This window comes from Cyanistes caeruleus, chromosome 1, assembly GCF_971803275.1.
Source record: "Cyanistes caeruleus chromosome 1, bCyaCae1.hap1.1, whole genome shotgun sequence".
Taxonomy (NCBI): Eukaryota; Metazoa; Chordata; class Aves; order Passeriformes; family Paridae; genus Cyanistes; species Cyanistes caeruleus.
In genome coordinates this window covers 123,721,978-124,144,621 of record NC_141701.1, presented here as the reverse complement: position 1 = coordinate 124,144,621, position 422,644 = coordinate 123,721,978, and the positions used below count along the sequence as shown (strand labels likewise).

At 36.7% G+C, this 422,644-nt stretch overlaps 3 protein-coding genes and 4 long non-coding RNA genes across 15 annotated transcripts in view; 3 read left to right on the top strand and 4 right to left on the bottom strand.

Moving 5' to 3' along the window:
• Positions 1-20,350: 20,350 nt before the first annotated feature.
• Positions 20,351-205,223, bottom strand: AGMO (alkylglycerol monooxygenase). Its single transcript, XM_023920588.2, has 13 exons — positions 205,053-205,223; positions 198,378-198,508; positions 185,086-185,237; positions 129,224-129,327; positions 124,011-124,106; positions 109,970-110,036; positions 108,539-108,604; positions 108,354-108,433; positions 107,318-107,452; positions 106,716-106,832; positions 99,639-99,721; positions 98,415-98,520; positions 20,351-20,819 (listed from the first exon to the last, which is right to left on the bottom strand). Exons 1-13 carry the CDS (start codon positions 205,179-205,181, stop codon positions 20,739-20,741), a joined length of 1,347 nt encoding a protein of 448 aa, XP_023776356.2. The 5' UTR covers positions 205,182-205,223; the 3' UTR covers positions 20,351-20,738.
• On the top strand, positions 74,964-81,844 carry LOC147655878 (uncharacterized). The gene is made up of 2 exons (XR_015277653.1): positions 74,964-75,051; positions 80,529-81,844. It is a non-coding gene; the product is annotated as an uncharacterized LOC147655878 (long non-coding RNA).
• LOC111924276 (uncharacterized) lies at positions 205,203-262,589 on the top strand. Of its 2 annotated transcripts, none has more exons than XR_015277647.1 (5): positions 205,203-205,343; positions 205,673-205,831; positions 208,451-208,527; positions 252,060-252,174; positions 260,791-262,589. It is a non-coding gene; the product is annotated as an uncharacterized LOC111924276 (long non-coding RNA). The 2 variants fall into 2 exon arrangements; XR_002861563.2 differs by lacking the exon at positions 260,791-262,589 and adding an exon at positions 258,038-258,151 and having other exon boundaries at positions 205,254-205,343.
• Positions 220,602-274,878, bottom strand: MEOX2 (mesenchyme homeobox 2). The gene is made up of 3 exons (XM_086855434.1): positions 273,901-274,878; positions 234,207-234,379; positions 220,602-221,914 (listed from the first exon to the last, which is right to left on the bottom strand). Exons 1-3 carry the CDS (start codon positions 274,409-274,411, stop codon positions 221,690-221,692), a joined length of 909 nt encoding a protein of 302 aa, XP_086711560.1. The 5' UTR covers positions 274,412-274,878; the 3' UTR covers positions 220,602-221,689.
• Positions 274,879-307,358: 32,480 nt separating this feature from the next.
• Positions 307,359-311,950, top strand: LOC111924277 (uncharacterized). Of its 3 annotated transcripts, none has more exons than XR_002861566.2 (4): positions 307,359-307,690; positions 307,785-307,825; positions 309,331-309,558; positions 311,509-311,950. It is a non-coding gene; the product is annotated as an uncharacterized LOC111924277 (long non-coding RNA). The 3 variants fall into 3 exon arrangements; XR_002861565.2 differs by having other exon boundaries at positions 310,379-311,950; XR_002861564.2 differs by lacking the exon at positions 311,509-311,950 and having other exon boundaries at positions 309,331-309,856.
• Positions 311,951-366,097: 54,147 nt separating this feature from the next.
• LOC111924280 (uncharacterized) lies at positions 366,098-404,604 on the bottom strand. 6 transcript variants are annotated; one of them, XR_015277640.1, is made up of 6 exons: positions 403,936-404,568; positions 389,072-389,165; positions 378,080-378,198; positions 377,607-377,783; positions 373,950-374,017; positions 366,098-370,321 (listed from the first exon to the last, which is right to left on the bottom strand). It is a non-coding gene; the product is annotated as an uncharacterized LOC111924280 (long non-coding RNA). The 6 variants fall into 6 exon arrangements; XR_015277636.1 differs by having other exon boundaries at positions 403,601-404,564; XR_015277637.1 differs by lacking the exon at positions 377,607-377,783 and having other exon boundaries at positions 403,936-404,578.
• A 10,162-nt stretch (positions 404,605-414,766) lies between these two features.
• The window catches only part of CRPPA (CDP-L-ribitol pyrophosphorylase A), a 156,132-nt gene continuing 148,254 nt past the window's right edge, over positions 414,767-422,644 (bottom strand). Inside the window, exons 20-22 of the transcript XR_015277618.1 lie at positions 420,509-420,591; positions 419,431-419,503; positions 414,767-415,004 (exon numbers count right to left, since the gene is read on the bottom strand). The gene's annotated coding sequence lies outside the window, so the exon portion shown is untranslated. The remainder of the gene's footprint in view (positions 415,005-419,430; positions 419,504-420,508; positions 420,592-422,644) is intronic.

Sequence of the window (422,644 nt, the reverse complement as noted above, 5' to 3'; positions counted from 1 at the left end):
CTGGAAGGGACCCAAAAGGATCATAAAGTCCAACTTTTGGTCTAGTACAGGGCAATCCCAAGAATTACATCATGTGTGTTGTCTGAATGCTTTTTTAACTCTGTCAGGCTTGTGCTGTGAATGCTTCCCTGGGGAGCCTGTTCCAGTGCCCAACCAACCCCTGGGTGAAGAACCTTTTCCTAATACCCATCCTAAACCTCCCCTGATACAACTTCATGCCATTCCCTCAGATCCCATCACTTGTCACCAGAGAGATCAGTGCCTGTCCCTCCTCTTCCCCTCACGAGGGAGTTGTAACTACAATGACTCTCCTCCAGGATGATCAGACCAAGTGACCTCAGGCCCTCCTTATACAACTTCCCCTCCAGACCCTTGGCCATCTGTGTTGCCCTGCTTTGGATGCTCTCCAGTACCTTTATAAGCTTCTGATATTCTGGTGCCTAGAACTGCACACTGGTACTCAAGGTAAAAGACTAGTACAGGGGAAGACTAGGAAAGGCCTACAGGGAAACCTAGGACAGCAGCTGCAACTATTTGAAATATATGCAGTTCTAGTTCCTTTGCCCTCTAAAGGGTTTCTACTTACCAACCTCACTATAGAAGAATTTAGAAGATTACAATTAATGAACGTCATCTAATATTGGCAATTTCCAACACCAGCACTATAAAATATTCACTTGCATGGCCTTAATGCACATCTTACAGGTCATGTCAAACAAGGAAGTGGAACAGATCAATATATGAAGTCAACATATCTCCCCACAGCCAAGAAAACAGGTGTGCTGTGGCTTTTTGCAGCTGAATGCAAACTATTCTGGCTAAGGGGGGAAAAAAGGTCAGTGATAAAGGAGATGTAAGAACAGTGAACTCAGATTTTCACCAGCCTCCAACCTCTTCATTTTAATCCCCTCTCAAGACACACTTTCTTCCTTTCTTTTAGACACCAACAAGATCATGGAGGAGACATTAACTGTTAGTGCCTAATACAAGTTTTTAGCACATAGCGTAGCCTTTGACTACAAGTTCTACAGATTAGCTACATATGTGAAGGACCATAGAAGGACCCTGTTGTTTTGCTTTGAACCTTTTGTTTTGAACCTGGCTCTCACTACATAATGGATACTTGCTAATTTTTGCTGTTGGTTTTTTGCTCCTCCTCTCCCCACAAAGAAGAAATGTGGCAGCAATTTTCTGCTCACAGCCTGTGTACTACAAATGCATCACTGTTAAGTATCCTCTCCAAGTTGTCTTCTTTGCCTCAGTCACTTGATTGAACACTTCAGCTCTCTAGATTTGTACTATTTGTAACAAAAAATAACTCAGACACTTGGAATTCAAAGGTGGAAGTATAGTACTAAAAAATCCCCCAAACAGACAACAAAGCATCCTCAAAAGCCCCACCACATCCAGACCAGAATGCATGATAGTTTTTAGAAATTATGCATGCTTTCGTGCACTACTGTTCTAGTTATTAGGAACAATATGATTTAGTACACCACCTAGTCAGATTTACAATTGAGTCTACAGTGGTCATATTTTACAATATTTCATTATTGACTCCAATAATGGAGGGTAAGCTTTTAAGCCCTAAGACTTTAGGGTTTATACATTTCAGGGAACATTTCAGGAAAGAATGAAAAATCTCACACCTTTATATTCATTTACTTATGTTCAACCTTTCACTTCCCTCTTTCTTGACATGATAATACAGTTTATTTACAAGAACACTCAGGCTTCTCAACCTCTTGCTCACCAAATTGGTAGCCAGTACAGTCCCCCCAGCCTCCAGCTCCAAGGCCTGTTGTCTTATTTTATTTTCCCATGATTACACATCTTTAATCTTCACATAAAAATACAGTTTCTTCTCACAGTTTGCTTGTACACTCACAAAGCAAGCTGACTCCCAGCTCCTCTGCTCTCAAATCTACAAGTTCTGTATTCCCTACTACACCAATAATAATGGAAGTTCCTTCCATTAGTAGAAGTACCAAATTTCAAACCTTTTTTCCAGAGCTGTCAGTCTCTTGCCTAATCCTGGCATGAACACCTTTAGCATTTTATCTCTGGAGATAAATCAAGGAAGTTTTATTCCTTGGAGTCTGATCTTTAAGAAAGAGATGTTACGTTTATTGATCATTTTAGAGGATATAAATATATAAGCACAATTTAATAATTATGAGTCATTGTGGATATGGAAAGAGTAAATCATGTTAAAGAAATCTGGTTACTTTTAAAAATGAAAGATGTTATTAGCCTAGATAAACCAAGAGTCCTGACTAAGCTGGGGTCTTAAAAGGGTTCAGAGAAAAGTCAAAATGATGGATCTTTGTTATCATTAAGAAAGCTTTGTTGTGGATGGAGTAAATCTTTATTAAAAATTTTCTCCCAATATCAAGCATTTGTGAGCCAGCATTCACATCTGAAAGTCTGTATACTGAACCCATCCTTGATGGGTTTGGGGTTTTGAGGGTATCTGCTTTTCCTGTAAGACAGTGATAGGTTCAGTTGACTCCCAATCTGATGCAGTTGTTTGCTTTCAGGTTTGAGCGGTATCAAGGTATCATTTACTACCCAGAAAAACAGGGGATTGAATAGAAAATGGAATGGCAGCTGCTGAGAAATCAAGCCTTACAGGTTTGTAGATTAATACCAGCAGATTTTCATATTTTATTCAATGGTCTACATAAAGCTGTAATAAGTCAGATCATTAAATTTGCAGATGATACTAAAATAAGCAGACTATTCAAGACTCAGAGTTATGCAAGAATAATCCTGACATTAACAAAATGGGCTCAGAGGTGAGATAGGAAATTAAATAAGTATTCATTTAATGTAATAAAAATTGACACACTTCAGTAAAATAATGTTCAGGACACATACTGAGACACTTGGAACTTAAATTATACTAAGGTAATTAATATATAAAGAGAGAAAAAGTTATGAGCTACTCTTGCATTGCCATTCATGGTTTTAAATTTTAAGACATGACCCCTGTCCTAAAGAGATAACAGATAGGCACAGACAAAATAACACACTGTCATTTAATACAGTAAGAGAGAGAGTCTGCCAGCACAGACACGGAAAAGAGAAGGAGAGCTCTCTGGACCTGCTAGTCACTAAGACAGCTGAGAAGAGGGACTGTGATGGCCATTGCCCCATTTGACTTTTGCTATTTTCTTCCCTACAAATTTATGTCTGATTTGAGGCTACTTCAAAGCTACACAAAACATTTTAAGAAAAGAGTCCTCAGGTATGAAAATAGGAATTTTGTATTAACAGTTATATGAATAATAGTGAGGAAAATTAAATGCCTATTTCTAAGAGGAGGCAAAACCACCCCAGCTGGCAAATAAAAAAAAAAAAAAATCCCAAAATCCCAACCACTAAATGAAAAGAGAGGGCTTTTATCCCTCTCTTAAGGTTGCTAAAGGAAAAAGGTCTGAGAATAAATCAAGAAAAGAAAGCATGCAAGATGCAGAGAAAGGGTCAAAACATGGAAAAAACTAAATCAGGAACATAATAAACCTGCAGGAAGCTAAAGATCCTTTTCCCTACTTCACATTAGAAAAAAGCAACCCCAAAAACATCACAAGAAACACCAAAATACTTTTTAAGTATATAGTAAAAAAACTGCAAAAGCCAGATTTTTTCTTTATTATTACAACTATAACAGCTTGTCATAACACATACCTCCAGAGTGGAACACCCCTTTTCATTATACTGTGAAAAGTCTGATGAAGACTGAAAAAACTCCTCCTCACAACTTCCCCACTGAACCATCTATATGAAGGGCAGCAGGGTCCCCTGCTGTACTTGGTATAGCCAAATTTCCCCACCTAGTCCATTAACAGCCAAAATTAACTACAACTATCTACAAACATGTAGAGACTTAGTTATACCTATTGTTTGTTACAACTTGAAGAACAAAATTTCAAGGAAAAATAACAGCAGTGTTAACAGAGGGAAACTGCCAAGGTCATATGATTCATTTATGTAGGAGCTTAGCAACAAAGGAGAGCTGTGAAATACTGTAATAGCAATAAGGCAATGGATTAACACAGCATCAAGCAACATCTTGAAGGAGATCAAAGTAGTAAACAAAATGAAATGCAGTGACAAGAATAAAATAAGGGTGTTCAGTTTTTAGCAGTATGAAAGACTGAATGAAATGCAAAGGACCCACATCTTACAGCAATATAAACAAGAGAAGGGGAAAAGATGCTAGCTTTACTTCAGTTAAAAAGAACTGAAATAAATTTCTGTTCCTTCTTTAATGAAATATTTGTTAAATAAAGGAAAAGAACTCTGATTTTAATAAATGTTATCCTAAAATATTTAAACAAAAAATAGAACAGTTAGAGGACATAATGAAGTACTATTTAAGATTCCCAGAAAACAAAAGAATCCATTTAGGATAAACTGCAGTGTAAAAAAAACCCAAAAAGCACTGACTCATACTGGTAAGCAAGCACTTTGTTTCTCTGATTTAAGTTTAGAAAACATAGTTTGATAAGTTTGTGAAAGAATTACAGTAAGTGTATCAATATCAATCAAGTCAGAGGATATAAAAACACTGTATCAGGAAACATTGCTCCACACAAATAAAGAGCACAGTCTGTGATATAAGTGGAATAAAACCTGTTAAAATACCACAAATTCTGATTAGTAAAGATAAAACCTCATTTAAATGTGAATTTACCTTTGTGTATGAAGACCATGCTAGGTGTCAGGACGATGAAATCACACTCGGTAAAGATGAGTGCATCATCTGTCAGTCCCATCTCCTTTGCTTTGCAAGCACTGAATAACATCTGCAAAAATATTTTATCTTGATCACATTTGCTGTTAAATATCAAGGCCTAAGTTTGTATATGGATGTATACAAGTGATGACATTGGAAAGTGTAATTGAGCAATAATGTTTCCTATGCAAATCTCTGTAATGCCTCAAATACAATAAGAAATACATGGAAATACTTCTTAATAGCAAACACCAAAATTGTGGGTTCAATCCCTCTGTGGGCCAGTCATATTCAAGAGCTGGACTCCATGATCCTTGTGGGTGGCTTCTAACTAAGAATATTCTGCAATTCATCTGTGATTCAGTTACTACAGAGGTGGAAGACACCCAAAAGCTGCAATCTTTATTCCCCAGTACTTTTGGTTTGTTTGTCTCCTCTAGAAGTTTCCCTCACCCCATCAAGTCACTCACCCACACGGTTGGGCCTTCAAGGTGTTGGCACTTAATAACACCCAGTCTCAGTGAGTTTTTACTTAGTTGAATAGTTCTGCTTTTCTGTTTGCAAGTGATGACAAGAAAGGAAGTGTCTGCTTCACTTCTTTCTCTCGCTTTATACCATAAGAATGCATGTATTACTCTGTTTAGGACAGGATATTACAGTCTACTACTGATACTACAGTCTACTCCTACCAGCCATGTTAGGAAGCAATTCCAAAACATCTACTTTCAAATCTTTATTCTAAATGTATTGATGATTACTTTTCCCATTGTATCTTAAGGCTTCCTTGCCAGTTAGCTTACCAGCTTCTGTTTTTTAATGTTTATTCCCTGAGGATACAAAAGTTATATGAAAATGGACATTTCATTCTCTCAGGTTCTGGTGTGCACACCAGATGTGTTTTGACTACCTGCTGGCATATGGCAAGAACTTTCCACTCCTTCCCTCACCATGACAGGTGATTATGCCAGTCTGAAAGCAGGAGTGTGTCCTCAGTTTGAGCAAGAGGAATTCCCTGTTAATACCAGCTATCTACATAATACCATGCAATTTACAGAGAACCTGGGAAAAGCAATATTAATGCCTCTTAGGTTTTGGTTTATTTCTTATGAAGATGACTCCTTTTACAGTCTTCAAAAAGCCTTTTTCATCTGCTTCCACACAGAGGTGACTGGAACTGTATCGAATTTTGTGGTAATATGGAGAGACTGTCATTGGCATCTTGCAAAAATAACACTAAGCCTTTCCCCTCTTAAAAAGGAATTTCTCATTGCACACCACCTTCTTTCTCAATCCTTCAGAGACCCCTGGAATTGACTAGAAAACCCAGTTATTCCTTCTCAATTACACTTAGTCACTTGTGCTTTGAGTTAGCAGCAGGTTTTTGTCATTAGCCTTTCAGTGAATGACATTGCTGTTCACATTACTAGAGTTCATTAAATTTCTGTTATTCTATTTATTTAAGATTATACTATATCTAAACCTGTCTGTCCCAATGTCTTTCAGCTTTATCAGCTAATTTTAATTTCTGCACACAAACATTCTGTGCCAAGGTAATTAGAGAAAAGTTAAATAATAATAACCCCAAGACTGAGTCTCTAAGAGTCTAATATTAACTCCTATGGGGTTTTTTATCAGCTTCATCCAGGAAAATTAGAACAGGTGAACTGCATGAGACCAAAAATTTCCTTTTACCTAATTGCTTAGGGAAAGCATATGATTTTTGTGTTGAATTGCCCATAAACTTTTTTTTTAAAAATTATTCCATAAATTCAAGCCTTTTCAAACTCCAAAACCATTTTTTGCATTAACAGTATTCTAAAGCTGCTGTAAAGTTCACAGTTTAATTATGTGGTAGGTGCACTCCATTTTCTTTTGAACCTTACATCCTATAACTTCATTTGATAGTAAATTTTTCAATATTAAAGGAAGTTAATGAGCATCCCTTCTACTTTTGATTTTATAAAACACAATCATATTCCTTTTCTTGAGGGTGAAAAGATCTTGTATTTAGTCATCCATTTTATCTGTTTCCTTACGTATTTTAATATTGCAGCATTTATCACAATCTCTCTCAAACTTGGCAATAATTGTTAAATTAATGATAAATAATATAATATACTGTTCTTGTCTAAAAAAAAGCAATCACCCCATGGAGAAATGGCAGAGATTGAATCTGAAATGACCTTGCTTTTGTTAACCATGCTGCATTTTACTGTTTTTCCTATTTACTTGTGTGCTTTAAATTTTTCTTCACTTCTTAAACAATTTTGAATTCTACTAAGGTCAGGTTAATAAGCATCAATTTACTTCAATTCTTTTCTCTTTTTATCTAAAAGTGCAGTATTTGTTGTTCTCCAGGGATGAAAGCATCCTTATTATTTCATTATTTTGGAACACTAAATAATGGGTGCCTAAAGCTGAATTCATTAAGCGTACCTAGTTTTGTTTCCAAGAGTTATTTCCTTTTTAGATATTCAAACTCATGAATCGTCCTCATTTTGCTTTCATGTTTTATGTCTTCTTCCTAATTTCAAGCTGAAACAGGGCATTCATTTGGGTATGTAAATATACTTTTTGAATTTATTTTTCCATTCCTTTTACAGCTTCTGAGCTCAGTGTTTTGGAGCTCTCAATTGATCTTTACTAGTGTAAAGCTTCCTCGGTAAAGTTTTCTTTTCTGATGAGTTCTTTTTTTCAATTCTTTCAAATTTACTACTAGTATATATTTAACACAACTATTAATTTAGTTAAACTTAGACCTTTCCCTGCATATTTATGTTCTTTATTCTGTTTATATTAATAATATTTTTTTTTAATCTTTGTGCAAGCTGTTTAGGTGCCATTGGGAGGGATCATTTCTTCAAAGCAGTGCCTTTCTACTAGCTTGCATCACCCTGGATCTAGAGATGTAGCTGAACTAGCATGTCACCCCTATAGGCTGAGCAGTGGGGAAAGTGATGCAGCAGGCATCCAGGTGGCTCTGCACAGAGCTGTGCTCTGTCACTGCTGAGATGAAGGTGGATTTTAATAAGACAGGACAGGCTCAGCCAGGATGTCTCTGTTCTGTGCCCTCAGTACACAATGTTCCAAGGAGCTTATCAGCACAGCACTGTGCAAATCGGGCTGGAGCCTTTCTGAGCTTAATGGACCTAATTGCATGATAGAAGAGCAGAGGTCTAAATACCTTTCCAGAGTCTGGTTGAGAATAGTCAGGTATATTAGAAGCTCCTGGCTATACCAGAAAACAGATGCAGATACATATATCAAATTCCCTTGTGATATCCCTATCCCTCTGTTTCTTGTGATCTTACCTGCTAAGTACCCAGCAGAGATATTAGTGAGTTTTACTCCTTTAAACTAAATAAATTTCTCCCTGAATATCTATCTTCAAGTTTTGAAAATTAGAATTTACGCTTCAAGTATTCACTCCATATATTTATTCGTGCAACCAACCACTGTTCAGCAGAGGGAAGTGACTCAGGTCACTCCAGGTTTGCTCACCTGAACTGTGTCATGAAAATGGTCCATAAAAGTGAAATGGACAGATTACCAAACCAGGATTATTTTTCTGCAGTGATATTTGCACAGAAAAGTCACAATATGCTAACTAAACTACTTAATTACTTCCTGTTTTATTGTTTTACAGACAATCCAAAACTACCAAAGAGTATGACACAATTCCTCTTGAATAAATGAAAGGTGTGATTAATTTGGATATATTTTCATTATAAAAAGTGTCTTTACAACATCATTAACATTTCATTTCTCCCTCAGGCTCTGTAAAGGCTGAATAAGAATGGAGAACATATCAGTGGCTGTAAAAATTGGACATTTCTCACTCAGCAGCAGGAGAAAGGGATCTGTGATTGATACGAAAACGGTAACTGCATTATAAATTATTTTATGTGGTATATTCTGGGGTTTATGCATAGAAATCTTCAAAACAATCAGTTCAGAAAACAGTAAGGTAATTTGAGAATTTGTCAAGTACTTTTGCTTGTTTGAGTCAATTACATTTGCTACTCTATGATCACACTTCACCTTTTCATTTGATAGTAAGTCCCCTGTCTGACTAGTTCCCTGACTGCTGTGTGGGTTTTTCATCATAATGGAGTGAATAGGATATAGCCATGTTGATACTGGGGAAGACATACAAGAGTAAATAAAAGCAAAACCAAATTTTAAGATATGTGAAACAACATCAAGTACAATCCCATTTAAACCTTTGGTTTCTTAAGAATATAAATTTTCTTTAAAAATCAGAATTAATTGAAATCAAATCATATGCAAAAATCCCAAACCAAAATAAAACCTTAACAGAGTCTATAATCTGAGACAAGGAGAAAATCTCCTGAATTTTTTACAGGGAATTCTTTAACATATTTTTGTAGAAAACAAGAAGCCCCAAAGTCACAATTCTAGCAAATGAAAATGAAACTTCCATATGAAGATAATCATCATGACCCATGTGGATGAAGAGAGGTGGCTTGAGGAAAATTTGGATTTCTCCAGTGTGAGAATTCTCTTAGAATTCTCAGGCGAATAAGGAACAACAGAAAGGAAAGGTCCTGAAAAAGTCCTGAGGACTTGCCACAGCACATTCTCTTTGCACATTTCATATCTCCTAATTTCTCCTAGAGATTTTGTGAGATAGCATTACTCAATACTGCCTACTCTTGACCCCAGGGACTGACTGCTAGAGCTGTTTCACAGTGCATACATATTTGAAAAAATGTAAACACACTGAGTAATTTAGTGCAATGTAAATGCACTGCCCACACTTACTAATTGTCATAGTCATGTCATCATAGTCATGACATCAGTCCTACACTTCTGAGAAAGTCTAGGACCCTTGCTGTAGGCTCTAAACAGACACAAGCCATATTCTCAGTAGAATCCATGAAGATGGCTTGCTTACTCAAAGCAGAGCCAATTTCATTCCAAATGCTCTGGATTACTGTGCCCCTTTGACAGCAGAGACATCAGATATCATATCTCATGAGGAAGGCTTGCCAGGTCTCTGCTGACTCTCAGACTACTACTGTACCCACTCTGTTAGATTTGGTTCTGTTAATACATGTCAAAGTCTTGTGTGTATCTACAGAGAATTCAATCAAATATTGTATTTGTTTCAATTTGAGGCTACAGCTTTAGTTGATGGGTTTGTTCTAAACAAACTTGAGACAGCTGGGGAAGTTTCTAAGTTCACCCATCATCAAAAAAGAGAAAAGCACATTTCTCTTCCTGAATCTGATTTGAACTGCTGCTACTTGTTTGGTTTTTTTATCAGTATTTTCATTCTTTTGTATGTTCTGATGACAGATGTATATCTGCTTTTGTTTGAACTGAAAATTTTATAGTCCAACAATTTTGCTTTTACTAATACATATTTGGATTTTTTTTCCCCAAATATTATTCTTCAAAGCTCCAATAGATGTCAGTATCAAAATATAAAAGAGAGCTGGTTGTGTAATGCAGTGAAAGAGAAACAGCAGGGAAGCCTCACTTGCTGGACTGCTTCAAATCCCAGCATGAGAGCACAACTCATTAAGCTAGACATCGAAGTGAGCAGCTGCCAGCCATAGAGTGCATGTCTTTTCATTCTTTAAACCTTCACTGTTAGATCAAAAATATCTAATGGTTTCACTGAACATGAAAGTAACACTGAACCTACTGGGTGTTTGGGCTAATAAGCAGTTTCCTGTTAGATTTTTTGCTCTCTGTCCATTCAACTTCAAAAAAATGACCTATCTTTTCTTTAGCCCACTTTGCACATTACTGGGCTGTGTTTTACAATGCTCATTTTTCCTGTTGGTTTGGATCACATCTGGAGTAAGTCTGCTGTGAAGCTTTACTACTGCTTTTGGAATGACATGTCAAAACATGACAGCACTGCTTGAAATGGATAAGTAATGCTTATAAGTGAAATGATTTCAGAGCTATTTTCCCATACTACAGAAATCTAAGCTGTTGTACTGACCAAGAAGATACTTTGTTCTTTTACCTAACCCTTAAGTCTTCGGGTAAAAAAAACCCACATGCCTTCTGTATGAATATTGGAATCTTTCACTGTTCTGAACATTTTCTTTTTTATACTGCTTGAAAGAGGAGGTAAACTCTATACCTCTACTATATGATGTTGCGATAGGTTTACTAGAACTCTTGCCTTGGAAAACTAGCTACTTAAAAAAATTAAAGCAGATTATTTATTTATTTTTAAATAAATAGTGTAGTTCCTAATTCTTGGGAGCACACCTGGGAATGGGAGGCTTTCCATCTTTGAAAATCCTTGTGGCTTTCTCTATAAATCTCTGCAAGCTTGTATGGTGAATGTCATTTTTAACAAGTAGTAAAGTATTTTCACTGGTTCAAGTTTGTTAAATTTGTCCTTGCATCAGGACCCATCCCCAAACTAAAATGTACCACAAGATGTCAGTGCAAACAATTTCCATATTGGTGGCTCCACATGATTTGCTTGTGAACCTTGCTCCGGTTTGAAGTTATTTTGAGTAACAAATATGCCCAAAAAATTTATAGTCTCTTTACAAGGAAATAGCTGAAGGACAAAAGAGAAGAACTGAATAATTTGTTGCAGGATGACCTGTCCAGCCTAGATCCCTGCTGTTTATGTAGGAAGCACTCTTGCTTTGTCTAGAACCCCAGACCTGTGCATTAATAGGAACAGTTCTGCTGAAGAGAACTCTGCGGCTACAGTCTAGAGAACCTTTGTGTTAGAATACAAATGTCTTTGCAAAAAAGTTATGCCTAAAGCTCCAGAATTCACAATATGCTACTGCACTTATGTTTTAAACCATATTTTAAAACAATTTGGCTGAGCCACAGTTTAACGAGCTTAGGATGTGAGGGAATTCAATGAGACGAAAAGAAAAACCAACCAAACACAAAGGTCAGCACAGCTACCCAATTTATGTCAGTCAAAGATCAGACTCTTTTTAGGGAAACACTGTAGGAATAAGACCAAGCTACTGCTTCTCTCCCATCTACCTATTTTAATATATTTTTTATTCCAAGATCCAGCTTTGATTTGGGATGATGGGAATGTCCAAAGGTAGAAGCATTGGGGCACGCTGGAGACCACCAAGTATGAGCACATACTTTACTGGTTGCAAGGTTTCTTCCCACCATAAATGACATGACCTGAGTACATATAATCTAAAATTAGCTTTTAGGGAACACAGCAAGTGCCTTTTCCATTTGCTTTTTACCTGCTGTTTCTTGTGAGGAGGAGTTATTCTTTCATCTCTTATTAATCTTCCCTGATGTGCTACTGACAGCAGGAAATTTATCTGTGAGACTCTCTTCATGTTTGACTCAGTTCATTAGGGAAAAGTAGACTCCAGTACTCACACATGGTGTCTAAGCAGTTTACTTGAGTGACCATTTCCAGAGATTCTGTAAAATGGGAAGACAGAAAGCAGGCTTAAACTGTACAGAATCTCTCTTACTCTTAAAACAATCTTCCATAGGTAACACATTCATAGGAGGTGGTACTAGGGTCCTCAGCCTAGCTGCCTTTCCCCATTTGTATGCCTTCCCTGTAGGAGCTGCAAGAAAGGCACTGAGAACTTTCAAAGAATCCAGGTGAAACACAGCCAAAAGCAGCATTTTCCAATAGTAATTGCCATAGCACAGAAAAACGCTAATGACATTTTAATAATCAGATTTTCTCAAACATCTGGAGGTACAGGATTTTACCTAGCCTACAATGGTGAAGGGCCTTGAGGGGAAGCCTTATGAGGAGCAGGTGAGGCCACTTGATGTGTTCAACCTGGAGGAGACTGAGGGGAGACCTCATTGCAGTTACAGCTTCCTTGTGAGGGAAATTTGAGGGGCAGACACTGATCTCTTCTCTGTGGTGACCAGTGACAGGACCCAAGGGAATGGCCTGAAGCTTTGTCAGGCGAGGTTTAGTTTAAGAAAAAGTTTCCTTGCCTAGAGCAGGGCTGGGCATTGGAACAGACTCCCCAGGGAAGTGGTCACAGCACTGGCCTGACAGAACTCCAGAAGCATTTGGACAAATCCCCTTGGGCAAATGGTGTGACTTGGCAGGGCCAGGAGCTGGCTCTGATGATTCTTCTGGAGCCCTTCCAACTGAGCATATTCTCTGAGTCTTTGGTTCCATACTTGCTACAGAGAGATAAAGAAACTAAAATGTCAAGTTCACAATGATCACATCCTGAAAGGCTGAAAATATTAGCAACTACTTTTAATGCATAGTTAAAAAAATTAACATATCTTCTCCAGACAAGCAAACAAGAAACAGAAACCATAAAAAAAAAATAATTTTCAATGTAATTTTAGCTCACTTCTCCTAAGAAGCTGTTTCCTAGGTGAACCAAACGTAAAAACAAAGCCATGTAGTGTTATTATTTTGCTCCTCTTTAACCTTACTGTCTGCTAAATATGTAGTCAGTAAAAACATGGTGGTTATGACTGCAGGTACCCAGAAATTACTACAGCTACTAGAGATCAGTTACCTTCTGGAAAACACAAATCTTCATCTACATATCCTATTCTGTCAGAATTCAGACATAAATCTCTACGTTTTATAAACCAAATGCATATCTGCTAACCAGACAAGCTCAAGGACTCAGGCACTATTAATTCTGTTTCCCTGAGATCTCCTCAACAGGAAAATGGACCTTATAGTTGAATATTTTCCACAGATTATATTTAGACTACATAACTACATTTTCCGTAAGTTCCAGAAAATCTTCCAGAAAAAACAAAAACATCCCAGTGCACATTTTTTGGCAAATTTGACTGAGCTCAGACTGTGCAACTGAACCTAAAGAGCTGAATTGATTTTACATATATTAATATGTAATATATAAATATAATTGATTAATATTTCATAACCCTTTTTAACACTTACCGGTCACCACTACTGTTTCCCTCAAAAATCTGACTAGAAGACCTCTGATAATTTCTTCAACATACTTACAAAAATTAACTTCATAGCTACTACTGTGTGTTACACTGCCTATAAATTTATTGTCTGTGAAATACTATCTAGATGTAGTATTACCCGAACTTTGGTTCATTCTGAAAATTCAAAAGACAAATTTTTAAAAATACTGGACTTCAGCATCCACTAAGCAAAAGTGGCTTCTGATGGTGATTCACAATCATTGTATACAACCCTGTATATTCATCCTCCTAGAAGAGAAAATTACAGTAGGAAATATACTAAATTACCCTCTTTAGTGGATGCATTTATCACAGCTACGAAGTTTAGAGGACTATCTTGCTTAATTTCATTATCTTGCAATAGAAGTGCAATAGAATCTGACAGGACCATAAAGACTTGTATTGTGCATATATGCCAAGTCCTCAAATGCACCAGCCAACCACTTCATCCTCTTCATTCAAATATTGTTAGAAAAAATCCCTGATATGCAAGAGAAGACCCATTTGCTTTGCACTTATCCAAGGCAGTGTAACAGAGAAATTCCTGAACAGGAAAAGCCCAAAGAAAGCAAAATAACAACAAGCATCACCACAAACAGGCCACAGGAACTCTTTGTAGACTATCTCCTCTGTCATATCTGTTCTTTTTGAATGACAGTGACTCTGAGCTGGTCACTTCTGTACCTGATAGGATTGTAATTGTGACAAGCTTGTAACTGTCCCTGTGCCAGGGCACACCCCTTGGCCACCCCCACAGAGACTGCTATAACCTGTGCTCCTTTCTTGCTCTAAAAGTATTGCTGTTCAAGTCCACCTATCCCTCCCTGCCTGGAAATGCTGAGGAGAAGCATTTTCCAATGCCCTTTCTCCAGAAAGGAGACTGGTCACCTCACCTTGTTTAGGCTGCTTAACGTGGTACAATGCCCGTCTCTGTCAATGCTCAGATGTCTCTCAGCCATACTCAGCGATGAGTTAATTTACACATGGCATCTTAAGAACAAATTAGCTATGTGCTATTTTGCACATAGCATCTTAATTCCTTCAGAAAAATACCAGAGGTTTCCATAAAGAGGTGCAAGGAGGAAGCCACTAGGAGAATACAGCAAGTTTTCATGATCCTATAATACCCAGGAGTATGTTAGCTAAATCACAACTCTAGCACTGGGCTTTCTTGCAAGGAGAAAACCTGGGAAAAATAATACTGAAGAAAAATTGTTCTCCTGTACCACAAATCATTGATAATTGTTCTTCATTAACAAGGCTATTTACACATAATTACATACATATATACATATTTATACATACTACGGTCCGACTACCGGGCATAATTAACCATAATAAACCATAATAAACTATAGGCTCGAAACATTATTTTCTCATGAATAATAGGAATATTGTTAGCAAAGAAAAAAATGTATTCAAGTATATATCTTATTATTGGCTGTGAAGTCATGAAGACATTACTATTCTCTTACAGCTTTATTTCAGATAAAATAATTAATATATAAAATAAAACCAAAGGTGATCTGACCTTCAATGACAGACTTTGTTCTCAGAATCTCAGAAACTCACCTTTCATTTCTTCCACCAATCCCTGATCATCAGGCTTTCCTCTGTTAGACACCATGGTGAAATCTAGTTTATGGTCATGGATAGAAAATCAGGAGTACTTAAGGTTCTACAAAAGTAAGTACATTGGTACATACCTACACTGCTGCTGTATATAACACTTTACCTTCCCTGAAAGTATTTTTTTTTCTCTGTTATTAAAAGAAGAGCAAAAATAAAATCTTTGCTTTCAGAATGATTAAAGGTAGTGAGTCAGCCATGAGTCATGAGCGGAGAGAAGGTAAAGGGCTGTTAGATCTGAAATCACAAATGCTGCTACGTGAGGCAAAAGAGTAATGCCATTATCTTCAAATAACAGGCTCATGACCTCAATGCAGACAGACAGCAGCAAAAGACATGATCACACTCAGTAAGTTAATAACCTATTCTTTGATCTAAAAATTGTAGTTCAATTGTCTTACCATATTTTTCTTTCCTGGCAAACATCTATAATTGTAATTTATGTGCTGATAAGTACTTACATTCGAGGTTTGTGGAAAAAATATAAGAAGCAGAAAACACCATAAATTCCATAGTATTTAAAATGTTCCATGATCTTCTTTATCAATTTAATCTCTTTTTAATCAAACATTGTTATTACTGGCCTGTCTGTCTCTGCCACATTAAAATCAGCAGGTTAGAAAATGATCCACAAAATCTGTAGTGGTACTTCCTGGAGCAAAGAGACAGTGACAGCTGAAGCATGGTGCTGAAGGGACAAAAGGTAACAACTACAAGGAATTAGTAACAAGGAAGCAGGCGAGGGAGCAGAAACTGGGAAAAGGACAGTGCCATGTTACTGGAATGTAAATCTAATATTAATCCTTAGAAGAAACTAGGCAAATATAAGTGAAATAAGTGCAACAGTAACAATGTAGGAGCAGTGTATTTTTTTCTTTTTGAATATTAGAAGATATCAGTCTGTTGACTGAAAGGAACAGTAAAAGAAAGTAGGCACCTTTAAGTAAGTATTTATAAAATAAAAAATAAAATATAAAATAAAGCAAAGTAAAATAAAACAATAAATTAAAATATTGGTGGATATGGAATATACCACTGTGTACCTCCACACATAATAAATCTTAGGCAAGAAAGGAGAGCGTATTTTACAAAGACGAATAAACACTAGAGCGAGAAAGAGAAAAATGGGGAGAAAGAATAAAGGAGGAAGCAGTAAAAATATAGCAAGGGGTGGGGTGGAGAGAATTCATTTTTTATCGCTTTTCCGTGCCAAACCATAAACACAAGGACACTGAGCAGATCATTCTTACTCAATGTTTCCACATTTTTCTGCTGTTTTCCATAGGTGGGGCAAAAGAGACAAAGAACGGAGCCAAGCTTTCCATTGGCCTTGATATTAATATGGAAGTGCTTCCCCAAGCATGTGAGACATCTTATTTTTGCTTTATGTTGTGGTTTGTACCTGAGTTTCAAATGTGGCATTTTAATACTTGTTTTCTCAATGGAAAGGAAAATCCTGAAGTCCACAGTACATCTCTTTGTTTGCTTGGCCCTATCTGCTGGGGGTGGAAGGGCACACGGTGGTGAGGTCTGCGTGTGCTGAGAGTAACCGAGGGTCAGCGCCCCTCCGAGAGCCGGCTTGTGGCCTGCTTTGTTTGAATTCCAAACTGAATTGCTGGTCACACACCAGCAGGGAACCAGGAAACCCAGCAAAACTCTGCCTCATAGGCACTGTATCTGCCTGTGCTGGAAACAGAGGTTTTATGGGAAAAGGGTAGACCAAGAATAGTTTTTTCCCATTCAGCATTAGCAATCCCAAGTGCTTAAAAAACATGAGTCAAGCCTCATGTAATCATTAGGGTGTTTTAAAAGGGAAAATGTATTAAAATATTACCGATTAAAATCTTGTTCATCTTTTAGTTATTGAACTTTCCACAGGTCTTGTTTTCAGCAGGCAAAAATATTTCTTTATTCACACAATTTCAGGAGCCAGAGTTTTAAGAAAAACTTTAGCTAAAGGCAACGTAATTTACATGACAGGCTTTGAGTATTAGCTGAGATTTACTCTTGTTCTGGATGAACTACACTGATAAGACTTAGCTTTTTGTGTCACAAATTAAAGAGAAAGTAAGAAAAATCCAAAGAGCTCTTACCTTTAGTGTCATGCAGTTCACTACTTTCTTATAACTGCATAAATTCCTGAAAGCTCACAGACATTTGGCTGTAAAAAACTTTAAAATACCTGATCAACTACCTCCTTTAGGTAATGGTATAAGTAATGGTGTCCTTAATCACACAGATCCGAGAGAAAACTGTAGAAAACAAGACAAGGTGCCCTGAGTCCTTTATGTCAGATAAGTATAGGTTACACCTTTAATAATAAGATAAATACTCTGTTAGTATTTATCCAACAGAGTGCCCTGATTTGATTCTACCAGAAAGGATATGATGTTAGTCACTCTCAGGAATAAGCAATTGTGCAACTCCGTTCCTTTTAATCAATGCACCTCCCCAAAGCTTGAGCAGTAAATACTGCATCATTCTTGTTTTCATACAGGGAATGCTCTGCCCTGATCCTGAGGTCAGCAGCAAGTTTTTCAGTGACTTGAATGGTGCAGGGTCAGGTCTCAAGTGACACAGGACTCAGCTGCTTACTTCTGGGTCTTTCTGTAACTTGATATTGCTGTGTACATAGCCCAGGAAAGACCATGTGTAGGGATGTGACATTACAACAGCTGGTAGGAGCAGGGGAACTGCTTTTTAATAGTCTTGATGAAAAAAAGTTCTGTTTATCCACATTTTTCTCCTAAGGTGTATCACTAGGGAGTTTAATAACAACAAGACCAAAAGGAAGTCTTATGCAATAGTGCAAATTACAAATGTTATTTACAAAGTTTCACGCTTGGACATATGAGGCTAGGCTGTTAGTCTCTAGAATGGTTTTCTCTCTTCAAAAGAAAAATAGTTACTCCCATAATATCCATAAGTTCTGTATCAATATTTTGGTCACTTTTGTCCTCACATAATTCACCTTATTTCACTTGATCCCATACAATTGTTCAAACCATACAACATAGTCAAATTCTAAAGAAATAAGTAATGAAGTAATAAAAAACTGAGGGGAGAAGGCTGGTTTATCAAAATATCGTGCTAGCAATGAGCACTGTTTGCAGTTTGTATTAAATTAATTCAATTAAGTGCATGATATATATTAACTGCACATAAATCAGTTCAGTGGCCAAACAGTCTCCAAAGTCTCCCGATTACTCCCACCCAGACACCTTTGGGATGATTATTTCACTCTTCACAGTGGATATAAAGACAGCATAAATTAGATCCAGTAGTGGTGTTAGGTGCCTAAAATAAGAAATAATTTATATCTTAAAAAATTTGTCACAAGCAAGTTGACAGGGATATAATTAACTACCACATAGCTACTGAAAGAATGGTGCCAAGGTGTTTCTAAGAGCTTGTCCCCAAAACTCTCTTCTCCAAGAATGGCAAACCCTAGCTCTCAGTCTGTAGCCAAAGAATTGCTTATACATACCCAGGTGATATGACTGTAAAGCACGTGAGTCTTGGATGCCCACCATGTGAGTCAGTTCAAGCCTTCAGCTGGAGGAGCTGTTCTCCTGCTGATCAGTATGCAATGGAAGAATGTTCCTCTACTGCACTTTGCTTTCAAACAACATATACACAATGGGAAGTCCCTGGAAGCAGGAAATTTGGATCCAAAAACCCTTGGAAAAGTGGAAATTTGTTTGGCCTCTGCTTTAATGACTAGGTTGTCCTCATCGGACTTTTCTTATACTTGCCCTTGAAAACACATTCTTTTCCTCTTATAAATGCATGACATTCATTAGGGCAGCTTTAAAATTAATTTACTTAATTCTTCATTGTTGCACTTCCAAAAATGCCAGTTTTCAAATGCAGAAAATGTTAAATTTTCAAACTGTTCCTGTTTCTTTGAAGGATTTCATAAGGAAACTGACTTTCAATATGAATATTTGTTATATCATATTAAACTAACCATATGACCATTACAAATTTGGAAAATATAGGTGTACTAACTCGCAGGGCCACATAAAAAGTTTGTAGATTTTCTTGTACTTCTGGAATCAGATTCTGTTATTTTTTACATTATATATTAAATAATCTATCATTAAGGTACCTTGCAATCCAAGCATTTTGATGATTCTATTTTACACTTATGATGATAAAATCACTAGACATTGCAACAATTTTATATAAATAACATTACTATGTTTCTGAAAATTTATTCTTAAATCCAATTCCATAGACAGTGGCACCTGTTACAGCTAGAGACTGAAAATACATGTTAATTAAAAGTAGGTTGTCTAAATCTGAGATGTCTGTTAGACTGCCATTAACATCTTAAAGGAAAATTAAATGGGTAAAAAACCTGAACACAAAACTCATTTTTAAATCCAGGTATTATTACTAGTTTGAAGCATCCAAGATGGACTCCATTTTTTAGCTACTTGACTTTCAGCACTTCTAAAAGGCTTGGAGTAAAAAAAAAAAAGTTGGATGAGTGTGAGGAAAGAAAAACAACCTAGATCCAGTATTTTTGCCAGTCCTGCTGTTTGGAGACTCCCTCTACCATTTGTATTTAATTTTCCTATCTTAGTACACACCGTCTTTCCAACAGCTTCTGAAAGACAAGACATGCATCTCCCCTGACATCACCCAGCAGGAAATTACCAGAAATTAAGGGCTCAGCCTTGCAAATATTTTGTCACGTGAGTGTCAGTGGGATACCCACGTGTAAATCCTGGTTTGATCACTATCTAAAGTTGGCAACACAGGTGGATTCTGTAAATAATTCAGCCTAAACTGCATGACTGAATTATTCAGCACATATATCAGCCAATTTTATTGAAGATGTTTCAACTCATAGTAGGTCGAGTTATTTTATCATGCTGTTTTTAATCATTTTCTTGCATCAACTACTCATCCTCATGTAGCTGCATGTTATGAACACTGAATTGGCCATGACATGGAGATTCTGGTGCAATTCAATCATTACAGAAAAAATGTCACTCACATATGTTTATGTTTAGCTTCAATAAGAAGACAGTCAATCACTTTATACCAGGTTACATCAGATATGATTTTAATTATTCCTCTTGTGAAAAATACTTTTCACATATTATTAATAACAAAATCACTGCAAAATTAAATTAGTTTTACATGGTTTTTAAGAATTTGCAATCCTATGAATGTAAAAATCTATGCTGTGAATAGATATTTGATTTAAATTGGGAAGAAATGAAATATTTCATTAAAAAATCAAATAAAAATGCATATACCCCTTTAGGAATCTTTCAAACCTTCATACAAAAATCACAGATCTCTCATTTAATAAGTGAACTGATTGCAATTCAGCGTGATTCATGGTTGATTAATTCCAAGGAATTTAGAAGGTTATTCTAAAGTGCTGTTTCCATATTTAAGGTGATGTTAGATCTGGTCTTCAGTGGTGTTTATCTTTGAATGAAGTAATCCTCTTCATAATTTGGATTCCCCAGAATGCAGCACAGAGGGAAAACAAGACCTACAACATAGAATTTACAATGAGAATGAGAAACATTATATGAGGTCGGCTGTTTCTGTTACTTTTTTTTTAATTTTTTTTTTTTAAATTTTATTGATCTGTAAACATAATGAATGGGTTAAGACAGAGAACTTGAGAAAAAAAACCTGCAAGAATTCTAGGTATATTGATATATTCATTTTAGCAAAACATGCTTTTTTCTGCTACACTTTGCTGAGGACATTCCTGTTGAATTCTGACAAATTATCTGAAGAATGATGACACTGTAAGCTGCATGATAGGGTACGAATAACCTTAAACAAGATATACAGCAAAAGAAGTGTTCTAACTGCAATACAATACTTAAGCACTTATTCCTCAACCTGCTACAGAATGAGATAGAACCTACAGAATGAGATATAAGGTAGATTGGAAACAATTTAAAAGCGCAATACTCTTTATCTTGTCCTTAGCTTTGTAACTTTTTTATTTGGTGAATTTACTGAGAGATCTAATAAGTTGTTTTCAAAAGTTTATTTGCTGAGAATCACATTAGGATAAGTAGGAAAGATTTCACAGTAAAGTCTAAATTGGGTAATAGTTCTTTTGAGAACCCAAAATGAAGCAAGATAAAATGTGTATGCACACGTGTGCATGTTATATTTTGTTTTTAAAATTTTATGAAAGAAACCTTTGTCTTTCACATCGAAAAATTTCTCTAACTTGGAAAACTGCAAAATTAAGGCAGTTGTTATTGATTACTGAAGTGATTTTTTTTTCTGTGAGTAAAACAAAATAATTTGTTTATACTGAAAGATATTTTAATAATGTCATTTTTTTCCTTGTTAAAAGAAACAGAATTTTGACAAGAAATTTTTGAGTCAGGTTGCAATATTTCTTTTTTCAGGTCAATCTGCAATCTAAAGGTGCTGACTAGGAGAGCTCTAATTTTGACATTAACATAATTTAACTTTCAACATTTAATAATGCATGGCCAAAGGTCTAATTCTGTCTTTATCTACACAGTCACTCACTGAAGTACATGGGATCAGAATGTCCAACATAAATAATAAATTACCATAATACCCAAATGGTACTAACTTTTCATTCAGGGAAGGCAGTGTCTGCTCTGATTCCTCTCAGAATCTTTTTGGGACAGATACAGGCCTCATGTGACGTGTATGTTAGGGGTACGCTATGCATGCTTAGTGGCACAAGATAAACAGCACAATGTAGGAATAATTAAAATTCAAACGAGATAAAATTTAAATCCCCCAATTATCATTCAATTTTTATGAATTCAAATTATTTTCATTGAAGGCTTTAATTCTACTTGAGCAGGGGTAGGCTGCCTACTGTGTTTAAAACCTCTGACGATGCTGTTGGCACTGTACTTATGGTCCTATTTGTAGAAAAGACCCATAAAGTGCTCACCAAAAGATTTTTTTGTAAGAGTTTCCTACTTTAGGTAGGAAAGATTTCATTTCTTTTTATTTTCTTGCATTATCACAAACACCTTGTAAAGCTGTATAGCTTTATTTTTACAGCTATGCAAAGGAAAGTCTTTTTAAGCAGTACTGCAATCACATACTCAATGTTTTGTTAGATTTTTCTATGTTGAGATGCTCTGCAGAAGAAATCTAACTACAAATAACTATCTGTATTTCTGATCTGGCTGTTATGCAATTGAGATGAGTGTAAATCGTGATGTAAATAAAATAACGACTTATATATAACATGCTCTTAACTGTGGAAAACTTCTTTGTTGTGCAATCTCCAGAAACAGAACTTATCCACTTGTCATAATTACTACTTCTTTTACACATTAATAAACTTCTTTCATTCCTCACCTCAGAAAGATCACTCCTATTCCTGGAAGATGCATTAAATATAGAACTATTTCATTTTCAGAAGCAGCACATTTAATGACTGAGGTGCAGGGCATTTGTAGGGGATTAATGACTGTTGGGAGATGATGATGATCACCTGAAGAAGCACAGCCATGGGCCATTAAGCCCCAGGAAATGTCCTCAGCTAAAGATGGTTATTGCTATTATAGCCTGAAAATGAACAAAATATCTCGGGTGAATTTCTCTTTTTTTAAATGAAGTGATGCAATTTCTTCTTTCTTAATTAAATTCTTTACTGTGAATTTCCTAAAGCACACAATCAATCCTTGTGGGGGAGTATTTCAAATTGCAGTTATTATATCCAGAATGGAAAATCGTATGCAACTGCACAGTCGATCTGCAAAACTAGTTTGGCTTCACAATTCTATAAAAGTATTGGTTCACTGCCTATCAATGTCAGGACTGCCAGTACTTGATAGAAATAACTCCTTCAGGAAACAATAATGCTGCAAGGTTCAGGGAGGTGGAGGGGCTAAGAAAAGCCCAAACATCAGGATAAAAAATTAAGGGGCCACATCCTTGCTTGCATGACAGCAATTCTGGCTGTCTGTACTGTTGTAATGCTGACCTGCCCTGAACAGAGCCAGCTGTATGGGGCTACCAAGCAGAAACTTGCTGTGTAGGTTGGAGTTCAGTTTCTTTTGATTGCTGCTACATATTTTAGAGTTACAAAGCTTGACCCACTTGAATGAATCGTGCAATCAGGTGATGTCAGGAATGGAAAGCTGAGACGATACGTGCCAGAACTCTGAGCAGACAATAGTGTGGGCAGCAGGAAGCAGCAAAAGAGCATTCCACCAGGCAAGTTGAACTATAGTTGACCAGTATTTTTCTAATGCCCTTGGGAAAACATACTTCCTGAATCCTATGTGCAGATATTTTGTTATTTTCTACTCAACACTCTCACATGCTAACAGATTAGGGGTTTTTTGTGCTTTTTTGGTTTATTTCACTTTCTAAATTATTTTCACAGAAATTCTCATTCCTTCCTCTATTAATATTTGTCCTTCAATAAAAATATTCACATATTGGTTTTATGATTCAGCTGGTCTTGAAATAAAAAGAGAGAATTTATACCTTTTTCTTTTCTAAACTGCACAGTTTCCCCCACCAACAATATGATGTAAGAACAATAGTTTCACTTCTGTCTTTAAATGAAAAATTGCTGTGGACAGTAGACATATATGGAAGAAATCTAAAAGCAGGATTTCTCAAAACCCTATATTTAGCCAAGTTAAATGCAAACTTTTTGCCACCTTAATATAAACACTTGTTACATTTACCTGTTCAAGTAACTACAGATTAATTATAGAGTGTCCTTTAGACTGCTTGAAGAGTACAAATATTTACGTTACCTCCTTTCATACAGTCTATTTCTATACAGCCCATATTCTCTCCCTGAATTGCAGAAATGCAAATAACATTATTCACAAGAACAAAGATGGCTTAACTAATGGATTGACTGCAGGACTGAGTCTGCTCTTCACAGGAAATTCCCACTGGAGCAATCGAAGTTTATTAGGCTGTAAAGTACTTTAAAATCATTAGCTAAATTCAGGCACCCACTTCTGCATGATTAGCTTTGTTGCTGAACACTAATGTTGTTTTCTGCCATTTTCTCTTCTGTAATGTCTTTGTATATCTGAGATGCCTAGACATGATGTCTTTCTTTCCTCCTGCAGATTTCATCTGGATAGAATTAGAAGGCTTTAGACACTGGTCTAAAAATGTAGACAAATGTCCAAAGATAGTTCTGCTTTAATGAGGGGGAAGAGTCTCGACCCACACCACCTCAGATCCTTTCCAACCTAAATCATTCAATGATTCTCTGACATTTCTCAGATTCTGCCCATACATATTCACTCCAAATTTTGCTACAGAGACAATCTGCAACTCTTTGGAGTACAAGATCATATGAATGTGCATGCTTATTATATTGAATTCTCTGAACACCTCTGTGCTGGATAATGTATTCTTAGCTCTGGAAAGGGCTAGGAAAATCAGCACATCCATATACTTCATTAGGCTTGCTGTTCACATCATAAAGTGGACCTGGTACTGGCAAATATGATAAATAATTAATCTTCTCAATGTGATGCTGAGCATTGTCAATGTGATGCTAGAGTAGTTTAACTGTTGCAAAACAAGCATGATTAAGGCTCTTTTTATGTTCTTTATATACAAATCTGGACATGGCTTCTTCATGGGTACGAGACATAACTTCATACCATCAACAGTAATGAGAGTGTAATTTTTAAGACTTTGTCTGAGAAGGCTGTCTGGGTAATGTCACTGTCCTTTTCAACTGAAGACAGAGATCATAAACTGATACAAATGCTGAAAAATTGCTAATATTAATAACAAAATGATTGAACAAACTAGTCCAGATTTCACAAGTATCCAAATGATGCATTTTTCACCAATACCATTATTTTACCCTCCATTTCTCTACAGATGACTGTTGCAGTTGCTGAAATACACAGAGGAGATACAAAGTTTATGTCTCATAAGTGGGGGAAAAGGTTTACTATTTCTGGAAGTCAGGATTTGGATAACAAATACATGAATTTTCCTTCTCAGTACAATGTTTGGAGACAAGCAGTCTGAGGCTGGTAGAGAAATGCCATAACATTAGCAGCAAATCCAGAAATCACTAATCTTGTACAGTGCACAGACCAAGAATGCACTTTAAAAAAAGTTGAAATAATAATAGATGGAAAGAGAAGCTAGGAAACAGGAAGGTTCCTCCTCTGTGTGATGACTCCCTTATACTTGGAAATATATGCAGATGAAAGTGGGAAGCTGATTTCTCTTTTTTTTTGGTGAAGGAACTATGGATTCAAGGCAACAGGCACAGCTGCATTAATAGTGGCTTGATAGATTTTGCTCAAGATTTCTGTAAAAGTAGCAGATGTTTTGAAATTCTCCACAAGGGCTCATGACACACCTTCAGACTACTGGTGCAGCAGGTCTCACAGATCCAGAATGCCCCTGACCTAGAACAAGGTGCGTATTGGGTGTCCCTCCTCACTGCAGGGAAGGTGGAACCAGACTTTCTCTGGAGTTCCCTTCCAAGCCCAACTATTTTATAACTCTTATGACTAAGACTCTTTTGGCACACACAGGATTTATCCAAGTATCTTCAACACTCTCAAAGCATATTGATAGTTCACTCACAGTGGTTTCTTCTCTTATGACATATCTCATTGGTTTTATACTTCACTATTAACAAATAATGAGAAAATAGGGAAGATATATACACCTCCTTTTTATTCTGTTAAATGTTTTAAACATTCCTTCTTTTATTAAAATATGGTCTGAGACTCTAAATCTAGATAATGCATGAAAACATAGGCTGCAAAAGCCCAAATACTTTAAAAAGGCTTATATTACCTACCCAGAAAAGACAAAGAAAGATCTGGAGAAAGAATATCTATTTCTCAGTTGCTTTCACAGCTGGACACATCCCCAGTACGAAATCAAGTGCACTGCAGAGATGCCTGAGCTAGCAAGCACATAAGCTGCTAAATCTCAGCACAGCATCAGCTTGACTCTGTCTTTCCTGGCATTGCACACAAGCTAGCAAGTCACATTCCTCAGTTAAATACGTGGGGGTTTTTACACAGGCAGTGCAATTGCAGTTATATTTAGACCTCAAATGGCTTGTGTGCAAGCAGCATGTTATCTAGCATCATGTCCTTCACTCAGGAGAAGCCAGTCCACTACCTCTCAAATCACTTGTGTAGATAAATGTATCCTACTGAACTGTTACCTATGAAATACCTTCTCTCTTGAGTCACAGAATAATTCACAACCTAAGCACCAGGATTAGGAAGATTTTACCTCATTCCCCAAAAGGCAAAAAAAGTTACTGAAGTGGGAAGCTTTCCTGTCAGTCATATGAACAGGAATTCCAAAATATGTTAATAATTATTAAATCTTCACCTTGTGATGAGCTAAGGCAAACTGAAAATGACTATCAACATCATACTCATTAACATGTATATAAACTCTGTATCACTTCAGTACAAAATGTGTCTTATAATATTTTATTGAAACATCTGAGAATACTTTCCCTAGTGTTACCTAATTGCATCTATAAATTTCTAGATCATAAAATGTTTATCTATTTCAAGTTGAACTCAAAGTAAAACCATGTTAAAGAGAAAAATCCTTTTTGTCATTTAAAAACATTTAAGAATAACTTCTGAACCAAGCCTGTTTCATAGTTTTGCAACTAATTTCCAAAAAAAAGAAATTGGTGTTTAGAATATATCTATCATCATCTGAGCTTAAAAGTTTCATAAAACCTGTGAACAAAATTTACAATTCTAGAGCACAAGAATATTTTAAAGCTTCTTTCATACTGCTTTAATTCTGTTTCTAACAAAACAGCTCTAAAAACCAAGTTCAAAGATCAACGGTTTCAGAAGATCTTAATTCTGAATGTCACCTTTGGTATTTCAGATGTTATGAATTTTTCAGCCTCAATTTAACCCCAAATTTGAGAAACAAGAGCCATGGAAATTATCTCAATTATTATATGATAAATCCACAATTAAAAATAAGGCTTTCAGAAAAGTTAACAAAACTGATAGTAAAACAAAATTAAAAACTTAATCAACCAGTAAATGTACCAGATTAATCTGTTGCAGGCTAACAGGCCAAATGAGATTGAGAGACTTATTAAGAGTTGCTCATTGCAGAAATGAAATATTTGAGATAGTCTTGTCTCAGTTTGGCTGAAGTTGTTGAGTTTATTTTAAACATTTAAACTGGAGTTGCATCCATTGAGATGAAACATCTCATTTACTTTTACACCTGTCAGCAGCTGTAGCATAATTGCATATATCCCACTGCATCATTTCTAACTCAAACACAACCTGGAGGGTTAAACAGACATCTGCAAAGAAGCATTTCACTTCAAAAGATATAATTTAATTCATATATAAAGAACAGTTTAATTTTCCTTAGTAAAAAAAAAATGAAGCTCATTTTACTTTAATTGATAGATTACTCCACAGATCTTATATTTTATCAAATTTATATTGTTCTCTAAGGCTTAAATAATTGAATGCTTTTAAATTCAGTATTCTAAGTTAGAAAGGCTGTACCTATCTGTAAGAGTAAGGGTATGTTTTTTCTATGGTCCTGGCTGTAAGAAATGTTTAGTACCATACGGTTTAATCCTGCTTTGAAGAAAGTTTTACTTAAAAGATGGGAGAAATTCATTTAAAGGAGCAATGCAAAAGGAAGCTCTCCTTTATGCCTTAATCCTTGCTTGAAAATACAGGAAAAATACAGCTACAGGAAAAAAAAAAAAAAAGTTTGAACATGGAAGAAAAATTGCAAAACATAACATTTCAAAATTTGGACAAGATAGTACCTGGCTGTGTAATATTTTCCAAAGAGGCATCTAAAGACACAGTTCAATCTCTTCAATATTTTCATTTTTATTTCAGTTAAATACAATACTATACTGAAGCAATTCAGTGTCCAATCTCCCCATTATTAGCAGATATAAAATATTCTTTGTTTCTATATGGATTCCTTCATTTCAGAGTGTAGCTGCAGTGCATAACCACCCTGGCAGGTGGTGAAGAAAACCAAGAGCACTCTGTCAGCCTAAAGAGCTCTGACAAAGGTGCTGCAAAATGATCTCTACTCACTGGTATACTAAATATCCTCTTGAGAGAAGGCTGGTCAGCTATGAGCTCCAAAATGGAAATTTTTCCATTGTATGTGGGGAAAAATATTAAAAAAGTAATCCCAGCCTTTTCAGTATAACCCACAGACATTAGATCACTGATGGGAAAAACTTTGCTGCAGATGTTGAAAAGACGTGCTGGAGAAAAGCTGGCTACTGTGACCAACAGCAAACGTGAAAGAAAGGATTAAGAATGTGCAGAGAGGGATAAAACAATTGAGTGACAAGAAGAAGGGATTTCCAGTACAGTGAATAAACACCAGGAAAGTATTCAAAACAAACAGGGGAAGATCAAGGCTAAAAGTCACTCTAGATGAAGATTGCTCTTCAAGCAAACATGTCATAAGGAGAAATGAATCCTTTAATTGAAAAATGGAGAGCACAGAAGGCTGTTCTCAGCATTAAAAAAAAAATCAAGTACACCAATTTCTGAATGAATAAAATGAGTCAATATTCAGTGATACCACAAAGGAAAAAAACTTGCCATTGAAGTTGCACGTCCATGTTAAAGATGGAACACAGCCATCCTGCTGGGCAGCCCTCTTTTAAGGCCAAAGGCAGTAAACTGTGACTATTTTTAAGTTTTTAAGTTCAAGGAGAAGAAAAATATGCTGAGGTTGATCCAGCCCTCTGTCCATTCCTTTACATGGAAAAGCAGATATTCTGGCTGTTGGTTTCTCTCTTCTCCGCTGTCAAGATTCTTCCTGTGGTATGGTTTGTTGCTTCTGTTCTTACCTGGGTAAACTCCCATTTATTCCAAAAGCTCATCGTCTTTCCATTATATAAAATAAGTTGTTACTGACATTAACAACAGATGTATTCAAATGAGCTAAATCATTCATATTCCTACTTATTATGTCAAGCCAATATAGTTGTATTGTTTAATCAGGTTAGAAAAAAGCCCAAACTTCATGGAAGTAACCTATGTGACTTTTTACTAGTTAAACTAGGGGACTACGGTCCAAATGAGATTGTATGGAAGGTCCAACTCAGCTGGAGAAGAAACACCCAGAAAGGAAGAATCAAAAATTATATCACAAAATGAAAGGGAAACCAGAATTTTGATGAAAAAGTAGGCACTTAGAACATTTCTAAAATATAAAAACAAAACAAAAATTAAAATGCCTCTCTTTTCCTGGAAAATCTGAGATTCATAATAGTTTTTTAAAAATCTGGAGATGCTGAATAAAACATGCAATTGGGTGCAGATGGGAGACACTAGAGAGAAACCAAATACACAAATATCCTGTGAGGTATAATCATTAAGAAGGAGTACATCAGAAAAAAATTGGAGTTTTAGAGTCATTCACAAACAAAGCATGTCTCAAACTAAAAGTGCTGATACAAAAAGATGTCAGTATCAGTGTGAAAGATATTAATAGAAGATAATATAATATAATATATATTATATTATTCTATATTATGTTTTATATATTAATTATATAAAATAAGCATTTAATATACTGATCCAGCCTACTGAAAGGTGATGAAATCTCTAAGGAAAACACAGATAAGCTGGATATAGTCATGAAGTAGACTGTAAGAATTATAGAAAGGTTTAGGAAAAGGGACCTGTAGGAAAGCCTGAAGCAATTATGATGTGTATTTTTGAGAAAACAAACAAAAATACACAGCAGAGGAGTAAGATCAATCTTTTGACATGTAAAAGACTAATATAAATAGGAAAGACGGTAAACTAGTGCTTAGGGTAATGGAAACAAAAGCCTAGCATTTCTAACCAAAATTTTCATTAGATGATGGATGGTTTAAGGATGATAAAGCACTGGAATCAGCTATGTATGGAAGTTGGTCTTTAAATGGTTAGACAGGCATATGTCTATCGTGTGGCTGTACTTGATCTTTCTCCAGTGCAGGATCTCTGCCAGTCTGGTATTTCTGTTTATTCACAATGAATACAAAAGCACTCTCCACCTCTAAATAACTTTTTCTCAGATCTACGTTGCCAGCAGTGGTCAATAAAGTTATGCCAGCTTAGTACAGGGGACAGTCATGATTTAACAACTCTTCTTTTGCAATAACCAGCCTTGTGCAAGACTTCACCAGTTTCAGTCTCAGATGTGGTTGTCACCTTAATAAAAGTATGAAAAGCAGAACCTGATGCTTCTTTCTCCCCCTCTGCAGCTTCTGGCATTGAATGTGGCTGAAGCTGCTGAAGCTGCTTCCCATCAGAGAAGTCATAGGACTATTACACTCAGAGATCAGTTTGCATTGCCTCTTCAGACAATAGCTGCAAAGGCTGATGGCAGAAGCACGAGCTAATTCAATCCTATTTTACACTCAGCATACACTAAAGCCATGGGACTGGATAGTAAAAATCATTTGCCTTTAAGACTGAAAGAGTAATCAAGTAGTTATGGTAAAAGCCTGGAATTCTGGGCTATTCAATCTGCATACTTTGCCATATATTACACAGCACAGGGCAAGATATCTAGTCTTTGTAGCTCCTTAGGTGTTAAAAAAAAAAAAAAAAAAAGGTGACTGTTTTCCCAAAAAGAGTTACTTTCCAACCTCTCTTTTACTAAAATCCAAGATGGTTTCATTTACTACAATAATTTCTGAGAAAACAAAGACATTTCAAAAAGACATGGATTTGGCCTTCTGTGTTTTCTTTTCTGACAACCCTCATATCAATGATAATGAATCCATTTTTGTTTATTTTTAATCTCAACAACAATGTACTTGGATAAATACAACAGACATCCTTAAAAATCAGATAATTGCAAGCATTTTTTATGTCGCTCCAGCTGTTGAGCAATCTTAGTTCCATAAATCATGGCACTGACCACATGAAGAGCTAAAAATGGTGTGAGAATTTGTTTCCGTCTCATGATAATATTGGTTTTAAAAAGTCACAAATCACAGTAATGTGAACAACGGCAGAATGTTGGAAAAAATACCAATCCAGGCTTCAGTTTTATAGCAACATATCCTTTTCTAATTCCAAGTTTTTGGGTTGGGTTTTTGTTTTGGGGTTTCTCCTCCCCTACATTGAACCCTGCATTAAAAAGTATGTTGTGCCCTGAATATGGTCGTCTTGGAAAGGCTATTTGGTATTGTTGTATTTGTATGTCAAAGGGAGAACTGAAGTCTGAACAATTGTTAACCTCTCCCATGGTGAGCTAATAAAAGGTCACAGACCCACATGTGGCTTGCAGCCTGGGGAATTTCTCTCAGTGTTCTGCCAGGGATGGAACTGTCTGAATGATTTCTCTCATAAGTTTTAAGCCATAAACTGCATCCTACTTGGCTTGCTGTGCCAAAACTGGACCCAAGGGTATCCAGAGTCTTTGCTGATGGGAAAAAATGAGTGCTTCCTATGGAAGCCACAGATGTTTTCCTGAGAGAGAGAGAGAGAGAGAGGGAGAGAGAGAGAGCACAGATGCTCAAATATTTCTTTACTTTCCATTTCTGACTACCTGTTCTGGCAGCAATTCCAAGAAAAGAGGAGGACAGAGGCAGGCATCCAGCTGCTTTCAATAAACCTTGGCAGCACAGGTAGTGAATGCCTAAACACTAAAAGTGTTCAAAACCAATTTTTTTTTTCTGGATTTCAAACTATGAAAGAGGAAGTCCTCCTCATCTTCCCATTTTGAGCAGAAATTTAGTGATCAGGATAATTAACCTAGATATGAAAGCAGAGAATTTTTAACTATTGAAAAGATATCACTCAAAAAGTGGATGTCTGTATGAATAGAAATATATACATACACAGACATTCAAGAGATTCTATAAAATGCATATATCCTATGCATTTCCTAGAAAGATTTGTTTCTTCCATCAGACAGTGAGTAGGCTGATTGTCACAATATGGATTTGATTTTGCATTGTGGGGCCACAGTTATCCCCAGTGTAACTCTGAAATCAAAGAAAACACTTATGCAAATATTATAAATTTATTTGTCCCAGAATTGCATTTACATCAGCTACCTCAAAAATTCCATTTAAGTTAATTACATCTGGATGAGGATTATGATATTGTTTAGTAATTATTCATACCTGCAACTTTTTTGCCTACACATATTGGCCTCCAAAGATCCTCCAGAAGTCTATGTTTCTGTTCTGGACAGGTTACATAGCTGGTCTGAAACCTTTATACTGCCATTGTTCAACACTTTTCTCCAGTTCTACCTTTTAAAGTATTATGTATTTCCTAAATGGGATTAATTAGTCAAGTTAGAGCACAGTAAATAATTATAAGTGGAAACTGAACAGCAGATTGCTCTATCTGGTAAGTAAACAGCAGAACAGCACATATACAAGACTGCAAACCCCCTGGATTTAATGGTTAGCCATTGGTCAATTAATCAGCAAAAGTTAAACTTACAGCTCACCAGTTTATTTGCTTATTTTAGGGACAGCTCTGTCCATCTCATTCATAGCTGCACCTGTTTGCTACCTGCATTCAGTGCCTGTCCCTCCTATTACAGCTTTTTTATTACAAAATGGTAAAACATCTGTCTATCAACACAGGAAGTGAGTAGATGAACACTGATGTCTGCAAAATCTTTGGGAAAGTGCTTTGGGAAAGAGTAGCTCTATAAAAGTGCTAATTTTCCCAACAGACAATCAAAAGGGCATTTTCTCCACAAGATATCTGAATGATGTTCACTTCAAGACACATCAGGCTGCTTGAACAGCCACTGAGCACTCTTCCTCAGAGCAATTCCTCTCCACCCAATTGCTCATCAAGACCTTTCACTTACATTCAATCCCCCAAATTTTTTGGGTTTTATGTCTTGATTGCTACCCAGATACCAGACACACATCTGCTCAGGGATCAAAATACATTGCAATGTTCTTGCTCTAAAAGACCAGCTGCTGTCCTAGCCAGTACAGAGCAATAGCTTTGGCTTGATAGTTTCCACAAAGGTACTGCGTTGAGTCTCTGCAAGCTCCTTCAAACCAGAGAAGCTTTAAAGCTGGTGAAGCCAAGTCAAACATGGAAGATAAAATATTTCTAAAACATAAGGATAAGAAGTTAGATCTTCTCTAGGTGGTGATCTCATAGCTTAACCATGTAGGCTTCTGCTCCTCTCTTAAGAGATAGAAACCATCAGCAAGATGGACCATGTATGAATCCTTCTAGGAAAGAACAAGAGGAAGAAAGTGGTTTCACTTGACCAAGCCATGAGAAGTCAGCAAGAAAGTCATGAATTCAGAAAAAGAATTATTGTATCTAAGCCACACCTTGACTAAAACTCTTCAAACAAGGAAAGGTGTTATGGGAATTTTTCTGTCTGTATAATACATTTGAATTTGATTCTACCATGTCTCACTCCAGCTTTGCAACTCATGTATTGCACTTCCAAAAGCATCAGTGCAAGACCTTTCTGACTTCTTGTCCCATTATTTTTAAAATAAAGAAACTAGTACTCTAGCAGCTAAAAAGTGAGCAATACTCCCTTTTTTCTCCAAATTGACAAAGGTCTTTAAAAGTGTCAGGTGTCTGCCCAAGATAAAGCATCCCTTTGTGACAATAAGAATCAATCCCTAACTACCTATTTAAATGTAAGAATTAAACCACTTTCAATTGTTCATTAACAATTAAAGAGGTTTTTCCAATGACTAATTGATCTAGGTAATAGTAAGTTTATATCTAGTTTTAGTTTAATTATTTGAAATATTTTGCTGTACTAGCTGTTTTAATTTTTTTTACTCTTAAATTAGTTCATAATGAAACCTTTCATATTTACTGAAATTATCCCTTTTTTACATCCTTCAAGCTCTCTCAGAATAGAAGCTTTTTGCAGTTACATATCAGCCATATCATTCTTTCAGCAGTATTATAAAAACAAACTGCTTTTTTCTATAAAGCCTGCATAATTAAATACTGAATCATACAGAAATATGGGGAAAAAAAACATGTTATCATTATAATCACTAGAGCAAGAGAATGAAAGGAAACAGGATTACAGAAGTGTAGACATAGCTCTGACAAATATATATATATATATATATATATATATATATATATGTGATATAAGAACTAATCTTATAACCCTTACTCATAAGATAATGCTACAGAAGTCTGTAGGAGGACAGACATTAAAAATACAGCATTAAGCATGAAAACCTGAAAGAAATCCACTGATTTTTTCGGCAATGAGAACAAATATTACATCATAAAAAATTAAGTCCAAATGAGCAAAATAGCTCAGCAACAAGATAATCTTATAGAATAATCATAGGCACATCTGTATGATGACAGATAATAGAATCTGAGGAGAGGCTACTACAGGCAACTTGGAATATGGCATTGAGTCATATGATTGTTAAAGAAAATAAGATACCACAAGATTAGTCTATCTAAGGAATTTACTACTGATATCATAATGACACCATCATGGAACAGCTCCTTTATTTTTGAATAAAGGAGAAGCTAAATGGTTAAAAAAGTTGCTTAAAAGCACCTCCACCTGCTGCTAACCAGAGAAAAAGAAATGAAAGAGCTACCTATAGGTTCAAAAAAGCTTATTGCAGTCTACAGTTTTATGTAAATGCATTTAGGGACAGAGACAAAAGTGAAGAAGAACCGAACAAGTCTGAACAAAGACGTGTTTTGAATAGACAACCATGAGTTTTTCATTAAGTAAACCCACACAATTATCTAATTGTTCTATCTGTAACTAGCAGCTTTCTGTGGGACTCTCTTATAGGGCTGATTCTAATCCGCAGACGATAAACTGGATCAATTTGCTTTACTGTGCTCATTGGGCTATGAGCCATGCTAAAATACTGAGCAACTGGAGTATGGGGAGTGACTCCTAGATGTTCTCTTCATCCACACAGTGTGAGCTGGACCTAGTATCTTCCAAAAGGCTGTAACAGTGGTAAAGGCCACTTTCTGATAGTATTTTATTTCCAAAAGAAGCTTTGAATGGGCTTCTTAAGTTGTTCTGCCACACACATTCATAAGAACACATAATAATTGAAAAGTGAAAAATTTATTTGTAGTTTTGTAAAATTGCCAAGTGGTTAGTCAGTTTTATGTTGATTCCTACATGAATTTATACTCAGTACTGAAATATAATTGTCTGGAAAATATGAGATAGAAATAGCATTTATTTATATATCTTTAATATAGCTGACCAATTTTAGAGTAAAAAGACATATGCAAAACCAATTACACCTATATTAATGATTTTATCTCCATAACCCCATATTCTCTTTATGAAGCACTGTACTGAAACATAATTTAAAAACCAAATCAAGTAAGAGTTCCATTCTAATGGTGTAAAACCTTAACCAGGGAATTGTGCAGAATGTGTGGTTCATTAAAAATGAAATAAAATTTGTAATATGACACATGTATCTGGAATTAGGAAATAATGATAAAGACATATATCTATCATTATTCTGTCAAAATGCATTGAGACTCATGTGGGATTGATACAACTGAAGCCTATTACTGAGATGAGGAGAGGAAGAACTTGTCAGCCTAAAAGATCTAGCTCTGGATTTGAGCATGCTTTCTACGGTGTTTAAGCATTAAAAAAAAAAAAGCAGTTGAAAAGGATTAATCTTCATAAACAGCTTTGTTATGTTTATGTAAGGCATGTTTAGATTTATAAAAATAATTCCATTCAGTACATTTCATGTCTTCTGCTATACAAAAATCGTAGGCAATATATTTATTAATCAAAATTGTCTATTTCTGTATGGATTCTGTTTCTCCTGCAAATCATGTCCTATAACAAATCCTTCATGTGCCTGCATCATACTATTAACTGTTTTATCTTTGTTAAACACACATCTAACCTTGTATGAAGACATCCTATTGTATTCCAGATTTCTACCCTGTAAAAATCTGATGACTTGACAACTTTTGGGAAGGCAGTACCTGAGAAGCCTCCAAGAACAGCCTCTCCTCTCTTGAGCCCAGTTGAGCTCATCTGGTCCATCAATTCTAATACAATACTTTTTATAAACTGGCAACTAGGCAAAACCACACATAGGTTTAACACTACCCAACCATGATGATTCTCCAGCTGATACAATCAGAAAGAAATTAACAGCTTTGCTGACTGGGAACATTCTTTGGCATAAATACTGAATTCTCTTGGAAAAACTGTCTGCTCATGGCTTAGATAGATACATGCTTTTTTTGTTGGTAAAAACACCTGTCTGAATGACTGGTCACAAAAGAAAATGGTGGAGTATGGAGTTATATCCAGCTGGTAGGCAGTCACAAGTGGTGTTCCTCTGGGCTCAGTCTTACAGCCAGTTTCATTCCATATCTTTATCTTTATTTGGGGAGGGGACCATGTGTACCCTCTGTTACTTTGTAGATGACACCTAGATCAAAGGCAATGTTTGATCTGTTTGGAGGCGTGAAGGCTCTGCAGAAGGATCTGGACATGCTTGATTGATGGGATGAGACCAACTCTGTGAGGTGAATCTTCAAGAAAGCAAAGTGCTAGATCCTGCACCTGAGTCTCAACAACTCCAGGAAGCACTACAGGCTGAGGGCAGAGTGCCAGGAAAGCTACCCAGTGGAAAAGGACCTGGAAGTGTTGCTCAACATCTGGCTGAACATGAGCTGTCAGTGTGTCCAGGCAGCCAAGAAGGCCAATGGCATCCTGGTATGCATCAGAAACAATGTGGCCACCAGGACCAAGACAGTGATTGTCCCTCTGTACTTGACACTGGTAAGGACACTTGGAACCCTGTGTTCAGTTTTGGGTTCCTCTCTACGTGGAAGACATTGAGGCACTGGAGCAAGTCCAGAGAAGGGCAAGAGAGCTAGTGAAGGGTCTAGAGCACACCTAAGAGAAGCAGCTGAGGCAGCTGGCATTGCTTTTGTCTGGAGGAAGAAGAGGCTCAGTGGGGACCTTATCGCTCTCTACAGCTGAAACAAGGATGTAGTAAGGCATGGGATCAGTCTCTTCTCCCCAAAAGCAGCAAGACAAGAGGGAATGGCCTCAAGTTGTGCCAGAGGAAGTTTAGATGGATATTTGGAAAAATGACTTGACCAAAAGCATTGTTAAGCACTGGAACACCCTGCCCAAGAAAGCAGTAGAGTCACCATCCATGGAGGTATTTAAAAGATATGTGGATGTGATGCTTACAGATGGGGTTTAGTGCTGGACTCAGCAGTGCTGCATTAACACTTGGCCTCCATGACCCTAGACATTTTTTCCAACCTAACTGATTCTATGATTTTATGGACTAAGTTCCTATTTCTCAAGAAATAGCAAGCAGGCAAACCACTCTACCAGTGCTCAGTCAAATATAGCTCTGAGTTCCAGGAATGTTAGGTTGCCATACAGAGGACAGTGAAGACACGCAATCTGCCATCGCCAGGGCCAACATGTGGTGGAAGAAGCAGCATTCAGAAAGAATCAACTCTTGTCCAATAGATGAAGATCAGAACAAGGAAAGCTTATTTACTCATATTGAGCCAATAATATCTTCTCAATGTTAAAGAGGTAACAAAAAACTAACAGGTCAGCAACATCTGCATCTTGATATAAAACCTCTGTTAAGCTTACAGAAGTTAAAAAGTTAGGCTCTTGGGACACATGACAAATAAACATATAAAGCCCTCTTGCCTCTTCCCCAGAACAGCAGTAGAACTCTCATAACTTTATTTTTGCTTCTCTTCTAAGGAATATGCTCCTCAAACACTGATGGTTACAACTCCCCTCATAGTTCTATTTTTTCTTTTCATTGTTACACTTGACATCTTGCTCTTGCACCAAAAACTGCAGCATCAACAGCCTTAAAATAAACAATAACCCCCTGCTGGTTTTAGTTCTTCCTTCTTCAATCACTTTATCTTGTGAAGATAAGCTGGCGCTTGTGTATTAATGCCTGGCCTGGAATTCCACCTGTTGTAGGAACTACATACATGTATGTATTCTGTATGAGACTCTTACCCCTCAAATACCCAGTTCCTGTCTTGGACAGCTCACATTGGACCAAACCTATGAAGATGTAGATAGTGATAACACATCAAAGGGCAGAAAGAATTTTAGCCAATAAAAACAGTGGTATTTATATATTCATATCATTAAACTGGTTTATAAGTGATATGCTGTCTTTAAATAGGGGAAAAAAACCAATACCTTTATTTTATATTGGTATGCCATTGAAAGCCTAGCAGAAAACTCTGACTGAAAACTCAGGTTGTGTCAAAAGCCCGAAAACAAAACTCAAATAAATCCTGAACAGACAGAGAAGGAATTTCAAATGAGGATCTTACAGGTAGGATGTAATTTTCTCTAACTAGAGCATTAAAGGACAAATACAAGTATTAGAAGTCCCCAGTATGCAAGGAAACGATGGAGCAGTTTGGAACTTGGATTGTAATCCTTCTCAGTTACTGCAGTGATGAGAGCCTTATATACACACACACTCCAGAAATCCATTAGCTATATCAATTCCACAATAAGAAACACAAATGTACAGGAGTTTCATGAGATAAGGGTATTAGAAACATGACTGGAATAACTTTGAAACAAGTTCTGTTCCTACAGTGATAAGTAGCCACACAAATATTTTGTCCAGAAAAGCCTACAGAACACAACAGAAACTAAAGTATCTCCTCAGGTGTTGTGCTAAGCTTTAGTCTGTAATAAAATCACAAAATCTACAGCACCTATACACAGCAGAAAGATATGGGAAGCCATGGTGACACTCAAAGAAGTACACATACAATGGGAAACCAGCTATTCTCTTTATGTTCTTACTCTAATAACATACTGCTAAATAGAAATATATTTTCCATATCAGAGTTCCTGAAGTGACTAATATAGCTTAGAGTGTGCCTTGGAATTTTCTAGAAGGAATATATTGTAAATCACACAGTGTTATAGTTGACTTTTGTATATTTTTATTTGCATAAATTAATTACCCCCTGGAGCATTTGTGCGGTTTCTGTAAATAACTGTGTGGCCTGGTAATCTGTCTCAAAAGATTTATTGTGTGTATTTGTTTATGGAATGATTAGCTGAAGCAGCACTTATATTAATGAATGAAAAAAAAAAAGAAAAGAAAAGAAAATATGTATGTCAATAACATTTCCTTTAAAGGTTTTCTGCACAGATAGAATAACAGTGGAGCATGGAACTACAAATGAAAGTGAAATACAAACAAATTAATTGACATAAACAAGTACAATATATCAAGAAAAATGAAATGCATGTAGTAAACTTCAGCTATAAATCCTAAATTTTGTAACTTAGCAAAAAAAAAAAACCAAAACAATGTATCTCCAAATCAGAAAAGTGGTGTGGAGGTTTATGAGTATTAACCATCTCAGTGGCCAACTCAAACTGGCCACTGAGGTGTTTGGTCCTTTCATGCAAGAACTCAGTAATGCAGCTCAAAAAGATAGCTGATCAGGTTGAAAAAATATTCTTTAAGAAATCAGATATTGATTGTTAGTAAAACTCCTGAAGATCCTTTATTTCTGAAAAATTTACAAGTAGCTTCAATTCAGTCCACCTGGCAAATCAATAGGTCTCATTAAGATGATTAACCCCTTTAAAGTTCTTTCCCCTGATGAAGCAATCTTACCAGGTTGGTATGCTAAGGAATGGAGGAATAGAGACATCTTGCACAAGTTAATCACTTTTTCACGTAATCACAAAAATACCAGTAATTTAAGTAATCGATTCCTTTGGTTGGCATTGGGAGCTTGTTCTCATTTTTGTTTGCTGTTGCAACATCTCTGTAACAAGTATAGATAAAAATCTTATCCAAAGCTTTCATGTAACATAGGGCTGAGTTTTTGTTTTCTTTCTAAGACTTTTGTTTTGGCTTTCTTGCAAGTTAAAGGTTATGAATTTGGACATGAAACATCACCAGTTAGACCTTTTCGGTAAAGAAGTAATTTGCAATATATATACACACTGAAATTCATTGTCTAAAAATCTCAAGTTTTAAACATATTAGCTGTCTTTTATTTCCTGATGGTTAGTATTTTTGAATCACCTAAAAGTTTTATCGCCATCTGTTATAACTATAAACATATTTTTAACTTTGTAAAATTGGTATAGATAATATGAAATCATAAAAACTAGTATTTTGTATTCATTCCTCAAGGAATAAGTGGCTACCAATATGCATGACTCCAGCGAATGAAGCACCAGTAGTAAAAATCAAAGTGACTAATTTAATGTCTTTAAATGTGGTGTGTTAATTTTTTTTTACCATTTATGTCTGAATCTTCTAATCTTATAACTAATAATGTTAATGGAATTACATAGACCAAATTCATCCCTTTTGCTTTGTGCCTAGTTGTTATTTAAGTGAACTTATCAGTCCAAATGAGGAATAATTTACATTAAACACAAATTAAATGATCACTTTGTAATCTAAATTTTAGATCTTCTCAGTTCAGCATTTCCAAGCTGTCCCTCTGACCTGTTAGTTTGTCTGCATTGCCACCTGGAGGGCCTCTCAGCAAAGTCAGGTTGAATTCCTCGGGTGAGATTCGGTGTTAAGATTCCAAGACTTAAAGCAGCCTCTCGTGCTGCAGGAGGAGAACCACTCCTGCCGTGGTTTCCCACTGCCCCCACAAGAGGCAGCTCTGGAAAGTGCCAGATAGCCTGGAAAAAGTCTAGAATCAAATCAGGTGTTTGGTAATTAATGCAAATAGGAGATAGACTTCCCTAACTTCCCTCCACACTGCGTTTTACATTAGCGTACATACTAACGATTAAATTAGTTGTCTTAATCGTGAAGGTCTGATACTGGCTCAGTCAGAAACCACATATGAGAAGCTGAGGAAATGAGACTACAGCTCCTTGAAAGCCAAAAGCAAAATAAAGAATTTAAATTCTCCAGTTCAGTTGCACTACCTAAAATTGTGGCAAATAATTAGAAAAAAGTCAGTCAAGAATTTGGACTGTCTTGAAAAAGAAGACAAATCAAAAAAATCCCTTCTGATTAAATATAGAGCAAATGGTACCCACAAGATATCATATTTGGGAAGGAAAATAAGATTATACTATTTTGAATGACTGTAAAGAGAAGTACTTTATAACAACCAGAGATAGAAAACTGGTTTTAAAATAACGCAAACACAGGAACTTTGTATGAAGTGAGACTAATATGTGATAGCAAGAAAAAAACTTCTCTCCAAATTGACATATTTGCAAGAAGCAAAACTTTTCAGAAAAAAAATTAAACCTTTTCCGTATGTCCCCTGAAGAAACATAATATTTCAGGATAATTTAAGTCTAGCTGGTCAAGCAGACACATGCTAGTCAGAGCAGATCAGAGTCTTCCCACAGATCCCAGTCAGGGTATATTTGTGAAAGGAGCAAATGGTACCTGACACAGAGATGACACTGCTGCACCAGGAAAGAAAGACTGCTCCTGTAAAAGTGGGATCAGCATGAGTCCAGAGGATAACTACACCTAGTGGTTGGATTATTGCTTCAAATGCAAATAATTGCAATGAAATAAAACAGAGAGATTCAAACCTTACCCTATATATAGTGGGTGAGTGCAAACTAGATAAAACAAGGAGGAAAATCTTGAAAAGTCAGAACAGTAGGTTTTGGCAGAAAACAACATCTGTTATGAGTATGAAAATAATATCCTAGGTACAGCTGTGTGTCTCACAAGATTAGCCTAAGGAGATAGAAATGGAAGTGGAAACAGAAAAAGAGAGGAAAAAAAAAAAGTCATTTTAATAAAAATAAAGCTGAACTTTCAGGAACTAGAGAAATCACATGGCATTACTGACAGAGTGTTATTACAGAAGTTCCCTCTGCAAGAGGGCAGCATTCTGGTTGTCTTTCACAGCACCTGGGCATGAAGAACCTTCCTGTGGCCAGGTACAAAACCTTTTGCTGCTCTTATTCAGAGTGGAATGCCTCAGTTCCTGATATTACCTCTTTTCAAAGCTAACTAGGGATGGATGCCACTACTGAGTTGCATCTTAATGCCTGGATTGGAGATCTCTTGCAGTAACTGAGTGAAAACACTGGTTGGAAGCAATTGCTGCTAAACTCCTTGTGTTGCCACTGTGTTTAAGGAAAAGAGAATTAATCTCAATGTAAATATTGTATCAAATAGAAATGCTAATGTAAGCACACCATTTCATTATTCCAAAGCCTTACACTGACGAATGTGAATGAAATCCTTTTAAAATATTCTGTAGACTTAGAGGCCTATGACTAGAATATAAAACACGAAGGACGAAAAATAACAAAATGTCCATGCTCTGACAGATAAACAGAAGACTCTGGCATGGAGGTGGGCAGGGTAGACATAGCTCACAATAAAGCATATAGTCTCCAAACAGTAAGAGCTTACTTTATTTAGCATGCTTTGGCATGCCAAAACTACTAATCTGGTTTAGTATTATGCTGGATACTGCTTATATTTATTTCTTCTACAGATTTCTACACAGGAAATTAAAGTCTGTACTTACTGTATGGCTGTTGCTTAACTGCAACTGTTAGGCTTCAGTTAAATTCTCTTTCTTTAGCAAAAGCGTGCTAAAAAATAACAAATCAATAAGCCGCTTGAAACATGTCGTGAGGGATTGATTTGGAAGCCAAAGATTGCTTCCTACTGATGGGAACAGCCTTTCTATAAATTAAGTGTTTCTTTTAAATAAATGCCAAAACTATGGAAAAAGGAAATTCTTTTAAAAAAACCACAGTAAAGAATGTGTAATGTATATAATGGGACAGAGAAGTAGTGAAGGGACATCCCCGCAGAGCAACTTATTTACTAGTGACAAAAAGAAAACAATATGGGGGAGAGTAGAATGATAGAGTAGAGGCAGGAAAAGGAAAAGCTGAGAGTAAAGAAGAGAGGCTACAGGAGATAAAGTTTGATGAACACCATATACAAACAAAAAAGAAAAAAAGGAGGAAAATTAGGAGAAGAAAAAATCAACTATAATAGAAAAGAATCAAAAAGGAAGGGAACAACTATGAAAAACTAAAATTTGCATTACTCATTCAAAAGGTGTGCAACAAAAGGGAAAAAAAAAATCTCCAGGTACTCCCTTTATATAGTGCATTTGCCTTTCCTTTGCAGCCTTTGCAGGTGAAAAGGCTTGCTGGTATTTCATGAAATCCAGGTGTATGGAGTGGCTACACTGTCACCCAGTGGCAGACTCTGCCATCATTAGTGTTGTTCTGCTGGAGAGGATAAGGGTTATCACAACACCCTCCAACCTGGGTATTTCTGCAAGAGCAGCAAACTGTTTGGCTGCCATTTCATAAAGCAAAATTCATTTGACAGAAAAAGGGTTAAATTTAATACAGCTGGACAGCTGAGCAGCTGCTTTCATGATTTAAATAAAAATAAGCTGAAATCCTTGCTGTCAGCTCAATGATATATGACTTGTAATGGGATGTTTCCAACCTTTTCTTCCATATGGTTGCCTACGTTAGGTAATACACACAGCCTGCAGTGCAACCAGCTTCTCAGAAAACATCTGGGTCCCATTCGTGCTCTGTTAGCTTCAGTGTTGCCTCCCACAAACACAGATGATTCATAGGACAACATCCCTTTGGTTAAGGATCAAATTAGGACATTTCATTGATAATTTTATCATGCATCCTAACTGGAGTTATGGGAAAATGGAACTAATTCAAACAAGAATTTCTCCACGCATATTTTCACCCTCCTATCTGCAGCTGATAAAGTTAAGATTTCAGAAACAGATTTTAATGACTGCTTAAGAAAAAAAGAAAAGAAGAAAATACTAGTCAATCTCTTGGGAGGAATGCATTTCCGCTTGATTTCATCTTCTCTCTCGCCTAGTTTTAGAGTATTTCCCACTTTAGAAATGTGTTTGCTGACAGGAAAATCATAACATTATACTTATTTCTAGAAGCTGAAATCAAAGCAAATTATTTCTTCTATTGATAAGAGATTAGGATCTGCTTTAAGTAAACTTTTTCATGTTTAAAAAATTTAGTGGAATAAAGAGGAAATGGACAATCTGCCCTGGAGCTCATGTGGTGAATGACACAGGCTGGCTGCTTGGGGTTCTGCTAAGAAAGCATGAAGTTAGCAAATATCAGGCAGTGATTTCTTTACCATAGGTCCCCAAATATTAATTCAATAGGCCTTTGCTGTTCCAATACTTCAGATTTTGTGGTCATGGTTTTCATCAAGAAGGACTGACAATGCCAGAATTTATGCAATAATTCACTGATTGGCACAATTGGTTGCCCATAGCAATTGGTGGTTTTGTGCGAATGTCTTTCAATAATCTTTTCCAACAGACTTTGAAATCACCATGAGTTGCTTTGGTGTGATACCCCATTAGTACAAAAACAGTAACTGGTCTATAGCACTTTCTATCTACTGAGTTTTTCAAAATTTTACTTTTTCCTCCCTCACAATTTTAGTGAATGACAGAAAGTGGATTAGGGACAGAATTTAATCAGTTAACCATTATTAAATAATAAGGCAGTAGTTTGCAAATGCATCTCTAGTATAATTTGATATTAAAGCTTAACTCCATTAATTCAGGAAAATCAAAACAATATAAGAACACCAAATGAATACCATATTAAGAACCCATCAGAATGACTGTGTTTTTCTATTTAGCACATGTACACTTTGCTATGTGCAAACATAAAATTTTAAATGCTAAAAAACTGATGAGATTCTTGTCCATGCTACATCCTGGCTATAAAATAAGATAAAGCATAAACCAGCCATAGTCTCCCAGTGACAGATGCATACAAATGCACTCCTAAACTATACTTCCAAGAATCATGCAGGGTAGAGCTGGGCCACCAGTATGTACATCAAGACAACCTGCTCACACCACAGATACACTGGGTCATGATCCTGCCCATAAGAAGACAGAGATACACTACTCTAGGGCTGAATGAATCTGGCTTTCAAGACTTTCTAAATCATGCCAGCCTTGTCAGTGCGGATCCCAGAGCAGACCAGAGTCAGTGTTATCAAAGACTTACAGCTGCCCTGCTTCCAGCTGCCAGTTCTGTGATGTGCTCACATCACATACTGCACACATTCTCACCCAGTGTGTTACCAGGATTTACTGAAAGAAAAAAATCAAGGGTCACGTTTGTTTCAGAAATTCTGTCTATATTTCTGTGCAAAAATCTCCTGGTGCTTTTGTTTTACTGACACTTAGAAATTGGTGAAAAGCTAAAATTGTGATTAGCTCTGCTATAAAATCTGTCTGACACAACAGCATGTTCTGGAATGATTGAAAAAATACATAAAAGACAGACACAAGGCTAACTAGAAATACATTTGATTTACTACTAAATTACAAAAGTAATTTTTCTCCCATTGAGTCATGCTTTTTCTGTCAATTGAAACAGCGTTCTGTTGACTTGCTGGGAAACAAACTCAAATTTAACAGCTTATACTCAGCACCTCAACAAATGGATATCGAAAGTCATTGGCAGGCTGAGCTGGAGATTGTTCTGCCTGGAGAAGAGAAGGCTCTGGGAAGACTTCCAGTCCCTAAAAGGGGGCCTACAAGAAAGCTGGAGAGACCACAAAGCTTTTACTAGGCCACATAGAGATTGGGATAATAGCTTTAAACGGAAAGAGAGTAGGTTTAAATTAGATAAAGGGAAGAAACTCTTTACTATGAGAGTTGTAAAGCACTGCAACAGGTTTTCAGTAAAGAGTTTCACCAAGAAATGGATGCCCCATCCCTGGCAGTGTTCAAGACCAGGTTGGATGGGGCTCTGAGTAACCCAATCTAGTGGAAGGTATCCCTGCCCATGGCAGGGTGTTTAGAACTAGAGGATCTGTAGAGTCCTTTCCAACCTAAACATTTCTATGATTCCCTGATACATATCAGACCATTTAACTCCAACAGGAATGATAGGAATGCTTTTCAGAATCAAGTTGAAGTACAATACAATTTTCCACATTATATAGACTGCTGTAAATAGCAGAACTCATGGAAATCTTTAATTTTTCAGTTTTGAAAAGAATTATTTCACATTTTCTCTAACAGGTCATTCACTGCTGGAGACAAAATGTAATTTAAATCACTTTTTCCTCTATGTGATATTAACTTTTACTTATTTTGGACGTATTTATTCTCTAAATTAAATGCAATGCAGTAGGAAATTAAAAAAAATAATACAAAGCTTAATTTGAGTTTTCATCATCAAATTTTAGCACTGATATAACATCAAAATACACATCAACTATACCAGAAGTGATTTATGTGGAATGCCATAATGACAGAGAAATTCTGCTCAGTGAATGTTTCCTTCTATGCACTAAATGACTAAACTTCTGTCCACTTTATCTGGAGATTGAGTATGGTGGAAATAGAGAGCAGAGTGATCATACCACTACTAGTAGAAACACCATAATGAAAGCAATCAGCTACAAGTGCATGTAAGAATATCCCTGGATAAGGCACACATGCTCATTCCTTTGCTGCTGATGCTTAGAACTGCAAATGCACTAAAATTCCACAGAAAGAAGGTGTCTGAACTGAGGCAAAGAGGTTTTGGTTGAGAAGAAAACAAGATCTCAGAAACAGTATATCTTCCTTGTTTTGTTTGGGTTATTTTTGTTTCTTTCTTACTCATAATTAGATTTGAGAGACTTTGAAAAGGTGTAGAAGACAATGTATGCAAACTACCAGCTACCTGTTGAATACTGGAGAAGCTACACTAATCCACAATATATTTGTTGCCAAATTCTCAGCTTCCTTCAACCTGCCTCAATGACTGAAGGGCTTAATGATTAGCCTCTTTCAATTTCATCTCACTTGTATTTTATGAATCTGAGTAAAATAGTCCTAATGTTTCAATAAGTTCTGAATTCAGAGCTCGATACCTACAGAGCATTCTTGCTGCCAAAGCTAAAACCATAAAAGGATTAGAGACTGCATTGAACTCCAAATGATGATGTTATCATCAAATTTTGCATAAGTCTCTACAACATGATAAAATGGGGTTACTTCTAAGCAGGTGATATACTTAGGTTTTAGTTTTCCTTTCTCCTGACTGCTTCATTCCCTCATTTCATTTTGTCCTCCCCCATGCATCTTTTTGATGATGTTATTCTTAAGAATCAGCCATGACAGAAGCTCAGACAACAAAACAAAATGCAGAATTACACAAACATACAACATGATACAAATATAAACAATAAAAGCAGAATCGTGAATTTATCAAAGAATGCTTTCCACTAGAAAGCATTCACAGCATCCACAGTAGAACTGTGTGTAGACCACAACAGCATGCATTCAGGGAGCAGAATGTGTATGAAACAAAAAGTATATCAAGGTGATCTATTTTCTTCCCACATAGTGGCGTATTCAACACCTCATATATACAGAACTTTTCGTAAAATTTCTAAGACTATTTAACTGAGAATTATCAATACTATAACTATGACCTAGCTTGAGTGAAGAAATACTCTCATGCAGCAAAAAGCCTTTCCATGAAGAAAAATATGTATTTGAAGGATATTTGAAAGCCCATTTAACTCAAAAAGGAATGATAGGCATGCCTTTCTCAGAAATACACATACATCTGCAATTCTTTAAGATTCGGCTAGATACCCATAAGCACACACAAAACTGTAAGCAGATGACAGATTTAGAGTGTAGGAGAGTATCCAGAAGGACCAGGAAAGTACAGAAAATTCCATTTTTCTCGTGAAATATAGTATGTTCCAATGGGTGAAATCCCAGGCTGACTCGTGTCCATACCACTCTCCTCTCCTTAATGAGACAGCTCAATGAGGCAACACAGGAAGCTGCAGCTTCTGAACAATATTCCCAATATCTTGTTATTGTGTACTGAGGTAACCAATTGAAGTGAAGAAATGTAAAGAAAGTCTTCTAGTAAAATGAGTTCCAGCAATTTTTCTTCATCTGCTTAACAGACAGTCTGGAGCAAGAGATTTCAGCAGGAAGAGTTACCTAATCTAAAACATCCAATTCCTGCCTGAACTGATTATCAGGATATTCCCAGGTCATACTCCCTCATTTCAATTTCTTGAGAAAAAAAATCAATTTTTATGACTTTTTTTTTTTAGGACAAAGACCTACTTAGGGTGATTTTTCTTGTCCCTAACAAAGTTATCACACTTAATGTAGGTATTTTTCACCACTTAAGAATTTCAGAAAGAACCACAACTTGCTATTAACCTTTGGACTTCCCACCCAGGCCTGAAAAGTGATTCCTGCAATATCCAGGACCACAGCAATATCATTCTGCTATACACTGCTCTCACAGTTATATGTGCAGTCAGTTAAAAAACACTGTAGTTCAAGACATGCTGGTCATATTCCCTTCTCTAAGGGACAAACTTCATTAACAGTGTGGAGGTTTTGAAGATGGCCTTGAGTGGTTTATCATTAGCCTATGATTCAAGGAAATATTCACTTATGTTTGCTTTTGTTGGTGAAACACAACAGGTTTGAAAGTCCTCTGTTCCATTAATTCCATCATGAAAGCCTAATTATAGAATAGGATACTGAATTTCATCTTTTTCCTTTTCTCTCTACATAGATATTTTCTTCCAGGACTCATTCAGCACATCATAAGCAAGACTCAGAATATATGAATGACTTTTTTTTTTTTTCCTTACCAGGCTTCACAATAATCACGATTCTTACTTTAAAGAAAATAATAACAAAAATTATCATAGAATAACATTGAATACTAAGAGTAAACTATGTACCCAGAATTCAAGTTGATGATACATGGAAAGAGAATGTGACCTGAAGCCTAGGAGTTCGTAATACTTCTGGGTGGGGAACCAGGATGGTTACAGGAGGGAACAAAGCCTGGAATGTGGGAGATAATGCATGCCCAGGGACCTGCAAGCTTTCTCGAGGGTGGATAAAGGCTTCAACAGGAAGGTCAGAAAGAAAAAGTTGGCAAATAGGTGTGGAATAGCATTCCTGAAGAAGACTTATGTCAGAGATCTGCGTTTGAACTAAGGCTAGCTTGGGGAATTTTGCTAATCAAGTTAGAAGCATAGTACTGCCAAGAATATGATACTTCAGTGATAAAAATACATAAATTCATGGGACTAAACACTTCTCTGATGTCTGAGAGGACTTTAAAAAAGTTTGTAAGGTCTGGGCATAAGAAAACAAGCAAAAAAACTTGTAAAGCTTATTTTGACTTTTCACGTGTCAAGGTCTAACCTTTGCAGGCAAACACCAGAAGACAAGTACGCCTTCAGATACTCTCCCCGAGATGTGCAGGCTCCATAGAGAAAATGCAGAGTTTTAAAATTATCAAACCCCCCAGTTTGTAAATGCAGGCAAATGGAGGAGAGATCCATACTTAACAGAATGCTTAGGCATGTCTTTCAAAGATGGAGAAGTGAAATAAATTCTTTCCCACCCTTCCATATTTTCACCTCTTCTTTGGATGTGAGTGCTTGGAAATGTTATTAATTTTAAAGTTAACACTGGAGGAGAGTTTTGCACCTTCTGTACGTTCAGTAAGACCATTGTACAGGTTTGTGGCTTGATCACTCAATTTAGCCCACACAAATGAGTTAAATTTCTTCACAGAATGTTGACAATCTTGGTACAAAATTGAGAGCATCAACCAAAAGTGCTAGAATGCAAGCATCCACAAAAGATACCTTGGCTCTCTCCTTAGCACTGGAGGCCCTAATTATAAAAGCATGAGCAAAATCAAACAGCAGAAAAGAATGGTGAACTTGAATCTTCCTTTTAAGTCTCAGCCAGATTTGAGAAGGGCATTGCAGCTGCTACCCTTGGTATGTTTCATGGGTTAAACCAGTGACACCAAAAGTAGCTAGGCTCACTTCACTGATACACCTAAGAAATGGGCATAGTTGATGCTGACCAGTATAGGAGAGCTGAAAATGCACTCACTTATGATGATCCTTGATGCAGTATTTAGGTAACTGTGTTCTGAACCTTGACAAATTAGTATATCCCAGCAGAATAAGTGAGAAATAATGTCTGAGACTCTGTGTGCAGCCTGACCAACAGAGCTGTATCTGAACTTGTCTGGTCTGTACTTTGATGCTGAAGTGCTGGTGGCTTAGGTCATCTCCCCAGCTGGCTACCTCAGAGCTTCAGAGACAAATTTTTCTGCAGAACTGAGTGTGTTAAATGGCAGAGGGAAAAAGGGAGAATTTTTATATGATGAAGAAATTGGATGTAGTTGCATGAAAGGTAGTCAGGTATCTACCCCTATTGAACTTTGAAATTACTACTAGTGATAGTTTGCACATGAATGAATTTGAATACCCTTAGATATCTGACAGAAGTATCTTGTGGAAAGACAGTACATTAAGTGATCTTCCTTTAAGTGAAAACCAGTCATTTAGAAAGTAGTACTACTTACAAGGATTACTCCACCATCCAAAACTTACTATATATGTATGCTCCTCTGGATAGAAGCTACACTGATTTATTTCAAACACACTTAAGTGAAAATTGTCCAGGAAACAAACTCAGCAAAATGCATGATTAAGCATAAGAACATACTGAAAATAAATTTCAAGAAAATAATGAACAAACATGTAGTGGAAAGAAAATATTTAAATCAACTTTGATTTTGAATATGAATCAAAAGCTGTATGTTTTAACAAGTCTGACTGGATGAACAGTAACTTTTGCATTTTAAATGCTATTAATTGCCCTTGGGTGATTATGAGATAAGTAGAGTATTATTTTTAAATGAAAAATGTAGAATGGTATAGTTTGCATTCAATATACTAATATTAAAAATAATATAAACTGTATGACTGCAGCATGGTGGAATTTGGCTCAGAATTTAAAAGAGAAACTCTTTCCATAAGACATAGTAAAGAGTATCATATTTAAATAAGTTTAAGATGTTTTCAGTATATTCTGTTTTACTCAAGACGACATTTTCTTCTCTACAACAGCATAAAAAGAACTATATTTAAATAAGTTTAAGATGTTATCCAGTCCATTCTTTTTTTCCTTAAAAAAATATAATTCATCTGTCAATGAAGACAATTAAATTGTTTCTCAAAGTTCCCTTCCATAGTATAATGAAAATACCATTCCTATATAACCTATCAAAAAAAAAAGGAAAAAGCCCCTCTACATTCTAACATGACAGACAGGCAAAATTGCCTTTAAAAATAAAATTGAAAGGAGGAAGCAATATGATAGCTTCACAGGTTTTGCTGACCATCAATAAATGTCAAAGGAAATAGTTTTAAAATCAGCCATTTAGAGCTATATAACAGAATGACTCAGCAGAATAACACCTTTACTATTTCAAAAAATACAAAGAACACCTGCCATTAGCACTGCCTCCTCCACTCTCTCACCCACACAATATTTTTCTATGGCTTCTTTTTTAGTATATAATCATGATTTGAGATAGCAGTGTATTTTGTTACTCTGCCTAGAGTGAAAATGTAATTATCATTCGCTGTTTCATATCTCCTTGCAAAATAAAAAAACAAAAAAGCACACACACACAAACACCTAACCAAACCCTCAAACAAACACAAAACTGATTAGGCTAAATAAGACTAAGATGGAAATTTCTGACATACAGGATATTCCTTCTGTTTTGTCAATCATCTTAAGTCTGATCACTACTGTTCACATACCTTAAGGTAATATCATAATACATTTAGACTACAGCAATCAAGTAATCTTTTTTTACACAGGGGTGCTTCTAAGGAGAGAGAAAAAAAGAAAGAAAAGGAGAAAATTTCTAAAATTCCCTGGTTATGTCTGGTTCCACTGAAAGCAGAATATTTGAGCCTGCAGAGAACCCAGTCATCCATCATAGCTGCTAACCCCAGCCACATGGACTCAACAAGACACTGACATCATCTCCATCTCATTCACCACCATCTATTTTTTTAAACACTTTGTATATCCACAAATCCTCCCTAATCATCTAATGTGCACAATGATTTTGTCCTTTGTTCTCCATTTGCTTGCAAAGTACATTAGCTATGCAGCACTTTCATCTTCTGATGCACAATACAATCTGAGATAACCCAAATCTGCCAAAGTTCTTAAGATTATTTTACATTTAGCATAAAGAGAATTTGTAATATTTCTTTCTTCTCAAACCTCTGAATTGGAAGTTGTTCCCACAGGAAAAGATACTTTGGCACATCTTCTCTTAAAGTTCAGAAAAGGAAAATAAAAATATTTCTCAAGAAGCAGAAAAACTAGGAAATTTTGAAATAAATTCTCTTTTTAGTCAATTAAATCTAAATCTTACACAACTGTTTGACAATATGCAAGCCTTGTGTGTACATGCCTTTAACTTACAGACTTGGGGGGGCACGGGGGAGGACACAAACCAGCTGATTACTTCTATTTTTTTACCTGGGAAATGAAGTTGAGCTAGAGGGAAATCTGAAGGCTATGATGCATGCTCTAAATAGTGTTGCCAAGGGTTGGGGTTTTTTTTAATGCCATGCTAATAAAGTGATTTAGGTGTTCTATCAATGCTGTTTGACTTGACAGCAATGTAATTCAGTGACTAGGGACAATCTTGTTGATCCTGAGTAACTGCTGATGCAGAATGAGCATGTACAGATGCTCTTGAGACTTATACCAAAGACTAGGTTTGAATGCATTAAAATGCAGAAATTCTCCCTACAGAAGAAATGAAAGGGGTTTCTGAGGGAAGTTAGAGTGTCTGTAGCTTGTAATTTGAGAAGAAGTATGCTAGCCTCATCTTCAGATTAAGGGACCATTTATAGGCAACTTTGTAAACCTGAATGAACAAGGAAGTTCAGAGGATTATATTAAAAAACTCACTGTCCCAGCAGAGGTATGGAACCTTCTGCTGCAGTGCTAGAACTCAGGTCATTTGGAAGTAGTTTGATAGACTGAATGATATATTAGAAAGAAACATGGATTTATTTCATGCTCCTGCAGTGCTGAAACAGCGAATGGTTTTGTTAAGTAGGTGATTTTTCTACTTTAAAAGCCCAGTTTCATACCAAAAAAAGGACTCATTTATGAACTCAGTTATACAGTCACAGACTCATTTCCTGTCTTTATATTTCCAGTTTGCTTTCAAAGTTATTCCCTTCTTCAATTTGCCTTTTAAAGGAATAAACTGCTATTGAAATTGTGGGGGCAGAAAAAAAAAAAATCACATTTCCTCCAATGCACTTGTGAATTTCATTATATGTAAAAAGCAGTTTTTAGTTGCAGAAGCCAATATTGCTCAGAGGAAGTTGAGTGGAGGGGCAGCTGGAGGTGAATGGCTGGTCTATACTTTCTGTGACCTGTCAAGCTGAAGCACACGCATGTGTAGGCCACTGACAACAGAATGAACCTAAAAGAGGTGGAAAATTCTTCTGGTGTCAAGGGAAAAGCCTTGGAGGATTAGTTGAAAACATTTGCAACAAATTGCCAAAGTCATTTGAGTTCAATTTATGTCTTGTTGTGCTGCAAAGTGTGACAAAAGTTTCCTACACCCCACATCTTTAATTTCCTTTTTCTTCCCCTGAAAATGAGCATTGATAGCAATGTGAGGAAGAGGAACAAAGTGAAAGGGACTGTGTTTTTTTCCAAAGGTAGAAAAGTGTATTTAGACACTAAGGGAAACACCTCCCCCATTCCAAACAAAGAACATCCTATTACCAGAATGCTACGCCTCAGAAAATATTAATTTTTTCCAAAATTCCACAGGTAAAAAATTTACTTCTAAAGTATCTGATGCAAAATTAACTTATATCGGGAAGTAAAGTGATAGCATTCTACTTTTCCAGTAATTCTAGACTTAATGAACAATATGATACTTTATAGTTAGCAACATTGCTTTTTATGCCATTTAATTTGAAAGAGAAGAATTAGAGTAGCATGCATATATGATATTTAATTCAGTGCGGTTTTTAATGAACTTTCATTTCTTTCTGGGTATTTTCTCAATTATTACCACAAGACCATTTGCCAACTTTTCCATTCTCTTCCCCATATTGCCTTTTTTTTCTGTGTGACAAAAGGACCCCTAAAATACCTTGATAACCTCCAATTTCCAAAGGTTACATATTATCTTGCAAATGAAATTTCACCAGGTGACAATTTTTTTGGCACACAATTGTAAACAAAAACTAAACCCCAGACAGCTAAAAATTTAAAAATTAATCTACTTCTTCCTCTGTATCACCATATCTTTGTGGATAGCTCTACCTGAAATAATACAGATTCTTCTGTGGTTAAACTGCCTTTCTAGCAGTCTCTTCAAAGCCATTTGTGAAATGCTTTGTAACATATAACATGAAGAAGATATTCTCAAAAGCATATCTGTAAATAAGAGCTCTGTAAATTTTGGATTTGAAAGGTGTATCTTCATAAATTAAATATTGCTTGCAGAGCAAGTATAGGAACAAGCAGGTAAGAGGCTTCCCTTAACAATAAAACTATTTTCACAATGCATTTATATATTCAGCAGTTAGCTGCACTGTGACAAACTTAATCTACACATACTGATTCAGTAAATAATATCTGTTGAATAACTGGACCATTCCTTCCTTAATTGGTTATAACTGGATTATTAATTCTCAGCTGTACATCTGCATATTTTATGAAACTTTTTTCCATTCAGAATAAATCCTCAGGTGTTGAGAAAACTTATGGGGTGGAAGAAAGGCTACTTCTGGTAAGCATCAGCATTTTGGAAAAACTTAGGCTTGTTTTATTAATTAGGATGAAATAGTAATAAGAGATGGAGATGTCCAGGGTTATGCCAATTTAACCACTTGTTTGCTGAAATACCCAGAGTAGTAGAGCTAGGCTGAGGGAACTGCTTCATAATGCCTTCAGTGATGTGCAAAAGACGCTAAGTGAAAATAGGATCTGAATCCAGCCTCTGAGAAAAAGAAAATATGAGCCCAATATAAACAAGAAAATAAGAAAAGTGTATAAAAATCTTGAAAAAAGGGCCAGAAATGACAGGTAATGGAGCAACATGCTTTTGCAGATCTCTGAGTACCAGAGTTTTGGCTTAGCTCCCAGCTTCAGAATTTGGATCAAGCTAATCTTCATTTTGCCAAAGCTGATGGAAGCTCTAAAAATGTAAATCTGAGCTAGAGCATAAAAATTGAAAGAATATTTCTTGCCTTATACAATTTTTCAAAGCACATAAATTTTAAAATTAAATACCGGAACTCTGAAAGGACTGGACTATACAACAGCCAAAATAAGTTGCCAAAATTAATGGAAATAAGGCAGCAAGCTTTTTCAGTATTATAACGTGATGCAAGTGTTGGGCAGAGTGATGACAAGTCTTCTACTCCTATAGATATGTGTATTTCATAATTTGTACTCAATGATTGCATTAATTTAATCTATTTAAAGAAATCAACAAATTCTTAGATTTTTCACCAAACAAAAAATGATTTGTCAATCTACCCCACCATCAATCATTTAACAAATCTCCACAGTAAATTTTGATTTATATGAGGAAAACAGTATTACAAATACTATGAACCATTATATCTTCAAAACTAGAGAAAAATTATATCCATATATACCCTAAACCTTGCGATTAAAAAAATTATTAGAATATTTAGAGTTGAAATACAAACTGAAAGCTTTTACTTAGGTGGGGCATTCAGGTGCAACACTTGTTCTGAAGCAAAATGGCATTATTGGGCAAGTTTGACCCTTTTATAACTTTTTGGGTCAAGTTAGAGAAATGCTAAGCAATAAAGGAAGTCATACACAGGTATTTGTTCAGGAAGCATATATGTGAAGTAAGTATGCTCTATAGTGGTGGTGTGAACATCATAGCTAATTCATACAGCACTGATAATTCATCTGCACTGTCTTATGAAGTGACAGGTTACATAAAAACAGCTGATACCTCACTTAAATGGTAATATCTATTAACTCTAAGTTGATAACCACAATTCCAGCAAGACAGCTGTTCTGCTACAGAACACCCCAGAAATACATTAAATTACTTTGTTTGATCAATAAGAGCAACTTTCAGAATGTATCTGTGCAAATATTTGACTGCTACTATTCATTTCAACTACCCTAACACTTAACCTGTTCCAACACCTTGCCAATGTATTGGAACATAACTACTGTGTAGTTTTCCAAAATGAACTGGGATCTTTTTTTGTTGTTGTTAATTTTTTCCCTTCCATCTTACGTACTCATGAGGTTCTGTCCTGACCCTGGACTGTGGAAAACAGACTCTTTCTAACATGATGGAATGTTGAAACTTAACAGAAACCTAGATATTACTGCAAGACAAACAATAATAACATAAGGTGGTGCTGTTAAGTCAGTGAACTGACTTTACCTAATTATTCTTATTATATAAGTCAGTAATTTTTTGACATGGGCTCAGCTGTACCATTGTTCTAGGATTTTTTTCCATAAGGAAAATCAGTCTCACATGATCCTTATCCTTCCCCTTTTTTACTTGCTTTTTCTGGGAATACCCCCAGTTAAGGGATAAATTCCTGGCTCTCTCAAAATGCAAACCAAACCTCTCAACTTGACATAGCCTTTAAAAGAGCATAGGAAACTGAGTTCCTCATTGTCTGATTGCAAGAAGGGACAAATCAGACTGGATACAGAGAATATGAGACTATGAGGTGGATGTTAACAAGGGAAAAAATAAATGAACTCTGTTCTCAGTATATATACCAAATTTCGACTCGGAAGATTCTAAGGTGCAAGGATGTTTACTGCAGTGTTTTATTTGAGATCATAATTCTAAATGAAAACTCCCCTCTTCCTGAGCTTTGGTTCACATTGCAGCTCTGAAGTGTCAGAAATGGATTCCTTTGGGATGAAACACAAATGGGAGTTGCCTTCTGGCAGCTCCCCTGATGCTCTCCAGCTCCTGCTGGGCGTTCAGTCTGAAGACGAGGCCCAAGTAAAATATGCTTAGTGTAGGCTGAGGTCCTTGGCACCATTTCTCTCTAGAGATCAGCTTCTGTTGTGCTGTGCAGCTTTTTGGTGGAGCCAGAGCTACATCACACAGGCACTCAAGAAAGAACCAGAAAGGCCCAATAGTTGTATGGATGCCCCAAAACAAGTAAGAAATATTGCTTTTTGAAGCAAGTGCACACAAGAGCTAGGAACACCTATTGTTTTTGAAATGCAACAAACACTTTTTAAGAAGTGGAAGAAAGCATCTGAAATGATGAAATTTCTCAGAAAAGATTTCCTGTGGATTTGGTTGGTAGGGTTTTTTTTTAATTTCTTATTCCAAATTTCTTTGAAAAAAAAGAAACCTGCAAGCATGGAGTAAAAAGAATAAAGAATGACATTATGTTCTAGGAAATGTTTATGACGTAAAATTACCTAGAATTGGGATGTTGCTGACACGTACTAGCAAAAAATTCAGTCATGAATGGGAAGATTACCAAGAGAATTTCTTCCATGTTACCTCATTCTTCCACGAAAGATAAATACTTGGTGGTGATAGCATAATTAATACCCTATTTTCTTTTAGGGTCAATAAAACACAACAACAATAAGAAATACTGATAACACTGCATTTCTACAGCTGAAAAAATGGCAAAACAGCTTTGTTTACCTAGAGAAAAATCATCACAAAAAGCTGCAAACTTTTAACCAGAATAATTTAATTTAAATGCTATGATTTTTCACAAGATTTGAAAAAGAAGTAAAAAGTATTTATAATATTAAATCAAATTACATTAAGGGATATGAAATCATATGCAACAAAAAAATGTTCATGTCTCTATGAAAATTCAGCTAGAACTTTGAGCATTATAAAAATATTCCTATAACTACTGTAAACATCTTAAAATGCAACTTAAAAAATATGGAATTAACTTTTACATACATCACAAGTGTATTTAAATACAGCGTGCAGTTACTTTGCTGTTTGAATAATGAATATAACAAGTAGGATAAGTTATGGGTGATTCATGTCTTGTTGTTTTGGAAGTTTACATGAAAAATGATGGCAAACCATGCAGCAGAAATCCTGAATGAGGAGTGGTGAACATCTGTGGTGTTTCCTCTCTGAGAAAAAGAAAAGTTCATATCCCACCCAGGGAGAAGAAATGATCCTGATAAAGAATGTAAGTGATCTTGTTTGACCTGTGACACAACACTAGTGCTGACCTCTGTGCCTAACCACAATGCATGTTTTTTGTTCTAAGAGTGAGCAAGTGTGCATTGCTAAAGAGGAATGCAAGGAGCATGAATGATGTTGAAAGTCAGAATGAATTATTGATTGTGGAAGTAAAAGTGTGTTTGTTCAGGTAGGTATGAAAGGCTAAATGAAGGAGGAAGTGAAAGAAATGCAAGAGGAAAATTAAATAAACTTACTCATAACCAAGCCATTTCTATTTTAGAAACAAATCAAAGAATATGCCATTTCCTTGACTCTCCACAGACCAATATTGTGCTTAAAATCAGATTAGAATTTCTAATAATAAACTTTAAAGCAATAAATAATTATAGTATTGTCCCATATGATTAAAAAAGTACCAAAAATGTTAATCCAGCTCTGGGAATGTTATTCATTAGCACTCTACATAATTTATATAAATTTTCAAATTAGAAATTTAGTACTCTTAACTCATCACATGGAGAGCATGATTAATCATTCTCATTTAGAAACCACCTACCCCCTCATCTTTTTTCTTAAAAAAAATCAAACACTCTTATTTTCCAATAGCTGGATGTGTAAATATTTCTAATATCAGTATAAATATAACATACTGTTCCAGAAAAATGAGCACATGAGATATTTTAACTGTCAGACTTCCCATGTGGCAACACTAAAGTAAAATAAAATACAACTGGCTGTTTACCGACAATGTCTGCTATCTACAGCTCAGGAAACAGCCCACTTAACATCCAGTCCTTATAAACATATTGTCTCTGTAGGTCTTTTGTTACACATGATCAATGCAACCGATGAAAAGATGAAGTCAAAGTTAATCCATGCAATCTCAAAGCACAAATCAATGCATTCCTTTTCACATTCAAGAAAAAGGATCATTTATTATGGAGACTCTGGAAGGAAAGGATTTTATTAAAGGAATTCACTCCAGTTGAAAATTTGGCCTGCAATTATAAAAGTGAATAATAGAAAAATTAGAAAATGCAATTACTCTAATTCTATTGCAGCTATTTCTTCTGGAACACTCTAATTTAATATTGAAATATAAGCACAAAAGAATAGTACTGCCAGGTCTGATGTACAAATCCTGGTACTATGTGAAGCAATTGGACAAAGAGCTAACCTGTCAGCAGCCAATGTGCAGTACATTTTTAGCAACAATAAGAATATGTTTGATGGAGATAGATGACTCAAAAGACAGGAAATATAACATGGAATTTTACATCCCTAGGTCTCAAGTTCAAGGGCAGGACCCAAAGTACAATGTCTGAAATTTAGGTACCTGCAACAAAATTGTAATCCAGATTCCACTCACTCTACACTGATGCTTAGATGCATTAAAAATGTACATGGGAAATAAAAATTTTTAAAATTATGTCCAAGAGGATTAGGACACCAAAGAACCCCAGTCAGTACTCACAGAAAAATACCTTTTCTCCACAGAGAATAAGCACTTCAATTTATAGTGCAATTGAAGACTACTGGACGTAACTGATCATTTATAGTACAAGTTTATCTTCAGGGTGAGGTTTTCAAGCCTAAATTGAGACATCCAATATAATAGGTGCCTCAAAGACCTAAAAAAGATTCTCTCTTTTAAAAATGTAGGCAGAGAGGCAGATGCTGATATTTGCACCAGCCTTTTACAACATTGCACCCCTTTCCAAAATTAATTTATTATAAAGTAATTTGAGAGGTTGTTCAGGATGATTACATCAATTTTATCCATAGTCCTAGGGAGTTTACACCCACATCCATAGTTTTGCATGCTTAAACTGCCATACTAAAAATCTAGTGAAAAAGGGAAAACACTGTTCCAGGTCTGTTGAAATTATACCCAAGAATACAATAAAAGACTAAAGAACTGAGAGAAATGTCAACAAAAAAAGGCAAGCATGATTCTACAGACCACTGACTTGAGAACTCTAAATTCTAATCCTTGTTTTTATTGCTTTTTATGCAACTTCAGCATGAAACTTTGCACAAAAAGAACAGACAGCAGATAAAATAGTAGAATCTGGAATGGTTTGGTTTGGAAGGGACCTTAGAGATCATCTAGTTCCAACCCCAATGCCAGGGGACAGGAACATCTTCCACTAGATCAGGTTGCTCAAAGTGACATCCAAACTGACCTTGAACACTTCCAAGGGATGGGAAAGTCTGATTTAGGAAGGCTCAGGAAGGCATAAAATGTCATGGCACTTGCAGGTCTGAGCTTCCTTCAAGATGCAGAAGCTGCTTAGTTATAGTTGTGAGAGCAAAGAAACTCAAGTCTGAGTACTCTTACTGTGAGGAAGAATTTTCAATGACAAGTTTAAGTGCTTCAAATAGTCTCTCCTGAGGTTGTAAATCCTTCAGCTACCAGATTAGTCTAGCTATAATTCAGCACGTCTGGAGCTGCTGCCAGTTGATGAACCATTGGCAATGCATGACATTAACATACTTGTATTTACAAAAGGTCTTCATCAGCTGGCATCTCTTCTTCTGAAACAGGGTCTAAGCAGTGAACAGTGGAATAAAGGAATACTTTCATCTGGCCAAAAATGAGGCACACTGGCCAACTTAACAGTGTTTATCAAACCTCATTTATTTCAGTATCATTATGCAGTAGGTAGTCCCACCATAAATATGCACACGCTAAAGGGAAGGTATGCAAATACTTCCATCGTATTTGATGAATTTCCTTACAGCTTTGCTGATTAAATGAATTCTTTAACTACTATGGGTTTATGCTGTGTTAAAACACAGAACTGTAATATATTAATGCCACCTGTTAGACATCAGAAATTCTAGTCAGTAGGCTGGTTTCAGAAAAAACCCCTTCAATTTAAGGAATATACTTTAAGTCCTTAGATTTTGCAGGTACCCATAATTGAGGGGATTAATATTTCATCAGCAGTTACAAATGAGTATTATTAAATTTAAATGGATGGCTGATTTGTAAGCACATTTGAACTCTCAGACATCATGTGACATCAGTTCTCTCAAAACACATATCCCATTTTCTTTTTCTATCCACAAATCACTAAGCAAGCAGAAGAATACAGCAGTAAATTTTTAGAAGTTAACGTGCGGCAATATTTTCCTCTTTTTGAAGTCACAGACATCAGAGGTAGACTACAGACTACATTGTTTTACATAATCCCAAAGCAGGTCCTAATAAAGCATTGTGTCATTGAATCTAAAATAAAGAAAAGCTTCATAAGACCTCGGTATGCTATCTTTTCCAACAAAAAGATATTTCCTATCTCATTCTTACAGTAATAACAGTGGCCCACTTATTACAATTAATCAGTGTTCTTACTCTGCTAAGAAGCGTATTACTAATAGCAGTGCCAGAGACTTGAAGGATTTCTCCTAATTTTATGAATTTCATCATCATTCAAACTTCATTATAAAGTAGTGTGTCTTTTTACACCATATTTTATAGAACATTAATTTTTCTGCCCTCGGGACTTGCACAGACACCTCAGTCTCATCTCCAACAACTGCAATCAAAACTCTTGACATGTCCTGAGGTTGAATCCATTTAAGTGTAAAGGCTCTGACATTCTTGAGCATTCTCTTTATGTTACATTGACAAATGGAGGGGTTTTGTGTTTCATTGGTTAAGAAGGAGTCAGGTTTTAGTTATTTGAACCTAGGGTAGCTTCATTCATGGATCAAAAAAGACCTCTTGGGGCTTCCAAAGTCTTAATTATTTTAGAGCTACAAGGCATGATTTGGTAGAGATTTGGGTAATGGGAAACATATTCTTCTGGGATCACTTCACTTTGGGGAGCTTTCCAGCTGTGAAACAGGCTCTCAAACTTAAAAGCTCTCCAAAGCTTTACCTGGCCCCAGGCCCAAATTTCCCTGTAACAAAAGTTGACTCACAGAACTAGTGTAATATATGCAACCAAAAAACTGCAACATTAAAGAACTGGTAAGATTTATGATAACACTAAAAGTTGTTAAAGTGTTTTTAAAAGGTCAGCTTTTCACATTTAGAAGCAGAAGAATACTCATTTTTATATAATCACCACATATCTAATTCCACAAGCAAAAGTGACAGCTATTTTATTATCCAAGGTACCTAAAGAGGTTTGCACATGACAGTATTAACTCCTTAAAATAAAGTGAATGTTCCATTTGTTATCATTCAGAATAATAAATATCATGTCTCTTTTTACTTTAGAACTGGTTTTCTGGAAAACTACTTACATGATGATGTCGTCTCGTTTATTAGTTGTCTCTAGTTCATGTAGGCATAAATAAATAACAAATCTGTTAAAATGTCTGTGTGTCTGACACGACCCTGCACCATTTAAACAAAATGCATCACTTTCAAGGCATATTTATCAACAAAATGCATGTAATGGGCTACTGTTAAGCCCATTAATAGTAATTCTAGCAATGGTAGAAAAGAGCTGTCCTATACGGTTACGATATGAATAAAGTATGATTTTCATTCACAATTATATATATCATAAAAGTTTTCTACGGCCATCAGGATGAAAAATAGTAGCTTGAATACTGCAATAGGAACTTGAAAACTAGAAACTTTCAACAGTAAATTGAAAAATGTATTTTGTAATGTATACACTTCAAATGTATACAAAAGTGTACAGAAAACCTTGGGTTCCAGAAAAGACCTTCAGCGTAAAGTTCAGTTTGTACTCCAGTATGATGGCTTCTTACATAGGTCAAACTGAAATCATCTTCTTAACATGATAAAAAAGTGAAGGAATTATGTATGCCATGAAAGAAAGCCATTAAACCTGAGGAAATGACACATGCACAGAAATCACACACAGCAACCACCAAAATTCCCTACCATATCAAAACATCAGAAAAGTATGCCATGAGAAAAACCCTTCCTCCACTGAAGTGTAGGGAAAAACTCTTTCATGTTTATGAACTCCATTTGAAGTCTGGAACCCACAAATCTCCTTTATTTGAGAAAAAACACTGTAGATCAAGTGTCCTTTGGTGTCTCTGTGGTCTCCTCTAGTCCTGTCCCAGAAAATCTTGTACACCCTGTGTTCTATCTTACCATAATGATATTTTTTTAAAAAGTTGTGAAGGGCAATTATAATTATAGCTTCAATTCTGTACTGTAAGTGACTTTAAATAATATGTCTAAGCACATCTTAATGTTTCATTCTGTTCTGATCCCTCTGTTTATGTATTTATGTCCCTTCCTTACATTACAAATTCTTTACATCTCTGAGAGAGCACTGCAATTGTCCAGCTGAAGAGTATCACAAACACTGTCACCTTTCTGGTACACATGATAATGCTGGCCATCTGGAGTACCATCTGGAACAGAGAAATTCAGGGGAGTAGAAGACAGAGGCAAGCTCAGTCCAGGTGAAACTTGGTCTGTCCATAGCCAGAAAAAACAAGTTCTCTATGTTTGATCAGCTCCCTGGAGAGAGCAAGGTACTTTGAGACTATGATTCACCAAAAACAGCATTTAGGGAAGAGACAGGCTTGTTGACATAGGCACAAATTGAGATGTGAGCTGTCTCTTTGTGAAACAGTAGGGTAACAGTCCAAATAACGAGTGTTCCTGGAATTAGCAGCATTACAGAATCTTACAGGCAGCCATGGGACCCCCAACTCCACTGTCTGGGGACACGGGCAGAGAGATCTCAGATGGTCTTGGTGATCAACTGTGCAATCCATGTCTCTCTGGGTTCAGTAGTTTATACTCTTTTTTGAGCAAGAACTGGTAGCCTGCCCTTGAATAAAATCTCTGTAGAAAAACTATAATCATGTTTGTCAAATGCCAAGACTGGGCTAATAATACAGGTTGCAGTCAGCAAGCTCAGCAAGCTCAGGATGTGCATCTACAGCTTAGATAAGATGCCATGAATAACTCAAAGCAGACTGTCATAATAATTAATTCGCAATAAAACAAAAAATCTCAAAACAGTAATGTGTGGTTTTCTAATGAAGTTTTAAGTGGATGACTCTATTTATTAATTTTTATTTTCTTCAAGCATGCCTTTAGACACTAGGAATGAAGGAATTTTGAATTTCTTTTCAGAAGGGAGACAACTCCAGAATAAAATTGAGAGTATTTGACAAGTATAATATAGAGCTTAGAAAAAAAAACACTTGAAAGTGATTTTTTTGGGGGGATTATTCTTATGAAGTAGCATTGCCTGATGCACTTTTGTAGACTGAATGAAAGACCACACTGAACATCCAATATCTGTATAATGATATAAAAATATTTGTATTTTTGGAATGAATTTACCTGGAAAAAAAAATCAGCCAGGTTTCTTTTTGTTTTGTTCATTTCTCAAGATTATTATGAAAGAAATACTTAGTAAAATCAAAAACACTGTTTATCTCTGTATCCACTTCACAACAGTGGCCAAAAGCAAATACCTAAGAAAAAATGCTAGTAGAGGGCAAGCATGCAGTGATATCTTTCCAGAATACCCCCTCCCAGTCTCCAGGGATTTCCAATTCACAAAATAAAGGGAAAGACTTATCTCAAAGAAGATAATGCACAATGCCTACTGGTAAGGCAACAGCTCTTACACAATACGTCAGCTAAATTACATTCATCCAGTAAAAACTAATATGCTAATAAAACTGTTATTTCAGTACTTGCAGTGCTTGTAGCCTAAAATGTCTGTGGTGCAGGGCAGGTTTTGTATCTTCACTTCCAGCCTCCTGAAAGGCTCACTGCCTGCAGGCTGGGTGGGTCAGACAAGGAGCTTCAGAGCTGCTCACGGACAGCAGGTGCAGTTCCTGCCAGGGCTCACAGTGACAATCAAGAGCGACTCTGAAGCCGCTTTGCCTGTTTAAATGCACTCAAGCCTCACAAAAACTTCCATATCTAAGTGCCAGGAGTGAGACTGTACACACACACAGGTTTCCTGCAGCCTGCCAGCCACCAAGCCAGCAGCAGAATTGGAAGGTCTAACAGAGCATCTGTTCCCCTTGCTCTTCACAGCCACAGATACTTTTCAGCCCTTATTTCCTCCAATCCGTGGAGTTATCCTAAACATTATGAAACTGTTGGTAATGAGATTAACAAGCTCTCCAGACTCTATTTCCCAAAGGCTTGAAAAGATGTGTTTTAAATATTTCCAAGGAATTAAGCGAGAAACACAATTCCACAAACTAACAGTTTTTGCCCTGAATGAGACATGGCAGAGCTGCTGGAAAGGCACTGCTCACGTTGACCCGTCACAGCTGGTGCAAGGGAAGAGTACAGCCTGTGCAGCTGGGCAGTGCTTCTGACCCTCCAGCAATTAACAGAGCACCACCAAAAGATCTTCAGGAAAGAGAAAACGGACAAACTGCCTTTTTTGGTGAAAGTAGTTAAACCCATACACTTGCTTAGTCAATGAGTGGTTGCAGTTAAGCAATGAGTGTATTGACTCAAAGACTCCTTTCTACTAAAGGAGTGCCTGTGACTTAGCACTCATATGTTCACAAATTGAAGAGGGTTAGACAGATTGTGTCAGTGTTACCATGAATTTATTCACTGACAAGTCACTGCAATGCGATACAGTAATTGAAAGAATGGAAATAAAAACCACAAACCAACAAACCCACTCTGAAAACAAAACAAAAAAGTCAGAGAGTGTAAGAGACTATTGTCTTATCCATGAATAGACTGTATTTGCAAAAGCTACATTGCCTTGATACCATGCTGTAAAGATACATATTTCAAACAGTATAAAAATCATACCATGATTTGAACCAGGCGTAGATCAATGGCTGCAACTTCTTCATGCAGAAAAACCTTGATCTAATAATCAGTTTCCACTAGGACCCAAATGAGGTTTAACCTTTGGCCATGCACATCAGCATCAAACCAGGAGAGGACTACTGGCTTTATACTCACAATCTGGCAGCTGTTATCAGACAGCAGTACTCCCTCACCTTGAAAGACTTAAGAAGAAAGCTTTAAAATTTCTCTTGAGTTTTGTTTCAGTAGTTATAGGTAGAAGACACAAGATCAGGTTCCACCCTCTGAAGGACTTCCTCCCATTACAGGCATCCCCAGCAGGAATCTTGCAGACCTCCTGCTTCCTGATGCTCTGTTGCGCTCTATGAATGCCCCTACTTGAAAGAGTAGCAATTAAATTATTTTACCTTATCCACAACACCCATTGGAATGTAATTCTGGGTAACAAGTCTCCATAGTTTAGGTATTTAAAATCAGTTTTTTACCAAGAGCATGTGGACAGCAAATTACACTATTCTGACAAAAATATTTTTCTGTGCTATTCATCATTTGATGGCCTCAAAAGAACACATATATAGACTCATACATCCACGTCCTCCCAGACATAAGAAAACTTTCATTTAATTCACGTTTACTGGTGGTTATCTTGGGCATATGAATGCTTCCAGTGTACCCCTTTTATAATCAAAACTGCAGATCATCTTCTACACTTAAGTCAATCATCACTCATCAGTTATGCGTCACAGTAAAATTCTATCTCTGTTCTTTCTCAGGATAATTATTTCAGAAATAACTGCAACAGGGAGCAGCTATGTATCTGACCATTCTGGCTCATGTTTGGTGAATCAGATTTGGTTTTCATCTAAAGAATTTCATTTTTTGTCCATAATGTTATATAAAAAAATTTAAAAACTTAAAAAAAAACCAAAACAATTGCAGTAAGTGATCAGACTTGTGGTTATTTAGGTTCTCTTTTCTTACAGTATGGTGACAACCACATTAGCAATGGTTTTCATTGTTTTGTTTCCCCCTATTTTACACTTGGATAGCACTCTCTAAGTCATTAGGGTGTGAATGACCTCTGCCCCAGCAGTCATGGTAGAACAGGTTAGTCTTTGCCCATTTATCATCTCAACACCTTTCAGCCATTGTAGTCTACTTACTAAGGTGATGCTCCATATAGACTTTACATTTTCTTTTATCTCTTTCTGCTCCTGCATTATGTCCCAGTTGTCACCTAGACCTAGGAACTGTAATTACCTTATTTTGAAGGCTTTATGAGACAACTTAAGGTCTGCAAACTGAAAGCATGATTAAATTTTGGGTTAGGAGCCATGCTGTATTTTCAGCATAATAGTTAAAGCACACCAGTGACAAGCAAGTCTAAATCATGGACTCAAGTGTGTGCATGTGCTGAGAAGAGACTGTCAAATGAAGGAAAACGTTTTGGCACTATGAAAACAAATGGCTACAGGAACATAATAAACAAACAGCAATGTGGTTTTTACAGATCTTTGAAACTGATTGTGCTTTCATTCCTTCCGATAAAGCAAGCTGAGACTCGCAGTCATAAACGTGTTCAAATAATAGTGATTTGAGTGAGACTTACAGAATCGTATCCTCCAGCAATTATTCGTGTACATAATGTTAATAACATATGTAAACTTTTGCTGCACCAGAATCTCAGTTTGTACATTATGCACATCACATCATAAATTGTGTTATGCAAGCACAATTTCCAGTATTTTTACATCTTATTTTCTGTCAGCCTGTTAACATACATTTTTGTTGGTATCTAATACAGACACTATTAAAAGAAAAAAAACAGACATTCACTTGCAATGAAGTGTAGGCAAAGGCTCCTAGGACTCTGCTGGGCTGCAATTTCCTTGGTTCAGTATGGAAAATCTGTCTGGGTTAAAAAAATTTCATTTGGACTTCAGCCTGAGAAGGTTTGGCAAAATTCCTGGTTTATAGAATTTCTACTGCCTGCTGCTTGTCTTCCAGGTAGTGCAATGCTTCAGAATCTTGAAGACTTTTGCTTTAGTAATTATTTTTACAGACTTCTTGATAATGCCAATTAATTGACTCTCACGTGAAATAGTTCTTACTGCTTATAGCATGTCATTCATAATTAAGTTAAAAATCACATGTTAATAAAGCTGCTTTGAATAATATTTGATTTAGTCTATATATTTAACTTATAGATAATGCTAAAAATAATAATAAAAAAATACCTGCCAATGTTTGGAACATATGAAAATCTACTGCCTCTTCTCAAGGAGACTAGAAAAATATTCACTATGATACCAAATCTTCATGAAAGTCTGCATTTTCATTTTGAGTCAATTTTACTTGACAAGATGTGACAAGTCCAAGCTAATATTATTGAAGATCATATCCAACATCTCAGCTGCTTAATAATTTATTTTATTGAGTATGAGGTTTTTTGTGAGCAACTGGCAAAATCCATAATATGAATCGTGATAATAGTGCAAAAATGTAGCAATGAGAACATTTTGTTGAGGGGAAAAAAAATAAATAAGCACTACCTAGCTAACTTTCAACATTTTAACTACAATATGATTTCGTGAGACAAAGTATAAAAACAGTAAGAAGGAATGATCCCCTGTATTTTATTCCTACTTTCCAGAGTAATGCAATGAGAACATCAAAACATCATTTGACAACTGAGGTCCAGTGATCATGAAATAATACCTTTAGATATTGGAAGGGTTAGTATAAGAAGGAAAGAAATGAAACCAATGAATTTCACTTCAGCAATGAAATTTTCAATGATCTTACATAATTGGTTGTATGTTTTTAAGGAAAAATTATCTAAGGTGAAAAGGAATTAAGGAGTGTTCATAGTACCTTAAAAAAAACCAATATAAAAAGTCTTAAAAAGAATCCCATCACACCAACACAGCAAAACAAAATCATCATTATGAAGAAAGAGTAATAAATTGCCCAAAATTTTGAATTTTTCTTGATTCCAAAGAAAAGACAGAATGCACTTGAAACATTCTGTAACAAAAGGTCAAACACATTCTTTATAAAGAGAGATATATGCATAAAAATACCCTCACAAATACATGTGTAAAGCATAAAAACTAACATAATTGTATGAAAAACAAACCAAATAAAAATATATCCACATAAGAAAGGACAAGAGATAGCAAGCATGATTCAGACTTAGAATTTTTTTTAAGAACAATTAAATACTGAAATACATTGCCTGGAGAATGAACCATTCAAAGTGTCTGTAATAGATTACAAATCCATCTGCCAGAAGGGCTGTTAGGAAGTGTTATTGACCCTGACTGGGGAAGGGAGAAGGATTAGAGGCTTTCTACGTGTCATTCTTTTCAGCAGTACAGTTCTGTGTCCATTGTCACTAACTCTCTCATTTCTGTGTGGTATTCTCTGCCCTTCAAAGCACAACCCATCACCTCACCTATCCTGTTTCTATGAACCTGTGGCTCTCCATCATATTAGTATTATTTGTATCAAGTATTATTATTATGATAATATCAGTATTATATGTATCAAGGATGAAACTGGACCAGCTCCTCAGTATCTGCTGGCACTGTTGATATGTTAGGGAAAGAACCAAGAGGACAAAGAGAAAGACACGGTTTACTACAGTCAGGGTCTGGAGAGAATTTCAAGTGGGAGGGAAAACAAGGAGGGAGTTGAGCTTCTGTGTTTTGTGTAAGGGTGTCGTGGTTAAGAAAACTCAAATACTTGAGAAACACATTCATTGGTGTAAAATCACTGCTCACAAAAGGGTTCTGCACCTTGTTCACTGAGCAGTGACCTCCTTTTGAAATATCTGATCAAAGGCTTTATTAAAAGTCGGATTTCTGCTGGAATAACTGAAATATGTGAAGAGTTTTAAAATTACTATTTTCTGAAGTAAATGCTTCTTGCAGTTTTTAAAAAGTTGACACTAAATAGAGAGCTTGCCCACAAGGGTAAAGGCCATGAGCACCCTGAGAAAACTCAAGCATATTTGCTTAGGCACCAAATCAACATAGCACTGACTATGCTTTGTTATCATATCATAACATTCCACCAAAAGTAACAAGACTTGCAACTTGTTGTGCTTCATGTACCTGAAGGTTTTTCTTAGTTTCTAATACTTTTCAGAGAAGAAAAAAAAAAATAAAATAAAAAAAAAAGTTGATTACCAGAAAGAATTTTAAACAACAGCAACATTCAGCTGATGGTTTTTGGTCTGTGGGTGCTCTTACTAAAGGCAAGTAAGTAATGAAGAGACAAAATATCTCATTTATTTTTTTATTTTTATAATGTTTCTTATTTTGCTTTCTGTTTGAAATAAAGTTTGGATGTCCTTGAAGGATTAAGAGTGCAGCTGGATAAAATAGCAACCCATTTCTTGATTAATGCAGATAACAGTGCAAGGCTAGAGGTAATCCCAAAGCTCCTTGCATTTTGCTTATCTTACCTTTCATCTGCTGTGCACAGTGGTGGCCCTAGTGCACTTTAGCCAAGGAAGAGAGCCAAAGCTGAAACTGCCAACTCCCCCTGTGATAAAGCTACTTAACACCCTAAACTGTCTAGCCCTGGAGCAGCAGGGCCCTGGAAACCAGCACAATTTCTTGACTTGCTCCTCACCTTCCCTTACTCTGAGCTCTCTGAGGCTTATGGAAAATATCTCAAGACAATCAGCCACATAAAGGTTTTGGAACCCGGTCACGGAATCATTACTGTCACTATTTCCTAAACCATGTGCAGTTTGACAACACTCTTACAGTATCTATAACTACACTTAAGTATATGTGCAAACTCATAAAAGCTTCTTTTACATGGCTGTCATTGTTGACTTCAGGAAAAGACCTTCATAATCTAAAAGACCCATCCAATAACAATGTCACAGCTTCTTATTCCGTAATGAAAGCTTCTTACATGTTACATATGCATTTGAAAGCTGAAGTATTTTATATATCTATATTCATCTGTGTACCTACCATAAAATTTACTATAAACATGGTAGTATGTGAAAATTCACATTTCTGTCTGAAAAGGAGGCTGTTTGGATACAAAAGGAAATGACAATAGTAAGTTTTCATGTTTCTCTGTTATTTATTATTTATCACTATTCTTTGAAAAGTCTTTCAGCTATAAATCTCATACAGTCCCTACCAAAATCAGTGATGCATTTTGTGCTAATGTACAATAGCTAAATCTGTCCATGCTTGCAAGTTGGGCTCTATTACACTGAAAATTAGACAACAATTTCCTAAAGAAATCAAGCTTTTAATTTTTTTTTTCTGAATCGTAATTTCCAGTTTCTTTTTAAGTGTGATCCCTGATCACAGATTGAAAACCAGCACTTTTCATAGAATACAAATTAGTGTACTACCAGCAGTTACTACTAGGAATTAACCATGCTGTTCTTGACCACAAACCTATAAAATCAAAACAGCTGAGTTTCATGGAAAGTTGATATTTAGAGTTCAAATAAAAAGAACACTGCAGTTCTCTAAATCCAGGCTGACAGAGCCTTCTTAGATGTGAGCTGATATAAAAATAATTATCAGACATTATGCAGAAGAATGCAAATGCAATTTAACATCACATCTTAAACTGTTTAAGTCACGATTTCTATACAAAAACCTGCTTAAACATCTATGAACTTTTTGTTTTTATAACATGATTCTTGTGAGAAGTTCAAGGCCAAAACCAAATTTTGCCATCAACTAGATTTTTTTTATTGTTTTGTTTTGCATGCCATATTAGCTTCAGTTGATGGTAAGCAGTCTAGTACTTTTTCCTTTATGTTCCCATGAAAACAGTGCACTACAAGCTGCATCAATGAAGCAGATGTCCATTGTGGAACCTGGTAATGAAAACATGCACAGACTGCATAACTAGATATTTCTCTTTGCTACATTGAGCTAACACATGTTCCTCAGCTGTGGATTCCCTGTAACTCAATGTGTCTGTAAAGGGACTTCATAAAATGAACAGTTTGTGAATTTGACTGGGGAGCAGGGGGGAGTAATCAATTATTTTTAAAATGCTATCAATTACAATGCACCAAGTATCACTCCAGAGCTTCCTATTACTTTTACCTCTTTTTAAAATTTATTTAAATTGGAATACTATTCAGATTTTGCATCTGTGAAGTGTAAAGTGCATTCCCCATTACAAAAGCATGCTATTATGTCTTACCATTTCTGGCTGAACCATTCTCAGTTCTGTTTGTTTTTATGTCCCATCACTAAACCCAATCTCATGGTTCAGTCTGTACTTCTATGCACCTGTCACCAGATGGGTTAAAGATGACTAAGGGTGTATTCAGAGACTCTCAGTATTTCAATACTCTAGGGTTCACTACGGTGCTATTAAGAAGCCAATTTAATATATAAAGGTTGAACTTAATTCCTGGTTTAATTTATTAATTATCCAGTTTGCTGAACATACAGCAGCTGATGGCTACAGCACACAACAGTGCTGCAGGACTAACAGTTGAATTTGGAACCTAGAAGTGTGAATCAAAAAGGCCAAATCAAAAATGCAATGAAATTTTGTTGTTTAAGAAAATTCCCTCTTGAACAGCTCATTACAAGAACAATATATCCTTAACAATAAAAATAACAGTGTTGTATGGTGGAATAAGCACTTGGTGGGCATTCATTAAGAAAGGAGTGACATCTAGAAAACTACGGATTAGACAGGAACAGTAACAAGAAAAACCCTGAACATGAGATAAAACAGAGTGGCCAAATTTGAACATAAATTATTCAGTATTTCTTTACCTGGAGAACAAAAATAGGGCAGATCAGCTGATGATTTCTGGCTCACTTTTAGCAATTTTCTTTCTTTTTCTTTTTGCATTTTTTAACAAAAGGGATCAGGATGTTTCTTTTGCAAAATCCTGAACAAATATTTAAAGCTAAGTGACTGTTTTTCAAGGATTTTAGTCTCCCAATCAATATTGGTGAAAAAAACCCCAACTTTAGTGCCAAACAATGTATCAAAAAACATCAATGCACCTCTAAGTGGTAGCAAGTTGTGACCCCACCTCTGTTACTGTATTTTTAATGAACTTAAAAACCAAAAAATCAAAGTATTTCAGAAGAAAGTCCAGAGGCAAGAAAAAGGATGAATGATTATCACTATGAAGGCAAATACTAATTAATTTTTAATATTTTTTCTACCATATATTGTACATTATATTGCATATTATATTAATATACAGAATGCTTGTGCATGTGTATTACTTTATGTGTTCAATAAATATATGTGTATTTTATTTTTGTTTATATATACATGAACACATAGATATTAATCCCATTTCTAAATGAATGTCTGAGTCCTCTTGTTTTCTCCATTTATTGCTTTTAAAAAATGGGCAAAAGTAGAATTTCATGACAAATAACATTCCTTCATATTCATTTCAGTGGGGAGTAAACAGCCATGAATGACCTTCTTGTCTTTACCTTTGATTTTTTAAATTTTTCTTGGCATTTTAACAAATGATTCACCACACTTCAACTGAAAGGGAAGAAGATGTCAGTGACTTGATGGATGCTTTTTACTATAATTGTGAGTAGAAATAACACATTTAGCACCATATAGTCTTCTTATTTTTTTTTAATATTACTCCTGAATATTGAATAGGTAGAATATATTGCTAAGAATACAGATTTCAAACAGAAATAGTTAACAGTAAGGTTAACAAGGTTCTGAAAAGAAATACAGCATTTTCCCTGAAAAGTTTTTAATGAGGAAAATCTGACAAGATTTTGTTCCTAAATATGTACTGGAATTCGGTCTTAGGCTTGGATACAAAAATGTGTCAGTTTCCTGGTAATGTTAGGGAATACATGTTATGCTGCAACATTCAAATAACTTCATATTGATGACAACATGAAACAGTAAATGACAGAAAGGGCTATCTATAAACCAGTGTCTTTAAGCTTGTATGTACTAAATCATACTTTTAAAAACTAAGTTTATAATAATGACAACAAGCTAATGGTTAAAAGACATATTTTGGGAAAGAGAGGGTTTGATTTTTTTGTGGAAGGACCCTCTGGCAGTTGGAAGCATTTCCTTTATTTTAGATCAAAGCTTCATTTAATATTTAATACATTGTTTTTTCCCACATCCTTTTGCAACTAGCACATGCTAATGGGAGATGACAGACAGACTTATATAAGTCACTTGGGGACAGCTCCAAAATAAACTCTGATGCCTTAAATTAGATGCCACTACAACAAACCATACTCAACAATCCCTCAGAGATGTCTACATAATTTTTTTTCCTTTTTGACCTGAAACCACATCTGCCATTATGTCTTTTGGCATTGATGCATTTGAAATTTCTCATAAGGTAGCTAATTCATTTCCACCAATAAAATAAATACAGGATTTTTCTGAAAGTGATATTTTACTAGAATAAAAGATTATGCCTTCCAGTTCTGTCAGACCAGTATTAGTATGCAAAGAACACAGAGGCCTGACAGAATGAGTGAATTCACAAGTGAAAGTTGATCAATATTTCTTTGCTACAGAAAGTGTTAAATTCTCTGCTCCCTTCCCTACTTCTCTCACCAAAAAAGTCTTCACACAAATACATTCTCCTATTTTGTCCCTTGTTTAGTCAGTCCTATCTCTGCAAGTCAAGCACAGCAGATTAGAGCACTAGCAAGCCACCATGGTGACCATTAGTGACACACAGTTGACAAGAGTATGAGGTACTATTACACATAAGTTCTATGAAAGGAACTCCTATGATGTTTTTTCACAATTGCTTTCTGTTCTCAGTTTGTAGGACCTAATACAAGGCTGCAACACATTCCAAATGCCATTAATATGGAGACTGGTATTTTCAAAGAAGGCCCCATTTTTAGAGGTAAAATATCCCAACTTACCCATTTTTCCTGCTATATTGCCAGAGTAACATAGGGACATAGCTATGGCTACACACAGCACAGGTTTACATTCAGAAACACAACTTCTTTATCACCCTTTGCATTCTGCTCTTTGTGGAAACTGAAAGGATTAGCATTGGCTTGCCCTGAAGTGTCCACTTTCTTTCAGCTCTACTCACAAGCACCATGACTTTATTGCTAATTTCCTGTTGAACTATAAATATTATATTTTGGAACTTTTTGACACTTTTTTATTTTCTTGTTTCCTTTGCTGGTCTGTTCCACAGATCCCCACCCTTTCATATTTCTTTCCTAATTGTGGCTAACCTTAAAAATATTTCTGGAAGTAGCTCCTTTTATCCAAAAGTGTGTGGGTTTTTTTTCCTCTGAATATACACTCTCCACTGACCTTCCCTATTTTCTATCCTTCCAGCTAGATTTAAAGAAGTTTCACCAACCCTTATGTTGCATTCAGTGGATGACTTACTTCCAAATAAGCACACTGCAGTACCGTCATGACAATTCTCAGATGAGAACATTTTTTCTTTAATTATCTTATTCTGCCTTTTGCAGATTGACCATTTTTTAAATTATTTTTCCAATATGGATACAAACAGTGTACTTCCAGATTATAGAAATATTTTGCAAATTCTCCCACATTAACAGAGAGATTTTTACTTTCAGTATGTAGGATGTCCATCCTAACCATAACAGTGTAAAAACCTTTATAACTGGTTTTTATTTGGTAAATTAATTTACTAACCTAAAGTTTTGAATTTCCAATCTTTAAAAGAAAATGGTGGCAACAAGATTGAGAGATAAAATAAGTGGGGAAAAACCTCTTTTCCACTTTGATCAGAAGGGAAAAAGACACCAGACCTTCATCTCCATAGCCTCACTATAACTTCAGTTCAATGGGATGCCAAGGAATATGGGAAGACTTATTAATCCCCCTAGGCCTGTAAACTGGCTATTTTTCCCTTCTTCAGCCTCCCTTGTAGGCAGGATTCTTAATCTTCTACAATTCTCTCAAGACCTGAGGCAGTGGAATTTTAGGCCTAGGAATTCTTTCCCTTGGGTATGCAGCAATGGGAAGAGATAAAAGAAAGTTCAAATACAAAATTAACAGAATCACTTCTCATAGTTTTTGATTTTTACCTAGTTCAGGTGACTGGAGAACACTGACAGTTAATTCTATAGTAAACCATCAATACAAGAATTAGTGCACTTCTGATATCAAGGTGTATGCTATCTTACAAATGAGACTTTAATTTAAAATGACAATTTACTTCCATACTGCCAAAGTGTATTGAAAAGATTTATTTATACACCTAATGAACCATAATGCAGAAAATATAAAGTAGTATATTACATCCCTGTCTAACTTTTACTCTACTGAATAGTAATTAATTCTGGTCATTTACTTGGACAGCTTTCTGTCAAACTGCCAGGTGTAATCTGCAAAATACACAGAAAAGCTACAACATTGAGATTTGTGTCACTTTACATGTAAAACACTGAAGTAAATAACTGAAAATCTATTTGATTTATGACTGAAAATACAAAAATAGAGGGTGTTTTTGTTCCCATGGACTTATGCCTAGATTAAACTGATTTGGACACATAAATAGCAGTGGTTTTATTAAGCAGATCCAAGAAAATGCAATGATTCAAGAGACTCAAGTTCAGTGGCTATGATTCTGTGCTAGAAGTTAGCTGTACACAAAACTGCAAGCACACTTCTTTACCAAAAGTAGCAAAATTCTTATTTGGCTAACTGCTAATGCTTATTATTGGCTATCAGTTACACAACTTTCAATACACAAGCTGCCTGCCTTAATGTGTCAGTAGCTACAAATTATAACTCAAAGGAGCTTACAGAGTGTCTATATACTTAATCATGACATTTCACTTAAAAAAAACCAACTTGGTGTATAAGGCTGCATTATTTCCTCTTCAGAAAATCTGGTCTAATTTATATGATCATAATCTGACTCCCTGCTCAAATCTTCCATCAGATGGCTCCGTCAGGAAGCTTGAATTTGTCTCAGTGGTGGTGTAAATTTTTTTAGTCTGGAAACACTGATTTAACACCTCTGCTTGAGTCTATGATTCTGAGCATGAAAGGTCTGTGCCTCTGGGCTGTTACCTACAACTCTTTTCTGTCCTCCCAACATAAATTCAGCCATATGCTTCTCTCTGAGCTGCTAGTTTCCATTTCTAGCCTTGTACAGAGATTCACAGGCTCCATTACAACAATGCTTTCTAATACTATTTGAAGGATTCCCCCATGATTTCCAGGACAAACTGTACTCTAATGGCTTTCAGGGTTTCACTGTCAGCCACCACAACACATCTGCTGCATGGTCCAGGACTGGGCCCTCAGAGAGGTCACATTAATAATGTATCTCTGGCAGAAAATCACCTACTAACAGCACTAACAGTGCCTATTAACCTGTAATTCAGCAATTCATTTAGGGTAGACATGTAATTTTACTATTTCAACAAAGTCAACTTCTGCAGCTGAAATCAGGATCACAGTTTCAGTAGGTGAAGGGTTACAAGCAAGCCTTAATCTGCCTTTTTTCTTATGAGCTTGTTTGTCATGGCAAACAAGAGCTCACACATAAGACAGACAATTGTGAGGGATGCTTGTACCACATGCCACCTCGAGCCAGCAGCCATCTAAAGGGGTTTTTTGGCCAACACTAACACACTGGTTCCTGTCTTTCCAAAGCCCTCAAATATGCAGATCCTGAGAGAGGATTTGAGGGAGGAGACATTAGTAAATAATAACTTAAGAAATGAGCTCAACAAATGAGAAGAGCAACAAGGTAGACATTTAAACCATCAGGCATAGGCTCAAGATTGACCTTCCCAATGAAATAGGAGGTGATGGGAGACAACCCTATGCAGTCAGGAGCCTGGAAAATAGTGGGAATTTGTATGGGAGATCTAAAAATTAAGATGAGAAGTTTGAACTCACTAGGATTGGAGTTGGTGAAAGTTCAAGAAAAATGTGGGATGATCACAAGTTACCTGTCAGGCATTATTATGTAGCATTTTCTTCCCTTTGAGGAAAATTAAAAAATTTTGGAGTCTTTGATCTGGACTGGGAAATTGCGTTTGTAGGACCACAAGTATGAAGGACTCATCAAGCTAATGACAAAAGCATTTTTTTTCCCTCTCACATTTTCTCTTTCATCTTCTTAAAAATAAGCCTATAAACACTGCAAAAAATTAATACTAAATTGTATACACTTTACAGTTGAAAATACCTGCTTAATATGTATGATTACAACCATCTTTGTCTCAATACATTATTTTTGTAGGGGTTATTTGATTATGACACTTCTCAGTCCAGATCCACTGAAGTTATACATAGTACACATAAGATTAGGATTGATAAATACGCTTCATGAGGCAGGGAGGTTTCCTGATAGTAAAGAATAAAGGAGAAATGACCATACAAACTAGCGAAATTCCTAATATAAAAGATTATTTCCTTGGATATTGCACTCCATTCATCTGAAACAACTGGGAGTTATCCAGAACTAGTTAGGGTCAGAACCTAGGTTCTACTGTGTTTAAGCATTGTGCAGCCTTTAAGTTCATTTAAATTTAGTTTTTGTCTCAGCTTGGAAATAAGGGAGGCTACAGGAACTTCACTTTCAGAGTACTTGTCTGAATTGGCCCACTTAATCCCTTAATTGGATATTGAATTTTCTAAGTATAAAACCAGAAACTGTACATGCTTCTCAAAGAAGCATATGGAAAAAACTTCGTGTGTATAGAATTGATAAAAAGCAGGGGACTTAACTCAAGAAAATAATTTGGAAGTACAGAAAAGCATTCACAAAAAGTTTTGCTCATTTTTTAAGTAGAAAATAGAATCCAGAAATATTTTTATTATTTTATGCTAACACAGATGACACAGCTGACAACATTTAATGAGTTTCCCAATATTTATTTCAAAGTAGTGTTTTACAGCTTGAAATGAATACCAGTGCTGGCAGGTGTCAAGTACCTCAACAGCAATTTACTTTCAGAGTAGCGATGCAAATTATACACTTGAATTTTACAAAGCAAAGAACAACAGCAAAATATGTAGTGACAGTAGTACAAAGTTTGTAGGAAGTGTAACAGCTTCCTGATACATGTGGTTTACCCAGCAAAACAAAACTTTTGTCACTAGCACTGACTGCAGAGCATATCTAAATTTAGCTCCAGGATTCAACATTGTATTTGCTTAAAAGCTCGCTGTATTCCAGAGCCTAAATATTTTGCTCTGGTTCAGCAGTCTCTACATTCTTTTCACTAAATTGAACGCTTAATAGGAAATCTTCAAATGACAGCACAGGTTCACTCAGTCCCAAAATGATAAAACAGAAATCATTAAAATAGGTAATTCCCTTGGTTATTTATATATCAGTGTTGCGAGAAAGTTAAAGCCTCATTTAAGAGCAAAAATTAGTAGAAAAATTAGAAGCCAGTATTTTTAATAAAAAAGAGCAATTATTTTGGGTTTTTATTTGAAATGCAGTTATATATATGCTTGCTATGAAGAAGTAGCAAGTCTATACAAGTTATTTGAAATTTGTAAAAATGTACTATTAACCCTGAACAAAAAATAAAAATCACAGACATAGCAAGATTAAAATCCTATGGCAACTAGGGATGATCTAAAACTGAATTCAGACATAAAATCTTCTTCAAAGTTGAGAGAATTTTTGGCATTTCAGACCCTGCATAAAGGCTCAGGTTAGTGGAAAGGGAAATACAGACTACAATCCAGCAAAGATTTAAAACACATGCTTAACTTCATGCACCTAAATAGTCCCATTAATGTGAAGTTAAGCATGTGTGCATGTTTTTGTAGGATCATTCTCAAGTGATACCCCTTTGATGAATGTTTCTTCCTGTGTTAGCAGGGAATGGTGTTTGATCAGACCAGCATGGGGTTAAGCGCCCTTTATCTTTCTGTTCTCCCCTCTGAGGACTCTACACTGTTGGTGACTGTGAGGATGAGAGGCAACATCCAGCCCTGAAGGTGTACAAATTCTGGTTAAGAGATACCTCTAACACAGTTGAAACTGGAGGTCCAACTGTAGGATTTGTATCCTGTGAGTCCCTGAGCTGCTGCAGGTTGCAGAAAAATTCCTGACAAAATGTTCTAGATTTTTTTTCAAAAATTACATCTAGTGATTAATATGGAAGTAGTTCTGATGATCTCGTGATTAATCTTATTGTGCTAAGAATACACCAATCATTTTCATTTCTTAGCCACTCTTACTACAATAGGAGGCTCATTTGTTTATACACTCATGCAATTTTTTTGCAGTTTGGATTTTAATTTCAACAACAGTGATTGCAAAGTAGCTGCACAATATATCACACTGAACAACTCTGAACCTAAGCTGAGGTCTAATTATACATATCTGACTTAAAATTTCTTTAGGTGCCTTAACCACAGTACAGCCATCTGCATGAGGAGTGTGTCACAATAGGCGACAGTTTTGCACAGAAGAAAATCAAACTAAGGATACAAGGAACCAGTTTCTTTTGACACTGTAACTTTTAGTTGCTTAAGGCCCTTTGACAGGGTAATTCTAAAGGCTCTTTGCTACCAGAATAATCATAACTAATAAATGCGTTAGAATGTGGGCATTCTTGGATTAATTTTCCACTCAGTTAAACCAACACAAGGAAAGATTTTGTCATTTGCCCAAGCAGCCACTAATTTAGCAGTAGGAAGGAATGGATCCTCCAAGTTCCAATTCTCATTTTAGTAACAGTTAAGGAGGTTGGATTTTTTCCCATCATTTATTGAAAATATACTTTGTTACACGTCTTCCACACAGATGTTTATATCTGCATATAACTACTGCATTATGGACTGCCCTAGAAAGACACATAGCTTGACTGTATATGCCACAACCATTAATGCTTCCTAAAATTATGAAGAATTCAAAACATAGGAAGTATATCAGGATAGAAAATAAAAGAAAACATAACAAAAAGACAAAAGGAATTCAGCCTTTGATCAGCCTAGATCTTTTGGTCAGAAAAAACCAAGCATTATTAATGACTGTAAACAATCAGTGGCTGAGTAAAAATCTTGTCAAAAGCTAAACTGATCCAGAATATAAAGCTGAGAATTTGTCTGAAAAAAAAAAAAATCAAAAATATTGTTTTAATATTCCATATATTAACAAAAAGTAGATTTGGATATATTTAAGTAAGGAATTGCATTAAAACTATCAACTGAATCATTATGCATCAATTAAGATGTAGCATCCCTGAATTATGGTTTGGGATTGCTTTACATATTCCTAATTTTAGAGCTATCAACCCTTCCAGTTTTTATTATCACCTTGTTATTTCCATTTTTCCTTCATGATGTTATAGTGACCAAAAAATATATGACTAGAAAATAGTAGCCTTTCATATTTCAATCCCCTGACTTCCCCTGGGGGAGTGGATTACTGCATCATAACACTGGTATCTTTTAGTTAATGCTGTGGGCTTCATTCAACTTCAAAGCAAAGATATTAAAGGCTCATTTTCCACTACAAGGCAGGTGTATTTTTATTAGCTCTTTCTCAAAATTGCTATGACTTCACTAGTGAATACCCCGCCAACAGCCATTATTGAAAGCTGGACTATAATTGCTACGGAACATGCAACGTCTGAAGCACTAAACCAGTGTTACTGCAATCCTCCAACGATTGACTGAAACCAAGTGTTACATCATTAAAGCTGAATTACAACACACCCATGGCGTGTTTTCCATGTGTGCTATTTTAAACAATAGTAGAGAAAAACCTGGCTATAAATTCACAGATCCCCAATTTGTTCAAAATCCATGAACAATGAGGGCTGTCTGACAGGATCTGCTGGCTCTATTTTAGTCAAAAATGTCACGCACCATAATTAAATGTCTGTTTGGTTTTTATTGGAGATGGAAATGCTAGCTTTAGTTATAAATTTAAACAACCTGTCACAAGGGGAGACTCCACATTTATACAGTTTAGGCAAGTTTAGCAATTGTAATTGCTCCAGGAAAGACAAATAAACTAATGGAAACTATTCTATTTTTTAATTGGCTTTGCATCAGAAAAAAAAAAAAAAAGCTAATGGGATTATGGTATAGTTTTCATCTGGCTTGAATAGCATTCTTTGCTTTGGTAGACATTTGGTGCACTAGTACTTCCCAATGTTTAATTTTCATGCAGAAATTAATTGAAGAGTAAGTGATCACAGGTTCTAGGTTAGGAGAAGATGCCACTGAGAAGTGGCAACAAAATGCAATCAATATTCCAGAAAAATGTTTAGTTAAATTCTGCACTGTTCGCCCTGATGTTGTCCAAGTGAAAATATTTTGCCATCACCTTGGTATGCAAAGACTATTATAGTTTAAGCAAATCCTTCAACTTTTCTACTCAGCTTCAGAAATTTTACAGTGCCCAGATTCCAGTGGAAAATATTTGATCACTCATATGCTTGGACAGAAATTTGTCACCTGGAATAGAAATCAGGATAAAGCTGCCAGCATCCTTATGCAGACAGGCTCTGCAAATATATACTAGGCAAGATCTCTGCCAAATAACTTGTGTCTGGCCAACACCGCCTTTCAAATAGTCTGTGAATGCCAGTTGCCAATAAAGATTCATTATACCACATATAGTTAAATATTATTTTAGCTTTTGCATCTACAGTTTTAAACTTACACAGTAGCAATTCATTTGCTCTCCACATACTACCTGTCTGAAAGTTTCTGTGCAGTAGCCAATCACAACATTCACACTTCTCACTAGCACCTAAACAATATATGTCTTTTACTTAAAATAGATCAGTCAGTTGTAAACATTTCCAAGCTATGTTTTTCACTCACACACAAAGCATGTACTATAGCTATTTTAAATAGCAATATCCAATGAAAAGCTTCACACTGAATGTTATACTTATCTAAGACTTTCCCCACTGCACTGCTTTTCAAGAAACTGGTAATTTCTTCTGGATTCTATAATCTATTTAAATGTACATCAATGTGTAATGTCTTCTACTCCTGAAAATATGTGCATATATTAAATAAAAAAACTAAAGCAGAAAAAACAAGTAGCAATCGTAGTGAAAAAAATCATAGTGAAACTTTAAAGCCATTCTCTCAGGTGTGGTAGATCATCCAGAATAGTCCCAAATCATGCAGAGTGTTAAAGTTGTTAAAAAGTGAAAATATTTTCAAAGGGAGTGTGTACCATTTCCACCATAAATACTTGACTATATATCTTCATTCTCTGTCTTTTACAAAAAACCTAACAACTCATATTATCTCACTTCAGGATGCTATTTACTTTTTCAAAATGTCATCAAACTTGCTGTTGTAAGACTTCTCAAGCACTTGTGTTGATTTCATTTTAACTTTCATTTTACTCCTGTTTTCACCTATTAGAACTATATGAGAACATTTCAGTGAATAGGTATTAACTTTTGATTCCTAGAAACAAGTCATAGCTATACCATTTATTATAATAATAATCATCTTTTTTCCGTAACGATTTTTATTTATCTGATAAACCATGTTGCTTTCTCTTTTCCTTCCTTTCATTGTATTACATCCTTTTACACAACTTCATAAGTCTATTTTCCTTCACTTCTTCCCATCTTAGAGTTTTCCAGTGTCCTTATGTCTCACTAGCACCTCATTTATTTTAAGTTCTCTCCTGAAATCTTTCCTTATTGTTGTTCATATATTACTTCAGATTTTCTATGGAATTAATTACTTCCTTCTGGAAATATTTTTAAATACTAAGGTTTATTTCAGAGGGCCCTTTTCCATATGAAGGGAGCTAATAAAGTTTTGCACAGATTAAAGGGAGGAATCTATGTGCTTTTGCATGCACCAGGGAGGACAGTTAATGGAAAATATTTCAATCCTATTTAGTACCCTCATCTTTAATTCTTGTGGCTATTGATATGTCACAAACACTGTTTACTGATTTCTCAGCACTACAATCCATTTCTGCTTCTGCAGAAGACATTGGTGGCTGAACAGTCACTATGTCACAGATTAATCCTCTCTGACAATAGTAAAGCCTGTGGTGCTAAAGCACTCTACTGCCACATACCTGGGAACATGTTTGGTCCCAGTTTCCAGAAAATTTAACTTTCATGTATTCAAAAACACAAACAGAAGTTTCACCACCATGAATAAAAGGTGCTATTTTTGTGATGTGTATCTAAACAGTTTTATTTCATTAAAAAGATTTCTATAATATTTCCTTTTATTCAGAAAGATCTATTTTTAGATCTTTTATAAATAAAGTTTATTTTAAGCCATTATGAAGGGCTTAGTAATATCAAGTTTTTATGACATCTTTTATAGCTCAAATACATCACTCTTGTGCAAGCTTCTTCCTTGTTCTATGCATCTCTAGATATTATTAATCCCACCACAATTTATATCATCTCTGTGCAGATCACTCTTTTCTTCAAGTCTCATCCCCCTCAACCCCCCCACAGAAATTCCATCTGTCCCAATATTGTTGTGGGCATGACTGTTAGCTCAGGTTAAATATACTTTAAATTATTTATCTCATCTATTTTCAAATAAATCTTTTCTCCTTTTCACATAATTCTAGATATCATCACTGTTTATATGTCATCTTCAAATCCCACCTGTCTTGAGACTCCCCATATCCACATCCACAGATTCTCTTCTAACATACCAGAGATAATAAGTCTTATCCATTCACAGATCTGGAATTCTCATCCAGGCCCTTGTCTTCTCATATCTCCAATGTAGCAATCCTCTCTGCCAGCTGATGCTACTGTCTGATGTCCACCCACAGTGCTACTGAAATAAATGGGTCATAGACTGTCCCTTTGGATAAGTGATTACTCTCTGTGTATATTTCCATTAGCTGCCTTTTCCAAAGTAAGATCATTTTCAAAATTTGAAGGATCTTTTCAGCACATCTCTCTCTTCCCTGAGCTACTTCTGATCTCTTTCATTATGAACACTCTCAATTTTCAGCCAAATGCTTTCTGATTAGTCGTAATGTTTGTCTATTGGTCTAAAATTTGTCTATTTTCATCTGCTGCCTTTCATCTCATGTTTCATCTTACATTGTACATACCTGGAAACAGGACCATTGCTTTGTTGTGGTACTTGACAGTAACTTGTGTACCTGTCAGAATGCCTGGATGCCGACTAGCTTGAATTCAGAGTTTAAAAAGGAAATATTTATTCATAAGTAGCACAGTGCAAGCAGAGAATGTGATGAAGTAGTAGTAGTAGTAGTGATGAAGTGCTTTGCTACTTGAAGACCAACCTCTCATTAGTCAATTAAAATTCTGATTTACTACTGTAGAGTCAATGGACAGCATGATGCTTCAGGACCTCCTTAATACACCAAAGATCAAAACCACACAAATGAGATTCCTAAAGCACTAAATAAACAATTGAAAAGTATTTTCCTCACTAAATATAATGAAACAGAAGTAAAAAAAAAAAATAATATTTAGAAAGCATTTTTTTAAACCACATTGGTCAGAAGAACATCTTGGAGGTATTTCTCTTCGCATGTAATAACACATAATTGTTTTCCCTGCTGGAAAGCTTTGTTTACACTGATGAATCCACAGAGTTTTTTTAATTATCTTATCAGAGAGAGTAAATAAAACCATGAAAGCCAAGTCACTAAATTACCAAATTTCACCTATTAACAAGGCAATCTATTCTTCTGGTCAGCAACATACTTCAAAGTGCATATTCAACCAGAATTTTTCAATTTTTAGCTCCCATTAAAATAAAACAATGAGGTGTTTCATGTGTTTCATGTAATGCTAAGTGTTATTTTTAAATTAAGCAGTAAGAAAATGCTGGAGTGCGAGAGAGCTGGCATTAGTTAAAAATTACTGTACATGAATAGTTACACATGCATAATTATATAATTGCACTTGATGGCAGCAATAGCACATAGAGAAGACTATTAATAGTATGTGAAATCTGCAGCAATCTGGTGAAGACAAATATCCTCCAGAAGTATGAAAAGGTGGCTCTTGGTACAGAATATATTTCAGTTTTACCTTTCAGTATGACAATTACCATGAAAGAAAGGATCAAAGACAAATGGCACAGCTGGCAGCTTGAGAATAATTTAAGAGGTGCACTGGCAATAGCTTTTTGGTTTCAGTGAGATGGACTGCATTAGCTGTAATAGGGAAATGATGCTGGAGAACAGTCATACAGCATTCTTGCCTGGCATTAATACAACATTAGCTGAACTTTCAATTTTGACAACTTCATAAAAATTTCAAAGAAAACTTACGCTAATGAATATTAACAATAGCAATGTCTCCTCTGTAATACAGGACAGAAAATCCAACACCACATTTAGGCTTAAATCACTGATTCAGCAACTCATGACCACTGAGGAAATAAGGTTAGCATGTGCCTGCCTATCTGACCATGATTCCATGATCTTGTCAGCAAACTAAAAAGAGGTAATCTGCCTGCAAGGACTTGCCTAAAGACTTTAGAAATCAGGGCATCTGGGCTGGAAAGATGTAAAATAGGATAATTAATAATTGCAGATAATGCCATACAAACCCAAGGTTCTTCTCTCATTTTCCACTCTCCTTGCAAAATATGAGTTCTACAGTATTGTAGGGGTGAGTTCACATAAGCAACTTCTAATAATTCAGATCCTTAACGAATGAAGTAATAACAGAGTTTGGGAGAATGAACAGATCCTCCCTGCTTTCCATTTTTACCCTCTCTCCCAAACCATTACAGGTACCCTTTAGACCACGTGTGCCCTGCATGGACTGGGGAGGGTCTGTGCCTGCCATCCCTCATGCCACTTCCTTTCCATTATACTTTTAATCTATCCAATTGATAATATATCTGATGGGCATAAATTTTCACTTCCTTCCCCCAAAGGACCACACTTTGGAAAAAAGACCCAATTCCTGTATTTCTGAGTTTTTCTTCAAATAGGTAGACATTCAGCAGAATTTTGAAGGGTATCAACCCTAGTTTGTTTCTTTGCAATTAAGCTAACAACACAGTTCCCTTACAACAAGAGTTTTCCAAAGATGATTTACAATCCAGAGACTGTCTAAGCCAAGAGGCAAACATATATCCAGATGTACAGTTCTGAAAAGCAGAATCTCTGCTGCCGAATCTATTATAGTTTCTTTGAAATTACTGTCATATATGCCCAAATATGCTTCTGTGTAGAGTTTATTAGGATGCATTACTGCACAAAGCAAAATAAAATCATGAAGACCGTGCAATTTGGTCTCCAAAAAAATCAAATTAAAACAGTAGAGGATTCAGAGTCATCAGTTGGGCAGATTTTGTTTGGCTTGTCTAGGAAAAATTGACTGGTTTGCCTGCACACTGCTTCCACAGCTAATATTTTGTTACTTTTGCAATCTGATGCTTTTGATTTTCATTTGATGTTAATTAGTTGTGAAAGCCAGAGAGAGTTTGCAAAGCCAAAAATTAAACCTGGACTCCTAAAAAACTTGTTTCCTCCTTCTTAACTCTCCACCAGTCAGGAGCTCACTGGAATGAGCAGATTTGATTCATTTAGTGGATTGAGACTTTTTATAAGAACTTGGCATAAACTACTGATTATTTAGAAATGTATAAATAGTCCAATAAGAGACCTGAAAAATATCAAATTGTGATTGAACCAATTTATATAAAAATTAAGGCTATATAACAATATTGGTTCTATCACTATTCTTAATCAAAGTACTCTAGAATTCTTTATCTGCTTCAAGTGAGCTACCCTTGAGTAAAGTAAAATGACCGAAAAAAATCAGAGTGTGAAAAAGCTGACCTGAATCCAAGGTGCTAATGCTCTACCAATACCCAGGACTGTGTTAAAACTAGACAGTGTTTGCTTTTTCAAATATCCAGTTTCCCTCTGTTAATGAAAAGCTTCTTACTTTCAACAGCGAGATCCTCAGATAGCCATTTAGACGAAACACTCACTTATCTCTCTCTGCTCTTATAAGTAGAGATGGGATAACTATAACAAAGAATTTTTTTCATTGAAATGTGTTATTTCAAGGTGAATGGACTCACAGCAATTTGAGGATTTTTTACTTTATTTTAAACCAAGAAGTTTGAACGAGATGTTTTTGTTTCAGACAATAATTTGTTCTGCTAATTGACTGTTGTTATTTTATACTACTGGGGTGAAAAAAATCCAAAATAAAGTGAAATAGAAGTGTATCAATCCATGTAGGATGAAACATTCTAACTACCCACCTCCAACCTCTAACCTGTTTGTGTTTGCCTTAACATTTTGTAAAAAAAGTGATTTCCAATTTTTGCAGGCCTCAAAATATTTTATAAGTTTTATTTTATTTTGATTTGATTAGAGAACTATAAAAAAGGTTTCCCTAATCCCTTCAATTTTCTTTTACCATCTTTTGATTTATCACACACACACAAAAAAAACCAAACAATAAAAGGGAAGAGAAGGAGTAAGGAGCTCTGTATGCTTTTCTTTAGAAAAGTCGCAACTTTTTTTCAGTGCTTGTTAAAACGTATCAAAGCATATGCCATGGTTTTTTTATTAAACTGTACATTTTAGACTGCTAGGCAGAGGGCAAGGCAAATTCTAGCAAGTTGCTCCTAGCAAGAAGCTCTTCTCAGTTGTTGGTATCTTGGTAACACATTTTTAGGTCAAATTCACAAGTCTGACAGACGAATTCCTGCGTTTTACATGTTTTATGGTCTCAGGATGCAGTTTAATAAGCCTCAGATAACCCCGGGAGCTAATTACCATCCATGCACATAGTACGAAAAGATACATATGGAATGGATTCACTTTAGGGCAACACTTTCATTAGAAGCAGAGATAGCCCAAAAAGACATTAGGAATATATTCCTGAACAGTTCTCATCCTGTGATAGAATGTTCTCAGCTGAAAATGACATAGAACTTTAAAAAAATATGTATACATAAACCCCCCCTGACTTTTCCAAATGAAGCAACTGTTTCACTAATAGGTTTCACTTCTAAGCCTGGAAAAAAAACTGACTAGGAATTCAGCCATGATGATGGCAACTTTATTCACTGCTTACATAGCAAGCAGAAGTGGGATAGGCCCTTTTACATATGTGCAATGACAGGTATCTTCCCTAGAATGTGATAAACTCACTTGGTTGGTCTCAAAAGGATGTGGAAAGAGCTATGACGTAGGTATGAAACAATGCAGTGAATGGCCAGACTCTGCTTCTTAGCATCCTGCTTCGCTACCACTTTTAGCTGTTTCCTAGTATCTGACCACTCTTTGTAGACAAACTACATAAAGAAAAAAGGGGAGAAATTAATAGATCTAGGGAATTATAGTCATATGCAGATGTGCAATGATTTCAGGTAACGGCTGAGGACAAAATATAGCATTTCTTTCTCCATAAAGCAAAATCTAGAATGTTCAAACTGAAACCAGGCATCTTCAACTGTATTAGCTTCCAATCAGCAAAATAAACAACCTACTTAAACATTTCATGGTTTCCACATGAAGATAAACCAAACAAATTCTGTCAGGACAGATGTGATCACTCCCAGACTCTACAGGGGGTTGCTGTATTTTTTTGCCTTGGTTTCAAGTGATAACTAGTGCTTTACATTTACTTTTTTCCCATAACACCTATTTCCAACTTTTAAACATACAAAGTGTTTTGTGTGTTCTGCATTTGGTGATCAGTTGTTAAACACAGCATTTGCTAATCTTCTTTCATCAGGCAATTTTTATTTGGCATTGGCAGGAGAAGGAAATTTTAGAACATTCTCTTTGTGCTGTGTAATAGCCAAATATAAAATCAAATATAGCATTGTTACTTTCTCTATATTCCCTTATTCTCTGACTCTACCGATCATAGAAAACAGAACTTGCACAGGGGAATGATATAACAAGGTAGTAATAAAGGAAATAAATCACAGCACAGATAATGGCTTGATTTTATCTTACTGATCTATTGGCCACTTTAGACAAAGGCACTGGCTGGTTAGAATTTAGCATGCAATTGCCCAGATGTCATGAACTAGTTTTCAGTCTCTGTAGTTATTTCAGGTGCTGCTAGTAGGAAAACAGAGACTCAACTTCTACTGTGCTTTTCTTTCTTAGTGCACAAAAAGCTTCTGAAAAAAACAGACTGAGCAAAAGATAGCATTTATGATTTTAAAAAGTAATAAAACATATTACAGAACATTTTGAATTAATTTCTGCTTTCCTACACAAATGTAGTGATTTAGATCTCCAGTGGGCTAAATTACAGTCCAAATCTCCGTGTCCTACAACATTGTTGCAGAAATGTTAAGTTTTCATAGCTGCCATGTTCTGCTCATTGTTAGAGAAGCGGGAAGGGACATTTATGGGAGGAAGAGTCTTCCCTTGCAAGATGGAAATATTGAGTAACAGTGGACTGCATGTATTTTTAATATTTGGAGCTTGTCTATTTGAACTGTATAAGATAGATATACCCAAAACATTTGAAATATTAGGTTGGTTCTTTGTGGTCACCTTATATGTGCCAAACCCAGATCTTTTCCACATCAGAAACAGCTTGTTTAATTAAAGCTTTTATCTCTTAGAAGTTAATTCAATCACTCTGCCTATCATGTTTGAAGAGAAAATTCAAACTAAGTCATTTGTATTTGTGGTCTTGGGAACACAGATACCACTCTTCTCTCCTTAGGATAATTCCCACCTGCCTGTTGCAATAGCTTTGGAGGTAAGCTATCTAGTTTTGGAAAGCAGTCCACTAATTTTACATATCAGGCTGTGCTGACCACATCAGGGTGAGCTTGATGGCCTAAGACAGCCCAGAGAATGCACACACACTGGCCATGCAGAGTGATGCTGGAAGGGTCTCCACTCAAGGGTGTTCTTCATGGCTGGGAGATACCTGCTACATTTCTCAGACTGCATCTTCTGTTTCTCCCCACACAACTTATGAGGAAGGGGAATCTCTGCCACTAAGCCAATGTCTTTCATTCAGGACACACGAATGGCCCATCTTACCCTGCCTTTGACTCTTACACATTGCAATATACTTTACATGACATCTTGAAATCAATTTTCAACATAAAATTTATGAGTTTAAAGTGATCAATAAGCTCTGTCAAAAGTAGGAAATAGGAGTCTTCCACATCTGTGGAAAAAGCGGATATGAAACAAATTTATGAGTCTGTGCATTAAGCAAAAAACAAACCAAAACAACAAAAAACCCCACAAAAAAACCAACAAACCAGAACTAAACTCAAAAACAAAACTCCACAAAAAAAAACCCAATCAAGAAAACCAACCAACCAACCAACCTCCCTACTACTGCAACTACAGTTACATAGACAGACATCTACCCATGTGGAATATGTCAGTTGTCACTAGGGACTAATATCAGTTAAGTGATTTGCTAGTATGGAGATCTCTATCATTATCCATGTGTTATTATGATGTAGAAAAGAATGCAGTTTGACAGGGTTTGTAGCATTACTGGCTTACAGAAAAATTGTGCTTTGACTTACAAAACAAATCAGATCAGTTACAAGATGTGTGAAATAGTAGAGCTTCATTTTTGCAGACACCTTCAGATATACAACTGAACATTATTAATCTCATTGGCATGGTTGTTACCTTTAAAATGCAAACACTGCATACAGCTACATGCCAATCACTAACTGCTTTGAGATAAGAAGGGTTAAAAAATAAACTATATATCTATGAGTGCAAGTGTTGACAGAAGAAAACACAAAATTTCAGTCAGTATATGTGAACATGTATTTTCTATGTTCTGAGTACTACCTTTGCTTTATCTTTGACTGCATGCTTCTGATTTCTATTATGTATGACTACCTCCTTGTCTTGTCAAACAATTAAAGTGACAAAAGTAATAGCAGATGCTTCTTTCACAGGTAAAACACCAACAAGCAGACCATAGATTGCATTTTATTACAGCTGCTCCATACAGCCTAGTAATTGCAAGGTAATTGAAAAGATCCTGATAATAAACTGCCAGTTTACTTTTTTTTTTTTCAGACAAAATATATATATAACCCAATTCAGGTTTCATTTTAACAACACATTAGATGGTTTCCAACTTGTCTTGATTTTTGTTTTATTTTATGATTGTAAATAAACCCTGGAAAATTCCTTCCCCGATTTTACCACCTGAAACTGCAGCTGTTGGCTGACGCTATCAAAGCCTCGCAATTCCGAACTCACGTGCAAATCTCATCAAGTGCAGACACTTCTAATTGATTCCAGAAGTTTTTCTTTTGCTAAGATCAGTGGGCAGAAGAAGAATAATGAGCAGCTTTTAAGCAGAGGGGGAAGGGTGTTGAGCTCAGGGAGTGGAGATTTTAAAAGCTCCAGCTCAACTGCTCTGCCAGAAATGCAGAGCAATTTTACGGTCAATTGGCCAGAGCATCTGGAACTATACATCACAGTCCTTAGTTGATGGTGGTGAAGCCGACTCTCAAACTGGCTAAGTCTAAAATCAGTAATGACTCTGCTGTCACACCTAAGTGGAAACTAACTTAATCTACTGCCAGATTTTACTGTGACTTTTTCCAAGGGACATTATTCCCCTTAGGGCAGTTGTCAAGAATATTACAGTCCAGTCAGTCCCAGGGACACACTGCATGGCACAGCAAACTTTTATGAATTAAGCTAACATAGAAAAAATGATTACAACGTGTGTTTGTTTAATTCCATGTGTGTTGACAAGGTTTTTTATCATAGGCAGCAGAGTTTCCTTCCATCCTCAGCTTCATTTCTAAAGTACATTTGAAATACACCAGCCAATCTAGTTAGGGCACAGAGACTGCATAAATGCTGAGGTCATAAATCATAGCACAGGGCATGGAGCTTTCACCTTAATGGAAACCAAATATGGGCTACGCGGCTCTTTGAAATGTGGCACAGATGATCTTAACGAGGGACCAAGAAAAAATGCTACAGAGCAGAAAACTATCGTTGATGTGGAAATAAGTTGTTATGAGTATATGTTTGTTTTATGTCTGTACTCATAAGTCAGTATTCCAACACTGGTAAATTATACTAAGAAACAAGTGAAGTAACAGCAACTCTTTGTATGATGAAAGGAGAAATAAGCAGTGTGATAATATATCACATTAAGAGGGACTTCTGTGGAACACAGGATACAGTGTAAATAAGTTCTTTAATAAAGAGATATTTTATCCAGAGCAACTAGATCCTATGCCATAAGAAATACCAGAATTGCATCAAGGATCAGAGAAACAGTACATTTGGTACAGAATATTGTCTCCAAAAGTTTTTGGAACAGCTGCATCTACCAAGTTTAGATACTCTGGAGGAGTAAATAAGCAATTTGACCACAATAAAGCTCATTTCTACCTTCATTAGGTAAGGGCTGAATTATGCCCTGCAGCAAAGGATTCTGTATATCTTCCAAAGCTGGTTGTATTTCTAACATACCACATGCCCACATAAAACAGAAAAGAAAACAAGTTATTAATTTAAAACATCACACACATATAAAACCTCCCTTTTTCTCTCTTTTCCACCATGAAAGTTGCCCTAGATTTCTGTCCTTCCTACCTGTAAATTAATACATGCCAGCCAACGTGGCATACCCAGGCAGCTCATTAAGTTTCAATGCAGAAGTCAGGATTGAAAAGATTTACTCCCAGATCCAATGCCTTAACTACAACAAAGGTAAAAGATAAACACATCAAGACAGACATCTGTTTCCTCTTCCCTTTTCCTCACTCCTAGCCTCTGAGTTTAAGAATCTTAGTTGCAGCTACTATGAGAGTTGGTGAAAATATTTAAAACAAGAGTTCCAACAACATGTCAATGGCTCTCATTTCTACTTGCTCCTCATTAGTACTACTGTCAAATAACAGCCAGTGTTTGACCAAATTCAGCTCATGGAATATGCTGGCTGATGCCAAACTAGAGCAGTTGGATGGAAACACTTTAAAGAGGTGGACCATCATCACAGATTTATTTTTACATATCGTGCCTGCTGAACCGTCACATAACTGAACACACAAGCAATGTTTTCTGCTACCTCCAGGTGGTTAGGAGGCTCCAGGCCCAGTCTGACAGAAAATGATTTGGCTTTAGCAGTACACACAATCATCACATTACGCAGGCATGAAGTAATCAGCCTGAAGAAAGCTAACTAGTATAGGATGTTGCAGCACAGATTCTCAAAAGAAACACACCAGCTCTTCAAAGCAGCCAAATATACTCCTTGTCACTGAGGTTTTCACTGACCTCTACCCAAGAAATAATTTTCTTAAGATAAAAAAAAATTCCTTATATAGAACCATTTTTTTTCTTAAACAAACAAATAAAACATAAAATCTCCAACTAAGAAACAACAAAAAAATTCACTCCCTCTCCCCCCTCCACATTCACCTAATCATCCACATGAAACACATACAAGAAAAGGAACAGAAAATGCATGCTGAGGAATGTACACTGTTCCACCTCCTGTGGTCACTTTTGCAGTGATGATAGCTTCAAATTATTTTCTTGGAGAAGAAAAGGACACTGGGAGAGATCCCCATGAGTGTATCATGGAATGAATTAAAATACAATGGCAGAGAGGACAATATGTTTAAATGATAAAAAAATAACATAATTTTCATAAGAAACCAAATCTGGTAATACACAACTTCAAAATATTGATAGAGCCAAAGTGGTTTTTACTTCACTGCAGACACAGTAAACAACATTATTAAGACTGCAGCTTTACCAAAAGCTGAAGTCTTTCCTTTCTTACACACCTACAAATCATTTTACTTCCTCCTTCCCTGAGCCTTAACACTAAGAAACTTTCTTGCTCCACAGCAAATTACATTACTTACCTGAAAAAAAATATTTGTCTGGATAAGTCAGTCCAGCTAGCAAAGTCAGGTAGCAGGGTAGCAAGGAAGGAGGATAAGAGGATGGAGGCAGGAGCAAGACTGCTCGTTCTGCTCAGATTGCCATCTTCAGCTGCTTTTTTCATGCCCACCTGAGCTAATCTAATTGCAAAATGGGAAAGGCCTGCTCCTTGTTTCCTTGGTTCTTCTCACTTCTCTCACTGACACCCTAATTTTCTCACATTTCTTCAATTCCATTTAGTTTCCCTCCAGAAGATATTTTTTCAATGCAGTAATTCTGATAATTGTCAAGTCTTCTTATGAGCTAAACACAGTAATTTTCAGTTTAAAGCACCTACTTTTGGTAGTCAGAATACCCTTCAAATGGTACGGCAAGGATATGTTCATTAGAAATCTTACCTGGTTCTAAATCAGTCTTGAGAAATAGGAACATATGAAACATAGTAGCAGAAAAAGTAGCAGAAAATCCCCTACACATATTGAATATAGCAACATACTTTTTCACTAAAAATTGAATATACTGTTGGTAAAATCAGTCTTTCACATATCTGCTGCAATGTGCACCATCAACCATTCTGAGAAGGAACTGTTTGTTAAATTCTTGAAACACTTCATCCTTAAGTAATTATGCCCTTGAAGGCATAATTTAAGGAAAAAATAAACACAAACTCTTTTACATGACGTTGTGATTTCATTCTTGAACACTAAATTCATAATGGATTACTAAAGAATTGTTAATTAGGTAACACATAAGGATGAAGATGCAAAAGAGAATTTTTGAGTATATTACAAGTTATGATTACTAGAAATACTAAATTAAAAAAGATCAAAGCTAAATCTAGGTGTACGTTAAAGAGGGGATTTTTGGATGAGGAAAACAAAATAATTAAATAAATGTTTTAATTTACACCTCTTAAAAATTGCAAGAGAATGTGAAAATAAAACAGAAGAAAGGAAGTTTAAAATCAACATAGGCAGATTACCTATGTTATTATATCATGAAGGATAAACAGCTTGGAATGATGAAGAGAAACAGCTTTTAGGTTAAATTTTAGACCTAATTTCTGGGGAAACTATCTGTTTATGTAATTCTTATGCTTTCTGGTACTACTGTTTCAAAATGATCACATCAATATTGAGGTAATACATTGTTTGCAGACTTTTCAACATGAATTGACAAATCTACACCAATCTCTCAGTTTTTTTTTTTAACATAAATTCCACTAGATCCATAAGAACATGCATATAATGCATTGGGAGCAAAAGTGGATCATTTATTTTAAAAATGGATCATTTATTTCAGAATGGGGAACACTTTGAAATTCATTACAAATATTCAGACAAGAAAAGGAAAACATTTTTCATTGTGAAGATGGTGAAGCACCAGAACAAATTGTCCAGTGAGGTGGTAGTTGCCTCATCCCCAGAAATTTTCAAGATAAGCTTGATAGAGGCTCAGAGCAACCTGGTGTAGTTGAAGATGTCTCTGCTAATTGCAGAGGATTGGACTAGAGGATCTTTATACTACATACCCAAACTATTCTATGATTCTATGATCACAAAATTAAATTGTTGATTTGTGATAAAATGTCAAGCATGGAAATATCAGCATCACTCAGGAACATTATTTGTTCTGATTTATTCTGATCTGCCCAAGAGCAAATTATCTGAAAGACACCTATTTTTTTGGTATTTTCAAAGAAAAATTGTGAGCAAGGTAGTCTTGTCTCTTATTAAAATGGACTACATAGTCAGTGTCAAACAAAGGACTTAAAAAAACAAGAAAAAATTGTAATATGATGGATAAAAGAATAAGCAAAAGGAAGAAAGTATAGGAAAGTAGACTAGAGAAGAACTCAAGATGACAACGAAGTATTTCTTTTAATGACAGAAACTTGTAAAGAACAGAGGAAGAACCACTTCATTTTATTTTCTTCTTCATGAAAGAAAAGGAAGCTATAAAATTCCCTATAAACGATAGGAATAAGAATCTAATCTTTTTCTTCTACTCATTTCTTAGTAAGAGACACTTTCATATATGAATAAAGAACTCAGCAGGGCAGGTATTGAGGGTGTATATTACAACATAATTCTCCCAGAGTTCAGTTAGAATACCCAAATAATTCAAGTCTGAAAGCTATGTCTCAAGGGAAAGATAAATAGTTCCAAAATTTTAGAATTTCTTACTTCAAGCCCTTCTACTGTATTAGGCTACTCAGGAAATTTTACAAACATTTTTCAAATTGTATTTAAGTAAAATTCTCAAAATACCTGCTGAATTCCTGCAGACTCTTATCAAAGGAATTCAAGAACCATTCGGTTTACACACCAAAGCTTTGACAATGTAACAAGAGGGTAAGGGGGAAATTAAACAATATTCAATTAGTGGTATTCATCTAGCTTTAAATATTGTCTAATAGCTATTGTTTTCCAACCCAGGCAGAAAAAAAAAAAAAAAAAGAAAGAAAAACCTCTCAGACCCACAGCAGAAGCAGATTTTTTTTTTTTCATTTTTCTAGTTATTTTTCCCTTAGAAAAGCAGAAGTGAGACCACTACCTGAAACATCCAACTGAGAAAGTCACTATAAATTTTGCATATGTTTGAAGTCAAAAGAACCATTTTGAACTTGAGTCTCAGTTCCTACTGTTTTATTTAATTTTTTTCTGATTTTAAGCCAAAGAGTACTTGTCCGATGAGGTTCTATTAATCCAGCCACCCATTCATAACCTTGTTGGTTATGAATAACCACCATTACTTTCTGGTAACCAACAGTAGTAGTGTTGTTGGTAATGTTGTTCAGATATGAATACTAACAGTGACTATTGTTATTTTATTGTGATAATATTAAAAGAGATATAAAATACCAACTGTACTGAAAAGGAAAATAATAAAAAGCAAAAGGCTTGAACAGGATGAGAGCAAATGCTAAGAACACAAAAGTACCACATGTAATCAGATCATGGGTCTATTTAGTTCTGTATCCACTCCTTGCAAATGACTAAAAGTCTGTTTCTGAGGCACAGGATTAATACAGAACAAAACATTTCATATTTAAGTCTTCCAGCCACCACGAATTTTCAGACTTCTCCCATAAAAGGAGAATTAAACAATTCAAATTCAGCAATGCATTACTATTATTCACTTCAAAGCATGTGGCCAGAAGTAAATTATTTTTGCAAGAAATGGTAAATGATCTCTTTCATAAACTTCTTTTCAAGGAAAACTGATATCTCAGTAGCAAACCTGAATAATTTTTTTACAAAAGAATTAGAAAAAGTGAAAAATAATGAGATAAGAAAAAAATAAAACTCTATTCAAAGAGCATAACGAAAAATAAGAAAGCAAGATGTAAATGTTTAGTATTCCTTTTTTGTAAAAAGATAAAAAAAATTAGAATAATGAACATAGACATTTTAAAATAAATGTCTTACCTCATATGCATAGCCCAAGAAGGAAAACTGACTCCTAAAGTAGCCAAGTTTGTAAACACCTATGAAGACTAAACAGCGGATGATTTCCAAAATTCCTGCTTTGGACCTAGAAAAGGGAATCAATTCTGATTTATATCCAATCTTTTCTTCTTCACTAAGTTCAGTGAAAAAGAGAAAATAGAAATAGTTTGTGATGTCCTGCACTTACATCAAGTCATCTTTCTTAAATTTATAGTGAAGTTTTTATGGTATATACCTTATATGGACTTACAACCATGAATTTGCTGGTGGTGAGAATACCCATACTTTTAAAATACATTTGAACTCACGCAAATAGAGCTGTATGTTTTGTTACTGCCCTTTGATCTCAAAAATTACCCCAATGAAATTCTGAAAACTGCTACATAAGTAGTTCAAAATCTTTTCAGTGTTCTGCTTCTGTAAATTTTTACTAATTCCTCTTTATTAATTCCCCACATTATTAAAATGTCTGGCACGTTGACAGATTTTTACCTATCCTGAATTAAACTGTTCACTCCTTAAAAGTGAAAGGTATTGCCTTCTGAAAACACAAGGAACAGCAGGTGCAAAGCAGTACTGGCACCTCAGCCTCAAAGGAAATTGCTATTCCACACTTCTTCTCTGTCAGGGCAAACAACTTCCTTTTAAGAAACTGTGGGCGTTAATTACTCTTCTTCAGGGCCACAGTGCCCATATGGACTACTTCATAATGTATCTCACTGACCTGGTGTATTCAAGATCCAATTTCACTAGAAGCCATACACCATCTTTCACATGATTTTGAGCCTACTCTGAGCTTCACTGTGTTCTCTTCATATACCATACTGCATGTGGCACCTATGGCACGTTATAATCTCGCACAATCTGACCTTGAACAGACTTGGACAGCTGGCAGGTCCCACTCACCCACCATTATCCCAAACCCAGAGGAGTGGACCCAATAAATGCAAGCACAGAGGAAGACATGAGGAACCCATCCAAAAACTTTTTTGCAAGTGACAATACAGATGTATTCACTACTTGTTATGGGAACAATCCTGGATTTAGGTGCTGGCTAGTCATGTGTTATTTTCTAGTCAACAGACTGCCATGTGTGGGTCCCAGCAATTATATTTCTTTATCAATATAATTTCTGAGATTTACACATAGCTATAAATAATCCATAATAAAAGAATAAAAAACCCCACATATTTTGTATCTTACTTGTTCTCCATAAGCAGTCCAAAAGATGCCAGGGACAGAATGATAAAGCCAATTCTCAGGAGGACTGTTCCCTGTGACAGCATCTGTTAAAAGGCAGACAAAAAATTCATTTAGAGTAATTTTCTGGAGAGAAATGGAGTTTTTACAGAACAGTAGCCTCAGCTAGTGTCTGTCCCCTTTTAAAGTAATTTTCTGCTTCAAATTTTAGAAAGAAAAATATCTGCTATGGATAGCATTTATACCTGGAGTAACAGCTTTCATAGTTGTTTCCCAAATGCTCTATTTCAAAAATAATGTTCAATGTTATCCCTTTCTGTCCTATGTGGTTTTTTTCCCAAAGTTATTTGATTTCCTTTTGACTCTACTCAGGAGGGAAGAAACTTATTTCTAGATAAAAATCCCAAGAGCCCTGTTCTTTAAATTTCGTATTAAGTTACCAGGTCTTTACGATAGCCATCTTTGAATCCCACTGGATACAAAAGCCAATGTACTTGTGATAGTATCAACTCATATGACATGATCATATTTAAGAAGAAACAAAATTAATGTTTTCCCTTCATGACAACTCAACACTTGGTAACCAAGGTAGCAAAACTTTTTAACTCATATCATTAACTTCCATCACTCTTAAAACACTTTTAAACATTAACATGTGCATGAGTACTTGGATGAATCGCAGCATGAGGACTTCTGTACTTACAATTTACATCAAAATGACATAAACAAAATTCAGAAAAACAGAAATTATTTTGATTGTAAAGACTGAATTTTTAAAATTTATTAAATATTTATTTTGTATTCCACACAGCTGCCTTTGAAAATCAAATATTTAATCAGTTTTCTTTTTCCCTCCCTGATTTTGTTTCAAATATTAGTTTTGAAAAGCTTTTGGTTTTTTTATTAAAACAAAACAACACAAAAGTACTGGATCTGACTGAGTTATAGAAATCCTTTCTTGCTTCAGCAGCCAAATAGTTTATGAACAGCATCTCGTGCTTCATTTTCAGGCATTGGAAAAATAAAATTCCACAAATGTCTGCCCTAATTTCAATAAATCCCATTCAGTGAATGCCCAGCTTCCTTTGGTTGTGGCCCCAACCCCTCAAAGAGATCTAAGGTAAGTATCTGTGAGCATGGGAGGCCACAGGAGGATATTCTCAAATTTTACAGCTGTGTGAATTTAAGAGTGCCCATGTTTGCAAAACACATCAAACCACACACTCAGTCTGGGCGGGTTTCTGTTGTTTTACTGAAGCATCACAAACACCTACTTAGATATCCTCAACAGTTATTGAACAAAGAAAACTCAATCCCAGCAATGAGAAGGCTAAACAGCAGCCTCACCAGTTTACAAGCCAGAACACAATTCTCACAAGTGACACCTGTCAAGCCACTCTGTTGCACAGATTTGTACCAGCTGAGAATCAAACTTACTACTGCATTCCACATTCCCCCTTATGATCTTATGATAAACTTTTCATCGTTAGCAATAGGAGAAATTTGAAGTGACAAAATGTTTGGGCAGAGTTTTTTTGTAAAAATCAGGCACAGGCTCTATTTTAATTTAATTAAATGAGGAGTACTTTAACTGCTCATCTAGCCATACTGAATTCAACTTCCACTTCAGCTTCCTGTACAAACTGGATCGTACAAAAATTCAAGAAGTGAGCAAAGAAAAATTTGATTTGGCACAGGCACACGGGAACTCACCCATAAATTTCTTAGAAATGCTATGATAGGCTTTTCAATGATTGTTACTTGTCTAATAAAAGAGTTTTCCAGGGAACACAGACTGAAATTCAAGACTTTTCTCCTTAAAGACTGTCCTTACTTTTAAGCTGAAAAATTACACCTTTTTAAAAATCTACTTCTTCTTGCCAGGTGGGTCTGATTTTTCATTGTTCCCACTGCAATGCACTAGGTTCTGCAGACTGCCTTAAAAATGCTCCCACAGTGGTAGAGCACTATTTTGAGAAGCAAGGTTTAGTATCTTCTTAGGCAGGAAAGAGAACTAAATATCCAATGCAGATTTCCATCAAGTCATGGAAGTGCTACATTACAATATTTGGTTAAAATCACACTTTGTGGAAAATGAATGAAACTTCAATGGTTTTCACGCAAGTCCTAATATCTGTCTTCAGGAAAGATTCAATAGTACATGCTATGAATGAGCAAGGTTATCCCTAGTTTCCAGTTTTAAAGAGCTGTGTGACTTCCAACTTTTCTTCCCTTCCAGTGTTCCCAGTCTGCCTGGGATCTGGGTTTCCGTGTGACTTCAGATGTAGAAAACTAATACAAACAGATAAAATAATGCTGATTCATTCATACCTGCCTTTAAGTTCACTGAAGTGCCTTAAAACCTGTTATTAACCTAAGTTCTTGCTGAAAGTCGTGGAGAGAGAACACTGGGAATGTGGGAGTAACCTAAGCACTTTGGGAATTCCATTTCTTGCCATTAGCTAGACTACAAGCCTAAATTATATATTTACATTTGGCACTGCATTAAGAGTTAGATTTGAGTGGATGATTAAAACACTTCCCAAAAGCAGACAGTTTCAGGTCGTATTTTAGTGGTGGTTTTACCCATAACTTCTATCAAGAACTTTTTTCTTAGCAATTTATTATTTTATACAAATTTTTATACAAATGCAATTTTCTTAGTAGTTTACATTACTAGAATAGGAAGAAGAATTAAAATTATCTCCTGCATTTATCTAACACAGAAGAATAATGCACAGACTAAGGACTCGAAAGGAAATTAAAAAATTTCAGATCAGTTTTAAACATGGAGTACCAGGAAAAAAATAGTAATAGAAATAGATTTTAATGTCTGTTTGTAAATCACAAGAACTGAAGCAACCTTATGATTTTTTTAAAAAATCAAACGTAAACAAGCCCTTATTTTTAAATGGTTAAAATGCTATATGAAATAATAACTACTTGAGCCAGGTATGATCACATTTTACAGACTTGTTTTTTCAGGCCAATTTACATTTCTCTTCAGACACACTCCTACTTGAACTATACTATTTTGAACACTAGCTATTTGTAAAACTCCTTATGGTCAATATGCACTGTGGCCCAGAATGTGAAGGACTGGAGGAGTCTAAAGCACAACCTGGAGATCCTGGTTAATTTCAAATAGGCAGTATCATCAGATTCACACAAAAGCATGACACCGTAATGTCTGAGCACAGTGTGGCAGCTTTTCATTTCCCAAAACATCAGCTTTGGGAGAAGTGAAGGGTGAGGCAGAAAGCCTTACTAGGATTCATGAAGGTAGAAGGTGTAAGCTACCCTTCACTGCAGATACATGCACCACATTCACATACAACAAAAACACTCCCTCATTTGTACTGTGAGTCAAGGATTACCAAGAATTTTTCAGTGAAATATACCATGATGCCATTGGGAATAATATCTTTTATAAAACCAGCCATATAGCGTAATTTTTATCACTGTTAGTTTGCTTCCCCTTCTCTTACAGTTCCAGTGGTACAGTAATATGCTGCCTTGATTCTTTTATTTGCTTTCAAACATGTATCACCCTATGAAGTGGATGCTGGCAGCTGAGGCATCAATTTTCTAGGCATTACTCTACCAAGATCAACAAAATAGTCAGCGGGTTATATCACTAAACTAACATCATATATTAAATCCATGCACTGCAAACAGCAGTGCAAAAAGAATGTGCCTTTTACACCTTCATTAGTGTTAGCATCCTTGTTCCTCTTAAAAATAGTATGCATGTATGTATATATAAAATAAATGAGTATTTATATACTGGAGTATTTGTTTAAACAGAGAAGCATGTGGGACCACAGCAGGTCCCCCAATTACAAGTCAACCACAATTTTGCAATGTGGTTATTGGCTGCAATAAAAAGAAAAAAAAATCCTGCAGGATTTTCATTTCATTTAAAGCTTTAAAAATATCTTTGAGCCTTAAAAAAACGGGAGGGAAAGGAATTATAGAATTTAGTAAGAAGTTTACATGGCTTTGTAATCAACATGCCACAGCATTATTATTTTATGATTTTTTTAGCAATAATAAAAAAAAATCATTTAAACAAAGGAAATGTTATTCCAAATCTTTATTTAGATGAGCATTGTAATATTCAAAACTGACTCTTATATTCCAAAGAATATAAAATATATACTTTTTATTCCTTTGGAAGAATAACATGGATGCATTTTTCTCATTCTGATTTGTCCAGTGGCTCAAAAGAACTTCTAGGAATTATGTCAGCACTTTTCATAAGTTAACAGTTGCCCTGCTCTCATATATCAGATGATCAGATACATTCAAATTAGGAATTAAAATAGGATGCTATGAATTTTCTATTATTAGATGTCTTTGGCTGTATGAATTTATTTAAACTTAGAATTCCTAGAAAAAAAATTGTTAATTCTTAGCAATATTATATACACTGTACTTGGTGATGCCCTACTGAATGGATACATTGTGTTCTTAACTTTCAAGAGATCTATCTTACTAATTTTCATCTCACTGAAACTGCTAACATATTCATATAATTATAAGCACCGTAAATGTTATAGTATCTATTAACAATAAAAAAAGACACTGCAAGATGTGTTTAAGGTGCACTTCACTTTGATTTATATGATACCTGAAGTTCTGGAGCTATGAGACTTTTGCTTTGAATGCACTGCAGTACATTTTACACTCCTAGCACTCTCTCTGGGACTGATCCAAATCCCATTTCTTCAAGGAGCTTTGGATCAGATCTAGATGTGCAGAGCTCAGAAAGCAATTTTTATTCGCTGGATGTAGTGCAGATCACTATATAGAAAACAAACTCTGTATGCTCTCTCCTGTGGAAAATATATATTTGTTCTTTCCTGTTTTGCTCTTTTCATAAGTTAAATGTAGGTCATTCAGACAGAAGGTATATGGTTGCTCTTTATGGATAGAGAAATTTAACACTTCTACAGGGCGTGAGACCAAACACTGAGCAACTGTAATCACTTGAGAAATGTAATAGCTGTGTGCTGTGTCTTATGGTTGTTATGAAATGGAACTTATACCTAAAGATGAGGAAAACAGTTAGTTTTTTCCATTTATGGAGCTATGCCACAGTTATGACATAATTCATAGCCAGACAGAAGGTTCCAGTTGTATCCATAGACATTTCATAACTCAGTGTAGTGGAAAACTGATATTGAAGAAAGATTTTTGCCAAGTAAAGTTATTCATACACAAGCTTCCTTCTCATGACAGCTTCCCCACTGTACTGCAGAGCAATGCTGGAACTCTGCCTTGGGACCAGCACTTTCTACACCCACGCTGAAGGTTTATGTCCTGAGATGAGGTGCTTCCAGGCCTCTGTGTTCTCCTTCTTATCCTTACTACCTTTTTACTCTGAAGTTTCATGCAGAGAATTTTCTAGTTACTTTTCCACAGTAAGTTCATAAATGGTGGATCTTCAGGATGTTTCTTTCCTCCATGATTGAAAGAATTTAGTGATTAACTGGGGCTTGAGTGCATTTTTAAACTTTATTTATTACTTATTCTTAAACAGCTGCAGATAAAATAATGTGGATCATCCATTTTTTCCTTTCAGGACCAGGAAAAGGCCAAAAGAAAAAAAAAATTAGAAAAAAATCAGATTCCTTTATTCTGGCTGCTAAAAGCAATAGCAAGAGTAAAAAAAAAAAAAAATACCCAACAGCAGAATGAAACAAATGAAAAAAACTCAAACATGGAGTTTGATTCTTATGCAAATGTAAGAATCCAGAAGTATATCTGGAAAATCTTGCAGAGGTTTTTCTCAATATAGGAACATTGGCAATCATGTATACCGTTTGACTTGTATATTTTGGAGGTATTTATTCATACCTTTGGCTTAATTTCCTGTCCTTATAGTAGACTAAGCCTCAGATGATTTAGTAATCTCCTAATTCCCTGGAATTGCAGTGTGACCTTTGCAGAGGTAAACACGGTATGTAGAGTAACTCCATACTAATCCAAGGAATATGCCTGAGGTAGTTTTTGTATTATACCAGGAATGCTATGTACTGCAGTGTCCAATGAGGTGGGCAGGAGACAGTGACCACTGTTGGTCAAGGGTTGGAGATTACCAAGTGAGCATGCCAGGACAAGGCTGAAGAACCCAAGGGACCCTTTGCATGTTTACAGCCTGCCTACAGCAACGTGGGTGACACAAACACAGTAAGAACACTGCTGTTTAACTAGGGCGAGGTCTTGGAAGGGATTTAAGAAGAAGACCAAAGGGCATTTTATCAAACTGATAGAGTTTTGTGGTGTTTCCATAGGTCTTGAGAGGTCTTTGACTCATTTGTGGGAATATTATATATATTAAATCCTGTTTCATAACTATGAAATTTAAGCTTAGTACATGAGGGACTGTTATAAAGAGAGGAAGAATAAAAGGGAGCTTGGAAGGATGTGAAACCTTGGAAACAGCTAATGTGTCATTTCTTTTAGATGGACATGGCTTTGTAGTCTACCTCACAGTCAGGCTGCCAGGTATCCACGGAGAAACCAGTCATGGAGATCCCATCGGGCAAACCCGTGGTGAAAAATATGTGCCACTCTTTGCTGTGCTTCTATCAATGCTGTTGTATGCTGGAGACTGGAAGAAAGATTTGCCCTGACTTTGTGTTCCTCCAGCTCTGAACTCATGCTGATACCATCCTACCCATCTGCAAGCACTCCAAGACCATTGCAATCTTCCTTCTAAAGCTTGGGCATCTAATGGTATGACCAACCAAAACTCTGTATTTTCAAGCCTTATGAGGTTCTAAAAACTCAAGTGGACACATACATCTTCTAGGAAAATTATTAATATTAAATAAGTAATTGAGATGGTTATTAAAAACTGTTTACTAAATAATATCAAATGTGTATTTTATAGCATGAAATTATAATTTAGCCATTTATGCTAATTATTTTCACAGAATCTAGTTATTATTTTAATAGTTCAAAAAAGATATGAGTTGGCTGTAGAGCCGCTGCCCAATCCTTTAATATTTAATCATGTTGTGGGTCTTTGCTGTTAGCAGGAGATATTTCATGAAGGAAGGAATTACTTACAGTCATAGAAGCAAGAAGTTCTGTGTACAAGTCCAGTATTACAGCAAAATGCACAAGTGCATAGCAATTAAGATAAGCTGGTACACGTGGATTGAAGGGAACTTCGTTTCCAGTGATCTGTATAAAGCAAAACAGTTACTTGCTTTCAAGAGTGGCTTGCTTCAGCCTGTTGCTCCTTAATAGTTTTTACACTTATAAACACAAAAGGGGAGATAGATAATTGAAGAAAGATAATCTACTGTCAAATTTATGTATTGCCTAGTTTGAGACAGAGTTTGTGTGTTTGTGCATGTCCACAGCTGAAAAAAAAGAGAAATTACTGTACTGGCTAGAAAAAAAATTTGAAAATATCTTCAGGAAATGAATAATGAAAAAATAACTTAAAAAATACACTTTTTCCTTCAAATAAGAAGAAAAAAAAAAGCACATCGAAAACATTCATTTCCTTCAGTTTCTTTTCCCAATTCATCTTCCCTCATGCTTTATGACTGCTAATTTGCTAATTTAAAATAGCATGTGTAGAGTTTTTAACATTGATCCAGTAGCATTAAGAGGTCCAAGTAAATTACACACAACTGAAAGCCTGTGCATGTTCTATTTACCACTGGGATTTCCTCAGGAAGGCCAAGTCTAGGTTTGCCTGGTCCCCAGCCTGGGCCTTTGAATATGACAGAAAGCTTATTGCAGAATCCAGGTGTGGCCCAAAATGTGTTCCAAATATGAGCCAAGGGACGTAACTGGAAAAAAAAAAAAAAAAGAGTAAGTAATTTTTCATTGTTTGCAAAATAAAGACTAATAAAACATTGCATTTTATTAATTTTTAGTTTTCAAATAAATGATTTTTCAAACTCTGTAAAGAGAATAAATTAGAAATAGATTAAGACAGTTCAGAAAACCTGACTGAAATAGGGAAAAGCAATATGAAGCCCTTGGTTAATTTGGTGAGGATTACAATGACTTCTGCTCAGAGGAAAATCTGTTTTTCCATCTGTGTCTCCTGTAATCATTCCTGAGTATTTCATGGTATATTGTATAGCTATATTTATGCTGTATGATTTGGTTACGGGGACCTTGAACTGACATACTCTCAATAACTAAATTACTTAGTAACTGACTAAAATGGATATAATTGCACATCCTCCCACTTTCCAGCCCTGACAGTAAAATTTTTCTTTGAGATTCCTCCTTGGATGAACAGTCATGAAAAGCAAATATGGACTCCACTGCTTCTCATGTTTTTACAGAGAATTTTTACACAGCTTAAGTGAAACCTGGACTAATAAATTTAAGAAGCACCACACTAATTAGTTTGGGGTTTTTTTATTATATACTTTTGTCTGTTCTTCACTATGTATTACACTACAAAACACATCTCATTCAGTCCAACACCTTATATATCACTGTTCCAATTAGTTGCTAATTTCACTGTTACATATTTTCATGATTACTACACGCTCTGCATATACTCAATGCAGTGAGTAGAAATGGCTGTCTCAAAATGAAATACCAAAGAAATTACAGATAATGTATTTGATATCCAGCAATGAAAGAATGGCCTCAATCGTGCCTAAGAAAGGAGTTTTTCTGAAGATGACTGAATGTTGAAAATATCAGAATCAGTGATACAAACTGTAGCACCTGCAGCATGATGGGATCAAATGAATTTACTGGATGTGTTAAGCCGTATACAACTTTTGCATCTTCAGCCTCAAATGTTCCTGATGGAAGAAGAAAACAAAAGAATGATAAACAATCAAATTCAAAAGTATACATATTTTTGCCACACTGACTAAACAAGACAGAGAACACTTTCTGCTACTTACCAAATATCCTGTCCCAGATAATGAGTGTGCCACCATAATTTTTGTCAATGCAGTAAGGATTTCTACCTATAATCAAAATAAATTATGAGACAAGTAATAGGATAAAGAAGAATACTAGGAACTGAATTATGAAGGAAAATCATCATTTGTATCACTTTATAATTTAAAAATAAAAGACAGCTAACCCATCACTCCTCATACTTCTATATATATTTGTTTTTTCCTTAATAGCCTTATTGCTCTCTTCCTATTCAGATTCAAACATGTAAATCCAATATGTCATGCCCAAAATTTCTGTAAAATTGGGAGAGTAAAATCAGGTCAAAATATATTTATTAAAGACAAACTAAAAAGCAAACAAAAATTATTCCACCAGTTTATTCCTAAGAAAATATATGCTAACTACATATATGCGTAGTCAACTCATTAATATCTGTCAGGTGTCTCTATCCTCTGTGTTGTATATCTGATCCTGCACTATTAATTTCATTGTGAGGAAAACTGATCCTTCTTCGTTTTCTAGGGAATGTGTTTGTATATGAGTAATCCCCTCGAAGTTATGAGAGAAGAAACTTTCTAAACACATCCCTAAGTTCGTGGAGATAGTCTGGAGCAACTGTACAGCTCCTGATCAGCTCCATAATTATACCACTAAATTCCTATCAGGATGAGAGCATTAGTTCAGACTTACAGCTGAGCAAGTAAGAGCAGAGCATCTGCCTAAGGATTATCAGAAGTAGGACAAATTTTAAGGACTACACACTTACAGCACCACCACTGTGGATACAGTGATTTTGAGAATACAATAAGGATTAGTAACATCTTCTGTACATGTAACTCCATTTTAGCCTGTTTCAAATTGTTCTTCCATTCCCCTATTTTTTTTTTAACTTACTATCTCTGCAGACTGAATGAGCTAAGGACATATGTGAAATCCACTTCTGTTTCTCAGATATATTCATGATTTACCAATAATTCAAACAAGTGAAATCAAATTCCACTAAAATATTTAAAACTTCTTCTAAAACCTAGCCATGTTTTTCACATATACATTGCTTGAATTTGAGCGCAAAAGTGTGCTTGCTGGCAATTCAGTAGTCAGGGAAGGAAGAGATATTTTTCTATCTCTCTTTATACTTAAAAACATCGAATTTTTTTGCCCAAAGTCTTCAAATTATTTCATGTTATCCAGACTTAATTTCTTCTCAATAATTAATAATAATAAACATAAAAAAATTAAATTTAGCACATGTTCTGAATATATTTTTTAAAAAACTGAAATTTCTAATTGAACAAGGTCCACTTCTGAAGTAAAGGTCAAAATTAAAATCTTTCTGTAAAACTGATTTTACAGTACAATTTTACTATATTACTATACAAATAGTGACCCTGAGGAAAAAAATAGGAATAAAGGTTCCACTTTTATCTTACCATGATGAACTCTGTGATGACTGGGAGTATTAAGTACCCATTCCAGAGGCCCAAGTTTGGTGATAACCTTAAAAAATGGAATGTTTCAATGAACTTGAAAATACTGCATAGGACCAAGAAGTAGGGAAATGAAAAGGGAGAAAAGCTAAAGAGAGGAAGCTTATCTTCTGGAGAACTGCATAAAAAGAAAGAAGTGCAATATTTTTTTTCTGAACCATTTCACTGTATTACATTTACAAAAATGTTCATAAAAATATTAAAATACAAGTTATAAATTAAATTTCTTTTTTATCTGGAAGCTAATTTCTTTTGATCTAGAAGCAATTTATTTTTCTTATTGTTTTTATCATTATTCCATAAGAATCTTTGAGAGAATTGGCAGTCATAAACTGATATTAAGATGGAATCTGAAAGAAATGATTGTCCCAGTGTACTAAGCACTGCTGAGGCTGCACCTTAAGTACTGTGTTCAGTTTTGGGCCTCTCACCTTCAAGGAAGAACATTGAGGAGGTGAAGCATGTCAAGAGAAGGCCAATGGAGATGGTAAAGAAAGATTTTTTTGTCAGAAAGTGCTGACAAATTAGGTTAGCATCAGCAGGGCTTCTGCTAAATTAGGTACTCTCAACTACTACAAAATTAGAGGAAAGCTAGAAGTGACTTCAAATTTGCTGCTTTGGTTAGCTCAACAGAAGTGTGTGGACACCTGAACATAGCAGTCATTCTTTAATCCCAAACACAAATCCATCTGTCACAAATTGATGCAGTCACTGGATGACCAAAAAGGACATCTATTCACAATATATTCTGAAATTATATCCACTCACCATGTCAGACTATGGCCATAATGTCATGCAAATAAAAGGGAGTAGGGTACATTAAAGGCACTAAATAAAAATGTTTATATCTTAAGAAACAAATCCAAGAATCTATACTTCTTTTCCTTTTAGAGAATTTAATTAGTAAATTTAATATTCATACTGCCAAAAGGGGTGATCTCTAGTATAATAATAGAGATAATAATGTCAATAAAACTTCAAACATTTAGAGGAGCAGTCATTACTCATGAAAGGAGGTTAATTCATCTAAAAAGGATTTTCATTCCTTTAAGGTTTACAGAATAAAGTCCTGAAATATGGCAGTTCCATGTCTCTTTAATTTACAGTTCTGCAAGTGCAAGTAGATTTAGATCTAAAAAGCAGACTTGGGACATTCCTCAGATGTATTTCAATTATTATGAGTCAGGTAAATATAATAAAAGGAAAAAATAAGGGTTTTTTAAAATTTTTTCTCTTCAACAACAGCAAAAGAAACATCTTCTTAATTGGTTAAGTAGAGAATTTCTGTAATTAAAGGAGTATAGAAATACAAAAATTATTCATGGACAGAAAACTGTAATATTTGGATCATCTTTCTCAAAATCCTGCTCACACTTGACAGGAAAAATAGAATCCTAAGTTTGTTTTGTTTCATTTAACTCAGAAGCCAAGGACAACATAAGCAGGATCAGTTCTCCCTCAAAATAAGTTCAAGTCTGAAAAGACCACCTAAAGGTAAGAAACGATCCATCATTTGTGCTAGTTTCATTTTCTGCCTTTCTCAAGCAGAACATCCCACTGTTTTAAGATATGTGAGATGTGACCATTAAATTAATTTAATCTGAGACAAATGTTTTGAATTGAACTGCAGCCCAGCATCAGAGAGAGCACTGATGTATCTAATAGACCACAACTAACTTTGATCCGGTTGGTTTTAATATATTTTTAGCTCAGTATTTAAACAGTTTTTGTAAAAATAAACCAAGTGTGCACTAGGAGAGCAGGGAATCAGTAAGGATTAGCAGTCTTCACCTTTATCCTACAGGTGGATTATAAAAATGTCCTCATAATGAATGCCTTCAGATCTTAATATCCAGCTGGTTGAATTAAAATTTTAAAACTAAAATTCATCCTTTTGAAAGTCTACATTGTACATCCTTCACCTAAAAAAAGAACTTTTTGTCTTGGGATTCTCTAAGGACTTCAGTGTAAAATTTATATAAATTTATATGTAAAACTTTAAATATTTTTTTCTGACTAATAGTAATGAAAGTATTTTCTCTGGATATCAAAGCTGCTCTCATCCTTTAAAACAGTCTTTCTTGAGTGATGACATTTAAAAATCTGCTGAAATATCTTCCCTATGACATAATTAGAGATTGATACCCAAGCCTACTTTGATTCATTATTCACTCAAGGTGATCCCCATTGCAAAGACATGACGAATATGTCACCTGAGATAACAATTATAACCACATGACTGTGAAGCTCAGAATTCTGTACCTGATGAAGCAAAAATCTAGTATGTTGACATTAGCAACCCATAAATTAATGTTTTGTCTAAAACACATAAAAATATTTTTCCACCAGCTAGTCAAGTACAGGGTGCTATTTCTAGAAACTTCCTTTGCCATCAGTAAGTTTACTTGTAGATATTAAGCTCATTCCTAAAAGAAAAAAAACCATAAAAAAATCGTAACTGTTGTAAGAGGAAAAATTTTGATGCTGAAAAATTTATAAATGCATAAATGCTATAAATACAACCATATATCTGTTTGCAAAAAACGGAAATATATCATCACTAAAAAGCTGAATTTTGAAGGCTCTTGCAGCAATTACCTGGCAAAACACACTGCTCTTGCTTAAATTTATTGAATTTTTCTATATTCTGCCATCTTAACTGGGGCAAAACTCCTACAAGCAGATTTTTCACTGAAGTAAATTGGATAGGATGGTAAGACAATTTTTTCCAGACAAGATTCTGACATGGTCATGTCAAGCTGACAGGAACTTACTGCAGTCATACTGAAATAAATGAATTTTTTAAGAACTGACTCATAACAAAATTTAAAGTGGTGTAGCAACAGCCCTGATTCAAAAGCATATCCAGAGAGAAGAAAGACAGTGGTAGGTATTCCATCTACCCATCTACTTTTCATCTGTCAGTCTATCCTCATTTCTGTGTCTTTATTATGTCCAGACATTTTCCTTGGAGAATAGCAATTTCAAAGGAGCTCATAAGCATTTCTTGTAGCAGTAACCTGGCTTACACTGCAGTTACAACCAGTCACCAAAGCACATACATCACTAGGTTTCAGCCATTCAGACAGAAAAGTATTTTCAGTTTACAATATCATTGTATTCAAATTGGTTTCTTAGAGTAAGAGCTTTCACAATGTTCACATATCAGGAAAAAAAAATAAACTTTTTAAAGAACACCAAATAAACGTGATAAGAAGATTAGATTAGTTTTTGTTGCTTGTAATTGGGATTTTTATTTTAGAAAATCTGCTACTTTAATTTTTGTATCTGACCTTTTTATTGGAAAGTATTCTAAAAAGTAAAAAAAAAAATAAAAATAGTTGAAATGTTCAATAACCATACCATCAGTACTTGAAAACTTATTTCATATTACTCAAAAGAAACAAGTGGGCTTATGAACATAAAATATTCTATAAATCACCACCCTAAAGTGATTTGGGGAATACAGAAAAGTAGCTACTGATCTCCTAAAAGTTTAAATACCCCAACTGTTGTTCAGCAATAACCTTATCTGTATTTTGACCTATATGACTGGGGGTTTACATTTGTGTTTGATTCCCTGATACAGACACCTACTGTTCTAAATCAACCATTTTTTCCTTTCTCAATTAACACATCATGTGCACCTAAACTCCCATGCCAGTGACCCATGGATGAACTGCAACTTTCCAACAAAACTCTTTTCCTGTTTTCTTTATTTTTTAACATCCCATTACCATAAAAATTTTTCACTTGTCTAACAATGGACTTTGTCTTACAAATGGACTCAATAATCTACCTGCAAACCAAATATGTAGGCATCTCATATAGGTTATATACATTATAGGTTATAAACGTTTTGTCCACAAAATATGTATTCTTTCTTTCTTTTCTTTAAAAACCAATGTATTTCCTCTGTTATACTTGGGTATCCCTAAACAATAAAGCAGAATTACTGACAATAATTGAAGCAACTCCAAAACCAGTGTAATAAATAAGGTATGATTAGAAATATTTTTCATACATTACTGAATAAAATATCTTGGAACTGAAATCTTCAAATATAATGAGAACTAAATGTTTTTTTTTCTACAATAGTCGTTCTTATATAAAGATGTTTCCTTTGTGACAGCAATCCCTCGCCTAAAGGGAAAGAACATTATGCAATATCTCTTGTGGCATGTAAGCACCTCCGTTTGCGGTCTCAGAGTTTGTCAGCACCAAGGGAAATCTTTATTGCCTGGTACCTGCACCACTTCAATGTAGTTCTTGTTTAAGTAATGAGAAAAAATCGTGACATGAAATCCAAGGGAAACTTTACATCTTGTGTAACAACTCCTCCTGTCACCACTACCACATGAATCTTTACTTAGCTCTGTTTCAATGTCAGTGTTAGGAAGGAATGTCAACCAAGCAAAGCAGGCAACCTTACAGTAAAACCATTCGCATATAAAAAGTTCTGGGTTGATTTTTTTTTCCTTTGAGCATAAGGAAAGCTGTTTGTAGCACAGCACTACTTTCAATATCATAGTGTTACTGATCTGCAGGACAGGAGAGGGTAAATTCATCCCTGGAGCATCACTAAGGAGCACTCTGAACTTAACTTTGGGCTTTCTGTTAGACTAGTTGGTAGTAAAACACATATTACAATCATTTCCTCATCAAATTCAAGATAAGATTCTTATTCCTGGTATATAAATCTGTATTTCAGACAGTCTGCTGGAGAAATTTTAAAATATGACCTTAATTACATTCCCCAGTAGAGCTGCTGTGTTAATTCAGGACAACACACCCATGTATTTATACAGATGGCTCTGGTGATCAGATTTGCCATGTAAAATCTCTACAGGGAAGCTGAGGAAAGGCAGAACTCCTAGGATATGCGCTCGTCTGCCAGTTTCACACTTTGAAATCCTTGGCAAACTCTGATCTATATACCGCCAACTGTTTTCCTATCTGATTAGGCAGTTTTCTACTCCAGTAAGCATGTAAAATGGATATAGCTGAATTTCCACACTGAGGAGTGAAAAAACAATATTTATAGTTTAGAAATAAAACAAGTGAAAGGAATCAGGCCTGTTGGGATCATAAAGAGTTTCATAGAGGGTAAACTTCTGATAAATCTGGATCGTAGGAATGGGAGGTGAAAGCCTAGTTTTAATGGACAGTCTGGTTTTGGGTATACTTATATAATAAACAAGCAGACTTAAGAAATGTATCTATAATAAATTATCTTGAAGGCAGGCTGTTGTCAATTTTCATTGTTTTACACCTCATCCAGGAGGTAAGGTTTGAATCAAATTGGCATCTTACATGAATATTTAACTGTTTCAACAAGTGGAAGTAACCTATTTGTTTTCTTTATAGGTCCAATTAAGCCTTGTGGGAAAGGTGAGCATATATAGGAAATTTCAAGCAAATTTTCCACTAAAAATGAAAAAAATTACAATAACTGATTGGTTTAATTACAGCATTACAAATAGCAGAGCATGGAGCAAGTCACACATTCAGTCATATATCAAGTTAAGCATTTTAAACAAACTCCAGGAGAAAAATTGCTATACAGTTTCAGTATTTTTCAGCAGCCTGACAAATACATTCTGGCAATTACAGAAAAAAAACCCAAAAGTCATAAATCAGTATGCCAGTCCTGAAATAAACTAAAATATAGCCAAGTGAGGCTCTTCATCTTCCTTTTTAAACAGATCAAAAAATAATCAGCAGCCTATACTTTGTGATTTGAACAAAGGATCCTTCAAATTTTCTGTTGGCCCTGAAGCTATAACTAATTTAAATATTCTTAATGAGTACAAACTATAAGAAAAACTCAATATCATTATGTGTAATATGTTAAGATGGAAAAAGAGGGGTTTTTTTACAAAGAACAGTATCTCTAACATTATTAATGTGGCATCCTTTCATTATAACATTAAATGTATTTGGTAAATCGGTTGTTTAGATTATTTTTCCAGGATGCAGAATGTACTGAACTGTGTTACATTTTTAAGTAGCTGACTACACTTTTATCTTGATAATTCTCCAGGGACATAATAGACAGAAGCAACCAAAATAAAATTCTTGAAGTACAATGTTTAGTTTCAAGGTTTCTGCAGGCAGGTTTGCCATAGTCAGGCCCACTGTTGCTGAAGTAAACATTTCACAGCTGTCACTTTGCAAAAAGTCTTTGGTGCGAGGAACAGAAGACAACACTCAAACTCAAGGGCTTAATTATTAGGATCCAAATTGAATTTACTGATTATGTTCTTGTCCCATAAACTTTTTTATTTTTGGCCTCACTAGTGATTCAGCTTCAACAGGGATAGGGGAGGAGTCTTCTGCCTGGATGGCTGCCCATCAAATACAAACCACCAACATAACCCGATTATCATGGAACAGACACTTGTGAATGAAAAAGATCATGGCTCCTGCACTGCATGCTGAATTCAGAGCTATTGGGTGCACAGCATAGTTAAAATAGGGGTTAATGCACAGTTAAAATAGGAGTTCATACACAATTAAAATAGAAGGCTAATCTTGACACTACTGAAGTGTAGCACTGGCATTCTGAATGAACACTAAACTTTTAGGTGCCAAGAAAGGAACTCCAAAATTCAGCCTATGTTTTTCCTGATTATACTGTGTTCAAGAGCAGCCTACACTTAGCAGGACAGGAACAGTGTGCTCTCTTATGTATGTTTTATTTTCTCTCTCTTTTGTTATTCTTTTTATTTAAAACAAAAAGCAAAGTTATATGCCTTATATATATAGAAAGACAATACTTTCCTCCCCTCATGGGGCAAGTGAAACATGGAAAACTGGAACATACTTTACAGTTATTGCAAGTATTTGTGTTTAATGATAGCGTTGTCAGCTTTGCTCTTTTCTGCATTCTGGCAAGTGCACTGATGACAAGACTTTGATCCTACAGGTTGGTCAGAAAATCTAATAAGCCATTTTGGCAGACAGGCTGGATCGAAGCAGTGAGATCTCTTTGTTTCTTGGAATCATGCTTAAGTTTTAATGTCTGTATTGCATATATAGCCTTTCTTGACATACAGAGTCACTGTCTGCATGAAATAAAGAATGTTTATCTTCCCAGTGTTTTCTGAATTTGTTCTCTTTCTCTCCAGAGTAAGCATGTGATCTGAGAGTTTGCAGCAGACAAATAATGAATTTAAGAATGATAAAAGCATCAGCTATCAGGAATGGCGCAAGAATTTTCTTTTGTAAACAGAAGTTTGGTTCTTTATGCAAATCAGAAAATAATTCTTTCCTTATTGTTTTTAAAGTAATTTCTTGGATCTTTGTTACAGTGAGAAAGTACGCAATAGGCTGTCAGATGATGTCGCCTGCTTCTAGGAATTCCAGTTAAATCATCATGTCATTGAATGTTCACTGACACAATCTCTATCAGACTAAGAATGGCTGTAATCACCTCTAATTACCTTCATAACTTTGATAACTTTTAGAAAAGTCTTCTGAATGGTTAAGGTTTAAGATTCCTTGTAACCTGAGAGGGACAGATGTGTGTATTTCTAATTTGAAAGGGAACATCAGACAGCTGTTTCTATTTTTGGCTTACGTGGCCATATTAAAGGAGATAAATACATTATTTCAGTAAATGAAGCAATGTACTAGAATGAAGAAAAACTAAGATTTTCTTGACATATGGTATTTGAATTCCAAGTGACCTTCTAGAATCAAACTCAAGAGATACTGCAGTTTCACAATACTACTCAATAAACTGGATTATTACTGATTTCACCTTTTACTGATGATATTTAAGATTAAGAAAAAAATCAATGAAAAACTCCCCAACAAACACAAACCAAAACACCAGCAGCAAACCAAAAGCCAAACGACATCTCTTATCTGACCAGAAAATCAGCTCAGTCCACCATACTCTGTTTCCACTGTGATCCATTCAATACCACCTGTGTGTCGTGATTTTTCAAACACTTTCATGCATTAAATTTTACTCATATCTTATTGACTCTATAGGAAATATTCACAGTCCAGGAAGAATAAATATATGACTATGTAAACCAGGTGCAGAGATATTTTACTTCCCAACAAAGCATCTCCTTTTTTATCTACAAACTACTCAATCCTTTCCCTCTTTACCAAAACCTTACTTCAACTCCACAAATCAACCACAAGAATAAAACTATCTTCTTTCCAATACAAACACTAAAACAGGTAACAGTCAAGTAAGTTTTGTAATAGTCAAATAAGTTTTGTTAAAATGCTTTTTAAACTGAAAGTCTTATTTCTTGAACAAATTTACTTTTCAGTTTTGAGAAATGGATTAAAAAACTACTGCAAGTACATGAAATAGATGTAAAGACATAGTAGCATTCTTTTTTTTTTAATCCTGAAATCCTTTCTTATTTATTTAAATGAGACTAAAGCACACAATGCAGACAAAATAGGTCCAGGAAAATTGAAAAATAAAATTTGCTAAGAAATAGACCAATCTCAATTCTTGAGACCTGGAAATTAAAAACTGAGTACTTTATCTATTGTTTCATGCTGTCATTTATCACATTGTCCTAATTATGATTCTTTCATCCAATTCTTTCACCATCCAGTAGATTTTTGTCTCAAATAGCTTCTGCTTAAGAAGACAAATATGTCCTCTAGAGTTTCAAGAATAGCTTTCACTACTGATACAATGGTAATCACAGGTGTACTGCTACTTAGAGGATGTATGTTTTTATGTACTTTTCTTAACTTTACCTGGATCCTCAATCAACTTGTTTAATTTCCTTATAGGAAAATAAAGTCAAAACAATTTTATTTTTTTTCCTGAATCTAGCCATCTTTCTAGGTATGATCAGATTGATGCAAGAATTTAAGGGCTGGGCCACAAGAGCTCACCTGAACTCAGGATGCCCAGATGGGCTGTGCAGGGCATTAATGCATGAAGAATTCCAAATTTCTCTCTTTCAAAGCTTTTAATTAAAGAAAACTGAGCAGAAGCTAAAGGCAAAAAAAAGACAAAAACTTATACCAGTACATACTGTGCATAAGTGAAAAATATCCTTTTGACAAATACCATACACTTCCTAAGCAAGTTTCAGTTTTACTAATGGGTGTTTTCTGATTAAAAAAAAATTGTATTTTTCCATATATCTGTAGCAATTTTATGCCTCTCTTTCCAGGCTGCATGAGGTGTTGCTAAAATTATTCCCATTCCTCACCTGTTTTCACCCATGTTACTCCTGGTTAATAGTTGTGGCTCACCTTTTTCTGCTCCCAGAGCTGGATGAGGTAGAAAGACTTATATAAGGTGAAAAGAGATGCCTTAAAAAACCTGACTTCTGTGAGTATGCTAAAGGGCAGATCATATTCTTTCCTTAAATTAGAAAACTAAACAGAAACCAATACATGTCAAAGATCAAATAGGCAAGGAATAATCTGCTGCTGCAATTACTACCATCAGGGATTGGATCAGTTGATACTTTCTAAATACAGTTTGACATCTCATAAAAATTACAGCTAAACCAACAGAAACTAATTTCTGTTTTTCACAGGTGTCTATCAGGTTATAAACACACCTAACTTATTGGTTGTAATAAATGCATAATGGAAGGATATAGTTTAATATAAGCCATAGACCTTCTGAATCACCTGTGAAAATAAACTGAAATGGAGTATTTCTGTCTGTCAGTAACAGTCCTGAAACATTTTGTGGCTTTTGAAAAATCAGGTTTTTAGTGCCCTTTGACTGAAGCATTTTTTTTTTTTTTTTTTACTTGCCTTATGATCTAGATAAGAATGGTCTATCTGGTCATAGAAACATTTCTCCCAGACTATTTAGGAGCAGATCTGAGTCATTCAATTGACCTGAGCATACTGCAGAACAAAAAATTCTTTTTTTTTTCCTTGATTTATTGAGATCACAGAACTATAGAATCATTTAGATTGGAAAAGAACTTAAAGATCATCAAGTCCAATAGTTAACCTATCAGTGTCAAATGTTTTCCTCAGTGGTTTTCTTGGGTTGATCTTTTTTTTTTCATTCTTCATTGAAATAAATTATTAGGAGTTCATTTCAATGCTTTGGTGCTACTTAGATATTTACTTTAAACCCTTGAAAAAATCCTGATATAACTTGAAATTGTCGTGTACATGGTGCAATATTCATAGAATCGTTAAGGTTGGAAGAGACCTACAAGGTCATCAACTCCTACCTTTGGCTAAACACCATCATATCACTAAACAATAGTACTGTCATGTCAAGCCATGTCTTGAACACTTCCAGTTATGGTGACCACCATTTCCCTGGGAAGCCCATTCCAACACTTCAAACTAATACATTTTTTATGGTGTTCAACCTGAATCTCCTCTAGCACAGCTTGAGGCCATTTCCTCTGGTTCTGCCACTGGTTGCCCCGGAGAAGAAAACGGCCCTCACGTGGCTGCAGCTTCCTTTCAGGCAGTTCTGGAGAGTGATAAGGCCTTCCTGAGCCTCCTCTTCTCCAAGTTAAACACTCCCAGCTCCCTCAGTCACTCGTTCTCTTAAGACTTGTGCTCCAGACTCTTCACCAGCTCCATTATCCTTCTCTGGATACACTTCATTCAGCACCTCAGTCTCTTGTGGTGAGGGGTGCAGAACTGAACTCAGGATTCAAGGTGTGACCTCACCACTGCCAAGTACAGGGGGACAATCATTGCACTAATCCTGCTGGCCACACTATCGCTGATACAGGCCTTTGGCCCTCTTGGCCACCTGGGCACACACACTGGCTCATGTTCAGCTGCTGTCAACCAGCACCCCCATATTCTTCTCTGCTTGGCTGCTTTCCAGCCACTCTTCCTCCAGCCTGCAGCCCTCCATGGGATTGTTGTGATTAAAATGCAAGACCTGGCACTTGGCTTGAATCTCGTATGTCTTCTCTTGGCCCACTGATCCAAGATACAGTGAAAAAAAAAAAAATTAGTCAAACACAAATGCATTACATAAGTCACAAAGTTGTATTTTTCATTGTAGCATACACAACTTGATTAATTTCAGGCATGCCTTTCCTGTATCAATAGTCCATTCTAATAATAACAATAGTAAAAGAGTCCAGCACCACAACAATGGCATAATTTTTATATAAGATTTTTAGTGCTTAAAATGCTGCACTATTCTATATAAAATGACAAAAACTAATGCATACCAAGCATGTAGGAAATACAGAAGTCTAAATGAGGTAGAATGAATGTGTGCTTTTGATCTTTATTATACTGTAGTCACAAGAATATATGAGTCATTTGAGTTAAAATAAAATAGACCATGTCTGATCTGCTGGTAGTAAAGCCAGACAAAAACTGGCATAAATAATGAGACTGGTCAAAATTATAACACAGAAACCATCTCTTAATATTGTTTGAAACAACACTGGACACGTGTAAAATTTAAGTATAGGAAAATATCAGGGATTGTATTTGGCTATAAACTTTTGGTCTAGGCTGAAACATGGCAAAGAAAGTTTCAGCACAGCATGGTTATTCTTTTGTAATTACTGAATTCAATTTAAATTACTCTCAAAACAAAACATCTTCCCTCACAAATTTTCATGTAGTTAAATTCCTTCTTATTACTTAAATAGACCTTACTTTCTTCTACAAAACAATAAATTCTGCATGTTCTTTCCTTTTCAGTCCTATGTAAAAAACACCAAAACCATCTATTAAAGAAAAGGAATTTTTTTTTCCCCTTTGTATCTTACTAGATTTTATTTCTCTTAAAGAGAAAGATGTGCAATCAAAAATCATGAAGTGACAATTTTCAAACATCTTTGACTAGTAAACGTGGGGCCAAACTAAATCTCAGGAAATTGATACTGATGAAAAGCAACAGAAATGGTGGGGGGGAATATTAATTGCTCCTTCATTTTAGAAGCAAACTATGCTATTACTCTAACATTACACTGGTAGAATGGAAATAATGAAGTGTATCTCCCCTCGACCCCTAATGACATGTAACAGCAGCCTCCATGGGCTCCCAGAGGATGCCAGTGCTGCTGGGGGATGATAAATATCTGCTCTCAGAGCAAGGGCTAGCAGCACTTACTGAGACAGTTTGCTATAGAAGCCCAGGCTACAGCCCTGAACAAACTTTGTATGCTAGTAAACTGACAGAGACAGATTCTTGAAGAAAGTATTTTCATATTAATATAATTTGCATAAGATAATTAGGATCATTAGAATTCAGAAGAGGACTGTTAGGAAAAAAAAGAGCAGCAACAGCCTTAAAGAATTAAATTGTAATAATTGTTGCAAAGAAAACCCAACAAAATGGTAAAGCATCATATTAATTTCACCAAAAATATAGGGTAACATAAACCTGAATGGCTGATACCATTTCCCTTCCTTTCCTTACTTTTTTTCTGTCAATGCCTTGCCCTTGAGAGCAGGAAATCTGCTAATACATGGTGTAACCCTATTTCTATTTCGACATAATTTTTGACCTTAGAGCATGACTTCAACATATTTCAACAGATTTCAGCTGTGCTATAAAATCAACAATATCAACATTAAGAATAACTTCCCTTGTAAGCAAAGTTCTATGAGTGGATCAACTGGATTAATACAAAAGATCCATTGTTTTTCTACCGGCACAATAATTTAATAGCAAGGAGTGCTTATCTTTTCATTGAGACTGAAATTCATTCTTGTTTAGACTAGTGTCTAAACTTGGCACATTGCACATCTGCTATGGAAATTCCTTTTAAGCCCTATGAAGGATTTAGCACTTTAGAGGGATGTAGGTAATTCATAAGCCTCTAAAGTTCACTTTAGAAACTTTAGACGTGCACTGTGGCACCAGTGCTGAGATTCACTGCGTTGCTGCTACACAGCAGAATGTTAGAAACCTTTCAGCCAAGGAAGAGTTGGCTTCAAACACCAGAGAAGACATAGATAAGGCACATCAGAATTTCTTTTAGTGGCAAAGCACACTAAAACTAATTTGTAGAACCTAAAGCATGGTCAAAGAAACTCTACTACCATATGAGGCCTAGTGTTCATTTGGTATAGTTACAAAAAGTGCTTGAATTTTTAAAAAATATTTTAAAAAGCTTAAATGTTTATTGCTTCAGTTTATGCCACTTCTAGTGATTTTTTTAAATTCTTTTTTTACGAAACACGCAGAAAAGATAAAAGAAAAATCTGCAATTTAAACAACATAATCACCTAAAATAGCATATCAAGAAAATAAAATTCCTTTCCCAAAGAACTGTTCTATATATTGCATCATGAAATTAGAGAGAAAAAGGCATCTCTCTGCGCAGAATAAACAGAGGAGTAAGTGTGATAGAAATAATTAGCCCACAGCCCACCTGGGGCTACTGAGAAATATGCTACTGACTTATAACATAAAGAACCTTTAAATACCTCTATTGTAATGCAAGGAACAGGGAAAAGGCTTTTGAACTACCTGAGAAGAGTGGGAAACATCTTGCTAATTACAGTGTGCAATTAACCATGTATGTATGTAAGCTAAATATGGTCTATACACTCACAAAACAGAAATGGTGTGGTCATAAACAAATAGCCATCAGACAACAACAGAGCATTTTTCATGAGAGAATTACAAGTTATTACAAGTTGCAACTCTACATGATCTTTAAGAAGCATCAGCTTTTGGGTATTTTTGCCTAAAATATTTATCTTAGAAATGAAATCAGTTTCAGTATCTGCCAAAAATGTTTAATAAGCTGCAAGATAGGAAAATACAGCATTAAAATGGCAAAAAGTTTTGATTCCTTACAGTTACTTTTTTTTTTTCCTAAATCTAATTGGGACCAACTGGCCTCATTGCTTCTTATAAACTTAGCAATATATATTCAGAAAAAGGAATAAAAATGAACAGATGTTTCTCCTTAAAGAAGTCAGACGAAGATTTTTCTTACACAATAAATCAGCTGCTAGTGGATTTCCAAGACACTGCTCCAGGCTAACTGTTTAGGTATGGCTTAAAAACCTGGTTTACCTCTGTATGTATCCAAAACTGGTAAAGCAGATTAAACTGTAAATGAACAGCAAACACAGAAGGGGGAATGAAAAGAGCCATGGGCAAGTTGAACATCTGAAAAATGAGAGAGAAAACATACATTAGACATATAATTCTAAACTCATGATGATATAATGAAGTACTTATCAGGAGCTCAAAGCACTGCACAATATACTTGCTTCTTGTAATACATCCATAATGCAGACATTACACAGCATAAATAGATAGTGATTATTACGTTACTACTAGATGTGCTATAGCAAATGAGACATAAATTGATCCAAAAGTGATTTCCCACAAGCCAAAATGGGGAAGTAGAAAATTCAGCTTAAAAACTCATGAATTCTGGTGTTAGATGCTTATACTGTGTACTATATGGAGCAGGCAGCAACACTGCCTTGACATTAAGGGTTCCCATAAAGGGAAAGAATTATCACAGATTATTCAAGGTGTGAATTTATAACACTATAGTTTTTCCATCCAAACTCCCAACATAAGCACCATGAGGGTAGGGAAGTTTACTTGGCTTTCCAAGTTAATTATAATTCTCACCTTAACCTCCTCCTGACATCTCCCATAAAGTCACAATATATTTCTAAGTCCTAAAAATAATGCTAGCATGAAAAAAGTATCAGAAAACTGCTTACTTGGGAAATCCTGGTATCTTAGATACAGATGAAGTCCCAGGAATTTCACAATTAATTGCTTAACTGGCTGAGCACTAGAATAAAACTTCAAAGACCTTCATATGTTAAAAGTCAGTCTGCTTTCTTCAGAAAAAGGCTTGTATTTTTCTTTTCCCTTTTACCTGACATTGTGTTATATCACCTGCATTGAAAAGTCAATACTTCTCTAAAATACAGAGATTTTTCCTAAACTAAACAGTAGCAGAGCTTTCTTCAAAACTTTAAATCTCTTTAGCACTCAGGGAATATCTGTCTGGCTGACAAGAGGTCCCTGTGAAGAAGAGGAAAAATAGAAAAATCCATTTCCAAGTTAGTAATGTCCTTTTCATAAAACCCAAATCTTTTAACATCCAAGAAGGCAGTCCAATAGCCATGACAAGCATCCTGGACCAGGAGTTCCTTTAGTGTAGGTCTGGACACAGCATGTAAAACCACTATTCTCACAGTTTTAGTCAGAAGGGTTGTCCAATAGAAGTCACACTGAGGCTGTGAACCAACTGCACTTCCACCCCAGTGATGTGATTGATGCTCTCAAGAAAGTCACCACAGACATATCTCACTGTGACAAACCAATGGAGGACTAGGACCTTGCAATATCAGCTTAGTCAGCTGGCTTCAACACCAGACAATGTCTGAAACACTAGGACAAAACCCTGAAGCCATTGCAGTATCACTTGGCAGGGCTCAGACAGCTGGAATTTCAAAATCTACATTTAAAGGCTTCATGGATCACAGCTGCCCCACAAATTACCTATAGGGTGTTTCTGTTTCTGTCTCGGAAGCCACTTTCCATGAAGTAAAGGAATTAAAAGGTAGTAGAGGGGGACTAAGTTTCTGTCTAATGGCATGATAGCAGCAGGATTTTTTTTAAAAGGAATGGAGAGGAAATTGATTAAAAAAAAAAACCAAAAAACCGAACCAGATGGTTTTCAGATTATTCATGTGGTTACAGGATTGAAAGCAGGGTTAAAAAATTATATGCTTTTTCCCTAAAAGTATCAGAAGCAATTTGGTGGTATTTACAGATGACTCAAAGGGGAAAGAAGGATCATCTTCATATTTATTTCCTAACTTACTTTTCACAAGACTACTAGGATTTCCCTGCTAAGTGGTGGGATGAAGGAAATTTCATATAAATCTATAGGTAAATTTGAAACTGTCAAAGAGAATGCTTTACTAACTGCCTCGGGTTTTCTTGCAATGTAAGCTTTATTTTGCACAGGAAGGATTTTAAAGACCATTCACAGAAGTGAAATTCATAGGGAAAAATGAAAACTTCTCCCATACCAAGATTTGATTTTTCCTATTTGTGGTTCCACTGAATTAAGAAGAGAAATCTCAGGGGGAAAAAAAAATAAAATCATAATGTAATTTTTTACTGGAAATGCCAATTCACCAAATCAATAGATTTCATGGCAATGTACCAACTTTAACAAATTTGTAGAGGAAAAGCTTTCCTGGCTCCAGAACGGAATTTCTGGTCAAAACTGCAGGAAAACTTTTATCACACTGACAGATTTTTTTCTCACTTGTGGCTTCAGCAGGAGAGATTGGGAAAGCGCTGCAGTTGCAGAGACATTTGCACCTGGAGCTGCGGCACCGCAGCTGTTGGCCCTCACGCCAAAGGCACTGCTGCTTTGGAAGGTCCATAGCCCGCTCTCCCATGTGGGCATCTCTACCTTTCTCCCTCCCATTTGTAAGTAAAAGCTTATAACCACTTTCACAAAGGGCGTGCACTGAAACTCCTGAGGTTTAGCAGGAGTGCTGAGTTTCCGTGCTGGGTCTCTGGGGCCACCTGCCGATGCGGCTGCAGAGGGTCTGCGGGGCCTGGGGGCTGCAGGACAGCTGCTGACAGCAAGTTCATGTGGGCAGGAACTTCTGTGAGGACTCTGCAGGAGTTAAAGGCAAGGATAAAAACAAAAAAAAGCAAAAAAGCAAACCCATTTTTTACAGATCCCAGACCTGGCAGACTCCTCAGCAGACAAGAAGTGGATGAAAACTGTTACCTATTCCCTTTCCAGACTTGTATGCAGATATTTCCACTGCTTTTATACCAAGGCATAGTTCGACACATTATCTAAATGTACAGTCTTAAGCTATCAAATTATTATGGATTTAATACTGGCAATTAAATCTTACCCAGAGAGGAAAGTTGAGAATGGTACTCAAAGCATTAAATCGTAGCTTTTCAAAGTGTACGTGCAAATCTCTCACAACTGCACCTTGACTGTTTCATCATTTATATATTCATTTATATAGCATTATCTTGCTTTAGCTTGCTGTTTTCTTCTTAAAATTAATGTAATTTTTTTTGACATCTTTTTCCCTCTAAATGAACATCAAGAGTATCTCTCAATCTACACAGTAGATTTGCTTCTCTATGGCCCCTCCAGTGGAGAAACAGAAACACTGTGTATGCAAACAACTGAAGCACTACATATTTGGTTCCGAAGTCAGAAGTACATCTCACACCACAGATTGTCAAGCATGTTTTTCTATTCTCTTTCATTTCATATCTTTTCAATCATAGATTAACATGTTAATTTATTTATCTTACAATGTTTAACTTAAAACACAACAGAGCTGGCAGCAGAACAGTCACATAATCCCACGCCATCTACCATAAGCTTCTCACAGTCTTCACAGAATTGGATGTCAAACTCATTGAACAGTACAGTACACATTGAACAAGATCAGATCACTCTCAGAGATTAACTAAGGATTTCACTGAGTTTCAGCTTCAAGGCAATCCATGGTTTTAGACAAGACTGTCAGTACAAAAAAATGGCAGTTCTGTAAGAATTAGCAAGAATTGTGACCATGCAGAGTAAGGCATTGCAGAAAGAAAACTGGCCTATGTCTGAAAAGTTCAGGGAGGAGGCAAAACAGTATTTACATTAACCATACGGTTTGGCTAATATCAAATATTTGGTAAACAAACCCTGGCACACAAAAGTACCACGTATTCCTAGATTCATTTTTCTTTGCACAAAGCCTGTGAATTTTAAACACATATGTATTATTTGCCAAGTGATACCAGTGCGGTCCTGAGGATGGTCTTCGGAATCCAAGGTGGCCAGACGTCTTGGTCTTCCGAGTATTTTATGCTCTCTGAGGTATCAGCCTCAAAATCATGCCAGCAGACAAAGTTATAGGAACATCCATATGTATACACAGGCTTTTTGTCTTTTTTGAATTATTGTTTTTGTTAAGCATTCGCACATATGGTCCCAATGGGCAAATGGGCAAAGGTTAAATCTTTAACATAGCAGTATTTAAAGAGGAAGCAGAGCTGTCACAGACAGACATCCCTTCCGCAATTGTTCATTACAATAATTTAAATTCTAGATAATGCTGCTAACATCAGACGGTTATTTTCTTAATAAATAAACAACAAGAATCTATATAGACGATGTCAAGAAAAAGATCTAAGAAATAGTACTGCTTCATGATTTTCAGAAGAAAATTTCCCTGGAATATAGCACTTTAACTAATTTATTGTCATGCACTTAACACACTTATGAACTAGAAACTAAGCCCATGTTCAGTTACATAAGCATAAATCCACTTCACCAAAGATAATGGAGTTATACTGGACTTGCATGGGTGAGCATACTCTCTTGGCTTTGAATCATATGCTCACAGACTGGATAGAGTGATTGCCAAAGGACTGTGGGTTTCCTTCACTACCCATATTATATCTCATTAGTGAATATATATAATTACATGTATGTATTTATATATGTAAATACATTTAATATCCCTTTTGAACTCTAATTCTCAAAATTAAATTTTAAAGTTATTAATTTTGAATAACACACAACCATAGAAACTACAATCTGATTGAAAAAACCCCCAAACAAGTCAAAAGAGAACATGAGGGCTCAACTTAAATCAGCAGTTACCCTAGCTGCAGAATTAAACCCTAAATATTATGTTACATGTATGAATGCATTTGGAAATATACTTTCTAAAATCTGTATATAAATACTGAATATGTACACAGCTCACCAATTCAAATTAATTTTAATGGAAATAACACTATGTAACATACTTCTCTTACCTACAAGGGTACTGATATGACATGAATGAGCAGAGACAATTAAATCCATTTGCATGTCCAAAGCAAATTTTAATTACGATTTCTCTCCCTGCTCCTCTTAGCTAGACAGACATATTCTGAAATAGTTGGATTATACTCTGCTCTTTTTCTCATACATGAACAATTGAATGAAAATTCTCCAATCTACTCAAAAAGTTATAAAAATGCAGGGTTATATACTTAGTCTTCTTGAACTTCTGTAGCTATTTTAATGTTTGCTGTACTACATTAGTGAATATACTTTAAAACTTATGATTATCAGATTCTTCATTTTCATCTTTACACCTTCAGTGTCAAATATCTTGAAAAAAATTATGTTTTTCTTTGAAGGGAAATAAAGGCTATTTTCAGTGTTATTTAATTTTGTTGATATTAACTTGCTTGTCAAATCTTGTGCAACTTACCCAGGAGGTGTATTTCTGCAATACAGATTGTCTCAAGGCTGTGAATAAGTTGTAGTCTTCTGAACTGTGGTGTACTTGGTGTGCAGCCCACAGTATATTAACTTCTGCAAAACACAAAATTTCTAATGAGGTTTGTGCTAGAGAAGTAATATTTGTTTCCCAAGGCCTTTTTTTCTTACACTAGAATCAGTTAATCCTCAAATTTACAGTTTGTTATTTTATATTAACATAAAATAATAAAACCTAATGCTCAAAGCTGAGTTTGTGTAGGCAGTCTGTCAGTGTCACATGTTTGACAGTGCACACAAATCAGTGTAAATTTCATGTTGAAGTAAGGCAAGGCTGTAGCAGGAACTGAAATCATTGTTGGAAGAGAAAAAGAATGTGTGAGATGAGAATTAAACAGCCAGAAAGCCTCATCTGAGTTCTCGTAATATGAGTCAGGAGGAGCTTTGTGCAGGATTCAGAGGGACAAAGACTGAAGATGCTCTCATGCTTGCACTTGATATATTTAAAGATTAGAAGGGGACACAAAATGTTCTAAAAAAATCTTATGCATCAAATTTAAACAAACAACAGGTGTCAGCTTTTATGCTTAAATTTTTATGGAATGTGTGAATCTTCAACCTACTCGTGCCACAGACCACAAAACACAGCCACTGCCCACCCACTAGTGACAAATGGAAAAACAAACCAATGCTTGCTGGGAAGCCTTGGCTTAAAAGGAAAGCTGTGGCTCTATGTTAAAAAAAAAATTGCTGAAATCAGAGCAAAACCAGCATAGGTCACGTCCTCCAAAGGCATGATACTTCTAATTCACTGAAATGAAGATTACTTCAAAATCCTGATTATATTTCAAGCCATTTTCTCACTCAAGGGCAGATCTGGGTAGCCTGTCTGGACTGTATCTGGCCAGTGTGATGTTAAAACAGAAATACTCACGGCCATCAGATATATAGCTGTAAGGATTACCTTAATTACAGGAAAAAAGGAAAAAGTATGTGGTCAGTGTAGCCCAAATAATGTCTATTTATCACAATCCTTAATTTAAGGTTTCAGCTCTCATTTCAAGGGATGATGTATACACAAAGCCTCAGCTGATTAGAGAAATTAAAAGTTGACTGGCTATCCACTAGCGGCACACTCCCATTACCACTGACCTTGTTTCACCAGACATTAGAGAAGTGCCCTTGGCAGATATGAGAATCACATTCAGAAAACAATTTTATAATGGCTGTCTAAAGTCCTGTAGGCATTTTCACCCAAGTTTACATCAAGCAGTTGAGATCTGGTGATTAACTTGTACTTCCAATGTAAAGTAAGGCAAAAAAATCCTCTGAATGAATCTGAAGGTACCTTCACCATTTAAGGGACTAGACAGTCTTGTAACAGGAGGTAACAGTCTTGTACACTGGCAACTGTGACTTTTTAATCTAATTAATTTTGACAATTTGGTAATTAACATCACAACATCATTTTTCAATTACACCTAAGCCCTTAAAAATACTTAAAATTGCTGAAATAAATCTCTAATTGCAACTATCAAAAAACACTTAACAATGAGTCTAAGAGTTTTTTCCTCTTTAAATGCATTTGTTCCTGAAGGAAGAAGTATTACTCACTATATGAATAATTAGTGATATTTCTCAAAAAAAAAAAAAAAACCCAAAAAACATCTAACCAACTTCATCTCAATGCATCTCCGTCTAATAAACACATTGGGAAATGAATTATTCAGGTGAGCTTCAGTACTCAATAATAATTTGTGTTTGAAATGTTTCTCAAGACCTCGACAGAAGCTAAATGAGTGAAAAAAGCATCTGAAAAGGTGGAGGTTAAAGACCTGTCCTCTTAGTTGTTTTAAAAGCATTTACTTCCTATCACAAACTGTATGTAACACAAGCCTCCACTCAATGAAGTACAGCTGTGCAAACAGGGTACAGTAACTGGATCTTTCTTCTTTCCCTCAGTCATTTTTCAGCATTATGAAAAGTTCAAGGAAGGGAATCTATGATGATTTTTACAGTCTACTTTGATTGTAGTTAAGGTCAAATGGTTTTCAAAACGAATTACTAAAAAGGCATTTTATCAGGATTCATTTTTCAGTTAAACTGCCTCTTAAACTAACAAGTACATGGAATAAGGTAACCAAATATTGGTAAAACGTTAGTTATTCAGAGCCCTCTTAGTTATTATTAGTTATTTTAGTTATTATTAGTTAGTTATTACAAGCCCTCTTAAATGATCTATCATTCAAAAATGCACCACAGGAATATTAAGGAGATAAACAAACAATTCTTCCACAAGTAATTTAACTTCTACAGGTATTTCTGGCTTCTGTTATAGGTAAGTAAATGAAATCCTGCTCCTTAATCCTATTGTTGATGACACAAACGGCACAGACTACATTAAATTCCTTTGAGAAATATGCAGACTAAATCAGGAAAAAAATTGTATTAAAAATTAATCTGAAGAAACTGATAATCAAGAACTTTTTATTTGAAGCAGAAGAATAACATGAGTGGGTGAAATAGATCACCCCAAAAATCAGTCTGTAAGCATTAGTACATTAAAAATATTACAACCATAATGCCAAAAAGACATCGCTCAAATCTAAGAAACAGACCAAACATCTTCATGGAGTAAAGCTGACTGCTCACCAACTGCCTGCAAGACAAATGAAATTATATGTGTCTACAGAAAACTTGTGGTTTCGCTTTTTCATTTCTAATGATGGTAACTTGGAAGAAAATAAAAAAAAAAAAAAATTGAATAAGGATAATATTATATAAGACTCTCTTGCATGGACTTTTTCATATGTACTATTATTCCAACACAGATTTTAAAAAATAAAATGCAGAAAACAGGAAGTATTACTGCATTTGGTGAAATTACTAAATCCTACCGTGAAGCCACAGGAAAAATGTAGGCGATGGAATTGGAGAAGCCACTGAGACAATGCTCTAATGGAATTTTTGATGTTTCAAAATTCAAATGTGATTATTAAATACATTTTAAAAAATAGATAACTTCAGTATGCTTCTACACAAACCACCTATTCTTGATTGAGGAGAGTGAATCTCATGCAATCATAGGGTAATTCAGGCAGGAGAGGACCATCAGAGGTCTCTAGTCCAACCTCCTGCTCACATCAGGACCAACTTTAAGTTCCTGAGACTCAGATGGGTCTCGGAAAACTTCTCCATCTGCTGCTATTATAAAGAACTACCTCCAAGTGAAGATAAAGGTAGCCTTTCCTCTTCATGTATTTGTGAGGAAAGTTATACAAGTTATAATGCAGCACAGCAAGGGCCTCCTTTCCTGTTGTGGCTTTCCCCAACTTCCTCTTGATGGAGACATGATGAGCTATTCTCATCTGGAAAACAACAGGGCAACTACATCTTGGTACTGTGGTTAATAAATTGTTGAATTTATTACTGTTATTATTATTAGTATTACTACTCTCATCTACTGAATCCATTAATATTTTCATCCATCACCCAATTTAAAGAATCAGCATGTAATCCCAACAGAGAATAAATAAGGCCATGAAGCTAAGTGACAGAGGAAAATTGGTGCTACGCAGACATTGCTGAATGAAGGACAGGTTATGATTTGGCCCTCAGTTTTCATTCTAGTTCTTTAAGTCTCTGTGACATCATCTCATATTCAGACCTGTACTTGCTAAAATCAGTGAGCTCCAGGAAGCAGAGAGAGCAGAGATCCTACAACTTATTTCAGAAGAAAATGAAGATTTGTCATTTTGGCATTAGTTCAATGTATAAATTCTGTAATTAGGAGAAAGAAAATGAGAAGCTGAGGGAACTGGCCTGGAGAAGCCAGGCTTTGAGGGAACTTACTAGTAGCCTTGTAACAGCAATAAAGCACTATCTAACAAGGAGCTGGAGCCAGGCTTTTTTTCAGCAGTCCCACTTATCGTCTTTTATGGATTTTCCAAAGTGAAGTAAGATAATTTATGTTATCCTTCTTTTGTACTTCTTCCTTCCTACTTCCTCCTGCTTCCTTCCTTCCTCCTTCTAAACTGCTAAACTATTATCTTTTCTGATTAAAAAAAAAAAACCTGTTTGATTGCTTTCTGCCTTCTTCTAACTGTTCTTCTATCTGTTCATAGAATCATAGAACATAGAATATGCTGAGTTGGAAGGGACCCACAAGGACTGTCAAGTCCAAGTCCAATTAATTAATCGTGGCCCAGCACAGGACAGAACTAAGGATCACCCCCATGTGTCTGAGAGCATTGCTGAAACACTTCTTGAACTCTGTCAGGCTGGTGCTGTGACCACTTTCCTGGGGAGTCTGTTCCAGTACCTGGCCACCCCCTTGGCCAGGGGCAATGAACCTTTTCCTGACATCCAACCTAAATCTTCCCTGCTGCAGCTTCATGACTGGTTACCAAAAAGAAGGGATCAGTGTTTGCTTCTCCACTTCCCCTCATGAAGCATTTGTAACTGCAATGAGGTTTCCCCTCAGTCTCCTCCAGGCTGAACAGACCAAGTCACTTTAGCTGCTCCTGATATAGTTTCCCCTCAAGACCCTTCACCATCTTTGTGGCCCTCCTTTGGACACTCTCCAGCAGTTTAATATGTTTTTTATATTGTGGCACCCTAAACTGCCCCCAGCACTCGAGGTGAGGCTGCCCCAGCTCAGAGCAGAGGGGACAATCCCCTCCTTGCCTGACTGACCACACTGTGCCTGATGCCCCCCAGGACAGGGTTGGCCCTCCTGGCTGCCAGGGCACCACTGACTCATGTTCAAACTGACACTGACCAGGACACCCAGGTCCCTTTCCTTGGCACTGCTCTCCTGCCTCTCATTCCCCAGTCTGTCTGTACATCCAGGGTTGTTCTGGTCATGGTATAGAATCTGGCACATGTCTTTGTTAAACTTCTTGTAGCTGGTGAGCACCCAGAAGTTTAATTTGACAAGGTCTCTCTGCAGAGCCTCCGCCTTCAAGGGAGTCAACAGCTCTTCCCATTTTAATGTACTATTGATGGTTTTTAAGAATTTGAATAAATCCTTTCTCATGCTGAGCTTTTTCACAGAATCTCTCCCTGTCTTATTCTACACTTGCATTGGATGAGCAACCCCTGAAACATAGTAGGACTTAAATTTTGTTACTGGAAAGGACAATTACCAGATTTTATTTTTTTTTTAATTAAAGTTGGCTAAAAAAACTGTATAAAAAATCCTATTTGGGATCCATCTTGCATAAAGTCAGAAACTTAACAGATTAAATATCATCTCCACAACAGAATTAGATATCTATATCTATATATATATATATTCTATATATATATAGAACTGTGTGCAATTCTCCTGTTCAGTCTGTTATGGTGTAGCCTTTATTTTGTGAATCTTCTGATTCAATTTTGCTTTATGTTTTTTGTTTCAGTGTTGCTCAGGCAAAGTTGCAGGATAGATTATTTGCCAAAAGGCTCTGATTCCTGCTTATTAGAAATATAATTCTTATAGGAAAAATTCTTTTCTCGGTTACATTAGTGTTAGCACAGAGCTGTGTGGGTTTAATGAGAACAGGACTAGATCCAAGGAATTTATCTGGAAGGCTCTGTTATATACCACACACTAAGAAACATGTATACTTTCTTTTTTTGTTTGTTGGGTTTTTTTTAGTAATATATATTTTTCTTAAATTGTGGCCTTGGCTACAGTGAGTTTCAGCAGTTTGTATTCTCAAGATAATCACATCTGTAAATCAAAAACTGGCTGTAAGGAGATCTGAGTTCAAGTGGTAAATTAGACTTGATTTACTGTAGACCTTCAAACCATTTTCTTAACCTTTCTCTTCTCATTTTTCTTGAGAAGCACCTATCTGTGCATGTACCTGACCCAGATCAGTTCTCAGCTTTTAGGAAGTAGGAGTTCCACCACTGTTTAAAACATTAGCCACTGCTCATCAAGTTGCTGTGTCAAGAGGAGAACAACTCAGAAGCAGCTTTTCAGCCTCAGTATTACCTAGTCTTCCTTGGTAATTTTTGCAATTAAATACATACTGTGCTATCCAGGTAGTGCCAGGATAGGCAATCATACAGCATGTAGCAAAGCCGGTATCAAAAGAAAATGATGCTACCAAGAGACACCCTGTGGTCTATATAATCACAGTACTGCAGTTTAATTAGTAAATTTCAGTTGGTGTTCAGAATCTCATCCTTCTGTGACTTGAGATGTGCTCTTTCTGAGCTTTGTTCAGGATTATCTCTATTTTTCAGCCTTCATCTTATGTTACTCTATGTGGTCAGCAAAATATTTAGTGAGTGGGCTAACTTGTAATCAAGTAATACATGGTATACACTCCCATGGTTTGTAAGCCAAAAATTGGAGCAACCTTCTACAAAACCTGCCTCCAGAATGTGTGCACAAGCCAAAACCTCCTGCTTGATCTGCTGCCATACCAGTTGAAAACACAAATCTGCTCCCACACAAAAAATCCACAATAAGATCTGAAAAACTTAAGATGCAGAATGGTCTGGGGAAACGTGGGAAGAATCAAGAGAAGCCAAAGTATTACACATGCTACCCAGAATAAACAACAGGCCAGATCCTATCCCCATCTAGCAAGAATCCAGGGGACTATGAATTAAATTCAAATACACTTCTGAATCCATAAAATATTTAAGAGATCATGTGGTTAGGAAAGCAGAGGCTGGCCAGGTCAAAAATAATGGTCATCTCAACCCATATGTGCCTTGTGTTATTTCCTGTCATCCTCATAAGCATGGGACATCAATGGAAAGGCCAGAAAAAGCCACAGCATACCTAAAGATTCAGTTCCTTCTAGTAGGAGCAGTTCTCTTGTAAACTAAGCTGCATGAGTCAAACTTCATGCAGCATTGTTATATCCATGTACCAGAGTAAGAATCTCAGTTATTACATTAGGACAGAGTTAACCCATGGCCTGTGAGCTTTCCATACAGTTTCCAGTCTGTTTCCACAAACACCATGGAAAGCCACAAAGGAAAAGGGTTTATCAGGCAAGACTCAGAAATAAATAACAGTGACTCAAGCTCTGACTTCACTCATAGTACTAACAGAAAATGAACATGCATTCCTTGTGTGAAAAGGTACTCAGAAAATAAATGATCCAAAGCAATTTTAGCATGCAATTGTTGGATTTGGACACTTCCACAAACACACATAGGAAAAATTCAAAAAATGAAGGAAAATACAGAAGGGATGAAATTTTAGTACTGTGTATATAAGTTAGCTCTGAAAATAGTGCAGTATTTGCCAAGTCTTTCCATCCACAGTAGGTCTCTCACAAAAATTCTGCTACAATAAGTTGCTTGACCAGCCTGCTTCTCACACCTTCCTGAAGCCAATTTTCAAGTGCTCTAGCTGTCTGGAGCAGCTCTGCAACTGGTCAAAGCTTTGTTTCCCTGAGCTCTGGACAATCTCTATAATAAAGGTAGGAGTCTCCAGACCATCAGGAACCATGATAGCAGAAGCTGTTGCACTTTCACTTGTCTCTTTCACATTTGTATAAGGCTTGATTCAGGTATTCTGTTTTCCAGTTGTTAAGGATAACAGATTCTTTATGTGTAAAGGTGTTAAAAAAAAAAAAAAAAGTGCCATGGCAGTTTCGAGGATAACCAGACCATAGCATAAAATCCTTTCTGTGAACCCAGTCCCAAGCCCTGTCAAGCATTTCCCACATTACTGGCCTAAAATTTTTCCAAATACTCTTTCTTTAGTGAGGGTTTCTCCTGGTTATAGCAAGGTTTATCCACCTTATCCCTCACAGCCTCCTGACTGACACACAGTATTTAAACTTCTGAAATTCACTGAAGTAGAAACTATTTGCAGCATTTTGCTCTTTCTGCACCTCTTTCTCAAAGATGAGAATATGGCTTATTAATTTCACAACTCTAAATCACCATATTGGTGAAGCTACATTTATATATTAAAATAAAACCTGTAACAAATTTCTGGGTAAAGAAGATCCCCAGAAGCTGGTTCAAAATTACTTCTATAGGTCTGTGTCACCTTATACAAGCTGCAGGCTTGACTCAAGCTTCTTCCAGTATGGCCAATCACAAGATTGGCAGTTTTTAGTTCTGAGCACTTGCCAACCTATATATTATAACTTAGTGTTACTGAATACTGAGGTCAAACTATGGTATAAATGTGTGAAACACATTAACTGACAAAATTAGTGACAAAATTAGTGTATTCACTAGCCTGATGATAAAAAGAGAACTGAGACTAAATTAAATAAAGTCTTAAAAGGAAAAAAAGTTAGTTCAAAAAAACTAAAAATCAATTTTTACTTCAATTTTTTTTTTTCCCCAAAAGAGTCTCAGCCACTGAAATGTCAGCTTATGCAATTTGAGAACATATTCATCTTGGAGGATCTTAGAAGGAAATTGCTGAAATGAAATGGGGGAAAAAAAAAAAAAAAGAGAAGATAATTCTCCTTTTGTTTTTTTGTGTGGGGGAGTGAGGGTGAGAGTTCTCCTGTATTCTGGGCTGTCTTTACAAAAGATTGATGTCTGGTGTCACTGTTAGGAAGTGCAAACTGTTCGGCTTCATTGCAATCTATGTCCTCATCCTCTTGCTCTGCAGGATACCACATACTTTGGCAGGCAATATTCAGAAGGGAAGCACTTTAATGGCAAGAATGGATACCAGTGAAACGTTTTCCCACAATGTTCGAAACTCTGAAAATGCATACATTAAAGCAACATAAAGCTGGAGGATATTAGGAAGAAAACAATAACTGACAGTAACTCAGACACATTAATCTAACTTTTTTTGCCCCTCAGAACAATACATTCAAAAAATACTAGGAGAATACACACACAGGGGTGAAAAAAAAATAAATTTCAAGTCTTCCAACCTAAAAGCATAAACATACTTTTTCAAAGGAAATATCCATGGACCCTTCAGGTATCCTTTACCTTTTAGGCTGAATTCCTGCATTCATTTATTTGGTTGGTCAATCTTTTTCAAACTAGATACCGTAAAAATTAACACTGATAAGTCAATTCATTCAATTTCTGATATAAAAGATTAGGAATTGTCTCTCCAGTCATCTCTTCCTAAGTGTTTTAAATGACTTATTAAGCCAAGCTCCTGAATGATAGACATGTGGAAATGCAGACTAGATTTGCAAAAAATCTATAGAAATTTGCGAAGAAATTGGGAAAACCTTGTGCTTATGAAACAGTGGTAGTTCCACTGTATTTGGTAGCCATCCACATAATTTATAGCATATATGATGTATGCTAAAAGAGACCTGGACTTCCACAAACTACATTTGGACCAGTGTTGTCAGTTTTATGCCTCCATTCCTAAGAGCATATATTTGACCACAGACCCTCCGTGTCCATCAGGAAATTAGCCATGGTTGCATCTGTTATGGATGCTCTGGACACTATTAAGCATGCTAAAAGTTTAATAGCCTTTTTCATTTATCATTCTAACAAGAAGGACATGGAAGCCATTTAGACAGATTAGATAGAGAGACCAGAACACAGTCAATTGTCAAAGCAGGCAGCCTCAATTTAAATGTGAGGAAGAAAGGCACAAATTTACCTCCATACTCCACCAAGCTGGGATCCGGTAGAGCGCACCCCTAAGCGTGTCAGCTGGGATTATCTAGAGGATGCCTCTAGCACCAGAATGTTCAAGGTTTTGTGTCCCACCACTCCCAGTCCTGTCTCTTCAGCAGGGAACAGATATGACCCTAAATTAGGACTACACAAATATACTGGTCTTAACATTGGAGCTATCCACAGGGATACAGGTACTGGCAGCATGCTCGCATTTAGCCAAAAGGCATGAAACAGCCTTTAAGAAAGTTTCTTACGTGGGTGCTCCATGCCCCATACTAGTGCTAACTCTTGAACTCCAAATATCAGAGGAAGCGTATCTGTATCCAAATAGCAGTCAGAGGAGTAACTCTATACTACATTTCCTCTTTCCCAAAAATATTGATAAATGATTACTAACTGAAGACGGGTGAAGCCACATGCAGTAGAATTTCAGGTACAGAGTTCATGTCAATGTGTGCCGTAAGTTCTGGTAATAAGTTTGGAGGGCTGAAGGTGCTCCTGCAGTACCAGCAAGCACTGAAACAGATTGCAGGTCTGGGAGTGCAAAACAATGGCTGGCAACACCAGCAGCTAAGAGATGAAGCCGGAGGTGCGGGGGAGCACGAATAGCAACAGACTCCTATGATGCTAATTCAGACTGATTTGTCAAAGAGCAGCTATAGCACTTGACCTGTAAAGGCACTCCTCCTACATGCTCACTGGGTTTGGCAGCCACATGTCTCCTGAATGATGTTGCATTTTCTGACTTTAAAGGCCAATAGCTAGTGGCTGGATAATTAGTACCAGAGCTAACAGAAAGGAAAGAATTTCAGAGACAGAAAATAGCAAGTATGGAAAAAAAATATTTTTAGCAAATCAATTATGACATTTTTACACATCCCACTGTAAATTATTTTTTTATCCTTTATCTGTTTGTTCTAAGCTACAGAGCAAACTAAGACTGAAAGCTCAAAGCAGGATGCAACTGTTGTACTCTGTACTTTCCAATCACACAAAAGTCAGCATTAAAGCTATGAAGTACACGATACTAGACTGCAGGCTTACCTCAACCACTAAAATTGTATATAGGAAACAGATCTGTCTAAGAAAAATAGGCTCCTCTACTCTATATAGTGTGATTATTATCTGGCAAGGGTAGTGTATTTCATTTTCAATATAAAAATAGAAGCTTTGAGATCTCTGGTTAAAATCCATTGCTAGACAAAAGAACTGACCCAAAACGAGTATGCTGTTGGCTTTTTTAGGCAGATTGAGCCAAACTCAACCCCAGTCTACCAAAAAAGTCCTATTACTCCACAGCCAATCTCCACCTACTACTAGCAGGGGAGGAGAGGGAAACAGAGAATCTTTCTCTTTATCTGAAAAGTGTTGATTTTTTTATGGAAAACATACTTGTAAGTACAAAGTTTTACAGTGTGTTAAGACATATTGAACAGTAAGTATTTGTGTATAATTTCATAGGATATTTTATATGCACTCCAGTGCCCATTATCTCTATATCCAGCATGGGAGCTTTCAAACCTCGTAAGCTAAAGGACTACCCCATATTCATCTCACCACTAAATTAGTCTTTGATAGAAGACCCCAGCAACAGATTAATTTTTTTTTTTTTCAACTTTTCAGTCAGGACACACTCAGTGGCAGCAAACCAGTGGCCAGAGGAAAGCAGATCACAGCTGTGCCAGTCCACGCTAATATTCTTTAGACAAGACTCCAGAGGAATAGCTAGTAGCTTACACTAGGGAATCAGGACCTAGATAACCAAGTCAGTATGACTGGCAGGTTCCAATATCACAACATCTAAGACAGTGGCTATAGCACAGGAACTTTTTTTTATTTCAATCTCCAGGAAGAGGAAAAGCAGAATAAAAAAAAAAGGAGGGGGAGGGCAGGGGAACAGGATGGGAACATTAAAGAAACACAAACAAACTTAACTTAGAGAGAATTGCTGAAATACATCAGAATAGTGAATTCACATATGTTTATAAAGAACTGGAATGATATAAAGATAGGCATGATCTTTCAGAAACAGATCAAAACTTTAAGCAATTGTTCAAATAATTTTAATCCTACTTCAATAACATTCTCAGTTATTTAACAACTGCCATAGAGAAGAAGAATGTTCAATAAAGCAATTGAAAGGACATGGTCAGAATACTAAATTTCTTTTTTTTTCAGTTTATAGAAAAAAAATTTTACTTCACAGGCCTGTTGTTTACTTCCTCTGCTACTAGCCAAAAAAGAAAAGTAGTTTAAGAGCAGTAAATACTCCTCTTATTTCCCCACCAACATTACAAGAAAGATAGTATTGTCTTGATAAAATTTGGATATATAATAAATGTTTTGGCAGAATGTCAATACAGATCACAAACAGTACAGGTGTCTGTTTCCAAATCTAAAAGCAAAACAAACATCTGCATTTTGCAACAGGCAAAGACAATCATATCACCACATAGATGATGTTCAACCAATTCTGTTACAACAGGCTTGTAATAATCCACATATTTCCTCTGAAACTAGATTACAAACCCTTAGATCAGGAGCACTTCTTTCTGTGCATTTACTGAGCATACAGAACCTACCAGCTCTGATATCTTCTGAGACTTTGTGGATCTTCTATGCCGTAAGACCACATAAGGTCTGAATATTCAAAGTTATAAGGAAAGATTTATAAAGGTGTACTAGAGACAGATACATTTGTTTCTGGAATTAGATAGGGCTGGTGAAGTAGAGCTCAGTAGAAAAGCAGGTGTTTGAGATTATGATCAACCAGGCAAACAAACTCAGGCAAGCTGGACCAGATGGCCTTTTTTCTGTTACTAATATTACTTATGTTCCTATTCAGCTGTAAGAAGTTACAAATAGTTTACCTGTTCAGATTTTTCTGACTCAAATTACATAAGATCAATGCTCTCACTTCATTGTCACATTAAAACTTATCGTGACACTGTCTGTAATTCTATTTAATAATTTACAATGCTGCCAACCCAGAGGAGAAACTGTTAGGTGTAATAGAAGAAGTTTTCCCTTCAACAACACCAATTATATCGCAAACCATATAAAAAAGGAAAGAAAAAAACCCAAGCAAATCCCCAAAAACTTAATCTAGAGGATTAAGTGCTACTAGATACAAACAAAATCTAAAGTCAAACTGTATTTCCTGCATTAAAAGATGAAATTTTGAAGGAAAATCAATGGGTGTGACTAACCTGTAGTCACACAGATTGCATGACACATTAAATTACAACTGCACCAACCATGTCTAAATCTCTCCTTCATCTAATATGCGACACAGTTCAGAGGCAATAAATTTAAAAGCAGAATGGTATTTCACAGGTGCAAGAAAAAAACCCTAACATCTCTGAGATCCCAATTTGCATTAATTTATTTCAAAACTATGCAAGCAATCTTTACATGTGGGCTACAGCATATTTTGGACTAATATGGAGTGTGTCTTTCTGTGACAGCAGATCCAGATTACTGTTAGCAAAGCAAAACTGTACCAGTTGTGGGGTATATGTATCTGATGCTGTAAAGATCTTAATAATCTAGAGAAAAAGTTAAATGAGTGAAAAGACGTTCAGATTATGACAAGACTTCAGAGCAATCCACTCAACACCTATCTATATTTTTTTTCCAAAATAGCACTCTCCACTGTAATTTGGTATCATACATAATAATATTGAGACAAAGCAAACTGTGCCCATCATACACTTTAGAAATCCTTCTGCATTTATATCTATTTGCATTTTAAATATCATCTTGGCCAATTAAAGTCTAAACTCTTCAAGCACTCTAGGTGCAGGCACATTGAGGCCAAATGAAGAACTGCTAAATTCCAGTTCACATTGATCAGGAGTCTTAGAAGAAAGCACAAAAATGTATAAATGACCTATACCTTTTCTCCATATGTTTTTATTAAAGCATGCATAGAAGATGGTACATCTCACAGCTATTGATATTTGTAGTTATTGATTGCTGCTTCATTTCCTTGTAATTATTTCAGAGGAATGCTGGAGGAAGAATTTGGAACTCAAAATATACTGTGGCTCCCATCACAGACCATATTTCAGGAATAGCTTTAACAACATACTTCACAGATTTTCTTAATCCTGATTCTGCAGACATGCAAACACTTTCATTTACACATGGTATGTGGTTTTGGCTGGTTTGTTTACCATTTATAGTGACAGCACACAGCACATTTTCTTCTAGGTATACTAAGCTGGCCTGTCAGTGGAATGACAGGTGAAGTGAGCACAGCTAGAATCAGTAGAAGGAAGGAGACTTTGCCAGTAGCACAGGAAAAAAAACCCTTAAGTGGTATTATTCATATCAGGATGTGACTAAGTTTCTTAGAGTTGCACCTCTCCCTGAAGTGACACAACAGGCAGGCAATACATGGGTTTTGACACATTTCAAAGTTTTTGGGTATCTAAATACAAAGAATTTTTTTGTTCTACTTTATACATGTACCCACTGTTGTGTCAAGGCAGAGCTTCAGACATCGGAAACCTTCACCATATTCCAGTATTCTTTCCCCTCAAGCGCAGTCAGATGAGCAGTTGTATCATAAGGGTGTCATTACCTTGGGACTTCCTCACATGGAAATGTGATTATTTTAGTGTTCTATTCTTTTGTTCATTCAGAATCACAGGGATTTAAAATTTCTGTTGTTGTTTTGCACCATGTATAGTACTTTGTGTAAGTATCTGAACAACTGAAACAACTCAGTATTTATGCTATATATTCCAGTACTTTATGCCAGCCTCAGTCATTCAGAACAATAAAGTAAGCATTACTGCAATAAAATTGAACTGAAAGAACTTACTATGCAGCAAAATAGAGAGATAGATAGTTGAGGGTTTCTCCTGAGGGCTACAGCGATAATCCCTGCGTGATCATCTGGCTAAACACTGTGTTATTGTACGATATATACAGATATTTAATTATACAGATTCTATTCTGCCTTTGCATAATTTAATGAAAATGTTTATTGTAGACTACTTACTCTCCCCTGTTTCAATGCAGTGGAGAAGAGCAGAATGTTTGTACATCATCAGTCTGAATATCAGCAGGACACTTAAAAATTGAATCATGAAAGCAAAGATAAAACCATCATACTCTATTCCAGCCAACACAGTCTCTTCTATGACTCTTCTATCATGTTTTCAAGTGTATTAATATCTTAATTGACTCTTAGATCAAGAGATGAACATGAACAAAATTGGAAGCATAGAAAGCACATTTCTCAAGAATTGTCAAAAACACCAAATAAATAGCATAGTTACAACCTCCTGTTCACATTTAATTCAACTCTCTTCACTTCCAGTAAAGAAATCAAGTGAAAAGATTAAATCAGACCTCACATTTTCAAGAGCCTAACCAAAAACAAAGGTAAGTTTAAAAAATTTCTGTGACTGACTTTGCTGTGAGCATTGGCATTTTTTTTAAAGTTTAAATATTTTTGAGCAGTCTCTTTTCATTAAAATTACTTAAAAACTTTTATTTTAATCCAGTTTAATAATAAAAAGTAATGATTTTTTCTTTAATTTTTTTTATTAGAAATACAAAATCAGAAAGTGATCTGATTTACTATTATATTTAACATTTTTGTATTTTGTCTTATATTACTTCAGCCGTAAGTAGTGTTACCACAATTTGTTCTACCAAACTAGAGCAGACAAACAGCTTCTCAGACAGGGCCCAATCCTGCAAGGTTCTGAGGCCTCAGTAGTGTGTATGTACTGTATACAGGCTGTCTTCTCTTGAGCTGCAGTCCTACACTTGAGCAACAAGAGATAATAAAACCTGTGAAACATAGAAAACTTGCTTGGACTAAAGCTCTAGAAAAATTTCACACCACTTGTGTCCTATGGATATTAGGAACTTATGTATAAATTGCCAACCTCATGACCCAAGGAGTATTCAGTTTATGACCTCATGCACCACTAAATCCACAGGTGTGGAAACAGGGTTTTCTTCCATCTTGAAGAGTGAGCCACAAATTACAAACATTTGCACTACATTCTCAGATAAATCAATATTATCACCAACTATAAATACCAGAAGATTGTTCCTTGTCACTTTCAGAAACATACTACATTAGATTTGTATTTCTGGATAGAAAAAAATTTGCTGATGGCAGAGTACTAAAGAAATGGTTTTCCTTAGAACTTTTTGTAATATGTCAAAATGTTGGAGGAAGTATAAACAAGAAAAATTAACCTACTGACTAATCTTTGTTTGTATTTGAAAAGATTAGTAAGAATATTATAGAGAAATATATCTGCTCTCTCCTGAAATTTATGGCTTTTACTTCCTCTAAAACATTTATCCAAAATCTGCATAAGCCAATCCTTTCAGTATGATGTCTAATGTTTTGATCTCCGGGTGTCAACCATGTTCTTGGCCCAATTACACCTCCAGGGCCTGTGGGAGCAAATCACCAGCTCCAGCTTATACATTGCTGCTGATCTTCCTGGATGTGGCTTTGCCCTACCTCAACATCCTCATGGGAAACTGGTTTAGAATTGACCCCAAGTAATGCTTATGGTAGTCAAGCATAGTCAAAAAGCACCACCTAGTACTCATGACCATCTTTTAATGACTAATAAAGCCTCTGACACAGAACAAGAATCTTCCTTTGTGCCGTATGTATTCACTCTATCAACTTTGCATGTCAAGACGGATTTGATGCTTCTGCAGCTCAGAAGATCAGTACACAATCACATAAAATACAGAAGAGACAGTTGGATATGTACAACAGAAAAGGAGATTGCAATTTTGAGCTCTTAACACAATGGCTTATTTGAAGGTAAAATTATACAAACGTTAAAATCGACTTCTGAGCAACATGCACTTAGGATTTTGCATTCATAATCATCCCATGCTCTGTGTACTTCTGTGTAAGTATGTAGCTATGTATTACCTAATCCCCCTGCAGTACAGTCACACACTGTTTACAGGCAGAGGTGTGAAAATGGATCTACTCATACCCAATTTTACTAGGCCAGTTTTCATCACAACTGAACTCTAAAATTTGAAGGGTGCATGTAGGGATTTGCCTGTGGCCACTATTTTGAATTAATGAATAAACCCCAGAATATTCTGCACATATGATGAGATCTCCAGCTGCAACCCAGAATAACAATTTATCATAGACAAGATCTGCTGGGTTCTATTAGGAAATGGGTTTAGAAGTAAGGGAGTAAAGATGTCATAGGTCACTGCCAAGGGACAGCTGAGGAAGCCTGTTGTGATTAAGGCAGCCTTTCATAACTGCCATGAAAAATTTTCAGCTCAAAATGCAACATCTGTGCAACCAAATCTACCACAGCAATTGTGAAGACAATGGCCAAAAACCAAGGAAAATGATACTATATTCTCTCATAAAAAGTACTTCTCACAAAGAGAATTTTATAGGACTTGACTGAGTGAAATGTTGAAGTCATAAGAGAGAAGTTTCAAGGGGCAAGCAGAAGGGATAGGGCAAATTCTTTATAAATAAGCATTAGCTACATATTTGCTATGTCTGTCCTCAGTACTGCTTCAGTACTGCTGAAGGAGCTATGAAGGAAAGCTGTTAGGAGATGTAACTTAAGAACAAAAATTATTAAATAAAATTTAAATTTATTTATTTATTTAATTAAATTATTAATTAAAAATTATTAATAGTAAAGAACACTTATAAACTGATTGTCCATACATACATATTAACAAGCTATACTGGTGACAAGCATATTTGCCCACGGACAGCAGGATTAAGAAAAATGTATGCATTATCTTGCTAACATGAATCACTCCAATAAACAGTGTTCTTCAGGATTATCCAGATTTACTGTAAATACTAAAGCATACATAAGGGCCTCAAATTTCTAATATTATACATATAAATGGACAGATTAAATGGTCCTTCATCACTTTCAAAAAGTATTAACGCTTCTTCAGTAAAAATGAAAATTCATCATAGACATACTGTAACTTTGCTATAGTTAGTAATTTTTAGTTGAAATCTTGCTTTCTGTTATATTAAAGGTAATATAATGCAATGTATATCAAAATGAAAGTAAAAAATCTTTCATTTATTTCCTACAAAACTCTTGAAGATTAGCTAGAAGAGATGATTCAGAGATGTTCATAAAGGTAGCTGTAACATTACCTGTAGATCAAGATTTCCCGTATTTTTGGATCTTACCCCTAGGAAAAATCAAAAATATTTCTTTCCTTGACAGGATAGTGGATTAGTAAATATGATCAGCTCGAGGAAAGGGCTGATGCACACCTGAAACAAAGCAGCCAGGCTGAGATGGCAGCTGGACTTGAAAGGGAAGAAAATGCTGGGGGGAGGGTGTGAATGGAGGAGGAAAATGAGGCAGAGAGCTGGGAGTGGGGCTTAAAATGGTTAGAAAAGCGAGGCAAGAACGAGAGATGGTCCCTCTGCTCCAGAAACTGAATGTAATCACCTGACTTCACACATAGACTCGTAAAAACATTTAGGTTTTAAAAGACCCTTCAGACTGAAAGGTAAATGTGTATTCAAGCTAAGGCAGCACCAAAGTTTGCATAAGACAAGGCAAAAAAAGACCATAGTGAGTTCAGGAGGATCTTTTAATTTGGCTAATGACAAAGACCACAGCACACAGAGCATTCTAATGGAAATCTAATTCCCTTTGCAGGTGTTCCTCACATAGATCAACAGACATTTCAGAATTTGCCCTTAAATAATTGAATCTCCTCTAACCTGAATACAACATTCTGTTAAGTAACATTCTGGTCTGTTCTTCAATCAGCCTTAATATGATTAGAGACATCACTTTGCTACACTTACACAGGAGATTCAACAGCTACTTTTATTGATGCTTTGAAAGTGCAACTTCACGGAACTCTATTGAACCCAGTTTAGAATCTAGAGATCAAACTGATGTCCAGATTCTACTGTTGTATTTAAAGATGGATGGAAAAAAGAAATGGGACTTTGTTTTCTGCCTTCTCTATAAATTTCTTTCTCAGAGACTATGACAACAAATTAATCCTTAAACAGGCACTATCTTTCTCTGAGTGACTGACAGCCAACATTCACAGTTTTCCACAAACTTGCTGATTGCATCAGTTTTATTTTCATAATCAATTCTGATATTTAAATATGAAAAAAAAAAATTCCAGCCTCCACTTAAAATATTGGGGTTTTTGTGTAAAAATTCTACAGACTGGAATGCGTATGTGGAAAAACTCTAAGATTTAAAGGTCTTAAATTAATCACTATTAAATTATTTTGCTGCTAGGACTAGCATTTATATTTTTATTATAAGAAAAATTGGAAGGAAACATATTCTTCTAAAATAAACATCAAAATATTCTTATTGTTTAAAGTTAAAATTCTGAATACAGTTTTCTGCAAGGTACATGAATTAACTAAATTCATAGACAAAGGAAATGGCAAGTATATATTTCCCTATTTAAAATTGTGCCTACATCCAAGAAATCTGATTCTTAACCACAGAAACAATTGTTATGAGTCAATAACAGATTTGCATGCAAAAAGCGCACAATTTTACATTTGTAAATTTACATTTCATCACTCTCACACATTAGAAAATAAAGCATAGGTATCTTTATTTTTTAATAAATTTTTAATAATCCAAAAATTAAAACAACTCATAGCATCAAAGTTCTACTGGATTAATTAAGTTCAGTATTTATTAGAGGTTTGTAGAAGCAAAATTTGCTGTAAAAGAACAAACTTATGATAAACATTTCCAGTGTCTTCATCACCACAGAAATCACTCCCAAAAGACTAAAATGCCACTGTATATCCGAAACTTAAAATCAAGATCAACCAAAAGTGAGGAAACATGGTTGTTGCTACAATAATAATTTTTTAATAATAGTAAAGGATGGTGAACATATGGCTATATTTCCAAATAAAATCCAGTAGCAGGTGTTGGGCTGTGCTTTATGGGTCTTTCTGTAATTTTAAATTACAGCAAAGCTGTTGCTGCTGCAAAAGAGACAAGCAATTTTTTTCTATGTAGAGGGCTTTTTCCAAAAACTTCTTCAAAGGGATTATTCCGAAGTGAAGCAAAATTTTCCTTTCAAAATTTTACACATCTTTAAGTCGTGAAAATTAGTTGGCATTACCTTATCAGCAGAAACTTGGAAACTTGCAGTATAGCAGGTAATAAAAGACTAAAAATCCCACCAAAATTAAATTTAAAAAATATAATTAAAAATAAATAGATCAAAATTTTCAAGCTTTGATTTTTTATCCAGCATCACAAGGTAGTTCTTTAGACATTTTAATCCATCCTTGGAGGCCAGTCCCTAATTTCCCAGCTGACTTCTACCAGCCAGGAAAGGGCTGTCAAATATATAGACAGTACAAAATATATTAGGATTTACATTCCTTTGGGTTTTTAACTTCCTGTTTATTGGGGCATACTGCAAAAGCATAATGAAGTGGTGAAGCTGATGTTTCAGCCCCCACACCACATGCTCATACTGACCTGAGAAAGTCAAGTCTCTGTAGGATTCAGAAGTTTGACCCCTTCTGTACAGTACAGTGGGAAGGTAAGCACAGTCCATAATATTAATGGCTTTCAAACTCTTTGTCAGCACAAACCAGTTTCAGATTTCTAAAAGACAACAACCTGACTGAAAGTAGTAAAGAGGAAAGCCGATGAAAAGGGAAATACCTTTATTTTACCATCTTGCTCATAGCTACCACAGATACATTTAGTGTCAGACTCAGTACCTGGAACTCAAATTACTTGAAATTTGTACCACTCACAGATTTCTGTTCACATCCAATCATTTTAGACACCCACAGGTCCAATGGCATCTATTTTAGCCAATATTGTCCTTGTATAGCCAATATTGTCCTTGTTAAATTGTTCAGTTGCCTCTGTGCAGTCTAACTGGAAAAAACACCCCACCACCAAAACCACATCAAATATGACAATCAACGAATTTATATAAAATGAAAAAATCTGAAAACTGAGTTATCGGAAGGAAGTGGAAGACAGGTTAATAGAACACATTTCATTTCTTTAGTAGGCTGCTAGGCAATTCAACTTATTTTGAAAAAGATACTGTGACCTCCCCAAATGGAGTCATTTGCTGTGAACATCTTTATACCAAATTACCAATGGTTTGAACTTTAGACGATGAGCACATTTCAGTGTGCCTTTGATATATTAATCATATGTGCACCTGTATTTTACAGTTTTCTCTTACAGATTAGCAATGTGAACACATAGGCAGAATGGTCCAATCAGTCTTCATACTGATCTGATCACTTTGGGAGAGGGAGGACTTAAGCTCTCAGGATAGCATACTCCTGCTTGAGGATTATTCCATGAGTGATGCTTTCATTGTACGTGTCTGAAAGACTTGTGCTGAACATGTTAGGCATCAAGCTGTAGTAGTCAGGAATTTTCCACTGTTTAACAAAATAACTAATGTAAATTCATCAGTAGCTAATAGAAAGATTATTTAGTGGCTTTTACAGGTGGAGACCTCACCTGTAAAAATTTACTTATCAGTAAAAATTTATTCATCTTCAGAATTAGTAAGGTCATAAAGCTTTGCCTTTGTATCCCTCAGTGTTCAAGGTGGCTTGATATTGATCCATGTCTTCTTTTTCATGATTTTATCTCTTTCTTATAATCAACATTGTTATATTTATATAACAAGCAAACCTTTCAATTAATGCCTCCTCGGTTCCTATTGTTTCAAAATGCAGTAGGTCTTTGTGGGTTTATTGACTCACCACTTCCTGAGAAAACTTCCTAGTGTTTTACAGTTCTTCAGCAAGAATTTTACTTGATCTGTCAGCCTGCAGTTCTTCCAATTCTTTGCCCCTTCAGGATGGAGTTTACCTTTGGCAAGAATCAAATATCTACTTGCAGTATCAGCTTTGAAAAAATGAAACTTGGTGGTTATTAACTCATGGTATTTTTGTGTAATTTTTCCATCCATAACTTTGACCATGGTAAATGGCAATTGGATCTATTTGAGGTGGGTTTTTTTCTGGGTTTTTTTTTTTTTCCAAAGACTATAAGATTGTTGAATCAGGCTCAGGTCATCCTGTATTAGGTGTTTATAAACTCAGTAATCTATTAAAATAAGTTAGAGAGCACAAAAAGTGAATATTCAACTCTAGATTCACCTTTTGATAGACTCTTGCATAGCTGATGTGAATGTGAACTCACATTTAGACACTTGTAATGAACTATGTTTTGTCAATTCACATAAAATCTATAAACAGGATTTCAGATATATCAGGTTTGCAGATGTTTCCATAAGTATAACTCTCCACTGTCCAACTAGAAATTATGAAAGGAAAAAATCATCTATGAAATATATAAATTTAGTTATGTCAACAATAGATTAGACTTGTTACTTTTTATGCTGCTGATTTTAGAATACTTTGAAACATATAATAATTTTAGGTGGTTATAGTGTTTTGATTTTGGTCTTATTTCACTCCCTCCAAGTATTGGGACAGAAATTCATAATTATGTTTAATGGAAGATAAAATCAAAATCTCCAATCTAATACTCCTTTACTACAGTGTTCACTACATATGAGCTATGAATTATAAACTGAAAAAATAATCCTATCCCAGATGCAACATACAGATTATTTTTTAAAGGAAGAAAAACTGGATATATGTGCAAGACAGTGTGGAGTGCAGTCAGTCCTGTGCCAGCTTGAGCTCTCCTTAACAGCATTTAACTTCCTGGGTTAGGCTAAAACTTAGCATGTCTTTTCTCTCTCCTTTAATAAAAAAGATGTGGCTTAATGTAAAGAAAAAAGATTTGGCTTCATGTAAAGAAAAAAAAAGTCCTTATCAGGGTCAACTTAACGCCTCTCTTCATCAAATACTAACTGTTTAACTTGCTCAACCATAATTTTTTTTATGGGTGAGTTTGCTAGTTACACATTCCAGATGTTAGGCAATAGGAAAATTGCAGTGCGGGGGTTGGCTTTGGGATCTGTGTGTCTGAAGCATTCTTTTCCCACTAGGAACTTTTCCCACATTTATAATAATGAAATTGTGAATAATGAAAAGTAAGTTTAAAAAAAAGTAAGTTCCTAAACACAAGAGCCAACATTTTCAAATTATAAACAAGAATAAAGTGCGCTTTCTTATGATTCATCCATTAATTTTGGAAACTGGTAACTGCAGGTCACACCATTTATTTCAAAATTCAGAGGGAAACACTGGATGATGACTTCTTTTATTAGAAATAATTTCAATCTTTAGAAATGCAGCCAGTAGGAATTTAGGATGCAATGGAGTTCAGAGTTTGTGTGGGTGTATGTTGTTGGGAAGTAAAGAATAGCAATCCAGGCTACTTTAACTTGCCAACTACAATTTCCTTTCTCAGCATTCAATGGGCTTGCCTAAAAAACTGGAAAAAATTACTTTTAATTTGCTAAGTTGGCTATAGCTAGAATCAATCAAGCAGTGCTATCAACATTTTAAGTTTTGTGTAGGAAAAAATAGTGATATTATGCTGTTGCTGTCTTTCTTATCCTGAATCAGCAGCTCACAAGAACTGTACAGGTTACATGTACACAGGTAACATGAATGTGTGTGTATAAATATATAGAGAGACACTGTGGATACATACACAAATTACATCTACGTAACCCAAGGTTAAGACCAAGATTTTCCAATGTGATCAGTCTCCAAATCCACACATTGGCAAACAAATACATCCTGTTCATGCAAAATACTGTGCTCCTGGGGCTTCTCTAGAAAGTACTTGGTGTGGCTGGAAACACCCTGGAAACAAGGGCTGGGCAGGCACTGTCCTCCCCAAAGTCACAGATAATCCTCTGCATATGGAACAAAGCCTGAATCGCTCTTTTTTCCATCTTCTGCTGCAGCCTTTCCCCTAATCAGGAAACAGATAAATAGTTCATACCCCAGTTCAGTTGGAAGACACTTTGGAAGATAGGCTTTTCCAATCTACTACCTTAGGCAGTGGGAAAAACACTCTGAGCCCAGTGCTGCCATTCCCAGGAAACCTTCATTGTCCTCATAGACTGTTCTCCCAGAATCTTTCCACAGTGGTGGGATTTTTGGCCAAGTTCTCCAGCCCTGCTGTGAGAACACATGCAACCCCAGAGCTCCCCTGGAAAATGAAGGGAGCTGTACTCTTTAGCTTCCTTACTCAGCAGATTGTGCAGTACAAACTTCCTCTTCCAAAACACTAAAGGTGTTTAGAGGACTGGCAAAAATATCCAGGATCTCAACTGTGGAAGATTAAAACCAGTCTGAATTAAAAATTAAACACTTGCTCATTTTGCTGGAAGTACAAACAGGACAAACTGAAACACCATGTTGCTTTGAAGAGAGGACACTGTATATCATCTGAATGGGCACCTGTGGCATGAAACAGCACAGGCCAGCTCTGCTGACTGATATAAGGAAACAGTGTCAGCTTTCTTCTCAAATCTGAATGGCTCAAACAGCTTTTTGCAAGATTTTCTCTAGACTGATCCTCATAATGTCTTCTAGGGCATCACAACATTCTGTCTGTCTCCAAAATCCACCAGTCAGCACCAAACTACCTTCATTATTTTTAGACTGTATCACAGGAGATATTAAAGCAAGCAGAGGCTTGAAACAGAAGACCTTTCTGGTCTTACAAATGGCTATACCAAAGATCCTGTCTTCCTAGTGTCTCTGCTTTTGGACTACTCAGAAATAACAAATACCTGGTTGTAAAGGAAAGGTTTTTATTATGTTTCATGTAAATAATATTTTATGATGTATTGTGGTTTGGATGAGTTATTGAGTACAAAATTGAAAGATAAGTGCAAAAGAATCCGTGTGTCTTTCTAGGAAATCTGTATTTATTACAGACAAAAAAAGCTTCACTTTCCTTTTCAACTTTAAATTAGAAACAAAGAGATAAAATAAAATATTTATTTCCCTTCTGAGTGTCTTTATATTATGAATTTTTTCAAACAGCTAGTAGATATACTGCTAACAAAAAACAGATACATTTTTTTTCTATCCTGCTGGGCCACAAGAAGTACATTTTATATGTTTATGACTAGGCTTTTCTCATATGTTGTGGAAATGAACATAGTAACAGCATATTCTAGAAATCTAAAGTTAAATGCTTATTGTGCTTAAATGATTGAGTTTTTTCAACTGCGACCATTATTTGAGAGTTCTTTAACACTTCACTGATACACTTTAAATGTGAGATAATTATGGCTACTTATACATCTTCTGAGCCTTACTTGAGTTTATTTTCTGCATCCCACTAAGTTTGACCTTGCATCAAGAATTTTAAATAAAAACATCCAGAAAACAAACTAAGTACTTCTGCTCCATTGGGAGGTAAAGAAGGAAATAGTTTTAGAAAGTGAAATGGTAACAGTGCATGAGGGTACCAGCATCTGCTGATGTTTTCTGGGGCAGGCCAGAAGCCGTTCCTTATGCTCTTTAAAATTTCAGAACAAGAAGTCAACATTCTGCCTCCTACAGAATTAAAGTTATTTGTTTGTGGGTTGTGTTGACCCTGGCTGAATTCCAGGTACCCCCCAAAGCCACAGTCACTCCCATCCTTAGCTGGAGACAGAAAATAAAATAAAAGGCTTGTGGGTTGAGACACGGACAGGGAGAGATCACTCACTGGTTAGTGTCATGGGCAAACCAGACTCAGTTTGGGCAAATAATTAGTTTAATTTTATCACTAATCAAAATGAGAGTAAGATAATGTGAAAAAACCCCTAAATCTTAAAACAGCTTCTCCCACACCTATTTTTTCCCCTACTTAAACCCCAGAGACCACTGTCACTGACTGGCTTGGCCTTGGCCAGCAGTGGGTTCATCTTGGAGCCAGCTGGCATTGGCTCTGTCAGACATGGAAGAAGCTTCTGGCAGCTTCCCACAGACAACACCCCTGTAGTCACACCCCACATGCCTCCCTTGTTATCCAGCTCAAGCTGTCTTCCCGTTGTATCATGCTCTGTTACTTTATTTCAGATTCACACAGACTCCTAAAAGGTGTTCAACCAGTCTAGTACAGAGTGGTTTTAAGCTACAAGTGACTTTAAACCAGCACAGAAAACCAGCTTTAGCTCATTTTATGTAGCTGATATAGTAGAAAACTGCTTGTCCAAAACTTTTAATGAATGTAAAAAGTCAAACATCACTGACTGCTGACTCTGCAGCAGCATACCAAGTACAGGAGAAAATGGAAACATACTGTCAGAGTTGTCGCTTATCAGTGGATCTTTTATTCTGAAGTCCTCTCTCTTCCCCTCTGGTAGAATACCACACAATTAAAGCACCAGTGGTACATTTTTAATGGAGTAACAGAACAGCCACTGAAACATTTTTTTTTGACAGAGAACAACAGAGAAAAAACAAAGAAACCACTCAACTTACCCCTTACTTTCTCATGCAAAAAGGCCAAATAAGACTGAAAAACAGATTAAAATCCTGAAAATGTTTAGCAACCACTGAAACTGTATCTCAGAAAAAATGGGAAACAGTAGAAAAACAGAAAGACATTTGGGTATCTGGAAAACTCTCACCCCTCCCACAGCTCCTGCTGGTCCCTACTTTCATTCCCTCTTCCTACCAGCCCTACTGGCAGCTACTTCTCTTTAATCAGCAGCTTTGGTTCAGATACAAACTTGTCCCTCTCAGAAGCCTAAGAGAGATTTCCTCTGCAGTTTGCCCCTTCCAAAGCCCTGCAAGGAGGTGGTGATGTTTCATCTCTGCCAGTGGTACCTGGGGTTAGTACTTGCCTGTAGCAGCAATGGAAAGCTAGAAGCTGGTGATTCCCCTGGCAGTGCTCAATAGTGTGTATCCATCAAAAATAATGGAAATATGAGGATCTACAGAGGGACAATGCAAATCTACTAATTCTAGCTCCCTAGGGATTCCCTTTGTGCCACCCCTGCTGCACTGGATTCTTCCCAAGTGGGAAGTCCTGCTTCAGTTTTCATCTGGAGGCACAGAAAGGAAATTTTTCTGTGGGATGGGGAGAGAGCGCCAGGGAAAAGTCAGACAACATGGCAAAGCCCATCTGGCTGTTTGCTCTAACCAAAGTGATGATCACAAGTCCCTCTTCAGCTGCTCTTCCCTTCTGTCCTCCTGTACACCCACACACACGCGCTTGCTCGCTCTGGCACTCACAACAACTCTCAGCAGGGTAATTCAGCTCACTGGGTGAGTTTCTGGCTGGGATTGTAAAACAAGAGAAGTGGACTGTCATCCTTGGCTCTGCAATCTATTTAGTTTTCCTTTTAACCCCTGCTTTTCCCAGCATGGATAGCATTTGGACCCAGTTATAAAAATACAGTCCTAAAAGCAGTGAGCACAGAAACACCTAGAAGTCAGGCATGAAGCTCAGAGTGTTTTTATCCCTCAGCACATCCACAGGGAAAGGTGTGGGCACTCAGAAGACAGGCAGTGTTCTGAACTTAAGACAACAGAAAGCAAACATCAAACAAGCAGTTTTGAAACCTTTTTTTTAATGTTTTATCATTTCCCTGCAGTCCCCAGATATCTACCTTACAAGGATGGGAAAGCAGGATCCTTCACATGAATGGCTTAAGCCATCCTGTTGGATACAGATGACTGACCTGCTCTTCCCTGGTTTGATGGCAAGAGGTGTTGGTCACAGTGCAAATAGCAACAGTTGAGTAGCTGCAGAGATCTCTGGATTGTAAAGCTTATCCAGTCCTAGATAAGACTGTGAATTCAGACTGCCTCCAAAATCCAACTCAAGATTTCAATTGTCATTGAAGAAGAGCTAATAATTTCTAGCATTTTGCACGCTTAAAGACCAACCAAAAAATAATAGATCCATATCTTGAAACTCATCACAGAACTGAAGCTAAAGATCTAGTACAAAGGAAGAGCGATTACTTGAAAATCAAGGTATCCTTCTCCCTGGCATGCTTTGTTGTTTTTTTCTAATTTCTTGAACACATATCTGTTTATAATCTTCTTTGTGAGTGACCGTTCCCAGCTCATTTATCATTTGTACAAAGTTTCAGACTTAAAAATCAACCTAAGTACTTATATTTCTTCCTTTGAATATTGATATGGGTTTACTCATAGCCGAGTGTTCCTAACACAGAAATCAAATATGAGTAATACAGGTTTTCCTACAAAATGTTCATATGTTGAGTCAGTGGCAGTGGGGTTAAAAAAAATCATATAATTATAAAATGGTTTCCCTCAGAAAGGACCTTAAAGATCACCAAAGTTCCAACCCCACTGGACTCCTTCTACTAGACCAGGGCAAGAACATCTTCCACAAGACGAGATTACTCACAGCCCCACCCAACCTGGCCTTGGACATTTCCAGGGATGGGGCATCCATTGCTTCTCTGCACAACCTGTTCCAGTCCCTCATATCCCTCAGTAAAGAATTTCTTATTAATATCTAATCTAAACTCCCAGTTTGAAGCTATTCCCCATTTTGTCCTACTACTACGTGTCGTTGGAAACAGTTCCTCTCCAGTTTTCTTATAGGCTTCTTTTAGGTACTGAAAGGCTGCAACAAGTAACCCCAGAGCCTTCTCTTCTCCAGGCTGGACAAGCATGGTTCTTTCAGCTTTTCCTTGTAAGAGAGGTACAACAGCCCTCTGATCAACTTTGTGTCCCTCCTCCAGACTTACTCCAAGAGGTCCATGACTTTCTTGTACTGAAGGCCCCAGAGCTGGATGCAGGTGGGTCCTCACCAGAGGGACGAGAAACATCTCCCTCAACCTGCTGGCCAGTGGACAGAGTGGACAGAGTGGACAGCTGGCTTTATATGAACATGGGTCTTTTGTTGCTGGAGACGAGTGAGAGGAACAGAATAACTCCCAGCATTCATTTGCTGCTTCCCACCATGGACAGCAAAGATGTTAAGAGAAAAGGCATCTTCCTTTCACTACCAATACACATGTGGCACCAAAACATGCAACACAAAAACAATACCTGGGCCTTTCACAGTTAGAAACCAATTCACATTCTCTGTCATTGCAGACTTAAATCCCTCATTTTAACTGGCACTCATTAATTACTGCTTACTGGAAAAGCCACTTTGATCTAACCAGTATATATGTGCCCTCTCTTAACAGCAGCTTTTTACATGTAAATTAAAATAAGAATCAATGTAACAGCAAAAATATCATTCATTAAATGATATTTCAAAATGCTTCTCAGTTTTCTAGGAGCACATTATTTGCTAATAAAGGCAGGATATATAATGAAATTGGTTTTGTCTGTTAGAAGTGTGTTGTCTTTCAACAAATACTGAAATGAAAGATGTATTTAAATACACATAATTTTATTTTTACACTGATGTTTTCAAAAGGTACTGTGAAAAGAAAATGTCCCTTGGGAGGAAATATTTTATATAATTTTTGAAGTAATGAGATATTCTGGTTGCAAGGGCCATACAAAAACATTACATATTAATCACTGTAAAGATCAAAATGGAATTTTGGTCATAATGGCTGAGAATTCAATTCCAATTCTCTGTCTCATTTTCACAGGTACAGACATAGAAGATCCAGTACACACAACTGGAAATTATTTTAAACAAACATGGGTATTCGGGCAACTTTTTCAAATTCTGAGAAACAAAGAGCAAGCCAACTTTTGCAAATAAAGAAGAGAAAGGAAATCTCCCATTTTACAGTGTAATATGAAGAACTCACTGAGATGCTATAGGGAGGAGATTTCACACTGGAATTGCAATTTAAAAAAAAAAATACCCAAGATGAGCTGTTGAAAACTCATTAAAATCAATGCAGGTCAATAAAGAGTCATACGCTTCTACTTTTAAACACAGTTAAAACCACACAAAGAAGCACAAAATCACCTTTTATAGCTGTCTATACTTGTTCTGGATCAGAAAATGCAATGCTTACTACAAAAAATAATGAAAGCAGCTAATAAACCTTACAGGAAAACAGTAGAGTCAAGCACATGCAAGCAATATGCTGAATAGCTGTTGATTTTCTGTCTGCTGAGTGACTTCAGATCTTGTCACCAGCACAGTCAATGGGGTACAAAATCCTATGGAATTTGCTATGTGACACTGGCCAAGCAAAACAACCACTGGATCCTAGAACACTGGACATGTCACATGCTGTCATCATAGATCACACTGCTGTTCTCACTCCCATGCCAGCAGAAAAGCCTGCTTTTTATATTAAATGCAGACTCTCACAGATCAGTTTTAATAAAAAATTACTTGTGTGCAACAGTATTTAAATCTCTAGCAATTACATTGATTAACTCAAGATGGTCTCTTCAACTCCTAAGACTGGCTACCTAAAAGTTGGATAGAAGGCATATCAAAAGCCATTTTATTCTGCATTTGTTTTGGTTCCTGCTTCTAACCTCACCACTTTAGTCACAAACAATGACAACTCCAAGAAACTTGTTGCTAAAGCAAGACCTGATATACCTTGTATTTTCTGAATACTTACTAAATGAACATATACTTGAAATGGGCCATGCCCGTTTTTCACAGGATTTAAAAAGTCCATGTATTTTGCAGAATTATACACAGTATATGCACTCATATGGGGTATCTACAGCCTACAACATAAACTGGGAGCAAATGTCTATAAAAATGGTGTCCTCCTAAATTAGTCTATGTTTTTCAGACCCAAATGTCAATGCATATAGACTGTTATAGTCAAATAACACCTTTGACTTTTCTAAGGGATGGCGAAAATCATTTGAGTTGTTTAGTCCTGAAGAATTCTTAAAAAGATTGTAGTTTATTTTGCAGACTTTGCAATTCCATAGTAGGGTCACAGACACTAAGGAAGTAAGAACACTGGGTAAATGGATTTTTCTGTTCAATGCCTTGCTTTGTTCCCCTTTGGCAGAAGGAAGTGATTTTTTTTTTATTTTTTTTTTCCATCGCAATTATTGTGAATTGGAACACAACTCCTCCTAACCTTGCTTTGGGAACTGAACAGGTACAGTTCAGTATAATAAAACATGAGGACCTTCTACCCTTGTTGGGACCTGAAATACAGAAATATGATGTGATACATGGAACAGTTGTTACTAGCACACAATTTATCGATTACTCTCCCCATAAAAGAAGAAGCCTGTAGCTGGATAAAATAAAGATCTCCTAGTGTGGCAGCAACATTCATGCCAATGTGTAGGACCTTGATTTTCTCCTGATTACTATAAGCTATTGTCTGCGCAGAGCTCATTAAGATCATAATATTTGGCATATTTCAAATTAATTATGATTTTGAAATACCTACCAAATATACAAAATTGCTTCAAATACAGTAAAAGATGAAACTCTTATAAGGTAAATGATTAGGTATCCCAGCATTAACATTATCCTAGTGAAATTATTGGAGTTATTTCCCATCTAAATTTTCCATAAGTTGAAACACAATTTTTTAATTTTTTTTTTTCCATTTGATACTGACTTGAAAGAACAGGGGTGTCAGGGAATCTACACGTATAGGGTTATATTATCTGCAGAGCTCTGTGAATTTTGCTATCAGGCCCCAGTAACAAAATGCCAGCAATGAGTAGCATAAAAAAAGTCCATCCTTACTTGTGAAACAATGAAGTTATTTTCCTGAAATACTCTCTTGCACTTTAAAAATCACATTTCTCCTGTGCACTAGGCTGTAAAAGATAGCATAAAAGAATGTGACTGGCTTCTCTTTAATGCAAAGAATCTTCCCACCAAATTTTTCCTGTTTTCCCCACTTTTTTCCTTCCAATCTGAATGTATTTAACTACTTTTCAATTTTTTGTTGGTTACATAATTGCAGTGCACAGCAGTGTAGAACTTCCATTACTGATAATGATAACACAGTCCTAAGGAGAAAAATATAGTCTGACTTTGGCTAGGTCTAATACATTACTAAAAATTTTTCAACATGTACAGTAAGAATTCTCTGAAGTAATGAACGAAAGAGCATAGGCAGCAACATAAGGAGATAAAGTCTGGGCAGCTTTACAGTGGAGGAACATTAAGTCCAACTGCCATCACCTGCCAGTGTGATACATCTTTCTCTCAAACAGATCAGGTTGGGTCTTCCACTGGCTAGTGTTGCCTTAAACTCACAAAGCTTACATATAGTAGCTTTCCTGTTTCCTGTGAGTACATTATGGACATGTATTAATTACTTCAACTGCCCATTATGCTCTATTTTTCACTCCTTTCTCCTGGTCTTGATATAAACACAGAAAATTAGCTCTTGCTGACAATTCTGGTTTCTGTAAGGGAATCCTGAGCAGCCACTTTACAGGATTTTAATTTCTTTGTGATTAAGCCTGTGTGAATTTAAACTCTTAATCAAAGCTCTTGCCAACATTTTAAGTAAATTGCAAAGCCAATCAAGACTTCCTCATTTGCTTTCATTATGTTTCACCTCATGTAAAGTTTCCACCTGGGGGAATGCTGAAATGTTAAAATAGCAAATAAAGAAAAGAGAACTTGCCCTAGAAATACTACAGCACATAAACTCTACCAGCAAAAATTTTGCTCCTGTCCCAGCTCCAAATTCAAAAATTTAAGTCTCCCTCTTCAATTCAAATGGCTTTCAAGCTGTCCCTGCATACTTATCTAATTATTATACTTCCACTCCTCTGTCTTCCCTTTCTTCTTGCACAAGAAATATGAATTTCAGGGTAACACAGCAAATTTCTGTTGATGTACAACGGCACAGAGGGATAAAAGGAAAGCTTCAGGTACAGCCTAGAATTAAGGATTATGTCATCTCTAATACCTGCTTCAATGCAAACCCACCTAAATGGCACTGTAAATTCAGTTAGCTCAAACAGCTGAAGTCTTGTGATTTTTGGACCTGCAAGTGTCTGTTCCATTTTCTGGGTCACCAGTACACAGCTGGCAAACACCAAGGTCTATGGCTTCAGTAGTGATTGAATAAGAGAGGATATGTATATTCCATAGACATATATATTGTTTGAACAGGTGCAAGTATAAACCACAAATAAAGTTTCTCAATTTCATTCAAGACTGTGAGATTGGCATGTCATCAGTATGCTCCAAGGAGGCTTCTTCAGTCAGCTTTGAGAAGGTCCTGTACTGCAAAGCACCTAACTCAAATTATTAACAGATGATAACAAGATTAAAAAGGTCTCCAGTAGGTTGACAGGTAATACATTATATAAATATCTTTTCATCACAGTACAGCAAATGTGTGGAAAGCCAAAGTGAATCAAACATATTTATATTGTAGCCACTCTACTTTTTGCATTTTCTATTCTAATCACCATATCTAATTATTACTATAGTACTAAGAGAGAAAGGAGAGAATTTTCTAAGCTGATACTTCAATGATACTTCATTCTTTTTCTTCTTGCTGCAGAATCATTACAGTTTTAAGATTTTATGCAGAAGGCATGAGGAATCTAAAATTAAAACTGTTATTAGAAGCAGTTGAAAGCAGGCAGTGAACTGAAGCTGTGCCTTGCAATCTTGGCTATTGTTGTATTATTGCAGAGTCCCATAGGCACCGCTCACATGTACAGTACAGAGCCTTCACATCCTGGCTCTTTTGATTCTTTTGTCTGCCCTCCAACCTGCGCAGCCAGGAACTTTCACTTGAGAAAGATTTATGAAGCCTCCGCTAACAGGGTCAGCCCTGTTATATCACCAGAGGGCTTCTTCTTAAAAATAATAACATCTATCCACAGCTCGGCAGGGCGGTCTCTCTTGGCACTTGCTTTCCCTGTTTGTCTTAACAACCGGCGCACACAAAGCCCTCGGCTCTAGCGAGGATGGCCAGCAATTCCCTTAGGCACGGTAGCCCCATTTCCTGCCAGGCCTCTGTCAGCTGAGATAGCCCACACCTCCAAAACCCACTTCAGGTTTATGAAGTCTTGACTCCTGTAGCTGCTGGGGTTATACCTTACACATTAGGAAAAGATCGCAAATCTGCAAAATCCGTAAAAAGTCTGCAAGGTGGACTAATAAAAGGATTTTAGAGGCTCTGATTATACTCAAATACAGTACAAGACCATTTATTCTTATGTGCCAGTCCCTAATATTTCATCATGTAGAGTAGTCACCCTGACTGAAAAACCCCTGTCATTTCTAATAATTATTAGTTTTTTGCTACCACGTTAAAAGCTACTTCCAAGGCTCTTATGCTCTTTACAGTGCAAGTGGTTTGGCTATTCATTGCATATATCATTTGAAAGAGAGAAAAACAACATCTTTTTTCCACTGCAGCTATCAAATATTAAAAATAGGTAGGGAAAAATTATTTTTACAGTCATTTTCTCCAAAGGAGTTCATGCTTAGAAGCTTGGACAAATCCTCAGATAATCTGTCCTTCTCTATATATTTCTTAATAAAATAAAAAGTTGAACTTTTTCCCAATTCTCCCCTCCTCCTTAAGAAAATGCTCTTAAATTTATTTCATTTATTAAGATTACATAAAGTGTTTCTTTCACAGTAAGCATTCCTAACAAGTTTAGTCCCCTGTGCTGGGAGGAAAAAGACTCTTTTCATGAATACTCAGCCAAGGGTTCCTGAGAGTTAATACTCCCACTCTTCTTCTTTGAGTGTCGAGGGATTTTTAACATCCGCAAAACAGACAGGAACTTGGGTTTCTGCCTTAGGAAAAGAATGGATTTTTTTTTCACCACATAATAATCTGCTGTGCAATTACCAATAAGAAAGGAATATTCTTTACTATAAACTGAACAATGTGCAAGAAGCATTTATTGGTCATTTATTGCAAAAGGCATAAGGAATTTAAATTAAGTTTCAAAGTGAATATAGAAAACAAAAACATACAGAAACCATGAGCACTATACAGTGCAAATTATTTAAATGATAAATAGAAGTCTGTAATATGACAGAGTATTGAGACATCACAGACTAAACTGTTCACTTTTATAAAATACTGATGACTAGTAGATTGTATTCACTGTATCAAGTGCCATAAGATCTAAGTATAACATGTTCACATAAAAGAAGCATTAGTTTCAAATCAGCTCTGTGTGGGAGCATTTCCTTTCACAAATCCAGCTGGAGGACAGGGCCTTTATTAAACTAAAGACTACTGCTTCCTAAGTTTAATAAGACAGAAAAATGAAGATTCTGTCCCTGCCATGTCCATTTACTGTGTACAGAAATGGGGGTTAACCTGTCTTAAATTAGAATGTGCTGCTTTTTTTTTTTTTTTTTTGGCTAGTGGGAGAGTAGATCAGTGAAGCAAATCCTTCACATGATGGACAACTTTAACAGTAAGGAAAGAAGTAAAATTAACATTGACCCCACACAAAAGCTGTTATTTTGCTTAGAGAATATTAATGGTACTTTAATATTTCATAATAAACTCATCCTGAACACTGAGCAGTTGGAAAACTCATTCAGAAATACATGCACACATTGCTATCAAGCAAGAACATGTCAGCTGCTGTACAAAACCGTATTTTTCTCTCTTTCGACCCATTTTGCACATACAAAAATGCTTTTATAAAACCACAAATTTCTGTATCAGCTTATCCTTACAAAGAGAATATTAGCAATTATGTAATTGCCTTAATTAATTAAAGCCATTCCCAAGTACTTAATCATGATTCTGTGCAACATAAATTTTGGAGGTAAGTATGCTCTCCTAATCCACAGTCAAACTTTTCCATAGGCAGAGAAAGAGCAGCCAGCACAGGATGCTTTCAGAGAGGGCATACATTCCTGCTTAATGCAGTACGTCACCAAGTGTGAAGACTTTCCTAGGTGACCATGGGTTGTGTAAAATTACCCAAGCTAATTCACAATTAGCTCTTTTGAATACTGCAAACCAAGACAGCAAAATTTAACACAAACTAATCCTGTTTTGTCACGGGTTTAGAGCTTGCAATAAAGTGTTTTTCCATGGCTATCAGAAATAAACCTAGGCAAAGGATGTCTTCATGAGCAGCAGGTAGTTCCACAGGAGCAATTACAATAGAACATAGTCATTCTCTAAGAGCAAATGTTCTTCAGATCCTCATGGAAAGAAGTACTCTTTAGGTTCTTCCCTGAGGACATGAGAACATACTACTGCTCTCCCTTAAATTTAACTTTTTTAAAAAACAGCAGATATTGATGCTCAGGTTAAATATGGATCTATAAATATTCTTTTAATCCTCACACTGACTCAGGATCAGGCCTGGGGTCATTCCAGTGAATTAGAAAATTTCATCATAGTCTGGCTTATCTCAGTGTACTGATTTATCTCACCTTACAAGTTATGCTACCAAAAAGTAGAGCCAAGTGATTCACAAGACAATGACTTCCAAGATAGGACCTGAATGTGTGACTGACAACCCACTTTGAGTTGCAAATGGCAAGTTCAGGTTCTGGTTTAACAGGTCTTCATATTGAGGATATCACCAACAAAATTGGAAAAAAATAATAAAATTATTGTTTCAACATTAAGGAAATTAAAAATATATTGAAAGTGGCATTACAAAACTATAGCATGAATATTACTTACAAAAATCTTTAGGCATTTTCTATGGTTATATTTTCACGTGTGCAACTCAATAGTTGTAACATTTAGTAGCGGTTGAAGCTAATATATACACAAAAAATCACAGGGATGTTCTCAAAGTTTCAGGACATTGACTATCAGAAGTTGCTTGCCATTCAACAGTTGTATGACTCAACTTTAAAGACGTATTTTTAAGAAACAGTACATTTTGTTACCCTAGTGGCCTCACCCTTCAAAGTGTCTTAAGGTTTTCATTTGCATCAAGTAAACATAGAATAATAGAAATTTTATAATAGAAATCATTCCATATATTTATAATGTCAGAAGTATATAAAAATAGCCACCTATTAAATGTGCACAGGCTCAAAAACATTTTTTCCTGCAAAGATGACTTTTCCATACTTCCTCCACTATGGCTGGATGTAAAGTACATTCCAAGTCACAGGGCAGTGAGGGAAAGGCCCTCCCTCCCAAGCCAGCGGGGAAGTGCTAGAGTCTCAGCACATCCCAATAACATTTCCGTTGACCTTTTCCACATGTAAACGAGGCTCCAACTCAAATGACACCCTAATCTCCCAAGCAATAGCCGCAACCCTCCTCAGTTCTTACTCTGCAATAGTTCACAGTCCCTTGTCCAAAGATGACAGGCAAACTAGAATCACCTTCCTAAGAAATTCAACCCTTCTTTGCCATCCTTTTATTTTCTTCACCTCAAGGTCAGCTATGTTTGTCCTATTTCCTCAGGTCACCTAATTTTCAAATTTCTAAAGTGTTTGGAACTCTGAGCAATGGGAAAGTTTTTCACTAGACCCACAGGACTAGTGGAGAGTCCCTGCACTGTGGCACAAATGTAACCACCTCTCAGACATTATCTGCAATCCTTGCCAACACACTCACCCACATACATATTCAGCTAAAATAGATATACTTGAATACCAGCTTTGTGTATATACTTCCTCTCAAAATGTTGTTATTTCCACAGACTTATATAAATATAAATTTTAAAATCTAGGATTTGGTACTTGTGAATGATTACTTACTATTTTTAAATTAATATTATGATTGAATATTAAATACATTCCGATAAACTAATTTTGAATTCTACCCATGTTCTTTTAAAATGTCAATGCCATCATCACATCCAAGACACTGAAAAACAACCATTACTGCAGTTATTATTCCCTGTGCTGTGCTAAGGAATTATACTTCCAGTAACCAAATGATCAGTTACTTCAGAGATAATAGTTTTATTTATGCTCCTTATGTTACCTATATTCAATAAGGAATTGTAAAGTGAATTACCCGGTCCTCCATTTCTTCAGTTCCTTAAAGATAAAAAGTAATCTGATTTTGTGCACCCTGTATGGAATTTATACCATTGGAAATCATGCTCCTAGAAAAACTATTGCTTCAGTCAACTAGAAAATTAAAGATTCACTTTTTAAATGCAAACAATGAAAAACCTCTCATCTAAAACCCCTATACTCCTAAAAACAATTAATCTTATTTAATAAAAATATGTTTTCTATTGCCAGGACTGTCTCATCTTATTGGAAATCTGAAATTGCAAGAAAACTTTGGTTCTTTAATCCATCATATTTCCATAATGTAAATGGGGAACAGACTTCCTTTAGAAGTTAGCTTTGCATTTTTACCAGATGCTCTGGAAAAAAATTAAATCACAACAGTAAAAGAGGTATGGAATATCTTTTCTCAGAACTTTAAAGCAAATATTTTAACATGTAATAAAATAATAGCATTAAATTTTGTTGCAAGTTTGTATTCAAAACTTCTCAGCAACATAAATTCTTTTTATATTATCTAAAAGGATAAACTAATATTTGTTCTCTTTAATACCTAGTAAAAATATAACCATTTAGACATCTTCTCTGGAAAGAACAGATTTCACTTTTTAAGATGTAAGAATCTTCAGGGGAAAAAGATACAAGAACATGGAGGGCATTTTGAATCCAAATATTTTCCCCATTTCCCTCCTAACTACAATTCTAATCATAGTAGCAGTCTTGCAACTTATAGTAGCAGTTAAGTTGTAACTCTTCTACGTTACACCTGGACACTTCCTGTAGCAATTCAGTTTTTAAATTACTTATACATTGTAAGATTCCTGTTTTGAAAAGGGTTCTCCTCACTGATCTCTCACCTTCAATTTTTAAATATTCTTCCTTCTTACAAGGCATTAAAAAGCATTTTGCTTTAAACTGATGGTCATGCATTACTGCAGGTAAGGGTACCAGTCTGAGGAAAGACACGTTTTTGAAAGAAACATGAGACTTTCCTTATTTTTTATACAATCCTACAGCCATGATGTAATTTTTTTCTTCTAAGTTCTTAATCCAGATATAATTTCATGAGTCTTCTCTTAATATACAGTAAGTCATCCTGTTCAATTCTCAATGATTTAGTAATATTATGCCTCACATACACACAAAATCAAACATGGCTAGGTCAGCTGTAGCACTATCAACACAATCTGTTTTGAAAACATAGCCCTCACATTACTATTGTTATGAAATTTTACTATCCATGTCACACCACTAGATTTATTTGGCACTTGCAGTCATGACTTGTTCTTCCGGAGGAATTCCTCTATAATTGAGCATTAGTTATTGTACCATTAAAATGCAGCGTTTCCGTAAATTTTAAACAGATAACAGCACTTTCTAGCAAGTGTTTTTTTAGATACAAGTTTATTACCTAGTTACAAGGAGGGAAAAAAAAATTGGCTAAAAAAGTTTTTCCTTTTCTAGTTAAAATAAAATAAATGAGGTTAACAGAAGACATCCTGCCATTGCTCCCAAAGGAAAATTCCCCAACTACAAAATGAGTGAGGGCCATTTCTGTCTATGTAAATGTTTTAAAACCAAATGTAATAATAAACAGTTATACAACATACATTTTCTAATGTGATCTTTTGTATATTTATACTATAAGAATAGGTACTTTTTAAGTAGTTTTATCTATTTCTTTCATTTGTGGGTTTGGGTTCAACCTTATTAACAATGGCAATGGTCCAATGGCCTGGTAGAAATATGCAGTGGGCACAGATTGCTTCAGCACTGGGGCTTACTCGTATTTCAGATGAGGAGTGGGCCTGTGCAGTTGAACTATTATTTTTCCACAAAAATGCCAAGAGACTGGGATGAATAGGCTCCTTTCATTATGCTCTGAAGGAAGAGGAAGACTAAAAGGTTCATGGCGAATTGTGTCCTTGCATAAATGTCAGAACAAAGTAATGCTCCATGTAAAAACATTTTCTTTACAGTCTGGGCAACTATTTCCCTAAGAAATTCTGAAAAATTAAGCTCATGATGTCAGAAATATTTTAGTGAGTATGAAGGATTAATATTTTGTATCTCGCTGCTGATCTGCTCACCAGTATGGGAACCCAAAAAGGCAGAATTACACTTTCAGTTACTTTAACCTTTCCTTAAAGCAAGGCACAGAACTGTCATAATTCAGACCCTGAGCTCAGGATGCTGATTGATCAGAAACATTGGTCCTTAGGCCTGTAATGTAAATAATACTGCTTGCTGAAGTCTTATTTCCATCCAAATATACATGCCAAAAGCAGAACAAATCCCTCAAGATCATTAAGAGGGCAGAGGACTTATTGGGATTTTACCCTGTAGAATAACTTATTCAATATGGTAAAATTAGGTGAAGAATTAACATTTTAATTTGCATTGCAAATAATATTTTTTTTATGTTTATACTAATATATGATATGAATATATGAATATATCAATATGATATATTGATTTGAATATATCAAGTATCAGATTGCAGTATTATAAGTATTTTATACTAGACTGTAATCAGCATTATATCATGCCCTCTTAAACAAAGTAACATTTATTGTGCATCACCCTTGTGGATTATAAAGAATTCATGGAGTTATTCTCAATTATAGATAGAACAGTAATTTAGAAGAAAAAAATTGTTACTTTAAAATAAATAGCAGTCTCAAAATAGCTTACAACTGTAAACTCTCAAAGTTTAACATAGTTGTCTATGATTTAAATTTCAAATCCTTAGACGTATTGCAAACAAAATTGTATAAATAATAAGTTAACAAAACAATCAGAGGTGCATTGTCTTGAGAATAACATCAGGCCTACAATTAAAGCTGCTGTGGTTCAAGTACAGGAATGAATAGCTACACTCTGGACTACACTCTCACTCATTTGACTGTGCTAATATTTAGCATTCAAAGCCACTGCCAATACAGCATTTACCTGAGTCAAACTTAGGGCCTGCAACACTTTGGTTTCAATTAGCATTCCAAAGCCCTCTTTGGAACAAATCACACATACAGTGAATTTCTTTCTGAATTAGGTATCATTCCCTGCATTTGTATTTTAGTTGTCATTACTCAGTAGCTAATCCTGTTTTCTATTTCTTCTGGCACAGTGTATTTCTGACCTTACCTCTGTTACACTACTCCTGAACCACATGGCAAACACTCTCAGCAGTGATACAGGTTATATAAACAATTTCTACCAAAGTCAGCAGGGGTCTAGTAACCCTTTGAAAGTCAGAGATAACTGTGTATTTCACTATTAAACCAGTACCTGCCACACTAAACTTTCCTATGTCAGTGTGTGACATATCATAGACACAACATGCACTTCTGGGGTTTTTTTCTAAAATAAAATAGTTTTATTCAGTCATTTTCAATTTGACTTTACTTTGGATATACTGCAATCAAATTAATTCTGACAAAGTAATAGAGGTTGGGCTGATGTTTGGATGTAACATCGTTAAGGAAATCTGTGCTGCAAGAAGGAAATTTAACAGCTGCTTCTGGAGGAAGCATCTTTATCACTGAGTCAGAAAGGAACCAACTGCTTAGCATAATTTTAAAGGCAGCTCCTCTGTCACAGGCATCATCACTCAGTTGATGTGTAAAAACCATTTATAAATATTAGCAATCATCTGGCATTTTTCAAAAGAACAGGAAAGTTGATCCTGTTTCCTGACTGAATTCTGTATTGCATAATTACATTCTGACTACCTAAGTTCCCCTGCAATTTGAGTTAATTACAGTATTATTCTTACTTCCTGTTCTAAAATTATTTGTGTAGTAACCATATCCCACTAGAGTGGAAGATGAAGTAAGCTCTATGAATTATTTTGATTAATATGTAAAATATTGTGCTATCACCTCACACAAAACCCCACTACATACTGGATATTATTCCCAACAAAAAAAAAGCGTGAAACTTTTCAGCAATTACATTAATGCTCAGTAGCACACATCTCAAGGGATGCTTGTGTTACTTGACTAATAGATATAAATCTGTACGCAACTAAAAAATATTAATTCAGCCTTTTATTGAACATAAGCAAATGAAAAAAACCTTAGCTCTCTCCAAAGAGGTAAAAAGTACACAATAATAATATACATAAGAGCATGGTCTTTTATTAGTTGTCATTGCCTTTTCCTTTATGACAGCATAGAGGTAACAGTGTAGAGAGCAATTTTACCCGACTCATCCACTAAAAACTACTATTGCTTGCTCTGAACATTGGAAAATAATTATATTTTCTTGGCAATCATAAATTTTAGAAGCGTAACTATTTGGGAAGCAACTAGAGTATTTTCAGCAGACCAAACAGGGCTGCCCAACTTTATGGCAAAAGTATATCTTAGCTACTACAGGATTTCTTATTGTCTAATAGAAAAACAGGACTTTCACTCATCTTTGGTGCAAACTCCAATTTTGTAATTAAAAGCAAGCCTTCCAACAGCTTCTATAACACAGGGCTTTATCCCTGAACCTTGCCATACAGTAGCCATAAATCAGTTCATTATAAATTTCCCCACTTCTCCTAAACTCATCCTTACTCTGCATATATTCCTCCGTACTGCCTCAATGTCCACTGTTTTCTGTCACATCCTTCTGTTCCATCCAGCAATGCTTTCATATTCCACATGCATATATAGTACTTTCCTATCTGAAAGTAGCCCACTTTGCCTGTCCCAGGCTTCTCCTTCTAATTGTTGTGAAATCCAAAATTTCTTAATGCTTCCAGTGTTGTTACAACTTACATTGTTTTAAGATATAAAAAAAACCAACTTACAACTACTACAAAAATTACTTCATTCCAAAAATACCCTCAACGGAAGTCTATCCTATAGGCACAAAAAATCAAACCCAAGGAAAAATATTTTCAGAATTATTTCAAAGCCAACACCACAAAAAAATGTTTTTGAGAGAGGGGATGATATTGCAAGACTTGGCCACTCATGAAGATAAACCACGATGACACACTTGAAAAACTACTAGTTTGAGTAGCAAATCTGAATGACAGATTGTCTGTCTGTTCTATTTCCCCACTTTCTAGAAGGAAACCACAGCGGAAAGTGGTGGCAGAGTCCAGAGCCCCTGCCTCCCCCGGGAGTTGTGGTGCCATAGTTGCAGTGATGGGCTGGGGTAGCACCCAAGTGCCACCCACACTCAACCTTTAGTTCTGTTTTTTCCCAGAGTCTAGCAACTTGGTGTCTCTTCATGGGGAGCAGCAGTATCCTAGGACCAGGGTTGAACTCTCAGGAACAGAATTAAGCCACTTCTATTGTCACTTTTTCTTCATGATCACTCTCCATGTCTCTTTCCTGTTCTCTCTTCTGAAGAACTCCCCTTCTCTCTTTGTATGCAAAGATTCAACAAGAATTGCATCTGGTGGTACTTCCACACTCTCTCTGCACTTCTTAGTATCTTTCCTCATCCTGAGCACATAACACTTTCCAGCAATGTTTTGAGCATTACACAGAATTTGAGACAAGTTATTTGACATTCTTGCAATTGCCAATCTTCAGGTCATGCTCCAGAGCCCATTTTTTCTCATACATGACTGAGAAGAAATCAGTAAGTCACTAAAGAAATTTGGTATTCACACAGGTGTAAATCCTGTGTCTTCAAAACAAGTATTTGTGAAAGATCTTTATGTTATGAGGAAAAGACTGTGCTCCTGCAATTATATGGCTATTATATTTTCTAATGTTTATATAGTGGCAGAATGGGAACAAAAAAAAAAAGTCTACATAAGCACATAATTAAAAACCTTTTCAGGCGCTTGCATTTAAAATTGTAGGCAATGCTAGTTAAGGGAATTTGCAGTGCTAGAACAAGCTGCAACATGTGGCAACACTGCCTGCCCAGGAAAAGAATAACCCTGTTAAAAGTTGGGGGGGAATTTTTGGGGTTTTTGTTTGTTTGCTTGTTTGTTTTGGTGGGAGTTTTTGAGGTTTTTTGTTTGGCTTGTCGGTTTGTTTTGTCTTGGTTTGGGTTTTTATTCTTGTTTTTTGTTTTGTTTTTTAAAGTTTTCACTCTTGATGTGCATGTTTTGAAGCTCCTAAGGAGTGGGGAGCTCATATAAATGAGTTCATCACCTCCCATGCACTGTAGCAGTTTCCAGTCCTCAGGAGATCTTTAGCCCAAGGAAGTGGAGAAATATCTGGAGAGCAAATTTGACATTCTGGAAGGGGCCTCCTCTGCCTTATGCTAGTAGGGTGGCAAGACCCTCTTATCCCTCATCAGCAGAGGAAAATCCCTTCCACATTAAGTACAATTATAGGCGAAAATTGGCTGCCAATTTTTGAAAATCTGTCACTTTAAGTTTTAAGGGAGGTGGTTTCATTTTCAATTTTAAATGTATCTCACCCATATGGGAATAATACAAAATCAAATCCAATATTTTTCCTACTGCCTAGCAGCTAAGTTATTTACTTGACTTTAACAAGACATTTCTTTCCTCTTCCCAAGTTTGCAAGCAAGCACAGGCTGAAATGGGCTGTGCTGCTGTATGAGCAGGCAGCCACTTCCAACTATTTATTTGAAAAGGAGATCTGTATGCTAGGTGGGAAGGAAGAGACTTAGTGAAGGCAAGGGAAAGAGGGGGAAAAGTCAAGCTTTGAATTTTTTATTGTCATAAATAATGTCTGAATCATGAGAATACAAAGTAGGAAACTTCCACCACCTTGACACACCTCTATCCTGCTGAAAAATTAAGACAGTTCCATAAGCTCTATCTCCCCTGAACTAAAAACAATGCACAAAGGGTGCTAAGTTAGCCATGCAGACATAATGGCTATTAAAAAAATCCCAATTGCATGTTGTGCAAATCTGCATGTTCAACCTACAATGTTCTTAAGACATTACACTGAAAACTAAACAAAGTCTTACTTTGAACCCCTGTTTTTCCCTCCAAACTGTAGAAATAAAAATATAGTATGTTTATTATTTACAGCTTCCTTCTCAGGAGACACAGGTAGAGAATTAATGCTTTCCAAAATGTAACCTTACACATCTGGCCAGCAAACATCTGGATATTTATCTTCGCTCATCATTTCCTTCAGTAAGTCCAAAAACTGTCAGTTGTTTCAGCTGAGATTCAGCCCAAGGGAGTACAAAAAAAAGTTACATCCTTCTTTTGTCCAGGTTTTATAAACTGCTTTTTACCTTTTTCCCTGGGATATCAGTAAGTAAAAAAATAAGCAGTCCGGATTCCTCTGACTGTGGTTTTTATTCTGTGACTATGTACTTCTGTAGTCACAGGGTGCATACATATGCAATTGAAATAAGAATAAAGTCATATTTGCAATGCATGCAAAACATCCTACACCTTTAAACAGGCTTACATATATGTGTGTGTGTATATATATGCCAATTAAACTTCAGATAGACAAAAACCAGGAAATGTATTATTTACTAAAAAAATACTTAACTTGCACAATTATTGTAAAAGAAGCATTGCCTTTGGACTGAAGATAACAGCCTTAAGAACTCCTCCCTGAGTTTGTCCCTTGCTCTGCCACTGTGCTAGGAAAGTCTTATCATCTGCTTGTACTACCTTTCCCCTGTTTTACAGAAGGGAACAATGAAACTCATCTCAATTGCAAAATATATGCAGTTTAACTATGAAAAACAAGCACCATAAGGGACTAAATTATTATCACCAAAGATAGATATTGAGCAAAGGAAAATGTGAATAATTTCTGAATCAAAGTTTGTTTATTCTTACTGTTCAGTAATGTAAAGACACTGCTGTATTTAAAGTTTCCATGTATCTGTCCTGAGATCCAATCTGAAACTGCTGCGCAAAAATTTGCAGACAAGAAATGAAAAATTCAAACTATGTAAAGAGTTTTTTTGAAGTTTTCTGCTTAGCTGAGGTTGCAAGCACTTCCTAAAAATTTCTCTGAACCAGCTTCATGCTTTTCAACTTAACTCTGCTTGGTGAAGTTGAAGTGCTTTTACAAGAGGGTCAAATGCAATAATTATACCCATATTTAAAGACAAAAGAGCAAAAATTACTATTACAGCTTCTTAAAATTCTATCATTTAGTATGAACTTTACACATTGTCATTTATCCCATAGGAATGCTGCAAAGCGTTCATAACTCAGATCCATTTTAGCCATATGGTCCAAGGGAATCTGCTAATATATATAACAAGCTTACATACTTAACCCTGCATTTCTCCATAATATTTTTGTATATATTTTTCAATTTTAAATCAACCACAAAAAATTGCATGTTTAAGTAGCAAAACAACATTTATTATAAAAAAGTCATGTTGGCATGAGCAGGTAAGACATCAGACGAAGAGCAAAGCTGGAAATTGTAGGAAAGACTTGAGTGTTGGCTTTGACAAGTTCACTCATTCCTGCTTCACACCCTTTCTAGCCAACAAACAACACGAGAAGAGTTCCTTTGTTATACTGCTTGGGGATTTTTTTTAATATCTTACTCTGCAGTCAGAAGTACAATAAGTTGAAAGACAATTTGGGGTGAAAAACCTATTTTTAGTTGTGTAACACAGTATAGGTTACCTCATTTTAAAAAATACAAGATTCAACTTTTATAACTACTAAATTTTAGGATCTCAACATCTGTATGTGTTAATAGTGACTAAAATTTAAAATAAAATTAAGCATAAAAACATGTAAAATATATGACACTCATATAAAGCATATATTTTCATTACACCACTGGGCTGTAAAATCAATAAAATCCTACCTTTTTGTCTCAATTTAACAGAGGCCAGTTTCCAGGTAATGGAAGCCATGAGCATGACATCATTGATGCCTGAAATGACTCCTTGGGAAATCATGTCACATGCCACAGTGTTAGTACAGGCTGAGAGTCTGCACTTCCCTTTCCATACTTAGCAATAGCTTTGTCCCTCCTGAACTTACAAAAATAAAATGGCAGGGTATGCTTAGAATGACAGTGGTGTTTACAATATTTGCTCATTAAACTGAAAGGAATTATTCTAATTTTATAAAACTTAAAAGCAGCACAGGAAAATCTCTCCTGTGTTTTACAACATCAAATGTCCAGGTTGCACTGCACTGTCTGAAGCAAGAGCCACACCATTTTACAGGCAGTGTGTGTAATGTCCTCATCAGAAAGGCTGAGAATGGTCACAGTTTTTTTCAGAAGGAAAGTTCTTAAGTGTTTCTGGAAAATTAATAACTAGATAGAAACAAGAATTCTCCTCCGAGATCTCACAAAATCTTGCACTTACTCACGCATACATACCAGTATGATTTGATTAGTCACAATTTTTGTTTCCCAGTAGCAAAAAGAAATGTGCTGTTCCCATGCAGCAAAGTGTAGCCCAGAGGCCATCATCTAATTCTTAAATGCAAGTGCTTTACAAAATCCAACTATAAAGACCATAAAACAGCTGAGTGACTCCTATTTAGGATACCTGTCTTTCATAGAGCTTTATACATGTGAACATTGTAGGTATCTTCTTGCAACAGGATGTTTACAATCTGTTTAGCATCTCTTCATTTAGAATAAAAAATTAATTTTACTTTTAAAATAGTTAGCACTGATGAATTTATCAAGTTTGACATTTACTGATCCTTGAGAAAAATTAATTGAGAAATAGTGTAGGTTATAAAAAAAAAAGATATACCAGAAAAGGATTTACTGATAATTTTAGCTACTAAAAAAAAGAAAAAGGAAAAAAAACCTGGTTGGTAATTTTTATTAAGTTAGAACTTCCACCAGCATGCTATCAATTTAGATAGAGTGTGATGCAGAAAAGATTGCCCTTCCTACTCAAAAAAAGAAAGTTTTGGCAGTTTAAATACTTTATTAAGGCAATAAAGATGCATTGAAGGAAACATACTTGCAAAGAGCATTGCCCAGACATAATAATGTTTTGTCTGCTCCAGACACACTTTAAATGCTAATTGCCAATCTTGAAATGTAAAATAAAGTATTTTAAATGGTAATGGCCTCACTAAATTTTTAGCAAGCAAGGAAAATTATTACAGACATTGAACTTCTGGAAACCTGAGTAATATCCTGAAAGGAACAGCTTGCCTTTTGGGGATGGAGTGGACTTCTATTCTGCATTAAAAAGGTATTCTAAATTTCTCATTGTCCTTGGTCCTAATACTGTAGAAATGGGATATTTTAGCTATGTGTCTCTGGGGAAGAGAAGTGTGATTCCAAGCCCTGCAGAGTGGCCCATCTCCCCAGGAGGAGAGCCGGGTCTGTGTCCCCACCTCACAGGTCCCAGCCTCAGGAAGCACCTTACTTTTCCCTGCAGGTAGACTGCCAAGAGGCTTCAAAGCTAAATTCTGCAGAATTTGAAAAGAAAATTCAGAAGAGCTGTTTGAATCTTCACGATGCATATTAGCTAAAGTGCTGCTTCAGAGCTGAAGTGCAAAGATAGTGTTCTGTTAATTTCTTCCTCCATGCTAATACTACATAGACTAATATTGCAATACTATACAGATACAGTGCTAAAACTATACAGACTGATGGGGCAATAATGACCAGGCAATTTTTACTAGCACAAGAGAAGAAAAACACTTCTTGTAACAGAGAAAGCACAAGCACCTCAATGGGCTGTTTTAACAATGCCTTTCATTCCTCTAGGCCTCTGCTTCTACTTTAAAACTGTGACAAAAAATAGTTACCACTGCTGGTTGTTTGATGAATTATATGGAGTGTGCTTTTACACAAAATCTAATTCCTTACAATCAGAGTTTCACATCACAGATTAAAAACAGTTGTATTTGCTACCTTTTACTGCTGATCAGCCGATCTACTGATTTCAACACGTTGGTAAAACACAGAGGTGACACAATCCTCTAGAAAGACAGTGTGTGGAGCTGTCAAATGCCAACTAAGATGGCATTTCTAAAATCACCACAGTTGGTTTTGGTTTAAAATGAACCTAGATTAAGTGGGGTTTTTGCAATTTCTTCAGGAAATAGACATTAACCTTTAGCTGAAGTAAGTAAAATTACTTGAAATTAAGTCAAGGGAAACAGATACATATATTCACAGGTGTGTTTTCACTTACACAGGAAATACAAGTTTCTAACATAAGATTCATATTCAAAGTTTAAGACAAAAAAAAAAAAAAAGAAAAAGGTAGAGAACATAGACATAGCTGGACTTCTTTCCTTGAATGAGTAGTTGAACTACCAAACATACATTTCTCTCTCTTCCAGTTATGAAGTCACCTGATTGAACATGGTTCTATAACATTTAGGAAACCAAACAGTATGCACAAGAACTATTTGAAGCTTTTTTCAGGTAAAACTTCAGTAAGATATTCAAACTATTGCAGAAGTACTGGAAGTTACCAGAAGAACTAGCTTCTTCTCTTCCACACTCACTAACTACAAAGATATTAACTTTAAAACTTGGATAATTCACATTTTAGTTTATGTTCTATAACACTTTAAAAAATACAAGTGTTATGCACCATTTAATTGGTTTTCAGCAACATACTTGAAAAAGTATGTCAAATGAACAGTTTCCCTGCCCAGTGAATTGGATGCTTTCATACTCCAACCTCCACTCACATGAAAGGGATTCTTTTTTTCTGTGTTTAAAATTTGAACACAGCCTAGAGGGCAGCAATAGCCAAGGATACAAATGTGTGAAGACAGCTAAGTTTTTGAATGGCCAACCCATGCTAATTTATAACAAACTTTCTTCTCCCACTTCACCACAGTTTCTATTGTTTTACTGAAAAAAGCATGTTGCAAACTTGCTTTTGTACAAGCAGATCTAGAGCTTTTTCCCTAATCTGTGAACTCAGGAAAAACCCAGGCACTGCAGGTAGGAAAAAAGATGAAATTCTACACTCTGGACACTCATACCTCTAAGTAATGCATATCTATATAGTCTCTAGAATGCAAATGTATTGTGTAAATCCTCAAAGCAGAAAAATATGTAATATTTAAAAATATTATTAACCTTGTGCTGGCCACTTTTCCAACCATAAAATGACAAACAAGGAAAATGGAGGAATACTTTCTTTTTCATTTTGTACTGGGGAGCTTGCCAGGTCTTTTCATGGTGGGAACTTGAGAGAAGATGAATAGTGCTGCGAGGAAATGGAATAACCACCTGAATTTTGGCATAAAAATGGTGTCATAATATTGTCAGCTCATGCTTTCATTACCATGTATTTCATTATATTTAAAAGATACATTGTCTCTGGAATCAGAAAAATAAAAAATAAAAATTATTGCTTTTGTATAAATACCAAGGTTTAATTCCTAACAGTCAATCCTGTCTCCTCCCTCATCCTGAGGGAAAAAAACAACCTATCACCAGATATTTACAGAAATCTACAAGAATCATGGCAAGTGTAGTGTAGTACCCAGACTGTGCAGTTGAACTCCTCACCTACAGCAACAAGCCATGTCCTCCCCTTCACTACACTGCATTCTCACTCCAGACCACATCCTACAGCAGACAGAAGGAGCCAAAAATCCACAGCCAATCACTTTGTCTGACATCCAACCTATTGGCAGATTTGTTACTACCATTATTCTCAATTATCTCTGATGTTTAAAATACTTAGAAAATCCATTCACCCGTGAATGTCTTTAGGATAGTCAGAAAGTAAAATTAAGCAAAAACTCTCTAGTGGATTCCCTCTTATTTCCATCTTCTGAGCACTTCGGGTTACAGAGAATTTTCAGAAAGTCATTTATTACATCACCATGTGTAAAGTAAAATAGGAAGAGACTTTAGCTATCTGCATATGCCACAATAAAATTAACAGACTAAATGAGTCAACCTCACCTTGTATCAGGACATTATTCTTGCCAGTATACAAGAAGTCAGCCTTTCAAACAACAGGAACTTGTTATGAACAATAATAACCTGAAACAATACAAGCGAGCTCCTATAATTTTATGGGATATAAAAGACATTCCATATCAGGAAGCCTCATTGCGGCTGATGTAGTTTTCAGGTGAACTTTCTCAACAAGATGTACATTTTAATATGAAAAGGAATGTCAATATCTTGATTTGCTAAGATTGACTTTGGTCTTCTACAAATTCAGTGTCCACTTAAAAAAATTAAAAGACACATAGTAGAAGAGTCTTCTTGCAAAAACGTAAGAGAGTAAAAGTAGTCTTCTTGCAAAAACGTAAGAGAATGGTAAAAGACAAGTTACAAAAACAAGCATATAGAAATAACAAATGATGTAGTTTATTTACAAGCAACTTGAATGGCAATGAATGAGCCATAATCACCTGAACTATGTATTTATTTTCAATGAATGTTGTATTGCCTGCAGGTATTAGAATAGAATCAATCAGAAGATGGAATAGAAAATATGACAACCAGCTATTGCTTTTCCTATTTTTGTGAGGCTAGTAAGGGCAGCATTTTAATATCCTGCAAGCCTGTTTAAAAAATAAAAAACAACTGACAGAACAGCAAAAAAAGTTTTCTGTACAATTCACAAGAGAATATTTTTCTCCTAATGATTGTGTATCAATTCCCTCTGCAATCAACAAAAGCTGTGACAAGAAAAAGAGCAGAACCTCATCCAGTCACTTGACAGTTCCCAACATTGTCTATCTTTTACTGTGATGAAATTAAATTTGTTTCATTTTGAATGATCAATGTGGTACTGAATTTCCAGTCAGGTAAACAATGACATTTTCCCACACAAAAAAATAAGCCTAAAAAATACCACCACCCAACCCTCTCCCCCCACCTTGGCATGTAAAAAAGCATTGCAATTTGCTATATTTCTAGGGGAATACAGATTTTCCTGAAAAGCAAACCTTTTAACAAAAGTCAGACATCATATTATTATAATAAATTTCCCATAAATCCAAAACCCTTTAAAAAATTACTTCCATATAATAATCAATTGTTAATATAAAATCTACATAGCAAGTCCCTGCTAATATACTGAGTTCAGATAAGTAAATTATAAAATGCAGACTTCAAAGGCAGGACTGGATCAGACAGATAAAGACAGTACAATCATATGGTTTCAATACACCCTCCAAAAATTATCAGCAAATATAGATGGTGAAGAGACTTTGAGCCTTTGAGTTGTGTTTTCCTCAAAAAAGGTTAAACACACCTCCTCATGCAACAACACAGTATTGCACTGGTATCCAGTAACACATTAGGATTATTATTACTAAACAATACATATATAATTATCAGAAAGAATAGGACTGAGCTTTACTGTTGCACATTCCAGTAATTTTAATGGCATCAATCTTGAGACACTACCTGTGCCAATTTGTCCACTCTGGCTCTTTATAAAACAGAGTTACCTGCCTGTGCACTACTAACTCAGAAAACTGTCTGCTCTCTCTCAAGTCTCCACTTAATGCCATAGATCCTCAGCTAGCACATCTGGCTTATGTCCTGCTGCATGGCTAAGTTGACCCTTATGACTACTGAGTTGAATTGTTAAGAAAGAAATGCAACAGAACCTTGTTTTTTTTAACATGTTTTTTTTCAGTGATCTTATGCACACCATCTCCATGCATGATATTTTTTTCAGGACTGAGTGGGCTGTGGGTGTAGGAAAGAGCAGCCAGAAACTTCTGAACTCAGTTCTGCTGCTTAAGGAACTGTAACAAAAGATGCTCACTGGGAGAAGAGGCAGAAGCAATGTCATGGCTGAGAGAAACACCCTTTTCAAAGAAGTTCTTTAAAACAAGGGTTGAAAAGTTCACAAACTTCCAATTACTTCAAGTCTTATAAAGAAAAATTTCTCAACATCCTCAGCTGAGACATTTTGCCACAGTCTGAGGCACGGTCTTTTGAAGGACAATGCTGACATGAGTTTTCTAGGTTAGGGTTCCTTTCTTTGTCCTCTGACCTTTCAGAAGCTGGCCTTAGCCAAAAGGTCAGTCTTGTGGGGTGGGAGAATCCTAGAGGCTTGGAATCTATTGCTCTACAATACACCTGGTGTAGAAGGCTCACTTCTCATCCACTACAAATAAATTCAGAATTATTAAGAGACACACCATTAACTCAAAATTTTATGTAGCAGCTGGGGAATCTGCTGAGGATATACTCATCAGTTAAGGTCTATTTTATGACCTCAGATGTAACTCAAACCATCAGCTCATATTGGCTCGGCCTTTCGCTGACAGGGACCATGTCACGTATCCCGCAGGGCGGCTGGAAGCCACCAGCGGACAATGGGGCAAGCGGCTGACACCGGCCACCGGGGCCCAGGCAGAACAATGCAGCTGCTGCGGAGGTTGGCCCTGCTGAAGGAAACTCGCTTCTCCCAGGTTGTCTGAGGGGAGGGACACTGAAGCAATGGAAATTCCCCAGCAGTTAAAGGAGAACAAAAGAAGAGGTGTTGGAAGCTGCTGTTAAGAAGACACAGCTTCTTCCAGAGCCTGACAGAGGAGATTCCCCCAGCTGACAGAAACACGCTCTGTTCTGCAGGATGTGATCTCCCAGGAAGTGTAAATTAAAAACTACTGCCTTAGAGAGCGCCAGAGCCTTACAACTCCCCACTGTTCCCCACTGGAGCACAGGGTTGAGCACACAGCTGTTGCCGGGGGCCTGCTCAGGCCAGGGGTGGCCCTGGGTCTGGCAGAGCCCCCCACACCAGAGCTGGTCACCAGACACTCACAGCAGGGACCTGGGCTCTGCACCCGCACCCAGTGGTTTTGCATGGATCTGGATTTATCTAGATTTCCCCTGTGATTAAAAGGTGTGGCTGCTGAAGAAATCAGTTTACAGAGCCTCCAAATTCCTTACTGCCATTGTTATTTGTCTGCAACAGGAGTATCTGGGAGGCCAGGGCGCGGGGAAGGTGTGCTGGGGCTCAGTGCTGCTCAGGGACCACCAAATTCCCTTACTAGCAGGACCAACTCTACAAGGTCTCTGCACCTGGAGAGGAAACTTGAGGAGTAATCCATATATGCTAGATTAAAATACCTGGTAAAAATCCTCCAAACCCACACATATCCTTCCCTAAAAAAAAAAATTTAAAATAGAACCTGTGATTTTACAGCATACTTTTTTTAGTAGTACAGTCATAACGGGTGTTTTTACTGAAACAAAGGGAAAAGTTACATTGATTTATAAATTCATTAAAATGCCACGAAAAAGAGCAGTGTCTAAGTAGACCCGTTGATTGCCATGGCTTTTGGGTCAGACCCAGAAGAATGCTGGAGTAAGTGGTGAAACATTTTATTTTCTAACCTTTCAGTGGCTATTGCAAACAATGGAAAATACAAGTACATACTTAGAATAACTCTATCCTTTGCAAAATGAGATCACACCTAAAAATACTTCCTTTTGTTGCTGTATAACTTCAGTTTAGGATAATAGCTATTACATGCATATAGTGAAGAGGAAAAAATATCTCCTCAGATGCTGGGTAAAAATTTTATATTGCAAAGTAGGGCTTCTACAGAAGAAACTTTAAAATCTGTAGTGATTCAAGATAATTTCTGAAATGGCAGAATGAAAAATCTAGTTATTCATGAACAACATGAAATAAGGTAGTAAAAATGCCAGGGGATTGAGTTACCAAATTATTGCTTGCAGCCGAGAAAAGCTACATCATGATGATAATTCCTAGTATCAAAATTATACCAAGTTCTAAGAAACAACTCAAAAATGTATATGAATTCTAGTTTTTCAGTTTGAAACAATTAGGGCTAGCCCACACAGCTTGAACTTCCTGGGATATACATGTGCTATTAATTTTTAATTTTGCTGTAGGATCCAAGCCTGAATCACCAGGCCCTGTCACTTTCTAGTGCAGAGGTGTGTTTTGTCTGCTTGTACAAGCAACTTTTCCAGTGTCCTTTCTTCTGAATTTGCAAAGATATTTTTCACGACACTTTAAAACTATCTCCTTGAATTTCCTCAGCAACTTCCAATGCAGCTGACTTTCGCAGCTGTGTTGCCTTGCTACGGATTTCGTCATTGTTTGACGAGAGAAGAGTGTTGGTTAAACTAAAATCTCCAGTTAGAGTGATTTTCTACAATGTTTCATCAGTTCCCTGTTAAGTAGCACAGATCTAACAGCAAACAATATTTCTGTAACCTGAAGAAGAGTAAATTAATATTTATTGAATAGCTCATCACTGACCTTCTTAAGAGAAGAACAGCATTTTCCTACAGTTTCTTCAACTCCATTACATATAGAATTGGTTTGCATTTTATTTTTAAAACACCAATTGAGATTAGCTCCAAAGTATTCCATCAAAAACAAAAACAGAAAAGAGTAAATGCAAAGTTGCTGCAGGAACAGAAATATATCCATTGCTTTAGAGAATGCAGAGATGGCTCTGTTCCCTTCTCTGCCAGTGAGAATTTTACCAATGACTCCAGAGAAAGCACAGCCAAGCTAGTGATTTTCTAACACTTGAAGGCAATTATTTTTATTTTAAAACACAGGAATAGCCTCCTGCTCTGGTGCAGTTCTCAGCCTGAGGCTGTAGCCCTGCCAGCACTGTTAATGTCATTGTTTGTGAAGTGTATTCCCAGTCTCTGCACACCCACGCAGGGCTCCCGGCTCCCGGCCGTGATGTCCCCCTCGACACATTGTTCCAGCTCCCCCTGCTTCCTCACCTCCCGCCCTGTCCCCCCACCATTGTTATCCCTTTACACCCACCCTGCATTGTTCTCACACCCGCCTGCCATCCCCACCTGGGAGGGACCTTTCCTCTCTCCCACTCCTTGCCCCAGTTCAGGCTCCTTTCTTACCTACTTCCATATATTGCACTGACCTACTGGAAGCAAAACATTCTCCCTTTCTTAAAGCACATTACATAAAGTATCATTACTACATCCCACAGCTTCTGTGAGCTGTGGGCACTCAGCTTTGAAAAGCCCAGTCCAAAGCCTCTTAGAGAACAAAAAGATTTTTATTTCATTGCTACAGATTTTAGGTCAGGCTCAGAGCTAGGATTGATAGAAAGTGTTACTGCATTTTCAGATAGGGTATAAAAGGCTTGAGCTAGTATTTGTTTTCACTAGAGAACAGAAATATGTAATGAGACAGACATGTATGTACCGAAATGGCTGACATGATTTACACAGGCTCCATTATTTTGGCCACCTTGCTTTTTACTGCTCTCTAGTTTTTACATCCACCAGATTCTTTTGAAACAGTTATCTGTACTTTGCTGTATTTTCATACAGGTATATAGGGATATTGAACCCAAAAATTTATTTACTTACTATTTTTTTCCTTACTTTTTTTTTATACTTCACTATCTCTGTTGAACTGCTTCAAAATGATACTCCTTCCTTTCACAAAATCATGTTTTACTGTATTGTGCACTGACTGTTTTCCATGCTTAAAATTTGTCTTTCCTAACCCTTGGAAAGAAGAGCAGCTATATATCCTTAGAGCAGATTAAGTATAGATTAAGTAGATTAGGTACAGAAACAAAAAATAATACCTTGTTTTATTAATAGATAACTAATTTTGTACGTTCAGACACAAAAATCTTATTAAGTCTTACCATGGCTCATGCGATGAAAGCAGTAGTATGCAAAGTCCACTCCCAGAAGCGTCAAATACCATGTCCATGGTGAGTCCCAGGGCAGTTCAAAGAGTCTGTAGTTATTCCATACGTATATGTAACTAATTAACTCAATACTTCTGAATAAAACACTGAAATAGAGATCCAGAAATTTTTATCAGTAATTCTGTCAGTTTTAATTTCAGAACCTTTTATATGGTTATAATTTACCAGCTGGAAGTCTTTTTACAACACATAAAACCAGTCTCCAGGTTCTTCAACCTCTGTCAAGTAATACTACTATTCACTTCAGTGGAACCCTTGCTTAGTGTCTGAGGTTTCTAAAACTCACTCACCACCTCCTTGTGGCATTAAGTACGCTCAAAGGCTGAAGCACTCCTGTGCTCTGCAGGTATTACAGTGTTCCTGTTTTCCCAAATCTGGAAGAAACCCTTACTTTCTAACTAGCAAGTCAGAAGTGACTGAAGTGTAGCAGCAATTATGCCAAAACACTAATGTATTACATTAAAATACCTTGACTGCTTCCATTACAAGAAAAAAATGTGGAAGGGGACAGGACTTCTTGGAGTCGTGAAATGTTTCCTCTGCTCAGCATCTCGCTTCACTTTAAAAGAGGATAAATGCAGCAGGAGGAGACAACGATCAGTGCCTTTGAAAAGAAGGCAGAGAGAAATGGCAAGATTCTAAGAAAGGGAAATAAAAAATCATGAATTTGCAAAGGCAAGGAAACCCACCAGACAGCAGCTCTTATTGCTGCTGAGTTCCTGGACTACAGGGACAGAGTAGCTGGCCTTGGCCTTACACACGCTCAGCACTGAGACCAGGAGAAGGAGAAGAAAGTAGCTTTGGAATGGGCAGACCAAACCTTGTAGTAATGCTCCACAGCTACTCAGATTAATACAAATTTGGGTTGCCAGTCACACCCTCCTTTTAGCACCCTACCACCTCATTTCATCAATTGAAGCCCTGAGCTACCTCCAAACAAATTTGATTTTGCAGGGTGAGTTTTTGTACAAATCAGGAAGCATTAAACCCAGATATGAATGGTGAGAGGTTGTAGGCACTGGGATGGCCCAGGTGACAACTGGTTTAAGTAGATGCAAAATGGTGCCACAGATGCAGATGAACATATATGCAAACTGGAAATTTAGTAGAAGAAACTAGTAGAAGAAACGAGTCCACAGCAGGATTTATAGCAGATTCCTCACACCTTCTACTATTTCTACTACTACTACTACTCTCTTTGTTGTGTTGCTGAATATGTAGTGAAACAGTGGTGAACTGAATTGCATCAGCCTCTGAAAAGCAGCAAACAGAAAAAAAAGACAAGTAGGGGAAAGATACTAATAGAAAAGTCACAAATATCCTTTTTTTATATATCAGTGGGTGAAATTCACCTCAATTTAGGGCCTAAGAGTAAGAAATAAGATAATCACACACAAAATGTAGTTCTCAGATGTTATGCTGCTATTTTTTGGAGGGAGGTGGAAGAATTATCAGCAACACCTTTGTACAAAGTCCTGCAAGACTTTAAAAACTTATTTCATCTTCAACTATATTCATAGTTGAAGAAAGACTTCTGGGATAAAAATTCAGGGAGCTTCCAAAGAACACTGCAGATAGCACAACTGTAGACACTGCCTAAACAGAAGCGGTTAACAAAATGCACAGAAGTGTTACAGCCATGCAAAATCTCAGCCAAAGGACATACCAACATCTCTGCTTCCCTTTAGTTTCATCTAGAACTTCACTTAACATTGATATCAGCTGAAAGATTCTCTGCATCTCTGTCCACATCTGCTCATTCTTGCCTCACTACCACTTCTCAGAGATATTTCTTTCAATATGCTCTTTTTTTGCCTATTTTTTTTTTTTCAGCTAGATTTGATATAGTTGACAGCATGGCCAGAAAAATACTAGAATCTAGAAAACTGAAAAAGGATATATACTCCTTCCCCTTTAAAGACTTTTTTCACACATCTGGAAAACATCCCTGAAAACAGTCTGGCCATGCCCTGTCCTTTTGGGCAGCTGCACTGAAAAAGAAGGGAAGCTCAGCAAACATGGTTGTTTCAGCTTGCAAGCCATCCCCCGTGCTATAGCTGAACTCCATCTTTTTGCAAAGACATCCATTCAGAGCTTTTATACTCCTGGCATTAGCATCTCTTCCCATATATGTTTTGAGTAAACCTAGAAGAAAACACCTTGAGTTTCTGTGGTGCCAGTTTCACTATTAATGTAGGAAAAGTAATCTGAAAAAACCTACCTCCCAATAAGAGCCTGCAAGCATAATAGTATCACATCCACCATTTTATCCTGAGAGCTGAAGCACTGCAAGTAGTTGTTGCTCAGGAAGAAAAGAACTAATATTTTTTCCACAGCTAGGTACACATCTTACCTACAACTCATTCCCAGCTTTACTATAATCATGCCAGCTTTTCTCTCAAATACAACCAAGACACAACAAACCCCATGAAATTTCATTTCATTTTAGCAACTTTACCATGAAGAATTTCTCTTGACTAGAAAGGACAGGTGTCTCTACCACTTCAAAAACAACTTGGCTGTGCCTGAAGGTGGACCATACACAGCTGGAACATGTTTAATTTTCATAAGAGCTGTGTTCTATAAATATTTTTAAAGAAGATTATATGTGTCCAAGCAGATTTTTGCAATTCACCTCATGAGGAATCTGTAAAGTTCAGCATAAATTCTCAATACATTTTGCAACAGGTCAGAAGGGAGCTGATACTATTCAAACACAAAGAAATGGGCATTTCTTAACATCTTTTCAATGACCAGGAAATTTAAAACACCTCTTGCAACACAGAGTATCAGTTATTATTAGGTACTGTTTTCTTACTTTATTCTTCTGCTTTTATTAACATATAATGCCTTTGCAGTACATCCAAAGATGTGTGACCTGGAACATTTCCTCCATTTTTGATCAGCTTTCAGTATTTCACCCTCGAGTCCTTTTTTTTTTTTCCACAGGCAAAGGCCAAGGTGTAAACCTTGAGCTAACCCTGAAACACATTTTTTATATATTCAATTTGCTGTACATTCTTTCCTTCATGCTTGAATCACAGCTCTACAGCACATAACATTTACTGATTACTGTAATTAATTTAGAGTAATCCATCAAATTACTAGACAGTACTGGAGAAAGAAGAGTTGCTTAATAAGTATTTTTTCTAAATTTACAGTGTGATAGGAAAGACCAGAGCCTACATTCAACTGCAATTCAAAAGTTCACTTGGAGTTTTAAAGGTTTGTATTCCCCCTTTTTCTACTCCTCAAGTTCCTTTTTCACTTCTTGAAAATATAAAGGAACTTAAGAAAACTTTTTCCTCATTTAAATGTTGTAACCATAAATGTGACAGAAGTGGATAGGTAAGGCCTTTGTCATCTAGTCCAACCCTCTGCACAAAGAGTAATAAATCCTAAAAGAGACAGACAGTATAGAAAACTTTATTATATACATTACATAGATTTATCTTCTTGGATTTTGAACATTGCTGCTGAAAATTTTCTTATTATGTGCAAAGCACACTTAGGCAACTGTTATGATCTTCAGAGTTCTTGTCTCCTTGTTTCTAATGTTTGATCATACGTACTTTAATTAATGGCAATAATATTTGTTTTTAATAAACCATTTCCCCCTTCACCTTCCACTGGGTCAGATTATCACTTCCTCTAATTAAAAAAGTCCAAGAAGGAAATTCTGGAAGATGAACTCTTCATGTGGAAATGAAGATCTACTTATCCTAGATCCCTATGGGATAATGAAGGAGGAAAACAGTGGAAGAAATTCAACTGGAAGAAAAGGCATCTGCCATTTCAAAGAATACAAGGTCCTGTTTTGCTTCCTCCAGCCACAGAGCCTGCAATCACTTCTTTAGGAAATTTCTTACATGGTGCCCAGGACAGTCACCAAAACTGAAAAGGGTCAGAGACTGGAGCTGTTGTCTCTTTTCCAAGCACGGAGGAATATCTGTGTACCAGAAGTGAAAAGCCCAAGGAAACTGCCTCAGCTCTCACCACTACTGCAGTCACCACCTCACATCACACTGGGAACTGACCTGGTGCCCTTGAGCTAAAAACACAACCCTACAGCTGGACCTACAAAAGCTCTGCTCTCAAGGGCTGTAACAGACTTGCATCTTTGGAGGTCAGGCACAGAGGGAAGCATGTTAAGACACCCTGGTCACAAGGTTATATTATCATTAAAAATAGTGAGATATTACTAATACAGTTTCCCTGGGTTAAATAAATTCCGTTTTCCTAGCCTGATTCAAACTATAAAATGTAAAGTTTCAAAACGCTGAACAAAGGCAGTTTCTCAATAATTTTAAATTATTCAGACCATTTATGTAACAGCAGGATACATGAATAATTAAATGCTCTGTAAGGTTTTATTTCAGAATGGAAATCATAAGGATTTCCATTTCCAAGGATACTCATAGAGCTTTCTTTTCCAGATGAAAAACTGTCTCCAGCCACAATTGAAATAAACATTTTGATAACACGATTTCAGTAAAGAGAAGAAGGGGGAAGGAGGTAGAGAAGCCTTGAGAAAAGATCCATTTGTAAAAAACAAAGCAAATCTGCTGCAACTGAAATCCCCTTTTATTTCCTGTACAGGTGCCAGGTCTTGAACAGACACCCAATTTATTACCTTGTCAGCTGACTTATTAGGGTTGACACAAATCGAGCTGAAATATGCCTGACACACTGCAGTCAAGGTTTTTTTCACGCTTTAGCACAAAGCCAAACTTTCCACAAGGTGGAGGGAAAAGGGAGAGGGAGCTGTGGGAGTTCTATTCCCTGTTTTCTATCATCAAGATGAATATGATCTCCTCTCCCATTCTTAATATGCAAAACCAGTCATGAAATAACCCAAGGCTAAAAAATAATTCACCAAAATGATACAGCTGGGAAATTATTATCAGGCTTTGGAAAACCCTTGATTACAGGAAATAGCACCTACATTTTGAGAAAATGTTCCCACCAGACACAAAAGCTGAATCAAAGCCTCTCCTCTTCCTCAGTATGGCTTTCTTCTCCAGCATTTCAGCCTAAACAATACAAACCTCCAGTTTTCCTCAAGGACAAAAGAATATATCAAATTCAAAATTAAGTAAAAGGGAGGTGACTCAGGTATCCCTACTAGTTGTATTGTACACAGCATTGCACAGTGTTTTGCCTGACAGAGCTGCTCTTTTATTCACCAAACCTATTCCTGTTCACCTTTTATCCTCTAATTTATGACAGTAATATTAATTTACAGTAGTGGGTGTAATAAAACGTGAAACAACAGGTGTTGGAAGAAAAATAGCAACAGTGTCACGCTTTCTTATTATAAGGTTCCAGTCTCACTACATTATTCAAGTCACTTGTTTATCTTTGCTCATAAACAAATAAATTTTTAATCGTATCAGTTAAAAATACAACAGAGATATTTTCATGAGAAGTTCCTTTACCTTCATTGGTGTAATCGACAGTAGTAACTCATCATGCCCTGAAGCTATGCAAGGTCTTCAGATACTTTTAATTACACAGTATCTTTAAAGACTAAAAAGCCTAGTTTAAAACCTTCATTACCACTAAGCTTCTGGCATTGTAGCTTATTCCTCTTCTTTTATGAGAAGGGAAGTTGTATTTCCTTTTATACCTATTTATACCTGCCCAGCAGTAAATTCTATTCCAGTATCTTCCAGATACACCAGACTGGAATATTGTATAATGTCATCTCCTGCAAGGCAATGAGCCTGATTTTTCAGTATTTGTACAAATATCACCACATGAGTTTAATATAAATGCTTGACTAGGACCTTTTTCCAATTGAGGGTCTGATTTTGATCTGTCCTACTTGGTTGTTCCACTGAAATGAGCAAATTTGCATTATAGTTTAAGATAAGTTGGGAACAAGCCTATAATATTGTCAAAGGTCACATATAAACAAGTAATGAGAAAAGGATATTCCATTCAATTCAAATTGTTCTAGATAGATTCAGAAAAACCAAAGGAAATAACAAGAGATCCTATGGTCTATAAAAATACAGTGAAATAGCTTCAGTGGAACATCATGGCACATTAAATGATGAAATAAGGAACAATATTTACATGATAATTTATATTGAACTCCTTTGGTCATACTCCTCTTTTAAAAGATAGTTTGTTTTTGTTCATGATACACAGTGGTGAAAGTCTATTCTTTTCAGATCTGTAAAACTGCTTTACAGAATCACTGAGATATATTTTTCCCCAGTTTTCCTTACTTCTTAAGTGTTGACCCAAGAAACTAGATTGACCAGCTCTAAAAATGCTACCCCTGTGCTCCATCTAGTGGAGTCCTGATTTAAGATCAATTCATTGTTTAGCAGAGATGTCCTTCAGTCAGAAGGGTACTCTATACAGAAGCAATTTCTTAGAGTTTTTTTTAAAAGTGTGTGAAAAATGACACAATTTAGATTAAACAAAATGCAAAAACATTAAATAAAAAATCTTCACAACTTTTAATGGATTTGAGAAATCACTATATTTTGTGAGCTACAGAGACTACTGAATTTAATACTGTATTTTCATTAAGGGTAAATTCAGTTCACAGTATGTATCTTCACAGAAAAACACAAGTATATTTGAAAATGTACCCTGACAGCTTCTCTTTGCTTCTAAAGATATGGCAGGTATAAATTAAGACATTAATTGACATTAAGAATGGGCAATCACCAAGCCACTTACTGGCCCCACAGTACAGAAAAAGACCATGATACAATACTAAGGATGTAGAAAAATATGCACTCTGTGTAAGAGGTTACAACCTAAAAGCATAATTGGATCCCTAACAGGTTTGTGTGAAATACAGCAATCTGTAAAACATTATGTTAGATAGGGACTACCAGTTGTTTCACTCAATTAGGTTGAGAATATCCAAGCTCTCCCAAATCCTTCCTTGTAATGCAAGGTAGCCTGTGTGTCATTTCACTAGAAAATCCAGAGATTCAAATTCTGTCTCAGGTCTTTCCTTAGTCATCACTGAAAAGTAGCACCATCCCACTGGTATTCCTGTGTTCTGCCAACAGCTATGCCCACATGTGCTCTCTAGCCTGCTTCAAACAAATGGAATCAGAGTACCAAAATTCTACAGCTGAAACCTCTGAAGATAAGGCCGCTGATATGACTGGGAAGGGTTCAGATAGTAAAAAGGGATTAGGGGAAGGAGAATGAGAGAGCAGGCAGGAGAGAGCATCTTTACTGGGCACAGCTGGATTTGGGTTTACTGGAGGACACAGCACAATTTACACCAAAATTATAAAACTGCACTGAAGTGATACAGTAAGGACATAGGAAAATTAATCCACACAGTAGTAACTAATTTACTTAGTCCCAATTCGTTCACCAATGCAAACCAGAGAAACAAAACAAACAAATAAACTAATTAGATTCAACAAAAAACATTCAGGTAAGACAGTTACTGCCATGAGTTTAATTGAACTGATATTGAAAATTCCCTTCCAGTGTCAGGCTTGCCTGCTGAAAATCCTATCAGATCCTGCTGCACAGCACTACCCACTTACTGAAATTGTTTATCTTACTCTGACTGCCTTACCTACAGAAGATTAGTGAGTTAATTCAAAACCTGTTTCTTTGACAGAGCTGTGAGGGCTGTGACCTTTGGCAAAATGTGGGAACAATCAACAGTGTATATGGGAGAGTGAAGCCAGGAGGGTGCTTTTGTGAAATATCTAACTACCTAGTGCTACTTGAAGAGCAGGAAGAATAGGTGGGTGAGTAGATTCTGTCTCTTCAGGTCTGTTACTTATTAAAAATTCTATTTTTTGGACATATCTATTGATAGTGCCTTAAACTGCCATAACTAGCTGCTGCAGGCATGACTGCAGGTTCTGTAGAGATGGAACCTAAAGCCTGACAGCTCTTGGCTGCCCCTTTTCCATTCCCAGACAATTTGTTTGTCTCTCTGCCTGAAGCAAATACCTTTTTGCTCACACAGTGAATCAAAGTAAGTCCACTTTGGATCAGATGAGCACCTGAACCAACACAAGAGAAAGAGGAGACTACGTAAGTGAGTACAAGAAAGACAGAAGTACAGTAGCCAGAAGTTCAGTTGGTTTAAGGGTATGGCATGGAACATCAGCTCCACTTCCCATTAAACCAGGTTAAGTGACTACCTTTCCAGTTTGGCCCCATCTGCTCATCACTGCCCTAGGTGTGGTGGTTACCAGCCCAGAGACCTGCCACCATAATTGCATGCATAGCTGCTCCCTGACCTGGCTCTGTCAAAATGAATGCAGCTGAGCTTAAACACCTCTTTTATAGTTCTTGGGGGGGCTTTTGTTTCTGCTTTTAGCAAGATCACTTTGTCAGGACCAGGTTAGGGAGCAATTAAATGTGCAGTTATGTTGGCAGATCTGAGGGGGCAGCTGGACCAGAAGCAACACATCTGACCATGCTCTAAACAAACATCTGCCCAAAGCCTTAATCAAACAGATGTGGATAAAAAATGTACCTAATAAGTCTTGAAGTGAAAATATAATTTATGAGAAACTGCATGTATCAAATTTTCTTTTAAGAAATGCAATCAGTAATTCCTGAGATTATAATTTTCTATAGTCACATAAAATGAAGAGATACTTCAGGAAACCAGCACATACTTCAAATGGTTAACTTAGCAGGCAAATCTTTCTCTTCTGTCAAGATATTCCTAGCTCCACAAGGTTGTGAATTACTCGCATCAGCTTGAAGCAAGTGTATTCTAAAGCAGCTCTGCATTTTGTTCCTTTTAAAAACTGAAAACCTCTGGTTTCAGATTGCAATTTTTTATATGTTTTAGAGCAGATAACTCAGTAATGCTACAAAAGCACTGAATGTTTCTTGTCCGGTAACCCTGGCTGCTCTTTTCCAACCCTATTTCTTCTTCTAGCACAAGATTGTGCACAGACACAATAAGAATTGATGCAGGTTAATGTGATGGGAAGGTGCTGGACCTGCTTCCCAAGCTATTTAACCACAGGGCCACACTAATGCTGATGCTGGTCATAGAGGGGTGAAGGTACAGAGGGAGGAATGAGCAACCAGAAGTATCAGACAATCAAAAGGTGCTCCATTTAGGAGCATTGCTGGTCTAAAATGTACATGAAACTGCCTCTTCAATCTACCTTCTGAAAAAAGACTAATCATCCAGATGATGTAAAAAACTGAATACACTGGTATAAATCAGAAAGAGGATTTATACCCCTTCAATTTAATTATTGATGTGTAAATATCTTAAGATACTTAATAGCATGAACTATTCAAAAAGCATTTACTAGTTACATTCTCATGTTCAACAATTCAGAGAACTCCAACTTCCCTGATTCAAAAATCAAAGTAAATAATGTACACAGACTGTAATATTCTCTTTAGAAATGGAGAAGTTCATTACAGACTTGACTGACCAAACTGTGTCAGACATTATATACATATACACTGTACGACTGTGTTGCAGAACAGAACACTAAAAATTGGCAATTGAGCATGACCATAAAAAAACAAATACTTTCCCAACTAGTTTGAAAACATACCTACCTCAGTTATCCCCCAAACACTTCTTGATTTGATTTATGTTCTGCTGCTTTAAAAGAAGAAATGGGTCAATATGAAATAATGCACATACTTGTAAAATGGATATTCATACCCAAAATAAACTTTCTCTTGGGAGAATATTTTTAAAGCAGCATTTAAAGTCTCTTGGCAATGGTTAGCTAGAAAATTTATTTATTTATTTATAATGAAAGTTCTCAGATTTTTTACCAACATTTAAGATGCTGGGAGTAAACAACACAAGTTTCTCACTTTCTCCCAAACTAATTTTCATTCCATACAACATTTAGTATTTATACATGCACAGGAATGCATAATAGACATTAATGCAGAGAAATTGATATTTAAGAAATGTACGGTCTATTTTACAACAGATGATATGTATGCACAAACCATTCAACTTACTGCAAGCTGTTGAGTCTAATAAGCATGAAAACAAAAACGTTGCCTTTCCTGATTAGACTTTTCTTCTTGCACCTACGTTTTCAACATTTGGCATACAAGTATCAACAATTGATGATTTGCACTTTCTCAACAGAAAGCTGAAGTATGAAACACTAAATAAATAGTCTGCCCTCAAGATACGCAATAGTTCTGTTATACAGACTGTGAAATGGAAAAAATACTTAGAGGCTGAATATGGTTAGTGACTCCTAATTTTTTCATTAAATGTAAAGACCTCTTGCAATGACACATTTGAAGCTTCATTTTAACTAATAGACTGAAGCCACCATTTTAGACCCAACCACAGATTTTTTTAAGGAAGTGGCAAACCATTGCTGCTAGTTGAGAAAATGAAAATTAGTCCCTGGGAGAGGATACAATCAATGGTGTGTTAATCTAACCTTCAGCTGTTAATGATTTGCACTACTATTTCCCCTGATGCTGTGGGTTCTGATGAAATATTGTTTTAGCAGTTTCTGTCAACTTCCCCTACCTTTTTTTTTCCTGAAAGGGAAAGACTGAAGTGAAAGTCTTAGCAACAGATTTTTGCCTGTGCCATTTTTCCCCCTTTTTTTGTCTGACCCAGTTCTTTCACACCATGAAAGCACAAGACAGAAGGGTAAAGTGTTCTGGTTTTCTCAGTTAGAGCCTTTTTAGCCAGTCTGTTATTCACAACTCCTCTTACTTATGAAAGAGGTGTTACACTAAGCAGTCACCATTAGAATTGCAATATTAACACAAGATTAAATAATTTAGGAAGTCTGTATTTTGCCTGCTTCTTTCACATTCAGCCAAAAAGCCGAAAGTGTTACGGGACTCTTCTTTGGAAAGAACTGCTGAGGAGGGTCTGGTATTTCCAGTCATGAGAGCTGCACAAGCAACTTGGAAGAGACTTCTTGTGCTGGTGTAACAACAAATAGGTGTATCTATCTCAGAGATTTGCCTGACCCTGCAAACTTTTGAGTCCTTAAGGATCATTTGGTTCGCTCAGCTGAAACAATCTTGCAAAAGAAAACTGCATAGCCGGCAAGCCAAATTCTGCAGCAAAGGACAGAGTGCCAAAATAATAAAAGTACTCAGCAACTTGCAAAGCTGCATTCCACACACACAACACTAGTTTTCTTAGCAAGTATTTCTTCCAGGAATGAGTATATCTCAAGTGTTTCAGTATTCTCAAAATAAAGCAAACAGGACTTGCAAAACCATTAAAACTTACTTTACATGTATCTCAGGCCCCTTGTTTAACTTAATCAGTTCTGAATATTTCAGATGAATAAAGGTAAATATTCAGCAAGGTAAGCCTGTTAAGTTTAAAAAATCTGAGTTAAGCTGAAGAAGTGATATTTGATCTATTTCAATATTAGCTTTGTGCAGACTGCAGTAATCCATTATCAGGGCTGTGTGTTGCTGCACACAGATCTAATCTGTTGATAAATATTTAATAATTAATAAAACATATTGAAAAGATGAATGTTGCTCCTTCAAGACCATTCTCACAAGTCATTAAAAATGGTTTGAACATAGGTAGTACGCTACCTGTAAAAATAAGTTCACAAAATTCTCAAATAACAGACAACTTTGTTTGAAGACATAACTTTATAGCTGAGTATTTCTCATATTGAAAGCTCATGCCTCTCATTTTCAGATATTTGAAGAGTTTTGGAGCATGTCTTTAAAAGATTTCATCAGGGATATTTACTACAGATGATTAACATAATCAATCACAAATTGTCTTTGTACCTAATGGAGCTTGTCAAAGATTGTATTGATTAGAAAGTTTAAAAAAATCAACCAAATGGCAAATAATCAATAGATTACAAAGAGGGTAATTTACGATTTCACACAATGAGTTCTACTAGCCAGAAGGGATAATTTTTTGTTGTTGTTGCTATACTCTTTTAACGTACTCGATCAAGAACCTGGATTGAAAGAAAAGATTTCTAGTAAAATTTGCAGTGACATAAACCAGGAACCTCTAGGTAACAAAGACAACTTTTCATGGATGCAGGCTACTTCAGGAGGACCAAATGTATAATCCATGTATTTCTTTGTGACCAAATATAAGAACATATTGCCTATGAATGAGGAATGTAAGCCACAGAATCCAAAAAAGTATTCAGGGATGAAAGATGGCTCAAAGGATCTGGGATATATAAAGGGAGGAACAACAAGTAGAAATAGAGAACAAATGACTTCATTATTTGGCACTGATGTAGTAATTTTTGAAATATGGAGTGCACTTGAGACATCAACACTAAGAAGGCTGAAAAACTGCAGAAGATTCTGAAAAAGAACTGGGGGAATAATTGAAAAACTTGCAAATACACCATATAGTCAAACTCAAACTTTTCTTCTTATAATGAAGAGATTAAATGCAATTTAATGATCATCTGAAAATTCATACATGGGGAATAGAAACGTAATCCCATTCAAAAAGAAAAGGTGCAATAAAATCTATCATGTAGAAGCTCATATCATGCAAAGGCATATCTAAAACATGGTATTACTTACAAGTAACTAAAGTTTCTGGAAAACACTTAGAGGAATTTATATAACAAATTTGCTGGATTTTTTTTCACTGGGATCCACAGTTAATCCACAGTGGCTATTTATTTAAAGTAACTGCTCACCAAACTAATTCTGGTAAATCTTATGGCCCTTACATTGAAGCATAAATTAATTATATGATCATGTTTGCAACAATTCTCTCAGGAATTAAAATCCTTTGAAGTCAAACATAAGATTACAACTGTGTTCAAAGAACTTTGGATCACATGCATATTCTATTGATCTGGTTACATGCACACTGTTTCATTTTTAAAGGCTAACAAAAGTAACAGATTTGATTTGCTGGATTTGTTATCTTCTTTCTGTATTATAATGAAAGAAAACCCAGAATCTAAAACTAGTCTAACATAAGCTAAAGTCGAGTTAGGTGAAGTCCCAGAAACAGAAAAAGATGACAGAAAGGTCCAATGCAGATTAATATAACAGATGATAAATTGGTAGTGTGGAGCTGGACAACACCCTGTAAGAATCATATTTAGCCTTGAAGATTAGAAAGATTTTATACACGTCACTAAAATTTAATTGCAAAAAGAAAGGTCCAGATGCCTTTTTTAATCATTCTGGATTAGCAATAACGACTTCAGTACATAATTATATTTTCTTCCTTCTTAGTTATTAAAACCCAAACCATCTCAAGATTGTATTCATATACTCACTCTGGTAGTCGGGACAGGATGCCTAAAGAAAGAGAACTTATGCCATCATTGATCCGACCTGGCAGTTTACGCTTCTGAATCCAGCTGACAGCAAACTCCAGCCCAATAAAAGTAATGAAGAATGGAATACTCTAAAAATAGTTTAAAAAAAAAAAAAAAGTCACAACAAAATAAAATTAGATACACTTTTCCCAACAGCATTTTATGCAGTGAGATGATTTTCAGATTGGCTGGCACTTTAGGAGCTACTCCACGACTCCTGTAATAAAGCTCCACATGGACCTTAAAAATCAGAAAAACCAAGGCTACCGTTTAATCCACAACACCAGCATAAATCTATTGCAGTAACCTCCTCCCACAGTGTTTTCTTTTGTGTATTCTGCAATTAACTCAAACATCAGAACAAAACACAAGAACATCAGAACAAAATTCTTTCCAAACATATATTCCTCATATTTAAGTAAATCATTGAGAGCACCAATATTTGTGGACTCCTCCAACCACAAAGTAGAACAGAATCTTTTGGTTTGGATTTGATATTGTATGAAGTTTTTTGAGTGTTTTCAGCCACTGAATTTGGCATCCAACATTATTATCTGAAAGATACAGTAAAGTGAGTTTTTCTACTTGGCATTTCTATTGCCATACTTTTCACTGCAGACAACAACAGCTCTTCTGTATGTGCTTTCATCAGTTAACTCAGTAATTATGCAGCCATTTCCAGTTTGGGCCATACACCATGTTCTCCTCCCAGACCAAGTGACAATGATACAATGTTCTCCTTTTTCTCTGGCATTGTACTGACTGCAAAATAGTTTTCTGCCTTTCTGCAGAAAAGTATAATGATGAGCAAAACTGAAACATTTCTCACTCACAACACTGCTTTAGTTTAGGATTCAATTCTCAGTCCATCTTCTATCCCAGATCAATTGGCAAGCTGAAAATGCACAGCAACAGCACCCATTAGTTAAAGGTGTGGCTATAACTGGTGGTAGGACAGGTAACATTTTAGTGACAATATCATTTTTCATCATCAAAGACTGTCACACCTGTTCTCAATTTTTTATCATCTCAGGCAACTAGAAAAAGGCTTTAGTAAGTGGTAGAGCATATTTATTTTACTGACACTGGAGTCCTATCAGTCTTTGCACTTCACGTGTGGAAGGAATTAGGCAGTGGCAGCGTTTTAGCCATCACCACCAAAATCTAGAAGTGGCAAGGAAAATGGGAAGGAGTCATCAGATCTCCCTGCATGCAAACATTTCTTCAACAGCCTCCCTTGCTCTGTAGAAAACTTTTAGGTGGCCTTTGATACATTTAGACAACTGCTTTTTGATTATATTAAGGCATAAAATTCCATGTTTTGCAGGGCAAGAGAAATGCAAGAGCAGTTCTGCACCACTCTGGGAGGCACCACACTCCCATACTTACCCTGTAAGTTTTCTGCTGCTTCTGCTCCCTTCAAACAACCTGCAAATACCTACAGTGTCACTGCCTGGAACCCTTCAAACTGCACTGCTGTAGAAGAGAGGCTGGTCCTGCCCATACAACATTTTAACAGAAGCATGCTGTCTCTGCAAATGCCATTGCACTTTGGAGGGTGCTCATTTTTGTTGCCAAGTGAGACACGATTTGAGAATTCCTGCTAGGCTGAGACACTAAAGAGACTAAGATGGATATAGACCAGATTGCTCAGTTGAAGAAGAATTGGATGATTCAAACCATGCAAACAGCAAGAGATTTATAGCGTCTAGAAAATGTGAAAGTTCATAAACTTCAGCAGCACAGGGTTAGGTTACAATAACAGATGAACAGAGATTAATATCAACATGACACTTTTTAATTTAGGTGCCTAGCTTACTATGTAACAGCATTTTAGGCATCTAAAAGCCTGTTTGTGATAGGCAGCAACTGATGATATAAAGAACTAGAAAGCAAGGGAAGACCTGTGCATAAAGCCTAAACAGCACCCAAGAAAACCAATGTGGTAAATCTTTCAATATTTGGAGTAAATAAGAAATAATATAATAATAAAATATATTATAAAAGAGAATAATAAAAAAATAAGAAAAACCTAAAACCTTCCATTTAAAGTCAATGAAACATTTATGTAAAATATAAACACTCCTTGTTTTGCTCTCTATAGCTGCTTCATTTCTAACTAGACAAGACTTTAATGTACTTTTCCTAAGTGATATAATCAAATAATAAATTCCTAACTTAGCAAAACAAAGCTTGATAATCACAGCTGTACACTCCAGTAGAGGAAAGAGAGGTTTAATAACAAAAACTACAAAACATTTAATGACAATATTAAGAGGCAGTTCTAGCACACACTAGAAGTTTTAAGGTATGGAACAGCAGAAGCTGCAGAGCAAATTGAATGGGCTCAGAACAGAGACCATTAGGTGCTTTATTCATGAAATAAAAACAGTTAATCGGAAATGTACAATGTCTGTATTCCATGTGATGATTCATTTTACCTAGCAACCTCTGAAACAGTTGAAATACTAGACTTTATTTTACTGTACACTATTATAACTTCTGTCTTATTGACTTCATTAAGTATTTTCCTCCCACTGTGAAGCTGTGAAACAGCCAAGCATTTGGCACCACTTTTTGACTCACAAATGGAGACTATCATAGCAAGGAGGGTAACGAAACATTCAGCCATCCTTAACCTCCTGCTCGTCAAGGAGATTGCAAAAGGAAAGATTTATGGCATACCCCTTGCTATCTAAGAAATCACTACATCTCTCATACACCAACATTAAGTTTGGTCCAAAGCAGATCAATGGGATCAACTACACCAAGGCTAGTATGTACTATTTATGTGACTATGACAGCTATTGTCATGGAGAATGAAAAGGCATTCCCTGACCCAAACAGCCCACAGTGTAAGAATGATATGTAATGCAACAGAAGAATGCAAATAATTCAGGAAAAAAGAAGACAGTAAGAGAGAAAATAGTTTCACTAGCATAACCAGTACTTTTTTTTTTCTGGGTATTTGTTTTGTTTTGGTTTTGTTTTAGTTAAAAGGACAATGAAGACCTTTAAAGAACCCATTGAAGATGGTTATCTCTACAACTGTTTTCAAGGGTTTCCCCTACAAACAAAACGGCATGAATAGCCACGGTTGGCATCACATGTCAGAGACATAAGATATATTCTTTTGTTATCTTCTGGTCCATAAATGTTTTACTCTCTATTTCCAGGTTTTTTCTCTTCACCCAATAACAGAAATACTCAATGGACACTTGCATTAGTTTGTGGTTTACCTGAAAAACTGATCCAAGCCTTACTCTGAGTACTGTGTAAGAGGGTTCCATTTTAAGTAACCAACTCTACAGAATGCAAAGGACCATTTAAAATCAGTTTCTACTTTATACTGTTGCAGAGAATAATATTCTAGGTTGAAATTCAGCATATATTCATAGTTTTATTGCAATTCTTGAAACAGTTTTTGTTTTCTTAAAGTCCCAGATCCTTATAACGTAAGAATAACTTTCAAGTAAAACTAAATATGAAGGTTCTGTGCTTCGTTATTTAGAAGCAAACCCTAAAATGTGAATTGAGTTTAAATGTGAACTTATTCTTTAGGCTCTCAAGAGAGTAAACCAAAAATGAAAACAGTGATTATTAAAGCTTTCATTTTGGGGTTCTCAGCAGGACTCTCTCTTCTGAAGTATGACTCATGGAAGTCTCTACTGAGCACAAGTGATAATTTCAGACCACAGCAAGGTACAAAGTGAATTTATGGCTCATGAAAACTATGTTCATCAAACAAAAAGAATCATTCCACCTGCCCATCTATAGATAATGAGAGAATAAAAAAAAATTAAAAAAAATTAAAAAAAATCCCCCCCCTAAAAAAGCACGAAACAGATTATGCAGAGCCTAGTCTATAGCAAACAGGAAAAGAGGATGCTCTTCAAAGGAATGTTCAAGCATCAGCATAGATTTTAAAAATCAGGATGTCCTGTCCTGGAGAAAGAAAATTGACATACTTCCCAGAAATAAGGAAAAATCAAGGGATTTTACTTCTACATGACAAAAAAATCTTATAAAAATAAATTCTACAATGATTATCCAAGATTCACACCCCTTTTCCCAGAATTTTCAACATCTGTTGATAGGGTGACTTTCCCCTGGGCACTGGTGCAGAGCTTTGCTACTTGGAACTGGTAGCAGATGATCAGCTCATTTTTTTTGAGCAGGACTTGAGGTCTTTACAAACAGCTCTGCCAACATACAGAGCAACAGTGCAGGGACCGTTGCTTCTGAAAATGCAAGCAATATAACCAGAGACAGAAACCACACTGCACAAGTTAATCTAACTATTCTGTTCTCAGAACTAGAGCTGCTTCACCCACTGCTGTCACATCCTACCCAGATGTAACAGCACAGATGACTCTAGCTCAAAGGTGCCACTCCTGTGAAGTGCCTATATTTTGTAGGCCAACCAGCTCAATTTTGCAAGACTGCTAAGCCCATGAATATTTGGGTGGATTTAGAGGTTCTGCCACCTGTCTAATGTTGGACGGTGCCTATCCCCACAGCTGTAGCCATGTCATCTAATGTCCCAGAAATTCTTTCATCCATCTGATACCCAAGAGATCATGTACCTGAGATGCAAATTCTACTACAGTGTCTCAGAAAAAAAAAAGAAAAAGAAAAAATCCCACACTATTTAGGAGACACTAATGCAATGAGTAGTTTGTTCCACACGCACATCATCATTATTGTCTTTTAGAGTGAATTATTTGAGTTTAGGCCTTCATTTGTTACCAGCTCTACTCCAGAATTTTCCCTTGTTCTGTGTTGAATTGGGTTCAGATATCCACTTCTGTATATGTACCAACTAAAGGACTTAGCACTCACAAGACCTCCTTGAAAGGCTCATTAGATCACTATTAAATCTATTGCTGATGAATCCAATGGATATACTGCTTGCGTAATTGTTCCCTAAACAGTCAAGAAGTGCAACTGGAGAGAGACTGTAGATAGCTGCCATCTGCCCATAAACACACCCAGAAGAAGACAGATGAACTCTACCTAAGGTCAGAACAAAGCCAAAGAGTTAAAACAGTTATGCTACTAAAATACTTTTATATGCCCACCTAGACAAACATCAAAAGATCTATTCTAGCAACAAATGCACTTTCAGATGGGTAATCTAGCACAGTTCACCTAAGATAGGAATTTAAGCAAAGCATAACTGTACTGGGGAACCCTTCTTTTAGTTTTGGGGTTTTTTTGTGAGAAATATTCCTTTACAAGCTTATCATAACACTGCCCTACAACAGCAGAAGCCTGTAGGCACTTTCATTATTCAAAGTATTAAGAATCCTTTCACAGACTTACAACTGTGTGCCTAGTAAAATAAATTCCAGGTTTGGCTAATTCTGACCTGAATACTGCATACAGGAGAAGAAAGCCCAGGGATGTTAAGGTATGCTGCAGACAAGAAAGTGAATGATATACTGTTGGAAATGTGGGAATAGTAAAAGGAACTGAGATAGTAGAGAGAGCTGGAGGGAGGGATCAGCTGACTAGGCAAAACTATCAATCTTCCTTGATCATGACTCTATAGCTGAGTTGCAAAACACCTCTGAGGACAGCAGTCCATTGACCAGACACTGCACACACAGCCTGGGCTTGCAGCAGCTTTCTGCTTACCTTATGCAAAAGGACAGCCTTTGCTGATAACATCCCTCAGTGAGGGACTGCTGCATACAATTCCCAGAAAGCTGCTGACAGAGCTGCACTGCTCTGCACAGCCTATGACACCACCACTGCAGTCTGCCAGCAGCTGCAGCAGTCCAAGGTATACCTGGCAGAGGAGCTCGTCAGAATTATCAAAACACACGTCAAAAGTGCAGCTCTACTGAAAATGGGCTGAGTTTACTTTGATAAAGGCAAAACAGTGTTTATGTGCTGTCTCTGTGAGCAGCTGACATCGATCTGGGTTCAGAAGGAGCTGACAATCAAGACACCTGCAATAGGTAGGACAGAAGGGAGCAAAGGTATCTTCTTGGAAGTGCATAAACTGGCAGGGCAGGAGGGGAGGGAAGGATATCTGCTGCCTGCTGACAAGGGAGTTCTCACCCTTGACCTCTGTACTCTTGCCTTGGATATTTAGGACACAGCAGTGTCCCAACACAAATATTTGTTCTAAATTCTCTTCAACAATCTTTATTTTTTATTTTAATTAGAAAACTTTTATTTTTCTGTCTTTGACTGAGCTTGACTTAAGGGCACAGATCGACCTTTTTGCTTGCTTTAAGAACCATAACAGTGAAACACAGTGTCATATTTTCTTGTTTCCTCAGTTCAGTTTGCTGTCACTGTTCATCTTATCCGTGCTGTTGGATGTAACATTAGCACCAACCCTCAGATATTTGGAGTGCTTCTCTAAAAACTCCAGCTCTTGGTACCGGGAGAAATCATCCTTTAAATACATGAAAAGAGAGGGCACAGTTACACTGGCAGCAGTTACACTGGCAGCTTACAGGCAGAAAGCCCATGAGAGCAAGGCGGTTTTATCTTAATTTAGGTGCCCTTTCGCGGACATGGTTTCTGCCAGGCGCCTGTGGCTTTTGAAAACGGGCGCAGGTGGGCGAAGGGGAGGGCGAGGGATGCAGCCAGGGTGGGAAAGGAGGGGACTCTCACCTTCTCTACGTAGTCGGGCACCTCCTCCACGGTGCGGAAGGAGCTCTCTCCGGGCGGCAGCGCGTAGAAGAGGGCGCGGAGCTGCTGGCCCGGCTCGGTGCCCCGCGGGCCGCCCGCCTCAGCGCCCATGGCCCGGCCGCTCCGCTCGCCGGGATGGCGCGCACCGCCCGCCCCCCGCACCGCCCCGCCGCGGCCTCGCCTCGCCACACCGTGGGCCCGAGGCCTTAAGGGCTGCCCTGGGAAAAGCTTCCAGTTGCTGGTTCCCCTGCACCCTGCCCTGGTGTTTTGCAGGTTTGCTTGGGTTTGGGCGCTGGTTTTTCGTATGTGTCTTCACCGCCTGGACCACTTCTGGAAGCTGGGAGAAAGCTCTCGCGCACCCCAGCTCCCTTCTCACCCTCAAAAAATATCAGAACCTCAAAAATCCACTGAGCTCAAGTCATCCTTTCTCAACTTTAGATAGATTTTCACACAAAAATAGAAAGTTTTGCTCAGGTTTGGACTTCCATAAAAATAAAATGTTAAGGGTTTTGAGAAACAAGCCAAGGTGTGCTCGCTGACTCCTGTTCAGCTGTATGGGTCAGTCCAGCATTTTTACCATTCATTTTTTATTTTTTTTATAGGTCTTACCATGGCTCCATCACTTCAATTAACATCACTACATTGAAGGAAGCCTCTGGAAGCCATCTATTATGCTTTCAATTTTGAAGGAATGAAAACTGGGAAAAAAGAAATGGTGAAAAGAGATATATGCTAGATCCTTGTAGATTACTTCTAGAAATGTGAGTAAGGGCAGGCTTTGTGCATTTAAGACCTTCACTCTGAAGCTCAGGAGCATGTCAAATCTTTGTCAATCATGCTTGATATTTGGTGTTAGTATACATAGTAAGATTTCTGATGAAATAGATTAGCCACAAATAAAATAACACAATGTCTCAACAATCCCTTCATCTCAAATGTGCAGATCCACTAACAGTCTTTGCAGAAGGAATGGATTGCAAATCCTAATGTAAAAGATTTTGCCACAATTTAAATTCTGACAGTTATTTAAAAAAACTTCTTTTACTTTGCATCAGCCTTTTGTTTTGGAAAGGAACTATGCCAGGCGATTTCAGCTGAAGTTTTTGTTTAGGAAAAGTGCCATGCAAAGAAATTGACGTTAAAAAAATTGAAATACTACACATTCATGATGTTCGTGTTAAATAAGTTGCCATTTAAGCAACAGCATGGTAGGTCAACTTAAACAATATTTTTCAGTTTGAATAATGTTACAATTATGTAACATTAGAGAATGTCTGTCAGGAAATTACTGGAAATACCAATAAAATATTCTATTTTTACCTGAACAAAGCAGAAGTACTGTAAAACAGCACTGATGATGAAATAGACTTGGACACTCTCCTAATATGTATAGTTTATACTATAATATAAATATATATAAATATAATATATACTATACATATACTAATTCTGTAAGTAAAAAAATTATTTAATTTATTTAAATGCTTTAAAATTGCATCCTAGTCTTCTCAGCTTCATTGGTGATTTATGATAATCTGAAATTCTTATAAAACTGTAGTTGTTAGCTTCTAAAATCTGAGTTAATCTGAATAAAAATTTCAACTTTACTCAAAATCATACCAATCAGCAGCATTCTGACAAGATCCTCATGGCAGGCAATGACAGAAAATATTTGCTTGTTCATTTAGATTAGCCTCAGTATTTCTGTGATGTCACTCTCACATTCAAGTTCCTTTAACACCCTCACCTAAGCCATACCATCTCACCAGGAGCCCTTCCTTAGTCTACTGCTGGTATTCATCTTGCTGTATCAGCAGCTTTCTGAGTTAAAATGGCCTACACTTAATCCCACAAAAATCGTTATCAGTGAACTGGGGACCATTCTGGGGTAAGAATGATTAGCAAGGCAAGGGAGCCTATGCCTACACAAGGTGAGATGCATTTTAAATACCATGAAACCACTATATCGTATCACACCACTCTGGGAAAGAAGAGAATCCATCAAGTTTTTAGGACTTTCTACTTTCTTTAAAAATATTTTGGACCTCCATGTCATTGTAAATTGTCACCTCAATATGGCTGTACTGAGGCTCTTGCTTTCAAATAGGAAGGATGGAAGCTGGACTTGATCATGCTTCACAGGGGAAAATAATGGGTTGTGTTTTCCAGCTTCTGTGTCCAAGAAGAAATGGGAGATAGCACTAGAATATCTGCATTTCTGGTGAGGGGAACAGTTTGAAATCTTACCTGGAGCATTTATGAGTGTTTCACAAGCTTCAGTGGTCTGGGTCTACCAATGTAGCTACTTGAGCACTGAAACTTAGCACGCAGTTTTCAGTGCTCCTTCTTTCTGTTATTAAGAAAGTAATGGAAAATAAAGGAATGTTGCTTCATTGGAGGTACTAACTCTCTCACACACAATGCTCCCTCCAATCAGTCATCTTGCAGAATATTTTTGTGAGAGTACATTTTTTTATTACTTTTTCTGCAAAGACTTAAATAATCTACTTTTCTACTCTTTACAATAAAATAAACAAACAGAAAAGTTAGTATTTTCCATCCTACACTGCCACCAAAAATGGGGCATGTTCTGTATGGAGACTGGGATCCTGCTGTTAACTAGTAGATAGTTTCAGTAACTAAGGCAAGAAAGGCCTCTGTTCTACTTAGAGGAAATTGGGGAGCTGGCCTAACATGATCTGTAGGTGGATCATATTTTGTTTTCTCTAAAGAACTTCATCCCACCCACTTCTTGAACAGAGAACGCCCAGAGTCTTCCTGTTTAGGTCTCTCTAAGCAGTAAAACAGCACAAATAATAAAGTCATAAAGGGAATTAGGGCAGGTTGAATTTGGGATGGGCCATACAGTCTGCTTTGGCAGTCATTCACTGTAAACTAAATCATATCCAGAACCTAGCTGGGCTTAGCATGCTCTGTTTATGTTGTAGTCTCTTTGAATACAAGAACTTTAAAGGAATACATTTTAAGTGAGTACACAAGTAGATGTCAGAATTTTTTGTATCACCACTCCACATATACAGCACCTACATTCATGCTTGGCAGTGGATGTCATCACAGGAGCACTAGATGTATCTGTATTACTACAAAATTAAAATTATAAAATATTTTCAGTATTGTCTTTGCCACTGAAAAACCCTACATCACATGAAAAAAAAACTACCATTAAAAAAAAAGTCAAGTGTTTATTTGTTTATATTGTAAGATAAATAGAAAGATACAGATATAGATATATCAATACACAACTCTTAGTAAGAGCTAATGACTCCAGAGACCCAATGACAGGGATGTTCTTGCATATTAATCAATGTCATGGCATGCACTTGGCAACTTACTGCTAACTTTCCATTTCTTCTACACAGAACTGGTAGCCATAGAACAGGGAGCAGTCATCTGGATACTCAAGCAGGCTGAAGAATAAGACAGACATTATTTTAGGGTATTTTTTTTAATATTTTCCATCATTGCATGCACTTGAAATAATTTAACCTTTTGTTCTAATTGAGGAAAAATGTGTTTTGGGTTTTTTTCATGTGTGAGAGGGGATGGGATGGGAGTTACTGGAAAAATAAATTCCATCTTCACAGCAGACTTATCAAATAAGTAGCTTTAGAAGAACAGCCTGCCCACCTGTTGTGAGTGTTTCCAAATTTTTTCTGGCGTGCTCTGTTGTGCAATTTCTTGCACTTTTATTTCTGAAACTTTATTTTAGTTTAATTTTTTAGGAACACCAGGGCTCAGGCTGCTGTGTGCTGCAAACTACATGTTAAGTCAACATTATGTAGCTCAGCTTCAGGACAGATATACATCAAGATCATTTTATTAGACAGGTTATAATCTATTTAATCGGTTAATAATGTGGTCAGTGATTGTTGCTATTTGTTATCACCAGAACAGTCTCATGTTTTTGAATTAGGAACAGATGAATATCAACACTAGGTAGATCCAAAATTATAAAACTTCTCATGACATGAGAGGCACACATGAGATTATAGCACATGCTACAACTTTAATCCATGTGCACAAGTAGGAATCATTTGAATAATTTCTGAGAGGAAGCATAGAAAGTATAGCTGTTCAAGCAAGGCTAACCAAAATGCTGATATTTTTTTTGTTTGTTTTTATAAAGAGCTGTCGTAGAGAGTTATAAAGAGTACGCCCATATACATGAACTTAAACAGAAAGACTTGTCTGTTAACACTGAACATTTTTTAAAGATCTACCCTAGTATCAGCAGCAGATGTACTTTATAAAAGTCATTAGGTATTATTTTAAGGCTTGAGATCTTCAAGAATAATTTGGCCTTAAATCAGCTATTTTTCTTTATTATAAGGAATAGAGAATAATTTTTCTTTCCATGGAAAACCACAGAGCTTCTACTTCCTTCTAGCCTGCAAATCCCTAGTCCTTGAGAAAGAGATTATTTTCTGTGTATGACTCCTTTAAATAAATTACAGTGTTTTATGAATGCTGAGTGTAATTAATGTGTTAGAATAAAATAAAAAGAGTACAGACCTTTGCTATCAGAGGCAGTAGAACACTTCTGGAAAGGTGGAAGTCCCCTTTACTTCCAAGGAATAATTCACCAGGGTCTCTCTCCTCCTGTGCCAGTAGGCTAGTACAGAGATGGACACTGCCAGCTCCCCACCCCATCAGCCACTGTCCCCTACCACTCCAGAGTGAATGCTCACTTCTGGCCCTCTTCCTCTATCCTCTTGTTTAACAGAGCCTATTCTCCTTCACCTTTAAGTCAGTGCATCAATACCACAAGTTCTGGTCTGAAGGCCAAGAAAAGTGCCTTTCTCCTGCTGCTCAGAGACATAAGCTGATAGCCTTCTCCACCCAGAAGGTCTCCATCCGCCACTCATCCACAAATAGCCTCTTGCTCCCCTTTATTTGTTTCATGCTGATCTAAGGGCACTGTGTAAACACTGCCCATCACTTGCCTGCCATTCTTGGAACCAGAGTAACACGCATCTTCCTACTGCTCCTTTGGCCCAAAGCCAAAGCCCACCTCCCACTGTGAGACCACCCTAGGAAGAAGTACCAGGTGCTCATTGCAGCCTAAACCTCAATAAGGGCATGCTTTACTGCTCCAGTTCTTTTGATACTCCAGGTAATTTATATGTCACATGTTGAGAACTAAACCTTGCAATATTGTACAATTGCATCCTACCCAGAGACATTCCCAGCGCACTCTCCACAACTTAGCTGGTTCTTTAATTGCCCAAATAAATATCTGTTCTCTGCTAAGTCCTGTTGACCTATAATACATTCTTTCTTACTCAGCCATTAGATAAAAACAGAAGCTGGAGGCCTTTTTTAATCAACAGGATTCCTTTCAGAAAGTAACTGGCTGAAGCTGTAGCTCCAGAAAGTCCTGAAAGCTTATAGAAATAACTAAATGCTGAAATGTGGACTGAAAAAGAATTCAAACAAGACCAAAAACTAAGTAATAAGTACACCAAAAACCTGAAAATAACTGCTAGCACAAAATGAAGGAAAAAAAAAACAAAACTTAAAGGAAAGCAGGCAAGTGAAAATTCATTAATACCCCAAAGTTTTTTGGCTATTTGAAATGTAGACCAGTAAACTAGTCAGAGGTCCCAGTACAAGGTAGCATATGATGACTTAAAGACTACTGTAATATTAAAGTGCTGGAAATGGCTTTTAAAGATAAATTTAAAGATAAATTGCAGAATTTCATTTTGCAAACCTGAACTTCATTTCATGGTGCTCACTTTAATATACGAAAAGTAAGAATAACCACAGAAGTTATTTATAAAAACAAATGATTGAAATTAGTATGATCAATCAAATTACAGGGAATATATGTGTCACATTTTATCACAGGAAATGCTTTTTTCTTGCTTTTTTTGGTCCTCTTTTTTATATGATGACCATAAGTGAAAAGCAATATGAAATTTCATTTATGGATGCACATCATTTTGAGGGAAAGAGAAGACCATCCACTACAAAATTCACTACATTTTCTCCTTCATTCTTGGTTCTCATATATTCATGAATGTTTCTAATCTCTTTTTATGTTCAGGGAATGAAATAGGCTTCAAAATCATATGTCATAAGTATGGAATGTATTCCCTGATATTTAGTTGTGGGGAATCCTTCCTGTGTTGCAGAGTAACTTATACAGCAGCTGTGATCAAGATGTTTGTACAGTTTTCCTTGCTGTGTTGTTTACCTGTTCTGAAAGACTTTTTTAAGATCTGAGCCAAAGCCCAATCAGAATGTTAAGATTTGTTATATGCATGGTATTTGGGGAATGCTCAGGGGTTTGTGGGTTTTTTGTGACAGTTTTTCAAGATACTGGAAGACAAAATACTGAAAGATTAGAAAAAATATCTCCAAGAGTCCAGATGCAACTATTAAGGTCAGTTCTATCTGCTTAGAGTAGGTTTGCAATGAACACTCCAGAGTTTTGACTTGAATCATCTCTTCAGCTTCTAAGGGACTCATGAGGTACCTGGGGAAAGCGTTCATAGTTAAAACACTACAAAATCTACCATAATCTGCATAGTTTAGAACTAGTTTAGAATGAAACTGAATCAATAAATAAAATGTTTTAAGTACATTATATTTAAAACATATTTTTCAATTTAAATGTAATTGTGGGTAGAATTGTGTAAATGTGTGAAGATTTTAGACTGTGGTTCTCAGTCAGTAAAACTGCTGTTGACGTATTTCAGCCACTTTTGTAACCTCCTTAGTCCTCTCCTTTGGCCATGGATTGGTATGTCTGAATTTGGCATGCAGTGAGTGGAAGAAATGGGAAGCAGGAAACTAATAATAAACACAGGCTTACCTCTATCAACTCTTTAGAATTCAGAGGAGAAAGTTAATAATAACATCAGGTGCATTTTGGAAGTTCCACTGAATATGGGTGTGCCATTTGTGTCCAGATGCTGTCACAAAGCTAAAAAAAAATTTGAAACATGTAAATCTGCATCTCAAATTTAGTTCACAACACTTTTTTTCTTTTATAATTTTTCAGCTTTTTTAACTAAATAAACCTGGGATTTTGCTCCAATGCAAGGAGCAAATAAAACTGCCAAATTCCTTCCTAAAGGAATCTTACCCTTTTTTCCATGTTGTTTTTTTTTTTTCCCACAGGCATCTCATTTTACTGACAGTATCATATTAATAATGTCTTTGACCTTATGCCAACTGGCATTTCCGAATCTGAGAATTTTCATTTTACTTTTTCAAATATAAGGGCAATGATCTCTACAATATTTTTCTTGGCTATTTTGGGCAACTGAAATTCTCTGAATTGCTCCATTTCTCATGTAAGTACTTAATCTGATTTTGTTTTTCTGAATCACACCTATGCAGCATGCCTAAGCCACTGCAATAGTATGGAGACAGAGCAAAATTTTATTAATTTCCTAACTGGAACAAAATATGAAATACGCAAGTAGCATTCCAACAAAGTCTAGTTGTGCGTTCCAACAAAGTTGCAGTTGTAAAGTGAATTGCATGTTCACTTCTTCCATTGCCATTCTCTGAATTGTTAGACAGCTGTAAAGTTTCTCCTCAGAAGGAACTGCACAGCAGTGATAGGCAAAAGCACAGATAAGAGGTGCCTATGGTTTGCTTAAAGTTGCATATACCTTTCAACATGATTCCTTAGATGTCAATTTGAATATCATGATGATAAGATAATCTTTTGCTGGCAAAATTTCTAAGAAACTTGTATCTGCCTTTGTCCTCAGAGTTTTATCAGTCCCATCAAAGTTGACTCCTTAAAGAGTGTTCAGTGAAGAAGCCTTTTTTTAAACCATTGTGATTTTATGCTGTTGTGAGGCAGTGGAGGGTGTTTGCACATATTTGTAAATGTGTTAGGAGACTATAGCCTCCTTCTAGAATGAAAATAAATTTTTGTATTGAACTGTCAAATGCTCTATTCTCAAAATAATTTTAAGTGCTATTGTAGGATAGGTTTGATCACAAGTTTATGGCGTCATCCTCATTTCATCTATACTGTGAATAGGTATGGGATGGAATTTAGCCATTAATGCAATAGAGCACAGAAAGAAATTCAGTGCAAATTTCAGCTTTGTTCTTCTTTTTTTTTTTTCTAATTGGAATGTGTTTATCCAAGCCTCTATTCTGCAATGAAGATTGCTAATGAAGAGCCCACTCTACAAAGTAATACTGGGATTTTGATAGGTATTCAGCCTGGGCCAAAAAGGGGGTTTAGGGCTTAGTGGCTTTGTTGTGTAATGAAATTGCAATGGTATATTTCATAAATGTATTCATACAAAGTCTGCTTTTAATTTCATGAGAGCCTAATTCCAGCTTCATCAGGCTTATCTTCGTGCCATTGCTGGATCTTTAATTCTTCTTCTGTTAGTCTCTTAAGAGTCTGTATAACTTTTAACAGGAATCTGGCTGAGCCAAAAAGGAAATCATCTCAATAGTGCTGCATGCCAGTGCTTTGTGTACATCTCATTATCACAATATGCTAAGGCCGTTAGAGGCTAAGCCTAATATTGAAAACACGAGAGGAAGTCCTTATGGAAGTAAAACTGTTCTTCATAGTAAAAGACTAGTAGTTCAAAATCATCCAGATGTCTCAAGATTGATCAAAATTGTAACAGCGCTACATTCTCAGTTACTTACAGGACTGCTCTTTATCTCAGCATCATATCAATCTATTGTAAATATTTTGTCAAGGGTCTGCTTAAGGCGGGAGAGAAAGTTGGATTACTTTCATCACTGATAAAGCAAACAATGCAGTCTTACTGTCAAAAGGAATAAATGTGCCTGTGCTTTCCTCATCCTCATTTTTTAAGCCACTAACAATGTCAGTCATTCTGAACACCAAGGTTACAAATACTAAAAGGGATGTTTATTCAAAAAATCTTCTGAAAACAGCATAGAAAATAGGAAGTCTTGTATTTATACTGGTAATCCCTCACCTCCTAACAATACTCATCTGTTAGGGAGAGAGAAGTATTGGAACATCTGGCTCAGTGTGGTGAGTTTTCATCTTCAGTTGGGAGGGCTGATGTCATGTAAGGAACAGAGCAACACACTAACTGCTGCAAATGAGAGGCAGCAGCAGTGCTTATCCTGGGAGCTGGGGCTCATGGATCAGCTGAATTGCTGCCTGCAGCCCTCATGTGTTGATTCTGGCCCATTAACCATCCTATTAATCTTCAAAAAGCTTTAAGGCATGAGTGGTTTGGAGAGTCAATGTAGGTGAGAATTTGCAGGTGTCATTCACACAAAACAGCCATCTTCCACACTCTTTTCATCAAACAGCTTTCCTAGTCTTTCAGAGCACAGAAGGAAATTCTTTCCATCACCTCTTACCCTGTCTGAAATTCTGAGAACATCAGAATTTTTAACATTTTGCATTATGGTAATGCAGGCGTAAAGGACCAGCAAGTCAGTTTGTAAGAATCAGAAGGACATTTGTTTCGGAAAATTTATACACTTCATTCAACCCACATCCTTTAACTTTCAGTTCTTGAGTGTCACCACAATATATACTGCTGCATGAGTCATCTCAATGCTGTATCAACCAACTTTTCAATTCTCTCTAATATTCCATTCTATTCTTTTGGGAAAGAACAGTATAGAACAGAGCAATTTTAGTCAATTTAAAGTTTATGCTATGCTTGACACCTGACTTCACTTTAGTAACACCTGCCTTAAGAATAATTAGCAGGCCACTTTTAAAAAAAGAACTTCCATACACCACAGATGGCATTTTTCATACCAGACAGGCAACGATGTATGTTGGAAGTGAGCCAAACTGTCTGCAAAAACTGTGAGAAATTCAAGACAGACATTTGAATGGAAGGAAAGTTTTACCTTCCTCCCACCCCTACCCCCCACACCATTTGGGAACATCTGTTCAAACCTACCTTTCTATATAATGCACTTTATTTTTCTTATCTACTAATACCACAAATTGCAGAATGAAAGCAGCATAGCAAGATTCTTTCATATTGCTTATGAAACCTACAATTTAATAACATAATGTGATGATTTGCCAGCTATATGAATCCTGCATTATGACACCTGTTCGAACCAAGAACAGAATTTTCATAACCCCATAATATGGGTTTCTCAACTCAAGTTTCAATAAAGTGGTCCTAATTTTCACTGTGTTCTCAAAACTTTGTTGAAATCAGGATACTGTGTGTCATAATGGAGGCACAAAGTCAGCAGTCACTTTGGAAATTATTGGCTAATGTCTTAATCCTGGACTGTTCACTGATTTGTATGAACTTTTGTGTGTACTTTGGGATAAGTCCAAATCCTTGTGAAATCAATCGTAATCTTTCCATTGCCATCTATAGGCTTCAGATGAGGATCTTTGCTGCCTTAGAAGAACCTTTACTTCTTTCCTGTAAAAATATTCCATATGAAAGGAATCCTGAGATCTCTTCATGATATTGTCATCAGAATCAAATTTCTTACCCAAGTATGCTAAAATTAGAAAAGTGACAGCTTCATGTTGTACTTAGTATCACTTATGAAAGAAAAGTTTTGTATTTTATTTCTGCAATTCCAGTGAACAGTGATCTGCTTAAGAATTATAGAAATATGTATACAAAATTACTTACAACGTGTTTTAATTCCAAATTTTGGGGCTTTTTTTCTCCCATGTTAGGTTTTACTCCCTTAAATGCCTTTCTGTGGTGATTTCATAAAATTTTTCTAAGTGTACTTTTCAAGATACATTTTTAATTTGGGAAAATGCCCATTTCAGTATTTTCTCAGCTGTGCATGTGACTTTTTTGGCAAAAAATGTGGTAAGCATTCAGAATAGAAATATTTCTAAAAACCCCGAATCCATAAGCAAACGTAAGTTACATATACAGTGTCTATGTGTTCATGGTGACACTAGGGATGAGAATCTGTTCCTAAATACTAAATATCTATTTAGATATCTGCCACATTAATTGCTTCATATAGTTTTGGAGCATGCTTTTATAATACCAATTTTATTATATTATCATGTGGTTATAAGGCAATAAAGTTCCTACAGAAATCAATTATTGTGATGTTTACTTAAAGGATGAGTGAGTCTCATGAATTTGATGGTCACCAATATAAATAACATTCTACAAAATTTCTCTTAATGGATAGTAAATTTTCAAAATTTGCCAAAAATAATCCAAACATTAGCAGAAAACTACTAGTGTCCAAATTTTTTCTTTATGGAGAGATGTCAATCTGTGAGCTAGTAATCTTATTCTGTTAGACAACAGAATTGAGTATTTAAATAGGAGTATATAACGTTAATAAACACAATACACAAAGATTTCTAAAGTTTTTAGTTCACAAATTACAAACAGCAATAGAAAAAATCATTTATGGAAAGAACAGGAATGTGGCAACACACTTTATTACTGTCAATTAGTCCTCTGAACAGAATTAGTACTATTTTAATAATTATTTAATATCCTGAATCACATTCTTTTACTTTAACTATATTGTTCAATTCTTCTTTGAAGAACCACGTATTTGCTCTTTTTTTTGTGAATCCTGTTAAAGGAAGGAGTGGGGGTTACAAGAGTGGGAATAGGTTTTCATGGAAGGCATTCAAGGGATAAATAATATTTAAAAAAAAAGAACCATCGAAGGATATTTACTAGAGCCCTGAATCTAATCCCACAAGGCCTGTCATACAAGGTGTTATACAGGCCAATCCTACTTGGCCTGTCATACAAGGTGAACAGTATGAATTTCTTGAGTGCCCTTTCTTTTAAAATATTTGGAGTTTTCCTAAGGAAAAGTGCTGGGGGAAAAGTAAAAAATAAAAAAAAAATAAAAATAAAAGAAGGAACTATGGTTATTTCCTACTACAGCTTCCATTTAACAAACTCTTTGTGGGGTCAATGCTTTGTGGGGTCTTCTCTGTTTATTGATCTCAGCCAAGTCTACTGTTCAGGTGATAGCCCTGCATGCACGATTTGGACAGAGGTAATAAAGGTCTAAGAAACTGCTTAGAAATTTTCAGTTTTTACAGATGAATGTGATAACCTCATATTATGCCATATGGAGGCCCTGACTAACAGCCAGGGGCCTTAAATTACATTGAAACTGATTCCTACACCACAGCTTTGAGCTGTAAATGATGCCAAAAGACCATGGGCTTAAAATTAAAATGGAAAGAAATATATAAAAGCAAATGAACTCCAGTGAGTCATTATTCATCAAAGGTTATAGTGTCCATCACTACTAAAGCCCTATGCCAGTTACTGCTGGTTATGCGCTACATTGCCTTTTTTAAATGAATTAGGCATCAAGTTGTATACTAAATTCTCCTTTTCAATCCACACACATTACATAATGATATTAAATTACAGCTCATTATTAGTTAAATGTTATTCTCTAAAATTTCTTGAATCTCGTAGCTGATCTTAAATACTGCATGTACTCTCTTAAATACAAGCTCACCCAAGAGACACCAACTGACTAAAGCCACTAAATTCTAAATGAAGACTCAAGCTGTTATTTTGTTCTTATGTCTCCTCATAGCTACTAATAGTGCATGTCTTAATGGTGTTTCTTTCTTTATTTGTACAAATAATATTATTGAAGCAGTCAGAATAGATAGATAAACTATCAAGATAGATAAACTATCTTGAAACTTGGCCTATGGTGGAAAAAGACACAGGTATAGAGTTTCTTCTTGTGCTCCCTTTTTTCTGACTACTTTTGGATCCAATGAAAAGTCAAGAAAAGGTACTACTTTCAGCATATGGTTAAATAAGTTCAGCCACCTTGCAATGGTATTATTTTAACAGTATCTCTTGAACTGCCATTGTCTAGAAAATCTAATATAATGAAGCTAAAGTAAAAAAAAAACACATGAAATGGAAAAAAAACAGTCATAAAGGGAGAGAAAGAAACCCTGCAATTAATATATATCTTTGTACCTGAGAAAAAAGAATTCTTATCATCCATCATGTTGGAAATTAAACTGTTAAACATCACTGTCCTTTTACAATTAAGTGTATTTTCCTCGTATAGTTCCTGAAGCACATTTTTGTATCTGGCTCAGAGACACACCAAGAGAACATCAAAGAGAGGTTGACTCAGGAGAAATATGATAACAGAATTATGGTAACTCAAAAAACTCATTATTCATCAGAATCCAGATTCATTGACAATGAATTCATTGACAAGTCATGAAAAGTGATTAGCCACTATTTCATCATAGGAAATAATAAAAATAAACTGACCTGACTAGGTTTTATCACATCTACATTTCACTCTGTAACCAACTACTTGCACAACTTTGGGCAAGTCACAATATTAGGGCTTGATTTTGTCCATGTGTTAAACGGTAAAATCTTAGCTATACCACATGGCTAGACTGCTAGAAAACTTAACAGTCTGCAGACAGATATAAAACAACAAAGATAAAACAAAGCCTTAAGTTATAGTTCAAAAGCCTTTATCCATATCTGTTTTCAGCAACAAAATTGGGCTACCTCTTTGATATAAAATCATAGCGTTTTACCGTATGTGGCTGATCCCAGGAGCTTCCATAAAAGAGTTTTTGGGTAATTAGAGTATTCGGAAGAAGACGAGACACCATCTGTATTGATGAGTCCTGAGCAGACCCACTAACCCACAAAGAGGTGTTAAAGTATGGGGCATTTGATGCTGTTCTATGTGGCTTGAATACAAGCTAGCTGAAATCTGGAAGAAGCATGTCTGTATTTCTGTGGGGCTGAGCATGCAAAGAAATTCCTTCAAGACCGTAGTAGGAAGATCAGTGTGCCTGGACTTCACAGGTTCAGCTGCTGCCAGTGTAGGATCTCTGAGCCACAGTGTGCACACCAATGGTGTACCGACAAACAACTGTTTAAATCCACCAGATGTCTTGAAGTAATCAGAGAAATTAGAGATAGCACCTTACAGACATTTTCAAAGTCTGAGCTGCTTTTAAAGCATAGGGGAAGTTCAATTTTTTTTAGTTGTCTTTTTGTTCTGTAATATAAAGTTAAATAATTTGATTCTTTGTTTCAAGGTTCATTCACTTACCTAAAGAAAAAAAACAAAAAACACCTATCTCCTTGCACTGTAAATCTATTTGCACCTTTCTTTCTCTTCAACCTGTGCTCTAAATCTCAGCAGATTCAGTTAAAACTAGGAAAATGGAAAAATAATATCTTTGTCAATAGCAAAAGCTGGCTGCTTCCCCATGGCAAGTAACCCAGTCCAATCCCTTTTCCACTAACAGAGTAACACACCTCACAAAATGCCTTGGGCTAGGAACACCTTGGTGCATTTCAGGTAATGTAAATAAATCACTTCCATTTGTTTTGTAAAGTGTCAGCTCAAATGAGGTTGATCTGTTTTCAGATGCAGTTGTAATTTTTTCATGAATGACAGCAATAAACAATCCTGCAAACCTTGAAAGGCATTTTTGGCCAACAGTACTTGGAAGATATCTTCTCTCCTCTTTACTAGCAAAACCAATCACCTTACATTTGACAAAATCTCTGTGGTTAAAAAGTGTTATTTTCAACTTTCCATTGTAGTTTTTCATTTTGCAATGTAGTTATATTTAATTTATGAGGGAAGAAAAAATAGCTAAGAGTAAAAAGCTTTAGTGTGAATCATTGTTTTTTCTGTTCTGACAATTCCTGCAAAACCCAAAAAGCTTTTCCCATCCAGACACAAAATCAAAAATATCAAGCGTTCACAATAGTTAGCTTACTTCTCTTATCCCATTCCTGTTCTCAGCACTTTCGTATGTCAAAGGCATTTGAAAAAGAACTGAGAAAAAAATGCAAAGCCCCTTAACTGCTGGAATCAATAAAGTGCTCTGAAGTCTTTTAAGAAATTAATTACCCATTGCTTGGATATTTTAAACTAAAATGGTCATGACAACAATTAATGTGCAAGAAAGATCAAACTTACAGTGGAAAGGATTTGGAAAATAGACACAGATTTCTTGACTGCATTTAACTTTCATGGTCCCCTACTGCTCCACATAGCAGAGTTTCAGTGAATGCTCAAGCATTTGCTAGGATATGCACATTTCTTGCTCCCTCTTTTTTTCACTCATTTCCTTCTATCACACTACCCAATGCAATTAATCTCTGAATTTTTGGGAAGTTGCTTTGAGATTTTTCTACTAAACAACTTTATTGAACAAAGGCATGTTTAATATAAGTATGCGTCCCTTCCTTATATTTCTTCCCTTTCATCCAATTCAACAAGCTTCAACAAAATAACCTTTTACATTTGCTCTAAATCTGGAAAAATGGTTGAACAGGCTCTTGTTGGTTTTGGCTAAAGACATCATTAGCTGCTAGTTAAATTTTTCCTGCTAAAGGAAAGAGTTTCCCAAATGGATCAAGGTAGAAGGTTTATCCAAGATTAAAAGCCTAAATTTGAAAACAGCTTTGTGTTGTTCCCAGATGAAGTTCCAAAAGACACAAAAAGAGACAGAGCTGCTTAGACAAAAAATCACTTTTAGAGTCCTATGAAATCACTGCACAGAGACCGGAGTTATTTAAAAAGGATTATTTATTAAACATATTTCTTTACAAAGTACAATCAATAGTTTGCATTAAATTTTGGGGTTTTGTATTTGCCTGTATGTACACAAAAGCTTATAATAGAAAATGTGTCTTGATTTTACATATGGGACACAATATAGAGTTACCTTCATATTTTGATTCCTACCAACATAAGCGGTTGATAATAACTTTCAGTTTATCTGCTGTTTTTTTCAAACTGAACATGAAGCAACAACATTTCTGCAGAGTGTCAGCATTTATCAATGTACTCAATTATGGCAAAGTAGAAATGAATAATCCTTTGGAAAGTTTCCACTGAGCATGAATGGAACATGACATTTTTGTCAGGTTACTGGACTACCCTTATGATCGTAAAAATCACTTTTTGCAGTTACAAGATAGGAAGAATTGAGGAGCTAGGTAAATTTAATAATACCCTATTAGCAGCAGTTGATAGTAAATGCAACATAAGGTTTGTTTTGTCTGTCATACAAGGATGTGTCCTAGCAGACACCATTGTATTGTTCTCTACTTGAACAAAAGTATCTGCATGTATTGTATGTCTTTGGAAAAACAAAACAAAGATATAGAGACAAAAAGCCATTTATTGTCATGAGTGACTATTGCCATCAGCTAATATGAATGCATTGCTAAAAATTAGTGAAGACAGAAAAATGCTGTAAGGTAAATATATACAGAGTTAAAATACATTTCTTATCCACTAGATAGTGATTTTGTGGCACTGTGGTTTTCAGAATATAACGTCTTTTGAGAGCAATGTAATTTTCAGTGCAAGCTTAAGCAAAAATACCTGCCCGCTGTCATAAAAACGACAAACAAATCTGGAATGTTCAAAGTAAGTTTGTCTTCCACTTCTCCAATCTTGAGGCACCTTTAAGACATGGCACTTACTGTAAACCATCTAAGAATTGAGAAAAGCAGACATACTAAGCCTGAATTTTCCATAACAACTTTAAAGATCACCTCCAGAGTCACTTGCATAAGTAAACGATGCCTGTGTAAGGCTTGCCAGCAAAGCATCTTTCCTGAGAACCGAGCTGGGACACTCTCTGTGTATCATAAGTGTGCGTGCTCAGAGCTGTGGTCGCTGTCGTGGCTGTCGTCGTTGGCTAGTGAGTCCCCCGTGTGCTGGAGCCCAGCGGCGCCGATGCCGGAGAGCTCAGAGGGGAGCAGCGTGCCCTTTTTCACATTCACCAGTTCCTTCTCACGGGCTGCTGCTCCTTGCTGGCCCCCTTTTACACGCTTCCACTTCATCCGCCTGTTCTGGAACCAAACTTTCACCTTCACACAAGAAAGACAAAACAAGAAAATAGAGATGGAGTCACTGAAGGTAAAAATGAACTTTCTACCTGTAGCACAGCACTTGGGGATTGCATTTTTCTAATGTGCATTTCTGTCTGGAGGGTAAAGAGCTTAGCAAGCTTTCCCTGAAGATCAGGCAATTTAGTTTTGGATAGGATGTGAACACTGGGGATAATGACTGCAAGGGAGGACAAGGGGTTACTCTAAGAAGACAGCTGGGCTATCTGCTACAGACAGCTCCATAGGAACATCTCCGAGCCCTTTAGAAAACATTAAAAAGATCACATACCCTTGAAAAGCATAGTCATGCCATTTCTCAGGGAGAGAAACAGAGGCAAAATGTTTCCCATCAAGGGACAGTGCAAAAGAACATACATGTTGAGTAACAAAGAACCCTTCATCAGAGGGTAGTTACTCTGCAAAACAACTTGCCTGGATAGTTGGCATTGCTTTCTGCTTTGTTCCTGTAAGCTAGTGATGATTTTCAGGTGCAGCATTTTAAAGGTGCCTTTTTTTTTTTTTAACTTGCTGGAGTATCTGAAAGATCATTTCTTACTCTAAGAGCTTAAGACTTCCCTGTCTATTTCACAGATGTATTCAAATTATTCTAGTCAACTGATCCTTTATTTTGCTACATTGAACCATAGACCCTCATAAACATTTTTAGACAAATAAACACCCCCTAAGTCAGGAGGAAAGGCATTTATAAATTTGAGTCAAAATTAGCAAATGATTTTAGGTAAGGATGAAAAAGAAATTCATAACATGGAAGACTAAAAACATATCTGTGTTTAAGTCACATTAAACCCCAAGATTTTTCTCCAGCTGAAACTCATTTCCCCTCCTCCCCATCTCTGTATGGAAATATATGAGGGAAAAGTAAACCTAAATTATTTGCACTGCAAACCACAATATTTTTCAATAGCCAAAAGAAAAGTAAAGAAAAAAAAAAAAAAGATGTGCATAGCAGCTGTCAAATATATTAGACCAGATTAAAGGCTGATTTCTGATCAGCTTCAAGTACTGTCACTGAGAACAGTATGAATAGAATATTGTTCGGTTTGATTCATTTGTAGTTAATGTTGCTGAAAACGTGTGTGTGTGTGCAGCTCTTCAGATGAAGGTTCCACAGAAAAATAAACAATGCCTGCAACATTTAACTTGGAAAAAAAGCAAGAAAGCTTGCAATGCTGGTATATCCTCTGCTGTGTTTAGCTGAATGTGTTTCAGAGTTTTAAAAGAATCAGTAAGCAACAGGCACAGCAGGACATATTGTACAACATGAGTAATAGAGCCACAAAAATGCTGTTTTGCTGAATCTGTCTTACACATCCAGGAAACCTCACAGTTCTTAACCTTTACTATCAGTTTGAATTTTACATTAAAATTTTACTACAATTGAACTGATATGTAGCATCAGTATCTTTGTATAAGTATATAGGAAGGAAGAGTATTTGTTTCTTTCTTTAATACTCTATATTCCTGTAAAAGCCAAAGTGTGCTGTTAAAGCAAATCACTTGGGAACAGAGCAAAATGATTCCAGGTTAGTTAAGTGCCTTAAAGCACAGCACATCTTTTCCTCTAGTCAACTCATCAGAGCCAAAAAAATCTAACTTGCAAAGTGAAGTAAGTGTAAGAGGGAAGGTATTTATTACTGGCTGCTGTGATGTTGGAAATTATCATACTCAGGACTGGTATCAGAAGTGTCTTGGAAACAACGTCTTCAAAAGGATACAGCATTGGCAGCTTTGGGAGAAAAGTGATAATGTTATTTTGTTTTGGGTTTTTTAAGCAGTGACATTTCCTTTTCAAAAGATACTGCTCTACTTGTGCCAGATAGTCCAGTAGATGCAACTGCAATCATAATCTAAACATCAAAAATAATACACTTTGGATTGGACCCATTATCACAGGATATTATCACACTACTTATGAAAAAGGTGCCAAGAAATTTTTTTTGGTAAAAAGAAATTACAGGATTGAAGCAATGATGGAAATTATTGAAAAAGGCCCAAGCAATTCTTTGGATATTTTTATGTCCTTGATCTTGAACATTTACAGAATAATTCACAGCATCTAAAGCCTAGAACAGAGTAATAATGTATAGAAAACACGGTTTCAAGAAAAATTTGAAGTAAAAGTTTCAGTGCACAGCCTGGATGCAACCTACTTTAACTTAGTGGTATAGGCGACATCCAGGCCTTCTGGATGTGGTTGGTTCATTTGTGGATACTTGAGAAACTGAAGCTAATACTCCCATGACCAGTCAGACACTGTACTAGATGGGACAGGAGTGAGCAGGATGATTACTGCCTGGCTTCTGCTACAGGTACTCATTTCTGTTCTCTCATAGACAAAAGTAATTCTCACATCTGCTGAGCTGACATTTTTTTACTGTTTTCTACTGCAATTTAATAAATTATTCTGGTTTTCATTTTTTACAATGACACATTTTGGTTCTGCTTGTTATAATTCAGGCCACTTCACAACAGCAGAACTGAGAGGAGTCAGTCTTCTTGAGCATTAAACCCAAAAGATTGATACCAGCTTCCAGGTAATGAGTAGCTGAATCCAGACTGGGGAGTACTTCTTCACTCACATCACCAACCTTCAGATCAGCTCATGAGATCATGCCTTAAAGTGCCTCCACTAGAGATTAGTAGAGGTCAGAGTCTGCATATATGTAACGCTATGTCTGCATGTGACCCATTGAATGGGAAACATGGCATTTGGGGAAAGTTGGGCTGCAATGACTCCAGCTATCTTTGCATGTGCTCTCTTGAGTGTAGAAGGAAGAGAGTAATCCTGACAATCTCATAGGAGAAAATATACTACTGATGGACATACAGCCTTCCGATAAAGAGAAAATGGTAACATTCATGTTAAAATGGCAAAAAAAAAGGGCTTTTTTTTATTCATTACTTTACATAAACTGCATCCAGTTTACTATAGACATAAGTATAGACATTACTATAGATAAGTTGCCTTTTTGGTATGTCAACAATTATTCTCAAATACTAGAAATAATTTATAGTGAAGTTTATAATTGAAAATACTGTGAGTTTATTTTGATGTTATTTGCTGGGTTAATATACAGCAGGGTTCTTATATAAGGGAATACATTATACATATACAAAATATTTTTTAATATATATTTCTTTATGTCCTCCATTGTGAAGTACTGAAGTCCACTTTTAATCTGATCCAAAGTACACTTACATCAGTGTGAGTTTTTTCATACAGTTCAATAGACTCTAAATGAAGACTTTAATGCTCATGTGCTAATAACATGAGACAGGTACTTCACTTGTTATTTCCTTTAGAGATCAGATTTAGATATTGGAATTCTGAACTTCCTTTGGAGCTGAAGAGTCAGTTAGAGAGGGTATAATTGTTACTGATATGTGATCCATTGTTATTTTAGTAATGGAAAGGAAGTAAAGCAAACTTTGTGTGAAGTAGTTCAGACCATCCGTTTATCTTGGTTCATGGAAAAACATGATTTTTTAAGCACACGACTCATTTAAATCTTTCAGGTCTTGCATAAAACATGAATCTCTGAGAAACATAAAGGAGAGAGGACAAAGAAAGAAGATGGAAAATAAAAGAAGTAGAATGGAATGGAATGGAATGGAATGGAATGGAATGGAATAGAATAGAATAGAATAGAATAGAATAGAATAGAATAGAATAGAATAGAATAGAATAGAATAGAATAGAATAGAATAGAATAGAATAGAATAAAGATCAAGAGTGAGAGAAAGTGACTGAATGACTGAACGAAAAAGAAAGAAAAATAAAAATAAAAATAAAGGAGAAAGAAAAAAAATCCTTACTGAAGTGAACTTGAAAAGTTTTTGAAATTCCCACCAGTGAAAGAACTAGTAGTGACATTTACAACTATTGCAAAAAATTATATCCTTTAAAGAAACTTAAAGATCTGTGACAAACATAAAAAGATTTACAAAGCTTTTATGATATTTCTCAAGGCAGTTAACTCCAACAGGGCCTGAGCATGCTCGCCACCTCCCAGAATCAGGTCCTGATTGCCTACTGTTTATTGAAATGCACTCCCTCTTCTCCACCCTTTGACTAGCACAACTTGACTGTATAGAGCAAGCATATGTATGCACAGAAAACAAAGGAAGTGGTGGGAAATGAGCTATATTAAAGATGATGGTAGCATTAGCAGCTGTTTCTAAATCAGCGCTTATGAGCCAGTCTATTGAGCACATCTGCTTACTGGCACGAAAGCCCTGTTTCTTTTCCCTTAGTCAACAAGTTGTTTAGCATCTGCATCTCCACATCTGATGATTAGGCTGTTACTTAAGATATGAGTAAATTATTTCTCATCGCGTATCTCCTGATGTACAAGATAAATGTTTTTGCTGTGACCAATTTATTTTAAGGAATCATAGAAGAGGAGTCAAAACAAAGAGGTTGATATTATTAGTGTCTACATTGCCAAAATAATTATTATATTCTTATGATATATAGGTTTTAGTCTTAAGGGCCACATGATGTGTCGCATGTGTATCTTTAATATAACTTCCTGATGCGGACATCAACAAGTCCTTTTGATTAAAAATGTAAATATTTCCTAAACCTCTGATTTACTGCTCCTTCTTCAACAGAACCTTTCAGTCATACAAAATTTAAGAATAATTGACTGAAGAAATCATGACTGAAGTCAAATTACCTTAGTTGCAATATCTGCTCCCTTTCCTCTTTTAAGAAAAAATTCTTTCTCTTTATAAAAGCTATTTCCTGGAAATGAAAAATTCTTTCCTAAAACCAGGTTTTCTATTCCAGCTTTTAGTGGCATGACTCCCAAACAAGATTAAAATTTGAGAGCCTTAAAAATTAGAAACAAGAATGTTGTTCCAGTTGTAACTGTTCTTTTGCTTTAAGGGATCCATATTTCTAAACAAGAGTCTTTGTAGTCAGTATTTTAAAGTCCATGTTTTAATATACCTAAATGATATGTCATGATGACCAAAGCATCAAGCCTTTAAAGCATTCTGCCTTGGTCAGCCACTGTTCATTTTCTTTTGCTTTTATTATTTTTAAATCTTTAAATTTACTTTCCTCTAATACAGACAAACGTGAATAACAAAAAATAATCCTGGGTTTTCTAAATTAGAAAAAAAAAATGAAGTTTACTTCTAAACTTTCTTTGGCCTTAAAAACATTCCTGTGATTTTTAGATAGTACATTTACGCTGCCAAGTTTTAAGGAAAGTCAAACTCCTGAACTTTGCAGAAGTCCCTGGTGTTATACAGCTGAAGCTTACCTTTTTTTGCATGTATAGAGATAGAATTTTCATGGTAGTTTATTCAGAAACTTATAGAAGTAAATAGAAATGTACAACCTACGAATAAATATGAGTTCATAGAATATGACTTGAAGGAATTCTATTTTCTATTCCAAAGAAATTCTCATAAAAATTTCAAATATATTTTAGAGATTAAAACTAGTTTAAATAAATCTTAGTATTAAATGTCTTCTTAGTTATTATAAAATATTTCCAAAATCCATCACTTGAAGAAAATTGACTTATCTTTGAAAATTAATGAGTGGTACCAGAACCTTGTGATTTAAATTACTTAAGTCACCTGCTCGCTTATTTAAAATTATCTGCTCCGTGTTACATTACAGAACTGCACTGAATGTGTACAAGTACTTTGCAGCAGCTGTTAAGAAAAAGGGAGGTTTTGGCAGGTGCACAAAGGACAGCTGGAGCTTTTGGCACCCAGGAAGATGTAGGAGTGAGTTCTGGTTTATCATTACTTAAAAGTCAATTGAGATTTTGGTACTGCTTAGGTGATACATTCTCCTTTCTACCTCCCACATTTAAAGAGGGATGGAATAGACATTATATTTCAGAGGACAGCAGTGATAGCAGTACTTCATTCCAGTTTCAGAAATCTTTGAGAGCACTCAGTTTACCTCCCTCTACTCCATCCAAAGTCGCCTTCTCCACCAATGGTCTTCAAAATTGATTTTATGACCAAACAGCTAATCCTCCTGAATCAAAACCTCTCTAAAGAAGATTTTGTAGTTAACTTAAGCAGAAAGACATACACTATTTCAGGTACATAGGTACCTTCCTCCTACTGACTTGTTTTACATAATCTAAGGACATTTATTTTGTAAAATTACTCTTTCCTTTTTTCAGTTAAAGACAAAGAAAGGCAATCTGTGGGGCTGCTGCTAAAATTCCTTCTACCTTATTCTGCTGTAATATGGCTTTTTAGGTGTAGTACCTAAAGGGGGCTTACAAGGACAAAGAGGGACTTTTGATAAGAGCATAGTGATAGGACAAGGGGGAATGGTTTTAAGATGAAGCAGGGTAGGTTTAGATTAGATATTAGGAAGAAGTTCTCTACTGTGGGGGTGAGACTGCCCAGAGAAGTTGTGAACCCTCCATCCCTGCAAGTGCTCAAGACTGTAATGGATAAGGATCTGAGCAACTTGGTATAGTGAAATGTTCCCTGCCCATGGCAGGACAGCTGGAACTAGATGATCTTTAAGGTACTCTAGCCCAAACAATTCTATGATTGTGTGATTCCAAATCCAATTTGATTACAAAATAAACAAGTGGTGGAAAACTAATTCATGGGGAAGATGATCTGTAACTAAACTTTCCTCTTCTTGTGTAGGCATTTACCTCCGTGAATTACTCACATGTAGAGTATTTTACTTCATGGTAAAAAAAATTGTAATGTGAATCACTTTGCACCCATTTTGCACAGATCAACATTTCTCAATGAATGGCCTGCATAAAAAAAAAATCTCCTTTATTGTACATGTTCATTTTTAACTCTCCAAAATTATTTGTTCTCCACTGATTTCTTCTATTTCTTAAAGTGACTACAGATGACAAATTTAAAAGCTCCTGTCTTGCTAAACAAGTGACTGAAGAAGCCATGTCTTTCTCAATGTGAATCTAAGAAAGAGCCGGGGTAGGTAATGGCAGTGCTTCACACACTGTCAAAGCAGCTGTATGAACTGCTAATATTCCTGTCTATACCACATATGGTTCTTGGCACAGGCAGAGGTTTCTCCCCACCCAGAACCTCACAGGGCTTCTCTGCAGGTGTAGGGTCCATTCACAACTAACAGCTTGAAGTTCTTGGATCTTTGCATATGAATTGCTTGTTTGAGTTCAATCAATACTGCAAATTAAATATGCTGATTGAATTTTTGCCATGTGTTTTTTTAAAAAGAATTATTTTACAAATCAAAATTATGCTAAGTTGTCTAGCTGCATTCTTTCCTGAGAAAGAACAGAGGTAGCACAGTAACTCTTACTGCTGGTATTTATATTGCTCAAGATAAATATCAAAGTTTTATATTATTAAGAGTGTTACTTTAAATAAACAAAAAATCTAAAGGATTTCAAGCCACACAGACTCATTATTATAGTGTGGATGGAGTGTGCTTAACACATGGAAGTGTGGAATGAGCAGCTGCCTTTCAGAGAAGATGTGACAGCATGACAAACAGATATGGTCAAGCTTGTCCTATCAAGTTTGATTTTGTTTGATTTTTGTTGAAAATATTCACCACCTAACCTCAGAAAACTAGCCTCCTAAAGTAGAAGACTAGTTATGCCATGTAATGCATGAAGAGACATTGACACTTCCAGAGGCTATGCAGAACACATGATGGAGGAATATTGAACTCTGTTTTCTTGCCTGGGTGACCAAGGGAAGCCACTCTTACCTTACCAGTGAAGTCTAAAATATGCAGTGATTAGCCTCCCTGGATCTTTGTAATGTTGAGAAGTATTTTAATCAAGTCACTTGTGATGAAGCTTTGAGGTAACAGGGTCTGGAGAACAATTTTCTAATGGTAAACTTCATGTAGTATTTGCATGGTATTAACAATGCAGTGCTACAGTGTGAGTTGTGCTACTATACTAAAGCATAATTTAAATAATTGTGCTGCTTGCTTTCATTTCTGGGAGAAAAACATCACAAAGCTTCTTTCTTTGTGACTCATTCCATGTTGGTACCACATGCATGGAAGTCAAACACTTGATAAAAAAGCATTCTTCACTTGGACAAAATTTTGTCCTTTGCCTATGCAAAATCAGTGGCTTTAGGCCTTTTATAAATGATTGGTAGCTTCTAGGCAGATACTGGAAATTCAAGTTGAGAAGAAATAAACCTCTTGTTGCCATCAGCAGAATTTAATCTGACTAGGTGGGATTTTCCGTTTATGTTGGCAAACTGAAGCATTACATATTTGGACTGTTTATTCCGGTAACCTTAGCTAGCCTGAAGAACTGCAACATTACTCTTTTGATTAGCTCCATGCAAAAAGCTCTTGTGAGATGGAAAGATCTCCTACTCTTTCTATATTTGGCCGGATCAACTCCATAAAAATGTCCATTTTGCCACTCCTCTGATACCCCACTGCAGCTGCTTCCTTTCCTCATCCCACAGTGAGATATTAAAAAGTCTGCATGGAACCTTCTCCAAGTTTATCTGGAGGGACAAAAAAGCCAAGAATGCACTTGTCAAGGTTACAAATATCTAGGGAACTCAGATAGTTTTTAGTCTAACTAGCTCTTCAAAATATAATGGAGGCCTGCCAGCTGAAAATTATTAACTGCTGCCTGATCTGGGATTGTGAGTGCACTCTGTAGGAGAGGGGGCAAGAATTATATGTACCTATATTTCTGGAATACTTACAATACCATAATAGAGCCATCCTACCACCAGATGTGCTTATAATGCTCTCAAAGTGCACTCTTAATATCTAGGCAATTGAGGCACTTATTTCATTTCATCCTCCTGTCTTGTAACTCAGGTTTCCTTTTCAGGGAGTGATAGGATTACTTCCTTCTCCTGAGCCATATGTTGTTAGGGGTTTTTTTCCATTATTATTTTTTGTGAAATGGTCTTCCATGAGTCATTTATGTTTGAACTGATCTTTTAAATTATTTCAAAAGTCAAATGAAGCCTTACTTTCATGACTGAAGAAAACTTTAATACCCTTATATAGCTTTTTAAATATGGTTAGACATATGGTTTTTTCTACAGCTTGTTTAAATGCCAGAAAGGTAATTATGAAGTGTTAGTTGGTCAGTGCCTCTTTTAATCTGTGGCATATGGTAGAAATTATCACTATAGTCAAGAGGAAGATAGAGATTTTTAAGATAATAGGCTCCATGATTTATCTCACATCTTGGGAAATAACAGAAAGTTGTAGCTTTAGGATGACCCAACAATATTTTCCTCAGATTATTTTGTTGTTCTTCCTTCTCTGAATAATACCCTTGTCATTTTTTTTAAATCCTAGTGAAAAAAATAATGCTAAACAAATATTTCTTTTAGGGGTTAGGTCTGCTCCCACACCTATTTTCCAAGGAGATACATTAGCTCACTCAATAGCCACTGCTATTCTTGCCATTATACTATCTAAAGCAAGTTTCAGTTTAGTGTTTTATGAGAGGTCAAGAAATCTCCCAACACTCATGTGATGAGATCAAGGCTATCACTTGTGTGTTCACTTATTTCAAACAAGGGAACTACTACCACTACTTTCAAAAAAGGAACTATCAACTATTGCATTTTCTGCAATGCAACTTTGGGGAAAAATACTAAAGAAAAATGGTTCCACAAACAGCAATTTTATAAAAATGCTACCTCACGGGAAAGGGGGGAGCATGGCAGATAATTCCATCAATATATTTTAGATAATTTTTTGCACCTGCTTAAGGTAGGTATCAAATATGATCTCCTCTGTAGGGACAGCTAGTTTAGAAAAAAAGGAGTAACACTAGTAAGAATGAAAATAAGTGCTGTTATCTCAAGAATAATGATTCATTTTGATAATGATGGAAAGGCAGGTCCTGAAGGAGAGTTTCCTCTCTTAACTGGAGAGAAAAGAATTTAAAAGAATTAAAAGACTTAATGTCACACCATGGTCACCCTGAAGTACATTTTTAAGTGACTGGAGGTATACTGATGTAAAACAAATAAGCAAGAAAAGCCAAGTCTTTTTATTTATGGCATTCAGCTTCTGAAGTCTGCCATATACCATGGAAATCCATAACCAGATCCATGATATTTACACCATTTTTCTATCAAAGCAATATATTGTGTTTAAAGGAGAAATTTTTACTTTACAACATTACTGGGCTTAGTATGATGTAGAAGCTGAAAAATATATCCAGAATTTCCCTTCCATTTTCATTTTTTGATTAACAATACAGTTTTTATGCTTTTTTTTCTTTCCTCTCCTTTTCTCAGACCATTTTACTGTGGGAAGATACAGAACTGGATTTTATCAAACTGAAAATCTTAATGCTTTCCTTTTCTAAGGTGGTGTTGAACAGGAAGGCAGGAAGGAAGACAGGAAGGCAGAAAGGAAAGAAGGAAGGAAGGGAGTTATCTCTAGGAGCTCAGTTGTCACTCTGATAATCTGGGGAAGATGAGAAGGATTAAATTACATAATTAAATAGACTAATGACAATTCTATACAAATTATCACAATAATCAGCAGAATGCTTAAAACTGATGCTTTCTGACAGCTGGAAAACAGCAAGTACTGCCATGACTTAAATAAATTCTCTGTATATATGTATCTGGGCTGCCTTTTCTCCTCCAGAAACAATATTCAGTATTTATCTGTCCCTTTTCACTAAGCTAAATGCTTTCAGTTTAACTTTTTCCTTCAGGATAGTGAACTGTCTCTTCATTTAATTGTACTACTCAACATGATCTTTGAAGAAAAGAATATAGAATTTATTAGGGAGAACACTTAAATTCTAGGCCAAATTCACGATTATTAGATATAGGGATCCAGCTGACTAATTCCTGTCAAATTGTTCAGCAGATATTTTTTTAAATTTATGATTGTTCAGTTTCATGCTGACTCTACCTTTGTAGAGAAGACAAGGATACATTCCTTCTCCCCTTAGCTGTCAAAATCAGGTGTGAATCTAAATGGAATAGGCAGCAGAAATTAAAAAAGGCACCATTTTATCCATTGTTTGATACAAAATGGTGTGCTTCACAAATGTAACTACCGTACTTAAGTAAATGGAAATTACCCCAGTGAAACCTGGCAATGTGGTCAAATCAAACAAGAAATTGCTGTGTTTTTCTTGAAAAGAACAAAGGCACAGCCATTCTCTAGAAGCTTTCAAAGCAAAAAGCTGTTGCATTTGCTTTTGTGAGTAAACGTGTTCTTTTTTTTTAGAAAAGGCTGGATTTTTGCTGGATTTGATACATGTACCTATGGCAGGTGTTAATGAAACTCAAGAAAATTTCAAATCTTCTTATATGTAGACTTCACAAATCATTATGCTATTTTGATACCTACTTTTGACTATATCATCTTACTGATTGCATCTAAAGCAATCCCTCAATCTCATATTGATTCCTGAAAAAAGAATGACTGTCTATCAGTGGGAAAAAAGCTTTCCATTTTAGTATTAAAACTGTAGGAAATATTTCATCTGATTTTGTGTACTTGAGGCCAGTATTCTAAATTTCTTTACAGAAACACGTTTTCAAAACGTGTACCTTGATGTAATTGTTATTTGAAATGTGACTTCACTACCTATTTAGTGTAAAGAGATGAGATCCTGAAACACTTTAATACATGTGTAACATGGATATTTCCATTAGAAATCAATGTGACAACATGCATGATGAAACTCAAGCACATGCAGAAGTGTTTCCTGGACCAGGGTTTGGTGAGCAGGAATCCAGTAACAGTGATAAGAAATTCCATCATCTCCTCTGCTTTCACAGAGCAGGGTAAGATAAAGGGGTTTAAAATGCCTGTATCCCAGTTTTGCTGGCGTTCCCATTTTTGCTGCCATCTGGAAACAGGATGTTCAGAAACTGCATTAATGACCACTGCACATACTTAATAGACTGAACCAAGATGCTCATATTTGTTGCACGCAGGCAAACCAACTACTTGTGTGTACAATGTTAGGGACCTTCCCCTTATTCAGTGTGGACAGATTAGAAAAGACATGCACCCATTTAGCAGATCTATTACTCGTGTGTTTATCTTCCATTTCTGCCTAATAGATGAAATTAATCTGTAAGTGGCACACATGAAAGTATAAATTACTTTCATAGCAGGCAGATAATAAATGTATATAATTTTGCTAAGAACATTCAATCTGATGTATCAACAGAAATATTAGCATTGTAAACAGGAGCTTTACTGTGAGTAGCTACTAATCACTGGCACATATTGAACAGGCATTTAAAGTCCATTATTTTTCATCAGTACCTGTCTTTCAGTGAGGTCAAGGTTTACTGCTATCTCATATCGTCTCAGTCTGGTCAAATAGTTATGATGAGCAAATTCTGCTTCTAGCTCTCTGATTTGCTCCTTGGTGAAAGCCGTCCTTTCCTTCCTGGGTTTGCTGTTGACCTCTGTCTTATAGTTTCCTTCTTGGGAATCTGAAAAAAAAAAAGCAAAAATGGATGTAATAACAAGCACAGCTGAATAGTAAACTAGCCCAAAGACAACAAACTAAAGGTACATTCTTCAAACTTTCTTCTCTCTGAAACACACCCTTGCTTTTATTCCTAAGGATCCTTCACTGTAAATCAGGAAAGCAGAAGTAATTCCGGCAGACTTAAGCTGCTGCTTCCACTCACACACATCAAACTTCAGCTTAAAACCTTGCAGTGTTTCATTTTCTAACGATTCTCTGAAGAATTTCTGCAAAGCTTCAATTCTTTCCCACTGTTGGCAGCTCCCAGTGCATCCAACCAGTACAGGATATGTATCATTTGATTACTGTATAATGAGTAATACTTCAAGAATCTCTCTCTCCTATCATTTCACTAATACCTTAAGCCAAAGCTGTTTTACAGCAGACACTTTAAGGTTTAGTCCAATTACACTTTCAGGAAAAGCTAACAGACAAACCACAGGAAATTGAACACACGTCAAAAAGAAGTTGCTGAGCATGTCCCATGGGTTCTTCTCCTACTCCTGCTATGGTGCAGGTAGAAACTTTTTGGCACAGGTGGTATCAATATAGGAATTTGCTACCACTGAAGCTCATTACATAAGAAACACTTTGGCCACAATCAGAGGAGCTCTGCTGAAAGTTTCATTATCACCCTCATAATTCCTTTTTGCTCTCAGAAACTGGTATATTTGGTCCTCACCCAAACTACTGAACTCAGTAACCCTGTGGCAGTCATCCTGTTGCTGTCAGTGAAGTCAGTTTAAATAAATGAATGTTCAAAATATCAGGGAAAAAAATAAAAATAAAGAGCAATAATACAAAAAAAAGAGAGAGAGAAAGAAAGAAAAAAGAAGAAATAAAAAAAAAGGCCAGACATTTTTAAGTTTGGGTATGATACAACACCTATAAATCCAAAATTAGCAGGAGATCAGTATGAGTATCATTAGTCCAATTCTGGCCTCAGGAACCATCTTAAAAATGTCACAGATTAATTCACACTTCAGCTGCTGATTTAAATAGAAACGTGCATCAACATCCAAATGAACTGGCTCGCAAAAAAATCACTCCCTGGGACTCTGTGTCAGATGAATCATCAGCGTGCCTGAGCCTGTCCAACTGGCCAGTGAGTCTGGTTTAAAATCTACATTTTATAAAGGTATAAGAAAATTTTTACTTTTTGTCAGTCACTCTGTTACTTGGAAGGGAACTTTGGGGTTTTTTGGTGTTTCTTTTTTATGAAAACGGTTGATGCTTGTCTCAATGCTATAGTCATTAATTTAAAATGTTTTAAAGCTAATGGCTGCATATCACCAAACCTCTACTTTTGTTGACATGACACACAGGACTTTGCTTTAAATATGAAGTGTACTGCTGGCTGTGTCACTGAGGGTATCCACGAAAGTTGTTGAGTGGATTTGGGAGCTGGTCAGCCAAAAGTGGAGTAGGAAATTCCTAGGGTAGGACCACATTAGATAGCAGGCCCATTGACAATAGCGTGTGGCCAAGGTACATTTACAAACTCAACATAGAAAACTTGATATTTCAAAACCAACTTATACCTAGAAATTCACATTTCTTCCTTTATAATAATAGACAAACAAGAGTCACTGTAACTTCTCTCCATGTTTTTCTGTTTCGGGAACATGCACATTGGTTTTTTTTTCCTTTAAATTTCCTTGTCTGCCATTCCATTTTAAGGTCCAAATACTAGTATTAATCCAAATACTGAATTTAAATACATAAACCCCTTTATGCCCATTCCATTGAATCACTGAAGAGAGGTACCTAAATCATTATGCCATTTTGGCTTACCAGACGTATTTCATACAGGTTTGAAAGCAGATAGTGTGCATAGTCCTCATCTGCAGTGTGACACAGAAATTAATTTCATGCAAGTAATTTCTAAAGCTCTCTTATAACTGTCCTGGTCATCCTGTGCCTGTGTGAGGTTGTGAGCCAAGAAGTTTTCCCATGTCAGTACTTGATGTAAGAAAGATCCCATGGCTCACTGCTTTCCAGACTACAGGTTGTGTCCTTCAATGAAAGTAATGTTCCCACATATGACACTGATACCATATTGAAAATTCAATGCTAGAAATGAAGACATAAGTCTGGATACACAACAGAAAGAGGGTTCAAGGCTATGAAACATTGGTAGCTACTTCTATTGTGACTATTTGAAGGAAAAAACTTCAGGAGTACCTATCTGAATGTCCCCCAGGACGATACTGATCTCTGCAAGTGATTGAGACTTGTAACATAGCAATTTTTGAAAGCAGATGTTTCCATGAGGAGAACAGCTTTTCTGTACAGCAGCAAATGATTTTTCATAACATTCAGAGACAATGATTCTTGGGATACTGAAAAGGGAAGGGGATGAATACTGGGAAAAGGAAAGGGGAATATAACTGCATGAGTAGCATATGTCCATCATCTTTGCCAATAGAGAGGATTCAGAACTGTTATCAATGTTAGCCCACACAGATCCTGTGCAAATATAAGCACTCTAGGACTATTGGTTATTAAGACATTTCTTCCATTGCTGGATACTACCTTTAATTCAATGTTGAATTCTAAATACCTGAAAGCCATAGTTTTGTCAGCAGCAAGATTCCACCAGCAGACTGACATACACAGTGGAAAACATCCAGGATTTAACTTTTTTGTTTTTGAGAATATCATTGTTTGATTTGTAATAGTTGGAATACACTAAAAACCACGTGTATTCAAACTGCTGAAAGCAGAAGTTGGAGAGGTACACAGAAACCTGGACAGGTACAGAAAGCTGACTCCTTCTCAATACTGAGGTTAATGCAACTGGAATCCTAAGAAATCTGTTTCAATAAAACTATGGCCAGCAAGACAATAATATTTTACTCAATGGATTTGAGATATTGAAAATATATCAAGAAAAAAGAGACTTAAATGGATACTAGTTCGGTGATCATGAGTCTCTTACTGTCATCTGACCTGCTCACTGCAGTATTGCTGTGGTTCATGTACAGGTTGCCTTCTATGTCCTATTAATGTCTGGAATTTTAGTTTTAAAATTTATGGTCATTTTAATTTCCAAGGAGAAAGAATCTAGGTTTACTAATTGGTTGGGGTTTTTTTAACAGTCTCCATCAAGCCAAGATTGGGAACTTCCATCTCTTTCTGACCTTCAGGACTCTGTTCATATCACCTGACTAGCTTCTCTTTGGTGGAAAATGGGTGGGAGACTTGGAAGAGATTCTTGGCAGAACTCACATCAACCTACATCTGTTTTGCAGCTGTTGCAACTAAGGCAAGAAAAAGGTCCCAAGAACCTTAGTTTTCTTCTACTGGCTACATCTTATGCCAAGTGGTAGGTGTAGAGGCAGAGAACAAAGCCTAGAGGGAACTCAGTTAGACTACTTGCCTCTCAAAAGGCACACATAAAATACATACAGATGGTACAAACCACTTGATGAAAAATACAGTAATCTATATTGTCTGTCTTCCACCTTCTGCCAGACAAATTCTGGCACACTTTCAGAAGATGTAGCCTACATGCAGGTATTTGTACCTTATCAGTCTCTCTTTTGGAAACCTTTGTTCTTTGGATGTCAAGTAATGTAGGCAGTTAAACACTCCTTTGAGGGATGCAGGTCATGCCTTTTCTTAGAACTGTTTTTATCACTTTTCAAAAACTACAGGCAGCATCTTTAATATGTCCTGTTAAACAAAAATGCTTGTTGGTAACTGATGTAAGAAGGTACCATTTGGAAAGACATTCAGAGTTATAAATGGCTGTTCCACAAATCTTTGAAGACTTAGATTTCTGCCAAGTTTAATAACAGCTCAAGATTTATTTTTAAAAAACATTCCTAATCACACTGTTCCCCACCCTCAAAAGTTACTTCTGCTTTACTTTAAGGGAAGGTTTGTTCTTAATCCCAACATTTGTATTCTAGCACCAGAGTTCCTTCTTTCTACATCAAGAGCTGAAGCATGTGAAGCAAACACAGGATTGAACTCCTATGTGTAGAATATGAACAGTGATAATTTTGTTTTTACTTCTCATACATGCCTAGGGGGGGAAAAAAAAAAGGGCTGATCACAGAACATGGAAAGAGACTGGTGGGAATATCTATGGCACAGAGATCTGCTATTAACCAGGTAGGATCAGAATCAAAGGTAAAATGTCTAAGAAACACCTATTTTTTTTCTGGATTAGTTCAAAAACTGACATACCTTCATTTCTCAGATAGAAAAGAACATTCAGTTAATACCAGTAATAAATAAATAAATAAAAATAAAAATAAAAATAAAAATAAAAATAAAAATAAAAATAAAAATAAAAATAAAAATAAAAATAAAAATAAAAATAAAAATAAAAATAAAAATAAAAATAAAAATAAAAATAAAAACAAAAACAAAAATTGAAATTAAAATAAAAATAAAAATAAATACACGCACAAAAATTTTCAAAAAGAAATTAGATTCCTAGTGTTCTATTGGTAGTTACAGAAAGTTTTCAGATCCTGACAGCCACAGTGAGACTGGGTAGTGGCAATAACCACTAATGATTGGTGACCAAAAAGCCGTAAGAATTTATTCTTTATTGTTCAATATTCAGGTTTTCCACTTTCACTGACAGTTTCTAACACTTAACCTTGAAAAGCCCCTAGCACTAGCAAACTATTTTTGAATTTATTTCACTATTAACTTATAGTGAAGTTGAGTAAACTAAATGTTCTTAATTGCATATCTTCCTATAAATGATGATCAAGTGTTTGCAGAAAACAACTACTACACAGGTATCTACTTCAAAATTAAGCAATCTATGCAAAGTAATAAAAACAAAAATCTTGCTACTTCTGAGTAGTTTAATGTTGTGTGAAAGAATATTTCTTTCAAAAATAAAACTTTAACATTTGCTTAAATAACTAATATGTACAAGAAGCTTCTAGAAATAAATAGAACACAATAATAATATGTGATTAAATTTAAAATGTTTGCTTGCTTTTCTTTTTTCTTTTGAGATATGAGCAATATGAACTAAGGGAAAAGTAGCAAGGAGATGGCATAAAGATCTCCATATGGTTCATATTTTTTTTGCCAGAAACTAGATGTGAAAGCAAGATTTACCCAGAAATAGTCACTTTCAGACATTTTTGATATTTAATACAGAATATTATGAAGTTTTGATATGACCTTTTTTTTAAAATTTTCAATTCAAAGTTGCTCAGAATTAATACGAAAACTTACCCTGTATCCAAATCACCATTCTTCACTTAGCAGGATCATAAGTTAAATCCTTACTCTCTACTGTTGTGTATAATCTTCACACACACAAAAAAAAAGGCTATGTATCTGTTTCCTTTGATGCACCTAATTCTACTTGCATCGAATGCTGCAGATTTTATTAATCTATATTTGTTTCATGATTTTCCTTCCCTTCTTAGTCATTTAAATAATGTTTTTAAAACACTTTGCCTAGTGAAAAAGTATACTTCCAAATAACTGAACACTCAGTCTGAGTGCCTCTTTTGAGAACATCATCGAAAGTATTTCTGTAGCTGCAATTCACTAAATATTGGAACAAATAATTTCCATAATTAACAACTTTGCATGTGCAAATGGGAAAAACTGCACAGTAGCACAAGTATGATGTCAAAACTACATGAACCCTTCTCTTCAGTCTAATGAAAGCTAACTATTTTTGCTTTTTGAGTTAATGCTTTCCAACAGTCTGTGACAATTAACAATTTAAAATAGCCTCATATCTGCACCCAAAAAACACACTGACCTGGCACAGCAAAACCTGTAGGTATTCTGAAACACACTATATACTGTCCTAACCTATTACCTACTAGCTGTTGCTGCCAACATTATTTTATTATTGCCTTCTGAAAGTACAAGTCTAGGAATTATACTACAGTGTTGGAAACATTGATTCATTAACACTGTAGCAGCTAATGCTACAGGTTCTTGAAGATACTTCTGCTTAAACCTTCTAATTATATAGCATGTACAGGTCACTGCTTCTTCAAACCATGCAGATATGGAAGACAACATATGTATTGTCTCATATGATTCCCCTAGTGAGTAGGTCTTCATGTGGAAGACACTACTCTCTGACCAAAGTGTGTGTATAATCACAGCTTATTATAGGAGACAGGATTTCTCTGAAAATAACTTTACAGATTGCATTTTGATATGACATTTCATCCATTGGGATTGACAATTCCCATTTGCAGATACATTCTACAGATACATCTCTTACAAGCAGCATCAAATAACATGTGCTACTTTTCTGCCTTTTTACCAGATGAGTTTTATAACTTGCTTTCATATAGAGGAGCTTCATTAAATGACATTGAGACCTGCCAGGACCATCTCCCCAATGATTAGGAGTGAATCTTCCAGAGTAAAGGCTAACCTATAAAATTAAACCAAAAGATTTTCCATGCCTCTTAGAACAAAAGTCGACAAGTGAAGAAAACACTAGTTGAGATAGAAGTATATATAATTTCCCTTTTTTCTTGACTCTCACCTCCTAGACATCTCCCACAGAGACTCTTTCCTACCAAGAGGAAAAGAATAAAAGGGAAGAGCAACCAAACCCACCCCAAACACTACACATACCTCAGGCATCATCATCCTCATCATTCTGATGAAAGTTCTTCCCTGGAGACGAGCTGCATCAGAACTCCAAGGAAGCATTAAAATATTCCTTTTGGCACTACATTATTGTATAAAAATACTTGGGAAAATAGATCTTCTCTGCCAAGATTTGAAAGATCTAAAGCACTACAAACTGTAGGGAAGTGGTTACTTGAGAAAAGAGCGTAAGACACGCAGAATTTACTTTGATAATCCCCTCTCAGTCTTATCTCCCTAAAATGATAGGTTGTAGTTTTTCACTTTAGCTTTGCAAATCAGAGACTCTTGTCCTGCCAAAAATACTAAACAGTGTCCTGGGACTCAGGTTTAATAAAAAAACATCTATAATTCACATTAAAAAAAAAAATAAAAAATAAGGAAACCTAAGATACTTAAGTGATAAAAATGCACTATGGTTCATTTAATCCTTTGGCCAGTAAGCTTTTTGAGAAAATGCTTTCTCTCAGATATCTGTAGATTTGCCTCCTTAGGCAAAATATAGTTGTGGTTGCTCCACTTCATATGACGTAAAATGCTATACTTCTAGCTTAAGATATTGCCAGCAAAAATTGAGATGTGGGTAAGGAGTAGAAAAAAATGTTGCAGTGACTGGCTGCCAAAAAGGTCACCACTAATATAACAAAATATACCAGTATGCTTCCTGCATGTGCTACCTAGAATTTAAACATCATGAAAATAGATTATTATATTATTTCTTTTCTCTGTAAAGCCAGACTGACACTGTTACTGTATTAGACTCCAAATCACAGCAGGATGGGAACATATGTCAAGTGATGCATTTTAGAAACCTTTTTTTTATATATTAACTTCTTTATATAAATGGCCATTAGTTTTATGTGCTTTCACATTTCCATTAAAAGTCCTTTATATTTAAGCAGCAGTACATTCCAATGCAAAACTAGCTATGTTTGCTTCCCAAATGGCAGTCAGCACTTGATAATAATTCTGTTGCTTGGAAAGCACAGACCTTGTGGATACTGATTGAATCAGTGAATAAAACATTTTTAATGTGTTTACTTAGTTACTTCATGGAAAAATGTCAATTATTTAATTTTCTGCTACTACTTTTTCTTTCTTTTTTTCTCTTTTCTAGTTCTTTCTACTTATTTCTGCAAATAGGTTTCAATTTTTTTTACATATTAGTCACATTATCCATAGTTTACAGAAATCGAGGTGTAATTTGATTACAGACTTCACCAAATGTATAGCCTAGAGCTCTTTCTTCCATACTTGGTGTGCTAGAGAGTGTTGTTGCCACCACTCCTCCCTCACATACAAGACCTTACATTAGAAAAAAGTAAAAGCCTGAATCTATAGTAATTTTTGTAGGTCCTGCAACAGACCACATCATTGTACCTTCACTAGAGCAAACGGCCTAGAAAAGAGCATGCCATCTGGGCCAGTTTCTTAGGACAAGCCAAGTTCTTCCCCAAATTACAGTGAGCAAACTGGAGAAGCTCAAGAATCTTGGAGGAATCTCTTCTCAATGACAGGGGTATCAGTGCTGATCTTGCTCCCATTATAAGTACCAGTTTACTTTGTGTAGGATCATGAGACATCTTGAGTTGAATAAAGAGTATTTTCTTAGGCTCCTTCATATATATTTTTTCAAAATATAGAGGCAGAACTTACAGTCAAAATTATGCTGACTTCTACTTTTGCTTTTCAAAAAGAGTTTATTGCAATTGCATAATTGCCTCCTGTCTGAACAAAAAAATAAATACTTTTCACATAAGCCAAAGAATCAAGGATTTTAGTTTTCAATACTTAGCAATAAAAGTTGAAACACTTTACAGCAGTTTAATAGTTTCTTGAGGGCTCCATATTGCTTAACTCACGCATCTTTTCAAAGCTTCAGGATACAGTTACACAAAGGAAAATATAAATGGTTACCAACAATTCCACTTTAACTCTTTCTAAGAATTATTTTGCTGCTACAGGAAACAGGAAGTCATTTCACATTGGTATTTTTTATGTAATTCTTCCACATGTGTTACACTAGCTAATTTTTTTCCCCATTCATCACAAAACAGATTTATTTGGGACCCCTTAGTGATGTAGTGAAAATTTTATATATGTTGAACATATGACAGAAAAAAAGCAGTGTCTGGAGCAAATCTAACATCCCATACTTCTGTTTAATCCTGTGTTAGTGTGCCCTTTCCCAATTTTTTTTTAAAAATTCAGTCTGCTTGAAATGTTTTTATTCTTTCTAAAACCTGTCCTTTTTAAACACCCATAACTGGCCCCTTAAGTGCATGTAGCACCTTGCAGAGCTGCAGCATCACAAATCACCTACCATTTCACAGTCTTGATGAGTGTCACAACCCCCACAAGCAATTCCATGTGGTCATTCTCTGCCTTAGTGGCTGTCCCTATTGGACATGGCTCAGCTGGTGTGGCATTACAGCTTTCACCATGAGACACAAATGTAATCTCTGTCTGGGTCTTTAAGAAATATAGATTTCTGTGCAAATGTATTTGCCTGCATATGTTTTGGTGACAAGTTTTGTAAATCTTATTATCCCTCAGAAAGCATTAAAATGAAGCCAACAGGCCCAGCTGTGCTCATAACCTACCTGAGCACATATCCAGACTTTTTTTTCCAAACAGAAAAACTCTCACACACACACACACACACACACACACTGTCTCATACCCAAAAGGGTTGCTTTTCTGGGTGTCTTCTATTATTTCATTCACAGTTTACTTTACAACACTGTGCTGAAGCCTTTTCCCACTATAAAACTGGGAAATCAGTGAAAAGTACTTTCACACATACAATTAAATGGAATTACCTGTCTTTCAGGGAAAGCCAAAATAAAAGGGGTTGTAAAATAAAATTTTTCAGGTGTTTTAACTATTTATACCACTGGCTTTTAGGCCAACCATGAAAGTTTCATTTTCCACTTAAAACTATTACTGTCTGTTAACATGAGGTAGAAACCCTCCTAATGACTGCTATGGAAGTTCTGAATATCAGCTGGTTTTGACTTACCCTAATAGTTTCCCTCTTTAGCACCATGCCATATTTTCCTTTCTTTTTGTTTTCTTAAATAATTATCACAAATGGCAGAATCCATTAAAAAACACCCAATGGAATTGTCATGTTTGATGCTAACACAATTTCATTTTCAACCTGTAGAGTACAATTGTAAAGGATGGAAAAGCGCTCACATAATTAAACTGAAAACCCAAAATACTTCTCTAAATAGAATATTGGGTGAAGGAAATGAATCTGTAAAAGAAATAAAGTCTAGCCAATAATGCAGGTTTAAATTTTCTTCTAGATATATTTTACTATGTATTTTACAGTCTGGGAGGGCTTTTTGATGACTAATTTTTCTTGATGGCTAACAATCAATTTATATAGTCACAGCCTGTAATTCATAAATGAAAGCTTTGGCAGAGTACAATTTAAAAAAAAAAAACAACCAAACCTTCAACTTTCATGTGAGCAAAAAGATATAGCATAATTTTTTGGAGGCCTTCCTAAATTTTAAGATTACTGTGCAAGAAAATGGCACTTCCCAAAAGGGAAGTGACTTCAAGTATATGTTCAAGTACAGCTTTTGAGATGGCAAACTTTTATGCCATACTTGTACTGTTCCCTTTTACATGATAGATAGTGAGTCTATAGTTACAGTAATTGAAAATTATAAGCCTTCTTTTAACTTTAAAAATGGACTACTACTTCCAAAGGAGTTGATATTCCCTACAAAGACTTAATTTTTTATTTAGATAATATGGTAACAAGGGACTGGTTGTGCAAACATGTCAGTGTGTATATAAAGTTCTGGTCTCAAGCAAGCCCATTAAGAAGAAATATGCTAAAAAAAAAAAAAAAAAAAAAAGAAAAGAAACATCAAAACCCAAAAACATCCAATAATTAAACCCCATATCCACGTAATTTTTCTCCAGGTTTATTTCTAACTCTTTGTCAGTAATGCAAAGTCTTTCTGTGATCATTAAACTCATACAGAATGAAAAAAAATTTAAACTTTTGTTTTCTCCAATCAGGGAGACCATTTGGCAAACAAATGTTAAATAATAGGGCCTGACTCTTCCATCACTCACCTCCCACAGCTTGCTGCCTATAAGCTGGAGAATAAAGGCCTTCCTAGTAAAGTACTGTGCTAATGAAATATTCTGACAGTGCATGTCAAAGCCTAGTAAATATTATCTATTATTTACAATCCTACACAGTATTTGTTTTACTCTTTTTAAAAAAGCTCATTTCAAATACCTACTTCTACTGGGATAAGAAAATTAAAAAACATTCATAAATATTGAAGATAAAAGTTTCATGGTATAACTTTTTTTCTTTGTCCTAGAAGTTGTAACACCAAAAACAAATTAAGAGCCTATTTAATTGTACAAATAAAACATTTCAAATCAGTACCCACATTCTCTAATGTGATCAGTTGTCACCTCCACTAATGACTGGCAGCTGGAGGTAACACATTGTCCTGCCTTTTGACTTTGATAAGTGTTGAACTACATCTTTCTACGAAAATAAAATTGGTGTTGCATTTCTTTGCTCTTCTTCCCATTCCTATAATCTAGGGTTGGTTCTCTGCAGTAAGAATAGACACAATACTTGAGATTATCAGATCTCAGAAACAGGGGAAAAAATGCCAATAAAATTATTAGCATACCTACTTGAAGGATGCAGGAGTACACTCTAAAAAGCAGACGCTCGAAGCAACAATGAAATCCCAGTGTTTCCTGGTAACCAGCAATTTCAGGGCTGGACTTCATGCAACAATAATGCACGCTGCATTTGCCTGTGCTAATGGGGTGAGGAGGGGAGATAGATAAATCTGTTTCTAAACCTCAAAAAATACTTCCTGAACTTTGGTCTGGCAGCTTTGAAAAAGCTTTCAAATTCAGGAGGAATCTACAGAAGTGGAATAAAGGTCTGAAGCTTTCAAAAAAGAAAGAGTTGTAGTTTAGGCACAAGCACAAGCCCTGGGGCATTATTCCTTTTAATATAAAACTTTATCCATTTACTTTCAAACTACTCAGTCACTGAAATTCCACCCAACTGAATAAAATTATTAGATATTACACTATTTTTATCAAGGGTACCTTATTTTAAAATTACACATCTTTGAAAGACCATTTCCAATCTTTTTATAAACACTGATAACCCCACCGAGTATGAGCCTCTTGCCTTTGCTGCTCAGTATCCAGAGGCAAAGGGGACACCTGTGATCAAGGGACTGTTTGCTTCTCATAACCACCCCTGCAATATACTCACTGATAGTTTCTACTGATGCAAAACAAAACCTGAACCATCTGATCTCAACTGTCTGTTGCATGACAAAGTGTCAAGAGTCAGCTGTAAAGTGTTGAACAACTTCATTCTCTCTCTTATCCATAGTTCTGCTTAGAGCTCCTTCGTAGCACAGCATATTTAGGATTCATCTGCTTGCTGTCTGGCTATTTAAAGTGTGCAACTAGCAAGACTTGCATCTCCCCTCCTTTTTGCATTCCCTAGTGACTCCAGTCAGTAGAACAAATGTCACCAAGGCTTGGAGTTATCTTAGAGGCTGGACTGAGCATGCTCTGGTACAGCAGATCCCTGCAAAAATGGTTCTTTTTGAATAACTGCACCGGGTTCTTTCACATTGTTGTGATGTTTTCCAGGGGATTTATAGGTCTCTAGGGCACTGAAAACATGGACCAAATCTACTTGAACAGATATAAACATCAGTTTGAGTAAACAGTTAATTTTTGCTGGTGTTAGAGCATTTGGCAGCTGTTCCTAGCCATAACCAAGAATTCTCCATCTTTCAAAACATAAAGAAAAACTGGATATTGATTTTCTCTATCATCCAAAAATCCAGCCTTCTCCTTAAGTAAAATTGGATCCAGTTCAGTTCAAAAATCCGAGTCAAAAATCAAAAGGAAAGGAAGTTAAAATGTTGTTCTGTTATGGTTATAGCTATGCTGAACTGATATGAAAAATCAGACCATAACATGCTAATACATCTGATGTTGTTATGCAGGACTGCCTTGTTTCCATTAAACAGCAAAAAGACAGCTACTGTTTAACTGATGAAAACTGATGGAAAATCCTCATTACTATATAAACAGTGGTATAAGCATAAAAAGTGTTTAGTTTATGCATCTGTGCATTTAGCTGAACATTAAGCTTTTTCTAAACACAATTTGGTGCCTTCCTACTCTCATATATTTTCACTTTTTTTTGAAAGCAGGAAATCTGTGTCTTCTCATGCCTTGAAATATAAACAAACAAAAAAGAATCAATTATTTTTGTATTATGTATCATTTTATATCAACTAACCCACCGGATAAACCATGTACATGGCTTCTAGAATTGTAGTTTAAAGTCTGACTTTTCTCTTTCTTTTTTTTTTTTTTTAGTTGGTTTTTTTTGGGGGGTGGGGTTTGCTTTTTTCATTTTGGTTTTGGTTTTGTTGGGTTTTCTGTTTGTTTGGGTTTTTTGGGGTTTTTTTTTGCTTTTTTGTTTTGGGTTTTTCTGTTTGTTTTGGGGTTTTTTTTGTTCGGTTAGGGTTTTTCGTTTGGGTTTTTTTTGTGTGTGTGCTTTGTTTTCTTCCTTTATTTCCAAGGGAGATTTGGGTCTACTTTCATCCTAAAAGACCTCATTGGCTACATCATTTAGTTACTCTGCTTTGGGGTTTGGACTGCTTACTTATTTGGTGTTATTCAAAAATGCACAAATGAACCCATTTTTCAATGATGCCTTTCATTCCTAATACACCTCTTTAAAATGGATCTAGTCCTTATTCAAAATCTCAGTATCAAGTCCTTTCTTTCTTCAGTCATTTTTGTGATGTCATCTTATGAAGTATGTCCTTGACATAATAAAAAGTTGTCTTGAGTAACTGCCATGCAAGATAATCTTCAGTTTTGTGGACAAAATGAGAAGACATCTATATAGACACAGCTGAGAACATCAAAAAACCACCAGTCATTCCTTCTTGGATTGCATCAATAATGAACAGATAAGAAGTTCAAATTAAATATCCTTCAACAGAACATTAATTCACCCATAACTTATCATGCAGGCCACATAGGTTTATTTGTGTGGGTGGTGTCCTGTCTGTAAATAGAACCTGCCCCTCACAAACTACTGGAAAGATCCCCACTTTCTTTTGAGTATCATAATATGTCAAAAGTGCTTTTTAATCAGTTAAGAACTGAATCTGATTAGATTTGATTTAACTTACTTTAATTTGCTCTGACAGGTAATAGGAGCTCATTTCAGACAGTTTGTTACTAATTTAAAATATTCATCATTGATTCTCAGAAAAAGGGCATTATCAGAACACTCATCCATGACACTACTAAGACATAAAGAGAAGTAAATGAATAAATATGTTTTTATACTGTGACTTGGAAAAGACAACAATTCAATCAAAGATTTAAGCTAGAAATGCTAGTTCCCCATGTAGGAGGACATTTTTTTGTTTCAAAAACTGTAGAAAGATCCCAGAAGCTCTCTTTTTGCATAAAGACATGTATGCCCAAAAAGAATGAGACAAAGTTCCAAATACATTATTCTTTTGCATTAGTGCAGCAGTGATGGTTAAAGGGCTTCCTCATTGGACTGGACCCTGCAATCCATCAAAGCAAAGTCCATGCTACCAAGAGCTGACAATAGATCTATCATATGCTTGCACCCCACTTCTTCATGGTGGTAACAAACAAGTGAAAATGTTCATCACTGCACCCTAGCTGTTATCCTCTTGGGCATTATACCAGAGCAGCCTTTAAGTAAAGACAGGGAAAATCTCACAACCTCCTTTCAACTTATTCTCACAGTCCATCAACAACTGTTCCCATTTTGGAAAAGACTTTGAACCTTGTTCAAGTAAAGTGTGGCAAGAACTGACAATTTTTTTATAATTATAGACCATTTTTACATAGAAATATTATTGAACAAAATTCACATTTTAAAGAACAGTTCAGGGAATAGAAGGGCAAAGAAGATTCAGATTGTGCATGATGTAGTTTTAAAGATCTACTGACAGGGTGTAAGGTGATGTTCATATCCCATCCCACCGAGGCACAACTACGGCGACAATGGCAGCACGGTCTGTTTCTCCACGTCAAAATGGTTTTCTCAAGTGGTCTGATTTTGAATGTTTAGTATGCTTATGACCAAAAAAAGCATGTATTTCTTCTCAAAAGTTGAGAGAAATTAAAGAATCATAGGAAAAGGTCAAAATATGCAATATCCTCAGAGTTAGGCTCAACAAAGGCCTAAGGAAAGGAAACATGCTAGGGTCTAAACCAAGAATAAATAGGGGAAAAGCAACATGAAAATGATATATAGTCCTTAGCAAACCTTTATAGACATCTTTGAGAAGGTGTGCAAACCTTTTGTGAGAGCATTGTCAGTAGACACCAGATCTGCTGAGCTACACAGTAATTTACCCGCTGAAAGCTCCAGTTTTTATAGGTATAATCAGAGTGTCTTATACATGACAAATGCAATGTAGGCATGATCTATTCCTTTCATAAGCTCTAAGAATTTAGACAGATGAAGAGATCATTACAGATTGAAATCTGACTTAAAATACCAGAAATATATTTAGGAAGCAGAAATAACAATTATCCAAAAATGGTCCCAGGGCGGCAACAATTTCTGAAATTATGTGGGTGTCATTGCAGATGCAAGATAACCATTTGTCAATAAGATAACTAAAAACCAGACATTTATTTTTAGGCAATTCATATGTCAAGCTGCCAAGGAGTAAGATCACTGATCGATTTTCAGATTTTCATCTCCCTAAGTATATTGAGAAGACAGATATTTTGAAATTCCCTATACACACAAGAGATGTGTAAGGGAATCAAAATAATATTTAAATTTGGCAAAAGAATGCACATAGTGTACAAAATTCATTAGCTCAAAAACAGTTCTGAAAACCTGTTTGCAAGTCACAATCCCACAGAGCACACATACAGGATATGAACAATAAGTTGTTCCCAACTCCCAGTGTGTGAGAAAAGAAAGTTGTAGAAAGTGCTCAGAAAAGTACATTGCTTTTTGTACCCATTTTTCTAAGGAAAATTACTTTTGATGAAACAAAATGCTGTTCCATTTTAGTCATTTCTCTACATCTTCTGCTGCTATTGATCTTAAAATGTACCTATTCCATTTTTACTGGTTATTACAGACTTTTCTCTCAGATACAGAACCTTGTGAATCATTATGAGTACAATATCTTGGACTATCTCTACCATTCCTTTGTCAAAACATTCAATAGTTCTAAAAAAGTAGTCAAAAAGCAGTAAGGCAATAACGTTCAAGTGCCAAAAATTATGTTCAGCTCCTCGTTTATTCTAAATCGATATTAAGAAAAATGTAGGAAATGGCAACGTTCTATCCTGTGTAAGTCATCACTTGGAGAAATCATAGCTGACTCTAGACAGGACCTAAGTACTAGTCTGAAATGCATCCTCCTCTCTGAATGCCTTCCGCCTCACTCCCCCTCATCCCGATGTTAAGATGTGCAGGCAGATGCCCTTGTCACTGCCTAGCCCCTGTGTATTTGCTTGGATTGATGCTCATCGTGCTTAACTCTCTCTCCAGATGATGAAGATTATGCCCTGTCCTACCCGAAACAAAGCAGGCACCAATGAGCAGAATTTGCTAACTGATGTAATGCATATGCAGGTATTAAGTCACGCATCCTCAAAAAAATTTGAGTTGCTACATAAACACTCAAGTAGTCTGCTTAGCGTGAAGATTCACATGACCACTTTCCTTTCCTGCTCTGCACACCAGCTCCCCTTTGAAGTAAGAAGTTTGCCTCAAGGTCTCTCTCCAGCTGTTTAAAGACCCCAGCAGAAATAGAATAAGCAACCTAGCAGCATTTTCTCTCCAAGACTTTTCCAAGACAACTGTGCTCTACTGAAACAATTCTAAAACTTAGGAGTGTGAAAGGCTCATAAATGCAGAGCCACGTCTTTTTTCCAACCAACACTGAATCTCCATTCCCATAAAAGCGAGGCTTCAGAATTCATAGTTTATAGCAGCAGACCAAAAGCTCTCTTAACCCTGATTTAATAAGTTATGCACATATACACAACACAAACAAAAGTCTATGAATTACACACAGAAAGAAGCTAATTATTTTCTGCCATATTAGCATATAGAATTCATGAATATGACATCTTTCAGTTCTCATAAAACATCCTAAAAACTCTTTATTATTTTAGTTCATCTCATTCTAAAAGTACTCAACTGGCATAAATATAAACGGTGAACCAACCTTAAAAAAACCAACTGTAGTTTTTGTTCTGAACACCTGAACATTTTTGATGCTTACGGAGCTCGTCCAATCATTCCAAACTTAGGTTCCGTGACTGGAGTAATTCTTAGAAAAGGATCACAGAATCACAGAATAATCTGAGATGCAAAGGATCCGCAAGCATGATAGAGTCCAACTCTTTAATGAATGTGTCCTTCTTACTGGATTTATGCTGTCTGCACAATAGTTTTTTTCAGGTCAATTTTTTTTGAAAGCTTAAGTAAACAGTGAATTCAAAAATATTTAACTGTTACAAAACTGGCTATCAAAATAAAAACAGAAGTTTCAAAGTTTTGAGCTGAGTATTACTGAAAATGCCTTGAAGATCCAATTTTAGCACTACTTCATCCAACTATTTTTGATCTGGAAAAAAATCTGCTTCTTCACTGTATTCATTAGAACTTCAGAGATATTAAATTAATCAATAGGAGAAGTGATTCTTAATTTGCTCAGTAAAATGCAGAAACATTCTTCATAGTTGTTGTATAACTAATATTCCTTGAAGCGCCTTTAATGTAGAGCTAAGTGTTTAGTGGCCCTCAAAATTTCTTTCTTCCTGTAACAAGGTGCTTTAGCAGTAACGCTAATAAATCATCTAAGGACATAATCAAAGAATCCTTATGCAATTCTATTCACACTTCCTTTAGCTACACCTGAGTTTATTTAATCTTATGGTGGTTTTCCTCTCTTTTATAGTTCAGCTTGAAGTGACAAAACCAGGATTCCCATTCATGCAGAAGGCTACATGCTACCTGACTGATATACAGATGTGCAGATGTTTCTTCATGTGAACAATCATCGGCTTTTATTGGTAATGAAGCCTCTCAGAAACAAACAAACAAAGGCTAGATTTGAAACAGTATTTTTCACAAGTTCAACTTCTATAATCTTTCCTGGGATTTTTGATTATTCCCCCCATTTCATTATTTGCTCATGTTGATCACACATTTTGTCTGTGATATATCAAGACCTAAACAGTTGTATAGTTTCAACAAAAGGGCCTTTCCAGGTCTTAAAGCTACCAAAATTACTTTGGAAAAATCATCTGTAAGCACATTTTCAGTTTGCACATGGATTCATTTCAGAATATTCTGGCAATTGCAATTTGGAAAGCAATTCCATTTTTTTAAATGAGTAGTATATTTTGTAGGAATGTCATCTAAATGGCAGATACATACATGCCTTTCTTTTCCTTGCTTTTGTTTTGTTACTGACAAAAAAACCCACATGGGATTAAACACGAACTAGAAAATATATGTGATCATCTGGAGCCGCAATTTTTTTATCCAAAATCAGATTTAGTATCTTCCACTATAGCCATACTCCTTTTGGTGTAGGTTTACACCGTTTTACTATGGGTCTGGTTTATATCTCCCCATCTTTAATGCAATCCATTATTAATACAGACAAAGAGAAAGAAAAGAGGAAGGGAAGCCCCATCCCACCATCCCATGAGGTTTTGTGATGGGTCAGGACAGGGTGTGGTGCCACACATCTCACTGGTTCCACACAGCATTTTCTCTTCAATTCCTTTCAGCAGTTCGGTATATTACCACTAATGAAAATACTGACACTTCAGCGCTGTGCTGGGACATGCAAACACCTGATCCATGGCAGGGAAGGGACAGATACCAGAATGTCTCCTTAAGTCACTTCTTTGTAACTTCCTTAAAAGTCCATATTAACTTACAAAAATCACTATATACTAAAAGCATCAGAAGGCAATATGAATACAGGGGTTAGAATGAGCTTTGGACAGGATACAGCTGAAACCTGTGGTTATACTTGCAGTAATTACAAGAATAGTTTCTACTGTACTGTGAGTTCAAAATGTGAAGTATTAAATTTGCTAGCAATAAAAAATAGAATGTAATGTCAGCACAAGTCTGAAAATACACCATTTAAATGGATTTGTTCAAATAAGAACAAATCTAATATTTTATTTATGGGACTAACAGGAAAAAAAAAATACTGGCTGTGAATCCAAATCCAAGACAGAATTTTACTAAGCACATAATAACACTGCTTTCCAACAATAACAGTATTCCAACAAAGAAAAAAAAAATCATTGGAAATACTGATGTCAAAACTCTTAACAAGATTTAGATTATTTAGAAGCAAGCATAAAAATGGGATGGATAAAGAAATGTGAAAGGTTTTTCAACACTATTTATAAACTACGCTGTAAAACTGTCCCATTTAAAAATTCTCAGCTTCTGCTATGCCAGGAGTCCACTCCTGACAAAGATTCATTAGATTTTCCTAAAAATATTGTCTTTCTTCTATTAGTGATTTTTCCTTCCATGATTTCACCTTTAATTAGAAGCTTCTTGTAGTTTTTATAGTCACAGACATTTGTTCAAGTAAAGAGTCAGTTTTTTATGGGGAAGAAAGCTTAAAGCTACTTCACTTAAACTAACTGCAAACTTTTATCAAAAGCTTTTTCCTTCAATTTTATAAGGAAGTAAACTGTGCTAGTTAAGTTAGCCTAAAAATGAGTTACAGAAGCAAAAATCAATACTTTTTTTACTCCTCACAATGATCGTACTTGCCTGTCAGAAGCTTAACTTCCACAGCCTTTTGAGCAGAAATAAACCATCAACGAAAAACTACAACAAATTAAAGCCTTTACTACTAATTTTTCACATTGAAAAGAGGTAGAAGACAACACTTAAGCCACAGATTGTTGGGAACAGGGACTGCAATGAAATAAATTCCAGCTCAAGAGTAAAGAAAAAGCAGATGCAAACTTACACATAAGAACACTTGGCACTAAAGGCAGTCAAGGCCCAAAAGGGTGACCTGTGGAATGAAAAGGAAGTGCAGCAAGCAGAGGACCATCTATTTGAAAAATGGAGCCTGGGAAGTGTGGAAGTCAGAAATATGGACCAGGAAAACAACAGCTAATGCAATGGATATCACAGACCTAGAAGACTTTCCTGGACTCTTTCAAATTTCCTCAGTCCCTGTGAAACTGGCTTGTTTTAAGTAGTTTCCAAGGGCCTGCAATTCATTTCTTGGCTAAGCAAGCTTACTTTCACTGAACGCAGTGATCTGAGGTTTGTTTGAATTCCTGCTCTGTGGAAATCTACTGTACTTTCTAGCAGGTGTGAGAACACTGAGGCTCCTTCAGTTGCAGTTCATTTCCACTTTCTAACTACTTTATCTCCGTGGATGAAGCAAAAGTGACTTTTGTGTTTCCTGGCAGTCTGCTGCTTCAAAGAACCTTATAGTGATTTGTTTATTTCAGAGGAAATGGAGACCAGTCAGCGATGACAGATTTATTGGTTAAATGGACATCACAAAAAAAAATTCATGAAGCACAGGCTGGCTCTAACCACACTGTGAGAACTCATAGTAAGGGGTGATGTGCATTCCAGGAGTCCAGTCCTATTCAATCCACTCCACTCTAATCTGTACATTTATATAACACCTTTCACACAATTTCTGAGAGCTCTGTACAGAAATGTAATAACCACTGTACTGAAACATATCCAGGTATATTGATGGCCTACATTTAGGCTTGAAAATGCAGCAAAAAGAACCAAACTGTTGAATGTCTCCTGGCAATGAGTCAGATAGTGACAGGCAAGAAAAAAATATGGGTGCCCAATCTCTTCCAATTAAATCTCAGTATAGAAGAGAATTTCTTATTTCTAGAGAGACAATTTACAATATGGCAATTCATAATATCTCCTGGTGGGTGACAAATTTACATTGGAGCAGTTAAATATGAAACTTGATATGAAAGTTATTGAGACTCAATATAAATTGTACAATATAGTTGATAAAATACAGTACAAGAGGAAAAGGAGTTTCAGCAGTTGGTAGGTTTGCAATTCATGAAGGATTGCATAATTTCAATGTGAATTAAAAAAAAAAGAAAATATTGTAGAGAAAGATACTACCAGAATTATGTTGCTATACTCTCCCAACGATAACTGGTAGTGATAATTGCATCTCTCAAAGAAGGTAAAACAAGTTCATGAATAACACACAGGAACCTGTTCTGAAAATTCCAGATAAACAGACAACTACTCCTTCTCTGTTAGGATGAAGAACACTGGTCAAAGCAAACACTGAGATACAACCAGCAGGGCATTCCACTTGATCTGGATTCAATTTCAGAAAAATAGCTGGCTGAGGTCGTGCATCAGCCAAACAAACATACCATTTGGAAAGAAGCTGGAATATTTGTTGAGGCAGAGAAATATATCTGTACATCACCTCGAGACATATGGTTGGCTAAAGCACATCTGCCAATAATTGGCTCAAAAAATCATCAAAATGTTAAAAATGCCTCTATTTAAGATGGTAAAATAAAGATTGCAATTTATTCTTTGGAGACACATACCTACTGAAAAGTACCTTGATAGGTAAATTACGCAGCTTTTAGCAACTGGCATTGTCATTGCAATTTGAATCCTCCTACTCCCCAGTCTAGTTTGACATCCTGAATGTTTTATCTCTGTTTATACATAATAAACTGTATACTGGTTTTGTCCTCTATATAGACAGAAGATCTGAAGTATGGAGTAACTACAGCACTGTGTCAAGGTTATTGAAGGAAATGAAACTACAGGATCTACACAGGGATTCCTGTAGGGAACGTAGTCATGGAGATTTGCCCAAAGAAATGTATTTGCTTCTCTACAGGGGCAGTTTGCCTGGCAAAATCATAATGATAAGTTTTTGGAAACTGAATTTTTCTCCTTGATTTCTTGACACTATCTTAGTTCAAAGCAACACATCTTCTCTACTTTTGGGCTGCAAGGTATCATGAGGGCCTTTTCATTATAATTTACTTTTAATCTTTTAAGCCTACTAATAGACTCATCCTTTTAGTAATGATATCTAAATTTTTAAAATTTAAAACCCAAGAATGAAGCCCAAATGTGTTTTTGAATCATGTACAACATCTTAGAGACCCCACAGCACAGAAATATTTCAAATGGTACTTTTATTTTATTTTATGTGTGTGTGTGTTTGTGTGAAATACAGAACTTAAGTGAAAATGGGAGCTAATCTTTACTGTAATTTTCTTAACTATAAGAAGGCACAGTAGATGCTTTGATTTTGATTTAACCTAATCCTGCTATTATGTATTTCATGATCATCTTTATATTATTAGCCCTAAAGTATAAGCAAACTGATAGACAACCATCTAGGCTCAGTTGAGAAGATTTTTAGGACTGGAAACATACTCCATGGAAGAAAGTGCACAGCCCTGCTTCCTCTACAATAGTTTGTATTTTATAGGATAGCCAGCCTAAAGCAACAAAAGTGCATGAATGTACAGCATTTTAAGAGTCCACACTCTGCTTGAACTCCTCGCAAATGTGTTACCAAAGCATGAGATGCAGAGAATGGATGTCTCCAGGATGAAAGCAACGTGAGGAACATGTATTTTTAAAATTCAGGACACACTGAAGGGGCTTCAGCCTTGCAATATTAACAATAGACCTCCTAACAATAAGCAAATGCTTGAAGGATATAGATGAGGGACAACTCAGGAATAAAATGTTTGCAGTTAAGTTCCATAGCCAGGAAGAGATAGGCTAAAACCTAGAAGCTGCCTCAACACAAAAGGATCAGCTTTCAAGAAAGCGGCAAACCCAACTGTTACCATTTAGGTACCTAAATGAAGAACAATGGGGGCTTCTGGGTTCTGAGCTGTTTCAAGCATCTGGTCCAAATTCTGTCCTTCCATATGAATCAAAACAAATGTTTAGGCTACCAACTTTCCATTACCCTTTAAGTTTAATGCCAGCTTTTCCAGCTTTTAAATTCCTTGGTACAGTTAGATGAATAAAACACAAACTTTATAAAATACCCACTTAGGGACTATTGGCCATATTTTCTTTTCATTTGTAGCAGGCATATATTTTGTACAGAGTCATTGTAAAACTATATCTTGCAAAACAGTATCTTTTGGAACAAAATATTTTTGTTTAATACATTTGAAAAAATAAGAATCCATCTTACCAGGCTATCCAAAGGTGGTCAAAGTTTTACTCATGGATTTGAAGATACAACAGATTGAAAATCAGCATAAAGCAAAACACAGCAGTAGAAACAGTCAAAAACACACCAAGTATATTACACAAGAAAAAAAAATCATGGTGTGGAAATAGAATATAAGTCGATGTGTGCATCAGCACACCCTGCTAAGGGAAGTTTTAAATGTAAAGAATTCCTGCTGCTTAAGAGAACTATGTCCAACCTACAGAGGATCCTGATACAGGAGCTGCAATGCTCTGCAAGAGTCCAGGATACATCATTGTGCCTGGACCCTGATACATCCTATGATGTTTAAAATCTGTACTAAATCATCATAAGACAATGTATTTAAATGTTAGTGGGCAACTATTGAGACAGACAGGAATTATGGTAGTACCATACCTCTGCAACTCAAACAGATCACACAGGAAGAGCACAGCATTACCTGGTAACAACCCTGGGGGAGTAATAGTCCATTTCCAGTCTTCTTCCCCCTGTGAGAAACCTGGTTTCCAGGAAAGTATGAATTCAAACATATTTTAAAAATATCTGATTAAAAAACCAGAAATTTTTCAGACTTGTTACAGAAAATACTGAAATATTCAACACTTTCAAGCAAGTTAATGACTGGACAAAAGGAAATAATACCTGAGTATCTCATTTTAATTTTACAGCAGAGACAGCAGCAAAGAACAGAGCAACTAGTGAACACACGAAAGTATGAATGGAAATCTGGGTTTTCTTCTGACTTGAAGCAAGAAGAATTTTTCTTCAAGGATATAAACAGAGTTAGCAGAAAGGGTCTTTGCTAATTTACATGAGCTAATTTAATAAAATATGATGGGTGGAAAAAAACATACAGTCCATTCTCAGCTTTTTTTTCTTTTCCAAACTATATGTGGGTTTAAAGTTTCTACTGCTCTATAATTCTTGCAAAAATTATATCCTCTAAATGATACTATGCTAAATGGCCATTATGCCAAAGTTAACTCTGAGCTTCAGTTGTAGAAAGAATTTTTATTAAGAAAAATAAACAAAAAAATTTGGAATGAGTGACTTGAAGAAAAGATACTCCTTGCCAAACGGCTACTCCAAGGATATATGAGAACTGCCTTTTAAATCTAGATAACAAAGAGAAGGGATAAGTTACTGAGGACTGTAGTAGAGTATGAGACAAGGCTCAGAAAAAGAAAATTCTGAGTTTTTTAAGATGAGTAGCAGGCCAAAATTCCTGCAACTGAGATTTATTACACCATGGAGTCTGACTCCCGAGATGGCTAATGAAGGCAAGCTATTTTTTAAAATCCAAATGAGCATTTAATAAATGAGTACCACACTCAAAAACCGTATATATACCCCATTTTGTCATACTGAATTGAAAAGAAACAACCCACACTCAAGCATTTTAGACATCACTATTTCACTCCATCTGTCATTCGTCTAATAAAAGAATATAAATATGGGTTGCTGTTTGGCAGGGGGTACCTTTTTCCCTGTACATAGGATTCCTCTAGATCAGCTATACAGAAATGTAATTATCTTATAATTAATTCTCTCAGGGGGGTTGTTGAACCACCATCCACTGGTGATATTATCTGACCATCATCCACATTCATTACTCTGGAAACAATGTCATCCCTAATGGACACTGCAGAGTCTGTAATTCTTCTTTGGAACCAGAATAAGCTCAGCCTGGCATAGAGCAGCATGGTGGAAAGAGGAAAAGAGAGGGGAAGAGATGGAGAGAAGGGTTTTTCTCTTCTGTGTAGATTGGAAGTGAGGCGAGGTGAGGGGTGATGAGAGTCGGCATGATTATGACCAAAATAATTTTCAGCTATGGCAGTTTTGCAGCATTTCCTGAAGAGGAGCAGCCTCTTGATCCTCTTTAATATCCTTATTAGTCTCCAGTTCAAGAAGCGTGTGTGAGGATGTATTTAACTCTCATTGAAGTCAATGGCTCTTAAGCATATGCTCAATTTTTTTCACAAATCAGGACTTTAATCTGTTCCTTATGCACATTTAGGATTACAGAGAAGTCTTCTGTTTTTGAAGTTGCTGGAAACATCAGCTTGCTGATGAGTGGTGGGGGAAGGGAGAAGGACTCCATCACTGTCAGAAGTCTGTAACTTTTCTATTGTTTTTTCCAAAATTTTGATCAGAAGATCATCTGTCTACCTTTTTTTTTTTGGAAAAAAGTCTTCTCAAATAGTTAGATTCTTATGTGAGCTCCAGAACTGTGAGTTACTCACACAACAGACTTATAGGTTTTTGTTAGCATATCCTCCCTTCCTCCTCTATAAAGTTGAGAGAGCTCTGACCAAAAACCCCAAGAGATTTACTCCTAGCAAGGGGAGAGAAGAGTTGAGATAAAAGCTGTAAAACTTTCTCTCTCTTACTCTGCAAATGCACCTCAATTCTGGCATCTACTACTTTTGTCTATCCCAGTCCTGGAATAAAACCCTCTTCACAGAGCCTAAAGGTTGCGCCAGAGTATGGTGATTTTTTGGATATGGAAAAAAGCCCACTAGAGACTAGCTGTAAGCAGCCAACCTTGTGAGCTGATCCTCATGTGAATTTATGTCTTCACAGTTTAGATTTGATATTCTTTAATTTTACCATGCATTCTATTTGCTGATATTAAGCTGAAAAACTCTGGATGTTTAAAATAACTGAAAAATTGTCAAGCCCAAGAATTCAAAAGCTATCATCAGAACTTTGCTTTTCTCTCCCTTCCTGAAGCTACCTCCTCATTCCCAAACTGATTTTAAAACATGTTTAGAAATAAAATAACACACAGTATAACCAAGTGCTGTTCCAGTCAAATCACATGGACTATGCAGGTCCCTATCTACTGTTATTTTAGATTTGATGTATTTATATGCACATGCATACCCCGAAGATATGTTCATGTCTCTTATATCAGTGAAATTTTTTATCAGAAAAATAAAAATATTTTATTGTTTTTAAAAGTCTTCTTACAGAAAACTGGAATAAAAGAACAATTTGCCAATGCTATTTAAAGAGTTTACAAGCCCCTTCGAAATGAGACTTTACTGTCTTTGAACCACATTCCTTCTGCCACAAGTAATTACCTAAATTCTTGGAGTTAAAAGAGCGCATTTTACAAAAGTTGTTTTTTAGGTTTTTTTTTTCACACATTTGGCTTGGTTTTAAGTACTTTGTTTTTACACACAGCTCTGCTCAACACTGGGTACATCACTGTTATTAGATAATAAATATCAGCATTGTCACGTCTGGTTCATACTTAGTTTTTGCTATAGCTTTTTACAGAATCTGCTCTGTGGTGCACACCCTTTTGGAGTTAAAACCTTGAGAGAAGAGATGGCTTATGAAGGATCTTTTTTTTTCTTTCTTTCTTTTTTTATTTTTTTCTGTTCACTTTCTGTCTCGCAAACTTTTCTTACAGACCTCAAGTCCACAGAAGAGACATGCCAGACCTAGTTACCCAAAAAAAGTTCAAAGAAAGAGATTGGTGACAATGGCTAATGACAGAATATTGTTTCTAGATGGTTTTTGCACGTATGTGAGCCATAGTGAACACAAAGAAAAGTGTGAATGGAGAAAAGGAAGAACATGCTTAAGACAGCACAGAGAAAATTTTGAGGCAGACAAGAAACAGGATACAAAACATTGACTGAGACACTGGGCAATGCCTTGCAGTGAAATTAGTTTAACTCTGAGAATATAAGGTGGAACCAAAAGAATGATTCTAGGAAGGAAATTTCAAAAGGATGTGATTGAAAGGTATGATCATTTCATCAGCTTTGGTTTTGGCAGGCTTAAAATAAAAGCCGAGAGGGACAGGTCAGAAAAACAGGATTCAATTTCTGATAAGTGGTGTAAAAGTCATTTGCAAACCAGTCTGAAAACATGTTGGAAAGAGAGAAGACTAAAAACAACTTTCAAAGTCTCTCAGCAAAATAAGTTCTTGTAAATCTCAACCTGGTCAGAAAAAGCAGTAGCCCATGGCCTTGCACTGGGGAAACCAAGGACAAAGTCGTTTTATGCCTGTAAAAGATGCTTTGTGCTCACCCTAGGTCTCTTTTGTGAGCACTTTTTTTCCTACATCTGTGCATTCTTGCCCTGGAAGGAAAGGAAATGCTGTCTGCTTTTATAAAGACACCGACCTTTACCACATAAAGTTCAGCTTTATGGAGAGAAGAGATATATGAGCCATTAAATGACATGGCAGGGAAGGTGCAAAGGCTGACTAGTGAGACCTTCTTTTTTTGTGCTTGTTGCAACAGGATACACATATTCCCTGGACTTGTTTCAGTTCCAGAACTCACAGAAATACTCTTCCAGAGGTATTTAGGGAATATATATTCCCCTCCAAATATCTTCTGAACTAGAATGGCTCCATGTAGGTTTGTACTAACACCTCAGATAGGAGCAGTACTTCTTTCATTTCCACCTCATTTTAGATTTCAGGTCTGCTTTTTGTACTATAACTCTGCTGTTAGGTTAACAAAGTCCTTTTAATTAACAGACCAGCAATAAGATGCAGCCAGACTCCACTATATGGGTAACACCAAGCTTTCCAGTTATCTACGAAAAAAACCCAACCAAATGTTTCCCAGTTAACATGGATGTATCTTTCAATTTGTGTGTGAAGTAAGGTTATCAATTAGCTGTGGAAACATGCCTGAAATACACAAGATAAGACAGAGCCTTCATAAATAATATTTTCATGATATCTACCCATACATGGTGGAACTATTAACATTTCTTAGCCCAGCACAGCATGGAGAAGAAGGAATCAACAACAGGGCAGTAACTGACATGGTTGTGCTTAACTTTGTCAACATTATGCTGTTAATTCCAGGAGAATTATACACAGTAACCTAAACTGTCACAGAATTAGAGCAACAGACTGGCAAAACTGTGACTATTGCAGGAGGAAAGGAAATGGCTTTCCCAAGAACTTTGAAGGACTGGGTCATTCTCTAGGTTATATTTCACCAAAAATACTTTAAAATGGCTGGACACTTTTAGCCACTGTACTTGAAACACACAACCTCTATCCAAAAGAGTGTTGGTTTGGGTGTCATGTCTGGAAAAACATTCCCAATATGTTTGTAAATACAAAAATCTGAAATCTCTGATACTTCTCATGCCAGCAGACTGCAAACTCAATTGGCACCTTCTGCCTTTGTCTACATTTCAGTTTGGAACCAGTAAAATAAAGACAGATTTTTAAGGTTTGAATATTGTTTGATTTCTGTACACATCTTCATGTTAAAGTAGCAAAGATAATTGCCTCATAAAGTTGTAGCAATGTATTGAAGCATAAAAGCAAAGGAGTCTGAATGAGTGCAGTAAAAACTAAAATGCAAAACTAAGCAAAACTACAAGAAAGTTTGGCAGAATATTTCTTCATAATATGGAGCAATCAAAATTGTTTGCACTCTTGTCTCTAGCTTTTTCTCCTATACATGTTCACATTTTTGTTAATTTAGAATTTAAGATGTTGCATTTGCCATTTTTAATACCAATATATAATACGGACAGAATTATAAATAATACGGACAGAATTATACTGTCTTTATTGACCCAATAAACTATTAAAAACTCATGTAAATTAAAGTGCTAATAATAACAAAAAAAGACATAATTCTGCAAATTCAAGATGCCCCATGAACAGCTGCTAATGAAGCCTTCTATTTTTATCTGACTCGTAACTGTTTCATCTTGCATTGCCTAATAGAACTAACATCACCTTACCTTATTTAGCAGATCACTGTAGTTCTTAAGTTATTGTAGGTTACATCTAATGGATATCTGATTAAGATAAAAAGTCATATATTTTGTTTTGAAATTAAGAGAGTGCTCATTTTTCATGGAAGGAGTAGAAATTAAAAGAATATATAGTCACACACTCCTTCGGAAATAGACTTGTGTAAAAAAAGAAATAGGGAGAGAGAGAGAGAGAGAGAGAGGGAGGGAGGGAGAGAGGGAGAGGGAGCCAGGAGTGAGACCATTAAGTGTGTATTGTTCTAATGTCCTCAGGAACGCAAAGACTTAAGACACAGCTGCAGCTTGAGGTCATTGTGGTACTCCCAAAATAAGAATATAGAAACAGGAAAAAAAAAAGCTTTATATTTCTATGTCAATTCTGAGTCAATCAAAAAACCAAACTGCAAAGAACTTGTAACGTTCTCAGCTCTTTCTAAGCCCTACGTAAGGCGGGTATGAGTTGCAGACTTTTACTAGTTTTTAATGTCTAGTTCTGAAAATATAACTTTGAAAGGCGTGAATGTGCTTAAGCCCCTATTATACTGCTGCTTTTTTCTGGCAGAAAAAACTATTTGGCATTCTAAGCACAGTTTTACAAGAAATCTTTGAGTGGTCAACATTGCTGTAGCTGCCCAGGCTTCCATTCACACCATTTTTACCAATTCAGTGTACCAAAGCCTCTCAAAATATGTTGTTGTTTAGTTTATCAACACATCTGACTTAAATTCTTTTTCCTTCACAATACCAACCGATATTTTCACAAATTTAGGAGACATCCAGTCACTCTTCCTACCTTTCTTTGTACAGTAATAAGCATATTTTAATAAGCAGTTTTCACTTGTCCACATATTCTGTGAAGCCTACAGTGTTCTGGTATTCTCCACCAGATGAGAGAAAATGAAAGCCTTGAAAAGCTATGTGCCTGAGGAGCCTCACCCACTGTGTCAAAACACCCCCTTCCAAAGAACGCCCAAAGCACACTCAGGATAGACTGAATACATCTAGAATACGCCATTTTCTGCTTGGCAGGTAGAAAACCCCACAGTTCATTCAACTTTCTTCAGAGCTATACTGTCAGTCCACATATGTCCAACAGATTTTTTTAGTATCTATTTTTAGAAGGACCAAAGTGGGAAACAGTTTTTTCCGCTTGGTAAATTTAAGTGACTAATGCCCTCAATTCACCAAAATGTGTAAACATACACTTAACTTCAGTGGTGTTCATATCAAAGTACTATGACTACTTCAGCTGTGAAATCCTGGCTCCACTCAATAGCTAGTTTTGACTTCAGCTTCCCAAGATTTCATTCATCTCCCAACATACAAAATTAAATGCATACTACAATCATTGTAAGATCACAGTCTAAAAATTAAAACTCACAATAGTGGCAGAGGATATTGAAGTGCATCTAACGCAATTTATATAAGGCAGCATTTGTCCAGGCTTATGTGCTAAAAATAAGAAATAGCTATTAGAGATCTGAGAGAATGCAGAAGGAAGAAGCACTTTTAAAAGCTTGCAGTAATCTGTTTCAGTTTTAGTTTTTCATATCCTATTTACTATAAAATAATGTTCAATCAATTAGGGAGAGGAGAGGAGAGGAGAGGAGACTCGAGGAGACTCGAGGAGACTCGAGGAGACTCGAGGAGAGGAGAGGAGAGGAGAGGAGAGGAGAGGAGAGGAGAGGAGAGGAGAGGAGAGGAGAGGAGACTCGAGGAGAGGAGAGGAGAGGAGACTCGAGGAGAGGAGACTCGAGGAGAGGAGACTCGAGGAGAGGAGAGGAGAGGAGAGGAGAGGAGAGGAGAGGAGAGGAGAGGAGAGGAGAGGAGAGGAGAGGAGAGGAGAGGAGACTCGAGGAGAGGAGACTCGAGGAGAGGAGACTCGAGGAGAGGAGAGGAGAGGAGAGGAGAGGAGAGGAGAGGAGAGGAGAGGAGAGGAGAGGAGAGGAGAGGAGAGGAGACTCGAGGAGAGGAGACTCGAGGAGAGGAGAGGAGAGGAGAGGAGAGGAGAGGAGAGGAGAGGAGAGGAGAGGAGAAAAGAAAAGAAAAGAAAAGAAAAGAAAAGAAAAGAAAAGAAAAGAAAAGAAAAGAAAAGAAAAGAAAAGAAAAGAAAAGAAAAGAAAAGAAAAGAAAAGAAAAGAAAAGAAAAGAAAAGAAAAGAAAAGAAAAGAAAAGAAAAGAAAAGAAAAGAAAAGAAAAGAAAAGAAAAGAAAAGAAAAAGAAAAGAAAAGAAAAGAAAAGAAAAGAAAAGAAAAGAAAAGAAAAGAAAAGAAAAGAAAAGAAAAGAAAAGAAAAGAAAAGAAAAGAAAAGAAAAGAAAAGAAAAGAAAAGAAAAGAAAAGAAAAGAAAAGAAAAAGAAAAGAAAAGAAAAGAAAAGAAAAGAAAAGAAAGGGAGAAAAAAGAGAGATAGAAAAAGAAAAGAGAAAAAAAAGAAAGAGAAAGAAAGAGAGAAAGAGAGAAAGAGAGAAAGAGAGAAAGAGGGAAAGAAAGAAAGAAAGAAAGAAAGAAAGAAAGAAAGAGAGAAAGAAAGAGAGAGAAAGAGAAAGAGAGAAAGAGAGAAAGAGAGAGAGAGAAAGAGAGAGAGAGAGAGAAAGAAAGAGAGAAAGAGAGAGAAAGAAAGAGAGAAAGAGAGAAAGAGAGAAAGAGAGAAAGAGAGAAAGAGAGAAAGAGAGAAAGAGAGAAAGAGAGAAAGAGAGAAGAGAGAGAGAAAGAGAGAAAGAGAGAAAGAGAGAAAGAGAGAAAGAAAGAAAGAAAGAAAGAAAGAAAGAAAGAAAGAGAGAGAGAGAGAGAGAGAGAGAGAGAGAGAGAAAGAAAGAAAGAAAGAAAGAAAGAAAAGAAAGAAAGAAAGAAAGAAAGAAAGAAAGAAAGAAAGAAAGAAAGAAAGAAAGAAAGAAAGAAAGAAAGAAAGAAAGAAAGAAAGAAAGAAAGAAAGAAAGAAAGAAAGAAAGAAAGAAAGAAAGAAAGAAAGAAAGAAAGAAAGAAAGAAAGAAAGAAAGAAAGAAAGAAAGAAAGAAAGAAAGAAAGAAAGAAAGAAAGAAAGAAAGAAAGAAAGAAAGAAAGAAAGAAAGAAAGAAAGAAAGAAAGAAAGAAAGAGAATCACTTGCCTTCCAGTTAGAGTTTCAGAATCCACTGGATTTTATTGGTTTAGTAAAACTATTCTCTTCTATCATAAATTAAAGTCTTGACTCATTGCTTTAAGACTTGCTTCTTTTGTTTTATCAATTATTTCACTTCATTTATTAAAGAAAATCAAAAGAAAACATAGGTTCAAGTACAATATGACTCTTTCACATGGTCATTAACTTCTCATGGATGTTTTCTTGTGAGGTTTATTCAGCACAGGTAATTTTCAATACGAAGTTCAGTCTGCTTCTTTCCATTTTACTGCGTAAGAAGCTCCAAGGATTTCAGAACGTACAGGATCCAGTGATTACATACATCATTAATCAATAAAAGATTCAGGAGAAAATTTCCAAATATTATTTTCTCTTTTGCCACATAATCATATGTCTATTTATTAATAGATAAAAATTCCAGTAAAATCACCTATCCCCAAAGCTATCTGTAAAAATTTACAATTCCACATAGAAAATCAACTACCATTCTGAATAGGAGGTACATTGGTATCTTCTGTAGGTCCAAGATCTCGAAAAAAAAGATATCCTTTCTAATCTGCAGTGAACATTTCATCTTTAGTATTACTGATGTTAAAAAGTAGAATTTTGACAACCTAAGTAGTCTATTTATAGTGTTTAAAAGGAGACTTCGGAAGAAAATTTTCATGTATTACAGGGCACTATTACTATATCCCATTATTTTAATGTGGGGTTTTTTTCACTTTGCATCATTGATTGAATGTTAGGATGCAGTGATGCAGCTCTGCAGTAGCGAAGTTACAGGTATATGTATAAAATTTGCAAAGTGAAATGAATAACATAATTATGATTTATACAATTGTTTATTAAATATTATATTACATGGAAATGATTTAGGTAAACTTATCAAAGGACATAGATTTTGTAATACGTGTTAATAAATACCAAAGACAACACATGCTAGAAAGCCAAGACCAATGGCAACAGTGGTTTTTTAAACCAGAGCATTCCTTTGCCATATTTGCCGCTGGAAAAATTCAAGACAGAGTATAAGAAAAAAACATAAGGACTACCATGAGTAGCTGGTCTATCTTCTTCTCCCAAGCTAAGATGCATTTATAATCTGATTTATAACCAGATGTAAAATCTGGTCCTAACAAAAATCTGTAGGAGTTTTGTCATCGGTATCTTCCTGATGAAATTTCTCCTAGCATGTTTGTCTATAAACCATTTATTTCAATAACTTTCTTTTCTACTGATTCAAATACTTAAAACATAAGACTAGACTGCACAATTACATCAGGCTATTTTTGAACTCAGGTTTTCATTAAACACAACAGAAAATCATCTACATGCTCATGGAAGACCCCAGAAGTCAAATGACTTCTGGCTACATATGGAGTCACACGGCTCATGCTGGTAAAGGTGATGCAATTGCCCTGCTGAGTAGCAGGAGGAAGGATTTTTCTGCACAGTGGCTGCACACCATCTTGCTCCTACTCTGCAACTAGCAGTACTAGAGAAATTGTGATGCAGATCTGTAAGTCTTTAGAGCCTACTAAAAATAAAAAGCATGTACGCACACACACGCACACAAAGCTTTTCATTTCATAAGAGTTTACAGCACTTCCCAAATGGAAGGAAAGCACTGGCATGGCCATTATATAAGTTGGGCAAACAGTCATAAAAGGACAGGGCACAGGCTAGAGACAGATCATAGGACTGGGTTCAGTGCCCAGCTGCGCACTGATGTAATGAAGTAGCCTCAAGCACTGTTTATCAAAATTCTCTAACGCCACACTATTTCAGTTAGAAACCTTATTAGCGACATATGCAAGTATTTATATTTAAAAAATATGACTTTCCTTTTGCATCCTTTCAAGTTGCATTCTTAAGTATATTAGAACAAGGACACAGGGTAGCATAGCAAAAATAAGGATTGAATCCTACCCCACCATAACTACGTTTTACTGATGGGTTTAAACTTTGCTCAGTCTAGCAGATGAAACCAGATTTATTTTGCTTCCTTTCCGGAGGCTTACAAAACTCCTTGGTAGAGTACACTTTGCTACTGAGAAAAACATGTTATGGCGACTATTCATACTGCCAACAGTGTCTTTGAAAGCAATAATCCAGTGAGCAATATTAGGGCATCAACAGACAGAAGCAAAGATAATATTGCCTGCTGTAGAATTTCAAGACACAGAGTTCAATCTTACTCTTGAGGAATTGAGATAGAGCATACCACTTAAGAACAAGTATGTCCTTGCGGCAAACAAAATGCAGATTAACAGGCTCAATAAAAAAAAAATTATTAAATAATTGGCATGTCTAAAAATGGCAAAAAGACAGAAAAAATACTCATAATCTGATTACTTACATTACAAAATACTACAGAAGTCACACTAGATATGATAGGACAAATTTTATCCTAGGATGTGAAAACCAATGTAGTTAAAATTCAATGTGTATATGAAAATTGCTCAATTGGCAATTTTCAAACAATCAGGCAATCCAAACATTTTATCAGTAAACATCTACAAGAATTATAAAGCATTTTTCTTTCACTATCTTGTAACAGAAGTTTAAAAATCCTAAAAGGTGTCTACAACTATAGTTTCCTGATTTATTTAAGTGAAATTTTATCCAAATATTACCAGAATGTTTGAATCTTTCATGCCCAGGTAAAAGAATTAAGCTCTGATTGCTTAAAAAGCCTTGAGCACTTCAGTGGATTCACTGGAGTCAATGGACCTTCTCACAAAACCATTTGTGATCCCGTGAAAGTCTGGATCGGCCTTCCAATGCATCTGAAAGGATGGGTTGACGAGAACGGGGAGAGAGAGAATTTCAAATCTTACTGAATCATCCATACAAACGGACAGAAATGCATAACTGTAAGCCATACATAGTTCTTTTTGTGCTGTGTTTTCCTTTTTGTCAACACAAAGTTCTTCGGCTAGGGGCAAAGAATTTTGAAAATGTATCAGCAAAGTAGTCTTTCAAACTTTTTGTCTTAGAAAAGTTCCTGATTCTATTTCCTGAGAACAAAGGTGAATTTCTTGCAAGTTTCCAACTATTAAAACAATTCAGCAAGTAGGACTCTAGTAAGTCCATCATTTGATAAGCAATCAGTCTTGAAAGTTTTCTCCTAAGTGTGTGTGTATTATTCATCAGATTTTGAAATTGTTTAATTTACAGAGATGTTGTTGTTGTTGTTGATTTTCTTATGGTAAATGATGCTTTTATACGAGATACCAAACAAATTAACTCTTTCCAAAAGAGCTATGCTTTATTATGTATTTTTTCTTGTTTCCGTTTACAACCACACTGAAAAGCACAGACATATTGATGAATCAGCTACACAGTGCTTTTTGACTACAAGCGTGCAGCTCATTTTTCTTACTGACATGTTTCAGAAACCAATCAGAAGTTCTCAAATCTCATGATTTCACAGTATTTATAATCATTTATCAAAATGACCTGCTTTTTAGAGACCATTTCAAACAAGTACGTATGATTTATGATATTTAGATGTGTTTAAAATAAATTCCCTGGAGATACAACTTTTTACTGCTTGCATATTGAGAATGGGTAAGTTACAAAATATTAAAACTCGGGGGTGGGGGAGAAATGTATTGGGTTTTTTCATGTATTTTGTCAATGAACAAAACCCATCAGACCAGGTATTAAAACGCTTGACCGAACTAGTAAGACAGTGGATTCCTGAAATGCTTTTTCAGAAGCATTTCTAAATGCTACTACTGTAAATACAGTTAAAACATGAATAATTTTTACTACCTGCTAGCCTGTTCTTGTAAACCTGTGCCACATAGAAAGCATTTTCCCATGGCAAAATTTGTTGTTTTTTTTTTTTAAAAAAAAGGCTTTTCATGCCTGAGGGAAAGTGTTTAATTACATTAGACTATAACAGGAATTCAACTTTCTTATATAGCTATCTCTTGCAATTTAAAGTTTGAATAGCTGTATTGCTCAGAAGAACTCCTTCAACTGCACTGAGCCTCCCCTTGGTCTTTTCAGCATAGTACAGATTTTTTTTTTACCATAGCACTTTAGACCTCCTTAAGGCTACCAGATTCATTGTTTTTTCACATTTCTCAGTAAATCTAGATAGCAGTTCCTATATAGGCATTAATATGCCTTTTTCCTGACTGAAGTCTTAAGAAGACTTGGACCTAAGTAATGTAACTTAGGAAATCACAGAAGTAACTTTGCATCTGATGTGTTCTGCATCATCTGAGAATCAAAATCTACTCTATAAGAAACAGAAATAAAATAGCCCTGAAACTAAGAGGCAAGTAATGAGAAGGGGAGGCATTAGAAAAATCCAAAATATTCCATATAGAACAACTCATACCACAAAGCAACAAAGCACTCCAAGAATATGTTTTCTATACACTCAGCATGGTTTTCATCCGCACCTCATTAGCACACAGATAATTCTGACCATTAGGGCACTTTAAAATAAGCAATTTTATTTGTAACCGACCCTCAAACTTAGTACTGTCTCTCTCTTCATACAGCCTGGACATACAAAGAGCTGAGCTGCGAAGGTGAGGATTTAGATGCCATTATTCACTGCAAAATGTTAACATACAAAGAATTGTATGCATCACTGCTCAGTTCACAGGCAACTTTACTGACCCACTTTTGGGCCTACGCAGGTTGAAAGGAATGTTCTGCAGATAATGAGAGAGCAACTACAAAACCTGGAGACACTGACAGCTGTAGCAAGCAGGGGTTGATGACTACGTAAGCAGTATTTCCCAGTCCTTTACAATGAGAACAGCTGAAAATTTCACCCTGTTCTGTAGCAGTCTTTTCAATATCTTTAAAGGGAACTTCCCAAACTGCTTAAAATCTGGGTTAAAGCTAAGGAAAACTGTGAGTTTATATAACTATCATGAGAGCACATTTCACTTTGTTTTCTCAGCCCCAAATGAAAGTGCAACAGATTAGAGAATATTTCTGTATCCTCCCATTCCCTTGCAGTATGTGAATTCCAGAGAAAAACACACAGCCCATCATATTAAATTCTTCTTGCCCTCGGGATTTTTGTTTATAATTTTAAAACATCACACTCCCATCGTCATAACAAATAACTAAAATGGGGCGTCCCTTATGATAAATTTTCAGAGTTGCTATATGGCTAAGAAACAGTTACTTGTTTGGAAGATAAATGATACAAGGAATGATCATGTTTTACATTCTTTAAACTATCTACAAACTCAGCTTTGTTACCTTAAACATACAGAAACAAAAGTAGTGCAAGAAAGGGGTAGCCTAAGGTTAATTCAGCTCTGAAATGCGGAACAGATTCAGTGCTCAAGAAAACGCTGAGCATTCTGTGGCTTCAAGTGATATGCTTAAGAAGAGGAAATATATGTGTAAATAAGCAAGAGCATTAATAATTGTCTCAGAATGCTGGCACTGAAACCTAAAGCAGTCTCTCTCTCTTCACCTCTTAGTTATTTACTATTAGGATTTTTACAAATGTCTATTGAAGTAGTTCCAAGTATGATGAAGGCATGGAAGAAATTCTTCCAAGCACAGTCATTTGTTTAAAAAAAAGATTAATGAGAAATAAAGGAGATGATGTTTAATCAAATGTGGGCAATTATGGATGACAAATATAGAAACACAGCAAATTAAAATAATTCTTGTTGCCATATATGAGAATGGCATTAAATATCTACCACCAGAGTTCAGGATTAATAAAGGGGAGGGGTTAAATATTCAGTGCAAAATGCAGGCTTTTCCTGAAGAAAAACCAAGCATACAACAGCTATGCAGTTGTTGTCAAAAGACATCCATTTTCAGTTTGAGAGATTCACAATTGTGTGAACAGTCATACTTTATTCTTAGCGGAAGGGAGGAGGAAATAGTTACCTGCCTTGATCTCCAGAAAGTCTTAGAAAGTGAGGATCGAAGTACATTGCAAGATAAACGTAACCATGGCTAAAGGCTCGAACTCTTGTCCACTAATCCAGTGGAAGACTCCAGTTACTTCAGGGTAAGGTAAAAGGCACCCCACTGGTGTTTTTTTGGTTTGTATTGAAGAATGGAATAAACAGAAAGTGATTCAGATACTTCCCTGACAGTGAAAGGGACCAATTTCCTTTTTTCCTTTAGCTTTAAATAGACCGACAAATACAATAAATCCTTACACCGGCAGGCATCCAGTTATTCTCTCAGTTGTAACAGGGGCTGTTCATGCATCTCACAAAATCAGATCATTCATTTTGTCATGTAAAGTAAAGAAAGCAAAACAAAGTATTTTACCAGCAGTGTTTGAACTAAATACAGCTTTTAAACTCAAGAAGAGTTTTTAGCAACTATACCAGTACGTAAGACGAAATTCAGATAAATACATTCTGAATTACTGTAACTGTGAATGTTTTCTAATGTAATGGACAATGAAGGAAGTGATGGTATCCTTGAGGGTTATTTTTTAAAATCTTTTGTGTTGCTTACACTCTACCAAGCTTACATTTTGAGTGAAAGAGGTTATGGTTTCAGTTGTGAGCTGCGTACATATCTGGAAAAGCCTTTCACTTTCTCTTCCGTGATAACAAACAATTCTTTACGCCAGCTCTTGAGTTTTCAATCTGTTGAGCCCTCTCTCTTTCAAGTGCCTCCTGCCCATCTCACTGTATTTTTGGTGACCCCCCGGTTCATGTGTGCCCTTACGGAAGTCCCATCAGTTGTGTCGCCTTCGCCGAGTGGCTTTTGTCAGAGCAGGACTTTGACAGGCTTTGCTATTTTAGAAAGCAGAGATAATGTCAAGTTTTTTTGTACATTCATTGGTGCTAAATCATCGCTCTGGAATGACTGCGAGTCTACATATTTTAATGCTCGCCTTTAAGTAAGAATTACTGTGATCTTAAAAGTCAGACTGCTCTTTCTTTTCATCTGTCCCCACCACCAGCAAACTGAAGTGAAGCAGCTTTCTGAAACTCCTATACACCCGTTTGCTTCACAGAGTCCAAGTTTTGCCCCTTCACGCTGAGGATTTGATGCAGGCTCACTCAGATCCTACAGGGTAGCAAGGCACCAGCTCCTCTCCCGAATCCCCGCTTCCAAGGCAGCGCTTCCAAGCGTTGTGCAATCGCCTCGGAGCCGCAGTCAGCTCCACGGCGAAGGGGCGGAGGGGAAGGAGCGCGCTGGATTCTGAATTTTGAAGCAGAGGTGTCGTATCGGGCAGGGGGGAGGGGGCCGCGGCACCAGATGCTGAAAACCGCACCGAAACTACAAACGTTTCTCTCCTTGGCTGTAGGAAACTCTCCCCCACTACCACCTTGGTTTCATACTCTATCACGTGCTGAATTTTTTTCTTTTTATTTCTCCCCCCGTAGCTTTTAATAAGGTTTGCGTTAGTGACGGAGATGCCGAGAGCGCGTTGGAGGGAAAGAGCAACCCGGCAGCCCGGTGTCAGCCGGCGGGGAGAGCACGGCGGCGGCCGTGGCCGGGCCAGCCGAGCCGAGCCGGGCCGGGCCGGGCCGAGCAGAGCCGAGCCGGGCCGGGCCGGGCCGAGCCGGGCCAAACGTGCCGAGCTAAGCGAGCCCGGCCGAGCGGCGGCAGGACCGCGGGGCCCGAGCGCGCCGCTTCCCCCGCCACCCGCCGCCCGCGGATCCCGCCCCGCTGCCGAACGCGAGAGCCTTTACCTGAGCTGTCGCTTTTCCTTTTGCCGGACCTCTTCTCTGTTTCCACCGGGGACAGAGCCTGCCTGCCATAGTCCCCTGGCGCACACGCTGCCCCCGTGGGGGTGTTGGTGCCCAGGCTGGAAGAGTTCGAACACAGGACAGGGGGGCTGCTGCCCAGCTCCGGGGGTCCTCCTGAGTCAGGCTGAAGACAGAGGCTGTGCCTGGCCGCGGCGGGAGGAGACGACATCTGAGGAATGTGCCAGTTCGTCTGCAAAGCCTGGTGCTGCTGTTGCTGGTGGTGGTGGTGGTGGTGATGGTGATGGTGATGGTGCCCCCTATGATGTTGGCTGGCAAACATGCCCTCCTCATTGGGGTATCCCGCTATTATGCAAGAGGAAGAAGAAGAAGACAGATCAGGGTAGGACATGTGGTCAGATCTTCCATGCAGGGCAAGAGAAGACTGGGAGAAAGGGTGCAAGCTCTGCGCAGTGGCATGGGGGCTGCGCAGGCAGCCAAAGAGTGTGTGATCCATGGCATGCAAGTCTCAGGTTCCAGGCAGGAGAGTTTAGGAAAGATCCAACTTCACCACCCTTTGTCAACTTTCACTGTAAACAGATCGGGGCTGGGATTTTTTTTTCCAAAACGGCACCGACAGACTCTGCAGCAGGCAGCTGAGCTCAGATAATCCAGGTCTTTAGCCCTAGTGGCCAGTCTCCGCTGCATAAACACTCGGACCTAGATGAGCCGTTCTCAGAGCTGCTCAGATGTCAAGAAGTGGGAGAGGTTGAAGCCAATAGAAGGTGGTCCCAGAGAACTGCTTGAAGGGGGAAACAGCTTCGAGAGGTTATAAATACAGTAGTGTGTAATGTGAGCTGGGGGCTGGCTCAGCAGCACAGCACTGACCACATGCGAACTCCCTCCAAAACGCCAGCGCCGTCCCCGCGCCGAGCCGCTCCGTCAGCGGGCGGCAGCGCTGCGCGCCCCGGGCGCCCGGGGCCTGGCGGGGGGGGCGGCTCCGGGGGGGCTCAGCCCGCTCGTCCCTGCCCCCGGGCGGGCCCCGCCGCGGCTGCCCCGGAGCCCCCCCGCCCCGGGCGGATCGGCGGCGGTGCCCCCCCAGCCGCACGGCCCCCGCAGGGCCATCACCGCCCCGTCGGGGCTGACGGCCCGCTCGGGGTCCTGCCGCCCCTCGGGCGGGGGAGGGCAATAAAGACGTGAGGCGACATGCGGGGGGTGATTCTGGGCCGGGGGGCGGCGCGGGGGGCATCATCGCTCCGTTTCCCCGGGGGCTGAAGCGCTCTCGCCAGCGCCTCACCTGCGTGCCCAGGTGCGAGGGCGCAGGCGGCGCCGTGCGGGGCTGCGCGGGCCGGGCCGAGGGTCCCGGTGCGGGTCATCATCCGCTTCACCCGCGCCCACCGGGCCGGCACCCGCGGTGAGCCGCGGCGCTGCCCCGGCTGCCCTCACGCTGTGCCCCGGCAGCGGCGGCTGGCTCTGCGAGGAACCTACCGGCGCCCACGGTGCCAGCAGCGCTGGCTGCCCAGAGAAGTCTCCCCTCCTGCCCTATGCCCCTTCCAAACATGAAGTCGCATATTGTTTATTTCCTGTATCTTCGTTTGCTTCGTTGCAAATGTCTTAAGTGGATTGGGGAGACAGCCTGGACAGTCTGGGCCTGTCTTTTTTCTTTCTTTTTTTTTTTTTTTTTTTAGTTATTTTTTAACATGCGTGTAGTGGAATTACAGTAGCCACGGAGGCGGCTCTTAACTGGTTTAAATCAGGATAACGCATTTGGTGATCAATGACCAAAGAGGTGCCCACTGTGCAAGGGTTTTATTCTTTAGCTCTCCCTGCTTGATGTACCTTGTTCGTCCTCCCCCCAAACCAAAATTAAAAAAAAGAAAAAAAAAAAGAAAAAAAGAAAAAAAAAAAAAAAAAAAAAAGAAAGGGAAACCATTTCTCTCAGGTCTAAATTCTTGGGTCCATGTGCTAAAGATAAAATGAATTTCAATTGCTAGTGGAAAAAATCAGCAATTGTATGACTTTTGCAAGAGCTAGTTTCTTAAACGGAAATTGAGTCCTATTTTGTGGGAAATTAGTTTTGCAGACTTTCTTTAAAAAAAAAATCCAAAACTTTTGTTCAGCAGCTGCTCCGCTTTTCACTGCAGTTTCAGACTCAACTGGAACCTGCAGCAGTCTTTCGACGGTAAGATTTCCCCCCTTTTCTGACATCTAACTCTTTTTAATAACTGTCTTTAGATTTAACTGTAACAACGCGGTCTTTACAAAGGGAGCGGCGTCCAAAGCAGAAGTTGCTGCCTCTGTGCACCGTTCAAAACTTGATATTCCTTCAGAATAAAGGAAATATACAGTTACAACACTGATGAAATATTTTGTGCTTTTCATTGTGTTTATCGTTTCAATATGTGTTCTAATATTAGAAGGGAGGAATACAAAGAAATCTCGATGGCTGAACCCCTCTTGAGTTTGGGAACACGCCGGGCAGCCAGCACAGGGGTGCTGCTGTCCCTCACAGACAGGCGCTGCCATGAAGCGAGTAAGTGCGAGACAGCGACAGGCGCGGAGCGCGGCGCCCGCAGCGGCCCCGGCGGCCCGAGGGCAGCGGGGGCGGCCCCAGGTGGGAGCGGCCCCCGAGCCCCGCACAGCCCCGCTCCGCTCCGCTGCCCTCCGCCGCTCTCCAACCTGCTGCTGTCCGCCCGCCAGCCCCGGCCACGGCGGCGAGTCGCAGTCGGGGGGGCCGGAGGGGCAGGAATGCCAGCACCCCTCCTGCCAGGGCCGCCGCCGCTGGAGCCGTCACACCGCCACAGATGGGAAGGGGTCGGGGAAGTCCCGGAGCCAAGGCGGTGTGAAAATGCCTTAATTCCAGAGGATGGCCATGCAGGATTTCTCGCACATGACCAAAAAAATAAAAAAAAAATAAAAATAAAAAAAAAAAATAAGTGAAGCACAATGAAGAAAGTGAGAGAGGGAGAGCGAGAAAGATAGAAAGATAAGGTTACCAAGAGAAATAAGAGGCAAGCTAAAGGAGTATTTTGGGGAGAGGTAGGAGAGGTTCCTAAAGGTGAAGAAGAAGAACGCAATAACAAAGCTATAATGGTACAGGTCCGTGTTTGTCAATATCTTCATACCCAAATCTGATTATTCAGGAATGTGCTTCCCTGGGCTTCTGAGTCTCCAAATAAGTTTGCAGGTCCTACATCAAGTGTTCTTATTACTTCTTTGAAAATCAGTTTTAAGCACGCATGAACTGGAAATACAACTCACTGCAGAGCTTTATGCTTTCATTTTAAACTATATAAGGAGAATGCAAATATAAATATAGGCAACTAATGTTAAAGAAAATAAACAGCTTCAAACACTTTCTGAAATGATTCAGAAAGTTTCTGTGCAGTTACCAAATACCTATGGCTATACGATAACATCCTTTGTAAAAAAAAAAAAAAATATAACTTTTTAGTTATAGCTTCAGTGCAAAGCTTCTCAGTAATAACAGAATAATTACAGAAAAAATTGTGAGCAGTTGATACTTCTCAATATTAACGATTGAATTCTTGTTCGCATTGTACCTTTTCAGAATGTGTGTTTAACATACATGTGGTACAAAAGCATAGCTTAAATCAATGCCAGCAAGTTTGCCCAAAGCTTATAAACATCAAGTGAAAAAAATAGAATGTTTTAAATATGTGAAAACAGTAAACTGTTTAACTCATAAAAACATCTGGAGCCAACACAGTTTGGAACATCCTTTATATTTTCATGTATGGGCTACTATTTGCATTCACTTTGTGTTTCTTGGTTTTGCTGGTGGGTCGTTTTTGGTTTTTTAACTTACCATTTATGTGGCAGGAGATAATGTAAAATTGACCTGAACGAACCAGTTTACAATTCCTTCTCTTCACGACTTTTGTAGTCCTTCTGATTTTTTTACGTTGGAGACTGAAAGAACCACCTTCCTGAGTATTTATCAGAATGTAAGTAGGACTCTTGTCAGTTACTTCTAGTGTGTGGTTAGCATATTTGCAATATGCGTTTTACAGTAAAATCAGATAGATAAGTCATACTTGGGGACCACCATTTGAGTGATATAAATTGTCATAGCTTTGCTGAAGTCAGCGAAAAGATGGCAATTTGCACCATTTAAGAATATTTTCCTTACTGTCAAAGGGAAAGCTTACAAATATGAATTCAGTTTCTTTTAGCCAAAGTTTTTATTGTACTCAAGAGCCTACCAAAAGCAAGAGGACAAAGTTTTATTCTACTGTAATTATAATCAGTTCGTATTTTTTCCACGGCAATTTGGTCAATGCAGGCATCATTTAACCTTAGAGTCAATCCAGATTCACAACAGATGTATATTTATTTTCAGCCTTTTTCTTTTTTCCCTAATTTTTGCCAGTTTAACTCCCACTGAAGCAATATAACTCGTTTCTCTTGGTACCTGTGCTGCAATATAAACCCACAGATATAAGCAGTAATAAAGCCTGGGTATTATGCATCATTTTAGAGAGGCTTGAATGCCTTAACTGAAAATCCTAGCACAGAAAATGAATAATTGTTCACTGGCTATTCAAAAATACTGAATCCCTGACTAGTTAAAATTGACAATAATCATATTTACCATTCTAAAACTATGGTATACTGATATCTTTACGATACTTTGTGATAAAAACTTTTTTTCTGATAAATTGCACTACCACAATGTGTACCACATAATTTAACGTTGCATTTCTGTGGTGTACTTCCATTTCACTCTCTATAGCGCTTACATGTGCCATGGTTTAACACTTATCAGACACAATTTTTGCTTTTAAGACAACTACTCAATCTGTAAAAACTTTTAAGACTGAATTCATATTGTCAGCTACTTCTCTCACATACATATGGCTTCTGTTCTTATTTTCATGATTTCGAAGCATTACAAATTTTAAAGTTATGCCAGCAATTTAGTATATTACAGAAAAGTTGTGCTGAGGCATGAGGCCCTCACTGAAAATGATTTACAAGTTTGAATTACATCATTAAAAGTTATTTGAATTGCCAGCCCACTGTAACCAGTAAAATATCTTATGCTTCCTATTTAATTTAAATAAACTGATGAAATATTAAAATTCTGAATGCACTTGAGACTTCACACCTGAACTATGATGTTTCAGGAATGCTCTTAGAATTTGGGAAACTATGCATTTCACATGCTATGGGAAACTTGCATGTCACATTAGATACTCAAAAGTCCCAGAAGTCATATTCAAAACTTTGGGGTGTGTTTGTTTTAAATAAATAATTTATTTGCAAATCGAACCCTCTTGCACAACACTATTTGTTTCCCAATCTGCATGTAGCATTGCAATTTAACATTTTTTTAATTCTTTCTAGTATTATCTCCACTTAAGAATACTTGAACTAGAAAACAGCTATGACTAGCTTTGTAGGACATTTTAATAATGCATATCTTTCATTTGTATTTAGAAATGTACTCAAAATGCATATGCAGGCAAGTCAATAATACCTGAAAAATATGTTTTCTATTTTGTTGTCTCCAGATCTTGACAATTACATGCTAGAATTGGTCCATTTTCCTCATAAAATTACTAATCACAGAGGGAAAAAAAAAGGCTTGTATTTTTCATTTTAATAATTTTATTTTTTGATTAAATTCACACTGTATGTTTTGATCTGTATATGCATTTACAAGACATTTCACTGGGATCCCCATTGATAATACAGACACTGTTGTGCTTGGAAGAAAGGTGAAGGGCATTTTTGTCATTCTGTATTTCCAACAATGCTTGCTTCCAACTGTGCTCCAAAATGAATATTGTGCTGATTACAGTTCAAGTCTGAGTCACCCAAAATAAAAATACAGATGATTGAAAACTTTGTGCTTCAGAAGATTTACGCTATGATTTACATCGATTAACCGGGTAAATGCACAGTATGCTTACAGTAAAAAGACCAAAATAGAGACAAAAACATAGCACTATGTGAAATATTTATTGTCTCCTGGCTGACATTTCCAAGCCCTTGCAGGACCAGCAGCAGGGGGCATATTTCATAATTCTGCCTCCATCACTGGGAGAGTGATAAGTCACTAATTTTTGTCATCTCTTCTACACGTTAATGAGTTTAATACTACTACAATGTGTGTTTGTAGTAGTTGCTAATCTTCTTTTCTCTGGAGGGAGAAAAAGACTCATAGGCATGTATCTATGCAGCAAGGATAAATAATTACAAAATCTCTAGGTTTTAATAGCTGCTGGGATTATGTTATTTACTTTGCAGGTGTGTTTGTTATGATTTACAGTGTGATGAGCTCTAGACTTGGAGCAGAAACCCTTAACTAGCTAGTATTCAGAACAGAAAGATATTCACTGCCCCGCAGAGCTCAGGGTCTATTCATTTTGCCAGTTTCACATGGGAGTAATCCTGTGTTTTTACAGAGTCCTATTTGTCTTCATGGTGATTTGTCTGACTAGAAACATTTTCAGGATTGCAACATTATTTAATAATAGGTGTAGGAAACAAAGACCTAAAAATTGCTAATGCATAACAGCATCATGCACCTCAAAATCCGGTATCAGATAATGCTAGTAACAAATACTTGATTGGAGAAATTAAAAACAAAATAACATTTGTTTGGAATTATTATTTTAGACTAAACTGAGGGCATTTTTAGATGCAGATACTCTGTCTTGTGAAAGAATGAGAAAAATTAAAAAAAAAAGAAAAAAAACCAAAAAAAAACCCCCAAAAAAACCAAACAGGACTTCCCTAAAAATATATGCGAAGATGTTTTTAACTTGCAGATAAAATTTCAAAGATTCAGGAAACTATTATAAGGCATCAGTGACACTAAAAAAAAAAACATTGGTAAGCTCTTATATATCATGAAGAAGCATCCGAGTGACATAACTTGAGAATGACACCTTCCAAAGCTGCGTTTGTGTCAAATAATTATATATTTTATTTTTCCAAAACAGAATGCAGCTCTACTGATGAGCTGTGAATATATGATACTACTTGTTGAAATAAACCTTTGTGAGATATTTGTACTTGTCATACTTTATCCAGCATCCCACTTTCATGTCCTTTGATATAATGTGATAGATTTCAGGTTGGGTTCAATAAAGTATCCCAGTAAGGGACTATCTGAGGCACTTTCACATCAGCTAAGTTTACTTGTTGCACTTTGGTGCACTGAATCTCTTTAGGTAGCCACCTTCCTCTCTTCTTTGATGCATTTTCATATATTTCATTTAAATTAGATGCCCATAATAAAAAGTGTGAAGTCCATTTATTAGTACGCTTTATTTTTCAAATGAAAAATGTCTAGCACTGTGGGCTTAGTGAAGGTCAGCTGTAAAAAGAGGTGTATTATTTGGCATACTTTTCAGCTGACTGAGACACATGCAATGTACAGCACATGGGGACAGTCTGGATTTGTGTAATTCCCTCATAGGTAATTTGTCCATGAACTTTAAGCATTTGTACATTTGAGCTGTAGAACGTATTACTTAGGGATTTAGATTTTATTTAATAATCCAAGTATATTTAAATACAAGATGGTAAACGAAAAATATTTTCCGTTTAACTGTTTCAAAAAAGCCATGTGCAAAAGAACACAACAAAACGAAATTAACTCATAACATATGCAACTCTTACTTGTGCAAGAGCGGTATATGCCCCTAAATCCAGACTGCAGCATCTGGAGGCATAACATGTCTCTAATGGAAGAGAAAGGCACGAGACATGTCAGCTTCTTGGCTGTGTTATGCTAAAAGTCGTGCCTTTTCCTTCTCCATACCCAATGCAACTCTGATTAAAACTAATAAAATAGACACTGTCCAGGTAAAAGGCCTTTGAAGCATTTGGCTTTTTTTTTGTCTCACTAATTGTAGGCAATAGGTTTAAGCTGAAATAGATATTTATTATAGAGAAGAAAAAAACCTCTTACATAAACCTCTTTTGCTTGAAACAATGAAGTTTGAATCAAAACAAATATCCCATGGTATGAATCATGTGTTCTTAGTGCATCCACATCTACACATCCCCATTTGTAGAAATAAGTTTTGCTGTTACTGAGACGACTTGAAGTGCGTCTTTATTAGTGCTGCATTTTACCCCTAGAAGTATTAGAGATGATGTATTCCTCATATACTTTTACTTTTGTGATCAGTTTGGTAGGGACTCCGAAAACTTTTTAAAGAAACAATTCACCCTTTAACTGTTTTACAAGAACTGTCTTCATACTTGACTTTGAGGAAGTGCTGAGTCTTTTCCCCAACGACCTTACAGGATCAGCTTCATCGTTAGACTGTAATAGCAATTTTTAAAAGTGCAAGGAAATTTGGTACGATTCCTACAAAAAAAAAATCTTTAAACAACCAACTCTACCGAAAATTGTATATTGAAACAAGCCTGGTGGAGAAAATATTTTACTAATGCATTTTCAATTTTTTACTAGACTAAAACTGTTAAATGATCTTCTACAGAAGTTGAGATGTCTAGTTTTAAATGTTCTTTCCTTCTTATTTTTATCAGCTAATCTCTTCTGTTACATTCATAGCAAAAAAGGGGAAAGGTATGTCTGTATATTGTAGTTACTCTTGTTACAGAAAATAAAAATAGAAACTGCGAAACTGTGTATTAAACTTGAAAATCCCCCATGAACATGAACAGCATGCTGGATATATAAATACACATATTTGTATGCTGAAAGAGGGTCTTCAGCTGTGCAAAAGTACAAACTTACCTCCAGGCTCAAACCCTTACTGTACGATTAAAACAAATTAGGTTAGTGCCCACTGTCTTTTAATAACGGGGACAGTTCTTAGATGCATTATATTGCAATAGAAACCTCACATTAAATCAAATGAAAGAGCAGAAAAACTCTTTGCACAGATCATCAGAGAAAGTTCTGACTTTGCTTTGCTAGCAGAGAAAAATGTTTGGGAATGTATCTAATCTAACACACCCAATAAAACTGTACAGTAGTCCCTAGTACAACAGTGAGCTTCAAGGAAGATAGAGTCACATCCCAGAGCAAAATTCCAAGATTCCTGTGATCCAAAAGTGTTTAATTTCTACATTGTGAAGCTATGTATCCATTTTGGTAAGTTGGTAGGTAGACTTCTCTTATACTTGTACACTAATTTCATGACATGTGACCCCCTGCAGCTGTGGTAATGAGACTTTTTTAAAAACATACCTTGACTTGATGATGAGAATATTTGGATCTAAAAATAAGTCATATATTTAATTTCTAATATGGAAGGCATGGCATGTGTCCAGAGGTCCTGGCAATAAGTTTATACTGTACAATTTGTAGTCAATCAGACTTTCCCAAATGAAGTTCCATAAATATGAACATACATTGCTCATTTGTTTTCTTTTCTGTTTCTTTTTTTTTTTTTTTTTTTAGGTTTCCTTTATTGGTATCATAATAGTATGACCCAAATATAAGGAAAAAAACCCCATATCGTATTAAACACAGGAATACGCTTTCACAGTCGTTTATTGTGCATAGCTAGTAAACATTTCCTGGCAAACAATTTAGAGAGTCCATAAATTCCACCCTAACGCTACTTCCGTAGCTAGATGCAGTGCACCATACACGAGGGTATTAGCTCAGTCTCTCTCATCCGGAATGGGTGGATTGGAATTGAAAAATCCCCACCCCCCCATTATAGCACCATATGTCTCGAAAGTCTATCCTCTCTCAGGGCAAACGGCTCCTCTCAGATCCGCCTGATGGATCACGACTGAAACGCTGCTGTCCCTCGCTATTTAATCTAACAGCATTTCTGAAGTAGCTATCGGGAGAGCACGACCAGCCAAGCATCCCTTTGGCATTAGTGGCAGTTCCCCACGCAGAGAATATCAAGGATATGGAATACCAGAGGGAAAATCTACCGCACCATGCCAATTTGTATGGAAAATTTGATCCTCAAGCTAGAGGCAGGGAAAAGAAGAAAGCCTGTCATTTCAGCAAATTGAGCAGTGCTTATGACTCCCGGGGTCCTTATGTAACTAGTTAACCAGTGTTAGTAGACCAGCTTTGCAGCATCTTCAGAGGAACTGGGTCTGTAAGAGTTTCAAACAATTTTCTCTATATGTCTTATTGAGGTGTTTATAGATTGAGGGATTACTAAGGCAACAGTTTATCCATAAAGATTTTTGGTGGATTAGATTTCTGCTCAATATTTTTCAGATCTCTTTCCGTGTCCACATCAATTTATAACAGGAAAAGAATACCTTTAAATAGCACCCAAACATTTGAGAGGATTTGTGTGAAGTGATCATGTTAAGAAATTCATATCGTTATTTAAGAAGACTAAGCAGACATATTTCCACCAGTTTATGTATTTTTTACAGGTATACATTAATATCATTCATGTTACAGGTATTATTTCCAGATTATTTTGGATTGAAAACAAAGACTTAGAAAAAATCTGGATGCCTTCCAAGTTTCCAAAATCATCTCAAAAGCTCAAAGGAATTCAGTCACCCTGTTGAAGTCCTGCTTTTGGATTTTTAATGTTACAGGATACAGTAACTCTCTCCCCTGTACACCTTGAATCAGAATCTCAGGAAGGATGGTATCATAAAAAAAGGGCAGAAAGGTTTTATTTCACTAGGCATGCAAATCTCTTTGGTTTTCAGCTCCCTGGTTTTAAAATCCTCTTTCATTGATTCCAACTGAATGGGACCACTATTAAATAAATAGTCCTGTTCAGTATCCATCATTATATATCTGTGATAATCCATGCAAACTCCTTTGGAGTATAATTATGCAAACAAACAAAAATTTTGGAACAAAAAAGTATGATGTGTTTTTGCAGCTTTCGAAACTAATTAAAATTACCAGGACTTCAAGGCTGTAGAATTTTAGACTTTTTCATGTGTTCTTTGTCCAGTGCTCAACAGTAGACATTACACAATCACCCCTCAATGTCTGGCTACTCATCTTTACAGCCTCTCTGTACCTCCTCCTTTTAGCTCTAAGGCATGAAGTTCAGCCACGAGTCCTTCAGGGGTACTCTGAAGAGAAGTAGTTTGTGGTCTGCAATTTGCTCAACTTGCTGTCTGATGATAAAGCCCCTAATTCTTTTCCTGGACCAGGACCTCTGCCAGTTTCCTTTCATTGTGCATATGGGCAACCAGAGCTAGAAGGAAGATAACACTGAGCTTGTTCAGCAGAACTCCAGCAATCATTTACTCTTTTATGTTTTCAGTGAATCGGATTGCTGGCAAAAGCTGCCAGAAAAAGACAGGTCTGATCAGAAAGATCATGAGCAGAGAAAGTCCAGTTTCCCAGATACTTAGCCTCAAGGACTATTCTGTCCTGGTGGTAGGGTGTATTAGCCCCCAGGCCCAGTCAGCCTTGGCCTCCCCCAGATCAGCGTGAACGCACCCTAATAGCCCTTTTGGTGTGAATTCTTGTCTGATTGGTACAATACGCTATTTTCTCATATTTAACATTACACTCATGCATGGTTGTATGGACTTTTTCTTGACTCTCCTCATGGTAAAAAATACCAATAACAAATTAAATTCATGTGTTTTATGTACATTAAGTAGTAGGAAATAAATCTGTGTAGAAAATGTGGCTAGTTCCTGTGTTTGCAGAGACTCTCTGGATTTATTGCATTGAAGCCAAATCTATTGTTAATCCATTTAATACTGATTTTATTCTCCAAATATGTTTGGTGTTTCCTTTCTGAACTGACATGTTGTGACTGGAAAAGTCAGTATCGTACATTCATAACGTACTGGCAAAAAACTGCTGAGAACAGGTAATATATTGTTTTCTTGCTGATAAAATATATAAAACCTCACCAAATAAGTTTAGACGGTGACTGTTTGAATTATCAGTAATATTTTAATAGGATTTCTGTAGAGATCTTTGCCCTTTTCTGTGAGGTGCTGTACACTGAACAGGAAAGCTTTCCACCTATATTGGCAAGATAAAGGGCCAAAGAAATTAAGTTGGATAACTATAAGGCAGCTTAAAATTAGAAATGTCTACTGTAGACATTCACTTTAGGTCTGTCATTAAGAATAGTGTGCTTGCGACACAAATAGAAACACAGTATTTATTTTTAAAAAATTTTATGCGGAATTATGTAGAAAGAATTCAGAGATGCATTTTCTGAAAGCATTCTTATTTAACACCATTTTTAATAGGTTTCACTCTCTTTCAGAATGGGATTAAATCAGGGTGAGGTAATTGGGTGTTACGGTCCAGTTAACGAACTTTAGCATGAGGCTAGTGGCAAGTTAAATCATTATAATACGGAGCAGCGTTTTATGAAGAAAACTACTGGAAGTCTAACAGTTTGAGCGCTACTGACTTCAAAGAGCCTGGAACCTCAGACCCGATTTCCAGAATTTTATAATTTGTTATAATTGTAGCTGTATTTTCAGTATGTTTTGTATTTCTGCTTAAAGCATTGAAGTGAGCAATCTGCATATGTTACTGTAAATAAAAAGAGGCTGTGAGAGAATGCTGTGACTCCAAGTTAACACTTTACTACAAAAAAAAAAACCCAAATGGCTTCTGTGCGTTAAATCTTTCACACCTCTCAGTAACTGTGTCAGTATTTTTAAGAAAACACTTTATTTTGAAGCAATGGTCCAAATTGTAGTTGAATCAGTTTGACATTTTATATCTCACTTTATATGCCTCATTTTAAAGATTCTCGGTGGTGTCAAAATTAAATAAAAAATTTAGAAGTCTGGGTTTCTTTCATACCAGTTCTGAAACATCTTAAATAGGAAAATGCTTATGAGGTATGGAATAGTATTAACATAAACTGGAAACCTCAGAGTGTCCATATAAAAATACAGCTACATTAAAGAAATCAAAAATGACAATTTCTCTAACTGCATCCAGAGGAATTCTCCCCTAGACCTCAGTCTAATGACAGAGGAAACAGAGAATAAAAAGTAATTGCTTATGTGCACACAGCTAAAACTTGATTATACTTTTTAGGAGAAAAACAATTAAAATTTAATATTTATATTTCTTGATATAAGACAGTTAACTTTTACGAATTTGACAGTAAGTGTAAAACATATTTGAAGAAAGTATTAAAGGAAAAACTCGACTGACAAATTCAGTCTGCTAAACGCATTGTCTTAAAGAGTCACAGTGAAGGAAAAACCTTCCATTCTTTTTAAAAAATAATAAAATTACATTGTATTTTAATTCAGCTTCTTAAAAAACAAAAAACAAAAACAAAAGGGAGGTGGAGGGGAAATATAGAAACTAATGTAAATCAGAAGCTGGGAATTATAAGGCGTTTTTAAGTCAAATATTACTGAGAGAAAACAGAGATAAGGACAATATGAAGACATTCTGAAATTTTATTCTGAACAAAAACCCTAAAATATGTTTTGCTTCATTACTAAGAGGAAATTACTAGGATTTTTGTAAGAAAAACAAAAAAAACCCATTCTCAAATACTTTTCTTCTGTATTTTGGGAAAAAGTCAAATGATGTATTCATATCAGATGAGTATGGTGAAGCTCTGTTTCAGTAGTTGCACAGGAGAACGTTAAATAGCAGCTAATAAAACTAGACATTTTTAAAATCGGTAGACCTGAATAATTTTCGTGGAGGTATTTTAATACATTTGGCAGAGAAGTCTGCATGGTTAGTGAGGATTTTTAGTATGTCTTGGAGAACTAGGGAGGTTCAAGAGAACTATGCAAAAATTTTTGTGAATAGTTAAAAAGAATATATGTGATGACCTAAATGTCTATAAGCGTTTCAACCACACATTGTTCTCAAGCAAAATAAGGAACTGTTTCTAGGAATATTAGTTCATTTTAATCAAAGCAGCAAGAAAAGAATTTTCTGGAAAATCATCTTGCCAAAGCTAACTCGATATCATTTAATAGGAGTGTAAATTTGGTAGGATAAAGGTAGTTTAAGTACTATTAAATATGTAGAGGAATAATGGAAAGTCTTTTAGGTTTTAATCACAGTATTTTGATAAAAATATTAAAATCAACATTGTACTTAATAAAATCAAATCTCAAGCATAAAGCAACTGGAAAAAAGTAATCAGTGGTGGTTATTTTAATGATGATCCACCGATGCATGATCCTATCTTTTTTTTTTTTTCCTATTGTTGACTCTTCTATCAGTTATAAAAAAATATATTTAGAAATTTTGCACTTGAAATTATTGGAAGATTAGTAAATAAAGAGTGAGACAAGTCACTGTGAACTCAGTTTGCTCAGGAAATTGGCCACATTTAAATAAACGGTAAATTTTGATCCAGAGAAATGTAAGACACTGCTCTAGTAACAAAAACTCTGCCACTGCTACAAGGTAAAGACCCTGCCCACAGACTGAAGGCAGCCTGAAAAAGCCTGGAGAGCAGATAATCAGTGCCAAGAGCTGTGAGACACGAATCTGCAACAACCAAGGAGCACATCACCAGAGAAACGAACAGTATGGTTGTGTTAACTCTGTCCTTGGCACAGATGCAACCTGTTCTGGAAACACTGTGTCCACAATTCAAAAGGGGTTGTTGAAAAATTGGAAAAGGTTCAGAGGAAACCAACAAGAATGATGAAAGGAGTGGAAAACATTCCTTGTTGTGTGAAAGACGCAAGGAGCTCAATCTATTTAGGTTATCAGAGAGACGTTTAAAAGGCTACTTGATCACAGCTGATAAATAGCTCCGTGAAAAACAGAAATTTGATAACACTAGAGTTCTCAGTCTGGTGACAAAAGTGTAACAGAAGCCAGTAGTAAGAAGATGTAGTTGGAGACACACGGTGGAAGGCTTAAATCAAGATGTATGATTTTTTTTCCGTTAAAATCACGCACATGTACACACAAAAAAGAGTAATTCAGAAAAGTTCTGGTGCCCCTTTCACACAGGGGGCAGATTGAGTAGATGACCATAATAGCCTTTCAGTTTTATAGGCCATGAATCTACAGCTTCAATTGCAGGCTTCTCTGCTTCCTATTTTCTTACGCCACCACTGGGCAGATCCAACCAGTGCAAACTTAATCGGAACCAGGTGGAGCCTGCTTTTTGCAGCACAAGGGAGCTTCCCCCTGAAGCTACATTGGATGAGACCAGGATTTGACTGGACCAAAGGAATTGATATAGGATGAAGAACGTGTGTCTATCATATTGCTACCTATCCTTTCTAGTTATTGCAAAATAGTAATGATATTTGACTGAGTATAAAACACAGTCTCGGGAGGGGAATTATGGTAAATTGTATGACAAGTGATTTTAACACATACGCACACCTTATTGGCTCCAAAGAAATAAAAGGAAACAGAAGATTACACACCATGCACTGCTTGAGCGAGGCAGAGTATGGGACAGAGAGCTAATGCATTTTGCCTGGTATTTGTTCTTTTGAGAGCAGCACAGGTCCGAGAACTTTCCTTTGACCGCAGAAGTTTTTGAATTAACTTTGTTGTTAGGAGAGACTGCAGGAGGAGGTGGAGCAACAAAGGAAAGAGAAATGCTAACGGAAAAAACACATATAAACAACATACCATATGTAGGACACTCACCATATGCCAGCCTCACTTTTTTTCCTCTCTCTCTAATGTGGTCTAATAATTCCAGTCATCTAGAGGGTTACTCACACTGTCTACTTCAGGCATCTGATTTAGGTCCTTTGAATTGCAGCAGTTCCCCCCTCGCCTACAGCCCCCCGGCACCTCTGTCTCCCTGCCAGCTATGCAGGGCAGTACAAACACCTAGGTTTAGTTCTTAAAACTCTGCTTAAGTTAGATACCTAAGTTAGCCTAAAGCTGCCGTATAAATATCACTCTTTCCTATTAAATTTAAAAAGAAAAAAAGAAAAGGAAAAAATTATTGCTATGGAAAAAATTACTTGTTTAAAGTACAGGGATATAAAAGCGCAGGAAAGTTTACAAATTCATGGCCAGCTCCTTAGCTGGTACGACTTATATACCAGCATTCAAATAAACAGGCTGATCCCATTTGCCCTGGCAAAAGTGCAACCTTCAAGCTGGTTTTGCAAACCTAGTCAGCCACCTGATTCTTTTGGGCGAAGAACATACGTTTTCATAAAATACAGAAAAGAAAGTTTTACAATATAAGTCCATAAAAAAAAAAAAATACCCTCAAAGGGGAAAAAAAACTATAAAGAAAACGTTGTGTAGGAAATGGCAGCTACTGCAGTCTGCAGAAAGCACTTCTCTTCTAAAAGCAGAGAAAAAGAGGGGAGAAACCAGCATCAGACTAAATGATTGTAAACAATATACTTTTCTGAAAAAATATCTTACTACCCTTCCTACAGAAAATGTCATTTTATTTAAAAAAAAAACCCAAACATTCTAAACGCTGTGCTGGCCCATATTAGCTTTACTATTAGTTTGTTTTTATCGTGTGGTACTGCAGCAAGCCGAAGTAAGCAAAGCATGTGGATCTCAGCTCCGCACAAAACTAGACAATTCTCAACAGCAGAAAGGCAACTTTGCATAAATGTTGTTGAAAGACAGTGAAGAGAGAAGAGGAAATTCTGCATCTTTAATGCAAGGTTTTTAATGCTTATATATATCAAACTTCTCTGTACACTCCTGGAACCTTTCTGTTAAAATGTCTCTAACTCAAGGGACACATTCTACGAGGCAGTTATGCACCATTTAAATGTGAAAAATGCACACTTTACTTGGAAAAAGATGTGTGATGTGAAGTGTTTTTAAGAATAATTGAATGATTTTGTGATTCATTAAATGCTTTTTCCTCAGCAAGCAAGTAATGGCTTTTCCACTAAGCACCCAAAAGGTGAAAAGTCAAACTGTTAGAAAGAGTAAAGCGTCCTTAGAAAGATGATAATTTACAGTGTTTTTTGTTTCATTTCTTATCTCTTTTTTATTCCAAGATGAACAGAACAAAGAATGACGGGAGGAAAAGTAAATACCTACATGTAGGAAATTAAAAAGATTGAATGATGGAGACAAAATTATAGGTGGCAGTTGTCTACAGTTTAAAAGAAAACAGAAAAATTGTGACACCTGAGGTTTATTGAATATGGTTTCACATACATATTCCTGCTGAGACCATGGGATCAGTTCTTTTATGGGAGTGAAAAAAAATAGCTGTTTTCATATACCCCGTATATCTTTAAGCCAAAGTGTAAATCTTCAGTTTCTTCCCCTTCCTATTTTTTTTGCCCTTTAAAAAATAATAAAAATCTAGGGAAACAATACACACCTTGACTCCTGCAAAAAAGATCTCTGGCACAATCACAAGACGCCTGCTTAAGTAATACCCAAAAGGTAACTCCATGCATTCCACTGGCCAGAAATAATTCACAGCACGATGAATCCACAAGAAAGTCAATAGCATATTATAACACTCTTAGGGGAGCTGTAGCCGTAAGAGCAATGTGAGGCAATGCCTTAGCATGAACTATCACTTTATGTATGTGCTGTATACATGAGTATGAATTATATTACAACTTTTGACACGCTATGGCTTTTGATCTACTGTGACTCGTGAACTCTGTCCTATTGTGACCTCTATGCCTAATCCTGTAGGGAATAGTTAAAACAATAGAACATACATGATAGATAACCCTTAGATAGGATAAGAGTGTATAATGATTATGAACACTCACGGTCAGGGCAATAGCTAGTCAAAACTGCCAAAGATTAGGAAGATACTTCCCCTGGGAATGATATTATGAATTTTCCTGCCCTCTGGGGCATCTGGAGCCAAGGGTACTAGCCTAGATGGACCACTGGTTTGATTAGGTATGGCAGTTCTAATATTTCTGTGAACATACGATAGTGTGGAAAAATACAGATTTTATGGTTAATAGAAAATTCTGCAGAGGACAGGAAGGAGGCTTTGACCAGTGATAAAATCCTTGTGAGCTTTCAGCTGAAAAGCTTGTTGAACTTTGTGTAGATTCTGTTTCCACCCGAGTCAACTGTGATTTCCTGCTGATTTCAGTAGGAGCAAATGAAAAACTGCAAAGGAGCCCCACATACTGTCTTGTATGGGGAAGCACTCAGATGCCACAAGCAACTATATTTTATTTTTAATTAAAAAAAAAAAAAGTCCCTGTAGATCTGGGGTCTCATGAGATTTTCCAGAAAGCAAGGGTTACACTTACTTCCTGCTACAGGAGGGAGAATTTGAAGACAATCTTTTACTGCACGTGTGTATCAGCCTCTGCTCAATTTTTTAACAGCTCCTATTCATTTAGTCTGTTCCAGCAGCTTCCAGCTGCAGTCTTGGACTCCAAAGACTGGCTTCCTGATCTTCAGCTACCTGGCTCCACAGAGCTGTCCAGGGACCAGGCATTCAAATGCAATTAAATTGCTCTCCAAAAGAAAGCTGGAGAGCAAGAGACAGTGTTGGCATGCTGCAGAAAAGCAGGGAGACAAAGAATCAACTGACAGCCTATATAGCATGAGGCTGGAGTCTTTGGCTAAAATGTGGAATTATACTGCATCTTGGAAAAAAAATATGGTCAAAAAGAGCAGACATGGAATGAAGGTATCCTTGAGGCCTTGGCATACAAAGTTTTCACCATTTCTCAACATCTGGAGTTTACACATTGGTAAACTTTAACCATAAATTGTATTTTTAATATTATTGTCATAACCTTAAGACATGAATTTATTTTTATAAAACATAGAAGATATAGCTTGCCTTTATAAGGTGTAAATGTGAATTTATTTAATTAAACTGTTTTTAAACCAAACTAAGAGAAAACAGTTTTTTGGATACATTCTGAGTTTTGCTAAAACCACATTGATTTCAGTACAGCCCTCATTAATTAGTTTAAGAAAAAAAAAAAAAAAATCACTGAAACTGTATCCAGGCTCCACAGATCAGGATTTATATTCATTTGATATAAATCTATTTAAAAAACCAAGGGCATGCAGACTGGTAGGGCAAGGTCCTGTCACACCAGCTGGACTGAACCTCAGCCCTGAGGGAACTTTGCTCCTGCAGCAGTCTGTCCAAAGGGCTGAAACAGTGATCACTGTTCAACAGGTGACTTCTGCAGCTGCTACCTGCCCCTCTGCCCACTCACCTGGCTGCAGATGGGGAGGTGTTTCTGAAGCAGTACAAAGAATTTACAGTGGGAAAAAACATTGTGGGGCAGAAAGATAAAATCTTAAGCAAGGTCTAGAGGTTGGCAAACTGCCCTTTATGGCAGAAAATGCACACATGCACACACTATTAGTAGTATCTCCTTCATATAGTGAAGTATATGACCCAGCACAACCAAGTCTCAGATGACACCTGTTAGCTACACCTGCCCTCATAGGTGGGTATTTCTGATGTGCCACTCTTGATATGCTGGGGGAGTGGTGTACAATGGTGTTTGAAAGAGAGAAGTTACATATGACAAGTTGGATGGACCAGTTTTGCTGTTGTCCTCTCCTGCTAACCACTGTTACAGAGGCTAGATACAAAGCTTGCCAACCTTCTGTCTTAAAACTAATTAAAACAATATTACAGAAGCTAGGAAAACTGTAAATAAAATTTCATTAATTTTACCCTGAAATATTTCTGTTTCCAGAAGCAGAACTGGATGTTGTTGTGCTGGCTAAGTAATACAGCAGCATTAGTGGTAAAAAGATTCAGCATCCTGAACTGAGATTCACCTGTGTAACTTAAACCATTTGTAGCCTAAAGACAAAATGAAAACTTATGGTTGGAAGAAGCAAGTACTTGCAAGAACAGCTCATCTGCCTGATTGCAAATGCCTGCTTTGCATAAGATTGAGCCATTCTCTGAGCTCCTGTGACTCAATCTCCAAACAGTTCTTGGGAGCTGAAGGAGAGGACAACTAAGACACCAGTTCTCTCCACTCCATTAGAGGAATCACCAGAGCCCTCAGAAAAGAAAACACTTCTCTCACTGTTACACCAACAGTGTTTATAAACCAAATCTATAAATATGTGGCTTGTCATTATGCCCTATTGATAATCTAGCTAAGGGACTGAAGTGTACTATTATCTATATATATATATATATTTAAAAAACACATGGCTTGTAAAATAATAGGCTGTCAGCAGTACATGCCAATCTATTTAGCATGAATTGAGACAGAGATGCATTATAGAGAGAAAGCTGACACCAGCAGAGTTTCTATTTCCCCTATGACACTGAGCACGAACCTTGCCTCCAGACCCTTTGTCTTCACACTTCTCTGACACTGCTCCTTTCCCTGTGTTCCTTTTGTCTCTCTGCTTGTCAAACTGTTGCTCAGACACCTGCATTTTTTTATACATTTCCTACCCAGTGCTTTGGAACAGTGCATTTCTGATCTCACAGATGTATGAACTGAGACACTGTATTGAGTTTAGAAAAAATGTCAAATATATATTCAGAACAAAATAAAATATCATAAGCTGTTTCCTGAAAAGTATCTACTCTGTGTAAATAGGGATTTTATTTTTTCAAGACAAAGCAGAAAATTCCCCCACACCTGAAGAACACAATTTATTCTATTTGAATCAAAATATTTTTTTTTAAATGCAAAGTGATGTACAAAGAAAAATAATAGCATGTTTTCATGAATATGTAAAAGAAAGCTAAAGAAAAAAGGTACAATTCAAAAAACTGAAGGTGGACCCACACTCTTATACAGAATCAGGGCTGCAACTCATGCCAGGTGAGAAGTGTGTTCAATTCCCTTTTCTTCATGTTAATAGGACATAAACCTGTATTAGCCCAGTTCAGTGCCTCCTCTTAAAAAATTATTTTGTATTGATGGACAGCAAGGCAGATAAACTGTTACCAAATACCCAGAAATATGAGACCTATGGATCTATGTAAGTCAATACATTGGTTTTGAAGAAAATTAGTGAAAGCTAAAATAAACACTAAAGTTGGTGTAAATAAACTGAAATGATAGAGGGGATTCCTTTAATATAAGGAAAAAAATAGGTTTTGTTTCTTTAGAAGACCTTTCACTAAACCTCTTAAAAAACCCTAAACAGCTTTTGATAAGAGACAAGGTCTTCAGGTCTTAATTAGTTGAAGAGACAGGACAGTTAAATGGATAATTTTAAAACTTAAAGGAGGTTCCAGAGCAAAGCAGTATAATAAATGTCTATGGAATGATGAGTGCCATGATAAGGGTAAATAAAGAATGACATTTTCTCCTCCAGTTTAGGAACTAGTGAGAATCAAATAAAGGGAGTAGGTACCAGCTACCAAATGACTCGGGACTGGTAGATCTTCATACAAATGGAACAACAGAAGCTGTTAGATGATAGAAGTTTGTCAGTCACCAGCTAAACTCATGTCTATAACCAGTGACTATTAAACAAGAGACAACACTGTGAATGAAAGAGCCACTGAGCCACACTGTTGAAGTCCGAGCATTTTTCTCAAAATACCAAATGTGTTCATTTGTTCCTTTTCCTTCTTTTCTTCTTGAACTTTTGTCTCTTGCTGTCCATTTGCAGTGGTGTGCTATCAGCCTGCAGAATCTCTGCTAGGACCCAGTACTCTTTCTCTCAGGGCAGAAATGGTACTGGATATCTCTCAGGCAGAGTTAAATAATTAGTCCAGGCATATCACAGGTGAACACTGATATGGTAGAGTAGGGATTAGCTCAATTTCTTAGAGCATGGTGCTTATAAATCCAAGGTTGTAAATTCAATCCCTATATGGGTCATTCACAGAAGAGCTGGACTTGATGGTCCTTGTGGGTCCCTTTCTAAATTAGAAAAATAAATTGTAATTCTAAATATTCTGTGGTCTGTATCACTTGTCTAGCTGCTTTAAATCCAGAAGGAATGTGAGCTCCTTTCCATAATGACGCACCTCCAGAGCTACTCTGACCCAGCTCAGATGGCTCAAAGGCCTATTTCTTATTCTGGATGAGAACTAAAAAGAAGTGTATATGCATTGAGTCTTGTCCACACTGAGTCTAGCTGCCATTGCAGAGGAGAGAGCAGTGCTGCAAGACTGAAGGCCTTGAAATGCTCAGCTTCCAAATACTGACACTGCACATAGCAAGGAATACCCCAGGGGCTGGTGCTCTAACCCAGACAGTTAACTGGAACTGCCAGTTAACTGCCAAACAACTATACATAGCTATATAAATTGTTGTAAGGAACTGCCCCCAGCAGTACAGGACACTGGGGAGAGCTTCCCAGGAGGAACCTCAATTCTCAGGCTTTATTTCCATGGGTCAGAGCTGGTCAGGATGGGCTTGGGCTGTTTTCACCACTATCCTGGCAATCTTGGGCATTACATGATTCCCAATATTAATTTATGTATTCATGAATAGTCTTGAATATTTCAAACCTTTTGATGTGAGATTATAGGAGGTTGGTCACTTAGACTTCTGATTTTTCTGGTCTTATTTACCTTTGAATGCCAATAATCCAAAAGCATTTTCATCACTTTAGGAATAATTTTAAGTGTGGGAGAAAGGGAGAAACTCTTTTCACACAGGTATTTCTAAGAGCAGTTGAGACAGGATTCTATTTTAAAAATTTTTTTATAAAGTAGTTCTGCTTGTCTGACCAGTGTAGCGGATTCTAAACTCATATGCAGGGAAATAGCAGAGTGCCACAAGCACCACATTTTATGTTATGTAAATGCTCCCAAAATGGAGGAAGTGGAAGTGATGAATTAAGTGAGAAGCTTTTGTTATGATTCTTTTAGGTTTTAAGGGTAAAAAAATTGAGAATGGATCTCCTTAGAGAGGAAGGAGAGAGAATGGCACTTCTAAAGGATGCAATCTATCATCCTAAACATTGGTAAGTGACATTTCCTTAGGCAGCTGACAGCTAAATATGTCTAGGTTTTTCAACTTCTGCTGGTAGAAGAAAGAAGGAGCCTTATGCCCTCATTTTTTAAAAGAATATCCAAAATTCAGTGAGCATAATCTGGTCCACAAGTTTCTGGTGGAGTTGTACTAGCATGCTTAGCTACATAGCATTTTTCTATGTGGATATTTTGAGAGGAAAGTATTTTTTGTTTGTTTGTTTCATATAAGTTCTTTATAGTTGTTTTTTTTTTAAAATCTGTGATGTATTAGAAAGCATCATGTGCACAGAGGAACTGCAGCCCTTCCTGTAAATTCAACAAACTGGTATACGCTGAAAGCAACCCCTGAATGATTTACCTTTTTCACAAAGAGAGGTGAAGAGAAGGAGAGGGGTGGGAAAACAACAGATTTTTTAAATTATATTAACACTCACTACCTGCAAAAGCATTTGTAGAGAGTTACCCAAATCTCCTGTGGGCATTTCAGCACAAGTCCAATACAGAAATATACCAGAAAAGAATGACTAGTTGATTGGGCTACAGGCCAATCTCAGCTACAACTGTATGCTATCATAAAACACCTTGGCCCCTTCCACAAGAAGAAATAATCAAGTCTCCATGATACTGTATTCCTGAGGAATGCGGTTTTTCCAGATAAATTTCATTTTCTGAGTCACTGTTAATTTTCTTCAGGCCTACATACAGTTCACATTCCTGCTAAGGCAACACCTTAAGCAAGTATTGAGATGGTCAGAAAGCAATAGGAAAAGAATGCTAACAGCAATTACTTCCTCTAAAAGACACCCGCAGTTGCTTGGGTGTTTTAGAAATGTGACAGGTTAGATCCAGCCAGGAGGCTCAGCGAGCCAGCCAACACTCTCCTTGGTTTCCTCTCCAGAGCAGGGCCAGGAGATCCCCAGACAGGTCCCACCACCGCCTCACTGTCCTCTTCAAGACTCTGTCCAACTGGGAATGAATGTAGCGTCTTGTTACTGAAGTTACTGCTTTCACACTCACCACTATTGACAAGTCAGTAAAAATCCCTTCCTGTGACTTATTCTGAAAACACAAATTTCTAAAAAAGCACCCCAAACAACTATACATAGCTATATAAATTGTTGCAGAAATTATTTTAATTAAGTAATTAAGAACGGACACAATATTACCTTCCATATGTTATTAGAATGCACAGCAGTAGTTCAAGGCTTACAAAGATTTGCATTTGTGTTGGAATATTATTCATGAATTGGGAATTTAAAATACCACTCAAACGTGCCTTCACACAGTTGGCCAAATAAAGCAAAGTTGTTCAACAAGGGACTTCTGTACTAGAGACTTTGAAAATAATGGCTTAACAGTATGCTAACTTGTTGAAAAGAAACTCATCAGAGGTCTGTCCAGCTATGACATGTTATGGATTTACTTTGGACTGAACCAATGGGCTGAGGTATGCCACCGAGATGAAGGAATACAACTTGAAAAATATATATGTCTGTTTTAAGTAGGAATGTTCATTCATTAGCTCACTGCTTCATTCACTAAGCCATGTGCAAACTGCTGCACCAATGAATGATTCACTACAGATGCCTTTAAAGCACCACACAGCAGGAACAAGCAAGATACTGGCCATTGTGACTCTCCTGGTGGGACAAGGAAGCAATTTCTTCATGGTTGCCCTGGGAGACTTGAAATGGAAGAATACAGGCAATACTGCAAAAAGTAATCTTTAACCAAATGTAGTCTATGCATTAATATGCCCACAATCCTCCCTCACATCTTCAACGTTTCGAGTTTATTTTGGGGGAGCAAGGGATAGAAGAGGTGAGTTGTTTTGAGGTGCAGGCTGAGCAAAACTGTCCAGAACAGCAGCTCCAGGGGCCATTGAAATAATATACAAGCTTTTACAGTGCAAAGTATGCTAAAGTGGGTCATACAGTTTATTTCCAGATGTTCTCACCTCCAGTATTTTCTAATGATATAGATGAAATCCATAAAGACTTCCTGTATTAGGCTGAAACTGTGTAAAAAATGAAAAAAACCTGTGCAGCATAATTTATAAGGATGTAAAAACACAGCAAGTAAACAAATAAACAAAATCACAGAGTTCCTGCATTTAGAACTGGAATTAGTACATTTTCAGTATTAATAAAACAATTTATCAAAGCTCACAGAAAGCCTTTTTTTCCACCTGGAAAGTTTCCAAGCTCAAAAAATATTCTAACTAGAAGAGAAAGTTTAACAAATACGAAAAACTGGCAGAAGAAGCATAAGAGGAGACAGAGAAAAGACCAAGCAATATAAATGGTCAAAGCTCTCAGGTAAAGAAAGTATTGTGAAATGACTGCCTACTTGAAGAAGCCTTCAATTTGTTATTGTTGAAGTTCATAAAGTGTCTGTAATGAAGATTGTCAAGCAGTCGCTTTTGTAATCAGTCCAAGAAGCACATATGTGTTTTAATAAGTAGGCTTGAAATATAAACAGGGACGTTTTGTCAAAATGAAGCAGAGCATGAAACCATATATGGTTTTGGTCACTGGAGAGAAGCCTGCCCATTTCAGTAGAGATGAAGACAACGCATCAGATAACATCATGTACATATTTGAGCCAACAGAGTTGCATTTTGGCCCATATGTATGAAGCACAAAATATAATGCGCATTTGAATCTATGAGCCTTCCCAAAGATTGCTAGATAACACTGGAGGATTTATGTTTCTTAAATGAATAAATGTCCCATTGCTGCTATAAGGCACTTTCTCATTACAGACCTAAATGCTTTCTGTTTGGGAAAAACAAAACCAAACCAAACCAACAAAACCAAACAAACAAAGAAAAAATCCATAACCAAAACCTACCAACCAACCAAAATAAGAAGAACAAACCTCAAAGTCTTAATACCTGAAGTCTTTCCTTGGTCTGTTGTAGCTGTTAATATAGCCATTTAGCAGTGGAATAGGCTGAAGTGCCTGTGGAGAACCTGTGTTAAGAAGGACAGAAGACCATAAACACATATGTGATACATTTGTATAAGGTTTTTTTCTTTTCTGTTAGACTCATCTGCACTCCAGCTCTTTTTAGAATAGCTGAAGAAAAGCGCTCTGTGCCTCCTTGGTGCATACAACCATATATAAAATTCCATAATTTTTCCTGTGTTCACTGTGTTTGATTTGCTTTAAACTAAATTCAAACTCACTCATCAATACAAGTTGCAAAGAAAATTAGACAATACTGTACTTAGCAAAAATGACTTGAATTGTACAGAGTAAGTAAGTTAAGGCAGGCTAAGTAGCAGAAATATGGCTTTTTAATTGTTAGCGAAGCATTAAAACCAGTGATACTTTCTTCTATTATTTAACATATTTTTCCCATTCCAATGTGTTTTTTATTATGATACTGGTATTTACAGTACATGAGTGGTTTTTTTTCACCCCCATGTATACCCTAGTTACTTTTTCCTGGCTGATTTTTATACCCATGAGGTGACTTTTCATCTTCTAACTTGACCTGTTATACAAACTATAGACCAAGACACAGCAATTTCTGCACCAGCTGTACTAGCAGTTCTACTCTGGGTGTCTTTTTGGTAGATATGTTACAGCTCAGTTAAAGAACTGCAACAGATGGAAAATTCAGCACATTGCTATGTAAGAATTTGTTCCAAACATTAGCTACTATCACTTGATATTTGTGTTCTGTTTCCAGCTCAGAACTGTCAAAATTAAATTTCCAGTAGTTCCATCTGTAACATTAATTGGATTATGATCAAGTTACAACAATAACTAAAAAAATTAAAATTAATTTAAAATACCTTATTAGACTTCATTTGTAACAAAACTGGTCAAGAACATAATTTCCATTAATGGCCTTACAGATTATGATGAAGTCTCCTTCTAGCCTATAACAAACTGAACTCCTTCAGTGTCTCAGGATGAAGCATATTCCCAGACCTCATACCTTCCTTGCAGTTTTCTTCTGAGCCCCTTCTAGTTTGTAAAGGTCCTTGACAAAGCATAAATGCTAGAACTGGACAGAGTATCCCAGGAATGTTGTCACTAATGACATACACAGATGGAGTATCATCATCTCCATCCGTATGCCATTGGTTAGACATAAAAGAATTGCATCTTATATTTTAATCATAGTTTTATTCTTGTAGCTTACCTTCAAATTAGTATTTAAGTCTTTGCTAGAGGACTCAGTTTTCCAATAATACCTGCTATGAAGTCTTTTCCCTTTGGCCTGTATTGCCTGTGTTTTAATGAATTTATTGCAATGAGTACTCCACATTAGCTTATTCTTCTTTCATCATCATTAATTGTTTATCAAATGATTTTGCCACTTGTTTTTCCTACTGATAATCACACATTTTCTGGACTTTGCTAAAGATGCTGCATGGTATTGGAGAAAGAAAAGATCTTCTCAGGACCATGCTAGAAATATTTTCCCCTCTATAGCTATACCTCCTCTATACTTATTTCTTTACTACCTACATTTTAATCAGTCTTTTGTATGATTTTTAACAGATTTTTATTTAAAATATTGGCAGTAATGAAGTTTTCTGCAATTTCCCCAGCATTCTGTAATTAAAAAAAAATATTAGTATGCTGAAATAAACTACCTTAGCTTGCATCAAATCTATTGTCTGATCTTGCCCATTTAAAAAATAAAATAAAATAAAAGTTCAGCATTATTTCTAGCTACTGATGGGATATAAAATACTTCTCATTAGCTTTAAGGTAGAAATAGATCTTCCCGCCTTTTCTGACAAAACAGAGATGAATGAGCAAATCTGCCCTTTGCACATTGTGATCCATGTTTTTACTATCCTTGCTGAGAACAGGATATAAACCATTACTAAGATCTCACTTTTTCTTTATATACTTCATGTATTGTTTCTTATTTCCCTCCACCCTCTACAGAGTTTTTCAAAGATATTTTCAGCTTCCTGTATCAATTGTCCATATTTCCCCAGAGTTTTAAACTCATTGCTATTACTCTTGTTTTCAGTTGTGTGAATTTTTATTTCTGCCTTCATTTTCCCCCTGACCAACATAATATTTTTAGGTTAAAGATGTCTGTTAAGAATTGCTAAGTAGTGTGTCTTTTCACACTGAATTTATCAAATCAGAATTATATTTCAGATTTTCATGTTTAAATGTTTCCTGACACATAATTTTGCTCACAGTTTTTCTCAGCCTTGGGAAAACAGTTTTCTAAAAGGCAAAATATATACATTACTAGTAAAGTACTGCCAAGGCAGATATTGGCAAAGTACACAGATGTTTCTGATGGGAAAAAAATAACAATCTTGCTCTTCCTTTCCACAAAATGCACATCAAAATAAAGTTAATTCCAGATTTACTCTGGGTTTCTGGGGTTTATTTTACTCATCAAATTAAATTAATAATGTTTGGCTTGATTTTCAAATAAACATTTAGCAGCTTAATTCATTGCTGGCACTGATTTATCCAAAGGAAAGCTACAGAGCACTTTAGAAGTTAACCATAAATTCTACATCTTTTAGCCTTCTCTAACTCATGTCCTCTAAGATCTGGGGAAAGCCCCTTAGTCTCTCTGTGCCTCAATTTGCCATCAGGAAGACTGAAGTAACACTTTTCTAATATAGATAGATATTATGTACATATGCACAAAATTATGTGATGCCCAGGAAAATATGCTGAGAAAAGCATATAGGTGTCTCTGATTAAAAACCAAAACCACTTTATGTATCCATCTCAAGACTAAGTGCAGAACCATCCTAAAACTCTGTCTAGTGTTCCTTTGCTATTCACATTTTAGAAAGCACAATTTGGAAAGGGAAAGTGTGTCTCTGTTCCCTGTCAGAAGTTCTGAACTTCTTAATTTTTAAATTAAAGATTACATACACGTACGTAAAGCCAATAGTCCTAAGTATTTTTTTATATCCCTTCCTTCTGTATGAAAAATTTCAACTTTGGAAAAACCTGGTTAGCATTTTCTCTGTTTTCTTAAAGGTTGTATTAGTAGTGTGGTAATTCATTTAGATATCTTTTGATTTTTTTACTTTTCAGTGAACAGCACAAAAGCAACCTTAGTGTGTGTTGTCTGAAACTTTAGCTGAAGCATGTGTCACAGAGTTCATATAGGTAGCAGGTGGCAATCTTGCTAAATAGGCTGAAGAACAGAAGTTAGTTCTTTCAAAAACAATAGTGAACTGGGATTAGATTCACTTAGAATTAATGGCCCAGTAATAATTCATGTGATTTGACAAAAAAGACCAATCATTTGGGGCTGTACTGCTCCTGTCTCTTGGTGATTTACCAGTGGAACTGGAGAGAAAATAGAGATCTTTACAGAATCACAGAAAAATAGTCACTGCATGAAAGTGAAACATGAAGGCTGCTACAAGCCTTCAATTCTCAGTTTTGTAGCTGATCTGACAAGCAATTTGCTCTTTACACATTTAATTAGAGAGTGCTTAGGACAATGATTAATTGTTTTGCTCAGGCCAGCAAAGATGTTTCCTCCACTGCTGCTTCAGAAGTGACTTGCTCACATTTAGGTCTTACATCATGATCTCTAAATATTTTTTCCTTTACAAAGAGAGAACATTTATGGATACATCTGAAATACAAACATTCCAGTTTTGTCTTATTTCCTACCAATTATCATTTATTTAGATTCAGATCAGAATGTGTATAACCTACTTCTAAAGTACACAAGTTCAAACCCAAACATCATAGACCTTAGCAGCTGATCCAGATTTTGAATGCAGAAGTGCTAGAGTTTCTGTTCCAGCTTGAGGTTATGGGCAACAAAGTACTGAGAACTTCAGGTCACAGGTGGTTTTTCTGTATGTATGTGTGTGCACACCTAGATTTCACAGGTTAAATAAAAATTAACTTATAGAATCTGGAACTGGATTGCAAATATCTACACTTAAGGATTTTTCTGCTTGGCTAAAAACACCTTATTAATTTTAGTTCACTAAGACACAACCCAGCTGTAACTTGACCCATTTTGAGTAGCTATACTTAAAACCGGTGTTATGCTTTCAGTACTAAAGACTGATAACTTGATAGCTCCCCAGGGTTTGTTGGTTACAGTTTAAGTACAGAGTTGACATTACATGCTATTTTTCTGAAAATCCCAGCAGTGATATTACAACAGAGATACTGGTAATTGAAGATACAGTCAAAGATTGTTAGAGTGTGGATATCTTCAAGCATACAGTATCATTCACTAACCTGCAATTTCATTCATTTTCAGGTCCCTTCAATCTTATGAAAGTGGAACTGTAAAACCAAAGGAAAACAGCAGTTCAGAAGTATTTTCTGGGCCAAGACAAAACCAGCCTGGATTCTCTCACCCTTACTCACAGTGAACAGTAGGCTACTCTGTAAATAGTTCTCATTATTTCAATATGAATAAAGGTCACCCAATCTGGTGCTTAGGGATTACATAATAATTTTTCATCTGTATTTCCTCAACATTTTAGAAAATATGCACAACTCAGTCATTCTTGTTTCACACTTGAGAAGCTGGTGCAGAGCTAGATCAAATGAGTTATCCTATACCCTTCCACAAGGCAAAGGAAGCCAAAAATAGAACCTCATTTATTTTTCTGAATGGATTTCAATAGAACAGGGTAGCACTCTGTTAAACTTTCTTTCTGTTTCTGCACCGTTTCCAGAAAGCTTTATTTCTAAGAAAATATGCCTTCTGTATCTGTTTTTATTAGTCATAGAACATCAGTGGATGCAAGTAATGATGCTGTCTGATCCCAACAAACTCTTATTCCAAATGCAGAAGAAAAAAATTACCACAGGTAGCAAATCTATGAATCTGAAAGATTTAAGGCTTTCATGCAAATTAATGGAGTGTTTTATTCTATTTCCCAGAATTTATGTGCTTGTTTTCTCATAATAAAGGAAGTTTCTAGCTTCTGGTTGTGAAGATAGCCTTGACAATGTAAACCAACATACTTTCATCTTGTGGAGTCCTCATCCTCACCAGCTAAAACAATAGCATCAAGCAAGTTAACTTCCCCCATTCATCTTGCCAGGGTGTCAGCCTTGAAGCAAAACATGCACATTTAAGTACCAACTCTGTTAACCAATTCACTGCTTATTATCAGATTAGAAATTACTAGTCAGCACAATTAGACAGCAGGGTGGACACTTGTGATAATCTTGACATGCAACCACTTTAAAACGTTGAATACACTATTGATAAGAAAATAGAGAACAGTCTACTAATTTTAAAATGTATTTTTCTAAGATAAGTATGTGTGTAAAGCTGCCCCCTTAAGTTTTGGAATACTTTCTGAACACCTTCTTCTGCCCTCCAAAACACTGACTCTTAAGTTCTCTTTTTCACTCCCTACCTCTAATTTTGGTGCTCTATGACCAATTGATTCCTGATTGCCAGGTTCCCCTGCCATGACAGGGACTTCACTTCGTATATATCTCCAAGTTCTTTGAGAGAACATTATGAAAGAAGCATTTTAAATTGGCCCAAAAGGATATAGATGCACATTTATTCTGAATTGATTGAAACAACCAAGCAGAAATTATTTAAAAAAACTATACTAACACCATCCTTATATTATTGCAAGGATGAGAGGAGACAATGCCGTCTCTTCTAGAACATCCCAGATAAAAGTAATTTCCAGTTATTATACACCACATTTTCTGCCTAGAAAGAAAATACACTACTGATTGCTTCTGCAATGTTTACTGTGTGCATTTAACAGAAGAAACAGATAGTAGCCTAAAAATGTGATTCAGCAGGAAAGCAGTGGCAGAGATGGGAAAGGATGCAAAGCCCCAGGACAGCTCTCAGTTTATTAAATCACTCTACTTCTGCTCAGGTAGCATCTTAAGCAGACATTGCAAACCCTGTTAACAGCTGCTTGGAAAAAGCTTATCTGCCCTCTGGCCCCTCACCTCGAATGACTGAATTAAAGCAAGAATGCAAAGCCACAGCATCAAACACAGAAGCTGCATCCCAAGAACATTGCTTATGTTCTCTGCTACAGAACATAACCAGAAGCAAACTGATGTAATTAGTACACACAGCAAATACCCAATTCCTGGAAATTTCCCACTTGCCTTTTCTCCTAGCCCATATTCTTTTGCTGAACATAAATTTACTGACAGCTTTTCTCAAAACCTTTTTTTCTGCCTACATCTTCCTATCTCCAACCCTGTCTTGAGGCTTCTTTCAGCTCAATATTTTTTACACTGGAAATGTAGATAAACACCTAATAACTTTTTCTTTTAATTACATAGTATGATGATAGGGGATGTATTCTTTGCATAATGAAAGCAAAAACACTTGGAGTGGATTTTTTTCAGAATAAAAATGTTTTTTCAGACACAGTCCTGAGAGAACAGTTATGATGGTTTTTTATTGACATTTATTTACTAGCCATCCTGACAGCACTTAATTAAAGTTCATGTGGCTTTAAATTATGGGAAGTTCATAAAAAATTTTAAAACTGTACTTAGTTTGCTTGGGAAACCTTTAGCTATTGCACAGAGATTCTTTTTACACTGTTCCATTTAGAAGGTGTTTTTCACTTTCAAAGCAGTTAACAAAGGTTCTGCTAGATGCCCAGTTATTTTGTGAATGCATTTACATTTCCATACCTAGGGGAATGAGGAGCTTTAACAAGGGCAGAAGAAGAAGAAGATACCAGAGTGGCAGTGATCCCAAGCCGCTCACACTGATGTTCAGGACAGCACATGTGGGTGCCACATGAGCAGGTGAAGCTGTGATTCGAGCTGTGTGGAAAGGCAGATAATAATTAAGCAATCAGATGTGCTAAGTGCATCCTGCTGGGACATCGCTCCGTTTCAGATGGGTTGGGAGGTTTGAAACTGAAGGCAGTAAGTGAGGAAGTGGCCACGTTACAGCTGTAATCCTAAGGTTTTCCTCGCGGTCCCTGGAGCACCATGGTGCCAGCCTTGTCCTGACACACTCCGGAAGCGTGCCAAACGCTTTTCAGCCTAAGGAGAGCATTTGACATCTTTCAGCTGCTAAGACTCAAGGATTTGGGCTCTGGCTGTATTCCAGTGCTCCTCTCCTATGTGCATGTACTCACTGCAGCCCTCCCGAACCACCACCCCGTCCGGGATTCCCAGCTGCAGCCTGCTCCCGGGGATGTTGCCCCGTCCCTTGCAGCGCGGGGTCCCGGCGGGCCGGAGCGGGAGCGGGGCCGGGAGCGGGGCCGGGAGCGGGGCCGGGAGCGGGAGCGGGGCCGGGAGTGGGGCCGGGAGCGGGAGCTGGGCCGGGAGCGGGAGCTGGGCCGGGAGCGGGAGCTGGGCCGGGAGCGGGAGCGGGGCCGGGAGCGGGGCCGGGAGCGGGAGCTGGGCCGGGAGCGGGAGCTGGGCCGGGAGCGGGAGCTGGGCCGGGAGCGGGAACTGGGCCGGGAGCGGGAGCTGGGCCGGGAGCGGGGCCGGGACCGGGAGCTGGGCCGGGAGCGGGAGCGGGGCCGGGAGCGGGAGCTGGGCCGGGAGCGGGAGCTGGGCCGGGAGCGGGAGCGGGGCCGGGAGCGGGGCCGGGAGCGGGAGCTGGGCCGGGAGCGGGAGCTGAGCCGGGAGCGGGAGCTGGGCCGGGAGCTGGGCCGGGAGCGGGAGCTGGGCCGGGAGCGGGAGCTGGGCCGGGAGCGGGAGCGGGGCCGGGAGCGGGAGCTGGGCCGGGAGCGGGAGCTGGGCTGGGAGCTGGGCCGGGAGCGGGAGCTGGGCCGGGAGCGGGAGCTGGGCTGGGAGCTGGGCCGGGAGCGGGAGCTGGGCCGGGAGCGGGAGCGGGGCCGGGCTCTGCCGCCTCCGGCCCGCCCAGCCCCTGGCAGCGGCGGCGCTTCGCTCACTTCATTTGTAGCTTCATGAGGTGATAAGAAGGCTTATCATGATGCCCGAGGAGCTGAAACCTGCTCTTGCAGGGCTGTGTGAGCCATGAACATCCTGAGGGTTGTGATGAACTTCTGCATCCTGGCTTGTCCTTCCCTCACCATTTCTGCTGACAATCTTTTCCCGGACGTTGACTTTTTAATAATGTAAAAGTTAAATTATCATTATCATTATTTATTTATTTTATTGTTGTTGTTATCATTATTCTCATTATTGCTATTGATGTTTCTTTTGAGGTAGAGTCTATACGATCTGGAGAACACAGATTTAATCTTTGCACTGTAAGTGAACTATTAACCTGAACTGCACGGAAATGTTACACCAAACAGCCATACATTTGTTCAGCTGGTTCTGGCCCTTTTTAAAAGCCAAGCCGAGGTAGTTTCTCAAGAAGAGATAGAGCAGGGGGTCACAGGGGGCACCCGCCCCTCCGCTCCCAGGTCCTGACCTGGCAGCTCCATGGGGCCCTCTCGTTCCCCCGGCCCGACGCGCCCGGAGCTGCCGGAGGGAGCCGTGGGCTCTGCGCTCACATCAGTGCGTGGCTCTGCGCTTCCCTACCGTCCTTCCACGCGTGAAACTCCGAAGGGAAAATAAACAAACGTACCCTCCTGTGGAAGGAAAGTCGCGGCTTGCACCATGGGGTTCAGCCTCTGGGAACACTCCTCCTTTCACTGCTGCCACTGGCAGCCTGTGGCTTGCATAAATTGCTTCTCTTAAGCGTCTGCTTCCCTTTCCATCAGGTCTGAGACATCTGTATTTTTAACTATAAGCTCTTCTGGGTGAGGGTGATGTCTGTCTACACCCTTGCAGAGTGTTTAGCACAGCAACCCTGATGTCTTGCATCACTTCTAAGACCTACACTCATAAGCCACCAACAGTAAATGCACATTGGTGAATATATTTACACCACTGGCTCCAGCTGAGTAACTCAGAGCTTTGCCCCTCCTGATAGAAATCTTGCATAGCACGAGTTCATGCTGTTTCACAAACCACCTGCCTTTTCTTAGCCATGTGTAGAACTGACTACTAGAAATCCCAATGTATTTTATGTGTTATTAATAAAGTTAATATTTTTATGAAATACTACTCCGGTCTGGGATTCTCACACAATCTTGAGTACAATAATCAAGAAAAACACTTTCTGTCACATTATTAAAAGTCCAGTTGCAACAGTATAGAAGACTCGGGTAGCAAAATGCCATGTTGACATATTTCCAGTAAGGGAAATTTTTTCCATAGTTTTTTTTTTTTTCAATTCAACTTATTGCAAAACAGTTGCTTTCTGTAATATCACAGATTTATGCAGAGTTTACAATGCAATCATTGCTCCTTGCTATTGAAAAAGATTTATTTAACCAGTTTTGGCCTTCATTCCAAAAGGCTGAGTGCCAAATCATTACAGTGTATCTGGTGTTTTGCTGTCAGAAAATATGATCTAGCATTAAGATACTATTCAGAGACTCTAAAAGCCAGAGAAAATAATTGTGGTAAATCAAAACCTCATAAATACTTTATAAAGTTGTTTTTAATCTCTGTCCTCATGTGTGACAAAAAAGCACCAGTTTACGTGCAGCCAGAATACATGAATTTTGAGGCTTCATTTCCTATACTGTGCAAGTTTTAAAACAACGTTAAAATCTATTCCGTATAGACGCAAAAGTCAGGCAGTAGTTGTCACATTATATTTTCTAGTACTACTGCAGTTTAATAAGCCAAAAGACAGCAAACCACTTCTTTAGCCTTAACTCCAAATGATGTATTTTCTTTTTTTTTTTTTTTTTTAAAGACACTGAGAGGCTAAGAAACATCTACATGGCTCTGAAGCTGAAGCCGCAACTGTGCAAGCAGATACAGACAGGCAACGCTCTATGTGGTTAAAGAAAAGCACATGCCAGAGACTCAGGAGCAGCTGGCCCCAAATTTTGGCCTCAGCACACCATGTAAAATTGAACATATGTGTGGACTGGGTTTGACTCCCTTCAGATGCTTCTGAAACACAATAATATCTCACTGGGTAAGAAAGCTGCTCTGTCTTCCAAACTACCTATGCCAATAACTTTTTATTTCTCCACCAAAAAAATGCAGAACAATTTTCCTGTGCAGCACATCAGTGTGACAGATAACAGCGACTGCCAGAAACTTGGAGATGGCAGTATATCTGGGATGGATATTAAACTGAGTCTGTCTAGAGGCATGGGAAACCTGGGGGAGCAAAAGGCAGAATAATAAACTCAAGCAAAGATCGCATCCGGTCTTACTTTGTAAAAATTCCACTTATTTTTGCAGCACCAGAAATTTATCAATAATTTACCTTTTCAGGTTGTAAATTGCATAACCTGTGTGCCAGAGAATCTGCTACCTTACATCATATTGCATACAAATTCAGAAGCAGTTAACCAATACAATATGGAGGGGTGCTTTCTGCAAAGAGGAAACCACAGAGGCCAGAAGGGAACACTGGTTTGAGAAAAGGGGATTAGCTTGGAGGTAGCACTCAGCCTGATCTGACTCACTTGCCTCTGAGCAGTTTAAACCATGGCCATATTCCAAAGGAGGACAGAACTTATTAAATCACTGTTATGAATTACTGGTAGAGGAAACTGAAGGTAGTGAAATCCTGCCAAGCTCTGATATTCATGGTAAGCTGTAGAAGCAATATTAGTTTTGCCCAGATGAGGGTTTTTTTGCAAGTGGGGAAGGAGACTGATCAATATGTTCTGAGGTGACCAATATTTTATAGGTCTAGCTCAAAGAAAACAGCTTTTCCAAAGACAGGTGTTGATCACTATCTGAATATTAGAGGATTTTAACAATGTCTCATGTTAAACACTCAGAACTTGAAAATACTCATTCTTCAATCAACCTGATAAAGTCTTGCCATCATATGGACCTGTCTAGTAAGAACAGAGAGGGCATCTCACCAAGAAGAGGACACCAACAGAGCACCATGAATAAGGAGCTGAATAATAATTTGCTGATAATGAATAATCAGAAAAATAATGCTGATGTCTCTGCTGGTAACTTTGCTGACTTAGCAATGACAGTCTTATCTCTTAAAAATTCCCAGAGTTAGTAAGCCTGAAGAAAACTAGAATCAAAATTCAGAGTTCTAAAATAACTTTGTTTTGAGGTGGATATTTCAATTTAGCAGACTGCAGGTATGATTATAAATGGATTACTCCCATTTTACTAGTATTATGGAATAAGAACTCCTCATTTGGACATTGCCTTAAACAGGCTTTAAATTCCCTCATAGTTTAATAATTAACCTGAAGTACAAAAGAAAACTCAGAATTGAAAATGGGAAAAAATGCAACATAGAAGAAACAAGGTTTATTTCAGTTAGATTCTGCTTCTAAGAAATATAAATAAAGCTTTGTACCAACAAAATTATTTTTTATTGAAACATTCTAGTCTGTATTACTTACAATCACTTAAATACTTACAGTGAAAGTGCAATGATGTTTCATAGCAAAATACTCAAAATACACAACTTCTAATATTGCTACCTGGACAATGTTGATTCAGTCCTGCTACATACATATAAAAATAAAAATTACTGACTTGCAAAAGTGTTTCACTGGGGATATTCTTAGCAAGCATCTACTTATTCCATTTTATCTGTTCAGTTCAAGATGTGAAAGCATGTCACATTGTGGTACACAGAAAGAAATAATGTTGGTTGTCCCAAATTTTACAACAACATTAATTTTTATAGTGCTTCCATCAGCTACAAACTACAAGAATATCTACACATATTTAGGGGAAATTGCCATCCACATTCTTACTCTGAATGAACAGAAATGCAGACATAGCTAGAACTGACATACCAATTTCACATACATAGGAATGATTTTTTTAAAATAGATTACAGCAAGTATTTTATAGCTTTTAAAATCACAGTTCCCTATTCCCTTTAGCTGCAATTGAGTGTTGAGTAGTTGTGCATCTTGGTCCTCCACAGCTTCTGCCGTCAGACACCCAGAAAGCAATGGCACACAGTTTCTGAATGCCTTTGAGAAGGAAGTTTTAACAGTTATCTGCAAACACCTCCCAGGAAGCAGAGGTAGGAGGAGAAGACAAATTATCAGGATACCATGGAGTTCCTGTGCAAGATGGTCTTTCTTTCCTTCTGCAGTCCCAGACTCATTCAGCCTCTGCAACAAACAAGAATGACTCCCATCACTATAAAATCCTGATTTACCCCTTTATGAGCCCACGTTATATGCTGAAATTTTCTCCTGCTAAAATAGTAGATGAACATGTAAGAAAAGCCTTTTATGATTAGAAATGCCAAAAGAATTCATATCATCTCTTTGTGTTCCATAATAAATTCTGTAGCTAGGAAACTTTGACCACGCCCCACAAATCTAACAAAAAAAAAAAATCTCTGAAGTTCTCTGAAAGATCTTCCTGTCTTGATTTCAATTTTTAAAAGTTTAGTTTTTAATATTCTGTTTAATTCAAAATGAGAAGCAACAAATATCAAAGTATTGAGTCCTGGTGTTGGGGAAGCAAAATCTCACAGCATCATCAAAGCCTCTTTTCCCTCCTGTAGTGGGTTTAGCATTTGCACACTTCCATAACACAAGACTTTCTTTCCCTTAGTGCTTCATTCCTTCGTCTTGCTGCCTTGTCATGCTGCTCTGTTCCTTCACCTGAGCTGTCCCCCCAAAGTACCTCTGGCATCCTACCAAGTTGCAGTGAAAGAGAGTATCTGTTCTTCCTGGTGAGCAGAAATACAGCATTATGCCTAAACACACCTCTCTTGTCTCCACCAAAAGAAGATCTGGGGTCAAGGCCAGATCTGTATTTACACTGATATATTTTCAGAGGAAGTATAGTGAAATCAGACAGTTCAATTATTCAAGTTTAGTGTTGTTAGTAGTGTTTACACTAAGAATATTCTTATCATCCCTGCCACAACAGTTACTAAAATTGAAGCTTTAGCAAAATAAAGGAGGTTTTCTATTTTACTTTCCAGGAGCCCAAGTTAGTTTTGACCAACATTAATTCTTGGAACTTCAGCATTTTACCATCCTATAAGTCAAGTTCCAAGCAGCAAAGTTTTCATAGCATCTGTAAAAAGTCAAAATACATTTTCATAAGCTCTATCTCTTTTAGAAACTATGATCAAAATTCATTAATTATCCTGTTTCCTCCTCTTTTATCTACTCCAGTCAGTGTGAAACCTTAGGATGCATACTGACTTTCACATGATCAGAGTCTACAGTTATTCCTGCTTGGTTGTGATTTCTTGCTGATGTCTTCAGAACACGTAATTTCCTTGTGACTTTCCCTTAAAATGTTGACTTGAGAACTACTTTGTGTTTATGAAGAATCAGCATCAAGTTCAATTAATGCACTATGGACTGAGCATTTGTGACTATGTGAAGTTTTACTCCACTATACCTTCTCTGACACAGCACAGTGACAGCAACCAGGCTCCAAGAGTAAATGTGCCTTTCACATCCTCTGTGAAAAAAGATCCATTACTTACAGCTATGAATATCTTACCCAATAGTCACTTCCAAAGGTTTTTTTCTTCTAAGGCCATGAAAGCTTCTAGGCTTTGAAAAATCTCTTTCCATGTTAAAACTCTAGGTGCTAAACATTAGAAAACAATTATAACCTTCTCAGCCTGCACTCAAAGATCACAACAATATTATTCCTATTTGAGCTGGGAAGAAAGCTATATCTATATAGCCTGTCTGGACTTATCACAATCTTTTTTTTCTGCTGTATCTGCTTCTCATCCACTTTTGGGTTTGAGACTCACTTTCATGATAAATGTCTGTGCTTGGTGAATAATTTCATTTTTTATAAAGCATGTCAGGGGGAACATAACAAAAATCTCTCTTAAATGAGACTTTTTGTAATGCATTGCAGCGGTAACTCAGCACTTTACTGAGACAATGCATGGTAAAGAGTGCTCCACTTGCCACACTGCCCCTGGCCCGAGGTTTTCAGGCAGCACTGTTTATTACCTGCTCCCCTTCCTGCTCCACCAAAATTCTATGGTGTAACCAGGGACCCTAGCCCAGAGAGGGTAATTAATGGGTGCACGGGACATGATGATATCCGTCAATAAAATAATGCAAAACTGATTATATTTTAACATTTTATTTGTTCTATGCCACCAAAGGAAATAATAAGATAAGGCAAAGTTACAGATTCCCAGCTGAGGAAGTTCCCAGTTTCTTTTGCAGTCATGCTTTTTTGAGTTCTGAATATTTTGCAAAAGCTTACAGGAAATGCTGATGAAGATAAAAATTGCTTTTAGTTTTTAGTCATCAGAGGGGGTGGATAGATGCTGAATGAAAAGAGACTGAAAAAAAGGAAAAATATATTTTCAATTAACTCTAATATTTTTCTGATTTCAGCTGGCAATATTTGAACCACTTCTATTCTCTTATGCAACATGCTATGGGATTATTCTGATGATTTGAAATACTTAATTTTGGTCAGGTTCTTAATTTTTAACCTCAGAAAAAAATGCAGCAACATCCTTCCAAACACAATGCTCCCAATCCTGAAGAAAAATGAGTACTAACACAGTAGGTGGTCTTCCCACTGAATTGCTATCAATGCCTGCACCATCTGGGTTTTCCTTGGAGGCCTTGTATCCAAGAACTGACAGGACCCAACCTTACTTAATTTATGAGACAAGATCATGGCCAGTGATGATGTGAGTGCGTGTGTAGTAACATCCAAATGTTACTATACACGCTTGCAATTGTTTAAGGATTGCAAAAAAGGTCAATTGTGCGAAGTTTACAAATATTGTATGGAACAACTGCTGCATAAGTAGGACTTTAGGGTAATTATAACACCTTTATGGAGTTCTGTGTCACTGAATTTTCATGGCCTATTCAGTTTATATTCCATTTGACTGGGAAAAGTACCTAGTAAAGAAAGCAAGATTTCATTTTTTTTGTTGGAAATAATACAAAAGCTTTATTTACTACACATGGATTATGTTTTGAAGCTCTAGTATGTACCCTTTTTTTTTCTTCCTCCAGGACATCCAAAAGCAACAGTCAAGTTGCCTACCGAAAATAAGATAAAGAATAGAACAGAGTTCATGCAGAATTAAGCAATACCTTTTGTGTCAAAAAACCTTACCTTTTTACTAAATTTAATTTCATCCTATTTAGAATTTAACAAAAAAAAAAATCATGTTTAAAGGATTCTAATGAAGAAAATTTTATTATTTAAACCCTGAAACAATACATATAGAAGAACATTAGTTACAAACAGAAGTATATATTTATAAAAACCTATAAAAGATAACTGAGAGCAGCAAGCTTTTAAAATCTCTGAACAGTACATCTGAGTCATCAATATCACATATAACTCTGAAAGAAACTGATATATTTCATGATTAATAATTTCTTAACCAATAACCCAAACTGGAAAGGTTGTGGAAAACCTAGTTCAGAAGTTCATATCCAGGTTTAATACAAGCAGAGCTGAATTACAAGTCACTGTAGTCCTGACCTCCTACTCACTCACAAATTTTTCATATTACCAAGAGTTTTTGTTTCTACCCTTTTATAGTTAGTAATTTGGCTACTTACTCAAAGAAACATTTTATGCTAACCTAGATATTACCAGTCTCTTTTTTTCCCTCTTTCTTATTTTTTCATTTTAATTATTTTGATTTCTTCTTCCCTCTTTTTTTTTAATAAAAAGATCCACTGCACAGACTTACACATTCCCTAGAATATGCAGTAAAGAGACAAGATATAAAACTTTGCTGCCAATATCCAGCAACAATGGGCACGTTTTCACTTAATTTCCTCTTAAAATCAGAAATACATCTGGCCTGTCTAGACAAAGACATAGGATTAAGATTTCAGGCACCCAACTTAGGAGCACTGGATCTCATAAAGAGCGCATAGAGGAAGGACAAGTTCTGAACTTTCTGAAATTTCATGGTGAGAAGACTTCCCTATAACTGAACCAAGCTTTAAGCTGTGAGAAACAGCTGTAACACCTACTAATTCATTGGTGTTAGAGACAATGTTGATGGCAACATAGGAACTGGGAATCTCCATGAGAAGCACTGCCATCTGCTCCTGGCATGCCTTCTTGAGGGCAGCTGCCAAGACATGGGTTTAGGAAAGACAATCTCGTTCTGTGACAATATGACCCACCTAGTGGATGAGGTGGGCCTGTGGATGTGTCTACCTGAATTTTAATAAAGCCCTTGTCACCATCTCCCACAGCATTCTCCTGGAGAAACTGGCTGCTCATGTTTTAGATGGGAACACTTTTCTGGGAAGAAAACTGGTAGGATGGCTGGTTCCAGAGACTGATGGGGAATGGAGTTACATTCAGCTGGTTGTTGATCACTAGGGGTGTTCCCCAGGACCAGTGTTGTGGCTAGCACTGTTTAATATCCTTATCAATGATCTGGATGAGGGGATTGAGTGCCTGCTCAGTTGGTCTGAAGATGACACCCAGTGGGTAGGAATTTTGATCTGTTTAAGGGTGGGAAGGTTCTGCAGAAGAATCTGGACAGGCTTGATCAATGGGCTGCGATCAACTGTGTGAAGTTTAACAAACCCAGGGGACAGGAACTGCACTTGGGTCACCACAACCCCAAGCAGTGCTACAGGCTGGGGGCAGAGTGGCTGGAAAGCTGTCCAGTGAAAAAGAACATGGGGTGCTGCTCAGTCTGCACTCTTTGAAATCATTGAGATGAAAAGCAAAGCTCTTCTTCTTTGATATTTTCTTTACCTAAGAATTAATAATCAAATGTAAATTGTTTAACCATTTTGAACTCAATATAAGCCTGCAGCCAAAGACCATACAAGAAGACTGTTCTATCATTCAGAAAAGAAAGCAATACATAAACATAGTGTTCACCTTTTCACGTGCACACAACAGGGTAAAGAAAGAGCATTTTGAAAAATGCAGGGTTGTTTTAACAAGAAAGTCAAATGCAGTTCCCATTACTGAAAATACATCTGTGCATTATGATTATCATATCTATGCTGCAGAGAGAGTTGCATTATGTAAATTCATATTCCTTCCTTTTGCTTCGTCCCAGACTGATTCAGACATATGGTTTGCAGAATGCTTGCAACTGTCTCATTTTTGGCACTTCAAATACAGGAAGCAATATGTTATTTGTATATTCTGTTAGGGACTAATACAATACAAAGCCCACTGAAACAGCTCAACTTTGGATCATACCCTTCAATTCTCTCCTGACTAGTCTACACTGTTTCCTGAAAAGGCATCACAGAATTTTTTGCAAAGGTAGTTTGACAGCTGCTCTACTGGTTATTACTAGTCTTTTTCCTGCATTGCTCTGCACTTAGCCTGCAATTTTTTTCCATTGCCTCCGTGTTAGGCTCCAGACCTGATCTCAGTGTAGACAACAGTAATCTTTCCATTACTTCATTACAAACGGTTTAGATTGGAAACCAAGTCTGCTCTCCAGGGTGAGAAGTGAATTGCGTGACTTCCAGCTAGAGAGACTCCGCTCTCCATCAGGACGCTTGGCTATCCCACCACACCCTACTTTCTGAGTACTTGAAGGAAAGCTATGGATGTGCTGTGTCAGCATGTTAGGCAGCAGTGCTTGTAAAGACAAGACATAAAATATGTTTCTGTGATTCAGTGTCAACAATGCTTATATGTCATTTCCAGCTACATTTTGTTCTAATATGGCTTACATTAGAGTCATTTAATCACAATTTTATTTTTGCTCTCCTTGAGCATCAGTACCAGTGAAGCTGCCTTTTGAAAAATCTGATTGATCACAGAGAATACAATGATACTGAATATTATACCTTAATCTTTTTAAGAAGTACACATGGTCATTAATTTACTTTTTGTGAAAAGACACTTTTTCAGTTCTGTCTCTCAAGATCTACAGTAAGGTCTTTTCTTCTAGGAAGAAAACAGGTTAATAAATAATCCAGAGTCTGAGGTTTATTGGCCTTTTTTGTCATTCACCTCCAGTGGGAATTATAGCAAGGAACAGTTGCCCTTGTTAACCTGCAAACATTTTTCACTCAGTTAGGTCATTGCCTCTGGCTCAAGGGTCCAATTTTCCTTTCATTCATTAAGCACATTGGGAAGCGGAGTTCCTAACCCTTTCCAGTCTAAATGTGGAACAATCACATCCCCTCACAATCAAGTGCCAATGTGCTGGGACCTTTACGTTTCACTGTGATCTCTCAGTGACGCAAGTTTTTAACAATTGAAGGATATTAAGTCAAAAAGTTGTTTTCTAATTGGAGGAGCTCAGGGGATTTCAAATAATGAACTCTTATAAACTGGAAGCTGGTACATGTGCCTTTCCAATTATTTTTGTTTCAAATCAGGCAAGAGGGCACTGCTAATCTCAGAAAGCAGATTTCAGAAGGTCTATCTAGAAATTAAGGCCATAAAGCATAACAGTTGAGCAGGCATAGACCATTAATGCTTTGGGGAGATGAAATTACAGAGTCTCGTATGTCATTTTACTGGATGTCGTAATAGCTAAGGGACAATGTAATTCCAGATTTTAAAGTGTGCTTGATATAGCTAATTCACTCCTATAAAGACAGGCTGAAAGGGCTGATGCTGTTCAGCCTGGAGAAGAGATGCCTCTGGGGAGACTTAGAGCAGCATTCCAGTACCTAAAGGAGGCCAACAGGAGAACTGGAGAGGGACTTTTTACAAGAGACTTCACTGATAAAATGAGGGGTAATGGTTTCAAACTGAGAGTAGGTTTAGATATGAAGAAAAAATTTTTTACTGTGGGGATGGTGAGACACTGGCACATGTTTCCCAGAGAAGCTGCAGATGCCACGTCCCTAGAAGATTTCAAGGCCATGTTGGATGGAACTTTGAGCAACCTGGTCTAGTGGAAGATGTCCATGCCCATGGTAGGGGAGTGGAACTAGAGGATCTTTAACATCCCTTTCAACCCAAAGCATTCTATGATGATTTTATGATTCCCTTTGGAGCATTCATAAAGAAAGAAGGGAGAATGAATGTTTCCTATTGATAAAAGACTTTGCTGCAGAGAATCTTTGGATGGATGAATGGTGGTTGCAGTCTTGTAATTAATAGGCAAACAGGTGAGTTCTTTATATAAATGCTTCTATACACATCATTGGCTTTGCCAAAATATGACAAAGATATCCCTCTGCAATAAGTTAGCAGCAGTGTCTATACAAGGCCACCTCCAAAAGCAGAAAAACCACTAATCCTTTACAGTGGTATAATTAGAGATTTTGTGAAGTAGGATACTTTAAAATGGGAATTAAATATCAGGGAACCTCTGTACAACTGTTCAGAAGAAGCTTTGAGACATGGCAAAGGAGAAGACACCTGAATAGGAAAAATGTAGAATATTTTGAATCTCATGTCATCTGATTTCTCCTCCTGCTAAGTGGTCAGAAAAAAGTAGAGCTGTTTTTGGGAGCTGTATGTAATGGTTTCAAGGCATAGAGAGGAGGAGTAAACTGGAAAAGTGTAGTTAGGACATGAGATAAGCACTGTATGAACTATAATGCTGGCAATGGAGGACGAAGGGAAAGGGATGCAGGCTGAAAACTGAGCAGAGGGAAATAATACACAAGGGTCTGGATGTGTGGGATGTATATAACAGCTCAGCTGCAGATGGAGGAAGAGAAAGGCTGACATTAACACTGGCATTAAACAGGAAAAGAAAAAGGAAAAGAGCTGATGTTTAGAGGCTGGCAAAAGAAAAGCTGCTGTGGGTTTTCATCTTGAAAATATTGAGCTTATTGTGGTCTGTATAAAGATTCCCAGAAAAGTTAACAGGCATGTCAAGGGAAGTATAATATTGTTCAGTGGGGAGAGATAGAAAGGGAAATTTGGGAATTATGTCTTGGCCAATTTTTGAAGAAATTGGAGTTAAGTCAAATTTTCAGGGAGGTTCCCAAAGAGAGGGAAAAGAAAAATTGGTGCTTTTCAAAAACACATTCATTCAGCTTCCTCGTTACTTGTACAACTGATGTGTCAAATGTCAGCATTTTGTTATTTCTAAGAAGAAGAGGAGAAAATTGTTTTGTTTGAACCCAGTGACTGCCTACATGCAGACAGAATAAGTGAAGACTTCAGCTGGAAGGGTGTAGGGTAATTAGACCCACACATTTTGAAGTCTTTCCTGAATAAGTTACCCATGCAGGCAGGCTGTTTAGCACTTTTTACATTCTTAAAGGCCTAGAGCTGAATTAGGCCAGAAACTGGTCAGCTAGAAAGTTAGTCACAAAAATTTAAAAGTAATTTCTATTGGAATTTTTCAAAATTAAATTCCTAAAGTTTACATGCATAAATACCTATAAGTATATATGCAGAGAAATTGAGAGATAGCTGTATCAGTATACCTACAGAGATGAAATTCCCAGCTGGCAATATTGTGTCAGATACTGGTAGAGCAGACTTCTGTTCAACAGTGTTTGCATCAGTCCAGCAGAAATTCCCCTGGGTGAATTAGGAGCCAGAAGGAGTAGCTGGAGGATCTTCACCACACCACTTCCTGTCCCATAGGGTCCAGGGCAGGCAGACTTCCCTATGAGCTGGACCTTCCCAAGGCTTTCAGACTACTACTGACTCTAGAAAACATATTTTTTTTTATTTTTTTTTTAATTTTTTTTTAATGAAACATGAAAGTCTTCCATACTGGAATGAAAACAAAGCTGCTCAAATTTGTATGTGTGTGGCAGATTTATGCTGGAGGAATTCAACTGTCTCTCAGATGGTGGTTGTTACAAAAGCCTGGGACATCAGAGGTTCAAATTCTTCAAGGTTCAAAGAACAGTTCTTCATCCATAAAACAATAAAAAAAAGCTGAGTGGGGCCTACCTCTTTTTTTTTCCGACCTGGACCACAAATATTTTTCTCTTATGTGTTGCCTCTCAAAAGAAACCAAACAAACCTGATATATTGCTAAAAGTTTCCATTTGGACAGAACACCATATTCCTTGGAAACTCCAGTGAAGTATGGTTTTTTTGACTCCTGTAGTGAAAAAGTTTTTGAGAGCTTGAAGGATGCCATGAGGCCAATGCAATTTTCCAAGTTTTTTCCTCTGAGTATGGGCTTCAAGCAAAGCAGTCCGAAGACAGCTTTATTTCAAAGGGAATGTCTAAATTTCATTTTTGTGTGAAAGAAACTAAATTTAGAAATATCAAAATACGCTGGATTGGGATTGCTGCTTTCTGACCAGTTCTGGTTACACACACAGGTGTTCCTGGAAGCTCAAGGGTCTTGGCTAGAGGATGAGCTAAATGATAGAGAAAGAGTAATGTTACTGTCAGGTCTCATCACAAAACCTGTAATGCTATTGCTACAGAGTACACACTTTCAATGTCAGCAGTTACTATAATTTTATTGGTAGTCTTTTGTCATGTGGTAATGTTTCTAAAAGCCCAACTTCTGGAAACTTGCAAAAAACCACGTGAATTTAAGTGCAATTTCCCTGTTTGAAATAGATTCAGGTTTGGATTGGCCACAGGCAAAAGTTTAAAATCATGAATCAAAATGCTCAACCATCACAGAGCAGGCAGAAAGACCCTTCTCTTCACCATATTCCTTTTAAGTTCATTCATTTTAAAAAGATTTCTGAATTTTGGAGCCAAATTCATAATGTTTGAGTGCTCAGGTTTGGCATAATTGATTTTTCTGCCACCCACATAAGCTGATGCAAGCAAGTCATTAAAAAGGGCCGAATATGTCTTGTTCTAAGGCTCTGCCAAACCCCTGTTTGCTGACAAGAGAAGCATTTTTGAAAGTCACAAGAAACAGTGAAAATATTTTTTTCAGCTTTAAAAAAAATTTGTTTCACCTCTGTATTCCAGGCCACACAGACTGAAGTAATTTCTGAAATGGAGTTTGCACAGGAAAGAATGTCCTTATATACATTTGTTAAAGCACTGAGGTCCAAATGCACTACTGATTCTTTACATTATAAGTCAATGTTACAAGACAAACTTGAATTCTGTGAGTGCATCTGATAATAACAGATTGTAATAGTCTGTTCAGGAAGAAACACTTGTAGGTTAACTTCTTGATCGCATTGAGAAATTATTTAAGAAACACTGCAAAAGCTGTTTACACTTTCCATGTATTATACATAAATATTTGTTTATGGAGCAACTGTGTGGTGCTTTGCCTTTGTCAGCAACTGGAAATTGTTACTAATAACAACATTTAGGGTTATAAATTCCATAACCCCTATCTGACTCCATGCTGTACTTTCCAAGAAATTGCAAAGTGAGAACTCTGGCCTGGGCTTCAAGGAAGAGTTATGCTGAGATGCACAAAAGCGTTCTGTGAGAAGCTTCAGTGCTTTCTGCACTCCACATTCCCCCCGTCCCCACAGCCATGCAGAGGACACTGAAGCCTTACACAAAGGTGTGTTTACAATGCGTGTTATCCAGAAGTGTGAGACCATTTTTAAAATCAGACCAAACCTCTACCATGCAATATATTATCACAGAATCACAGAATCATTTACTTTGGAAAAGACCTCCAAAACCATCAAGTCCAACCTTTGACTGATTACCATCTTGTCAACTAGACCATGACAATAAGTGCCACATCCAGTCGATTTTTGGACACCTCCTAAGATGGTGATTCCAAGACCTTCCTGGGAAGACATTTCCAGTGTTTAAAATCCTTTCCAAAAAAAGGTTTCTCCTCATGTCCAAGATTATTCCTGATGTCCAAATCATTATATCTTATCATCCTTCTCTGTTATCTGGTTCAAACTCCTCTGTTCACTAACAATCCAAGTCCATGAGCTAACAAGCTCTGTGGGCACTACTGTCATATAAATACTCTTACTAGACACAAACTTTATCTTCCACTCATATTTAGATGTTTGACCATCAGTTCACTGCATTGGAAAGTTCAATTTCAATTAGAATGTCCCACAGCAATGAGCATAAAGTCTGAAGTATTTGAGACATGTTAGGAGTCAGTTTAAAGAATTGAGGGTGAGCCAAAATTGAGCATAATCAGCAAAATTCCTTCCTTGTATTCCAGATAATATCAGACATTGGCCAGATACTTGGGTACTAAGAGCAGAGCTTAGAGAATTAGCATTTTTGTAATCTTGTAAGTTATCTGTATACGTAACGTTGCCAGGTAAAAGGCCAGTGGCATCTTACATCGCAGAATAAACAAATTAACTCAGGAAAGCATTCTGGGTGTTCTGCTCTGTGGCAAAGTTCTCTCCTTCAATGAGCAAAAATCCCAAATCCAAAAGTTATCCCAGAGAAATCAGTACAGTATTTGGCCCATTGTTAGCACACTATGCTTCGCAATCTCTAACACAAAACAATACCCAGTGGATTTTGAGAGTTCAGCTTTCTTCAAAACTATTTCTTTCCTTCATACAAAAAAGGACAAAAAAGAAGAAAACACAGAAGCATGGGAAAGTAAGTTAGGCAGGAAACAAGTCTGTATTCACATTTGTTACCCAGAAGAAAAGTAGATTTAAAAAAATAAAAAAGATACATATTTAAAAAGCTGAACATTTCAGCTTAATTTTAATTAATATTTATTCAGAGTCCTGTGGGAAAAGAATGAATGCCATATAACATATCTGATGTTGGAAGGCCCTGAATATCCTCAAATTCATGTCGATTAAAGAAGGAAACATGGGAACAGAAGGTCTTATTTTGTATTTTTTATTTACAATCTAGGCCACAGTTTGATAATAGTTAAGTAAAACATTAGGGATTTTTTTTCTTTATCATGTAAGAATTCGAGAAGGATCTTGAGAAGATTTATATTTAAGGCTCTGTAAGAAATGAACCTCATCTTCTTTAATTGATTATGTGTGTGGTCAGTATGCCTAAAGATATCCCCATCCCTTATATAACAATTTTGTTGTAAGGTTTTCCTTGTTCACATCTACAGGATCAATAAATGCAAATGCAAGGTCTATAGTAAATGTGTCTCAGTTAATCTTGCCTGTCATTGAAAAAGCAGTTTCAGAGTAGTTCTTCTGTCTTCAATAATATCACTTAAAAAAATCTAGAAACTAAAGGCAGCTCATAGAGTTATAGTGCAAAGAAACTCAAACCATTGATGTTCATTTTGTGCTTGTTATACTTCATGGGAACAAAGAGTAGTCTGAGTTCTCATAAATCAATAAGAAAAGCAAATGACCTGTAGACTGAATATTTATGAGAATAGAAATTAAAAATCACTTCTGCTAGACTCATACATATTTCTTACTACTTTCCTACTAGTAGGTACATCAAATCCTAGAAATTTGGAAAGTCCTCCAATGACAAATCATTCAGTCTTCTTCTCACTATGATATAATTCCCCCAAAAATTTCTCATTCTAGTGTCAGAAATCACATCTACGGGCCACTGTCCTCAAAGAAAAGGTGAATAAATTCTCCCTAAAAATTCCTTTGAGAAGAGAGGTTATCCCAATAGAAAGCATCATCCCCAGTTCTCTTCCACTTCTTCATTAACAACCAGGACACAGGTTGTTCGAGGTTGTTGGTCGAAGGAATACTAAGTTTGCTGACAGTACTAAACGTGGAGGAACTGTCAACTCCCTCCAGGGCAGGAACAGACTCCCCAGAAAAGTGGTCACAGCATTAAACTTGTCTGAGTTCAAGAAATGTTTGGACAGCACTCCCAGGCATATGGTGTGATTCTTGGGGTGTCCTGCACAGCACCAGGTGTTGGGCTCCATGAACCTGGATGGGTCCTTTCCAATTTAACATTTTCTATGATTCTATGGTCCCTATTGGCAAAACCCCTCACATTATTAAAATCGTACTTGCGGCACCACATGTCACGTTTTTCTTAAGAATGATTGCTGCCATCCCTCAATTTTTATTTTTCTTTACCTTGTACCACATGGGAGGGTGTTGCTCAATGGTGGCTGTGTTTTGAAGAATCGCTACCAGACACTGAAGCTTTGGCTTGAGCTTCCAGAATTCAGTGTGATCTATAAAGTCCAGTGCTGACAATGTACAAACCAATCTCCTTTCTTTTTGCACAATCCAAAGTGTGCAAAGAAATTAAATACTTACTTGTTAGATCATTACTTGATCTAACACAGTGGATGAAGAGTTTGAAGCACACAGGTTTCAAACACATTGTTATATTTTTTAGCAATCTGCACAGTAGATTTTGTCTGGGAGAGGTTATGGCACAGATCTTACTGCACTGTTCATGCAACTAAATGAAATAATTTTCTCTATATTATATATATATATTATATATTATATCTATATATATTATATATATTTCTATATATCTGAAAAGAAAGGAAGAACAGTTCCAGTGAAGACCTGCTTTATGAAATCATGGCAATGCTAACAAGGCATGACTAAAACAGCATGTTTGGTTCTCTGAGAACTGGCAATTGTTGATACTTAGTTGGAAACATTCTGGTTTTCTAGGATGGGTTTGTCAGTTGGAGGGTGGAGCTATAAAGCTCAAAATATTTCTTGAAACACTTTAAAAGTCCTAAAAATTAAAGTCACTTCCAGTAAGAAGGAAACTGTTTGATAAATATTTTCATTAAAACATACTTTTGTTTAGAAAATAACATAATTATCAGCCTACAGATCCATTCTCCAAACCTTTATAAGGGTTAAAGGGTAGAGATCATGAATTTTTGTGGGGGTTTTTTTGTTGCTCAAAACTAAGTTCTTCACCTAATACTGGACAAGTGGGAGAAGGTTTTTTCAAATCCAATTTCCTTCAAATAGGAAAAAAAAATTAAAAAACAGTTAGAGACCTCTTTTTATGTATGACCCATCAAATTCTGTATTTTGATTCTCAGATATGTTCTCTGTTTCAGAGGAGAGATGTGTTCTTCATTTAAATGTGCCTAAATCACTTGCAGTGAACCTGCTGTGTATGTAGAAAAACCAGTTTTACCCTGTCCTGGACAGGATGCCTAATTAACGCCTAAGTTCCAAAAATTTGTTGAACTCATCTAGAATTCACACAGAAGACAAGCCCCCAAATGTCTGTCTGTATCATCTTGAAAGTTAATTAGGTTTTAAATAAACACACTGTATACTTACCAGGTTTTACAAAATCAGCTGCTTCAGGATTTCTCTCAAGACATCTTTTTGTTGCACTGATTCATATCATTCCAAAAGTCTGCATGTTTCCTTATCCTATTTCCCTTTCCAGCAGCTGTTAGCTACCTTTGATCTGAGAACATAATTTGATAGACTAGGGTGCTGTGTTCTGGCTCCTCTCTCCCAGTACCAGAGGGGTCAGCCATCCACATGTGCTCACTTTTTATATGCCCAGAGGTAAATAGTCACACTCAGTCTTTCTTTGTGCTATCTTTCAGCTTTCCAATCACGGGTAAAGCATTTAGGTATTTTTAAAATCAGGGAAAATTTTCCCATTGACATCCAGAATGTCCAGAATTTTCTAAACTGCTGTCACTGTCTCTACTTCACCCTAGGTATCCAGATCTCCTTGAACACCGGACAGGGAAATGTAAAAATGTGGGAAAAGAGCATAAGTGTCAAACTTCACTGTGATAATCTTACAAGACTGTCCTTTGGGAATCAATCATTTAATCAATCAATCAATCAATCAGTCAATACCAGCTGTGGAGCAGCAGAAGGACAGGTGTTTAGTTTCTGGGTTTTGGAGCCTTCCTATCCTCATCACATCTTCCCTTTTTCTTTCCAGTCTTTGTTAGGCTAAAACTGAAGTTGCTGTTTCTCATTCCTATCCAGTTGCCTCTTGTACAATATATTTATTTCTTGTCTTTTGTGTTTGTATAAGAATCTTGTAGCACTCAAGTACACACACTGAAAAATAAAGATTAATCACATAAACTGAAAACTCGAAAGAAAAGAATCAACTGAGTTGAAAATGTTTAAAGTCCTGCAAGGGTTTAAAAGGTTACAAACTGAAGGGACAAAGGTTTTTGGAAGCAGACTTATGAGTAAACAACCTCACTGTGACCTCATGCTCATATAAGGAGTGAAGAGGAGGAGATGAACCCGTTAGGCAGGAAGTTATAAGAAATCTGCTGAGCTAAAAAACAGCAGAGAAAATAATATATGAAGGTCTACAGTTGAATCTGAAGAGGGGGAATCTCCAAGGACTAACTGGAGAGTAGAAACTACATTACAACATTTTCCTGGCCTATAAGCCTAAGTTAGGAAGTAAGCAAAGTCCAGACCCAGTGCCAGATTGCTAGGATTCACTGAAGCTTACTGTGTGCCAGAACATTCTCCAAATTGAACAAGAGGGAACAGAGACAACAATGACCCTGTTTTTTATAATCTTTCTTAACTAGGAGCTGTAAAGCAACAAAACCTAGGGACTGATCTGGAGATGATCCACATGAATCTGCTTAGCTGTCCACAGGAAGAAAACTCCCAGAACAATGCACAAGAGGGCTGAGACTAAAGGGATTTGGATGACTATCAAAACATAGAGAAAGAGGTTCATCTCTACTATCAGACAAGATGCTCAAGTAATGTGTTAAAGGAATTTCTGCAAACCAACCTTACAGTTTTTCTAGTGTGAGAAGACAGGCTGCATTACCCATCAAGTGAAGAGACAATACCAGTTCAAAGAGCATCTGACCTTACTATAGCATGAAACCAGAAGCAATGACTATAGAGAGAAGTTACCGGAATGGCAATCTGTACTTATTTATACTCAAGTTAACTGGAAAGGGGGCCAACAAAATGCTAAGGAAATATGGTTAACTGACAAAGCACTCTGCTACAGTCAAAACGAAGTATGAAAGCCAGGTTAGGAAAGAATAGGAGCTGGAAGCAAGTAAAAAGCCTACATGGAAAAAAAATTGTTCTTGCAAGAACCCAAAAGGTGTTTATTTTAGAGAAAAAGCAAGAAGCCAGAATCTGAAGATCCAGAACAACTCCAGTTAGGAGATATAGTTTAGGATATAAAGAGTCTGAAGGTGTATGAACATGTAAATAATTAAGATAATTAAGCAAATTTAGTGTCCTCCCTAACATAACAGATTGCTTTCCTGTGGTGATACAGACACAAAAAGGGCATTGTACCAGTTTCTTCCTGGAGTAGTGCATGGGTTAAGTTATCCATTCCTTCACAGTTTCAAACAACTGTAGAGCAGGCACTACGTTAGAGGGGGTCATCTAAAATACATTCAATACCATATATGTTGGTTATTTCCAAGCTGAAAAAAACCCAAACCTCCTTGCTCCATCTTCATATAATTTGACTTGTTGGTAAAGAACAAAAGGAACTGACAGAAGACAGTGTGGGATCACAGAAGTGTTTCACACCACATGCCTTAGTCTACTGACTCAGGATCCTCTCTGTCTCCCCTTTATTTCTATAGTGAATAGACAAGGACAGGCAGTTGTCAGGCAATTTTTCAGAAATGGTCCCAAGATGTTTCTGTATCCTCCACTGAGTACTTGTACAGAATTTGGAAAGGTTGGTCTTCCAGGCTGGGTGCTTCAGTTGAGTGTCCAAAGTCAGACCGTGGCTAACCCCAAACTATCCCTCATCCCAGCGCCTCAGAGATTAAGGTAAAATAAGACTTCAGGGGTCAATTCGCTGTATAAATGAATTCCTTAACTCTAGTCTGTACTTTGTAATATTGCTTTCAGGAAGGTTTCTATACATAGAGACTACATAAGGTCAGCATTTATGTCCTGCAAATGAGTCCCTTAAAAATTCTCCTGTGCTCTTGAATTAGTTTATAGAAATATTTGTTCCACATGAACATTTGCCTCACCACACTTGTCCCAGCTTGTTATGTATTTCTTTGTTCAAAGACTTGGCTTCTCATTCCCCAGCAATCAATAATACAACATTTAAAGGATACAGGGTGCATGATGTATAATTGCTTCCCATTCTTGAACTTCCAGGTTTCTCCCCCCTGACATAGTCATTCATGGCACTTGTGATAAAGAAAGAAATCATCTTCCTGGAACATTGTGTTACCGAAGCAAGTCAAGCAAGCCAGAAGGACCAAGATGAGATAAGAGCGGAAATAATAATCTCCCACAGGTGAAGAATGTAGAAGTTGAACAATGGACTTCCATAGGAGCAAGTTCAGTGAAGCTTTTTGGGGTGTGAGTGGATGAGGAGGTAGGTACAGCATATAAAGGCAGTAATGTGTGTGTACACATACACATGTGTTTGTTTATTGTAGATGAAGGAACAGAGCGAATTCAAAACTCTATAACTCAAAATAAAATGAGCTGAATTCATAACACGTATTTGTGTGGCAGCCTTTACTGCACATGTCACATCTGGAATAATCTGGGGTCCAGATGGTTGGATAATGAGAGCTCACCGGCCTGTCCTGGAGAAGGTTCCCAAGTCTCTTCCCACACATGTTGACTCAGGGAGCTGCAACTGCTGTGCCAGTAGGCACGCCGCAGTACAGGCTAGATCCATGTATGTTTGAGACAAGTGCGACCTCTGTAAAATAATTCATCCAGCACTGGAAATCCTGGAATAACACAGACAGGAGTAATCTTTGTGACAGTGACACTATGAGGGCAGACTCTTCTAAAGGAAGTATTTCACTGTTAGACTGCAACAATTCATGAGAAGCCTATAATCTGAATTTCAATTGTTTTTTTCTTTGTGAATTACCAATATCTGACTGCTCAGCAGTCAAAACTATGGGGAACAGTCATCAAAACTATGGGGAACAATCATCAAAACAACGTATCACTACTTGGGTACTTTAACCCCATTCATTCTTTTTTAAAAGTGCTGTCAGGCTGTTGGCTCTGCTACAAAAATAGTATGAGCTAAGGAAAGACATGTGAACTCAAGCCTAAAGCAGCATTTAAAGGGAAACAGACTATACAAAGTATTAAGGTCTGTGGTGGTGAAGGAGACACATACACACAAATGCTGAGTCTATTGGCTGGTCACAGAGAAGGGATTTTCTGCAGGCGAAATAAACCCCAGCCCTGTTACTAATGTTATTAATTTTTTCTGGATCATCTTTTGTGCCAGCTCCACCTATCATTCACACTTCATGGATAGTTCAATTAAAAGCACTAACAACTGCCAGCTTTATAATGTTAAAAGAAAACAGTTGTTATTAAAACAGAAAATAGCAGCAACCCATATCATCAGACCACCATAACATTGCACAGCTTGGCACAAGTCTCGAAGTCTCTGCTCTACTGAGGCCCTGTCCAGACCACACACAAAGCCTGAAATAGAATATAAATCATTAAAAAAAAAGATGAATATAAGATGTTATGTGTTAATAGGGATTTGCAATATAATCATCTGCTTTGCCTAATCTCTAAGTGGCATAGATGATAAAACTTTCCACCCTAGGGAAAAGTCTGATATTCTGATTTTTATAATTAACTGAGACAAAAGTTTAAAAATACTCCTTTTTATTTTTTAGCTTTTTAGCTGAATTACTTTAATATCCTTGAATCAATGTATTTTATCTGATCAAATCCAAACTGAAATAAAAGGATCTATTCTGTCTGCTAGAATGCATCCCCAGAGACTAACTGCCATGCAGTACAGAAAACATAGTCCATATGTACAGCATCTTTTCTATAAGGAAGAAAAGCATGAAAGATCCAAAGCAACAAATTTTATATGTCACTACTTAACTTATGCTGAAACAAAAATTAAACACTGGCAGACCTGAAATATTTCCATCTCCTGTGAAATATTCAGAAAAGGGGAAGAGAAAAAAAAAGAGGATCCTTTTTTATTAACATTTCTCTTTTGAGAACCCTGTTCAAATTTAATCATCTCACACATTAAAATTACTGTCAACTTTATATGAATAATTTCCAAATGTGTATACATATACATTACAAAAAAATGTTAAAAACTACTAGAACACACCTATTCTGGTATTTTTGACATTCCACATGCAACCATTAAGAAATCCTCAAATGAAGAGTGTTTTTTCAACTGAACTAGAGCTCTCTTATGCTTGTACATTAATATACAATCTTTAATTACACAAAATGCACGCTATTTTTTTCCACAGACGCCCTCCACCTCTTGCCCCCCCCCTGCCCCCCGTTTCATCCGCTGTGCAGAGTGAAAGGTGATGCAGAAATGAATCAGTGTTCTGCACTGAATGAGCCCATTGTCCCTCAGTCCCTCGCCTCGCCTGGCTCGCTGCACGACTTAGAAGGTGTCCGGTAAATGAGGCAAAGGGCTGCAGGAAGAGGATTGTTCATCCTGTGCTCACTGTGCCTCCCCAAAGTGCTGTCTACAATCATGCCATTAAACATACTATTTGTGGTTCTCATGCACAGGGAGACCCAAGCTGATGTTATCTATTAAAGCATAATGATAATTTTCTGTACATTTTAATAGGAACATTTGCTATGTTCTTTTATGTACAGATCTGTAGGACTTCTGCACTTGATATTAGATTTCAGCTGGCCCAAACTTTCTGCAGCAAAAGAGAGCATTCACTGACAAATTTAATTCACAGACATTTTAATACACATACACAAACATACACAAAAATAGAGGGAGAATTTGAAATAAACTCCTGTAATACTTGAACAGATGTTACTCAGCAAGAGTAAAAAGAAAGCAAAATCCAGTTTACACCACTGCTGCTGAATGGTGGCCATTTATTTCAGTATCAGAAAGCTTGTTATGTTGTGTCAAGCTGATGCTGCTGAAGACTACTGAAGTGCTGATATGTGAACCTAATTTGGAGGATTTGCAAGCTGTGGAACTAGTAAGATCACAGATAACAAGGGGATGGATCTATTACACACTTTCTCTGGTTTCACCATGACATAATGCTCCAAAAATCAGAAAGTAAAATACAGAGTTGGCCCCAGTCCAAGCATCCCAATATGTTAACTACAAAGTTGGATTCGTGCATGTAGCACAATTAATTATTTTTTTTAAATTAATATTTATTTTTAAAAAATTAACATAATCAACAGTAGTGAAGACTAAAAGTCTTTGTTAAACACACAAAGCAGTCTTCTTCCTAGAGGTAGACTGCAGTGGAAACTCAGGAGGGATATAGAGCTGCCTCTTTCCTTTTCCCTCCAGTGAGCATCACTTAGCATAGTGTGAACCTTGGGTCACACACAGTCATATGGTTTGCAGAGCTCCACTCCTCCTTCCTCTCTCCACATCACAACTTAGTTTGGCCTCTGCCTTCTGCTGCAACATACCTCTGCCCTGAAGAGAACAGGCAATCTCAATGATCAAGCAAAATATTCTGGCTCATACTCCATTCTGGCTTTGGCTGCTTTAGTAAAACTGTCAAAAACTAATGGAAACGTGTTGCATTTACTGTAATGGTTTTTGTGTTGTAAACACCTGGTCTTGATGGTTCAGATATTTTGTATAGGCTGTAGAATGATGATTTAGATCACTGCTGGCTTTGAACTTTGAACATGCTACTACCAGACTACTCAAGCATCTATATTAGAAGCTGTGTGAAAAAGGACAGTTTCATACCAAAAAAACCCAAAAAAACAAACAAAAAAAAAAGAAAACAAAAAAAATACACCAAAACCCTGAAGGTTTTTGCATGTGGTGTTTGAATGAAATAGACATCCCTTACAGTTTTGAGAGAAGACAGCAAGAGACTGTCACCACAATAACCAGTGTCCACATATGATGAAAATGATGAACCAGACCCAAATCACCATCCAGAATCGATGCTACAGAGATTGAGCCTTTTTTTCCTAAACTGAGGGTAAGTACCCAAACCATTTAGCCATCATCACATCCAGTGTTTTTGTGCTGGGTTTCTGTAACTAGAAATTCCATCTTGAACCTCTCTTGAGAAAAAACTTGATTGAAACTAGCATGCTTCCCTGTATAACTTGATTTGGTTTTTGCACTTTTCAATAAAAATAATCATACAGAAGTATGTTTTGCATTATAATTTACATCTCATTTATTATCTTGGTACCTGAATTACAAACAAATTTACTTTTGACCCTAAGGAACCCTGAACAAAATAATGCATTTCCTAAGAAGCCATGCTCCTGAGTTTTGTCTGATTTTTAGTCTTGAATCTGATGTCTTGGACCAAAGATTTGAGACATAAGACATTTGGCTTCTGTTTCCAGTTCTGCTACAGTCTGTGATGCAAGTTGGATAAGTCACTTAATATCACTGTCCCACAGTTTCTTGATCTACTAAGTAGACACAGCAGTTTGCAATCTGAGTGTGTTGCAAAGCTAAATTAAAGGACTTAAACAAAAGGTTCTAAGTGTAATTTCCGTTTTGTTGGGTTTTTTTTTGCTAGTTATAAGATGAAAGAGCGAAAGAGGGAGTGTATTGTGTTTATAAGCAGTGAACATCTGATAAGTTTTATAGTCTATGCCAATATTGCTGTAATGCCCTTTTAAACCTACTGTCCCCAATTAGAAAAAAATAGGAATAAAAACATCATATAAACAAACAGTAGTGCAAAGACATGCCAAGGTACAAAGGACAGTTATGCATATTCATATCCCATTTAACTGTACAGCAGGCCTGCCAGCCTACAAAGTTTTCTGATGATTAACACCACACAAGTTTTCAGTGTTCAATGTATACTCCCTGTTATAGATCAAAATCACTTTGCTGTACTCCATTTTTATGTTTCTTAGATTCATTAATCCCTCCCAAACCTTAAGTCAAAATTGCAGTCTTAAGTTCCAAATGTAATTGCTTGTGCCATGCTATGTTGATGCTGCAGTTGTGTATCAGATCTTGTAGTTTTACACACAGATGGATAACAAGGAACACTATTACCAAATCTGCATGGAGTTATACAGCTGAAAATTGTTCCCATACACACTTCCATCTCTGATTTAAATGTTTGCCTTATGTTTTTAAAGTGCATGTCAACAGAATATGGGATCATGCAGTTATCCACGTTGTCATTAGACCATTATCATGTCAGAAATGTTCATAACTCCAGTGAAATTACTGCATGTAATCACCTTAAATGTATTACTTGGCACGTCATATCTGTCTTATAGAGCACCGCTACCTGCTCTAAAAGCTTACATGTTTGTTTACTTTTGTAGGTACAATGTATTAGACAGATGAATAAATCTATAGCTGGAGAAGTCTTCTGCAGTTTAGTTTCTTCTTGTTTTTTCTATTCCACTTACAATTTACTTGCAATACAGATGCCCAATCTGGTGGTGTTTCCTAATTTTTCATGCAGCCTATATATCCTATAAATAAATGGTTATTATCTAACCCCATTGATCAGTTTGGTCCTGGCTAACGTAGATAATAATTGCATGATTATCCCCAGTTTCTGGGCTACTTACCGTGAGATTACGATCTGTTCAACACTTTTAACTGATGCTATTTTTCCAAAGTTTATCTGAATTTTTAAAATGCAACTTTCTTAAATTCTTTTTGTCCCAAGTGCCAATATTTCTGTATTTATACAAAAGGACCTCAAATCTATGTCCAATTCAATTCAATGTGAATTTGCTTTGACAACCAGGAAGTTTCTTCCATTATGCCTTTGTGTTTCATTTTCTTACAAAAACTCTGCCTTTACCTTAACCCATTCATTGGACCAACACAATCTATACCAAATAGGCCTTGACATTTTATGATGCCAAATAAGAGAGATGAATATTCTTCCAGCTGAACTCTTGATGATAGCATACCCCTTTCCCTATATCACTATTCAAAATACCAAGAGCTGTCAATAAATGTAAAATGATAAATAACAATCCAGACTCCAAACCTCTATCTCCTGTCCTACCCAGGAAAAAAAGAAATGCTGAAGTCACTGCTAACTCATGCAATACTTGTTACCAGAAAACAAGCTATTTCTTTGGGAATGACATTTTTCACTATGGCCTATATTATTGATGTTTGGAAACACGTTAAGAATCTAAATAGCCTAGACTGAAAAAATGCAATGTAGATGATTGGAACAGGTTCAGAATGAAGACAAAAATTCCTTTATTTTCTCAAGTGCCAAAACAGTATCTCAAAGATGATACTGTTCCGTCTAAATCTAAATATGCAATAAAAATCCTGCCTTGGTTGGAGGATCAGCTTAAGGTAAATTTCAGGCACAGAATATGAAGTCACCATGAGGAAACTCATTATCAAAAATCATTACATCAATCTCAGACTTGCTCAGAGTCCATGTCTCAGGGCATTTATAAAACTGCTTCAAGTCTGGAGTGAAGACTGTATTTAAAAGCTGTCTGGAACAGCACAGCACTCTACGGTAACAAAAGTGTTTATCTAGGCAAAAGACACGATTTTCTCACAGACCTTTCAAAACTGTGAAATGGGCCCACTCACCAAGTAATAAACTTTAGAAATCCCACCACCTTTTGCTCTAAGGTCAAAGAACATTTCTTTTAGATGGACTTGTAAAACCGTAACTGTATCTATAAACACAAAAGAACAAACCAGAAGAAGCTCTACTAAAAAAAATCTAAACATAGTTTTCCCTATGGAAATGAGATCTGAAAATAAAATAAACCCTCATGCTCTTGCTCATTTTTTGAGGTTTTATTGAGGGTGCTCAGATACTGAATTAAGGAATATGATAAAAGAACTACATCTGAAAGGATACACATATAGAGGTATTCCAACAAGAAAACCATCTCAAGGTGAAATATCCATAGACCAGAAATGCCCACCATTTAACCATATTTATTGTTTGACCTCTCACCCCTAGGTCAAAGTTCTGAACAGTTACAGATTTAAAAGTTTCCAAACAAAACAATTCAATATTATGTGTAGAAATACCTTTTCAAATACTCTTACATACTTTTGTATGAATGCACTATCAGTCATTTTACTGAGCAAATTATATGCCTTAGATTTCAGCTATGACCCATCCTTCAGGGTTTTTTTTGTCTAAAGAAGCATTCCATGACTTTGTTTACTGCACCTGATATTTTCAGGGGCCTTTTATTGTAAAAGCCGTACATTTAACATGGAAGCCATCTATCTAGTAAGCAAAATTATTATGTAATTTTTATCTAAAGATTCATATCAACTCTCACTAACGCCATAAGTGCATCTGCTTAATTTGAATTTATGCCTTTGATTTGCTCTGATGGTGTTTTAAATCCCCTGTAATTTTTTGGTTTCTGCCACATGTCCACCACATGTATTGTATAAAAATAAAGGTTATTTTTCTACCACCCACCTATAATGATTATCCTGCTACCAAAATGTGCTGAAAATTCTTCTTGGGAATTTACTCTAAGCATAATATAATCAACCTGTGAAAAGCCAGTCTACAGTACACAGTAAGAATCCTATAAGTTGCCAAACGGAAGACAACCACTTGACCAAACAAGCACATTATTTATTACCTACCCTGGAATGAGAATCAGGTCTCCAGAGATGAAGGGCTAGGACACTAAACCTTAATTCTAGGACTGGAAAAACTATTTGCTTCTCCACATTGTTCACTGAATTTAATCCGTTCTCTGTTTCTTGGTTATCCAAAATTCAGCGCACAGTTTGGCTATACCAAAGGTCTAAAACTTTTGTCTTCAGCTGGAAAAATTCTACCTTATGTCACTCTTGTGGGCATTGTTATGACTTGAGACAGTGGATAACCTCATTCCACAGCATTCTTACAGCAACCCAAATTTGGATGACACAAAATCAACACTACCCCGATTTCAGATTTCCTCTTCATTCCTTCCCTGGAAAATTCATACAAACATGGAATTCAATACTCTGTATAAATACAAATATGAGCAAAATTTGAGCTTTTTTTCTTAAAGGTGTTTATTGCTTATCATAAATGCATTCAGAATATGCTACTAAAATGCATGATTTCTGTGAGTAAGACACTAAAGAAATATTTTTCTGGTTATGTCCTGCAGTGCAGGCTCAGAAGTGTTCAAAATGACAAACAGAGAAAATTCTTTGAGTAACAAATGTGTACATTTTTTGTTTATGTGTAGCTCTTCACGTCAAAAAATAATCTTCTTGGTTTTGCGAGATAAAGCTGCTGACACAGTCTTGAAATATATTTTTTGTTCTATGCCACTTTTATCTCCTTTGTAACATTCTCTAACGTGACTGCCAGAATGCTGTTCTAATTTGGGGGATAATTTTCTATATGAAAACTGACAGAATGAAAATAAATTCAAAGTTCCAGGAAATAATGAGTTCCCGATTATGTGTCTGATTACTGTCAGCTCAAGGAATGTACAGACTTCAGAAATGGAAGAGACCACTTTTCCTTTCACCAAACTGGGAGTCCTGTGTTGATTGCACAGGGAGAAGGCTTTCAAGTCTTTTTAAATACTCCCTAGTTCTACATGAGAGTTATTTTGAGGTCATGTTCACGTTTCCAGACCGAATACAATTCTCTGGTAGAGACATCTGAGTCTTATCTGCCTATTTCTGGCTCTGTTTGAGAATGTTTATATTATTCAATGTGGGAGACTTGAACTCATGACAAGGAACATGATAAATTTTCTTAATCAAACTGGGTATCAAGAGGTGGTCTGTCATCATTTCCCTTTTGTTGCACTGTGAAAGAAAGCAAATAAGGAGCATCCAGTGTGATCCCCACTTCTGTTTCAAGTCTCCCCACCAAGTCATTAAACATTCTCTGGCCTTTGTCAACAGCCTGGTAAACATCCAGAGAAAGAATCAGAATAAAATAGTTTATTTAACATTCCTCTCCTCCAACTGCTGATTAGGATAAATAGTTTGTATAAAAAGCCTATCTGTTCCAAAAATCACAAAAAGAAAGGATTCAGCTATCAGCAAAGTTTAGATTTGGTTTCAAATATTTTTAAACAGCAAAAGAGTTTTTTGTGCTCTTTGATATTTTCTCCATCCTCAGCACATCATGTTAGCACCGTGTCAAAGCAAAACATCAACATCAAATGATCACTGGGTAAACTCCAGTGAACTGGAGTGAAAGGCTGGAGGCTGAAATTCCAGGCACAATATAAAATTTGGAGAAATGCCAGAACAGAGTTCTTTTTAAACTGCCTAAAAGGCTGAGGAATTGATATCCAGCAAATCCCTTCATTGACCTAATAGTTTGGAAATTGCTAATTCTGGTCAGACTGATGAGTCCTTTGAGCCAGGATCATTTCCTCTGACAGGGAAAAGTGTCAAATGTTTCAAAGAAAAACAGAATCTTCTTCCTCTGAGCACCATTGTGCTCATCCATAATGAAAACAAAGCGACACTATGCCTAACAAAAAGCATGTACCTAGCACGCAGAAACTTGCGGTCAGCTCAGGAAGTGAAACAGAAGAATTCAGGACTGCTTTTTATTTTTATCCTGGACAAAGCAATTTTATAATCCTAACCTACTTGCCTTAAAATACTGGGGGGCACGATACTCTCCAATAATCAATTACGTGCTCTGAAAACGTGGGGGGTTTTTTATTTATAATAATCTTGTAGTGATATAAGTTTGCCAACTGTCCCATTGCTCTTGTGTTATACTACAGTAAACAGAAACAGCCAAATGATCTCTGCAGCATTCAGAGCTCTTTGTCAGATGCTGAGCCGGCACAGATTAGAATAGCTCTATTGCGTTCAACCATCATTTAAAATCTTGAATGACTACAAAAATCTTAAATGCCCGTTCTCTGTGTTTGCATTTTGTAAGAAACAGTCAATCAACGATTATTTTTTATTGTACGTCTGATATGTTTAATATCCTTTAAACATTGGGTCAGATCATCAGTTAACATAAATCAGCAAAGCTGAATTTACTGGATCAGTTTACACAACTAAGAATGTTTCCTGTGGCTTTCCCACAGTAATAAAGTTAGACCACATACCCACTTTGGATAAAATATCTGAAAACATCCAAAGGATCTGCATGCTTAGCTCCCTTTAACAGGAATTGGGGACAATCTTGTCTATCTATCTGATGGGTAATTTCTATTTGCAAAGCACAGACCCCATGGTGCACACATACCCCAGAATGATAGAAAGCAAGAAAATTCCACAAAGGAATGCTTTATATTTATGTTTATATTTTTTTATCAAGAAGCTGCAACCACAGAATATGTTTACATTTCTCTAGTGAAAACTGCTGCTGGAACAAAATGGTGAGCTTACTTCTAATTCTAAAAAATATATACCATTAAATTTCTCTTGAGAAAAAGTTATACAATATTGGCACATTGAATAATGTATGGCTTTAGAGTTCACAGTTAATATGCTAGTAAAAAAGGAATAATAGAATAACTTATGAGTCAAGAAGCCATTAAAAATAGGTCTATTTCCATTTTTACTATTGTCTATGAAAAGAAAATTAACTTTTTCAAAACCACATCTAGGAGGTTTCTACATACTTGTACCACAGAAGAAGGGAGTTTAGCCCCAAATTCACCTCTGAAAATAATGTTCCCACTCTAAGTCTGAATGCATAGTGCAAATTATCAAATACCACACACCATAGGAATTGAGGCACTTTAAAATCTTATTTTCTCAGTAGAGTCCAAAATATTCAGGATTTTCCATGAAGCTACAATTGGTTTCTCTAATTCTTACAGTTTAGGAGACCTGGTTGAAAAGGCGATCAGAACAAATGGAATAAATGCTGGAACCAGAATGGGAAACAGAGAGATGCCCTCTCCTGAACAGTGATTGGAAGACAACCATCCATCACAGCACCGGGGAGTGTCAAGGAGTATTCATGCACGTAATTCAAAGTGAAGCCTGTGAAAAACATGTGTAATGACAATGTATCCTCCTGCAGTGAGAGTATGTATAAGACCAATTCCATTATTTTGACAATATTTCTGAAACAGACTGAAAACAGAAACATTATTTAAGAAATACAAAGTTTGTAATTGATTAATTTCAGAGTCACCCTCCTGTACTTCAGCTTTTGATTTCATAAACTAATGCAAGACTGCTCTAAGATAGCTCAGCCACAAGAGCCCAACATATCACAGGAGTATGGTCTGGGCTGGCAAAAGGAAATTGAGGGAACTCCAGCTCATCATTATAGCTTATTCTGGCAAGCTGGAGAAATAAAAACTGAATAGATAAGAAAATCAATCAAACAAATACAATTAATAAAGAAAAAATAATCAAATTAGTTATCTTCTTACAAAAAGGAAGAAAAAAAAACTTTGACTCTAGTTCAACAGCTACGTTTTGGTATTGACTCTTCATATTCACTTTCTTACAATTAAGAATTAATTTTATGTTGAAATGAAAATAGGACAATATCCTGTGATAATATAATTTGTATATTTTCAGCTAGTATCTTTCACAATAGTGGATCTCAGAGGAAAGAGAAGCAGCAGCTGTATGCTGCCACTGAAGGTGAGGAATACAATACTAGAGCAGTAGCAGGCAGATAGTAGAAGAGAGAGGAAGCCAGATACTGTTTCTTATCTGCAGAAGTGAGTCTGGAGCTGGATCTCCCAGAAAGCATGAAAAAAATACTTCTTTTTCATTTTTTCTTTTATTTTTTCCTCAAAATGTCCAATATGATTTGAATACAGAAAGATCACTGGAACAGTAACACAGAAAATAATATTTAGTTATTTTAGTTTGGAATGGATATCTTGGAAAGAGTTCCTTTCAAATTATTCTATGCCATCTGTAAAATGATTACATACACATAAAAAATCCTTGGGGGAAAAGGAAAAAGAGAGAAGAATTGACCAGTGGAATCCCTTGTGAAAGTATGTTTAAAAATACTGAGGTTTAACACAAACCAAAAGAAAAGCCAGGAAATTCTAACTTAAACCTAACAACTCCATCCTGAACCCATGCTGCTGAGAAAAATAAAAGGAACAATGCTGAGACTTCAGAACAGATATGCAACTTTAACTGAGCTTCCTGATTCCTCTCCTTTTGTTAAACACTTCTAATGTTAACATTTAAATAAATAGCTAACTGCATTTATCACTGGTCTTTATAAATAATAAGTTCTTCAGCCTGAACATAAGGTAGGTCCGTTTGCTGTAGCCAAAGCATCAGGTTTAAGCACTTTTCATGATGTTTCTTATGTAAACAAACATCAGTGAAGCTTTGTGAAGGTTCAGTTTTATGGCAACTTCTTAATATGGTTCCATAATAGAGTAAATGAGAATTTTTTCAGGTCCTCCCCTTGGGATGATTTTCAATTCTTTAAAAATTTATACAATAATTGAATAATCTTATATGTCTTATATGTATGTCAAATTTATAATTATTTCTACTGTGAAAAAGGAAATATTTTTATTTTTTGTTGCCATTAGAAATTATTGAATTGGCATTTTCTTTCCAGTTGTTACTGATTTGCTTCTTGATCTTGGATATGCTACAGGTACATTTATTATGCTTCTGTAATATGTTTACTTGGGATATATATATGATATTTATAATACTATTTTGTGCAGTATTTGTTTTCCTTTCTAATTTTAATACCATTCAGCAGTTGTAGAAAAAAAAGTTTAAAGTTTGCTCAGTCAGATGAAATGCATATCATAAAAGTGTTTTGTAAACAGGTTTTGCAAAAGTGAGACTGTTCATGATTGTATTCTGTTTCGGCAACGATTCCCACCCAGGTGGAAGATAGATGTAAACCCATGCTATTCTTCTGCCACTCAACAAGAAGCAACACTATTATGCAGTATGAGTTTCCAAATTCAAGCAGCACACTGCAGCTTGTGATTTATTTTATCAACTAAATACATTTACATACATTTACCAAAGTTCACATCATTTCCATTGGTAAACTGAAAGCAGGAAACTACCAAATAATATTCATCTGAATTATCTGCTGAGTTTTCCCCTCAACATCATTAGTGTCCCTTCCCATAAGACATGGACTGCTTTGATGGCTCTTTCCTTGAGCACATATCCATATATGCTGGTTTTTAATTACTCTTTGATCACCATTTAAGATCCTGAATATTTATTAGCTTCACTCACTGATTTTTTTTTTAAAACTTGTTTTTCTTCTAATTTGACCACCTGTTTGCTATTATGCTGAGTTCAATGTAGGTCTCAGCAAAAACATTTCTACTGTTGGCTGACCAAATGGACACTGGTTGTATAACAGCTGAAGTTTGATAGGTGTGGAAGATGAGCCTGTGGAAAATGTAGCAATGTGTTTTGCAGACTTAAAAAGCCAAAAAAAAAAAAAAAGACAAAACAGTGCTTTGTCCAACAGCAGTCACTCTGTCAGGATTAGTATTATTATTTATAGTTTATTCTGATAGGCAATGTGTGAATATTAAGCATAAGACAGATCCTTTACTGTAATCAAAGCAGAAGAGAGAGCCCAGAATGCAGCACTGGGGGCACACAGCATTTCAGGTTTGGGAAGAACTAAGTAGTTAAGAATGAAGCTAAGGAGGGACATAGAACTGACCATAAAAAATAATGCAAATAAAAGATAAGGGCATATGTGAAAAGACTGTCTGAGGATGGGAGGAAATGGGGGAAATTTGAAGCTAACAGTCTATTTGCTTAGTGAGAGGATCAAGTCAGCCAAAATCATCATTGATTTTGTTTGTTTTATTAGGTTTTCTTTGTCAGTAAGTAGGAGCAAATTTGCTAAACTGCTATACTGAAAAACAGTATTTTCAGATACAGAAGCCTCATATATATCTGTTATAACTCCAAGTGTGGGATAAATATGATCCAAGGGTGGAGCAAAGTTTCACAAAGAGAGAGGACAAATTATACATTTCAGAAGTCTTTTAAAATATCGTAGTGGCATCTAGTGAGCAAAGCATCAGTTTCAATTGGGAAGAAATTCAAATGTGGTCTTGAGCACTGAATTAGCTAGAAAAATAGCTCAGATAAGTTAAAAACACCTCCAGAAATTAAAGGATGATTCACAGTTCTGACCAGAAACTACATCACATGAAAGATTAATGTGTAGGTTTCACCATAATAAAGAATGTAAGAAATGGAAACATTCCTGGACCACATTACTTCTGCTCTGCCAGCAAATTAAACAGAAGAAAGAAAAAAAAAAGAATAAAACAAACCAAATCTCCTCCAATTTCCAGTGGCTTATTTTAGTAACTTCTCTCTGCCTACATAGAGAAAGAAGACTATATTTTCACAGATGGAAATAAGTGACCCTCTTGTGCCAGGATTTGGCAACTGCTGCCCCATATTGGAAGATCTAGGAACTCTAACTGCAGCATATCGTGCAAAATGTATATAATATACAGCATAGTTTATCTTGTAAAGCAGCAATGTGTTCAAGTGAAGGGAAATAATTTGCATAACAGTTTGGAGAAAATTCTACAACAGTGGCAAGTACTGATTCAGACTTCTTTCTCAAAACACCAACATGTCAGTATAGACATTTGCATGATCTCAAAGCTAAACATGAAACAAGGTAGTGAATCTGCAGTCTTACTGAGGATTGTTATTGATCCCTGGACGTTTGGAGTTCTGAAGCTGCAGACCCACCCAGTTCCACATGAATATATAGGATTATTCCTTATGTATTACAGCATGCTGGCTGAAAATGTGCTTTTTAGTCCCACCATACTTACCATATTATTCATATGAGTGAATTAAAAAAATGACAATGCAAAGGCAAAACAGGTGCCATAAGACAGCCATGCTGCAAGAAAGTACAAAACTGCTGGTGGGGCTTAGGGTTTCTTTGAGGTTCAGATTGAAATTATATTTCTTTCAGCAATAAATTGGAAGGTTTTATTGAAAATAAAGAAATACTGTTATGCTGTAGCAAAAAAGCATAAAGAAAATTTCAATGTGTGTTCTGACAGTGATTCTCCTGGTATTTAACAAACAATTTATCAGCTGCCACTCACAGAGAATCTAAGACATACATCAGTTATTCCCTCAGGTTTATAACAGAGAGTTTTGGCAAAGGTGGAATCAAGTCCCATTTCTGCTTTCTCCCTTTGTATATAAGCATGACAATGGTTGACCTGGCAGCTCATCCAAACTACCCCTAGTGAGTTGTGATATTGATTATTTTTCTGGCTCTTAGTTTTATATTTTTCTTGCATCTACAGGGTTTCAGCCATCTTTTCTTGGGGTGGAAGAAAAGAAAGCTAGAAATTAATAAAGAAAAAAAAAAAAAAAAAAAGAAAGGGAACTCCAAATATATTAACATTCTATGAGTAGAGTGCACCTTTGGAAGATTTGGGATAGGTATTCTGGAACTTCTCTTTCCAATCCATTTTGAAAAGATTTCAAAATACAGTTAATGAGATTTTCTCCTCGAAGTAACAGAAGCTCCAACATTCCCTGGGTGAACGTGAGACTGTAAACCTGCAAAAATTGCAGACTTGCTAACATGTAAATACAAAGGATAAAGTCTGTGCCTTAATGAGATCATTAGGAATTTTTGTTACCACAAAAGATATTCTTAAAAGCTCACTGTCAGGGATATACAGTGACAAAAAAAAAACCCCAGCTTTCTTCAGATGTGTAAACCTGAGACTGTTAAGCAATGGGAAGGGAGTAATCCAACTGCTGTTATTCTCAACACTCATAAGGCAAGTACTTGGCCATACTTGTGTCTGCTCTTTGGGGAGGATATCAAATCCTGGAGTTCAAAGGAGGGTCACAGAAATGATACAGGGCCTGGAAAACAAGTCTTCTCAATCAAGGCTTAAGGAGGGCTGCTTATCAGAAAAGCTCAAGCACAGATTACAGGCACACACAGGGAGAAAATCTGGAAAATAAGAAGGCTTTCAGCATTTTTGGCAAGGACTTTTCAGGACTCATTTTTCCAACACTAACAGTAAAATTCAATTCTTAAACATGGCAATTAGTGAAGATGATTAAACATAGAGAAAGTCAGGGACTATGGTATTGAGTTTCCAAGGTTGAAAGTAACTCTTTCTAATAAAATTTTTGTTCTCCTTGAGCTTTAAGGAAAATTTCTTTGGCATATTATTCCACAGGTAAATATGTTGATATAGATGAAGAGGTAGTGAGAGGAAACTAAGCCGAATGGAAGTGCAATCCTTTTAGATGTCCAAACCGATGGACCTGTATCTCCTACATCCCCTTACCTTGGGTACAGCTGTAGATGTTGCATCTCCATGCTCAGAGACTTCAATGCATCCCCATGCTTGGAGGCTTCAATCCTTCACATTAAAACCAGAAAGATTTATCTAATTTCTGCTTTACATGCTTTTATTTTTTATTTTTTTTACCTTGCTAATTTGTCCAAATTGTCAGCTTCAGGAGGAAGTTGACACAGTGTTGACACAGTCCCTGTGCTGTCCCTGTGTTGACACAGCAGGGACAGACTGTAGCTGGGGGCTAAGGGTGAGGGAGCTCTGGGGGAGGCTTATCAGGGACAGTAAAGCCAAGCAGTGCCCTCAGGGCTTTGACATAGGGTCCAGTGGTAGTGTCCTGAGGCACTCCAACATGGACCTTTATGTGGCATGTGTCAGTTCAATCCAATCCATCCAGGTGTTTCAATCCAATCAATTCAATATAATTTCAGGGCACTCAGCAGCCTTACTGCACCGAACAATGCCTACAAGAGAGCTTGGAGCTGTTACAGAAACATAAAGTGTCAGGACAATGGATAATCACTTCATACTGAAAGAAAGTAGGTTTAGGTTAACTATCAGGAAGTAATTCTTTACTGTGAGGGTGGTGAGGCACTGGAATAGGTTGACCAGAGAAGCTATGGGTGCCCCAGCCCTGGAAGTGTTCAAGGTCAGGCTGGATTAGACTCAGAAATTTACAGAAGATGTTCCAGCCCGCAGCAGGGTTTGGAACTAGACAATCTTCCAAACCAAACTGTTTTATGATTCTGTGATTTGCTGTTTGTGCAGCTCCTCTTTCACACAGCTTTGCTCCTGAGAATCAAAACATGTTGTGCCACTGCTGTGAGGGAGCAGGTGAGATCAATGACAGTCAGCACTGGCAGGGCAAGAACAAAGAATTCCTTACCCTGCTCTGCTCCCTGTCCCTTTACACACATCTTTCTGTGTGTCCCACACAATTCAAGATACATTTTGAGTAATGACATAATTCAGCTAAACCCAGAAATTTTCTCTCTGGATTAGTCAGAGCAAGTCCATATAAATGGGTGAAGTGCAGTAGGGCTGGTAGCAATTCCTCTATGTGTCTTTTTAGCATGGGCTGAATCCAAAGCAATTCTACCATTTTATAAAACTGAGTGTCTGTATGTAGCTGTTGCAGAGTAGCAGTGATTAGTGACTGACTTGGTTGATTGCAGAAGTCATCAGGCAAACTTTGCAATGCAACTGTGTTCAGACCAAGTAAAGAAATAAATTCAGTGAGTGAAAACATAGGCATCCCTGCCAGATGGAGTGCCAAGTAAAGAAACAGGATACTAAGCCCCTCCTGTAGTAGTCTAAAAGTAGTCTAAAGTAGTCTAAAGACACAGATCCTGGCTGTGAAAAGAAGTTTATTTCTTTCCTCCATTTTTTTAGGGCAACCTGCTTGCCCTAAAACCTGCTCTGCCAGAGTCCCTGTACAATTAACCAAAAAACTTGTAAGCATGTCTCCTCTCTCAGCTCTGCAGTCATGCAGGCTGCAGGCCTCACTTTGCTTCTTTTAAACCAGAGAAACTGGACATGGCAAAGCTCAATTGAGTCAGCCAGTCTGTGTTTGTGAGCAGGAGGCAATAATTCAACAGTTATTGAGAGGATGTTGAAACAGTAAGGTGTAAATTATTTGATTGTGAAACCAGTGAGGGTCTGTCAGTTCTTAGGCCTACTCTGTCCTAATTTACAATGCCCAGACAGGTCCAAAGCATGCCTGCTGATCATTGATCCCAGTGGCCCATTCTGCTGTTTAAAGTAAAAATAAATATTTTTTTAAAATAAATAAATAGATAAATAAATGTATTTTTTAAAATCTACCACTCTATGAAATCTCAGCTTCAGCTTTGGCCTCAGGGAGCTGAAGCTGCCAATAGAAATCCCACACAGGCCCCATCCACTGAGAAAAATTCCCAGACCCCCTAGACAACTGCAGTTTTCCAGGACCTCTTTTGACTTGAAAGAGCATCTGAAGTTTCAGTCATGTCCCTTTTTTTCCAGCTCAAAGATACAGACCAATGAGCATGACACTACTCTGAGAGAACAACAATACTTATGCTTCCTTAGCTATCTTTGTTAAAGGGATTTGTTAAAATAAAACACACATAGGAAAGTAACAACTGAAAAAATAAACTATATTAAAGTCCTTTTTTATTCATTGAAAACTTTTTTCCAGAATATTGTTAGGCATCATTCAAGTTCATAATCTCTGTGCAAAGTCAAATACTGTACTACACAAAGGGAATTACTTGGCAAAATGTCACAGATTGTACAGCGGAAACAGTGAAGTTATTTTAATTTTTTTTTTATCTAATGTTCTTTGTTTCTTTAATATTCTAAGAAGACAAAGCAAAAAAAAGGTCACAGCTGAAGTGTGAGAAGGACTCCTAATTGATAACTTTTTGAAAGCAATCACAGGGAGCCACAGGAAGTTTGAAAGTGCTGATACCTGGAAAGATACATATAAATAACAGTACATGACAGGAGATATCTCCTTAGGCTCCTACTCACCTTTCAACTTCTTTTATTAATTACTGCATAATATTCTCACTCCTTAGAGCACTTCCCTCAATCTTACAAGCATCATCAGCATAGCTTCCAGAAAATGTCAGCTGAAAGCCTGCAAGGAGGTAACAAGACATGTAAATTCCTCATTCTGTTCAAAGCACAAGATAACATTTTCATTAATAAACATTATGGCTATTGAATAGTTCAATGATCCTACTTTCAGCTCAATCTTTCAAGTTTTTCCTCCCTCTTTCCTTCTCTTCTTTTTGCATTCCTTTTTTTGTTTAAACACAGGGAAAATTTTAGACAATACCACTCAAACTGAAATTGTTGCTTTACAAAATCAATTTAATATACTCAAAAGGGAAGATTTGAAAACAAAAAGGTACGAATCTCAATATTTCACAGAAATTAATCAATAATGAATTAAGTTATTCCTTTTCCCTTTAATTAATAGGGAAATCTTAATTTATTTTTTCTACATTCAAGATTTCAATGTTATGCTACTTCATAAGGAAAATAATGAGGGAAAGTGACCATGAGCAGAAAATTTCAAATCGTTTTGTGCCTATTCAAACATGGAGAAGTTTCACAGTGACAGGTAAGATCTTTCACAGTGACCCAAGATATTATTTATCACACTCCTGTACATTACAGGGATTTTCTTATTGTTAAGAACCAATACTTTGGGAAATAAAGGAGAGTTTTTATCCTAAGGACAGAACCACAAAGCCTCACTGTGTTTGCCTTTTCCAAAAAACAGTGGGTAGAATCAAGATTAGCCTTCAAGACCAAACATGAAATGACAGAATGTTTTATTCCTGGAGTTTTAATGCATGGTGATTACAGTCTCTACAAATGGCTGGCTTAGATGGTGTTACCAAGCCCCAGGGCAGAAAAAATAAAAAAAAATAAAGTATGGTTTAATCAATGCCACTAATATTCATGTCCTTTGATATCATGACAGTTACCAACAGATATTCAAATTCTAGGATTGTATAAGATTTTCCATTTTATGTAAGATTGTGTAGGATTATCCTTGTGGTATTCAGCAACAACCACATTCACAGGAATCTCAAACTGCTAGAGACCTGTGGTGGACAGAATCCATTGACTACTACCAAGTCACTTTCTAGTTTTAGTTTCTGAAACATATGTTCTACTTTTCAGCAGATTGCAGGGTAGATTGGCACAAAAAAAAACTGATAATTTAGTTCACTGATTGGAAATAATTGGAGGATATAAAATAATTTGGGTAAAAAAAAAAAGACAAAAAAACAAGAGGGCGATTTAGGAAAAGTATAGAAAAAGGCATTTCAGCAGACACTTAACACAAGGAAAGAGAAGTTACTACAACCTTATGATGGGATTCATGGAATCCCCAGTTTAATTCTAGGCACTTATCTGCCAAACAATTCTTTTGATTGTCTAAGCTTCTTGATCTAAAAACTAGATCACAGAACAGAATATTTCTGTAAAGAGTTTTGAGATTTTAAAGTGAATATTCAGCATGAAGACTTACTCCTGTTATAGACAAAGCCATTAGACATGAAATTTAGTCTTCACATAGATCAGTCACACTTTGTCAAACTTTCAGGTCTTTGTATTTGAACTTTACTGTGTATGGAACAATGCTATATTTATAAGGTGGCTGAACAAGAAATTTTTTATGGTGTGTAATTTCTATTGTTCACTCTACTTATTGTAAAGAAAATAGATCATGTTGTGCCAGGACCAAAGGTAGTATTAGCTAGTAGGTGCGTTTGCTATTGAGGTAATAAATTATCAAGTTTTTACATCAGTTTTACTAAACAGGCAACTCTATATTCATAAATTGAACAAATGAATCATTGTTTCAGAGGAGAGATTCTGATTCAGAAAGTATTTCAAATTTCATTGCACAGAACTGATAAAAGAAACTTCCCCTTTTACTACATGATAATATCCAATTACACAGAGACCTAGATATTCCCGCTAGATTATTGACCAGAAATAGTTGGGAAACTGCTGGAACATCTACATTTATACTGTCACCATCCCTCTACATTTCATCTTAAAATACCTGTTCCTATTTGCATTTTATTTACACCCCTTCGCAAGGCAGTGAATGCATAAAGTAAGTCCTGAATTAAATCTGCTGCAGTTTACACACTATGAATCTTTTTTACTCATTCTTTGGCCAATGTAATTTTATTTCCATGCTAAGAATTTGGCCCTTTGGCACTTCAGAGAGAATCCAAAGGACTAACCTTTTAGTGTTGGGAAACAGCTAACATTTCTGCCAGTGAGCTAAAGCTGGAGTATCCCTTTGTCATGGCCAAATTTATGACATGGATCAGAAACTATAAAAAGCTGTCTTGCATCCTGCCATTAAGGAGAATTAATATTTTCAATGGTATGTTAACCAAAGTTTTTCCAGTGTCTCTCGTTAAAAGCAGATTGTTGACTTTTCATCCTGGTGTGCCAAACATTTTCAGTGAAACCTAACAAGACTTTCATCTTATAACCATTATTTCTTAATGGACTTGGATAGAGGCAGTGTACGAGAATGGATTTCCTTTTCAGCTCAGCGCAATGGCCCATCATTAGTGTGCTGGGTCTTGGAGAACCATTACACATGCAAACATTTAAAGTATTTCCAGGGTAACTACTTTTCTTTCCTGAAATGCAATTCATGTTTTATCTATTATATGTAAGGAAACTTTGGTTGCACTTCACCTTTCAAGTATCTCTACTACGATCACTTCTCATTCTGCTGTATAGTAAAAGTCATAATGAATGAGATCATGCACAAAACCATTTTTTATGGAGTAGATTTTCTAGAACTTTCCCCTCATCTTGAGCAATAAATCTGTCTCTGAAAACCACGAAGCCCAAATGCTGACCATTTGACAAGAATACAAGTATGATGACATCACCACTTAATTCTCATTATTGGTTAGATAATAGCATTCATATTTGGCAAATAAAAAAATAATCTGCTGATTTTCCTTTTAGTGCTTCTATTTTTAATGATGTTTCTATTCATTCCTGTTTTCCTACTGGTGTTGCCCTAATATATGTCACCAAACAGAACTCACTAGCTTTGCAGGAATGTTGGTTTTGTTTTTTCCGAGCTGACACATGCAGTGTCAACTGCTTTCAAAAGCTATCCATTCCTCCTGTTAAGGCCTCTCATTCCTAATATGTACTTCTAAAGATTCCTTAACAATTACATACACAGATGCAGTTTTGGAAACTTTCAACCTTTGACGGTATTTTGAATCACAGCCCTATTGGCAGCAAATGAACTCAAAAGTAACAACCCTGGAGTGTGATACCATCAGTTCTAGGAAGCTGTGTAATATTTATATGTCTTCATTCAGACTTTATATCAAATGTAACAGGCTTTGCAACCTTCATTAAGATAAGCTGGCATCCAGAGGTTACCATATGTTCCCCTTTTTAGACTAGTATTTAAGCACAGATGTATATTTATTTTTCCATTCTACAGTCCTCCCTGAACTTTTCTTACTGCAAAGCTAATGAAACCATTGCTTTAATCCCTGCTGGCCTTCAGGGTACATCATATGGTCCTTACTATTTAAGAATTCTCTTCTGTGTGCTTTTTATTTCCTTACTTCTGCAGTATTTATAACATCCCAGTTTAAGAAGTTTTGCTTTTTCTATGGGTGTAGGGAAATGAAAACATTCAGTATCATACTGAAGGTGGAACTGAAGCCAAATGGCCTAAGTCAGATGCTGAACAGTTCTTCATCCACCCTTCCCCATTTGCTCAGCATCTTCTCAATTAGTGAAGCTGTACAGGATGGCCTTCATTAACAGGCTTGTCTGATATTTTTAAGTTGGGCTGTTCACCATTCTAATCCAAAACCCTTCTTGTATTCCAGCGATTGTTTATTTAGACAGCATAGTTACTAAAAACTTCCAAATACTCAATTCAATATTATTAAGGCTCTGCAATAGATACGAGAAACCTTCTTTATAGCAGATTAATTCATGTGAAATTTATGTGAAATTTATTATTTCTCATTCTGCATCGTAATTTTTCCACATTTTCTTCAGGCGTCAGCCAACCATTTGAATTAGTGACAGCATCACATGGGTGATTTTTAATCATCCATCTTATAAATTTCTTTATAAGAAACACCTCAAATCCTTTGAACTATGGACACCTTTCAACTGCCTTGAAACCTTTATGTTTCATGTAACCTTTAGACAAAACAGCAAGCATAGACCATGCTGGAGGCTTTAAGACCTCCAAAATATAAAAGCTACAGATTTGGCCCCATTTTTTTCATTCCCTTTCTGTAGTGGATGAATTCCTCAGTGCTTGATACTAGTCTATAAGATTAGACTTTTATACTTTGTTTTATACTTCAGCAAATCCCACTGAACTCATTTTGGTTTATGCCTCTTCTTAGAGGAGACTATTATATGTAAGTTGAATCTCTTAACTATATCAAATCCAATATAAACACCCTCTTTATAAGACACACCTCACTCTAATGCTCAGTGTGGAACTCCTAACAAAAATTATAAATGGAGTGCTTTGTTCAGGCATTTAACTCTTTCATTTCTAATATCAAATCATAATGCTTAAGCTGTTTTTATTTTTCACTTGAAAATAAATATTAAGGGAAACCATAACTTAATCCATATGATGTCTTTGAGGAAATCTGGGAGAAGATTTTAACAAGAGAAGAAAACTTAGGATGTGACTTCGCCAAAATTTTGAGGTTTTAAATCTCACTTTTTGAAGGGGTGTCTGGGAGGGAGAGGGGGGAGGGGGAATGTGCTAAAACTTTGTTAATTGTTGGAGAATTCAAACCTGTTTTCATTTATTTGAAATTATTACATAATGGAAGTGGGACGCTATAATTCAACCCAAATGGACGACTTCAATAAGCGGGTGGAAATGATTCAGTACATTAAAGAGAAGCTGTTTCAATAACAAATCTTTATTATAATCAGGAGTGAAGTGGTTAATTTAAGTTTTTACTGAAAAACAGGCTGGCAAAAATGTTTCCAGGGATGTGGGGATTTTTTTCCTTTTACTCAGTAGGGGTTTGGAGAGGAGGTTTGGAAGGGAAGGAGGGCTTTGGTTCCAGGATCCCTGCATTCCCACGAGTTCCATTAAGGAAGGGGGAAGGGCTTCCTGCTGAGGCAGCCATCTGCATCTTTCTGTGAACAGCAGGAACCAAAGGCCTGGTAAAAGGAGAGTAAACCCAGGGTGACAATTTTGTCTGCAGTCAAAGTCAGAATGTGGCTGATTTTTTTATTATTAGTCATGTTGTTACTACTATTACTATTAAGGAGAAGGGAGGGTTTCTCTGTCAGAATTAGAAGGTCTATAATGGAATATTAATTACAAGCAAACAATAGGGTTACAGGCAGAAAAGTGTCTAGCACAAACACACCCTGTCAGCCTCTCTTGGAATGCGCCATCGACAGCAAGCTGGGATTGTCATCATCCAAGCTACTGTCGCTCTGCCACAAACACTCTGAAGTCCATGGATGTATGTCTGAGGTCCCTTAAATTATTGCTTTCTAGGCTAGAGTAAATTAGACCTGGATTTTTGTAAAGTGCTGTCACTTAATACCTATTTTATTAAGGTTATTTTTATGCCCATAATTTTAGGGTAACACATCTGTTATTTCCTCTACTGCCTGGCTTTGGTGAACATTGCCTATGGAAAGTAACAAAGAGTGACACTGGAAAAAATAACAAGGGTGTTTTAACTTCCAACATCTGGAGAAAACAATATTAAGGAAACAGGAACAAATAGGTACGGTAGCCTACAAAGCAAAAGTCCACTTTTTAACAACAGTACATAGTTTATACAGTACAGTAGATTTTTATGATTTTAGTCTGGGCAAGCTAATACAGAAAATAAGGTTGCAAAATCTCATTAAAGAAGCAGCAGTTCCAACTCTTGTTTAGGTCATCATAATGCCAAAACCCCAGGTACAAGGGGAGAGAAAAAAAAAATTACTAATATCCCTTCCAGAAAAGTCTTTCAAAATTCCATCTCAAAAGCTTCCTGTTATGCAGTTTTCTATAAAGTTTTATCACTGCTACATATATGTCCCTGGCTGCTACCTACATAGATGCAGAAAATTCTACTGCGTCATATGGAACTTAAAAACTGAATTAAGCATTCCTGTGGAGTGATAAATATCAAGATTGAGAGACCAGTGGTCATTTTTTGAGGAAAAAATTAGTCAATTACAAAACCTCTTAATATTTGCATTCATAATATTAAATATAACAAAACAAATCAGAAAATCTTTAGGAAAAATCTTTAGAGAAAGAGCTGAATTTACCATACAAATATCTGCTTAGAAATACCACATTTCAATACTAACTTTTTCTTTTTCAATTTGATAGATTTATTTTACAATGTACATTCCTAAACCCTCCCATTTGTTGTCTGAATTCCTGTTTGTGACCTTGGAATTCCAAATTTATTATGTCATCCTCTGCCTTTTTTTTCAAGGGCATTGTATTAGAAAATGAAAACAGTATGAAAATACTTCCCTGTCCCTGCAGACTCTCTCCTTTTCTCCTGTTAGCAAGTATTGTCTTAGAAAATTTTGTTTTTCAAATGAAAGGATAGCTTATATTTACAGTATTTGCAAAATACAAGATCTAGCTTTGTTTCACAAACAGCAAGGGATAGGTGCTGCTCATTTCTAGCTATTGTTTTGGACTATGGAGATTTCTGCCTTTATTTATTTTTTATTTCTTTTTAGAGGAAACTACAGATAAGAGTTTTGAAAGAGTTGCTGCCTTTCTTCTTTTGACTCTCCAAAAAGAGGCTTCTGCTTTCAGTGGCACATGATTATTTTAGCAATTTCCCTCATGTAAAGGTTACATGTAAGCAAAGACCTCTTCTCCTGCTAGTAATGAGAAGTAGATAGGTAGTGGTTAAGAACAGATGCCTGTAGTGGTTGGACCATTGCTTGTGACAGCAAAAGCCAGAGGAAATCACTACACACCTAAACAGAAGATGTGTTTTTTGTTTCTTAGTATACATGCCCTGAGTCAGTAAAGGACTCCTGTATTGGAATAGTTTTGGTTTCCATGCAAAGCTAAAGGTACTTTTCTGAATTGATTTTCTGTCTGGATACATGAAAGTAGCTCCAGACAAAGGTGAAATTACTGCAGCTCCTGGCTGAATATCCCAACCAGGATATGACAATATGACAGGTTGCAGTGCAAGAGAAATTCAGTCATAAGAAATTCCACTTACAAATTATATCTGATTAAAACCTTAGTGCAATGTGAAAGCTGGCATAATGAATGGCAGCCTAACCCTGAAAATCCTCCTAATTTTAATAGGTATTACAAATGCTCAACACCTCACAGGATTAAGTTCAAGGGCAACTTTAAACACAGCTTTTCCTTCACAAGTACTAATCTTTCTAAAGATACTTTGGCATCCAAAAATAAAAAAATCAACTTTAAAAAATATTTGTCTGCTTTTAACACTACTAACTTAAACCACAAGGTATGTACACCCCCAAGAAAAATACAATAATGTGTTTTTTATCTTTAAATCATAAACCATTTTCCTCAGGTGAGGCTGTAGATGTAAACCAGTTTCCCAAAGCAGAAAAAAACCTGCTAAAGCAACATCAGTGTTAAACCGTTTTACAATAAAAAAAAAACCAACCTCAAATAACCCCAAACAGCTACATACAATTTTGCCTTAATAACTTTACTTATTAAAAGTTCTCACAACCATCATGATTATTTTGAAAGAAGATAATTTTCTAAATTTTTGTTCCCAAACCTGCTAACCCATATTTGGAGTTTTCCTTCTGGAAATACGCCAGAAATTCTCACAGAATTTAATATATTTAATGTAAAAATGTTGATTTTTCTTGTACGAGTTTATAAAAGCTTCATCTGTGATTGCCCTGTATCACCTGTTGCAGGAAACATTTTAAGTTTCAGTATATTGAAAACACAGTAAGCATTATTGATGAAAGGTACAACATCTGTTTAAATGGCATCAAGGGTTTTTCAGTTGGTTAATAGTTTAATAGCTTTAGCTATCAGAGAAATGCAGTACCTATGGTAGCACCTCAGAAAAACATGCAGGCATAGTATATGCATTCATAAATGAGTAAAATTTATCACTGAATATACGGGTCTCAGGGGACCCCTTTATCACTTAAGCCCTCGAAGTAAGGCTCCAGTGGGATTTGAAAAATGTGTGGGCTTTTTTCCAGCCCTGTGAGGTGAATTATACCTAGTGAAACTACAGATATGCCTGTGCAGACAGGTGCAAGCAGTTCCCTCAATTCCTCTGTGTCCCGGCTGCAACCCAGCTCCAGGCCAAAAGCTACACAAGCACGTTCTCTGAGAGGTACAGTTATCGGCCTGGGCACTGTCAGCCTTCAAACATGTTAGCTAAGAATCTACCAAATAGTTTCTGAAGTGAGCTTTTAGTTAAAGCTGTTTAGTATGAAGAACACTTAGAAATAAAATTGAAGAAAGTAATTATATTATATTTAATATATAAATATAAATATATTATATACAATATATATAATTATATATATATTATATATCTATAATATATAAATATAAATATATTTCTTAATTCCTTCAAACATTAAAAAAAAAACAAACATGCAAACAGGTATAGCAATACAAATGGCGTTAAAAATATATTGCAGAATCATGGATAATCCACAAGCGTCATCGAAGTCCGACTCCTGGCTCTGCACAGGACACTCCAAGGATTACACCATTTGCCTGAGAGGATTGTCTAAACCCTTCCTGAACTCTCCCAGACTTGGTGCTATGACCAGCTCCTGGGGAGCCTGTTCCAGTGCCCAACCACCCTCTAGGTGATAAACATTTTCCTCCTGTCTAGTGTAAACCTTCCCTGACACAGTTTGATGCCACTCTCCTGGGTCCTGTCTGTGATCACCGGAGAGGAAAGATCAACACCATTCATTGAGCATTATGCTACAATTTTTAAAAACATGGACTGGATTTGTAAAATAAATTAAGTCAATTGACTAGTATTTTTTAAAAATTCTGATATTCTTCCTCATTTGTAATATGTGCCAAAAAATTAATTGGAAGAAGTAAATGAAGCAGAGAACACTTAACAGCTTTACTGACGGGTTTTGTACTACCAAAGTATATTATCCTGCATTTTCATAATATGCAGTGGGAATTTACCAGTTCAAATAGTACCCAATGACCCTAGTTCAGTAAAGTACCTAAACATGCATTTAAGCATTTTTTGAATGTGTTGAATAAAGCCAAAGCTTAAATTAAAGTATCTGCTTAAGTCCTGTGTTAAACGGGAATATTACTGTTCAAATAAATTGCAGTTGCAAGGTATGCAATTCTTCTACAAATTATTCTGAAAATATTCTAAAAGTTATTACAGAAATCTGAGTAATCCATAATATTAGAAAGTCAACAGGAAGACCAATATCTGTCAACTGGTGTTTGGAGCAAGCTATTGATTCCCAAGAGGAGCAAGGTTAAAATGTTATAGCAACATGATCTGGCGTGATTTTTCAACAACTTACAAGCAAGGGAAATGCACCAGGGAATGCACCCAGGGAGCACTAGGACATGCTTCTGAGAAGGCTGGATTTAAGGGTAGAACCCTGAGGAAATCACAAAGAAAAAGTCATATGTCTTTCAGTCCCCAAGGATGTGCTTATGAATTTATAGCCAAGGACATGAACCTCTATGTTACTTTTGCTTCAAATATGTAAGAAACTTTTCCTTATTAACTCTTCCACACCACAGATAACACTCCTCTTCATAAACTAGTACTCTGTTCTTTCCATCAAATGTATATCAAATAAAATAACGATTTCAAAAAAGAGAGAGAAACATCAGTCTTTATTAATCATGAGGAGGAAGGAATAGAGTCAAAACAACTTCATTCCCCTTTGTTTTCCAATCTGATTTTGAAAGAAAATGAGATGAGCTAAGGGAAAAGAACACTGAAAGGTTTCTGAGCTGAATCTCATCAGCTCAGCACTAATCAAGGACAATTTGCAGGAGCTGTGACAGATGTAATGGAAGTGTACAGTGCAAAAGAAATGGAAAATGTTTACTAACCCAAAGACTGTTGTCCACTAGTATTCTCAACAAAGACACAATGTCTCCCCTCTCATGTTTCTGTGTGATAAAAACTCATTTATGGGATAAACCACAAGAAAGGTAGGGGTCATTACTTCTCTGTTTGTATGAGACCTGGCTTCTCCTTAATTTTAACATATGAACCCTGAAACAAATACCCATTTCCTTTGTACCATGGGAAGAGGAGGCCTTTTCAAGCACAAAAAGTAATTGAAAAAAGATATTTTCTGGTTTTAATAAGAACTAAGCCAACATGATATAAAAACCCTCTATGTTTTGCAACACCTGTCACAACTTCAAAGAACGTGAGAAGTGGCTATTGCAAAAAATAACAGGTGTCAGCCTAGAGATGTGAAGTCCAATATGTGGCAGAAGCACAGCAATTCAGGCAATTGCCATTAATAGAACACACAACCGAAACTTCCCTCAAAAAGTAAAACAAAAAAAAAAAAGCCCCTTGTGACCCACAAGTCAAAGGGGATATTTTTAAAACTCTATGTGTTCATATTATCTCATAAGTAATATATCATTGAAATATGCAAAGGGATTCAAAAATAGCTTGGAACAAAACTGAAGTTAAGAAACCAAGCATTGGGGCCAGGAAAGAAAAAAATACTAGTGTTTTAAAATCCAGCCTTGCAAATGTTCATAATTGATAAAAACAATGCAAAATGGATCATCATCTAAACACTGATAGAGAACACTGATCTGGGAAAGATTTGCTCTCAAAATATTCATTTTCCTGGTCATAAGGCCTATAAGATATGCAAAAGTCTTCAAACAGATAGATCTCTGATACAATCCTGAAAACTGGATGGAGTTCTCCAGTTAGTCCAAATGAGAACATGGTGAGTGACAGAAATATTGGAGGCATTACAGGACTGATACTAAAAACAAATTACAAGTTAACTGCAATTAGCATACAAGGTCCTGCCTTTCAACACGCTGCAGATAAAAGCTGAAATCCAAGGGTAGCTCATTTATTTTAATTTTTTTATGATTTCATAGTTTTTAGTGTATTGACAGTGAAGCAGGCAGTAAAATTTTTGAGGGGTTAACAATATAAAATTTCCTTTTCTTTCTTTCCAGCTACCCAAGAGGGACAGAGAGTAACATCTGATTAGTAAGCGCACTTCCTCTGTGATGCTAACTGTGAAATATGTAGCTGGCCCAGTGTATTAACAAGGAGTATGTGCATGAAGCATAGAAACACACTGGATTGTTTGAAACATAGCAACAGACTAGGTTAAAGGGTCCTCCCTGACTGCTACCTAATTTAGCTTATTGAGGATTATTCATGGTCTGGGCTCCCTGAGAAGCTATCATGGTGACTCATGACAACCCCATATCCGGTGTGTTTGCCATCATGCTATTGTATATGGGAATAGAACATCATTTGCTCTAGAGATAGGCAGATGTGCATTGGATGTGGCCTTTTCAGGAGGGATTAAGTGATTTGGACATTTCTCTCATTTGTTATTAACATACCTGAGGAGCCTATCTAATAGTAAAGTGAAGTCACTGAGATGCTTTGGAGATCCTGGGCCTGAATTTCCAAAATAATTGCTCTTAATTGTAAGATTGAAGAGTGTGAATCTGTTCAGCAGATTCAAACAACTGTTTGCTTCCCATGATTAAGAAACCAACCAAAACAGTGTTTGGAACCAGTTAAACCCACAAAGGGTACATCTAGAATTAAGCTAGTTTCTTCTTATTTTTAATGAGACACCTTTTTTTCCTTCAGTGCTATTCCAGCATCTCTTTTCAGTTATCAGGATATTTGAGAGAAATTCTAATCCTAGTTTGTTTTGAATGTATCTTCTCATATTGTTGGAATCTTATTTTGGGAAAAATGAATGAGGGCATTCATTGCTTTTTTTCTGTCTTACAGGTGGTACAATGTTGATTGCCAGCTGGATGAATGCAAGTAGAAAGTCTTCCTAAGGTATCCCAATCCTGCCAGATGTTTTGCTTTTTTTGTTCCATGCAGCTTAGAGCAGTAACATTCCAGACAATGCTTTTTACTGAATAGACAGCGCAGGATGCTCTCCCAGAACTTAGGGCTGTGCTGAAATTACCCAATTCATTTTATTCTCAAATGCTGAGAAATTAAGGCTGTGCCAAAATAGTCAAATTAATTTTGTTCCACATGTTTAACTGACAACAAGAGAACCCCACCTCTGAAATCCATAACTCAGTCAAGGTAGAGAGAATTTTATCAGTATTCTGCAGTATGCATTGCAAGTCCAAAAGTACTTTTTTATCTAAGTCATATTTAAAATAATTTAGAAATCCATATATTCTATAAAAGCAGATAGAGTACAGACAATGGCATATTTGTTAAGCAGCAGCGGTCAAAATCTCCCCAGTTCCTTAAAACCCCCAGTGAATGTTTTTCTTTAAAGTTGTGTTCCATGATTCAAGCTCTTGAGAATTTAAGTTCTTTGCTTCCTTGCTGGCTTAGCCAGCTCAGTCAGGTCTTTGTCAGCAGCTGGGAAGGATTGTAAGTACATAGCTACCAGTTCATTTAGTTTACCAAACTATGGTACACATATTCATGATGGCCAGGAATTTACCCTCCCTGCATTAGTTTTCATAGGAATTCATTGGGATAAAATGCTGCAGAAGGCCAGTGCTTAGTTGACAAATTGATACATTTACCAAATACCAGATAGGATTGGAGTCTGTAAATGCAACTCCAAAACAAAAGTTTCAGGTTTCACTGCAGTAGCCAAGAAGGTAACATTTGCTGATCTCTTGAGAGGAATTCTTGGCATCATTTGCAACTTTAGCTTTTTACCTAATAGTACCCTAGAAACTGTAAAATATTGCAATTTTAATGAACAGAAAAAAATAGAGTTATGACAAGGGGATAACAGAACACTAGCCCTCCTCTCAGCAGAGAAATACCTCCTGTAATTCTATTTTTCTTCATTAAAGTCTTCCTAACAATATTTTCTTTCTCTTTCTCTCATGTGTATAAAGAGGAAGATAGACATAAAGAGAAACATTTTACGGAAGAATCGTTTGACCCAGGCTCCTCCACAGACCTCAGTGAACCTCCCTGGCAATGAAACACAGAGAGGAAACAGGTGTGGGAATGAGCCACGCACACACTTCCCTCAACAGTGGCCACAAAATTCAGACACAACAGCTAAATCCACTCCAGCAGAAGCAATGTCTGTGACATAAATTCAATTAGTTTTGTGATAGAATGGCAACAGTGTGAGGAACTATTTTGAAAAGTAGGAGTAGTGGAAGGTCAAGCAATGTTTCTCTAAGAGATGTCTAGAGAAAGAAAATAAGTAAAAGCCTTCAGAATCAAAGAATACTGCCTGAAAATTCTTAAACTGCTCAAAAAGTAGTATCTCATTGCAGCATATACTGCAGAACACCTGTGATGTTGTAAAACTGTTAGTCTTCACAGGGGTGCTAAATTCTTAGTTGTGTTGATCTGTAAATTATAGAATGCTTTAAGGATCTTTGATCTGTTGTGTATTTCCACAGCATCTATCAAAATGGAGTCTTTCTTCAAGCCTGGGTCTATAAATTATGACAAGAGCCAATTTATAGCTTTTCCTGTGGTCATTGATTCCTAGTTTTTCAGTAGCACATCACAAACTGAAGGCATTCACTTCAATATAATTCATAAAGCTTGTGATTTTTCAAAAATATTTACCTACAGCTTTCTCTTATCATGCAGACTGAAGCAATGTGCAATTTGTTTGCTTTCTAGATATTTTAATGATTCTTTACATTTTTTTGCTTTAGACACCACATGATTTTTTAACAATGATAGTGTTTTTCTCTTGTTCAGTGTGCTTCTTTAAGTGCTATACAGATTCATAATATTCACCTCTCACAGAAAATCATCCTCATCATCTCTGGAGCATAACTCCTACAAAATGTGTGTTCTTCTTTCTTTGCTGAGACTGACCAGGCACACACTACAATTTTTTAAATTGGAAAGGAGATGGACCTTCTACACAGATGGTGGTTTCCAAACCATAAGAAATTAACAGAACTGTGTAATATTCTCTGCATTGCAGAAGTCATTGCCTACATGATGGTATTCATCACCCACCCTCTTCCTTCCTCCACAGACTCTCAGAAGATTCACACTATATCCATTTCCAGCACTCCTCTCAGATTCTCCAGGCAAATGCCAATCAAAGCTTCCTTTGTTGGTGATATGTACATTCCTTCATGAGCTATAAAGGGTAAGTATGTCCCAACTTTCTTCAGGCTATCATAGGCACGTGCAGTATTATTGTCCCATAGTTTATCTTACCATACCCTAGAGAAATCTCATCATCCTGTTTTCTTTATATGGGCTACAGATGTCTTAGCCAAGCTTCCTCACCACTGAGTCACCGACCAGGATTGTTTACGTCTTCATAATGAGTCACCTTCACAATTTGGCTCATTGTCAATACTTGTGCTGATGGCTTCAGCCAGTCTCTGCTTTGCCTCATTCTCCTTCATCTTGTCTGGGTAGTTGTACCTGTTGGGAGTAAGAACACAAAATGGCTCCCTCCTACCTTTCCTTTTCCTTTATGTATGCCACCTCATGCTCACTGGTGTCACTTTCTATCTCTAGACTGACTGCTGTTCCAAAACTTTTGCTTTCATGTTGTTCCAAGTTCCTGTGCCACAGGAAATACCAATTGAAAATTGCTTTTTTGCATCCAAGAATATCAGTTGATGTGCAAAATCTTTATGTGCCATATCTTTGGTCAAATGTCAAACTGCATTCAATATGTGTCTTTCATCCTCTTCATTTATAAATAGGGATATTGTGAATATTGCAAATATCTATGATGCTTTAGAAGTCATGTTGCCTTTTTCCATATGATATCTTTTCACTTACTAGATTGTGTAAATGACTAAGAATTCTGATGTCCCAAGAACTTTCCATTTTGCACTATCCATCACCTTAGAGGTTCATTTTATGAATGTTCTGTATTTATTAATTCTTTCCTTTTCTAATCATTATGTTTAGTATGTCCACTCAGCACCTAACTCCCCCTTAGATCTAAATTCCCTGCAATCAGTGGTTGGCTGAGTTCCCAGAGTTAGTCAGTCTCATTTTCTGTTTCACCTTCAGGATTTCATGTGCTACTTCAGAGCTATTATAGATATATTTCCAGAAATGTACAGCACAGAAAATTTAATATTTTCATTGTATCATTATCTTCTAAATTTACACTGCAAATATGTTTTTATATTAATTCCTTTCTAAAAAAAGAAAATAAAAAATAGAGTACTTGTTAAGTTCCCTTTAGGAATCTTTTACAATTCATAAGTTACGTTTGCTTTACTGCATAAAAAAACCTTACAGCATCTGAATTGGGGTGAGAGGTAAAATACTTCCATGAATTAGAACAGGCTAAGAAAGCAAAAACAAAGAGTCAGAATTAATAATCAGTTTTCAGGGAAAAGGTTAACAGGAAGGTGATCAGAACTGAATCCAGTTTGCCAGGTTGGGGGTGGGAAGGTTGGGGTGGCTGATGGTATAGAATGTAAAGACGTGAATAAAAACACTATTGTGTTTAATTATTATTAGCAATACAATTAAATCATACCTAAGCTTTTTGCAACTTAATCTATGAAAATTCACTCCAAAAAGTCCTTTAAGGATTTGGCTAGTAACTTCAAACATAGATCCTATGTTCATTCAAAACCACAACTTTTGTGGATAGAAACATGGCCTTATCTTGTTTTTAAATGCCAAAGTGCTTGTGCGAAGAGCAGAATATCTTTGAAGAGCTCCAAATCCAAGGCAGATATTCTAAAACATAAATGAATTCTTTAATTCTTTGACTTCATTTATTTATCTTACCTACAGTTTCTTTGACATGCTAGCTTTAACCAGACCCACCTATCCACGCAGAAAAAGGGGTTTGTGTCCTTTAGTACCAGTTCAGATTAATGGCTAGCCCTATTATCCTGTTTATTTTTAAATCAATCTGGATAAACAAATCCTTACATTTGTCATTATTGTTTCTCTTTCTGTAATTAATCCTCTGAGAAGTTACAAATTAAACAGCACTTACTCAGCCAAAATGGAAACTTCATATAGTAGTTTCTTTCATAAAGCACAAATCAAATATAAATTCACATTTTTGAATATTGAAATACTTGTAGTGATGAAAGTTATACTTAGCACATGTGGAATGTGTGCTTTGCTTTTTTTAAATAACAGTGATGCCAATGAACTTCAAGATGATGAAGTTTAATGGGCCCTGGAACCTGCTCAGATCCAGCTGCCTCAATCCAAATGCTAATGCTGAACCGTAAGCAGGAAAACTCAAGAGTCTGAAAGACTCATTGCCCTGGTGGGAAATGCTGTTTGTGCCAGTGAGAGGAGCTGCTGGCTGGTTTATGTGATTGAAGGATTAAGAACTTTGGCCTACATGAGATGCATCTTCCTTGCAGACAGGATTCCACCATGAAGCTCTCCCTGATATTATGACCATTTTTAGATGAGGCCAAGAATAGTGCTGTTTGTATTGCTTGGGATGCCTGAGGTATTAATAAATAAAGCAATACACACTGTGCTGTATTCCAGAGGTGAAGAATGATGTAATAATAATTTTTTGTTTTCAGATGCTAGACCTGATTTTGGTGCTTTTCCATGTGTGGCTCTGGGTAAGAGACCTAAACTGTTGCCAACTAGTTTGTACACTCTGACAGACATGACCATAAAACAAAGCAGACACATTACGGGTGTGACAGAGCCAATATCCCAAATTCTGTAGGTTTTCTATTAAGCTGTCATTCACTGATACACTCCTGCCTTAAAAGAACTCTTAACAACCAACCAACAGCAACAAAAAAATTGTATTCCAATTAAGGAAAACCCATTTTTCCCTGGACTTGGCTACTCTGACAGTATAGAGCAAGATAGGCTAAGTCTTGAGGTTTAGTCAACTGTTAAGTTGTCCATCAAAATCTGGGATGATACATGATCAAAATATGGAACATCTGTGTATATTGTTGAGAGCCTCAGAATAATTTTTAATTAGATGTGTTTTGAATATTTTCTCACTGCTAAATAAACCAGACATTTTACAAACACAAACACCAAATTATTTATGGGCAAACCAATGAAATCCCCATTCCAAAACCACAACTACCCCAGCCATGAATGCTGATTTCACCTCTTCAGCTACAACTAATAGGAAAACTGATGCACTACTTAAGCTAGGCATTATTACGAAGATAAGAAGTATGCCAGTGGATCTTTCAATTATTTTGCTCAATATTTGCCAGGGAGAAATATGTTGATCCTGATTCTGTCATTGGGTCCAGTAAACAGTCTAGTGCAATGGCTAAATAAAGCATATGTTAGTATGAAGCCCAAGACATAAAAATGGAGAAAGTAGTGTGCAAAACTGAAACAAAGGGCCAGGAAGGGATTGGCATTATGAATAAATTCACAAGGGATTGATTTTGTTTACTATTTTTGTTAACTATTTTGAGTGCACTGATTGCAATCCAAAGAGGTATACATAAACATACAAGAGGACATGAAAACCAACTGAGAGAACTGAATATTTGTGAATTGAAATGAGATGGCACACAGTAGTGAAAATATCAAAACTTCCATTGAAGGCTAAGAACTAAAACTGACATTTGGAAAAGATTCAGTAAAGTTGCTCTGGAATCACGAGACAACTGCAGGAGTCTACAAGAGCGATGTTTTTTAAGATGACACTAGAGGAAAAGTAGCAAATTCTTAGTATCCAATTGGGCAAGGTTTGTGAGCCCTCATCTGCACTACTACATAGAGCTTTTCTTCAAGGAAAATAAGTTTATCATTAGCAAAGGTACAAAATAACTTACTAGGATAGGCAGAAGACTTAATAACCTATCATTGGAGCAGCTTTATAAAATTAATTTGGTGGTTAAATAAACATCAGGAAAGCAGAATAGTTATATAAGCAAACAGACAGGACTGGCACAATAATAAGACAGCAGGCACTGGTCAGAAATTAATTAAGGGTGGAAACAGAAAGATGAGGTCTAGCCATTATAGCAATAACTTCTGAAAGATTAACTGTTCCAGAGTAAAGAGGCAAAATTCATACAAACACTTTACAAACTATGAAAATATACAATTGTTTACTTAAAAACTTGAACAGGCTTTGTTTGCATTCCTTTGTTTCTGTCTGATGAATTTATCTGCAAGTATAAATGCCCAGGTGGACAACTCTAGGTTCTAGAGGACCATCAAGTTTTCTGAGAAGAGCTACATCATAACCAGCCTTTTCATTATGACAGAGAAGTCATCCGTAAATTAGAGGCAGGAACAAAAGAATATATAGGCTGACTATTTTCAATGGGATGTGTATGCAGACTTACACAGAAAAGGATGTAATTTCACCATCTAACTCATGTTAAAATTAGCTAAAATTCCATGACCTGACAGTACAAATCTGAGAACCAAAATTGCCCTCAAGCTGTTTGAAATAATGCTTGATATGCCAGAAGTTAAGGTGAACACAATAATCATAGAATATGCTGAGTCAGAAGGGACCCATCAGGATGATTGAGTCCAACTCCTGGCTCTGCACAGGAGACCCCAAGAATGACTCCCTGTGCCATTTCCTTGTGTGCTGTCACTGGTCACAAGAGAGATTAGTGCCTGCCCCTCTTATCCCCATCATGAGCATGTTGAAGACCACAGTGAGATTTCAACAGAGTGAAAAAGTGTTTAATTAAGGGCTTAACTTTTTGTTTTAGACACTCCTAGTCTCCTTAAAAGATTCAAAAGATTTCTTGTAAGCTAACATTAGTTTTCTACTTACACTGACAAACACATTTCACAGGTATCAAAAGCCATATAAATGAATTTGGCTTTAGTTAGGCAGACTCACAGAAAAGTGTTGTAGAGAAATTTTCATCGAAGTTTACTTGATTCTGCATGGTGGGATATACGCAAGAAACCTCTTTGAAGAAAACAGACCATAACAGCCATCATCTCTACTGAAGAATATTGTTTAATACAAAAAGATGCAGAAAAAATCAACCAGGATACAATGATGTTTAAAACAGATTGCATCAATGATACAAACCATAACACAAGTCCACTTTCTTAACATTGTTAAAGCAAGGAAGAAACTTTCTCGTTCCATTCATTTTAACATTTTTCTGTGTCTAATTAATTCATTAAATTTAAGCAATAGGTTCTGGCTGAAAGTTCCATATTTTCATTTGAACTCCTAAGAAATTCATCACAGAAGACCCCTTAGATCTTACTTCACTAAATTCAAGCGAAGTCAGGATTCCTTCAAAACCCACAATTCCTTCATATGCAGTGAATCAAAAACGTAAACATTGGCTTATTTCTGATCTTCTGATCTAAGTTTTGTCCAACATGCTCAGATCATTCATTAAAAAAAAATATGCTTAGTAACTGTTCAAAAAGCGGATTAAATCCTTTAACACATTATTACTGCACTGCCTCAATAAGCCCTTAGTCTACCAAAAAGGATATTTACTGTAAATATGGTACTAGAACCAGCTGCATCACATTTATGCAAAAAGAAAACATACTGAATTGTTTAGAAAAAGAGGCATAATATAGTGGCAATTGCTTTCCCCTATACTTCTGAATTAAGAGTTTGAAATACTATGCTTGAAGTCCCATAAAGCTTGGTATGTCTTGGGAGCAGCACTCCTTGCTTAATTTGGGCCAGGCTCCTTTTTCCACTTTGAAGGAACAAAATGAGACTTTAATAGTTCCAGGAGCCTCTAGGTAGTTGCAAACTGAGGGTTCTAAAGTATTCATATGGGCAGAGCTCAGCCCATAGTATAAAGCATATTTTAGGGAGACTGCCTTGTAAACCAAGTTTGGACCATCTCTCCTCCTACTCATGCAGAAATAAAACCAAACAATTTTATTCCGCTCTCTCACTGCCTCCAGTTCAAATTTTTATGTTTTTATATGTATTTATATGTAATTATGAGACCCTTCTTGATTTAATAGCATGCAAGTGAATTGCAGTTTTGATCCTTTAGGGATATCCATGACTCAGAGCAAGTCAAAATGGGAAAGTCACAGTATACAAGAGTGCAAAGACTAATTTATTATAATTTATCATAAACATTTCAGAACTGTGTAGTATTTAGGTTCAAGAGGGGCTTTGGTACAAAAGAAATAAAACCCACCCCTCTGTCTCACTCACCCCAAAAGTAATAGGATTCCAAATCCCAGCAATTTCAGACATTCGTTCCATGCAGAACTATGTAGCTCAGGGCTTTTAGCCAGGAAATTCTGCAAATGTGTCCTCAGATTAAAAGGTGCATGCAACCCAATCATGCTACAGCTTTATTTCGAATGCTTGCACTTGGCAATGACTCTGTATGAAGATGTCCTGTAATTTTTGGCTTCTGGATAGTTTGTACTAGAAAAGCATTTTGGCACAATTGGCATCTACTGTTTAATCTCTCAAAAGAGCATGGAAATAAATCCCTTTAATTTGTCTTAGGCATTTACGTCTTGAAATGTTTAAGATTAATTTTTATAACATGAACTAAATATATAGCCTGAACTAACTTCCTATTCAGCCAGGATGTTCTTCCTAGATCAAAGATGAGGATTCAGAAAGAATGCAATGAAATTGCATCAGAAAAAATAGCTTACTGTTTGGCATTGCTATGCAGAGGTTAAAGACATGTCTACATGGCAGCCAAGAAGTATGATTTAAAGCTTGTTTGAGGATGTGTGCACAAGCTGCAACTAGCTGTCCCAGTGATGATAAACATATAGCCTTAACAGAGCAAAGTGTGGATTGAAAACTTCATCTGAAAATTTGGGCAAATATTTAGGTGGCTAAGCTGCACTGAACTCCAAGCTGCCACAGCTAACACTTTATTTGTAGGATTTAAATTTCTATCTAGGCATAATGACAAAAAAATTATGACAAGACTTTGTTCTAAGTATTTAATGAATTCAAACAGTGGGAGTGAAATAGGGAGTGGGAAGTGAGAGTACTACTGGATCTTTTAATCTGAAACTCCATTTAATCAATAAAACTATACTGCTTAATTTCTGCCATACTTATGCTTCCAGAAAAATCTCTACCTTCCATGATTTCTTGTTGCAGTCACTGAGAGTTATTCAGAAAATGTTTTTGAACTAGGGTTTTTCATAAGAAATTTCTGAAAATAATTCAGACGTGCTCTTCCTTAATTGACTGAATCCATAGCCTGAAAAACAACCTTGAAAACCTGGAATAATAGTGCCTGCTTGCTTCAACAGACACACCCATGATTGTGTGCTTTAATTTTTCAACAAGATGTGGAGGTAGGGCCTGAGGAAACGCATAAAAATGTTTGGTTTGGCTTTCTGGCAGATTTCCCCAGCTCAAGTGCATGAAAAGCACTGAGGATGCAAGATCCTGCTAAGTTTCCATAGAGCGCCTGACTTGAACACCACAGAACATTCTGTACATCCCAAAGCGGAGGATCGTATTGCTGTGCTCACTCTGGGGACAGCAACAAGCAGCAGCAACTGCAGGTCATCAAATGGAAACTGGAAATCTGCCATCTTCTAATTAGTTGCTCTCTCCTTCATAATAATCCTATTTAAAATCCTATAAAATGCAAGGTCATGTTTGCTGCACAAGCTCAGATAATGTCAAGCCAAATTTTTAATCATGTCATTAGCCAGAAACACCTTTTTAGATGGAATAAATATCACGTCCTCATTAAAATTAGGGCATAAAATACATGGGCAGGTTCTGTTCTTTCCTATTCTTAATCATTGTCCAGATGAACACAAATTTTTCATAGCTGAACCAATTTGTTTTAGCGAAAGTCAACAGCTTTTAACAACAGTTGAATAATGGTTTTGGCCTGAAATTCCAGTCATTCAGATAGAAGAACCAAAATCTCATTCTTCTTGTACCTTATGCAAAGATATTTTAAACCACTCTAGTTTTCAGTGATTCCAACCAAACTCCTGTGTAAGCAATCACAGAATGCATTTTAAAAGCAAATAATGCCAACTCAAAGTACACAATGCCAACCATGTACAACAAAGTGTACACAAGACTTAAAGCAAAGGATATCGAAAGCATCAAAGCCTTACCACCATTTCACAGATTGTTGCAGAACTATGAAAGACACAGCAAATGTATGACTTGGTGGAACAGTAAAATCAGTTCCTTAATCAGGAGCAGAACACAGGTCTGACTCCTAATCCATTAGCATGAAGGAAAATGACCTTATCTGGATCTAAAAGGAAGATTTCTCATATCTGGTCCCTTCCCATCTTCCACACTTCCCCCATCACACCATGTCACTACTTGTTCAGGATGCTGGATTGAAATCAGGATGCTGATTCTCCTTGCTCTGCCATTAAAAAAACAAAACAAAACAAAACCACAAAACTAACAAACAAACAAACAAGAATACCCAAGAAACCCAGTTAACTGCAGTGGACAGGTTCATATTAATACAAATTAATAAGGTTCTCCTGTAGATATGCTGCAGTATATTGTGTAATATAATATAATCCAAGTAATCTGAGCCCTTGCTACAGCTACTAAATCATTGCCAAAAAAGTGGGGAAAAACTGCCAACTTTATGTGCAAATTATGAAGTGTGTAAATTCACAAGATTCTGCCTTATTGACAGAGGTAAACTCTTTTTGAAAGAGACTGATTTAGATAGCCGATTTCTTTAAATGCATTTATTTTACCTTGCAGGCGTCATCCATTTGGGCAGGAAATTAAATTTTCAGCCAGTGATCTTTTTCACAACACCTCTTAAAATTATATTTTTGTATGGAATGCAAGGAAACCTCTGTATGAATGCACCTCAAGAAAAAGTTTACAATGCCTGACAATACCCCAAATATTTCAGTAGGTAAGGAGCATACAGGCCTTGGCATTGAGTCAAAACTCCAAGTCCCAACTCACAAAGCAGCACAGAGCTGTATGCAGAATTTGACAGGTCTGGGGCTTAAACCTCAGGCAGACAGGCAAGCAGCCAACCTTTCAAGAACTACCTCTGGCTGCTGTAGATTTCCCAGCTCTCAGTCTGGACCTTTCGTCACCCAGTGGACCATCCCTCTCCAGTGGTTAGTGTTCTACAGGAGTGTCTTGGGCAATTCCTCTCAACACTCTTCTCAGTCTTTTAGGCCCACTCCTTAGTTCCACTCCTCTCCAGGGGCTACAGCTCTCCCTTATTCTCTGACTCTAGAAAAAAAGAGAGGCGTTTGAGACTTCCCAGCCATACAACAGATTTCTTTCTCAAACTTGCAACATTTAGACCTCTTTAACCTACTAGAGTTTAACAATCATGACATGTAGCATCAGCATTGCCAGGCATGAACAGGATTACTAAATAGGGAGGAAAGGGACCTTGTTACTTTTTTCTAATGTGTTCTCAGATAGGGGGAAAAATAGAAGCTGTTCTACACCTGGAAATAATCCCACACCAAGCTGCTCTCCTACCTCATCATCATCCCAACTCTGCACTCAGTTTAAAGGATATTTCTCTCTGTGCAGGCTGTGATTGTGACAGGATCTTCTAAATTTTCTAAAGGAAGCATTCTCTGGAAAGATTTGACAATTATTTTTCCAATGAAAAGCGACCAAATGGAATACACTCATGAAAAGTCATTCTAGTTAAGTGCTCCCTCCAACCTACCCCTTTTGCCATAAACCAGTACACTTTTGGTAAATGCTGTGAGTTGTTTATTTAAAAAAAAAACCAAAAACAACAGTTCTCCAGAAGCCATTTGTAAACCTAAGACATGCTTCAGATTTCAAAATTTTTGGGAAGTTTTTGGTATCTATTTCCACTTTTCTCATAAAAGCTTTTATACTTGCATATGTTTGCCCTCTTATTTCTTATTATCGAGCAAAACTAATGACAAGAAATTGTTAAAAATTCAGCTCATAACACCTTAAACTCTTTTAAACCTAAAGAAAGGGAAAAGGAATAAAATCATTGACAAAGTGACAAAGCAGTGATAGCATGTTTTACCAGTCAATTCTAACAGAGTTAGAATTGTTAGATTAGAATTAGTTAGATTTCACTTGTTCCACTGAGAAAAATACATTTACTCACCATCCTTTCTTAGTTTTAATACATTTTGTCAAGAGGATTATTTTCATACTAGAAACACACCTTCATTTTTCTTTTATAGTGTACTGTAAAAATACCTATATTTAGTATCATGAATTAGTCTGTGTTACCAGCAAGGAGCACCAGTCTCTTGAGAAGTGTTTGTTTGTTTGTTTGGGGTTTTTTTGGCAGATTCCTAAAATTTGTCTTACTAACAAACATACATGACATCTGAATTGATGCTGCTTATGTCACGTGGTGACCAGAAGTTGCTGGATAAATATAGCAAGTCTAGTAATTTAAGAATGCCAGAACAATCCTGATAGCTATAAATAACTGGCATGTCCTGCACTGTGACCATATTGTTTAATTCTCTCACCCTGCAAGCACGGGGATGCACTTCTGATATGGAAATGGTCAGTGTGCCCAGAATTTGTCTGGCAGTGCTAAGGGGCCCAGGCCTAAAACCAAATCATGTTAGGGCAGATATAGCAATTTAACAGTATAGCTGATCAATTCCCACCACCCAGGAACATTGCCTTGACTTAGGAGCACGGATGTAGACAGTGAAGCCACACTGACCATTAATAATGAATGTGTGACATCACACTTCTGTTTCTACAGAAAACATTCATGACATTTCAGAGATACTACATTACTAGAGCTCTATTTCCTCTTTATTTAGTATATTCATGGAGAAGGGCAAGTCAATGAAAAGCTGTCTGAATTAATTTTTGGAAAGGAAACAATAAAAAAAAGGAAGCAGAATTGAAAGGCAAGTGAAAGATGTCACTTTTCAGTTTTCTCCAGACTTGGCCTGGAAACGTTTATCTTTAGGATCATCTTTGTAGTCCTGTAGCACTTGAATGTCTTTGCTGCCTTTACAGTTATATCTTAAGCATAAAAGTACAAATACAACATACAGATTTCTCAGGCATTCTTTTGCACTCAAGGTCATGAGTTTTCTTAGCTGTCGCTAAAACTTTTTTGATTTGAGATCATTATAGGACCTGGGAAGAAATAATGTTTTTTCCATTTAAAAAGGTAGATATAGTAAAAGTAATTTTTCTGGTTAGCAAAAAAAAAGTAAGGAAGAATTTAAACTTATGGTTACATCATTAGGAATCTATATTTCAGGGCTGCGACCTTACAGCTGCAAAATATAGTTGTCGTTTTATTTCATGAATATTTGTCCAAACATTTTCTTTCATTTTGATCCAAATACTTTCACACCCACTGAGTTAGACTTTGACTTTCTGGTTTGAACAAACTAAAAATTTCAATCAGGTCCTCAGCTACAGTAAATTCATGTAGCTCAACAATGGGGCAAATCACTGACTTCAATGGAGCTACACCGATTAACACCAGGCAAGGATTGAATCCTGATCAAATTGGAACTCAATTGGAATTGCTGTGCTTCACCTGGTGTTTATTCACACCTCACATCAAACCATGCAAAGCTATGAATTTTGCATGATTCTGATCCAAAGCCACACACCATATATGCTTAAAATTGAGTTCAGGTCACTCAGGAGTTGCACAATGCTAAGCAAATCTTTTGATAAATATGGTTTGCGTTACTAGTTTGTAACGAAACTCCACACCAGGTGACTTTTGTGTGGTCTGGTGTTTCATTGTGAACATTTTGCACTGCTATAATGAAACATGATTTCCAAGACAACTAGAGGATAAAAAAGTTTCTATTCAATGTTTTACCCATGAGTTTTGCAATATGCACACAAACCATGACCACAACGTTAAACTCCTGATGACTAAAATTTGAAACCAAATTCCCTATTAAAGCACTTAAGTAATGTTGGTGTGGTCTTCAGAATGACCTGCAGCTCTTCTTATTGGAAGAACTGCAAGTCAAATCACTCTGCCTTAGGCCTTTACATAGTCTGGGGTTTCATCAGAGTTTGTCAAGGTATTGACCAGCTTTTCAGAGTTTATCAAAAATACCTGAAAATGCAGGTGGCCATCTAGGGCTAGAAGAGTGTAGAGCTGGATGCTTTAGAAAGGGACAGAAAAGATCCAGTGTGTAGAGCTCACCCAGTACTGGCCAAGGAACAAGAGGCTGACAGAAGCCCTTTATCTCTCTCTGGAGATTTGATGGCACTCACATATCCAGGCATGTGAGATCATGAGCCTGGAACATAACATTGCTTAATCTAGACAAACGTATTTGTATATGCTCACACATTTATCACATGTTCCTAAAGCTGCTGCCTTGTCTTTTCCATGCAAGAAACATGTATGTCTGTCACAGCAAGACAGATGCCTCCAAGAAGCTTCAAACTTACGGTATTTGCCCTGCACACAATTTGTGCATGTGGGCAAGATTTGATTATGTGATTATGCACAAGCAAAATGTACATCTGGGATTTCTGGGTTGCTCTGCACAATATTTTCAGTAGAAAAAGAAGTTATAATGAGGAAAAGTGTGACAAATGACAGCCTTATTCTAGTGAGGCTTACAACATTGCTTACAACTGCTTTCACTGTGCTCAAAAGAGAAAAACAAGGACAAGACAAAGGTATTTCCATTCAGATGACTCCATAATGTGGTGGGTGGCAATAAATTGCTTCAAGTGAGGTGAATATAGTGTGTGGATGCTGCCCCACAGTACTACTGTCTAAGTTATAGTTTCCTACATGCTTGCCTGCCACACTGAGCCTTTGGAAGAGATCACAGAATCACAGAATATGATGAGTTTGAAGGAACCCAGAAGGATCATTGAGTCAAACTCTTACCTCTGCACACAACATGCCCAAGAGTCACACCACGTGTCTGAGACCATCATGCAAATGCTTCTTGAACTCTATCAAGATCAAAAAAGAATTTATTGTTTAATACTTCTGATAAAGCTTTGGAGGAAGATGAGTGACCACCTCCTCAGAGATAGGCAGATGCAGCAATAGAGGCAACAAGAATATTGGCCAGGGAAAAATTAAAGTCTATAGTGAGAGGGCAGCTGAACTTAGGCAATTTGAGTTAGATGGCAGTAAGGAAGAGAAAATCTCTAGGTTTCACATGGCTCAGTTCTATGTAAGAAATTTGCTATCTTTTTTTGAATGTAGCCTATGATGATGGAGTAGGATTTCAGAAGAGCTAAGGTACTAATAACTTCAACATGGAAGATCCTTAGACTTCCGAAGTTTTGTTGATGTAAAACGCCAAAATCTTAACATGGCTGAGCCATGCAGAATCTCTTTACTTGCAGTTTACTAAGCCACTTCAACTTAGCATCACTTTCTTAAACACATAATCCGGCACAAGACTGAACTCCTCAGAAGGCACAGCACCAAGGCCATCTTCTTAAAAATCCTTACTGTGAGAGGAAACATTATATTTTATTTATAGTTCAATGTTTATAGCACTCCCAAAGTACAGGAAGCCTAAGGGAAACCCTTTCCTCATCTGTGAAGTGTTGAATTTATACATTCCATCTTTTAACAAAGTGACACTGCACATTCCTACCTCTTAATTTAAAGATTTATCAAGATGAGGTTCATCAGATGAGAACAGAAGACCATACATCTGCATTATTCCCCAGCTACCAATAAAGATAAAATGCTGGGAAAGGGCAAACCAAGGGAATGAGTCCATGGACTTCTGCTCTCCAATTCCTTTCAAATAAGCCAGTGTGTCTCCTTGTATCTTTGAGACTATTTTCCTTAGCACCCAATTCCAATCACATCCTGCCATTCAGTGAGATTAAGTGTAAGCATTCACATCCTGGCCAATCTACTGAATGGTTCCATGTTATTACGATCTCCAGTAGTGATCTGACCATTAAACCAAGCTGTAAATTAGACAGATTGGATTAGCATTTTCCTCTAACAGAGTAGCATGCTTCTTTATTCAGTATAAGGACTTCATGCTGGCATGATTCTTTAGGCAAAAAGACAAGAATGTATTAAAATCAGCAATGGTACAGATGTTTGAACAAAGCATTGTATGTATCACTCATTTCTCCTGGAAGCATCTTGTGCTCTTTGGATTGTAGCCGTGCTGGTACTTGACTCTGTTTCACAGACGAAAGTGATGCAGGAACTGGAAGACATGATAAAAATAGCTAAGCTTTCCCCATTGGAATTTCAAAATGTGAGAGAGTGGAGAGAACACTTCCCCCATCCCCTGGGAAAATTAGTCCTATTATTGCCAGCACAAAATGCAACAACTTTTCTAGCATTAAATATTTCTCTGGGTCAAAATTACTTGAAGAAAGTATTTTATTTCCCAAAGACTTTCTATTTTGGGTTTTCAGTGTGGCCATTTACAGAGCAGGAGACTTTTTTTTTTTTTGGTCACTGTACAGTGTTTAATTTTACTTAGGCTACCACCCCTTCCCAGTCTCATAAAAAGGTTTACATACAATAGATCACAGAGACCATAAACTAAAGACAAAGACCTACACAATACTGTTGAGATAATCCTTTGTGCTGTGCACATACCAGTGCTGTATAATATTTGAGGAAAAGCACAATAAACTATTTCAGACATCTGTTTTTAAGGTCGCAGAACACTACAATGTAAAAAGCAGATGCTACAAAGCATTCACATTTCCACCAACTTTAAATGATCCTGGGCATTCAGGGGAGTTCACCAAACTGAGTAAGTGCTCTCCCAACTGACAACAGTAGCACAATGTTAAATGAGACAGATTCTCATGCTGCCAGTATGTTGTACTGTCATGATTTCTTTGTTCCACACACGATGAAAAAGGTGGTAAGTGGAGTTTGACAACCATGCATTTGCCTTATCGTAGTTGCTGTTAATTCTATTATTAGGTACTATATGAGACTTCAAGTCCTGTTTCAAAAAGCACAGCAACTGCTTAGTAGGATTTACACTGCTATCTCTATTCATCAGAGAGTGTAAATTCTAAATAAAACTGCTTTCTGTAGATATAGTTTGGTGCTTTCTTCCAGTATATTATATACTTTACAAAAACCAATTTAGGGATCATGGCATAATGAAGCTGAGACAAAGATAGCTGCTCAGCTATCTTGCTCCTTCTGCTTTTTTTTCTTTTCCTTAAATGAAAGGAAACAAAGGTTCCTGTTTGTTCTCTAAACCTCCTGCCCACTACACAGCATCCTCCATTGCATGCAGGCAAAGGTATGCATTGAAGTGAGGATAATTTGTGAACTTTTAATCCAAAGTGTAAATAGTAATTTGCCTTTAATGAGAAAGAGAACTGTAAGGTCTTTCAGGTCCAAGACACTTGTATACAATTTTAAAATATTCTTTCATCTCCTATCACTTTCTACCATCTTTTTGTACTCTGGAGTTCATGTTTGTTCATTATGACAAAGACTGTTGCAAAGTATCCAGGATTTCATGAAGACACTCTACCATGTCTTTGTCTTGTCATGAAGACAAAGATATTTTTCATCTCCTTTGCAGTACATCACTCAATAGTGGGATTTGTAGTGGGCTCCCTGACAGAGCTCTCCATAGTGATCTTACTGCACTTCAAATTCTAGCATGAAAACATTTTGAGGAGTTGTTAGCCTTTTCTGTTTGTTGTTTTTTTCCTTTTTTTCTAAAGGCTTCTAAAGTATATTCTTCAAAGAAGCTCCGTCTTATGTTTACTTACTCCAAAATGAAGCAGTAATCTCCATACACCTAATCAGATGAAAAACATGTTGGGGTTTTTTTCTTATAGTTGTCAAAGAGAACCTGCTGTCCCTGCTTGTGCTATAAGTTGTCAGTCAATACTTGTCAGCAAGCTAAATCTTGAGGAGCTAAGGCTCTGCCTTACAGATTGTGTTCCTGAAGGTGATTATAATGGCAATTAACTAGAGCCTAGGTAATAATTCCTGAAACCTTGGCTCAATTCACTCTTACTCTGGAGCAGGTAAGTGGGAAACTACATCTGAATGAGCTTACTACATGGCAATACCCTAGGTAGTTTGGTAGTGAATAAGAATGTGCTTAAAGAGCCTGTTCTCAGGGCTCATATTCTCAACATTTAAATTGATTTAAATTAGGATTTTTATAAAATCCCAAATAAACTTGGGACTTTATAAAATATTTCAGTAGGAGTTTTTCTCTGAGAACATGTTTAATTAATCCGTATTCTGATGACAGTGCCATATCACCAGTATGGGAACAGGTCTGGCTACAGCCTCGTTCACCACACTTCTTCCCATGCATATGCTCCTGTGAATAACAGCTTGGAGGCAATATAAAAGTATTCTGAACAAACTTACCACTGATAAGTCCTGTTTTGATGAAAAAAATTACAAAAAATCCAGACATCATCTTAACACAGGACTAGCTCAAAAAGGATTCAATGCCTTTATGACCAATTATGGTCAAAGAAGCTTTTGTTTTGATAAAAGCAGGTGTGACGATAGCTGTCTCCAGAAGGAGGATGTAATGTTTCCTATATGACATACCTTCTGTATTGTGTCTTGTTTTCCTGTGGTCTTTCTTTTCCAGGTTCTATTTGCCTCTCAAATCTTTTCTTGGGTGATATCCCATTTTTGTTTTATTGCTCTTTGTCCTTAGAATAGCAGACCATTTATACTATGTGTTGGTAAAATGTTGTTTTTATGGATGTTCTGTCTCCCTTGCTAAAGAGCAGAAAAATTAATTTACCAATCTGGCAGGATTGAAATTAAATGCAAAGGAGTCCCTTAAACAATGAATTTACAAGGGAAAAAATCTATTAAATAAACCTTAGATATTTGGCATTAAGATTTTTCTTGCTTGGTATATCTCGGACTAATGATGCATGATTCACTCTGAGTATTCATACATGTGAGACAAGGATTAAGAATACATGTTTTCTTTGTTATCCATCCTAGGTATTTTATATTCATATAGTTTATATCTATGCAGAGTTAAGACAGGTGAGAGGGGTGCTTACCTACATATTCTGGAGGGGGAAAGTCAAAGCCACCCAACTATTCCCAGTACACCAGGTGAAGTTGCCTCTGCTGTACCCAGAGGAGGTGCTGCAGGTCCCTTGTTGCTCCTGAGCAATCACTGCCAGGTGGAAGACAATAGTTAATAAGAGTGGCATGAGGAAAGAGCAGAGCCTATGCCCCACAGACAAAATGTGTCTAGATATCAAAGCATCTCATCACAGTTTTGTCTGTGCACTGTGTATTCCAGGTTCACAAGGCAATGGAAGAAAACCCCCATGCTGCAGAATCCCTTTCAAAGTTCATATGTTTCTTTTCCTTGCAAAAGAGCCTGTTTTTTCTCTACATGACAAGCACCTCAAAACTTTTTACAACTGCACAAGTATCAGAGCAGATAAAACCTTTATCTGAACAGAGAAAAGAGAAGGGGTGCACAGCTCCATGTATTCAATCAGACCATGAGACAATTGTCTCCACCATCCTGCCAGAGCTTAAGGATGGATCTTTAAAATACCTCTACCCATGTTATTAAATGTCTGATTGCACTCAGTACAGTGTGGTCTGTGCTGTGTGTGAATCCTCATCTCCCCACAGATGAAATAACAGATGCTGATGTTTTGGAGGCAAATATGGATATCTCAGTAAAGAGAATGGTTTGTAAACCAATGAACTTGGTATATACCTCTGGCAGCAATCATTCTGCATGAAGCTGAATAACATGGATGGCAGTTAGTAGCAATTCATTTCCATCTGAGAATCTAAATTAGTCAAACAAAGCTGCAATAAGGCTTTTCAGAGATCAGGCACCAGTTCTTACCATGGCCTCAGGACCCTGCTCTGAATTTCTCACTGGCATGGCCAGACTTGCCCTAGCATGCTTGCCCTTTTGCATGACTGGCAACTTCTTCCAGATGTTCACACTACAGCTGTCACAGCCCAGAAACCTGGGCATGTTTGTACCCATATGGTATTCTTTTCTTATAGCTTTATTGAACACATCTATTGAAAGAACATATCTGTAAGAATCAACTTTCATTTCTGAATAATTACATATATTAAAATAAACTGAGTAACTGAATTCTAATGAATAATTCAAGCAGCTGTAATATTTGGATGTATAATCTGCCAGAGTGTTACATGATCTTATTTCCACTTGATTCCTGAAAGGAAGTGCCTTACAAGCAGTGGTACATAAAGTTGTCTCTAAACACAGACACCATCCATCGTAAACGTTTAATGTCCAATCATGAATTACAGCACCTGTTTTAAGTGATCAGCTACTAAAGGATATATATATAAAAAAAAAAAAGGACGGAAATAGGGGTTTCTTTCAAAGAAGATTATTTCCTGCTGTTGAATTTCTACATCTCAATAAAGTACCAATTTCAGTCTTTGTTCTTGCAGCATCTACTGTATATATAGATGAAAACTGAAACAAAGATATCAGTACAGAATTTCAGTTACAGTACCAAGTATTTCAACCTCATTTAGCATGCACTGTGATTTAAAGCCTTAACTATCTGTTTAGATGTGATATACTACAAAACAGGCCCCACAAACCTTTGTTCCCCTTCTCAGTGTTTTTCTTATCAATCTTATCTACTATTGCAATTGTTTTTAGTGTTTCTGATAATTTTAAGTAGTAATTATTATTGCACACACCCATATTCACATGCAAAAAAATTTACTCCATGGCCCCCCTATGAAAAATTTCCTCTAATCAGAATAATCCTTTAAGAGTTAAGTGACAGATAATGAATAATGAAGAGTCAGCAATAACTGGTTAAAGTCAGTGCCTTACTAAAAATAAATAAAATGCAGAGGAAAGTAAAAATAATAGGATATAACAGAGAAGGGGGGGAGGGGAAAGTGGGACATTTTTTGAATGATTCACATAAAGAAAAATGGGGAAAAATTTACAGTAGATCTGTTTCTCAGGGAGTTTGGTCCAAGTCTCACAGGCAAAAGTGAAGAGGCAGACTTCAGAAATATGAAGCAAAGAGAAAGACATTAAAAAATGGAGTGAGGGGAAGGACTTCATGCCACTTTTTCCTTTTGGCCTTTATACTCTACACACATTTTCCTTACCCTTACTCATACACGTTTGTCTGGGGGAAATGTTGGGATTGGGAAGTGATCCATGAGAATGAAGCAGCTTGAAAAGCATTATATTAGTCTGTGGAATAAGTAATACTTCAACCAAGTGAAGTAATGGAAACCACTTCACCCAAGTCATTTAAAATTGGACTGAATAAGGCACTGGAGATTATGCTGAAGGGAACAATTCTGCATTGGCAGGAGTATGGACAAGATGACTTAATAGATCCAGTGTCCATGTGCCAAATCCTGAGATCCGGATCCAGTTTTTATTACTCTATCTTTACTCAAGTTGAACTTCCATTCACATTATTGGGAGCTCATTCTGACACAAGGAAAAAATAACCAAGAGCTTCAGGATTTATATGTAAAACTGTGAATAAAACTTAACTTGTTGCATAATAATTATGAAGTGTGAGGGCAAAACTAATGAATCTATACAGAGCACTCCTTGAATTATTCCTAACAGTCTGACCAGAAAAATTACATTTTATCTAGTTTAATTGGTTAAGACACACAAGAATCAGTGAGGACCCTACCACTCACTTGAAATATGTCTCTGTGTGTATGTTATGCTGTTCCTGAAATGCGTAAAAATATCTGTTAATACAATATTACAATGAAAATTAAAGTGTAATTATGCTTTGCTATTTAAGTATGGGAACAGTATTAGAAACTTACATTAAAAAACACATAATGCAAATATAAGCAACAACATTTTTTCCTTTTCTTCATTAAATACCGTTGTGGTATTTCAATGCAAATGGTAGAAGGTTTGGGGTAAATGGAGTCTGCTTTCCTCAGTCAAGAAGTGTGTGTAAAGGAATCAAGGCTCTTCAGAGATTCTGCTCAACTCTCTTTTGTTTCAGTTTTACAGAAAAATAGCACTAATTAAACTAAAATTAGTCTATAAATGCTATTAACACATTTAAAATGAGGGATTTGAGTGTTCTCTGGGGACAGAGACATGTATTATGTACATAACGGTTGGTTTAGATGCAGTTAAATAGTTTCAATTTTCACTTCATTCCCATTCACACCTGTTGCCTGCATAGATTATTCCTGGCAAGGAAATGGTGAATGAGTTCTCCCTGGCAAACTATAGAATGATCACAGACAGAAAAATCAAAGGCCATATTGAATGTATTGGGGGAGAAAAAAAAAAGTCAGAAAGATATCTGAAGCAGCAAATTCTACATTTTGTAACGTATAGAGATATACATGATTTATATTAAACTTTGCAATATGGAGGAGAGGATTGGGAACTGTAGCAAAGTAGAATTTCTTCCTTCCCAATAAAAAAGTCATGTTAATAGCTGGTTGGAGTCTTATTAAAATTTTTTACACCATACTGAAAATTTTAAAAGAAACTTTCTAATATTCATGCTTTTAAGAATTCTTGTTTATGCCTATACTGAGCACTAGTCTGTATGAAGGGATGAGATTTTTCCTATATCTTTCTGGACTAAGGTTATTGCCCAATACTATAAGGCTACAAAAAGTCATGTGTGTTCTCAGAATGAGAAGAACAGAAATCTTATCTGACCCTTTATTTTCTGGTTTTCTGATGGTTTGCTTTGAGGGTCCTTTCCTAGATCTACATAGAAGCTGTAGGAAACCTGGCATATTACCTTTAAAAATACCATGAAATCAAAGTGAAACTCAAAGTGAGCACATACGTGGAGGAAAGAGCTGTGGTTGACCATGGGCATGGGGGACCAGGAGGGAAGACATATAGACATAGTTATTTTTTGTATTGTTTGATTGCCTTAAAACTTCACAAAGCCCAAAGCATGTATCAGGTCTCCTGCCAGGGTCTTCAATCACAATATAAAAATTAATTGCTGACTACAGAGCTTATGGTCTATACAGTGACCAGAACTGCTGCACTCCTCCCCAGGTTCAGCTATACCCTGTAGATGCACCTGATTTCTTGGACCATCATTATTTTTAAACCAAATGTCTCTCTGCTCCTTCAGGTATGGAAGGCATTGCATTCACAGTATGCTTCATCTGGAACTGTAGTTAAGTAAACTCAAGAGAACTCTATATAGGCAATGCAAAATCATGTGTGAGTTTTCTGTTGTTGTTTCAATAGACAGGGCTTGAGTAATGTCAGGGTTTATGGCTTTTATTTTATTTGGAGGGACTGCTTTTTAACGGAAGCAAGAAGCAGTCCTTGGACACAGTAAGTCACAATGTATAAATAGCTCTACTGAGAGTATAACAAAGACTCTTTTGTGCTCCTTTACTAGCACAGCCAATCACATATGCAACTTAGTAACATAAAAATAACTCATCCTTACTTATGACACCTATATCTTACCAAAAAATTATTAAGATATCCATTTAGAACTTCTATCAAAAGCACATTATTTTTTGAGCATTTATGAGAAGTCATGCAGAAGCTGAAGTTATTTTCTTTAATAATTGTAGAGAAATACAAGAAATTTGTTGTTGTTTGATTACGAAGTAGAATATACAGTTAATTCATCTTAAATTGGAATACATTTGTTGAATACATATGCTTCTCCATATGGTTTCATATTTATTTCTGCAAGGTGAATACAGTGACGGCATTTTTTTCAAATTAGAATCCAGATTTTTTTATTAAATCAAAACCAGTGGAGTTTCTTCTTAGCAAGCATTTGGGACCTCATTTTAAGCCATTTTAAGGAGGTCTGAAATTTATTGGATTTTAAATATATCCTTCTCTCCATCAAGAGTCTTTTAAAGGATAGTTTAATCTGTCTAATTTACATTCAGGAATTTCATTTTACATGCCAGGCTCTGGGACTGTCAAATCCTTTGGCTTTTCATTGTTATCAAACGTAATAAAGCAATCATATATAACCAGTAGGATGTATTTTTTTGATTTTTATCCAAATATCATTCTCAAATCCAATTTAGGTCATATAGGATGCCAATTTTGTACAGTTGAGGAGTTAGATGGATTTTCCAAAGGAAGATTATCAGTAGTAAGTATAAACATATGTCAGTTCATTAACTCTTTAAATAAAATATCCAGCACATCAAACTTCATTCCCTCCTACACTTTCAAATAGTACAATAGGTCCTACTTGAGGCTCTGTAAAGTCCTGATACAAAAACTCCCCAAACCAGTAGAAATCACTGGCTTTCATAGTAGGGTTTGTATTTGGGCAAACTCCAATACATCCAAACATTTTACTGACCGGGCTTAATCACATTTTGAGATTTGGGACAGATATGGATCCCATGCAGCATATTACAGCCCCCACATAGAATTGCTTCCAGTAAAATATTCTCTAGCTGCTCCATAATTATGTCCTACTTACAACCAAGGACAGAAGATAAATTTGCCTATTGTCAGTCAATCATTCCTCTTCCCCTTCTCCCCTGCAAATATAACACTGCATTTTTATCTACCTAAGCTTTGCCCATTTGGTCAAAATCAATACAAGTACTGCATGTACTTCTAATCACAAGGATTTTTTTTTCCACTGTTAAAATAGAGTTTAGAGAATATTTTTTGCTTCCTCTACTTTGAAAATGAAAGGTTAGTTTATTTCCAACTTTAGGAGCAACCAAATCTAAATCCATCCTAATCCTGAAAGTCAAGTAAATTCTAATGACTTCTTAGAAGTAGTACTAATGTTACCAATTACTTTCTTCCCCTGCTTAGTGTTATGCAAATTGATAGTAACCAATAAAAGTGGTTAAAATTAAATGAATTAGATGGTACCAAAAACCAGTAATATACCCAGCTTCAATTAATAAAGTGCTTAGCATTTTATTCCTTATACACAGAGAATATTTTAAGATTAATAATGTAGTCACATTTTTCTTAGGCTTAGTGAAAAAATAAGTCTGTCTTTAGAGGAGCTTTGTACTCTCCTGGGGTTAGATGGGGAGTCTACCAAATCCTGTACACAATTCTCATTAACATAAACCAGGTGAAGTTTCACTGTCACCTAGATGTAAGTTAAAGCTGTTATGCAGAATTTCTTATCTCATGTACACAAATTTGTTTTAACATACAGAAAGAGGAAAATCCCTCCTTTTCTCAGTCTTCAAACAAGAGGAAAAAGAAGACCGACATTGCTGGTTCTTCAAGGAATTGCTAATCATTAAATCAATCTTAGCTAATTTTTCAACCCCTCTTTTCTGCAGCCAGACAGCCATATAGTACCCATTTGCTCTTGAGCCCAGTCCACTCCATGTTTTATAACAATAATAAAAATAATTTAGAAGCCTACACCACTTATTTTAAATAGCGTGATCTGTAAAATAAACAGTACATCTCAGCACCTTTCCACAATAATGGAGCACAATATTCAGTCTCAAATACATTCAGATTCAAATATTCAAAATCTTTAAGCAACCACATCTGTGGACTTAAAGGCAAATGTAAATAATAACTCAGAGTGGTAAGCCTGTCTCACTAGCATGGCCCTAAGTCAGAGGGACCTCAGAGTAACCTTTTCCCAAGGGCAAACAAGAAGAGGGAGCAGGATCCACATCATCCTGCATCTATCCATAAGCAATTAATCTGCTCTGCCTTGAATAGTCAACATACTAACCTTTATGTCAGCTCATTTGTAGCAGGTGGTTGTTATGGTTCTCCACTAAAATCTTTGCTCACTTCCTAGCGCTATAAACCAATTTCTGCCTCCAGTGACAGACAGAAAATGAAAGTAAACACCCAGGTGATGCCCACATGCTATTGTCCGGGCTTGCATAGACATGGGGAAAACTTTGATATTTGTACGTCTCTAGGTCTCTCCCCATGTAAAGGTGGTTAGGACATCATGTTTGACATGTCAAGCTCCCTTCAGAGCCAGCAGGTCAATATTCATCGAAGTCAAAGATACCACAGTAAGTAAAAGTATGATCTGGACTCACATTGAGTGGTACGAAGTCATCAACAAACATGCAGGACTGGAGAGATAGCTCCTCACAAATATATAACCAGGGATTTTCATATTGCACCTCCTGGGTATAGTAGTGTTTGACAAGATTTACAGAACTGGATCCATCAGAAAAAGAGAACATACAGGTTTAATAGCAACTGTTCGTAAGTCATGTCAGAGAGACATGGAGGCTTGATTGTGATTTCAGGGTAGGCCATGTCCACAGTTTCTGATTGCATTTCATCAGCTATAATTTAGAATGTCTTTATCACCTCCACCAGAACAGAAAATAAATATTAAAAAATTCACTTCATTATCTCACAATATCCACACTTCAACAATGAAGTAAATAAGATTCATTTTACATTCACACTTGAATATTGTTATACAGCCAACAAAAACAAAATATGAAGCCTTACTGAAGAGCAGTTTTAATTTGATAGCATTTCTGAAGTGTCTGGGGATATCTGCTGTCTATGAATGCTGCATAAATTCTGCCATTGTTTTCTACAGTACTGCAAAAGGAGAACTTCCAAGAGTTGTTCATAGCAGGAAATGCCTTCAGCCTATTTCTACCCACAACTAATAATTCTTAAGTTAATATCTGGTGGGCCCCTACAAGCATTTCAAAATTGTATGCTTACTGCAGTGGTCTGGTAAGGACTGTATGACCTACAAAAGTTGTTAGCGTGAGTTGTGACATCTCATAATGCCATGTTCTCCTGTCAGTTTTGTTTTCTGTATCAGTGGTTCAAGTTGTGATTAGGAAAAAAGTAGCATACAGTGGTTAAAAGAGATGTTTTTCTTTTTATGACTTCTTTCTCTTTCTTTACAATTAAAAAGAAAATCTTACTCTGAATCACTGCTAACCCATTCCTCCTCCATCTTTTCTCAAATCCCTCAGTCATAAAGTGTTGACGGTATTCATCAAGATTAAGAATACAAGAATTTTCTATTTCATTTATCACTGCCTTAAACTTGCTTCCCTTCCATAAGGAAGTTTCATACTACCTACCATATTATTATACAAGACCGGTCTTAAAAGATGCCTCTATTCACAAACTTTTTATGTGCCACAATACTAAAAGAGTTGCATATGTAACATCAAACTGTATGTCCAGTCATGTTAACAATAAATAAGCTATTAAAGGATATTTACAAAGAAATATGAAAAACACAGCATAAGTAGCATGATTATATATTCAAATGGATATATCAATCCAGACAAAAGCTAATGAAACGTGCTGGTCATCTCATTTTCATATTGTCCACCAAGTTTTTGCACCTTTCAAGCAGCCTATTTCTATTGCTCATAAGCAGAACTTGATGTTCTGATGTGGATGACTATGACCATTTATGCTAGCTGAGGAATTGGTTTGAAATTTCTAGCCACACTTCACTTAAGACTTAATAATACACATCCTAACAAATAAATCTATTTGATATTATGAAAAGTGTATTAGGAAGCTAAATTAGATGATTTTTAAAGAATTTGGGTTTATTTTTAAGGAAATGTGCATACTGGAAGATACTTTTATTTACTAAAGTGCATTTTTTTTCTATGAACTTCTTAAAGTTCAAAGGAACAAGAGCCCAAAAGCCACAGAGTAAAAGATAAAGCATTAAATTCTCATTGCGATGTACACTAGAGTCATTTGGATGATTATGCAAAAAATGAATTTTCAAGCTACTGTCCTGTTCTTTACATTTTAGCATTAGTTTTGGGATGCATTTCAGAAGCAGACAATACCTACTCAGTTAGAAAGAGATTACCTTAAGTCTTCTTTATGAAAAAATAGGGAGAAGTGGGAACCTTAAGCTCACAGCTATGTCTGTTTTAACTGTGCTGAGCCCATTTGTGTTTCACTGTGTTGGTGCTGAGAGCTTTGCTCTGATTTGAAAGGTCAAAGATAGGAGGAGTGATTTCTTACAGACTATGTTCTTATTTCTGGGTATTTGGTCATAGTACTCTAAATGTTCACTAAACAGACCTGGGCTTAAATTTTTCATATTTCATTCTTTAGAAAAGAAAGTCATTCTCTTTCAATTCATAAGGCTAAAAAAGTTAACTCAAAGTACAAAAGTACAATTTCTCAGTGTGTCTACTCTTTCCTTGTTTGTTCCATTTTTGAGTGACTGAGCATTTGATTCAGCTCAGGCAGCCACCACTCCCAGTTCCTGAGCCTCAGCCAGGTCTCTCAGGCCCATTCACAATTCCAGAACTAACTTTCCATAATTATTTTATTTCCTTAATCTTCCCAATGGCTGGTTCAGCCCCAGGTGGGCCTCATTCCTCTCCAAGTTCAATAAGACAGTCTCTTACTCCCTCTGCTCTCCTGTCTCCTCCAATTTTGATTTTTGTTGGCAGCCTTACAGTATCTCCTGTCCTCTCTCTTATGCACACACAAACACACATATGCACGCACACACAATAGATGGGAAATAACATTTGAAGAAAAACAATGGCAAGTTGCAATTTTCCACACCTTGGAAAGAACTGGGAAAAAAATTTTAAAAAGTACTAGGAGGGGAAAAAAGAGGATCACAAAACTGTAAATAAAGGGGAGGGAAAAAAGAAGAGTTTGAATATATCAGTAGGAAAACAGTGAAAAAATTGTTACTCATATATAAAAGAGTGAGGGGGAAAAAAGTAAGTTATAGTGGTGATGAGAAGAAGATAGAAGAAATAAAAATAGAAAAAACTTAAGCCCCAAATAACTTAAAGCTCAATGTAGCTTTGCAATTTCTACCCTCTCTGCCCAGAATTTCTATCTCTAGAAGTGTTGAAAAAGATGCAAAAATCTCCAACCAGTTTCATGTTATTGTCTCAGTGTTAGCTTACCACACAGTATTCCCAAAGCTGAAAATTTTAAATACTTGAGCTTTCCCTCAGCTTTTTCCACATGTTAACCTGGAGTGCAGTACATGTCATCATGCAAGTGTAATGCTGTATGCTACACCCAGGTGTAGCATCTAACTGCAGCCTTCAGAGACTAAGTCTGTCGGCTTCAGCTTAATAAACTATTTAAATACATGGCTGATTTAAAGCAATGTCTGAGTATAACCCATGGAAGCCGGGTGTGCCTCCCAGCTCCTACAGCCATGTGTGTGTCTGTATGTCTGTGTGTGCCCCAGCTGCACCCTGGTTTCTTGCTCACTCCCTTCAGGCCTTCGCCCCCACACTCCAGTTTCCGGCCCAGCCAGGTCCCCCCCGGCTGATCAAGGACTTGGTTATGGAGCACTCCCCACTGCTTAGACAGAGCCTCTGGGAGTCATCCAGTGCTATGTTTGCAGCAGAGCTTTGACTCAGGGTAATTATCTTGTGAGCTGAGCCTTGTACGAATATTGTCTACTAATAGGTTTGCTGTGAAAGAGCCTATCTTTTCTCACTCACAAAAGCAGAAATAAGTTCAGTTCATTTTTTAAAGAAATTACTTTAACAGCTTGTGCCATATTTAGGAAAAGGAATATAAGCACACACTGAGGCAAATCTGGTAACAAAGGACACACATTGGTTTGGTAAAAGCAACCAGAGCACTCACATGGCCACATCTCTATGAACTGCACTGAAAGTGTGCTCATAGGTGTCAGTAGTTCATGCTTGGCCATCTGTATTTTGTCAACAATAGCAATTCACTTTTTAATGAATGTTTAAAGTCTCAATTCCCACAGGAGTAACAGCTACAGAGAGCATCAGCTATTGCTGAAAGAACAGGGATTCTAGGAATAAACAGAATATTGTGGAATGGCAAATGGGAACCAGTGACCTCATTATTCTGGAAAATGTCTCTTTTTGAACCACAAGGAACTCTGACAATTGTAAAGGTTTAGTCATGAACAGTGGAGTTTTGCAGAGATAGAGTGAAAGCAAAATTGAGCCCCCTGTGTACTTATGGCAGTTCTTTATTATGTGCCATATATTATCATGTTGTGTTGTGTTTTGCTTTATCGTTGTTGCATCTTTATTAGAGGTGGGCCAGAAATAAAACCCAGATGTAAACATACCTGCACTTCCAAGGCACTTGGCTTAAGTTAAGAGCGCAGCAGCTGAAAGCTATCCTCAGCATATATTCTTCTAGAACATTTATATTCTTCTTCTCTTAAAGTAAAAAACAGGGAAAACATTTAAAATAGCAAATAAAATCTTTGCTGTTGTAAAATAATTATATATAATGTTGTTTGCTACATTTTAAAATAATCTGGCCATACAGGTATGGGTAATGATTCTGACTTTAAAGAGGAGAGCAATTCTGTTCTCTAATCTGCAGTATACAAAGAATGCAGGACACATTCTTGTCCTTAAATCTAGGGATTTCCTTTGTTTAGGCTTATTAGGCGAATTACAGACTGGTGTCTTGCAGTCAGACAGTGAGGTCTGCACTGGATTATTGAGTTGTAGGATACAAAACCATATAAAGAAAGAGATGTCATAATTCCAACGACAGTGGAGGAGAAAAATATCCACTGCTGACAGGCCCACTTACTCACAAGTCCATTGGTGTCAACATACATAGTAGTAGAGACAGACTAGGTTAGGAAAGAGTTTGGTACATCTGGTTAAAAGGGAAGTGTGAGAGCTAAAGGGGAGCAAAATACTATATGTCAATATTTGCCCTACTGAGGAACAGCAGACACGTACTGGAACTGAAGGATACCATATATAAAGAAGTAACCACATGTAGTATTTCAGCTCTGTGCCCCAGCTGTAAAACATTATTTGAAGTTATAATAGATGCACAGCTGTGGGAAGGTGAGGGTCATCCATTTTACATACATATTCAAATTAAGAATGCAGGGCTGCTGGCACAGACCATCAGCAATGATATGGCCTCAAAGGTAGGAATGTACAGAAAGACAGACAAAAACCTCTTTTTGTTTTCTCTTTTAGAGGCTGTTGTGAACTTTTTCACTCCTCTCTTGCTTGTGCATGGTTAAGCCTGAAGGTGGAAAACTACGACAATCCTGAGCAACAAAAGTACGTATATACAGAAAATTCAGTAATTAAAATTAAAAAAAAAAAAAAAAAACAAAAAACCAACATACACAAAAGCCTGATTTACACCTAAATCAGGTGGTGTCTAAATGCCCTAACTGGCTTAGTTTTCAATATTCAGCTGTGTTTCTTCAATCACACATATGGTCATGGATACCCTGACTAGACTTATGTTCCATCTGAATCAAGAAACTAGATGTTTTCCACATATGAACATGCCTGCACAGCAATACACAGGTCATATGTACCTCAACTAGCTCTTAATGAAAAAGTCTGGGTACCAGAAGCTCATAATTTATTGTTCTTTACTGACTATTTATCCTCTTTTGATTTGTCTTCACAACCTTCCACAATGACAAACAGAATTTCTAAGATAGGAAGTCACTTCAGATCATCTACTGTGAATCCCTGCTTAAAGCAAGCGCAGCTAGAGCAGGTTGCTCAGGATCATGTTCAGCTGCAATTTTAAATATATCCAGGTACAGAGACTCTACAAACTTTTCAAGCATCTTGTCCTAGTTTCACTGACCACTGTGAAAAGGGGTTTTTTTTCTGACATTTAAATGTAATTTCTGCTGTTTGAGCATAGTGATTGTCTCCTGTACTGCTGGGGCTGTGCAAGCTCAGGGTCTGCTCTAGGTGAAGCTCCTAGCTCTGGCTCTGCCTGCCCTTCTCTTCATACAATGAGTTCAGGCTCTTGCAGCTACAAGGTCTTGGACAATATCTCATCAAACTCCTTTCCTTGTCTCCAATGCAATGCTCTCTGTAGCCGTCCTGCAGCTCATTTACTTGGTGAGACAGATCCTCCAGTAGTGCACAGATCCTGCAGCTTAAGGACACCATCTCCTCCAGCCCCAGCATCATGCAGGCTGCCAGTCAGGCAGGTAAACATCACACAGCTGCTCACTCACCCAACCCTACAGCAGGATGGGGAGGGAATTCGGAGAAAAAGTAAAAATCATGGGTTGAGATGGAAGGTGGGAGGGAGGGAGGGAGGGAGGGAGGGAGGGAGGGAGGGAGGAAGGAAGGAAGGAAGGAAGGAAGGAAGGAAGGAAGGAAGGAAGGAAGGAAGGAAGGAAGGAAGGAAGGAAGGAAGGAAGGAAGGAAGGAAGGAAGGAAGGAAGGAAGGAAGGAAGGAAGGAAGGAAGGAAGGAAGGAAGGAAGGAAGGAAGGAAGGAAGGAAGGAAGGAAGGAAGGAAGGAAGGAAGGAAGGAAGGAAGGAAGGAAGGAAGGAAGGAAGGAAGGAAGGAAGGAAGGAAGGAAGGAAGGAAGGAAGGGAGGGAGGGAGGAAGGGAGGGAGGAAGGAAGGGAGGGAGGGAGGAAGGAAGGGAGGAAGGAAGGAAATTAAAAATCAATAATAGTAGTAAGAATAATTAGAATAATAATTAGAATACACAAACAAGTGATACATTTGCTAACCACCTGCCAACTGAGCAGTGGTCCCCAGCCTGCTTTCCCTGTAGTTTATTTGCTGTGCCTGACACCATATGGTATGGGATATCCCTTTGGTTAGCTGGGTTCACTAGTCTTGGCTGTGTTCCCCCTCAATTTACTGTATCCCCCAGCCTACTCACTAGTGGAGTTGGGTGGGGTGAGCAGCTGGAAAGTCCTTGACTTAGTGTAAACACTGCTTAGCAACAACTGAAACTTCAGTGTGTCATCAACATTATTCTCATACTAAATCCAAAATTGAATTTGGATTTAAACCACTAGGAAGAAAATTAGTTTTATTCCAGCTGAAAGCAGGATACCTCAGTGAGGCATCCCTGCACCCATGAACCTGAAAAGCTCCATCCACCCTTGGGAATTCAGGTTAAGGACAGAGGAAGATGCTTTAGTTTCTGCCCCATGAGAGTCAGCACCACTGCTGAATGTGTACACCACCCTCCATAGTTTCTGGCCCCCTTCTGTGCTCCATTCTGCTCAAACTGACACAGACCGCTGCATCTCCTGGTTGCACCTGTTAGCTGCACTCTGTCACACATCTGTGTCACAGAGGTATGCTTAAATCTCCTGTCCTGTGGGATATAACCCAGCTGCTTCTCTTAGTACAAGGCTGGCAAGACACCTATTCCTAAAAATACAGTAACAGATGTGGTCTTCAACAGTCCCAACAGAAACACTTGGGAAATAATTCTTCTCACTGGGATTTGACATTATTAGATGCATATTGGTTCTAATGCAGTTCTAATAATGTATAAAAAGCAGGCATTGTTATCCTCTAATTTTACTCTTTTGAATCTGCTCATACCATTGGAAAAAGTTTAGAGACATCATTTTTTCTTCAGGAAATGGGTACTACCTATTATTGTACTCTAGGCAGTTCATTGTTTTCCTTTTGATTTTAGGTGCTTCCTTGGTCAGCTAGTCAACTATTCTAGACACTGGTTTGAAACAGTGATGGGAATCTAGACACCTAATGTAGGGGACAAGCTAGTCTCTACAAATAAGAAGAAAAATTCTTACAGGTAATTATAATTTTAACCTACTGAAATTTCTGGAATTTAGATCCAAAAAGATTGATGGCTCTATATGCTACAGATGATATGAGTTCCAGGTCCTTAAATCTCCAAAGACTAGGCATTTAAATTTGCAATACATCTGCTCAATGCATGAATGAATGCAAAATTGGTTGTGATATCAAATTATTATGTTGGATTCACAACTGTTTATCACTCTCCACAAACATAATTCTATTTCTTACTCCTATTCTAGAAAAGAAAATGAATAAGTAACTGTTAGCTGTTGAGAAGAATTTAAGACCTTTGAGAAAATAAAATCTATTTTTAGTTATGGCAAAGAGAGAAAAGTAAATTAAACGCCACCATCCTGCAATAATCTGCATAAACTGTCAGAAATTGAGTCTTCCTTCTGTACTGGGAATTGTGAGACTTTCAAAAATAGATCTATCAGAAATAAATTATATAATTATATATATAATAAATTACAGTAATTGAGTTGGTTTACTTCCATCTGGTGAAAGATGTCAAAGGAATGTACAAGCAGAGTTTAACAGGCAAATGAACATTCTTTCCCATTAATGCTAACATGGAATAGAGTGAGTATCTCTATCCCTACTGAAGAATGACCATGGTCTCTGCTAGACTCCAAATAACGCCCAGATACTCTTGGGGAGACCAGTAATTGTCTCAGGACAAAAAACTTTCAGGGGACTTTTCCAACAGTTTGGCAGTAGAGACAACACATTCAGGCATTCATAACATACCAGAGAATACCATTATCTAGTATACACATATCCTTAAAAACTGCAAAATCTAATACCACTTTTGCACTCAAGAATAAATTTTTAAAAAACATAAGTTCATTAAGATTCTTCTTATTGGGAGATGGATTTAAAGATATATTTTTGAAAGGAAAAATAGCATTTTAGTTTGATTTTCCAAAAATAAAATAGTAGTAATGGTGGTGTTTCATCATTCATCTGTCTGTTTGTCTTGCTTGCCAATCAAATGAACATAGAATACAAATTCAACAAGCAAGACTTTACTAATATTCAAATCAATCTGTCTTTCTTAAGTTCAAGTCATTACGTAAGATGTGATTCTCTTTCAAAAGTTTCATTTTAAAGGATAATGCTATAAGGTGAGGTAGAAATTGTTATTACACAGGTAATACACATTCAAACTGTGCATCTGCATTCAAGTCTACAGTAATAAAATCACCCTGTAACACACATAGGTATCCAGACTGGTAACCTGCTCTGCCTCTTGCAGGACACTGTGGCCCTCAGAGGGCCACAGCACAAAAAACACAAGTTGGAACACAGGAAATTTTGACTACATGTAGAAAAAACAAAACTCAAAAATGTTAGAGTGCTTGGCAAGAGAGTCAGTAAAGAGTTCTTCCTTGGTGATACATCAAGGGTGACTGCACCAGGCCCTGAGCAGCCTGCTTTAACTGGAAGAAGACTGGACTACACAATCTCCAGAGGTTCCTTCCAACCCACATGATGTTATGGATGCTTATATGGAGTCTAATAAGCAGAAAAATAAGAGCTGGTGAGAGAACTTAAATCTGGTCCAATTAATTCACAAAATAAAAGTGAATCTTGAAATGGATTCATATCACACTGGCAACTAACACATATTAAAGCATATCTGTGCATCTTACTGGATTGCTTAGTCTTTTTTCTTTGTTCAGCTGCAGGCATTTGACTCCCCTGTAACCTCTGTTTTTAGTAACCTCTGAATTTCTGAGTCAATCTCATAAGATGGGAGGTTTGCAAGGCTGTCACAAATAAACTGATGTATATAAAGTTTCTGGATTCAGCAAGTTAAGTGAAAGATATGTTTATGTACAGACATACCTGGAAACAGCAGAGAACACCACCCAAGGACACAGGCATGTCTAACCTTAGTCAAAATCAAATGAACCTAGAATCCCTGAATCTAATGCAGAGCTGAACCTTAAGATCTGCCTTAAGATCATTAAAACAAATAAGAAAATAGAGGAAACAGTAACAAGAATGTAGGCTTCCAAAGAAATGTGGAACATCAACCTGAGTGCTGAATGCAGGTAAGTTACAATCACTATCTGTTGTTTCGAGTTTTTTTAAGGAATGGGATTTTGTGCACGTTCTTTACAAATGAGCAGAACCGTACCCAAATGGGTGCTGTACCTGACCTGTACTAAATCTGTAAATTAAAACAAATATGCAGGGCACAGACAGAGAAAACCAGTATGAAAGAAACAAGATGTGGAGTGCCAAACGTGTTTTGTGGTTTTTCTAAATCCTGAAGATAACTAGTCAGCTTGCTACCTATCACTCCAGAAAGACACAGCTTCTCCTTATGTGTGAAGAGATTATCTGGTGTGCCAGGTAGCCTGCTTTGTCTTAAAGGTGCCTACCATCCATGTTTAGGCAAGTGAATTGAAGACAGCTTTTTCAGACCAAATATAAAATTTCTGTAATTGTGTCTCACTTGTCACTGCAGAGGTTAGAGATGGAGGTTTTGCCATTATATTTCTCAACTTATCCTCTTCACCTCTCATGCTATGGTGGGATGAAGTAAGGGCCTTTTAGAGAGAAAATCAAAAGAAAGCCTTGTTTCAGACTGAAAGAAACAATCTGGTAATTCAGGCAGGTCAGACAGTCCAAAGATTTTTATTTCCAAGCCAAATGCTTTTGACTATAGTGGTGATCTCAGACCCTTATATCTTTTCTTTGGGTATTAAATAATAGTATTTTTGTTTTAAAAAAAGTATCTGTTGAAAAACTGAAAGGAAAAGACTATCCACATCTTTTGTGAGTGAAGCATTCAACTTTACGAAAACCACAAAGAAAATCTTGCTTCAGATAACATTTACGTCTTTATTTACCAAAAAATTCCCTCAGTAGCCTGAGGCTAGACCATGCACATTTGATATGATACAGACAGGAGACTATGCTGGAATTGTTTCAGATAAACTTCATCGAAGGAGAAAGGTGTGAAATAGTTTCTGTATGAAGAAGGTTGAGCAGATCAGGACTGTTCTGGTTGGAGAAGCAGTAATATAGGCCTAATAAAACTCTGAATGGTAAGAAGAAAGTGAATAGAAATAACAGTTCATGGATTCCTCCCATATAAGAACTAGAGATTATCAAATAAAATAGTAACTGGCAAGACCAAAGTAGAGATCCATCATTCAAGACACTTCACACAAGGTACACTCAAGCACCGTGAATCATTTTTACAGGATGTTGCAGGTGCTACAATTTCATATTGTGTGTCAAGTGGCCAGAAATATTCATGGGGAGAAAAAAATCAAGGACTATTAATTACAGACATGCCACATGACTGACTCCAATTTGCACAGGCACAGAAAATTTCAGTATATGTTTGGCAGACACACACCACTGGCTATTGTGAGACAGGCTGCAGGGCTGGAGAAGCCTTTGGGCTGCCTGATGTGGCCATCCCTATACTCTTAAATCCCTTATCTGAATGAAGCAGAGCTGTGTTTTGCAATGAGGCTGCTTCCAAAGAGTCCAAAGCTAACATACAGCTCTGTGATTTTGAGCAGAAAAACCACCCTGCAGCTCCAAAACTCCTGAAACTTGCTCATCTCTTCCCAGGATTATCTGATGAAAAGAACAATAAGAAAATAACATTCCATTTAAAAAAGAACCAACCAGCTCTTTATCCAAACCAAAACTCCACACTTTTCTGAGGTTTCCCTTCCAGAACCACAAAAGACATTGGCACGTTCTATAGACTCAGGCACCAGTAAAATCCAATATGTATCTAAAGAAGACTGATTGCCTGTCCTTACTGCAATGATTCTAAGGCCCAGTGCTCCACAGGGGAGAGATACAAGACAGCCAGGAAAGACATTGTGAAAACAGACAGTGAGCATATAAATCACCAGTGCAACTCAGACATGGAAGCTGGAAAGATGACTTCTATTTGGAAGATAAACTACATTGTACATGCTAAGGCAGAGCAAGCAAATCTTTTGATATAGGTAAAATGCAGAATACTGTGGGGACAGGAAAGGAATCAACCTTCTTCCCCCAGTGAAAACATTTGCTTTATTGAGCCAGAAACTGGAAAGGGTTATTTTTTTCCTTGTGCTGAAATACCTCCAGACCATAGCTGCGAGGAGGATTGGGGCACTTGCCTACAATGATTCAATCTAATATGGAAAAAAATATATGTTCTTACGATGATTTTCTAACACCGAAGTATTTGTCTGCTTTAATAAGCCCAAAGAACCTAGGTGTCTGGTGATTTCTTGTCATAAATCAGGTGCTCATTAAAATAAAAAAGCATTAAAAGAAGGTAAAGATTCTGGCAGGAGTCTTGAGAAAACAATTGAAAAGCATTTTTGAAGTTTCAGTCACTTTGGTGCAATACTGCAAAGGCCACAGCTCTGAGCAGTAGTAGTTCCAAAGTCAACTTAGTCTGTCAACTAAGTACCTTAAAGCTCCTGAATTTACTGAATTTTAGACCACCGATTCCATTTTCTGCCTGTGACTGGATATTGCCTGCTTAGAATGACGCGCAAAGCTGTGGCTGTGGGAGGGAGCTGAAGAAAGTCATGCTACCTGACCAACAGGAAATTCAAAGTGCATCAATTCTAAGAGTCCAAAGAGCTGTTGAAAAGTAAGATAAGGTTCAGAAGGGGATTACTGTGTCCTAAATGTGATATTTTTATTGAGAGGGCAATGCTTAAATTACATTTTTATGAGCCAGAGTGGCATACCATCACTTTTTCATTTTACTGGGAAGCTTGCTGGGACTTCTCTGCTTCACAGCTGCAGAACGGATTAATTTTATCCTCTCCTGAATGAGACCTTCAGTTTCAGTATAACTTCTAACTTGGAAGCAGCATGCAGGGATATTACAAGAGTAAAATTATTATATCATGAGACAGAGTAAAAGAGAAACAGGAATAAAAATTAATAAAACACTAAAACTTGATTCAGCAAAACATTTATATGGAGGTTAGCCTTAAGCATCCCTGGTTAGTGAAGCACTAAAGCATGTTCTTGGGCTTAATTGAAGTTAATGGGATTTACACAGGTCCTGAAGGTAATCATATGTTTCACTGCATCATTAAATCAGAATACAAGTATGAAAAGGTAAGGGTTATCCTCGGGGAATTCCACTGAAATACAGGGTGATACAAAACTATAAATCATGTTAAGGTATTTGTTATTAAAATTCAAACACAAAAATACATTAAAGAAAGTGCAGGTTGCATAAGAGCTGAGCCTCAGAATAGCACTTTGTTTAACAAGATATCTGAGACATAGGACCTGTTTCAGTGTAAAATCAGAAGTAACTACAGCAAAGCCAAGGCTGACGCAGCTGAGATCAATATTAAACCCCAGAGAAGGGGAATTTTCTAAAAGTTTAGGGGGAGGGGAAGAAAAATGGAGAACAGGTCCCCAGAGAATGTGATAAATGGTGATGGGTTAGGCAATATAGTTCTGCTTCCAAAAGCCAGGCTTAATCCTCACTCAGGAGTAGACATTGTGCCACATATTTAATCTATCCCTTAGAGAGAGTCAAAAGGATCAAAAGCATCACACAGATACTTAAAGGGAAAGGTCATATTCCCATTGAGGACTAATGACTATATCCGTTCCTGCGAGCATGGGGATTTCTGGTGAGGGAACTAAAACTGCAGTGTTTCCAGCGTTAACTCTGGCTGTAGGGTGTCTGCTGCCACAACAGCTTCTTGAACCCTTCCCCTTTACTCCAAACCCTCATGCTGTGAACTTGCAGCTCCCCGTGTTTCTCCTACAGCTTTTCCATATCTTTCAGCAAAGGGATTTAACAAAACTAAGCTCTGTGATCAGATCACCCAAAGCCACTGCAATGTCTCAAAACTACCAAAGCCTTTGTGGTTAAAGAAGAATTGTAGAGAGCTGCTATAATTTAAGAGCAGGGATTTTTTTTTTCCACTGTAGTGGTTCAATGTGTGTTGTGTGCACACATGTGCTTCAGCACAGATGGAGATTCAAATGAATATCAGACCCTTTGGTGTGAGTTCAAATTTCCTGAAGGTGTTGGAATGTCTGTAAAACATCAGATGCCCTTTTGGTTGTTTTTTTTATAAATACATTTCGATTCTCTGCTGATTAGACATTTCACTCTATTTAAGAAAATCAGGAAAAAAATGACAACATATTTTAAAAATTTATTATGGAAAAAAAGAACAGAGAAAGGGAAGGAGGTTTGGATGTCCCTGGCAGCTACCTGCCTTTCTTATACAAAGCCACCTATGACTTTTCTACGACCACAAACAAGCCAGGTTTTCTTTGTGCTCTGTCCAGAAAGGAAGTTCAAAATATGTACATCTACTCCAAAGCTATTAATCTTTTTTATAAGATTATTGGGTAGAGAACCATTGTCATATTTCTTAAAATTAATTTTCCCCAAAGCTTCAGGAATCTTTTAAGTAAGGTTTAATATATTCTTTCTTTTTTTGTCTCCTAACACATTTACCTCCTAAACAATAGTTACTGTATGACTGTTTTACTTTCTTACTGCTTATATCCATTTCTCTATTTCTTCAGGAAAAAAAAAAAAAAAAAAAAGGCAAAAATGCCCCCCAAAAACCCCAAACCCCAAAACTTTCAACCCCTGCATTGCTGGCTTTAGTTTGAGCTTGCCACTATCAACCCAGACCCATATGGCTGGAGAGGCTGCGTTTCCAAAAATGCTGAAGGATATATTGCATGAAAGAGTTTCTAAATGGTCAGTAAGACCAAGAAAACAACAGTCTCTGAACCTTTCAGTTCTCAAAAATGGTTTCAATTGCATATTGAAAGTAACATAAGGCAAAGCAGCAACAAAAATCAGAGTCAGGCCCCTAAACAAATGTCATCACTGCTTAGACTTCAGTGAGGGTGTTAATTATTATCACAAAGTGAGGAAACCACAGAATTGTTGGACCAAACACACGTTTCATGTGGAGAAAGTAGTACAAACAAACCAAAAACATACATCATTTTTCATGGAGTACTGAGAAGATGCATCTATTTATTCAACAAGCCTTAGGGATCCTCCTCCTGTACAAACTATCTAACCTAACAGTACAGCTTGCATCTCAAGGCTGTTACAGTCTTCCATATGCTTGTAATTTATTAACTATCTCAGCTATGAGATTACAACTGGAATAATTCTGAGTGTCAAAGGGAACTTCTTGTATCAAATCTACATATATTGTACTATGGTACCAAGACCAGAGAGCCAACCTTCTCCTGTACATCCACATTTGCAGTTCTTTAAGAAGAGATTTAAACTAAATTTAAGAAATGTAATTATTCTACCTGGGTCTAAGACATGGAATATATAAAAGGTGTGTACTCATCATGCCCTATATGGATAAGCCATGCACATGGTGAAAAAATGTACTACTCACTGCAACACAGCATAAGGAGCAGTGATGCATGTAGTTCAGCAGTTATCCCAGAGAATGACAAACAGCAGGTATTTCACACTAAGGTGGCAGAAAGGCCAGAGCAAGTAGTTTTTGGATATTTTCTAGAAGGTATCCTTTTTCCCTATAATGTATTACTTAGAGCTAAATAAAAAATAACACATCCCAGTATGTATATAATACAGGAACATCATCTAGCCATGCCACAATGATTTTGTTATTTATGAACCAATAAATAGGAATAAAATTAGTTAGAATGTTGAGAAAAAAATAGAGACTAGGCAGTTCACTGACCTGTAATCTCAGAATTAAGAAGGACAGAGCCTTTCCTGGTATGCACTCATCATGATGAGCAATTTTTAGAGCATCTCCTTGTTAAAGACAGATATCATATACAATAGATTAGCTAAGCTGACACACTTAGGTCATGCATCTATTGCCACATTTACCTGAATCATAGCCACACTGACAGACCTCATTTTAGGCTGATAACCATCAACTTTGTATAGGCTTGCACAATGGCTGAACATTGGTTTCAGCAGGCAAAATCTAAGTTGAGAGAAGGTGGGAGAAAATCTCCAAGCATTGTACAAAGGTGATAGAACAAATTTCACTGATTGAAACTCCCTGGAAATTCCTAATAACAGAATCCTAGAATTGGTGTACTAAATACAGTTAAATTACTTTAGTTCAAGTAAATTTTAACTCAGGTTATTCGCCATCAGCAATTTGAGCAAACTTACCTAGCTTGACTTAAACTGGGTTTAACATGGTCTACATTTTTTCAACTGACCCATAACAATTCTATTCCTATATTTTCTAACTGATGTATGAATTAATTTTTTTAAATGTCTCTTACTTAGAAATCTGCAAGCAAAGCCAATCCTGCACAAACCGCACTTTTACTTGAATTTACGGCCATCATTTTAGAAAGTTTATTTAAAAGAATATAACCCAAATATGTGCTTTTCTATGAAACACACTTTTCAAGTTCATTTTGCCAGAGAAAATACTAATTTTCCAGAATGGCATATTTCATTTGCTACCAAAGAGGACTGACTGTAACTTAAAGCGGGTGGCTCCTTCAGAAGAAAGAGAAACAATTTGACATGGTAGGTCTGGTATCCTTCTGCAGTATCAAATGAAGCCCTACATTTTCAAAATGATGCATGGCAACTTAAGCACGTGGTGCCCATTAAAGTCCATGCCAGCTCTCATGGTTTATGAGGTCACCAGAAGTCCTTGATGGAATTACACCCCCATCCTGCATGGCGGATTCTCTTGTATCAGAGATTCTGAATCAAAGCCTATAAGGTAAACAAAAATGTCTGCAGTCAGTTTGCTCAGGTTTGGATCACGTATTTCCACTGGAAAGAGAGAAACAAGAGAGAAATAAATTACTGAACAATTGTTAGTGTAAAAGCATGGCATGGATCTTATGTTGATACATATTCCTGTATGGTAATGGGGAAATTATGTCTTCCTGTGATCGTGCTCAAGGCACCTGAATGAAAAGAGAAACACTGGGGAATATTCCTCTGAAAAACAAAAGGACATCCTGTGAGAATGTAATTACAAAGTAATTCTTTGAGTATTCCTAACCATATAGCTATCAGACAACATACAAAACACAGTACACTTGAAGAATAAATATTCTGTGTTCTTTGTGCAACATGTGCATTTTTAGAATTTGCTGTTCTGGTGCACATATGTCAGTTTTGTATTTACTGGACCGAATCTTTTAAAATCTATCAAAATAGTAACATTCAATGTCCAAAAGTGAAACCTGGCACTCAATTTGCACAAAGATTTTGCACATTGTTGTGTCTTAAAACACTCAGTAGTTATTAAAAGACTGTGGTCTATTGGTATATTGGTTTTCATATTCTCTCCACTGCAATATGATATTGCTTTAGCAATAAACTGATATGTTGATTGAATACCTTCCAATTCCCTAGTTTTCTAGGAGTGTTCCTGGGGTTGTATCACGTAGCAGGAACAGTGACCGTGTTAGAAGAATCCTTATTGGAAAATGAAAAGCCACGGTATCACTGGGGTCTCCTGAATCTGTATATGTAAAGTAGAATAATTTTATTCAAAAAGTAGATGTTTGTCAAGTCACATGATGGTATTCATTATTAAAACATGGACCAGCAAGTTTCTAGGAATTTGTACGCTTATCAAAGACAGTCTGGACTCCATCAGATTATGAAGTGTCCTAAGGTAGTTAAAAATTTAGGAAGCAATTTGTATTCATTAATACATGCATATCTTGTAAACAAATGTCTAGAAAGAAGAAGATATACTTATTGAAGAAGATTTGCACAGAGCAGAGAAATAATATCTCTGAGACAAGCAGTAAATTAGGAAGCATAGCAGCAATGCGATAAGGATTATCACCAGGTGTTTCCATGGGTGCCTGGTGTCTGTGGTTTACTTAGGCTTCCATTACCCAGGGCTATGAATAGAGTACCGTGGCCAACCAAAAACTTAAACAGGGCAGCACTTATTTTACAGCAACCAACAAGATCAGATCAGGCAGGGAGAGATAAAAGCTGATGCTTCATATGGCACCTCTCTGAACTAGGGAATCCAGATGAAACAAACATAGCTCTCCTGCTCCAGGATTCAGGTGACTTCACACTTACTGCCCTATCTGTCTGTGAGCCGCAGAGGTCACCCACCGGATAAGTGTGAATTAACCATAAAGGGAATGCAACACTGTATCAAATGAATTTCTGCAGCAGATGTGGAGGCTGTGGCAAAATTTCAGAGGTTTTGAAGGGCCGATCCCAGTGGTACAACAGCTTTTGATTTTCCAAGAATGGCCGATCCCAGTGGTACCATGGCTTTTCATTTTCCAAGAAAGATTCTTTTAACACACTCTGGAGTATATTTTCTTCTGCCTTTTGTTTTAGTTTCTGTTGTTACTATTCTCTGAAAAGAAAGAAAAGTCAGGCAAGTTCATAGTGGGGCAACTTTGTCATTACAGAGGATTGAATCAGCCACTAAAGGACAAAGTTTACAGAATCCTGTGAAAGCATTGTGTACACATGTTCACATGCAAACCTTGTGATATAGCCTGTAGTATTTTATTTTTTGCAGACAGGCTGCCTTTCTTACCTTTACTTAAATGAGCAGTCAGTATACACACAGCTGGCCTGGGCTACACCCCCTCCCATCATCTCTTCACCCCTTTGAACACCAAGCACCAGCCAAATTTTACTGATAAAACCAACACTAAGCAGAAGGAAAAATATGCATTCTTCATGCTGTACAGCTGAGCAGGGCTAAATGGCTAATAAAAAGTCACAGGCAACAACTTTACAAGGAGGAAAAGAAAGGGCTGGTGCTGTGGGTGGAACTGGAAAGAGAAGGAGGCTGGAGTGGTGGGCTGCAGAGGGTGACATGTCAGTCCTTGAGCTGGAGCCATTGCCAGTCCCTCTACACAGCTGAGCAGCATCACCTCAAAAGTGCATTGTTATTTCTGCAAAATTTTTTCTTCCATCTGAGGGCATTTTGGGTGAGCTGAGATCAAAGGCATTTGATTTAGTTTTATATACAGCTTAACTCAGGTAGGTATTTGACATGGACAAGCACTATGCCAGCAGACAAAAAATATTAATTAACAATTTGCAATCTCTCACCTTACACCTATATTTCAATGTCCTATTTCTGAAGAAATATTCACAACTATGATACGATGGTTGCAGAATTACATAGCCTAGGCTTTTAATTATCTTTTGGGATGTAATATATTAAAATATGTATTATAGAATTGCCTGGGTTGGAATGGACCTTAAAAATCATCTAGTCCCAAGCCTCCTGCCATGAGCAGAGAGACACATTCCACTAAACCAAGTATCACAGAGCTCCATCCAACCTGGTCTTGAACATCTTCAGGGATGGGACATCAACTTCTCCAACCCATCCCAGTGTCTCACCACCCTCGCTTCTTTCCTAGCATTTAATCTAAACCTACCCCCTTTCAGTTTAAAGGTTTCCTGTCTTGTCCTGTCACTATATGCTCTTGGAAAAAGTCCCTCTCCATCTTTCTTATAGGCTCTCTGCAGGTACTGGAAGGCTGCAATTGGATCACCTCGAAGTCTCTTCTCCAGGCTGAGCAGCCCCAATTCTCTCGGCCTTTCCTCACAGGAGACGTGCCTCTAAGCAACTTGGTGGCCTTGGAATCACTCCAGCAGGTCAACGTCCACCTTGTGCTAGGGACCCCCGAGCTGGATTCAGTACTTCAGAGGAGACCCCACCTCTGAAGTATAGGTGTTGAGAGACAGCGAATTCCTGATTAATAATTCTGTGCTGCTGGAGCTGTCACTGAAACTAAACCTGCGAGCTCCTCTGCCCTTGCTCTCCACAGGGGCCATGTCAGCGACGCCCGGGCTCTGACCACGGCGCGCTCTCCCTGTACCGAGCTCCTGTGTCCCTTCCGGTCACCTACAACAGGCTGGGGCGCTCCAGCCTCCTGCAGCCCCTCGGCAAGGCCGCAGCGCAGAGGCGGGAGCAGCACTCCGGCGTTCCCGAGGCAGCCGGGCCCGTTCCCAGCCGCCGGAGCCCGGGCCGGGCCGCTGAGGCGGGCGCGGCGCGCGCAGCACCGCTCGCCGCGTGACGCCTCCCGGCGCAGCCGCCAGGGGGCGGCCGAGCGCGGGCCGGCCGCGTGCCGCGCGGGGATGGCGGGAGGGGGAAATCTGGGGAGCGGTGGGGAATGGCGGCGGGGAGAGAGCACCGGGGACCATGGGCACGGAAGCGATCGCAGGGTGAAGTCCTGCAAGTCCTGAGCTCGGCCGGCCCGGTTCTGCCTAGGCGGAAACTCAGGGACAGCCTGGACGGAGCGTGTCCCGTTTAGATGCTGATTAAAACAGCCCCTTCTTGTTGGAATCCCTCAGCTCGCAAACACCGCTAGGAATTCTAAAAGAAAAATGGATTTGTTATTCACAAAGTAAAGCAAAAGTAGCAAACAAAAGGCTTTCCTTTTTCTTCCTGCCATCCTAAATCCATGCTTCTTTCCGAAAAGTTTTCTTATTCGGTGTGTTTAATTGACTTACTTTTTTCTCCTTCAAATGATCGCAACATAATGATACATGAAAAGAGATTGATATAAACTTTGAGATTAGAATTATAGAATGAGAAAACCTGAATTAACTGGAAGGAGAAGGAGAAGGAGAAGGAGAAGGAGAAGGAGAAGGAGAAGGAGAAGGAGAAGAAGAAGAAGAAGAAGAAGAAGAAGAAGAAGAAGAAGAAGAAGAAGAAGAAGAAGAAGAAGAAGAAGAAGAAGAAGAAGAAGAAGAAGAAGAAGAAGAAGAAGAAGAAGAAGAAGAAGAAGAAGAAGAAGAAGAAGAAGAAGAAGAAGAAGAAGAAGAAGAAGAAGAAGAAGAAGAAAAAACACCATAATTCAGAGAGGTAGCAATTAATTGGAGGAAAAGTAACTCATGCTTTCCTGTTAAGTTATAATACGAATGGTAGCATTTTGAACTCTTGGCCTAAAGTAGTTATCCTGAGCTTTGATCCAAAGCTGAGATGTTAACAGACGGGAAGCAGAGGAGTGAATTGGGGTGAATTTAATAGTATCCAGAGGTAGAATTATTAATTCTTATGGTGCCTAGCAACAGTTAGGGTCTGAAGGAAAAGATAAAAATATATTTTATAAAATATAATTCTATTTTATAAAAATAAGACCATAAAGGGAAATGGGCCATTTCTGTATATTTGAGAGAATAATATGCCATCCTTCCATAATAAGAGCCATGAAATGAGGGCCAAGTTTGTCTTCTTTATCATCAACCAAAGAGGACCACTCTTTGCAAATAGTATTAAACACTGTAGACCAGCAGTTACTGTCACTGCTTGTTTCTTGGGGTTTTATTCTCTTCCTATATTAGCAAGATTTTCACAATACGTGTATGAGTACATGGATTAATGGCCCTCCTCATGAGTCATAAGAGTTACAGATACTCTCCTTTCTTTTCACCCTTGGTTATTAGCTAAATATCAAACCCTATTTGGTTTACACAGAGACTGGATCTGTGTAACCTCAGCATAGGATGTAGCACTATTATGCTCCCTGATTTAGTTCTAAGTGTCCACATCAGTTCATCTGTATCATTAATATGTATCAGTTCCAAATAGATCATGTTTTCATGTTGGAAAAACCTAAGCCCGGGCTATCTATAAATGCAAGCTGTTCAGTGGTATTAAGACTCCCCTAGGAAGGACTCTAGGAGGTAGATTATAGATGGGGCTTAGAAAGAGTGTGCTGACCACAGCACAGATAGGCTCAAGTGCTAATTCAGACCTGTGCTCAGACACAGGGTGTTTGTTCTCATTTTTGTTTAATTGCTATGTTAATCCCTGTTTCCACAAAAGACATTGAAGTGCTTGTAAAAAACGTGCAGGACATATTCCATAGCTAACAGGCTGTAAACTGAGAGGTAAAATAAAATTATTCCATAAATACTGGAGAGAGGCTCTTTACATCAAAAGAAACAGCGCTTCATTTTTCAAAGGCTGAAACATCAGCACAGGTGACAATGTCTTTCAAAGTGTAGAATAGATATTAACCCACTTTACTAGAACTATGCAAAACCTCAGAAAGATGTACTTCACATGATTATGTATTATATACCAAAGGAAAAGGAAGGAAGGAAGAAAGAAATCTCCCCAGCCTTTCTGCAAATGCATACAATAGAACTCATTGAAAAGCCTCTCAGTATATTGCAGTACTGAACAGTAAATCAATGTAATCTGAATTTCTGCAGTAGCAGGAAACTTTCCAAATGATCGCTATAAATGGAGCACATGTTTTACGTATAGGTTACTATTTTTGGCAGTCCATCAAACCCCTTTGATGTGTAGACAGTGGGGTTTCATCCAGCTAGCAGGACAAGAATAAAAGGTCCATATTCTTCCTCGTGCCAAGATCCACTCGGAGCAGGAGATGAGGAGCTGGTTATGGTCACACAGCTCTACAGCTGCTCCTGTGTCAGCCTGAGCCACAGCAGAACTTAGATAAGCTCGTGTTTTAGTCCCTGAGTTGTACCCGTTAAGAATCAAGAGCACTCTATCCTGCTTCTGAGAGTCTCTCGGTCACTCCATGTGCCAGCACAGGGAGAAGAATTGGCACAGGAGCTGTTTATACCACCTTGCACTGGCTGCATGGTTCCTTACATAGGGAACATCCCCCAGGGCCCAGTTAAGGCAGTGCTCTGGAACACCTGCACAATACAAAGTGACGGAAACAAGCACAGAGAGTCTGGTCCGTGAGTCCTCAAAATGGAAAAAGGCAGATGAAAAAAAACACACCAAGGCAAGGGAAACCAGACATCGCATGAGGATTAGAAAGAAAAAAACAGAATGAAAATTTGTAAAATGGAGTAAATCACTTCCTGACTGCAACAGAGCTGAACTTCAAAAAAGATCTACTAAGCCCACAGCACTGCTGCAAAGGACAGACAGTGTCTGAGTGTCCTTCCTCTCCTCAGGTTTCTCATCAAAGATGATGTCAAGATTTATGTATCCCTTTCTAAATAGTTCTGTGAGTTTAAACTAGCCTCAGTGCATTTCAGCCTCCACATAAAGCAGCAAGCAGTAAAGTGTTTTGCCGCATGTGGGTAATGCACTGTGGGACACGAGTGTTCAATAGCCATGATTTTGTGGCTGTCCAATAGCCATGATTTTGTGGCTCTCCAAGTTGATTCCAATTACAGGGAGAAGCCAGTGTTGACAAAGGGAATTAAAGTTGTCTATTTTGCCCACTAGGTTTTGTTTTTTTCTTTTAACTCTTTTTTTTTTTTTTTTAACTCATTACGCTCATAGCAAAAAATATACATAGTAGATTTTCATTAGCCCGTCATCAAAGTGCACAAATACTAAAACCCCTCTGCTGTTCTGAATGACATATTTCAGGAATAACTACTCAGAAATAACTGCTGTAGATGTGTCTGGCTGCTGAACATGAAAGTATGGGTGCTGCTGACTGCCTGGCAGCTGGCCCAGCATTTAACCCTGCTGTTTTAAAATGTCGTAAAATAAGCACAATTTAATCTTTTGAAACCTTTTGGTCAGTGACTGTGATTTCCGCAAAAAATGACTTCAAAGGAAAGACAGGCACCTTTGTTGATGCCTTTTTAAGCAGTCATGAGTTCCAAATTATTTTAAAAAAGGGAAGCAGAAACCTCAAAGTGTGTAACACCTCCTCAGAATTAGATGCTGAAGCGATATGTAAACTGGGCTGTAAAAATCGATCCTCCACCAGTGATGTGGCTCAGAATGATATAATTAAAAGATAATGTCAATGGAAAAAGAAAATCATCATAGACTAATGGGCTCCTCCTGACACATAAATACCACAGCAAAACCTCTATTTTAATGAAAAAATACCATTTAGAAGCCAAGATATTTGATTTTCAAAGCAGGATGTGTTGAAAATGTTCTATTTCTGTGACTATATTTCTGTGTTGCCAAATATCTGACACAGAATTAACACTTCAACCTTGCAGTCTTCATGTACACAAGAGTCCTCCATGCCTCAAAAGCAATGTAATTTACCTGTGCAAAAAGCAGCTGACTTCTGCAAATAGTGTTCCTTTTTGTTAGTGAGTTGCAATCTTAATGCAGATTGAAGGTTTGTTTTCCAAACTAAGATGTGAAAAAAAGTTATCCATATATAATCATTTGATTATCATATAATCATTTATTCCATTCATCCTGATTTAAGGAATGTGGACATTGCTAGGCATGAGACTGTTTAGATTGTTGTTTTCCACTGCAGTAAAAGTGGAATTAAAATTACCCTTTAAACACATAGAAGAGGAGAAAAAAAAAAAAAAAAAGGATATGAAGATACCTTGAATAAGTATACATATTTCCAGTCTACCTCATATTGCCCTTTTTACCTTCACAAAAAGACAGAAAAGTGCTCTTCTGTTCTTCTCAGGTTTGGGTGGGAAGAAATGCCTTTTGACATTCCAGTATTAAAAAATGATATGAAGAGCATTTGATCTATCACTGTATGCCAGGATGCTTCAAAAATGCCTACCAGATGTGGCCCTCAAAAGTCTTAGGCGTCTTCTGCTTAGTTCCTGGCTTTAGACCAGTCCAAGGAAAGAACTGGCTGATGAGCTGCTCAGACCAGGCTGATCTGGACAAAATCTGGATGACTATTGTCACCTACAAAACTTTAAAATCAAAAAGGGAAGTGCCTTGCAAGACTAGGCGCCTCCAGGATTAGGCAGCAGCCAAGCATGGGTTTCTGGAGAGTGCTTTTGGATGCTGTTCCACCTACATCCTGCCTTAGGTGCCTAAGTCCTTTACTAGAGCTAGCCAGAAAGGCTAGATTCCCATTGAAGTCTGGAGAAGGATTTACATTAACTTAAGTGGATTGGTTCAGGCCTTAAAATGAGAACCATGTGTACATCCTTATGAAGAATCTGGTCCTTTCTGTTTATTCACTGTGACTTCTTGCAGTATTGAACCGTTCATAGGCACTAATCCACAAATAAAATGTCAGAAGATGTTCTGGAGGATGAGAGTTGTGACTTTCACGCCTGGAGTCCGTGCTGCTCTCAGTGGTTCTGGCCGCACGGCAGCCGTCCTGGCTAATGGGCCGCTCAAGCCACATGCACCATTCAGGTCATATATAAGCTCTAATTGTATTACTCTTTTGGCTCGTCAATACTTTTCCATGGAGCTGAAGGAAAGGAGAGCATATGGAATAGAGAAGCAGGAAAATTAATGAATGAAAGAATATAACTTTCAGGGTTCTGGCAATGTTTTCACATCCATATTTTGCTCCACTCCCCTGAGGTCACAAAAAGCAAATGGCATGTTCATTTCCTTCCATCTGTGCTATTCTGAACAGCAAACGGGAACTTATATCTAAACTTTCTTAATAAGCAGGGTGGAAGGAGAGCTGGGTAATAATTAGCTACTGGCTAGAAATGCCTCGTAGATAATTTGACTTTCGGAATGATGTTCGTCGTAGACACATATTTCTTCTTTCTTTTCCTATTTCGCAATGCCATGACACTTTAAATTAAAAATTTTAAAAAGCCCAAATTCTTCCCAAATCCTACCCATCACACATGAAGCAGCAGGAGCAGACCCATACAGAGCCAGGCCAGCGCCGTCCCGTTTTCCTTTAAAATGCACGCAATTCCTTGTAAACACTGGGACGGGGTGGCTGGCCAGGAAGCCCTGGTGGTGTTGGATGTGTGGCGATGGCCCCCCTTTCCCCGGAGAGGGGCTCAGCTCCAGCTGCAGCTGCTCCCCCCCGCCGCTGGCTCCGCAGGAGGGGGCAGCTGGCAGGGCCTCCCCGCCGCCCCAGCAGATCGCTCCCCCCGCCCTGGGCCGCAGAAACCAGAATTTAGTGACCTGGCGATGCAGCAAATAAATAAATGAATGGAGCTGGAGAGCTTTCTGGAGAGGCCTGCGGGCCGTGCTTCCCAGAGCGAAGGAGAGGAAAAGCGCTCCTGTAGGCGTCTGGCTGGCTGGGTTCCTGTCAGAATAATGATTTCAATGTTACTGTGATTTCACCAAGTGGCACGCTGGGGCACCTAGGGTCTTGGTAAGCAATTTTTTACAGTTGTGAATGTAAATAAGGCATTTATTTAAATTAACCCTGTATTGTACAGAGAAAACATTAGCTAGGATGAAGCATTTCTGCTTGAGTAATTGACAGCATTGCATTTATGAAGCAGGGATGAGGACAGGTCTTGCACATCACCTGGGAAGAAGCACTGGCCAATATTTGCCTTTAAAAATGGGGTTCAAGGACAATAGTTCTGCTACCAGCCTGGTTAGCAGGGCAGTTTTACAGCTCAGATTCCAGTCTGTAAAATAGTCCTAAGGATCATGCCTGTACATAAGCCCCAGAAAAGACACTTGAAGGATATGAAATCACTGAACACAGTAGGAAGCAACCAGATTTCTGCTCCATACCAATATTCACATTTCTGAGGGAGAAACAGACCATGGAAAAAACCCAATTTGAAATCATGAGTTATTTCTATAACTTAAAGTCTCCTCCTAAGCAGCATTGTGCTTAATTACATCCTAAAAGATTTCTTGTGTGACACTATTTACATGTTTTATGTTTCAGCTGGTTTGGTTTCCAAAAGAGCAAAGTAATTTCAAGCCAGAGAAGCAGGACACAATTTTATAAGGAGAATAAAAATAGACAGTTTTGATCAATGAAAAATTCTTCCAGTTTTTTAATGTCCAAAAATGGATCCAAACCCTTTTCTGTGGGAATGTTTCATTTTCAACCAACTCACATTTTTATAAAGATCCATTTTATTTAAAGTTTTTCACCTGACTGGTCCAGTAATACAGCTTTGTACCTGGCTATTGCCAAACCTCTGCTGGTCTCCTTTTGCACTTGATGAGCTTCTACCAGTTCCTTGACGCCTAGAAAATGCCACTTTACTGCTATGGCAAAGCCTGAGTTTAAAATACAAACTGTTCCAGTCCTGCCTTTGGTTAAGCCCCTTCTTTTTTCGATTTTTTCTTTTTTTTTTTCTTCTTTTTTTCTTTTTGTTTTCTTTTTTTTTTTATTATTTTAAAAACATTTCCCTCTTGTTTTCATGGTAAAAGGTATTTTCAATATTTTACAAGAAAATACCGAATGTCCTTATTAGCTTCAAGTCATAAATGCCACAAAACAGATTTAAAAACTGGAATAAACCCAACATAAATGCTTGCTATTGGTGAATATAAGGGCATACAAAACAGGGCAGTAAAGTCACTATACAATATCAGTAAAACCATTAAAAAAATCTGGAAAAGCATCAAGATGGCTGGCCTCTTTGTAGTTTCAGAACAGAAAAAAAAAATTGAGCTTTATTTCTAAATATTTTCCCTAGTGGGAAATAACAGCTTGAAAATAATCCCAGATGTATTCATTTGTGCAACATTTTTCTGCTTGCAACATATAGGCATGGAAAAATTATTGAAGGTTTCAATTCTGGACTTGTATTTTAAAAATGTCAAGCTTTTGAAAAACAGCATAATTTTTCCTTAAAAGCTATTCATTTACCTGGAATGTTGGCCAGCAGGCGTACATTATGGACTTGGTTTAGCTAAGATTGAAAAATTGCCCAAAGGCAAAAGAGAAGTAGGCAATTTTTTGTGGCTCAGATTATATACCAACACAAAATACAGCTGAGTTGATTTTTGAACTGGCATATAAAAGAATTATGCAAGTATGCGATCTTGATAGTGATCAAATGCTATCTGAGGTTTCTAAAAAGCTGAATGATTATTATTTTTATGTTGTCTTTTTTACAATCACAATCTGTATCCTAAGGTGCAAGTAATCAGAAAGCTCTTATGAAATGGCTACTGAAAACAATAAAAAGAAAAGCAATCCAAGCCTATAAGTAATAATTTCCAAAGATGAGCAGATTAAGATGTATTTCTGTTTGCTCTGCAAAAGAAGTTGTTTGATAAAATATTCCCATTTTGGGTAAATACTAAAAACAACCACATACACTCAAAATTTCACGAACTTGTCTTGCTAAAGGAATCAAAGGTTTTCTTCTGTTCAATCTAGATTATCATCTTGAAAAGCTATTTGTCTGGATAAGATTTACAGCCCAGAATGTTCTGTGACTAATTTCTGTGACATACAGTAAGTGATGTTACCATGTATAAGTGGCTACAAATAATAAGTTAGACCTATTTGGATGGGTGGGGAGGGCCGTTCCCCTCAATGTGTATAAAATCACTTTTTTATGGAAGGGAGACTTATAAAAAGAAAGAAATGTCAGTGAAAATTCAGGAAATAATGTTATTCCTGAAGATCCAAAGGTGCAGATATGGGAAAAGGTAGAGTGGTCAAACCAGTGGACACCGACCCTTTAGGGCTGAGGGCAGTGCCTGTGCTCTGGCAGGAGAAGCCAAGCTCCTGTTGAACCAGCCAGCTCCAAGAGACAGACTGATGCTGTGCAGATGAACACTCAGTGTGAGCTGAGCAAGTGAGCAAGGTGAGGACACAGTGCCCTACGACCAGAGCTCCACTGGCTTGGACAGAGTATCAGTGCACAGAGCTGATGTCCTGCAGAACTGTGCCTGTCTGCCTGGAGCCTGCCAGAGGGGTCCAGGGCAGCACATGTGCAGCCATCAAGGAGCACGGTGATCCAAGGGCCATGCAGTCTGTTCTGTTCCCACAGGAATCATTTCCAGAACTTCACTGATTTTCTGTTTGGGAAGAGTTGAGTCTCTAGAGGATACCACAAAGGTTGTCCTTCAGGAAACTTATGGCCATCAAGTTAATTAGAGGGATGGAGCACCTCTCCTATAAGAAAAGGCTGAGAAAAATAGGTTTTGTTCAGCCTGGAAAGGAGGCAGTTTTGGAGTGACCTAATTGCCTTCCAATGTGGAAAAGCTGGAGTGAGACTATTTACAAGAGCATGTAGTGACAGGAAAAGAAGGAACGGCTTCAAACTGAAAGAGAGTAGGTTTAGATTAGATACTTTCCACAAATTATTTACTTTGAGGGTGGTGAGGGAGTGGAGTAGGCATCCCAGAGAAGTTATGGATGCCCCAAACACTGGAAGTGTTCAAGGCCAGATTGGCTGGGCCACTGAAACACCTGTGAAAAGTGTGCCTGCCTATGGCAGGGACGTTGGAACTAGATGATCTTTCACCTTCCAACCCAAATTATGACTCCATGATTCTTTAATTCTGTGAAATGGGGTTGCTTCATGACTGGCAATGTTCAGCTGCTTCCATTTTATTCCATGAAAGGTGGTCCTTTTCCTTTTTCCTTTTGGAGTGCAGACTGATGCTATCCATGCAGTCTCTCACAAATGCAGGGTATTAGAAAAAGCTTCAGCCACAAGTTAGAATGACTCAGAGTGCTCCTGGGCTTTTGGTACAACATATCAGCTTTGCCCTGCTGGAGGGAATGTCCATGCTGAGGTCACAGGTGATACTGGAACATGGTCCAGGTGCTGGGGAAATGATGAGCATTGTGTCACAAATGGCATGTTCTCACTTCTCACTAATTCTTACCAGATCCAACACCTCCTCAATGACAGAAAAATTTATTTCTTGAACCCTTCAGATTGCATCCTCTGTATCCTACCAACAACAAATAGTAGCTCAGTCATACTTCTTGCCCAACAGCTTTCAGAATTATTTGAAATGGCCAGTCTGATGAAGGTGGGAAGAGCCAGTGCAGGGTCAGAGCTTCTACACCTGTAATACTTTCCCAAAAAGAAAATGTGAAGAAGATGTTCTGATGTTTCTGTGCCTCTGAGATCTCCACCAGCATACAGTGAGGAAAGAGGAAAACCCAGAAAAGGTGTAGTCAACAAGGTCTTAATGTACAACTGGCAAAGCTGGCAGAGAGGTTCTACTTGATGCCCAGGAGACCCATAAAAAATCTGTGTTCCCCCAGCATCCAGCTGCAGGTAACTAGCATATCTTAAAAGATCAAAAAATATCTCATTGCAAGTTAAAGAAAGATAATTTGTTCAGACATCTTTGTTGTCCCCCTGCCGAGAAATTGCAGGTGTCTTCACAGATCAGGGAAATCAAGTATGTGACCTCTGGTTATATTCTAAGTATAACTTGGTTTATTTACACATATAAATAGGTACTGAAACAGAAGGAATCAAACAGCGTGCAATTCTCTTGTTAAATAGTCTCAGCTCATCAGTAAAATTGGGATTACAAGCAACAATTCCACCTGAAGAACAGATTTTAGTATGAGATCAAAGCAAATAGCAATCTCACCTTCCAATAACACAGCTCTCTTCACACAAACCTCTAATAACACAAATTTTAAAAATAGTATATCATTCCAGGAGTGAATATTTATTTACATGCTTGAATAAAAAAAAAAAGGAAAAAAAAAAAGTCTGGAAGATTGAAACGGCACCATCTGTTGACACCTGCCACACAGCATGAATGGCTCATGAAGCTACTTCTTTTTTATTTGAAGTTTTGTTGAACAGCCTTGTGTATGAGCATAAAAGCCTTTAACAGAAAACTCTGGATTAGCCACTGCTTTTTTTCTAGTGTTTCTTCATCTTGCTGTAAAGACAATTGTAGACAGGCATGTGGATTCAGATACTTCCTTCAGGAATTACCAGAGTAAATCAAGTTATATATAAGACTCACCTCACTCTAATTTATAGTTCAGCTCAGACCATTGAACTTGTAAGTAAAATTTATGGGGGAAGAGCAATAAATTAAATTGCGTAGAAACATAATTTTTATCCTGCAGTTACTTGTACAGTTCGATTTAACGCATAAAAAATGGAGTATAATACTAACTTGTTAATAAAATGTGCACAGCGCTGACATGTATAAACAGTTTTATAATTGGTTGGTCCACTCCGTTAGCCTTGTTGTCAACACTAAATTTTCATACCCCTACATTAGTAAGATTGAGCTAACATTATAAATGCAGAAAGCTCATAAATGCATACAACAGAAATTCATTTGGCCTTTGATTTTTTTTCTGGGTGTCTTTAAAGTGAAAACTGTAAAATTACCACATAATAAAAGCCAGTACACTGAACACTAATTGCCCATTTATAAAACGCTCTTTTCCTCCAATCACGTAGGTGTGAGGCATAAACTTCTTGGGTTTTACGGAGCTGCGATTTATACTTTCAGTTCTGTCTCTCTCTGCTGCATTTCATCTTAAGCTTATAAAAGACGAGCTGCATTTTATTAATCTGCATCAGCATTCATTGGACATTAAATCTGTGTAGATCCCTACAGGGTTTTAATTGTGGCTGAATTGCCAACAATAATTGGGCCTCCGACTAACCATGGAGAGCAGGCCACCCTCGCTGCTGGGCACAAGTGCTAGCTCCCACACCAGCCACGATAGCCCACTTTGTCAGCCGCCTGAAGGGAAGTTGTCAAGTCTGGGACCCTGCTGCTTTATTCCTATAACTATGTTTTAGAAACACCTCACAAGTGGAATTGTGGTTGCCTCATCCAGAAAATGTGGAAAGGATTAATGTGGCATGTAAAACAAATCACTCCTGAGCTCAGCTGAGAAAGTGGGTATTAAAAGCACTCCAGTCAAAAGAGCTTTAGTGAAAGGGTCATGGTGATATACAGTCAGCACATGTTGGGCTGGTAAAGCTGCAGGGTGTTTGGAAATGGTAATGGTCCATGGGTGTAAATTCTTTCAAGACCTCTTAAAGGCACATGTGTTTCTTGAGCATGTTCTCTAAACAAGGACCTGTTATAGGTTAGCTTCACTGGAACTTTTAAACTTTATTGATTGGTTTGTGGTATTCCAGGTTTGCTTACTGTTTTGGGGGGCTTTTTAAAATATTGTTGATAAACACAGAAAGCTATCATGACAATCTAAAACTTAAAAATCTGTAAACTATGTTGTATACAGATTTATTGTAACATACTGCAAAATGTATTATTTCTTTTCTTTATGCCAGTAATCATTGGATTTGCAAGAGTTAAGGGTCTATCAATATTTTTTTATGAATGCAGGTTGGTTAAAATGTCTGTAGTTTTGAGGTTAAAAAGGTCAGACACTTAAGTTTGACATAACGTTTAGTGGGCCTTTATAAATGTTTGTAACTTTGTAACATTATATTTCCTAAAGTTATTTTAAAGATGGCTCATGGCAGCTTTTCTAGTAAAGCTGGGAAGACTGAGAGTACTTAGCAAAAGCTTTCTTTTATAAGTTACACTATTCCTTGGTGAATTTTTGTTTGCTTTTTTTTCATTAGGAATTGCACTGTGATTTAGCATAAAGAATAAAAAAAGGTGATAATATATATGTACCATATAGCCTTTTTTTACCCAAACAATTGCCACTACAAGGTGGCAATGTCCAGAAAGGGTTTTTAAGCAACAACTCACCCTGACATCCGTCAGAAACATGAGGGTTCAATAATTTTGTACATTAGGCCTTCTGTGCAGGGATCGCTTCACTTACATTTGAAATGGAGCCATTTTTGAGAAGCATGTGTCAGGTGTTGAGCAGAACACAGCCACATCTTTATACAGAATGAATGGCTGAGAAATGGAACTGAAAAAATAATGTATCTTCTTGTTACAGTACTTGCTGTGATATAATTAAAAACACTAATAATCACTTCCAACATGCATCTTCAGCTGAGAATGAATCCCTGCAGCAAGTGGCCTGCATTCAGTTCTAGGAAAGATTACTGTCATGATTCAAAACCCAGTATTTTTGAATTTGGCCAACAGAATGCTGTTTTGGTTGACTACACTACAGATTAGGATTTTTCAAGTCTTATTTCTGAATGTATTTGTTTTTACACAAGGCCACTTAATTATTTTACGTGGTCATTTAATCTATGTTCACTATAACAGACTTGAAAGCAAAAGCACAGACTGCAATTGCATGATGTGGTAGGTGAAAACATTTGTTCTGAATAACAATATTTAATTGAAATCATATTTTAAAGCACCAAAGAGTTGTTTTCCCACAAGCCCATAGGACTCTTATGAACAGGGGCCATGGTTAAATGATCAAAACCCTACTTAGTCAAGTTAAAACAAATAAATAAAATAACATGTGACCTTGGCAAGGTTTGGGTTCTATGTAGGTTCTGGTTCAGTGCCTTTGTCGTTGGCTCCAGCTACAACCATGACTACAAATATTGTTTCACAGGCTTCAGCAATGACACCATTTGTTACTTTTGCCTAGTACAGTGCTGGTGAAAGTCAAGATCAGTCATTCTCCTGCAACATTTCCATCATGCAATGAAGTTCCAGCCATAAAGCATAGGAACACAGAGAAGATGTGATGTCACTGTCTGGCATCTTTATGGAAATCAGAAAGTTTTGGCAATGCTGACCTTCGAAATTAAGTTCCCTCTTCCCCTTCAGGAAGGTGAAATGTGATGTGCCTGTAAGGTATCTTGAAAGAGATGTCCTGTAGCTACTTGGATAAACAGCTGAGGTAACTAACCAAGACACACTTAAATGATTTTTTGAAGAGACACACAGTTTAAAAAAGAAAAAAAAAAAAACCACCAAAAAAAACCCCAGAAAAGGTTCATAGCAGATGTGGGGTGGTTTAATGGTATTGTTCCACATCGCAATAACATGCAGGAAACTGGGCAACACTGTAATCTATAAACCAAATTATTGGTGTTCTGCCCAAACATTTTCAAAACCAAACACCTGCAAGAAACAGACAAATATTCTGAACAGAAGACTAATCCTTCTGGGGTTTTTTGCCCTGCAAAGCAGCAACAAAAAATAAATCTATGTTTATGAAATTGTTTTCTTTAGGCTTGCTAAGCTACAGGGCATTTTTTTCCAACAGCTTCCAAAAGCTGCTTTGGTAAACCAAGTAAATGTTTCCTGTACCTAGGAAAAAAGACACTGCTTATGTTTTGTTTCAGGTCCCATTTTATAACAGTCTTTATAGTCTTCATACTACAACCTCAAATCAGCTATTTTTATAAAACATTGTGGGGGTTTTTTTAAGTTGAAATCTTAAAAATGCCTCAAAATCTTTGTAAGTTGAATTCTTAATCACATCAGCTCTCATGCTGAGGTTTTTTTGAGGCTTTATTTGAGAAGAGTCTGCTCTTTCTCACATCTAAAATAGTAGATTCGGATTCGAAGACATTTGTCAATACATTCATCATCAAATATGCAAAACCATTTGAAATTTGAGTATAAACTAGCAGGAAAAAAAAGAAATTAAAGTTTTTGCTTTGTTTTTTTTACTTCTTTTTCTGTCAGTGAGGCTATAATAATTTGATTTTTATTCATTGAATAATTCATTGAAAGCCTCAACTTCCCTTTCTGTTAGAAGATAAACCAGAAAGTACCCAATAAAATAATATAAACAGTAAGTAGACTCAATAAAATGTCACTCATTTGCATCCTGAAGATGGCCTCTTTCTTACCCAGAGACAAATTTTAAATGTGCTTTGCCAGCAATCTACAGCCTTTTGGATAGTTGGAATTTATCAGACTTTTCACTGCCTAAAAATGTTCATTTGGACAGAAAAAGGAACCCCAAACCATTTGTACAGCTCCTTACGTTCAGAAATAAGACTGAAAACTCCTAATTTCTAGTGTATTTGACCAAAACAGCATTCTGATGGCCAAATTCAAAAATACTGGGTTTTGAACCATGACAGTAATAAGCTTCCCTAGAACAGAATGCAGGCCACTTGCTGCAGGGATACCTTCTCAACTGAGGGATGAATGTTGGAAGTGATTATTAGTGTTTTTAATTATATCACAGCAAGTACTGTAACAAGTAGATACATTATTTTTTCAGGTTTTTTTTATTCATGGGGGGAGAGAATGGAACACCCAGGTAAGCCTTCATCTGGATCTAAAAAATATACTGTAATCCTAAAACAACATACTTCTTTTCAATCACAAAGTCGAACAAAACTTTTGTCACCTTTTCCAAGAAGCAAAAAAGGCAAAACTAAATTCATAGCATGACACAAGCAGCAAAACATGTAAGTCATCTTACATTTTCAGTTGCTGATGTGGGACTGTCCTTGTGTCAGCCATTTCAAGCAGGACATGGACACCACCTGACAACCCTGTCCAAAGCAAAATAGGTGGTGAGAAGGAGGTAAAAGTCCACTTTCATTTTGCTGTTACTGCTCATGAGCTCCTGCCAGTGCTGACTTTACAAATGTTTTTTCTGTGTGGTCTTGTCCACACTTCCCATGAATTTGCCACGTTTTGCCCACAAAATCTTTCTATATTTCTGAAAAAAAATGCTACACAAAGGGCATGAGCACACATCACTTTAGAAACAGTCTGATAATATACATCCACATGTGTATGTACATGTGTTGAAAACATTTATTAGAGCATTCCTATGTTACTCCTGCTTTCAAAATTCCCAAGTGTCATACCAACCCCAGACACAGTATCAAAATATTTGCAGTTGATTTAACTGTATATTCTGCTTTTTGGTACTTATACACTGGTACTGAAGCAGTCTCAAAATGTCTACCTTCTGTTAGCTATAGATTTTTTATCACAAGAAACAAAAGGATAAGACTTTTGAACAGAGTAACCAGCTCTGTCTTCTAAACAAAAGAAAGCAGATACAGTAGGCAAGTGCTTCCACTCATAACTTTGAGCAGCAATTTTCAGGCAAACAAGAGGAAGCCCTTTTCATTACAATGTACAATTAAATCATGGAACTCCTTACTAGAGGATGCTGCAGAAGCCAAAAGTATAACAGAGTTCAAAAGGATATTAGACTAATTCATGAAGGATATGTCTATCAATGGCTACTGAGCGCTGTGATCCGGATGCCCTCTGGTGAAGGAAGTGCCTAACCTATTGCCTACTGGAAGCTGGGAGGAATTCCATGGGAGAACTTTGGCATAGTTTTTATATTCATATATATATATATATATATTATTTTAATTGAACACATTAAAGAACTGTTTAGTTCTCAGGCTCACAGTTCTTATTCCTACTTGACTACTCAAATGTTTATAATGTTCTTTCTGGGGCCCTTTTTCAGAAACTTCAACATTACATTAGTCCTTTAGAGACAAAACAGTAACTTCTTTTAACATGTTTACCTGATGTTATTCATCCAACTTGCAGAAATCTCTCTACCTTTGTAAAGCCGCAACGTCAGTTCCCAGAAACCTGGCAAGTATAACTGAAATAAAATGTGATATGTGCACACCTGTACAGCAGATGACTATGTTAAAAGTGATTAAATAGTGTTTTTTTGTGTTTCTTTTAATTTGAACCTTACTCCCTTAGAAGAGTAGCAAGAAATCGTAAGAGCCAGGACCCCTCTGAGCAAACCAGTTTACTGAGGCTGAAGATGCAGCCCTTGATTTTACAAACTGAGGACAGATAATTGTCAAACCCCAAAAAACACACCACTGAAAATCTCCTGCAGTAACATGTCTCTTCCTGTGACCTTCCATTTGAAATGTTTTTCTACCATTTACATTTCAATTGTTCTAACGTAAGGTACGTTTGGAGTGTAAATATCATGATTAAATCTACTTTGAAAACTCAGGCTGAATCAGGTTTATAGCCTAGAGGCAAGTTGTGAATCCCATAAAGCATTGTTCGAGGGACCTGGTTAGTGTTTTGTACACCTGCTTAATGTTTTTTTTTTCATAGTCACAAATGTCAAACTGCTCACTAACGCATTGAGGTTTGAATGACAGCCATGCACTTGAGCACCAGTTATGTTTTTTCACTACCAAATTGGACTATAAATGATGAAAAAGAGGTCAGAAAGGAAGTATGGAAGCATACAAATTTGAAAGGGGAAACTGCTAATAGTCATAAACCGTGTGCAATCAAAGGACCAGCAAGTCATTGTGAATTACCTGCTCCATGAATTACTGATCTAACTGCATTATGATATGGAATTTTCTAACTCCTTTCATCTGTGGTGCAACAGCTTCTAACGGCTCCCAGATCAAAAGCTTGACTGCTGCTGAAACCATGGAGAAAAAGCCCACAACACTGACTTTCATTATGAACACTTATTTGTTAAACTTTTCTTAATATACAGGTTTCATAATTTATTGATTCACTGATTGGATGTACTGTATGTGTGCCACCTACCAAATTCGAGGAAATAGCACAGAAATGATCAGCAGTGTGACACCTCAATGCAAGTCAAAACTTATACTTGTGTGCACATAAAAACTCCTAGCTTGTATATTTCTCCACAGGTGGTAACAAGCAGAACATACATTGGGACATTTCTGTTTGTTTAATTCAAAACACACAAAATACTTCAGAAACAATTAGTTCCATGTTAGTAGTTTTACTGGCTGTATAAAGGTGAGGAGACAATTAGCTTGCACATGCCAATAGAACCTACATGAAGACACAGTCTGTGTGAGCAGTGATGAGACCACTGATTTCTACAGGTGCCTGGCATACCACACATGGCCCAAAATAGAATTCTAAGCTGAACTTATGACTATTAAGACAAAGCTCAAGTCAGCAGGCATATTAATCAAAATTTATGGAAGGTTCTTTCAGCTGGGCTTAGAAGTTCCTATGGTGCCTATTAAAATATATTAAAGACATTTCTAATCAAACACTTTTTCTTTTACTCCTGAATCAGGTGAAAAAACTAGGTTATTTATGCTCACCAGAGCAAATTTGACAAGAAAGAAAGAAAGAAAGAAAGAAAGAAAGAAAGAAAAGAAAGAAAAGAAAGAAAAGAAAGAAAGAAAGAAAGAAAGAAAGAAAGAAAGAAAAGAAAGAAAGAAAAGAAAGAAAGAAAAGAAAGAAAGAAAAGAAAGAAAGAAAGAAATAAAAGAAAGAAAGAAAAGAAAGAAAAGAAAGAAAAGAAAGGAAAGAAAGAAAGAAAGGAAAGAAAGGAAAGAAAGGAAGAAAGAAAGGAAGGAAGGAAGGAAGAAAGGAAGAAAGGACGAAAGGAAGAAAGGAAGAAGGAGAGAAAGAGAGAAAGAGAGAAAGAGAGAAAGAGAGAAAGAGAGAAAGAGAGAAAGAGAGAGAGAAAGAGAGAAAGAGAGAAAGAGAGAAAGAGAGAAAGAGAGAAAGAGAGAAAGAGAGAAAGAAAGAGAGAAAGAGAGAAAGAGAGAAAGAGAGAAAGAGAGAAAGAGAGAAAGAGAGAAAGAGAGAGAGAGAGAGAGAGAGAGAGAGAAAGAGAGAAAGAGAGAAAGAAAGAGAGAAAGAAAGAGAGAAAGAAAGAGAGAAAGAAAGAAAGAAAG

What these genes read in the sequence shown, in the direction of transcription:
- AGMO (XM_023920588.2), bottom strand. Translation starts at nt 205,181, where the DNA reads ATGGGCGCTGAGGCGGGCGGCCCGCGGGGCACCGAGCCGGGCCAGCAG. An exon ending in ATCCTGTCCCGACTACCAGA is followed by an intron (nt 185,238 to 198,377) that starts GTGAGTATATGA and finishes TCTCTATTTCAG; the next exon opens with TGTTTTATTCAGAAGTATTG. An exon ending in AACTTCTTGCTTCTATGACT is followed by an intron (nt 99,722 to 106,715) that starts GTAAGTAATTCC and finishes GCCTTTTAACAG; the next exon opens with ATGCTGTCACAGGGAACAGT.
- MEOX2 (XM_086855434.1), bottom strand. Translation starts at nt 274,411, where the DNA reads ATGGATCACACACTCTTTGGCTGCCTGCGCAGCCCCCATGCCACTGCG. An exon ending in AAGGAAAAGCGACAGCTCAG is followed by an intron (nt 234,380 to 273,900) that starts GTAAAGGCTCTC and finishes TTTTTTTTTCAG; the next exon opens with ATTCCCAAGAAGGAAACTAT. An exon ending in TTGACCTCACTGAAAGACAG is followed by an intron (nt 221,915 to 234,206) that starts GTACTGATGAAA and finishes TCTTGTGTGAAG; the next exon opens with GTGAAAGTTTGGTTCCAGAA.